The 562,386-nt window shown below is 41.1% G+C and overlaps 12 protein-coding genes and 2 non-coding genes across 34 annotated transcripts; 5 read left to right on the plus strand and 9 right to left on the minus strand.

The window, feature by feature from the left end:
* Window positions 1-1,653: 1,653 nt before the first annotated feature.
* On the plus strand, window positions 1,654-26,140 carry arih1 (ariadne ubiquitin-conjugating enzyme E2 binding protein homolog 1 (Drosophila)). Of its 2 annotated transcripts, none has more exons than XM_069190754.1 (14): window positions 1,654-2,075; window positions 10,074-10,141; window positions 11,497-11,641; window positions 12,824-12,916; window positions 14,848-14,903; window positions 16,148-16,214; window positions 16,526-16,632; window positions 17,226-17,268; window positions 18,865-18,936; window positions 19,048-19,178; window positions 20,293-20,350; window positions 20,859-21,119; window positions 21,491-21,603; window positions 22,119-26,140. In XM_069190754.1, exons 1-14 carry the CDS (start codon window positions 1,860-1,862, stop codon window positions 22,201-22,203), a joined length of 1,515 nt encoding a protein of 504 aa, XP_069046855.1. In that variant the 5' UTR covers window positions 1,654-1,859; the 3' UTR covers window positions 22,204-26,140. The 2 variants fall into 2 exon arrangements, with proteins under 2 accessions (XP_069046855.1, XP_006628991.1); XM_006628928.3 differs by having other exon boundaries at window positions 1,656-2,144.
* Window positions 26,141-27,156: 1,016 nt separating this feature from the next.
* Window positions 27,157-38,837, plus strand: hexa (hexosaminidase A (alpha polypeptide)). The gene is made up of 14 exons (XM_069190755.1): window positions 27,157-27,655; window positions 28,657-28,785; window positions 29,038-29,103; window positions 29,322-29,368; window positions 29,722-29,832; window positions 30,124-30,225; window positions 31,465-31,597; window positions 32,119-32,299; window positions 33,242-33,328; window positions 33,541-33,613; window positions 34,963-35,143; window positions 35,947-36,037; window positions 36,644-36,751; window positions 37,733-38,837. Exons 1-14 carry the CDS (start codon window positions 27,298-27,300, stop codon window positions 37,794-37,796), a joined length of 1,731 nt encoding a protein of 576 aa, XP_069046856.1. The 5' UTR covers window positions 27,157-27,297; the 3' UTR covers window positions 37,797-38,837.
* A 23,420-nt stretch (window positions 38,838-62,257) lies between these two features.
* nr2e3 (nuclear receptor subfamily 2, group E, member 3) lies at window positions 62,258-71,561 on the plus strand. The gene is made up of 8 exons (XM_006628929.3): window positions 62,258-63,033; window positions 64,218-64,368; window positions 64,741-64,844; window positions 66,467-66,712; window positions 67,158-67,339; window positions 68,481-68,721; window positions 69,634-69,739; window positions 70,120-71,561. The coding sequence occupies exons 1-8, from the start codon at window positions 62,946-62,948 to the stop codon at window positions 70,250-70,252; spliced, it is 1,251 nt and encodes a 416-aa protein (XP_006628992.1). The 5' UTR covers window positions 62,258-62,945; the 3' UTR covers window positions 70,253-71,561.
* Window positions 71,562-71,602: 41 nt separating this feature from the next.
* On the minus strand, window positions 71,603-248,070 carry myo9aa (myosin IXAa). Of its 16 annotated transcripts, none has more exons than XM_015343494.2 (45): window positions 247,697-248,070; window positions 205,115-206,033; window positions 154,559-154,653; window positions 153,637-153,699; window positions 151,675-151,774; window positions 149,680-149,733; window positions 145,191-145,288; window positions 144,668-144,794; window positions 139,817-139,906; window positions 129,722-129,838; window positions 127,379-127,513; window positions 116,258-116,379; window positions 113,398-113,539; window positions 112,368-112,563; window positions 109,474-109,593; window positions 106,239-106,314; window positions 102,910-103,050; window positions 102,426-102,465; window positions 102,055-102,177; window positions 100,089-100,169; window positions 99,675-99,785; window positions 98,469-98,591; window positions 97,850-97,999; window positions 96,568-96,881; window positions 94,478-96,097; window positions 94,217-94,322; window positions 91,960-92,172; window positions 89,110-89,213; window positions 88,670-88,812; window positions 87,737-87,957; window positions 87,506-87,622; window positions 86,928-87,116; window positions 86,532-86,579; window positions 85,908-86,019; window positions 85,722-85,783; window positions 85,164-85,356; window positions 84,814-84,942; window positions 83,839-83,944; window positions 83,471-83,602; window positions 82,026-82,149; window positions 80,008-80,061; window positions 78,370-78,387; window positions 77,464-77,666; window positions 76,636-76,778; window positions 71,603-76,291 (listed from the first exon to the last, which is right to left on the minus strand). In XM_015343494.2, exons 2-45 carry the CDS (start codon window positions 205,955-205,957, stop codon window positions 75,834-75,836), a joined length of 7,956 nt encoding a protein of 2,651 aa, XP_015198980.2. In that variant the 5' UTR covers window positions 205,958-206,033; window positions 247,697-248,070; the 3' UTR covers window positions 71,603-75,833. The 16 variants fall into 16 exon arrangements, with proteins under 16 accessions (XP_015198980.2, XP_015198979.2, XP_015198975.2 ...); XM_015343493.2 differs by having other exon boundaries at window positions 87,737-87,954; window positions 145,191-145,291; XM_015343489.2 differs by having other exon boundaries at window positions 145,191-145,291.
* senp8 (SUMO peptidase family member, NEDD8 specific) lies at window positions 246,544-254,524 on the plus strand. 2 transcript variants are annotated; one of them, XM_015343503.2, is made up of 2 exons: window positions 246,544-246,872; window positions 251,002-254,524. In XM_015343503.2, the coding sequence occupies exon 2, from the start codon at window positions 251,029-251,031 to the stop codon at window positions 251,665-251,667; it is 639 nt and encodes a 212-aa protein (XP_015198989.2). In that variant the 5' UTR covers window positions 246,544-246,872; window positions 251,002-251,028; the 3' UTR covers window positions 251,668-254,524. The 2 variants fall into 2 exon arrangements, with proteins under 2 accessions (XP_015198989.2, XP_015198990.1); XM_015343504.2 differs by lacking the exon at window positions 246,544-246,872 and adding an exon at window positions 248,144-248,497.
* A 20,071-nt stretch (window positions 254,525-274,595) lies between these two features.
* gramd2aa (GRAM domain containing 2Aa) lies at window positions 274,596-303,848 on the minus strand. Its single transcript, XM_069190759.1, has 12 exons — window positions 303,765-303,848; window positions 293,437-293,550; window positions 284,978-285,035; window positions 284,299-284,371; window positions 283,344-283,447; window positions 282,276-282,374; window positions 280,621-280,692; window positions 280,032-280,094; window positions 279,567-279,726; window positions 278,498-278,591; window positions 277,248-277,355; window positions 274,596-276,613 (listed from the first exon to the last, which is right to left on the minus strand). Exons 2-12 carry the CDS (start codon window positions 293,538-293,540, stop codon window positions 276,610-276,612), a joined length of 939 nt encoding a protein of 312 aa, XP_069046860.1. The 5' UTR covers window positions 293,541-293,550; window positions 303,765-303,848; the 3' UTR covers window positions 274,596-276,609.
* A 12,971-nt stretch (window positions 303,849-316,819) lies between these two features.
* Window positions 316,820-424,958, minus strand: LOC102695384 (zinc finger protein 609). Its single transcript, XM_069190760.1, has 10 exons — window positions 424,484-424,958; window positions 386,656-387,532; window positions 338,135-338,360; window positions 329,383-329,470; window positions 326,139-328,062; window positions 325,539-326,063; window positions 324,174-324,576; window positions 323,030-323,365; window positions 322,460-322,538; window positions 316,820-321,333 (listed from the first exon to the last, which is right to left on the minus strand). Exons 2-9 carry the CDS (start codon window positions 387,397-387,399, stop codon window positions 322,465-322,467), a joined length of 4,320 nt encoding a protein of 1,439 aa, XP_069046861.1. The 5' UTR covers window positions 387,400-387,532; window positions 424,484-424,958; the 3' UTR covers window positions 316,820-321,333; window positions 322,460-322,464.
* A 10,343-nt stretch (window positions 424,959-435,301) lies between these two features.
* On the minus strand, window positions 435,302-472,256 carry trip4 (thyroid hormone receptor interactor 4). Its single transcript, XM_006629068.3, has 13 exons — window positions 472,041-472,256; window positions 471,221-471,396; window positions 470,289-470,425; window positions 469,897-470,112; window positions 469,265-469,343; window positions 468,989-469,118; window positions 468,049-468,264; window positions 467,202-467,328; window positions 466,565-466,749; window positions 465,760-465,884; window positions 465,380-465,471; window positions 453,143-453,245; window positions 435,302-435,740 (listed from the first exon to the last, which is right to left on the minus strand). Exons 1-13 carry the CDS (start codon window positions 472,118-472,120, stop codon window positions 435,673-435,675), a joined length of 1,734 nt encoding a protein of 577 aa, XP_006629131.3. The 5' UTR covers window positions 472,121-472,256; the 3' UTR covers window positions 435,302-435,672.
* Window positions 472,257-472,367: 111 nt separating this feature from the next.
* LOC102688562 (sperm axonemal maintenance protein CFAP97D1) lies at window positions 472,368-479,954 on the plus strand. Its single transcript, XM_015343521.2, has 5 exons — window positions 472,368-474,032; window positions 475,552-475,632; window positions 476,320-476,438; window positions 478,196-478,379; window positions 479,147-479,954. The coding sequence occupies exons 1-5, from the start codon at window positions 473,940-473,942 to the stop codon at window positions 479,249-479,251; spliced, it is 582 nt and encodes a 193-aa protein (XP_015199007.1). The 5' UTR covers window positions 472,368-473,939; the 3' UTR covers window positions 479,252-479,954.
* A 233-nt stretch (window positions 479,955-480,187) lies between these two features.
* Window positions 480,188-484,492, minus strand: LOC102688766 (small ribosomal subunit protein eS17). Its single transcript, XM_015343522.2, has 5 exons — window positions 484,391-484,492; window positions 483,449-483,600; window positions 481,938-482,043; window positions 481,012-481,077; window positions 480,188-480,319 (listed from the first exon to the last, which is right to left on the minus strand). The coding sequence occupies exons 1-5, from the start codon at window positions 484,391-484,393 to the stop codon at window positions 480,239-480,241; spliced, it is 408 nt and encodes a 135-aa protein (XP_015199008.1). The 5' UTR covers window positions 484,394-484,492; the 3' UTR covers window positions 480,188-480,238.
* LOC138239308 (small nucleolar RNA SNORA71) lies at window positions 481,367-481,494 on the minus strand. Its single transcript, XR_011189780.1, has one exon. It is a non-coding gene; the product is annotated as a small nucleolar RNA SNORA71 (small nucleolar RNA).
* On the minus strand, window positions 482,283-482,410 carry LOC138239307 (small nucleolar RNA SNORA71). Its single transcript, XR_011189779.1, has one exon. It is a non-coding gene; the product is annotated as a small nucleolar RNA SNORA71 (small nucleolar RNA).
* Window positions 484,493-485,932: 1,440 nt separating the features above from the next.
* Window positions 485,933-551,043, minus strand: csnk1g1 (casein kinase 1, gamma 1). Of its 4 annotated transcripts, XM_015343640.2 has the most exons (14): window positions 550,865-551,043; window positions 533,432-533,854; window positions 530,605-530,645; window positions 527,140-527,209; window positions 513,171-513,322; window positions 511,765-511,999; window positions 508,646-508,731; window positions 507,359-507,443; window positions 506,011-506,159; window positions 505,199-505,306; window positions 500,488-500,598; window positions 499,576-499,682; window positions 495,087-495,110; window positions 485,933-492,163 (listed from the first exon to the last, which is right to left on the minus strand). In XM_015343640.2, the coding sequence occupies exons 2-14, from the start codon at window positions 533,613-533,615 to the stop codon at window positions 492,109-492,111; spliced, it is 1,407 nt and encodes a 468-aa protein (XP_015199126.1). In that variant the 5' UTR covers window positions 533,616-533,854; window positions 550,865-551,043; the 3' UTR covers window positions 485,933-492,108. The 4 variants fall into 4 exon arrangements, with proteins under 4 accessions (XP_015199126.1, XP_015199128.1, XP_015199127.1 ...); XM_015343642.2 differs by lacking the exon at window positions 500,488-500,598; XM_015343641.2 differs by lacking the exon at window positions 495,087-495,110.
* Window positions 551,044-556,198: 5,155 nt separating this feature from the next.
* On the minus strand, window positions 556,199-559,712 carry pclaf (PCNA clamp associated factor). Its single transcript, XM_069190762.1, has 4 exons — window positions 559,556-559,712; window positions 558,345-558,428; window positions 557,461-557,635; window positions 556,199-556,392 (listed from the first exon to the last, which is right to left on the minus strand). Exons 1-4 carry the CDS (start codon window positions 559,599-559,601, stop codon window positions 556,356-556,358), a joined length of 342 nt encoding a protein of 113 aa, XP_069046863.1. The 5' UTR covers window positions 559,602-559,712; the 3' UTR covers window positions 556,199-556,355.
* Window positions 559,713-562,386: the final 2,674 nt, after the last annotated feature.

Here is a 562,386-nt window from a genome sequence, read left to right on the forward strand (position 1 = left end):
AATGGATCAAGCAGTTAGAAAATGGATGATTCAATACAACTGTTTACTGCATAAAAGTATAAATTTTTGGTTTACGTCTGAGCATTCGTGTTGGAATACAAAAAAAGGCCGGTATCCACCATCCCCAATGAACATGAATAAACAGTGCGTTTTTAAAAACAATGGCATATCCCTCTGAACGCCAATAGAGGAAATGCCAGCACAGGCCTTGTGAAACAATGTCTGTCTGTCTCTTGGCCAGGTCGCCAAACTAAATGACAATTTGATCTCAACTACGTAACTTGTGTATTGAAATAAAAGATTCCTAGGCTGTGTGTTCTTTCTTTGCTCTTTAAACCACCCCAATGGTGTAACGTGCCTTGTAGACATAGAACGAGGCTTGACTTGCAAGCCCAGTATAAAGTATCGAAATCAATACACAAATGACTTTATCTATCTTGAATTAAGAGAGAAAATATGTCATTCTGGCAGTATTTCGTAAATGATCAAACAGATGTTTATCAGATTTTTTACGTGATTTCAAATGAAAGAGCCAAAAATATCACCTAGGGTAATGTATAAAGAAATAACAGAACTCGGAGGAGCACCGCAGTTTAAAATTTACCACACCTGACTGAAATCCCTACAAAAACAGAATGTTAAAAAGGTCTAAGCCAGTTTAATCACTCATCAGAGACACCTATGGAATGACCCAAAAGCAGTCCTAAACGAACCAGAATAGAAATAACAGCGAAATATGCACTCGACAATAAATCATTTGTTACTCTTACTAGGGCAGTGTCAAGGGTCCCTGGCGTGAATCCCAGACTGAAACTTTTCAAAATTATTCTTATATACTCGGGAATTCTTTCGCTTTAAACCTTGCCATTTCAATCACCTATAGCTAGAAAAGAAAGATTTGTAATGCGTTGTAAGAAATCTAAAATTACTTTAAAAACAATCTCAACTGGGATCTTCAAGAAGGGCGAATATAAAGGAGGCTACAACTGTTCCAGTGAGCTATTTATGTTTGCAAGAATATTGTTACCCAGGTGACTAAGGACATCCTTAAGAAATCTTGTTAAAATTTAATCTAATTTAAACTGATTGTGTAGCAACTAAATAAAATTATTCTATTAATGTTTGAGCTATAGACTGGATTTTTCTCCCTGTTTGCGTTTTGTTTTAAGACACTATGCACATTATTTACAACTCCTCTGGTCTACTTTTATATGCGTCTCCACGCATAGCAGATTTCTTCCTGGTCTTTTACATCTTTATAGATGCCACCCGGGTTCTTAATTCTTCAAAAACATCGAGGAAAACACATGAGCCCGTAAAATGGGGAGCAAGCGCCAGTGCACTCTTGGGAGAAATGGGAGATCTGATAAAAAAAAAAAGTGTGAATCTAGACGAACAAAAATACTAAATGAATTTGTGATTAATCCGTCCAATGAAAGTCCTTCGTCAATGTGCTTTTCCACCTTTTCACAGCCTTCCCGTCTTTTGCCACACTCAATATGGCTAGGATTGCATTTCGAAATCTCCAACATGGCGGTTATCCCTGACCAACATACACTTTTCTATATGTATATATATATTTTTTTTATTCTTTCAACTGACTTTATTTACACTCAACAAAAAAAGCAGGCAGGTCCTCTCGGCCGCTCTGTGACGCGCTGTCGACGTCAGTTCGTGACGCCGCGTCCCTTTGTTGGCTCAGCAGTGGCGGCGCTTGTGTTGTTATTTTCTCTGCGGCTGAAATTTTTTAAGTCTGTATGAATTTTTTCCTGGTGCCGTTGTGTCTCACGTTGTAAATAATATCTCTGTCGAGCCCCCTTTGGACCTTTCGCTTGTCTCAACCCGGCGTGAACATAGTAATGGACTCGGACGAGGGTTACAATTATGAGTACGACGACGAGGAGGAGGAATGCAGCGAAGACAGCGCCGAAGAGGAGCCCGAAGACGACACCCTGGAGCTCGGGGAGGTGGAGCTGGTCGATCCCGCGGAGGCCGGCGGCGAGCGGGACGTGTGCGGGGAGACCGGGGGCAGCGGCCTGGGGCCGGGCCAAGACGAGGAGGACTACCGCTTCGAGGTGCTGACCGCCGAGCAGATCCTCCAGCACATGGTGGAGTGCATTAGGGAGGTCAACGAGGTCATCCAGGTGAGGTGTTTCGAGGCGAGCCGGCTGCAGGAAAGGCCGGGGATGCGGGGAAAGCGGTAGGCCGGAGATGGCCGGATGAGACGGCAGCAGTTAGCTTGGGTCTGTTTGCAGGTGGGGAGGGACTGCGACAGAGCACGGCCCCCCCACTGGAATAGCATTGCGCGAAGGCCTGTTTGGAAACGGTTAGTTTAAAGGGGGGGTGAACCAAAATAAAAAAGCGTGGGGTTTTCAGAGTAAGTAGGGTAACTTTTATCAGGGCGGTGCTCATTCCCAGACGAGAGCTTACTTATCTCGCCGTAGAAGGCGGGCGACAACGGGGGTTTTCGGGGACGGGGGTTTATTTTTGCCGGTTCGGGATATCGGCGTGAAAAGAGGGTAAGAGGGGGTTTTCACTGATGCTGTCCACCTGCATGATGATTATTCTCCTTAGGCCCGACAACAACATGGCGGAGAGCTGCTGCCTCTCCTGTTGATAAAGAACTCGGCTGAGAGTGTTGACAATGTATAGTTTAATTCGAAACTGTCAGCCCTGTTTGCAGCCCTGTTTTAATGAGATGGGGGCTCGTTTTCAGTGGACGGTAGTGACGGCAGCGGGTGGGAAAGTCGTTCAGACGGCGGTCCCATTTTACAGTTCCGTGCCGCACAGCGCCTGCTTAGCCAAATAAAACTTATGCTAAGCAAACACCGCTCGACTTTAAGGTCCTTGTCTGGTGGCCGTACGGTCATATTGGTCGAGGATTGTTAAAGCGACTTCTTTTATTAAGGAAAGGTGCTGACTCGGGGATTTCATTTGATCCCGGGCCAGAAAGCCCTTTCCTCCTCTGGTACAATTTAAGCGGCGGCTGTACTGATTTTCTGGGATTGACCACAAGGAAGACCGTTGTTGCTGAAGTTTTGTTCAAATTATTTATCGTCATTTTTTTCCTCCATATTTTAGTAAAGCATGTAGGCTCCGGCAGTATGCAGGCACTATGCACAATGCGGCCAGGAATCAAGATTACCTAAAGTGCAAAAGAATGAAATATATGTTCACTAAAAGGGTTGTTCATTTTACCCTTTAGTTATTTTATCAGGATCAAGTAATATGCATCTTAATTGTTCCTAAGTCCTGAAATATGTAAAAAAAAAATCAACCTTTAGCTTTCTGGACAATACATTTCCATAGTAAATCTGTAGTCTGTAGCCAGCAGCCATATCGCCCTGCAACTCACAACTGGCAGCCCACTGAAGCTCAGCAGGTGTGAGCCTGGTCAGTACCTGGATGGGAAGACCTCCTGGGAAAAACTAAGGCTGCTGCTGGAAGAGGTGTTAGTGGAGCCAGCAGGGGGCGCTCACCCTGCGGTCCATGTGGGTCCTAATGCCCCAGTATAGTGACTGGGACACTGTACTGTAAACGGGTGCCGTCCTTCAGATAAGATGTAAAACCGAGGTCCTGACTTGACTCTCTGTGGTCATTAAAACTCCCAGGGCGTTTCTCGAAAAGAGTAGGGGTGTAACCCCGGTGTCCTGGCCAAATTTCCCATTGGCCCTTACCAGTCATGCCCTCCTAATAATCCCCATCTATGAATTGGCTTCATTACTCTGCTCTCCTCCCCACTGAGAGCTGGTGTGTGGGGAGAGTACTGGCGCACTATGGCTGCCGTTGCATCATCCAGTTGGGGCTGCACACTGGTGGTGGTGGTGGAGGGGATCCCCATTACCTGTAAAGAGCTTTGAGTGGGGTGTCCAGAAAAGCGCTATATAAGCGTAAGCAATTATTATTATTATTATCTGAAAGTTGAGATGTCTTATTATGGTCAAGTGGACCAGTCTAAAACAAATCATTTTTCTGACTAATGCATCTTCTTTACAGAAATACGTTTAGAAAATTCCATCCTGTAAAGCTTGAATGTACATTTTTAAAATTACATTTTAGTCAGAAAAATATTTAGAAGTTTTAAATACCCTTTTTACACCTACATCCTTTGACAATCATCTGGTTTATGAGTTACCTGCTGTTGTATGAGCAGCAGCCACTTATGAATGATTAATAATAATAATCATTGCATACACTTATATAGCGCTTTTCTGGACACTCCACTCAAAGTGATTTACAGGTAATGGGGATCCCCTCCACCACCCCCAGTGTGCAGCCCCAACTGGATTTGTTTTTTGCTTCGACAGCTACTCTGTAAAGAGTTTAAATCTGAAAATAATGGCTTAAAGTATTCATGATGGAATGGATTATAATTCCAGTTTCAGATTTCAGATTAAAGTCCTGTTTCAGTTTTTTAAACTCAACAGGAGACAAACCGATGAGCAGATGCACACATGCTGCCAACTAAGCCACACTGTGCCCTTTATACCATCAGAATTCAGCAAAGTTCTCTAGGGGCAGAGCTTTACTATAATCTGTAGTTATATACTGCTTTATTTCCAGCGCGTTCAAGTTCCAGTATTCATATAAATTTGTTTGTTCATTGCAGAAGCTTTGACTCAAGATAACTCTCACGCTGTACACTGTGTAAAGCTAGCCTTTTTTCTTTTATTTGTTTCATTTTAAAGCTAGTTTGGTGTGCAGATTGTTTTTCTAACGTGTTTGTCATTTAGAAGACTTATTCATAAAGGAATCGCAGTGTGCACCCAGCATATATTGATAGCATTTTCAGTGTTTAGAAATGCAGGACTTCTTTTCATTCCATGTGCCCAGGCGGTTTGGTTCTGCTCTCCGTTGTTCTGGTGATGTGGCTTTTAATATTTCTAAATGATCTTTTGCATGACCCTTGGGCTCTGGTGGAGACAGGAATAAAAGGTATCTTACCTCCGTTTAATAAGCTTCAGGTGATGAATGTCCACAAAAGTGGAGCTACTGAGGGGGAAAGGCTGGTATAGTCTGTTATCCATGCGAGTATTGGATTCATTAGACGCATTGCCATCTTATAGTTTGTTTGTAATCTGTAGCAGCCCTGTAAGTAAACATTTTTTTCCTGTTCAAGAATTAACTGCTTTATGCTATCAAAATTAGAAAAACATTGACCGTGTTGTAGAGGTGGAAAAATAATTTAACAAAAGTACAATTAAGTTGTTTTTTAAAATATGCTTTGTCACTTACAACTGTAAATCAGACCTCCTTTGTAATACTGTCCTGTATTAATAAGTTTTGGCTTCCACACCCTTGGCACAGACATGGGGCCTCAGAGAGAAGGGATTGTGAATTTTGAGTGGGTGTTGACGAGCAAACATCTTCTCTTCCCTGCCATGGCATGTAGGGATAGGGTATAGTAAACACTCCCTGTTTTGTATGGGGAAGTAAATGGAGGAGGCCCTCTGGAACTCAGCAGGTGGTTCAAATTCACTTTGCCTGTCTTTAAATGCAGGAATTGCACCTAGTTCTGTTTTTGAAAGTCTTTAAATGTGCCTGCCAAGAATAGTTAGTAGTTGACAAACAAGGCTTTTGTGCAAGGTTTCAAATATCATGTATTTTTCCTTTTTTGACTTTTTTTTGCTAACTTTTATTGATTTTTTTTTTTCATTCGTTTGAAGTATTTTTTTTCACGTTCTGTTGTGCTGCCAAGGGGTTTGAGCAGAGCTGCAGAAATTAAACTTCTTAGAGCTAGACTACAACTTAAATGTTTTAACAAGACTGTTGGCATCAATGAGCTAAACACATGGAAAAGGTGACTCATTTGTGAGAATCCCTTAGGATAAGGTTACAGTCAGGCCAAAGAACGGATTGGAATAGTTCCAAAAGGTATTTTGTGCTATTCACCTTTTTTTAATGATCTTGACGTATTCTGCACACATTTTAGTAGGGTGCATATATTTGAGTGATAGTAGCACCTGCAGTAAAGTGCTAGATTGGAGCAGCTGTGGAATTCCCTTTTGTTCCTTTGTGTTAGGGATGCTGTCTTTAGATTGTATGTATTAGTGCTGGCTTCCTGGCACATACTCTCCCCTGCAGTTAGTGTAAAAGAAAACATACCTGAAGCTGTGACCCTGTTTCATGTCCTCATTTGACTTTATGACCTGCTTTATTTTTTTGTCAGATTCCTTTTTCTTTATTGATAATTGCTGCAATTGCATGTGGTGCTGCTGCGAGTGATGAATGTCTGTGGCATTACGAAATGGTTGTCCTTAAATCTAAATATAGTACTTGGTATATCCCAAGGTCCTGTTTGTTACGTCTCACTGTCACATCTGTGCAAAAGGGTTTTCTACACCGTGCACCTAGAACCCCACAGGTGTCTTGCTGGTGTTTGGTGTTTTAAGGCGCTAGAGAGAAGGTCAGAAGTTGACACTGCCCGTCATCCACTTTACCATCAGCTGGAAGAGGTGTTTACTGTATCAACAATTGTCTAATCCAGCTAATGGCAATCTTCTTAGTTTAACAGAAAAACGAATCCATTGAACGATAACCTTTCAGATTTTTGGTTTAATTTTTCTTTCATAGATAAAGATTGTTCTGTAAATATAATTTTAAGACGTCATACAAGGTTAAGATATTAGGCTGCCACTTGGTGTTATGGTTATCTTGGCAGCCTCAGCTCTTGAGACCTTGGTTAATGTCTGGATTTGTTACCTTTTCTATAGAGTTTACATGTTCTCCATGCGTTAACATGGATTTTCACCAGTTCCAGTGGCTTTTTCCCATCTTCAGAATAAATGATGGGTAGCTTGATAGGTTTTTTCACATTTTCCTTGTGTGTGTGTCCAATGATACTTAGTATCTGTTAGCAACAGATAGCATCCTGTTCAGGGTATAATCCTGCATACCAGGGTAGTCTGTTTTGGAATGGAATGAACAGCTTTTTCAAACTATTTGAATGGATGTTAAGGTTTTCAGCAGTGTACCCTGACAAGGAATGCAATGTGTGTTAAAATAGTAAATGAAAATTCCCAGTCTTTCTAATGTCAGCGTGCAGCATCTTAAAAAAAAATGAAATGTGAATAGTATCCATCTTTGCATAATTTAGAAAGCAAAATCCATTTGTTCCTTCTGTTTAAGCAACGTTTAACAGTCGAAAGCTGTAGATAGTAATACAAAATGTCATATGATATTGTACTCCCAACATTTCATAAAATTACCAGCCCTGTGGCTTTTTTGCAAGAAGGTGTCGTCTAAATCTTTTATTATTCTTAAACATAAATCCACTATGCTCTCTTTGTGTAGTACACTATCAACTGTTGAGGTGTCTTTGTTGTCTCTATAGTTACATTTTTGGAGGCTGACTGTCATTTATTGGGTTGAAATGGATTTCTGCCTAGAAGTTGGCAAGCTTTTAGGGATCGTTATGGTTTTGATCTTATACAAAGATCTGCTAAAAACAGCCTTTTATCATACAGTATTGTCTGAATTGTTAAATATTGCCCTCTTTTCACATGATTTATTCTCTTGAAATAAAAATCCCGAAAGAATGTTGCAAGTTAATTTCTTTATGTATATTTTCAAATGATCATCACATGCTCTCTTGTTTTTAATGGGAGATGCTAACAGTTGGCTTGATGTGACCTCAGCTAATGAATGTAATTGGATGATTCAATACTCCTTTCCTTCTGATTTGGAATTTGTACTGACAATTTTCCTCTATTTTAGCAGTCCCTAATATTTTTTGCTTTGGATACAATGGATAAATTCTGCTAAAGGGGAATTATGTCTGTAAAATGGGAAGTATTAGACTTGCTGTGCAATAACGATGAAATACACAAATAACAGAACAAAGTTAAATCTTACACAGGTTTGAGATTTAGGAATAGTAATGGTGCCCTATAGAGGTAGATCAGTTCCTTATAATAAGTTTGTTTTGTTTGCTTTAGCAAATTATTTGCAGTGTATTTTAAACACATGAAACAGCTTGTATGTTTGAGAGAAAAGGCATATAAACAGTTTTCATTGACTGTTAATTGCAATTGTTAAAAGTCAAAAGGTCCATTAAGCATGTGTAGTATATATGTTTTAGTGCTTTTGGGCATATAATTTGTGACTTAGTGGACACCACTTTTCCCCTGTTAATTCAATAAAGCAAGAGTTTACTATATAAAAGGATATTTTCAGACTTTTATTGCAAATAAATAAAGATGTAGATCTTACTTTTGCTTTAGTTCACTAATTAGATTTCTTTAAAAATGCATTGTGTAATATTTTGCTTTCCACATTAAAGTGCAGAAATTCTGAGTCTAAGATTTTTGGTAATTTAATTTTTATAGTGGTAAATTTTAGGCAAAGTATCATAGTAGTTGTATCGTAGGCAAACACATGCACATAAAAATGTCAGCCTGACGTGCACAGTCTTTTTGAAATAAGAATAGTTTTTGCAAATCTTTTTCATTAACATTATGTTGTAAATGGTAGACCTAGTATACTGCTTTGTGTTTGAGAATCATAATGTTTTTCAGATGAAGTAAAAATTTCAGAGGGGGGAATCATTAGGTAAGATCACTTTATTGGCCATATACAATTTCTTGTGTTAGGAATTTCTTTTTGCATAACCCAGCTTGCTCTCCATGAGACACACAGACCGGAGAGAAGCTTGGGGTCAGAGCACAGGGTCAGCCATTTATACGGCACCCCTGGAGCAGTTGGGGTTAAGGGCCTTACTCAGGGGCCCAATGGAGTAGGATTCCTCTGCCGGCTGCGGGATACGAACCGGCAACCTTCCAGCCACAGGCGCAGATCCTGAGCCACAGAGCCACCCCACCGCCCTTAGTGTACAGTGAATCATTGAAGTTTGAAGTGATTGCTTGGTTTTGAGAATTACATTAAGAATGTTGACCTGTTTTTGAAGGAGTCTTTCACATGTTCTAAACTTGCTTCATAAATGCCTTGTTGGTGCATGATCACATTTTATTTCTATCAGTTTTAATATCATGGTATCTCTTTAAATGTGCCCTAGGATGATTCTGTATCGTGTTTAAGAATATGAGAACTATACTAATTACTAAGATGTGGATCATTTTGTTTAGTTTAGCCAAGCGTGGATTTTGTTTTTAGGTATACACTAGGGGTTAATCAAGAAATCCTAATGCTATTTGGAAATTTTTAAACAGAGATGTGAACAGTATACAGTAATCGCAAGTCCATTGTTTTAAAATATCCTAATTTTAATATATTAAATATAATTTAAATATCCTAAACTTGGCGAGCAATAGTACTTTGTCTTCACAGTCTTCATTACATCCCAATTTAGTTCAATTTACCACTGAAATAGAAGTCAGAAGTTTGAAAAGCTTAAAAAAAGATATTTAATCATAGGTCACCACTGTTAGAGGAACTGTTTATGTATTCTTACATCATAGAAGAAATGTTATCCAAGAGCTTGTGTAAACCTTTCCTTGCAATCAAATGATTCAAGTATCAATAAGAGTAAGAATAAGAGGAACTTATTTTTCAAATATATACTGTTAGAAAGCCAGATGTGTCAATTATCAGAAACCACAGTTTATGATTGAGACAAATAAGTGTTAAGTCTGCAGAAATGCAAAAAACTACAGTCATCTGGTACGTATTTAAAGAGCGGTAGTGAGATTTTTAGAAGCATTTGGTTTTACTGTGTTGACACCTTTTGTGTAAAAATCATTGCTGAAGTCAAACTGTCATGTTTATTTTTAAGATTCTTTTGTTCTCTGGTGTTTCAGTATTGTTCAACAAAACCTTTGGTTAAAGTGGAGTAATTAAATTCACTATGTGCTCATAACCTTTTAAATGTTTTGTTTATTGGTTCATACTGGTACTAATTGCAAATGTGTTTTTGAGCTAGAATGTGTTCATAGCTATAGTTAGTGCAGTATAATATAAGAGTATAGGTTTATATACTTTTACTTCCATATTGTGGAATTACACAGACAAGCCAAGGAAATGTGAAATAAGTATCCATTTATTTCATGTCTGGATTTTCACATAATCTCTTTGCCAATACACAAGAGCAAAGGCTGATTTGTGTTTCTGCTTTCTAGAATCCTGCAACTATAACAAGAATACTTCTTAGCCACTTCAACTGGGACAAAGAGAAGCTGATGGAAAGGCAAGTAAATCAGACTCTTTTAATTTTTTGTGATCTCTTATTTAGGATCTGTCAGAGCAGTAGTGACCAATACATGACCCAGGATGCATTTGTGAGGTTCAAGATTTGTTTTGAACAAACTGGCTTATAGAGTGAAACAGCAGTTTGCTTCTCTGACAGATATCCCATAAAAGTGTCACTCAAAAATGGAAGCACTAAAGTTTTTGATTCTAACAAGGTGGCACTACACTTTTGTGCTATGATTTAAATGGATGTGAAAGTCATCTTGTGTAGTTTTCAGTATTGAGACTTAAATTGATAGCTATGTGGTATAAGTTTAAACCGACAGAGAGAGTCTTGTTTCCCATTCAACAGTGCCTAGGTGAGAATATCGACAGTTTCAAGAAGGCTAAACTGGTGCTAAAGCTCATAAGTGAAAAGTGAAAAAAGGAGTAGGTATAGTATCAAATACCGAGATTTTTGTCTTACTGCACAGCACAATGTGAAAATACAGCATTTAATTTTGAATTAACTCAATAGGAAAGATGAGGGTACTTCACTGAAAGGCTTGTGTTTAGCAGTGGCAAGCCAGCATTTTAATTTTACATTTTAAACGTCAAAATTTCTTATTTTAACTATTTCACACTGTTAAAATAAGCTTTATTAATTTTAACATGGGATTTGTGGCTTTTTAGTTTTTTCTTTTTTTTATCAAAGATGGTAAAAAAGAATCTTCTTTCAGTCTGCTTGTTAGACAGGCAATAAACCTTTGTTCCCTTTATTTTATGCTAGCATCTTTGATCAGCACTAAAGCTAGCAAAGTTGTAGTGACAGTAAGGAATATTTAATGGGATTTTTATGTTGATCATATTTAAGGATGTCACTTCTTGATCTATAGTTGTGGTCTTGGGAGACCAATGCTGCATTTTGAAATAGAGGCTCTTATTTTGGGTTTTGTTGATGTATTACAATGCTTATGTCCTGTCTGTTTTGGAGTCCTCTAAGAACTACCAGAATCAAGAGGCAATTTGGTTTTTAATGTGCCACTCTGCCACAGTATAACTTCTGGCATTATAGCATTTTATTTGAAGTGCTTTGAAGTCAAAAGGTTCTTCATTGTTGTTTACTTTGATTATATTGTGTGACTTAAAAAAAACACTAGGCTTTGTATTTTGTGCAAGTCTAGGCAGAGCCATGTTTTATTAATAGTCCTGACGGTGACATAATGAGCCTCTACTGATCACTGGCAACCTGGTACACTTAGTAGGGCAGATTGTTTTTTTTTTCTGCTTGTACCCATGGAACTGAGACAGTTGTTCATTAGAACTTTTGTTTGTGTTATGTTTTCTTCCACTAACTATCTGTCATTTCCTCAGGTACTTTGACGGGAACCTTGAGAAACTATTTTCAGAATGTCATGTTATAAACCCCAGTAAGAAGTCTCGAACCCGTCAGATGAACACAAGGTCTTCAGCCCAGGACATGCCTTGTCAGATCTGCTACCTGAACTATCCTAATTCGGTCAGTACCACAGAGCTGTGCAATGGAAGTTTGCATTCTTTTTCATTGTGTGGATAGTTGCTATTCAGAATGTGTGAGGAAGTTGCTTCGATTTTTTTCCCGCAACTCTGAAATGTACTCTTGCATAGATGGGCATTTCCTGAACGTATGCTGTTAAGTTGAAAGAAGCAGGATTTATTGAGTAGTCTGCTTGGTTTCAGTCTCTGATTCTTTGTATATCTTGAATCAATTTTAATATAAATCATAGGGCAAGGCCATTTGTAATGGAATGTTTATTTCAGTAATTTAATCATAACAGGATTTGATGTTTCTTTGGTACTACCATATTGCAGTATATTTCCTGTTTTAAACTTCATAATTGAAGCGTTATCAACATAATGAGAAGAAATTGAAAATCAAGTGGAAATCTGCAGAGGATGCCATATAATTAGCAGTAAACCAGTGAATGACAGACTTTTTCACCAGGCAAGAGGAGAGATGCAAGGCTCTTGTAGCATTTTGAAAGTTTCAATATTAAGGGTCCGTGGGTTTTGCAGAGAAATTGAGCTGATGTGCATTGGGCCACTTCAAGAGGAAACAATAGGTCTGTGTTAAATGCTTTGCATTTGAGGGAACAGATACATGTGTTTAAATTAAATAGGAGGAAAATATTTTAATACAAACAGTACATTGCATTGTACACTTGAAAACTGTTCTGTCGTGACACACTCCTCTTGCTTTATAAGATGGGGTTGTTTTGTTTGCTCTACTGCTTTCTTGAAAGTTGTTCACTAGTCCATGGAGCTGAAAATTACATTTTCTATCACTCAATTGCTATGTACTAATGTTGCAGTACAGTGTGGTTTGTAAAAAATGTTTTGATTTGGGAACATAGGGAATACATGTAATAGATGACTGGTAATGAGAATAAAATAAAAGTGTTTATTCACTTTCTAAGAGATTTTAAATGCCATCATAACATTACCTTTCTTGATGTTATGTGTTCCTGGTTGATTTCATTTCATAATTTTAGGAAGTTTGAAGGTCTAGCATTGACAGTAGGTCAGGATAACCTGAACCTTTTTAGTAAATGTTCTACAGTACATTACATGATTGGCACTAGTCAAAAATGACCAAGATCTGAAGTTTTCTTTGTGGATTAAAGTGGTTTTTATTTCTGTGAACATTTTCTTTTTTCTGTAGTACTTCACTGGCCTGGAATGTGGACACAAGTTCTGCATGCAGTGTTGGAGTGAATATTTAACAACCAAAATCATTGAGGAGGGAATGGGACAGGTACCAACATATCTTTCACTTAACACTTGCAGAATTTAGAGAAAGTGGGGCCATTTATTAAAACTCTTTGAAGCAAATTTGAAGTGTTAGTCTCATGATGAACATTGGTTTAATGTCGGCCACTATATTTGCTTTGATTGTCAGCATTAATGGTGTTTTAATTTTTCATTCAAATTAACACGTGGCTGCAATATTTAACAGTATTCAGCTTCTTTTGTATGACTCTAAAGTTGTGTGATTTGGCTATCTTAGTAACGTCCAGAGTGTACCCAGGAATCGGGGAAAAAACTGAACAAGTTGTTCAATTTTCTCAATTCATGCTTGGATTCAATTCTCAGAATGTAGAGACATGAGCCGCATTTCACTGAACATACAACCCCTTCTGTTTTGCGTTGGCTGCAGACATCCTCAGGGCCACCTTTTCTCAGGTGAAAACGCTCATTATGTGAAAAGGCAGACCTTGGCTGACCAGAGTTTTGGCAACACGTTGTGTATAGCCTGGGGCTGACAATTACAGCACCAGGGCAAGGCAAATGTGTATGTGAACATGCAGTGAGCCCTGGGTGGCCCTTTCGTAACGCATTTCCAGTGAGGATGTGTCAGTAATGGGCCACTCCCAAACTCAACAACAGGAAGAAAAGGGAAATAAAAGCACTTGAGAGGTAAACCACTTGTACACAGACAAGTATTATTACCATTTATTTCACAGTACTGAAAAGGTCATATTCCCCGTAAGGTTGCTGGCTCACATTTGGGCTATTTTGTTAAGACCTTTAACAACATTTTTCAAATCTATTTGGCGATTAGGTTATATAGAAAGTAACGTTTTACTTCAAGTGTATGATGATGGTCGGCTGCTAACTGATACATTTGATTGTAGCAAATATTTGTGAAAGACGTTTTGCTCAGTAAAAAATAAAGGCATACAAATTCATATTCATTTAGATAGGAGTCCCATGTAACATCACATGGTCATATTAAAACCTTATTTTGTCATGTAATTAAGCATTGACAAAAGACATTGTAGGAGAGGCAGAGACTAGATTTAATTCATTTCATCATAAGATGGCTTGGTGTCGGTGATGGTTTTGAACTCGAAGCTGAAAACACTATCAAAAAAAGCATTTGTTTTCATCTGGAGCATAACAGATTTCAACACGATTGTCATTTTAAGTGATGCCTATCGGCATCAAACATTAAAGGAGATATTAAGCTCTAAACCTTGTGAAAGCATGTAAATGAAAGACTAATATTAAGTAGAGGTATTTTAAGTAGTCTAGAAAGTTCATAAGCAGTGAAATATCTATAATGACATTTTTGTGCAAGTACTCTTCTCTTCATGCTGTTACTGTACCATGAAATATTAGCATGTTTACATCACATTTGCAATCCCAAAAAGCGGTTTTCTGAAGTTTGGTCTCACTCTTCAGTCAAAAGCATGAAGTTCTTTTAAAAGCTTCCAAAAACTTCTGGGTTAACTTAGAGGCATCCAGGTGTGAATGGGGACTTGATTTAATATTTGCCCTTGAATATGAAAGTAAGTTTTGTACTGGAATTAATTAATATTGGTACAGCATTAGAACAGTTGATTAAATCTGAAATGCATAAACAGTTTTAGCTGAAAAATTAGCATACTATGGTGCCACCAAGATGTTACTTGTAGAAATTAATCCTACATGGAGTCTTTTTAATGCCAGGTTAGAAAAAGGTTATGAATATAAAATTTCTGCCATATGCCACCGTGCACAGAATCTAAATAGTAAAACTGGTTAAACTAAATACTTCAGAACTGAGTGCTAGAAAAAAGTCTTTGCATCTAAAAGTAAAATTTGCATCTTTGTTGTACTGTTAAAGGTTGTAACTGTTTCGAGCCTCAGTTTAAAGTTGGCATTGAATGAATAGTTGCTTCTTTTCCCCTCTCTCTCTTTAAGACCATTTCCTGTCCTGCTCACAGCTGTGATATCTTAGTGGACGACAATACAGTCATGTAAGTAGACCAGAGTCTAAAACATTGGCACAGCAACTCTTTGGTAAAATATTCATAGAATTTTTTTTTTCATTGCTGATAAATATGGTGCTTTTTTATTTTTCTTTTGCTGCAGCAAGCCTTTGAACTTTGTGAAAATTGGCTTGTATAAAGGCAGAAAACCCTTTTAATGAAATGTTTTATTTTCTAAATTGCAATGAAACAAGTGAAATCTCATCAAATTTGCTTTCAAAACATTTGGAAGCTCATTGGGTTTACAGCTTATGAGAACAGTGGATGTGTGACTTTAACGATTACATATTGTTACAGTTAAGCAGCTGCAGATTCTTTGAAAGACTTGTTTGTAGAAGAAGTAGGTCACCATCACCCACTCCAAATTCTGGCTAAAGGTTTCTTAACTCTTAAAGTGTGATTTTATATTCTATGGCTTGTTCATTTGCAGAGAGCAGATATATAATGTTTAAATACAAGTATGAATGCATTCAAATCTGCGTTTCAGGCTACTAACCCATTCCAATAATGGGAAAAAATAAATATGCAAAACATATACACATCAGCATTTTGTACACTTAATTATATGGATCAGAAATTGAATAATGAGTAAAAAATAATTTGTGCAGTGTCAAACATTCTTTGTTTGAAATTGTGTAGAATTTCTTATTCTCAGATTTTTCAAAGGCTTATATGATGTATCCCAAGTAAAGAAGTAATTATCTTTGGAAACAGCAGGCTTTTGGGGTTTGTGTGGGTTCTATTTATTTGTTAACTTGGACACATCTAGAGAGCTCTAACATTAACCTCCTTGTGTCCCCCTATTCACCCTGTATTAACACCATTAGTATGTCAACCTATATCCTGATCTCTTTCGTGGAAAATTTTTTGTCAGGCTTTGGTAGCTGTATGTTTGCATGTGGCTGACTGTCTTTCTGTCAGTTCTGAAAGTAAAACAAAATACTTTTTAGTCATTTCATAACTGCTGTTACTTTCAGTAAGTTTATGGAATATAATCCTCTAGTTTTCTTCCAAAGAGTGGAAATGTCATGATCTTATAGTGTCAAATGAAAATATTAAATCGGTGCTTTTATTTTTGCAGCTGTTAGACAAGATTGTCTATTTTAGGATGCCCTAAATGTTATACTGTAACACATTTAATCTGAACCTTAAGTGAACAGTTTATCTAGTTTTGTTGTTAAATGCATTTGGATTGTCTTGGACACTAAAACCACTTCTGTTTTTCCTTATAGGCGACTGATAACAGATTCAAAAGTCAAGTTGAAGTACCAACATTTAATCACTAATAGTTTTGTAGAGGTAAGGTTGTATTTCTGTAATGTTTTCGGCTATCAAATTAATAAATACAAATAGTCAGGAAACAACACATGGGATGGCTGATCGGGACTTACCTCCACATCTGTTACATGTTTGATATACTATATGTAATTCTTAGTCTGGTAGAGTGTGTTCCATTGGTTAAAACGATATGGTTGATATTGTAAGAATTGTACAGCTTTTTTTGTGTGATCGAATTGCTCATTGAATGAAACTGTAAAAGAGAATTATGACGCTGCTTTTTGTTTAGTATTGAAAACTGTCATCAGCCCCTGGTCTTGTCTCTCCTCCAGTGTAATCGACTGTTAAAATGGTGTCCAGCTCCAGACTGCCATCATGTTGTTAAAGTCCAGTATCCTGATGCCAAGCCTGTACGGTGCAAATGTGGACGTCAATTCTGGTGAGTGATCAGAGAAATTATTAGCTGAAAATTTTCAATGACATCATCCCATCATGCAGACCTGTCTATCTACTGGCACCTCATTGAGCACCTGTTTTGTCTGGTGCGCTTCCTCTTGTGCCGTCAGGGTGGAAAACAAGGTGACACTTTAAATGTAGATCGCCAGTTTACCGTACTCTTACACTCTTAAACTTTGGGGTGTGCATCACATCAAGCAAAAGTGATTGTAACTCAAAGAATCAGCAAGTTTCCTTAAGCATGTTCATTATCAGGTTAACCATTTTCTTTTGCACCCCAAACGCCAAGTGCGCATTATTGTTGTTGGATTGGGAGCTGGCACAGTTCTTACTGAAAGTACAGCTAGGTACTTGCAAGAGCTTCTTAAAGTAGTTTCCTGGCGACATTATCAGTGACAAGCAGTTTCCATGGTTTTACCAGCTAGGCTGCTTCTGGTGAGCTAATTGTATTTGTGATTTTCTAGTATTGCAGCAGACCTTTTCTGTTTTTTTTAAGACCACAGTGCTGTAAAATCATAATACTGTAAAAAAAAACTGTGATTCATTTTTTTCATGGAATTTTTCTCTTAATCCTAGCTTCAACTGTGGAGAAAATTGGCACGATCCTGTCAAGTGTAAGGTATGAATAACTGGTTATGTCTTCACAGTGTAGTGTTTCTTCACTTAACTGAGCAGTACCACGTGAGACTTGCCTTGTCCACCTTTTTTGTGAACACTTTAGTTGTGTTTTAGCAAAAGGCATGTGGGAGACACATATGCAAATAGCCTCATGTAACATGACTGACTGAAGTGCATTTCAAAGACTCAGGAAGTTGTTTCCTGGACGAACTTGATAAACGGGGAAGTTTTAATCTTGGGAATATGTGTGGAAACAAAATAAAAGAGCCAGGGATCAAGTTTGGATTATCTTATATTAATCACAGACTTCTAGCTGACATTTTAAGAATTGATTTAATTTCTCCAGAACTGTCTCATTTCTAAATTGGCATGCATGGAGAGGCTTACCTTTTGTACACATCTTAAATTATTCAAAGATGAATTGGAGACATCTGCTCCCTGTCATTTTTTTTTAAAGATCTAAAATCTTATTTACATTTAGAATATATTCAGTTGTTAGTCATTTTCATTGGTTGTAATTTATTTATCCCAGCTTTCATGATGCTTTGGGAGTGTGAATAAACTGTCAGTGGAGTGGGAGGGCAGCATTTTGAGTTAAAATAGAAAAGGTACAGGTGAAGATTAAAATACCATGACCTATTACCTCTGTGAGATGAATCTGAAAGAGGTGCATTTGGAAAACAGATCTTCAGAGCCAAAAGTTTGTTCTCTATTGTAGTTTATACTTGGCCACTCTGCCCAACAGGCTCTTGATTTCAACAGTGGTTAAATTCAAGTATTGTGTTGAAAGGAAGGAAGACATATTTGTGAACGAAGGATAGGAATTCAGTTTGCTGGATAAGTCCTTAGACTGGTCTTTTTCCATGGGCTGTCAGACTAACAATAAAAATGAACAAGTAATAGGTTTATTCCATGCTGAAAAAAAGAAGAAAGAGAACACAACGTTTCGGCCGTGGAGCCTTCTTCAGCTGACACCTGAAGAAGGCTCCACGGCCGAAACGTTGTGTTCTCTTTCTTCTTTTTTTCAGCATGGAATAAACCTATTACTTGTTCCTTTGCAGCCTACGCATGCTGACGCAGCTACCCACCTGAACTAACAATAAAAATGTTATTGCTGGCCTTGATTAAAAGAAATTGAAAAGGCTCTGTAAAAAAGTTCATAAAAGGACTTTGTTTTTTCACTAAAATAAAGCAGTTAATTTGAGAAATAAAGTTAAGTTGAATGCAAATGTACTTTGTGTAAAAGGTATCATGTTTTAAATGTATTAATTTAATTTGCATGTATTAGACATGATATATCTAACTTGTATTTTTACATTCTGTGAAATGTCCTCCTTTTACCATTGACTCTGTCACTCTTGTGACAAGATCACATGCATTAAATTCTACTTATAGATGGTTAATGTGAGTTATCATACAACTGAAATCTTTCTGTGGTATTGTTAGCTATTAACAGTTGTACTGTATCAGTGTATCTTTAATGCGCTATTTAGTTATTACATTATGCTGGCTTATTGCAACTGAGGGAAGAATATGCTCAGTTTATGGGTGTGCTTTCATAAATCTGAATGGAAGGTTTTTATTCTGCATCTTGTAGTGGTTGAGAAAATGGATCAAAAAATGTGATGATGACAGTGAAACATCAAATTGGATCGCAGCAAACACTAAGGTAAATGGCACTTTACCTTTGAATATCCCACTGTCTTTATCATTTGGAGAGAGAGGCTGAATAGCACTCTGCAAATACGTTTTAAAAAGCTAACTCTGTATTTGTCGTAAGGAATGTCCCAAATGTCATGTGACCATTGAGAAAGATGGAGGCTGCAATCACATGGTGTGTCGGAACCAGAATTGTAAAGCAGAGTTCTGCTGGGTTTGCCTAGGTCCCTGGGAGCCCCATGGGTCTGCCTGGTAAGTATGATGTGTCATTACAGATTCCTGGCCATCTTCAGTGAGGTTTTGTTTTGTTTTCCCCAGGAATAAATAAATCTCCGATTGTGACAATACATAATGTATAGCATTTATTCAAAAAGCTGTTTAGGAGATTTCAGCCTAAAAAGCTTCTTGCTTTGTGACCCAAAGATCTTGTGGAGCCTAATAAAACAAAATTGTATTGTAGGTTTCATGGTCTGCTGGTGGTTTCTTTCAGGTATACCAGTGAATTAAGTTATTTTGGTTTCTCAGTCCTTGCAATACTATGTGTGATTTTCTCTTACCCAGTACATCCCAGGTGTAGATGATGAAGGTTTGGAGACCCATTTTTATGGTGATTTTTAAGCTGATCAGTCAATGATCTAGAAAAAAGTGGGCCCTTTATGTGCAGTTAGTCTGATAAGGATCTTATGATTTTGTTCTTTTAATTTTAAATATTTGTACGAGTTTTTACTTCATTACAGCATAAGTGGCCCCTTTTCCTCAGTGTTCCCTCATTGTTGTCATGCAGCCAGTCAAGCACTATTTTTACTAACTTTAAACTGGACACCCCTTAAGATGTGTGTGCTTCTTGAGTGAAAGTAACAACACACTTCAACCATTTTGTGCACAATTGTAGTATTAGGTTATCAGAAGTAATTGAAGCTTTTTCAGGTGAAAAGAAACAAAAACAGAAATCTGACTTAACATATGATATTACTGTTATATAAACGGACTCAAGCTCTGGGTACATTTTTGGGTACAGCTCTCTTGCAGCTATGACATAGGGGGTATTTTTAGCAGGCTTTTGTTGTTGGTGTTTTTCTTCCCTCACTGGTTTCATTGCTTCTTTTATGGAACTTGCTCAGGTGATTGAGGTTTTCGTAATTCAACATCTTGAGCAAGATTCCAACACCTCTTTCACCAGTAAATAAAACATGTATTGTAATGTCATCAACAATAAACTGATGAAAGATTGCTTGAAATAATTGCAATCGCATAATTTTTAGCACGCATAAAATCACCATTATATAATGCATATGGCTATTATTTACATATAAGACTGTGAAGATTTTTTTTATTTGTTAATGGTAATTTTAATTATGTTTTAAAGGTACAATTGCAATCGCTACAATGAAGATGATGCTAAGGCAGCAAGAGATGCTCAAGAGGTAAATCAGACTCGCGTTCAGCTACACCTGGAATGATTGTTGTGCTACAAAAAAGTGCCCTAGTGCAGTTTTCAGAATTACAGGGAACAAATGTGTGGAACGAGGTTTACCTTGCCATTGTAAAGGGGTTTTGATTTTGCAGCAATTGTTAGTGAGAGAGAACTGTTTTTGTTTTTTTTGAGTGGCCCGGTGAAGCATTGGTTGTTTTGCTGGAAAGTGCAGACAGAGGGTATTCATGGGATGACTAAGCATCTCGTGTTCTAGCTGACAGCCGGTGGGCACAACCGTGGGAAGGGAGGGGGCAACAGGAATTATTGAAGTTTGTACATTCACAGAGGGGTGAGATTTTCTCTTCTTTGCAGAGAAGACATTGTAAATCATATTTACAATGTAAACGTGTGAATTTTGGGTTTTGTTTTTGGAGGGGGGTATGGGCCGTTTTTTTAGAAAACCTGAAACATTTGTAAGTCCCTTCTGTAAGCAACAGGCGTTTCTGTCCACCCTGCAGCGATCCAGAGCTGCCTTGCAAAGGTACCTGTTCTACTGCAACCGCTACATGAACCACATGCAGAGCCTGCGCTTCGAGCACAAGCTGTACGCCCAGGTCAAGCAGAAAATGGAGGAGATGCAGCAGCACAACATGTCCTGGATTGAAGTGCAGTTCCTGAAGAAGGCCGTCGATGTGCTGTGCCAGTGCCGTGCCACGCTTATGTACACTTACGTTTTTGCTTTCTACCTCAAGAAGAATAATCAGTCCATTATCTTTGAGGTATGAGATCCTAAAAGGGGTTGGGGGGTTTTGAGTCACTTCTTGATGGGCCGCTGATATTTTTTAACGTTTCTGCTAGTCTCAGACAGTAGTGTGCGTTATTAAAGCTATGTATTTCTGTGATGTGGCTTTGCCAACTTATGTTTAATGAACGGACCCAATTATTGTTCTCATCCCTACAGTTCATTGAATTCTACTTGCACTTCTAAGAAAAACATAAACCTGAACGTTTGCCTTGTAAGATGCCTTTTGTTTTATAGATGGTTGTGGTTTGTTGGTTGGTAGTGCTAATTAGCTGCACACAGCTGTCCTTAATGCATTGCTGCACTCTGCTCCCTCTTATTTTGTTCTCTCCCCTCCCCTTTTTTTAGAACAATCAGGCAGACCTGGAAAATGCCACAGAGGTTTTGTCTGGATATCTGGAACGAGATATTTCCCAGGACTCACTTCAGGACATCAAACAGAAAGTACAGGATAAATACAGGTAGGGTGCCTGCTGTGGAGTTTTGGAGAGATGTGGTATTTTTAATCATCTCCAGTTGTATCAGTATAATAGTATAAGTCATTTTTCTAAAAAAAAGAATGTGAACTCTTTCTTAAGATTCTAAATCATTAGAAATGTGTAAAAATATCTACACATTTGAGATTTAAAAATTTTCTGATCTGTAAAAATCTCTTGATTTTCTTGATTTTTCATTAACTTCAGTTACTCTGAGTCATTGCTTATTTGAAATTGGACTCTTGCCCCATGAACGGAAAATGAATATTGTGTAATATCTGAACATCTAAGCACTTTAGAGTGGAATTAAAGTTATAATATACAGAAAAGACATTTAAGGCCTCTCTGGAGTGGATTAAAGCAATACCTCCAAAGTATCATGAGCAGGTCATAGTAAGTTGTCTGGTTGTATTGAACAAAAGGAGTAGCTGACAGTGTACAAGGTAGGCTTATTCAAAGATCCTTAACCCTAAAGTGTATCTTCTCTCTCACATCCCCAGATACTGTGAGAGCCGGCGAAGAGTGTTGCTACAGCATGTGCACGAAGGTTACGAGAAAGACCTTTGGGAGTACATTGAGGATTGAGGATAAATCCTACATACCATGAACTTTTTAAGAATAACTCTACCAACTAGAGTGCTGATGCAATTAAACTGGGCAGCACAGGCCTCTGCTGTCACCGCTGGTCTACTACCCAATCTTGCATCACTTTTTTTGTTTCATTCTTCTTGTTTTGTTTAATGGAAACTTTAAATTATATTGTAATAAAAAGGTAGAATATTAAAAAAAAAATACAAATTGTACAACAGTATTGTAAGCGGCAGAGTGGAACGCAAAAAGACACTGAAAAAAAAAGACCCTACCCTCCAGGCTTGTACCGTAGCTTCCTCCTTCAAACCTGACTTTTTTGTTTCCATTTTGACTTCATTTTCCGTTTCCTTGTGTATAGGGAATGGATTTATATGTTTTCAACACAGCTTTAAACGTCCTTATAGCCATGTATGTTGTACGTGGTGAGACCCCCCTTTGGGTAGCTGAATGTGGATTGGCTGATTGTAAGGTGGTTAAAAAAACAGAACTTTTGTTTAAAAAGGAAATCAGTATTTTTCAAATTGTAAATAATGCATATGCATGGTAAAGTTAAAGAGCAAGAGTGGCACGTGTTTGCATAATTTTTAAAAAAATATTTATTCTTTACAGATCTTGGAGATGATGTATATTTGCTGTGTAGTTTAAATATTCATCCCTGCTTTGTTTTATATTTGAAGCTATTTTATGTGGAGGGTGGGAGGCTGGATAATTAACACATTGGGCAATGGAACAGTCCATCCCTCTTTCTCTATTGTTATCAATTACAGTTCTCCAGGACAGTCGCAGTGCTTTATGAACTTTTGGGCCTCTGCTTTCCTCCGACAAAAGGAAGTAACTGACCTAGGGGTAGCATTTCTTGAGTTAATTATTTATAACAAATGTTTGGTCCTCCAGATCCAGTTGGTTTTGGCATAATGCTTAGGAAGACCTCTAAACCTTAGGGGATGAAGGGGAGTTAGGTGTGTTTACAAGGATGCTCTTCACAGATGACTGAAGCTTTTCTCATTGTTTTTATTATGAAATGTATGATTTTAATATCTGCAGAAAAAAAAACTATTCTCCTGACCCAACACAATCCACCCCCAACCCCTCTGTAATGAACTTCCTGATAATTTCTCAGGTCAAAAAAAGGGAAAAACCATTTAGGAATAAAACAACCTCTATTCTTTGAGAAGGAAATGCTGGGTGTACCTGAAGTCTTTCTCAAAAGAATTTGTGCGCTCTCGGCAAAATGTCACTCGGCTTCAGAAGAGAGTGAGAAATGCAGTTTTTAAGTGTGTAGAACTGAGGAAGAGTTCAGTCTGAGCAAGCACAGGTAAGGTTATATTTAAACAGCAAGTCTGTGGAGCTGGTTGGAGCAGGGCTTTCTTTTGTACTTGGGTTTCTTTTGGCTTTAGTTTGACGCTGCTTTACGCAAGTCTCTGATTTTGGGTTAACTCATGCTTCAGGGGCTGGGAAGGAAGGGGGCCTCTGGGGTGGCACAGATGGTAAAAATATTTGTATAAAACCAGATTTGTTGTAGATGCTGTAAAGCTTTTGCATTCAACTTTGTGAGCTGTATCTGGAAAGGAATGTACAAAAAAATGCCAATTAACTTCTGAATGCTTCCCACCAAATTTTCTTTTAGATTAAGTTACAAGTCAGAAAGTGTGTTTTCTAGTTCTTGGCATTGTGCCCCCATGTAAGGCACCCCCTGTATCTGAGCAGTCGCAGTGGGTTTTCCTTGTTGTTAGAGGTTAACATTCTTTTTTGTACAGTGCAGCAGTCTGAAAATTGTCCTGCATATGATGCAGGGAATGTTGCCCATAAACTAAAAAGATGTCTCCTTACACTGAAGTGTGAGCCACTTCTATACATATATAAATATAGATCTATATTTTTGCTCTCAGTTTCTGAACCATTTTTGGAAATGGGAGTTGTAGATCCAATTGGTTTAATCTGTTATAAGACTTCTTTAAAAACTGACTGTACTATTGAAATAAATGTCATAAAAAACACTTGGAACTGGGAGTGTTGTGTGAGTCTTCACAATAGAAAAGGTATAAAGTTGAAACTTGTGACTTGGATGTCTTGAGTGTGTGCATGCTTGGATTAATAACAGTGATGCACATTTAAATAACAGGTTATCTATTATTGATGATAATTCAGTGACTAAGGCTAAACATCCCACAAAATCTAAAGTGGTGAGGACATCAACAGAAGATATAATTAAATCTTAAATATTCTGAGATTTTTTTATCTTTGACTTACAAAATGCTAGCAAGGCAATTATGCTGTAGGTGTTCAAAAAGAAAATGATCATCCTGCTAATTCTAATAAAACTGCTTGATAGTATATTGGTGTTATCAAACTAATTTTTGAAATACTATCCATGGGTACTTCTGTGTGTGCTTCAGATGAAAATGTAGGATGGGAAAAATTATGCAGAACTTGAGAAGGCACACGTGAAATATGTGCATACCATTTACTGATTTGTATAAACCATCCTGGCCATTTGTAAATGACATCTGTGAAGGAATGGAGTTTGTTTCCCTACAGATTATCCTTCAGTTCCAGAAGCTGACTTGCAACCTTTTTTTTTTACCAGTTACTGTGCAGTTTTCTTTGCTTGTGCCTTAATGATGCAGAAACCTCACTATGGGGTTTGTGCAAGCAGCACCAGCGTTTGGATCAAGTCTCCTTTGGCAGTCAACAAGAAAGGCTGTGATGTCTTTCATGTGATTTGTTTTCTGATTAAATTGTTCCAAAGATTTTTGATAAACCCTAGGGATTGGGCTTTCACCATACTTTCTACCCAGCATTGTACAGTCTTCTCTTTTTCGTTTCATAGTCTTAACTTTCAAGGAAAAAATAGAAATTCGAATTCTTCCATAGTGTAGGTCATGACAAACTTTGGGTTAAGGTTGATATTTTCTACATTAGCCATGCGGATAAGGCACCATATATCACGTGAAGTATATGTGTCATTAAGTATGTTAAAGGATCTATGCTGCTATTGCTTGCAAAACTATTGTACACTAGATCAAAGTGGGTTTACCAAATGCGAATTGCACCATATTTGACGTTGTTGGTTTTTATGTTTTGGTGGTATTAAAAGGTCTGTGACCTGCTTTTTTTTTTTGCAAATGCCACAGAAACGGTGGAAAGTGCAGAGGCCTGGTGAACTGTCCGCTTCCTGTTAAGACAGATATTTGAGTTTTGAATAAAACACTGTAGGGTTCTACCGTGAATGTGTTACAGTAGCGACCCATAATTTCATTTTTAGAGAGAGCTTGGAAGGAATTGGGGAATCATCATTTTGATTTTACTACCGTAATCGTTAGGGTGTAATTTGCTGATATGATTAATGTCAAGAGGCTGGAGTACAAGCCCACGTACTGGTATTAAACTGAGCTCTGAAGTAGTTCAGGTGGGTAGCTGCGTCAGCAGGCGTGTAAGTGTTCACCCGTAGTCTAATGTCGTTACCAGTTGAGAAAATTAGGTGTAATGTTTCTGAAGGAATCTGGTGTGAATTCCCCTACGTATATTTGTAATGACAGGAAAACAATACAGGGAAAAGGGCTAACTGGCTTAAAAAGGGTCTCAGTTTGGGGGTTTTGTGTTGCAAACGGGCTCCTTCCTGTAATTTAATTTAATCTTTGCTGTTGAGCAGTTCGTGAAGTCCAGGTTACTCTTTTACAGGGTTTCTCAGATTGGGAGGACACCGTAGCCTATGAGAGTGCAAATGTATGTGTAGGTAAATAAAATGCGGAGTATTTTCTCTTCAGCGTCATAGTTTCAGCTTAGCAAGCGGTACCTGGAAAGTAACCCTGGGATACTGGCGACGCCTATTGTAAAATGGTTGTCCACATTACTAGTGCAAATTAGCGTGCAATGTTTTAAAAGATGGGATTTGTTCTTGTCCTACGAAATAAAATTTCTTTTGGCACTATTTCTCGGTACATTTTCTTTCTTTTTTTTAACACGCCATAATGAAAGAAATGACATGGTAATGATGTTGGAGGAGCGACTATATTTGTGTGGTGTTCCGTTTTTTTTTTCATTAAAGGGTAAACGGAAATGTTTCATGGCTGAAGTTTTGTACCTCTAGTAATTGAAGAAAAGGTTGGAACAGTAGTATCGTAACTGCAGTTATTTTCTGGACCAAATTTGTATGAACTTTTTAAAATGTTATAGTACAATAAAATAAAGCGTTCGCAACAAAAGAGGAGCAAAACAATTTTTGAACGTCCAATAACTAGTTTTCACAAAAGCCAATTAACCTACCGTTGTGTTTTTGGGCTGTATGTCATGACATGATGTACGTTATTACAATAGCCCGTGCTTTGTTGTACACTGTTTTTGACATGAAGTGTCATTTGCTCAACATTCAGCATCCGTTTTTCATGGAACATTTTGGAACTTATAAAAAAAAATAAAAATACACCTGCATTGTCACAACACGCATACACGAGACAGTACAAAACATCTCCATGATCTTGGACAAAAAAAATCATGATTTCCTGATCTGATTGGAGTATTTTGGTCGATGTAATTAACACTACACTGCATACAAGGGTCGGGATTGATGATGCTATACTTAAGTGCGATTTTATTTTGCACTTCACGCTTATCCTTTTTAAAAAATGGGGCCTCCAGACAAAAGTAGCCCCTCGGTGTAACGCTGACATGATGGGCCATCACTCCGCAGAAGAAAAAAAGGCTAGTGTACATCACCCGGTGGGTTTAATCCTCAAATGCGGAGTTTATTATTATTCCCATTCACCATCATGCCAAAGTACCTTGACGTTCTGCAGCCTCTTCGCTCTCCACCGTCATAGCTGGAAATAATCTGGAAAGGGACGTGTCAATATTTTGTTTTGTGTGTGTGTGTGTGGGGGGGGGTTGCTTTCTGTGCAGAAACCGAGTCCACGCGTCTGCGTCACGTGCTTGCTCTTCCTGCACGCGCTGTGGATCTGTCACATGACTAGGAAACCTGTTTGCATGTTGCCGACTGCAGCGGCTTGTTTTTAGTGCCCCGGAAAGCTTCGGGCAAATGCGTTAGGTAAACATTATTTTATCCAAAGCCGCCTCATCACCCGGTCCACCATGACTCGGTTTCAGGGGTCTACCGGCAGCGTCTTCATTGGCCCTTTCCGAGAAACACCCCAGTCGCTTTGGGAGGTCCCGCTGGTCTCCTCGCCCGGGAAGATTTCCTCCTCCGGCGTCTCCTTCTGCTTGTCGTGCGTCTTCCTCCTGCTGCTGCGATGTGTGCCGGGGGCTCAGGGAGTGTGGCCGATGCCCCAGCGAGTGGTCCAGTCCGAGGTGCGATACCCGCTCAGCCCTCACGATTTCACATTTCAGTACGGCAAGGAGTCGGCGGTGCAGCAGGGATGTGCGGTTCTGGACGTGGCTTTCAAGAGATACTTCAGCCTCACGTTTACGGGTTACGCAAATGTACGAACAGGTAATGCTGAGGAAGAAGCACATGACACTGTGGACATTCATTAATGCCTTCGTGAGTCTAGCGAACAAGGAAGTAAGTTGTTACTTTGCAGGGACGTTTGCGAAAAATATTCGAAATTGTATATTATGTGAGCAAAGAAAGATCTATTGTGGGCAGTGTAACTATATAATGAAAACGCTTCTTTTAGAAATATTTGATGTTCGCGCGGTTCGCTATTCGTTTGAGAACACCGGCCTCTTACTCGGAATTTGATCAGGTCACATGCTTAACTTACTTACAGTTGTCTCAGCGTTAGGGAACTGTGTTATCATTTAAAAGGTACGTTTCCTCTTTGTGTCCATAGACGTGACATTGCATAGTTCTTTCTTTATGTGAAGAGCAGTTGTTAAAATATTTTTTTTTGTTTTTAGCAACAGTTTATAGAACTATAAGAAATATAATAACTCATATAGTTAATATAATAATAAGTATTATAATAATTGAAGAAAAAAATAGTTATAAAAATCTGAAAACTGGAAAATTTCCCTTAAAATTGGCATTAACAGCTTTCATTTTCTGTCTTTTTATGTATACAGTAGATAATGTAACCTACTGCTGTGTGTGCAATGCAGAACAGCTAAGCTAATCCTTCCAGCTAAACGCCCTTCTGTTAGCTGTTAGCAATGTTATCAACTGTTGTAATAAAAATGCCCAAATACCAGTGTATTATAGAAAAATCAGTCAAATAAATATGTAAGTGTTAAAATGAAGATGATTCTGTTGAACTGCTTTTTTAAGTGATGTACCTCTGGGAAGCTCAGGCTAATGGAAAAACACAAGTACTTTAAATTAGAAGAAAGATTTTATCTTGTATGTATTGGTCAAACGTTCATGACAATGGAGTTTCATCATCAGTTGCATTATGTGGTTATCAGATAGAAGGCAAGGCTGGCAGTGTTGGAGGCCTGTGTGTGCTGGAGAGCACACTTAACACAAACCTTTTTGCTCCGTCTTGATCCCAGGAACAGAGAACCACAAAGTCTCTCCCTATGGTGGGCACCGTTTTGGAACAGCGCCTCCCACTGGCTTAGTGGTGACTGTGAAGGAACCTGGATGTGATGGCTACCCTGACTTGGATTCGAAAGAGAACTGTGAGTTTGCAGACGAGTCCACATCCTCTTGGAAAGGCCTCTCCCTACTGTCTGTCTGCAGGTTCAGCTCAGTTTAGACGGCTGTACTGCCATTTGCATCAGTAAAACTGAAGCAGTTGTCAAGAGAGGTCTCATCTCACCCCACGTGCCCCTGCTAACCTGTAATAAATCCAGTACTGATGAATAAGTACAAAGCACAGTTTTCCAAAAATACACCTTAGTATTATGCATGTTTGTTCTTCTGTGTTACAGACAACCTGACTGTGGCGGATGGCCCAGGTGTGCTGATTGCAGACTCAGTGTGGGGAGCACTCAGAGGTACTCGTCTGTTTGACATCCAAACCTGCTTGATAACCAACTTTGAACGAGGCTGTCGTGTGGACCGTTTTAATGTCAGTGACCTTTTCTGACTGAAAAATCCATGTTTGATTTATAGCATTGCCGCCTTAAAAACTGTGCAGTTGAAATCTGAAATACCTCCAAAATCCCAATTTTAAATGTTTAATATCCATATTTCCTATTATTTCTTTCATAAGGTTTGGAAACATTCAGTCAGCTTGTTTACCAGGATGATGATAACACTGTAAGTACTGCCTTAAGCATGGCCCAGGCGTTGATGCTGTTATATCCTTTTAAATGTGTAGAACACATTAGAACTGTGATAAGAGGCACAGAGGCACTGGTGGAGTAGCAACACAAGCCATCAGCTAATACAGATCACTCAAGAGACATCGTGGAAGAAGTAGCTTCCTCCAAATAAGTAATGGTTTATATGATTTCGGTTAGCATTTTGGGGTTCGTCGGAATTATCCTTCTAATTAATTGCAGTGCTTAAGACAGTAAAATGCTTAATTCTTAATAGATGCAGTCTGCATTGCGGGTTAATCTGTATACTAGAAATTGTAAGTTCTAATTGCAGACCCTTGTCTCTCTCAGTATTATGTGAACAAGACAGAGGTTCAGGACTACCCTAGATTCCAGTACCGGGGACTCTTACTGGACACGTCTAGGCACTACCTACCTCTCAGCGCCATCCTGAAGACACTGGTAAGGCCAGAGCACTCTCAAGGGAGGGGCTGCTGAAGGGCATGTATGTACAGTATAGGAGCTGGAATGAACCTGTGCATGAGTTTGGAAATAAGAGAGATACTTTTTAATATCATCCAAACCATGTCTGCTCAGTGGATGTCTACACAGATCATCTATAGCACTGAAGTATAAAGAAGAATGTTGTAAAATATGTACATACCTGGTATAAGACGATAGGTGGATCATATTTGCAGCTGTCAGCTGTTAAAGAGTTGCAGTGTTCCTCTCCCCTGTTTCTTCCCTCCACAGGACGCTATGGCCTATAGCAAGTTCAATGTTTTCCACTGGCACATTGTGGATGACCCCTCCTTTCCATATCAGAGCCCCACATTTCCTGAGCTGAGCAACAAGGTAAATCCAGCAGGCCATTCTGCCACGCCCGACTGCAGGACCCTGCCTGTCTGAAGGCACTCAGTGGAAGTAGAAATGCACAAACCATGTAGCTGGGCCATCCTGGTCCACAGTGTCTCTGTGAGCTATGCAGTGTCTTCTCTTTTCCTGCCTTGCTCAGCCTTGAGTTACTGAACTAAATCCTCATGGGTTTTGCTAATTAACATTTTTTCTGGACACTCCACTCAAAACTCCCCTCCACCACCACCAGTGTGCAGCCCCACCTGGATGATGCGTTAGCAGCCATAATGCGCCAGAACGCTCCCCACACACCAGCTCTCAGTGGGGAGGAGAACAGAGTGATGGGGCCAGTTCAGAGAGGGGGGTTATTAGGAGGCCATGATTGGTAAAGGCCCATGGGAAATTTGGCCAGGACGCTAGGATAACACCCCTACAATTAAAAAAAAACACCCTTGGATTTTTTATAACCAAAGAGAGTCAGGACCTCGGTTTTACATCTCATCCAAAGGAGAGTGCCTTTTTACAATACAGTGTCCCCATCACCATACTGGGGCATTAGGACCCACACAGACTGCAGCATGAGCGCCCCCTGCTGGCCCCACTAACACCTCTTCCAGCAGCAACCTTAGTTTTTCCCAGGAGGTCTCTCATCCAGGTACTGACCAGACTCACAGCTGCTGAGCTTCAGTGGGCTGCCAGCTGTGAGTTACAGGGTGATATGGCTGCTGGTACTAATTTGGGTAATTGTGCAACATATTACATTCAGCACACAGATATTGATAATTACATGTACATACGTGTGACTTCCTTGTTATTACACATAGGTTCTGTGTAATCATTGTCATTAATTTTACCAGTATTTTCAGCTACACAATTATTGTGGTTAATTCAAGACAAATTGCATATTTACAAATTTATATTGCATACAGTGAAATAATCAGACATGAAGTACATTGCAGGTGCAAATAATATAATTGGATTTTTGAGGAAGTAAATTTGTATTTAATAATTACTATGTAAATATTTTGTAATTCTGGGCAATGCTTTGCAACAAAATTCCAGAAGTGTTGAATAAAGTTTTGCAAGCACTTGCAGATAAGGAAATGAGTAGTTGTGGCTGCTAATATCTATTAGAGTGCTTCAAAACACCGAATCCTCGAGCATTGAGGACTGAACCCCTGATCATTAAACCTCTCAAGGGTTCTGATGGTTCTCTTTTTTTCGCTCATTGTCGTTCAGGGCGCCTACCACCCCCAGACTCACATCTACACTGTGACGGATGTGAAGAGGGTGATTGAGCACGCCCGTCTGCGGGGGATCCGGGTGGTCCCCGAATTCGACACCCCGGGACACACCCAGTCCTGGGGCAAAGGTACTGTACTGGGCAGACTGGCTGCGTGTGCTGCTGCCTGTGAGGGTAGGAAGGATTCGGCATGAGGAAGTGATTCAGCAAGGTGGAAGACAGAAACAGGGCAGGATTTTCATATCCTCCTTTTCTCATTCCGGCTCAGAAAATGCCAGAGAATTCCCAGATTTCTGAGTTCAAATGGATTTTGTGCAACCTGAGACCATCTGATGAAGCTGACCCTGATGTTCAGATCCATTATGTCTGTGGTTAAGTAAGGCATGGAACCCACAGCTAAGCCTCAGAATGTGGTTGTAGTGTAGACTCTTACCATCCTCACAGCTTGTTTTGTTTTTCTTTATGGAGAAAGCAGGCAACAGTACTTTTTTATATCTTTTTTTCCTCCTATATGATTAGTTCTGATACATTCTCAGGAGTAGTCACAAGTTTCTATAATATCGACCACTGTTTTCTGACTCTTGCGTGTAAAAGAATGGATTGATTTTGGACCTGCTAATATATTTTTTCCTCTGCTTGTCCACTCCCAGGACAGCTGGGCTTGCTCACCCCTTGCTATAAGGGGTCGGTTCCCTCAGGGAGTTTTGGCCCAGTGAACCCAGCGCTTAACTCCAGCTACCAGTTCATGAGCACCCTCTTTAAGGAAGTCAGCGTTGTCTTTCCAGACTCTTACATCCACCTGGGAGGGGACGAAGTGGACTTCACTTGCTGGTATGTTACAGTTTGTTTCATGGCAAACAAGAGGGCAGTCACGTAGGGGTACCGATCTGCATTAGTCTGTGAAGACACAGCTCAAGGAAAGTTATGCACCGTTAACACTGGAGAAGAGGCAAGTATTCTGGTATCACTTGCTATGTGGTGTCATAGGGGGTTCTATGTTCCATTATTCATGCCTGCAAGGGCTGTAGCAACCCAGAATCCATCCCAGAGGATGACAGGGTGTCACGCACGCATGCACGCACGCACGCACGCACGCACACAGGCATCATTTAAACGTTCTATATAACCTAAACAGCACATCGTTAGAATTTGGGAGAAAATTCCAAACACCTAGGAAACGTGTAAGCGCCACACAGAGGGTGTGTCAATAGAGATTCAAACCCAGGAGCCAAGAGCTGTGAGACAGCACAGCTGTGGCTAACTTCCACACTGGCTTACTGCTTGTTTCCCTGTTATTTCAGGTGCAATAACCAAACACCATTCCAAGTTTCCTAAACAAAAGAGATTAAATAGAACAAAAGGTTTTATGAATGTGACACAACATCTGCTGGTGAAAGAAGATCTTGCAAGGGTTTATCAGTACTGGAGCTAGTAATTAGAGAAACTGGTTATTGTCAGGTTAACCCATTTCTTAATATACATATCATATGTGGCAATGTTCATCAAGTGAAGCTTTCTTATAGAAATTATTACAACTAATAATAAATAATACAACAACCTTCTGCATCTAAATGCCCTCTATCAAACGTTAGGAAACGTTACGTTAGAAATATTTATATATGGGAGTTTAAGAATTATGTACTCAGACGTCTAACATCTACTAAGTACAAAAAATTCAATTTTAAGAAAAATTCTATGTAGCTTTTATATTTTTGTTGCACCTAACACATTTTTAAGAGAAATGCTGTTTGTGTATACCCTGTCATTTTGCAGGCAATCTAATCCAGACATTCAGATTTTTATGGCAAAGATGGGATTTGGAACTGACTACAGAAAACTGGAATCATATTACATCGAAAAGTAAGTAAAGAGAAAATTCTAGGACATCCGTTGCAAGGCTTGTGACACTCTGAGGTGATTCACCAGGTCATAGCTCTGTGAAGTGTTTCACCTTAGAATTCATATATTCACTACCACTGACCAATGATGTCTGACAGTAGAAAAATTTAGAAAGGAAACCAGTTGAGAGTCTAGGACTCGTTCTGTGCTCAGAATTGCTGTGTGTGTTCCAGGCTGGTGAACATCACTTCAGGACTGAAGAAGAACTCGATTGTTTGGCAGGAGGTGTTTGACAACAATGTGAAAGTAAGAAGCTGGTTTAAGTTTGCTTTTCAAAGTCATACAGGGTTTCCTCAGTCCTCCAGAGTCACAAGCACATGGTCTGTCCCCTGCTGGTCCACACGGGGTCGTTATTGTTTATCTTTGCAACAAAGTGTGACTCTTTTTTTCAGTATGTTACTTTCAGTTCTTCTGTGCATGCAAAATCGTTCACACCGTTTACAACCGTGGGGCACTAAGTTCTTCTCACAGGTGAACTCGTCCTTCAGAAAAGGAGGCGTTGTGCATGTAAAGGTACTGTCTGTTTCAGCTGAGCCCTCTGTCTGTGGTGGAGGTGTGGAAGGGTGGCTGCTATCACTGCGAGCAGCGTAGGGTCACTAGAGCTGGGCTCCGTGCCATCCTGGCATCCCCCTGGTACCTGGACTCTGCTGGTCCCAGCCAGGACTGGGCCTGGTATTACACCGTCCGGCCTCTGGCATTCAAGGGTCAGGCCCTGGCATGCAGTGACGTCATTGCAGTGGATTGAGTGAAAGATTTTTACGGGACATTTTTCAGAGACACTAGCTCCACTTTTCCCTTCCTTGCTGACACGTGCGTTCAATGAATAAATACAATTACAACATTGGAAGTATTACATTAGGAAAAACAGACCTTTTAAAATTAGGTTATTGTCATGCTTCTGAAACATCTTGACAGTTTTACATGTTTACTGTCAGTAGCCAATTCTCGTGCTTATGAAAGGATTTCAGGGTCTTAGAAAAATCATCCTGTTAAGTGCAACACTTGTTTATTTGTCCCTGTGGACAGATTTGATGCCCGAATGTTTGAACTGCTGTTTTAGATGTTGCTTTCTGGCCTGCAAATCCGGTGTGGAAAGAGCTTGTTGTGTTGTGTGCACCTTCACAATTGTTGACAGAGGCCCCTCTTTGCTTTACAACGGAGTCGCCTTTTCCTCACCACCAGGTGGCAACACAACCTTCACAGTGACAAAAGGCTCCTGCTACTGCTGTATTTGAAACACACATCCAGCACCTCCTCCTTGAGATACTTGGAATCAGGGCTCAAGAACTTTTCCTTTGCAAGGCCCCCTAGCCATTACTCTCCAGCCTTTCTGCTAAGCTAACTCCCAGGTGGTAATTCGGCTTAAAAGTCGACCTCTTTCTCTGGTATTATCGCAGCAAATTCATTTTAAAAAGTTACTTGGTGAAGAGTTAGATATGATTAAGTATGTGTACAGTTAAGGATGCTGCAAATGCAGGATGTGATAAAATATTCCCTAGAGATGTGTCTTTACACTTGTAGATGAATGTTTGTGACTGTTTAGGCATTAATCTTGAAGAAAAGACCATTCCCCTGCTCTGTCTCCTCCCAACCAGGTGCCCAAGGACACGGTCGTGCATGTGTGGAAGGGTAATACAGCACAGTACCTCCATGAGATGAGCTCCATCACAGCCAAGGGCCTCAAAGTCTTGCTCTCTACTCCTTGGTACCTCAATGTCATTCACTATGGCCAGGACTGGCAAGCCGCGTATGAAGTCCAGCCTCTGAACTTCGCCGGTGTGTGCAGCTCTGTTCCTCGTTCTGCCCCACCTTCTCTCAAAGGGGCTCCATCCTTCAGTGTGAGCACTGGCCGCACTGTGAATGTCGGCCCTACAGTATGTGGGGATTCTCAGTGGCTTGAATGGGATTTTCTTGCTGGAGGACCAATGACTTGCCTTCCCAGATACAGTTACTCTGTGTGTTGCTGGAGTTTATTAAGATAGGTTGCAGCATCCTTCTCTTGAAAAAGAAAATGACTGAGGATTGTTAATCTTGAAGTTTTTTTATGGTAACCGTTCCCGATTGTGATATGTGTAAGAGAATATAGAAATAAAAATATTTTTAGTTGATTTTAATTTAAAGACAGTTTTAAATGGTAAATATGTATATCCTATTCAACATAATTCTAGTACAATTACTTATAATTATAGTATTGTTTAACTTAGCATTGCAACATTAGCACCTGCTTTCAGGTTTAAGCCCATTGTTCTCAGGGCTTAATGTTCATTGTGTCGTAATCATGCTCTTTTGCCAGTTGTCAGCATGACGTTCGTTTGTGTGATCACTCATCCCTTTTACTGTTGTCTGTTACAAAGTATGCACACAGGTGGACTGAACAGTGCTTTGCTATGTACTTTTCTGCTGACTGACTATCGTATGAAACAGCTGAGTGAGCCTTTTGTCATTTTTTGGTGGAAGTGCCCTCTAGTGGCGTCCCGTGGTTGTGCTGTGCAGTGTCATAGTAATGGGTTGTTACTGAGAGGTGATGGGATGAATGCAGAGCAAGCAGCCTCACCCGCAGTGCATGTCTGTGCTCACAGGAACCCCCGAACAGAAGAAACTGGTGATGGGAGGAGAAGCCTGCATGTGGGGGGAGTATGTTGATGCCACCAACCTCAGTCCTCGACTTTGGTAAGACGGACTTTTACCACCCGAAGAAGGCTCCACAGCCGAAACATGGTGTCCCTTTTCTTCTCTTTTCTGCATGGAATAAACTTTTCAAGGCCAATGGGAAATTTGGCCAGGGCACCAGGGTAACACCCCCTACTCTTTTCAAGAAATGTCCTGGGATTTTTATTGACAACAGAGAGTCAGGTGCCTCTTTTACGATATATTTTCCCCATCACTATAATGGGGCATTAGGACCCTCGCAGACTTCAGGTTGAGCGCCCCCTACTGATCCCACCAACACCTCTTCCAGCAGCAACCTTAGTTTTTCCCAGGAGTCTCCCATCCAGGTACTGACCAGGCTCACACCTGCTGAGCTTCAGTGGGCTGCCAGTTCTGAGTTGCAGGGGTGGCCAACTGCACTGGAGAATTAAAACTACTAACTACAGCCCAAAGTATTTGTTACTCTTAAAATCTTTTTATGACTCCACATTGGTCCACATTAGCCTACAGTCATCCTATCAGTCTATCATTATTCTGTCAGCACTTGAAGTTATCAGTTATGGGATGCCGACCTCAAGGTTGTGTTGTGGCTAACACACGGTATCCCTGCCCCTTCTCTTTGTGCAGGCCCAGAGCTTCAGCAGTGGCAGAGAGGCTGTGGAGCAATGAAACCCAGACCTCCAGCGCACGTGCTGCCTACCCCAGACTGGTAGAGTTCCGCTGTAGGCTGCTCAGGTACAGTGAAGCACCACATGATCTGTGGGAGCCGTGGCTGCAGGATGCTACACGGGCTTCTGTCACGTTAAACAAGCACCCAGACGCTAGTGTGTCAGAGCATGGGAGCATATTATGAAACATGATTTAGTCACAACGCTAATTGTGCAAATAAATTAAGAAGTCTGATTAATTATTTATTTGCAGCTGTGCAGTGCTTTTCACCTTAAAGTATCCCAAGTGTTTCACAGATTGGAGGTGACGTGTCATTCTGTGCAACAGCTCCATTAAACAGTTGATAAGCTGGCGAAGTGAGACGTTGCTTCGTTGATTGAAAAGAGGAAATTTAGGATGACTGGATTGTGAAGACCAAGGTAGAATTTAGCCAGGACATTGGGATTAACACCCCTACTCTTTCAAAGAAGGTGCATGAACCTTAAATTAGGATGTCTACTTTTGACAATCAAAGAGTTGACATAAATGAACAATAAAAATAAGACAATTCATCCAGCTGACTGTGAATTTCAATTTGGTATTCCATGATTTTAGTGAAGATGGGTTTGTGACACTATTGACCTTAAAGCATTGTGCGATGAGGACACATTTCAGGTGCTGAAGTGTGATGGAACAGCACATTGTAGGAATACTGCCTTCTGCGAGTAGAATTCAGGTAGGCAGGGTTGTTGTTTGACTTGGGCTATAACCAGGTTAGCTGTTCCGGTGACATGATTTCCTCACGCAACTGGACACTAGAATACGCATCTGTAACAGGTCTATTTGCCCTAACATGTTTTGTCTGTATCATGACATTGATGGTAACACAAGGGGTTGAATGGGGCTTTCCTCAGATTAAAAAAGGCCTTCAGGAATGATTGTGATTTGGAGCACAGCAGCAGAAGATACATTTTTGAGTGTCCCTGTTCTTCTCTTTGAAGGGGCCTGTGTGTAAAAGATAAAAACTCAGCGAGTTGAGCTGTAACTTCTTGCTGCTTTCCCTGTCAGGCGCGGTGTTCAGGCAGAGCCTCTCTACGTGGGATACTGCAAGCACGAGTACGACGGACTGTGACTGTGACCCTACAGGACCCAGTACCTTCCCCCTGAGAGCTCTGCGGAACACAAATAATTACTGTGCAGTGGATTCCTAAAGCAGTATAATTATCTGAATAGAATTAGATTTTTATGATGAAAGAAATGCCTTTTTTTAGCAGTGTCTTAATTTTCCATTTGTGTTGTGTTCCATTTTTCCATTCCTCAATAACAATATGGCTGGTATATTTTCATTATCACTTTACAGTGTATTTTCAAGGTAGTGCAAATGTATGCAGTTTAGATCTGCTATGAAAATTCCGTAGCACAAGTTCTTTTAATTATGTGTTACTCTGAGTCACTGAGATTAAATATTACAATTTTAGTTAGAAACTAGAAAGTTTAAGATTAACATTACAATAGGAAAAATAAAAGAAGCACAGGATATTCATATAAGGTCAGCGCTGAGAAAGCATTAGCAACAAAGTCTACAGATCCAGTACTATATTGACCACAACAGATTAGTTGTCCCAGTAAGTGAAACACTTTACTCAAGCTGTCTGTGCTACTTATATTTTACATCATTTACAATAGTTGAGGTGTGAATTTGCAGTCTGAACAGTTCTGTATTCTGCAGAAGTACTTTAATCTATAGCATTTGCTGCATGTACAATGCAGCATATATACATATACTGTAGAAAGAACTTCCAAACATTATATGCAGCAGTTGGCTCAGGGCTTTGTAATTGTAATGTAATGGCTGGAATGGTTTTATTTCTTTGTTGAGAAAAATACTATTTTTTTTCACTTTATTACAGAAGTAATCATTTTAATAGCACTAACCCAAACACTATGACTCAAACATTGAAGGGGTTTAAAGACAAACTACAACAGATGTCTGAGCTGTGATCTTTATTGATTGAGCTATTAGTGCTAAATATCTGGCTGACGTTTGGACTGCACTAATGCGGGCTGTTGCCAGGCTAGCAAAACCAATTGCAACTTCTGAAGGATTACACTCTAATTATACGTTCTGCAAAGCTTATTAAGAATTCCAATAAAACCCAATGTTGTTATTGTTTGTTGTTCTTTTCTTTCATCATTTCTTCCTCACAGACAGTGGTATTTTCTGTTGTTGCTCAGAGTTGGCGCTGATACATCCACTCTGGCTGGGTGCCGTTATCAGGTTCCTGTGAGCTGGTAAAAAGCACTGTATTTTATGAAGCAGAAATGCATTTTAATCTTATCATAAGTGCTGTTCATTAAAAAAAGTATGAGAAATACTAACAAAGAAACAAATTAACTTCTGCTTCATAGCTATTTAGTCTCTGTTTCATTGAACAAGATGTGACTGGTGGGGTTAGATGGGGACGTGCTGCACAGTTGTGCAAAAATAAGCCCTGGGTGTTGCTGTGGGCGTATCATCAGGTAGTGGCATCAGTGAGAGACCGGGGCTGTTAGAGGAGAGCTTTCACAATCCCAGTTTCCGTGTGTGTACAGGGCCTACCAGTGAACTGAGTCAAGCAACATTTGGCAATTCCACATTGAAATGGTATAAAAAATAATAGTGATGCTAACCCTTCAAATAAAAATCTTTTTCTACTGAAAAGGTGTACCGGGGTCATGGGGTGTAAAGGCAGACCACACCTCTCATTGCTCCTGCTAGCCTGTTTGATAATGCCTAGTGTGTTGTCATGGAATTACCCTCTGATTCAAACACACACCACTGATACTCAATTTGCATGCTTTGAAAAATACTCTTTCCATTTCACTGAGAAACAATGAAGAGCAACACAAAGAAAGATTGTTGAGACTGTAAGAACATTTGCATGCAAACTTCCTCTTTCTGGGATCCCCCTGAACACTCCAGTAACACCCCACGTTATATTTTAGTCACCTTGAGTGCTACACCTGTTTGTGAGATTTGGGACTAAATTATTTCCTCTTATAGATTCACCGGCTGAATATCTCTTGGAGACAATACAGCTAATTCACTAGTAAGTGTGTAATCTGTCCTCTTGCAGATGAAAGAGATGCATGTAAATACATACTTAAACTTAAGGCGTTTCAGCAATCAATTCTGATCAGTGCACTTCAGCATTTTAAAAGTTTGAGAAAAATGATCATCACTAGCATCTTTGTTGTTGAATTGCAATGGCCATTGATGATTTCCTTATATACTGTTCGTCACTGACCTTTCACCCGCAGCCCAATAGTGGAAACCTCATTCTTGGGCAGCTCTGAGGTTAACAGTGGCCCCGAACTGTGAATCCCTACAGTATTTTGAAAGTGTGGTGCAACATTCCTACTAGACCAGTACATGAAAAAAACATTCCTTTAAGAAGGCATTTAAAAAGAGTTTTTGAACGGCAGAGAACAAGGAGCCTGTTAGCAGGAGAGTGGTACATCTTTAATGTGATCATCTGCTCCATTTACAATCCCATCACACAGACAAGAGCCATGCCGATCCAATTAAACCTGATTGGGGCCTCACCTGTACTAATGCTATGAGAACGAGTGGCAAGTGCTTGTGACAGACATGCAAGGAGTTCTTGGCTCAATCCCACAACAGCAATGGTAAAGCAATGCTTAGCAAAATGCCACACTGCTTGTACAGTATGTGTTTCATTCTATTGTCAGTGGTCAGTGTAAAGAGAATCCATTTAGTTTTATCTGTTTTCTGAACATGTGAATTTTAACATTATCCTTGAGCATTAAAGTGTATCAGATGCTGTTTCATATCCAATAGAAATATATTTGTAAGCTTAAATATGTAGTTTGATTAGAGCCTCTAGATCATAATGTTACATAGTGCACATTCTTCTGCAGGAAAAGATCATGCTCTTCTGCCATTTATTGCTATAACAAGCTCCAGTGTTAGGAATGATATAAGAACCACAAATCTCCTTGCTTAAGATCTGGCTTCCATTAAGAGAAAACATATTTAAGACAAAAATGGCTAACACCTCCCAAAGGAGAGCCACGCTCAAGAAAGATGACCTGGCGGACAGAGGTATCCAGTTCCAGCCCAATTCTGTGCAAGCTATCATTAAACTGGCTGCAACAAAGCAAGTATTAGATATGAGGGCTCCTTGTCCTGCTCCAGAGTTACTGTATCACTATAGCAGGGGGGAGAGAGAGATGGGGGGATCGACTGTCGTGCTGAGTTACAGCACCCTCAGAGAAGGATGGCTGTGCACAATGGTGCTGTTAACACTCCTGACTAAGGCTCTTGGGCTCCCTGCAAGTTTAATGTGATTCTGAGAGCGACCTGCAATATGAGGTCAGAAATGACAGTGGCACAGGATCGCTGTGTGTCTTCACTCCTGTAACTAGAACCTGCACCAGTGGCATTGAGTGTTCGGTTGCTTTGTTAGAGTGCCATCAATAATGAGGCATCTCTCTCCATGGGGAGGCTGTGGCAAGACAAAATACACCTTATGAAAAGTCTATACGAGGGCAGGTAACCATCTGATCTCAGGTAGTAGAGTTGATTTCTCAATGACTAATCTGTTCATTTTTACTAAGCATCTGCCTCATTGGGATTAACACCCCTACTCTTACAAAAGGGGGCATGAACCTTAAGTAGTTAGGATGTCTACCTGTACTTCTGAAATCAAAGAGTTGACATAAATGAACAATAAGAATAAGACAAATCATCCAGCTGACTGTGAATTTCAATTTGGTATTCCATGATTTTAGTGAAGATGGGTTTGTGACACTATTGACCTTAAAGCATTTTGCGATGAGGACACATTTCAGGTGCTGAAGTTTGATGGAACAGCACATTGTAGGAATACTGCCTTCTGCGTGTAGAATTCAGGTAGGCAGGGTTGTTGTTTGACTTGGGCTATAACCAGGTTAGCTGTTCCGGTGACATGATTTCCTCACGCAACTGGACACTAGAATACGCATCTGTAACAGGTCTATTTGCCTTAACATGTTTTGTCTGTATCATGACATTGATGGTAACACAAGGGGTTGGATGGGGCTTTCCTCAGATTAAAAAAGTTACGTGGTTCTACAGTATGTTTTCAGTTCATTGTGAGTATAGAATAGATACTAGATAGACTATAGAAACTAGCCTTACTCTACTTGCACTGTAACTCACATGTGGGTAATGGCTGAAGATTGATCAATATCATCTTATTTAACCATATCAATACATATTACATCATGGGTGTTCAGTACAGAGAGAGGCAGCTCACCTTTGATGACGGTGGACTAAACATACAGGAGAGATGATCATCCTCATTCACAGACAGCCACAACTCAGAAGGCTTTAAGACGAATTAAGCAAGAGCTGGATGTTTTACAGTTTTACAGTCCTATTACCCAACAATAAAAATAAATTAATTTTTGGAAAACAAGGAACTGAAAACCACACACCTCTTTAAGTTATTCATAAGTCATTCTGTGTCACAACTGGTTATCAGAATGGATACCCAGTTTATCCATTTATATCCACACACAGAAAATCCACTCATGTTTTAGGTCCTGGGGCTATGCCTCTGTGATAGTGACTCAGATCTGCACTCTTCAATGTATGTGACTGAGTGACGGGTGACTCCAGTGGTCCCATTTTGTTTGTTTTTTATTTAAATTGATGTGCTTAAGAAAATGGTCTGACAGAACAGAGAGAGAAACAGATGCATTGATCCAGCTTAGACCTTCAACCAGTTTTTCTGCATGCTTTCAGTGCTGAATGCTCCTATCTATTTTGTGAAATATCAAGACCACACAATATGCACTGAACTGCAATCTACAATTATAATTACAGTAGTAAAAATTAAATCCCTGAAGTGCTAAGTAATAACTATTTACATATCTGCACATATGCCTAAAACAAAACAAGTTAGCAACAGTAATTTTGTTGACTTCATTACAAGTAGAAAAAATGGATCTAGGTTGATTCTCTATTCCTCCCTGGCTGCAGATTGGGAAACTGATCTGTTGGTTTTTGTTTTGCACTAATCAGACAGAGACATCATCAATCATGAGAAGAGAATTACAGTAAAGTACAATGGGAGATAAGATAATTGCTGGGTCCAGAGAGCTCAGTTCAGCCCAGCTCAGGTTGCAGTCTTGATTAGACCTCTGCCTGGTCCCTATCTGTCTGCACAATCTGGAGCAGAGCTGTATACACCAGAGACTGTAAGTGCACATCATTCTAAAAGAACCAAATGCCATCCATCCAACCTTCCATTTTCTAAGTGTTTCATCCAACTCAAGTGAATTCCCTATCCCAGCAAGCCAAGGGCACAGGGCAGGATACACCCCGGACAGGACACCAGTCCATCAAGGGCACACACAACATAAACACTCACACCAGACTCCCTGTATGTTTTTGGACTGTGGAAACCCACGCAAACACAGGGAGAACATACAAACTCCACGCAGATAGCACCCCAGGGATTGAACCCAGGGCTCCAGCGCTGTAAGGCTGTGTGTGTGCACCATGCCGCCTGAACCACATGCTTCAGAAATCTTCAAAAATAAAATAAAAAGCTTTCACAATCGAGGAAAACATATGTAAGAGTCTCTTAATCTCAAGTATACATAATATTCCAGGGCACCAACAAAGTCAATTCAATCCAAACCAGAGAAGACAAGCCGCAAATGCAGGGAAAAGCATTTAAAACTGAGAACACGAGGCACTTCGTTTTACACGGAGGATTATGGGAGTCTGGAATAAGTTCATCAGGCATCTTGTTGAAGCTGAAACCCCGGTTTCTTCCAAGAAATGGCAGGATTATCATTTACGAACAAATATGCATACAAGTGAATGAACTCCGCTTATTTGTAACCTTGCTTATGTTATTAACCCGCATAATACTAGTGTCCTGGTTTAAAATAGGCAACTACACATGAGAGCTCCCATACTAAAAGGATGGGCAGTGTTTTGTGAAAACTGCCTGGATTTTCACCCAAGAATAACTTGGGTAGGCGAAGTTGTCGCTACTCTCACATCGTACCTGACATTAAGGTAAGGTTATAAAGAGAACAAGCATTCAATGATTCTGAATAACAATCTCCCCTAAATAACGTGGAGAATTCACAGCCCCCTGCGTTGGCCGATTTACCTGTCCAGCCCAGGTCAGCAGAGTGCCTGGGTCAGGTGTGGCTGTCGGAAGGGCTTACTGTAGCTCACAGTACAAGCACGCTCACTTCAGCTAACACCTGAGCTCCTTTATCCCCCACGTTCCCAGGGAGTGTGAATGAAAGCCTGAGATCTGGGCTCAGGTAGTGGCCTCACGGTGAGAGCTGGACAGACGCACTCCGGAGGCCAGCACGTGAGGCTGCGTCTGCCCAGGGCTCCACTCCTGGCCAGCGATGACATCACACCATTCATCCCAAAGCAATGTGCAGGTGACACGTGTTTCTCACAATCACTCCAACTTCTCTCTCCCTGGGCGTTCTGAAAGAATTAGCTTGGGCTCTTTCACAACACTGGAAAGCAAAACTACAGGTAGCTAATTCCTAAATCAATTACTGATTCTACTTATTGATCCATTCTTGCATCAGTTTTTCCCCAGAGGCCTATGAACTTACCTTAATGTAAGGTAATGTAACCTAGAGGAAATCCATGCAAACATACAACATACAGAACATACAATCTCCATGCAGATGGAATCCAAAGAATGGAACCTGTGGCACTGTACTTCGATAATTACACCACCCTAATTAGTGCATTCTCCCCTTGTCCATACTCTCTATTTTCTGTTAACAATTCCCTATCTCAAAACACACTCTTCTGCAAATGCCTACCACCTGTAATATAAGAATTAATCCTTTATTAGGAACCTTATCAAAAGCCTCATGAAAATCTGAGTATGTCATATCATAAGACCTGTGCATTACTGTTGCTTGTTCAAAGAACAAGCATTGAATATAAAGAGGAAGACAACACATATACTGCACACAAACCTGACCATCCTCTGGATAGACTGCTGTTCCATGTCCCATCACTTCTGGTGCACCTGTAGCCTGAGAACGCCGACTGGCCACAACTGATGAAACAATCGGCACAACATTCACCGTGACATCGCCACACCCTTTCTCTTTCGTTGGGCCTGTCAAGGATAAAACGCTGTTCATCAGTAAATAAAACACCCCACCACTCTCTTTGCATGCACAGAGGAAGGCTCCTCCTCTTCTCAGCTGTCATGGTTGGCCCTGAAATGCCCCCTACCATGCAGATCATTTAGATGCAGACAGTGAGCTACAGTCATTCTGACGGATGTGACAGTCCTGGGCCATTGTGGTGACACTCTCAGTTTTAGGAGGTAGATTGTCCATTCCTGGTGCAGCGTTCTTTTTGGAAAACACTCAAGACTTGCTGATGTCCTTTCAAACATCCACAGCACCTGGCATCTGTCTGCAAGATTCTTTTCTCAACCTCTTGTTCATCATCTACTTATGACCTTTCTTTCTCCAGGCAGCAGCTCTCAGAGACATCCCTGCTGGTAGAAACCAGGTGATTTTCAATACTCAAGTTGGGCATGGCCTTATCTTCGGCTGTTCTTTCAATAATTAAACCATGTATATTTGAAAAGCTGTTTATTCTGTTTTTTTAAACAGAATTAATATTAATTTTGGTAATTTTAGTAATTTACATACCAAATATACTAGTTTGTAAAATCAGGTGGCTCTATACCCCAAGAAATAATACTATTCCAGCAATGCACCAACATACCTGTGATTACTAGTTAATATTAAATAATATTGGAAATGTAACTGATATACAATTTTTATTCTTGCATTTGTACTGTGTGTCAGTATATCATTTTCTTTTGAACCCTTATCCTTGCAAGTAGCAGATGAATGATGAGTATTCTTCATTTCCTTGATTTAGGAATAACAAGTTGTTTGACACTTGGTGCAGCATAGCAACACTGAACTACATATAATTACGGGCTCCTTCCTGTATAAAAAAGGGTTTGGGAACTTTTGAAATAAAATTGACTATGTAAATGCAACAAATTATTATTGTTAAAAATGGAATAAAGCAATAATATGATTCTCATTGGTTGCTACCATCTACTTACAAGAAAGCAAAGTTAAAGGTGATGAAAAAGTATGAACTGTTGTAAGGACATCACCATGTCTTCTCTGCTCTCTAGGAAGAGAATATCACACCAGGCTTGTTTGTGTTGTAAATCCATAACATAATCTGAATCTTTTTTTACAAACAGAATTAGTACACTTCACCTAGTAACTGTCCTGGGCCATGTGTTTCACTCAAGTGCCAGTGGATTATCTAATTTGTGTATACTGGCAAAACTCCAGTCTGACACAGACTTACATGACTTGTAGAGCATCTGTCACAATCACTATCAAATATGTCTTCTCTCCTGAGGTCTCTGTAGTTTCACCTACTCAGAATCACAGCAAGTTCACCTCATCAAGGTATCAAAAGACCTTTGTACATAATGTTTGTCATGTAAAAGTTACATCATTATTTTCAGGCAAGCAGCTGCAAACCTGTTGAAAAGTTCTGTAAAATGAACTACTTGGCAGTACTTCCAATTCAACATTATACTGAATAACAGAGAAAGCAGAAACATTTGGCATTAATCAATGTCTGCTAGATTGCATTTAGCAAGCAGGACCTATGTATAGCATGACTATGTTGATCAGGAAGTCTTTAAACTCCAAATGGTTTTGATATCTCCACAATGAAAGCTAAAAATTAAATCCCAGAGGATCCGAAAAAATGGATAAATACTAAATTCAATAAGTATAGCTTTGTGAGTTAACCCCGACTGGAACTGCCACCCTGCCAAATGTCAGTCACTGCAGAATACAGAAGGAATGGAAAGTCAGACTTTCACCTATGAGTACTACCTACCTATGAGGTACATCTATGATGCACTATAAGAATAGTAATTCTTGAGGCAAATGCATAAATATACAAATTGTTATCTCTAAAAGGTCAGTTCTAGTACAAACCCAGTGTTGCAAAACATTTATTAAGAAATACATCAGAATCATTTTCATTATTTGTTTCTTGCCATGGATGATTATCATTTTGGAGAACTGATCCTGGGTTACAAAAGACTAATCTTTTTTCTGTCACCTCATGTGACCTTTGGTATCTAGTCTTTTCTTCCCTCTGTTCAGACCAACCATCCTCAACACAACTGCACAGCAGCATCTCTCAGACAATATACACACTCATTTTTTCATTTGCTATAAATTCTGTCTTGCTTTTGGAAGCAGGTCTGAGAGCTTTAAAGCTGAGGGCCTGCAGTACACTATAAATGACTGATAGATTGGGCTCGAAGGATGTCCATTTGGTTAGCAATGGAATCGTCTGCATGTCACATAAAAGGTTTTGGATCAAGAGGAAGCACAAGAGAAGACTTAACAGGAAAAGTGCAAAGAGGCCGTTTAACCCATCTCGCTGCAAATCACCTCCTTTAAAAACCAGAGATCAAAGGCATTACAGTCAGTCTAAATCATTCAGCTGCAGCAAAACATATGGTGGGTGGGTTTTAGTTCACTATCACTGTGCATGTACAGTGAACAGCAGCATGCACTGTAACACACTGTCACAGGTTTTCTAGTAAAGTAATGAGGTTTTAATGGGGCATGTTTGGTTTAATTTCTTAATTTAGGGGTCAGAATCAAGGTGCTACCTTTAAGACATATTAACAGCTGAAGAATGAGGAGCTATGCAGATCTTGAACTACGAGACTCCAAAGTAGAGCCCCTAGAATATAAGATTCATGACATTTTCAGAGAGAATCCTGAAACCCCATCACAGCAGTTCTGAAAAAGAATTCCTTATTTTGCTCAATAAATAAATACATTTCTATAAAGGGGGTTTTGTTTCAGGACCAAGTCATGAAGGCCAAGACTGCACATTGCAGCATTCAAATTTAAACACTACATCTCTCTATTGCCTTAAGATCTCTTGACTAGTGATACAAACTAAGAAATATTTTTTATTGAAACAAAAAATGTGTTTGTATTGTTACAATAATGTTTATAAACATTATTTTAATGAATAATGATTTTCTTTCAGCTCATACCTAGTTTTCTGGCATTACATTAAGTACACAGTGTTTTATTTTTAGACAAACTACCTCAGAAAAAATCCCAAAAAGGGTCAGATGTGGCCTATATATTAACGATCAGCCAAGAATCGCAGAAAGATTGCCTGAAGAATATATGACATTTTCTTTACTATTTCCAAATCCTAAAGCCTTGTGTTCATCACATCCCCAACTCCCAACACATCCCATAACTGCACCCTGCTCCACCTTCTAGAGTTGGATTATCTTTAAGTTAATTCTACCTAATTTTTAATTTACTTCATTAAATGAGCTTAAACGCTTCCGATATTTACTCAGGCAATTGATTTTTTCATTGCGATAATTATGGCCCCCGGTACCAGATGGTGCTGTATAATCCCGACAGTCCGCACACCGAGACCCCTCACCCCCATCTCTCTCCGTCTTATCTGACTGAAGAGCCGTATGGCAGATCAACTTTAAACCCTCCAGCCCCTGAATATCAGCCAAGTCAGCAGTCAGCCAGCTAGAGAAGGCTGCCCCACAACAGAGGCTCCGAGGGGCTTGTCTCTGGGGGGGCTGGACTGCAGGAGGATGCAAAAGCAAATCACACACAGTACAACGGACAGGCCTTTTCTGGCCTTCAGCATTTCAAAGCCATCCAGCCACTAAAAGAGAGATGGTCTTACGGGCCCAATTAATGAATTATGTGGTAATTAAGAATCAATTCTTATGGACGTTGTTTCATGAGTTTAGGAGTTCAGCTGAGTGTAAGGGATAATGTCAACAGTTAAAAATAATATCACTTTCATCAGCCTATAAAACACTACTGGTGAGAGTTTATTGTAGAGCACTTATTGTAGAGCTAGCTCTAATGCCTTCCAGACAGCTCCCAGGTCCTCTCAGCCTGCTTTCCAAATGAGTACCGGGGTTTAACCCTTCGGGGGTAACAGGCCAGCCAGGGTGTGATGCTGACCCCATCACCTCCACCTCCAAATGCCCCTCATTCACCCATGGGCCTTTATGGTCTTAAAAGGGGACCTAACCTACCTACTGTACCTACGATATTTTTAGATGAAGGTATTTGTTAGCAACAAGTCCAAAGACAAATTTAGAGCACACAGATTCTGAAGTGAGCCTTTGGTTGTCATATTCTTGTTCTTAACAAAATCATTGTTGACTCATGTTCCTGACACTCAGATTTACTGAAAGCCTTCTTAGTAATCAGGATAACTCAGAGATAAATCTACAAAAGAACTTAGGTATAGGAGTATTGTAAGTAATGCAGATCCATCCATAGAAACAGTGAACGTTGAATTAATTTACAAAAGTGTACCGTCACCAGTAGTTTTCACACGGATTAAACATTTACTATAATCTGAAAAGAAATAGAAAAGGAAAACATCCATGCTTTAATACAAAATTAAGAATATATTTCACCTCGATAAACCACTAAATTCTCATATCTGTAGAAGCTGACAACGAAGACAGTTCCTCTACAGAGGTTTCTTAATATGAATGTTTCAGTATAACAACAATCTATTTGCAAGAAATTTGAACAGACTGCTGGCCTAATGGAAGCCTAACATCAAAGCCTGGTCTGAAATTCATGTTCGTGTGCTATTAGACAAATGGCTGTTACTATGGTCAATCTGCTATATATTTTCTTCATTAATCTCTCTAAGCCCCGGCAACAGTGATGAAGGCAGATTATATTAATTGATATAAATCCATAGTTAACGAACACAAACTGCATTGGATATAATTAGTCAGTTTGACTCAGCCACCTCACTCCAGCAGTATAATTGGATTCCAGAGCAGTCAGTGCTTTAAATAGGCAGCTGAAGTGTGAACAGTGGAGTTATGACTAGAATAATGTTATGCTGGATTGTACAAGGGAGATCAGACAGCTATTTTGTCTGCATATGTGCACCTGTGTGTACTGTACATCTGTGCATCTGTCCACCCTAAAAATCCATCCAAATCCATCATTCCATCCAGCCCATCCCTGTTTATATTTCTTTTTCAGTGCAAAGGAGAGTTACACAGACATGGATGACAAAATGTGAAAAAAGTAACGAAATTCCTTCCTTTTACCACACAGTCACAAGGACAAAGTACAGTCTAAATCAGAACTAACACTAAATGCTTCCACTTTTTGCATTCCAAAAAAGAAAAAGACTTGTTTGAGAAATATATGGTGTAGTGTAAGGATATCCTGAGGTCAGACTGCTTATTTTGATAACTTTGCCTTGTTTTTCCCAGAAAAAAGACCTCGAACTGATTCAATTTAGCAACTGCTACATAGAACATCCTATCTAATCTATCCGAAATGGCCACATATTTACAATCCTACCAACCAAGTGTCTCTGTGCACTAGACAATATGTCATGCAAAGCCTGGGCAGAGTGGCAGGTTGGTACAGTTGAGTGTGCCCAGCTGGGAGTAGTCTGCCAGCCAGCTTAGAAGGTTGTTGTTCTTTCACTGATTCCCATTGGGTTCCACTGCCACCCATACATCTAACATCCAATGGCTCTTGCAGAAAACATGGATAGACTAAAGCCGCCACAGAGATCTCATTGTCAGATGCTGTAGCTCATGTTTTAACACAGTCGTGTTTTTATTCTCCTTCCACATTGTGTGGGGTGGGGAATTATGACATGCACACAGAACACTGTCAGATCGTACATTCTGTCGAAGAGACGATTAGCTCGTTGTGCAGCAGTAATTACCCCCACAATCATAGAGGAAGAAAAAAATACAATCGATCTTAAAAAGTTAATCCCACTCTTTGTCAACAGTTGACATTCAGGAGGATTATATTTAAATCTGCTTACGCTGATATGAGGAGGAAGAAGCAACGTGTTGTGAACCTGTGACAATGTCCCCTTCAAGGGCACCTGAGCCAAGAAGCTGCCCAAGGGGCTCAGAAAAGGGGTCTTACAGTAAAAAACCTGCTGTTGGCAAAACGTGACTCCACAGGGTGCAATCAGAATTTTTTTTCCTTTTCCACTCCTACTCCTATTTCTATATCATGCCATCCCATAAGAGCTTAAAATTATTGTGAACGGAAGATGTCTCCTGTCGGGAGACCACACACAAACACTGCTTTTGCACTGTGAAATGGGACCCTTCTCTCCTGTCTTTCCATTCTGTGTGATACCAGTTTATTCTCTCACAGAGAGAGCAGAACTCCAGCAGGACCAGACGTTGTACCTGATAGAGAGCTTGGTTACTCCTGGTTATCCCTGCCGTAGAATGTGTGACTCTAATTGCTCTTTCATCTGTCTGTAACTTTCAGGCTGTCTGGAAGGCGAGGCGTACTTGTTTGAAGCATTTTCTTATGTTTTTCAACATGAGAAAACATACATCCACCTCTTAGGTAAAACACACACAATGCACTTACTCGGAAGCAGCATTTACAACAACATTATAATAAAAAGAGACAAGATCTTGTCTTTTTTTTCCTCAAAATGTAGCTCCTACAGTCTTTAATACAGCATTAACAATTAAAGTTCTTCCAAGGGTATATATGAAAACTGAGAAAGGAAATGAGAGAGTTGGAGGATCAAGTGAGACAAAGTTGTCGATTAGATCTGGCATTAAGGGCAAGGAGATGGACAGCACTCTAAGGGAGAAACAGAGACTGATCTATGACATTTATATCTAAATCCAATAGACTACTCAGATTCTTCTTACATATTGGTTTCTTACATTTGTGTGAGTTGCTGGCATAAGAACATTGCCTTTACAGGTACGTTTTGGTATTGGACTCCTGATTTATCCATCATATCGCTGAAAAAAATATTTTATCCATATTCATCATTTTCTGCAGTCCACAGCCTTTGTAAGCCCGAGTAAAAATGATGGGACAATAAGAGAAGCTTGCAAGGGTACAAGATTGCCGTGGGCCCATGCAGTAGCTTTCACTGACCCCAAAGCAAAGTCAATGCCTGCATCTTCACGAGCACTGAGACTCTGGTTTAAAGAAATCTGCTACAATGTGTTTTTTATGAGATATTATAGTAAGCATTAATGTTGGCCTGCAATTCTAATCAATCTGACATGCAGATTTTGTTCTAATTTATGATGTGCTGCATTTGCTCTGCCTGGCCTGCTTGGAACGATCATTGCCTACTGTAGATCTGCAACTCAATGATGATCAGAGTTGGAAATTGGGACAATCTATGTGTGTTTACCAATGAAGAGGCAATTTTACTTGAATGGCCACTTACTGGGGTAACAGAAGAGACAGTTTTTTTTAAATCAGGCATGTGCACACTGCATCATCTGTAAGGTAAAAGACTGGACGTTGCCTCGATGGAAAAGGTTTTTTTAATAGAACTCGCAGTGAGTAGAGCCACACGCTTGACGGCAACAGTTTGCTGTTTAAGCGCTCGTGGATCTTCTAAACAATCTCAGGGAGGCTGATTCTCATCAAAGAGCTCAGGAGAGGAGCAATCTGACAGTTATCTCCTCTCAGCCCCAGCCCCACGTCATTATTCTGCTGATGGCAGCATGAGGTCGCTTTGGGCAGCAGCTGCAGGCTGTCAGAGATCTAGGTCAGGACCTATCTGTCAGTGCAAGGGTTGCGGGGGGAGAGAGGTGGGCTGGGGCAGTTGGAGAGGGAGCCCCAGGGCTGCCTGCACTAGCGGAATGTAGCCTTCCTATGCTAGAAAGCGCAACAGCAGGGAGTGCTTCATGTTCAAAATAACACCTAGCAGACTATCATGCCTTCAGCAACACTTGCTGCTTTATAAAGTAGAGTCTGAATATTGTTGCTGAACAAAGTTAATGGTCTTCTCTCTCTATAGAAGAAAGAGTAGCAAAATTGTCTTTTGGGAAACTGACCATTGTGCTGCCAAATATATGAAATAATCCATAACAAAAAGAGCTTATTTTGAAAAAGAATGATTGCTCCTTCATGCTGATGATGCACAGATAACTTGCGAGTGAGAAAATTAAGCCCTTCTCCATACACTTCTCTGGATTGACCACCTGCTGAATTGAGGCCTCAGGATGATTGAAATCCTTTTACAACATGTTGAAGATCAGAGTATTATAGTAGCTGTATTTGTTCGTTTTTTGTTTTGAAATCTAGAACGTTGGTAGAATCTGATGGAAGAGAAGAAATTATATTTTTTTTCTGAAACTGTAATCACTGATTGGGTGAAGATTACATAATATGATAGAACGTCTTGCCGGGATTTAACTAGATCAGAGCTCTACCCTCTCAGCAACACCAAGGGCTTTCATCTTTGTGCACAGGCAATGGGACTTGCCAAACCTGGGGCTTTTTGTGACTTGATGGATACAGCAGTTGTTTATGAACCCAGATGGGTGCAGATTGTCAATCCTGCTTATACTCTGAATCTGGCAAACCTTCAAGAAGACAGGCAGATCTCTCCCGTGAGCCGTAGACCGAGGGGCTGTCTGCACAGTTAAAAACACTGCCAACATCAACTACACTGCAGGCAAAGGTTCCAAAAAACCTACTTAAGTGAAAAGCCTGGCACACCTCCAGAGGAAAAGAGTTTAGAGGTATTCGAGGAGTCTTGATTGTTTCTAAGAAATGTCCAGAGTAAAATGCTTACATTTAAAGCTTAAATACTACATTGCAATTGCTATCAATAACACACAATTTCTGAGCATGTACTATACAGTATATTCACAATTCACTTTAGTATATCAGTCATTGTGAAAGGCTGATAATTTTTAGTTGTGATTTTTTTTCACTTTCGTTTTAAATATGAATATAAATAAATATAAATATGAATAATCATCACTTATTTGTGAGAGTTAAGACATATTATGGTGATTAAAACCAGATAATCAGCTATGGATCATTTCCTCCCAGTAATGGAAACATTCCCAGATTCTTAGAATTGGTTGATTTTCAGTTTCACTGCATATTGTATCCTACTGTATGATTTAGGAAATCAGTCAGCCTTCAGGATAACATTCAGTTACGTTCATACCCTGAATGTCAGACTGCTGGTGCAAACTAACAATATCAGGAAGTTGGGGAACCAACAATTAGCACTGGGAGAGACATGAGGTCTGAGCATATCATATGATCCATTGAGAAGTTGGTTTATGTGGTACTGTATGTTTATGGTGCTGGAGGCCAGTCACACTCCGGATTGTACTGCTTGAAAAAGACCTTCTGACCTTACTCTTTCAAGCAGCCCTTCTGGCTAGGCATTTCCGCTGCACTGCAGTTTTCAGCAAAATAAAAACCGGAAGACCGTGCACCTTGCATGCGAAGTGAAGTGATAAGAAAAGGCAAACACAAAAGCTACCTTTCCCGGTATTAGCATCAGGGGGTGAAGCTGGCACCCAGAGCTGTCCCTCGCCGTGCAGGTAACAGGCTAATCCTGCAGTTCAAATCCCACACACGGCTCCTCTCTCTGAGCCAGGCCTTGGCAGCCGGTTATATAACACGGCCAAGGTGGGGATCCGGCAGCTGCCAAAGTTACGCTGTCAGCACTCCACGAATCAGCAGCTCATTTCAGATTTAAACTCATCTCCCCAGATCCCTGCCATGCATGAAAACGACATCCCCTTTATGTAATAAGAATTAGCAGCGGGTGAGTTTCCACTGTGTTCTGGGCGGCTGGCGCAGAACCCCGATCCATTGCCTGCAATGGACACTTTACAACCCGCTACAAGGTTGTCTTGCACGTCTAAAATGACTTTTAAAGTTAATTCATTCCAGCATCGTGTGCTTTAGGGACCTATATTAGGACATGCAGGCCAATAAACAATACCAGGGCCACCACCATGAGGGCGTCTGGCTAGACAACACTGCTCTAGGTGAGTTATAGGTATTCCTGCAACATTTAGAAAATGATATTCATGACAATGTTTACAAACTGTTACGCCTCCAAAAGAGTTGCTCGCTGATTTGATTCCAATACAAGCGCTTGTCCCCACGGATCAACCTTAACTATTTCTTAACTTGGTCACGGGTCTTGCTATTTGTTAGAGTTCCGAAACTGGAGTTGTAGCCTGAAATTGCTTTTCCGTAATGACCAGGGTTAAAAAAGTGACAAATTACGTTGTTACGTAACAGATATCTAATCTACCTTTGAATTCTAATTTAGGGTTCTTATTTGCTAATCACTTCTGTCTTCCCATAATCTGAAGCCTGCACATCTAAGCAAGTCTCCTAAACATTCATAATAAACGTAGTACTCACTACAATAACACCCTGTGCTGGTCGACAGGTGCGCATTATATAAACTGATCTAATGCTCACCTGATCTGTTCACTACTCAGCTCCCAAGTCACAGACAGCTACAGGTAGAATGTGTCAATTGCAATGGATTAGCTAAAGTGCTTGGGATGATCACAGTCATGGCACAGAAAACGTGTTCAAACTCATGGCCTCAGGGCTATATTTTAGATACTGAAGGTTAAATGGGGTAATCCGTTTTTACAAAACATTTTGTTTTTTTTGGTTTTTGGTTTTACAAAATGTTTGACCAAAATTATCATATGCATACCATAACTTAATCATTTGACCTTGGACTGGTACAACACATTTTACATGCAAATTACATTATGCTTTAATCAGATTTGAGGACATATTAAAAGGACTTTTGAAACTTTTACAGAATTATATATGCCTGTTGAGTACCTGGGCCAGACATGTATTGGAAAACTGTTTCAATAAGCGACTCCTACACAAAATTAATAGCATAATGCCAGTACGCCATTTTGGAAAAAAATATCATAAAACAAACAACTATAATAGGTAATCGCAGGACATTTTATTTATCCATGAATGCATGAAGCATTTTTTGCAAGGAACATTAAGGAAAGACAAAGATTTGAAGCTACATTTGCTGTCTTGTACGGTCACTGATAAAAATCCATCTTTCATGTAAAACTGAATAAGTCAAATAAAAGATGTTGGAAACACCTGGGATGTGAGACCTAAGAACGCAAAAGAAGAAGTCTTCTCTTCTTTTGGAACAGTAATATCAATCACCATTTACCACAAGCTTTATTTAAGCTTTATTTAACTTACAACGCAACTGCTAACCACTTAGCTGTTGTCCCAGATTTCAGGACTATCCAAACTGTACCCTTAAGACAATCTTCAAAGTCCCTTTTAAAAGAGGCTAGTAAATGGAGCAGATGCTGTGCTTTGTGTTAAACAGATTTGAACGGACTGCTTTAATGAGCTGGTTTTTAAAAGATGCCTGAAGGCAGTCACTCCTCGCAGGAGGAGAGTAAATCCTGATGATGGAGACCATCAGCAGCATCACTTCTGCCATAATGAAATGCATGTTTTCTTCTCCATTAAAACGGCACTGTGAGTAATTACCAAAAGAGGTTTGGAGTATTACATAAACTCATTACCGGACACAGAGGCTTTTACTGTTACGAGGTTATAACCATCTTCTTACGCTCTTCAATTTCATTCCCATGTAAACAGATGAAAAAATTTGTATTAAGAGCTTATACACTTGAGTGTGCATCAAGCAGTCTCAGCACGTATACACTCACACACTACACTGTTAAAGGAAAAGGAAGGGAACATGTCACAATATTTCTACAGCAATAAGGCACAAAATAAAGCCATGGGTTAAATAAAACTATCCCACATGTGGCAGATAAAGCACAGAGATCTTGTGTTTTGAGCTTTAAAAATATCCATGGACATATATCAGTTTGCTACCTGTGCCACAAAAAGGAGGTGATGATTCCGCCTCGTATGTGTACTTTGCTGTAATATTCCTATTCCAGGAGCTGCTGAACTGACATCACAATGATTACGTTGCGATTATTCCTAAAGATTTCATTAGGGTGGACCATGCATTGTTCCTTTCTCTTTCTTCAATTAAACACCACCAAATGTCTTAAAAGATTGTTCTGGTTTCCTTCTCTACAACAGTGAAGCTGTCAAGTCATTCCTTGGAGGGAGTTTGATAAAGGCAAGTCCACAAACTACATGTACCACCTGAAGAATCAGTCTTAAAGCACAACAGGCTCCTGAGCTACTAAGGCAGCGTTCAAATAAGAGCAGCATGGTGACACAGGCCGGGCCCTCAAGATTGACTGGTCTAATCTTTAACAGAGGTGAAGATTCACCGTTCTTGTTCTTGTAGACAATATGTGATATTGTATTAAAAATGTTTCTAAACACAATAAATATGTATAAATACATATACATATGTGTTTATCCACCCATCCTCCCATTTTCATAGCCAGCTGCTATAGTGTGTCACCCTGCAACACACCACTGACAGCCCACTGAAGCTCAACTGAGCCTGGCCTGGATGGGAGACCTCCTGGGAAAGCTAACACTGCTGCTGTCAGAGGTGTTATTGGGACCAGTAGACCACTAGTCTGTGTTGGTCCTAATGTTCCTTTACAGTGATATGGACACTATTCTGCATAAAAGGCACCATCCTTCAGATGAGATTAAAAACTGAGGTCCTGACTCTCCATGGTCATTAGAAATCCCAGGGCATTTCTGGAAAAGAGTACGGGTGTTACCCTGGTGTCCCGGCCAAATTACCAGTCATGGCCTCCTAATAATCCCCGTCTGTGAACTAGCCACATCACTCTGCTCTCCCCACTGATAGCTGGTGTGTGGTGAATGTACTGGTGACTGCCACTGCATCATCCAGGTGGAAGCTGCACATTGGAGGGGCTAATTCATAACATACCTGTAAAGCATTTTGAGTGAAGTGTCCAGATGAGTGCTAAATAAGTGTAAGAGATTAATTATTAATAACCACTTCTTCTAATTGGGGATGGGGGGGAGCCTTAGGAGCAATGGGAGCAAGGATACACACTGGACGGGACCCCACTCCCTCACTGGGCACACACACTCACACCAGGGCCAATTCTCCCAGAAGCCAATTAACCCACCAGTATGGATTTGGACTGTGGGAGGAAACTGGCAGCCAGAGGAAATCCTGGCAAGAACACGGGGAAAAAACACAAACTCCACGTGGCACCCAGGTCCACATCTGACCCCAGGACCCCAGCACTGCAAGGTAGCAATGCTAGCCACTGCACCACTGGGCTGCACCTGTAAATATTTAAATACAGTAAAATATAAGAGTGCTGCAACAGACAGGAGAGCCATCAGTTACCAGTCAGGCTGGTGGAATACAAATGGCTTTAGGAATGTAAACCAAGAAGAATTTAAACATCCCCAGTTTGCTCATAATACATTATGGAAATGGAGATCTTTGGGGCCCTATAGAGACATCCTACTATGAGCACATGGCCATGGTACAGTATGTGGGTTGATCTAACACTTCAATAATGTAATTCGTTAACATCCAGGATTTTAATATTTCACATCGTGGAAGAGTTTTATTACTCTTTGAATAACTCTAACCATCTAAATTAAGCAAAATCCAAAAGCCTCGGTAAGATGAGTCACATATGCATGCATATAAGAGTTTTAATGTAGTAGCTTTAGCCCAGGACCAGACATCCTACCAAGATCTCCCCAAGAGCAAGGCAGAAAATCATCCAGAAAGTCACAGACAACCTCCGGGTAAAATCTAAGGACCAGCGGAGTTCTCTCACTGTAACTACTATCAGTCATGCTCAATCATAAGGAAAGACTATAAAGGAATGCTTTTCCTGGGAGGAAAGCCAGGAAAAAAAGATTTCTATCTAAATCTAAACAAATGTTACCTGTCTCACGTTTATCGGAGAGCACCTTGAACATCTACCACACTACTGGAAGAATGCTCTCTGGACAGATGAGTCAAAGTTGATGTTTTTGGCCACTGTGAGAAATGTTCTGTGTGGAATAAATCATACACTATCTTTCAAGCCCAGTGGTGGGAGTGTAATGCTTTCACACTACTCTGCTACTGTGCCTCAGGACCAGGATGTCCTGAATCTCACAGACAGAACCATAAAATTGCTGTTTAGTGGAGGAAAAAGTCAAGGCATCCACTCATTGAGTGAAGCTGAGCTGGCAGTGGATCTTGCAGCAAGACAATGATCCTAAACAAACAAGCAGCTATGCAACAGAACAGGTCAAGAAGAAGAAAATCTACATTTTGGAATGGCCAAGTCAAAGTCTGGACCTAAATTCCATTGAAATGCTATGGCAGGAACTGAAGCAAGTTGTTTATTCAAGGAGACTCTCAAATGTCACCAACTTGTCAGTTCTGTAAGGAGAGTGAGACAAAATTTCTTGAAGTTGTTGAGGTCACTGCTGCTCAAGGAGGTACCAAAGCCTACTGAATCTAAGGGTTCATAAACAAATTCCTACAAGGATATTTACTGTTGGATCATTTCGTTAATGAAATCATCCAAATAGAAATTTTGATTTTGTGTTATATGAGGTAGGTAGTTACAGAGGGTAAGCTGTCCACCAATTCTTGCCAACAATAAGAAATCCAGCTCTCATCAAGCCTTGTTCAACCCATCAATGAATAAGTACAAAAAATAAAAAATTAAAAGATTTTATATTGTTGAATATAGTAAAATAAAATAAACATTCACCACCAAAGAGTGCATATAAATACGTAAATAATTCTGCCAAAGCAAACGAGATTAATGGACTGATGCAACTGCAGACATCCAGTAAGCAATACTGTATCTGTGCCTTGGATCCTGGCTGAGTTACCCCCACATTGTGTGATCTAACATGATCTGTCTCAGATAATTTACAAGAATCTAGCAGACGCAAATCTAATAAACAGGGAAGGGGGTGGAGTTCTGAGAGTTAATGCAATATAGAGAGAAACATTTTTTCTCCTGGTAAAAGAATAGGTGAAAAAAAATCAGAAAACATTTAGTGGTGAAATGTTTCAGCTTAGTACAGGAACATACTGTAGTATAACAAACAGCACAAGTACTTCCTGAACGTTAAGGATTTTTCCCCCTGGACCAACACTGCTCACACTGACAATGTCTTACCTGTTTACAGTGCTGGATTTCCAACAAAAGGAGCGTAAAGAGACTAATCTGATTGGTGGCACCAGTGTCAGAGATCTGGCCACGGTAGCAACAGCCCGCGTGGAACTGATGACATTACATCATCCTCGGGGCTAGGAGACCGGCCACGCTGATGAGGACAGGGCTGAAGCAGGCATGTGTCGCTGTCTGGCTTTTTCTGTGACCCCGACACTGTGTAAGTCCTTAATAAGCTAAATCCACAAATCAAAGAAAAAAAACAACAAATCAGTGACTTCAGTACACTAATTACTTGTAAATCATGGAGGGTTCGCTAATTAGGCAGACAGAGATGGGGAGAGCAGGCACCATATGGCAAAAGAATAGCTACAAGGATTTGAGTCTGTACTGCTCTTTCAGTATTACTGCTAATTGTTTTTTTTCCTGAACACAGCAGAATAAGTTTTAGAACAGTTTTAAGCCTCCTGCTGTGTATTCATTTTAGTTCATTAGCATTTATGTGTAACACACAGAACCTGTTGATCTCTGCTTATTGTTTAAAGGAATCTTGCAGCAGCAGCTTGGGCAGAAACTGAGTGGACCTGATCGTCCCCAGCACAGCCTGGAACTGCTAGACCTGCAGCTGAAATACACAAAAGGCCAAGGCAATAAACTCAAATATTTCAAAAGCACAAAGGTGTAGGATTTCAGAGTGTTATATTATAAATCAAGTTTCCCCAGGGCTAATCTCTCTTCTTAATGGAGCACGGTTTTCTGCGGAATGTACTCTTATCGGCTTCACTCAAGTGCCTAAGCACCTTTCGTGAATGTTGGCACGGTCTATTATCTTAAAAATTGCTTTTAAAGAGATGATTCCAAACCTGCTTCCTACCTGTTAACAGTAAAGCATATTTAATTCAGGTTTACACTAGACTGCTGCTGTTTAAATGCAAGTGTAAAGATGATTCTCATCAGAAAATTTGGGTTAAATTTTATAAAACAAACAATTCAAATTTGACTCCACCCATGTAGATACTTATTCAAATACTCTAAACATCGAGTCGCCACATGAATAAAGTGTCAAAATGGTATCTCAGCCAAATATGATGTAATGTTACATAAATGTGTTTGATATATTCTGACGAAGAAAGAAATGACTTCGATGTGGAACTGTTTTGTTTTTCTTTTTACTTTGCCTATCCTGTACAGACTCCTTTGCAGAAAACAAACTCTTAGTGTCATTAAAACATTCAGAATATCATAGCTTCTAGATGAAAAACAAAGCTAAAAAGAAATCTACAACAAAAAACAACAGAAGAAAAAACAAAAACTGCAATCTCCAACCACTGACAAATGTACTCACACACCCTGAAAGTTTTCAGCTTACAGTCTATAACTGTAGATATACTATGCTATTCATAAACATTTAAACCAAATAATACAAATGGCATATTTCACTTGATTGTCATTTTTGCTGTTAAAGCCAAGTTATTGTTAAATGTTTAAGGAAACTCAAGGTATAGTGTCTCCTGACCAGCACTGGTTGCACAGTAATTTAGGAGTGCACACTGTCCTGTCCCACTTGTGCAGGGGGATTATAAATGATGAAACAGTAAGAAATTCACAAGCACTTGTGCACATGTTTGTCAGGGTTGGGGGGGAGGCTGAGCTGTTGTTAAGAATTGTCCACTATTTCATTTTTCTCTCAGCACAAAGAAAAACTAGTTGTTTCAGTCTTGAATCTAGGGGTCAATGAACTACTTAAGAGTTGATTTAGCCAATTTACAAATAAAGTGTATTTTCTTCTTCTTGCTTTTCTATGTAAATAAATACCGCTCTCAGCTCAGTAAATCCAGAATGTGGTTTTCTGTAGTGCTGCTAGGCTGTCAAAAGATCACTGGTAAAAGTGCTGTCCTCGTTTATAAAGACCTGTAATTATCCTATAAGGGTCCCCATTGACACGTTGGACACTCAATAATGCATGGGTCCTGCTCTCCCTGGGCACAGAGAAGTGAATCAAATTAATCCCAGACAAAAAATACTGCCATTAAAAATTCTATTATTCTCTAGCCCACCCTTTCCCCCTTTTGCCATTGAAAAGAATGATCAGCCTTCAAAAAAAGAGAGGCAAATTGAAGTTAATAGGCAGCTGGGCACCTTGGCAAACAGTGGGAGTCATTATGAATTGGGGGCAATCACACAGATCAAATTTACAAGGGGAAATTGAGCTGGAGTTGGGAGGAAAAGAATAAGGGAGCAATACAAATTGAAGGCTGGCAAACACAATAATCTGCACTCCATATAATCATCCTTTAAAATGCAGACAAGGCTGAGGGCTGCTGACTGATGTGCTGCTTTCAGACACCGAGAAACGGAGAGGGAGGGAAAGAGACAGGTTTTAAGTTACAGAGCTCCGGCCTCCAACCTGGGCTTTTGTTGGGCTGGGTATTTTTTTGCACTTGGTGAAGATTCACCCCCTTTTTAATTCTTCGCAGTGTGACTGATTGATCCACCTCTAGATGGACAGTAAAGATTAAGAGGATGACAAATAAGCATGTGCTTACACAGCGCTTGGAGCTAATCCTCCTGCCTCCCTTTAGGAGCCGGGAGAAGAGAAAGACTCACACAGAGACACTCCAGCCGAGCGAGCTGGGAGGAAAAGAGAAGGTTGACTTGCAACCCCTTCAGGGTTCACCACTGAACACCACCGCTCAGCACCAAGAAAAGAGCTCCTGTTCCAGGACCTGGGAAGGGGACACTCACCGAAGCAGCATTCCTGGGCTCGTCTTTGTGAATCCAAAACAGGAGCCAGCAAAACCAAACAAACAGCGGACAGGCTGTCAATGAGATACCTGCTGGCAAGAGTGCACTGCGAAGCAGAACACCTCTGTCATCAGCACCGCACAGCCCGGGAGAGAAGTTTCACTGAAATGTGAAGTTTTGCAGTATCCTCAGAGAGTAAAATCTCACCACCATCAAACTCCTGAGGTTCCTTTTCCCTGGAAAAGACCACCAACACTCCTGGAACACTCTTGAAGGAAACTCTCCTCTTTTACCTCTCTCTCCCTCACACCAAGGAGGGACAGCAGGGCGAACACGCACGAATATATGCATTAAAAAAATCTCCGTTTTGTGCCGTGCTTGGAAATTTCTGCAAAACTGAGACTGTACTTCTCTGAGCCACGACCGTGTGTCTCGAATAACCGGAAGGGCCCTAAGGGGGCTGTCTGTGGAGGGGTACCTGCATTGCTTCTCCCTCCAGGACCTCACTATTCCCTCTGACAATGGAGGACCACCTTTCCAAGATCTCGATGACACCGTCTCCTCCCAGCGACTCTCCAGTCAGCACTGGCTTGGACGAGAGCCGAGGAGGTAAGAAACAAGATGTCAGGCCAGTTTCTTATTCATATTGTGACATAAGGATTGAAAAGGGGCTAAAAACTGTGTCTAATCTGACAAACAACAAGTATTGTTTTACTATCTGCATGTACTGAACTTTAAATCTCTGGAATGCTCTGCAAAAAGAATATAATTAATTTGCTAAACACCTGTCAAAACACAGACCTAAATATTTCAGTGAAGGAATTTGAAGTGGATAGATTATGTATACAGGAGGTAAGAGTGGGAATTTGCCTCAGTGTATGAGCTGAAAGTAGAAGTTCACTCCACACTTAAAAGTTAACAGAAAGAAGACACAACATTTTACCTTTACACATTGAAAGAAGGAACAATAGCTGAAAACTTGTTTTTCTCCATCTTTCATTTGAACTTTTTAGTGCGGAATTATCATCTGCTTGCCTATTTATTGGTTCAGTACAGTTTAGCTGTTGAAAATATTGTAAAACGTGTTTTAAAAAATCCTTTCAGTGGCTGTGCAGCAGGATTACAAATATTTTTTTAGCGAAGTACTGCACACTTTGGGCACATCTGGCATGTGATGAGAATAAAGAAACAAAACTGTTTTGCCACATTAAAACAAAGGCTTTAAAATGAAGAGCAGAAAAACAAGTTTTTTTTTTAGATTGTGTCTAGTGATACAATCTCACATACAATCTCAGAACTGGAAAAACACATTAGCATGAGGGGATGGAAAAGTGAGCATTTTCCATTAAATTATAAGAAACAATTTAGAACTGTTTTACTGATAATATGATTTGAGTCATTTATCGTACATTAGCCACTGTTGTTGTGCGTTTCAATTATAACGTAATCCAGGCCATTTAAGAGTTATACTGCAGCCTTCCATTGGGAAATAGGGTGCCCTTTGGGAGATTCGAGGCGTTCTGCACCTGATGCACCTTCGGCTTCTAAACAAAACCAAATACTACCGAGAACACAGGCGTTTACAGTTATATTTAGAGTAAACTGATTTGATAACAGCTGTTCACAAATCCCACGCCCTTTTTTTGGGAAGTAATCGCTTGAGGCAGGTGTCAGCACACATGTGCAGGAGGTAAGAGAGCGAACAGGTGACGCACTAGAAATGGGGCGCAGTTTCTCACCGGGAGTCCAGACCAGTCACAGCGGGGCCTCTTTCCGTTTCTCGCCGCTCCTAGTTAAAAGCCCAGCCCCCGGGAAGGCCCTGAGCCCCGCCCTGCTGTGTAAAGTCTGCGGCGACACCAGCAGCGGCAAGCACTACGGGATCTACGCCTGCAACGGGTGCAGCGGCTTCTTCAAGCGGAGCGTCCGGAGGAAACTCATCTACAGGTGAGGGCCGGTCATTCCTCTGGGGAGCCCCGTTTCCGAGAGCCGCACGCTGAAAGGCCTTCCTCTCAATTCCATTCGAGGTGCTTTCATCAGCATGACCGGCGGGTACAAGCAGTGCTGCCAAAGCAAATAAAAATAAAATGAACAGGAAACAAAACAAAGAATAATAAAAAAAACTCTACAGAGATATTAGAGACTTATCCTAAAATATCGACATATACTGTAAACATACAGTATGGAGCATGATTGGGAGACGGACTCGCTGTTCCTCAGGCTGTGACAGGAGATCACATACTGGGCTGGAGTTCCCTGCTCCCTCTCCCAGTAGGATTGGGACCCGTTGTGATTCTCTCTCTCTCTCTCACCCTGAAGGTGCCAGGCAGGGACGGGCATGTGCCCCGTGGACAAAGCCCATCGCAACCAGTGCCAAGCGTGTCGACTGAAGAAGTGCTTGCAAGCTGGCATGAACAAGGATGGTGAGTGAAAGTGCAGGGGTGAACAGCCCTTCAGCACTGCTCCTGACCCTGAGATACCAACACTGGCCTTGCGCCTCAGAAAGCAGGGGTTAGGGGTAAGAGGACAGACGAAATGCAAACAGAAAGAAGCAAGAAAGTTCCTTCCTGGAAAAAGGTACTTGAAAAGGCAAAATAAATAACAAATATTCTTTGCAACAGACTGCTGTGCGGAATTATTTTGAATCAAAGAAGCAACATTGTCTATCAGAAGTTTAAATGTCCAACTGTAATTATTCAGTAATGCCATTTTAAATCAAGCTTTTAACACCTTGAGATGCAGTCATATTCCATAATTAAACTTTATTAGAAGTATTTATTTAAAAGAAAATAGTTGTATTAATACAAGGTATTTGATATGTAATATATTTAACGGCAGACTAATAAAAACGATTCCATGGGCACAGGGGAACTCCAAGACCAGACTGATCTGTAGGCCTTTGGGAATAAGAATGTCCACTTATAAAGAGTCATGAAAATCAGAGAAATTTGCTTAAAAAAAGTAACACAGTACATAACTTTTTAATTGAATATCCTAAATAATATACCCACAGTTCTCCCCTGTTCAATGTCTTTAAGCGGTACTAAAAAGCAAAAGGGTACTTCTTTCTGGTGAACTGAACAACATTAAATGAAAAGAGAAAGGTCTGAATCTGGTCATCACAATTTGATTTGTCAAAAAGATTACAAAACCTTTGAATCTTAAAACAACTTTGATCTGAATCTTGACTCTTTAATCTGAGTTTGCCTGCCTCTTGGGTTAGCGTCTGTCTCCGAGTCTGTCTTTATCTCTTGACTGGACTCTGAGTTGACTGAGGACTCTGCCTGTCTCTTCAATCTGCATCTGTCTCTGAGTCTGTCTCCATCTCTTGCCTGTGTCTTGACTCTTGAGTTTGCCTGTCTCTTGAGTCTATTTCTTGTCTTTTGACTCTGTGTCTGTCTCTATCTCTTGACATCACTCTGAGTTTGCCTGTCTGTTGACTCTGCATCTATCTCTGAGTCTTTCTCTTGACTCTGCGTCTGTCTCTATCTCTTGTCTCTAGACTCAGAGTTCGCCTGTCTCTTGACTCTGCGTCTGTCTCTATCTCTTGTCTCCAGACTCAGTGTTTGCCTGTCTCTTGACTCTGCGTCTGTCTCTATCTCTTGTCTCCAGACTCAGTGTTTGCCTGTCTCTTGACTCTGCGTCTGTCTCTATCTCTTGTCTCCAGACTCAGTGTTTACCTGTCTCTTGACTCTGTCTCTATCTCTTGTCTCTAGACTCAGAGTTCGCCTGTCTCTTGACTCTGCGTCTGTCTCTATCTCTTGTCTCTAGACTCAGAGTTCGCCTGTCTCTTGACTCTGCGTCTGTCTCTATCTCTTGTCTCTAGACTCTGAGTTCGCCTGTCTCTTGACTCTGTCTCTATCTCTTGTCTCTAGACTCTGAGTTCGCCTGTCTCTTGACTCTGTCTCTATCTCTTGTCTCTAGACTCAGAGTTCGCCTGTCTCTTGACTCTGCGTCTGTCTCTATCTCTTGTCTCCGGACTCAGTGTTTGCCTGTCTCTTGCCTCTTGTCTTCTGACTCTTTCCTCTTGTCCCTGACCCCACAGCGGTGCAGAACGAGCGACAGCCTCGCAGCACTGCCCAGGTGCGCCTGGACACCATCGACGTGGACACGGAGAAAGACCACCTGACCACCACGCGGGAGCCCACCTCCTCCTCCTGCTCAGTCATCACCCGGCCCCTCATCACCTCCTCCGCCCCGTCCCAGCGCTCCGTCAGCCCCCAGAACAACCATCGCTTCATGGCCAGCCTCATGACTGCGGAGACCTGCGCCAAGCTGGAGCCCGAGGACGGTGAGTCTGCCCCCTTCTCGATTTGACATCTTCCACCTGCTGTTCACCACCATCTGAGCTTCACCTTGCATTCCTCAGGCTTTAACGCTTCCAGAACTTTTATGTTTAATTCCATGGTCACAAGCTTGGTATTTCCAATAGGATTAAACTAAAGGAGTGAATACATTTGTGACAGAAAAAGAAGAGGTCACTGCACTTTATGAATACATTTCTAAAAACATAAATATTGTGCTTCTATATGTGGAAGGCACAGTACATCTACAAAGCTGAAAAGCACCAAAGGAAGGCATCGACAGTAGCATAACTCCAGATGAAAAATAAAATTGTGGAAAAGCTTTAAGAAAAGAATTTGGAACATCAGATTACAACTTGCACGAAAGCATATGATGAAGAGATACTGTATAATGTATGCGGTCAACTCATGGTCCTTTGCTTTCTTCTCTAGTGGATGAGAATATTGATGTAACAAGCAATGAACCTGAGAGGGCTTCTTCAGAGTACCAGATGTCCCTGTACCCACCCAGCAGCCCCGAGAACGTGTACGAGACCTCTGCCCGCTTGCTCTTCATGGCAGTCAAATGGGCTAAGAACCTCCCGGTTTTCTCTAACCTGCCTTTCAGGGATCAGGTGAGTAACAAGACAGCCCTAAGCCTTTAGAAACAGGGGCCACGTCAGATCACAAGATATACTAGGGTTGTTCGAGTACGTCCCATCCACTTGCAAACTTCACACAACAAAACACCACTATCCTGGAGCTTTTCACTAGATAAGCAATGGAAATATTTGAGATGCTTTTATTATTCAAGGAAGAGAATGGACACACTGGATTGTGAAGAGAAAAATTATAATTGGAGAAGTACATGCACAATAATTAAAAATAGATGCACGTTATATTGAGTAGAAAAAAGTGATCATTTTCGTTTTTTCCCCAGTCTTGCACCCATTGCTTTTTCAATTAGACTCCCACAACCCTGTACTGGATAAAGAGGTTTAGGAAATGAATTGATATTTGTTTTTAATCCTGTTGAGCTAAATATGTTTATAATTTCAACTATAATTACCCACAATTAACCAATAAAACTTAATCTTTTGGTAAGCCTTGAGATCTTACTTGAAAATCTTTATAGAACAAATATGAATGCAATTTCTCCACATATGAAAATTAAAACACTTCTCAATTTGGAGAATCTCTGTTATGAAGCCAATGTATGGAGACTTATAAAATGATTAATTGCTACATTAATCTCACCTAAACAGACTTGAGGTTTGCAGACATTTTATCAAAGCAGAAGATTTGACAATATCTAATGACTACACTGCAGAGAAAACCATCTCCTCCAGACAATATCTACGGTATGCGTTTTTGGCACCTACATGTTAACCACACCATTAATGCAAGAACCACTGCCCTTCCAGTGCCTCGGATTGCCTGTTCAGTGATGTTGGACAGGACTAAGTCAGCAGCAGGGAGTCGTTTCTGAGCCATGTCCTTCTGGCTATCAGCCCTTGGCTCTTGCATTCACACATGACATTACAAACTGCTGCAGACTACAAAAGGTGCTTCCGGGGAAAAATAAACTCAATTCTTTTCATTACAAAAGGCAACAATGCTACCCTTTAAACATGATTCTTTAAACTTTAAAGCTTTAACCATGATGCTCTAGCTGAAACAAAGACCAGGGCAAAAAGATTATCCCAGCGGGGTCGAGAACATCAGGTGGGCGTCCACGTCTGTGGAGTGATTGACCTGCTGCTCCTGCTGTCCCAGGTGATTCTGCTGGAGGAGGCCTGGAGCGAGCTGTTCCTGCTGTGTGCCATCCAGTGGTCCCTGCCCCTGGACAGCTGCCCCCTGCTCTCGGTGCCCGAGCTCTCCCCCAGCCTTCAGGGCAAGACGAGCTTTTCGGGAGCCGACCTGCGCGTGCTGCAGGAGATCTTCGGCCGCTTCAGGGCCCTTCCTGTGGACCCCACTGAGTTCGCCTGTCTGAAGGCCATCGTGCTCTTCAAACCAGGTGGGCCGTCCTTCCCTCAGGGCAGCAGGAATTCTACTGGTCTGCTCAGACACGTGAAGAGATAACAGGGCTGGGTGCGCACACTGAGGAATTGGGAAAAAATCGGATCACGTTAGGGGAGACGGGGTCGTGCAGTGGTTTCGAATTGCGTTCTTGCCGCGCCTCGGTCCTGGGTTCGATTCGGGACCTGGGGTGCTTGGAGTTTGTATTTTCACCCCCGTGTTCACGTGGGTTTCCTCCAGGTGCTCCAGTTTCCTCTTGGGGTTCAAAAACATACAGGTTGGTAAACTGGCTTCTGGGAGAACTGGCCCTGGTGTAAGTGTGTGCGTTTGTGCCCCGTGATGGACTGGTGGCCCATTCAGGGTGTATCCAGTGCGTGCTGGGATAGGCTCCAGCTCCTCCGCGACCCTTTACTGGAGAAAGAGGTTCGAAAAGGGCTGGAAAATTTTAGAGCTTTCTAAGATAAGCAGTCTGAACATCCTAGAAATCTCTGTGCAGTATATTTTATTCATGACTTTAATATTTAGGATCATATTTGGAGGTTTTGACTCAAATTCCGTGCATATATTGAATTCAAATACTGATTAGGTAGAAAGCAAATATTTCAGTGGGAAAACGTTGATTTTTTTTTCCAATAAAGGAAACCCAAAAACCCCAAAGTTTTGGTCACCCTTCACAAGTGTGGAAATTGAGATCTAATTTTTTAACATTTCTCTAATCCACAGATGTGGGTCATTTTTTTTAAATAGCTTGTCGTTATATTAGAATATCACATATACTACAACTGAACAGCACCTCCGGTGGAGCTGATCATCGTGTGATGCATTTTTTGCTACAAGTCTTTTCATTAATTAGTATTGTGGGAAAATCAAACATCCAGTGGGAATCCCCATGTGTTTGCTGGTCTTGCAGAGACCCGAGGCTTGAAAGACCCAGAGCAGGTGGAAAACCTTCAGGATCAGTCACAGGTGATGTTAGGCCAGCACATCCGGACCCACTACCCCAGCCAGCCTGTCAGGTAAGCAAGAGACTGCCGTTCTTACCAACACTGCTTAAACCTTATCCTCTTCAGAGCTGTTACTTAGACGTCACAACCTCTGCTCGATCTCAGTCAGGATCACAAACTGATCTGCTATAGTTGAACAGTCACACTTAAATGTGGCCAGCTCTTGGGATGAATATTGCACTCATTTCTGCAATGGCACAAGAGATGTTTCCTTTTAATACAAACTCTGGGAATCTGTTTTCTACCCAATGCAATACAACTGATGGATTTCATATCACAGCCTTTCTCGAAAGAGAAACCCCAGATTTTAACTGTGCCTTGACCACTTACTTTATAATGGTTCTTTCCTCGATTCCAGTAAGATCAAACCCCGGTTCTCATTTTCTTTGCAGGTTTGGGAAACTGCTGCTGCTGCTGCCCTCCCTGCGGTTTGTGGCTTCTGAGAGGATAGAGCTGCTGTTCTTCCACAGGACCATTGGAAACACGCCTATGGAGAAGCTGCTCTGTGACATGTTCAAGAACTAGAGACACCCCAGGAAAAAGACGGCCCTATGGGGTACCCCCCGCTCCCCACCCCCGAGGCAGGCAAATGCACTACAAGGCTTAGAAAGACACTTTGTTTAGTAATTTGCAGCTGAGATGCACTGTGAAAAGAAAAGAAAAAGACATTCAAAGGTTGTCTGCTTAGAACCGTGGCTGTGATGAGCCAATCAGACTGGACTTGTATCCAGTGAAGCAGCCTAAGAGAAAAGACCCAGAGATGCCTGTGCGAGGCAAAACCGGACCCAGGTAATCTGGAAGAGTTCTGAAAGATGATCTTGGACAATGCAGGTCTTGCCGGTATTTGAACATTTGCAAAGACCCGGAATGTCTCTTCAAAACTCAACTTGCTACCATTAAAGCCATGAGCCAAGACCAGCTTTACTGGCGAGCACGTGTAATTTTAAACATCACTTTTCCTGTGATTAGTTATTTGTTTCTTCTTTTTTTTCTGTATAACTTTGTATTGTGTTCTGTTAAAATTATTAATTTCTTATAATTTCAGACACATACATACATTTCTGATTTGTATATTTGTTGTGATGCCTAGTCCAGGCAAAACTCGGATCATGCCTGTTCAATTTTCTGCTTTTTTTTTTACATCAACAAAACATGGGAATATCGGTACACATTGTGTTACTTGACCCTACAGCATAGACACAAGCAGTATATCAAGGCACAGTGCAGAGGCACTGGAAAAAAGATCTTATATGAGAGGATCCAAACTTTATATGATCAAATCAGAGTCTAGGTTTTCCCAGTACAACATCTAATCTTTTATACTGTATGGCTGTAGGTGCTTAAAGGGGCTTCCAACTTAACTTACTAGGTCAGACTTAATGTGGTGTTTAAATCCAGCTATCTGCTTCCTTAACAGATAAAAAGTGAAACTTTATCATTTTATATTGAAGAACATCAAATTTCATCCTCAAAACTGCTTTATAGGTTCACTTCCAAAGGCATTCTTGCGCAAAGCAATTTTTTAACTCCTCAGCAAAGTGATCAAAGAACATTTTGATAACCATTTACATTATATATAGGTGTTTATAATTTTCTTTGTAAAAGAAATGTCCTGATATTGATAACCTTTGTCTAAATATTATTAAATGTGATTGTTGTTAAATGAGCTTTGTACTGATTTAATTTTGTTTCCTCCCATTCTATGAGCAAAAAAACCTCCACCAGCATAGTCAAAGCCAAAGTAATGTAACAAATATAGTACTGGTATGAAAAACCCATTCCCTATAGGATAGAGCCCAGTGGAAGTATATAAATAAATAACTGAATAAGCACATCCCTTTTCCCAATGGTTCATTGAATGACAGTTCCATGCTGTTTTGTTCCAGGTTTGCTCTTTAATAAGCTGATGATTATTTGTTCATAAACTTGTTTGTACAGCCATAGACATATATACTTTTTCTTTTTTAAGAAATATTACACAAATTGCACTTTATACATACGACTGTGTGTCCAGAACAGCTCACATTGAAATACAAAGCTCAAGTTGGATTGCGTCATTTTGCACAATCGTACAGGCGGTGTGGCCAGTTAAAACATTGAAGAACATGATTACTTTATATATAGCGTAGTACACAGGATAATATATCCTTTTACAACAGGTAATTGTTCAAATTTACACTCCTAAGCATAATCATAAATTACTATGTAAAAAAGCAGAGCATGCCTTTTCCAGTGATTAGTACATTCACTTTATGCAGGATGCCACGGACAACGACAACCCTTTGGGAACTGATGCCAGCTATATTCTGGCAAGGAGGATGTTTTTTTATTTTCGATCAGTTCAGACCCCCCCCCCCGCACCAGCAGGGAGTGCTGTTGACACCATATATCTGCTGCCTCAACGCCATCTGTATCTGCGTGCTAGTAACAAACGAAAACACTGTTGTGAGCACCGCCTTCAAATACTAGACCCTGTAATAGTTGGCAATAAAGAGTACATTTTGACTTGACTTAGAATAAACCAGACATTGAGAACAGTACTGTAGTGGCAGGAGTTTACATTAGTGCTACAGTATGTGGAACATAGCTGAATGGATCTCAGCCCTAGTGTAGCAAAGTATCATACATCTGTAGCAGGGGTACCTCCATTCGATGTCATTAGTAGACTTTGAAGCTTCTAAATTTATTACTGAACGGATGCCTGACTGCTGGAGCTGGAGACTTCTATAATAATTTAAGATTAGCTATAGCAGAAGCCTGCAATGGGATAGAAATACCGAGGTCTGCCCCGCTCCTCTCCCCCGATGTATATCCTCTTCAGTGGTTCAGCCAGACAAGGTCCCATGTTAGTTAAGTGGGACCTTAACTAACATGGGATCAGCAGAAGAGCATCCTCAGCAGCTCTCTGGCACAGCATGGAGAAGGTATTTTCCAATAAAGGAAGAGCTAACACAACTGCCTTTCTATCACAGCCTGGGATCTTTGCAGACCAGCACAAGTAGCATTTTGGATTTACTACCATTTTTCATCAGGGTTCAGGCAATGTAAACCTAATGGATTTTTGCCAGATTCATGTAAAAAAAGATTTAAAAATATTATGGTCATTATTTAAAATGATTTAAAAACAGAAATGTGATTTTGCACTGTTTAGCCAGTTTTAAAAGCTCCTGCACCGAGAGACGGTTCGCTTGTGCATCAGTCTGCGAGTGGGTCATGGCAGCGACAGCATGTTGTTGCAGCACCCAAGACAGTACGCTAGGTCTGCTCCGACAAATCTCACACGGCATCACCTCAAACGTAAAACAAGCCGTTTGAAGGGAAGAAAAGCATATAAAAAAGAAGCCGCCTTCATTTTAAGACTGAAACCATTTTCTTTCAAGAGGCTTTTGTCGTTCATCAATTCTGTAAGCTGATTAATCTTCCCAGAAGAACAGTAACTCCACAACTAGGCAGCAAGAAGGAGCACACCTACCATGTTCTTTTAGGTTAGGTAGCATACCTCAAATAAGGAATATTGAAATCTTTCCAAAAAATCATAACTGCTATCCCAAGTACAAGCCAAAAACATTACTTTTTAAAGCCCAGATTTCAACCTTACTTGTCGCATACTTCTCTCATGTCAGTTATACTAAAAAACATTTCAGAAAGCAGACTGGGTGTGGCATTGCATCCCAATATCCAAATGTCCCAAAGGGTTCTGCTGGAGTAGGTTTTCGACAGACTGCCATGAAATACTGTATTTAATGACATGCGTACCCATGACTGGTAACACATATACAAGCTGTTTTGTACTATACTAGTGGCCTACAAACTTCAGAGTGGCTTCTTTTTAAGTGGCAGATGCTTCACTTTTAATATTGCACAGGTTAAAGTATAGTGTATATATATTAGACCTCTCTGCCTTTTATCAGCTTTAAAACAGATCTAAAAACTGTAATACTTGGTGAAGAAAACAGAAGAGAAACCTGCACTCTGACTGGTGCCAAAAATGGTCTTTTAATTTACTGAGTTAAATTTGATAGTGAAAGATGATTGCCATATACTGCAGGATATACAGACACTTAAATTACAGTTAAAGTGATACCATAGCTAATCCAGCCACAATTAAGGAAGACTAATTTCAGAAAAAGCAAAGAAGCCACATTATTGAAATCAAGAATTAAACATCTTTGCTTTTCTGTTGGCAATTAACCAGCTGTATGGCTGTTCTAGCTGTGGAGAGCCTGTAACTGGATTTAACCCAGCATCTAACTCACACTTGTTGCCACTTAGTAAGAAAGCTTAAACCTCTTTGTATGGCTCAGTTGTCTCAAAGACGAGGACCCGAAAAGGGTGAAAAGTGTACAGAACTGTTTCTACATTAAAGCAACTGGCATGTGCAACCTGCCTGGGGTTTCAGTTGATATTGTCCTCAGAGCTGCGAGCTGAAGAGCAGTTGATAGCAGGTCACTGCATGAACGTTTTTACAAAATCTGTATCTAATCATTCACAGACAACGCAACATGGGAGCACACAGACTCCCACCATTAAAAGTCAATAATCAAGTGATAGCTTTCTACTATATCCTAAAATAGCTTAAATACTTTTCCCCCCTCTTACAACGTTAACAGAAAGTACATTAAATGAAAATTCTCACATGCCACTAGTGTGGTCCCCTGTGCTTTGCCTTTGCAAAGTGTACTGACCATCTCAAAATGACACAACCTGATGTCCCTTCACAAGACACAGCACTCGGCATTCCTTTAATCCCGCAAGACTCGAGCTCTTCCTGCTCCTTCTTCTGCATTTCCGGTTGGCAGCGCTAGATTTCGGGAATTAAAGTCAGTTTCTCATCTTTTAACCATATCTGAATGCTGCTTTTCCGAAAATTAAAAAGAACGAACAGACGAAACAACATACGGAAACGCAGTGTTGACGGTAACCTGGGACTGGACTGGCTTTATACCCTGCTGTTTGACTATCGCCCGGGAAAACCATCAAACCCCTCCCATAGACAAGGGCTTTCCTTAGAACTGAAACTGAGCTACAACAACGAAAATAAGAACAACAACAACAGCAATAGCAATAAAAACAAAAGAAGAAAAATTCAAGTCCTTGCTCTGTCACTTTTCATTTAACACTGATGTCTCGGAGAAAGAAAGGAATCTTGGGTCACGTTTTTAGAAAAAGAAAAACATTTCTGGCAGATCCTTTTTCCTGTTGTTTTTTTATCTACCTGCATTACATTATTTTACATAATTCATAAGGTGGTTAAATGGCATAAGCTGTTGTTTCCAAACAACATTTGTCACTGAGCTGGGATCCTCCTTGCTGTAAAACCAAGGCAGACAGCCAGCTAAGTTGGTCCCTTTCGTGGTGATATCTTCCCATATTAAAAAGCAGCACAACCGATGAACACAAAAAAGTGGTTTTCTAGAAAAACACAAACGTCACCCAAATCCATACAGCCTCTGTCTCCAAATTCTCATGACTTACGACGGACATAAATATTCAACTTTAACTACCCAGCAGCCACTGGTGTTCCGGTTTTATACACGTTTTTATATTATATATATTTATATATTTATATATATTCAACATTATTAAAATCTATTAAAATGCAAAAGGAAAAAAAAAAGTAACTATGAAAAATATGCCACGTGATCAGATTGTTCTGAATGTAAACCAGAGAGCAGCCAGTCATTTTCTACTAAGTCAGTGGAGTTCCGGCTGCCGATGGCTCCTCCCGTTTAAATCTCTTCCCCAGCCGCAGGGCCCTGCTGGTCACAGGAACCGTGTTCTCCTGGAGGGGTAAAGGTCGCCACTGAAAACCTCGCCTGGGCTCCATGTCCAGCTCCCTTTCCCCCACCGTCCTGCCCCAGACTTCACCGGGCTGTGGTGTTCAAGAACGTCACAAAAAAGAGACCCCAGGGAACGCAGCTGCAAGTTAAGGCCGCAAGCCCACAGGCCCCCCCAGCCAGGGGGCTCTCCCGCTGTCTCCTCATGGCACTCTGGGGTGGTCCTGCTTGGCGCTGACCTGGGCGGGGGCGCAGCGTGTGCAAGGCAAGAGCTGGATTCTGAAGAAGGGCTGGGCAGACCGCGCCCTGCTCCCCGGCAGAGGGCCCCTTCACACCATGAACTCGTTGCTGCCGTACAGCACCAGCTGCTGCGCCGAGCCGAAGTCGGGCTCCGCGTTCCTCTTGCGCCCGCCGCCCTCGGGGGGCTCCCGGGGCTTCTGCGGGGAGCCCTTGGCGGTCTTCAGCTTCTGCTTGCCCTTCTCGGGGTTGAAGGTCCCGCGGCTGGTGAACTGCGGCCGCTCCTCCCCCTCGGGGTCGGCGCCCGGGGCGTCGGCGGGCTCGCTCGGGGGGCCGGCGCGGGACGCGGGGGCGGAGGAGGGGGACTTGGAGTGGAAGTGGAACCGCCGTCTGGTCACGGGGGGCTGCGAGTAGGAAGAGGAGACGGAGGAGACAGTGGAGGCCGAGTCCACGGAGTCCAGGGAGTCGGCCTGCCTCCTCAGCATCCTCCTCGTCCTGCTGGGGTACTCCGCCTTCTTGGGCCGGGCGGCGGCCAGCCCTGAGCCTCTCTCTGCGGGGACAAGCCAGAGCTCTTTAACAAACACCGCGCGCCTTCAGCCGAGGGCCTGCCTTACCAGCAGGCCGACCGCAGCCGCAACGTCTGAGCCCCTGTGATATACGTGATCTACAATAAAGACGACAACGAAATGCTTATAATGAAATACTTCTTCTACCGTCCGCACTATTAATCAGCTAATTGATAATTAACCAATACGGACAGGAGGTCCCTACCGCTAAGATTACATTAAACTCACAGGATTCCTATTCGCTGAACGAGCAGGTATCATGGACAGGGATAAGAAGGAAAGCATCGTCCAGTGGGACTCTGCACCGAGATGCGGTAATGTCACTCACCAGAGAAGTCCGAGGCAGCGCCTTCAGAGTCCACATTGAGGTTCTCCGAGCTGTCTGCCGTTCCGATAGATGCCTCTGACTCCAGCGTCTCGTCGTCTGAGGCCCGGGGCTCCAGCGTCAGGATCTCAAACGTGAGCTCCTCCCTGCAAATACGGCACCGTCACACACCAGGGCACAGTGCACGCATGTGTGGGAGATGCCTTCCCTAACGTTTCCGATGACATCTTTAACCACATCTGTTCATATGAAGTCTTTTTTTTTAAACGACACTAACTGCTACACTAACACTTAACAGTACCGAAACCTGGACAATGAAATGTGTTACACTGCTTTTCTCAATTCTTTACTTAGTGGGTCTATGATGAGGCCATCTTTACAGCCTATGTACTGTACCTAACCCAAGCTATTACAGTATGTTACAAAATCATGATTACCATGATTTAGCTTAGTTCCCTAGAATCTGGCAAAAATGAAAAATCTGTGGTGTGTTTTTCTGTTATGTCTTTCACGGCTTGGCCATTTTAATTCTTTTTTTTTAAGCAAAAAAGTTTGACTTCAACTTTGTAAAAAGGGAGATCCAGGTTAAATCGGTATAAAGCATTAAGGTAAACAACCGCTTTGACCCAGTTCAGTTTCAGTCAACACAATCAAGGTGAGAAAGCGGCAATAAACGGAACAAATGTTTGCATGATGATCGACTAATTAAACAAAAGGGTAACTCTGCACTTTCTCTACGGCTGTTGACAGCCAGCTGTTTTCTCGACTCCTCACACATGCCGGGTCTAACTACCGCGACGGGCGTGCGCGGAGAGGGACCGGGCGGCTCACTTCTCTTTCTGCAGGCTCTCGATCTGCTCCGTCAGGACGCGCTCCTCCTGCTGCATGGCGGCCTGCTGCTGGTCCGACAGCTCCACGTCCACGGCGGCCTCCTCCCCGGCGCTCTCCTCCGCCACGTCCGACACCGAGGGCAGCCGCGGGCTGGCCGGCGACGAGGGCGTGTGGCAGCTGCTGCGGCGCAGTCGGCCCTTCCCCTGCCGCACACAAGAGGGCGCCAGGCGCCGATCAGGACCGGCAGCGCGGCCTCCGCCCCATCACAGGGAGACTCGGGCGGACTCCCAGCGGGCTCTCTGGAGCAGTCCGAGCAAACCTGTCATGGTGCGGGTCACGCCGTCCACTGCACCGAGTGACCGCCCTGACCAGGCTCAAGACCTGCGGAAACTGATGCGCTTTTAATGAAAATTAACGAACCTGTGTGTGTGTTTCGTACCGAGTCACAGAAGGCATTAAAGTCGGAGCGTTTAGCAAAGTTACAAAAATCTTGCAATGCCTACATTATTATTATTTAAAAAAAGAATATAAAAGTTATAAACCGAGCAGCAGTCTGGGCTTACATAGCCAGACACGATGAAAGAGACTTGAGTTTTACTCTTGTGGCATGAAGCTCTTAAGTATGACTATGATAACATTTAAAAAAATAACATCTTGCACTCCTTTATAAATGTACTTTGTTAGAGGTTTAATTCACACCAGGTGTAGTTGTGGGGCAGACAGTTACGCTTCTTCAGCTATCTTCTCCCAGCATGGCACTAGTGTGTACACATGGAAACAGTCTGGAATAAAGAGACCCCAGACAGGACAGAGGCCTACACCTGGTGTGAGCTCGAAGACTCATGCAGTTTCATTACTAGCTACACTTCAGCAAACAAAAGACATAAGCAGAGCTAAGACTTTTACCTTTCTAGTGGCGTTTGGCTGCATGTTAAAAAAGTTTAAAAAATGAAAATAATAATAGGTTAATAGGGTAAGCATGACATGAGGCAATGATTTAGTTCCACATGGTAGTTTCCTAATGGAGAGACAAAATCACGTGGAAACACGTGCTGAAGACACCAACAGTATGCACAATGTGCACCAGCACAAGACCACAGACAATGTGTTTGGAATCTGGCAAGAAGTGACAGGCTTTTGTCCAGTCAGTGTCGACTGTCTTCACTAGCTGTGCGCAACAGAGGAAAACCAGGACATTTGTAAACCATCTTTCAATAAATGATTTGGATTTGGATCCAAGGCAACCATTTATTTCCCTTGAACAATTTGGGTGAAATATCTTGTTCAAAGGGTAGTGACAGCAGTACCTTACCTGGATTCTGTACCCACAACCTTCCAGTTATGAGTTCAGAACCCTGATCACTGCTGCCTTCCTTTAACCTACAGTAGATGATGAATCAGCACCATAGTCATTAGTCATTAGCTACCTTTTGTACTTTAAAAAAACTTGGAACGAATAATCGGTAATCTGGAGATCCAATTAAAGTATTTTCTAATTATATTACCAGTGTTTCATACTCCTTTTGCTTCTTCTATTTTCTAACACCCCCAACTCCACTACTTTTCCACTGCCAAATAGCAATTCATATGATATGACCCAGGTTTGTGGATGTTGTTTTTGCTCTAAGTGCCTCCTTGATCAATGCAGCCAAATATCTTTTAACAAAATATGCTTTCACATGTCCCATTTCTTCAGATTTCACGGTGTTCTCTAAGATCTCTGCTTCATTAAGGAAATTCAAAAAGTCCAAGACTTGCCCCATTAAAAAAAAAACCATTCACATTACTCAGACAAAAAAAGCATAGCATTAGAAAGCTGCCCGCACCAAAGGTAGGAAAAACATACACAGCATTTGCAGCCTCTGCATAATAAGGTATGACAAACTAAATCAACCCATATACAGTACCAAGGCTGCATTTGACACTGCAAGCCAGCTTAAGACAATTGACAAAAGACGGGATGTCTGCTACTACCAAAACAATGCAAGAGTTAAGCGAACAGTTGGTGCAAACAAGCCAGTCAATTCAGATATTTCCCATTTTTATAGGATATCAAAAACTTGATACTTGATTCCCACAAATTCACCATCAGTCATCACTTTATTTGTTGGAAAACCCTTGTTTTTTTGTCAAAACAGACAACAGTGCTCTTATGAAGAAGTCACATATCTGAGAAGAAAAACCACGTTTCAAATAAGATTCAACAATCACCGTGGGTGAATGGCTTTAAAAAAAGAAACTGCTGTTAAGGCCATAGGTTGGAAACAGCATCAATACTTGACCTCACTGACTTGACACCAGCACACAGACAACAGTCATGAAAGATGTCTGTGTGGAACACTTGACACCTGGCATGGCAAACTTGAGTCTGCGTCTCGCCAGTGGCAACGTCCATTTGCCAGCAAACGCAGGCGGCGAGAGGCACAGTGTGGACATGGATGGCAACACAGTTAGCCACATAGCACAGGGCATGAATGACTGAAGGAAGCGACAGGAAGATGGGCTGGAGAATGGCTGGCACAGGGTTACATGGAGTATACATACCGGGATCGCACTGCGGGTTATGCTCATAAACCTAACAGCAATTAGTACAGGTTTCTGGATTAGGAGAGGATGGGGAAGAGAGAACAGGATTAGTGTAAGTCTTCACTGAAATGGGAATTAGGTGCTACTGAAACAAAAAGGGTTACTTTGAAACAAAATTAGTCTAAGATCTAACTGGTTATAACAGGATGGAGAACAAAGTACTAGAAACTGAATATTTCCACAGATAAAGTGAACTGTTAAATACGCTTTGCCAGCATCTGTTTTGCGTTCACTTCAGGGTCTCTTAATTTTCAACCATGAATGTTTTACATGACTTATGGCAGGGTGACAACTGGTACTGTTCGTCTTTACTCTAGTGGCAATGTCATCTTTTCCAGCAAACACAGGTGTTGATAAGGACAATGTATACGGTAGAATGTGTGATCTGTCTTGCTTTGTTTGTGGTTCTCTGTGGTGCTCTGGGATTCCTTTGCAGGAAGGGCAGTGTGTGACAACAGAGCTCTGTGCTACAGAAAGCCTCCAAGAGCCTGCCAGGAGGAAGCACCTCTCAGGGCTGAGAGCGCAGCTCTGTCCGTGGTCATCATGGCCCCCACAATGTCTTTATGAAGAAAGCTAGCACCTGCTGTAGGACAGGCGGAGAAAGAAACTAAGCTCATTTTGGACTGAAGAGAAATCGTGAAGACAATACTCCAGAATACGCTCTTTTAGGTATGAGACTGATGAGACATACAGTAGCTGTGTGCATTTTGGATGGCACAGAGAGTTACTATCATACCTGAACATATGCAATAGTGGTTTTATACTTACAGTATGTAAGGGGTTATAAGCCTTGAATATATGTAACAAAAGTACTGTATATTCATAATTGAATCGTGAGGTGTTCCATCAGAAACAACGTCAAAAAAAAAAGTTTCTGCATAGTGATAAGTTAAGAGAATGGGGGAGAAAATAAAAATAATTTTCTAAATACTTACTTGATAATTACTGTTGCTTTTACTTTGCTTTTATTTTATGTTCATGTCTCTTCTCAGTAATAACTAGTATTTACTTAGAACTGCATATAAAATGTAGAATATTATCAAAGCACATGGTGCTTATGGTAACACGCAAGTTCAAAGAACTGGTTTGTTTTGTTGTTTATATTGTTGTTTATTACACATTTAAAATAAATTTAAAATTAAGTCACCTAATAACAGCAAGTAGACTGTTATGGTATATTTATGAAGTACAGTTAAAAAGAATGGGACCTTTTTACATGTACAGTACAACTAAAACAGGTCAGACCACCAAGCCTTAAGAAAGGACCGTCATGACAAAGTACACCATTGAGGTGAAACAAAAGGAGATTCAATGCAATGAAATTACAAATTTTTAAATATTGCATTTCCTGTGAGAAAATTAAATTGGCATTGAGCCTTGAAGAAAGTACTGTGAAACGCTGCTGTCCCTGAGACAAATCTTCCAGCTTTAAGGGCAACAGTCAGGTTACTAGTGCAATGCCTGTAACCTTAAACATAATATATGGATGGAAAAGGGGAAAAAAAGGAATGTGGGCTGTGGGCTACTTTGGCTTCAACACAAACAGTGTAATTACATTAGCCCTGTGGAAAATGCCTAATTTCTGACATGACTTTATAAGGTGATGACACAACCGGAATTTTCTGGTTTTAAATCCTTAGTGGGGAAAAAAGAGCAGTAACAAAAGCACTGATTTTGTTTCAGAATCAGCCCCATCTTTTGGGAAGGCACAAGAAAAACAATGTTACTGAAATGACAATATGTCTGTTTTGTAGCCACTTTTGAAAGTGTAGAAATGGCACTGTAGTGTCCTGTAGTCCAGACAAATGTTCATTTGATTAGCAGCCTACAGAATGTGATGACAATAGGCCAATTTCTTTAGCTTCAGAACGAAACTGAAGCTGTGGTTGTTAGTGAGTCTATTCATGTCTTTTTCTGTTATCCGTGCACTGAAATTCTGCATATGCAGTTTCACCCCCCTGCCACCTGAATCTTACCATAGACCTCCGGATTAGAGACAATCTGCTCTTGGCTTTGTTCTCTGCGAACTCCAGGCTGTTGATGTCCTTTAGTCTGGCCTTGTATTTGTTCATCTGCTCACCGATGATCAGCTCCACACACCTGCATTATCGAAGAGAATGAACATTAAACACATTCAGAGACTATGGGCTGAAGGGAAGCAGAACTTTTAGCAAATTTCCCAGGCAGGACCTGGAGTGTGTATATGACTCCTTTTTCATTTCAGTTTTAGCACATTTATTTTAGACAAAGAATAATATCTCACCGTTACAACCAGAAAACCTATTAACTATTAATATTATTTATTATTCAACCATGACTAGTTACTGTTTCCATTAGTACAATCTTTGTCGTGCTTTTCTTTGACTCTCTTATCTTTATCTTTAGCTTTCTCAGCCTGGAAATGAAGTGTAAATCTTTCCAGGTTTAATCTGAAAATGAGGAAAACCTAATGATTTGCTGTTAGCTTTACTCTTTTCACTGAGTTCACTAAGCTACACTGGAGCTCAAGTCTTCAAGTGATTTTCAAAAAATGAAAAACACGCATCACAACAAAATTAAGAATGACAAAGGCAATGCAGAAGATAAAAATTTTAAAAAATACATTTTTCAAGCAAGATTTAAAAACATGACAATATACAAACATTTGTAACCATTATCTCAACAGTTTTGGAGTTCATCTTATTTTTTAGCCCTTGCTCCAAAAGCCCTGAAAACATATAGGCACTGAAGCACAAAAACTCATCCGACCCACAGGTTGATAACCTGAGACATCAGCTGAAGAAAGGATGGAGTGAGCTTCTGAACCAGCAGCCATATCACTCTGCAACTCACAGCTGGCAGCCCACTGAAGCCCACTGAAGGTGTGAGCCTGGTCAGTACCTGGATGGGAGACTCCTCCCAGGAGCCAAGTTTGCTGCTGGAAGAGGTGTCAGTGGGGCCAGCAGGGGGCGCTCACCCTGCGGTCCATGTGGTTCCTAAAGCCCCAGTATAGTGACGGGTGACACTATACTGTAAACAGGCGCCGTCCTTCGGATGAGACCGAGGTCCTGACTCTCTGTGGTCTTTAAAAATCCCAGGGTATTTTTTGAAAACAGTAGGGGTGTAACTGGCATCCTGGCTAAATTTCCCATTGGATCTTACCAATCACGAGCTGTTAATAATCCCCATCTATGAATTGGCTTCATTACTCTGCTCCCCTCCCCACTGAGAGATGGTGTGTAGTGAGTGTTCTGGCGCACGATGGCTGCCATCACATCATCCAGGTGGGGCTACATGTCAGTGAAGGGGATCCCCTGTAAAGCACTTTGAGTGGAGTGTCCAGAAAAGCGCTACATAAGCGTAAGGAATAATAATAATTATTATTATTGAACACCAAAGACAGGGATGGATATTTTTTACTAGCTGCTTCAGAGAGTCTTACGCAGTGGTCTTGCCGATGTCCTGAACACTTTGCAGTGGGTCGATGGTGTCGGGACAGCGCAGTATACACGGAGCGAATACAATGGCTAGCGCGTTCGCAGACATGCGATTGGTCTCCTCCTGCAGGGCGATTCTGTAAAAACCAAGACAAGCCATGTTTGTTACTTCATTTGTCACCACTAGCCATGAAACCCTACACATACAGTCGGGCTTAAGACCAAAATGACCTGTCGTAATCATTTCTATTTTGGGAAAACTGAAATAGCCCAAACAGCCTTTTGAAATATCCTGTCTAAACTTTCCAATAGGAACCTGCCACCAGAGACACTAATTTAAGAAGCTACCTTTAGTACAAGGTCTCTTACTCACCTGACAAGATGGAATATCAGGCGCTCCAATGTGTTGATATGAGTTCTGCTTAGCTGATCAATCACAGAGTACACCCCTCGAATGATCTCCTTCTTATCCTGCAGACCTATAGTTTCAAAGTAGGAGACATGATTCCTCTTATTATTAATACTACCAACACAAAGATACCTTGTTTTTTTCTGCAATTGGTTACTGTTCTTACATTCTTACGTTTAGTTCTTAACACTTCCTTAGTTCTTACATTTTCCAGACAATATACTGAATAAACCGAAGGTTTTAAATACTGAATGACGTAAAAAAATATATCATTGGATCAATAAAGTTGTTATGAATATTTTTTTACCACATATTTAAAATTATGGATACAACCAATTTTCCTACTCCATAAATTACACCTGTTGATGGAAATATAATGTATTGTACTAGGGAAAGGTTTGTTCCAAGCGGAAGGAAAAGAAAGGTGTTAGCAACTATGAATGCTGAAAATAAGGACCCTGTGCAGGGCTCAAGGTGGCTTATTCCCTGAGCAGTAGTAGGAAGTCCAGATGGAAAAGGCTACCAAAAGAGAAACAAATCCTAATATCCGCAATCCAAAAGGCAGGCGCTAGTCAAGACTGGGTAAGGGAAGCGAGGAGGGTTAAAGCAGTGATGGGAGTGAAAGGCGATAGGAAGACTAGTCACATGGGAGTGTGACGGCGTTTGTGAGAGCACGTGGAATGAGCGACAAAAAGAGACCCAACGTTCTGGCTGTGGGGCCTTCTTCAAGTCCTTCAGGTCTTCCTCAAGTCTTCACCTGAAGAAGGCTCCACAGCCGAAACGTTGGGTCTCTTTTCTTTTCAGCATGGAATAAACCTTTAGCTGTTCCTTGGCAGCCTGCGCATGCCAATGCAGCTCCCTACTTGAACGTCTGTAAAGTATTGCACTATAAAAAAAAAAATGTTGTTCAACGGCCTCAGTACATTCAAAGACTCTTACCCATAGCTCGGAGGAATTCTTCATACAGTTCAAAGGTCATAAGCGGGTTTGGCAAGTCTCGTAACCACTGCTTAAACACACTGGCTATGACGTGAATGTTGTAGTCGTCCAGGTTGGTACTGTTCACATCTGCAGAAACAAAGACACAACTAAAACCAACAGCCAGAAAAATTCTGCTATATAATAATACACCACAGTCATATCCACAAACCGAAAGATTTGCTATCTAGTATAATACTATGACAATATGGACAACTTTCAGTATTTCCTTTACTATTGACAACTGACATTGACAACAAAACTGCATGATACAGCACAGAACCATCAATACTTTTCTTCTCTAGACATACCTGTGTCCAGTCCTTGCTTGAGTTCCTTTATTTTGTTGGTAGAGCCTGACTTCCTATAAATACCCTCTGTGTACAATCCATGCATCTCAATGTAGTTGATGAGTTTCTCCACCACTAGGGGCACTGTCCTCTCGTCATTGGTCAGGCGGGAGACCTCCACACCAAACTGCCTGGAGGAAAGCTCCAGATCATACTGCCGGGGAACACAAACACCGTCACACAATTGCTGGGCAGGGCCCCGCCCCACTCCACTCCAGTACTCCACTCAGCTCAGCTCTCTACTTGTAAGACCACATACTGAGCTCAGCTGACACTAATATTGTGAATGCACTAACACAAAGGAGAATGAAGTATTTAAAAAAAATTAGAACAATGCCATGTTCACTGTGGAGGCACTCAGTCATCATTCAGGTAAAAATTTTCATGTCAGATATGGATTTCCTAAGTTTTATAATGGCAAGGATAACATCATTATTCAAATGTACTGTGCATATGAACACGTTTCCAAGTAACAATGGTGAAATCTTTTGAACTATGCACTGCAGATGAAAGACTTACCTTTTTGATGCACTTTGTAGTCAATTTCAAGCAGCATTTTCTGTGGCAGGCAAATCTACAAACTGGAAACAAGACAGGGAGGGTAATGAGACCATGGGTAGTTTGGCATCAGCCGAGCTGTTAAAGATCTAATTCCAGCTGTTGTACGTGGTTTAAAGACAAACACAAAGGAAGTAATTAACTTACGCTTGCATACACAGGCTCGGTCCATCATCCAGATAAGAGAGGAGCAGAACTCACAGTACGTGGGGATGCTGTACTGAGTAGACTTAAAGATATGGCCATTGTGCTCCTCAACCTGCAGCAAGATATAACCTTCTTCATCAGGACAGCGCAAGGAATTCAATTGCACTTTACAGTATAGGATAGGTCTTATCTGGTAGCTCGAAAGTAAGGCTTCACTGTCTTTGTGTCCCCATAGTTTTGGATGAAAGCTCTCAATAGTCAATCAAAGGCATTTAAAATATGACTGCCATGCTGCTTGGGGAAGTTGTCTTCTGGCCACATTTTTATAGTATTAAAAAAATTAAGGATATGGTTAACAGAAGAACACTCCCGCCTAAGGATTACAACAGCAAATTTGAATTATTTATTTTTTTAACTTGTGAAACGCACCAGGTAGCTGTCAAACAGTCAATTTTTCTCGCTGCCAATAAGTCAAGAAGCTACCAGCTGGAATGACACTGGAATGTAAACTCCTAGAAAGACGGAATGCTCACATTTCACATTCAAACAAAAATCCTGGAAATGTAATTACACTACGAGAAAGTTAATAATGATAACAGATGTACCACAGGACAGTGTACTTACAATATCTGTGTCTTTTTTCCTCCTCTTCTTGCGTTCTGGTTTAGGCATCTATGGAGCAGCAAGATGGCATAATTAACAAATGAATGAGCTGGGGGGAAGACGTTGAAGGATTCTACTCAAGATTCCAGCACAGTTGCTTTACAGGCCTTGCGATCACTATCTCACTGATTAATTCCACATTGATGCTCAAATTAATTAATTCTACAATGTCTAGATGTTTCAACTATATATATGTTCTATATACAGCAGTTTAAAGACACAGCCATCATAAAGTCCACTCTGTCAAGGCCATCGAGGATATCCTTTAGCATTCTGCCTTAGGCTTTTGTCAGAACACATGTAGAATATTGATGGAGAGAATGACTGCTCTGGTCCAGGAGAACTTTGACACTGTACCTTGCTCAGGGTGCTGTCCAGGGGTTTGTACTCAGTCATGAACTCGTCCAGGAAGACCTTGAAGGTGTTCACCCAGACCTTGACAGGTGACTCGCTCCAATCCCGCTGCTCCAGCCTCATGTTCTTCTCCAGGATTTGCTCGAACAGTGCATAAAGATCCTTATAACGGATACTCTTCCCATCATCCATCTGCATTTAAATCAATGTCAGAGCTTCGTGAAAGCAAAACAGCAGAATGTAGCCAATTTATGACACAGTAAACAGCAGTTACGTTCACTGACTACACACAAAGGCAGTTTGCGGCAGCTTTCACAACCACAACACAAATCAACTGAATGAATCTGAACTCCTGAAATGTTCTTATTTGGAATCTCATGGTTTCTGAATCATTATATTTGCTGTAAAGTATGTCCTCCATCCAGTAGCAGCAACAATGATATGGTGTAGAAACGCTAACAGGAGAGTCTCTGATTTGTGTAGATTGATCTTTCAATAACAATTAATTAAATCATATACTCAATATACTGTAAATTGCACAAGTATAATCTTTTAGATGAGGTTGATGTAGAGCTACTCACAGCCAAGGCAGTCGAGTAGGAGTTGAAGATATTGAGGCGAAACTCTTTAAGAGCCTTTTTAAAGACCACGTCCACTAAGGTGTCTTTCTTGCTGTCCTCAGTTTCTAGGTCATTTATCTGGAAGATGAAGATGAAGATCTTTCATTATGTGATTCACATTCTGTTTGATTGGCAAACCCATCATGCCTGCAGGCTGGCGAGGCCGGTACGGCCCTGGCCGCGTGGCCTCACCTTCTTCATCAGGAACTCGTTCATGCTCTTGTAGTCGTTGGCGCTGGTGAGGATCTGGAGGGAGTCGTTCTGCCACAGCACCGGCTCCAGGGCCACGCTGCTGATCTTCACACTCCTGCGCCGCTTCACTTTGGGGGACGGCTCCTTGTTCTCCTTGAACTCCTTCCCTCGCTCCAAGGCCAGGTCTGGGCTGCGGGGCGGCGTCATGTGCTCCTGCCCTGCTGGGGGGAGAGAGTTCACCGCTGCTGTCGATGCCCACCCACCCTCTACTGCCGCCACAGCAATGGCTGCCTGCAACCAAATGAGCCAGAAGGTCCAAAATGGCCTTCTCTCATTTGGATACCTCGCATGCTTTTATGTTCTCGACATTCTACACTGCAGGTTTACGCTGGGCATGCCACACCTGATGTCTCAACCTGATGTTTATTAAATCCATACTATTGGTAAACACTATCCATTCTGTCAACAAATCATTCACATATTTCTTTGCTCCAAGCTACCACAAGTCAGGTGGCTGAAATCGAAAAGTATGATACGTGCATGGACTGATGTGGAGAGGAGCAACAGAGGAAGTGCCCTCTTCCTTCATACCCCTAGCCATTGTTTTAACCCTCACTGCCAAAGCTAACTTCATGGTTTCTAGTGGTGAATGACCGGTCACTAAATGTAGTTTTGAAAAGCTTCTATTTGTGTCTGAATTGAACAGTTGATTTTGGAGGTTTTCAGGGTTTATGGGAAGCTGGGTTAGTTTGAACTGGCAACTCCAAGACGTCCCCACATCCCTGGGTTTACTTTCCCCATGTGGGAGGCAAATAGGTCTCCTACTACACTCCCTATCCATGAGCATCAGAATGACTTTAGTGCCTCTATATACTGTAGGATTACACATAACACACTGGCGATACCCAGGAGGAGACAGCGGAGTGTACTCACCCTCAGCGGTGTTCAATCCAGATTCCATGGCATCTCCTTCTCTATGGAGCTCCAGCAGGTCACCTGTGCTGGCGAGCTTCTCCCTGGATGACTTCTTGTCTCCTTGCTTTGTCTTGCCCCAGAAACGCATTTTACCCCGGACCCTGTCACCCCAACACAGAGACATAGGCTCAGAGGAGTACTGCCCAGGAAAAATAATCCACAGCATATGACATACCGTAAGTGCAACGCCAGCGAACGCTGGCACAAGGGAAGTATGCCATTGAATGTTCCGTCTTGCTTCTGCACTTTTAAAAATAATGCCAGTACCTAGGGTAGCATGATGCACAGTCGGAAACCACACATAATAGCAAGTCTCTAAGCAAAACAGCTGTAATGCACAAAAAGCATGTGTGCACACAATGGAAATTTTGCTACATTCCAGCCATTACACCGGTTACCTTCCATCTGCATGGGGATTCTTCCTCATGCTGTCCATCTTGCCTAGATCTCCAGAAGACATGGTTTTATGCATCTTCTTCTGCTCTTCGGTATACGAGGAAGGCTGAAATTTCAATGGAGTGGCACAATGTATTAAAACACTCAAGACGGGTCCCTTTTATCAAAAGTTAAGAAAAAAATTAATCTGCTACTCCAATAGAAGGTCAGTGACTTCAATATCTGAGTGTGAAAGTATATATGACCATCTTGTCTCATCTCATCAAATACATTAAATAAAGTAAAACAAAAAATAAAAACTGCACAAGAAAAAGATCATCTAAACTCAATGGACATCTTCAGCTCTAAATGAGTGTCTCCCTTCAAGGCACTTTTGTGTTACTACAGCACTCAATCACACAGCTTCTTATAGGAGCTGCTAACATAGAGGAAACCTCCTGATATATTTATAGGAAATCAAAATTCTTAAATTTGCTTACAAGAAAAAAGCACTGATCCTCTTTACTGGCAAACCCCTACTGTTATTTACTGTATCTAAACCCCCTTGGCATCTACTACTGTGTACCATGTCAGCACAACAGAATGTCTGGCTGACAGAAACAATGTTGATTGAGGTGTAGTGTCCTGGAAATTTAAGTACCAGATAACAAGGAGCAGTCATAAAGACATATCAACCTTTTGCTTCATCTCAAAGCATGAATTTTTATGTTTTCCTCATCCATTAAGTGATACAACTGCATAACTGCACAAAATTTCTTTTCATGTGATTTCTTCTTGGCCTGTGTAAGCAGATGAGATTAATTAACTTTGTAGATGAGATTAATCTTAACCTACAGATGGCAGTGTATCCTCAGTTTCGACACAGGCAACAAACACAATGTTGCCCACAGATTTTCTAAAATTGCGACTGCTGTGACACTAACCAATTATGTGCTCAATCTTCAATATCTAAATCCCCACGTTCATATTCTTTAACAGATCAACAGATTGGTGTCATACGTGGCTGGGAGGCTGAAAGCTTTACTGTGGTAGCACACTCTAGAATACCTGAACTGAAACAAATGGTACCAAAAATAAAACTTTAACTGAATAGTGTTTTGATTTATAAACAAGTGCAGTTTGTAAAGTTTGCCTTTGGCTCAGATACAATAAAAGCCTTTACATTAGCTCTTCCTATTGCATGACCGCACAGTACATCAGTTAATCAGCATGAAATCCTCACTGTGCTGCCCTGCAGGACCGACAGTACAATTTTGTATTCTTACCTAATGGTGGAAGATACTTAAAGGTAAAGAAGTTCATGTTAACAGTGTCAGAGTTTATGTGCTATTATGTGGTATGATGCTGTATCATTCGCTATACTGCAGATCAAAGGGAGGAACTGCTGAGGGACTGTGATGTAATTGTGACCGGGTGATTTTCTTGTATCTTTGTTCCTGAAATCCAACCCTTATATTTGACATCCTGCGTCACCTCTCTATTTTTGTAAGATACCGCTGATCAGTTTCAGTGCTTATCTACCTGTGTGGACAACAAAAAAACATCTCTAAACAAAGACAAACCCTGAAAAGTTAAACATTATGACACATACTGTACGGTAGGTTAAAGAAACACTTTACAATCAAACAAAATCAACAAAATCAGGCAGAGGAGAAACTCAAGTTGGCGTGTCCAGTGACACGAGAGGCCCACTGAAACCAACCTGCAGGGTGACGATGGATGTGCTCAGCACGGACTGTGAGAGAAGGAAGGAGATCAAGTGCGCCCCCAGAAGGCAGTTACAAGCTATAGCATGCAATGATTGGCTGTTAACCAGGCTCTTATGAAAGTAGGTGAATTCTGCACTTGGCCTTTACGATGAATGACGTGAGATTTTGCCATTTGAAGTGCCCACCCCCCACCCCACCCCAGCTTGGCAAAGGCACCCACACCAGCCAGAAATCACTATACCCAGTGCAAGTGAGTTAACATGGTGATTCACTGAATATAAGGAAACACCCTTTTGAACCCAGCTTTGTGGCTAACTGACAACCTCCCTTGACTGACTTAATCCCTTCAGAATCAGCAGATGATTCATCCTTGGGTTTGGACATTTTCAACATTTCAGCAGTCAATTAATTAAACAGCTAGGCATTTTTGTAGCTGCATTATGCAGGTACAGTATAACGGTCCCATTCTGCAAAAAAGCACTTGGCTGTTTGTTGCAAGAAGCCTAATGAAGAAAAAATCCGATTTTGGAGATGCTGTCTCTCTCTTTGTGAATAATTTGGATCTTGCTGCAGAGGATTGTGCTGTTCGTCCCATCAACTTGACGGTTAACCCTTTCTACACCTTGTCCTCAATTCCACTGGCTGCAGAGGCGCATTAACGCTACACACACATTTCTGTGTCCACACGAACAAACCAAGCCTTGGAATGTTGAACATCTTTGGACTTTCTTGCGAAAGGTTTTCCACATTGGCTGAAAAGTAAATAATAAAAGATGATTTATTTTATAAATAGAGTATAATATAATAATATAATATAGTTATATAGAGTAATAATATAATATAGAGTATATATTTTTTCTTTTCTTGCATGTCAATGCCATGGAAGCAAGATGCGTAGAAAGGGTTCATCTTTCCAGTAGACCTTGAAATGTCACGCTTAATGCTGTATTTCAAAAGGTGTTTCCCAATCTATAGTAAAGTGTTCAAAGTTAAAAAAAAATTGAAGCATATTTAGTTGTCAGTATTGCAGTTCTACCCAGGCGGTGCTGAAGGGGTTAGCAATAAAGAGTTCGCTCCCACTTGTGAGCTTTGCACCCAGAAGAGGCCTGGAGGTTGGGGGTTTGCTTTGGCTGGTTCAATTACCATTTCGGAGTCACTGTGACAAGCCTGTACTCCGCTCCCCTCAGCGTCCTGCTCCGGGTGGGGCAGGCTGGGGGAGAGAGGGGGTGTGATGAGGGGCTCATCGTACTCATCGTCCTCCGATTCCCCCTCCCCCTCGGGGTTTGAACCTCGGGTCAGGAAATCGGAGCGTGTCCGTGCCATGCGGGCCTTCTTTTTATGGCCTGGTCTGGCAACCTAATTAACCAGATAATAACAACACAGGTAAAACCTCCCTGCTGCGGCCCTCGCGGCTCTCGCACGGCCGAGCTCAAAGCGAGCTCTGAAGGCAGGGCCTTTCATGTTCCAAAGTACTTTGAAACGGAGTGAAATGAAAACGAGCTCATAATTACAGTATGTCTCTCCGTTTTGAAACGCGCACACACACACACAGACATGCACTCAGAAACGCCGCACCTGGGGAAACCCAGTCCTCACGTTCTTGTGACCTTAGTGTCTGCTGCCATTCAACCCTGCATGAATATCGGCAAAGGCAACAAACGCGCGTCTCATAAACTAAAAGCGGCTTAACTGAACACTAAACTCAGTCCGCTTATTTCTTTTTATATGGTCTCCCCCTTCAAAAGATGAATTTGTTCAAGTTATGAATTATGAATTGAAAAAAAGACATACTCAGAACAACTCTGAGAGATAAAATTAGCACGGTCTTATTTCAAAGACACGCACAAACAAAACTACATAAAATGAAAAAAAAACAAACAAACAGAGCACCCAGAATTACACGGAGCGACAGTTTGGTAGCAACCACAACAACAGGGGTGCACAGGTTAGCTGGGCTGAACAAGACAGAGGAACTTGTTCTGAACTGATCAAGTCATTCAATGAACTTCAAAAACTGGGGAAAATACAAGCTCTTTTTAAAAATCAGTACGTTTTCTAGATCACTCCAAACCACTTACTTCCATTGCATTATTATGCAAACAAGTAAGCATCCTATTCAAATGCTGATCATTAAGTGCTGATGGGTATTCAGATTTATATACAAAAAGGGCTCTAGAATAATTTGAAATCTCACCCCCTGAATTGACCATACCTAAATTGTTCAAAGTTTTTTCTTTAAAATAATGATTTAATGCTTACCATTAAAACCTGCTAGAGGGGGGGCTCTGCAACATCAGCTTTTGACACCCCTGTTCTTAAACTGTCGGTTGCAGATACTTTTACATTACAGTAAATTGTGAGTCCAAGTCTTCAAAGTTAAGGGAAAGGTTTAATTGCTTGATCATAACTCATCAATAGCACATTAAGTGTGACTGATGCAATACTGAGAAACAACCAAGCAAAATCTGTGTACAGTGTGTGCTTTCAAAGGCATTTGTATACCAAATAAAATGGTTTTCTGTCATAGCTTCATTGTAGTTCTTAAAACAAACCCAGCTCTGATGAGTCTGTCTCACCCCCAGCTCCAAATCATACTCTTTGACCTTCTGTTATTTTTCCCCTTATTAAAATAATCTTAAATCTCATATCATGTTTGACAAAAGCTGACAAAGACCAGCTTATTTCATTCTTGGATGTTTCATGATTAACACTGTATGCCTGAGCACCTGCCTTGTTGGAACTAATCCCTGAATCGCTTGATTACCTTATGCCCATTCCTAACGGATGACCCTGAGATCATGTATAACTGATTTATTAAGTACTCATCAGAGGAAAAAAATTGCTATGAAAAAAAAATTCCCAAAGTACACGTTTCATTGCACTCTAATGAATCAATCTGTATCTGGATCAATGCAATCTGTATCTGATTATTCCAGCTTCAGAAATTAAGCACTTTTTCGCATTTAATAACTTGTAAAAAAAGTCCAATTACTTGTTGCACCCAGAAAACACAATGACCAGCACATTGTAAGGCTGTAAGGCTTACAACTCAGACTTCAGACCTCTGCATGCCATTCAGCCCTGCTTACAAGTGCACTTATTTTTGGTGGCTGTTTTTGGCTGATAGAACACATTGCTTTTTCCCCAATGCAAGGTAGCTCTAAGATGCAAAATAATAAATACAAGCAGGTTTGGGGAACTCTGCTATACACAAACAAAATGCAATTCTCCATCGCACATTAAGCCTGCCCCTCCACCGACTTCAAAAAGATCGATGACTGTGGAAAAACCTGTTCTCAGTAGCAGTCTTAAAAGGCTTTGTGAAAATGTTATTTCTTAATTGATAAAGAAGCACGACACCTCAGCCAGTTAAGCTGAGACATTGATCATTTCCACACACCTCAAGCCGTTTGTGCCCAGCTGCTTTTGAAGATTTGGGGTCCGAGGAAGCTTCATCTTTTTGGATGGCCATTGACCTCTCTTGGTTCACAGACTCCTTATCAGACCTACAACACATTTTAAAGGTTAGGAAGTATTTAATACTTACAGATACATGATTAAGCCCTGGGCGGATGCTAAATTTGCCCATTGCCAACCCCTTCAGATGTAAGTTGGATATGACATTTGCATCAACCGGAAAAATATCATGCTATGTACTCACTTGGTAAATGCAACCTTGTTATATTTTGGTGAGAAGAAGATAGCAGAGGGCCTGTCGGTCATGCTGATGTCGATGACTTGACTGGGAGCTTTTTTCTGTCTCAGTCGTTCATTTCTTAGACAGGTGTCCCGTGTCTCCAGTGTTAGCTTGGGGCTCCAGCCATCCTGTACGGCCCTGGACGGTCCTTCCCTTCTGTCTGGAAACTGTGGGTGCTCTTTGGAAACAAGGCTAGGCTGCTCTTTCTTACCAGGTTGTGGGGGATAGACCAATTGCGCATTCACCAAAGAAGAAGCAAAGTCCCCAGTGGCGTTTGGCTCCAACAAGCCCTTGGACATCAGAGGAGAAGATGGCTTTTCTGTCTGCTTGTCTGTAGGGTCCTGGGCCTGCAAAGACTCATTCTGCCTACTTTGCTCAATCTTCTGCAAGGCTTCGCCACGGTGTTTTTCGAAAAGATCCCTCTCGTACTGAGCAAAGAATTTGCGCTGCTTCTCCAGGATCTCTTTCTGCTGGCGGATTTGCTCCATCATTTCCTTTTCATTTTGCTGCTGCTGCTGCTTCTGCCGCTCCACCTTCTCCTCATTCAGTTTCTCCAGCTTCTCCAGGACAGCCACGTTGCTCAGATCTTTAGCCTCGAGAGATAGAGGCTCCACAGTTTGAGCTTCACCATCCCGGAGCTCTGGCATTAAGTCCTGCCCCTTACCCAGCACCGTATCTTTCTGCATACTGATCACCACGATCATGGGCTTGCGTGTGGACTCCTTCTGCTCCCTCAATTGTTTGTCACCACCCTCTGGTCTCGCTGCAGAAGAATCCTCACTGGACCTATAGAGAACAGGGGAGCTGTCTTGCTGTGGGATGTAGAAAGTGGGCAGGTGATTCTCCATCTTCAGAAAAGAAGTCAAATTTGGTGGGTCTATCCCGGAGCTGGTGGAGAGTTCATCCAGAACGAGATTTTGGGATTCCCCCAAGAGATTATCGGGCAGCCTTGATATAATGGGTAAAACTTCGGGCTGCTCAGTTAAACTGGATGAACAGCCAAAGTCTTCTGATTCCACAGAGTTGGACTTGTCTTTCAGATTATCGATGTTCAGAATCTCAAAACTCCCCCTAGAGCTCTCACTGTCTGGGGTGCCTTGAGGGGAGTGCAAGCTGTCTGCAACCAGCTCTGTAGACCACCTTCTCTCCTCAGATGGAGAAATGCCACCGCTAGACCTCACCTTCAGTAACTCCAGGCTAAACTTGGCCTGCTCCAACTCCCTCATTCTTCGGCTCTCTCTTTTAGCCCTGACCACTTTCTTTTGGTTGGGGTCGTCCAATAACTTGGGCCTCTCTCTCACCACCACCTCTGACATGATAACTCCACTATCCTCTTCTCTGGCTGATTCATGTGGCTGATTCCAGTCCAATGGAGCATCCTTGGCTCCTGAGTCCTGAAAACTCTCCTGTGATGAGCTATGTCTCCGAAGGAACTTCTCCCGCTGTTCGTAAGAGCTGTCCTCCCACTTGGTGGGATCCAGGCCCATGATCTTTGGGAATAAAGGTTCATCTCCTAATACTGGACTTGGCTGTCCATTTTGTAGCGCCTTCTCTTTTAAGTTTTGCTCTTGAAGAACTCTGAACCTAAAAATTAAAACAGGAGATGTCAGATAATAAATCAGAGATATTTTTGTTTTACATTACTATGATGGATAGCAGAGGATAGAATAACAGGCATTAATAAATTAATACATTCTCCACCCAACTTCATCTGCACAGTGAGATACAGACAACTACTGTAGAGGAATAGTCATGCTTAGCCTGTATCTTGTTTTTGCTCTTAGGTAAGACTTTATTGATCCCGACGGGAAATTGAGGAATCTTCCTATCTTTGTTTAGGAATCTAATATTCATAACATCATAACTGTTATTATTTGATTTGTGCATGAAATCTGCTATTGCTTATATTCTGACAACTGAGACCCTTCACCTAAATTAACCCAAAATAATGTAGTGATTCTACATTAAACAGGTGTTGTTTAAGCGCCTTGGGGCAACCTTGTTGTGAAAGGTGCTATATAAAAATAAACTGAATTGAATTGAATGTTTAATACCTCTGCCGTGCCAGGTATCCCCTGCACATTGCTTGCAGACGCACAGTCCTGTTCCTGAGTGCCTTGTAGGCAGTTCGGTCTCTGTAGCTACGCCAAGCGGCCTGAATTCTGACTGCAGCTTCGGCCCTCTGGCAGCAGAAGCTCCGCCATCTGCTTTGGATCACCAGCGCAGCCTCCCTCCGGACCAGGAACCTGTGGCGCTCCCTGTAGCCCCTCCACGCTGCCTGAAGGCACAGTGCTGCCCTCTGCTGGCCTGCTACGTCTGCCCCCGTTTCACCAGCAGCCTGCTTCAGCCTGTAGCTCCGCCACCATCGCTACAGAGGTGCAAGAGAGTGGTGTGCATTTAAAAAAAAATACTTGGTTAAAGTAAATATTTCCATTAGTAATACAAATTCAAAGCATATGTATAATACAGCAATTGGATTTTAAAAGGTGTATGAAGTTCAAAACACAATTTAGTTCTTGTGTCAGAAAACTAAAATTCTTTAATGAAAAACCCATTTGATATTTGCAACAGTATAAATTAATAATGGTCATTTGTAGATTAATTAACGTATTAACCTATTGACATATTAATTAAGGAAATATTATATCAAAGAATATGAAAGGTACTACAGCAGCAAACTACGGTTCCTAAGGAAATCTAAGGACAAAGAGAGCACTCGGACTAAGGTACTGTAATACAAAACAACTGACTTGAAAAACTTCATATTGCTTTTCTTAGAGAAACTACCACCTCTGTAAAAACTAAACACCATTCAAAGGAAAAATTGATATCATCTGCATAGTTTTTAAGTTTTGCATGATTCAGTGTTGTGGTTTCTGCTGTTGATTTTCTTAAAGGTGTTTATTTTTATTGAACGATCTGATCCAAATTTCATATCAAGTTCCAACTAACCGTCTGAAAATAGTCAATTGCTGATTGGAAGAGAGTATACACAGGAACATTGCATAGGCCAATTCATCCCCATCTATAGAAGTGCTTTCAGGAACTATTTGTGCAGGTTTAGAAAGACACAGAACAGCAAACCCAGACAGAACAATAAGAAATGACAAGAAAGAGATATTAAAAAGGATGTACAACAAGTGGGAATATTAGACAAAAAAGGCACAATGAAATAAGTCCCACACATCTCACATCACAATATCCTAAAGATCTGTAAGGAAGGACCATGCTTCGAATCCAGATCGTGCATCACGAATCAACAGACATATAAGCATGGCCTGCAGTTCGCACTGTGGACCTCACTAGTCTAAGTGGCTGATGGCGCTGGACACCCACCTGGATGACAATGGTGGCCTGCTTCATGTTGACCAAGTGCCTCCTCTCCAGCAGGGCCCTGAACCAGCGCTGCAGGACGATGATCCTCCTCAACACCTCCTGATGCAGCAGGTCCTGCAGCCTCTGTCGTTCTGCCTCCCGCATGAGCACCTGCGGCGACCCAGAGGCCGCGTCAAAGACGTGAGCAGCACACAGCGGCCACCCTTAAATAACCCCAGGAATGTGAAGGATGGGTCTCTAATGACAGACCGCACTCCACTCTGGGGGATAGTGCCATCTCAAAGGAATGATGCTTATGTGTATGGCAGCATTGTGTGGGAATGCTCTACTTATCTAGGATACACCTCTGATATACAGTATTTCATCTCACAACCTCTGGAGGTCTATTAAGAGAGATCTGGTGGATGGTGGATTTCAATCTTTTGCATCTTTTAATGTTAGACGGCACAAGAAAAATTAACATTTTTAACATTTAACTACTTTGATGGTCTTTCTCCGTGTGCTGCACAAAAAATGCAGTGAGTGAAAAAGGCATCTATTTTAGACTTAAGGGGCTGCAAATTCTGCTGGTTCTGCGCATGAGAAAAGACACCATTGGGGTTCTGTGTGCATACTGTACCATTGTTTTGCCAACTTGATAGCTGTCTGGGCTGAGGTCAAGCTGGTGGAGAAATTTACATATACTCTGCTGGGTGGCAGTGGTGCCCTCTGGTAACAGCACATGGAAGTGATCAACAAAATCCTGACAAGAGGAAGAGGGGAGGGAAAAGTTTAAAACTGACAAAGGAGTCCTTTGTATTACCATCATCAATAGCTCATAAAAGAGTTGTGTTTCTATACGTGCGCGCTTCCCCCCTGCCCCTCTCTCCTTTATTTATATTTATGCTGAATGCCCTATCTGGACACATGTGGTTTTTAAACACACAGCCCAAATGGTACAGCAGCCTGACATCACTGTGTAAACACGCAGCTCGCTCACACATGGTGTCTCAGGAAGAGAGGGGGGGGGCGACTGAGACAATGAGCTCAACACAATCCCCAGGCTCCATTCTGTTCCACGCCGAGATGCAATCAACTGTGGGGGGCAGGTTGGGAAGTAGATGCTGTGTTTATATAATTACTATCGGGCCTTCCATTACGAACAATAATGCACCTCTGTTCTGAGGGCCAGTCGCCAGTGACATCATGTCGCCTGGAAGGTGAGCCCAGTGTTCAAAAGCTTCTGCTTTGAACCGGAATAATCAGAAAACACAAATTAAAGTGGAGGCCTCAGAAAAATGAGAGCTTTGGTATTAGTCACCACACATTCCCATCATTGATTTAATAAAGGTCTTATAAATACAGTTGGGGAGGTCATGTTCTTTTATGTTCTAGGATTTATAATAATTTTTGACCTTTGGTCAAAACTCTTCAGATTGAAAAAGATACAAGAGCCAAATGTGAGAATAGTAAAATCCAACAGGACGTAAACATGCAACAGGCTGTTAAATGTGCCCTGAACACTAGACATGTATAGTAGGAAACAATGATTCAGGCTCTTAGTTTTGGAAGGAGATTCCTGTCCAGGGAAGTTGAGGAACACAGGAAATTGTATCAACCTCTCCACACCCTAAGACAGGGGAAACACGATTTTGGCATAAGATTTTGTACGTTTAGTAACTGAAATAGCTGTCCCTTTTAATTTTTTTAGAAGTGCATGCGTTGCCTAATCAGGTTTGGTTTTTTAATGGTTTTTGATGGAAGAATGGGACCTCTGCTAAAACTTAACTAAAAATCAAAAACAGGAGTGCAGGGATCAGTGGCAGTTGTACTTGTGACATCTCACCTGGAAAGTGTATTTGATGCTGTATCCCGATTGTCGTATCCTGACCGTCTCCAGCATGCCTGTGTAGCGCAGCTGTCGGAGCACCAAGCTGTCACTGAATCTCAAGGGAAGCTGCAGGGAAAGCAGAGGTCAAAACTGACAGTTTCACCCAGAGCAAAAACAACCTAAACTGACTAGCGCTAACAGCTTCTTTAAAGGATTAGATCAGTAACTACATCTACTTAATATCTGTTAAAGGGCAGGTAAAGATAAGAAAAAAAAAACAAACCCCATAATTTAAAAACACATTACTCAGTATAAGACAACTAGCTGCTTCCAGAACTGGCTAAAAGATATTGAATGGGACAAAGTCCGATATCAGCCACACCTTATTTTAAGATCTGAGCACACTGGGCTCTACCAACACCACTTTACCTTTTCTGCATTGGATCGGATGCATTTCACAAAGTAGGGTTCCGCCTGACCTAGTGTCTCCATCAATTTATTCAGTGATGCCTAGGAAAAGCAGGGAGAATCAGTAAAACAGAAAAAAATCGGAAAAAATCACTAAGCAAGCATGCAGATACCTCTATAAAAAACAACCAGTTTCACTTTATATAGACTGTTATTTTTTTTAAAGCAGCTTCAGTTTAGTATTTTTTATTAACCACTTATTATTTTCCCTCAGATAACAGTCCAATGGTGCCAATGGATTCCTATGGTGCCAATAAACTCAGTTTTCAAGAGAAGTCCGACCAGGAGCACAGAGTGAAATGAACAATAGCTTCAGCGTGTGTCCAGCTTCCCCGAAAGGAACCGGAGAGAGTTATGAAGTACACATCATTAATATGCCACCTGGACTTCATTTCTTTCCTTGTCTGAGAGCCGCTTTTGCTTGAGGAGGATGTGCTGCTATTTTGGTGGCCACAAATTCACTTTCCCCACTCGGCAGATTAAAGAAAAAAAACTCACAACAGGATGTGGGGTGACTTAATGGCATGAAGTCATCGAGGGCTTTCTACACAGCTCTTGCTCTAGGCTTTAGGACAGTTTGTTAGTGATTTTTAAGGCACTTGAAATCTACAGTGTTTGCAGCCCCTTTTCTGTGTCCCTTTTAGAAACAGAGTACCGAGTCAGAAATACACTAATATAGGTCTAAGGAAACTTGAACTGTAAAATTAGAGGAATGTAGTTTTAGTCCTATCAGAAGGCTTAAAAGTCAACCAGAAACACCCAGAACATCAGCAGACAGCAAAGAAGCCTGGAACATGTTTAAATAACAGTCTTCGTTGTCCTTTATTGTAAATGGGAAGTGGGTAATCCCTAACAGGTCATTTCTTCATTTCATATTCTTCCGTGAAGGCAAACTGAATCCCGTAAGAAGGAAAGTAATAAAGGTTTAAAAGGACAGTTTTATCTGGAAGTGTGTTTCCCCTGCATTGCTTTTTTTTAATTAAAAGGGCAGACATGACCACATAAAGTCAAATCTGTGGGGGGATTTAAAAATATTAACTGCCCAGACCTCCAATAAAAAATATGGCGGCCAATTTTGCTGGTACTGATATAATTTTGGCAGCAATGAATTGAAACACGCCTTAGTCACAGAGGTCTTTATAAGCGACCCTGCGAGAGGATTAGGCCATTTTATTTCAGAGACTGGGTACATTGATGCTTACTGAGAGGTGGTTTGTGGATTTGCAGAAAAAAAAAGAAGTGTAGGGGACAAAAATCCGGATATTATCTCTTGCTGTGCAGAGGTTTTGTACAAATGTAAATACTAGCATGATAAGAACTGCTGCAGGGGCTGTACCTGTAGACTGTGTAAGCAGAATGATATTGGTCTGTACCCCTAAACTTTAAGTGCTGCACTGTTTAAAACACTCAAAAATAAGTAGGTATGTCAGTAATTCAATGTTCAGTTAATCCATCAAAAAAACTGTAAACCTTATTTATTATTTCAGGGGCAACATTGCTGGGTCTTGTTCTGTTCTCTGGTGTATCTCTAACACTGTTCAACAACAAAATAAATATTATTACTATTACTTATATATTTGGCTGAAACCAGAGTGAATTACAATTTTACCGAGGTATACAACAGGATGTTTACTGGAACAATTAGGGTGAAGTATCTTCCTCAAGCTTGCACAGCAGCAACCTGAAAGAAGTCTCACCACTGCTGCCAATACACTCAAACTGCAGAGTACTGTACCTGTGGAGGTGGGTAAAGACCCCGGTTTAGTAGTCACGGATTTAAAATTGATTGAAAACCTAAAACATTCCGAGAACAGATGTCTCATTGCCTTGAATATGCCGTCGGGTAGATAACTAAATAGCTTATATAATTATAAGCTTAAAAGGTGTCAGTGAAAACAGCGTTGGGAAAACAAGCTCCTGTCTTCACCTGGAACTGTGCGCTGATACTGGGAGGTTTCTTCTTCTTGTGCAGGTGCAGGAGGGATTTGGTGATGCGATCGTGGAGTGTCAGGCTAGTGAGGTACTTCAGAGACTTCACATCCAACAGGTGCTGCCATACGAAAAACCAATTCATTGTATGGTAACCAGTACACAGTACACGCACAGAGTTCATGCCAAATGTACCCGCAACCCCATGAACTAAAGATTCTGTCATATAGACAAAGGCTTTTCTCACCTCAATCTGTGTATGGATTTTCGGTAAAGTAAAACAAACTACTAATACTACTAAACAAGTCTTCTTTTAAGGAATCTTATATGCAGAGTTATAATAAAGACAAGAAAAGAGAATTTTCTTACCTTTGGAAGGCTGGGTTTTAACTTATAATTTTTGTTCCTCCTGCAAGGACAAAGTAAATAAAATGTCTTATTTAGGATTAACATCTTTCTGCTTTATGAGGTTTATTAGCTAGTAAGACATCTCAGTAGCTTCTATTTTACTGAAAACAGTTACCCTTGTGGTGATCTTTAAATAAAGGATTATTTAGGTATTGTATCAGATATATTGAAGTTTATACTGAGTACTTGCTTGGATTACATAAGAAACAAGTAAAGCTTAATTCCATACTGAAAGGAAGAAAGAAGTAACAACTGTCACTAATACATCGGCTGTTAAAGGTTTGCGAAAATGAGATCTGGCTGTTGGAACAATTTATCCTTCTATGCATTTTTAAGGTTAGCTTTTTCTCCCAGAAGTGTTTTAAATAGAGGACAGAGACAAAGGATGGACAGCGACAGTGCTGTGGAAGTGTGCAGAGTCGCCTGGCGAGAAGCTGATACCTACATCAGAATACCATGCGCCCTCTCCAGTAGCTTGCTGCTGGTGGGGTTGACAAAGATGCCGTCTTCCTCCAGCAAAGAGCCTGAGCTGGACAACCGGCTCTGCCTGCCGGTCCGCCCAATCCAGCCCACACTGAAGCTGTCCCTGCGGAGAGGAGGGAGAGGCGGGGGCCCCGTCTGTCACTCGCTGTGAGCAGACAAACGCCCCCTGCCTTAACACTGCTTCAGGAAGCCTTTCGCCCCGTCTGCAGGTTGGACTGCAGGCTGAAGTAAATGCATGCAAATTTGATCACTTTCATTTCACACAGGGAGGGAAGACTCTTTCTTACCAAGCCGTCATTACTGTGAGCCCAAAGTACGAGAGCACTAGGTCTGATCGCCCGGTCATTCAACTAGATATTTTATTTAGTAGAGAAACAGGTCTGATCAGTTTACTATAAAGCAATGAAAACCATTAAACGTAAAACCACTTGGGATTGTAAGAAAAGATCCATTTAAATGACTTGTGTAAAGGAAAGACACCATTAAAAAAACTGCAGACTGTGATGGTTTATTTTTTAACTCCATGATAAATACCTCTTTACTTTCTTCATACCGGACATTTTTAAAATAAAACAGACATTATTTAGTAATTATCAGATTCATTACCGGCCAAGGATTTTATTTACAAAACTTGTTTAACTTAATCTAGGCAAAGTATATACCTGAGAGGCTTAACAGCACAAATGTCTGTTTCCATTGACAGCAGACCAATCACAGAGTTCTTGTACTCACAGTGTCTTAATGGCTGCTATTCCTGTCTTCTCTACAAGCTTCTGCATTGTAATGGCAACACAGAGCATTTTGGTACTTTAATCTCACCTTCCTATGAAGTTTCAGATTCGGGGTCTATTACTGCAAAATTCTACTGTTCATATTCTGTGCTCTACGATGTGCTTTATGAAGAAATAAAGGCTTCTGGCTTGCGTTTCTATAGAGAAAAACAACCCTGAACTGACTAATCAACAAGCGCTTGGAAAGATGCATAAAAAAAGGCTTCAGAGCTATTCAATTAACAAACAGAATCAGTCCCCACAGTTTTTGCAACATTTAACTTTGTGGTGAAACTGTATGCAGGATGTTTTATAAATATTTCCTTTTATGTCTGCAGTTTCACATTCACAGCCAAGGGTATTTTGGATTCAGCTAAAAAAAAAATGCTTATTTTAACGTTCACCTCTCTCTTGGGGTCTTTGCAAGTTTTGTTTTCTTTCTAGGAAATGGTGTAAAATAGGCCCTAGAGGGAAAGCTTTGTGAAAAGAAAGGCAACTGGTTTGCATTAAACAAATAAATCTCAGAGATCTAGGCCCATATCCCCCACCACACAGAAATTTACAATGAGAAAGCGTACAGAAAGTTCATATGATTTAAAACACTGGTGTGGTTTCGGATGCCAAGTGTGAGGACTAAAATTAACATCACTTCCCAAAAGTTTCACAGGCAAAAGGCCCGTCAGGAAATAAAGAAACCTTTCTCTAAAGCTTTTCTTGTGATAGGGACTATAAATATAAAGCACTCTACCCATGCAAAATATACACTGCCATTTACAGCTCACTCTTGCACAGAATTATAGCCACCAGGAAACGATTTTACAAAACCTGTTCAGCAGAGGACCAAATTCCTTTAGAGTCTAAACTATTTTTCTGATGCGATTTTCTTTCTGAAATTACTGTTTCTTGCTTGCTCTGAAAAAAATAACTTTAATTTCTATTGCTTTCCCATAACGTGACTTTCTTTGTAAACTTGGGCTAGACTTCCACTACATTAAGATGTTAAGAGACAATTAATGTTTAAAGAGTTAAAAAACCCAAGTACCCTCAAAAAATGTTTGCAAAAACAGTTTTCTCTACAGCCCACCAATCAACATCAGCAATAGTAAATTTTTCCCCAAAAGACCTACTTCAAAATAAGTCACAATAAAGCAACATAATAAAACAACATCCAAAAACCTTAGGTGTGAAATAAAGAAAGCCTTTTTCTAAAAATACTTAAAAAGGTTATTTAAAAAAGAGACAAATGAGCAAGATGGAAGGTTAATGGTAGAAAACCATACGAGTTAAGTGTGTGCTGTTTTCTCTTCCAACTGACTATAGATCATGTTTGCCTTAATTGACAGGGATAAACAGCACAATGGTTTGTCACAAAAACACAGTGTGTAAGGAAAACTGCAGCAACCACATTTGTTACTGCTGTCCAATCTGCACTTGTACAGGAATTGTGCAAGAGAGAGAGCACAGATAACCAGGGCATAACATATTAAGACATGTCTTTCAAGGAAAAGGCCATTGCGAAGTGTGTAAATGAGTGTGGCACTGCCATATTCCAAACCCATAACAGTTCCCAGGCCATTATGTGTAACATAGAGTTTCTTGTAATCCTGTTTATACAGAAATGTAAGCCATTTAATCCAACTAAGCCTGCTCTAATTTAAAAGTCTGCTCAGAACATACAGTATCTATGGTATGTATAAGCAGACCCTGCAGTGTCTGAATATTTATTAGCCCCAGGATTGCCTATGAATGCATAACTACACCCTGACATCACACAGGAAGCAGCTGCATAGGGCTTAGTGGTCACTTAGTAACGAAGAAAGTGCGTGGTTTTAAATCACATTAGCCAGCCCTTATCGCAGAGACCATGCTGAACAAAAGCACTCTTGTCACAGTGGTCAGTGACTCCCGCTCAGCCCCAGGTTTTCAGTAATCCCAACCCTGTACTAATTAACCAAGTATGAGCCCCCATAACCTGTGGGTGCCCTGAGGGTCGCACACAGAAATTACTCATTGTGAATGGTCACGCTTCATAGCCTTCCACTCCACAAATCCCACTGCAAAAACCCATTTCCCCTTTTAACCAAATTTCTACAGACCAAGGAGAATGACTACTGTAGCAGTTTAGACACTATGAAGGAATGCATTATAATTATCCTTTGTACATCTGTGTTCTTTAGGTTAGTGCGCTCAAATGCAAATGGGCTAATTGAGTTTGGAAGCACTCTCCCTAACACACGTCCATTTCAGTGAAAACAAAACAGAACCGCCCTCGGGCTGTATAAAACATGGTCTATTCCTACGAAACCTAAACCTGCAATGTTTCTACTGAGACATGTTTTACTGTGGGGAAAAAAAAACTCAAGTGAACAGGAAACACCATGATCATCTCTCTGTTATTTAAAAAGCAACAACTTAAAGTTTCAGTTCAACTCAGTCCGAAGATTTCAATGAGATGCATAGAGTACTGAGCAGTTCAAGATGGCAGCCATGTTGAGATGGGAAGTGTAGCAGAGGGTCTTACCGCTGAGTTTTCTCATTGAGTGTGTTGGTGCCCTGCAAGTCTGACAGTGGAGTTCGAGGGCTCTTCCGTGTGATACCTAACACACAAGAGACAGAGCAGGATCTCAGAGTGACAACATGTACAATGCATCGCCAGATCTATAATCAGCATGTCAGAAGACTGCAGATAGGTTACAGGGCCCTGTCATGGTAAAGGCAAGACTAAGAGCTAAATACAGGTACTGTATGTTCACATGCGCATAAGACTGTCTTGTTTAAAATACATTTTTATATTACACATCTCCTATATATTTGGTTTGGTTAACAAGAACAACTGGAGGTCTGAAATTTCGCAAATGGGACATTTGTGTCTGAAAAAAAAATGAATACTGGAATTGAGAGGGGGGAAAAGGGAAAAGGTGAAAATTATGAAGAAGGATTATCTGCCAGTGGATTAATGCATATGACTCTCTAGTTCTCATAATACCGATTGCAGCACTCAAGAGGAATATGTGGCGGGAATCCAGATCAGCTCCAGAGCAGAAAACAACTCGCTCGTCCCGCTCAAGGGAATGAGTTTTCAACCTCCTGGCCAGTCTTCACAAACTAGGAGGGAGTCCGTTTGTTCCAGGGGCTGCACTAATGTGTCTCATATTAGCTGAATGCTCAGTGAAAATAAAAAAATGATGCCAGCTACAGTACAATTTAAGGGAGATAGTAATCCTTTCAACCAAAATAAGCATCACTTCTCTGTAGTCACATGAAGGTGAGGGTAGTGCCACATGTGTGAACCAGATCTGCATTGTGTGCAGTAAAGGCAGCAAGGAAAGTGAACAATGAAGCCAAAATCTGAGGCCTGGGCTTTATTTCATCCCCACACAGGGTGATAGGTTTATGAAGAGCCAGTGATGAAACAGCACAGCTTGCATTTTTTTTTTTAAAGAGATCTGTCTTGAAAAGTGTTTTTCATTCAAACAAAACAAACCCCATTTCTTAAATTTAAGAGCCATAACTTGAATGTTTTATTACTAGCAGATCGCTTTGTGTCACTCCGTAACCCCCATTAACTTGTGGAAAATGTGTATCATATTTTTTCAGCCAGCTATCAAATCAATCAAATATCAGATGTAGCCGTGGTGGCATTTAAATTTATGTAAGCCTTAGCAGAAAAACTGCTGCTTCCATAACTGATGTCAATCTACATGCAGCCGTCATGTGATTTTTTTGGGGCATGACATCACTGGAACTGAATCAGGACTATCAATTTTTTTAAGAAAACGCGTTACAGTTGTTCTGATTTTTGTGTTCTGGAACCAATTTTTTATTCTAATTTATTCTGTCAAGTCTGATTAACACATCAGTAAGAGCCACACAGAAACATTCTCTTCTTGATCAGTAAAATGTTCACATATGAGCCAAACGTGTCTACATTGAGAAACAATCGTAGGCCTGTGCTCTCTGCCATTCCAATCTGGTGAGGACAACACTGGTATACATTACATTTATTCATCTGGCAGATGCTTTTACCCAAAGTGACTTACAAACAAATCAGAACAAGAAGCATTAGGGTGCAGATAACAGTAGCATAACATAAGCAATGTAAAATTCAATGTGATGTAATAGGTGCTGCAAAGGTACACTTTCAAAACACAAGGCATATGTTTTCTCAAACATTGGGGTGATCCCTGTTTGTCCCTTCTTCATTGAGCTAAAGGGAGATACTGTGTTGTCAAAGATGTGAGCTAACTGTTTTTAAGCAGATCAAAAATGACATAATCACTTATAACTCTAGTTAATTCGATCTTCGAAGTGACGGCAGTTTGAAAAGTGTTCGGAGTTTCTAATGTTCCAGCACAAATAAAATCCATATACAGAATCTCATGCAGCATGCATCACGGATTTATTGATGCAAAAATGAGAAGAAACGATTCATGAAACAGGTTACAATTATTACTAGTAAATTTTAAAATTCTAGAATTGTTCCATGCTAAAATCCATACAAAAAAATTAAATATGAAAATTACTACACATAAAAATACCTGTTTTACCTACATTTGGTACTTCATTTTTATCCGATTAGGTGTTGCTATGGGTTGTTCTTGTTCTAGAGTGGCAACTGAGCTTTAATATATAAACTATTCTTCAGGATGTCATAGGGACGAACAGTAGAAGCTCCAGTGACACAGAAATTCTCTGAAAAGCATTGGTCAAAGAGAATCGTCCACTGTACTTGGGGAAACGCCCCTGTTCATACATTACCATTTTGCAGCTCTGGTCCGGTTAGCTCCTGCCCTGCAAGTCCAGAGTAGCAAGACCTGAGGGAGTGAGGACCTGAGCCAGAAGAGCACTCCTTCTCCACCCAAACAAACAGTGGAGGGAGTCCCACACACACCAGGTCTCAGTGCACTGCTGATTCTACTGTTGGGTTTGTGTGTGCTTGGAGTTCAGTACTGCAGGGTTCAGGAGTGTAACTGATCCCAGTGACCACTGTATAGTCCATGCTTCAACACACCATGGGTTGACCCCAGAGTGGGCTGTATTAGTAAAAACTGGCAAAGTTTCTCATGCAGAACTGGTTATTCTTCAACAGAGAGAGGGGCACGAACATGGGGACCAACAACATTCAAATCACTATGACCTTGAGCAAAATCGCCAACAATGTGAAACTTGAAAGAAGCCACATTGATTTCCTGGGAATACATTTACATTCGTCAAATCAAAGCCACACAAGTCTTGTATCTTTGGTATTGATGAAACCTGCTTTAAGTTTACAGGGGATTAAAAACACTTTTTTCTGTACGAAAAGATATATTCACAAGTGTTGTGATTTTCAGAGGGGAGAATTTGTTTCTGCCAGGGAAAAGACACAGGCTAAAGAGCCTACAAATGCAGAAAATCTGCAGTTTTAACTTCTTTGGTCATACATATTTTGTAGGGTACTTGTTGTGCATTTGTTGGTCACATTCAAATTGAAAAGTACTACCTAAAAAACATAAATTCCAATTTATGGGCTTGTAATTAAATCACAACTGGAGTACCTGGCCCTTAACAAGTGTGCTATTTTACTTATTTTATATTAAAAAGAAACATGTTTTCTTGAAGGAGAAATTGTACTCCAGCTGACTTGATGCAAGCTTTGAAGGGATCCTGGGCTAGCCACTAAGGGAAGCAAAGAGCATGAGAGCAGATGTAGTTGGTCCCCTTGTCCATTCGGGTGCATGTAGCGAGGAGAGAAGATTTGAGGATTGCAGTCTTACTGTACTTCTCCTCTTTGCACCTCTGCAGGATCTCTAAGCTTCTCTGATGCACTGGGTGATGCAGAAAGCTAAAACTATCCACACTTTTCAAAACTGCACACGGCACAGCATCATCATGCCCTTGGGAAGCAAAATAAAAAAAATAAAATAAAAAAGAAAGAGAGAGAAGAGAGATTATATAGAGAGGAATGAGAGAGTGAGCTACAAGAGATATAACTGCTAGCCTTCAAGAAAACAGTCACATTTGCACTGCAGTTGGACCCAAAGTGAAAATACTGTTTCAATGAAACGGATGCAAACCTGAACTACTTAATTTAACACAGCATATTTTACGTATTTATCATGTTTACTTCTTGTTGAATTTTATAGTTTTTTTTACAGTTGTTACTGTACTTCACCATTACAGTAAACAAAATCTAAGGATATTTTGGGAGAAGAATATATTCAGTAATACTTTCAAGTGGTTGGCATGTTTCACTTAACAAAGGGCAAAAATGTGTGTTGAGTGATATGCAATACCAATTATTGCAAAGGTGGGATGACTTCTACCCAGACCAATTGAGTGGCATGACTTTTCTTTTAAACCTCAGCAGAGTTTAAAATATTATCAGAGATCAATTAGTGCAATCAACTGAGCTCCAAATGCAATCACTTAAGCTGAAGCACGTGGGATGGTGACAGCTGCAAGCTTCCCCACATCTGCGACCCCCATGTATCTCATAGTTTTGTCAGAGCAGCCCAAAGATTTTCCTATTACATGATTAAAGGGCTTTTGCATTTTCCTTCCACTACAAAAGATCAACAGCAGACTTTCATTTCCCTACAGAAAAAAGCCCTGGATTTGATGGGAAAACAAAAACCTTTTGTCATCTGAAGCATTACTGCAATGGGCATGTGTATACATACATACATACATACAGGTTTTGCCTTCCTTCTTTGTAAAGTGAATGTAATCTGAATTTGAGCCTTGTGCTGAAAAGTTGAAAGTGCTGGAAAAAGAAGTTGGACATCTACTCAGAGCCAAAGCTACAGGAGCTACATACTATGATTACTGCAGGCAATAAGCTTAGCTGAGACAGTACCTGGCTGCTGGTTCACTGCATAAGCACCCACAGAAACGAAATATAGTCTCTAGCAGCAACAACCTACCCAGATAGACCACTCGTATCTCTCATGTACAAAACTGGTCATGAGAAAATAACTATCTGCATCAAGGTCATCAATGTTAACTGATTTAAGTATGAAAGAATGCAGTTTTACATTTTTATTTGTTTATCTGTTTATGAGAAGTAGATTCCATTCAAAACTGAGCTAGGATGCCAGAACAATTGAGTGAATTAGGATTTTAACCCCATTCAGAGATGTTCACCTTCTCTCAGATGATAACCTGAGGGCACCTCATTAATAGACAGGCATACACTGAACTTTACCAGCACAGCTTTCTGTGCAATTGCTCTAAAACTTTACTAGCATAAGGCAAGAACAAAGTCTGAGCAATAATACTTCTCTTTGTATCCTGTAGTAGTTAAAAAATGTCTGACAAAATTCTCAAAGCTTGTCATCACTGCACTTCAAGGATTGCAATAGTTTACTGTCCTTGAAATACAAAGCAACAGGCATGTGCTAATGTTTGATGTACAGAAATCCAGAAAATGTTGCAGTGAGGCTTTGAATACAATTCAAAATGCAATTCAAGAAACTGTAACAATTCAAGATACATCTTCCCCAAACAGGAAAGCCTCAAGTGATGACACTGTCAGCTACAGCAAATAAATTATTAGAAGTTATTTTTAAAAAAGGACACTGCAGGCAACATTACTTACAGAACTATTTATGCAGTGTACAGTATGAGGATGAGTCAACTTAATGTTTAAATGAATACATGAAACACCATTTTCCTTGCATTCAAAGTCTCTGCCCCAAACCAGCAAGGAAGAAGACATGTTCTGTGGGAGTGTAGTGCTCAGCAGCCAGGCCTGTTCATTGCAGGACTTGCTCACTATGCAAAGGGAGTCTCTACAAAGCACAGCAGTCACAGCGCCAGCCACCACAGCATGATGATGCCTCAGTTAAGGGCTCCTTCCTGTCCAATGAGCATGAGGATGCCACTTCTTCACTGCTTCCCTGCCGCCAGAGTACATACAGTATATAGGATTTTAATCTCTATGCTGGGACAAACCCAGTGCAGTCAGCGCTTTAAAACTGAACGCATTATAGCAACAAATTGATATTCTCCTGCGTCAGCCAGATTGTATGGTTTTCTTTTGATTCTGATCAATAGTGAGCATACAGGATGTGCATACATGAGCGACAAACAGCGGCACCACAAAAGGCAGAAGAACGTGTTGTTTTTATAGAAACTTTTCAGACAGTAAGCTATGCAATGGGGAGGAGTCTGTGAAAAGCTCTAAAGTGGCAATATCTGTTTAAACATCCATTTTGTCATGCTGCTGTAAACCTTGAGATATGCTTTGCTCCACTTCCATGGTGTGGAGAATGGATGGGGATCACATTAAATGGCTTTGTATCAGAGAAGGAAGAGCAATTCTTGATTTCTCAGATCTCATGGTTACAAGATCAAGATTCAAAATTCTTCCTGAGCTACTTAGTTCTGTGTCTGCCCAAACGACAAAACAATCCCAAAGTGAATAAATAACTTATTATTATTCTAAAGGGGATTTAATGACTGTTCAAACATATGTGAATTACCCAGACAAGTTACTGTAATGCTGAAAATAATTTCAATACAGTACAGAAAGTCATTCCCACTAGGTGAAGACATATTTTTGGCTTGAGATGATACAGCATACTAGCGCTTATAATCTCATTGCTGCACGTGGTATACTCGAACTTGCACAAACCTGAAGTGTTATGTTGGCAGGATGATCACTTACCAGATTTCTTCTCCACATATCGCTTGCCTGCTTCCCGGAAGGCCACCAGAGCCCTGAAGTAGGCTCTGAGCACAGCCCAGCGGAAAGTGGCGACAGGGTCGATCCCGATCAGGCCGCAGATGAAAGAGCTCTTGCTGCTTTTCAGCAGAGCAACTATATCCGGTCGCATGTGATCAGTGTTCTTTTCCCTGAAATCCTGCAGAAAGACCAAGGCAGACAGTAAGAGACATCCTAGTTATCTTACCTGGAGAGTGATACCAAAAAGCAGCTGTGTAATATTTGTTCGGTACCAATGCAATTAATTTTTAATATGGACTTGTGACATTAACATGTGTCCATTACAGGGGTCAGTGCCAGCTGAGACTTCAGAAGCACATCATGACTAATGTCATTGAGAAATATCTTCTTTGGAGCCACGCTGAGGTAAGTACGTTTTGTTTGCAAGTATGTTTCACGAATCAGAGCATCAGCTTGAAATAAACAGTCAAACGGTTTCAGTTGTCTTTCCTTGGAAGAGGGGCGTACAGTAATAGACAGTGAACCTCAAAAATCAGGAAGTAGAAAAATCACAAATGCGGTTTATTTGATTGCCACCTGATGAGTGCAAATGGAAAAAAAAAAACTTTGTCTAATATGTTTCTTTAAAAATCCCAACAATATTGGATATAAAATGTTGCACTGTGCCAAAGTATTTTTATAAAAACACAGCTGAGAATGATCCCAAGAATACAGTCCAAATCCCAATACAGGTCAGTACAATTAAGCTTTGGAAACCACTGCTTCTGTTACATGAGATTCCCTTTGTGATGGCTACAGAGAAACTGACACTTTTCTTAGGACCAAATGACCCATTTCTTCACTCCCCTGTCATTGCCCAGTGTACAGTACTCTACAGTATTGCACCTCGGTATTGTGAGGAGCTGTGCTGGGGTCGGTCATCTGAAGAGAGACGTTACCCACACGGCGTGCTGGTCAGAGACAGCCAGTGCCTTCGCCCATGTGAGACACGCCGCCACATGGAAGTACTGACCTTCACTCCATACTTGACCTTGCCAGCATAGTGCCTGATGATGAAAGCAGGCTCCATCACTGCAGGGAACTCGATGTAGCTGCTCCCCTCGTGCTGCCGCTTGAACTTGTCCAGAAGGGTCTGGTTTGTGGCCTGCGGAAAACTGCAATGAACGGATAAAGACTCCCATGAGCTTTGAAGGAGAAAACAAACTACTGATATCTGCCCCTTTCTTGCTGCTTTTCCTCTCTCTACACAAAGCAGAACACTGCAGTGGGCCTGTATAGTGCGTGTGTGCGTGTGTGTGTGTGTGTCTGGAGCTTCTGATTTGCTTTACCATCGCCTATAAAACTGAAGGGCATGTTTAAAAGTGCTGTTTAAACATGGCCCTTTCCTGCTGGATCAAAACTGTTCTGCATGAGCAAGACAGATAACAGTCCAACACACTACTCACACATGGCCTGTGCCTTCATAGCTCTGCGATTGTGTGCTAGCTAAGAAGAATGGAATCTTTGAAAGTGTTCCAATTAATCAGACTTAATACCACATTCTTGAATTCAGAACTTAACACAAAGAAAAAGATGGAAGAATTGCTTGAAACTTTTAGAGCTCCAACACTCCAGAAGTACTCAGTGTTGACAATGTGCTTAAATTAAGCAACTAACGAAAATATTTATTTAGCTAAGTAATTAGTTCTGTGCTATCTGGGAAACTTAAAATTTGACAGGTCTTCTTTTCTGTATATGAAACAGATGGCAGTGTGCTTTATACTTAAGCAAAGGCTTTTTGATTCTTGGCTATTAGCCTTGTGCATGACCAGAGATTCTTCCTCTGTCATTGTGTTAAGCTGCTACAGTGCTCTTGTGCAATGCCTGGTCCTGAGAATGTACATTCCTACCATATCTACCTAAATAACTATTTAATCAAGTACTGACAACAAGTTTGTCATATACATATTTCAAGGTACTAGAAAAATCTTGAAACAGAGAATATTATTCCTTACAGTATTTATGTTTTTAACTAAATCATTTTCTAAGTCAAGATGTTTATTTTTTTCTTACAGAGCAGAGTCACTAATGAATGTAAACTACTAATTAAAGTCTGAACAACAGACTCTGAATTCACAGAACTCTTAGGCCTTGATCACAAAATACAGTTACTTATATGCATAAGAGAACAGAACAGAACTAATCAGAAAGATTGTGTAGTACTGCGATATCTGTAGGAATGCCTTGAATGCAAAACACTACAGAGAAACTTTTAAATCTAATCACTCTAGAGCAGAAACTTTCAAAAACAGTGATGAGTTCCTTGAAACAAAATTATTTCTATCATTACTATAAATGGATGAGCATGATAGATAAAATAACATCTTGCTTGCAACGATTCTTATGTTCATCATACAGCTGTAAACCTCTTTTTTTTTTAATGGCTGGGAATGTGATGTTAAATTGTCTTAAAATGTTCAAACCATGCCAACAGATAACTGCTATTTGTAATCACAATCCCTTCTTTCAAAGTGTGTTTTTCTTTTGCAATGACAAATATTTCAGAACTCAAACCTGGGGAGCTCCCAAAATTGGAGTCTCAAAGTGTGTACAGTATTTCTTTAAAGGTTAACAAACATCATAAAACCAGCTTCAAGGCTGGTTAAAAGAAATGTAAACTAGATTTACATTATCTTCAGCCCTGGATCCAAAGCAAAAGAAATATTACCAAAATTACAACCTAAACAACATAAAACCCTACAGGAAGAAGACGAGTGGCATGCAAGAAGGTGAGAAAGTTGTTAATCGCCACAGTGATCAGGATTCAGATTTCAGTCAGTTTAAATTCTTTGGAATTTCATTTTCACTCCAAACATGAAACATCTTTGTAAGAAAAATGTCAAACGTATACAGTATCAGAACTGAGCTTATTCTAAAAAAACAGACACTTCACTTAAATGCCTACTCAAAGGAAATGTCTCTTAGAAGCAAGGCTGCATATGAGATTTGTAGACACTTGAAAATAAAAACGAGTAAAAGTGTGTCTTTGAAACTCTAGCCATTATGCGTATGCAGAGATTACTGCAGTGTACTGTTAACCAGGAACCCGTTGAAGTCATTCATTACAGAAAGAAAAAAACTTCTAGCTCTTCTAGTGTCTGGGCATCCGCTTGGCAAGAGCCAAATGAGATAAGGAAAATGTGAAAAGCTTTCATAGAAGGAATCTTCATAATAATCTGTTGATAATGCTATGACAGGCCTGCCCTTACCTTTTATTATACAAAGCTTTTCATTAATGTTGACATGATCAAGATATTGTTTATAAAATTTGTTTGAAAAAACCACCAGAATAATATAAATATACATAAACAGATACTATTCAATTGTGTACTATAACAAAGCTGGTTCAATTTTAATTCCGAAGTGAAGAAAAATAAACAAGTGATTGTGGTCTGGTCTTTTTACGGCATTATGTGGAATAATAACCAGGTGTGTTTTATATTGAGGGCATCACACAAAAAGACAAAAGGTTAATATGGCAGTTCTTGCTGTATAATAAGGAAGTAAATAAACAACTACAGCAAAATGAAGCAAATTCTGCCATCAACATAGCCGATACATGGACTTTGTGTCAGTTCACAACCAAATGTCGCGTCTTTCCTTTTACAGTGGCAACATCCATTCAAACGAATTCTGCATGCGTAAAAAAATACAACATGAGCAATACTTGCAAGTTCTGACACATTTTAAACATGATCAGAAACAGTTATCAACTGCAACACAGATAAATTTGGAACAATGAGTCTAGGAAAGAAAATGCATGATATTAAAGGATACTCAACTACATCACTGTTCATGTTCCCATACCCTGGTTAGAAAAGAGTTGTACTCACTTGCACTCTTCATCCAGTAGATGGAGCAGTGCTGTGGGCTTCTTGCTAATGAGATTGATGCAGCCGGTGTTATCAATGTAGTCAATGTTGTGCCAGCTGATGCCTTCAGACCGATACTCCTCCTGGCGTAAGGGGAAAACAGCACATTAGACTTCTGCGTTTTCTCTGCTGTATATAAAACCTGGCATTTGGTGCCAACCCACCACAAAATGTTTTACTTACTCTTATAGAAAATTAAGAAGTTCCTCCGATATCTCCATTCTTTCCTTACTCTGTTTTGCATGTAATTTTACTTTTACTGTACATCCTGTTGGATTATTCCTAATCTGGCCTATGGATGCATCGTTGGTAAAAAAAAAAAAATTAATCTATAAAACAAAAATGTGATAGCTCATTCCTCAATCCACAAACGCATAATTTGGTTATTCAATAGAGATAAAATCATAAAATTCCCTTTCCATCTTTTTATATCTAAATCTGTCATGATGGTGTCTGATGCAGCCCACTCTCAGCGTGACACAGGGAAGAGAATCTGCTTTAATTAAGAAACAAACCTTGTCTGTCAATTACATTCATTCGTCAAAAGGTTAAAATGAGGAATGAGAAGAAAATTTCTGGACTTGCTCACCTGGGCCTTTACATCCAGGTGTTATCAGCACTACACAGATGCCTGCTGTACTACTACTACTCCTGAAATTCTGCCTATATCCATGTAGCTCTGCTTCAAGAATTTTGTTTCCTTGTTGAGCCCTGGAATTCACTTGGTAAACAATCAATCCGATTATTATCTTGAACCCGATTTCATTTTCCTCACAACGCTTCAGAGAACCCACTCCATATATCCCTAATAAAATCGAAAGAGCAATTCCACACTTCGTTACGGGCAAATCCCCAGCTCGGAGGCACCGGATCATCGCAAAGGGTCAGAGACAGGAACAGTGAGGGTCAGAGACACTTACAAGAAACTGATGCTGCTGGAAAAACCTAGAGCCTTGCAACATTTTCTACAAAATGCACAAAAGGCCCAGTTGGGGTAAAAACAACAGCACCAACGTATGACTTCATGTCAAAAGCCCCACTCCGATTGCTCAAGGCATTTCTTAACTAGGGCCAGTGTGTTTTGGGAACGTTGCCAAGATAACAAAACAACAGACCAGTAATGTGTTTTTCATGTTCAACTTAACCAACCTTCCTTGTTGCTGGCTGTATCCTCTGAGGTTTAATAATATGAAAGGCATTCTTAACATTTCTATGTTTTTTCAGTGTTTCCTAGGATTGCTGGGAAAGAAAATGGAACAATAAAGGATGTAATCCGTCCAGGATTTAATCAAAATCAATGGAATTTTTCTTTTCTGTGAATGTAAACTCAGCTGGACAAACAAGCTAGCCGCTATTTTTTTTCCCCAATTCCAAAAACAAAATAATACAGATGTTAAAAACTATGTTCAACAAGACAGCTTAAGATCACCTAATAAGGCATGTTTTAGAGTTGTTCTTAGAAATTAAAAAATAAAAAAGTTATGGAAGACAAAACTCCTGTCTGATGATAGCACATAAACTAAAATAGCTTTTGTTTGAACTATCTAGACAAATACAAAGTTTATAAATAGCTTCCATTGTGCAATGCACTTTAGGGACAGCCCGTATTTAGGAAACAAAGCAAAGGACTGTATTTGTATACAGATTCAGTTATGCAGATTAAAGGGGAAAGGAGCACTGTATCTCACCTGAAATATGTGTTCAATCTCTTCTGTTGCATTAAATGGTGACACCTTCCAAGAATCGTAATAAAAAACTTGAAAACCTACACTCAGAGGTGACCAATACAGCTCTTTATGAAGCTACATGTGCTTTGCATATACAGCATCAAGATGCTAAAAATTAAGAAGGCTCTACAGCTGAAATACTGTGCATGACGTCATCAATCTTTTCCATTTCAGCCTGGCATGAATTAACCCCTTCTTTTTTCTTTTACAGGCTGCATACTGACCCAGATCCTCACGCCAGCTAGACTTGTATGCTAAAATGCATTACAACTACAACTAATGAGTACTGCAACCAATATAATTAGAAGAATGTTTTTCACTCAGGATTTTGCATGTATCATGCAATGTATGCCTCTACTTCACCTCTTTCATTGTAGGATTGATTTTTTGTCTCGGAGACAAATGCTAATGAAAAAAAAGAATACAAAGTGGGTTTTGTGTATGTGGCTTGGCACTGGATACTGTTACTATACATAAATATTTTCTTTGCTCACCACAACATACACACGGATCATAGGAATAAAAATAGCTTTTTTTTTGCTTGCATCAGGAATGAGAGGGTTTCAGTACATAGCACAAACAACCAATGTTATAAAATATTAATGTGAAAAGACCATTTCTTTGATACCAAAACATACTTGTCCTTTTTAATTAAAAAAAGTATTAAAAAATATATCTGAGACAGTGTTGTATTATTATTGTTTATAATCTCTGAAATACGGTTCAAACTAGACAAGAGATGGACAGGTATACAGCAAGTCAAATGGACCTAAAAGCCAGTAACAACTTGGACAGCTCATGGCATTATAACTACCAGATATCCCATAGAATTCCGATTTGTCTGACATGAGAATAACAGAACAACAATAGGAAAGGGCAGCTCATCCAGCATTAAACCCCAAGGAGACATGAGAGGAAAAAAAAACCTAAAATGCAAAAATGTTACAAATAATACACGCAAGCTGTATTATTGAAAGACCAAATGTGCAACTTGCCAATGCCAATGAGAAATGAAAGATTCTCCATCTGCTTATTAAATTTTAGACTGTTTTAAAGACGCAGCTCACAACATTACAGTTCTATTTAATCTTTTGTGATGTGAACTGCGCAAAGTCTAAGGAGTGATTCTCTGACCACCTTCCTGTTCAGTTTTGCAATCCTGCCACTGATACAGTGTTAACCTCGGAGACGTCTGCATACTGTATGTTTCTTCTGAAATAATAGCTGGAGGGAAGTAATTTAGCGTGGCTCTAGGTTGAAAATCTCTTCGACAAAGCATTCTGTGTAATGCTTTCCTTGCTCATCTTATTTCTTCACATTTAGATTCTAGGCACTCTGCGAAGACTATATTCTGTAGGAAGAATTGTCTGACAACATAAAATAATATCCATAAAAACAATTGAAAGTTCTCTCTCTGTATATAACTGCACATGCAATGCAGGAATAAATCTGAAGATTGAAATTATCCCTTAAAATGGCTCAAGGAGCTGAAAACATATTTCCCAAGAGGGATCTTAGAGCTATATCACTGAGGGGCTGTTGTTCTGCTGCCTAGGACACTGATTGAAAACAGCTTGGGACTGCTTATTGAGATAAAAGGCAGAAGCAGATTCATTCATCTCATTCAAATCACATAGAAAAATACATAAATTTAGTTTTGTAACATCATAAAAAGATCACTTTCATGTGCGATAGCAAAACCCATACAGAATCCAAAGTACCACACAGGCAATGCATATTTGGTTATATGATCTACTAATAATGTCTTTATAACCTCACTCAATACTTTTGGCTTTCCACCCGCTAATCTACAACACTAGAACTATACGATAATACAGCTGGGGTTTAACATCCCTTCATACAAGTCTAAAATTGGCTGACAGAGAATAAACCCTAGTAACCTGTACAAATAAAAAAACAACATTTACAACATCTCCATAAAAGGTGAAAAAAATCACCAATAAAACCAGAATGAAAGCATGAGGTGTCTGGGTTTTCCAAGAACAACTCTGTCATAATTTATGAGCTGCAGATGGCACGCATGCCAAACGTAGCTGAAACACAGCCAGGGTGTCCCTCCAGTGGGCCAGCCACTCGCCTACGCTGCAGTATCACTTTCATTCGAGCCACCACAGGGCCCCTCTGCGGATCCCTTCACCGGACTGAGCAACTCCCCAGTGAGCGCGGCCTCACGATTCCCTCCGGCTCAAGGAAAAACAAGACCAACAGCACAGAGAAGCAAAGGAAACATGTATGTGTCAATACAGCAAAGTAATGTAGGAAAGCTGGGAGTGATTTTAACATCTGATCGTAATGTACAGTAGGCATGGACGTTTATGTCTCTTCCACAAGATCCTCTCATATAATAAGTTCTTGACTGGACAATTTCATGGTTTTTTTTTGCCGTCCTATCACAGCAATAGGAATTCCATAAGCCGTCACCACAATGCACTTAACAGACCACTCTTATCATCAGATTTGGAAACTTATTTTCACATTGCCATCTAAGGTTGACACTTGGCTGATAATTTTCCAGAACTTTTAACATGCTGATATGCCATGATTAGCACGTTATTCATCACAACAGTGTTTTTATGAGGTGAAAAGGCTGACATGCTGTTCTAAGGGGGCAGTGTTCGTTGTACATAACATGTGACTAAATTTTCTTTAAACAGCACAGAATAAAAAAAAATGTTCTCTCAGCTGGTTTGCAAGATTGCATCAAGATCATGGAAACAAGTCTCTGCCTTGCCTTAATACAATCACACCTCCAGGCTGAGAAAGAAAGCAGAGTCACACAGTGTTTCAGAGAGAAGAGAAAATCAATACTACATCACTCCCACCAACACAGGAGTAACACTCAGTCCCTCTCTTACTCTGGAAAGGTCAGTCTTGTCACAGATTTGCAGATCCAGACTCCACTGACAGAGGGGTTGAACACTAGGCGAAGGGTCCTGACAGTGTGGGACACTCTTAACACGGGCCACTTCGCCACTGGTGTGGCTACTCGCGAACTGCACCATACCATAAACACAGGAACCCCATTTCTCTGAATGACAGCAGCCAGTCCTGCAATCATCTTAGAACGATGAAGCATTTAAAGAACATGCTTCATGGGACACAGGCTAATACCAGACTCAAACATATCTCCATAGGACCTTGCCTGGCCAGGAATGCTTCAAGGACACTTGTGGCTTCACACTCAGCAGGGATTGGAACACACCACTGTGTTTTTTGTTGTCTAAGCTAGAGACGTGGATGCACAGATGAAGTCTTCCTGTCCATACCTCTGACAATAGTTTTTACAATACTATAGCTTACCTAAGTAAGCTACCATTCAAAATGAACGATTTTTTAATTACATTTCTTTATCCAGGGCTAAAGCAAAATGTCCAAATTGTATGAAGGAATTAGTTAAAGTCAAACAGCTGCTCATATTCTAAAGCTTCAAAAAAACAACAACAAACACACCCTTCAGGTAGGGAAAATTTGCATGTCATCTTAAATAAGTTTTTCTGAAGTGAGTACCTTATTCATAAAGGTCAATCGACTCATTCTTCATGTGTTGAGCAGTATAAGCAAGCTGGAAGGAAGTCAGAACCCCTTGTGAGTGAAACTGGAATGGCAGAGATCAGGACATGTCTACTCATACAAGCAAATTAACATGATAGATGTTAAGGTTTAACGTCAGTTCATGTACAAAGGCTTTAAAGGCTCCTTTATATCAACATGCAAAGCATATTTTTAAAAGAAGACTTTAGGGCAAAGTGCAGTATATAGTAATGAGAACAAACAAGATACAGAAAGGGCCTATAAAACTCCTTTCTGGTATGTAGGAATTCACTATCCATTCTTTGAGTCTTCAGAAATCCAATAATTTAATTCTTTAGCGCAAAAGGACATAAACTGTAACACTGAATAAGAATTAAGTTGCAAAAGATGTTGCCTACTTGTTTTTTTTTTTAATTCAGTTTGCTCCAAATCATTAAGGAGAAGCAACGCACGCTGTTACCCTGGAGGCTGAACGTTTGCAAAGGGCCCTTAGTCTTTGGAAAAAGAAGTGGTCTTCAGAGGCGATCTCCTCAGTCCCAGTTGGAGGTGAGGACCTAACAGCAGCTGCTGTGAGAGCCCACAAAGCCATCCAGTGTGTTTCACCTCTGTGGGCAGCACACTGAGAAGCCCTGGAACACTGTGCTACTCATTGACTCCATGGCAACACAGACAGAATTTAATTGATTAGCAGAACTCAAAAGGGTCCTTCACAACTAGCAGAAAAAAATACTTGATTCTCAGCCACCTTTCAGAGAAAGAGGTACAGGAAAAAGATAAGAATGGAGGAAGGCTGAAAGATATGGAGAGCTTGAAGTGGGTCAGAGAAAGCAAGAGTAGAATGAGGGAAATATATCTGAGGATGAAGCAACACATTTCTTTCTCTGACCTTTTTATAGGACAGAAAGCAGGCTAAGAGGACGTGAAAGCTATGTATAACTAAATGTATAATTCTTAAAAACAGATATTTAGGTACATTCTAAAAAACAGAACATTCTCAAATTCTGTTTTTTTTCCTTTACTTGATGTTAATAAGAAACACTATAATCCATTTGATGTAACTGGACATTTTATTAACATTACCTACTTAAGATGTGATCATTGAAAAGACGCTGTTGTAACATTGACAAGGACTATAATTAAAAACCATGTCTGAATAATTATCCACAGTATATAGACAAGCCTCTATTAGCGAACACCTGCTATTTTGGTGAAAAGCCGTAGGAGACTTTCTTTGATTATATTTCTGTTTTTATAAAGCCATTTCTAAAAGAAGGAGACCACCCATGTGTTCAGACTATTTATGACAGATCAGGGGATCCTGTAAAATATTAAATCTTTCATAATAAAATGTCAGTAACATAGAACAATAAAATCAAACCAAATAAAATATTTATCAAATTCTCTCAATATTTTTCAGCGGTGTAACTGGGCTTACTACTAATTCCTTTTTATGTGTTAATCTAAAAGGTTCTTAAAAAACCGTTAGCACCTAATACTATTTGGAACAAGAATCTAATTACAAATGAAGACATTGCCTGTGACAGTAGAAAAACACTATCATAATAATACTGTACTTTAACCTTCACATACATGATGCCCATAAGGAAGCTGTAGGAACATATTTTGCCAGAATCTGGCTGTATTTTTGAGACATACTATACTTCTTCTGCTTTGTCAACTATATTAGACAAGAATATTCCATGCTTGTTAATTGATTGTTTTAGAATAGTGCTTTAACAGTAGCAAAACAATTCTGCCCATAGAGTAACTAAAAAGATAACGTCATTTCTTTGGGAATCTCCATTTTCCCTTTACTTCACTGGATCTTGGCTATTGTAAATCTATTTTATATGGAGCTTTAATGAAGCCCTGTTTCATTGTGCTATTAGCAGGGGGTTGTGGGAGTACAGTATGGTTTGCTGCTGTAGATTCAGTTAAGTCCTTAGTGCTTCTTCCAATTTTGCATAATTTAAAAATCAGACTAAACTTGAATGCAGTAATTCAGAGGAGTGTACCACTAGGAGGGGGTGAGATGTTTTTGCTTTGTAATTTATTTCTTGTGTTTTGAAGTAGTTACAATTAATAAAAACTTGCTCACAAATAAATCTGACAATTATAGGTCACAAATGCAGAACTGAAGTTCGATTAGGCCCTCTCTCTTGAGCAGGTGATAAAAATACCACTACACATTAACATTGTGCATATTAGATACAGATGCACATACAGAGGGCAAACTCTCCTTAGAGGAGCTTTCTGAGGACCAGAAGGAGCAGGAGATTGGAGGTGCCATGTCATCTGTTAGAGACACCAAATGATTCTCAGCTGCAGGGCTTGCAGTCTGTCTGCTCAAAATAAAATACATTCTTTTACAGTCCATGACATTCCACAAGACTGAGGCTGCTAGCTTACAACCCCAGAATCCAGCCTGTCAATGCTTGTGTTCTGCTCAGAGATCTGTAGCTTGAAAAACACAGCAAGTGCCGAAAACAGATCAGCCAGGGTCACATGCGTGGAGTGTTGACCTACTATACAGAAACATACAGAAACTAAATAGTTCTTTCTAAATTTACTGGACACTAAGTTATCTAAGAAGTTTTTTTTTAACTTTTATCTGCAAAAGTTAAATTGCTTTACCTTAAAAGTCCAGTTACAACAGTAAGCTTGTAGGTGAAGAGTAAATCTTTATTTTGTTTTGAATCTAAAAACAGAGAACAAAGATGGCACAGCTGAGTGCTTCTCAGCCCTGGGCTAAGGGAGGCATGGCTTTTGATTAAACTAACTCCGTCATTTTATCACGCTGTCTCCCCCTCTTCCATTAAACACCACTTGAGCCCACTGTAGAGTCACGACTCATATTGACTCTTTCAGTTTGCTTCTGATCTCGACAGCCAACTGCGTATCCTCTGTACCACGCAATTAGAGATAATTTTTCATGGCATATTCCAATTACTCTATCTCTGTGGATGTCAGCTCCAGTAAGAGGAGTTCCAGCGTAGGCTGCCCTGCCTCTGACAGCTGCATTGCCCAAGGACCAGGGCTCCGATTCAGGCAGGGAAGGGCTCAAGCCAGGCTGTCAGACAGCAGCTTTGCAAGCTGGGGAATGTGTGATAAAGAGAGACAGTGCATTTGCTTGTTTCCAAACCACTACATTCCCTGACCAACTGTGAGAGAAGTCACAGAACAAAGGACATCTGATATTTATATAGCAATTTTCAGCTTTGAATATGTACACTTTTTGGGTGTTAATACTATATACTGTATCATACTCTACGACAAATGACCTACATTTTAAGCATGCAGCTTAAATCCAAGCAATAATATAAATAGATTTGTGAAGAGGTTTAAAACTATATATTGTATATACACAGCAATCCCCTTCTTTGGTATTCATTGAATTCAATAGTCAAGTTATAGAAATATTCATTAATGTCCTATTGATAGTCATCTTATGCACAGCTGAGCTAAGATCACAAGTCAAGGTGATGCAAGTACTTAATAAAACCTGTAGTTGCTTAGGGTGCTTAGCTGCAATTCTATCTCAATCAGTGAACCCTGAGATGGTTGTTTGTTATCATGTGCTTTAGGCGATTGCAACAGTTGCTGTGGGAGGGTGGAGCCTTAATCACTGGGATGCTCAGATGCCAAAGAGATGTGCTGTGGGTTGATGCAAAAGAGCCGAGCTCTATCTCCCTGACACAGGTTCCTGTATATTAAACTCAGGTTATGCTCTCGGGCATTCCCGCAACTAACGTTATTGAACAATGTATTGTGCCAAGTTACTAAGGAAAATCATAGAACATTGAATTCTTATTTCTACTTTGAATAAAAAATTAAAATTGCCATGTACTTTATATTACACACTTGACTGATCCCTGGACCAGCAAAGAGGGAACGAGAAAGAGCAGACAGGCTCCTCAAACCCCACCCACCCATCCAGCCATTCATCTTCTGACATGGTACAAGCTCTGCAGTGGCGTACAGGAGGATCAGTGCTGATTGTAGGAGAGGTACATCCATCACAGATGTTGCCCCACAAGAGACCTATCTGTTGAATCCCAACTCCACCACCTGCAGCTCAGAGCTTAATGTGTGCTGACGCTTGGGGACTTCTGGGTACAGTCGTCTAGAGACATGACCCAGACTGGAACTCACAGAGCCCTGCCTGCACTTAGAGAGAATGCCTTTGTGATTTGACCCCCTTGGAAGCATCCATAATAATAACAATTTCAAAGAAGAAAATCTGATCCCACAATCAAAGCTGAAACCTCCTATTCAGTAGAATTACAAGAAACCTTTCTTTTTACACCTTGTACAGAAAAGGTGCAGATCATCACAAATCTCTCCTGCTGTATTTATTTACAGTCCCAAGAACATTGCTACTTAACTTTCAAAGTGAGTTGGCTTTGTTATGTAAGACCACTTACTTGCAATGGATTTGTACTTTTTTTTAAATGAAGAAGATCCCTCAGGGATGTGAAATGGAGCTGACTACTGATGTGCCAGTGATTGTGAGATGTGCTGTCTGAGTATATGAACATCAAACTAATCAGAGGAGAACAACACATTAAAAAAAGAGCATTACATTCATGCACCACAGCCTTTGGCAGGGCATCTCCTATTTATGAAGACAAATGCAATTTAGTATTGCAGACAATTGCTTAGAGCCCACATCATTGCTCTGAGCAATCCAGCTTGAGCTGGTTGTAATGTACAGCAGGTTCTGGTTGGTCATTCATTGCAAAACACACGTAAGCACAAGGACATGAAGAAAAAAGGCAGTGGGTCCTGATTCCTAAAAGCTGGATCCTGTGTAGCATGTCTTTCCTTTCAAGGAAACAGCTGATCAGCATAAAGCACCTACTGCAGCAGACTCCCTGGAGTCCCTGACAAAACCCATCAACAAGTACAGCTCTGGAGGGTGAAAGGAACATAAATAAAGAGCACAAGAGATCAGAATGTTCAACAAGACACACCCTCAATAATCAATTCAAAAATAAAGGGTAAGCCAGTCAGTCAGTCAGAGTAAACCAATAGTAAGAGGATCTTCAGTAAACAAAAACTATAATCTAATAATTAATCCCTGAAGAGAAACCTAAAGGAATACAACATCACAATAATAGTAGCAAAAGGTTTCTAACAAGATTCATTATTAGAAATCATCACACATCATGCAGAAAGAGAATTCAAATTTGAATTGTATTAACAAAAGTGACAACTAAAAAAGCTAATTGAACATACTTCTCAGTACATCCAGTATCAGAAAATGAGGAAATAAAGAGTGCAGAGAAAGTTGAAGGTTATCCACACTATCGTAAATAACTGAGCATTGAATCCCACAACATCACAGACAAAAATGTTAATCTCTGGAGTCAACATTACTCTTTTCTGTTGTTAAGTCTTTGATCCCTGTTAATTCTACAGGTGTTTAAAACAATAATCTCATATCCCTGTTAATTACAAGGGTTGGGCTACTGTCACTCAACAGATATATGAATATCTGCTGTCCTCAGTTCAGTAATTGGTATTAGGCTAAACCTCATAAACTGTTTATACAGTACATAACAAAAATAACAAAACAGTATTCCAATAATGTAAATTCCATTTACACCATCAAACCTAAGGGATGCTTAACTATTCCCACTTGCTGTAGAAGATTTAAGTGCTGCTTCACGCACTTTTTTCCCTTCATGGTTCATAGTCATTATCAAAAGTACTGTATTGAGAAATAGAGAAACAACTGGTGTTGTCTCAGGCAGGTAGCTGAAAACACCTGACTGCAGCAAACCACAGTGGTAGACCCTACCTGTTCCAGCTTGAAGATGTGCTGATTGAAGTAGTGCTGAAGCCGCTCGTTGGCAAAGTTAATGCAGAACTGCTCAAAGCTGTTGTTCTCATAGTCTTCAAAGCCAAAGATGTCAAGAACTCCAATGGAGAGGATCTGAAAGAAACAAAACCCAAGATTTTCACACACTGCCCTTCTTCATAAAGTGACAGCCAGCTGCAAGGCTGTAGCAGTGCTTAGTGGGGCTAAAAGGAATGGTGCTCAGGGTATAGACTTTTATTAGGAACTTTGCCAGTTATCCAAAGAAAAGGTCATCCCAGGGAGGTAAAGGAACCAAACTGAGTGTCAACAAATTCTGAGTGTTTGCTTTGCACATGCGAGCTGTTTATAATAAACTTAGATTAAGCCGGAATTCTTCTGAAAACAGATAAGTAAGTTAAAGTAATCCTTGCATCCCTATATCATCCGCACATTTCCAAACTACTAGTCATCTATTCTGGAATTCAGGAACCCGTGGATACCCGTGATTTCAGTACTGCCCTGCCCAGACAATTCTTGCTACCAGAATTCGTAAACACTTTCCGATTTTATTCATCATAGAAGGAGCCAGGCATGTCTTCCCTTGTCCTGTGCCTGGCAGATGTTTCTTGATTTCTTCCTTGTCCTGGACAAAAGGCACTGGGTTTATCCCACAGACAGGAGTAAAAGTCACTCACGGTGATTCGTGTGCACTGTGGTTGCAGGTATGCCAAAGGACAAGAAAGATGTTCCCAATCTGTTTCACTGGACCACATTTCCATTGAAACCAAAATGAGTTATTAAGTCGATGTTAACATGAATATTATATGTGACAGTAATTTTTTCAATAAGGGTCTTGTTGGCTGTAGGATGTAGCAAGGGGGCCTGCAACAGACTGACATCAGGTTTCTATAAAGGATATAGGAAATAAGCTGCTGCAAGCACAGCCAACTGTCCAGGTCCTCATTATACTCGACAAACATAAGCACGGAAGAAAAGACACAGCAATCAGGCTGCTCCTCTGCTGTACGTGCTCCGTGCGACACTGAACCAGCTGTGACCGTTTGGAAACCATAATAACATTCCTGCCTTTGTGACAGATCAATATAAAATCCTTGTATTCATATCCCCACCAGCATGCCATCCAATACATTTTGGGACAGATATTAAAAACATACAGACAACACCTTAAAATGAAGGGCAAAAACTCAAACCAGATTTCAAAGGAAATTACTGGAATAATGACTGGAAATCTAGTGCACAGAATACTTTAAGTCAAGCATCATTTAAGAGGATCATTGTGTTACAGATGGGAGATAATTCCACACAATGCAGTAGGATTCAATTCCAAATGGCATCCTCTCATATTCTCAGAAACTGGATAACAATCATTCCTTTCTCAACTTACAATCAGCTGGGCAGGGTCATGTGAATGTCTGCCTTTTTAGGATGTTTACAGAAAATGATTGTTTCATGACCTATACAATACACAACAAAGACTCTACACCGTGTGATATAATTCAGGCTTTTGCTTTTAAATATTTCTCTCCAAAACAATGTATTAGATGTATTTCAGTATTCAAAGACAGAATTCAATTTCTTTTCATCTTAACATATTCAAATTTATGCCATATTATTCAATACTAAAGATGTAAATGTTTTCTGAATAATGTAATACCTGTACTTTTTCAGGGATAAAAAATCCAAACAAAATCATTAAAATGAATCAAACTCAACCAGGCTATTTCATTTTGTAGATTCACAGTGTATTCTGCTGGAAGAAAACTGACAAACCCCCCAGAGCTGCAGAAAATGTTTTTGCACAAGAACAGAATGAAATCAAGATGACCCATGGAAGGAAGTTTGCTTTTAATGCCTAACTACTTAAAACTCTTCTAAGAGATTATGTATCTCAAACACAACTTCCCACACACAAAAAAACAAAATGACTTTTTTTTAACTCCAGCCTGGAGTTTTGCCGCCCACAACAGAGCAGACCAAGATACCTGATTCCATGCACAGCTTTCACATTGTTAAAATTGTCTACCTAGTAGTGAGTTGTTCTTGTTCACCTGCAAAGGGCACATGCACCCACAACTAATGCGATGGGGTGTGTGCAGAAGAAAACCCCATGAATTACATGCATGTTCAAGTTCCTGTGCATCCTGAAGGCTTAATTTCCTGGAAGGTAGTCCATCTCCTACCTGGGCACCTGAAGAAGGCTCCACGGCCGAAACGTTGTGTTCTCTTTCTTCTTCTTTTTTTCAGCATGGAATAAACCTATTACTTGTTCCTTTGCAGCCTACGCATGCTGACGCAGCTACCCACCTGAACTACATCTCCTACCTTGATGCTTTCCTCCAGATCTTTGGTGTTGAGTAGCGCATGGTTGATTCTGAACACGATCCAGTCAAACAGGGCGCTGTAGAGCGACTTGGCCATTGAGTCACGCACTGTCCCAGCCTGCAAAGCAAGATGAACAAAAGTCATGCTTGACTAACCATATTTCTGCACTTTAATCAGGTTTGCAGTATGCCCCCTGCCCCCCAGCCACTCAATTAGCAGGAGGTCACCATTTTTCAAAGAGCTCAGTCATAAGACCCTATACAGTACCTCTTCCTTATAGTTTGATCTTGACAAGAAGATAAAATAGATCATTACTGTCAGTTCCATAAAGATATTAAATGTTTCTTCATGAAAACTTCATGTGCAGTAGCACCTAAATCTATTAATGGTAAGAGAAAATTCATAAGTACGAATAAAAAGAAATGATTTCTTTATTCCACAAGGTGAGATTTAGAATCTTTCTGTTGCTTGGTTGCTTGGCACGGCTTGTTCATTCAAAGACAATTTAATATGACAATATTAGCATATATTAATGATATTGGGAAAAAAACAAAAATGGCACAGACGGATACAGGAAGCATAACGTGCCCGTCCCTATTTCACATACTTACTGTTTGATTAGCCCTGGAGTAAATGAGCAGTAAACTCACAGGTAGAGTAAAATTGTGGGCCATTGAAACCAGCGCAAACAGCACAACTGAAATTCAAGCCAAAAGGAAAGCTTGATCTCTGGGAGGATCAAAACAGACTAAATCTGGATAAAATGGTTTGGTTAAACATCTGTATTTTTGTCTTCCTAAGTGGCTTTTAATGGAGAAGAAATGTAAACTTCTTTTTCTTCACTGGCTGGTTTTAATCTATTTTATTAACAGGATGACTGTGTGATAACCCACAGGTGACAGGCGTGTCTCTTGGGGTATTCTTTGTCATGTTAGGTGATGGGCAATAGAAGAATCCTCTTTTCTTCTGTGACCTCACGACAAAAAGTTTGTGTAACAACCGCAGAAACGGTGATCACCTAGGCAAAACCATGCCAGCTCCCTCTGCCAGCTGGCAATTACTGATGAAAGAGAGGGCACCGCACAGATAAAGATGAATGTCATGAAACTGGCTCAGCAGGCAAATCAGGCAATTGAGAAATTCTCCTTTCCAGAGCGAACGGTAGTAATCACGTTTGTGTGTGTGTGGGGGGGGGGGGGGGGGGGGGGAGTTAGGGCTCTTTTCCTGGTAATTGAGAACACAGCACAATGGAGTGGCTTTATTGTATCTTGTATCTTCTTTAAAAAAATATCAAACTACAAGAGCCTTAAATACATTTAGACTACAGGTTGAAACTATGGGCCACATGACAGGTTCAAAAGCGACCATCTTTACTGCCCTCCTGAACAAGATGGTATGACTGAAGCACTCTGGGCAAGGAGCTCTTGGAGTTACCATGGTAACCTCTTAATGGAGAAAGCTAAATAGGGCTCTGCATGAAATACGCAAGCTTTTGTAGGAGAGACTGGATCACAGGCCCACACAGGCGGAAGTTAGCCAGTTGATAACCATGTATTTTCAAGGTACAAATATGAGCAAACCTCCAGCATCAAACACAGCTTGATAAGAGGCTGATGATTTTTTCCACTTACAAAAAAAGTGATAGAGTTTTGTAATGCTCCACTTAGAAAAACAGACATCAAGGAATTATAAACTAACGTGAAGAGCAGTCTTATATGAGGCTACATTGTGTGCATATAAAAAAGATACATAAACATTAACTGACAGTAAAAGCATTGGTCCAGGAAAGAGCTCAACTGAGGCAGGAGCAAGTCATAAGTCTGTCTATTCCTGAGACCTCATAAGGGCAAGACTTACCAAGATGAGTTCAGGCATCATGATTGTTTGAAGAAAACACAGATAAAATTCAGAATAAACTCAGGTAGAAGTCACAATTTTGAGTTCAACCAGCACTGATTTCCAAGCACAGAAACATTTTTTTTTCTCCAAAAAAATGCTCTAATACCTTTGAAGCCAAGAAACTTCTGAAAACCTGGCGACGCTAAATGTTCTTAACTCATTCATCTCTACAGTGTCATTTGGCACTTTTACCATTTTTCTTTGGAAAGACAATATTCGCATTCCTATTCCCAAGTGCCTCATCTGTCATATTCCAAAAGACAGCAAATAGTACGATGGAGAATTAGGCAGAACAAATGGAGCTACAAAGAGAAAATCTAAGTAGCAGTGTATAAGAACAAAGGCAACCACACTGAATGACACTGCAGAGCTAGGCCAGTAACGTACAGCCGACCTTTAAAAGCTTTTAAATAAAGGTGTCTTTATCTCAATGGAGTTAAAGCTCTGTTGCATTATTAGTATCCATCTTTAAATATTTAATTGTATTCACAAATGCATAGTGTATTCTGCTGGCAAACAGTTTACAAAACACATTCAAGGAGTAGCTGGGAAGATAATAAGATAAACGCGTCTCACTGCCATAAGGTAAAAATCATACCCTAGGGATTCTCTGAACCATCTGGCCTAATACTGTACACAGAAACAAGTCAATTGTGGATCTTCTGACTTCATTTTTAAAAAATCCACAACTGGTGTAGAAATACAGTACATTATACTGAACATGTTGATACTGATACGCATGTGAGGTATCTTTTAAGCAAATCAGTGGGTAGTTGCATACTTTGTGTATGGTCACAAAATAAGAAAAGTAACAAATGAGGACTTGTATGCTGCTGTTCATGAACAAAAAAGTAAAAATATAAACCCTGTCCAAGATAATAATTCCTGGTTTGGACATTTGGCTCTTGGGGTATAGCTTTTTACCATTAAGATAAACTATCTGGAGTTTCATACCCATCAAATGCATTTCAGAAGATGTAAACAATTACAGTAGTAATCACAGATAGTTGTGTAACTATTGTTAAGCATGAAAATCAGTACTTGCAATTTGTAATTGGCTATTAAATACAATCTTTTGCTTTTTCCACTTTCATCTAATCACAAAAGTTTTCAAAACACACCACCTACATGCTAGCAGTCCCACCTAAGTTAATCAAAAGGTAAGAGGGTAAAACATTTCTTGAGTCTTATTTAGAATTCCTAAAAATGTTTCTGTCCTGTCCTCTTTACTTCAACTTCAAAAGCTTCAATACTCTTAACACAAATTACAGGTTTGTATTCCCCTTTTCATCTTCAAGAAGTAAAATTTTGCAAAGAAGGCTCGGTTGAACAGTTTGGGATAAAAAAGGTTACATAGAAGGGAAGCTGCTTCTTTAATGCAAGACCTTGCTGTGAACTATGAAATGCAGATAAAGTACCATTTTATAAGATTAAAAAAAGAATATATGTAGCACCAGAATGAAGTGCACTGTTTATTGAATTCATAACTCATTAAAATGAGCATTTACACATGGAAGGGAGAGAGAAGAAAAAACGAACATGTAATAGAGGTTGAGGAGATGGGACTCAAGCAGATAACTGACAATTTCTAGTCAATTTTCAATTTGTAAAGAAACGTAATTACCTAACATACGAAAGGGAGGTGCTGTTGAAGGCTTTAATTACAGGATCCCTCTTATTGTGATTACGTTTCATTCTTATGTGTAGTTGAAGAGTAGTCTTTTCTAAAATAAACACCTGAAGTATCTAGGTGATGGTTTGTGGTCTGGATGAAAAACCTGTGCTAAACTGGAGAAGCTTCATAGATTTTTTTAATGGACAATTATGAGCTTCAAAGCCAGTTTATCTGTGGGGAAAATTCTAGTGCCTGCAGTACATCAAGTATTAATACTTGTATAAACAACAAAGAAGAACGTCGCCACAAAGAACTTTGTGAAACATAATTTCTGGAATTTCTCTGAAACCACCACATTTTAAAACACAGGGTACAATTAAAAAACTCCAGGATACTAGAGACTTGTTGATCTACTTCTCATCAGGGGCTTTGTGACCTAAGTTGAAAAAGCAGGGTTTCAATCTCAAAGAACGCCCATCTACTGTGCAATATTCTCTAGAGGCTAAACACAGCACAGTATCAAAACAATCTTTATGGCCATTTTTGGTGTTCTGGCATTGATTCTTATTACATTAAAGTCAGTCTAAAAACACTTTATAGCCACAAGTGTTTTTGAGACTGAGTTTATGCACACACCCTTTCCTAAGCACAAACATCAAACTATATACCGTATGAAATATCTTACATACCTATACATCATACGTCCAGAGGTCGGATTAATAGTACTGTACATAAAGTGAAAGTTAGCTACATAAAGAGAAACGCTGAATTTTTCTGATGTTGTTGGGAAATGTACATGCAGGTCAATACTGCAAAGTCATTCTTATTGGAATATTGGCTACTCTAATAGCTAATCAGTATTTTAATATACAGTAAGTACTTAATCAGAATTTAAGCAGCAAATCATTTATAGAACACAAAATTCCTCAGATTCCCAAAGCTCAATGGGCCATGGTTTCACTAATACCTACTATTTGTTTTAAAGAGGTTTCATGGCTCCATTAGGCTTATTAACACTCCAATACAAACAGCAGCAGTGTTTGCACAAATCTGGTCAAATAAAGATGCTTTTATCAAAGCTAATGCACTTGGCTGCTACAGTAAGCAAAGGGAAGCCTGGCTATTATTCTAAAAGCAACTGAGGCGTACTCTTAACATCAAGCCTGACCTCCCCAGTCAGAGCTGTCTTTATATAACCTGCAAGGTACAGCTCCAAGGCCAATGAAGTCTCATCTCATTTGTGTTTGAGTTTCTTATTGCATATTGCTGCTGCTGGCAATGCAAATCCTCTTTGCAAGAGCTCCTTGTAGTAAACAGTTTCTTCTTTTAATTTGTTCTGTTCGTTTTGTATTTTTGACAGTAAACCACAAATACAGGCATACAGACGGTTAATGTTCAGTTGTATTTGTGCAATTTTTGTATTAAACGACAAGGAATGTACATATCTGTATATTAAGAAGAATGTTTTTAAGATATAAAATAGAACATGTTCATTAATACAGTATAGTGAAAGAGGTATATAATTAAGCTCTTGCTCTGGTGAAATGTTTCCAGATAGCTACTGACAAAGACAAACCAAAAAGCTTCTTCAGGACCAACAACAGAACAAGGACAGTAAAAACCAATAGGATTTTAATTGAGTACTGAAAACAGGAGGCACCTCTTTTATACAGAGGGGTATGTGTTTCAGGAAAAGCATTCTCAGCATTGAAGAATATTCTCTGGGAACTCTTAATCAGCAATCAGTTCACATCAAAAATCCTTTGACAACTAACCAACTAAGTTGCATCTTTTAATTTTCTAGAGTTTCTTATATACAATTTGCATACTTTATTTATATTTTATCATTTCACAGAAGGATTCAAGTCAATTTGAGAAAAAAGCTCTTTAACAAAATTATAAATGTGAACATTTTAACACTTTTAACATTTGCAACACATCATAGATGAATAGAAACACCTCTTACAGTACATTTAATGCACAATGCCATCACACACTGACCTTTGCTGTAACATAAATTGTAAAAAGTGATAGTTTATTGAAGGGCAACTAAGAAGTAAGTAAGAAGTTTTAAGAAGTCAAAAAATAATTTCTCTTTGTTTTCATTTCAACCCACGTCTAAAAAACAAGGGTATGATACGGTTTTAATTATGAGAAATATAATTCTGGAGTTTTCCAGAAAGGCTTGTATTTTCACCGACGGCTTACAAACAATTTATCATTGTAAATTACTCTCAAACATCCATCTGTAGGAAAATCACTCAGGACAGCTTGATTTTAGAGACCTGTGGTCAACATCGGTATCTTTACATTCTATAATTTGTGCACAGGCAAGAAGTCAATAGTAGCTTATGAAAGTAGAACTGTTCTGAAAACTGGTATTAAGTTTGTTTTCATGCACTATAAAAAAAAACTCACTTGGCACAATGCTTTTCTTATCAAATTCATATAAACACATCAGGCAGACACACCGAATTGTTTTAATGATGCATTGTGCAAAATCCTCAGAGGGCCGTGCAGAAATGCTGTACATGCCTGGTTTAGACCTCATATAAACAAGCTTCAAGCACTGGGTGACAGGCCAAGACTAGAGAGTTTCTAGAAAAGAGAGGGCTAGTGAGCTGACAAGCAACTTTGAGTATGCACAGCGCTTAACAGGGGACGTTTATGTCATCAACTTTTTTTCTCTTTTAAGTGAAATCCTGCTCGTTTCGAAGCGACGTATGCTCATTCTTGGGGTAATTATTTTAGCTCAAAATGTTACTAGCCATTCTTCATTTTTTCAGGTTCACTGTCTTCTAAAAAGTGTGCTTGACACTGGTCCTCAAGGGTTCCTGTACATTAGGTACTTCATATACTGTACTTCTTTGAATCTCCAGCTTAATAAGAACTAGGAGAGGCTTCAACATGTCCAGTTAAACATATGATTAACTGTAATTAAGCGTTCAGGTGAAAAAAAAAAAACAGAAACCTTCAGGCCCCCTAGGACTGGAATTGTGCTTGGTCTCCCTGCACTAAGCCTTCAGTATACTGTACTCTATATCCCAGCTATTTAAATTCCTCCTAACCAGTCCCTCTGTGATTCACCAATCCCCATAATTGTTGTATTGATCCTGACAATCAGCAATTAAATAATTAAGCAGCCAATTGTAGTCAAATTCTGTGATGGAGTAGATTGAAGCAAATTAAAGGAAAGCAAGTTCAGTTAGCACGGCGTAATGAACTCCTTAAGAAAGACATGGGGAGCGTGGGTCTGTGCTACCAACAGCCTTCCTGCAATGTTAAAAAAGCCAAATCTTTTATTCGCCTTCCAAACACGATAATCTGTATAATCTGCAAGGCTAAAATAAACAATCCTGTGACAACATGTTACTCCACAACATATTTGTCATGCTGATATGGTTCAACAGAAAATAACCAGAGATGTCATCTTTTCTTCATCAAAGAATAAGTGTAAATAACTATCCAACACAGCATGAAGTATTCCACTCCAGAATACACCTGATCCTGGGCCAATAACAGCGAAACTATGCCACAAAGTTGATTTTTTTAGAAACATCATACTGCAGGTCCTTCAATTTAACAGGAAAAGGAAATGGTCCAATAACCATCTTTGCTACCAGGTGGTTCTATGTATTTTATAAGAATAGCAAACACTTTCAGAAAGCTATCATTATATGGGATAAAGAATAGCTCTGCTGTTCCTAACTTTATTTACTCAGCCCAGTAAGTGCATTTTAACATGATGAACTTATAAAAGGAACTATTTCAAAATTTCAATTGCGCTTCCAAATAGTTCACATCGTCTAAACATGAGGAATACCTGGAACTCTTTCAATTCTTCCGAGTGCTCCAGGCAATGGGTTGTACTAAACTTTTTAGGACCTAATGATCTAAAGAAAGCAGATTGAGCAGCTGGTGACAGTACTGTCGCCCTGGTAGAAAATATTGTATTCCACAGTACAGGGCAAACTAGTCACTAGTCCTTAAAGTAAATTACTTAATACAGAGTTTATAAAAATTCAGGTAGTTGTAAAAAGCAAAAGGTGTCTTTTCAAAAATGTATTAAGCATATAGTTGTGTAAGGGACTGATAAACTACTTTCACATTCAAGTAGACAGACATCTCTTTGCAAATGCTGATTATACTGTATCTGTAATGAAACTTTCATCTCAGTGATGTGGCCCTCTGCAATGTCCTTTCCTATCTTGTATCAGAATCCTGATGGGTTTTTTTTTATTGTAGAAGACAACATATAAGATGTTCAAAAATAAATAGCAAAATACTTTACTGTGAGACTCACAATCAAGTCGACAAAATAACAATCCTCTTTTATTTTCTGAAACAAAAGTACCTTTTTAAATCAAAGCGTTTGAGGGAAAACATAACACCTGGGCTTAAATTCACAATAATTGGAATACTGAAGCTATTTTGCAATTATTTCATCTTGCTTGTTCACAGACTAAATTTTAAAAGCATTCACCTTACTGCAAACTGAAAGACAAAAGAGCCTGAGAGAGGAATAGAAGCAAATCTAATTTTCAGATCTACTGGCTTTTATCTTGCTGCAGCTGTTACATTTCCATTAGCTGATGCAAATGTTGGGGGGGAGGTAGTTTTTTGTTTGACTGTGTGAGTATACACAAGGTTTTAAAGGGAAATATTTCAAATCTGTCTTGACACAGAAGGTTCCTTGTTGAGTTAAATGAAAGGGCTCAAGTGACCGGTTATGTTAAAAAAATTGGATCCAAGTCTAATGACCAAAAAAACAGCCCCAGCAATTTGCATGAAAAAGTAAAAAACAAACAAACAGCTTTTCAGTTGTAGGAATAACATTTCTCAGCTATGGAAAACAAAACTGAAAACATATCCCAATACAAAATTCTAATTAAATACTCTATTCATCAGCCTTATTGTGCAAGCTCATGAATTCCACTAAAAAGGCTGAGCATTTTCACAGAGTATCAGTGATTAATTAATGATGCCTGGGAGATGCAGAAATTGATCACATGATTTCAGTTCTGTAATGAAAGTCTTGCATAGACAAATGCTTTAACAGTGTCAATGTCAGCTTTCAGTGCTGTTAATTCTGGCATTAAATGTAAATGGCTAAATTGCTTAATAATAAAGACTTATTCATATCAAATCCATTAATGCCATAATTCAGTCTAGTCAAAATTGTTCTACAGTGTTTGAAGTGATTTGGGAAGTTATTTTTAGACTGTTAAATGGTGCCATTGACAGTGTTTTTCCTCGCTCTCAAAACAATCATTTTCTCCTCCTGTTTTTCGAGAGAAGCTAACTTCTAATCTGATTAAATTTCCATGACATCCCCATCTCTCCCCTACACCCTATTTACGATTTGATTTTGGTAAACCTAATAGGCATCTCTTTCCTGGCAGATTCCAGATCATTTGAGTGCCAGTGTTTCCGCCTTCTCCAAAACAAACAATCCGAAAAGCATCAAGAAACATCTGCTTCTGCAATGCTTCCTTCGATCTCGGTTCTAAACAGCCCTGCCACAGCAGGTCTATCCTAATTCCAGCTGCTGCAGAAGCCTCACTCGTTCTGGGCCTGTGTCATGTCATGTTTTCAGACACAACACTAATTTAATACTTTGTTTTACATTAGTGCCCAAGGTTTCCAAAACAAAACTCAAGTCTCGTAATGCAAACCATCAGAATAACAGCCCTGTGTCTTTCAATTCCCAAGAATTAGGATTCACATGTTCTTCTGCAACATTAAACATGGAATCCGATACCATTCTATATTGCTGCCACATGAAGTTTACAACCTTCTCTTTCCTGAGTTGATAAGTCTTCTCAACAGATTGGTTCAACCCAAACACTTATTTCTAAATCTCTCAATTGATACACTGTCTCCTGAATTAAAGTACATCATACTGCAAATACTATGGTGGTTTACTTAACTTTGAGATTTCTTAATTAAAAAATGTAAGGGCTATTCTCTAGAAATTTGCTTATCCTTCCCATTTGTGACATTGAGCAAGAACTGCAGCAACAATTCTCTTTTATAGAGGTACAGGTGAGTGAAAAGAATGCGGCACACTGTACATCTGCAGTTCAACCATGGAAGACTGAAAAAACTGCTCTGCCTCAAGTATTCCCTTGAAACACAGGCTAATACACAAGCAGTAGGTCATAAAACATTTAAACGAAAGAACAGGATAACGCATACATTAAAAAAAACTATAGCAAATGCACCACTAAATTCCAGAACTCGGATGTTCCCCTTATTGAGGAGTGTTAAAACGGCCTGATGTTAAAATTGATCCAGCAGTATGAATGTGCTACATAAAGTTAAGCTGCATTAAGGAAAACAGTAAATTTTAAAAAGGTAAATATTAATGAAAAATCGACCAAGTTTCCAAGACTGATGTCTATATACTGTACACTGTATCTAAATGTCCAGTCTAGTATCCAAGTCTTTATATACAGGAATTGTCAATAGGTTATTAAATCTATATGGTGCCAAAGCGATCGATGCAGTGCATATTCTGTGTGCAGTATAAAGGTTAGCAGGGTTGAAGTAGGCTGCCAGAAAAGCCAGTTTTGTCTTACTTCAGCAAGTCTGTAGGGCACAATGAGCCTCTCTCCCACTGTTACAGTCTTCCGCGTGGTAAGGGCTTCAAACAGCATTTCTTCCTTCACCTGCAACAAACAGAACCACATTCACTTTCAGAGGGAAAACATCCACACCGACCAAAATACTTTAAATGACGTCATGGACTTGGCAAGGGAAGCAGGTAAAAATATTTAAATAATGTCTTTCAACGCAACCCAGGAACTGCATACAGAAGAATTTTAAAAAGCACTGTTTTCTCGTGCATAAGGAACCATACTAAAAAGCTAATGCTACATACTTCAATGTTAAAGAGCCCAGGCCATCTAATCATACCTGGACTGCAGACCTCTCACAGAGCTCAACCTGCGTTTCATTTTGACCCTAGACAGTACAGGATCTATACATCTCAGTCATGTCATGTTTTCGGAAGAAATAAAACGAAATCATTTTTATTTTGAGCCCTTGGTATGTTTGGACATGCTGTACCATCTCCTCTAATAAAAGTATTCCACAGACGATATACATTTGCCCAAAATATCTGCCCTCCCCCCCCGTGTGAGTCATAACGCCAGCAGTAAAACCGATCTGTGCAGTAACTACCGGCTAAAGTCATCATACTGGACTGTGCCAGTGCCAGCAGGAGCTGTGCAGCCTTGGGCACAGTTTTTCTTTTTTGGGGTTTATTATCATTCTTGAATGTCTGTTGATACACTTGAAAGACGACACAGTGTGCCAACTCGCTGCTCAAGCTTTTATAAGATCATGGAGTTCAGACTAGCAAAGGACACTGATGGTTATTTGGCTTGTCTCATTTGGTAATGAAAGCACTGCCTGCAAAGTGACCAATGTTTTATCATGACAGCAAATAAGATATCAAGCATGATGTACTGCACATGTTGCTTCACATGAGGACGTGACTTAAATCAGGTGTGGTATTGTCATACAGTACAAGCTGGTGGTGATACAAAGGTCACTTAAGACAAAAAAAAGAAGTCATCACCAATAAGATTGAGAAACATTTTGAATACTGTCTTTTTAAAAGACATCTGGCTAAATACGCTTACCGCTTTTAGCATAAAAAAAAAATCCTGAACACCAAGTGTTTTTTACCACTTAAAAATGTAGTCCAATTTGACTAAAACTGAATCGCAGCGATTAAGTGGAGTACAGATTGAAACTGCCTTTTCATTCAGCCAAGCATACTTTTAAAACTGTTACAGAATTTTAAAAACTGACACTACACTGAGAATTATATTTAAACATTTTGACATTTTGAAGAAATACAGTATGCTTGGGATGAACAACCGCAAAAAAAAATGTGTTTCTGTGTGTACATTTCTTCCAAAACCAATCTCTGTAATTATGCAGTACAAAAAACTAAAAAGTTCCATGCATGCAGTTTCACTTCTTAATCAGATCTAGCTTTCTGGAGCTGTCTCCCTAAATTTAACAGGGGACAGGGGTCTCAATTACCAGATTATTTTTATCAAACATTTTACTGATAAAATTGCTTCAGCTCATGTTTACAAAACTCCTTCCTGCCCATTTGCAGGGATGCTAATAGATACAGTGTACATATGCAATGGTCATAATTTAAACCTAAGAAAAGGAGGCTATTTGATCCTCCTAGTCCACTTGGAGTTAGCAGCTAATTTATCTGAAGATCTCAATTAGCCATTTCTTGAAGGAAGCTGGGGTACAGCCCTCAACAACATGGTAGAATAGCTTGTTCCATGCTCCCACAACCCACAGCGTTAAGAAATGCCTTCCTTTCATGGTTTTGAAACGTAAAAATACTCTTCTCTCCTCTACTGCGTGGTTGATTCTGAAATAGTCTATCGGATTGACCCTGCCAATCTTTTTGAGGATTCTGAATATTTGCTACAGGTCCCCTCATACACTTGTCTGTCTGCAGCAGATGACAATCTCGATTGGCCTCTCTTTCTGTCCCCTGCTCCCGCCTCTCGCTCCTCCTCCCTCCCAGCCTTTGTTCTCCTGCTACTTTACCTTTGCCTACTGCCCTGTCTCTCTCACACCTGAAGAAGGCTCCACAGCCGAAACGTTGTGTTCTCTTCTTTTTTTCAGCAGGGAATAAACCTATTACTTGTTCCTTTGCAGCCTACGCATGCTGACACAGCTCCCCACCTGAACTACTCAATCCTTTACATTGCTGATTAAGGGCTCTCACTCAGAGGCGTTTTGTTTCCTTGCTCTGCTTTGACAGCTCTCACAAGGCAGTGTTCGTCTTTACCTTCAACTCCAAGAGCTGAGTGCCTGTGACCCCACAGCAAAGTAACGGAGGCAACAGAGTTCCAACCAGTAAAATAAAACAAGTGGCTCTTGCCCCTAATAGATCAGTTACTGTATTCTAGAATGCAGTGATCCTTATGCTAGCTCTTATAAAGGTATTCACTATCGCAATGTCAACTTTCATATTTCGTAGTGCAAAGCGGATTAAGCAAACAAAAGTATACATCCGTCGTATGAACAAAACTTTCAAACCTAATCACATTATAATCTAATTAGACAGCTAGAAGAAGATGATATTTTCTAAACTATGAAACAATAAAATCAAAAACTATGAGGCTTAGTCAACTGTCTAGAGCCCTGGGTACCTACCTGGCTTTTATAATGAATGAGCTGAGAATGAAATATAGTTAGAACTGTAATTTTTTAACTTTTCCTTCATGGTTCCTGTCCCTGTTACAAGCAACACAACATTTCCACCTTTTAGGATGTGTTTCAAAGGGAACAAGTCACCATACTTATTATTTTTAACGGTAGGGGAAACTGAAAGCCTTTGGTAAAGAAAGCCTGTTCTTAAAAGCACAAATTGCTACATCAGCTCTCTTAAAGCTATCGTTTAAAGATTAAAAATAAAAAAGTCTTATGACTCAGTAACTGAGCCAAACACATCAGATAATTATAAATCATCAAATTATATGTTGCATGCAAACTGAATTCTTGTCTCCGATTTTTTTCCATCTATTAGCTCCATCTGCCTCGATGTAAAGAACTGCAGAAATGAAGACTAAACATTTTTCCTTATTCTTAGTTTGAGAATCAAAACCTCTGTTAAAAATTGCTTTTAATCCATGTCATTGCATATTCTACAAAGAAATGGTTCTTTAAAAAATGATTTTGTATATCTTACTGAAAAAAGTCAAACAATCCCAGATCCCATTTACAGTACTTCTCAGAAACTGTTTGCTTTCTCCGTTAAGCAGATTGTCATTTTAGGATACCCAATATTATATTTTTTCTGGTGATCCTCTTTTAAAGTTGCAAAGTTTTGAAGATCTGTCAATAAATAAAATGCTGGATCTCATAGAAAAATAAAATGCTTGAAAAAGTTATTCACAGAAATATTAATCTACCCTGCAACAAGGAATTGTATGGCTCTAAGGGAGATTATTTTTGAAGGTTAAAATCTTGCTCAGATTTTAGTCTACAGTGCTTTACAGACTTCCATTATGTTGCTTATATATTCAGAATAGAACAAAAATCTCTTGCATATTCTCACTGTCTGCTAACCAGTAATTAATTCTCTCTGAACTGAAGTGCCTTTCTAACAAACATAAACTTATTTTTTCATTGCTCTCTCAGATAAAGTGTTAAATGAAATAAAATCAACTCCATTCATTCAGTTAAGGAAAACTACATCACATGTTGGGAACATTTCCTGTTTGCTCATTTCTAGCTTTGCACAGGACTGTTTGCACACACTGTTCACCCCAGGACTGCAGACCAGGACACTTCCACCAGACACTGTGGCCTTGCCTTCTTTATATGGGGACAGCTATACTGCACAAATATGACTGAATTTCAGCTACTACTGCCATTTAGAGAGAGAAGTACTGTACAGTGTAAGGCAGTAAATCAATCTACTGGGGAACTTGAAAAAAGGGTATGAAAAAAAGAGATGAGGGAAGGAGAAAGGAGAGGTCCGTGAGGGGCTTCACTGCAGCATGTCACTTTGAACGCAAACCACTCCACTGACAAAGTCACTCCTCCACTTGGACAGAGTGACCCTGTCAACACGCACAGATAGGATCTCAGCTGTCGGCAAGTGTGGCCCAGCCTCCCTCCAAGACCGTTCCTCGAGAGCCCACGGGCCGGCACATCACAGTGCGGGGTCTGAATCAGTTACAAATGGTGAACAATTTAATGGCAATCCTTTCTCTCGGGTCTGAAGCCAAATGTATTAGTTACACCTCAAGAGGAAGGGTTATGGTTCTGTGCCAGATTAATAATGTGCTGAATAGTTTTTAATTGACAAATTGAGGTGTGGGTCAAGTCTTGAACCACACGGCAGCTGCAGAGAGGAAGTTCCAGCCCCGAGTAAAGGAAAGGGAGCTGAAGGTGTGACTGTCACAGAGCTCGTTTCAGAATCAAGTGAGCTACGTCACACACAAGCTTGCGAAATTTTCGATTGCACAGAGAACGGATTTGCTGCTCTATACACAAGTACAAAATACCAAAAGACGTCGCAGCAAATAACAAAATGACCAAATCGAGCTTTTTGGCAGATAAAAACAGTGCTTCTTTAAGATTTTTCTGAACTCAGACCATATGCCTTCTTAATGAACCATTGCTGCCATTAAAAAAAAATTGTTCAAGCAAGTTTTTAAAGTGTGAGTACAGTTACTGGATACTAAGAAAACTAGCCAGTGCAGTCTCAATATACTTAATCGATATCGCTTTGAACTAAATGCCAAAGAAAACTGGAAGCTAAGGTAAATTGGTCTTGTGTTCCTTTCCTCAAAAACATCTTAAATGTATTTAGAAACTGGCCAATTGTAAAACACAGAAGCACGGAGAGACACTGTACTAAAGGGCTGTCTTACCTCCAGCAGCTCGGATACCGTTGGCAGCACTTCAGGGTTACAAATATCAATGGAGTCATCCCGATAGGTTTTCTTCTTGTAGCGTATATTCCCTAAGTGAAGTATAGCAGACAGTAGGGAGAAGATCCTGTAAAAGGGAGCAAAATTGTTACAAGTTGGAAAACACCTCCAGCAAAAAGACACCAGCAAAGTCATAATCCAGTCAGTCTTGTAATCTCTGTGGGGCTGTGTTCTGCACATATGATAAACATTATCTTCATGTGCTTGCAGCTTGTCACTTCATCATTGTCAGAGGTGGGTAAACCTCCAAACATTCTTTAGGCAATCAAGCTGCTCTAAAGACAGCTGTGCTACAGCAGCCCAGGGGTTCAAGACAGGAAAAATGTCAACCCCAGCATTTAAGCTTAATATTCCCTTACATTTCTCCTTCATAAATTTTTGTCAGGGTGGGGAACTACAGATCTACAGTATGTGGAGTGAGGTGTGTCTGGTGACCAGGCTGCAAATTCTCCTCTGGACTTACTGTTTACGGGTTGAAGGGAGAAACCCCACCATCTCCATGGCCAGCTGCAATCTCTCAAAGTCATGCTTCAGGTCCTCCCCTTCCACTGTGAAGCAATCCTGCTAGTATCAACAACACAGGGGGGTCAGCTTCACAATTATCACAATTCTGTTGGAATTATTTTACATTAGGTCTAAAAATATCAATTTTTTATTTCACCTTCTTTTTTCCTTATATTAACATCTACCACTTCTAACTTCATCTAATGAATTTATGTATGCATTTATGCAGTGGAGACATCCTGTTCTAATCTCACCAGCTAACAAGATCATCTTTCAACCTGGAATGCCTGATCTGTGGCTTCTGAGACTAAACTCAGCCAGTGTGATCTCCAACAAGCCTGGCTAGGAGCCAGCAATGGCAACATAGGGCATACAAAATCAAACATGTTTTCCCTGTTAACAGATAAGAATAGTAGGTGAGTGCAAAATGCACACCATACACTAGTGGTACAAAGCCTACCTCAAGCAGATTAGCAGGGTGTGCCACTGGGAACCCATACACTATTACTAACTTCAAATACAAGTAATACCAAGCTGCCTTAATGTCTCATTCACCCCAGTAATGGATTATTACTCATCCATACAGAGAAAATAGAGGGTTCATTGAAACTATTTCCACACCTCTTAGCATGTAACAATGCACAATTTATTAATTTCACTACTGAAAAAGTGGATCCACATTACACCTGCCGTGTGCCAAGAACACTGCTCATACCAATTTGTTTCCTCTAAAAATCCACCTCTTACTTGCCAAACATAATGCAATGGTAGAGGCCAAATGACTCATGGATCAATGTCATTCTGAATTCGGTCAAACTGTCTCAAGACATCAAGTACTTCTGGTTTAATTTAAGGGTTTGCTGAACGTTAGCATATGTACATTTCAACCATTTTTGCCCACACACTGGAAAATTTAAAATGATTTTTACCATATAGTTTTGGAAATTTGGCCCGGGAGCAAAGAAAATAAAATTATAATTTTGATTAGTTTTGTCGTTTATTAAGAAACTGAAAATTAACTATGAAAAGACTAAAGGCTACACAGGATCATAATGTTACCTGCTGTACCATGCAATTTTACAAAATCAATATCTACATTCAGAGACATTATAATTGAAAACACATTATCAGCTCATCGCTCATCAATTTATTTGGCTCAAATTCCTAAAAACATGGTTACACAAAAACTTTACAATTATAGTCTAATTCATACTCAATAAATATGGAAACCTTCAATCAGAGATAGTAAGCCTGACAGACGTTTCATAACATTCACTGCTGCTAAAGAGAGAGTCCATACAGCCAGTGAATCTCTGTTTAACATGCTGCCAATAAAAGAGACTGACCAAAACCTACTGCATTACTGAGAGCCATAACTGTTTTTGAAAAGCAGAAAAATGCAACCATTCATGTATTCCAAGAAAACAAATAGCAAAGTTCATTTCCAAATAAAACAATGATATATGATATACAAAAACAATAAATTTAACAATGAAACAAAATATAGTGTTAACTATGAAATAAGATACATACTACTTAAGTATTACTTCACAACTATAAAGAGAGTTGTCATGAGGAGGAATTGAAAGGTTACCCTGTATGCCCAGGCCACACTATTTTAAAAGGGAATTTCCTTTATTTAGCTTTAAATGTATATTAGCTGAGTCTCTGGGAAGTTATGTCTCAGGAGCTATATGTTTTAAAGTTATATTTTAAAATCAGAATTTCTGACAAACCCTGGCGTCCCCTAAACCAGTGAAGGTTCTTATCCAGACACATTTCACTTCTGTTTGAAAGGCATGAAAGCCCGAATGTGAAGCACTTTAAACAGTCAAGACAGAAATGGTGTCTGCAGACAAGTCAACCATTGAGAGAAGCCTGGAAACAGCTGGCACTAGGGTGTTGTTTCTTCGTTACAGGAATAATGTCGGATTTGTAAAACGCATGTTCTCACTTTAATAAGAGTGCCTGCCCTTGCTCTGCGTGGTCCACAATTCATGTGATAATTATAACATTCCAAAGCAATGGAAACACATACTGTGTTGAAATGATTGTCATTTCAAATTGCTGTGCTGGTTTATGGATGTGAAGACTGCCGTTTTCTTATGTTCAGGCACATTTTTTAAGCCTCAAGTTTTACTAACAAAAACAGACACTCTACAAAACAAGCTGCCCACTAACATGTTATTTCTGGATTCATTCGGTGGCCCTTTATTTATCCACTACGGTGTAAGAACCAGACAAACCCTTAATTAAAACATTGAAGTTTGCTCCGCACTCATGGGGAAAAGCACCACCTCAAAACAAACACATTTTACCTTGTTTCAATGTTAAATCTTTTCCAAATTATTTTCTTAGTATGATTAGTGCTTTCACCTTCCTGGGGTAATGGGCCCCAACACTGTTTAATCAATCTTAGATTTCTCGGAATTACAGTGCAGGGCAGAAGAAAAACAGCTTTTTTATATTATATCTAATAAACAAAATTAAATGTTTTTCCCCACAAACACACCTCTTTCCAATCTATTAACATTTTAAAGTTTTCATTTCTCAAAGTTTCAGAGCTGTGGATCAGCTGTAGTGTTGAAACAATACAACTCACCTGTTTTAACACTTCAACAGTTACTCTGTTTTACTGAGCAGACTTCACAGCAACATCTTAACTGACACATGTCTTAGAAATTGTCAATGCAATTGCCTTTAAAAAGCAAGTAAGAGACAGCAGCTACATGGACAGGTACCCATTTAAATGGAAGCATGCCACATGGAAAGACATGAAATTCAAAAACACTTTCCCCCACAAGTCATATAAGAAATTACAACACAAATGGAAGGCCACAGTCTATTTGGTCATCGTTCTCTTTGAGCAAGTCAGTACGCGACATGTCATTTCAGTACAAGAGCATATTCTTAAACCGGGATAAGCTGCTTTTAAGAGAAAGAAAAACACAATATCATAAATTAGCATAACTGAATTACCTTGATTTTGGGAAGGAGAGCATTTCTGGTCATTAAAGGAATAATGATAATAATTCTTTGATTCTGTCAATCTCTTTTTTTCCCCTCAAAGGACCCCAAACTGTTAAGCATACAGGTGGGGACTCACTTCAGCCACTACAGAAGTGCATCATCTGCTACAGATCAGATCAGGTAAAACCGTGAGAAATTGTTTCAGCAGCTGAACTTAAGAGGAGCTTTAGGTAGCCAGACTAAGCAAGCACTGAGCGTAATTTAGCAAGGAACCCTGGGGCTAACACCCCTAATCTTACTAACACTGCCAAGAAATGTTTAATAACCATGTAGTCAAGTCCCTTCTGAAGGATGGCTCCTCCTACAGCACAGTGGTGAGTGACCGTACTGCACACTGGGGTATTGGTTCGGTCCAGAGGGAACAGTCCCACCTACTGGCCCACCAGCACCAGCTATAGCAGCAATGTGGTCTCCCTCAGCGGTCTCGCCTCCTAGTGTGGACCAGCGCCAGCGTTGCTAAGCTTCTGAGGTGTAACAAAGTCAGGGTACACTGTGGTGACGCTGCCGTCATGTACGGCACGGAAATAAATATTTGCAATTTCGCTCTCACGTGAAGCAGACAAGACTGCTTTTCGATGTTGGAGAAGTTTTATTAACTGTGTGGTTTGCTCTTCTGTTGTAAACGGAGGCACCCTGAACCCCTTCATCACTCATTGAGACCAGGTGATGGGACAGCCCTGAGAGACCCACTACGGGGTGCTGGCGAGGCAAGAAAACTTCAGCATATGTTGAAGAAAATGAACTTCTCGCCTCTCGTGTTCACCATCTAGGTGCATTTGGTGAACCAGGTAAAGCATCGCCCTTTAAATCACGATCTGTCTACAAATAACAAATTCCACCCAACATACAGGATGCAAAGACATGCTGGCAATGGTGAGAGATATTGACAAACCTACCTCTTGTAATATCTAAGTTCAAATATGGCCGAATTCCCCTATGAAAGCGCCTTTCTTCTACTGGCATAGCAGTAAGAAATGGGACAAAACTAAAAGTGCAGCAGAAAGCTGTGAAGAACAGAACTACATGACAGGAAGTGGGGATTTTGTCATTTTAAGGGTCCTTTTACTTAGTGAAGATGTTGCAAATGGCATGCACCCATTTAACTCAAGTCTTACACAGCTCAAGAATATTAAAAGCTCAATAATGATTTATTGCTGTAGCAAAATGAATTCTAAAGTCTTTACAGTGCCAACCTATCGTACATTGGCCTCTTACGAGAAAACAGAATGACCAAACAGGACAAACGTGGGAGCTGAGGGACTGTGCAGAATATTAAAGACATTGCAAGACTGAGAGGAAAAAAAAGTCCAAAGAAAACAAGCAGGATTTGATTTTGTGCATGTGTGTATACATGAACATCTGGAGAAAAAGCAGTGTTCCAACCCAGCAGCACCCACAGACACTGTATGAATACTGACCGGCTCGGTTTCATAGTAATTTTCCCAGTGGAGTCTGAGGGGTTTCTTTGTCATCTGTAAGTAAGGTAGATGGGGTTAGGCAGCATTCAACACAACACTCATTCTCTACAGAGAAATCATGAAGCATGCAGTTAATGAAGAAGCAAAAGCACACAGACATCTTACTCTAAACTGCTCTTCCCCTAGACAATAGATTTTGGACTGTAGGAGAAAATTTAAGATTATGCATAAATTATTGTTTTAAAATATAGGATATTAATAGCTGTAACTTCATTACTGTGAGTACTGAATAATTTATTTTGAAACTGGGTATCTTTTTTTAAATCAAGTTTTGTTTAGAAGGATATTAAAGAGAGAAAACAGAGCAAAGAAATATCTGCAGACATTTTTTGTAGTGAAGAAAATCTACAAGGAAAAAACATTAAAATAACTCAAGTCATTTTAATAGTAGTTTGCTGTACTTTGTGCTGCCTTGCATTAATCAACACTTAAATAATTCACTCTTAATTTACTGCCCTCTTTCAATCAAAAAAGGCTTTGCAATTAACTCAGCAAGATCCAAAACAATGCAACACCACCAACACCGAGGTACACCAGAAGCCAGCAGTATTACAGCCACGTGCTTCACTGTCCCCACTTGTGTACTGAACAGGGCTGTGGCCACTTCCAGAAAACGTTGTGATTCATTGTGATTCTGGCCTGCGATTGATACTTCACACTTTCCAATGTGCTGGTTCTGTCACTGCAGTGCTATTTTGGAGACTGCATGACTGCATATGTGAGAAATTAACATCAATCCTGCCTTGATTAAAGAACCAATCCTGATTTATTGTATTATTGTAATATTTTTTCTAAAGAATATCAAATCATATGCTGCTTGCCAGATCTGCAGAAATTTCCTTTCTAAGCAGTGGTCTACTTAGAATTTATGACTTTGCTTCTTATTTTCTTCAACTCTGAAAAAGCACCCCCCCCCACCCCACTCCTTGCCTGATAACACATGTAATTACGGTGTATCAAGTTCAAAGGATAATACAGTATGAAGAGTTAAAGACAAAAATATAATACAGCCCATTCCTTCCTTTCCCTTGGCTATTCCTAGTCTGATTTTTAGAAGTCTGAAGCCGTGCCGCTCTGTTAAAACCCCTGAGGGCCATGCAGTGAGTCAGTCACATGGCAATGGCGTTGAAGAGCATGTGTGGAGCAGTACGCCGGGGACCGCAGCGCGCGGGCTGCCAGATGTCGTTGCGAATTGAAAGGACAGGCAGTGGGAAGCAGAAAGTAATACAATGAACATTCAAGACGCGCTCTTGTGTTATGGTGACGCGGCATTAAAAAGAAACAGCGCGACGGTAAAGCAATGGAATATGAATGAAGAGCAACGGGCTTCTTCTGTCACATTCGTCCGCGGGAAGTATGAGGAAAGCTGAGGACCTCGGCTGCAGTGCACACACAAGCACGGGGAATGGAGCTGGTGAAAGGAATGGGAGGCATGAACAATGGAATCTGCTTCCTTTCCTTTCCTCCCCTCTCTTCCTGTTTTCCAGCGAGAGGGACTGTGGGCCATAGCCATCTGGGCTAAATGGGAGCAGCTGGCTGTGTTTTGCAGATGTACCAGTAACCAGTGAAAGTGTCGGTGCAGAAGCCCCATGCAAAGCTAGCCTCTGTTTCGCACTGAAAGTGACAGAAAGGTGCAATGTGAGGTATGCAGTGTGTGAGCCACACAAATCCAAAAGCCAGAAGTGCAGAGCTGGCTCTGCTGGCTTATTCACTGGCACTGGTTTCTTCTTGCAGTTTGCAGATCAGCGCGTTTTAAAATTTCTGTCAAGTATAAACAAATGTTAGTCATTATTTTGCTTGTGTTTCTTAATATCATTCCTTTCTTGCACACGGGGCTTTACATGGTCGGAACAATTGAACTCAGGCGGACTTTGATCAAGGTTTTGAAATGTCAGCACCCAGCTGCTGCACCCTGGCCCTCCCCCCGCACACCACCTGATTGAGGTAATGGTACTCCTCAGGCTTCTTGAGGTGGAAGGCCGTCCTCTCCTCATCACTAGCGCCTGCCAGGAGGTAGTAAAATACATGGTAGTTCCTGGAAGACAACGATGGACACAGCAGCTTAGTCACATATCCAGGCCCTGCACAGAACCACAGCAGAGGCAGGTTAAGGAGATGGAAATTCATGCAAAAAGTTCATCACAAACTGCAACTCTGTATTATCTTAGAAGTGTTCTTACAGAAGTTTGTTGCAAGAAGAATGCCATTTCAGAATATAATTAGAAAACGTGAATTTAAGGTGACAATAAACTCATTAGCATCCTAGGTAGCTCTGGGTGGTGAGTTTTCAAAGGGTCTGCAAGGCGGAGCTGAGCTCCAATGTAGAGCGATGGAGAGGTCAGAGTGCACAGAGAGAGTTGCAGCTGCTAGCGCACTGCTCTCCCAGTGGGAATTCTCACAGAGGACAGGGAGACTGGGGCTGACCATCAATCTCAATCAGGCCTTGTGTGAGCCCACTCCTGTTCCAGGCCCCCCAGACGTCCGATATAACCTTTTCAGCTCTGGATGTTTTTGGCTTTAAAGTATTTCTTCTTTATATTCTCATAGTAGAGTAGGCAACTGCAGAATACATTTCCCAAGTCTTGCTTTTCCACGTTTAGAAGAATGAACAATGCTTGAACAACAACAACACAAAACTATTTTAAAATACTCCATGTGTTTGGGTCCCCTCTTCATCTCAGACTTAAATCCATAAATACAAAACAAAACAGCAAAGATATTGTAAAAAAAGAAAAATTATGCTGAGGCTAGATAAGTCATACCTACAACTAATGTCCAATGAAAGAGGCTTTCACATTATCAGTGAGCAAAAAATGATCAGAAGAAAACACAATGAGATGCTGCTGATTGGAATGTGACTAAGCTGTTCTAAAGGCCTACCACAGGTACTGCCCTGGAAAGGAGGAGTACCTATATCATGAGATGTACAGAGAGAAGCACACAGCATGATTGATTTCAGATGCAAAAATCTTTGAACATTTATAATCCTTGCACTGGTTCCATTGACCTTGAGATCTGTTTATTAATAGGCCGTTAATGAGAACAGAAATGCTTCAGGGATTTAAACACCTCATTGCATAAGGATAAATTTGTATCTTCTCTTCAATCATAAAGAAATTTTAAAGACAGGACTTTCTTCGGTTTATAAAACAAGAACATGTGGGGGGAGGGGCAGAAAATGTTTTTTTAGTAATTTCATAATATTGACACTGCAAAGGTTATTCCTTAGACATTGCATGAAAAACAACAATTATTAGTTCGTGATTATTTCAAGAGATGTAAAAATAGGCTTGATTAAAATATTTTTTTCTTCAGTACAGCAGCAGTTCCAAAGCTTCTGAAAGAATCATGTTAAAGAAATAAATTAAAATGTTTTTTTCAATCTTGAACTATTTCATTTCCATAACAAAAAACAAGTGCAAAATTATTCTTTATATCTAATAAGTCTATTTTCCATTTTTCATTATCACATCTATTAGAAAACAAGACCTTTCGATGACACAAATTTATCAAACATTTTCTGCTGCAGTCTCTAAATCGAGTTATTCCCAGACAGAATACAACAGGCTCATTACTACAAAACTAATCCCAGGCCATTTGCTGCTATTATTAAAAGCTGTAGACTTTATAAGGAAATTATGTTGACAAGATTTCTGTGAGAAATCATTAAGAACAGAAAAACAATCAGAAAGGGGTAAGTGAGGTATTTTAGAAGACCTTTAACTGAGGAGCTTCTATGAAATTCTCAAATGTCATAGCCGAGTCTCCAACGTATTATAATCCTAAACTGCGTTGTGTAGTTTTGTGTAAAACACAACATATTTTCTATGCAGTGTATATTTAAAAAGTAAATTACTACTATAAAAAACAACAACAATAACTATAATAATATCTTACCGTTCATTGTGCTCCTGGTAGACCAATCTTGATTTTTCCAGTAAATATTTTTCCACATAAGCTCTGGAATACATAAGTTATCGCAATCAAACTGAAGGTCTTTGTATAAAGATATACAGATTGATCAAAAGAATGTTACCACCAACTTCTGAAGCTTGGGATGACATGCAGGTAAATATATGTCTAATGGTTTCAAGCAGTAAAATACATGGAGCTACAGTCCTAAAAAAGCATGCTGTTTCTGTTTCTGCCTTTTTGTCTATTATGTGCATATAAGTAAAATAAAAGTCACACATGTGTGTAAATGGAAGACAGTCAATGAAAATATAATTACAACCAGAGGAAAAAAACACTTCAAACTCCCTGCTGAGCTACCCCCCCTTATACTACTGCAGGAAAAGGAAAGCTCTGCTATACTGTCTCTTCTGCTTTAAAGTGACTCCAGTTACACAAGCTGGCATTATCACTAATGGATTAAATAGGTTATTCAGAGCATTCTTCTTCACTCCAACATTTAAATATAACATTGTTGTGACCCATCTGTTACAATTACTGACACTAACAGGCAATCAGTTTGAATTAATCACCTGTCCTTTCACTCTATTTTCATTACAATTGAAACGAAGGACTCATCAGCGTTAACAGCATAAGAAATCGGGTCATTTGGACCACTTTCCTTGCTTGTTCAGTTGCTCTGGCGAGCTATTTCTTGAAGGACTTACCTAATTTTACAGGTGTTACCTAATTCTGGGGTGCAAATTAATTCAGCTGCAGTTCTCATCATTTTTTTTCTTAATCGCAGCACGGCCTTCTGTGGCTTTTCCAGGTTGTGGGGCCAATCAAAATGACGTTTGAAGCAATTCCAGAATTTGCTCAGAAGAAAAAGAAATAGTGCGCTTGGAACACAGAAGGTTTCTCTTACCCCCTCACAGTGCCGGTCTCCTGGTAATTGACTTGAATGAACTTGCCAAAGCGACTGGAATTGTTGTTATGAGCAGTCTTTGCATTTCCAAATGCCTGTTGGGAAAAGGAAGAGGGGATTGGTCAGGAGAGGGAGGGATAAAGAGCTGGGGGTTAAGCACACAGTTTGATACTGTAGTATAATTACAGTATGAGCACTTTTGGCTGTTTGCAGGGTTTGCTGGCATACTGACAAATGCCTTGTTGACCCCTCTGCATAATTGCAACCGTATGTAGGAAACATGCATCGCAGGAGGTAATAGATTTTCTTTATCCTTCACAAGTATTGCAATATTGGCAAACTCTATATTCATTATACTGTATATTGCATAGGAAGTGTAAGGGATTTTTTTTAAATCCCTCAAAAGATAAACACCGATTTTTATCTCCCCGCTAAGTAGAAAATATTAACTGCTTGCAGGTTTCCAGAAGAAGACAAGGCCTGTGATTTCAGATTTAGGAAAGTAAAATGCAGTAGGTAAAATGTAAAATGCAGCTTCTATTCAGTTATCCTAAAGGTGCACTTTATTTAAATAATTAATCAATTTAAATAATTTATAACATTGCATAATTAAAGCACAAGTGTAAAAGCTATTGCAGAGGCACACATACTCACGGAAGCACTTTTTACATATTTAGTTTATAAATAGGATAAGTATAATTATCCTTGAACTGGATTATACATGTACTAAACCAGGGATGTCTTAAACAGAAATTAAATTTCCATATACACATATCCCTTCTTTGAGAGAAAAACAATCTCCAGGAAGTTTGTATGTTTTTCTTAATAACAAAAACCACTATGGCATATAGCCACAAATCCTGTCGTGACCACTAAGGGAGAATAATAAAAAAGACGGCCGATTCAGGAAACACAGAATAATCCATTGGCCTACAATTCTCATACCAGAGAGTAAACTTACTGTGTGTGCTTTTATAATACAGATGCATTGTAGAGTCTACTGTGTCTGTCAAGGATTGTTTTTATAAACCTGCCCTAGAAAGGAAGTTATGATTCAGTGTGAAGAAACCTCACTGTTATTTGTAATTCCACCACAGTAAACAAGATCCGTGGTGAACTGTCCCCAAGGATCACGAGGAAAACACCAGGCGGAGGTGTTCAAGAACAATACACATTTCACTCCAGTATACATGTTCAGCACCACCTAGCATTCCATCAGGAAAAAAGCTTCAGGAGTGGAGGAGACATTGGGCGTCACAAGTGGTTCACCTGTAAACATGGTGCCTTGAGTGTGAGCTATAAAACAATGAAATTAAAAACTGCTCTGAGTTCCGACAGGAAGAAAGCAGCACCTCCCTAAAGCCAAATACCTCTTTTTCTCTGGCAAACCTGAACCAAGCCTGCCTGGTGCCACAAGGGTGTTTTCCACTGTACTGTTGTAAAAGATGGCATGTGCAGTGGAGCTGAAGAACCTCAGGAGTGTACAACTTCATGAAAGCACCAGTTTGGCTCGCAGTAGAAATACACTTGGTCGTAAACACAGTCGACAAAAAACAATGCTCTTCCTTCAATCTTAGTTTCTTCATAATACTGTGTGGAGATTTGGATTTTCTCGATTTCTTTGATGTTGGTTGCAAAACGTATTTGAGCACGTTTTCACGTCTTTCTGACCAAAAGCAGAAGCTGATACCCTGGCTTCTTTCAAGGAACAGCTGGATGAGATCACTAGAACTAGAGGGGTCAAAGAGATGCCTCTTGTTCTTAACTTTTCTTCCCTAATTTTGCTCAAGCTGTTACAAGAGCCTGCACTTTGGTTAATCAGGGCCAAAGACCTTTTCAACCTCTTACAATACCATAGAATGTCACCTTCTTTCTCTCTTTTACAATTACCGAAAACTTGTTAACCAGACAAACTCAATAGACAAGCAAAACCTGTAAGGCTTAAACTTCACATCATAGTGCGCTCTTGGCTGAACAGAACAGTAGGTAGAGAATCACCCAGAAACTTACTGAATAGAGCATCATCAGCACCATTCTTGGGTGCACCTGTGGGCATACATGTCACATTACAAAACATGTGCCAAAACACAGGCCAAAGGAAATAAACACCAAAGTTACTTAAGCACTGTAAATTCTGCAGCATCTTGACACGAAAACTGTTAACACATCCATACAGTATGAAAAATACTGGTGAACAGCTACATGACAATGGCAAAACTCCTTGCTGCATCTTAATAATATTAATAATCATCATCATCCTTCATCTTTTATTTATAAAGCACCTGTCCACATCCATGGACACTGTATATTGTTATAATGAAAAAGACCAAACAGTATCATAAAACGTGTAAGAAAATACAGACAGCACATAGGGCAGGTAATCATAGGCTGGGGTAAAAAGGTGAGCTTTGACTTTGGATCTGAAGAAGGTCAGAGGAAGTTGTCTCTCATAGACTCTGAGGAAGGGCATTCCATAACAACGGAGCAGTGACAGGAAAGGCACAGTCTCCAAAAGTACGAGATTTAGTACAGTGAGCAAAGGACCAGCCTCAAGTGAATAGAGTCTACAGGAAGTCTATGTGAATATGGAGGAGTTCACAGATGTATAACAGAGCGAGATTTCAAGCCTTGAAAGACAGTAACAATACATGACTTTACAGGCAACCAACTGCAGTAGTAATATTATGCCAAATTCTGGTGTAAGTTAGTAGCTGCAGAACATTGGACATATTGCACCTGGAGAAGAGTGTTTGGGAGCCCATAATGCAAGGAGTGTCATACAGTATGTGTCACTCCCTACTTTACAGGAAATTGTGGATCAATTCATCTGAAGTTCCAGAAGTTAGACAGAGAGCCAAACTGGTGTGAGAGCTCAGTCAGAGAGCATTCAGTGCTAGTGTTTTATAACATATACTACGGTAAAGTATATTTCTGGAAACCTTTATAGCCTTAAATGTTTATTTTTTCAACATCCACAAATTCATTCTTCCAGAAGTGTTTTTGTGAGGCAACTCAATTGATTTTAAATAAGGGTGTGCCCTCATGCTCAGGGGTCTCAGCACACCATAAAAAAAGGCCACTTGGCTTATTCCTTGTCTCAGAGCCTGGTTCTATCTCACTTTTTAAACACAAATGAGCCTTGTGCTCCGTGTGGTAAACCTCCGCCCTTCACAGAGCAACAGGTGCTGTACTGCACTTTCTGGTCCAGAACAAGCGGGGCTGTAATTCCCAGCGGGAACCGAGCGGGTCAGACAGACAGGGGTAGGGGTGGAAAGAACTAGGCCACATGACATCAAGAAAGAAATACGAACTTCAGACTTTCTCGCTCCCCTGTTACCGCAGAGAGCATCAGGGAATGCTTAGCAAACATTTTCGGAAAAGCCCCCTCAGAACCCCTGCCAGGACTGAGAACTATAAAAAAAAACAGTCCTGTGTGTGATAGTGGTGACTGCTCCCAGGAGCCTGTGGTGCCGTGCTTTAACAATTACAGCATTCTGCCACTCACAGTGACACACGGCCCGCCGGTTAGGACACAGGCCATATGTCTCAATGAACTGCGATAGGTCAATATTACTTTTGGCAAGACATTAAAGCGCGGCAGATACTGTCAAAATACTGCCAGCATGCTCCGGCTCTAATTTCCCCCATGTGTGTTTATGTTCAGTGTCACTCAGCGAGCTGCCTCAGGTGCTCGCTACTTTATAGAGGCTCCCTTTCATGCCGAGCAAGGCCTGGAAACTCAGCCCTGCGCCACTCGCAGTGCGGCCTCCTCCCCGCTTCCTGCCAGCCCGGCAGCTGAGCCGCTGGCACGCCCGCGACATGCTGGACTTGAAGCGGAAGGGCCCATACGGGCGCTTTCTCTTCCAGTCTCACGCCGAGGTGCAGTAATGCGAGCAGATGTGACACGGTGGCCAGGCTGAGGCTGTGTGTATGGGACGAGGCGCGGCAGTGCTGACATTTGATTTCTGTTCAGTTTCATGCACTGTTCTTAAAAAAAGATGCACTGTTTTGTCATGTGATTCCTCTTTAAAAAGACATGAGCATCTTCAACAGGGACTCTGCACCCCGTACTGTAGGAATGGAAAAATGCTTCTCAGCTTAACTTCATTTTCAATTTGGATAAATGCCGGATCTATATTGTTTTTTGTATTGTTCAGTTTATCCTTGTTGTGCTTCTCTTCTGTAGGGATGCTCAATTGTAATCTAGTAAATTTCTAATCTGTATTTATGGGACACTTCTGAAGTGTAAGCATCTCACTGGCTGGATCAAAGTCCTTAGAGCAATATTCTATAAACATCTAGACCCTTGTCAAGAAGGAACTGTAATCAAAAATACACTTAACAAACAATATGAAATGTATCTCACAATGTCAAGACATATTACACTATGATGAAAATGGATTATAAACAAAAACTGAATACATCTACAGCATAACATACAGTAGTAACTCACACCCAAGGACTGGAAAAATGAACTCATCAGGATACAGTGTCTCAAAGACTACCATTCAAGCCTGATCTCATGAATATAGTTTTAGGCAGAAGAATTTCATGGCAATACAAAAAAAAGACATGAATCTGCCACATATCCACAATTTGTCACCCATGTCAAATAGCAACACAATTTATTTGGATGAAACACAAGCTGATTTTTTGGACAGTGTTACCAGAAGTGCAATGATCACAGAAAGATAAACTGTCAAAATGGACTTACAAAAAAGTCTTCCCTTCAGTGAAGAATGGAAAATGATCTGCTCTACTTCTGGTCCTGAAGCCCTAGACAGAACTGAGGGACAGGCTTATTCCAAAGTTTAATAATTAATAATTGCTTACACTTACATAGTGCTTTTCTGGACACTCCACTCAAAGAGCTTTACAAGTAATGGGACTCCCCTCCACCATCACCACCAGTGTGCAGCCCCTGGATGATGTGACGGCAGCCATAGTGCACATAGTACGCTCGTACTATGCATAGTGCATAGTGCAGCCAAAGTGCGCCAGAACGCTCACCACACACCAGCTCTCAGTGGGGAGGAGAGCAGAGTGATGGAGCCAGTTCAGAGATGGGGATTATTATGAGGCCATGATTGGTAAAGGCCAATGGGAAATTTGGCCAGGACGCCGGGGTTACACCCCTACTCTTTTCGAGAAACACCCTGGGATTTTTCATGACCACAGAGAGTCCGGACCTCAGTCTTACATCTCGTCCGAAGGCAGGCGCCTTTTATCAACAATGTTCCCATCACTGTACTGGGGCATTAGGACCCACGTTGACCGCAGGGTGAGCGCCCCCTACTGGACCCACTAACACCTCTTCCAGCAGCAACGTTAGTTTTTCCCAGGGGGTCTCCTATCCAGGTACTGATCAGACCAGGCTCACACCTGCTGAGCTTCAGTGGGCTGCCACTTGTGAGCTGCAGGGTGATATGGCTGCTGTCTTACCAGTTTTCAAGTATTTTAGGCACGTGGTCATGCACAAGAGCAGGGGACAGCACTGGCCACGCAACCTGGAACAGCGGGAGGGGTTCTGCACTGAGGAGTGGTTTTAACCACGGCATACAATCATACAATGGCCAGGAATTACACTTTTCCTTAATCAGATCATTTAAACCCAGACTGACAAGGAAATACTATGGGAGAGAAGACATAAAAGAACTTGAAAGTTGCATTTAGAGTCCTTCAAGTTGCAGGTCATTCACTGAAGCCCCAGGCTACTCATGAATCTGAAGGAAACCTGAAACCAAATTAGTTATCTACAGTTAGAACAAAAATACCCTTTAACACACAAGATAATGATTTCAATTGTCCTACAAAAAATGACTTCAGTGCTTTGTCAATCTTCACATTGCTGCAATACCGTGTGTATCTCATGTGAGCCTGGGGCAGTGAAGTACTCAGCCCTCACCTCCGGACCTGCTCTGCAAGGCCAGGTCTCATGGAGCACCCAGCCGGGTCACAGGTATTAACATGAGCTAAATATGGAGCACTGGCACATACAGTACATGCACTGTAGTCACAATATCTACTGAATTACCATATTCTCAAATTTTGACACTGAACTTAGAATATATTAATGAATAGTTCAGTATCTAGATGTGCATTAACTATATTCAATTCTGATTATACAGAACCATTGAATGTTAATGTGCAATAACAATACCCAACATCTAGATGTGTCTAAGGATGAGGAGGCTGGGACCTCCATTCAAAGTGTTTTTGTTAAAACAAGCTTAAGCTATCATGATAAGTAAGGATAAATGCACTTTCAGTTACTTATTCAAAAGATGTTTAGCCTAATCTTAGGGTAGATGAAAGTCTACATTTTAATCTATATTTCTTATTTAAAAAATATAAAAGGCACAGTTATTCATACTTCACTTGTCATATTCAGCTTGTCATCCATGGGGAAAAAAATCTTTTAGTTAATTTCTTCCACACCTGTAATTTTTAGAATACCACAAACAATTCAGCCTCATCACAATCAAACTGCTCAGCTCCAATCTTCAACACACAGTGCCTCCAATCTTCTTTTTTTTTAAGATGGTAAAAAATGTATTTTCTTGCTTTTGCTTCTCCCTGTTTGTCTCAGCTGATTAACAAACTGTAATGAAATAAATTCCTATTGTGCAACATTTCAATTGACAAAGAAGTTTATGAGCTGAAACATTGAACTCTGTTGGTGGAAGCCCAAAGTAACAGACCGTTTTATTGAGGTAGAAACTCTACCAGAATAACAGAATAAAGGTTCACCGCACACGTGGCTATAAAGAATAACTTCATGAACAATTCAGAAGCGTTGCCAGGTTGCAGTGTTCTATACACGCTTCCTAAAGAACTATTGTATTGAGAATGTTAATCACACAGTAGAAACATAAAACTCTCACACAATTTGGGCCTTTACACAACTGGTAATTTCGAAGAAAATACAGTGCACATACAGTATATGGTACAACTTACACACTTGTGATCAAAGAGACTTGATTGTTTTCTTGGTGATATTTGCGAGTGCACACATTTCAGGTAACTTAACATTTGTGTTATACATGACTAAATGGATATTTATAAATGATAAAAGGGATATTTGTCTTAAACGTGACAACCTTCTTGTGAGGCAGCAAATGATGTGAAAGATTTTGTTTTTATGAACTCATACTACCTTCCTTTCAGTATGTCCTAGAGACACAGATAACACTAGCGCACCAGTCATCTCTGGAGTTTTAATGAGTATACATGTAGTCTATGCATATAAACCATCTCTGTAAGCTGGTGACAGCCTCTACATTGCACTGTATTTTAGAGTGTGAAGTGATGTTCTGCAGGTTTTACAGCTGCATCAGAATCACACTCAATCAGTTAATCATCTACAGGAATCTGAGTCCAGCTGTATGCTTGCCTGCACACCACCACACCATCTGACCCCCAGGGCTAACACACTGTCAATGTGATTTTGAGATGTTTGAAGAAGTCTGATTTCACACACTTCTCACCATTAATGAAACGCAGAACACCGATTTAAAAGAGTTTTGCAAACCTTGAGAAAGATCCACAAAGCTAAGTTGTGAATTACACGTCAGAAATGACCCGCATGTGTTGAAGAATGACTTGCAGTAACCTCACAAGCCTGTGCATGAGTTCATTTTATGATGCTCCGTAACCCTTACTGCCCAGCCCAAGTAAACGTTTTCACGCTCCTTGCCTCTTGCATTTCTGTAACATATACTATTAGCGTTCATGACTGAAGTAATTAGTTTGCAGCAACCAATTACTGAGCACAAAGGATACTATATGGTTTGCAGTTGACAACACTGGTAATTGTGCTGATCTGGGAGATGTACATCTATAGCAGAATCCAGAGCAATCAATGCCTCAGGTACCAATTTGTCCAGGGAAGATCATGGATGTCTTGAGTCTAACAGAGCTGATAGAGGTGCCAAATGTTTGAAAGCCATTTGCTGAAGGTACACCATCCCAGTCAAAATATGTGGTCTCTGCTATGTGACAGAGGTAGCTGACAGAAATTACGGTTAGGTAGTCTAGATATTACTGTACAGAAACAATCATAATGTATACCTTTATTAATATGCAGCAAGTACCAAATGGCACTGAAGTGAAATTGTCAAGCTTGGAAAATTAATGCAAAAACCTTCGTTAGCAGACACTCCTCTGTTAACACCTCAGACCTGAAATAGCTAGATATGGAAGTAAACCTGAAAGGGCACAGTAAATCGGCAATAAGTGGTGTTCTTTATTCTAGAAGCTAGCCAAATTAAAGAATAAGCATAACAAAAGATTCACACAGAGTCTATACAATATTGCTCTGTTTTTATTAGCAATTATATGACAATAACTCCAGAGAACACCCAAAACACCATATCCTGTATTTACGGTAAACATAAAATGAAATTTAAATTATAGTGCTGTTTTGGCTGCACCCTGAATGGCTGCCACACCTATTCTTGATGAATTGTCCAAATTTAAGTAAAGGCTTACGTGCAGAGAAGCCAATGAGGTAGATGAGGTCTGAGGAAACTGAAAAGGCATAAAAAAAACTCCATCTAGCTGAGGCACAAGACACTAATCAGTCAAACACATATTGTACACATGCAACAAACCAAACCAAGAGGGCTTAAGCCAAAACATCAATAAAGACTCTTTCGTTACTGGGGTTTGGAGATTTCATCAATTCAAAGCCCTACAACAAAGTAAGCATTAAGGCTTTTCCCTTATATCTTGTTTGTATTTACTTTCATAAATCATAACATACAACACAAATGTTCTTGCTGTTGAATCAATTCCTAGCTCTCTAAAATTTCACCATGGACTTCAACCATATTGTGATAACTGACAAATGGATGTGAAAAGGGATATCTAGTGAGAGCATGACTTCTGAAACATGACATTTTTAAATGGAAAGAAAGGTGGAGCAAAAATGAAGATGTAGGGAGGTGAGGAAAAAGGTGTTTAAAGAATGTCAGGAATGTGAAACTCTGTAGAGGTGAGGTCATTCGGCCATCTTCCACAAAGAGAGGCCTCAGTGCACACTGCAAATGCCTGCTTGCAAACCTTATATACAGCATAACTGCTCATAAGCATACTGTATTCTACACATTAAGTTGTTTTAGTTTCTAAACTTTCCCCATCAGCAGAAGGACACCAAAGAAGTAAAAGGGATCTAATCTAATTTTCTCTGCAGTGAACAATTACTACCACACCATCGGGAGCAAGGAACCACCTGGGAGACGCATTTAGTTTTGATTTTGTTTACTTTTCCACAATATAAACTGGAGCAGCCTTTAGAATAGTAGGAACAAGTAATAGGCATATTCCATGCTGAAAAGAGAAGAAAGAAAACACAGCGTTTCGGCCATGGAGCCTTCTTCAGACTACTAGAATAGTAGGTCCAACTTTAAAAAATATGAACACTGTAGAGATGACAGGAGAAAGGATTACACAATGGCCAGTCACATCTAACAGAGGCTTTAGTTCATGGAAAGGTAGACGCACATTGATCTACAATAATACCAATGGCATGGTATGAGGCTCTTCATATGAGCTATAAAAGATACGCATTAAAGTGTCAACTTTATATAAGATGATGAAGGGATCAAATGGCATTTGTTCTTTCGTCCTTTTTTCACAGTTCCTTTCTTTTTCACCAGTGACAGAGAAGTTCAATGAAACCTGTTATCATTTTATAGAAAGCCAAAGAAAAATATACCTATACAGTCTGAAGCCATGGAAGTAAACTGTACAGTAGGCTACAACTATGAGATTTACTGCCTGTCTAACTGAAATTCACATTCCAAAGTGTCACCCAAATTCTATTTCAGTGTGCAGCGCACACAAACACACAATAAAAAAAGACACAAAATCAATTGCCATTTGTCTCTGAAAGTCAAGGAAAATGAAAGAGAACTGGAGCCTCCTTACAGCCAAAAATATCTTAAAATTCTCAAGTTGCAATTAAAAATAATACATGATGGCATCACATGCAATGTATGAAAAAGTAGCCCTCTCAAAGAGCAACAATTAATGTCTCTAGTCTAATTACCCTAACGGACTTTCTATAAAGATTCCACCCTCCAGCAAGTACTCCATTTACCATGAACAGTGCGTGACTGAAACCCCGCAGGCAGTCTTTAATCATGCTTCATGTGCTTTCTGCTCTTGCCCCATCACTGAGTGGCCCAGTGTCATCCCAGCGTTTCATATCTTTAAAAAGAATTGTTGATAAAACTGTAGGGGTTCCTAGTATCCTAGTAACAGGCTACACCCACAAAAGCACAAGCAAAGCAAAAAAAAAAACTCCAGTGTCTTTTAGCATAGTTCAGAACCTAGAAGGTCTGTCCCCCTCCCTGCCCCTCTAACCACACTAGACCAGCTTAGCGAGTGTTATATCAAGCGGCCACATGTCCAGGAATTTCTGGCTAAGGACTTGGACACACATACAGTAGTTGGCAGTTTGGGCTAGGGAGGTCTAGATCAGCAAGGAGTGCCAATGTGGCATTCACAATTAGGAAACAAAAAGTCAGAGGGACTAAGGCTCTGAGTCACAATAACCTTTTACTGCAGACCGAATAAACATCCCTTCGGCTAAGATCATTCCATCTGATTCAACTCAAGAGCAGTGTGCAGCAGTGGTTAGGGCTCTGAACTTTTGGTGAGGCACTGCTGTGATGCTCTTCAACAAGTTATTTTCACTTAGACTGCTCCAGTAAAATGCCAGGATGTATAAACCCACGTCACTATTGTGAAAGAGAATGTTCTCAATTCACTTACCCGGTTAAAGTCATAACCATCATTAAGGCATACTGCTTGAGAATCAAACAATAGCTAAGAGGTCACATGCAGATTGCAATCTTTCTTACTGTATTAATATTTTATGTTCCAGGCTATGAAGAGAATAAATGTGATCTGAGGTTCAATTAAGAAAATACAAATTTATTGACATTATGAATAAAAATCCAAACCACAAAAGCAGAACGTTAGCAATTCCTTGTTGTGATTTGATGTACTATCCTGCTAATGAGCTCAAAAGCACAATCATGGATAACATATTTCAGCTACTGTAGGTCAGCCAGACTGTTAAATCACTTCCTCATTCTAAGCACCGATATTCAGCTTATTTTTTTTACTTTTGAGAAAGGTTTGTCAATTATCAAAACAACCCTTGCAAGAAGGGTCAGTGGAACTGACAGTGTGGTGCAGTTATAAGAGACACTTTCTGAAGTATTTTGTCTCCATGAGATAAACATTAAATGGAAACAGGACACTACTACTGCAGAAAGAATTTAAAGAGAAGAGCAGTAGCCATAGGATCAGCTCAGTTATTAAGCCTTTAGCCTCGGATGTCTTTGTTCCAATCGTTGCTTAGTCAGTTCTGCACTGCTGAAAATGGATGTTGGACAGTTTTTCTGCATAAACAATGGTTAAATGCACATATTGCCACATCAAATTGAATTTACAGTAATCACAAATTTTGTGAATCTTTACCATAACATATTGCTGAGATGCATTTAAGAAATCAAACATGCAGACGGTGTTAGTTACATATGAATAGTCTCAGTTCAGAGAAAGCTACACTGTAGCTGCCTTAATATAAAGGCAGTGGACGTCAATTGTACACTCTGTCAGGAGCTGTAGTTTATTACTGGGGCTTTTTTTGCACAAGATAAACAAAACTGTTTTTGAAAGAGAACTTTAAATCCATAATTTGAATATATTTCCAAAAAAGATACTTTGAAAAAGAGTGAGGCCTTATTCCCCTGGTGCTATTTTTGAATATTCCTGCATGAACCAAGTTAAACAGAAAAACAGAAGGTTCAGTGATGGATGACAGAGGCCTACTGCAGTATGTGTGCCTACTCCACATTCATGACCATACCCACTGGAAAGGGGCAGCAGAGGTGATGACAACTTCAATGGTTCCCTTTAACACATTCAGTCTTGGCCTCTCAATGACCAAATAGGCACCACATGTGCCTAGAAGGAGTTCAGAAAGTATTAAAAGAAATACCAAAAAAAGAAATAAGAAGAATTTCATGAGAAGACAATCAGTTCAAACCACAGTTGTAAAACGTGCAAGTCTGAGATATTTTTGCTTCTCACTTAACACACTTAGTAGTGGTGTAGAATAGCAGCTATACTATTTTAGGTAAGGAGGGTATGAGTCCTTTATTACTGAGAAGCAATTTAGAAATTCCAGTATGGCACTTGCAAATGTCTATTATGTGCCTTATACGTCATATGTAGAAAGCACATACTGTACAGTATTAGGCTTTTGTGATTAACAAAAGGTAATAAACACAAAATATGTATTCACTATCTATGATGTTTAAAATGGTAGTGTCTTTTAAGTGATATCTAAACTATAAACTTTATACTCAGATATAAAGCATTCTTTTTTCAGGTAGTGATATCACTCAGTCCTTAAATTTGCCTCCTCTACAAACTGCACAAATAATTCCCAAACCAATTCAGACGTATGTGCTAAATCGGTCCTGTTTTGTGACATGAAAGAAAAGGCATTTCTGCTGTTTTTGCTGAGAAATAATGTGTTCTTTTTTGAGAGGACTGGCATCACTAGTGAGCTAGTCTGGTCTGGTACTACAACTACTGTATGATTGTTGTTGTAGTTAGAGTATGCCACTTTTCGGGATAGTGGTGTCTGATCTCTCAGTGCTGCCTGCTTTAGATGCAGCTTCTCCACCTTTTTGTGGCAGCTTGTAACAGCAGGATGTTTAAATATGTTAGCAACATTTGTTTTGAATGGTATATTCTTACATTTTTCCATTTCCTAAAGACTTAACAGTTGAAGCTTTGGAAGTTATGGATGAGCTAGACAATATAGAAAAGTTCAAAAACAATAGCACTTCAAATGAATGTGATACTTCATTTGAGGGGTCAAACAGCCCATCTAGCTTACATGGCTTTTCAGAACCTTACTGATCCAAGAATCTTATTCAGCCATTTCTTACAAGAATACAAAAATTAGCAAAAAAGTACCACAATCTTCAATGAGAGAGAGAAACTTACTAGATCATTCACATTCATCTCAGACAGAATACCAAAACAGACAGCAACAATAGTAACATTGAACATTCCCTTGTTCACCAAATGGGAGATTTTAATTAGAAGAAAAGCTGTTGTTGCAACTTGTAAGTGGGTTACAACACTTAAACTGAAAATACCGTAAATCACGAGCTGCAAAAAAATATGGTACAATCACAAGCTGTTCTGGTAAGTGTCAAATAAGACAAATCAGCAAAACAATATGAATCACTTCCAAGCTACCTCACAGAAATCTCTGTCCGATACTCCTGTTTGAAAGAGATCTCTGAATCGTGAAAAGTGGCTGTTTGATTACTGTTGTAAAGAATCCAGCCAGTTACACCTGTAGCTTCAATTAGAGCAGCAGAGCCATAAAATGGCCTCAGAAAACTAACACAGCAGTCACATTAATCACACTGCCCACATACAAAGGACCAGAAAACAAGTTCACATTGTGATCACATGCATTTACTGTCATCCTGGTTTCATTTTCTCTATTAGTGACGTAGTGAAAAGAGAATCCTGCTGCTGTTTCACAACACCTCTAGAGACTGACACAAGCCACGCTCCCCAAAGCAATCTCTTTCTCTTTCAACTTGTACATCATCCTTATTTTTGTGCTTTTTCTTCCCTTTTAATAATAATAAACACATTTATAATAAAAGGATCCCAAAGCACACTACACATACTGTAGGAGGGGAACCACTTCATCCACTAGTGAAGGTCGGCACCCACTTGGAGGACGTGTGACAGTCATAAAGCCCCTGCAGCCCCAGTGGAGCAGATTAGGTAAGAAAATGAGCAATTCGTCCACCAGTTCAAGTGAAGATAAACTTGACTACATATGTCCAGCGTGGACATTTCCCAAGATATTTAATCATATTAGTGATAAACACGTTGTATGTATTTTTCCAAAATCATTGTGTGTGAATCGAGAACGATCTCAATGTGTATTTTTAACACCTATGACCTGTATAGCACATACAACCCTGATCTTTCATAGGTTTTGGTTTCATTTGTGCTCTCCAGTGAGTAAGGCTCACATGCGAGCCAATGGATACGCTCACCCACAGTTTCCGTGCTGCATGACAAGGACAGAAGGAATGTGCCTCTTCCTTCGCTGTTCATGCACGAGCCACTGGACATTACCCAACACTTCCTCTCGCTATCAGTCTCCATTCAAAGTTAATGAGGCATCAACAGCCTCTGTAAATGGGCTATCCTGTTACTGCCAACTGCCAGCTCCTCTGTCGGGACGCTTCTGCTCAACTCAAGGAGGGCTGTGTGTAGAATAGTTTGCTCATGTTTCATATCCTGCACCTACACACAGAACAGCAGAACTCAGCCATGCTAAACACCAGTCACTAAAGACTGCAAATCTCTTGGTAATGCATTCATCAAAACCTAGCCAGTACTTGTGTAGAATACTAGGGTAAATCCTCCAATTGTTTGTGGGCTAATAAAGGGGATTTGAATGTATTCGTTCTTCATCAGACTCAAGGTTTGCATCTTTAAATTCCTTTATTAAACTTGTGTATTGTCAGATCTTCTGTAGTGTTTGTTAATCTGACAGTTTATGTAGAAAAGCGTGTTCAAGTACTTACAATTGTCATGCTTCAGCCACAAAGAAAAAAAATCTGAAATCCATTATACTCCCAGGTCTCAATTACAGAATACAGGCATTGACAAAAGCAAAAATTAACATCATGCCATGTGCTATTGTGTTTTGACAGAGGATAAAAACTTCACACTCTCCCTCTCCTTCCATGCTATTGTTACAAGGCACACAAGAGGAGGAGGAAGCCAAAGTCAAAGTTCTGTTCCTCTAATGCAGTGTGTGCAGAGCCCTGTCAAATGAAAATGAGCTACACACAAACACAGCAAATCAGACAGCTTAGCACTGTGTTTTATACTGAACCAGATAATGGACAACCAAAAGATTAAAAAGATGAACATTTAGACCATGGACTAGGATGTGCAATGAACACACTTTCCAATTTATTTATTATATACCCACCCCATTTGAAATAAACTACTGTTTAAGAGTCAGCTCTATGGCTACACCTGTACTGCAAAAACCTCCAGCCACGTACCTTCAACATACACCTATGAGTTATTTATCTTTTAACCACAGTGCCTCAAAGAAGACTTAAGTGCTGACCAGCTATTCTGTTTCACCTAACGTCAAACAGACACTGTCAACCAACACCCACCCTACCCCTGTCTCTGCCAGCTACATGTCCATTTTTGGGAAGCTCCAAATGGCAGCATCTGAAGCCATAAGGCTCAAGCTATGCTCTGTGCAAGCACCTTTCTGGGTGGGGAGCTTCATTTTAAAATGACAGTTATCGTTAGCCAGCAGCCATATCACTCTGCAACTCACAACTGGCAGCCCACTGAAGCTCAGCAGGTGTGAGCCTGGTCAGTACCTGGATGGGAGACCTCCTGGGAAAACTAAGGTTGCTGCTGGAAGAGGTGTTAGTGGGGCCAGCAGGGGGCGCTCACCCTGCGATCCTTGTGGGCCCTAATGCCCCAGTATAGTGACGGGGACACTAAAGCGCTTTGAGCGGAGTGTCCAGAAAAGCACTATATAAGTATAAGCAATTATTATTATTATCGTTGAACCCCATCCCAACTTCAGTGGGGATGTAATTGCAGCAGAGCTGTTCCAGGCAGGGTGGATGAGCAAGAAAGAAGCCGCATTCCGACTCCTAATGGAAACGGCAATTTAGCTTGTTTTGGGGACGTCGAATAAAATTCAAGGGCGCAGAGATAACCTCCATGCACTTTGGGAGTTCCACATTGAAGGCACCTCAGCCCAATGTGGGCTGAGGGTTACCAGGTCTAACCATCATGCCACAGTTCTGATGATAGCAAAGGACACAGCGATCTCCTTAAAATGCTGTTGCAACTGTAAGTGCCTTTTTATAGAAGTGTCTGCCAAATAAATAAATGGAAACTGTATATTCATTGCAAGTAAGTTTCTAATTGTTAACATTAAGAACAACATACCCTCCCCTCACCACATATTAATTTGTGATCAAAAAGAGCACAGCAGGCCTTATTAATATCATGGTACATGCATAACTGTTACAACATAATATATGTATGTACTGTATACAAGCAGTAATAACGGCTAAAATGCCAAAAGGTAAAGAGAAGAAGACTAGTCCTTTGATTGCAGACTTAAAGGAAGATTTCTCCTTTTCTGTGTAGCCAAAGCCTTTTGTGCTGCACTTATACAGTAGGCAAAATGCCCATGCATATGACTTTAAATGCTGCTAAAGTACTATACTATACTATACTATCTGAATGAAAGAACTATGCATTTGAAATTTATCTTATCAATTTCATCAGGCAAAAGCAGGAAATGCAAAGACAGAGCACTGCCTTTAATTTCACCCTCCACCTCCCACAGAAAGAGGCCAATCTTTATCAGATTGTCAAGACTGCTGTTTGCAAATTACCCATGAAAAAATCCTAAACTTTATTATTTGGGTCATCTCTTGAGTTACAAAAATCTGTTTTTCCAATACAGCCCCCAGTTGACAGGTGGTCCAAAACGTTTGTGTATATCATACATTTGTTGTATAGTAGTTCAAAAGTAGACTGGAACAAACCTCATGACAAAATTGACATTATAAGGTCAAGAAAAGAGCCATTATTAAGTTACCCTTTAAAGTACAAAGTGGGTTAAGGGTTTTTTTAAGAACTTTGTAATAATAGGCTATATCATTGTAGGTATCTGTAGGTGTAATTTTCCATAAAAGCGCCTCTGTGGGTAGAGAGAAGGCCTGTACTTTGCAGGAGATGCCTCAGCAGAACCGATATAGTGTGCAACATGTGCAGCTAAATTCTGAAACACCGAGGACTCTAAGCTACACTGTTCACAGCCACATTCACAGCCCCCAGTACATCAGGTCATTAGAGTAATGCGAAAGTGGCGAGGCAGATTATAAAAAGATAAGATTAGAGAGATATAGTTGATTATATATCCCTATAACAATTTGTTACAATGTAGGTTAACTGTGGCCCGAGTGGTATACCTTTGCATTCATAATCAGAATTAAGATGAACTCCCCCCCACCACAAAGAACATAGCTCAAGGGGAATGACCTGAACTTGACCCCCTTGAACTGTGGTTTCTTCAATCACACCTTTCCTAAACAGCACTAATATTTATGATGAGATGCAAACATAAAAGAGTGTATAAAGTCTTTAGTCTAAAGTCTTTAAATTCTGAAAAGTGGTTGATAACCCCTACTGGTTGAAAAAACAATGCAACATATGCACAAAGATCTACCAGAATTGCACCTGACACCCAAAACTAATCTTAAAACATTTTAAGATGAACAAGAAATATATATTATAGATTGTCTTGCTTTACCTTTGTGAGAAACATAGCAGCAAGTCGAGAAGGTAGGTATACCTTAAGGATTTTATGAGAGAAAAGAAACAATAAAGGAAACAAAAGAGTAAAAGGGAAAAAAGATACTTTTATATTCTCCAGCAGAACAGCATGTACGGTATTGTGTTGGTTATCTGAGACTGTCAGCGAAGGTCATCTCCTGATAAAGTTGTAATGTGCAATGCCCAAACTCTGTGTATGCATTGTTTACTGGAAAATTGCAGAATTTTCTAATTTTACATTCCTGGGATATCAATTATTTATAGTCTCCTTGATTCAAAGGTCATGGTTCTCTGTTATAATATTGCTGATACAGTAGGTACCCTGATTTCCAGGACAACGCTGGTATTTTGTTTTTCTTGACCATCCTGTTTTTGGTCTATTAATTACTGCACACGATAACTAACTATTGGAGCTGGCATTTCAAACCAAACCATCAACATTGTTGCATGAGAGCCATGTTTAACCAGCACTGTCACTTGCAAAAATAGTAAAGTTCCTCTTTTGCTCCATGATGCATCACATCAATGCAATATCTCATACAGAGGCCGGCAGCATGTCTACACCAATATTGCAACAAGAAAACATGGAACAAAATTAATACTGTACATGAACAATGAAAGTGTCAAGTACAGAATCTACTTTTTGGGACACAACGTTCCCAGTACATTCCGGAGCTAACAATAGGGTACTGTTTCCTTGTGGCAGTGTAACAACAGCAAGCTCAAAAAGTTCCATTTGTTATAGGAAGAACTTCAAAGAATGAAATAATTCCTGTTTTTGAAGAGACCTAAGAAAAGGCATGGTACTCAGATACAATATATTCATTTTTTGGTTTATAATTACCAACAAAAACAAGTTACAGCACATGATAAAATCAAGCAACTGTGGTCATTAGCCTATGATTTAGAGAGTGCATTACATGCAAAAAAAACTTTCCATCTGACCATCATTTGTTCACAGATATAAACGAAGTGTAGTGAAACAGCTAAAACAACATTACTTTCATTTTGAGATGCCTTTTCTTTCTTGCAGGAAACAAAACTGCTAGCTACATTACAGACTAAGATCAGTTACATGCATCAAACAGGATATGATATGTAACATAGATATAATACAACTACCCCTTAGAATAAAGATACAACAAATAAAAATAAATAATAAACATTCAACTAGCCCTTCAAACAACTAGATCTCATTCGTTTCTCAATTTGTCTTATGCTGCTTGCAGGCTGCATCCCTTCCAGTTGGTATCAACTGCCTCTGTAACCCAGAGCTTTACCTTCTCAACTCGAAGCGAAATTAAACTCCTGTGATTACTAACACAATGTATTAAAGCAATCAGAAATGACCCAAGGTCTCCAAGGCTTAATATCAATGTACAGTAGGTTTGAAGTGACATGATTGCAATATTGTGCTCCAATTGACTTCCATAAACACTTTTCCAACCTATCATAACTGCAGTGGTCAAAGGCTTCAATCTCACTTCTGACTGATGAGCACAGGAGATTAGGGGCTCTACACAAAGATAAGGCTTACAAAAATAGAGCTTAGTGTCTGAAAGACATTTTCTAAGAAAGAGTTCTTCTTCGAAATGACAAATTTCAGCAAGATAGACAAGGCACCCCACCTTGCTATAAGACTTGTTTAAGCCAAAGCTAGTAAACTGCACTACCGCATTTCAGCAGAGCTTACGTGTGCAGTTTAACTTCAGTCTCCAGGAAGAGAACACAATACTATGCATTTGTAAATGACTATCTTCTTTCAACATAGAAATAACTCTACCCATTATCATATGGGGTGGATAATTTGCACTAACTCTTTCAGTTGAAAAGATTTACATAACTTTAAAGGCATTAATTGCCCTGCATGGGCCACTAACCTAGTGTTGACAGTATTTCCCTGATAACTGATATAATTCAGGAAAGCTCCCCCAGTTCTGTAAAAAATGCCTGCAGACCAGTAGGGAACTCTTCACCACCTCCCAAACACACGTCTGTATTTCGTTTACAGCACTGATATTCCATGGAACAAAAGGGTGCAAAAATGGATCTTCTTGCTCGGTCTCCCCCTCAGTGTTGGCTGAAACAGAGAAACCACTGTCTTCAGGTCAATTCCTCTGCTTTTTTCAGAACGTCATCTCCACTTCCCCTGAAACGAGCAATGTGCAGTGCGTGCAACGCGTGTGCAAAAGTTAAAAATGGCACAGCCCTGCACAAACCAAGACCAGGCTGATCCTGTAAGGGCTGCTCTGGAGAAGTAGAAGTGTTAGTCAAGTCAGCAGGGATGAAGTGGTCAAATTTGAGCAGGTCATGAAACACCATATTTACAAACTTTACTCTACTTCTTTAGCAAAATTTCAGACATACAAAGAACATTTCGGTTTTATCTTAGACAAAACTGTACTCAGGTAGTAGGGTTTCACAGTTATGAATAATTGCTTGACTATTGTATATCAGTTAGTCACCTCTGTTGCTTAGAAAATATTTCTGAATTTAATGCCAGTGTCTCCGTTTCCAAGTGCAGGTGACTATAATCTTACATGGTGTTACTGTAACGATTAATGAAAAAAGCCAGTAATGTAGAAATGGTATTGAATTAATTGTATGATGAAAATAAATTAATACATTTTAGCTTCTTATAATAATAATAATAATAATAATAATAATAATAATAATAATGTTTCTTTATTAGCCCTATACAATTTCTTGCATTAGGAATTCGTCTTTTCGCATACCCCAGCTTGCTCTCCATGAGACACAGACACACAGACAGGGAGAGAAGCTGGGGGTCAGAGCGCAGGGTCAGCCATTGTACAGCGCCCCTGGAGCAGTCGGGGTTAAGGGCCTTGCTCAGGGGCCCAACGGAGTAGGATTCCTCTGCGGGCCGCGGGATTTGAACCTGCAACCTTCCAGTCACAGGCACAGATCCTGAGCCACAGAGCCACCGCTCCGCCCCTCTCATAAACAGTAATAAATTCCTTAAGTGCTATAGTCAATTGTAAATAATAGAGACCATTCTGTTAGTGTTGCAGTTGCTGCGGCTCATTGAACCATGACCTTCAATAAAACAATTTCAGTGAATAACCCACCATACTGTGGATTTGTCACTTGTTCCATTATCTCACCAGCCTCTTTTTGTGCACTCATTCTCAAAGTGAACAAGGCCTCCTTGTCATAATCATTATGGGTAACACAAAGTCAACACCTCAAACCGCTGTATATGACTAAGGCCATCAGATACAGTGCCTACAATTCATGGTACCGACAGCAAAATAGAAATCAAACCCAAAACACAGAAGCATGGCTTTCCATATGAGTAAGAGTTCACACTTTTAACTGTATAATAAAAAATGAAATAAAAATAAAATAAAGATCAAATCTACACCTATTCAATTACAGCCTATTAGAGTGATGAGAATGAGTAACCTTATCTAAGGAATCTTAGTTTTAATACTAGGATGCCAATTTTGTAGTGAGCACTTATCAAACTGCAGTTCATAGCCTATTTCCTGCCAAATCTGTTCACTTTCCAAACACCTCTACGAGCACCTTAAACAAAACTCTGAATGAAAAAAATTCTGTGGTTGTGCTATTAGGAAAAAAGCCAAGATTGATGTAAAATAAATCCTAAAATTTCCTTGCCACACTGCAATTGTTCTGGAATCTTGTAACTGACTTTTATCTAAGCCTCACTTATTACAAACAAGGAATAATTTAATGGCTAATCCTAGACTGTTATTACTGTAGATCACAGAGTTATCAGCTCTTCTGAAAAATAATAATAAATGCCAAGATACTTGCAGTAGGAGTTTATGAAACTGCCAACAAGTTCCTTGACTAACCTACCGTCTACATAGAATAAGCAATCCAAGTGCATTGATTTTTAACTTTCCAATAGTGTACTTTTCCAAAAACTATCTGTTCACCCACATTCAGTATCTGCAGGGACTTTAACCTAATGAGATGGCATTCCATTGCAGGTCTCCCACATATAAACATGGGAGAGCAGATTAGAGACAGAAGTTAACCAGGGCAACATGTCTTAGGCCGGTGGGTCACTGGAGGAAAACACCCACACAGTCATACAGGGCCTAAGAGCTATGAGGCCGCAGCACTTACTGGCCACAGCATCCCTGCTTCCTTTCTGAAAAACCAGGAGGTTTTAAGCTAGAGTTTTACTAAATTGTCTTGATCAGCCTCCATTATTCACAAAATTCACAGGAAATGAAAGACCACTCCAACATATGTAAGAAATATGTAAACATGATAATGACAATATAGAAGAGCAGGGAACAGAAGAAAGACCTGAGAGCACTTGTTTCTTGAAAGACCCCAATACTTTGACAATATTTTGTTCCATACACCCACCACTCTGCGTGTGGAAGCTCTCTCTGTGTATGTGTAATTCCATGGTTTCAGCCTCTGGGGTGCCTCAGAGTTCTGGTATGATGAAGTACATAACTTCAGCTTGCATCATGCATCACCAACAGTGTGCATAGTGTTCCAAAACAGAAATAGCTGGTTTAGTAATTAAAGAGTTAAATTTCTGCCTGAGGAAGTGAGATCTGCACCCTGTACATTCAGAAGATGACACTGCAGACAAACTGTCTTGTGAGGCTGTCTAGTCACACACAGGACCTGCCTGTCCTGTCCCACTTCATTACAAGTCTAAGGAACAAATGAGAAACCAAAGCTCAGATTAATTCCCCTTTGTAACATATTGAAGATTCTGTCGCATGATGTATACAGGCAGTCGTGAAACTATCAAACACAGCTTTTCACAGCTGACATTACAAGGTCAAATCTTTAGAAAATAGAAAATGTACGGACTGGCTGAATTGGAAAAAGATGTTGCTGAATGTTATACATCAGCACAGGTATGCTAAGTAAAGCATTTGTAGTTTGCTAAAAATGCACAAAGACCACAGTGTAATTCAGGACTGCATGTTACAATACATCTAGTCACAAATAAGTCTGTGACAAAAAAAAAACCACACACACAAATGCAGTCACAGATGTATCTTACAGGAAATGATTTCGAATTTTCCTCCAAAAACACAAAAAATGAAATCTTCAGGTATATTAATAGGAAGCTAGAGAACGTTTACTTCAAGCAATTAAGGGCTATTCATAAACAAGCTGGAGTGGGATACATTAAAATACCTTTTGGAAAGCAAATTAGGTTGGTGTTTTCAAATTTCACGTCACAACAATCAACCGATACAATCTGTGGTTAGGAAATATTTGACAGTAAGAAACAGCCTGTTTTTTTTTTCAGGAAGGTCATCTCAAAACAGTCTTTGCTCAAGAGTACTATTTACAAAAGGAAATTAAATACAAAGTCAAATCCAGCCTGAATTAAGATGGTCTGGACACAATACTGTAGGCGGCCATGCAGCTCACTTAGGTAAATGCAAGTGCCAATACTCGTTAGTCCACATAGTTAATATTCAGGAGTTAGTTGCCATGTAGCTCACAACTAGAGGAAACTGCAGGAAATTGATCTGAGGATCTTCCAGATGTTTTCTGAAGTGATTCAGGGTACCAGCTTCAACAAAATGGCTCAGCAGTTTGCTTCATACTCCTACAACCCTTTTTTGTAAAGACGTACCTCCTTTATTTAGTTTTAAATGCAGTTCCCTTCCACTTGTATCCTTGTCTGAGCTTCCATTACCTTTGCTAAAGGCCAAAATGAACAATTGTTCAACATTCTAGAGAATGTGACTCATCAGAGAGCTACAGAGGCAGGTGTAGCATTGTTTGTAATAAACCTGTCTAGTATAGAGACCAATGCAGTTGGCTGTAAGTACAAATTGGCTGTAACAGTAAAGCAGAATTACACCAAATTTGTAATTATAACCTCTTACTCAAAGAGACAGCTTTCATAGTTCATCTGTGTGGATTTAAACAAATCCATGAGAGGTCCTCCCTATACAGTGAGAATCAGTTCTGTGCGTCATTGTATACAACTGACAAGTTAAGACTTCCCTAATCTTACCTTTTTAACAAAACTATACTTAAATGTCTTCTGAAGAAACCTCTCACCCGCATGTGGCTCAGAGACAAGACCTCTGCTTTCTGCCAAACATCACATGTGAAAAACAGCACTAACTCACAGCAGAACATCATTTTCAAAGACCTGTACTAAACAAATGTTTCTCTCCTCAAATGAACTGGAAACTTCCACCAAATGTCTGCAGCAAGGTTTGGGGAAAGGGTTAGTCTTCCCTCCAGCTGATGAAAGAAAAGAACCAGATGGTGTACACAGAGAAAAATGATCTCAACAGTGAAAAGGAAAATACAAATGATGGCTTAGAATTATAACTGTAATAAGTCAAGAGCTTGTTCTCTTTGCTTACAATGCAAATTCATTGTTTTTTAGTTCAATTTCAATTCATGCAATCTAAGTGTTCCATTTTATAATGCAATAAATTATCACATCAGCGTATACAGATAAAGACTTGCATCACTTAAATAAAAAAAAGTATCTCACCTCTCAGATCCACCTCATGATTAGATGGGTGTTCTCCCCTTACTAATGAAAGGCAGTCAGTCCAGTTCTGTCCTACTAAGCTTAACAGGGTGTGGGCTCTCCTGCACGGTGAATACTTGTTTATCTTGGTGAATATTTATAACTACTTTAAATGCTGATAAACATACCATATTGTATCTTACATCAGCCAACCACTAGAAATTACCATACTAAAATGCTTGAGGGATGCTCTCAATTTCCTGCCTTCAATGAATGCTGTTATGTCTTCATAATTTGGCCTACAATTAGGCTTTCCCAAAATGTCTATTAAGTTGCAAGGATCCCTTATTAACATGAAACCTCATTTCCATCTGAATACAGGGACAAGTGTCATCCTGCACTATCAAAACAGATTAAAGACAAACCCAAAGTGAGCCAAGATGGAGTGCGCTGTGCAAATACAGTAGGCAGAAATGGAAGAGCTACATGCCTGATTGACCGTATTTTGGGGGTCTCAACTGCAGATGAGTCCAGTTCAGTGGACATGTGTTTCAAGGATTCTTGTAACAATTATAACACAGCAGAATAGTTTCTTTTCAAGCAGAAGGCCTCCAGGATACAATTCCTAGTCTACATGCAAGATGGTCAAACAGATGCCTTATTTGTCTTTTTGCTACTTATCTGCAGAAATGACATTGCATATTGCTTATAGGGCCTGTAAAACCACACTGTGGCCATGCAATGCCCTGTACAAAGGCTTATAGAAGTATTAAGAATGTATTGATCTCAGAGATTCGTAAAAACCAAGAACATAGTATTTCCTCCCTTCCCCCCACTTTTACTGTCTCACTCTTTGCAATAAAGGACATCCTTCTATTTTCGAACCTGCCCATTTCCAGTTACAACCTCTGCATCAACACAGACGCGCACGTAGAGCTTAACTCTTCCAGTACCTGTAAGGGTTTATTTAAACCTATTTTCATGTATTTAAAATACTTTTTTGTACATTCACATCCACTAAACAATTTTAAATTGCACTGTACTTAAAAGAGTTGAGAAATAAATTCTCTAACTACTGGTTCAAAATAGACATCCTGATTTCAGAATAAATTGTTCTAACTACATCTTCCAAGGAAGCCACTAAGTCATGATTAATTATACTTGCCATGCTTGACCAAACTTGCTCATAAGGCAGAAGCAGTCAATTAGGAATCTTCACCACTTCTGTTGTGTCTATGAAAACGTAAACACCCCTCAGCTACAGTACCAAGCAATGAACATTTCAGGGTATATACCAAGAATGAACACACTATACTACCTTATTTGCTCAAATTTCAGAAAATATCAATTAGAACCAAATGACTACTGACATTTTCATCTATATTACCGTCTAAACAAGCTTAAGAAAATCCTTTAATTGTTGTCTGTGGTTTCTCAGAATAAGTTTGTCTGAGAAAGCTGATGACAAACTGAAGATTACTAGTGATACAAGATAAAATGGAATTAAAAACAGATTTAAAAAATACTTTTATACATGGTTAAACACAAATGCAAAAACTGACACTGCATTTAAAAAAAATCCTGCCTTTTATGCAAATTTTATTTCATGAATGAGAAATTTGAGTTAGTTCTAAATGCAAACAATAATTACTGATCCTCAATATTAAACCAATAGGATATAATGTTAGAGCACTGTGTTTCAATGTGGTTCAAAAACATTTCATCCAAAATAATAGCATTTATCTACTGTGACCCAGTGTGGTGGCACTGTAGCTAAGGATCTGTGCCTGTGGCTAGAAGGTGGCCGGTTCGTATCCTGCAGGCGGCAGAGGAATCCTACTCCGTTGGGCCCCTGAGCAAGGCCCTTAACCCCAACTGCTCCAGGGGTGCCATAAAAATGGCTGACTCTGCGCTCTGACCCCCAGCTTCTCTCCTTGTCTGTCTGTCTCATAGAGAGCAAGTTGGGGTCTGCAAAAAGACAAATTCCTAATACAAGAAATTGTACAGTATATGGCCAATAAAGTGATTTTATCTAATCTTAATTTCTTTAGAATGAACAGTGAAAGACGAAACCAAAAGGCAGAAGTAATAATAACTCCATACACTTACAGCATATAGCATTTTTCAGGACACTCTTTACGGGTAATGGGGACTCCCCTCCACCTGGGTGATGCAATGGCAAAGTATACCAGAACGCTCACCACACATTAGCTATTAGTGGGGAGGAGAGCAGAGTGATGGAGCCAGTTCAGTGGTGGGGATTATTAGGAGGCCATGACTGGTAAAGGCCAATGGGAAATTTGGCCAGGACGACCCCTACTCTTTTCCAAAAACGCCCTGCGATTTATTTTACCACGGAAAGTTTTACGGTTTTATGCATCATCTGAAGGACGGCACCGTTTTAACGGTACAGTGTCAACTGTCACTATATTGGGGCATTAGGACCCACGTAGACTGCAGGGTCATCCAGGTACTGACCAGGCTCAGACCTGCTTAGCTTCAGTGGGTTGCCAGTTGTGAGTATGAACGCAGTTCCTTACCCAGAAGGCTGTGTGAGTATGGAACAAGCTCCCCAGCCACGCTGTTGAAGCCGATACCCTCACATCTTTCAAGGAAAGGGTGGGTGAGCTCCTTGAGCCAATTAACTAATTACCACATGGGCTAGACGGGCTGAAAGGCCGCCTCTTTGACTGTTGTTATGTCCTTATGGATTTAGTCCACCCAACTCAAGGAGGGGGGAAAATCAAATGTGAGCTGCTGTTGACATGAAAGCTGCTGGAGCTGTTAGCGCTGTCCCTGGACAGACAAAGGAGAGACAAAGTCAAAGACTGCAGTGCTGTGAGCAGGGGAGCAGCGGGAAGGAACTGGACAGGGGGCTAAGGGCTATAGACTTTTTTTAATAATTACTAAAGTCCTATCGCATGGCACTGTATAAATTAGACTGTGTATTACTACCCATGAGGAAGTGAAGTTATCAGGTTCTGCCTCCTGAACACTTTGCTGCATGCTTCTCCCATGTTGAAAAGGTCACGTCCTGTGCTTTGTCCACCTACAGAGTACAGGAGATGGCACTGAATTATTGTATCTACAAGTTCCTAAGATTCGACAATAAAACTTGTACTTTTTTGGATAAAGAGGACAGGCCTAACTGCCCGCCCCCCCATTTCAAACTATTCTCCTTATGGTTTTTGCTTTTTTAAACTCCTTATTTGGTCATTAAATCCATACAAGGCTAAGGGATACTGATCTATTCGGAAACATCTGAGCTTCTTCCTTCCTCGGTGCTCTTAAATAGCAATGAAATCTCAGCTAAAAACAAACAACGGAGCTTGCAGGATCTGCTAACATTGTTTTTTTTAGCAGAAACTGCAAAAAGAAACAGTATTTACCCCCCAATTAACAATGGCTATGGCTGAGATGTCTTCATTCTTTTGAACAAACAGAACCACACAAATCTAAAGCACTCGTGCTGTAGATGATGATGCAATCACATACTCTGGCCTTATTAAAGAGCTCTCACAGCGCCACGGTAAAAGTGCTTGAGTTTGCCTGAACTCGGCAACCTCCACCCCCCAGCATGCTGCAGAGTGAACAAGATCCATTGTCCCTAGTTCAGAAGGCTTACAAAATCCTTCTGGTAATTGCTTCTTAATAGAATCAGAGTTGCAAAGCAGAAACTAAATTCTGGATGGTAGTAGAAAACTGCAGTGTGGCAGTATTTCTGGAAAGTGTAATGTATGATTACATTGACGCAGAGTGAGCACATACAGTACTCCATAAGTATTAAAACTCCTGAGGCAATAAAAATAGCAATTGTTGAGAGACTCTCTACGATGTATAATGAAAGGGTGTTGCCTAGACAGTGCGGCTTTTTTCATCTCTACAAATTCTCTGTCTCAATGTCACTAAATCTAAACCACATCTGGTTTGCATCCACACAAGTGGGCTGGGTAATTGCAATAGAATATACAGATAGTCAAATACAAATTTACAGTCAGCAGGGGACTGGGGATGGTTAAAAAAGTTGTTTTTTTTCTACTGGAGGCTTAAGAGGCCATTTCCATGTCTTTCTGAAGGATCGACAGAAGTTATTTGCTGTCCACAAACAATTTTTGATAAACTTGAGGGCACCGTGATGTGGCTCTGAGTAAGAAATCACAGTGCAAGGATCCAGCAGCCATGTCACCCTGCAACTCACAACTGGCAGCCCACTGAAGCTCAGCAGGTGTGAGCCTGGCCAGTACCTGGATGGGAGACCTATTGGGAAAAACTAAAGTTGCTGCTGGAAGTGGTGTTATTGGGGCCAGCAGGGGGCGCTCACCCTGTGGTCCATGTGGGTCCTAATGCCCCAGTATAGTGACGAGGACACTATACTGTAAAAATATGCCGACCTTCGGATGAGACTCTCTGTGGTCATTAAAAATCCCAGGGCGTTTCTCGAAAAGAGTAGGGGTGTAACCCCCGGAGTCCTGGCCAAATTTCCCATTGGCCCTTACCAATCATGGCCTCCTAATAATCCTCATCTATGAACTGGCTTCATCATTCTGTTCTCCTCCCCACTGACAGCTGATGTGTGGTGAGCTTACTGGCACACTATGGTTGCCGTCGCATCATCCAGGTGGGGCTGCACACTGGTGGTGGTGGAGGGGAGTCCCCATTACCTGTAAAGAGCTTTGAGTGGGGTGTCCAGAAAAGAGGCAAGAGTGAGCCCATCCTGGAGCACAGGGCACAGGGCAGGACTGGCAGGACTTGGGGCCCTCAAATGCTCTCCCCCTGGATGGGACACCAACCCAGCGCAGGGTCACAATAAAAGTGACAACTTAGAATAGCCACCTGAGCACCAGTTTAGAATGTCAGCATCTCTTTGGGAGGTGTGAGAAAAACCAACACACACACAGGGGCAACAAACTCCACACATATAAGGTTGGAATCTGACTTAGGAAAGGTAGCACTGCTGCCTTAAAGCTCTTAGGTCCAGGATTTGATTCTGGCCTGAGGCACCTTCTCTGTGAAGCCTGTAGGGTCTTTGTCTTTGTGGGTTTCCCCTGGTTGTTTCCGATTTCCTCCCACAGTCCAAAGCTTTGCAGTTCAGGGTAACTGGCATCTCTGAACTGCCCTCTGCACCCAACCCAGCCTGTGGTCTCAGCTTGTGCCCTGTGTCCACTGGTTAGGCTCTGGCTCACTGTGCCCTTTGAGGTCTATTTGAGTTATACTGGATTTGTTTCATTGCAGTTTCATTACACAGGCTAGAGATGCATAAGATAGTTGCACTGCATAGAGAGTTTCATTGCACAGGCTAGAAAGGCACAACATAGCCTTTCTATATTGTAGAAAGCAACACATCACAGATTAAATCCACATCATATCTATTAACAGCAATAACATGCAATTAGCAATCACGTATTGTTAACATTAGCAATAACATAATGTTAACATAATCGGCTGAACTACATTCTGCAAATATATAAGCACACACGTTAAGACAAGATTAGGGATGGACACAAGGCCTGTCAGCACAAGAAGGGCCTGTCTTCATTAAATTCCTCACTCTCTGGAAAATATTGATATGAACTTGCAAGAAAACACAATAAACATCTTAAAAAAAAACATTCAATGTACATCAGAAGCAAAGAAGACTGACCAAAGCTCCAGTAACACAAGGAACTCCTATTCTTAAGATGATTAATTATATAGTACACTATACACACCATTTCAAACTTCATATAATAGACAAAAACCTATAACAGGACTGCTTAGGAATATTGCAGGTAGAATCTCGACTGCTATATTATTAAATAATTTAGTTGATGTTTTTATCCAAAGTAACTTGTACTTGGATAGAGTTACAGTATACAGCAGAGTACTGTACTGGAGGAATCTGTGTGAAGCTCAAATGCACAACACCACCCGGGATTTGAACCCACAACCTTCTGAATCCAGAGCCCTAACCACTACTCCACATTGCTGCTACAAAAAATGCTTAGTGGGTTCATTCCAATTGTAACATATAGCAAAGAAAGAATGGAGTCATGCCAAGGCACACAAAGCAACATTTCTGAGAATGTAACTGCCAACTTAAATATTATAAAAAAGCGATAGCTGTAAAAGTGTTAAGACTGTTAATGCACAATCTCACCAGTGCCTTGATGTTAATGGATGAGTAAATATCAAGAGCCCTTTTTCAGCGAAGTAGGCATGGGTTTTGGACATGCTGTGTCAGGCCCTTACCGACAGTGCTTCCCCTAAACTGCAGCTGCATCAGATATTGCACTAAAAACGATAACAGAAATAGGAATTGTCTTGTAATAAAGTCGGCTTCTGTGCTTCTTTAATCCAGCAATGACTGTTGACACATTATGGTGGCTAACAGGAAAATGTTTATTTGCCGTACCCTGTTCTGGAAAACTGAAAGCAGAGCATTAGAAACTCTGCCTTTTCTAGTCATGTTGAGCTCACCTTCAGTAATGAACCATTTGCTTCTCTCTACGTGTATTTCTGTCACGTACAGCAGATCCCTGAATGGACCTTTTCCTATTCTCACTGTCAACAATAATGGCACAGCACTTCGATTACACTGCCAGAACTGTGTATTATTTCATAGATACCAAATCCAGAAACTCTGGGAATAGTAAAGCACTGTAAAATACTCACTGAACAATTCAGTACCTAAAGCAAATTATTTCCAAAATAAACTAATAGCAAATGAATTTACGAAACAGACTTAAAAATACTTATTCCTGGACTGCATAGGAAAAGAATCTAGAATTTTAAGTTTTCTTATATATTATGTATTATTAGTCTCATTGTCATAGTACTCTGATGCTACAAGGATAGTTAAACGCATATGTTAAAAATCTTTAAAAATCTGTATTTTAAAGCTTAAAAAGCTTTGCTTTTGGTTCTTTCAGTGTATTTCCCATCAACCTGTAAAAATCTTTAAATAAAAAGGTTACTTTAACACCTGCTTGATAACTTTTAAATATAGAAGTACAGGAGAAAACAGCCACATCTGTCAGCCTGAAATTGGCCATGCTTTATTCCTGTTCCAGAATCTATTCAATCCATCTGCACTATTGCCGGTTTCGATGGAAGAGATGCTCGTTTTTTAGGATTCAGTCCCAAAACGGCTGCACAACTTTGTGAGGAATGCGTGCCGAGACTTCCCTGCTGGGAAAGGTGGGAGTTCTACTGTTCTGTCACAAGAGTCGCCTTGTTCCCCGACAGCTCTCTCCTGCACGGGGAGCCGAGGACACAGTGGCTCTGTCTGAGGATAAATGTCAGCTGCCTGCAACCACAGCACATGCCCCCCCCTGGAAGAAACCAGAGCTCCCCTGTGGGGTCACAGAAGAATACGGGGGGGGGAGAAAACCAAAACCAAAAAGGCAGATCTGTTCCTTTTCATCAGTTTCAGAAAAGAAGAAAGAGGGCGTGGAGGCTTCCCATTTCTTCTCCCGACAACAGAAAACCTCCAGCCCCGACCGTCACAAGGTGAGCCAAAACGTTCCGGGATGTCTTCATGGGTTCACAGCAGCTTTTGTTCCACTAAAATAAACCGTAACGGCATTCCAAGACCATGGGATCTTTTGTGTTTGGTTTTTCTTATTATTTTGTTACACTCTTGGCAAGACCCTAGTGCCACTGCTAATTTTAAGAAGCTTTCCTCACAAACACGGCCCCAGTTTCTGGACCCAGGCAGGGAAATGGAAACACTACCGAGCTGCACTTCGGCTAGATCAAGACCTGCTTGTCCTGGTTTGTCACAGCTCTCTCACAAAGTCAAACTTTTGAAAGTCATATTCAATATTAGGACTTTCAACGAGCATCTATATAGGCAAACTCTTTTGGAAGCGGTACTGCCATTTGCAGTCTAGTGGGATTAATCGCAATGATGAAGTCAATGTGCAGAAATGATCTGATCTGACGGTATTTTTATACACCCCCTACAAAGATTATTGATCCTCCCAGAAAACTGTCTGCTAACCAAATGGCGTGGATACATGAAAACCCATTAGTGTGAATACAAAAGAGCGCACTGTTTTTTACGATCCATAATTCTGAACAGCCACATCAGCTGAACCCCAAAGCACTGGGTCAACATAGCTGTGTGGGTCACATGGTGTAGCTTTAAAGACAGCTCCAGCAAAACACAGAGGTCCTGTGTGAGATGGAATGCTCTGAACAATTTCTGCATGGCCCACAGACTGCAAGCCGTGCAGAGATGGTATGGATGTGCAGGTCTGTAGGGATATGGCTCCTATATAACAGTGCGTCTGTGTGCCTATGCGTGACAGGGAGGTGGTCAATGTGTGCCTAGAGCTGGGATCTACGATAACACTCCCGGTAGCTCAGGGCACTTGAACAATGGAGTGGTAACAAAGTTCTGTCCGGAACAGTCCCGGACTATCAAGGTTACAGCCCATCTTACTGGATGGAGGAAGAGTGCCCAGACACAGGAGGAAACAGAGGAAATACAGATCATGTGAATGAGCTTCACAATCTGGAAGCCATATTTATTATTAGAATACAGACCTACATTCAGAGTAGGAAGAAAAAATGTCCGGAAGATGTGTGTCTAATAGTTTCCTGTCTTCTCTTTCCAAATTCAAACTCTTTTAGATTTATCTCATTTTTAACACTCTACAGCTACAGCAATTTCAGTCTGGCTTACCAGCACAAAGGCATTTGGAAGTGAAACATCAATTCATTACAAACTGAAATATCATTGCATTATAACAGTTTAAGTGTTCAAGCAAACTACTAGGAGGTTTTCCAGTAGCAAACACAACTTTAATCTTTGCAAAAAGCTCAATGTCTAAATTTAATACAACCACAAGATAATATAAAAGAAAAGACAACAGGACACTCAGAGGCCCATCACTTGGAGCGAGCCAGCAGACCAGAGCTCTCACTCTCTTGAAGATAGGGTTGCCATGACGCCCTTGCTCCACAATTTTATCTTGAGGTAATCCAGGGAGACTGGGCCAGCTCTCGGTCCATCTCGGTCCTCCCTGTTCTGAATGAAGTCAAGCCCTCCTGTTTTGTTACGCAGGTTTATGAAAGCCCTCCAGGGGCACATGCAGAAGACAATGCAGAGCAACCAGTGAAGCACACTGCATTATTAATCAATTCAAAAATAACTTGGAAACACAAGTGGACCCAAAACAGCTCTACAAACCACAAGTGATCATGCAAATCTCCCTTTAACAGTGCAGCAGTTGTTGAGATACAGAATGTACTATAGAAATGCAGCCAGGCAAGAGGCCAGTTGGTTATCATTGCAATATCTTTTTTGATAACTTTCTTTTCCTTATTTTTCGCCATAAATCAGGAAAGTTTACTTTGGATCACTGCCCATGTTTAATCCCTGAATTATTTACCATCCAAGGGCCTGGATTGGACCTTGTATTTCAGTTCACTTTTCTGTCAGTGTTTACATTCTCTTTCTCCTTAGACTCAAGTCCTTTGCCAACAATGCAGAGCTACACCGCCTTGTTTTTTTAAATTACCTGGACAACATAACGTATGTCAAAGAATTACAAAGCGCAGTTCATTTATTATAAATGCAACATGGACACTTTCATTAGAGCTTCATTGAATAGGAAGGATTGGGATGGCTTCCTTCAATAAACTTTTTTAGTGTGAGAAACCCAGGCAGTGGTGGACAATGACAATCTCCATTACTTATATCACTTATTCAGGTAAGGCTCTGGACATATAGCACTGTAAATTAAAGAAAATTACACTGGAAATTACACACTGGAAATCAGAATGAACAAACAGACACCTTTCCATTTTGGTATAAACTGACAACAATAACTAATGGCAAAGCATCCAGAGTCCAGTACCCCTAATCAGTCACAGTCCTAAACCTGTCGCACCAGGGTAGACCTAAGGAGCATTCCTGGAAGTGGGACAGAACACTACAATCTAGGTACAGTCTTGAAAGGATGGAAAACTGCATGGAGTGAGGAGCATGGTTTCCAGTCAGCATCTCTGACTGGCCCACGGCTCCTTGATCACCCTGCGGACATGCAATTACACTGATTCATCCTACACGCTTATCTGTTCTCCCTTCACATCTCTGTTAAAGCAGTCGTAATGTTCAAAGGGGCTGTTTAATGAAGGAGGGTGCAGGCAGTGAGTTTCACAATCAAAACCAGGTTCCTCATGGCTGAGCTAGGAAACACTTCCACACCCATCTGGCAGCGCAAGGCCTAGCACTGCTTCAACAAAAGAAAAGCTGCCAAGATGAAAAGATCAAGCAAACAGAAAATATGTACTGGACCTGCTCAGATCTTAATATGTAACTGATTACCAAACTACAAGGTAAGGCGAGTCAGGTATGGCACTACTCTCTTGTGATACTACTTCAAAGAAGCTTATTAAATTTACTCTAACAATTCCTGGTTTCAGGTCATTTCACAAGCACTGCACAGAAATTGAAAAAGGGAGACAAGAGCAACCAACCTATCAAACTCTGAGCATGTACTGTAATATGCAAATATTTTTACTTCTCCATATGTTTTGCTGGATTTTGTTTCCTGACTTATCAAGTAAGGGAACTTAAGGGGATATTTAGTTTTTCTCTGCTGGTTTACACCTCCCACTCCATACCAAATTGCAAATAATTACTCGTAATTTTCCATCTTTTCTTCAGAACTTCAAGTGTTTGGTTTGGTAAATGGAAGAAAATGCTAAAGACAACGTAACACACATGACACGCACATACTCTCTATATACTGTATAACACATTAGTACAGCTGAAGAAACTTTCAAATTACTAAGACATAGGCAGGCTTCCAGGAAGACAACAGCTTAATTATTAGCAGTGGGGCGACACATATCCGCTTATATTGAAGACCGTACCGCACACTACAGGTCAGGCAAACAGAGGCATGAGAGCAGAGCAGAGAGCTGGGAGGTGAGCAGCATCAACATTCCACACAAAGGTGAGGCACCAGGGACAAGCAAAACACTACAGGTGAAAAAGAGAAACCGCTCCAATGACTCCAGAAAAGTGAAAGCAAACACTTCTCGTCCTACTATGACTGGTTGCAATCTGGAAGCCAAAGTACAAATGATCCTGTAACCATCACTATAACCTGACAAACACTCTGGGAAGGTTCTTCTCTTCTGATTCATTTTTATGTTTTACTGAACTCACAGAAGAATGCTCCTCCATAACCAGTTTCAAGAAAAATTAGATAAATCTCTAAGATGTAAAGTATCTAAAGGTTTATGGGGTGCTGAAAAATTCCAGTTGTTATTTTTTAATTGCTTCTGTCTTCACTTCCTTTAACTTTCTCAGAAGATAGGAGACACTGGATAAGGGCAAGCTCTAAACACGTATACATTCTGAATAGCCAGTGTTATATCTGAAGCATCACTAACTGCTGATACTGTGCATGTCTGAATAAAGGGGGCAAAAATTTAGATTGTTCTCCTCAATCTAAACTTGAGCCCAGATGCCCCAGCTCCATTGCTGAGCAGCATCAAAGAGATGTGCATGGGGGTGCATTACAGCCCTCTTTGATGCACACCGTCCCATGAGTGATGGAAAGAAAAGAGGCAAAGACTTTCTTGGAAGGCCTACGCAACCCTCAAAGAGCCAGCTGACCACCCACTCCCCCTCTTATGCAAGACAGTTTTGTAGTCTGATAAAGCAGAGACTGAAACAGTCCATGTATGCCTCTTGAAAGCGGTACAAGTGGGGGTGTTTCAACATTAGAAGCATGATTTTTCAGCATCCACTTGCAGTCCAGTGAGGTCAGCCCAGAAAAGAGGCTGTAGGCTGCAGCCAGACTGAGCCAAGAAGGCAGTCTGCTCCTAGCAGGACTAACCCCACTGCGATCAGAGATGGGGTGGGGGTGGGAATTACAACAAAAAAAAGTCTCCCAATAAAATAAAATAAGCCTTAAATGCTAAATCACATCAGCAGCAGAATTAATCTCTCAAGCCTGGGGTCAACTAAAAAAAAAAAAAAAAAAAAAGCCTGGGGTCAACTCATCTCATATATCATTTTCTGCTGGTATATATCTGGGAAATAAAAGAACAACCCAATACCTGTATTGGAAAGGCGAAATACTGTATGTGCTAGACTGAGAACGAAAACTGTAAGATGCTGCTCTTAAAAACTCTCTACGTCATTTTTATTTGCCCAAACAGAAATATGTTATTTTATAAAGAAAAAAGATGTGTTATATTTAAGAGAATGCTTTAATGAAAGTGGCCAATGCTATAATGTGTGCAATACTCAACCTCACCCAGAGTGCTAAATACAGAATCTAATATTCATCATATTAATATTTAAACTTAAGTTTGTTAGCAAACAGGTTGCTTCCAGAATCCAAAATACTTTAGAAAGAAACTGGCTAAATTCATCTCAGAGGCTTTGGGAACAAACTGTACATTTTATCTTTTGCCAAAACAGCTATGCAATTGGAACTGAGCTGTGTAACAACAGTGGCAATAAAAATAGAACTCCCTTTTTAAAGAGAGGTGGGACAAAATCAATGCCTGAGAAGCAACTTGCAAAGACAGAAACAGAATGTCAAATAAAGCATGTTTAAATCTTCTGTAAGACAGACATAGATGAGAAGTAATCTGAGCCTTGGCATCAATTGACTAATAAGGGATCAGCACTGGCTATAGTGTTTTGGGAATTACTGAGAAAGCAAAAAAGATGACACACTTGTTGCTCTGAATTCTACGTCCAGTTGGCCTGCCCTCTGGGGAGCTGCCCTTAAAATACAAGTGGACTGCCAGGCAGCCACAGAGCTGAACATCTGCTGGAATGGGGGCAGGCCAGGAGGCCAGCTGGTAGCAGGGGCAGACACCTGCTTTCTGCTGCTGCCAGAGGAATACCAGTACTTGCTGAGGCTCTGACTAAGAGTGTTTCAACACAAAAGAAGTTTATTTTCTGTCATTTGGATTGTTTTAAGGATAAATTTATACCACCTTTTTATCACATGCTTTTATGAGAGAGATGTTCCATGTGACTGTATTTTCTCCCACTCCTCCTTTGTCAAGTTAACTGTTCAAAAAGTAAGAATACCGCTTTGGAGAAGCTTACTCAAGCCAGCCTTTTTCAAGCCTGACCAGCAATATTCTTACCGATTTCCTCATGGATGGTTTTTGGAAGGAGATAACACATGAAGAGGAATTTGGAGTAACTTGATTTATAGTCTGGATACCAAAACAAAACAAAGATTACATGTCAAATGTAGGCTGCGCAGAGGAATGGCATTACTCATAAAACACTACCAATCAAAACCAAAACGCCTTAGTCACAGATTCCAAGCCACGTTATGCAGCATATCATGGAATTTCACTATTAAACGGCTTGTTTTTGTTGTTATTCTGTTGTTAAGTATCTTTTTGGATGTGTTATTATTCTTAACTGTGTATTGGATGTTGTCTTTTCTTAGTCTTCTGTTTTAAGGATCTCTTGTATGTATTAGCTTGTGCTGTTGTGGATCCACAATAATTATTTTCTTTTGTGTTTGTTGTTTGTGGTCTCCTGTCTATTCCACCACTGTGTGTGGCTCAAATGGATCCTACCTGTCCATCAGGGGTACGTTGGGGCAGAGCTTGGGGCATTCAACCTGAGATGCATAGTGTGGCAGTTAGTGTTTGGTTAGAGCTGGTTGTGAAGAGTAAATTAACCTTGTCCTTGTGCTATTCAACAGGTCGGGTTTTTCTCAAAAGCCTTATTATAAACTGTGAGTGGTGAATTAACTGCAAAACTACAGTTTTGGTTATTTTGTACTGTCTGCTTTTTTCTCTTTATTTGCAGAAAATGTGTCTGCACTGGAGCACTTGTTTCTTCATAGGCTTCTGGCTAAACAAAAAGTCCATCAAACCATGCATTAAACCTTGTCATGACACCCTTCAGAAGTCCTCATTGTAAGCTTGTGACTAACAAATGGGAAATGCCAGTAAAAATTAATTGCCAATTGAAGAACTCCAGTACATTTTCTCTTAGATATGTCAATGCAGTGGTGGCACTAATCACCACATCCAAAACAATTCAGAGCACAGAGTACAGTACATAAAAAGGTTCCAAAAAAGAGGACATCATTTGGCCCATCAGGGATGTTTGGTTGCTTGTAGCTAAAGTGATACAAGATGTCATCCACCCACTTGTAGAAAGCAGCCCCAGAAACAGTTTCAGCGTTATGTCTGGGCAGATTGTTGCAGACTCCCAGTGTTTTCTGTTTTCAATGCATTTCCCCTTAGTGTCAAGTTTAGTTTTTGATTTTATAATTTTATAATGATTTTATAATTTTATAATGATTTCTGAATGAGACAGGGGAAAGCCTGCCATGCTACTTGGAAGAATGCATACAATTCCGTGAGGATGCCTTTGTTACAATCTGTTCAACATAGGCAGGAAGTATCCAAGACTCCCTCCTATGTACACTGTACCGGAATTCATAATTATCACGGGCATCTTAGTGCCAGCTGTGTTTCCTGGAATATATCAAATGAGATTTTGATAGATCTCAGTGTTAACAAGCTCATGTTTCATAGTTGATGCTGACCTGGGAGAAAATCCTTGACTTAATAGCTTTTAATAGCAGTTTAGTATGTCTCAGACATTGCCCCCTATTAGACCTGCTGTATGTTTACTGTATGTTTTACACAGCCGTATCCACTGGAAACTACACCAGTAACAGACATTTTGAAAAACATCCGTTTACAACTACAAAGTTTTTCACTCTCACTACATTTTAAACAATTTTAACAGTCCAGCATTCTTTTAAAGACTAATGCTTCCACAGAGCTATCAACACACCATAAAAATGAGAGATTTAATACTATAGTTTTCACATTCCTTATACCATACGATTGCTTCACACAGAAATGGCACACTGTAAGTCTAGAACAAATTGCTGAGCAATGTAATTTGAAATCCATTACAATGAAAGGTGCCTTCAGCAAAACATGCTCAACATACACATTGTTGCAAGATAACTGCACTAATTTATTTGCATCCTACAGTGAACTCCTGCACTGCGATTAACAGAAAAAAAGGAAAAGAACTGGAGCTACTTAGACTTTTTAGTGCTAAATCATAAAACAGGCAGCAGACACTGGAGGTCTTTCTCAGGAAAATCAAGTGAGTGCATCATGTGACATTCATTTACGACATCATTGGTCATAATACATCTATTCTGATCAAGACTTTATAAAAGGGAGTATTTGTGTTCTGTACATCAGTAAAAACAGATCCGACTACACCAAACACATGATATATTTTAACTTCATGACAGTAGAAGCAGCCATTAGCATTCTACTGCATTCATTTATAAACACGTGATAAAATAGATGTCATATGTGATAACACTGCTGTCTCCTCAACACCATTTGGCAGCCTATTTACTCCAACTTTACACCGCAGCAATACACTTGCTAGCAGAAGTAGTGAATAAATCAAAATAGCCAAAAATGTGTTCACAGGCAGATTCAGTCAAGTTCACTTTAAATTGAATGTACATCCTTAATGAATTCTGCTGGACTACCAAAGGCTTGGAAAGCTCTGGTGCCTCCAGGATGACAATGAGACAGTTCAGCTGTGTTCAGCAATAAACTTCTCAACGGCAAAGAATTTCCCTCCAGTATGTCTGATACAAGATATCTCCATGATCCTCTCTCTCCTTTCCTCCTCAGCTCAAAAAGAGATAAGCAGGCAAATAACAGTATGACATACCAACTCAAACCTACAGTATTTGAGTAATAGTAACCTATTCAACTGGCAAATTCCTTAACAAGCTGCATGCCCAGATGTTGACATCTGAAGATTACCAAGTTTTAGTAGAGCACTGCATCTTCGAAAATGAGTCACGTCAACAGCACCAGACAAAATATTATGAGACATGCTAAACTGGAGGCCTAAAGATTGATTTTATTAAAATATGTAGTGATAACATATGGTTGCATGCATTTGTAGAAATAACTTCTATGGGAAGAACTACAGTTCATTCTTGCTAGTGCAAAAATGGTGATACCATGGACATACAGTATGCCTTCTCTTCCCTAATGAATTTGTTAAGTCCATTTGACCTTTTTCTTTAAATTGCAAGGTCCCATTGCTTGCACATATTAAGTATAACCAAAGACTGAAAATCTAAATCTGTCAAAATCTGGAGTACGCTAGTATAGTTCACATCTACAGCTACAATGCTTATCCTTTCCTCCTTAATGTATTGGAATATTAGAACTGAAAATGCAAGGCTTCGAGTTGTGACCTAGTATCACTGTTCACCGGCTGTGTCCGATCAGCATAAAGGAAAGATCCCAGCCCCTCCATATTCAAAACAGTGAGACAGCAGCCCTGCATGTATGATCTCAACCTCCACGCAGTTGTGATTTTATCCAAGTCAACCCATAAAATATTCGCGGCTGTGCAAAAGTCATAAGATATTTCACTGTTCTACTCTTTTCACCCTGCGTTTTTCTTCTCCATGCAGACATATCAATACAATTCTATTGTGATCTTCTATTGAGATTGTAACCAGTTTGTTTTAATGGTTAATTGTGACTGGTAGGTTATAGTACAATACATAGGCCTTGAACTATGTGTAGAAATGTACAGTGATGTTGATAACATGGAACACCAGATCCTGAGTCAATCAGAACTGACTGGTAAATGTGATGGATTGGCTACTACACACTTCACATTGAAGGCTGTTCTTGTGTACTTTACCTTGTGTTGCTGTGATCATGTTTGTGTAGAATAATGTGAATTACAGATGGTAAAATGACAAGGTTATTCTAGTAGTAGAAATAGTAGAATATAATAGTTGAAAACACTAGTGCTGGGTCTGTGTAAATAGCTGACTATTTAAATCTCCCATTTGTGACCTTTGCATAGTACAATATGTCTGAGGATCTCCATCACACCGCATGAGAAAGAAACCGGAGGCCTGGTTTGAGTAATCGAGGAAAAAATGAAAACGTGTCCATACAGTTACTACTCTGCTACAGAATCATTCCAAAGACATCCCCCAAAGCACTAGCACAGATTGGTCACCTCACAGTGCAGCAAAACTGTTGCTGAAACGCAACTTGACCTGTGAGCAGAAGAGGAATTACAGATATCTGAGGACCTGCATTGAGTTAAAACGGATGGCCCTACTGCACCACTCTGGATGGAAAGAGAAGTCACAATGTCCTGCAACGATTTGTATCCCTGCATAAAAAGCCCTCTTCCCTATACCTTCTTACAACAGCTCTTTAGAGAGAAGGTGCTAGAAACCTGTCACCCAGTAAAGGTCATGAGGTTGCTACCGCCAGTCCAGAATTCGTCATTGTGTCCCAAATGGGCCTTCATCAACACCCTCTTAGTCTAAGTCCCTGTATGCAATCAAACTTAGTAAAACAGAACATGAATGTAAATCGTTCCTCAAAAACTGTTCAGGAGGTGAACATTTAGAATCTGAAAAGGAAATTCCCATTACTTTACGTTATACCATCCAAATTATTCCTAACGTCTAGAAAGCCACCCGATATTTATTATTTTTACCCTAACAGAGCACTGAATCAACAAAAGAAAGATCACTATTGCTTGTTTATGATAATTAATCCTCCCATCTACCCTAGTACAGTAAAGATAAACTGTGTAAAACTGCAGAAGAAAAACTTAGTACACCATGTACATACAGAGACTCGAAGGAGAGGTATATTCCCCAAACACCACAATGGCAATAGCAGAAAAAAGGAAGACAAATACCAGGTCTTAAAAATTCTTACATGCAAGTGGAGGTAATAAAGCATGTCTTATTACAGTGGATATCTCTCTACGAGCCAGAAACAATAGACGCAATTAAAGACAACAGAATTCAAAGAGATATTCATCCCATCGAATTTAATTATCTGTTTATTAGCCAGCGAGATTGAATAAAGCACATTTAAAGCATCGATTTTCTGTAGAGGCCTTCTGATTTTATTATATTTGCCTAACAAAAGGACAACTGAGAACTGATTGTATATTGAAGAAAGCAACTAAATTCACTGGGGGTTTCACTGTGAGCACAATCTGCTATTATTTCATAATGAGTTACACGTAATGTTTTTACAGAAATAGATATTATAATTATTGTATAATCTAGGGTTTTTTCCTAAGGTACAGTGCAAATATCATTTTAATGTCAGTTCTTTGATCGATTAGGTCCAGTGCCTTTTACCCGAGAAGAATCTAACCTGAGCGACATGGATGTCTACTCACATACCTGTATCCCTGCTTACAACGCCCTCTGAGACCACTGTCTGGCCTGGGTTTAAACTTCAGGATCTCCTGATCAGATTGCATGGTTAGACATATCAGACCTAAGAAGGCTTTTCTACTTCTTAATGTTTGCCTATAGACAATTAGTTTATTCACTGTCAATGAGACAATGTTCAAGCTACCTTTTTACGTTCATGAGTCATTAGGCTGAGTTTCATGTTCTTTAACATTGTGGAATAGACATGGCAAAGGCAGCTCAAGCTTCACACCTAATGAAACGTCTTACCCAAGATGATAAGTATTGAATATCTGTGCATTCGGCAAAAAACAAAATTAAGTGCATTTATGGATGTTAAGTAAGACACATTCTACCTTCAATGCATATTTTCATATGAAGCCATATGAAGCCACTTTAAATACATTTTGTAAGCAGATACCTATTAGATGTGCTGTTAGATGTTTTGAGAAGAGGCTTTGCTCTTAAATAATATCTTTGAATAAAAATAATAACAAATTTACACATTTCAAATGGGAAAAAAATTACATGGAAAGAATTTGGCGGATTTTGCCAAACCTAAGCTTGTTTACTTCTTCACTAAGTGTCTTTTTGACATTACAGACAAGTCATTCAAATTCAGAATTGCAGGCAATATTTGAGGTAAGCAGAAGCGAATTAAAATAAATTAATACAGACAACTTGATACACGCAGCCCTGGTCATTAAGAATTGTTTAACAGTTAAGTGTGAGGACCATGCCAAGTGCTCAGATGTCGGATACAGAACAGATAGTCTGTGGTTTTCAAATACTTCATAACGTGTAGTTGGCCCCTGAATAAATATATCTTACTTATTGATTTGCAATTTTCTATTAACATTCTATCCAAAATCAGCATAGCATTGACTCTGTAAAGAAGCCTTTACATTCAGGAGATCGAGGGTTATACTTGGTTTTGAAACTGAATCAACTAAACAGAAATTCTATTCAGGCAGTTGAAAATGCAGCAGATGCACTGTAAAGCCCAAAAGATTTGTGACACACCCATTTACCTCTCAAAATAAGCCTTACAGCACATTAGGCCTAATGACACTTGGCATTAAATATTCATTACAAGATGGTGGGATTACTTAGCTCATTGAGAGATTCAACAACTAACAATAATAGTCACAGAGAAAAGCCACAGAGCGACCCAGGATGACACCAGCACACTGAACATTTGTCTCTGTGGAATGTTTCTCTTGGCGTTCCTCGGGGCCAGCCAGGATACAGTGAAGAGCTGACTGCAGCAGATTGCCAGAATCTCAGCAAGAAACTCAGCTGTCTGACACCACAGACGATAAGTGCACTTCATAGTTTTGGGGGCTTGTTTTACGGGTTCCCCCTTTTAAGAAAAACATATGTTTTTTATATATATGCAAATATATATAAGTAAAGATATCAAATACATCTGCTTCATTTCCCCTGACGTCTTATCTTGTCTCTTTCAGAGAGGAACCGTGTGGTCAAGCCCATATTAAAAAACTACTCACTTTTTTTTACCCGTTGCGTCTGACCAATAAAGTCATGGGTGAGTGAAATACTCTTGCTTTTATCCCTACCTCAGATAGATGAGTTCTCATCAGAGCCTGGTTGTCACTTAAGAATGGTTCCAAACAAGAGGAACCCATTCAGCCGATCTCGCTCGCCTGGTTGTTAATGGCAGCGAATCTAGGATTTCTACCAGCTTCAGCAGCATGGTTGGGTATTTATTCCCACAATCCTTTACATGCAAATGTGCCTTCTGGACTCCATTATACATGTGCATCCCTATAGTTCCCAGTGTTGTCCTCTGGCTTGCATTTCACTGATGGTTCTGAAGAACTCCACTTGAAGATATTGAATGCTTGGACCCTTGTAGCCGTCTCTGTGCAAGACTGAAAATATTTAAATAGTTTAGCCTGCAAGAGTAGGACATCACAGTGTGCCCATGAATGTAATGATTTCTCTACTTTCTGAATCAATTCCAGAACACTGATATATTTTTTGCAGCATGGCAACCAAACTGGTACTTTACAGTACTTAAAAATCCACTCCAGAGAATGTGTATCCATTGTAATTCTCCCAAAACACAAAAAACCCTGGCTAACCCCCCAAAAAAAATCAGATGAAGTCTTACATGTGCATTGTACAATTTTCACATAAGATCCCTTGATTTAAAACCCACCCTTTCATGGCTTATTCTGCCCTACTGCACTAGTGCACTGAATGCATTATTGCTTTGAAATACATATAAGTGCAACAAAAACAATTACAGCAACAACAACAAGGGTAAGAACACAAAAAGTGAGAATTAACCAGATCTGTGAGAAAATGAACACTCAACATCCCAAATAATAGACACATCTGTATAAAGATGTGGTAAGCACTGTCCATCAGGAAGAAATCTGCTCTGCCTGTTTGTGCACCTTCCTCAACTTGATTCACATGCTGAATTCTGCTCAAGCTACATGGAACAGATTCTAGGCGTTAGCTTCTGATTTAAACACACTATACCACTGCCAGTAGGCATCTCATATAGCCATAGAACAAGAGTACTTTACCTCTAATGGACTTTGACAGTCTCTCTTATTTCTTGCTGGAGGTAACATTATAACTGTGTAAATCAAGCCAGACTGCTTTCCCCTTTATCATGAGGAATGCACTGCAGAAAAATTAGATTTTAAACGGCACAATGTCTAGTGCAAAACTACAGGTATCCCAGGTACAGCTCTTCTTTCATTTGTGTTGACTGAATTCCTTAATGATCTTTGCCTGAAAGCTGATACTTTGGATGCACAGTAACACTCATGGTCTGTACTTTCAGTCTGTTTGTCTCTTATGACAGATCTTAATGCAATGCTGCATCAGTTATGCAGAGACTCTGCCTTAGAACATATTTGAGTTATGCCCATTGTACAAAGAGAGAAACGAATCAAGACTCTTGTACAACATGCAAGAACAGACAAATGGATCTTGGCTATTAAAAATGCAGAGCATCCACTGATCAGAATGCAAGAATATAAACTTCTTTACAGACTGTCCTATTGCAACAACCCTTTAACACCTTTGCTTAGGACAAAAATGCTACAATGACAAAAAAATATAATGTGCTTCAAACTGTATATATTCAAAGTTGTTTAAAATAGACAATGATAAAAACAAAGCACAAAGCAAGATGATTTCTGTTGAATTTGGCAAACTTGTCTGCCGAGAAGGGATTTAGGGTTTCCTGTTCCAAAATAAATCTAAGCTTTACTTTTTTTATATAATTGGAGGCTACAAACATGTCTTTCAGGAAAGATTGTTCAAAGACAAAACCAGACAGCAAATGCATTGCATAATTGAGATTTTCAAACCTTAATGGAGTCACCTTTGTGCATTGTGGAAATGGGCGAGTATGTTAATGACGACATCAACAGGTTTGAGTGCAAAACTGAATTTGTTATATAAAATAACAAGAGAATGCTCAATAGTTATGTTGCTTGATAAAAACAGTGTACCAAGCTTCCTTTATCTCAGAAAGTTTTTAAGGAGAATATTAATTATGCTAATTATGCAATTGGCCTTTTTTGCAGCTATATCACCCTGCAGCCCACAACTGGCAGCCCACTGAAGCTCAGCAGGTCTGAGCCTGGTCAGTACCTGGATGGGAGACCTCCTGGGAAAAACTGTGGTTGCTGCTGGAAGAGGTTAAGTGGACCAGTAGGGAGAGCTCACTCTGCAGTCTGTGTGGGTCCTAATGTCCCAGTATGGTGACGGGGACACTATACTGTATAAAAGGTGCTGTCTTTCAGATGAGATGTCTTGACTCTCCATGGTCTTTAAAAATCCCAGGGCGTTTCTCAAAAAGAGTAGTAGGGGCATTAACCCCAGTGTCCTGAAGAAATGGCCTTTACCAACCATGACCTCCTAATAATCCCTAATAATGTTGCTCTCAATTGCCTGTAAAACACTTTGAGTGGAGTGTCCAGAAAGCACTATATAAGTAAGTGTAAGGATTATTGTATTTAAATTATAATTTAAGTACTGTGTGAAGTCCTGCATTGGCATTGGCAATAAGTGCTCCAATTCCCTAATCCAGTCATGTTGGCTGCTCTTTAGCTTTAAAGGAAAAAGCAGTAGTTTTACTCTATAGTACTTAAAAATCCACTCCAGAGAATGTGTATCCATTGTAATTCTCCTGAAACACAAAAAAACCTTGGCTACCCCCCCCCCCAAAAAAAAAATCAGATATACTGTAATTTGTGGCTTTTTAGAAAGCACAGCAGAGCACTTTGTGACTGCCTTTCCCCTCTACGTTGTTGCTCCTAGATTTCTTTCAGTGTCCTCATGATAAAATGCCTTCCCAGAACAAAAGTAGCTATTAAACCGGGCCTTAGTTCTAAATATCTGCCAGTCCCAGTATTTATTCTTATTTTTATAGTACCAAAACTGTATTTACGTCAGGTAAACCTAAGCTGTTAGGTAACGATGCTCTAAAAAAGTCTCAAACTGGAGCAGTAATTTAGAAATGATAACACAGCTGAATAAGACTGTGACAACATGTATATCAAATAGATCATAGGGTAATAAACCACAAGGTGTGTTTTGAACAATGAAACAATTATATTCCGAGCACATTATATTTAACAAAATTCAATTTACGCTCTTCAATACTAATTGATGATGCTCAGAACATTTTGAAGGTTGTATTGAAGTTCTTCTCTTCTTGAATAAAAACCAGACACTACAGTTCAAAGTCCACAATGCTGGAGAAATTCTACATTGTGCTGCCAGTTCCTGTGGCATACAAACTCGTGTTTTTCCAACAGGGGCATCCGAGATGTTTTATGCTCTCCCACAGGCTGTTTAATAATACCACTGACTCAAGGTCTCATCCAAATAACACAGAGGGTACAATGACTCTCTAAATCATACTTTACGAAACAAAGTTAAAACTCCCGGAGCCTAATTTCTAATGTGCTTAAGAATTCTTAAAGTGCTTATTAAAGCACTTCAGCTGCTCCTGCCGAATGTATGAGAATGACCATTTGTTTGTAAATTCCCTACACTGAAAACACATTCAAGTATTGTTATCAGCACGGTTATCTGGGTGTGGATTTTTCACATTTTCTGTACCACATGTGCATACAGTATGTCATTGTGTTGTACTGTTCATGTATGGAAATCCTATCCAACTCTTCATCCCATCACTGCTGGTATTGAACATTTAATTACTATGCTATATTACACAAGAAGCTGATTAAGACAGTTTCTGCTCAATGTACTCTTTGCAAAAAATCTGTCTTCACTTAGAAAGTCTAAAAATATGAGAGTGAGATATGTAGCCTTCATACTCTTTAAAACAACAGCCCAGGGCAGGGATGAGGTTAAGATAACAGCAGTCTTCTCAGGAATTCTGGGAGCCTTGAATCCAAATACAGTATGTCTCCTGCAGGACAATAAATATCATCTTCTATATGAGGTGGTGCAACCACAGTATACCAGGAAATGTTCCCAGGAACTCAGATATGTCCCCGATTAGTTTTCAAGACAATTTCTTCTGCCTCTTCGTCAAAACAGCACTGTGGAGTAGACTCTTCTCTACAGAGACAGCCCTGAAAGCAAAGATTGTATGCAAACAGTGAAACCTGTACCCACTCAGTACTTACTCACTCTGTTCTACAGGACAAACACAAGAGCACAGTAAAAGAAGACCACTTCCTCCCTAGGGTAATACACAGCTCTCCCTCTTGAGAGAAACTCCATGCTCCACTTGACCACTGAGATTAATCAGTAATAGTGAAGATAGCTAATCTTGCTGTGCAAACATCTAATGTTGGCATTGTGCACTCAAAGACCACTTTATTGTCGCAGGTAGTTAGAGATTAACCCAGATGCTTAAATACTAACCTTTCAAAATGTCCCAATAAGCATTCCTGAATGAGTTCAACTAAATATTGTACAGTACAGAACCTGTTTGTCAAGATGTTTCCCATTCGTGATCCTGTCATTTATCCCACTGTTCAGTTATGATTTACTTCTTAGAATAATTGGGAATGTAACAAAAAACTCCCTATAGCACATTGTTCAAGTTTATAATGCAACACAAAATAGAAAACTATAACATTTTTAAGTTAGTGTCAGTATGTGCACCCAAGTGAAGTCATTGGTGGAGATAATATTCATCATTTTGAACAAGGGATTGTATGAGACTAGTTCTCCAATATTTAGAAAATTAATATTATGGTGCAGAAGAAATGTCAAACAGCTTCATCCCAGAGCTACACTTTTTTACGATCCATGGATCCTATTAAAAATGACTGACAGGCTTAGCTGTTGTAAAGCAGGATTAGGCAACAGGGAAAATTAAGTTTCAAGAAAAATGTATGAGACGATAATGATTTTAAAAATCAAGGCATAAAAATAAAAACCTGTCGTCTTCTACTTCCAAAGTAGTGTGTAAACCGCATCTTTTGTGGAAGAGACACTTCAGTTTGCTAATTAAAACTGAAATAGATGAGTAAAAACTCGAGGTAATTAGGTATTTACTTCATAGAGAACAATCTGTTAATAACAAATGTTTCCACTTCTGCCATCCTTGGTGTAATTCATGGCATCAATCAAACAACAAGGCAAAGTGTATGCATTGACCACTGCAATGCTGCACTTAAGTGCACAGAGGGGAATCCTATCAAAGTCACTTTATGACCACTTCAGTCTTTTTATTTGAACTTTGAAATAAGCCCAGTTCTGCCTCTGCCCCATTCTCTGGACAAACTTCATACATGCCTTTATAGCAAGCAGGAGAACCCAAAGGACCTGAAGTCAACAACCCACAGTCATTTAAATAATGAAACCCAATTGGAAAGAGTTCCCAACACACTGAAAACAAACCTATATTTTCGGCCTTCAGACAGTAAAGTGGGCCCTTTTAAACACAACATGAAGCCACTGTCAGAAGTGCTAGTTTTGAAATACTATATGAGATATCACATCGTAACAAGAAGCTTTAAAATAATGGCAGAATGAATGGTAGTATAAAGACCCCACTCTCCTTTCTCTATTCAATACTACCCTTCAAACAGCCCATTCTCCATTTTCTATTGTATACATCTCTTAAGCCTAAACATAAACTAAATCATACCCAATAAGTACCATTCATTTGTAAAAATGTATTAATGCATATAAACTAAATAGTTCCCTTTAACCAATTAACAATATTGGGGCCTCTTAATGAGCTTGCATTTTGTCATAATCACCTACAGTAATCCACAGCTCAAGATAACATTGCAGTGATATTTACTACCTTAAAAACTGTAAATGCTTGTAGAGCAATCAGTTCATACATATATATGGGAATGTACTGTTTACTAGTGATGGTTTTATAAGAAATAATAGATGTAACAGATATAAAGAAAAGAAAAGATCTTCAGTACAGTAAAACATTAGAAGGTACATGAATCTCCTTCTCATGCAAAAGGGAACTCTGACCCACATGTTTGCCGAAGGAAATCTGCCTTGGAGCACTTTTCACATTTCCACATTAGTGCTGCTGAGGCTAGATGCAGTTTGAACAGGTCTACGTTTTTAGCATTATTATATGAAACATGGGGTGATATACAGGTTAAGGCACTAAAGGCACAGTCTTGCGAGTTGTAAAGTTAGTGTGAGTCCCCTAAACTACTTGTAGCTTAGAGGAAAGAGTGTTTAGAGGAAAAAACAATAATTTAAGCAAATCATGCTGCTGACCACATAAAGTGTTTTATACTTTGGGGTGTGTACACACAGGAGGGTGGATTAAGATTTCATCTCTTCCAAAAGATATTAGAAATCTGCGGAATGGGGACAGCTGGGCCCAGTAAGTCTTGTTTAGTCATTTTGTTCACTGACTCTAAACCACAGCTGCCATCAACAAAAACATCACCTGCACACCACTGGCAAGGCACACCAAGACAAGACATCAACACCTGACTCGACACTGCAGAGCGGTCAGAGGACTGAACATAACGGACTCGCATAAATAATTTGTAGCCCCTCTCCTCGTTAATCTGGCAAACAATGGGTTTATACATCCGAGTGCCTTTCAGAGGTTCATACAATCAAGAAAATGAGAGACTAAATATTTCTGCCTCCTAGAAAAGGAATGCTGCTCACTGGTCAAATGTTTGGATGGTTTTAGTCTTGAAGAAAATCCAGACCGATCCAAACAAATTGGATACAGAAAAGTTCAAAGGGTAACTAATTGCTAGCTCAGTTCTAACAGTTCGCTTTTACTTGAATAAATTCCTGAACGTCCTTACATTTCTCAGCGCCAGCACAAAAACTACGATATAAGAGACGGTAGAACACCCTGAACGTCTCCAGAGGCATGCCCACGCAGAATAACCAGAACCGTACCTCCAAAACAGGCCCTGCTCCCAGAATGATCTGCTCCACACCACTGGCAAATCCCTTCTGGCTGAGGGCGGTGAGGTGGTGGATGAGGAAGTTGGTGCTCTGCGTCTTGCCCGAGCCGCTCTCCCCGGAGATGACGATGCACTGGTTTCGGCGCCGCTGCAACATGGCGTGATACGCCACGTCCGCCACTGCATAGATGTGGGGCTCCAGCTTTCCCAGCTGGTGGTTGTCATACATTTTCACGTACTTGGGGTTATATATAGGCAGGAACTTGAACGGGTTGATGACGATGAGGATGCTTCCCACGTAGGTGTAGATCTTCTCCTGCTTGAAGCGGCTGCGCAGGTTGTCCAGGAGTGTCTTTTCGTTGAGGTCGGGCAGGTTGCAGAGGTCGTCGTAGTGCTTCTGCTGCGGCTGGGGCAAGAAGCCCCTCTCCACCATGCGGCGCCGCTCCTCCGTCACCCGCAGCCACATCTGCAGGTTACCGTAGTGGATGGAGCCGTCCAGGTTCTTCTCGCGCAGCAGGAAGCGATAGTCCTCCCCGCTGAAGCGGTTCTCCAGGGCCATGCGGGGCCAGAGCATCATCCTCTGGACGGGGCAGTCCGTGGGGTTCAGAATCCATTCCTCCCCTCCGAACTCCTTCACCTCGGCGAGCACGTAGCATTTGGTCTTGTCCAGCTGGAGCTTGCCGATGAGGTGGTCTATGACCTCGGCAGCCGTAGTGTTTTTGCGGGCTGTGACCGGGCAGTAGATGGTGCCCTCGGCAATGATCCCCGGGTAGATCCGCAGGGTGAACTCGGAGTCCTCGAAGCGTCGTCTCCCTCCAACATCATGCACATTCATATTGGAGCAGCAGTTCCCATCAGCACGCGCAGCGCATCCTTCGAAAGGCCTAGGAGACTGCTTCAAGACATCATAGCTGCGAAGGAGAGAGAGGCGAGACATGAAACATCGGCAAGGGACAGAGATCACGCACCCTAAACACAGAATAAGCTTCCACTATGGGCTGAAACACACTGAGATGTCATGCATGTCCTAGCAGAATGTGGATCTCAACAAAAACAGAGCGCTGTTATATTGTGGATTCCCCAAAAAACAGGTGTTAGTCAGATATTAAAATATAAAAATTTGTTATTTCCAAGAACAAATTTGAGGTCTCTGCCACGCGTCAACATATTGCACTATATGCAACAGGAATGATCAGTTAACGTTTACCACCTCACTGCTAGCGTGTAATAGCTGCCATGTTTCACCCAGATGGATGCTGCATTTTAATGGTGGATGATGTGGGCCTGATCCTATACATAAAGGTAAATGTAAGGAATTACCATCAACATCATCCAACCACCAAGTGACTCAAGAAGGCACACTATCTCAGGAAGGTAAATGCAACACCACAATGTTCAGCAGTTCTGCGATATTTCAAAAGTGTGGCAATTTTGTGCCTTTACTCATATGATTAAAGTTGTGGTTAAGGCACTCGTGAATTTTTTTTCTTATTAATCACTGATCTTTCCTATGAGGTTTGCTACTGAGATGGCCTATAACAGAAAAGATGCACGAAGTCCAGGCAGGTGGAAGCCAGAGGAAGTGACTGACTGACTGCAGGCTGGATGGCATGAGCCGGCCAGTGAGTGAAAGGAAACAGGGATCCAGGGATAACGCACACAGTGCGGGGGCTACTTTCCCAAACTCGACGCAGAGACAGCCTCCCTCGTCCTGTGCCAAGGTTCACAGCTGCCACCTTCCACACGGACGTGTCTCTAATAAAGACACAATATCCTAATTCACTTCTGCCCAGTGGTAAACAAATAGTATCCAGGGGTTACCATTCATGACTGTGACTACAGCACAGAGGAAACAAAACAAACTTCCTTTCTGCTAGTTTAGACCCTCAAAACATGGGAGCTGTTAAATGACGACCATCTGAAGGCAGAGATATCTATCTGTATCTGGCACCAAAAATCACTTCCAAGTTCAATAAATAGCAATTCCTGATTTCACAGCAACAAAAGAATGAACCTCGAAAGGCCTCTGCAACAACAAGACCAACCCTAAAACGAAAGAAATTGCTGAAAGCTGCCATAAGAGTTCTTATCGGCAAGTCTTAGACGTCCCACTAAAGTTTTTAATAACTATGTTCATGAACTGAGCTCTCATTCACGCACGCTCTCTTCCTAAGCTGTCAATTTGTACTTGTCTGGTCTTATCCTTATCCATCATCACAAGCCAATGACTGCCGATCTCCTCTGGCTGCTGGGCCAATGCCAGCTATCTGCTGTCTTCTTCATATTGCAAGGTTCAGTCTATTACAGCACCCTGCGTGGCTAACACTGTGTGTGCAGTTGAAGTTCAGTCTTCCTTTGGTAGTGATAATTATAGCCCACCACTGAGAGCTGGTACAGAGTCATCATACACCAACACACTTCCTACATCTTAACTGAGAGCAACTGAAACAGCCCCTTATTAACTAGAGCATTTTCGTTCAAGGCAGAAACCATACAAAAACATCTCAGGAGAATGTAGCCATAACACAAGCATAAAATGCTTCAACAAATCAGAATTTCAGTCCACACTACCATCATCCAAGCAGTGAACCTCAGTGACTTCTTGAATATTTACCAAGCAAGATAAATAAAGGAGAAAAATCCTCATGCAAATGGTCCTGTTCAAGATGAACATGTTTGATGATTAATTTACAGTGGAATCAGGCCTATCCAGGTGGACAATTGATTATTAATATAAGACTGAACAAGCTGTAATTTAGATCAGGTCTACATTACAATAAGCTAAAGCACTGATTGTTATGCACCACAAATTAAGTAGCTATTCTAATTAGCTAAACTATCTGAACGATTATTAAGATGTGATGTGATGGAAAAAAGTTTCCATATTAATAACGGGTATCTTAAGACCAGAGCATTCCTGATGCTGGATACTAAAATCTATATTTGAACAGTAACAGCTTTTTTGTAGTCTGCGTGGTGAAGCATGTTTGAAATGTGATGTCATTGTTTCTGAGAAAACTGGGATCTGATTTCCTTTACTTGGGAAGAGAAAAGGCTCTCTGGAAAAGATGAAGTGCCAGATTTTCAGAGGTCCTGCCCCAATCACAAGAACTTTCCCTTCTCCCTTCTTTGCTTGCAGATTGTAGCAGATAATGCACAATTCACCACTACTGGAAATCTATAGAGGATGCCTGAAGATGACTGGAATTAACAAGACACATAGAACTATAATTCACATGGGTTGATGTTGCTGATCTCATGCTCCAGTGTCTTCTATTCAGTAACATTGAGGACAGCTCCCAGTTGCCTACCAAAGAAGGTAGAAATGTAAAAAATCTTACATTGCTGGATCAAGCTCTCTTAATTCAGGAGAAGATTGAAAACTGTAAACTCTTAAAGCATGACATTCTGAAAACTTTGGTTCATTTATGCTTGCAAAAGACACAAACATACTGTTGCTGAACAAGCAAACACCTTTCTGGACAATCTTCAGTTAATGCAAAACCTCGCCGCATATTATCAAAGCTTAGGCTTGAGCCATATAAGGCACACGTGTATCTGGCAAGACTTGCTGTAAAACACATAGGAGATTTTCACTAGATACAGAAAATGACATCTACGGTTTTGTTCCTGGAAGCAATGGAAACGCATGAATTGTGTCACTGACTTTTAGCCTTAGATATGAAACAACATGAACCATTCCTACAGCTGACCCCTGCCGCCTGCTTGCCTGCGCGCCAGAAGAGAACAAGGCTGCTCAGCAGGAGATAAAGCAGGGGGCTCATGGAATGAGATAATTGACCAGATAATGACCCTTCGGCAGCTGGTTTCTTGACTGATGTCTTGGCGGGTTGGTGGAGGAGGAGCACAGACCCTTGGGGCATACCACTCACGCACCGACATGCCTCATGGACGCACTCTCTAGACCAAAGGGTCCGTCTAACAAAGAATTCTGGTTCTGTTGGACACACACACCGCCACAACGTGACCCACTTAAATGAACAGAATCTTCTAGTTACAATTATTAAAACCGTCCCCCAAACCTATCCGTTCCTAGACACAGTTTAAGGTACTAATAGTTACAAACTGGCCCCCCACTCTCGAGGTTTGGGGGTAATGTCTTTTGCATTTCAGTTACACTGTGCAGAACCTTGTCTTTGTGCCCTTTGTGTTTTCTGTGTTTGCATGTGACTGACAGACAACAAGGTTACATTATCACAATATTACTGGACAACAAGGACTTTTCACGCACAAGGAGAGCTCAAGAAAACAAGATGTTGTTTCTACGGAATCTGGCAGATGTCAGGAAACAAGAATTCAAGATGTCTAAAAACTTTTAAAAATAAGGAAATCAATAGAAGCTATTAACTGTTTCACCTGCCTTCTGTCTTCAAATAAGATGCTTTTTCAGAGGGTACCAGATAAGCTCCTTTCAGTCAGATACCATTTTGACCATTTTGATTAATACTACCTGACTTACAGTTTTTGCTAAACCTATTGGCTTTTTCACTTGTCCCTGATGCAAATCTCCATAAACATCAAGGGAGTAAAAACCTGTCCATCAGTGGAATGTTTCACAAGTATTGTTTAACTAGTTAAAGATTAAAGGGATCGTTTGAAGGTACTATTTAAAGCCTACCCAAAGCCTTAAAGATATCTCCAGAGTGTTGCAATCAAAGATATGCTCCTAGTTAAACATAAGAAATGTAGTACATGGTTATTCAGGGCTCTGAACTGACCAGCTTTGTAGTTATACTAAAAGAAGTCTAACAGGTGCATTCTATAAACTGTACAATTATATCACACAAAGTCACCATTCTAAGTCTGACAATGCACCATTTTCAATGTGGTGGTGATTTAGTGAAGTAAGCTTCAAAAGGCCACATAATCCCTAGGCAGTGATTTAGTGTTAGTACATCATCAAACACCATTCTCCTCAAGATACCTCCACCTTGTATATCATTTGGTAGAAATCCAGATCTTAAATTATAACATCCTCTACTCCTAGCTCTTCAACAGTGCACACACAGACAGAGGTAAAGGTAAGTAGTTGAAGATTCACTTACTTTTGATCTAAAACTCAGTGATAACCTTACTGATATTCATTACTTATTTGCTTGGTTTATCTGTCAAATGAGACCTGAGCAGTTTTGTCCCAATGCAAAGGATTTGTTTCAGCAAACACCAACCCCCTCAAAAAGCAACAAAAAGGGATAGCAGGGAATTGCCTCAAAGGAAATCCATAATGTGGTCTTCTGGGAAGAAACCTTCCAAATCTTGTAATATGCAAGAAGAAATCCAGCGGCTGTCTTGCCATCGTTGGAATTGGAAATTTTACAGAAAATATTTTTCATGTGCACTTATCTTTAATTCCAAAATGTGTCTTCATTTTGAAACCAAAACAGACTTAAACACATTAAAGGTAGCAATATATTTCATTCTTAACACTGAACTTCACACTTCTATATTTTAACACCAATAGAGAAACCCTACCCACAGATACTTTCAGCATTCCGACACTGCTGAATGGCTTTTCTTGTTTTGGGAGATTTACCCGAATAAAAACATTAGGGACACATGGCCAGAGACTACACATTTGTGGCTATAATTACTTCTCAACTGTTAATACGTACATAGCTTATCATTAGAGAAGCTTCCAGCAATGCTGTGATTCAGTGATTCAATAAAGCCTGCCACTCCACTAGATAAAAAAGGAAAAGCTGTTACGTCTTTGCAACAAAATTTGTATTCTGACTTACCCTTTGGTATGTGAAAAAACAAGCTTGGAGAAGTAGACTTAATTTAAACCAAACTACAAAATCCCTTAAAATGGATGTTCAGTGCTCTTTGAGGTTCCATATACAAAAAGATTGATGAAAAAATGTTTTAAAACTGGGGGAAAAAATCCATTACATTGCAACTTTCAGCATCCAAATGGAAGTCCAGTGTGCCTCAACGTGGGCTTGCTTTGTAATAAAGGGCTGTAGACGGAGCTGAAGAATGAATTGTTTTCCAGGACACGTCTGTGTTTTGAAAGGTGCAGCTGGCTATCGGAGCTCAATGGAACTGTAAAGCACTGCGTGCAGACTTCCTTGCCAGTTAACTGACTGGACTACAAATGTTCAGAGTCTCACTCATGTTTGCCAGTCCTCTCCTCCCCACAGAAAGTCAGTCGAACCTCAGGCATGGCAATCCCCAAGACGTGATAGGCTCCAGCCAACTACAGACTTACTGTCCCCATGCGCTGATAAATGACAAATGTCAGAGCAAACGTTGGGCAGCTCCGATTCCGAGACGAAACCACAACAGCTTGTCATTCAGCCCCACTTTCCAGGACTCAAAGAGTTTCCTGCATTGTGATGTGACATTTCACTCTCCACACATCACCAACCCTCTCTCCCCAGAGTCCACGGCGTGGCCAAAGCAGGCTCTCTAAACAACAGCCCATTGGAAAGAGAAATTCCCCCGGCAGTCGCTGGCAAATCACACTCCCACGTCAGTGCACACAACCACTGCCTCCTGTTTTTTGTCGTTCTGAGCCGCGAGACGGACACTCGGTGCCTCCCTCTCTATCTCTTGCTCTCCCTCTCTCACTCACAGCTTTCATTTTGGATGCATGACACAGGGAAGTGGTGGAGATGTGTGGAGTTTGGCAGGGGTGGAGGCGATTGCTTCCTGAAATCTGATCACGAGAGAGAGAGCGAAAAAGGGAGAGTTTGTGTGAGTGAGCAAGAGGATTTCAGAGCCACTCCACCAAGAGCCAGCCCACGGTCAGCAAGCAGCCTATGACAGAACTTCACGGATCACTGGAGCCTCCTACCCAGCAGGATAGGAGGAGGATGACATCAGGACACACTGCACAGCTCCCACCCAGGAGAACCTGGCTCTCCCTGTCAACTCCCTCCCACTGTCAGCTCAACAGGATGCAACATGACCTGCCAATCAAATCACTGAGCACTCTGTGGTAATAAAGTCAAAAACCTGAACTTGGGGGGAAAGAAAAAAAGTTGCTGGATTGCCTTTTGACTTTCAGATTCTGGGCCTGCCGTGAAAAGCCAGCCATCGTCACTCCCTGTACTGTACCACTGCTTTGGACCCAGCTGAGGCAGCTGTGCACACCTCTGTACAAATCCCTGCAGCAAGCCTGGCTCTGAGTGAGCTCAGTGGGCCTGCAGCTTATTTGCATGCTTTTGAATACAACCGTTTTCACTGCGCCATACAAATCAACCACTTCATTTAATTGACATCCCTGTCGAGGCCAACAGCGAAACAATGGCAAAATGAAACAGAAGCATTAAAACTCTTATCTATGGTAAAAGTGGAAAAAATATTGTAAGAAAGGAAATGGCTGAAAGGACGTATGTTGCCATTTTGTAAGGTTTTGATCAAAGGAACCTGTTTACTCTACCTCAGGCAATCTTATCTCCAGAAGCAAAATGAAAATTGATATGTCATAATATTTTAGCATCCCTGGCCATTAATAATAATAATAATAATAATAATAATAATAATAATAATAAACTTTATTTTATATAGCGCCTTTAAAGGTGGCTTCTCAAAGCGCTTTACAGGATGACAATAACAATAAATAAGAAGACTACAACAATAAATAAGAAAATTTCACAAGACAGGACACAATTATAATTACAACAATACAACAATAACAATAGAGGAGACCGTGGAAGATGGTATTAAGAAGAGCAGAGGGGTGAAGAATGGAACCAGTTAAGTAAAGGCTTTTCTGAAAAGGAGGGTTTTGAGTCTGGATTTGAAGGAGTTTAGAGAAGGTGACTCTCTAATATCCTTGGGCAAGGAGTTCCAGAGCTTGGGGGCATAGCAGGAGAAGGCCCTGTCGCCCATACAATGTAGACGGGCTTGGGGGACAGTAAGGAGGGCAGAATTTGAAGAGCGGAGGTTGCGAGGTGGGGAGTAGGGCGATAAAAGTTCAGACAGGTATTGAGGTGCCAAGCCATGTAAAGCCTTGTAGGTGAGCATGAGGATTTTAAAGTCTACGCGGAATTTGACCGGAAGCCAGTGCAAGGACTCCAGGATAGGAGTAATGTGAACACTTGCACTAGATCTGGTCAGGATTCTGGCTGCTGAATTTTGGACATACTGCAGCTTGTTCAGAGTAGATTTAGATACCCCAGGGAGCAGAGCATTGCAGTAGTCAATTCGAGAGAATACAAATATGTTGATCAGCTTTTCAGCCACAGTTAATGATAGCATAGGGCGTAGTCTTGCGATATTTCTAAGGTGAAAAAAAGATGTTTTGACAGTATGCTGTACATGTGGGTCGAATGTTAAGCCAGAATCGAATATAACCCCAAGGTTTTTCAATTTTGATTGGAGCTCAAGTACAGAGCCATCTACAGACAGGGTTACAGGACTGGCTTTACGAAGTTGATGGGGGGTACCAATAAGCATGACTTCAGTCTTGTCACAGTTAAGATGAAGGAAGTTTTGAGTCATCCAAATTTTTATGTCAGAGATGCAATTAGATAGAATAGAGACAGCCACATCAGTGTCGGGTTTGGTATGGATGTATATTTGAGTATCGTCAGCGTAAAAATGAAAGCTGAGGCCATGTGATCTTAAAAGCTGACCAAGTGGGAACATGTAAATGCTGAAGAGCAAGGGGCCCAGTATTGAGCCCTGAGGGACACCAGACTTGACAAGACCAAATTCAGACCTGTACCCATTGAGAGAGACAAAGTGACAGCGATCAGTGAGGTAAGACTTAAACCATTTGAGGGCAGTGTCAGAGACTCCAAACACAGTCTCGAGACGAGAAAGCAAGATGTTATGGTCAATAGTGTCAAAGGCAGCACTGAGATCAAGAAGGATGAGTATGGAAAGAGAACCAGAATCAGAAGCTATTAGGAGATCGTTGGTGACTTTGACTAGGGCGGTTTCTGTGCTGTGAAGTTGACGGAAGCCAGATTGGAGGGGTTCGAAAAGGTTGTTTGTCATGAGGTGGTTATGTAACTGAAGTGTGACAGCACGTTCTAGAATTTTAGAGAGAAAGGGTAAGTTGGAGATGGGGCGAAAGTTGTTAAGATTGTCGAGAGCCATGTTAGGCTTCTTTGGCACTGGGGTAATAGCAGCAGTTTTGAGGACCGTTGGTACAATGCCGGTGCTCAAGGATTCATGTATTATATTGAGGACAATGGGACAGAGAGAAGAGAAACAGGACTGGAATAAAGTGGTGGGAATGGGATCTAAAATAGATGTGGTGGGTTTCATGCGCGTAACTAGTTTGTTTAGGGATGCTGAGTCAAGAAGAGAGAAGCTGGAGAGACGGGAACCAGAGAAGTTGGATGAGGAGGAAGGAGGTATGGAAATTATATCCGTAGTGGAGAGAATGTGATGCCGGATGTTGTCAATCTTAGAACTAAAGAAATCTAAGAATGTGTTGCAAAGTTGTGATGAGGCAGGTAATGTGGTGGGGCAGTTTGGCTTGAGCAGTCTGTTGATGGTGGAGAAAAGATCTGGGATTGTTTTGGTGATTTTCAATGATGTGAGAGAAGTAGGTGGATCTAGCAGACTCTATAGTAACCTTATAATCAGATAAGTAATCTCTCCAGGCCTGATAATGTACATTTAGGCCTGGAGAAACATTACTAGAGTTTGCACAATTTGTCACCTGTTGTGACACATTGTACTTAAGAGTCATGATCGGTGAATCATGCAGAAAGACTTTCAATAAAAACGGCATTATGTTAAACAGAATGTTACTTCAGCCATTGCCATTACATGCATGTTAACCACTATAAAACCCCCCAAATGAAAACATATTTAAAGCTTTGTTTCTATCAATATCACTAGTAATCAACCACCTAGTAACACTAAGATGACACTCTTATAATACAGAACCTGTTGAAAACCTGTTTTGAAAAAGCAAATTCCTTACAGGAGGTAGCAAGCACTCCTAATTCCCCAATGACAGATGAAGAGTTTTATTCAAGCAGCAGGCACCACATGGGCAAAAATGAAAAGGGGGCTTGACACCCCAGATTCCATAGCCTCAGGGAACTGGTCATTAGTGTCCTTTCGCAACTCCACAAACAGGTCTCTGCTGAGGAGGCTCACTAATGGCCAATAAAAAGAGTACAGAAGCAGTAAAACTCCATGAGAGTAAGAAAGAAAAAGGAGCTGCATTCAGAATGATTCATGTGGCAGGTGATGCCAGTGCAGAAAACTGAAACATTGAAACACATGGTATGTCATCCGAGCCTCATTGCCAAGTGAAGATGAAAATGAGGTGTCAGACACTCCTAGCAAAAATGATGCATCAAAATTCCATTACATACAGGAAAAATATCCCTTGTTATTTTAATGTTTGCTCCAACACAGCACAGAGGAGAATAGTGCTGATCTATTGCACTAGAAGATCCATTTGCATTAAGGTCCTGAGTGGTTTTCTAGGCAGAGGCAAGTTGTGCTCAGACCCCTTGTGTGTTTCTGTGTTCCCAAGTCACACTTCCTCTTGTACTGCACTTCAAACTGCTCGAGGGCGCAGTGCGACGTCCTCTCAGTCCAGTTTTTACATTTCGTTTTCAGTGTCGTATGCTTGAGAGGAATAAATCCCAACATGCTGTTACGTTTTAGTTTGTATATAGCCTGCGAGCGATACATGAGGTTCCAAGAACACCAGAAGGGTCACTGCCAATGTGAGCACGCTGTACAGTTATCCCACTCGCAGCTCTGCCATCATTGTCATGACAGCTTTCACTGGGAAACTCCAGTCCTAATTACGGTAAGCAATATTACATGGCACCTTTAAAAGCTCCATAATATGCAAATATGCAGACTAAACTGTAAAATCAAATTAAAGGGAAACCACAAAACCAAGAAGACAAAGCAACTTCTTGAAGAAGTATGTTTTTTGCCTAGACTTCAAAGGACCCAATGACACTGAGTCCCTGATTTGGGATGCTGTTGCAGAGCTTTAGGCATGGCAACAAAAGGTCACCTATAAAGTGCAGACAAACAGCAAGTTTTATTAGCAAACTCACACCACCAAACAGCTGCTGACAACACATCCCACATGCAAACACAGCCAACTCTCCTCATCTCACAGCCACTCAAGGGGGCACATCACTTACCCACTGCCATAGAAAACCCTCCAGTGCCAGTTCTCTGCACTGTGGCATCTTGCAAAACTGATCTGATCTTTTCATCTGTTTATGTCCTGAAAAAAATGGCCGTTTTAATTTCCAGGTAATCTTTGCTTTTGCCTTCGTTTTCGCTTTGTCCTCAGCTTCATCTATTTAAACCTTGTTGTTGTTCTTGGGAAGATGGTTGCTTTTTGGATTTCAAAGAACACTTAGACTCAGTTGTCTCTACAACTGTGACAAACTATGTTCTCTGATGTGACAGCAAGGTGAGAAGGGCATATTTGTTCAGTGTATGTTCCCATCTGACCACGAAGGCATTTTTTAACTTTATCAAACTACATAAGCAAGGTATGACTAGATATTTTAACCAGGTGCCAGGTTCTATCAGTTCTAGGGTAACAATTATTACTGTATGTCACCCAGTAATGTTAATATATTGGCTTTCAAAAACGAGAGCACAACAAAAACTAGAAACATAACATTAAAACATTGACGTAAGTTTGAAGTCTTTAGGACTCATCAGGAACTGACCGGCACAAATCAGTCATTTCAGAAAAAGCAATACTCTTGATTTAATTGCAAATACATGGACACAGAGGCCAAGAAGACCGAAAGCCAAGGAAGAATCAGTGATGTATTTCCCCTCATATGTGTTTTATATGTCTACAGCAGCAAGTTAGCTTGGCAACAGTCAAAAAATGGAAAAACCACCAGGAAGCACTTGAAATAAGGAAAACAGACACATGTCAAGGATACATGCACTAATATACTAAAAAGAAAGGGTGAAGGGAGAGAAGTTGCAGATCACCGTTCAACTGAATTCCTACCGAGGTACACTGGATAGGATCAAGCCAGCTCAGTAATCAAAGAAATGTACTTAGATGCACTGCAATTAATGTCATCTGTACAGCAAGACAACACTTGGGCACTGAGATGCTGGTGAATGTAAAAACAGTTATGAGATAGATTATCGGATGGGTTTAAATCTGTCATTCGAACACTTGATCTGGCAATGAAAGGAATGCATTTTGTGGAATAATGCAGTTTGTGACGACAATAGCGAAATACTGTCAGTGAGTCTAAATTCCTGTTAATAAAAGTAAACCAAATATTAGTAATAACTGAATCTCAGGATGTTCCTGGAGACTTGATTCTTTGTTGTATGGTGCAACAAAAAACAGATTGTATTTTTTTATCTCCCTTTAGCCCTCAGATTACAGGACTACAAGAGGACTATCAAGGTTACTCCCTCAGTGCTGTGGAGCTTCATGCCTTGCCTAGCAGGGTACTGGGTCAGTGAGTATAATTGTGGACAGAGAGAGATGAGCCCACCAGCCCCTTGGCACTGAGGTTGCCTGTACAAGCACCGTGCTCTGACTCTCCAGGAGCTGAGAAACCCCTTGTATGTTCTCACTGCCCACGTAAGTGACACAACATAATCGCAAGGAAATTAAGATTAAAGCAATTCCCTGTGACGTCACATGAGAATAAGGATATAAATACAAAAATAAAACATCCAGGAAAGGTGCCCAACTTAAGAGACACATAAATACAGGGGACTGCCATTCTGTTGGCTGAAATATCTCTTTGAAAAGTCAGTGGAAGCCTCCTTCTCTGGTTTCAGACAGGCTGAATGACCTCTACATCTTTGTAACCGTTCCCATGAAAAAACACAATTTTCAATTGTTTTACCTATTCCTGTGCAGGAAGACTCAAGTCTATAAGATTGTTCATTTATATATATAAAAAATATGTCTCTCTTAGTTTACTAATGGCATGACAACCTGATCAGCTCACTCATGTCACATTTTCACCTGCCAGGCAGTCAAAAGCTTTAATCATGTGTCCCAGCCTAAACGGAAGGTAAACTAAAGGTAATTACAATTAAAATTAAGCAGGAACAATTACTGTTGTTATAAGAAGTGGTTTTAACTGGAAACATAACTACAGACCCACTGAAAATACAACAAAACACAGTACCATACATTAGTACATGCAAGGTCATAGACTGGGTAATATATTGACCTGGTTGTGGTCAATGTACTGTTTAATACAGAAATCTGCTCTCACATAACCTTGAACAAAGAAATATCCAGAAACCTCGTTTCATACACTGGAGGTCAATGAAGCTCCATTTGTATTCACCTTTTAATCAATATCTATTCCCACTAATACATAACAGCAAACAGAATATTAAATATTAACAGCACCCAGTAAAAAACAGTATATGAAACAAAGGCAATTGTGTTAAAAAGCAGATTTGTACACAATTGTTTAAGAAAATAAACAAAATTGACTTACTTCACAAAAAAATAAGGAAAGTAGACTTTGATTTGTTTTCTTTATAATTATCCAGACAGGAACTTTATATTTGGGTTATGGTACATGACACATTCACTTCAGTGCTACATTAAAATAATTATTTATTCCTAAAGGAAATCAACATTTAAGCTGAAATAAAAATGTAAGCGTTCCAGCTGAGTATACATCTATCTCATTTTTCTTCTGAATTACACTCACAAGTTTAAATCCTCCACAGACACACAAAGCGCAGCAAAACTAACCCAAGATGCCTTTACTACCCTTTTATTAGACAACACAAATCCTAAGAAGGTAAATATGTTATGGGCCCATATGCCCCATAGGGAAACTATTTAATCAAACCTGTGTGCAAGGGTGAGTTACAACTAAAAGGAAAAACCACATTAGAGAACATTCAACCAGAGACTGGTGTGAGTTCTGCTTTCACGAGGAGAATAAGGACTGCTGAGTTGAGTTAAATACAGTATCCAGTGCAGGTATAGCCAGCCATGTGAAACCATGGTTTTGTGAGGAAGAGGAGGTAACAGCTAGTCAACTTCAGACCACAGGTCCCTTTGCAATTTACTCAGCTTCACTAACTTGATACAGACGCACCTGTCTCTGGACACTTACTGGAGAATAATGCAATTGGGGCAGACTGGTGGCTCTGTGGCTCAGGATCTGCACCTGTGGCTGGAAGGTTGCTGGTTCGTATCCCGTGGCCGCCAAAGGAATCCTACTCCGTTGGGCCCCTGAGCAAGGCCCTTAACCCCTACTGCTCCAGGGGTGCTGTATAAATGGCTGACCCTGCGCTCTGACCCCAAGCTTCTCTCCCTGTCTGTGTGTCTCATGGAGAGCAAGCTGGGTTATGCAAAAAGACAAATTCCTAATACAAGAAATTGTATATGGCCAATAAAGTGATCTCATAATCGCTTTTTGAGCTGGTGCATTTATAGCAGCTCCTGTCTTCTGCAGGTACACTACAGGTCATCAGAGGAGAGACAGACAGAATGGAGGATGGTTCTGGAAGTAAGCAGTGCAACCATACTTTCTCTAGCAGTCCTGCACGAAGAGCAGTGCACTTCCAGTGACTGGTCTGGAGTCGTTCTTTTATCGCTTCTTCATGCCGTGCAACAAATCTTAAGCTTGGCCAGCTCTCAGCGGCTCACAAATACCACGCAGGAACTGCTGGCAGCATCCCGACTTCTTTAAACAAACTGAAAGAATTACAGGATTACTTCAGCCAGTCAGAGAACGGAGGGAACGCAGCCAAAAGTATTTGTTATGATAGATTCCTTTAGACGTGCCAGTGCCAAACACCGCAAGATCCAGGTGTCAGAAAGCAAGAGACTGAAAAGGGAGAAAAGAAATTTATTTTAAAAAATTAAGTCTCAAGAAAATGTTCACAGAAAAGTCCTCAAGTTTCCAACAGAACGCAACTAGGCCACGCAAGTGAAAACTCAAGAAGCCCAGGACCTCAGGGGGATCAAGACTGAAACCGATACGGCAATTTCAGTATTTTAATAACAGCACTGTACATGTGGCACTGATCGTCTTGGCGATTTTGGGCAGGCACTGATGATCAAGTTCACAGGACCACGTGCTGCATTTGGAATCACGCTAGTCCAAACGCAGGTGACGGCATCCTTACAGATGAGGTGCGATGAAAACTGCTGTTCCCGAGACACGTAAAAGAAAACAATCGGCTTTGACACCCAGAGAGGACAGCTGAAAGGACCACCTCCGTCTCTGCTGCTGTAACCCTGCAACCTCCTCACAGGAGCCCTGGACAGACCCAGAGCCGCCAAGAGAGACCTGGGCAGCTCGAACTCCGAGCAGGGTCAGGAGGACAATGTGCTTTCAAGTGGTGGCTTCCTAGAGACAGGAAGGCCGGCAGAGGATCCCACCGAGGCCAGCAAACATCAGCGTTCTGCCAGATGCATAATGACACAGGCAACAGCCTCCAGCTACACTGATACCGCAACACCGAGTCTCGGCCACCAGGCAGATCCTCTGGCATAGAAAGACATGCATTTAAGTGTGTTTTTGTTTTTCTTTCCAGATTATATGCAGTGTAAACCAATATAAATGTTCCCTGGCAAATTTTCAAGCGCAAAGCTGTTACCACTCTTCCAAAGTGATAAGGGGCCTGAGCAAAAGGGTACTCAGAAAAGTCCAATTCAACTTAAGCCATCAGCAACAGCCAACTGACTGTTAGTACTTTATGAAAAATAGAATGGGAAGAAATGTCTTCTGGATAGAGTATAAACATGTGACACAAAAGAATCACCAACCTTCTGGGTTTTCATTTTTACCTTGAACAGGCTTGGAGATGATCAAATTTAGATGCAAAAGTAAGGTGTCTTACTGCCTGTGAAAGGCAACACTTTCAAAGGTCATGACCTCATGTATTCTAGATTTTCTCAGCACTGAAGAAAACAAGTTGGCAAATGGTCTTTTGAAAGCCCCCATTTCCCACTACACATAAATGTATACAACCATCCACTTGACAAGACAGGACGCCGCGGATTTGTTTGCACTCTGAATCTGGGACCTGGGACTGCGCAATTTAGGCACAACAATTGGGCAGCCCTTGGCGAGTGAACTGATAACAAAAGCCAGTTCCTGAGAGGAACTCGCTTCTATTAATATCCGCGGGTGTGATTCGGAAACTGCGCCGGAGTCAGGCGGTGCAGATCTAGCCCTCCACCCTAGTCGCCAGGGCCAGTCCCCTCTTCCTGTCCCCTGGCTCTCATTTCCTCTCGGAGAACAATGACCAGCGGCCAGGAGCCACAGGAAAAGTGACTCAGGCCCTTCTTGCGAAGATCACGATGACATGATAAAACGAGTAAAAATATTTTCTCGTTAGATCGTTTTATCTTCTTAAAAAAACTTCCAAGGTTCTCAAACGCTGTATTTAATAAAGTACACTACTTCCGCAGTATGGGATTTAGTGACGTATAAACAATATAAAGAATATTTTCTTTACAATTGTAATACGTTACTTTTGGAAGTTTAAAACCACAACGGCTACATCATATCATAACATGTCCTTCACTCCCAACTCCCCCAGCCAAACTTCTCATCTTTCTAGTCAGTTTAAAAGTTAAACGTGGACAAAACATTAAATTGGATCAAGGGAGCCCTGTACCCCAGTATAGTCCAATAAGGAAATATACTGAAACTCAAAGCGTCTTGCTTTTAGGTCACAGCTGGACCCAGCACAACTATAGATAAATCACAAAGACAAAGGGATAACTGCTCATGCCAAAAAGAATATTAACCAAATTAATTAAAATAAGAACATAAGAAAGGTCACAAACAACCGGTCCACTTAGCCCCTTTGGCAGGTGGTAGGCGGTAATCGAGATGAGGATCTCTCTCTTCCAGACCTTTTTTGAAAGAACCCCAGGTATCGGCTTCAGAAGCAAGGCTTTGTACTGTAGTTTGTTACTTCCCCCCACAGGCCTTTGGGTGACGAAGTGCCTGCTGTCCTTGGTTTTAAAAGTACTTCCAGGCACTTTTCACTTCTGCCCTCTGTTCGGTGTTTTGCTGTTCATTCTGAAAAAATACGGCGTGTTGTCAGCGTTTCTGAAGATTGACAATACTTGTCCCAGGTTCTGTCACGGTCTTCAACCTGTCAGTGTAGGACACTCCCTGAGGCCCCAGACAATCCAAAACTGGCCGCCAGGCTGTACAGACCTTGTCTGCAGATTCACTTTGTGTAAATGTATTTTTTTCCCAGTTTCAGGAATTGTAAAATATCCCTAACCCCGTTGTTTAAGGAGGATGGGCAGTCTTCGTTCCAACCAAAGAAAATATGAAACTTTTGGCCAGACATGTAGCGAAAGGGATGGCGAGATAGAAAAGTTTCCTACCACATTTCCAAACATCTTGATGTTGCCTTTTTACGCAGCTTCTATGCTCCGTTGTTCCTGTCTCATTTACTGTAATACTCATTACTGACTTGGGAAACGGCCAGCGAATTCAGATAGGGCACAACACTCTTTCAGAATGAGAAGCGTTAGAAATGACAGGGCTTTTTAAATTATACCCTTATTGTACATCCAGGTTGAAAAGAGAACTTTTTAAGACCGATTTAAATCAGACGAGGGAAGAACTGAGCCAGTGATGACTCCTGGGAACACTTAATCGTCGTCACAAATGCAGAAACCCCCAGGTTCCTCATATGGACCTCCTGCCTTACCCACTCCAGACTTTCTGGAGCTGGAAGAAATATCTCTTAAAGTACAAGCTACTCACAAATCAGTAGGTCAGCAACAGCAAATAAAAATCCTCTTTTCTTTTTGTTAGTGGCAATGACAATGCCACAAATGGAAATGCAATTCAAATTCAATTTTTTTCCTTCACCCACAAATGACAGATGCAGAATTTACACTTCCCCTCAGGCCAGTATGTACACTTCCTGCAGAAGCAGGAGCAGAGCTCAGAATATCTGGGCTAACCGGCGTGAGGTGTATGCATCACTGGTAAACTGAGTGTTCTTCCGTTTTACACTTCTGCCTAGCCGAATATTGCAAAAACAGGAGCAGCTTTGATGTCAGCTGATAGCCAGCCTCCACTGCAGAAGGGCAGTTATATTATACTGAATGGACATGTAAGAAATATGGTATTTAGTGCACTATAACCAGTGCTACAAAATTACTGACTGTAAAATCATGCATGTATTACATGTGCAGGAAAAGTAAGTTTTGTGACATCAGCTGAAACTCTCGAAAACAGTCACACTACACACCCATACTGTATAAAACACAGAACCAGGTGGACTCCGTATACACTGTGTTACATACTGCACAGAAGTGAGACAGGGGCTTCTAAGGCCATATCACCTTGTCTTCCTGTGCTACAACCAGGGCCTTGTTCTCTTACCCTTCAAAACATGGGAACGAAAAAAATCACTGCTTATTTGTTACCAATTTAGAATTTCCCCCCACACTTTCCACTGGAACAAATCGGTCAACTAGTTACTGTCTGTACTTAAATCCTTGAGCCCACACCAGAAACTAGCAGACTCCATTATGAAAGACTAAACTTTCAAGTCATGTAGTGCCCAATCTCAAGGAAGAGAACAGCATGTGCTGCATATAAATTGCCTTAAAATGCCAGGGAAATCAAACTGTATCTGTATCCCACTGAACTCAAGCACTGGAAACAGACATTTTATTAGTATCAGTATATGCCAGATAGGCCCTGTATTCAAAAGGAGTTCTACATTCTTGCAATAATAAATGAAAGAAATCAAAGGAAATAGTGTACACAAATTAACAGGCTGACAATACCGAAGTCATCAACCAAAAAAAAAAAAACAATCTACGTTGGAATAGCCTACCGATTCTAATTTCTATTCTTTCAGCATCGGCAAATGTATCAATCGCAAATTCACTTTTTTACCATTTGTTTTGGCTGACTGGGTCTTGGACGAAGGAGCAGAATAGGATAACACTGAAACGAAGGTTGCTAAGCTCAACTTTCAAATCAGCAGTGCAGCAGACTAGGCCCAGGAGACACATCTGGCTGGTGAGTCTCTCCCTGCCATGGTCTTGTTTTTATACTGTAACAAACACTCCTGGTTCTGTGTCTGCTTTGTGGAGACGGCTGGCAGAGACCCTGCAGTAGGTACTGCCTGTTTCATTACAGCGGGGCGTGCTCTTCACATAGGTAGAGAGAAAGATTGATTCCTGTTATTTATTTTAACTGATTACTAGAAGTTTGTGATTAATGTTGATCAATGTTATTTTAATCAGCTTAAATCCAATGCATTAGTGCTTTAATTAGCATATAAAGGAAGGCGTCTTATGTCTTTTAACCACACATATACACTGCAGTACATTAGGTGACAGTATAGGGTTGGACGTGGACATGACTATATGCACTGCACTGAACCTTCGCGAACCTGAGACCCAACAGAACACATATTTCAAATAGAGATCTCCTGAGATTCCAGCACAAAGGAAGATATTATTATTAATTGCTTACACTTATGTAGCGCTTTTCTGGACACGCCACTCAAAGCTCTTTACAGGTAATGGGGACTCCCCTCCACCACCACCAGTGTGCAGCCCCACCTGGATGATGCGACGGCAGCCATAGTGCGCCAGAACGCTCCCCACACATTAGCTCTCAGTGGGGAGGAGAGCAGAGTGATGAAGCCAATTCATAGATGGGGATTATTAGGAGGCCATGACTGGTAAGGGCCAGTGGGAAATTTGGCCAGGACGCCGGGGTTACGCCCTTACTCTTTTCGAGAAACACCCTGGGATTTTTAATGACCACAGAGAATCAGGACCTCGGTTTTACGTCTCATCCGAAGGACGGCGCCTGTTCACAGTATAGAGTCCCCTTCACAATACTGGGGCATTAGGACCCACACAGACTGCAGGGTGAGCGGCCCCTGCTGGCCCCACTAGCACCTCTTCCAGCAGCAACCTTAGTAGTCATAAGATGACATATGACTGTAATGGCACTAAAACTATTTGATCGTGAAGATAACACAGATGTTAACCCATGTGGGGAATCTCATCATCAATGCAGAGCACATCTGATTGTATGTCATAGGTTTGTGATTCACCTTTATTCTGGTTAATTATTAATGTTCACCATTCTCTTTATTAAAACAATGAGTTCAGCCATTACACTGAGGGCTCCTCTGGCAACATGCACTTGTAGGGACACTGTTCAAAATGGAGTGGCTATATCACAAGATCAGATTTAGTCAGCTGCGGATTTTGCTATCCTTCTACCCATGATGGTACAAATGATGACATACAAGCAACTTTCAACATATTGAAAGGAAGACCTTATGCATTAATTAAACAAAAAACATCCCAGCATGCTGCGGTCAAAAAAGCAGGGCAGGCCTGGTTCCCTTGAATTAGTAAGACTTGAGCATCGCACAATACATGGCTCGGTAACTTTGAAAGAGGGGCGATTGTTGGAATGCGTTTGGCAGAATGTGTCTCAATCAACACACTTGGCAATGCACACAATTCTTCATTGCTCAGTACTGCATTGTGTGTCCTTTGGTAGCCCTCTGGGTCACCGGTGCAAGCAGCACAGACAAACTACTGCGCAGTGGAAAAATGGGATATGGTCAAATGGTGGGTCCCATTAGTGAAGGGCTCCGTTGGTTCTGTAATGTTGTGGGGTGCATTTTCCTGGTATTGTTTGGGTGCACTCATTCCCTGACAAGGCAAGGTCAATGCTAAATCGCCACTTAACGGTACTGAGTGATCATCTTCCCCCCCCCATGTTGCAGCTTTTCTTTCCTGCCAGGAAGCGCGTCTTACAGGATGACAAAGGTCCCCGCCCACAGAACAAGCGTGGTTGCGCAATGCTAGATGAGCAAGACACTGACGTGATCCATACATCATGACCTTTTCAGTCACCACATCTAAACCTTATTGACCAGGATACTCTGGAATGGTGTCTGAGGCAGCATTTTCCACTTCTATTAGACAAGCATTGATTGACTTTCTCACACAACAATTTTGCTGCATCCCTCCTGCAGAATACATACAGATACTGGTAGACTCCAAGCTATGACACACACTGACCTTTCTAGCCACCCACGGTAGCCCAACACCCTATTAAGTGACTGTACACTATATCAGTTGTTTCCATTTTTTGTCCACTACTTTAGCTGTTATTATTGAAAGAGGGGGGTTATTGTTCTAGTTTTAAACAAAAACTATACTGAAATGCAACAATACAGAAATAGTTCATTACAATGTAGAAACTTGTTTCTCTTTTCAAATATGCGAGTGAACATCATAATGTATACAAAACAGTAATTTCTTTGTCATTCTGAAAATAGAACGTAGACGTATCTAACCAAAACTATACTATAGGACAAGGTATAGTCTTGTGATCCATTTCTCTTAGACCAAGTGTAATATGTGAGAAAAGTATTACCTACAGTATGTTCAAAACAATGGCTTGTGGGTTTGTATTATTGCTCATCCAATATAACAATTAACATACAATAAACATCTGATCACGCAGCTCACTGTGGCTTAAGTATAAGAAATCTTACTTAAGGGAAACACCATAGTAGTAATTTACATCCATAGTAACTGAAAAGAAATTTGATTACATTATTCTTAAATCAAACAAGATTTACAAAAACTTTCTTTGGAAAAATATATCAGTTCTATAACAAAGGCTTACAAAATGGTTTTGGCTAAAGAGATAACTAACATCCTAAATGGAAAAAGAAGAAGAAAAATCTCGGCTTCTCAGCATTAGCATTAATTAGAAAAACAATTTTACTTACTTAAAAATGAAAAATCTATAATTTACAAAAACGGATTACCAATTAAATCTAGACCACTGCAGCACAAAAAGCAAATAATATGACATCAAACAGAGCAGAAGAATGTTTAAGTACTATCACACCAAACCCATGTCCAGACCGCAGTCAACAGTCAATAACATGACTGTTGAATGTTACGACTCTTGAATATTAGCAATAATAGGTATCCTAAATAGAAACCAATTAACTCATGTCTGGGGCTTACAGATGCGATAATAAAAGACTTAACTTTGAAATCATGCAATGTCTCAATGTCACTGAAATGTGTGCTGATAATGTCTCATTCTCAGAAGAGAATCTGGTCTTCATAGGCTGATAAAATAATCCAAAAACAGTTTATTAACTTTGATATTAGTTACAAGATAAGGTCAAAAACCAAAACTACATGGGTTATTAGTGTTCTGGTAGCTAACTGGCCAGATATCCCATCTAGTCATTTCTTTGAAGACGTCCAGCACTCTATTAAGAAGTTGGTTATTGTTCCTAATCCAAAGGCCACGGTAACAAGGTGTGATAAGCTCCAAAAGAAAAAAACACTAAGTGGCCGAGTGACCATGGGTTTTTCGATGGAGAACAGACATAACAGAAGAGGCTCTGGCAGTAATTACAACACTGTGTGTGCTGACAGTAAATGGCATCGACTACAGCGCCATATCCGTCAGGCCATTCGATATGAAACCAGAGGGTCTGCACTGGCTGCTCCTTTTATGGGAGGAACCTCCAGCTATGCCAATAAAGTCACCATCTAAATAACCGCAAAACTCTAACACAGCTTCAGGAAGAGGGGTGCTTACACCTTATAGCGGGAAGCACAAAAAAAAAGCTAGCTTTGAAGTGCCCAAACAACAGATTCTCCAACAGCTCCTCATCTGCAGCACAGCCCACAGCCCTCAGGTTCATCGGGCTTCTCAAGTACCACAATGCTAAGCCAACCTAGCAGGGCATTGTGCTGCACGTTTCCAGTGCAGGCACTACCCAAGGGGGCCGTTTCCTTCAGCAACACACAAGGGCAAGGACCTGCAACCTCCACCACCACAAAAAAACTAAATCAAACAGAATATTCATTTTTGTTTTTTTCTGTTGCAAATGGCAAATGTTCAGCAATGAGCTCTCCAAATTCCACGCTGGATCACTCTGAAAACAATGCACAGGAGCAGCAGCCACGAACAGCAATCCCCATCCCAAGCACACATGCCCCAGCCACCTTCTCTTCCCTGTTTAATCTTCCGTAAATGTAACATTCTCATTACTGGCACATAATCTCTTGGGATTATTTTAGAGTGCCCAAATTGCATGCCTACTGGATGCAACCCAGAGTAACCCTGCTGCAAACAAAAAGCAGATGCTGACTGTTTTATCTTATTAAAGCCGTCGATCAGAAGTCATTTGGAAGAAAGGAAGGAAAACAAACTTTTGCACATAAAATCCAAAAGACACTTGCAAACTTGAAATTGGAAATGACAAATAAGAGGCACGCCACAGATCCCAGTTATTAGGAATGGATTTACTGGAAACGTCTTATAACCTCAGCTGGAATTCTCTCTGCTGAGGACTGCCAAACACTGGCATTCATAAAAGAGAGACTGAAGTATATCTTAATGTTATAAAACATATCTTAAATCTAAGTAAAGTGTATCAATCCGATTTAAACCCACTTAATCAATCAGGACTGTCATTTTTTATTGAAAATTTTAAAAGCATTCTGAAGTTTCAAGACCCTCTTTCTAGCCTCTTTCCATGGGGCCCACACAATATTTCAACAATCTGAAGTCTGAGAGTCTTCATGCTACAAAATGTCAAGAAGGTTCATTCATATGGAATCTGTTAGCCCCTTGGAATATTTATCCCTGAGTGGACACTTCTGTACAGAATTCCTAATGCTCCCTGTAAGTACAGCTCACCCCTGTGGAATGTAGATTTATTCTTACTATTACTTAGTATATTATATATTAAGTAGCAGATATGTGATTTATTTGTGATTTTCCTCATTGTAATAAACAAACCAACCAAATATAGAAGACTATGCTCTGCAAATTCGATTTTAGAATGAAAAGGCATTTAGATAAGACCAACCAAGCATTGTTTAAAACAGCCTTGTTTCAAAACAACGTTTAAAATGTGCACTTTTTTATTTCCTATACTAGAAGCTCAAAAGGACTGCTGTATCTAACGCTAACCTTGAAATTCAAACAATGTGAATAATGCCTTGCATTTTTTTCAGAGCTTTCCATCTCAAATGATTCCAAAGGTCTTTACTGTACGTTTCACCATTCACAAATGGTTAGAAAGACTTGATGCAATAAGGAATAATATAGGCTCGGGGGTCAAATTCCTGTTTTTCAAACCTAATTCCATCAAAGTAATTCCCAATTCCAATTCTGGTTTCTGAACACTGGAACTGGAAGAGGGAATAGGAATTGGAAAACTGGAATTGTCTCCAGCTCTGCAATAAAAAGCACGAGCTCACCAAGGGAGCTTTTCCATCCGTCTAGTTCTGGAAGGTTTTCTCCTAACCAATAACACTACTGCTTTACAACTAAAACTCAGTTTATGGAAGCAGTTTTCACTATGGTTCTCAGGACACTGATATAATATCATACATGTTTTGAAAGATATTTTAACTACTAGATAGACTTACCATACTACATGCTCCAGAATTTGTCATGTGTGCTATTCTAATTCTCAAGCTAATATTAGATTGCAATAAGATATTTTGTATTGTGTCCAGGTCAAAGTGTTTTATGTTAGCTAATGTTATTACATGCAGATTTTAAGGACAGGTTGCAGTGGCCACATCGGTTGAAAGCAAACCAGAATCACTCCCAGTAGAACCGGGTGCAGGGTGGGATGGAGGGCACATAGCCCTGCAGGACCCCAGAGAAAAGGGACATGCAATAGAGTTAAACTAAATTAAGAGTTAAACACAGGGCCGGAGGGCGGCAGTACTATCCACCCCACCAATGTGCTGTCCATCAGTTCAACGTATGCAAAAAAAAAAAATAAACACTGTGGAAAAACTGAACGCACGAAATTCATTCCACACTGGACACGTGCCCAGCATCACGAATGCCAGAGCGATCCCAAACAAAAGCCCAAGGCAGGCAAGTGTAGGTGCCAAAAAGAGCATGCAGTTTCCTCAAGTCTAATTGCCCGGCAACCAGCTGTGCTGATTCAGGACAAGTCATCAGGAGGAATAAGGAGGTAGGGAGATGGGGGGGTGGGGGGGGACAACACTGGGAGGTTTGAGCTATCACTGGCCCAGATTACTCACACTCCATTTCACTAGCAGAATCCGAGCCATTAGGACAAACTGCAGGACTCGGCAGGCACTGGCCTGGGGGTAGGAGATCTGAAAAGGGCTGGGGAGAGGCAGACAGCCTGCACAGTTTGCCAGAGTCTCTAGCACTCTCGCACTCTCGTTTTTTTCTTAAGGACACTTGTTTTTTCAAAGCGCATGTACACATTTTTCACATGCCTAAATTAAATGCACAAGCCGTCCAGCATTGTCATTGGAGACTGTATTATTTTTACGCCACGTTACACCTTGTGGCCGCCTGCACTAATGTAATGCACTAATGCTTTTAAGCAATGGGATGCATTGTTCACATCAATGCACAACCCATCACAGCACTCAGATCAGAGATGACATTTGTATTCAGCATGTGAAGCACATACAACACCTTAACTCTATAATAAACCCCACTGTTTCTATTGGATTAATCCAACAGATGACAGTAACACCTTGCATTTTTGATGGTTTTAAAGAACATCTAGTGGCCCAGATGTACTAGATATTTATTTATTTATAAAGAATTACAGCATATTAAATAACAGTACTGTTCAATTTGGAAGGACAAACGGATGTATAAAATTGGAATTTAATAGCCATATATTTGTAATATGCCAATACACAAATGTCTAGAGGCACAGTTTCATTAACACCTTCTTACTATGCCTCCAGAGAGGCTCAACCAGTAAAGCTCAAGAGCATTTCCCCCAAAAAGACATTTCCTGTTGTCCAACGTTATATTATTTGAAAGGTTTTAATGACATGATTGGTGAATTGATTATTGATAACTGTTAGTGGAGAAAGACTTTTTAAATAATGATATTGATTGTTAAACATATTTATTGCTGTGTTATTCTCATTTAAATTTTGTAATACATACAGTATGGCACTATAGCATTCTTGCTCGACCAGGTCACTCTTGGAAGACCTTGATCTCAATGATCATGGAATTTTTCATTTCAATATTTAGCTTCTTGGTTCAATAAATAAAAGACTCAAGTGTGTGTCTATAAGACCCAAAAGCAGTAGCGTATCTGACCGTCTTGAATACCATCTCTGAAATTAGAAAACATGTGCCTTACAAGAGACTGTAAGAAGGTCATGTTCACATTTGCTAAAACAAAACTCACTGTACCTGCATTTAAATTTATTTTTAAACACCCCAGTGTCAGCTAAGTGTACTGAATTACCTGTCCTATCATTTCAAAGCAGTACATTTTAGCCATCTCGCCTCCTAATATGAGAATAAAGGCTCCCACACAAGTCAGTAGCTATGATTAGCTGCCTTTAATTTCATTCTGATAGCCAACGGTCAATTAAACTGATAATGAGTGGACAGTAAGAGACAAAAAACTTTCCGACTGTATTTTCTTTTAGTCAGATGAAAGAAAAATCCCAAGAAACAGAAAAAGCGGTATAGAACTGGGGTCAGATTTCAGCATGAAGGCATTAAAATACTTTGAAGTACGACCATGCCCGAGAGCCTACATTTTAGATGGAGAAATGCTACACAAACTGCTGTAATGTTTACACTCTCAGATAGGCGCCTTCCAAGTGCAAAAAACTGCTTCACAGGAATGCCATCCTCCTTGCTTTACCAGAACAGTGAATAACACCTCCCTGACAATGGCATGGTTGACATCGTAGCAACCGCAGTCCAGGTCGGGTCTATAACCACCGCTTCTAACATGCTACAGTGGTGTCAACACACAGGGGACACCTAGGAAACAGGACATTCTTAGAAATCCCAGACTGTACCATTAGAATTAAATATCACCTTCTTCAAAACAGCCAAAGTAAATGTCATGGTGTGCACTGAACAACAGATAAAGAAAGAAATGGTGGATCAGAAAAGTTATGCGTCTCATTACCTGCCCAGTCAACAGTGCGAGTGTTGTTGGAGCTACCTAGTTTTACAACTTGTTCTCATATTGTTTTGTACAAAGTCCATTAGACATTTTTGTCTGAATGAAGTCCATGCAAGCTGTACAATGAGCAATGAACAATTTACTCAAATTGTGTCGTTAAAAGTGAATTTATGTTTTCATGGCGTTCTAATGTATAAACAAATCATTGTGCCAAGTCATTCTGAGTGTTTTTTTTAAATTAGGAACCTCCAAAACCAACTTGAAATGGAGATGAAAATGGAACCTTTACATTCTGCACATTATGACCTGCATTGTTACTTTAACCTCATACACACTGAATCTGGGACACAGAATTGTTGACTCCACCCAACGTGCATGATTCCAGTGGCAACAGAAAATACTGTACACGAGCTGCCTTGAGGTCCTTTCCACAACAAGGATGAAATATAAGCACATCTGCTACATATATTACCCAAATGGAAAAAAAAACAAATTACAAGCTACTATTTAAAGGCATACTTATACCAAGTGACTGCAACAAAACTATGAACATCATTTTGAGTCCTTCGTTTAAGAATGCTATTTAAGTCAATACTTGCCTTCAGATATGCAGTCCTGCTAAGCAAAAACACATTATTTATAGTTTCAAATATATCTCCTATTAACTGCAAACGGCTTACATTTGTTATTGGTGAGACCTACCAAGAAACACACTGTCTTGGAGATCCGATATCTTATTTGTAATCTAAAGCTGGTAGGACACAAATATAATGAACCCTGACTTTGTCAGAAGAAGGGCCCTAAAACTAAACAAAGGAAAAACTGCAGGAAAAGAAACAGACAACACAGAAGAGATATTTCATGACCATCCTGGCAGGGGAGATACACAGGATCTGGCCTGTACATACAGAAGTGCGAAACTTATTAATCACATAAAAATCACACACAAACCTTTTGAAGAAGATATGATTCAAAATGGGCCAGCAGCCATGTCACCCTGCAGCTCACAACTGGAAACCCACTGAAGCTCAGCAGCTGTGAGCCTGGTCAGTACCTGGATGGAGACTCCTGGGAAGCTATGCTTGCTGCTGGAAGAGGTGTTAGTGGGACCAGCTGGGGGCGCCCACCCTGTGGTCTGTGTGGGTCCTAATGCCCCAGTATAGTGGTGGGGACACTATACTGTAGTGGGCGCCGTCTTTCGTGTGAGACGTTAAACAGAGATCCTGACTCTCAGGGGTCATTAAAGATCCCTGGGCATCTTCTCGAGAAGAGTGGGGAGTTATCCCGGTGTCCGGGCCTAATTCCCCCCCTCCGCCTTTATCGTTGCCTCCACATTGTCCCCATGTGTGATTGGCCTGCACTGGCCCTGCGATGGACTGGCGTCCTGTCCAGGGTGAACCTGCCTTGCGCTCGTTGCTTGCTGGGCAGGCTCCAGCATCCCACAACACCGTGTGGTATAAAGCGGGACATGACATTGATTCAAAATGTTCAAAGCGCCGATTCAATAAAAGCAAGAACTTTTATTAAGATTTTAAATCAGGACTCACACTGCCATAATAGAAGGCAAAAGCACCTGCTTCTCTGAACAGCATATTTCATTAAGCCGTACCTTATTCCACTGTCAGTACCCAATTTAGCAAGACGAACATGAAGACTTAAGGCAGCCGTGGACACACAGATTGGTGGCTAGCAAGATGTCAGTCCTTACGGTGGCTTAAAGTCACTATAACACCAGAAATGAATTCCAGAGGTGGAGTACACATCAGGTAGGTCCACAGCATTCATTCTGTCTCTGGGTCATGTATTTATAGTCAAGCGCCCCAGATTTCCACAAACGCAACAAAGTAGGACTCCTGGAGGCTATTCTAAACACAGGGCAAAAATTCATAGTGCTTGTTTTGAAGGGAAAATATAATTCTAGTGTAATTATACATTTCACTGCAGGAAGACAGAAACGGACTTCATTTAACCTGTCGTAAAACAGCACGTTTTGCAACACTCAGATTTACGTCGTTTAATGCTTGCTTAAAGGCAAAGTTCTAAATCTGCAAGGGAAGATTTATACTTGGAAACAGTTGGTCCTTACACACAGTTATATACTGCATTTATAATTCACAGTGCTTTTCCATTTTGCAAAAAACGGCAAATCACATTGAGAAAAGACAAAATAATCTAATAAATAAAACTATTTTAACAATTCTTTGATACTTCTTAATATTGGTCATATCTTGTGTTAATGTCTGTTAACGTAGCACAAAGGAATATCTTTATAAATGTATTTTCCAGTCATATATGTCGGATTGTGCTTTCATGAAAAATAAATAGAATCAATTAAATATTCTTGAACTCAGATGGGAAAGAAAATATAGGAACTTAAATATCTAGATCTTTCTGGAAACTGAAATCCATCACCATTTAACAAAGTTCATTTCTTTATGTCATCTAATAATTTACCTTTAGCAAGGTTAAAGCATTAGGGGTAACAGACCTGTTTGCTTGTAAAGCAACTGAATTCCTGAAAAAATAAAAAAACTGACACAGCTGGTTAAAACTGTTTATCAAGCAAGAACGAATTAGCTTGCCTATGTTTTTGCTTCAAATTAAGAAAGATGTTAATGAACCTAATGCCTTTTACAGCCCTTGTTTCCGTTTCAGGATTCTCTAATTACTAGAATAGATGTAATTTGACAGAATGCTCAAGCAACCCGCTGATTCAAATGAAATCACACAATTAAGAGATGCAACATGTTACAGCACAAATGATTATTTTTAAATAGCCAAACAATCTCGTCATAAAGCTTCTATCACAAAGAATATGACAGACGAAATATCTTGTGTGGCAGTTGACTAATGACATTTTCAGGAACAAAGGTTCTATTTAAAAAAAAATGGACTTTAAATGTCTTTGCTCAGAAGTAACCACTCCAGGGTTATAATTTTAAAATTTGTTGAAACTTTCTCGGTGCGAAATACAGTGAAAAAGTCGCCCCTTACGTATCACCCGCAGTGGTTCTAAGTAGAAAAAAAGTCTCAGCCTTATTTTAGCACACTGAACATGAAGAAAAGATGAGTGTTACTGCAGTTAAAGCACACGGTCTTGAAGGCACATACTGCAGCCCATGTTTCCCCCCGCAATCACAGGGCGCCTCTGTAATTAGACTCTGGACAGCGAGACACTCAGACATCACCAGAAGGGTTAGAAGCAGCAGCACCACACCCTAGCAACTGGGCAGCATTGTTCCAGGACAGCAGCTCGGGCCTTAGGGTTAACCATCAGCCTTCTCAGGCATCCATCTACAGACTGCTGCAGCCACAGCTACAGCTGTCTTTTAAAAGGGGCGTGGGGGCGGGTGTCTGGACTGCTCTCTTAGCAAAGACTAGGAACAAAGCCATGTGGCACTGGAGAAAAGCACCAGGCACGAGCATGTGTTGAGGATTAGCAGTGTGAAAGTCTAATGGTTTTAGCAAATGAAAAGAAGACCCATATTTTATTCCGTGTTCAAATGTACAAACGGTTCCCCTCTCTGAAATCGGGCTTCGGCTTTTAGCGTCTTGGCATGACTTTGTGTCCACGTTGCGTCGACAGTTAGGTTACCTACCCTGCATAATTTTAGGGGGTTAAAATATGCACAAGCAATTTTTTTTCCCCGAAGTTTAAGGAAATTTTAAGATTTGTGCGTTAAAGTGAAAACTTTTTATTGTCATGCTGATTTGTTTACGACTGAACATTTCACTTCAGGAACGAGCTCTACGGACCTACAGCAGATGCACAATCTGTCAAACACACATTCCAAACAACCACCTTGAAAACAGTTAACAAAATAGAGACAGCCTTGCTGAAAAACTGTACAACGTGTTGTTTAAAAGTATGAACCCAAGCCCAGTATTTTAACTGTAATACTTCTGTTAATGACATTTTTGCTGCATGCTGGTTCTATTTCTAAATGATTCCTTTACATTTTTAAGATAAACTTAGATCCATCATCTGTGTGTGGAGGTAATGAGTAAGGCTGCTTATGATTGTTGTCTGTCCATCCAATGTTCATCAACTCAATATTTTTTATTCCTTGTCCCACAAACTAATCAGGAACAAATGACAAACATTAGCAGGAAAAGCCCTTCAGTCCATTATCAGAAAACCACTTAATCCCAAGCCTTCTCTTGCAGCTTAGGGAGTTCAGAGCGAGTCTATGCTCTTCATGGGACGCCAGTCCATCACAGTGGACCTTTTCGAGATGCCAGTTGTCTTTGGCTGTGCGGGGAAACTGAGCACCTGGAGAACACACACAGGGACAGCGCGAGATCTCCACACAAGTCACGAGGTGACCCAATCAGGAATCGAACCCAGGACCCTGCAGCTGGGAGGCAGCCACACTAACCACTGCTAATAGTCCTAAACAACCATTTAAGAAAGGCACCATTAAGATGGAAACAGACTAACCTCCACCATGAATGTGATGCATTTAAGAAGAAACAAAAATCTCCCCGAACTGCTAGAAAATTCATTTTGAAATTCAGTGGGTTCAGCAGAAGTAAGACCTGCTGTATGTAGTTTTTTCTTTTAATGAACTGAGTAATAGGGATATTTCTGAGTGCCTAATAGTGTGGATGAATCATTTTATTTCTTCCACGAAAAGGTTACTACATATCTCAGAACATTCTCTAACCCTAAAACAAATATAAACCCAGACTAAATCAAAACTTTCACACACCAACAATCACAAATTACAAGCCGAGAACTTGAAGGCCCATTTCCTTAGGAAAATAAAGATCTGCCACCAAGTCCTGGTTTCTCTGATTTGTGATTGTCAGGTGGGTTGACGTTTAGACTTAAAATGGACCTTAGATGGAATAAGGTTTGGAATGGAATAAAAGCACACTTCTCTCCTCCTTCCACCACTTTTCATTGAGCCTCATACTTCCACACCCTCTAGGGCATGGGACACGAAGAGCTGATCCCTCAAACCAGAAGCAGTTACTGAAGTAATGGGAGTAGGCTGCGTTTAAAAACTCACGTTTTTTAAAAATATTAATTTTTTCACTGAGAAAGGAAAGAGACTGTATTAAATGTATTTCATGCTATGTTTGGACCTTGTTTCTACTTCATCAATTTCACTGAGAAACTGTGAGGGGAAAAAAAAGCATTACGCTGTTTTTCACATGAGGACATGGTAAAGAATGTTGAGCTGGTTTCGTTTTTGCAATACCAAATCTATTGATAAGCTGTGGAAAAAAATGTACACTGCACTTTCTCCTTTCGTGTCTCACTTTAGAAAGTTCATCTTATTTATAGACACTTTTTTGAGGTGGCTGTTAAATATTGTCCAGCCATGCAAATGTTCTCCAATGGCCCATTGTCTTTCTCTAGTGACCCTGTATTTTTCTAGGGAATAGGGGTTTGAAACAATTACTTTAATATCAGGGGTAGTGCAGGCTATATTGAACATTAGGTAGAGACTGTCTCTCATTCCCACCACAAAAAAAAATAAACTGCAGCAAATTACCATATTTGCCCTGAGAAACATCAGCAGAATCACAACCAAAACTTAAAAATTACTGAGTCAGCCTTGTGATATACTGCTCTCTACTTTAAACATCTTGCATACCACAAGTGCTACATTTGTATCATGGACGTAAACTACTGAAACAATTCCTACTACTCAGAAGAGTGCTGAGGATGAATACATGAATCCAAGAAAACATGTCAATAAAGAGGCACGGTTCAAAAACAAGCAAGGACCTTTCCTTCCTTGTTAAGTTGGCTATCCACTTTCAGCCTGACCCTCCCCAACCCAAAACAAATCCTAGAAAAGAAATAATTCACATAGACTTAATAACCCAGGAGGAATGCCGCTAACTACAGCGCATCTGCTGCCCGAGAATGAGGGCAGATTTAACACCAGGGCTTGAAATGTCAAAACACTCAAACATAACGAATAACAAGTATTTGTCAATTGAGGAAAAGCAATTATAGCTTGCAAATAATATATATAATATATATTTGAAAGGCACTAAGCCCCAGATAAGAATGTAACTTTGAGACGGACTTCAACCCTTGACCTAGACACAACACTAGCTCCAAATGTTCAAAAAGCAGGAAGACTCAATAAGCAACAAAAAGAGCATAACGGTGCTTAACTGGTAAATAGATGAATAAATATTGCAAATGAAGAAGTGTCTTATTCACTCCCATCAATCACTGTCATTTCTGTATTTTAAAAAAATGTACAATCGTAAAACACTGAGGAACCCCTCCTACTTTTAACTAGCAGTCGCATTGTTGCGTCCTGCTATTTACAGCAAGTCTTGGTGTCGCACCACCCCAGCTGCCCCCCTCCCTCCCTCCCATGAGCCACTGCAGAAGACTCCAGGAATCCAGCCCAGCAGAGAGACCCCCCCAAAACAGTCAGGAGGTCTTCTTGAGATGGTTTTTTTAAAATAACTTGGTTGAGTATATTTAAGAAAAGAAATATGAAATGATAGTTCTTCCTGTTTCATTTAAAAGTATGAAATATATTTGATTTGCAGCATACTGTACACTGTCCTTCAGAGTGAATTTATTCTCATCAACTTTCAATTTTCCAACGGTTTTCTTCACACACTCGCTGCAGCAGGCAGCATGGCAATGTCTGCTCGCCACGGCTCTCGGCTTCAGGGCTCGGTTTCATTCCGATTACTGTGTCAAACCCATGGCTGCTCGTAACTGAGCTTGAGCGGCAGCTGTATTCTGTTGTTTTTAGGTTACCTGCACAATGAACGCCCTAGTAAACAACAGGGCTGTCTTGGGCTGAGGGTCCAGAGAGGACGCTGTACATTGAACTGTCAGATGACGGTACAAAGAATTATTTTTATTTCTATAAGAACTCCAGTCAATGTCACAAAAGCAACGCACTCACACCCCAGTGGAGACAAAGGTCCCCCATATTAACAATTTTAAGCAAACTGTAGTGACAGGAGGCCTAGGACATAACATTGTTGTTCTTCCAAGGGAGAGGATGTCGTTAGGCCCATCTAGGTCCGTGTTACACTGTTGGGCTGACTTTTTCAATGCTTTTTAGGATTCTGAACATTTCAGTTAGGTCCCCACATAATCCTCTCTGTTAAAAACTACAGAGATTCTGTTCCTATAGCCTGTCACTGTAAGACATTGTCGAACTCTCCCAATTCGTGATTTCCTCTTTCCTGATTTCCAGCAGCAAACCTAAGCTGTTTTGCTGTATTGTACTGCAGCTTATAGTTGGTCAATTTAATGGATTTCTGCCTTTTCTATTGCTGATTAGGGGACGGGCAGGGAACAAACCCCCCTGTCTTCTCTACACGCAGCCGGAGAATGTGAGCAGCCTGCTCTGCTAGCCGGTCCTGGTGCTGGCGCTCTGATGAGGGAGTGATGATGGAGGAAATGCTAGCACCTGCTAATGCCACTCCAATTGCCATGGTGGAGATGAGAGTAACAGATGGTGGTCAGACTGGATGTTTTCATTCCCCCTGTGTTAAGAGATATGTTATTCTATGCCAGAATTGCATCGTCACAGGAAAACAAGAACCCAAATACAAATTCTCACCTGCAGCTCTTTAAGCGGCAGAGCACTAGAATTACAACTGACAGCAGACAAGTCGCAAAAGCTCTGCCTCCCGTGTTTATTAAGTTCACTTTGCACAGACCTGAACAGAAAAGCATTAAAGGCTTAAACAGCCTTGAAAAGCAATTTGCAGAAGTTGATTCTTTAAAATGTGTTTCAGTACTTGTGGAGTCTCTCTTCTAAAATATCAACTGAAACACCAACCTCAAAACACAACAGAACTGTAGCATTTTATAAACTGCATGAACTAGCTCACATACGAGTTGGAGAGTTTCCTGTATGATTATCGTGGAATTCATGTGTCCAGTCTTTTTCTTGCAAGTTATGACAAAACCTTCCACATAGGTGTTGCGTTATTCCTTAGTTCTTAAAAGCCAGGTTCTCCTAGAATACTTTACCAATTCCTCTTAAAACAAAGAAACCAAAATGAAAAAGTCCATCCCAGTTTAATGGGAAGTTTCAGATCTTGAGCTTTTGGTGTCTGACAACACTGTCACAGCACATCTCCAATTTTAAAGGAGTAAAGAAATTTCACATCACATTTTGCATACACTCACTTTTCTCTATAATGCTACAAGTTTATACGGATTTGTCACTAATCTATTGAGCGTATTTATACTACATAGTCACGATCTATCAACTACAGCATTAGTTGATGTTTATTATTGGACCTTATTTCAAGTGTTGCCTCAGGTGATCCCAACCCAGCGATTTATTCAATTGAATTGAATTCAATTCAATTCAAATTCAAAGGATAACAGGCCTTGTCTTCTCAAGTTTTATGCTTTAAGTGAGTCTGGAGCAGTGGATCTAAACCTGGTCCTGCAGGAAAACTTTCTGCTGGTTTGCATTCCAGCTAAGCTCTAAATCGCAAGTGCTAACTGATGACTTAATTGATAGGCTTGCTTGTTTAGTCTTTTATTTAACTGGTTTCGTTGGGCAGTCTTGAGTGTCTTCAAGGGTACGGTTTCCAACAACTTCAGCACACAGAACTTTGTGCCGACTCACCTCCATTTGCTAGCCAGTATTTATGACTGAACAGCTCTTAGAGTTTGATCAACTGATGAACAGACATAGATAAGATGACTTTATCGGCCATACACAATTTCTTGTATTCGGAATTTGATAGGAATCAAACAGTATCAAACACTCCCTCAATGAGTGATTTGTCCTTCTGTAGTCGTCCAATCGGCCAAATTTCTGGCGGAACACGTGAATGAAGGCAGATCAGAAACTCATAGATTGGTACTGAGTTGCTGTCAATTTCAAATCCCGAATGATCTTTTAAGAGCTGAAAGCAAATGAGAAAGCTGAAAGCAAAACAGATACAGTTTGTCCCAAACAGAAATCTGAAATCGGGGTGCCTGCAATTAAGAATTTGGCACGCCCAAAAAACAGAGGAGACAGTATTCCTCTAATTCCAAGGTTAGGTATCGCTGCCCTAGATCACTTAATACTTGCAAACATGTTAAACTACCTAAAGCAATCCTTTTTTAAAAAAAAATTGGCTGAAATGTTCAAATCAAGTACTGGATAATCACAAGAAACGCTATATCAGTAAAGAAGACTAGCAGTAGCGCAATCAACAAAGCTTTTAGGAAAGTCCACAGTTCAAAAGAAGTCCAAACCACAGTGGGACTGAGTATGGAATAGTGTTTAGGGTCCTGGGTTCACAACGGGAAGGTTGTAGTTGTGAATCCAGGTGCAGCACTGCTATTGTACCCTTCAGCAAAGTACTTCACTCAGATTTGCTTTGGTAAAATGCCCAGCTACATAAACAGGTACAGATGTAAGTCATTTTGGATGAAAACATTAGCCTACATTAGCCAAATTGAGAGATTGGACAGAGGTCTACAGTCCAATTTAAGTTTTCACCAGGCACACTGGCTTATTTGGATGTGTCAGCTTCCCTGTGACAGTGCAGTGACACCAAGCTCCATCAGGCCTACCTCAGGGAGTGTGAATACTCAACATCAGAGTGTTCATGCACATACTCAAAATCAGAGTGTTCATGCACATACTCAACATCAGAGTGTTCATGCACATACTCAACATCAGAGTGTTCATGCACATACTCAACATCAGAGTGTTCATGCACATACTCAAAATCAGAGCTGCGTATTCTGTGAGCCTACTGCCACGTTACCAGGGCTCAGTCAGGCACCCCTCAAAAGAGCAAACTGTCACAATCGTAACCCCTCCCCCCTTAAGGGTGCTCCGGCTCTTTCACATTTTGCTGACTACGTGCTCCTGCCCCCAATCCTGCCCCTCCTTATTTAAGCCGGGCGCTCTCGCTACTCTGGGCTCTGCACTGGAAGACGGACGCCCGGAGACCCGTCTACCATGAAGTCGCCCTGCGTCCGCAGCTCGAGGCCACAGGCCTCCTATCAGCGTCCTGACCCAGCTTAGTCCTGGCCTCGTCGTTCCGTTTTTATTCCCCGTCCCTGCACCGGATCCCGTTCCGGTTTTTAACTCCCGTTTTTGTCCCGTCTCGTTTGGATCACCCAGTTTTGGACTTTTGGACTTCACCCCGGATTCCCCCCCCCCGACTCCTTGCACTAGTGCACCTTGCTCACGCCCCACGAGCACCAGTTCACCATCGCCACACCCCCCTGTCTGTCACCCTGCCCTGATCCTCGTCATCTCCTCCCCAGGGTCCTTTTCCACTTTCTATTGTACCGTCTGCACAGGGTCCAGAACTACGCTTCCCGGGAGCCTGGACCAGCTCCCATTACAGAAACATTCCACAGAAAAATGAAATATCAGAATGCAGCATTAAGGGATATAGGGTTCGGTACTAAAGCAACAGAACCATGGAAGTAGATGTTAATATTTCTCTTTTCTTAGAGAAAAATGGACAACTTCACTGAAGGAAAGGGAAAAGATATATGTAAAGAACAAAAAATCATTTCTGATATAAAAGGGGGCAAATAAAACACGAAATTAGTTGAATACAGAACCTGAAAGGGCACACAGTCACACACTATGAGGAAATAATTTGTTTTACATCCCAGAAATGGCACAGCAGTGAACAGTTCCAAATGCCAACCATGACACACAACCAGAGCAGATTTGTAACCACTGCTGACAAATTAGACTCCAGTCCAAAGCTTTTATCCTGGTAAGTAAAAGGACAAGCAAAAACACACTGCTGTAAAATCAGAACAACAGAATTATTGAACAGATTTAGATTAGAAATATATTTATATAAAATAATGTTTCTATTGTTTATAAGAGGTTATAAGAGAATAATTCTTAATTGTTATTTTTTGAACAGGCAGAAGTGAAGGACACACCACGCATTTCCAAGAGTATGTCAAACTTACCAAGTGTGTTCAAAAGCCTAAAGACAATAAAATACATGACAGGTGCATTGACACGGACAGTCATAGTTCCTGTAGTACAAGTATTTAGATGATCCTTCAAACTAAGGTCTACTATGGTTTCCCCCCTGTACAAGTCCTTTCTCTGGCTTTAATAAACATCATTGAAGAAAAACAGATAATGTTTCCAAGATACAAATAAGCCATTTGGGTGCATGTTAGAGTGTTTAAATAAATATTATGACTTATTTACTTATGGTCTGCAAAGTTTACATAAATCTGTGCCAAAATATATTTACATAGAATAGTTCTCATGTGTGATCCAATTTGTAATTCTTACCTTGTGCAATATTTACATATGATACTGATCTCCTCAATCCCTCGTCATGAGAAGAATGTTAAGTAAAATGACAAAAGCATGCAAGAGACTCGGGACTGACGCCTGAGTTCCAAATTGTCTTTGCAAACTTCCAAATACAAGGCATCAAACTTGAGTTATTAAACTGTCCATTTGTAAAATAGATTTAATAAGGACTCAAATTCTCCTGCTTCCTCTTTGACCCATTCCAATGAAACTATTTGGCTAAATTTTACAGCTAATGGACTTTTCATATAAGGTCATTCAAAAAGCCCAAAACTGACTATCCTACAAGGTGTACAGTACCTACAAAACAGGCTACGACATCAATTATATATCCAACCATTCCATGAAGAAACAAGAGTAGGGAACATTTCGAAAAGTGGTGCTCACCAAGCAATCATTCATCACGGATGTATCTTCAGGACATACTACTCAGAGCAGCTGACCATGAGACCTTTCATGTGTTCCTGTGGACACTGGTGAGAGTGGACCGCAGCCACTAAGTTAGCTCTCTTTGACTTCCTAAGGGGTCACTTCCAGTTGAAAGAAACACGACTGCTTCCCAACTTTCCAGGGTCCTTCACAGACATGGAAACAGGGACTGCTAGAGTGGGTCAACCAGTAATGGCATTCTGTTCTACGACCATGGGTTCGAGACTAGGTCATGTCACTAGCCGACTGTGACTGTGACTGGCACTCCCAATTGGTCAAGTGCGAGGGTGGGGTGGGGTACGGTGGCCAGGTCCTGTCTCGGCTCTCAGTGGCACTGTAACGCCTGCAGACATGCAGGCAAGTGACGCTGTTGGTGAGGAACACACCTCTCCTCCATCTGACACTGAAGTTCATTTCAAACCTCTCGGCGTGATCACTTACAGTAATTATGACTACAAATAACCACAGAGCCGTTGCCTTAACTCATCAAACATTGCGAATCTTGGCGACCTCTTTTCAGTCCGCTCACAGACATTGGCAAATGCAGCCAAGGCAACACATGTTTTAATGAAAAATATGTTCCAGAGCATCATCTAGTGCACTGCTTTCTCAAACTCTTCCATCCCTCAGCACTCCTACATAAGTGTAAAAATTTGCAGCACACTGACAGCCTCCCTAGACATACTGATCCAGAACAAGCTGTGCTTGGCCAATCTTGTTTTAACACACATTTCACTGAATCAGACTTTTAGTGTTTTAATTTCTGTGTTCATTGGTAGCACATCAGCTGTGCTGGCATCTCTTTCCTGGTTAATGAAGTCACCTAGTAGCTGCATATGACATTGTGCGATTCCCATTACACTTACAGTACTTCTTATTTTTACAATGCCCTGATTATGAGGTGGCTTCATGAACACAATTACTGTTCTTGCCTCTCTCCACAACTTCCTCCTGTTCAGGAAGCCGATGCTGCAAAGGACTTTCCAAACGGCCTTGTCATGGCTCAACAATCTTGTACAGCGAAGGGGGAATGATGTCAAAAGCTTTACTTTATTTTTAGCGCTGATGAATATTTTATGCCGGAGCACTTCCAACTGCGGAGCGATTCTTCTCCTCAGACGCCGCATCGCCAAGGGTGCCTGCAGGCTTCAAACCTACTGCCGATTAGAAGACAAACCATCCTTCCCTAAAACAAAGGCGTTTTCTTCTGGCTTTGAAAGTGCACCATTCAAAACCACATCAAGCTCTCCTGGCTGCTTTCATCAGCTAATTTGTGAAACAGAAAACACTTGTTGTTAGAGAGCTCACAAAGGGTTTAGATCACGTCTGAGAATAACAATGCAATGCCTCCAATGTGGCACCACGCGTCACCCTCACCCATTCTTAATTATCTTCCCATTACACCAACGTCAATTCAGTCTTCTTTTGTGCTACGCAAAGATGCGGCTCCTTAAACTTGCCCCGTGTGTACTCTACGCCACACAAGGCATGCAGTGAAACTCTCCGGCACGGCCAGTTAGTAAAAAACACTATAATTAGTTTCCCTGAAAGCTTGCAACACCTGCCAGACACCCCGACAGCTCCTGCAGAATTCTGCAGATTACACGGCACACGTGCGATTGCTAGTTTCTCAAGATGGGACTTCTTCACCCACACAAAACTTGTTTCCCCCCCAGTTTCCTTTACCAGTATTTATGTTATTCCTTTTCTTAACCAGATGTGTCAGTTGAGAACAACTTCTCACTTACGAAGAGCCAGAGCGTGTTCAGTTCTAGTCCCCGTCTGACCGGAGGGAAAGGTCCAGCAGCCGCGTCCCCCTCAGGATCAGATCCACGGATCCCGCTGTCTGCAGTCCAGTGCTCCTAGCCATCGCTCCACCCTCTGCTACAGAGACATCATTGTCTGGCCTCGGATAACACTGCTTCAACGCTGGACTGTACGTTCTGCCATGGCTGCCGAGCCGGTACGGTTTTGAAAATGATTCTGCAAGCAGGGCAGGGTGTCAGGTCCCACGTGCAGAGACTCGCTGGGCAGTTTGCGAGGACGCTGTAGGGACTGCAGCTCCCACACGACAGAGCCATGTACCAGCGGAGCAGCTCTGCACCAGCAGCAGTCTTTAAGGCCCTTGTGCACCAAGCCTGGCCAGCTGCGAACATCCAGCAGACAAGAGTCTTAGCAGGACTCACGCCTTGCCTGTATACAACACAACTACCAGTGCAGGGGTGGGCATTAAATATACTGTAAAAAGTATATTCTCTTTGCTACTCAGTTACACAAACTAAGGGGTTCAGGGTTATTTTCTAGTAGTGTAATGTAGAACTGCTTGCATTTTGATGTAATTTCATAGATTTGTCCGGCTATATTAGATACACCGCTTTAGCCAACACGCACAGACTGATTCTGTCGCAATCACTGTGCGCACTGCTTATGTTGGCACTGCCCAACAGCTACGACAATAAAAAAAAAACAACTTCTGAGGAGACTTGTCACAGCTCAAGCAGAGAACTGTTTGTTGAGGAGAAGGATCGCAGCGCAACAGAGCTAAAGAAAATCTGTTCACCAGTTTGTGATACAGCGCAGGAAAAAGGAATCACTCATTTCATAATGCAACGTATTCATATATATGTATATATGAGGAGAAAAAACTAATTTCACCTTATCAACAACAACTGATCAGGCTACAAAGGGACCAGTCACAACGCGAAATGTATTATAAGAAAGGGGGACAAAAGAAACAGCCCTCTACGTAGGTTAAAAAAAAAACAAAAACTTCCATCTGTCATGATAAAACGCAATTCGCTCCTACGGTGTTTACCCCCGTCGTCATCTGCCTGATGCGTCCGCCCAGCTACCAGCTCGACGGAGCCCGATCCCACCCCTGTTTAAATGACCTGCAGCTGAAACCAGAGCCCCTCGAGGTGTCGTCGGAATGCCTTTTCTCCCCAGCTGCCGAGGAATCAGGCTGTGGGGTGTCCGGTACTTATTTTACACATCGAACGCACGAGGCACGGACTGACCCTCTTGCCTCTGAACGCCGATGCAGATGCGACCCAGCGCACACACTTTCACAACCAAACCCCCCAGCACAACACCGCTTTCCGTCAACACAACGCCACGATCGCCTGGCGCCCAAAAACCTGTCAGGTGAGCGCCTTCAGGGTCTCGCACCACACACGCGAGTCCCCTCTTCCCCTCGACACAACAAGTGAGCGAAAAGGGTCGCAGGGGAGATTTTTCTTTGTCAGAACCGCAGGGAGAAAGACGGCATGATGACACCAGCTACATGCCCCTAAACCAACGTGCACGTCTAGGGCTCCAGTTCCATTTTCTTCACCATTGAAACCCAGCAATGGTGTTAACTGGTGACCGGAGCGTAAAGAATGCGTCATGAAGTCCCGGCGCCGAATTTTATTTTAGCGTCCTCGCCTTTAAAAAAAACACCGTTTCATTCATTCCTTGCTGCGACTTTCCGTCCAACCCCGAGTCAAAGTCCGCCTGAATTACTTACTCGAGCTGCAGACTGCAGAACCCCAGGACCCCCCGAAACAGCGCAGGAGCCACTGGGCTCGCCTCTATATAGTGTAGTACGAGCAGTAAGGAGAACACAAAAACCGCAGGCTGCGCTTTCACAAAACAGCCGAGCACGGCGATTCCAAAAAAAAAAAAAGAACTCCCAAAGAAAAATTTTTAACGAGCATTTCTTTCAACAATCCCATCAGCACCGTTAGTAAAGAAACGGCGACGCGGCGGTGTTTTTACACTGGGACAAGGGATGTTTCAGCGCTGGGAGACATGCAAGCGGGCTGTGGGCATTCCCAGGCGTGCAGCCAGATGAATGGGATTTCGGTACCTGCCTGGCGTGACCGTCCGCCGCAGCGCCGGAGCCGGCCGCGGGGGTTTGCCTGCCGCGAAGTTACGCGCTGTTAGCGGCTGACAAAACGCGACCGATACAAAGTCTCCAGTCTTACCTCCACTCCGGGCTGTATGCACTCCGGCGCGCGCCCGCCAGCGAGCCAGCGAGCGAGCGGCTCCTCTTCGGGGGGGCTGGCGCGCGCTCCCCGTGCGCTCGCGGAGACGGAGCTCGAGAGCTCGAGACGTCCGATGTGAAATCCCCGGCGACGTCGGTCGGTCCCGTAGAAGACGTGTGAGGGGAGGGAGCGGGGGTTCAATTAATCCTCCTCGGCGGCTTGCCGCGAGTGTAAAATCCAGAGCTTCGACGCGAAAAACGCGTCGGTTAATCCCGCTATGTTTCCCTTCTGAGAATTTGTTTTTTTTTAAAAAAAAAAAGCAGGACCCCCTCTCGTCGTCTCTCTCGCTCGCCCCGCGCGCGGCTCGGACTGCCAAGATTTTTTTTTTTCCGCCTGCTAATCAGTGCAGGCGCTCGCGCACGCGCACGACGCGCGCCCCCGCGGCTCCTCCAGGCGAGGACGGGGAGGGGAGGGGGGGGGGGCGGTGGCGGAAGGCCGTGCCTGGCGAGCTCGCGTGGGAGGGCGCAGGGAGCGCCCGTGGCTCGGCGTGACGCATCGCGGACCGAGACCGAAGGAAAAGCCGAAGAGGCGGAAGGGGGCGCCCTCGTGCTTGGGAACCACTGCTGCCCCGCACTTCTGTCGTGAAATCATACCCCCCCCCCCCCCGAACAACGAGTCAGCCTTGCGGGAAAGCTGCAAAACTGCTTTACGTTACACGTCGGTTTTCTTCGGTCTGCAATGAGAGAACGAGGAACCTAAAAAAAATATCCCGTGCAGAGCAGCGAGTGAGTGTTGTCCAAGGTAAGGCTAGGATACATCTTTTGAGTGGGTGTTCAGCAAAACGCCGAATGCAGAAAAATAACCCCTGGCGTTAAGAAAGAGGGAGGTTTCTGAGTGATCAATAATGTGCGCAATGCAGTACAGTGTGTTACAAATCTACAATCTGTATTTGATCATATATATCATGTATATATCATTTTTCCCTGTGAACGTAACGTTAAGTAAAGCTAACAGCTCGTGCAGTGTTTCTTTTGAAGTACGGCTCTCTGTAAATACAATACGCCATGAAAACATTTCGAAATAAAAGACCGTTACTCTGAAAGCATATACTGTATGTGCTGTAGGATATGAAGCGATGTAGAAAATTACTGTTGTTCGTTGATTAAAAAAAACAGACCTGCCGACCTCGCATCGGTTTGTTTCAGACAAAATTCTCTTTTGGTTGTAACCATAAAGCCATAATTGAAGTTCTGTTAAGAAAATTAACTATTCAAAACGTTTTTGAGGCATAAACATGTATTTACAGTGTGAACTCGGTGTATTAGGTTCATGAATCCCAGAATTCTGTTATTCAAGGCTTGCCATGACTTATTTAACAGCACGTTTCGCCAGACGTACTCCAATACAGTAACGTGCACACTGGAGCATTGTATACATAGCACTGAAGTGTATCCAGATGCTACATGATTTCCCGTTTATCCAGTCATTTGAAAAGTGTTTTTTTACATTTAATCTTTTATTACCCCTCTATATCAATGATCAATTGCACTATGTATGGGTGAAATGTATTCCATTTATCTGGAATTGCATTAGTGACCTAGGAGGTCATACAAGCTTTCTAACCAGGGGCTACACATGCATTATTGATATTTGAGAAGCTTCCTAGTAGAGTAGATTAAAAAATTCAAGAAACTTTCCATAGTGCATTGGCATCCCTGTAATTTACAGTTTCCCTTACGGATCATTTGTATTTTCTTGATACTTAGGATACTGTATTTTACAGATGCTTAGCTGTTCCTTAAACTAACCTGTTAATTAAGAATAAAAAACAAAGGCAATTTATTTTAAAAAGCTAAATTTTTCACTACAGTTTTTGCAAACCAACTGAAACAATGATGTTAACAAGTATGTTAAAAATAAGAGTATTACAGTCATATAATATAAATACCTTGGGGACACTATACTGTACAAAAAATGCCGCCATCCTTTGGCATAAACATAAAACCGACAAAACCGAGGTCCTGACTCTCTATGGTCATTAATAATCCCAGGGTGTTTCTCGAGAAGAGTAGGGATGTTTGGCGTCCTGGCCAAATTTCCCATTGGCCCTTACCAATCATGGCCTCCTAATAATTCCCATCTATGAATTGGCTTCATCACTCTGTTCTCCTCCCCACTAATAACTGGTGTGTGGGGAGTGTACTGGTGCACTGTAGCTGCAGTTGCATCATCCGGGTGAAGCTGCACACTGGTGGTGGTGGAGGGGATCCCCATTACTGTAAAGAGCTTTGAGTGGAGTGTCCAGAAAAGCAGTAAGTTTAAGGAATTATTGTTATGATGTTTCTTGTGACAAAGAATATTCAGCCACTAGTTTATTCTAATCTTAATCTATTGCAACAGAGGTAAATACTTTCACAGTTTATGCGCCGAGATAAAGGATGAAACTGCTTCAAAGGATATACTGTACGTATCAGAATACGCACACTTTCAGACTGTTGAATGTGGCAGTCCTGACGGAGACAATGGCCTCTAAACTGAGCATTAGCACAAAAGAAGGCTTAGCTCCCATGAGACGTTTAACCCCTTTCTTTCATGGATATGTGCTTATAAATGGTTAGTATGCCACTCAACTCACACCTCTTCAAAAACTGCTCCAGGAGTTTATTTCCAACACTTCCCAATTACAAAGATGGTAGCAGAAAACAGGAGCACTTTCATGTCTTCAGATGTACATTTCCTTCAGATGCCAGAGGCTGCTTTCTTCCAGATGACTGCAGGAGCACATGTCCCTTGGGGGGGAATGAGTGACTTCAGAAGGGAGAGCTGGCAGATCCCATAATTAGGGATTTTTTTCAAACATTTTTACTCCAGGCTGATCCCCTTCTGTCTGGTTCATTAGTAAGCAGAAAAGCTATCGCTAATGGCTACAGCTATTTCAATTTATACCACCGTTAAGCCTGATTCAAGAACAATGCTGTATGACCCCTCTGTTCCTCAGGTCAGTTCAGTCTTAATCGCTCGTGAGTTGTAAAGGGAAAAGGAGCCCTACAAATTGTGAACACACTAGAAGAAGCACTAACACTACATTAAATGGATAATGCGAACTATGTTAACGGATCCTCCTGTTCTTTTTTTAATGTAACGTGAGCGAATTAACTAGCTATTATAGAAACATACTAGAGAGCTGATACCAACCAGCTTCGGCAGATCCGATGATTTTGCTAACTGTTGATGATATTGATGATCTGGTTTCTTACCACACATGCTTGGTCCAGTGGCCGTCATCTCCGTCCTTGGTCTCCTAGGTGGAGTGTCTCTCCCTGCCTTGGAGAATGGATCCGGTGGTTCTGAGCTACCAGGATAGCCTGCTGAGACGCTCAGACGTGGCCCTGCTGGAGGGGCCCCACTGGCTGAACGACCAGGTGATCGGCTTCGCCTTCGAGTACTTTGGCACCGAGCGCTTCCGGGACCTGCGGGGGGCGGCCTGCTTCATCAGCCCCGAGGTCACGCAGTTCATCAAGTGCGCCTCCAGCCAGCAGGAGCTGGCGCTGTTCCTAGAGCCCCTCGGGCTGCCGCGGCGCCGCTGGGTCTTCCTCGCGGTCAACGACAACTCCAGCCAGGCGGCCGGCGGCACCCACTGGAGCCTGCTGCTGTACCGCCGCGACCGCGGCCGTTTCGCCCACTACGACTCCCACAGCGGCGGCAACGCCCTGCACGCCCGCCGCATCGCCGCCAAGCTGGAGGCCTTCCTGGGGTCGGCGGGGGGGGTGCCCTTCGCGGAGGAGCCGGCCCCCGCGCAGCAGAACAGCTACGACTGCGGCATGTACGTCATCTGCATGGCCGAGGCCCTGTGCGAGGGCGCGGGCCCCGGGGGGCCCCCCGCCCCCCTCGCCCAGCTCGTCACCCCCGCCCACATCACGCAGAAGCGGGCCGAGTGGCGGAGACTGATCGAGAGGCTGGCCAAGGAGTGACCGGTCCCCCGCCCTCGCCTCTCCGGACCGCCAGCATGAGCCTCAAGGCTGCTCACAGGCAGGTCGGGGAGGACTGAGCGGACCGCTGTTCCTGCTGGGCTTGGACACAAAGGCAGAGAGAGAGGACCGTTAGCGGGGGCCCCTGCTGGACTCAGAGGGTTTGCTAGAGTCTCTTACACTTGAGGTGCCATGCGGACCCTTAATCGTTGCCCCGCTATGAGGGGCAGGGTGTTGAGCAGCACACGAAGAAGTGTGTTTTCAGCTCCGGGGCTTTCACAGGGTTCCTCAAGGCCTCGTTTTGTGCCAAAGCAAACTGAGAACATTTAGGAGAGAAAGTGTGCCTCTCGTATTCCTGAATGAAACTATAATTGAATTATGATGCATTATTTTTGCGCAGTTGAATAATGTCTTGGCTTAGCTAGCTCTTCTTTGCTATGTTTGTGGCACAGCCTTTCCTTTAGGATCTGGGGCCTGGGTTTTCCAGGGAGAGTGTGAAGCGTGGAAGAGGCAGGGAATCGCAGCGCATCACACTGTTGTGTCCGCATGGGTCTAGATCTCTGCATTTCCTGTACCTTCATCTGTATCATATTTCGACCACTGAGATGCTATTGCAAAGATTAAACCACTCAGCTTTACTTTTGGTCATAAAAAAAAAAACACTGCAGTCCACTGCAGAGAACAGAAGATAGAAGTGGTGAGGCAAAACTTCTTAAAGACTGTGAACAGCACTATCCTGTGCTCAGTCCGTTTACTAGTAGACTGTTGTTTTTCACATTTATTTGAACATTTTCACTTCATTGTATGTTTACAAGGATTATTACTCAGGGTCACAACTAAGCATTAAACTGACACAGAATGTTTTTTCTATTGAGTATATAAGATGGCCACAACAGGCTTAATGTGCACAATCTTTGTAAGCATACACATGTGGAGCCACAGCTGCATTTGCAGTTTCTTTTGACTCTTTTAAAGAAGTATTTGTGGAAAAATGCATGACTGTGTAGGAGCACTCCCTCTCTGGAGTTAAGTGAGGCACTCATGCGTATCTGTGCAGAGAGCAGGAAATCCTACGTAAAAACACATTTGTTCTTGAGGAAGTGAGATTGAGTTAGCAGGAGAAAAATCGTGATTCCTAATGAGCAAAGGGTGTAATCACACATTATAAACAAACACTGGAGGGTGGAAATATGGCCAAAAAAAAAAGCCACGTTTGTGAGACAATCGAGAAACACACCCATCTAAATAAGGCCCTTTAAAATTTAGAGGAAAGAACCTTTAAAAAGCCTAGTGTAAAACTAGCAGCTCGTAATAGTACATTTTCCAGAACAGCACAATTCATGCACAACCTTTTGGGAAGCCTTTCAGATGCTACTTTTGTCCAAGATTTCTACTACAAGTAGAAAATTGTGATTATAGATTAAACAGCAACTGAGACCATAACACTAGGATATGAAGAAGGAACACACTGGTGATTAAGAACTTTTCTGAGGCACATCCACCTACAAATATCATTTGCCATTTCACCTCTGTGTTTATTCCATTGACAAGCATATGTTGCCCTGGTGTAGGCGGTTCAGCAGTCAGTCTGCTGGGTTCTAGAAATCTGTGGCTCCAGTCCTGGGTTTGTCCTCCTCTGTTCGAGGAATCCTGGTAAGAATAGTCTTGGAATCAAGGCAGAGCTGGCTTGAGCTGTGTTGGTTGATATTGCTGCTCATATTTGTGGATCATCTAAAACTTGATGAAAAACATTTAGAATAATATTCACCCATTGGTCAATGGAATTTGTCAAGAATATTTGCAGAAGAAAAAAAAAGTATTATGGCTTTTGAATGCAAAATCTTTAGGTTTTATAGTTCGGCGTGTGCAAGCTCTACATGACTGATATATTCTGTGTTATTAACATCACCAGAAGAGAGGGAAATCCGTTATGGAGCCTTCTCTTGGACTAAGCCAGAACTATTTAGCTCAGTCCTGCCTTTCCTAGGTCTGTGCCAATCTGATAACTTAAAGTTTAACTAGATAACCTAGACAAAGATAAACACGTGAAAAGATAAATTAACAAAGTTTTCCAACTGTTGTAGATGCTCCAGCTGTTTATTTCTAAGAACACTATACTGACGGGCACTCAGAATATTTCTTGAAGCTCATTTCAGTCCGGGCTGCCAGACTATTTCCTCTATGAACACAGAGCAGGCAGTGCTAGCTGGCGCACTCTGTGGGGTTAATTCCATCTCTTTTCAGCTGTCTCTCAGATGAAGGCGTATCCATTCGGCCGATAAATCACTTTATTTCCCACCCGGCAAACAACAAACAGGCGAGGGAAAACCAGGTGCATCCAACTCTGTGACCTGGATGTTAACAAGGAAGTCTGAGGCAGTGCTTCATGGTTTCTCCACACTGTAGCAGGAGACCACAGTCGTGCAGGAAACTAAGCTCTGTGTTGCAGTTTGGTGGAAACTCTAGCTGGAGAATAAACTAAAGGCACCCCACTTCTCATTATTGTACCTAGCCTCCAGTGGTGACATCAGATGAGTTTGTGAAATGAAGATATTTCTTGAGTTCTTTAATGTCCATGATTTGCCATTAACTAGGTTGATGTCTAAGAGTAAATTCATTAAAGGTGAAAGTAACCTGAAGTGCAGGAGGCTATTTATTAATTTGACAGAGAGAGCTTTGACTTCATGAGGAGTTTCTGAGGAAGAATGCTTTGCTTTTTAGATATGTTCTTACAGGGAAAAGGAACTTAACAAATGCCTTTAATATTAAAGTATATTGATTGCTAAAATGTAGAGTGTAAACCTCTACACTGTATTTTCTCAGTGTGTAATAAATTGCTTTCAGGCTTGTTGCAAATGAAGGGTTTCTCTTTATTACTCATAATTCACGATTTAAAAAAAATCCATTCATGGAGAGAGAAATAACCCCTTTTAAAGGTGATGTTCCTTAACCACAGGGTCAGAAAATTTGAAGATCCACTAATAACATACTAACTGTACATATATCTTTCTAATACTGTAAAGCTAGCTTTTAAACAACTTTCTTTCAATGGGGAACATACAAACCTTAAAAATGGTAAATATACCACTTTTTCTGCCCACACTCATTATACAGTATGCTGCCTCATGCTTGTCACAAAGCCTAGACCAGATAGCTGGATGCTGTCATTTCACTAGAATGCTTTTATCCCTGGGTAGCTAAATAAGTGGTAACAAGAGATGAGCTGAAGAGTGTCAGAGACACAGTGTAACTAGGAAAATTAGGCTGCTCCCGAGTGAGTTGCAAGCGAGCCTCCTCAACCCCTGTCTGGGGGGCTGATGTTGGCCCCAGGCGTTCTGTGGGTTTCGTTTAGCCTGCTCTTCCCATTCTTCAGTAACCTGCCATCCTCGGCAGCACGGCGCTCCGCGGCGCGTTCCTCTCGGTGACGCGCCAGCGTCCTGTATCACTGCGTCAAATGAGAAGCGGATTTAATTCCTGTGATGTTTGGGTTTTTGGTTAAAGTCTGGCTCCAGCTCTTCCCAGGCTCTGCAAAGACGAGTCATGATCGCGTTTAGCCTCTTGGCAGAAAAGGCTGTATCGTTTTTCACAATTATTTTCAGCTCTTTGGCAAAATATGTTTGAGGTGGTTTCTAAAACAAGTCAATCTTTTTTGCATGACTTTTTTTTCACTGTTCCCGACATTAACATTTAGCATTGCTGGGTTTTGACTGAGGGGGGTGTGCACTTTTTTTTGGTGACGTGCCAGCAATGGCTCAGAAAAACTGTATGGATCGCTGTCATTAAAAAATGCACAATAATTCATTTCTGTAGAGAATACAGATCAGCTTTTAATAAACCAGACACTGCCAGAATCTGCTTTGTACAGATCAATACTCACAGCTGTTATGACCTTTTTAAGTAGGAGTTGGAGGATTTTTAATGGAACTGATACACATGCATAGACATATGTGCTTAGCCTCTATGCCACACTGTATTTCCTTAAGATTTTCCTTATAGTATCCTAAATATAATATCTGATTTAAAAATGAGATATTGCTTTCATATGGGAAACAATTTAGAAATGATAACTATTGTTTAGGTTACAGTACCTGCAAAGAAACTAATGTCATTGCCTTAAAAAAAAAAAACATTAGATTGCTTTTAATTATATCATGATTTGAAAGATAAAATTTCAGTCAGGCCAGGGTCAGGTGGCTATATTACAGAATGCTTCCAGCTTGTGTTTAAAATAAGTGGCCTTTCTCTGGGCATTTCGTTGCTAATATTCAACATTCATAACAAACAGAGATGCGTTTCCCTGGCATAACAAAGGCAGTACAGCTGTATCTGTGCAGGTGACTTTTCATGGAGAGCTCCGACTACTATGACTTTGTCTTCACACCAGTTTCCAACAGACTAGTTTTCAGTGCAGTGATGTGTTAGCCCTGATTAGCTATTAATTCTATATGTCGGTATTATTAATTGTAACAGCCCAACACAGGAGCCTAATCAAAGGCAGACACTCGGCACATATACAGCTTTTGTATGCCTGAGAGCATTATGGGAGAACTGATGGAGAAGGCAAGACATCTACGCCAAGCTTTTCCCTCTTCAGATAACACTTTCTGTACAAATATGTTATTAGCACTCTATTTGTTTCCATACATATCAGGGCTGTTGAATTTAACCAAAAATTAGGATTACTCTACACCCATTTTATAGGCACCAGATGAGGAGGCCTCCTACCGTCTTTCCTTGAAGGAATCAATGCGCGGAACCTAATTTATTTTTCTTTCCTATTTTTCTCCACAGTTTAAATTTCCCAGTTCCCTCTTCAGAGTTTTGGAACAATTTCTAGCAACACAGTGGAATTTAATAAACCTGGAATACCTGCTTCTGAAGGAATGCACAGGAATCATGACCAATTTAATTCAATGATTAAAAACAAATGTAAAAATCTACAGATACAATATCTAACCATATTGTTTTGCTTCTTGATGACACTTCCAGACCTATTTGCTGTGAGTACAGTTATACCACTGAACTACATAATTTGGTGCCGCTGTCTGTCCTTTTAAACCAAATTGATTAATCAAAGATCCACATATTCTGAAGGTGGAGATATTGAGGTCAGGAAAGCAAATTACCATCACACAGTGTGTTCTGAAGCCCAAGCAGCAGTGAGGGTCTTCTCCAGCTGCACCCTGGATAAGAACCTTATCCTGATGCAACATCTGCTGGAATACAAAGAACACAAATTTGATCTGAATTAGCACGTGCACAAACTATGCTATTAACACAATTTCAATTTTACCTGACTGGCACAGATCCTAGACTGCTTCAGCCAAGGAAACCTTAGTGTCGCTTAATACTAGACAGACCAGAATCGTTTCTAACCCCCCGTATGGACTTGGCTTATAGAGAGGTTAGATAATGAGCATGGAGTGTTACATATGTATTAAAACATAAGAAATCACGATTAACCCAATCTCCCTGTTCCTGCCAAAATAAGCAATACTTAATCTTAGTCGAAATTGGAACCTGAAGTTAGAAAGTTCCATTTGTTTTTTTTACAACAATTAAGTGATCCTGTTCAAAAGCTGCAGACACAAACACTGTAAAATGAGACGGCTGAAAACCTAAAGGCACTCTTAGCCATTCCCTAAGCAAATCTCCACTCAGTTGCATGTAACAGAAGACACTCCAGCGCACACTTACTCAAAGAAACAACCCTAAAGCACTACTGTGGATGTAGTAATAGCAAGTTTACTATAAGCCTTCATCAGCTACTTCTGACATCTATCAAACACAGTATGCCACGAGCGTTGCAACAGTACCTTTTGCCAAATTCTGTCCTGCCGAGTTAGTTTGATTTATCTCTGAACCCCTGAACCCTGTGCATGTAGACTTTCCCCTGGGCATCTAGACCATGCAGAAGGACACACAGGGCAGCGCAGCCACCAACATCTGCACCGGGCAGAGCTTATAACGTGAGCAGGGTGGTTACTCCCAGCAGCCAGCTTCTACTGCAACCCTAACTGTGGCCTGCTCAAACTGCACAGCAAGACGAGAGGTGAATAAGATCCCTGCAGCACCTGCAGGCCAGCAGCACCCTTCTGCTCTAAATAGATTCTCTTCCAACCGTGTCAAAGGATTTGATCAATTAACTTAGTGCTCTTGCTTTTTTAAATGTGGAAGAGATTGTCAGCTGAGATTATATTAGTAAAACACAGTTAAGTATGGTACAGGTTTATGGTTATTGGCCCACTACGCAACAGCTCACCATATTATCCATGTCTCCCAGTCAGTTGTTAGTAACTGTACGGTGTAGAAGAGCATTTTTCAAAGCAGCTCTGGAGCTCAAATTCCATTAACTCCCTCGTGCCACAAACGCCATTTGTATCCCCGTTAGCTCCAGATGTCAATGAATAGGCTAATGGTTGCAAGGTGACTTTCTAAAAAAATAGAAATATGGCAGTACATATACACTAGTGAACACAAATATGTAAAAACATTTGCATCTGCAGCCATGATATAGTTCAAAAGTGTAGCAAACATCAGTGAAATTAGTATAAATTGATATTGAGCATGTTTTTATAAAATCAGATTAGACTATTTTTTTTAGGAATATTAGAGTTCAAAAACATATACTACTAAATGTTAATACTCATTCAGATCTGGGTGATTTACTTTTTTTCACTCATTCCAATTTTAAACTATGCATTTCTGATGTTATTGAAGAACTTAAATGTGAATTTGCAAAACTGGAAAAAAAAACTTTCCACTTTGCTTAGATGTACATTTGGTTGGTTATAAGACAATTATTGCCATCATTCTGAAAATATGCCAGACAATTCCTAGTCATCTCAGCTCTTTTAATCCAGCAGGGCTACATGCATTAAACAGGGAAAGCTCAAGGTCAATTTTGTTTGGCTGAGTGATTTAGCTTACGTGTCTGTGGCACATAATCCAGATTTTAAAAAGCATTCATGCCCAAAGGCAAATAAGCCTTTCATATGCAGTATTGAATTTATTGCTTTCACAAAGTTTACCTCAGTTCTGATTTAGTCATTGTTGCATTGTCTGTAACTGTAATGCAGTATGTGCCTATTCTCCCTGAGCAGAGCACAAACACCTGAATGTCATGGGGTGGCAGGGAGAGTACTGTTATTCCTGGAATATACAGTAGGTCTGTTGATGTGCACAATGTAGCGGAGCTGGTGTGGTGATGTCAGCGCCCTCCCTGCGTGTAGCAGGGTCCTCAGCTGCCTGGGCTGAGGGAGGTCTCCTTTAGCTCACGCGGTTGGTGCCCTGTTGTGTTACGCCGGAGACCCGGGTTCGCGCCCCAGGTGTGGGGGATGGAACAGGCGGCGGGGGGCATGACCCCGTGCGGAACCGTGACTGTCACAACAACATCCCCAATTCAAGTACCTCTATGTAAGTGTTATCTTGTGAATTTATGCATATGTAATGGTCATTAATGATACCTAGTTGTGTTAGTTGTTGTAGATCTTACAGAGTAAAAACAATCACTCATATGGTCCCTCAATCAGACAATTTTCCTGCCATTAGGCATTTCCACCTGGCTGCTCACGTCTAAGTCTCTTGTGTATGCACGGTAAGCAGCACACATTGCTCTCCACACGTGTCTTACCACCCATGTGTTGTCATTTCCCACGTGGGAGGAGGAGAGGATAATGTGGGTGACATGAGCTCAAAGATTTTCTGCAGGCACATAACAACCTCTCATCATGCCTAATTACAAACAGAGCTGCACTCTGTATTTTCAAAGGTTTCAAAAGCAGCTTTTGCCTTCTTGTAGCTTGAGCGCATCAGATCTCAGACCCAAGCGAGGCTGGGTGTGCGCCACTGGGATGGGAGACTTATGTATGAAATGAGGTCGCTGCTGTATGTCCTGTTGGCCAGATCTTCCAAGCCGCCGCCACGGTATGGTGACAATGGACACTGTGGTGTCAGAGGTGCCAAACTTTCAATGAGGCATTAAACCAAGGTCCGGTCAGTCACGGTCATAAGGATCCTTGAGGGAAAGCTCCACTTTTGTGTGTCAGATTAATTCCACTGTGGGCATGCAGAATGTGGTCTACCCAAAACAGCTCCTTAAATCAACTTCTTACTTCTATCCACCTGATTCACTGGGCTGCATAGTGGCTGGCAAGCATCACCCCGGTGACCCAGGTTAAGATTGTGCTGCACTTCCTTGCTGGATGAAGTGAGAAGTGAGATGCATGACCCATCCTGTAAGTAACGCAATACGCTGAGAAGCACTGTACAAGCACAAGGAATTCTTAGAAGAAGAGACGGTGGGGGGGAAACTATCGCACAATGTACAGACTTATCTCCACTGGGAGAACCTATTACACTTGATCAATACAATTATAAAAATTGAAATATACAGTATATCCAGCAGTGTATCCAGTATATATCAATATCGTTCCAATATTTTTACAGCCAAAATTACAGAACAGCTGCCAGGAAAATGTAGATGTAGAGTCAGTCATCATTAATCCTTTTGCGAGAGGAATTCTAAGGCCAGTGAGCTAAAGAACTAAAAAACTGTTTTTTTTTCCCTAAATGAGTACATATCTTTGAAACTGTACACTGGAATATTTACTAAGATCTTAATTGATAGGAACTTGTAGTAGTAATAACTTAAGTTAAGAAGTGGGCATTCCTCCAGATAGACTTTTTATACAAAAGTATAACAGTGCTTCAGTTGCTTTGAAAGAATCATTCATTTCAACTTCTGTAGTCAGTAAGCTTGTGCAAGCCAAAAGGAGCCAAAGCTGTTCTATATGATAGTGCAGGCCATCATGAATGGATATAGCAGCATAAATCCAGATAAAAATGAGCATGCAGCACAGCAATAGAACAATAAGAAATACAGACTTATCTCCACGGGCAGCGCCTATTACCCATGATCAATAAAAAATGATGAAGTATGGAAGAAATTATCTTTAAGGCTGCTAGGCACTGAGCACAGTGTCCCGTACCCTTACATTGGACTGGGGGAGTGGCGTTGTGCACTTGGCATCCAGTTCTAGCTGTCTCGAGATTTACAGTGCTGGAGTCCTGCCATCCTCTGTGCTAGCTCACCCGTGAGCTGTGCCCATACACAGTGCATGCTAATATTTCACCGGTATAGTATACAGCTGCCCCATTAATGTTTATTATCCCAATAAAACTCAGGAGCATTAGCACTTTGGCAGCCATGTTGCTTTAACAATATACAGCCTCCAAGACGTCAGAAGGAAGCCAAAGAAAATCTGTTGCAAATGTTATTTACAGTATTTTGGATTGCATTGCTGTTAACATTGAAAATAATTTTAAGGAGAAAACCAAAAAATTCCGCTTTGTGCCAGACCACTGACAGCACAGAGTATCATTTTAGTTTGAAAGGATTGTCGACAGCTGATGCTAACTCCAACTTTTTAAAGTAGTCTACCATCTTTCTTCATCGCTGTTAGCTGTTAACATTGTTTGAACCGTATCCAGATTAGAGTCAATCCTATGGTTAGCCCTGGCAGTTTAAAACTAGAGCAAGTGCTCTCTGTGGCATTATTATTCTCCAACAGAAAGACCACTTTATGAAGAATCACACACATTTGTAGCGGTGATGTAATGGGTCCTGCTACCAGAGTAATAGAAAGATGATTTCTTAGAATCCATTTAGGCTCTTGCTGTTTTATATTTTCTGTTGTATATACAGTACACAACTCTGATTGTAACAAGATATCCTCCTGTAATGATCAACATATCCACCCCCCTCCCCTACCACAACACACACACCTACACCACTGCAACACATAAACTAGAAGAAAGTAACCCTGATCTTTTCGACCGAAGTACCAAAGTTTTTTCTGCATACTGCTGGCATCAGTAACAGTACATCTTTTTTCCATTCAGTCTTGCATTTGGGAATTCCATTGTGTAAAAGTCAGATGGAATTATAGAAAAAGGAGAAGCTAAAAATAAAAATAGTAACATGATTTTCATTTACATAAAAGTAGAATTTCATAAGATTGTCCATCTGCATTTACTGTAGCTGATAAAGTAAAAGATAGTTATTTTACTTAACACCATTATTTTTGCAGACTGAAGAATTTCATAACTATCAATTACGCAATTCCAAATATCTAAAGATCTTGATTCCTCTCAATTGGTTGTTTCCTTCATTGAACGATGATAAAACTTTGAAACTTCAGAATGCATTACTCTTCCTGATAGGAACAATATCACAGTGTCCAAAATTAGACAATGTGTTCTTATGAGATGTAAAAATGGCCCATCATGTACCCCTTCCACCCCCTCCACAGGCAGTGCTGTAAATCCAGTGGGACTTCTCCATTGCTGTAGAACAGAGCTGGCTGTTACAAGCTGTATCCCAACTGGCCTCTCACAGACAACATGAAGCTGTCTCGTGCAGACAGCGCGCAGAGCAGAGCAGGGTGTGAAAACACTAGTGCTTGTGTGTACTGGGCCTCTGCTTCTCCCTGTGAGAACACAGCTTGCAGCAGCAGTCAGCCTGCAGTGAAAACTACAGATGGAGCAAGAACTCCTCTTTCGTGCTGTTAGTTCCTAAATAACAAACTGTCACTTGTCATTTGTGCCATAAAGATGGCACAAATGCACTACATTCAGTATGTATCAGCTTTCAGTGACACTTTTTGCATAATGCCCAGTCTTTAGCATGTTTCCTATCAGTGATTTGTGATTGAAAGATGAGTCCTCAAGAAAAGAGGCTGAAGACCAGTGAGTATGGAGACATCTCCCATCCAAATCAATTAGACAATATTCTCGGGCAAGTCCAATCTCAGCCAGTCCTGCAGACATCTACCAGCTCTATAACCAACTTGTAGCATGATCTCTTTAGATATCAAACAATTAATTAATGTAAATATGCTTTAGAACTACATAAAATGTAGAAATACATTTGGGATAGTGAGGAGAGAGGGTCTCCTGAGGAACACCAGAACTCGGCTTTGGTGGAGAATAATAGACCAGAGCTTGAAATGACTTGGCTTTTCACAGTGAAATATCTGCATGTCCCAGGGACCTCTTTTTGAGATAAAGTGAGACATTTCTCATTTTTTTGTCTTGAATTTGTCTATACCCTGCTCACAGGACTTATCTTAACAGTTGTGTGCATTTTAACCTTCCCAACAATACAAGATCGGGAGAATCTATACAGTATGCCTGTGGTAGAGATAGCACTGCACTATTTTTGTATAAAGTTATTGTTAACATACTGTACCTAAAAGGTCACACATTTTATAGTCTGTTAACTGAGAACAATGTCAGCTTCTATAAGAACTCTTAGTTAACTCTATGATTTTCCTTTCAGCACAGAGGCTTATCTCTCAAATTCAATTTCATAGCATGGCACAGAACCAACAGAAACAGAGCTCAGGAGCCGTTTTTGATTTTTAAAGAAACAAAGGAAGAAAAATTCATATTAAAGATCTTTGTCTCCCCTAAGGTATATTTAATATAAATCTATATGAGTGTAAAGCCAAAATGAAATAAAAACGGTTGCAGATTTATTGCAACATGTATTTCTGCCAATTTTAAAAGCATTAGCAAAACAGTAATATTTGAGCCATAGAATCACTTGTAAATTGAATCACTTCTGTTGTGATTAAGCAGCAGTCTAGTTTACCGCAGCAACTTTGTTCCATGAGTATTCTTACATTCTTGTTCTTAACATTTTACCATCATAATGAAAACGATGATTTAGGTAATGGCCACAAACGTACTAACCTGTCTACAACTGCATGGTGTCTACTCAAATCACTTGTTAAATAAATGAAACAAATTTTAAAAAGTTTTTTGCATTTTTTTCCTGCTCTATTGTAGATGACTTTACTACATTCATATAACTGAGCCCATTACATTTTACATTATACAACATGCTCATATACAGTGTATATATAACTAGTTCAGGTGGGTAGCTGCGTCAGCATGCGTAGGCTGCAAAGGCACAAGTAATAGGTTTATTCCATGCTGAAAAAAAGAAGAAAGAGAACACAACGTTTCGGCCATGGAGCCTCACACCTGAATGTCAGTTTAGTTTTTGTCATATGACTGTGTCCGATAGCCATTCACCTGAATGCCAGTGCTCAGACAAAGCTTGTGACCTAGTAAGACACACGTAAGATTGAGAAAGGGCTTCCAGAATTCTCCCTGGACAGCACCACATTGCCAGCCAGCACGAATTTGTAATGGTATCACTTCCTACATTCAATGTTTCAAACTGCCAAGTTTTTTTTATTGTATTTGTTGTGGACCTCACAGTTCATCCCTAATTCATGTCCCATTTGATAGTGAGTTTCTAATTCAAGAGACGTTCTACAACATAAGCTTCTGCTGCTTTGCAGTGTGTCTGGGCTTCCAGCTCCTTCCTCAGAAGTGACTAAGGTGCACGTTCCTGAATGTGTGCGAACGAGTGCCAGGGGTTCAGGAGGGAACTGAAGCCCATGATGATGAAATTCAGAGTGAATTTTTTCAAAAACTGCTTCCTGTGGATGATACACTGCTTCCTGTGGCTTGGATGCGGCTGCTCTGGCATCCATCACAGTGAGACACCCAGTCCAGAGCCTCAAACGAGATGTTGAAAAAGGTCTTTCGCGTTTCTGATGTCCTTATTGTGTTCTGACCTGACAGCTGACAGAAGAAAGTCTGTGTGAAGCGCGAGCCCAGGAGAGATGTCCATACACTGAGTTAATGTATCACTCCCCAGCTGCAGTGTCACACCTCCGATGTATCAAGATCATTGCAGAGCTGAGAAAAGCACATGGTATGGTCACACAGTATGTTCACACATGTGTTAAGTAGCGTTATGACCTCACATAAGCACCGCTTTAGGCAGTATTAAAAATATTACAGATGTTGCCATGCATTCATAGGGAATTTCTAAAGCCTAAACTGGAATGGAAAAATACAAAACAATTTTCTGAATATAAATGGAGAAAAAAGTGGAGAAAATGACGATTGGCTATAAAACAACTCTACTTATCCTTTGTGTTTCTAGTTTTCATTTCTCTAAAAACAATTTTTTTTAGGGAAGGGACAAATATGAACTTCAATTAGAATGGAAAAGGAAGAAAACTACCAAAACAATGTCACTTGAAAAATGGTCTTCATTTATCAGTTTGTACGCATCTGTGCAGCTGGGCTTTTTACTGAAAAAAATGAGTTAAGGATGTTGCTCAATCAGAAATGCAACACCAATGATTTGAACCCATAACCTTCCAGTTACAAGCTTAGAGGCACACCGAGACTAGCCATTAGCATACAGCTGCCTGATGGAGGTACGTAACGCTGGTTCTCTTTTGTTTCAACTAGGTCTGTTAATTCCACCTTTACCTGCACATTCAACTGGGCTTTGACCACTGAGTAGCTTTTAGAAATGCTTTTGTTCAAATTATTTTTGTTTCCCTGGCATGGCTATATGTAAGAGACAGCTAAATCTTTGAAGAAGGACTATGTGACTCCTCTTTGATGGGTAAGTAAAGACGGGAGATAGGGGATTCAACAGTTTTAATCAGCAGTCACAGGGAGTGTCAAACTAATTGGTCGAGCTTCTAAAAGCATTTGTATTCTAAAAGGAATACAAACGCTCAAGTCAAGACCGGTAGAAAACAATCCTTACAACAGCAACAGGTTACAAAACAGGGTTTTGCCAAGAAATGAATTTGTTATGGCTTTTAATTTAAATTTGGGCCCTGTTTTAAGCCAAAGACCATGGCTTCAATGTATCTACAGAAAACAACAGAATAGTTCCAGATGAAAGAACAGTCATGCAAAAATGAGTAAGAAAAAGAAATTACTTTCTTCAATGTTCACAGTTTTGTTACACTTAAAAATGGTTGTTAGGGCCTCAAAAAACCCATCAATTTCCAGTAACTGCTTCAGCCAAAAAAATTGATACAATGCAGGATACATCCTGAACATTTAGTTCGTCACAAAAATGGCTAAAATGTTACTATAAAATAGAACACATTGTTTGTCCCACTATCATGAGTTATAAGTCAGTTATCATTGGCTGATACTTGCCATATCACTGTTTTCAGGTGACAGCAAAGACAAGAAACACACAGCTTAATGTTGTTCTACCATGAAGGCCAAGAGCTGATTCAGTAACAACAGCTACACTGCCAGTTTGGAATCATGCTTGTTGGCTACCAAGTCTCTAATGCCTGCAAGCACAATGGCACTAGTTCCTGGTACCACCTCTTTAGGAGGTGATATTGAACATGACCTAAGAAATTGGTCCAGCCCAAAGAACTTCAGTAACTATAGAGTAAAAGTTAGTTTCTAGTGATTTCATCAACTGACCCAGGCAGACCCCTCCTATTTTTACTCTCAAAAATTATGTGAGGCTCCCTTATGTAAAATGACACTCCTTCTCCTGGCTCTGCACAACTACGAAAATAAATGCTGTAGAATACGTGCAATATTCTCTCTAGTGTTGAGTTTGAGCAGACGGGACATTTGTGGGACGTATCTTTTGTGGCCAAGGCAGCAGCAGTTTAGGCTTCAGTCTCTGGACATGTTCCAGAGTGAACGGATGTGCTACACAAGACACGAGAAGGATCCCACTTTCCAGCATTTCTGTGGCGAAAATTCTGCAGTTTTCTTTCTGTTTAGACATTTATGCAATAGGGCAGTCTGCAGTCTATCATCCCAGCTTCTGTAAGGGGCAGGAAGTCATATTTCACGCTGGAATGTTTGGGAGCAAATCTTAGAATGAGCCAGTTTCACTCAAGATTGTATTCTGTCCTGTTCAAAAATTGAAAAAGTAACAATTTATGTTGGATCCCTGCTACAGATTTTCCTTTGGGTACAGGTTGTCTGTACTAAGTGTGCGTCACTACTTCATGGAAGAAAAATTTTTATACGGAGCAAAAGAGAAATGTCAGCGCACAAATCCATACTCTACAGAAAGCAACATGGTGCCTCAGCCAAAAGCAATCTATATATAATGCTTACTAAGATTAAAAGGGTGTAACCTAATTTCTTCACCTTATTTTAAAAATGGATAGGCTTGCCCTGCGCTTCACACAAAAAACACTTTAGAACCAGACAGTTATTACACTCAATTTCTAATGTATTATGTGGACATTGTGTCTTTTCGTGTCAGGGGAGGTAAACAAGCTTCTGCATTTTATAAGGCACACGGAGATTGTTCATAAATCAATGGATTATAAACACATATCTTCTTGCTTTTTCCTGGACAAAACATGCTTCTTATTCTGGAGTGACGTATCCAACACCTCCCACTCAGACTGTTAAGAGCAAAGGTCTTCTGAAGAACATTCCAGACTACACATCACTCCCGGGAGAACCAGACAAGGCCAGGCCTCACTTTCCATCTGCTTCATGTGCACGTTCCCCAGGCCCTGTCTGTGGATATATGGACAGCTCTGCAAGTCATTGTGCAACTCTGACACGCAAAGACAAAATAAATAAAATCACACCAATCTTAGCCAAGTGCTTAAAGGGCTTTTTTTTTATTTTGTTATAGATGTACTTCAGATTTACCGAAGTATCAGTAAAATTTCACAGAAAAACATCATGTTAAAAGCTTTGTGTGGCTAGCTAATGAAATAACATTTAATTATACTGTATAATGTACAAGTGCTGTCATCTTTTAAGATGTGTAATAATGTGCCTCATTGCTCAGAGCGTTTGAGCACATCATTACACACAAAGCATCCTTGATTCCGATCAGAATCACAAAGCAATCTCACTTCTTTCATCTAAGACAGAGAAGGAAAACTGAAGAATCACATTAAAATATTCCCACACCAACCAAAGCTGGTAAAAGCAACGCTGAAGAAATAATATTAACACTATCATTCTGACATGCCACAAAAACACCAACTTCAAAATGTATGGTCTTCTGTGCTTTGACTGTTGTTTACAAAACACATCTAGCTATGCCCTTGGAAATTCAAACTAGTTAGGAATTTAGAAATTCCTTTATCAAAACAGTTCATAATTTCTGAGATGCTGGAAATAATTTGGGACAAACTGCTTCATTAAGAAACCTTCAGTAGATTTCAGACGATGCTCACTGAAAGACAGAAATCAAAGTGTTCAAACACAGAAAGATTCTCTGACTGTTGCCCCAGATAATTTGTTATCAAAAGCTTCCATTATGGGAGCTTTCTTTCCTATTAAACAAGAATCCACAGAGACATCGCCTTTAGCTTTGTGAAAGTGTGATGTAACACTTTGACAAGGGAATGCGTGAAGCACAATAAGCGATGGCAGTGGACAAAATTCTTCTCTAAACTTTGAAGCATTTACTGCTGAACTTACATAAGGTGTGATTGAATTTATGAGCCCACTGACCTAAAGCCATGTTCAAAGTCAAAAATCATTCATCAGAGGTAAATGTGCTGCACACATGCATCTCCTTCTTTGCATCGGAGTGCCTCTCAGTGTGCATTTCAACACCAAGCCTGGATTTTGTTAAAGACCCCTGAAATCTCAGGGGATCAGAACTTTTCTGCAGCACTTGTACGTATTTTGTGTGTTACTCTGATTGCTGTCAAATGATTACAATCCACTGAAACATCTACAGCCTTCTTGTACTGTCTGTACACCCATAGGAAGTCCCTATAAAGCTTGATCAGTAGCTCCCTCTTGGATAGATGATCCATTTTTTTGGCTACGTTTGGCTGCCTTCACTCTGCTTGGTGACCTACCGCTTGTATTTGGATGGCCTCCACTTGCTCTGTACTCCTCATGTACTCACCCCCAGGAGCACAGAATAAAATCTGTCCCTGGAGCCCATCAAGGTATTAGCCAATAGCCCAGAGTGTCCAAGCGCTGAGCAATCAAGGAACAGTGCTGGCTGACCTACCTCACACAACGTGTGGAAACCCTGAGCTGCCCCTGTTACAACCAAAGGCTCTGTCCACCTCTGTGAAAAAAAGAAAGTGTTCAAGAACCATGCACACTCACACACCAGGCACTTCCACAGAGGTACAAGCCAAGGGAATGAGTAAGTACATTAGAAATTTGAAAGCATTACAAAATTAACTCATAAGCGTCAGATTTTCCATGCTGATGTAACCGTCATTAAGTAGTTCAGTTTTTGGTAGTTTCAACAAAGGATATTCCAGTTTCTATGTATACTGTATATGGCTGTAAGAAAGTACCAATATCTTTTAAAACCAGAAATGCTTTTCCCATAAACATGCTTTCTGGGAGCCTGGAAGAGCAGTCATTGATAATAACAAGTGGCCAAAGGGCTATTTGTTGTCTGGAATATGCCAGCATCACAGAGAAGACAAGCCAGTAGCCATATCACCCTGCAACTCACAACTAGCAGCCCACTGAAGCTCAGCAGGTGTGAGCCTGGCCAGTACCTGGATGGAAGACCTCCTGGGAAAAACTAAGGCTGCTGCTGGAAGAGGTGTTAGTGGGGCCAGTAGGGGGTGCTCACTCTGCGGTCTATGTGAGTCCTAATGCCCCAGTATAGTGACGGGGACACTATACTGTAAATAGGCGCTGCCCTTTGGATGAGACATAAAACCGAGGTCCTGACTCTCTGTGGTCATTAAAAATCCCAGGACATTTCTTGAAATGAGTAGGGGTGTAACCCTGGTGTCCTGGCCAAATTTCCCATTGGCCCTTACCAGTCATGCCCTCCTAATAATCCCATCTATGAATTGGCTTCATCACTCTGCTCTCCTCCCCACTGAGAGCTGATGTGTGGGGAGCGTTCTGGCGCACTATGGCTGCCGTCGCATCATCCAGGTGGGGCTGCACACTGGGGGTGGAGGGGATCCCCATTACCTGTAAAGCCCTTAGAGTGGAGTGTCCAGAAAAGTGCTATATGAGTGTAAGCAATTAACTATTATTATTATACGTAAGTGAGTAGAAGGGCGGAGAACAAATGTTTTTGGTCTCCTGTGTAAAGTGAGCAAGTCTCAGAAACAAAAGCCTAGAGATCACACCTTCCTCACATTGCACATATCAATGGGCCTGATTAAACCTTTTGCTAACAACCTTTGAATGTCACTGTGGCTTGAATTATAGGTCTTAGTGTTTTCTTCTCAGTCACATCTTGGAAAAATGGATTCTGAACGATATCGTAGGGATTCATAGATGATTTGGGATGCTGTATCAACCAGTGTCCAAAGAAAGGATGTGATTTTGATGAGGTACACATGCAGAAGCTTCTAAAATCAACTGTGGGTTTAAGGATGTTTTCATTTTAACACTCCGGTTTAGATAATTGCCTGAGCTTTGGTTCTGATTAAAGCTGAGCCTGCAGTCATGCCACCTTGACACCTTACAAGCTCTGTGCTCAGCAAGGCTGAGCTTCTGCAACTGCATAGAAGGAAAGGGGGATAAAGATGCTGGCAGCTGTTTGTATATTGATTCTTCCATTTCTGAGGCCAGATGAGGAGAAAAACTGCTGAATAGAAGAAGCAAGAACTTTGTGCTGAAGCTACATCCTTCAGAGTGTTGTTATTTATAGATTGTGGCCAGAATGGAGGTCTGCGCCTCAGTGAAAGCCAGACCAAGCTTGACCGAGCCTTCTCAGAACAACTGCTTTACTTTCCACACCTGAGCATTCCTCACAGCGTCTGGGCAGATGGGCCTACTTAATCTACAAACTAGGTGCATCTCCCTGATTGTATCAAAAGCACAGTTCTCTTTCCAAAAGCAGGAAAGCTTTCAAAATTCACATTATCACTTTAATGAAACACAAAGCTGATACTCGGCTAGGCGCAAAGTCATGCGCTAGTTGTTAATTTACTGGCTGTCAATTCATCCAATGCAGAATTTATTTTCATTTCCTGAAATGAGCATAGACATGGGAAGATGTTAAAGAAGTGATCTACGTTGTCTTTTTTACAACAGCATCCACAAAAACAAGAACTGAAATATTTTCTCTACCAGTGAAGCTGAATATTCCTCACAAGGAGTTGCTGAAGCTTCCCTCTCTTCACAATTAATAAATAATTACAAAACACAGACCAGTGGAGCTTGACATACAGTACAAACTGAAACACTTTTGAATTTCAGTGAACAAAGTTATCAGTTAAGACAACTAATTCTTAAAAAAATAAAATAAAATCAACAGGTAAATAGTACAATATAATTAGAGAATTTCCTAGCATAATGTAGGAAGTCATTTGTGTTCATTTCTGTCAGGGAATAAAATATATAAACACATACAGAAACAGCTTTTACATTGTTGTCATCCAATAATGTGCAGTGCAATGAACAAAGTGCTCTGTTAATTGCCTGTTCTGCAACAGATGGTCCAAGAAATTCTCTCTTGTTGTTTCTTCTGTTAACTGTGCTATTATTTTTAATCTGAAAGTTTTTCACCATTTGCCGAGCTTTTAATTTTATAAAATGCCACTAAAGATATGGTATTAAAAGAAATTCAACTTCTAAGAAGCTTAAATTATTTAACATGATTAACGTAATTTACACTGTGTATATATAAAGCGAATGTGCATTTCTACTTGCTGTGTCTCCTCCTAGTGGGCAGAATAATTATTGCCACTGAGTGGACGATTAAAAAGCAGGACTACGTCTGATGGATTTCCATAACTTTCCTACGTATAAAGGCTGGAAACACTTGTAACTTTTTGACCATTTAAGCAGGAACTGTGTTTAATCAAGAGACATCTGGTCTTTGAGAGTTAGAGACATTTCACAATTTGTATTCCGAATAATATCTAAATTAGAAGCCTCACCAGTTTAAGTGGTCTCAATTCAGATGTTCCAGGTCTATGAAATTGAATTAAATTCATATATTCATACAAAACCTGCTCAACTGGGGCTTTCCAGTACCAGGGTTGAATATCCCCACTTTAGAATAAAAACTGCAAGGGTCTTGAGCTGCCTCTTTTCAAATACAGTTCTTATTAAAACGTTATCTTTCATCCAAAGTGTGCAAGAGAAAGTTCGGTATAGCTCTTTTTTAATTTAACCCATTTTAATTTCATTACAGTCCTCCTTCACCACTGCCTCTAGCACAAAACGGGGAGCTTAATTCTCTTTTACAGATGCAAATACAAGGTAATTACCAAGTTTTTACAATTTTACCAGTGAAAGGGAAAGTTTTAATACAGTACATTGTTTTATCCTTAGGTACCCCTCTACTAATTTAATTTGGTGCTACCGTATGTCCAGTGTACACTATATATTAGAGGTTTTTGACAGTGCTTTCCCACCATTTGCTAACTAAAGCAGTAAGTGTATTCATGCCTTGATTTAGAGTCCTGACCTTACCTCACCTTAATTCATGACTTAATTGAACATGTTATTGACTTAATTGGTCTTAATTCAAACTGACTCCAGGTCTTTATTGAAAAGTGTGGGCTCCTTATAAAAACTGTCAAGGCTCTTGTTGACCACGACCAGGGGTAATGATCACTGGTTTAGAAGTATTGTTTGATAAACCAGAACTACTATGTCAAGAAATTAAATTCATTTTTTTTTTCCCTTAGAAAAGAAAGTCAAATCAGACCAACGTGTTTAATTTTTTAAGCACGTTTCTTGCAGTGCTTTTGAGCCACACACCTCTTTTGATGGATCAACAGCTTGCAAAATCCTCTTTTTAAGAGCACACTGCCAAGCTTCTCCTGAGAAGACATTGTTAAAACAGATATCTCCATGTTTATAATTCCTGAGACATGTCGGCATTCGCATTGTTCTTGAGAACGACGACAGGGTGGGGGAGCCTGGCCCCTGCAGTCTCCTCCTTGTGGGCTCAAACACAAAGCATTGTTGATTGTCCCCCATGGGCTATTTGGAGTTTACTCCACAGTCCCTGAGCTATTCATAATGTATGATATTTCCTGAGGAAAAAGATCCTATTGTTTTTTTCTCCCAGAGCCCTTCCTCTAGGGACAAGGAGACTGGGCATTGCCATTTCCCCAGTGCGTTTCAGTGGAGCTGAATATTGGCCCTAACCACAGTGACACATTCTAGGGCAGTGCTGGTAAAGCCACTGCTGTACAGACCACTGTTTGCTTGACTCACCGACAGCCTTCGTCTGCCTAGAGAGGAGCCCGGGCTCAACCTGAACACGACCACGAGTGGCTTTTCAAAACGGGCCTTGGATTTCAGCCACGGCCCTCGTGTGTTGGTCCCAGTGCTGACGGCCAGTTTGGGCTCATGATGACGGCGGATGTGACTACAGAGGCTGGACCCCACAGGAAGAGACCCGACAGGGCCATACATAGGCCTGGAATAAATGGAGGCGAGAGCAGAGTAGCACTCAGTCCGTTTGAAGTTTTTTGTCAGTCTGATGTGGTCACTGCATAAAAACTGCTGTGGTCTCACAATTTATATTAATAACGTAAAACTAAGAGGTGCCTTTCATTGCTATTGGTTAACGGTGTCATGTTTCAGTTTATCTTCTGATAGATCATGCAAGTCAGAACGCAAGTAAAGACTTATTACCAAGAGTACTCAACCCTTATTATGCCTTGACTGATTTCCTCAAATCACACAGGACATTCAACTCATTCTTCAATTCTGAACATATGTATCCTGCCATATAAGTCCTATAATTGAAATGGAAGGGTTCGATCTCTGTTGCCTGGCTGTTTTTCTGTGAAGATGTTTTTGCTCTTCCCATCACACTGCCAGATCCGCGCCCTGATCTGCCTCATGTTATTAGCTTCTTGCAAAACAGTGCTTCCATATGTCGCTCCATATCAAAAAGATGTTGGTGCCTTAAGAAATTAGTACAAGTTTTTTTATAAATGCTTGAACCCATAAAGTAAACAGAAACCACCTTGTAAGATCTGATGTGGGGGTCATAGTACAACACACAGAACTACCTGTAATTGTGAACTGCTTTCATACTAATACCCTGTCACAGGCGATCATGGCCACACCCAGACATCACCCATAATGAAGTCTAATTGGCACTTACATGCCTTACAAAAGAACAACACACAAAACAAACAGTGCCGTTCTACATGCCATTCAATCCTAAGCAACGGTGCCAACAGTTGTTTTAGGCAAAAGACGTAAAGATAAAACTTTGGACCCATTTTTGTCTGCTTTAAATTTGGGCCAGCTGTCTCCACGTTACCTGTTCATGAAGAAAAACAAAGACAATAAACCAGCACAACGGAAACAGGCAGCCTGGCAGAAGAAGATTAAGATTAAAGAGGAGAATAAACCGAACCGTTCATCTTGTTCATCAAAAGCCGGCTGGTGCGTAAAATAAGAATTTCTCTTGCTCTCTGAACAACTTTAAACATTCATGGAAAACGTTACTGAGATGTGAATGTAATGTGGGATTTGCTGGGATGATGTAGGGCAATAAGGACTCTGTAATCACTTAACTGACCTGATACCTGCATATGCTGTATGAGACAAAATGGGACGGCAGCCCCAAAATGGGACAATCTACACTCTGGTGCAAAATATGTTGTACTTGCCTATGCCTGGAAAGCTTCTAATGCTGGTCACACACACTGCTAGCCTGCGACTTCCACAGTAGAAACATAGTAATTAGTTCTGTTGGAGACCAATGGTAACCATCATAATGAGCTTACTTGTTCTATAAAACAGGCATAGTTTCAGAAGGAATTCTAGTTCTGAGCGATAACTGGGATAACCAGGTATGTTAATTTAGTGCAATGACCACCTTTTTCATTAAAAAAACAGATGTCCTGGGAAACTCAAAAATACCTCCCTGATTAATAAACTCAAATTTATCAGATGAAAAACATTGTAGATCATGAGCTTAAACCTTCAGATCGTGTTTCCTAGAGTTCTCTTTCAGTTAATACAACAGCATACAATTAAATGGGCAAACCACAGTTTCCTCAGCTTTTAAGCATATTATAAAAATGTATTCAAATTTCAGCATTTAAAAGAGAAACGGGAATTTCTGACACTTCCGGTGCATAATATGTGATTCAAGCAAAGGGTGATGGATAAAAGGCTGTTTATTAGTCACACATGTTTCACAGTCATCTGTGATTTTAGTTAATATATAGTACAGTTCTACAAGCCTGTTGCTTATAAAGCTAATGACTGCAAAGAGTCGGGTGAGCTCCAATCTGATCCCCTGTACAATAAGTGCCTTGTTTCATTACAAAAGTGTACAAAAGTAGATCCTGAACACATCTTGTAAATGTACTGTATGACTCATGTCCAAACCAGAACTTCAAAATTTCCTTCTGATTGTGCTCCCACATTTAGACTGAAATGTTTAACATTGAAATTTCATTTAGTTTACATTTACTTTCTCACAGCACACTGGACACTTTGACAGAAATAGAGCTTCCCAACACCACATTTTTCTTTGTTCAGTTACAGTTTTAAATTTCTGTCTGGAGTAATGTGAAAAGGGCTCAAATGCAGCCAATTTCAGTCATTTTGGGTGACAACATTAGGAGAAGGGGTGGTATAAAGTGCATTTTACTGGACAGCTAGATGGCAGCTCAGAATTGTCACGTACTGTAGAGTTTTCACAGGGTTGGCATATCTGGTAAATTCGTTCCTGATAGGGAAAATAAATATCTATGGGGAAAAAAATAACATTGAAAAATGTGGTTGCAGAATTTTCTCCTCTAAGCTGATCTCTCATTCTCAATCTCACCATTTTGCAACATTAACAGCTCCTTAATTACTACATTGTCGACCCTTTAGAGTGTTGCATTCACAGTACTTTCTCCTAGATTACAGTAGGAGAACTCACACAAGATAACAACCGTGGTAAGCAATTGACTACAATTTAGCCATTTAAAATCTGCTGTAGCCTTGTTTTGGCTAGTACAAACACAGCATCTTCTGACAACTTTTGAAATGCTTCTTAAGGGTCTGCCTACAGCAGGCACCGACAACCAATTTGTGCCAGAAGACTTTGCTGTCACGTTAAGTTTCTTGCGATCGATTTCAATCTGAGTTCGAGCAGCAATTTAAGTTTCAGGTCCAGCTTGTCTATTCAATACAGGGCTCCATGTCTACCATGCAAATGAGATTCAGCATGAAGACCTGAAAGATTGAGGAAGTCTTCCTGCACAGACTTAGTCCAAGTCCAGAAATTGCACTTGTTTTTCCATCCAGTTTTGCCACTGGACTGATTGTCAAGACGAAGAGAAGGTAAAGAGTCCAGTTTCATTTGTTTCTGCTGGGCAGGAAAGGATACTGCGGTCGGTTTTTAAGCCCAGGGATAAGCAGAAACCAACTCAGGCAGGTGCAGTCCCCTGAGAGCTCTGAAAAAACGTAACTGTCACAGCAGGATGTGTAACCTGCACCTGTGGGGAGTCAAGCTGGGCCAGACAGCAGAGATAACTTGTGATAGGAGAGATAAGGAGAGAGGTGTTATCCAAGAAAAAAGGTGAACATTATAATATGAGAAGAACGGTGAGCACTAGTGAGTAAGAAAATTAGGAAAATGGGGTGAAAAAGGTGTAAACTCGATTAATAATAATGGTTGAATTGAAATGGTAAGGATGCTTCCTCATTCTTTTTTCAAGGCTTGCATTGGAGTTTCAGTCGGCAAAGTCTCTTATCCTCTGCCTGTAATGTAAACCTTTCAGGTCTCGAAAAATACAGCATTGCTCTGACATTCTTCCATTTCATTGTCTTAATGCTGAAACTCCAATGCGTCTTGTAACATCCCAAGACAGATGGCTACAGATGCTGAAATGCATGTCCGTGACTTATATCTATTACTTTATCTCCTGATGGGGGGGTTGAAATTCTACTGTGCCTCCAGGACAGAGCTGTAGTGTCCGAGAGTGGAGCTGGGAGAATCCAGGCTGGGAATCCCTGCTCCTCTGGCAGCTGGATTTTTAAAATAAATAACCGCATTTCATCACGACCTAGATTCCATAAAAATGTAAATAAATAAGTCCGTTCTTTAATTCTTGAGTCAGTGACAGACAGGATTGTCCCAGAAACATCTTCCTATGTAGACGCTGCCCAGAGAAGAGGTTACCTGTCATAAAAAAAGAGGAGACGTCGCATGAACAAGAACACACACAGAATACACTCCACTCATTTTCCCAAAGATTGGGAAGATCCTTAATGTAATAAAATAATTCATTTTTTTAGCACACTCTTAAAAATATATACACTAAATCTAGAAATTGTGTGTGAATATTTATTCAGTTTTTGTTTTACACGTTTTGCACCACTTTATACCAAGTTTACACCAAGAAAACTGCCTGAAAGAGTCTGACTTCAGATAATGACACAAGGAGTAGCAATCTTACTGTCAGGCAAGGGCGCTCCTTGTGGTTTAGAGGAACACAGAATGATTATATTTACAGAAACACTATGTCTCAGGTGAATTCTTCAGCACAAAATTTGATGTTGAGCTAAAACTTACAGGAGTCATTCTTGAAAGTGGTAAGGAGTCTTGTTCTTCTCTGTTGTTTGTTTCTGGTCTAAATACCTCAATATATCAGAGATGTGGAGATGGGCTTCCTTTCTTTAGGTGAACTCACTGGGTCCACTAACAAAAACAGACTACTCAAGCCTCATTCAAAGCATCTTGTTTGCTTGCCAGGGAGAAACACAGGAATTTTGATGGACAAAACATCTATTTCTGACTGGGCTGGGAGGCCTACCTCTCACTCATGGGAAAGACGGGATTAGTGTTTAGGAAGGAAAGCTGCTGTTCCAGACTGGATACTCTGAATGCCAGGTAACAGGAAGACAGGATGAGCAGAATGATTCTATGGAGAAGAGAACCAAAATTTTAAAGCATGAGAATGAAAATGTAGCTTTAACTTTCATGTTGACTATGTTTCTAATCTTTACATAAAACAGGCGTTGATTCACGTCTTTCTGAAATGTGAAAATGTGTTCTACAGTTTGAACACTAGATGGCAGCACTGGAAAGGTCCAGCACAGTTTACAGAGCTTCCAGAAATGGTTCCACTCTTCCACTCTTCTCGTGGATGTAACACGACTATTTTATAAATAAATCCTAAATACTCAAATACTAAAACGTGTTTGTGTGGAATAAATGCGGAGTAAACCATATTATGAACAGAGCACAGTTCGTAGGGATTTTAAAAGTCACAGAGTACCGAAGTAGTTATCAATACTGGAAATTTATAAAGATTTTAAGAAAATGTGTATGCAGTGCTCCTACAGAAATATACATGCCACAGAATAAAGTGAGTGAAGAACTAACTCTTAAATATTCTCAAAGAATTAAAGACACCTTCTTAAGCCTTATTCTTATCTGAGAACAACACATTTTGAAAAGGGCTGGCAGAGGGCAGAGGGCAATGCGTTTTGTGAAACATGTTTCATAGCCCTCCACAGTCTAATAAACAACTAGCTGGCGAGCCTGAATGCAGTAGCGCATTTCCCTTTGGAGTAAATTACTGAAGAGCTTTCAGGGACTGTATGTATTATAAACAGTAAAAAAAAATATTTTAAGCCCACAACATATTGCTCTCCTCCCAATTTCTAGACTTGCTGTTTTCATGAATTGCAAATGATTTCAAATATTCATAAATGAAAAACACAGACTACACTCACAGTATACTTGTTTGAATATCTACAAAGCAAAGCAAACTTCTGAAATAATAATAAAAATTAATAAATATTATAAACTATTTTTTAAAATCTAGCTAAAGTACAGCAGGGTTTTTTTTTGGGAGGAAAAGAGAAAGAATAGTGAATTCCCATAAACTTAAGCAGAGCAAAGAGCAGCCAATCAGACTGCAGTACCAGGATGGCCTGTTACTGGTGGAATGCAATTAGCTGTAGAAGCACATGGTTTACAGGAAGGTTTGAAGATAATGGCTTTGGAATGAGATACACTACTGTGCAGCTGATAGCAGTACAACACTGACTCACTCACAGCAAGATGAAGAATTTGAGAAGCTGGTATTCCATCTGTCCAAGTTCAGGAACAGGCTCTGTCAACAGTATCTTCTCACTCTCCAAGCCTCTATCTGGAGCACAGAAAACAGTAACAGCAACAGGAAAGGTCTTTATAAATGAATTGTAATAAATTATATTAAGGCAGAAAGAGAAAACTGTGCTATTTTATCTCCCACTGCATGGACAAACACCACGGACGTGTCCACAGTGAATTATCAGATAATTGTAGCTGTGGCCAGTTCAGCCCTGGTTCTGGAGGCCCACACACCTGCTGGTGTGAATTCCAGTCCAGCTCAATTACTTAACTGAAGCCTTGAAGCAGCTCGCAAGTTACCTGACTGGAGCCTTTGCCAGTCTGGAATTTTATCTTACTAATGATATACAATAGTTAAAAAAGTGTATTTTCTGGACACTCCACTCAAAGCACTGTACAGGTAATGAAGACTCCCCTCCACCACCAGTGTGCAGCCCCACCTGGATGATGCGACGGCAGCCAAAGTGCGCCAGAACGCTCCCCACACACCAGCTCTCAGTGGGGAGGAGAGCAGAGTGATGGAGCCAGTTCAGAGATGGGGATTATTATCATGAGGCCATGACTAGTCAAGGCCAATGGGAAATTTGGCCAGGACACCAGGATAAACCCCTACTCCTTTCGAGAAACACTCTGGGATTTTTAATGACCACAGAGAGTCAGGCCCTCAGTTTTACATCTCATCCGAAGGACGGCATCATTTTATAGTACAGTGTTCCTATCACTATACTTGGGCATTAGGAGCCACATAGACTGCAGGGTGAGCGCCCCCTGCTGGCACCACTAACACCTCTTCCAGCAGCAACGTTAGTTTTTCCCAGGAGTCTCCCATCCAGGTACTGACCAGGCCCACACCTGCTGAGCTTCCGTGGGCTGCCGAAAACAGTCCAAAAGCTTAAACCAATCGTGTTATTAAGTCAATTAAGGGATCCATTGTATAACCGATGCCTTGGCTGGAGCAGAACGAGGACTGTGTGATCAGGTGCCGCTGGAGGGTAGATATCAGGGTGCTGACCTTCCAGGGGCTCGCTGGCTGGGAAGGAGGCGTCCACAGTGCTCAGGCTGCTGGTGGAGTTGCCCAGGAGGTCGGGAAGGGAGGAGGACACAGAGGCTGTGGAGGTTTTCCGCCTCCACTTCAAGACCGGGGGGTACTCGTCAGGAACAGGGAACTCGTCCTGGGGGCACGGGGGGGGGGGGGGGGGGGGAGAAAATCAGGCTCCACCTTCGCAACCGGAAACCCCCCCCATGACTGCCTGCCGCAAGAAAGTCGCCTCAACGTGGGTGCGACTCTCCGATTGCAATACACTGGAACACACACAATACTTACATTCTGCTATACGGAATATTTCCTGGATCAGAGACTGAGCTCCGTCATGCTCAGGCATGAGCTCCGGAAATCGTTAACAAGCTGGGTTACGAATCACAACCTTGTTTCTTTACATGTCTTTGCATTCTCATGCGTCGCCGGTCTCGGTCTTACCAGGGATAAGGAACTGGGCTCCTCAGTGTATTGCTTGAGGCTCAGGCTCTTTTTGCCATTAACCTACAGGAGACAGTGATTGACCTGTTAATCCAAGTAAAATGATCTGTTGGATTGTTTTCGTTCCATAGATCAGAAATTAACAACGGCACTGGTCCACCAGATCAAAAGCCCATACAGAAAGCGACGCGTCAAAATGAACACGTCAGTGGAGTGTTCATTTGCAACAAACTGGAGAGTGCCTTTGGTCAGGTCAACTTACAGCTGTGCTTGATACCAAACAAATCTCATTTTCAAATCATGCTCCAAATCTCCTGCTCAAATCATAGATAATGAATTAAAGAACAGGACCACAAATATGTAAATCTGACTTCAGCATTTAAAAAGATGACGGGCAAGAGGAAACTTTACATAGCTGGGGGCCAACAATTTAAATTGAGCAAAGAACCTTATTTAAAAAACAAAGTAGCAACCTCTGGCTGATATGAACAAATAACATAAAATAGCAATCTAACTAGTAACCTGAAAATGTTTTGAACTACCAGCAATTAAGCTTTGGATATGGCAGTGAATGATATGGGATTCTTACCTGCAGGTGAGTGCAGACCCTTCTCAACACATCATAAACACTGTCCCGAGACAGAAGTGACACGAACACGTACTGCAAGACAGGGACAGCACAAAACCTTCAATCAACCCTACTGCACATCTCCTTCTGCACTTACACAGCTCATTTTCCTGCTTTTTTAAAGTAATTGTAAAACAAAAAGTATCAACTATGCAGCAGTCTTTTTATATACAGAAAATGAAAAAGTTTAGACGTGGTTTTGAAAAACAGACTGGAGTTTATTTAGATATCACTGCACCCAAACAATTGTTACTACATTAGTGAACACCTGCATTCCCTCCTAGATGAAAATGTCACCAAATATAGACCTAAAGAAATGTATTGTTCATTTTTTATTCCTTTTCTCAGGTTCCATAAAAGCTTATTAAGATACAAAAGGCTAAACATGTTTTCCTTCAAGTTCAGTTTTGTTTAGCCAAACTAGGCACTGCAGAATGTTTCATACTACATACGGGTCTTTCTACATTTCTGACCATGGTGATGACACAAACCAAACTAAATATTTAAAATGATTCTGTTTTCCAAAGAACACAGTGTATTAAAAGCGTATTAAAGGCACAAAGAGGAAAAACAAGGTCAAGCATGTCTGCAGAAACCACAATCTTGATGGCAGTTCTACCACCATCAACAAGATTATCCACAAGTTGCTGCATTACACTACTTTCTACATATGTCCTGGAGTACATGGTACCTTATAGTCCAACACTCTTCATTTTACTACTACTGAACTACTTTAAAATTACAGAGCAAGTAAAACAAATGTCCTATCTCATACTCTCTGTGTGTTATTTGATCAAAATGCTTCTGAAAGATGACAGCCCAGACCAGAAGGGAATTACAGTAACAGGGCTCAATTGTACAGGTTCAGATCTCTGACAGATCTCTTAAACAGGCAGGCAGCCACAAGTCCAGCACCACACGAAACAATCTCGTTTTGTGTTAACATTCTATCAGGACAACCCAAAGCCCGGTCAGCTCCAAAATAATCTTTCCCTGTTGATGGGTTGCTCTGTTTCAGGCTCACACCTCCCCCGCAACTTTCAAAATGTATATAAAACGATAATCAATCTTGTCAAACATGCAGAAATGCCAGTCACCACATAATCTACTGTAAACTTTCTTTATTTGTTCCTACTCGAAATGCGAAAAGTATAGGGCTGCCCAGTATTTATTTGGGAAACAGAATCCCTTGGAGAGGCTACTTCATTTATGTAAACTGTCAACACCATCAACTCCCTCTTACGTCGTGGGAAGTTCCTTCAAGCCTCTCACACAGCAAGTGTTCACACAGTCTGCTGGGATTTTGAGGTGTTTTGTTATTGAGGCCTCCCTGTATATACAGCCACACCATGTGTGCAGCACGGTCTGCAGAGCCATTCATACAACCCAGAGCTTTGCCAGAGGATGCCGGCGTATGAAGAAAATGAGGCATGAGGCATTTATGAGAGAAGGAAAACAAAACATAGCCCAGCAGGCATGCCTCGTGGGTGATGTTGAGAGCCGATTTATCTGGCTAACTCCAATTTGACTCCCACCCTCATATCAGCTTGACAAAACAGTACAGGATAAACCTGGACCTGCATGTTCGTTCTGCCCCTCAGGGGTACGTAGCATACCTTTTGACTGGTGTCAGTGGTGATGGCGAGCCCATTGGGAACCAACCCCGCTGTTTTGTGCTTCTTCACCAGCCGTACGGACACCACAGGGATAGCCACCTGCCAAGAGGAACAAAGGGGCACCGCGTGTTATCCGAATGTGTCATTCACAGAAAAGCTTTACTCAGAATGGGCAGTGGAGAGGCTGCCTGGCTATCACTCTGCACCCCCTTGACAGAGTGAGCAAAGAATCCCAAGAATGTGCCCAAACCCTGTCTGCACAGCGTTCAGAGCCGGTTCAGAGTCACAGTCAACAACTCGCCTCGGTTTCTAAGGTCAGGACATGAACAATAACAACTAAGGAGGAAAAAGTCAGAGCTTTTCTTTTTCACTTCTACTGAACATTAGTTCTGGTTCTGATTTTGAACAGGCTATAAATAGACAGAACAGTCTATCTTGAGAACTCTGTGCTGATCAAATTGATGAGTCCTTAATTACCATTACCACCGGAGTCAGCACAGTGGAAAACGATGAGAAGCAAAGGGCATGACTCACAGTGGGCACTAGCACAAAACTACACTTTTACCACACTCTGAGGCAAGAGTCACACTTTAATAACCACTGCAAAAAGAGAGAGAGCTTTTGTTGTTGTTGTTGTTGTCTTAAAATATTACTTACACTCAAGAAAGGTACAGTACATTACTGTCAAAAGTTACTTTAACACATTTGTCAGCTTTGAAAATCACCGATATGAGCAGCACTTGTATACCTGTTCACAGCAAGTCAAAGTGTTAGCAGCAGAGTCCTGTTTCTGAATAGGAAACTCAAATTGAAAACTGGCTTAGAGGCAAATTCTATTAACCTGATTTTTAGATACTGCGTGTATTTGGCAACGATTTGGTATGAGGTCCAGACATTCCTTTTTTCTTGCGATTAAACATTCTCTTTACAAGCTGAAGGCTTGTGAGAAAAGATAAGAAACCCCAACAGTCTCAGGTATCATGAGATTAAGGGGCCATGTTGGCTTGTCCAGAGGCAGGTCAGTGTAAGTCTTGTCAAGTTACTCTTTATATTCAACCTGAGAATTACCTTGATGTCTTTCCCAAAGAAGTTGGCATAGAAACACAGCCAGTTCTTGGAGATATAAAGGCGTCCTTGTAGAAGTATGTCTCTGAGGAGCGCGCACGAGTACACTGTAAAGCACACGCAGAGGAGACAGATGAGGGCACCAGAGCTGTCTTGCATTGGCTTTCAAACTGAAACGCAAACTGGAGATCTCAAGGCAACAGTGTGGAATAAAGAGGAGAACCACTTGACGTCAATACTGACTAAAAGACACACTTTTTAAAATGCAATCTAAGACATACAGGAGATAAATCTCAAACTGATGCAAGCAGTTTATCTCTCCTAAATTGTCACTAAGAAGTCCCCCTTGTATCTGGTGGTACTTTCAATTGTGTGATTGTGCATCCCATTCAATTCAAAAGGTGTTACAGTTACAGTATATATATATTCAGTCTCACCATTTATTTTTGAGTTAAACCCACCCAATTTGGAATCGCCGATTGCGCGTCTGTCTTTTCTTGGCTCACAGCAGCAAACCCTGGAGCCGCACAAGGGAAACCACAGAATATCCCAGCAAGCAACAGGTACAAGGCAGGACACACCCTGGATGGGACGCCAGTCCATCGCGGGGCAACCAAGAAAGCCCTGGCTGACCAATCCCACCCTACCCCCAATAATGCTCCGCCAGTTGTGCACTGTGGTGGTTTCTCTTTATATAGTAGAAATCTGTCTGTTGCCTTTAATTCTGTTTTATAACAACAGGACTCAGACTCGACCCTGCAAAACTCAGGAAAACCCCTTTGCCAGCTGAGACACTTGGGAGCTCCTGCAGACATAGCAACAAAGCAGGTCAGGAAGCAAGGCCATCCGGACTTTAACATTTTAATTCCTAGACTTATGGACAGAGTTTTATGATACAATGCCAGTGGCTGCAGAGGAAGAGGTTATCTCTATTTCCCGAGAGCAGACCCTTCCCTACCTTTCATCAGAATCTCTTCTTGGGGCACACTCTGGAACAGCTTGTGGTACTGGGAGTTGTACTTATTCACCGTCTGTCAGGAAATACGGAGAAGAGACAACATAGGCGAAAACACGTGGTGGTCTGTGAATTTCTCCTATCCTTTCAGTCTAGCCTTTGAATTTCACTTCATTTTCAACAACAGCTGAATCATGTCATCCATTTCTGTGGATTCTCCTAGTACATTTACACTTCACTCAAAACCCTACAGCTGTTTCAATAAGTAGGGCAACTCCACAGGGCAATTTGTAAAAGAGCATTTATATTTCGCGTAGGTCCACGGACCTTACAATGGAAACTCAATGGAACTGACAATCATGTCATCTGTGCTCATAACACCCACTCAATCATGGTTATGTTCAGTACGAGAAGGAACTGTAGAAAGTAAATTACATCATTCAACGTCATCATGATTTACACGGCCTGGATAAAATACGAGCACTTTCATAATGTGTAACTTTGTTATTGTGCAGCTGTGTTCAGGAGGACAGATAAAAGGATAATCTGTGAATTCTCTAAATAAAAACATAGAAATAGTCACTTTACAGATTACGGCTTAGTTAATAAAATACAGAAAATAATACTTGATATAAATGAATAAAACATTTTCAAATATATAACATATATAAATAATACTCACTGATCCTCTATAACATTTCTTCACATCGTCATAGGGCATAGTCTCGATCTCCTGAACCCTAAAAGATCATTTATATACATATATAATGGATTACACTTTAAAACACATTTTGCAGCAGAACACTGAGAGGTCCTTTAAAAAAGCTCCTTTTTTGTATTAGATGCAATATTCTTCACCCAGTGTTTCTCTGTAGAAGATCACTATGAAATAATAACCATCAAGAACAGCATTTGTCCCCTAATTACTATGTTACTTTGGTTCCTTTTCCTGCTTAACATTCAGTAAACACAAAGAAACTAAAAAAATGTCATAAATCAATAAAAGCAATATCAGAGATAGCGGAGGATATTTGTGCTCCACAGTTGTTTCAGCTCACATCAAGCAAAACATTCTTCCCACTGAACACTGAAACCATTCCCCAGTATATTCTCATGATCAGTCTTGACAAGTCTTTTCAGAAGTAATGTTTTGCAGGGAAATCGTGGCATCACAAGCAGCAATTATACCAATGTCTTCATTAACTTTATAATCTCTTTTTCTGCTGCAATGTCCTACTGTAGTTGCTGCACACCACAGTCTTGGAGCTCAGGCTGTGCTGACAATGGCAAGATGCCCGACTGTAGGTTTATAACTGCTCTAAGGTGATGGCAACTCCAGCCACGATCAGAGACAAAGTCCCCTGTGTTACAGGCTGAGCACAGAACAGGTCGGTGAGTAGACAAATACCACAGTCACAGTACTGCAGCGTCCTGCATTTAGTAAACGGCTTGGAAATCAAGCGATAAAAATGAGTTCACAACGTGAACTCAATTAACAAAATAGAAAACATCCTTCAGCTGCTAAGGGGTTCACCAGTGGTTTCTTAGCTCTCCTCCAGAGCTCCCAGCTGTGCAGTATTCACCCCTCACTGGAAACCTCAGACACCTGCTGAGGAGAAGCCATGTCCTCAAGAAAGAGGAGGTTAGCTGTCAGGAGCCCAAGAGTGGAAAGACCGACAGCTGGCCCCTCTCAGGCAGATACTCACCCTGGCTGCCTGTCACACCCTGCCATCACACCAGACACGTCAAACTGGGTGTTTATGGAAATTCATCCAGACAGAAACAAAATGCAAACTAGGAGTGCACTGAGAGCAACATGCATTAAAGGTCACCTCACAGAAGTTTACTTGCTGTGAATAACAAGAGGCAGAATTTCCGATGACATTATTGGCTTGTTCTTACACCTGTCCACCTACCCTCCTCTCGGGGTCGACAAGGACTGGAGCTCAGGGCTGGTGTCCGAGTCTCCAGCACTGCCCACTGAGGAAACTACCGGAGAACTAAAGTCACATGGACTCCTGCTCCCAGAAGCTGACTTTATATGTAATCCGACTAAGAAGAACAGAATGTAAAACAAAATGTAATCCTGGCCAAAGAACCACTAAACTCAGAGTGAACTATTACTTACATAATAAAGCACACTGAGTATCATTCACAATCTGCTTTTAAACTGGTTAATGGTTTTATAACGACATCCAGTTTTCAGCCAAATATACACAGGACCCTTCCTTAAGCAAGAATCCTCCAATTAAAAAATGTTATTTTCTGTTCTTTACGGATTCTTCCATATTCGTGACCTATCATCAATAGCTGAACCACATATATTAAGAAGCTGCGCATGACAGGAAACATTCAGCCCATTAGTATTTTTAAACCTTCAATCAGAAACCAACTGAAAATGAGTATGTAAATTATCTGACTAATTCAGCAACCTACATGACAGTCATTCGGCTAGATATAAAGCAAAGCTGAGATATAGCTCCCTATGATTTGTCTACACTGTAGAGACCATCTTGGAATTTAACATTTCAAATCCTTGATTCTAAATAGCACTCCTTAAATTGAGCTTAAATTGGTTTAGTGTCTTACAGTCCTGGACAGGGAGTGCACATCGAGAATAGACTGGAGTGGTCTAGGAACACCGAGGCCATCTACAAGAAGGAACAGAGCCGACTTTACTTCTTGAGGAGGCTCAGGTCCTTCAATGTATGTAGTAAGATGCTACATATGTTCTGTCAGTCGGTGGTAGCGAGCGCCATTTTCTCCGCGGTGGTATGCTGGTTCTCTGGGATTAGAGCAGGGGATGCTAAAAGGCTGAACAAGCTCATTAGAAGAGCAAGCTCTGGCATTGGGTCTGACCTGGACTCCTTGGAGGTAGTGGCTGAGAGGAGAATGGTGTCCAAACTAGAGGCCATCATGGACAACATCTCCCATCCCCTCTATGACAGCTTGTGGAAATGAAGAGCACGTTCAGCAATAGACTGATCCATGCACGGTGCAACAGGGAGTGCTACAGGAGGTCATTCTTGCCTTCTGCCATAAGACTGTACAACGCACCCACCTTGTGTGTGGGCAGGGGCAACATTGACAGTGACCTGTTTTTGGACTAAATAGTAAACTATCTGCTTACATCTGGCTTTTCCTGTCTACAACTGTTTTTTTGTTTTTTGTGCAATATATGCCAGGGACCTGTGCAATACATTTATATTTATATTGTGCAATACGACTTTTTTGTGTACTGTTCTGTTCTGGTTTGTTCTTTGTGTGTTCTGGACTGTGAGCAACTCTTCTTAGCACACTTCTCACTGACTGTTCTGACTGTATTGTATTGTTGTATTATTGTATCATTTTGTTACACTGTGGCTGTGTTGTGTGTGTTAAGCTGCTGTTGCACTGCAATTTCCCTCACGGGATCAATAAAGTATCTATAGCAATGAGCCAGGTAGTAACCTGACTCAGCATCCAGACACGCAAATTCTGCTGATCAGGCTCAGGAGCTAGGAAATGAGTGACAAATGCTCAGTGTTATTCCATGCAGAGAGCTTCTTTCAGGACACTTTGCTTCAGAAAACCACTGGCCAGATCAGTAGCCGTTCACCAAGTGTGCACAGTCTGAAAACATCTTGCTCTAGGACAGGCTTGTGCAAGAACATTACTAAGAACTAAACATGGTGTTCTATTACTGTGCTGAAGGGACGGGACTTTAAGTAGGGGTTTTCACTGCATGAGAGAAACCCTTCATGGTACTTCTACTTACAGTGACATTCCCTGTTCAAAGAAAATAAATGAAGAAAATAAATTCATTATAGGGTGGGTGATGTGAAGATGGGACAGATATTCGCCTTACCGAGCCATGCTTCCAGAATCGTGTTTAAGTGTGAAGTCAAGAAAGGACCCCCTCCTTGCACCAAGGTACGGTTACTTTGGCACTTAATATATCAGATTAAAGAGTATTCAAATTCATCATACATCATTATATGTCTTTCAATAAATATATCATATAAACCCAGCCCAAATCGGTTCTGTTGGTTGGAACTTAACAAAGAACGCAGATGTAGGTGGGTCACATGCATTCTGAAGCACATTACTACTAACAGTACGTTACTAGTCAAGAGGTTTCTTCTTTTTGTTATTTATATATACCATATTTGAGTAGATGGTCCCAGAAGATACAGCTCTGCATAAGGGAGCTACACTGCGAATATTTTGTTGCTACAATGAACTAAACCGATTTTTTCAGGACTTCCTTATAAAGAAATGCTGTTTCCATTACAGGAAGGCTTTTTTTCAGTATTCTAACAAAGTCTGCTATGTGTAGATCTAATCTCGTCAATCAACACAGGACTTCAGTAAACCCAGTCACATGCCCTCAAAGAACCAGGCTGAATACCAGAAAAGCTGTAGTGACCTCTCTGGGCAGGACAGTAATATATCAGAGTGCATGTCTCCTTGGTTATAGAGACATAGCTTTTTTCTCTGAGCTTACAGTGTATCCACTTTGCAACAAATACTCCCACTTCATTCTCTATAATCTGCAATTAGTACAGTTCAGTACACAGATCTAGCACTATTTACAAGATGCCTTCAAACCTACATACTGTTCACCGTTTATATGAACTGACTTTCTTCTTTTAGACCTCAGTCCATGTTCTTTGCATCTAAAAATAGCCACGGTCCTCTCAGACAACCTTTAGTCATGGGATTCGTCTAGTGACCCCTCCCTGGACTCCCTCCTGTCTTTCCATGTGAAGAGACAAGTAATTACAGTGGATGAAACATATTAGATGAAGGGTCTGTTTTTGTACATATTGAAGCCTTTGAACCAAAGCTCTGAATTTCTAGTTTACTAGATGACCAGTCATGAGATCTTTTCAAAGTTTTCTTCTTTTCATTATTTTAATATTTCAAATTAATAGTGGAAAAGACAAAATACTCTCAGAACCACCTTGTCAAATAAGAGATTAATCCCACCATTAGTGTAACCAAGAGCCAAATAATTACCCTGTTCATTTGTTTTTTTTTTATATTCAGCGGTTTATAGTGTAAGGCCCATGGCACGGGTGAATGCTGATCTGAGATTGTAACAGGTGCCCTGACATGTTTTTCTGAACTTAGCCTGATGCTCTGGGGATAGTAAGAATGCCTTCTAGCCTCAGAGGAGCTGAAATTAATTTATTCGGAAAACAAAAACACCAGTTGACACGCTGAATTTGCGTGCATCAGTCAAGACAGACCTGTTTGCATGGATATTGGGCAAGGCAAAGACACATTTTTAATTAATGATTCTGAGGCTGTGTACATATTTTGAACGGCTTGTGTAAGCATTACACATTACCTTTTCCTATTAATTGCAGCCCTTGTACACATCAGCACATCACAGCAGCCTTTACATTCTTATCACCTTTCGCAGTTCTTGGAGTTTGAAATTTTTCCAACTGACTGGGCAGCCAAAGCACAGAAGGAACTGAATGGCACATTCGAGCCGACTTTCAGTTAAGATCAAGTAGTAGATGAAAGTCCTCGATTGTAAAGATATAAAAATGTACTGATTTCTTTTGGTGTGTATTAATCTGTCTGTAACATGGCAGCAAATGTTTAAAAAATATCCCTCAAGGATGAATGCAATACCAGAGATATGAAGAGGCAACTATCTGATTCAGTCTGCTTTGGGAATTTAAACACTTACTGTTTACTGTATATAGGCGGAGTGGTGGCACTCTGGCTAAGGATCTGCACCTGTGGCTGGAAGGTTGCCAGTTCATATCCTGTGGCCGGCAGAGGAATCCTACTCCATTGGGCCCCTGAGCAAGGCCCTTAACCCCAACTGCTCCAGGGGTGCCGTACAATGGCAGACCGTGTGCTCTGACCCCAAGCTTCTCTCCCTGTCTGTGTGTCTCATGAAGAGCAAGCTGGGGTCTGCGAAAAGACAAATTCCTAATGCAAGAAATTGTATATGGCCAATAAAGTGATCTTATCTTATACAACTGCTTTGGTGACAATGATTTGAAGTGGATGTGATGCCGGGCTTTTTAAAAGTTTGGCACTGTTTTGCTGTGTTCACAAGATGGTTATAAAGTCTCATGATACAGCTCTAATTGAAAAACACTTGAGTACAACAGGACATTGAATCAGTACTACAGGGTGTAACTGAAGAGGTATTAAGACTGTACATTCAAGTATTTGAAATTCAGTATCATCAATCTTACAGAAACTAATGGGGAAAAAAAGCCAACCTGATCTCAAAGTGTAATTAATTCCCCTACTGACATTTTGCCATTTGGCTTTTGAAACAGACAAGGAAAAGGGCTCCTCACTATCTGCTCTATATTTTAAAAGGTAGAGAGTTACAACACTGCGCTAAGATTGAAGAACATCTCTCCGTCACTCTGGGTTCATGGCCAGTGTGCAGTGCATATTCAGAAAGTAATTAAAACGGAAGGAGAATCTAAATGTGGAAAGGGAACACCTGCAGTGACAGGAAATGCAGGCTTTCAAATAAATTATTGAAAGGTACGAGGAAAGAAGGAGCACAGAGCCATGATCGATGTGCCAGGAGGATTCTGAAAGCAACAGAGTTCTGAACTGTAACAGATCGGGGATACAGGACTGTTCTCCATGCAGTCCCCATTGTCAGGTAGAGCAAGCTCAGCCGCCTCAGTAGAAAGAGGCCTGTGGTTGTGTCCTGTTTCACAGCAAAGTAAAGAGCTCTGGTATGAGGTTTGGTCTTGGCCTTCATTCTTTAAAAGTGTACTTACAGTATGCTGCAAATGTGTGCAGGACAAATACGGGTTACTTCAGCATTAGGTTATGTGCATTAAAAAAATGGTACACGTGTTACTAATTATTTGTGGTAATGAGGTATTTTACCATTTCTGCTCATCTCCTGTTGCAGTCAGGTTTTATCCAAATAAAAAAGAGCTACATAGATCTGTCGATACTTTCCAGTCCCTGGAAACAGTTTATCTGTCTTCAGTGCATCTCAGATTATCATTTTTATTTTCTAACATTTTCTTTTGTGTAAGAAAATGTATTTTCTTCCAATTTTTGCCTTATTTGTTTCTATAACACTTCCTTAGTAACAAAGACTTTTAATTGGTTTAAAACTAATACAAAAAGAAACTTTTTTTTTACGAATTCCAGAACACAAAGAGTTACGCAAACCAACCAAAACACACAAAATCATACGGCAGAGATGTTGCTAACGATCACAGTCTGTTGCTATGGAATGGCACGTTAGATGCATTTGGGTGTGGCATGCTCTTTCTAAATCAGAAAGTACCGGCCCTTTCTGTGAACACAATACGTCTTGGAGTCTGAAGAAGTGAAAAGAAAAACCTGTGATGTCATTTGTGTGGGTGTGAAGTATCAGCCTGCTTACATGAAAATGTTCAAATATTAAGAAAAACTAACAAAACATGAACACTAAACACAGCAACGTGTGGGAATGTCACACTACTCCTGCTATGACTTTGTTACATTTTGAGTGGTTTCAAAAAAGTCTTAATGGACCTGTTTTCATCATATTAAAACCTGCTCTCCCACAAGAGATCTCTCCCAACAAGCACAATAGGGGGGCCAGGAAACCGGTCTGAACTTGTGCTGAAGAAGAGGAAGAGTCATGTGTGAAAGAATAAGAATGAAATGTGAAATATCGTCCATGAGGCTTGGCATTTCAGAACTTGTTAGCTACTGAAAGAAACCAGCACAAGGGGGCCAGGAGTTTGAAATTTTTCCAACTGACTGGGCAGCCAAAGCACAGAAGGAACTGAATGGCACATTCGAGCCGACGTTCAGTTAAGATCAAGTAGTAGATGAAAGTCCTCGATTGTAAAGATATAAAAATGTACTGATTTCTTTTGGTGTGTATTAATCTGTCTGTAACATGGCAGCAAATGTTTAAAAAATATCCCTCAAGGATGAATGCAATACCAGAGATATGAAGAGGCAACTATCTGATTCAGTCTGCTTTGGGAATTTAAACACTTACTGTTTACTGTATATAGGCGGAGTGGTGGCACTCTGGCTAAGGATCTGCACCTGTGGCTGGAAGGTTGCCAGTTCAAATCCCATGGCCGGCAGAGGAATCCTACTCCATTGGGCCCCTGAGCAAGGCCCTTAACCCCAGCTGCTCCAGGGGCGCCGTACAATGGCTGATCCTACACTCTGACCCCAAGCTTCTCTCTCCCTGTCTGTGTGTCTCGTGGAAGAAATACAAGAAATTGTATGTGGCCAATAAAGTGATCTTATCTTACAAGGAATGGCTCCCAGCACAATAAGGAAGAGGTCATCTGAGCTGAGCGCTACCCTTGCAGTCACAAATAACTTGTGAAGTCACCAATTCATGAAATGAAACTCAAAGAGCATAAGGCCAAATAATGAGACAGAAGGCAAAAAATGTAGTATGTGTATGTAGTATGAAAATGTGTCTTCTTAAAATGTAGTAATTAAAAGGGGGAGGGAAATAAATAGAGAAATCTGACCTTACGTGTAAAAGTTAAATACATTAAGCCCACTTCAGAGGTTCATTCATGTTTGCTACAGGGGTCCCTGTTTTCTACTTTTCAGACTTCTTACATACAGTATCATACATAACGTGCTTCATTTACTGCACTGTTTGTGCTTAGACTAAAACAATTTCTAGTATTATACAAGTTGGAAGTGTGCACAGGTCTGGACATAGGGGAGAGACACACTACAGTGTTGCACAGTTTGTCAATGAGCCTCAGACCCCTGTGCAGGTCAGACAGGTTTCCCCAAAACACTCACTCTCTGGCCTCCTGCTGGGACACTACATTACATTACGGGACTTTCCTGAAGGAACACGCATCCAATTGGTAAACAGGAAGGTAACGGCACAAATGAGATAAAAAAGCCAGAATGGTGTGCAATATATGCTAGGGGCTTGCGCAATTTATTTTTATATTTCTAATTTTTTGTATACTGTTCTGTTTTTTTTATATTATGTATGTGAGCAACTTTTTTTTAGTGCACTTCTCACTGACAGTACTGATGGTATTGTATGTTTGTACTGTTGTATTATTTCGCGACACTTTGCTCTGTTGACTGTGCTAAGCTGCTGTCGCAGAGCAATTTCCCTCACGGGATCAATAAAGTATCAGTCTTCGATAATGAGCGACTTGCCTGCACTGAGGGAGGGTCTGGCTCTCTCCCTCCTTGGTGGGCTCCCCCTCATTCTGGAAGGCCAGGAAGCTGATGTCCTCACTAAGCTCCTGCTGCTCGCTCATTGCCTTTGGCCTGCGCACAAAAAAAAGCACAAGAGAAAGAGTGTGAAACGTTTTATACACCTATTTATACACCATCTCGGGCGCAGCTCGACCCTGGGAAGCAGGACATGGTTCACGCGCCAGTATTGAACTAGAGCTGTGATAAGGCTCTAACATTGAGCTGAACTCAGCTGAGCAGCACTACAAACCCGTGTGCTTTCCCACATCCTATTGTGGTCTTTCGGACTGGGGTCGTGTGCACAAAGCACAGCCCAGCGCTGCCGGAGCGGAAGGCAAAGGAAACTCGTTGCTTCCTGATCTGCCTATTCTGGGGGCTATATTTGCTGTCTTGGTTTCCCGGGGGGTGGGGGGGGGCAAGAGCTTATTTTGTTATTTGAAGTTTATTTGTTTTAGGGGTTCCTTCTTAGAAGGTCCTGGCAGGTTTGTTTTTTTTCCCCTCAGTTAAGTTTCTTTTCTCTTGATTCCCACACACTGGATGGGCCTCCAGAGAAAGGAGAGATGCACTCACCCACCACTAAGGGTCTTAGATCTTCCCCCACTGACAAATAACAGCATATCGTTGCTGTCTGGCCAAACACCCGTCCCTCGCCACGCGGAGGTGTATGCTAGTCGTGGGACAAGAGCTCGTCTGAAACGCAGCCCTGTGAGAGGACCTGATCTGGTTTGGGCAGAGGGTTTCCAAAACACTTCCCACCAGATAGGAAGCGAAAGACCGCCTCTGGTATCATTTCTTTGGAAACTGAAATTTCAAAGGGGTGCACTGCTCTAAATAAACACCACCTTCCTTCCTCCTTTAAAAAAAAAACTGCAAACGGACTTTCTGGGAAACCAGCCTTAATATCTAAAACACAGCATCATTAAAATTCACTTAATTTGTCTAAACAGCAGGAAAGGCCTTTATCTGGGGCTGTTTGAATGTCATTAATATTCAAACAGCTGGAGATTAAATGGAGCATGCACAGGGTAATGGGAAACTGGGCACCTTTATCCACAAAGATTCTCTCTGGGAAATCTAGCCAAAAGGTACTTTCTTTCTTTCACAAGCTGTGTGAAGAATGATCCTTGAAGCAGGTGGAGTTTGACAGATAACTGTATCAAACAGAGACTTTAAGGTGAAGGTTGCACTTCATAACTGCAGGCTATTCTCCTGACTCTGCCTGAATTAATTAACTGCAGGGCGGAACAGAAATTGTCAATTTCCTTGAAATCTTTTGTCACCTTAAATATTTTTTCCCATTAACTCTATTTCCCAGGACGTCTTCCTCTGGTTCTCCTGTAACTGAGTTGCTCTTGACAGTGTGTAATGACAACAAGTGGATCTACCTTCATACCAAAGTGCTTAAGGGAAATAGTTAAATCATCTGTAGAAAAAAAAATGACAGTTGATAAGAGGTCAGTTAGCTCAGTTGGTTAGAGCATGGTGCTTCAACCCAGCTACTCCAGGGTTGCTGTATAAATGGCTAACCCTGTGCTCTGACCCCAAGCTTCTCTCCCTGTCTGTGTGCCTCATGGAGAACAAGCTGGGGTATGCAAAACAGACAAATTCCTAATGCAAGAAATTGTATACAGCCAATAAAGTGATCTGATCTGAAATTCATATTATCCAGAAGGATCATCAATAAATGTTTACATCCCTGTATCCTGGCCTTCAATGTAAGTGAAATGTGATTATCTTGACATTATACAGTACACAGTGATATAGAATCTGAAAGTGTTCTTAGAGCCAAAATGGCTGAAAGAAGGTCTTAGGTGCAGTAATTCCAAAGATTTAGGTGTACAGATGTTTCGCCAGACCACGACAGAGGCAGCTGGAGTGAACTGGGTGATGAACAACGACAGTACGAATGTCATTCCCTCCTGAGCATGATCATTTCAGAGCTGTCAGAGAGCCATCAACAAAATCAAAGCCCATGATAGCAGAGAGAAATATAGAGAGCAGCATTTGAAATATTTCTTCTTTTTGAAAGGCTGCTTAGGAAACAAATATCGTGTAGGATTAGAAAACGTTTAAATGTATTTACAATACCATTTTTCATATTATCATTAAAAAAGTAAACCAATAATGTAAAAGCTGAAGGAATTAACTATTTTTTGTCTAGGGCCACATGCTTCCAATTTTCATTTAAATATCTAGTGCTGTTGTATGGTCACACAGAGCCTCAGGTATATATCTTATGTGGGATGAAGATAAATATAAAAAAAGGGAGTGATTCTCATTTATATCTGCCTCTACTCGTAGATGAAATGCATTCTCTTCACTCTGAGCTGAAAGACACGCGGATCTGAAGCACTGTAGCATTTGAGGTATTTGCACTGATGCAATTAAATCAGCAGCTGCCAGGATACACCAAAACATGCTAAAGTAAATGAGAATGACCACTTGTTTGAATATTTCCAGGACAAGCAAATAGGTTCGGGAACAGCTATTACTGACTTTGAAAATCTCAGAAGATTTTATTCAAAAGAGCTCAGAGGTAATACAAAGAGCCATTGTACCTGGGCAGACAGTGGGAGGAATAAAATAATACAAGGAAATATTATTTTCACAAATTAAGTATGCTGCATAAAGACAATGAATGTGTTCTACAAATGCTATGAAAGTCATTTAGGTCAAATATAAGTTTTATATCTGAAAGAAGTGGCACATTTGTATATCTGTGTATCTGGGTATATCTGTGCCAGTACCTTTAGAGGTGTTATGTTCTTAGCAAAACAAGCTGTGCTATGCAAATCCAAGCTTTAGAGCTACCTCAACAGAAATAAAAGAGGAATACTTTCACTCACATTATGCAGGCGACACCTTTCAGGATAACCTCAAATGAAGCAGTGCGGTGTACAGTACAAATGATTCTTCCTACACACAAAAAATGATATGAGATGAATTTGTACTGTAATCATGCCATCTACAGTAGTATTGTATTAAAACTAATAAGAAAAAAGTGTCTCACTCTATACTGGGGTTACAAATAAAAAAAACATGCTTGCTACAGACCATCAAATTCAAATATCAATTGTAATGCAGACTTACATAACAAAATCACGAAAGTATGTGTAAAGAAAGTGGTCATCTTGGGAGAATTTAAAATCAATGTCAACAACCAAAACTGAAATGACAGACAGAGACAGCAACTGCTTTTGCACTGCCTGTATTAATCACGTCCTCGAGGAAATGCAAAAACAAAGATGAGAAAATCAATAAAGGCCGCGTCTACTAGAGAAGTAAAATGTGATAGGAAGAATGTGGAATCAGTAGGAAATGGACAGCAACATTTTGAAGATACTCTTCTTCAAGCACAAAACAGATTTGTTCCAAAAGTAAACAAAGCCTTGACGTGTAGTGGCACCAAATATTTTAATAAATCAAGAATAACAAAATGAGAAAGCACTTAACTTGAGCCAGGTTTAATAACCATCGATCAGATACAAAACTGTCTTAAAACAATGTGCTAAGAGGGTAGACTATAAGGATACCCGATTCAAGTATTTAAGTGCTGTAAACATACAGCACGGAACTCAAGTGGAAAACTACTAAAACAACAGTGCATTTGAAACTTAGAGTAGGAGTCACTTTTTACATACTGTAAAGGGATGTGGGAACCTGTACAATTTATCTAGCCATGACTCAAAAGCAGCTGGATGTGATTCTTAGATAAATTAGCTACTCATAACCAAAATGAGCTAGATAGGCCAAGTGGCCTTCTTTCATTCGTTTTTTTCCACCTCTTTCAGGTAGACAAAGTTACTAAACAAGTTCTCCTAGAGACAGTTAAAACTCAGAAATACGAGAGCAGTCGCATGTAGGATATTGCTTGGCTACACCTGGTAAAGTAGCTTCCAATACTATGCCACACTCCAGTCATGCTTTTCTCATCAAGGCCTGACCCCAGGCTCATCCATCTGGGGTCATTCCAGGTTCACCGGTTCAACAGCTCAATAACACCCAATTCAAACTTTCTTCAGAGGAGAAATAAATTCTCCTAACAAATTCTGTTTGTCCCAAACGCACATTTCACAATTCTGTGTCTGAATCCAACATGAAAATGGGAGAATCTTCAAAATGACAGAGTTTGACAGAGGAAACAAAACAGCAAGACTGAACATCTCAGCACAGACTAACACACAGAGCCCTTGCTGTGGACATCTTGTGAAGGTTAATGAACAGCCTTCAGAATCTCAGCTGCCACACTTTATCCTCCTAGTTATTAAACAACATTAAATAGACTGTCACAAGACTACTGCAAATCCAATTACTTTAATCTAGTTACTCGGTTCTGGAGAGCACTCTGTTAAAGGCACAGCCTCCTTTTTTCTCTTACCTTCTTTTGACTTCCACCTCACACTCACGTATTCACCTATGTGGCTCGGTGCAGGTCAGATAATGTCATGCATTACTCAAAAAATGAATAGTTCAGATCTGTCCTAGTGGTTGACTTTTTGTAGCAGCTCCAATCCTTCCACAGTCCTGTCCCCTCCAAATTTGTTTTGCATCTTTTTGAGGGGAAATATATTTCCTCTTGATGTGGGCAGTGTGTATACATCTTTGGGTGACAAGCTACTGTATGTCTTTGACACCTACAGTAATTAGCAGACGCTGTTTGTCTGCTAACATTAAGTTTTTTTTGTTTATTCTTTGCCAAAGACTGCAATGTCAAGTGCAAGTATTTTCTCTGCATCACCTGAAACTAATATAAGCAAGCTGTTTGCACAGTTTCTGCACTTTTATAGAAAAAGAAAACAGCTTCAAAGTTTGCAATTGACTTACTTTGCTTCAGAATTAATGTTTTTTAATGTTGCAAAAACTGGTGAGAGTTCAAATAAAATTGGACTTTATCTACAGTAGAAAATTGTTTGGTACATGTTCCTCATATCTATCAGCTAGTGGGAAAACAACTACAGAACCAAGTAGGCAAAACTTTTCACCGTCACTAGGTCTGTCAGTTGCTAACCCCAAGCTGACATGCTAAATACGGTAAGTTTGCTGAGGTATTTTAAAGTAAATTAACCAACACAACTTTGGCAGCCCAAAGTAAATGGTGGTTAACTGATAATTATTTCTTCCCCAAAACACTCAAATTCTAATAAGCAAAAAAAACAGGGATTTGTTCAATAATACTTTATTATCATCTGTCGCCAGAAAAATACTGTAGATTTCCCTATTTTCTAAACATTTTATTTTGGATGAGTTATTTGGAAAAACAAAGTTCTTCTTTTGTCTCAGTAAGAAGTCAAGCACTTGATCTATGTTGTGTTTTCCTTTTTCTGATGCAAATATAAGAAAATACAGCACACATGGAAATGAACCCTGTCAGATGTTTGTGTCCATTTGAACAGCAGTCATCCATTGACAAGCCAGCTCTTTCAAGATAGATACTAAATGTTTTTTTTTCATAAAGCTTTGAAACCCGGGCATGAAATCACTGTAAATGTAGAAACTAGCAGCTAAAAGGAAAACAAATATAGACAGGGCTTACATCTGTTGTCACTATCACGCCTTTGAAACATCTCTTTCACTCTTCTCTCATGGATGAAATCATCGAGAACAGCAAGTGGACTCATCTGCTGCCTATACTTGAATGCGCTGTACAATGCTTTTGCACACTGAATTCCAATGAAGTGTTTTCGAGGCAAAAACTCAATCTAAATACAATGTTTCCACCACTTCAACAAGAAGCACTTCAAACTCGGAATAAAATACAATTGCAGCTGTTTGCTCAGCTCTGTATATTCAATAACACAATGTGTACCTGCAGAGCGAAATTAAGTGAAGTGGTTTTAGAGAGAGAAAATGAATTAGAATTGATTTCTGCTTTGACCAGTTAAAGGGAATATCACTGTCAAATAAGCTTAATATATGGATGCGATCAAACATTTGGCCAGTATTTGTGCAAACATTTTTGATCAAACATTATGTCTCTTCAAAAGTCTAACCTTTAAGTCTTGCTGCCACAAATTAAATTTATAAAGGAGTATCAAGCCCTGAATTGTGGGATCCATTGTTTTACATATTATCCCTTTATTTTAGTGTGAGGTTATTTCATTTTTTCAGTATTTAACAATTGCAAACCATCAAATCTAAACCCGCATTCCACGTCCTTTGAAGAAAGCTTACAATACAGTAACGTCTCAAAATGTCACCGAATTCTGCTGAAAATTTGATCGGTTTGATTCAAATCAATGCCAATACACACCTACAAATATTGCCATTTATATGGTTAAAAGAGAGATAGGCATGCACTCAGACATATGAAGCCTGTGATATGTGCAAAATGAGAGACATCCTTTTAAAAGTGACAGCCAATCAGGAAACAACAAAGGGAATGTCTGGGTTCTTACTTGTCAAATCACGTAGTACATATTTCCTTCTGTGCTGAAACTAATACTATACCTTAGACGAACAATGTCTCGATATCTCTCAGGTCTTAATGGCCCTAGCACCTGTTACAACAATGACTGAATAAGACAAAAAGGGAATTATATAATAATGACTTGATATAGCCTAACCCATAACTATCATTTGATTCGCGCAGCTGAATTAATACACTATCGCTCAAATGCTCCTTCCTGGTTTCCTTACCACAATAAGGGGGCAGATACTTTCTATTGTAAATGCATGCTTTATGTTTGGCTAAGAGAACATTAATGTTATATTGATACAGCTTATACCATTTACGTAACAAACCCCATTACAACAGCTGTAAAGCGGGCAACAAATATGCTGTCATAATGGCTACATCTGTATGCAAGCACAATACCTTGGCCCAGAGTAATGGAAAGAGGACAAAACACTGCCTGGAGAGTGTAGGAGCCAGCTGGATTCTGGGAGAGCACACTTTGCATTCCATGTACAAGTTATTGTTTTTTTCATAACCCTCACAGGTGCATAATGTAAACCAGCTTCTAAGCCATCCAGGGGCTGATAAATATCACAAAGCAAGGACAAGGGGCTCTCTGCTCTAAACATGAGTCAGACAATCTCTCAGACAACGTTTACTTCTAGAGATGTTTGCAATGAAAAATATGGATGAAGAAGTATCGGGAAGATGACAAAACACTGTCATACCTTAGGTTGAATCCTGACATGAATACAGAGATGCCAGTCTAAACTGCTTTTATAAGGACACTGCCAGGTTAAAGATCCCTTCAAATATGAACTGCGGTTTAACATCCCCAGCTTTATGTTTAACATTCAAAATACTGGCATGCCCTGGGGATTTACCTTCAAGAGTCCTCATGTGCCATTCTGTTTTAGTAGTTCATCAAAATCCCCAAAACTGAAATGAACGGTTAATAACACAAGTGAAACAGTAGTTTTATGATCGATCATATTACCATGCATCCTAGCCTGTTAACTCTGTACATCCCACCTTCTCTTCCTTTCCTGCACAGCTCAGATCCACAGTAACGCGAGAGCCTCTTTGCCTCTGCTCCTTTGTAAAGTGTTGATCAGACAAACCAAAGACTGCAAATTAGGTCCAGAAGAAGACATTCTGAGGCCGTCCTTCACAGCGCGTTATGAATGATTCAGCTGTTTCCAACCCTGACAACCTTTAATCTCCAGGAATTCCAACTCTCTTTTGATTTTGCTCAGCCTGAGCTCTCATTTGTGAAGCTGAACTCAAGTACTGTATATTAACTGGTTTAAGATGCCTGTAAAGTCTGCAGGGTAGGGCGGTGGTGTAATAGGACTGCCGCTTCACAGGTCTTGGGTTCTGGTTCAGATTTGGCCTGGGGCACCTTCTGTACGGACTTTGAAATCGTGCTTTTTTCAAGTGTGCGTATACGGTTTCTGCGCATACCGCTTCCTCCCACCTTCTAAAGACATGCTGCTAGGTTTTTGCTACACCGCCTTTAAAAGTGGCTTCTCAAAGCTCTTTAGAGGATGTAAAAAAGCGCACAATGAGAGGAGACAGCATGATTACACTATTAAATTAAGAGACTGGAATACAGTAGGAAAGCAAAGGGCGCAGACGCAGAACCAGCCCTTCTAAAGAAGAAGAGGGCTTGATTTCAAAGTGCTCAGAGAATATGACTCTCTGATACCCGCAGGGAAAGAAAGCCAGAGCTTTGGTGTGCAGCAGGAGAAGGCCCTGTTGCCCACAGAGTGTAGACGGGCTTAGGGGACAGACAGGAGACCAGAATTAGAAGAGCAAAGGTTGGGAGGTGGTGAGTAGAATGTAGTCAGACAAGTAATGAGGTGGCGAGTCATGTAGGGCCTTATAGGTGAGCATGAGGATTTTGAAGTTGACAAAAAATGTGATAGGCAGCCAGTGCGATGTCTCCAGGAGGGAAGTAATGTGATCACTTACTTAAGAATTGGTCAGGATTCTGACTGCCGAATGCTGGACAAACTGAAGTTTGTTGCAGTTAAAGCGTATTGGGTTTCAAAGCTTATTTGTAGGCCCATTTTTCACTCTGTGTCTGCAGTGTTAGACTCACTGTGACTAATATGAAGACATATTTAAGATGTGTTGGAGAGGCATTTCTCTAATATGACCATTTCTGGTTATCCATGCATAGCGTGTAGTGACAAAACACAATACTCTTTAATGCCTGAGCTCATACAAAAAAGCAACAAAGGTTTATCACAAGGGGGTTTAACTAAATCTTTAGCAATAAAATGTCTACAAAGCAAACTGTAAATATAATCTGGATGCAAACTACATTAACTCGGACTTTCTACAGATTAAAAAGAGATGAGCTGAGATGTTACAACGGTGATTTCGAGAAAGATTATTCAAATACATATACTTCATAAATGGATTTCCCCCCCAGTGCACAGCTAGTTGGAGCTGGAGTTATATTTTAAGTGAAGCAGTTTTTTTTGCACCCATTCGCTGGTTAGGGTTTATGGGTCATAGCAGCTGTTATTAACACTACTTCTTTACTACACTCAAGCAGTTCTGTAAGGAGCCTTGTCAGATCTTCCTTTAATACTGGAATATGCAAAATGATCAATCCAATCAAAGGATTAGACAAAAGAAAAGAGCTCCTTCACATAACCTCTACGAATTTATCAGATGTTCATATGGCATGTGAGGAATTGAGCAATACCTTGTGGGTTTATTAGTCAACACAGAAGTAAATACACAATACGTGCACATGACATCTTCAGCGTTTCTGAACAACAGAAGCCCCATTCTCGAGACCTAGCAAATACCCAGTTGAGCTCAACTAACAAGTGACAAGAAATCTGGATGAAAGTTACAGCAGGAAAATATATGGCCATTGAGGGCTTAAGTGTTGTTCTGCTCTGACATTATTAGCTCCGCTTCCGAACTTTAATTAATCTCCTGTTACCCGTAAAACTTATTTTTTCCACTTTTCACACAGCGATCAAACAGCCGCAGCACGCCAGTACTGATTAAAGTCGCGGGGGTGTCGGATTGTACTATGCTTGTCTTAGTCTGTCAACACCGGCCGGTGTCAATCTGCCTCAGGTGAGGAATCTCCCGAATTGATTGTTAGGCGCTACAGTCACAATGGAAATAGGACAGACCACATGTGTAAACCTCTGGCAAATTAGATAGAAGGAGCCAGTATTTGAGGAGGGTAGACGTAACCTTCTGGGAACCGAAAGGTATTTAAACGGTTGTAATCAGTAATCAGTCACAGTAACGAGTTTAAACGAGACGCCTTTTAATCTTTTGATTGATGTTTTCAAGCTTTCCACTGTACAGGAACACAACGTCCATGATAATCCAAAATAGTACTTTTTTTCCAGGGTAACTACTGTACTAGAAACTCGTCTGTCACAGAAAAAAAAAGTTAAATGTCCTTACCGATTGTCTGAAAGTAAAACTATAGGTAGCCGTTTTAATATCTCACTTTTGTGCGTGAGTTGTACTCTTGAGAATATACTGTATGAAGTTGACTAATGACAGCTCTCGCCCTCTCTTTGAGACTTTCCAGCAGTCTCCCCAATCTCTATTCACACGAAGGGCACTTTTCGTTGTTAAAGCCTGCCTCCTGTTTAAATGCCTGAGGTCGGATTCTATGGCAGATGAAATAAAGACAAGAACGCGAAAATAATCCGCCCGCTAAAGGGCCGTTATTTCTGATAATGCGGCGACTGCACAGGGAGCATTTTAAAGCAGACTGGCGACAGCGCGTTGTTTTCCACGAGCACTGAACTGCCGCAGCACTTAACTCAGAAAAGCGGGCAAACGAATGAGCGTTGAGGATTGCTGGAAAATTGGGATGGCGTTTGAGCCACGGTTTCTGTACCTCCACTGCTCCGGAGCGCCGTGCGTCTCCCCACTTCGCCGCCAGCGGCAGTCATTTCTTCCGGGGACCGAAAATAGGACAGGAGTCAGAGCCCTGCAGCATCTTGGCAGAGCGCGTAGAAAGCCAAAGCTCCAAGCACAGAGAAAAACGCAGCAAAAAAAAAACAAACACCACACGAACAAATTAGAAAAAAAAAAACTTGCGAGTTCCCGAGCTGTCAACAGCGAGGCGGACGCGCCGAGGAGGCTGGGTTTCTGATCGCGAACTGGCGGCGCTGGTGCGCAGGAGGCTGGAGTGGGCTGTGGCTTCACAGGGGCTCCCCCCCGCAGAGCTTTAAGGTAATCTAGGCGGCTCAAAGACGGGTTCAAACCCCGGGGCAAACACGTAATTCATCCTTACTTGGCGAATTCCTTAAAGCCTCGAAACAAGTTACAGCACCGTCCTGTTTTAATCCTCCCTCCGCTTCTGTTTCTAATATCCGGATAGTACAGGGGTGTTTTGTGAAAAGCTAAATGAGGTGCGTCGCTTTCTGCTAAACTGGAGTTCCTCAGAACAAAGTGCCTTTACCCGTAGTATCCGTAGATGATTTGAACGAGCTGTACGGAACAGGCTGTAAAAAGTCGAAAGGATCATTACTCATTTTTGTTCAAGCGCGGCAGCGCTGTGGTGATATTGTAGCAAATTTTTATAATAATCACTGCGAAAGATGGATGACAAAAGTGATGGAAGTGGATAGAATGTACGATAGCGATTTCTTTCTGGCCAAGATTACTTCTTTGGGCAAACCAGTGAGACTGGCTATTTTATTCGGCGTTAACTATCTTAGAACAATAAATATGAAAGGGTTTGCATATTTTACGTTACAAGATACCAGGCTATCGTCCACCTGATTGCCTAGTTTTAGGAACCCCGAAAAGGAAAATAGGATTGTATTGTGCCACAGATCGGGAGTTTCCAACAGGATTTTTGTACACGTGCATTCCTAAATTACAGAAGTTGGGCAGGGAAGACAAAGCAGTCTCTCATAAAATAATGACGAAGCTGAAAATCCATACTCTGGTTGAACACAACCAACCATTGAATTAACAGGGAACCCAGTGTACTGTAACATTTTAATTTTGCTTGCATTTTTCTCCAATACACTACTTAATAGGTCAGCTGTGAAGAAAGAGTGGATGAAGTGATAAGTTAATTGGCAATGAACCACGTAAATTATCCGTTCGTAAAAATACAGACGTTAATTGTACCGAGTTAATCAAGACGAGACGAAACGATCGTTGAACACTTTTTAAATGTCTTCTGTCTATTATGACTTTATCTAAGACTAAATCATGAAATCTATATAAAAGGGCTTTTCATTTACACTTAAGAAGAATATGGCAAATACTCACAAATGTGAGTTTTAAAGAAATTAACATTTTTAATTAGGTGCATCAAACAAGAAAACGTCCTTATGCTTTGAAGTATGAGCTCCAAGAAATCAAGTAGATTTTAAAATGCCAAAAAAACAAATACCATACCAAAGACCATTTATGACACATTCGTTACTGATCGTGTCATTTTTCTTTTTCCCAGGGTGACCATAAGAGATCAAGTTTGCAGGTTCTTTAAACAAAGACAGGCCAGCTGTCCGCATTGAAAATCTCACTGTATAATCCACACTTCAGGAACGCTCTTTCTTAAAGGGCATTTTGCAGACCTCCCAGTCTCGGTGTGTTTGGCTCCTACAGACTCCTCTGGAAAATCTCTAAGGGCCCAGGGCCCCCAGACCTCTCGGTCAACATTTCTTATCTAACCTCTTGTCACCCAGTTCCATTATCTCCACTCCAGTGGAGTTCAAGGATATCACACCTTTCTGAATTCCAAGCATAAAGGGAAAACAAAGACAAAGTCTCCCGAGCTCTTCGCACTGTCAGGTGCGCCTTAGAGAACCAGTTCATATCTACTATGTAATGTTTTATCTCCTGGCTGTCACATGATCCTTGACAGAGTACTTTCCACAGACACCGTTTTGAATGGCACATCACTCAAAGCTAGGTGGCATGAAGAGTGCAGGGGGAAGCAATTAAGTGTCGCACTGGCAAAAGGCAAAGCCCTGATACTGCACTAAGTCATATTTCTTTTCATTCAGTACAGACTGGAATACTGCACATATGAAACAGATTAATAATAAACTGCCTCGATCATTTCCTATCCCATACCTTTGTGACACTAAAACATCTTAAAATTCTTTTTGAACTCATTTCCTAAATGTCTGCTATTCAGGACATGTCTTACTCACTGTTATTTGATTCGAAACAGGACCCTCCTGCTACGGTCATGACCAAGGTCATTTGAAAAGCTAAAGAGAATCTGAAGGGATATAGATATTTTTTTCCCTTCAAACCACCTTAAGGGAGATTGTATGTAGAAAATCAAACCCTCCCTTTTTCTTTAACTGTGCGCTGATACTGAATTCACACAAGTAAAGGGCTCCCCTGTTCCCTCTGACTTATCCAGGCCTGTTTCCTTAGCAACCTCTACTCTCCTCACGCAAGTGGTCAAGGCAGCAGTTTCATGGCACTTTTCTACCCATAGCAGAACCCTAGGGTTAGTTTAACTCTACTCCTCTGCTCTTTTCTAGAAAGGCAAATCAAAAGTTGGGCTTTCACTGTTTAAAAGTAATTTCTGATGCTTCAGTCACAGGCCTCAGCTCGAAGAGTTCTGCAAGTCTAGGCCAGACGTTTGTTTCAGACTGAGACTGTAAATCCTGTGGCTCAAGCTTTTAGCCCCAGACACGTAATTTTGTTTCATTTTCTTTAAACACTACCTTTAATATTATTAAGGCAAAGAGTTTTGACATGAGATAAACTACACTGTATGTAAATTGTTTTGTACGGAAGAGAACTTGCTTAGTCCTGATGTAAATAAAAGCCTGCATTTTATGACATTCAGGAAAAAAACAGCTCCCAACTACATTAGTGCTAAGATTTTGCTGTGCAGCTCTTTAAGTTTGGTGATGCTAGAATGAAGGCTCAATGTACCACCAATGAGATTGTTGATGTTAATACTTTTATTAATTGTTCATTACAATTGCTCCTGTGGTTTTGCATCTGAAGAATCTCGGTAAAATCAATTCTGTATTTGTCCCTAAAGTCCGATTTCAAGATGCTGAATAGCCCTGTCTGTTGGGTCAGAATGGTGATGTAGCATTGCTGCTTCTCATCTCCAGGATTCCAGGTTTGAATCTGGCCCTGGGTTGACTGTCTGTGGGGAGCTTGCATGTGTACTTGTTCATGTACGTGGGTTTGCGGCAGTGCTTTGGTTTCCTGCCACTGTCCCTAGCCTTGAGCAGCAGTCTCTGACAAAAAGGAAACCAGTTTGAGCCAGACTCCACATGTCCACTACAAACCCCATCAAGTGTCAGTAGAGAGAGCTACAGTACATCTGTCCACAGCAGCTCATAAGAAACTGCCCAGACTACAGGACAGTAGAATCACAATTAGCCTTTTGTTGTGCAGTTACCATGGAACTTTTATGTTTGCTTGTGAAGTAAGCTACCCAAATAAATCTTACAAAACACCAAGACACCACTATAGAGTGAATAGAAAATAGCTGCAACAGCTGTAATTCCACTATTGTCAACGGAATTGGTCCTAAACGGGGGAGAGTAACTGAGAATGACCCAGGCAAGGGCATATTCTGTGTTGGAGTACAGCCATGTGTAAGCCTCCCATGAAGCCGAAAGGGATTCCCCACTTGAGATTCTGTGTGGAGAAATAAGGCACATCTTTTTATAGTTATACTTCACAGAAATGAGAGAAACATGTCTTTAATGAGATCCAAAGACCTTCAGTGATTAAGCAAAGAGATGTTTCTTAAAAGACAGGAATACACAGATGTGCAGAACAGATGTGAGCAGGAACCTCAGCACTAAATAATTATTGCCTTTTTACCATTGCTGCCACTGCTTTTGAAGTCCTCATGTAGAAAGCCATGTGTCTTTCAGAATTTTTAGGTTCAAAGGATTATAAATAAAACCCTTGGGTAAATGTGCATTCACTGCTGATGTTCTTTTGCATTTTGCTACATAACTTGCACGTAAATAACATCAGAATGCTTCTTGATGTCTTCATAGATAAAGCCTTCTGAAACTAGAAAGGGGAACACAATCCATTCTGAATAACATAGCAAAGCAGAACACGCTGTTCATTTTATGCTTTTCCGGTTGTACTTAAACACGGTGCTGGATTTGAAAATTTACCTACAGAACAGAACAACGCTGGACTCCCCTACTCCATCACCAAAAACAAACCCATGAAGAATTATTACAGCATGAACAACAAGTCCCAGTTGAAACCCCGTTCCCTCTAATCAGTCCAGGCCTGTTGCACCGCCTTATCTGTTGTTTCCACCTGTCCATCCCCGACTAGATTAATCTGACAGACTTCTGTACATTGGAAATGACACACGGCAAGCCACTGGTATAAAACAGCGATCCACCCTCGCTAAAAGCTCCTTTTGGAGCAAAGTTGTTTTGTTCTTGTTCTTCTTTATCCACGAGAGCATGTACCAATCTTTCTGCCCCAGATGACTCTGAGGATTGTTCCTGTGAAAGCACTTTGGGCAGATATGGTTAGCTGGCTGTTTCTCATGCAACGGACCCAGGATCGGAAGAGGGGAGCCAGAGGGCAGACAGAATCACCCACTGCTCCCACCCTCACCAGTAATCACCCAGTCACTTTCCCAGTCCCTGCTGCACGGCAAGCTAAGGATTCCTTGGCTGGGACTATCCAGCCAATATCTGTGGCATTCAGTCCTGAGACCTCCTGGCTCTAGGGATAACCCTGCACTATGAAAGGAAGATTTTCCCAGAACCTTGAAAGGAATAATTTCAAAAACCTGAAAACTACACCAACTTTTTTAAGCAAAGAAAAACTGGCAAACTCACACGTCGCAGTCTCCTGCTGCAGAAACAATGAAAGGCGCCTCGGTTTCAGAAGCTTGAATTGTTTCTTGGATCGGGCCAGCTGCCTACATGTAGCATCCCATGGAAATTCAGTCCCTGCCATACCTTCATCGGAGAACGAGAAGGAGCTTGCTGTTACTTGTTAGCACACCAGCAGTGAGGATTCAAAGGAAAAAGGCATTACCTCAGCACATCTTCTCTCCCCTCCCTGCAGAATGCTAATCAGATTTCACATTTCGCCAGAGTAAAATACATCCTCAGATAATCTCTCCTGCAACGTCAAGCTGCAGACAAAGGTCTTTGTATTCTAACACAGATTCTGCTACCTCAGTAACCTGAGAGATTGAGACCATGACTGATCGTTTTTGGAAGCTTGGAAATAATAAAAAAACAAATCCAGAACATGGGAAACTATATACGACTTAGCAATGAAACAAACTTAGGTTTACTCATACTAAAAAGCAGGTCTATGCCTGTTAAATAATATGGTTTACTCCTGACTCATTACCAAGCCATCATCTTGTAGGAATTCTTCTAAATCTTCTGTCCTGAATAGTCTCGAGGGTTAGATGAGCTCTTAATCGAACTTCTGAATGGGCAGAAGGAATTCCTGCTACTGGATTTGGCTCCAAAAAATTAACTTCTTGAGAAAACAACCTGAGCTACAGAGTTTATCTTCGACTGCTCTGCACAGAGACGTTTCCGAGAGACACCAGACGCCCCCGTGACATGCTCAGTCGACGTCTTGACTGTCCTATAGAATGCTTCTCAAATTGTGTGTTGGTTTCCTCCAGGTCTGGTATTACCAGTTAGAAAACAAAGTAATCTGCTATTCCATATACAAAATATGTACAGAGCCCTTTGAAACTCACAGGCAAATCGGAACCTGAATAACCTGCATGAGAGCCTGCATACAAACTTTCATATCTAAGAGGTCTAAACTCCAACAGATCTGTATTCCTTCCTTCCCACACCTGTACCACACCTGGAGCAGTGCACAGAACTGAATCCCTGTTCCCTCTGTTCATTTTTGGTCTGTTTCAGATTTTGCACCTCCTTATCCGTTGTTTCCACCTGTCCGTTCGCAATTAGACCAACTGGGATCTGACGGACTCCTGTACATTGGAAAGGACACACGGCAAGCCTCTGGTATAAAACAGCGATCCACTCCCTTTGGAGCAAAGTTGTTTTGTTCTTGTTCTTCTTTATCCACGAGAGCATGTACCAATCTTTCTGCCCCAGATGATTCTGAGGATTGTTCCTGTGAAAGCAGTGAGTCATTCCTGGACTTCCACACATCACGGATCAGTAAAAGAGCCATGTTGTCAGGCACAGTCACAACAGGGTGAGGTCACTCTCGAGGCAGTAGGCCTAATGAACGCTCTAACACTGAGGGAACCTTTCTGGAACCGATCCAATTCCCTTTTTCACTCACTTGGGAGGATTCCAAGTCCCCACACTGAATAATAGAAACTGCAGTGTCTTTATTAAAATGTAAAGTATAGATCTGATTTTTCCCTCACAGGAACTGAACAGAATTCAAAGTGTTTTTGCAGTCTGAGGTGGAATAGACTGGAATACAGCCAACTGAAAAATATTTTTCAAGGACTTTACATCAAAACATATGATTACTGAAACCAAAACACACATTGCTCAAAAATTACATTCGTAAAGGAGATTATGTCCTCAATTAAAGTGCACTGCTGAGGTTCAAATACATTTAAAATCTGAATTCTAATAGATGTCTATCAGAGAAGCACACTTGAACAATAATTTGAGGGGTCTCTAGACTATTTGAAAATGGATCCTACTGGGAAACGAGGCCATGCTAACAATTCAAATTGGACAACAGGCCCTGGGTTCTTTTAAAAATATGACTGCATGTCAGACATCCACAGAGGTGAACCATCAACCCCAAAGTCACTTATATTTACCAAGTTATTACTTAAGTAAATAATTCCTTGTACTTATTTTACTTTTTAACCATATATATTTTACATATTGGAACCCACTTTGTTTCTATCTCTGGTCCACATGTGCCAATCATTCTATGCCAGCAGTGCCACTACACAGCATTTCAGAAGAGAAAGTGCTCCAATTGAGTTCTGAATTCAAGCTCCAGTTGAGGAGTGATTCTCCAATTGAAATAGGAGAGACATTTAGGGCCGGACAATTCCACCCAAAGGGTGACACCCCTATTCTTAGGAACTGAACCATGTAATCTGTAATGCTGAAGTAGTCAGGAAGTCAAGACTTAAATTTAACATCTGAACCAAGAGATCACATCTCTTAGAGCAGCGCCCCCCCTCTCCAGACTGGAGCATTGTTTTGGAAATGGTGATGGAAAGGAACATCACAGCTGATTCCCCCCATCCTCTCCAACTCATAATGCTCCCGTCAGGGAGACAATAGTGGGTACCAAATGCAAATAAAAACCATGTAGAAGAAGTCCTTTGTCCCCTCTGCAGTAAAACTGCTCAACAAATGAACGTAGATGCATGTAAAAGCCAGCAGCCTTGTCACTGGGGGAAAAACTAAGGTTGTTGCTGGAAGAAGTGTTATTGGGACCAGCAGGGGGCACTCAACCTGTGGTCTGTGAGGGTCCTAATGCCCCAGTATGGTGACGGGGACACTATACTGTAAACAGGCATCCTTCGGATGAGACGTAAAACCGAGGTCCTGACTCTCTGTGATCATGAAAAATCTCCATTGGCCTTTACCAATCATGGCCTCCTAATAATCCCCATCTATGAATTGGCTTCATTACTCTGCTCTCCTCCCCACTGATAGCTGATGTGTGGGGAGCGTTCTGGTGCACTATGGCTGCTGTCGCATCATCCAGGTGGGGCTGCACACTGGTGGTGGTGGAGGGGATCCCCATTACCTGTAAAGAGCTTTGAGTGGAGTGTCCAGAAAAGCGCTATATAAGTGTAAGGAATCATTAAATGTAGTCCCTCCCACTACCTATTTATTTATCCATTTATTTATTACATACTGTTGTGATTTCACATACTTCATGTGATTTTACATGACTTCCTAATATTTTATTTGTGTTTTGTTTTATGGTACTACTTTTATAGTAGAAGCCAAAGACAAATTTCCCACAGTGGAAAATGAAGTATCTGATTCTGGTCCAGGGGGAAGAGAGCCACTAATGGGTACAGTATGGACATATTGTTCTGATTATATATATATATTCACCCTGCACAATGTATATAGTCCACATTCTTTGCATCTCAGTATTGGTAAAATACTAAAAAAAATTCTAAATATGTTCCATCTTGACAACTTTGCTCAGAAAACTTCGCTCAGTACTCCTTCCAACAAGAGTACTTGCAAAATCAGCTCCAAGCTGAAATTGGCATGCATTTACTGGGGAGTTACAGCAGGTGGAGACATCATTCATCTTCGGTTATCACTGCCAATAAGATTTTTTTCAAACATCTGGGGTGACACACTTGTCCACTGCCCAGCAGGTTTCATTCCTTAAACCCATCAGTCATAATCAAGAGATTATGACATTATACATTGATGCCTGCGTCGGTGTCGCCACATGCTCCAACGACCATCTTGAGCGCTTTCTGCATCATTTCACCAACTTCCACCCGTCACTCAAATATACAGTTAACATATCTTCCAATACTCTTCTGTTTCTAGAAACATCAGCTTCTCCATCAACTACCACTGACTCTCTACTTCGGTCTATTACAAACCCACGGATTCACACAGCTATCTCCTGTATGGCTCATTTAACCCCAAACACACTAAAAACTCTCTCCCCTTTTCACAGTTCCTTCGGCTACGACAACTCTGCAGTGAGGACATCAATTTCCAGAACCAAGCCTTCAAAATTCCACTCCTTTTTCATCAACAGAGGATACCCCAGCAGTGTGATTGACAGGGCCCTTGCCCGAGCTAAAAACACCCCTCGGACCATCAACTCGAGCAGGAGCTCCCGCCGTAACAACCGCATTCCTTTGTGCTTCCCTACCATCCCAACACACTTCCTATCCCCAGGACTATTAACAATAAATTTTACATCCTACAGGATGATCCCCCCATTGGGGCCCTCTTTTCTGACCCCCCATCATCTCATATCGCCGACCACCTCATCTGCGCAACCTTCTTGTTCACAGCTCCTGCTCTAAACACGCTAAATGGCGCTACAGAGTGTGGCTTGAAACGCAGTGCACTGACACCCGCAGGCTGTGGCAGGGATTACAGTCAGTCACAGGCTACAAGGGCTACAGCCAGGAGATTGACACGAACAACACATCCCTCCTGGACAAGCTGAACCATTTCTATGCCTGCTTTGATGCTCTGAACACGGGCACTGCTGAGAAGACCCCAAGTGTGCAGGGTGAGTTTGTTCTGAAACTCTCAGAGCAGGACGTGCAGAAGACTCTGAGCAGGGTGAAAATCCATAAGGCTGCAGGGCCTGATGGGATACCACCTCACGTCCTGAGGACATGTGCAGCCCAGCTGACCACAGTGTTTACAGACATCTTTAACTCCTCCCTGTCACAGTCCATTGTCCCTTCCTGCTTAAAAAAAAACACTATTGTTCCACTCCCCAAAAAGGCAAACGTGACGTGCCTGAACGATTACCGCCCAGTAACATTAACATCTGTGCTGATTAAAGGTGGAGCAGATAGGTAATAAAACATCACCACCACTCACCCTGAGCACTGGAACCCCACAAGGCTGCTGTCTGAGTCTAAGGTTGTACTCCCTGTTCACTCACGACTGCACAGCAAGACACAGCAACAACCGCATCATTAAGTTTGCGGATGACACCACTATAATAGGACTGATCAGCGATGATGACGAGTCCACTTACAGGGATGAAGTCACAGACCACACACAGCCCACTCAGTATTGATGGAACGGAAGTGGAAACAGTCACAAGCTTTAGGTTTTTGGGAATTCACATATCTAAAGATCTAACCTGGACTGTGAACACTGACTCTATCATGAAGGCTCAGCAGCGCCTTTATTTCTTGAGGTGCCTCAAGCGATGGGGGATGCCAGTACCTGTATTGGTGAACTTCTACCGCTGCACCATCGAGAGCATCCTCACCAACGGGATCACTGTGTGGTATGGCAACACCTCTTCGCGAGAAAGAAAGGCACTGCAGAGAATGGTCAATATGGCCCAGAAGATCATCGGCTGCGGTCTCACCGAGATTAAACAGCTCTATGAGGACCGCTGCCGTGGTAGAATTCTGGCCATCACAGAGGACAGTCACCACCCCGGGCATGAGCTCTTCACCCTACTGCCCTCAGGCAAGAGATATAAGAGCATACGGACACTTACCACTAGATTCTTCAATAGCTTCTATCCACAAGCAGTGAGACTGGCGAACACATTTAGCCATGCCCCCGGGGCACACCTAGACCATCTACCTCATTATGATTTCTTATTTATTGCACATCTCCAGTCATTGTTTACACATCTGCATTGTTTACATTCAAACTGTTAGTTTACTTGTACACTGGCTGGCTGCACTTTGTGTTTTTACACTTGTTTTAACAATCGAGAGACTTTCTGTAAGTAAGAATTCCATTGTACCAGTACATGTACCGGTTACATATGCAATAAAGTTCAAGCTCCCTCGACTGCCCTCAGCAACCATCCACACCAGGCACTTTCCCTTGCAACAGAGCTCGCTGTATCACCTGCAAGTACACAGCCACCACCACACTCATTCAAGGCCCCTCAGGACAATTCCAGATCACCCAGACGGCATCTTGTACCTCCAGCAACCTTATTTACTGTATCTCTTGCAGTAAATGCCCAGCCATCTACATTGGAGAAACAGGAAGGAGACTCGGAGACCACTTCAGAGAACACGTCAGGGCTGTGAAGATTAAAGATCTCTCCAAGCCCATTGTTTCTCATTTCACCTCTGACGGCCACGACCACTCTAAGCTCTCCGTCTGTGTTCTCAAAGACAGTTTTCCCAACTGCTACATCAGAAAGACTACAGAAACCAAAATTATTCTGCAGCTAGGATCACACCTTCCCCCTTCTCTTAACGACAGAATACTTTTCTTCCAAATTTTCTCCATTCATTTGGAGCTTTCATTTCACACCTCTTTACACCTATTCTGACTTAAAACCTCTTGATTGGCCTCTCTGTCTGTCCCCTGCTCCCACCTCTCGCTCCTCCTCTCTCCCAGCCTTTGTTCTTTGTTCGCTACATTACCTTTGCTTACTGCCCTGTCTCTCTCACACCTGAAGAAGGCTCTACAGCCGAAACGTTGTGTTCTCTTTCTTCTTTTTTTCAGCAGGGAATAAACCTTTACTTGTTCCTTTGCAGCCTACGCATGCTGGCGCAGCTCCCCACCTGAACAAACATAATCAAGAGATTCTAATGGTTTATGAAAAATATAAGCTTCCAAATATTTTAGTTTATAGTATGATAACATGCAACTATGAAGGTGGTCACACAACAGGGAGAGACAAAAGAGTTTGAAATCACAGTTGGAGTACACCAAGGATCAGCACTAAGTCCTTTCCTTTTTATAAACATTATTGACACACTGACAGAGGAGGTAAGAACAGAAGTGCCTTGGGAACTCATCTTTGCTGATGATGTGGCATTGATGGCAGATTCAGAAGTAGAACTACAGGAGAACGTGTTCAAATGGCAGAGGAGTCTGGAAAAGGGTGGACTGAAAATGAATGCAGAAAAATCTGAAATAATGGTAATGGAGAGAAGAGGAGATACTAATACCTATGTTGAGGAGACAAATGGAGGAAAACTGAAACAGGTTGATGGCTTTAAATACCTTGGATCAAAACTGGTAAAGGGAGGAGAAACACTGGAGGCAGTAAAACAAAGAGTGAAAGCTGGATGGAACAAGTGGAGAGAAATAACTGGAATGATCTGTGACAGGAAAATTCCTAGAAAGTTAAAGTGCAAAATGTACAAAACTGTGATTAGACCTGTACTACTATATGGAGCTGAATGCTTGGCAGTTGGAAAGAGGGAAGAGAATTTGATGAGAACTGAAATGAAGATGTTGAGATGGATTCTGCAGATTTCAATGAAGGATAAGATCAGAAATAAATCCGTAGACGATGTAGGGTGGTGGATGTGGTTGAGAAGATGCGAGAGGCGAGGTTACGGTAGTATGGACATATCATGAGGAGGGACGTTGAGGAAGTAACAAAGAGGGTAATGGAATTTGAGGTGGAAGGTAACAGGGGAAGAGGCAGGCCTAGAAAGAGATGGATAGATTGTGTTAGAAAAGATATGGAGGTATGTGAAGTGAGTGAGGAAGATGTGCTCGACAGAGACAAATGGAGAAGAGCAACCAAAGCAGCTGACCCCAGGATAGTCTGGGACTAAGGCTGTGAAACAGAAGAAGTATGATAACGTGCAGAATTATCAAATCTGTCTCCAGAGTCAAAATGAACTCTTAAAATACTTGATTGACTAAGTTACCAGATCAGGCCTTATCAGGAAATACATTTGAGCTTCTGATAGTAACTTTTTGCAGTTCTAGCAGTTCAGAGGTGACTGAACAGAGCCTAAAGAATGCAGGACGTCATCGTTACCCTTTCTCCCCTTTACATAAACATCTTTTCTCGTAAAGCCACTACTATCAGGTTTCAAAAACAGTAGTTTAAGGAAACAAGGAAGGTGAATCACATGAGGCTTTAAAAAGGTATCTGCCGAGATTACAATTACAAGTAGAAATTCTTAACCACACAAGAGGCTGGTTTTAAAAATGATTGGCACTTTCCTCTCCAGCATTCCTGTTAGAATAATGTTACTTATATTCAGTAATCAGTAATTAGTAATATAAAACCGTGTGATTTCTTTTAAATTGCAGCTTGTGGCTTAATAGTGAGAAAGCAAAAAGAACACAATGATTTCTGAGGTGTGAAATATTAGAACTGCTCCCCTCAGATCAAGGAGATCCTGGGGTAGTAGCAGTTAGAGGAGGGTGATAAAAAAATAGGACTTTTTGTATCCAGTGAAAGGAATCCTGCGCAGATGGGTCCCACTGTAAAATCCCACAAGAAGTCCCTCTACTGTTCTCACCATTTCTCCCTCCCTGAGCCGTGGAAGAAAGTCAGGCAGTGAAGGACAGGTGTGATTGTCTCATAAAAAGATTTATTTTTTTTGCCTAAATGTACAAAGGCAAGTTACAGTATTGTATAAAAAAGAAACATGGTAATGTACACTTTACATAAGAGAAAATTTAAGGGACAAAGTTGAAGAGGGAGGGGGGAGGGGATAGTGGAGAGGGAAGAGGGAGGAGACTGAAAATCAAACACAGCAATCAAAAAAAGAAAAAAAAAAGCTGTAAACATCTTCCTTTCAAGTACCGATGACGGATACCGAGTCACTCCCCACTGCTGTATGAGTTGGGGGTAAGGGGTGTTCAGAGGTGGGAAACAGTACAATGCCGCAGAGAGAAAGGAACACCACAGTCACATGACGAGTTCCTTCTCCCCTACCGGCTTCCAAGGACGTCTATCGAGCACCATTTTGAAACTGGACTTATCAACGGCTGTGTTGTGGAAAAAAAAAACAGATCTGTTTTGTTTTTCTACCATGGGTATCAACAAAAGGAAACTTAAAATAAGTTAAAACAAAATCAAGCGCTTCCCCCCCATTAAGATCTGTACCAACTCAATAAGCAGCACAATTTTGCTAGTCTAAAATTTTGGAGACGGAAGCAAAATAATTAAATTATTATTATATATACTTCATTCCAGCCCCCTTTCCATTTTTCTTAAAGATTAAAAACATTTAAAATTCTTTTGCCTCAAAACATCTAATTCCAACACAAAAATTCAAAATGTTTTAATTTCTGTAGACAAGATAATTCTGTGAACACACCACCTAGTGAGACATCTTTTTGACTGATGCATCGGTGGCTTCTACTTTACCCTAATTGAGTAAAACCGTCACGGAAGAGTGCGCGTCCATTCTGAACTGCATTTCAAAACAGGAATCAACTCTTTCAAACAAATGAGAAAGATTAAGTTGTGTAAAAATCCAATTCGGACCTCTATTCACTAAGCACTGGTAGGTCAGTATCTCCACACAAAGCCTGTCCTGATGCTGCTCTCAGAAGGAAAATGATAATGGGTACACAGTGACCTTTCACACATTATGCCATGGACTTCCAACAAAACCAGAAAATACAACATACATTGGTGCCAGAGATGTGGCAGCACATGTTCTGAGAGAGAGATTCTTTCTATTTCTTATGCTACTAGAAGCTTCCAAGCCTTTACTGTATACAAAACTGGGCGATTTGTAATCTGTGTAATTCTAACTTCAAAACGCCCTTTTCTTCTAAACTCCAGATGTTGGAAAATTGAAATGACCATTAAAGATCATCCCTTACAATCCCAACAGCAGGGCCTAAGTGAAATGTTTGAGACGGACCAAGAAACATTCTTGGTTCTTCAAGCGTGCTTGTCTTCAAATAGTTTTCCAACCCCTGGCTTACAAAACAAATGAATCTGAGTGGCAAAGTTTTTTGCATTTTGTTTTTGTTTTTCCTGCCACTTGCTCAACTTCCAATTACATCAGAGGAGCTTCCTGTGCAGAGGGACTGCAAGGTTCCACAGAGAACTTCACAAGCACCAGAAAAATTAATCAAACTGCTTGCAAAGGGCAAATCCCAGCACAATCACAGATTTACTGTCTTTTAAATGTAATCATTCCATTTTTATGATTACATTGCAAGTACAAGCGTCTAGAATTTTTAATGTAGCAAATTAAATCCTTTTGTTGATATTTACTCACATACTTTTATCTACAAGTCCTGGTGTTAAATATTTCTCAAGGCTGTGTATAGGAAGACAAAGTCAGTACAGTCATTTACATCTCATGGTTGTTCCCCAAAAACTTCTCTCTCACAGGTGCCTCAAAATATTTGAAAGGATCCAACAGCAGAAGATCAAGCAAGCGCCTCTCTCTACAGAAAATACCATTAGAAAATCAGGACAAACGTGAGTCAAGATATGCATGCTAGTTTATTTTAGACACTTGTACAGCGTGGACATTCTGGTACCAAGTGGACTGGCCATTGGGCTAGATTTATTAGTACAGCTTTAAGGGTAAAAAGGTTTTGCTCATTAAAAAGGTAATGCAAAGTATCTGATTTACCATTTGCAAGCAAAGTATGCAGAATAAATTACTGCACACAGTATGCACATGGTGCCCAAGTGTTTCACAATGTGGTGCACTGATCAACACAGATTATTTGTAAGCAAAGTTAATCATTTGAAGACATACAGAAAGGGCGGTCTTTAAGTTAGAGCACTTAAACCAAAAACAAAGAGAAGTCATTATTTAAATGAAGAGTTTAAATGAACCGATTTGATAAAAAGAAAACTGGGAATTTAAATTGGGGGGGGGAAAGACCTGACACTCAGGACACTGTTTAGATTCTTCCTTTATAAAACATGTTCTCAGGGTTGGAAGGTCTGGTGATCAAAGTCAGCTGACAGTGGCTATATCTGAAAGTGGGAGGGCAAATGAATAGGGTACAAACATCAAGAGAAAGCAAAAAATAAAAAAATCACAACACTTCAAATATAAAGCCGTTACACCAGCTACAGTTTTTTTTCATTTTATATTAACAATGGTAGAAAAAAAGAGAAAAGGAAAAAAAAAGACATAAAAAGTAGGAAAATTCCAATAGCATCCAACAGCCTTTTAAAATAATTCCTCTGTACAATATATACAGAAACCACATAGTAAGTATGGGAGAGAGACGTGAAAGGGTGACAAACTTGTACAGCTCGATTTGCAGAAAGAACATTGTGTAGGTTAATGCTTTTAGTGCTATATTACACCATGAGAAAGTTCACAACAGAGAAACTGGGGCTACTGCTTAGATGTGAAGTGGCACAGGATAAATATCAGGATCCACAGCATTAAGCACTGAAGTGCTTTTAGCCATCCAACTATTGGACGAATTCCAATTAGTGTGTCCTAATTTGTTGACAGTTGCCAAGTAGTTATATGACAAGGAGGTACCTGAAGATCAGAGCACTGCATTTCAACAGTCTAAAAGGGCTAAAAAATGATTAGATTGTTTAAGGTCATGTTACCTGGAAGTAATGCTAATAAAAAATCTAGTTGGAAACACAAGGACATTTTCTAATGTTCCTTGCTCCTCTCTGTTTCTTCAGAGGTGTGTAATCAATGTTCAACCCTCGAAGAAAAATGGAAATGTCCTTACTCAAAGCACAAATGCTTAGGAAAACAGAAGAGGGTAGAAAACATTTTCCCAAAGGCTTCAATACCAATATACAGACCTTTACAAAACGAGAGTTCTGAGCTTATCTTCCAGGTTGTAATTATCTACAAAGATCCCTCCCAATTTGTACTAGGACATGGAAAGTCTCATGTCAACAGCTTTTTCCAGACGTTGCTTGGAAGTGTCTCCTAGCAGGCCAAGGCTCCGATGTGTATTTTTCCCACTGTGTCCCCATTCTCTCTGCTATGGCTTCCCTTAGAACTTAAACAACTGTGGCTTAAGACATCCACAAAGGATGCCTCAAGAGCGTCAGACGACAGGTCTGGCACTTTCCGAACAGACTAATGCACCTACACACACATAGACACACTATCCCTTTTTTATCGTGGCTAACCTTTTAACACAGTGTGGTTCAAAACTGATGCATTGATGTTGCTGTAAACTTGTTTACCCTCCTGGAAGTCACCGTAGCACCACCTAGCCAGCACAGCAACCTCAGTCTAGTGTCTGACTTAACCCATGGATTGAAATCCCTGGCCGCTGGGTAAGACTGAGATGGCCTGATATTTGTGAGGCAGTAAAACAAAAGGTGGAAATAGTCAAAAGTAGGAAAAGGAACTTGAAGGTCATCTATGGAGAGCCATGCTGTCATGCACGGAAATGTTTCTAAAAAGCGTTACAGCATTTTCACCTGAACTTGATGAGGGCAGATACCTTACTTGTACAAGTAAGGTATTATCCTTTCTCCAAAAACATCAACGATGCACCAATTCAGAACAGAAGACACACGTGTGGGCGAGGTCTCAGAAATGCATCCCGTAATATCTCTAAAAGAACAATTCAGCTTGCATAGAGAACCGTGTTGGTGGGCTGAGAAGATGGCACTCGGTGCCTGCGACTGTCTCTCTCACTCTCTGAAAACAACGAAAAGGTTGCCACATCCTGAAGTCCTCAAAAAAGGGATACTGTATCTGTTCCGTTGTCAAGCTGCAATCTAAGGCCCAGGTCAGTGAGTTTCAGAGTAGTGATTTTATTTCCCCCCGATTGCTGCAAATGTGAAAATAATGCTATCAAAAGAGAATAGTCTTTCCTGGCAGTTTTTTTCTTCTTTTTTTGCAAATCTCATCAACAGTGCAAAGAAAAGGTTAAGTGGCTAAATCTGTGTGTCAACAGAGACAGATGGCTTTTGATTTTTACCAGCTCTCAGTCCGCAGTGGAGAAGTTATAGACGCTAGAAGAAGAACAGTCTGCCTGACATCAAGGCAGAAACTAAAATACAGAAACACCATTTAACTGATGTCTAAATGAACACCACACTCTTCCTCATGTGATCCAGTCACATGACTCCTTTCCAGGTTGAGCTGAACCAATCAGGTCTCCCTGCAAGAAACAAACATCACTAGGTTACAACCCCACCTTAGGTCACCGAGCCGATCAATCTCAGTACAAAGGTCACATCTCAGGACAGCAGAGAACTGTGGCATTGATGTAAAATCAAATTTTCGGACAAATTATTTTTCTTTGTGCATTATTCCATATCTTAAAAGAAAATCTTGTGCTTTATCCAAAAAATACTTCAGAATATTAAAAAGCTTCTAATTAATTAATTAGATTAAAATATATCTGAATATACATTTATGGCAAATCTTATTTTTTCTGCTGAAGTGTGCAGGTTTAGATATAAGAAATAGAGGACTATTTTAGAAACGACTTCCACCAGAGGTCAGCATCACCTCATCTCTAGCCAGAAGGAGCAGTCACGATCAGCTATCCTTCTATTATAAGTCAGCGATGTGCTCGCTTCCCCTGTCCTTAATGGACTGTCTCTATGAAAAATGAAACACAGCTCGACAGCCGACTGAGAGCACATCCTCAATTCTAATGCCTTGAATAAAAGGAAAAAAAACTTTTCAGAGTGGAAGCAGATAATGTCTGCACACAGTGGACAAGAAAGAAAGTTAACAGCTTTCGTTTCTGTTCAGTTTCAAAATATGAGCTACTTGTCCCATAAAACTGAGACAAATCTATTTCAATGTAACAGTGCTACAATCATTTCCAATTCTTAAGAGCTACATAAAATTGTCTTAATGGTTGTAACTATACATCCATATCCGTAATATTCCTATTAGAGCCTGTGGTATATTGAAGGTATAATTTGTATTCAAGGTCTTGATGTACTATATTCATTCAGAAGTTTAACTTTAGAGGGACATGCCATAGTTACAATAGACAGGAAGCAAAGTCCTGTCTTGGTATGCTTTGACTAAAAAGCCACAGACAAAAATGGAAGACATTTTGAAACTGTGTTCTAAAAAGACATTCTCTGAAACCTCTATTTCTGATTGTCTGAGACGGCTGAACTTTGTGACAGGAAGGAGAAATTACACAACAGCTTTTGTAGAGACATCATATTGTCGTGTTGTGTTATTTGCAGCTTCTGAAACATGGATTAGAAGAGGACAGCTACTTTGTCAACATGGTCCAAGAGATTCTCTAAGCTCCTTACCATTCTCACCTCCGTGCTGGGGGGTAGAGGGAGGGGGCTGAGGCTTGCTGGCTAGCAACAATGGCTGAAGAAGAGAGACCTGGGAGAAGAAATTCAAGACCAGTCAGAACAGTGCACAGCTCACAGACGGCAAGCAGTGGCAAAAAATCAAACTAAGCACATCGAAGATGCTAACTTCCTTCCAAAAAAAAAAGATGGCAAATATATAGTATTATGAACTCAAGCCAAAGGCTATCTGAAACCCAAAACAGGTTGTACAGATCAATACTAGTTTATTATTTTGTGCTTCAAACTAATGTCTTCCTTGAATTTCCTTAAATACACTACCTTTACTTAATAGCACCAAGATGTTTGTTTTTCATAAAACAACTTCTTACCGACTGCTTATAGATTTGTCTACCTGCCCTGTGATCTGGCTGGAGAAATTTCTTCATGAATGTCTTTACCAATCTGATCTAGCTGATCTGTTTCACGCACGTTACTTTCTCTTGTCAAACTGACTATAACCTGACAACTCTCAATACCAGCTCTCCTCTGCAGCAGGAGGCCCTGGCGGGGGGAGCCGCTGACCTGTGGCGTAGGACAGGTCGTACTGTCCTGAGAGCAGGGGGTAGCCCAGGTGGTGATGGGAGGGCATGATGCGCTGGGAGGGGGAGGAGCGCGGCCGGTCCATCTCGCGCTCCCGTTCCCCCGCCACCCTGTCCCGTTCGTGTGGCTGCTTGTCACCGACGGTCGGGGACTTGCTCTTGTACTGGCTGGCGTGCTGGTGGAGGATGTCCAGGGCCTTGGACTCGGAGCTGGATTTACTGCTCACAGTGGGACTGGCCCGGGACTTCTCTCCTTCTTCTGAGCCGGCCATCTTACTGCCGTATGGGGAGAAGGAATATCCCGCAGACAGGTATGACCCTGAAAGACAGACCAGTGTCAGATCGCAAGAAGAACCCTCTCCAGGAGCTCTATCGCACTGCAGCTCCCAAATGGCTCCCCACTGAAGCTCAGCAGGTATGAGCCTGGCCAGTACCTGGATGGGAGACTCCTGGAAAAGCTCAGGTTGCTGCTGAAAGAGGTGTTAGTGGGATTAGTAGGGGGTGCTCACCCTGTGGTTCTGTATGGGTCCTAATGCCCCAGTATGGTGATGGGGACACTATACTGTAAACAGGCGCTGTCCTTCGGATGAGATGTAAAACTGAGGTCCTGACTGTTTGTGGTCATTAAAAATCACAGGGTGTTTCTGAAAAGAGTAGGGGTGTAACCCCGGCGTCCTGGCCAAGTCTCCCATTGGCCTTTACCAGTCATGGCCTCCTAATAATCCCCCTCTATGAATTGGCTTCATCACTCTGCTCTCCTCCACACTGAGAGCTGGTGTGTGGTGAGTGTACTGGCGCACTATGGCTGCTGTCACATCATCCAGGTGGGATCCCCACTGGTGGTGGTGGAGGGGATCCCCATTACCTGTAAAGAGCTTTGAGTGGAGTGTCCAGAAAAACGCTATGTAAGCGAAAGGAGCTATTCATGTTTTGAAATGCAAATATTATGAAAAGGAATCCATCTAAAATCCTGTAATCCTGTACAGTGACGTAAGATACACCAGTAGTCAATTACCATTCAGACAAAGTCCAGCAGAGTTATTGAGACAAAAGAAATCAGATCAGGCACTGTGGCATCCATGTTTGTTTTATAGCTCAGCATAAACAGAGAACCCCCACCCTCTCACCTGGGTAGTTCTGCATCATGACGGAAGGCATCCCCCGGTACCCAGGGTGGTTGGGGTCATAGCCTTGACCGTAGGGGTACCCATGCATGTAGGGCATGTAGGACTGGTGCTGTGCCAGCGGAGAGGAGAACTGCATGTGGGCAGTGGGCCGGGGGTCCTTGCTTGCCCCGCGGTGCTCCTCGGAGGAGGGCATGGACGCCCGGGGGTCCATGCTCTCTTTGCTCTCTTCCTTGGCTGCCGTCTCCTTGGGCCGTGACCTCTCCTCCTTGCCCTTCCTCTCCCGCTCCCGCTCTTCCTTCCAGCGCTGCTGCTGCTGCTCCTCCTCCTGCTGCTGCTGCTGCTGCTTCTGCGAGTCGGGGTACTTGTTGGGGTAGATGTAGGGCCACAGCCTGGAGTCCGCCTCCTGAGAAGAAATGCCTCAGCGTCAGAACTTGAATCTTCAAAATCTACTGAAGAAATTCAGAACACTGACGATTTCACTGAACCCCACGGGCTCCACTCATCTCATCTTTTTCCAAAGCGTCTACCTAAAGACCTCTCACTCTTGTTCACATTAAACTTTGATTTGAGGCGAGCTCATTATTCAATCATTGCCACGACAGAGATTTTCACATGGCTCTCATCGGCCAGAAAGACTTCTGTGCCCAAGGCTATATTCCTCTCGAAATATTATTCTATTCTCTATTAGACTACTTCTGGATTCAGTATTCTATTATTAGTAAACTGTTAAAAGGAAACAAATCACACTGCACTCAGACATTTACTACGAATACTAATTTCTCAATCGACCAACAGGAAAGAAGCTGAAATTACAGATAGTTAAACTTTAAATCAGAGCCTGTGATACATATTTTATTGTACCACTTCGGTAAGGTTTCACATGTAAAAATAAACAGGACTTTAAAAGTACCACCAACATAGACAGTCTCTTTCGGGGGTGGGACCATATCCACGTGGTGAAAAAGGAAGTGTAATTGTAAGGCCGAGGCACCAAATTCACTTTTCTAGCTCTGCACCAGCGGTTTCCTGTCCTGGTCCTGGTGACCCAAACACCTGTTAGTTTTTGTTCCAGCTGTGCCCTCAGTTCCACTACCAAACCCTTCACTGACTTAATAAGAAGAAGATTAATGAGAACTCAGCTCTTAAACATATCGGAGCTTCAACCGTTGTGTTTTGTATGAGAAATAAAATCCCAGACTTGTGACTAGAAACAAAATGCAAATATTACATTGATGCAACTTCTTAGCTCACGTAAGTCCAATTATTTAATTATGGCTTGATGGAATGAAAACCAGCTGGTGTGTGGATCACCAGGACCAGGACTGGAAACCCCCTGCACTCCACAACCAAAATCCCACTGGTTACCTGTCTGTACCACATGCTTTGCTCCATCCCTGGCTGCCTACTGGACTCCAGGCCTGATTTGGACTCAGATACCTCCTTCCCATGATGGCCCCCCTCACTCAGCTTCATCTTCAGCCCCTCAGCCTGCTGTGACTGGATCTTGGAGGAGTCTTCCCCCTTGGGGATGATGACCGACTTGGTTGGCTCTGAAGCAGAGTCTTTTGTTTTACTGGGGGGTAAGGGCTTGCCCAGATCTGAGAGGCTGGGGGCCTTGGAGAGGGTGGGAGGAATGGAGGCCTTCTGCTTCCAATCCTCCTTCATCGACGCTTCCCTCTCTTTGAGGGCTGCATCCGACTTCTTCTCCGCTGCTCGGTGCTGCTCCACTGCCTGCCGCTGCCGCTCCTCGTACTGTTGCCTGTACGCCGGGTTGGTGTTCATCAAGTGGTTGTGATAGGCCTGCTCACTGTACCCGTAGGGGGGGACGTACGCATACTGATTATAATACAAGGGCTGCATGTACATACTGGAGCGCTGTTGGATGACAGAAGGCTGCTGCTGCTGCTGCTGCTGCTGTTGCTGCTGCTGCTGCTGTTGCTGTTGTTGCTGCTGTTGCTGTTGTTGCTGCTGCTGTTGCTGCTGTTGTTGCTGTTGTTGCTGCTGTTGCTGCTGCTGCTGCTGCTGCTGTTGTTGCTGCTGCTGCTGCTGCTGCTGCTGCTGGCTGGAGGAGCTGATCTCTGGCTTGCGCTCTTCCTGGAGCTCCATTTTCACCTTTCCCTCTGTCTGCTCCGGCTCCTCCTCTTTCTTTACTTTCACAGGCTGTCCTTCGGCCAAAGGAGCGCTGGAGTTGGAAGCCCCCGGGCTGGGGTTGGCGTAGTTTGGAGAGTAGTAAGCTTCATAGCTCGTGTAGTAAGGGGATTCTTTGTTGGGCGTTTGGGTTGGGAAGAGTGCCTTCTTGGCCCCTTCCTTCATGGCCTGGTCCTCAGACTTGGCCTTCACATTGTCCATTTTGCCTTCCCCGTCCTCCCCCGCATCCGAGATGTCTGAATAAGCGGGGCTGTTTGTCTTCACCGATGAGTTGTCCGCACCGTTCTGAGTCACCACGTGGAGAGGGGTCAGGGGCTGCACCATCCCCCCACTGTCAATCCGGCTTGCAACACCAATGGAAGGGCTTGGAGCATTGTCTGTGAAGCTGTAGATTTTGTCCGCCTCTGCTTTAATGCTGGCCAAACGACTCTGGTGGGAATCTGAGGAACCATTTAGCAGCCCGTCACTCTTGCTGCCCGGATCGGATGACTCGGAGTAAGGGCTCTTACCCTCTTCAGGTTTACCCCCCTTCCCTGAAGGCTTAGGACTGTCTGCATCTTTACTTGCCTCCTTCTTCTTTTTATCTTTTTTCTTCTTGTCCTTGGAGCTGCTCAGGGCTGGGTTCACAGTAGAGGGGTCTCCCATCACCGTGGGTTTGGGCTGGATGGCTTTCAGCTGTGGGCTCTTGGGCATAGCCTGTACAACAGTGGTGGTGAGCCCAGGAGAAGACCCTGGGCTTCCAGTGGTGAAAGTCGCAGTTTGGAAGGTGTATAGCTGCTGAGGAGGTATGGCTGGAGCTATGGGCCTGGCCGATTTCAAGCTCTTCTGTGGTAGCTTTTCAGACTTGGCACTGCTGCTGCTACTGCTGCTAGACTTCTTGGACTTGTCCTTATCTGATCCTTTCTTGTCATCCATGCCGTCATTGCTGGCATCATCTGTGAGACACGGCCCATCTTCAGAGCCATCCATGGGAGTCCCACCAGCTTCCTGATCCGTGTCGGAAGACTTCTTCTTGCTGGACTGCTTACAGCTAAATTTCCCCGATGAAGGGGATGGGCTTTGACCTTCAAAGCCTCTGCCTTTGGGGGTGACTGATCGTGCTGGCGAAAGGCATCCCTTCTGGGAGACAGAGGCTCCATTGCAGCTCCCAGGCTCAGGATGAAGTGTGGAGTCCTCTCCGTATTCACTGTCACCATCTATCTCCTGCTTGATATCGTCATCATTGTGGGCACGGGCCTGGTGGTACTTCAAGCCATTAATGTGCTTGTACTTCTTGTTACAGTTGGGGTGTGGGCAGTCAATGAGGACGGGGGACGGGCAGTTCCGGTCGAGGGGAGGGGGGAGAGGTTCCGTTTTAATGGTGGGTATGGGTATGGTGGACGGGGGAGCCCCACTGTTAGAGCTGGAGTTGGTGCGCATCCGCTTGCTCCCCTTGGTGTCCTCCGAGCTGGAGTTGGGCTCCATGTCAGAGGCCGGTTTGCTTTTCCGCTTGCTGGCAGAAGATGGGCTGGCCTTGACGTCCTCCGTGTTGCTGTTGGGCGGCGTGCGGCGCTCGGAGGAGTTCTGACTGCCCCGCCGGCCCTTGCTATTGGATCCGGCCCGGGTCTTGCTGCTGCTGCTGCCCTTGTTATCCGAGGAGTTGCTGTTCTCGTTAACAGGGGTGTTACTGTTGGGCCTCATCCTCTTCCCCCTTCCACGGCCATTTCTCATCTCCAGGTCACTTGTGGGCGACTCGCAGAACCTGAAATTCAGGAGAAACAGGTTTTATCTACCTAGCATGCCTACATTTACATAGCTGCTCATCTTCCAAGCCATACAGAGGGTTGTGAGGTCCTCGCAGAAAATCACTGGGACCGAGCTACCCTCCATCAACCAGATATATCTCGCCTGCTGCCACACCCGGGCTCAAGCTATACTTCGGGACCCAGTTCACCCTGGCCACGACCTGTTTTCACCCCTGGGTTCTGGTAGGAGGTATCGCAATATCAGAACACTGACAAATAGATTCCAGAACAGTTTCTTCCCACAAGCAGTCCACATCATAAACAGCTCAAATTAGCACCTGCACGTATTAGCACCTGCACTTTAAGGTACTGCACTGTTTGCAGTATGTCCTGTCTTGGCTGTATTATAATATCTATTGTCTAAATGTATTGTCCATGTCTGTTTGTCATCTGTGCATATTGTTTTTTTCCCTAACGTTACTGGGTACAGCTGAACGGGTAAGCATTCCAATACACTTGTTGTATATGGCAAATAAAGAAATCTTGAATCTTCATACCTATTTGTGGAAAGCTGAAACATTTTTGTCCTATAAATCACTTTGTAATAGAAAAAATATATTTTATGCATCAGCATCCCAACTGAGGTTCCAATCATTACAGAAGGCATTCACATGAGTAACACCCTTACTGAAATTCAGATTCCAGCAAGAGGCTTTTAACTGAATATAAAGAGTGCTGCAGACAAGAAATAGAGATTTCTATGTGATGCTCCTTGTATCACTTATCTAAGCAACTGCTTAGTTCCGGCACATCACATACCACCCTATTCACAGTCTGAATTCCTCTGTCCTGAATGTCGATCAGATGCCTGAAGATACTCCAGCAGACAGAAGATAGGGAAAGACTCGGTCTGCCACTCAAGAGGTAGTGAGAGTCACAGTGATTTCCTATAAAACAGTCTGCTGGCTTCAAGCTTCTGGATGAGTTTAAACTAAGCTGATAAAAAAAAATAAAAACAATACTGTGTACTGTCTACAAATTCTTCTTTGTATTCCAGAATATTAATGGGGAAATTATTTTTTAAAGAAGATTGCTAATAGCAGTAAACAAAGTTAATAAGCATTCTCTTTAATTTTCTAAGAACTATGAAGTTCAACTTCCTAGAGCTCTGAAAGAGAGTTTCAATGTGAAAGGAGGTCATAGCTTGCTTAGAGATTACAAACAACCACATGGGCAAGAGGGGATTCCCAGAATATTCCTTTTCATATTTCTGCTGGATTATCAAGGGCAGGTGAATTTCATCCATTCTCTGTTTACACAACTCTCGGCGTCCTCACCTTGGAGGTGCCCAGTCGTGCCTTGTACAGTCTAGCAGAGTCCCAACATAAGTCTTGTTTCTCCAAGTGACATTGACAACCAGCATTCCTGGAAAAGAAAAACAAGCAAAGATAAGACTTAAAACATTCATGCAGTGATTCCAAAAGGAATGTACATGAGGTAATAATCTTGTCCAGTTTGTTATTACGTCCAAAGTGTACTTGATACCAAGAACTCCAACATATCAATGACAACACAGCCATGTGACTGCTTTCAAAGCTTCATTTCATGATGATAAAAGCTAAGGTAAATATGACATGAGCTCGAAAGAAGCTTATATCATCAATAATAATAATAATAATAATAATAATAATAATAATAATAATAATAATAATAATAATAACAATAATAACAAGTTTCAATAAAAGTTACCGATTATGCCAACTGACCCATTAAAATTCAAATGAATTTAGTAATTATAATAACATCACATTTTCTACCTGCTTTTACATTTTAAAATTATAAAAATTTAAAAAGTTCACATAAAAATGTTAATTTGATAACACCATGAACGAAAGCATTCCGCAGTGAAAAGGGTGTGCAGGATTTCTTGGCTCAGGATTGCAACTATCATACATTACTGTATCAAATGCTGCTACTAATTGGATTTTCAGCTTCAAAGCAACTGTCAGGCCTTTAGTTTTGGGGGCCAAACTGCTGGTGCACATTTGCAAAAAACACAAAAGAAAAACTGAAGAAATATTTTGCAGTAATAAATCCATTTATAAAAAGAAATCCAGTGCTATGAAAGGAAGGGATCCCATTTTAGTAGGCAAATACCTTCAAAGAAAAAAATGGAAAAGGGAAAAAATCAGGCTGCTAGCTTCAGAATCAGTACAGTAGAATGCCTGACAAGCTGGTTTTCCTTTTTAATTGATAACAGCATGATTTGAACAGTGTACTTTGGCAGCGTACTTCGGCAGCGTACTTCGTTTAAATTTTGCAGACCCATTAGTAACTGAACTGCTGTTCATTGGAAAAAAAAACTTGTTTCATTCTACAATGTTTTTGATCGTGTCCTCCAACTGCCTTTGTTTCCAGTTTCCTGGGCTCACAGTAAAGGTCAAATTATTTATGTCACACTGAAAACCACTGAAGCATATCAAAGTGTTTCCAGTTGTTGGAGCAAAGCCTGCCTGCACAGATTTATCTTCTGAAGGACCGTGTGGCTTCTTGACTGACTGCTTTGATTCTGCAAGTGAAAGATTTGGTTAAAGGGCTTCCTAACAGTAGGTGGCAGCAACTGTCAAACTTGACAATTTTGTCTACTGAGAAGCAGCTGCAAAATCCTTTAGTAATAGGCTGTTTCATTTATCTTGGCTATAACAGACTGGTATGCTCTTGACCAGAATTGCTGGTTTAGTTTCACCTTTAGCTATGTAGACCCACATGATGAAACCAACAAGAATTCATCATTACATCAAGCCACACACACAATTCTCCAGATATCTGATTTAAGGTACTTTACAAATAGAGACACTTGTTCTTAATCCTACAGCTATTCACTGAATGGAAAAAACAGTGATGACTTGCACAGCACCTGTGTCCTGCTGTGTTGCTTTAAAGTTAATTGTTCAGATTTAATCAGGAGAGGCAATGAAATGCTCATTGGGACAGCATGTTTAAAGATCAAATACCACTTGCTGTGCTAATTCTTGGAGGTAAATGTGGGAAATTAAAACCACCAAATTACAAAGTGCCAGCAGAAGCAGCACAAGGTATAATCAACACTGCCAAAACTGCTTTCCACTTACAAAACTTGGATAACGAATGGATATCTTTTTCTTAACTTTACAGTTTCAAATATTAATATCACAAATACAGATGTAATTCAGTCTGAGTCAAACCTGACTGTCAAAATATAGTGAAAAATAAGTCAAAACACCAGACCAGCCAGAGTTGCATACATTACTAAAACACAAATGTGTGTGTGTGTACGTATTGAATATTTCAAAACGCTGCCTACAAACCCACACTGTTCTCTTTCGCAATGGCTGCAGGCCTCGGGCCTCACTGCTGTTTGAGATCTTTCCCCTGGAGGTGACCTGCATTTGCCAGCTCAGCCCTCCCAAAGTAACAAGAGTCTGCAGTGAGGTAACGTGTCTAATGGCACAGGAATGCTTTGCTGGCAGCCTGTAGACTAATTCACTTTTTATTAGCTCAGGAAACTTCTACTCCCCATCCCCCTTCCCTGTGCGCCATCTCCTTTTCTGTAACGCAAAACCTGTTCAGCTTTCAGTTTGCTCTGCGGTTGCTGTGGGCTGCCTCGGCACCGTGCCAGCCAGTGGGTGCAGGAGACGAGGGGCGGTGTGCACTTACAGACAGCCACACACACACGGCCGTTAGGGCCTTCATAGACACGCAGCAAGGGCAAAGCATGTGTTCAACACCCCAGTCCTGCAGCACTGTAAGTAAACAAGGCTTTTCACCCCCCCTGGGTCCTTCTGTTACTCCAGACAGCCAAGCACGGGCCTGCGGGTCCTCAGCTCTAGTCTTGCGACAGATTACTCCTTTTTGAAGGGATTACGGAGAGCAGGGGGGTTCAAACGAGAATAAAATAGGTGAACTAACAGATTTAGACCTCTACAAAACGTGCCAACTGTTTTTCTTTTTACAGCAGGAGACATTTATGCATAGGGGGATAGCACTTCCAAGCCATAAAGACTGTAGGCAGTCTAAAGTATGAAGGCAACACTGTCCAGTCCAGGCTCATGAAGGGTAGGACTGATAGATTCATATCGGAAGCCATGTAAAGTGACTGAATTTAATATTGCACCCATCTTACTTTCCAAACTTAGCCTGAGTGAGGCTGTAAGATCTTACATTTTCCAACCATCCAACCATTTGTTCCTGAAGCTTAAGCATGTAACATTTCTACTCACACTCTAGTACCAACCTAAACACCTTTATTAGCACAGCACCAAACAATCTTTAAATTACTTAAGCTAGTTGCTTTGTAATGAAAAACGTAATATATATATAATATAAAATATATAAAATGTGTGAAAGGGACAAAACATAAGTCCTATAGCACCTCTGTTGAATACCTACGCGTCAGATCACAGATTGTAGCATTCTTGGACTGTGTGCACAAGGTGAGTTAGTATGTGTATTTGCCCATTTCTTTTCTGACTTGTTCTTTGTGTTTCACTTGTTATATTTTAATGTCTGTTTCTGCTTAAGATTTTGACTTGACCTTTTTCTGGGAACTTTTTCAGTCATACTACATTGATTTTCTAAAGCTCACTGACAAGAAACATGCAGCCGAATCAGAAGAATACTATAAACACCAGGACTGCTGGACTGAAGATATCCATTCATACCAGAGCTGGACTGCCTGTGAGCAACTGTGCACCAGATCTTGTGACAAGCAGAGAAGGAATGTTGATAAGACACAAATGTACTCGCTTGTCATGGGTGAATGGTTTCTAAGATTTTCTGCAGATGCCCTCCACTGTCTCAGAGAATCCAGCTCGAGATTTACCCACATAAGAAAAGAACCCCCCCCCCCCCCAGTGTCTGGGGTCACTAGAGGAACAGATTTTCGGAAGCCCTCCTTCTGTTAAACTCATTAGAGCTTCCCAGATCATACTGGCTCAGAGGAAGACGGTCGTCTCTCTGGTTGGCTCAAAAATAGCCAGCTGCCCTAATGTTTTTGAAGTGAAAATGGGCTTTTGTTAAAACCTCCCATCCCCTAGAAGGAGCAAAAGCCGTATAGTTGGCAGGAAAAAAACATGTTAGACCTTCATCAAAAAGCTCTTAATGATACTAAAAATTGACAAGATCTCAGCAGGCTGGACCCTCAGGTCACCAGCTACATCTGCCCATCAGGAGTTTCATTAGGCGGCTCAGTCTTCACTCACAGCCCCCCTGCAGCACCTGAACGAGCCAAGTCTGCAGGCCAGCAGTCTGTTTACTGACCCCTACAGTCCTGCCACTGTGGTTTTAGTCATTTAATTTTATTTGGACAATGCCTTTTCACTTCACTGCTGGCTGGCAGTCAACGCTGGTGACGAGACGGATCTTTGTCATTTCATACACACTTCCAACTGAAACAATTACCAGTACCAACCGTTAAAGAACGACCTCCAGCTGAAAATAAGCCTTTTCCTGCTTAATTAAAAGGAACAGTTTACGTCATCAGCGGCACTCTTTCTATTTTATTCATGACTTATTGACTAATTTAAGATGTGTTCTGTGGGATTTTTTGTGTGAAAAACAGGACTACACAACACCCTGTTTGGTGAAACACACACAAAACATCCCTGTAGCACTCGTGTAATTCCTCTGGCAAAGAGGTTAGTGAGAATGGCCAAGCCCAGCTAGAATAAAAAATGTAAATAAAAGAAGAAAACTGCTTTCCTAATCACAGGTTCTTCTGGAGTTTTTAACTTGTGCGACTACTGAGGCAGCTGTGACTGGTTTTCCAAGGATGTCTAGTTCAGACATAAGACCAGAAATCAGCCTCATGGGATTAAAACAGAAATTTGCTCCTTACTAAAATGAAAAAAAATCTTCACACATGGTAGATCCAAAAACATGTTTCAAGTTTAATGCAGCAAAAAGGTGGTGGGAGAGCTCCCTTCTCTTTATTTTACAGAGAACTGTGATGTTCAGAAACCGAGCCAGAGATTTCTTTTGTAAAGCTGTTGGGCTGGAAAAACCGGGAATGACTCTGCTCTCACTTACTGTCTCACACCTAACATAAACCAGGAGCTTTAAAAACGAATCCATTTCGCATTTCGCTGAAACCTTAAGCACTTACAGAGCTGTGGAGGAATGGGCGCGAGTTAGGATGAAGGCAGTTTCTGACACGTGCAAGGCGCTACTCAAATTTCGACACCTTGTATCGATTATAAACACATGCTTCTGCTGTTGCTTTTTATGAACATTTTTTTTTGCTGCACACTAAAAAAATGAAGATGTCAACAACGGAAAAATTGGGCCTGCCTCTGGCCAGAATCAATTTCCATTCCAAATCTGTCTTGTGTGGCTAGCTGCGTGCGTTCTGGAAAACAGCCACATCCACCACTGGAAAGAAACCAACTGTGAGTGAGAAAGACCAGGACAGAGGCCTAACCACAGGCAGCACAGTCGAACCAAACTGGCCTCGTGCCGGGCAAGAGTGAGTGCAAGCAGCTGTGAGATCTTCCATGCACTCTCGATGGGTTCTGCCTTTTATGTATTTTTGTGCGTTATCGCTGCCAAAATATCCATCTTCATTTACACTATTCAAGTACAAATGGGGAGGTTGAGAAGAACCAGTCGTGCCTTCAGAACTGCCTGGCGAGAGCCGGGTGTCTGATTTAACACAGGAGTTCGATGCACGTTTTCAAAAAAGCACAAACGTTTTCGACGTCTGAAAAAATCTACCTGAACTGGACTTCCTTTATTAAATATTTTAACACGCAGTGTAATAATAAAGAAGGACAGAAAGCTAAATTCCCTCACTCCTTACCCTTCAACTTCAAAGGATAATAAACATTATATACATAATAAAACCTGAAAAAGTACTGCAGCTCCTAAACAAGTTGACTATAATGGCAGATGCTGACACCATTATTCATGACTTTTCTTGAGTTTTATACTTGCTAAATTTGGACCAAGATTTTTTTTTAAGACTGGGCAGATCAAAGCAGGCACACTGAGCGTCATGAAGAAGGCTTTCACTGGAAGCAGTGAGCCTGGAAACGTGTCAGGCTAACGTTTTATAGCAGCAGCATGCAGGCCTCAAGAGCGTTTATGCTTTATGAACATGCCCTTCTGTCCACCTGTGAGGACAATCATCTTCAAAAGTCTTGTTAACATCCTTGCATCTTCCAGACACCAGCACCTACCACTCTTCCTACACAGCAGCACTGGCCAGTTTGTGGGACTGAACACCTGGGGCAGAGATGAACTCAGTCATTATTGACTGCTCAGATACAGAAGTCCTCCTTCAGCCACAAACCATTGTTTAAATACTGAGTGCGAAAAGACAACATTTTGGGAAAGGACAAATATGGCACTGCTAAAAGACAAATTCACAGAAAAAGGGTAAAATCGTAGATTTAATTAAATCAAACACCTGGAACCTCAAAAAACAACGTGGCAAAGCAAAAAACACTTCTACAATACACAGGGGAATCAAAGGGAGTTCCGTCTTTTCCTGGTCCAAAACAACATTTTACATCCATTTATAATTAGATTGGTCTCAGACCTTCTTTTTAAACTGAGTGCAAGTCTAATGTTCATTCCCTCTACAGGTCCTAGACTGATACAAAATCATTATTCTTTAGATTAAAAAGCAAAATCTCTCTATTTCATTGCTTTCCTAAAGATCTGTGAAATTGGTTATCAAATGATGTAGCTTGAGGATTGGTTGTCAAAACCCCAGAAAAAGAAGATCTCCTAATAGGTACACAGTTATAGTTGCTCACTGTCTAGAGTAGAACTTCACTGTGTAGAAAATGTTTCTTTGTGGTATGGAAAGCAAAACTAAATTCAGTGTACAGCTGCACCTGACAAGATGCTCAAAATACCTGGGAGGAGGATGAAACTCCATGTGGCTGAAACTAAAGCCTAACAACCCATCACTTCTATTACTGCCAAAACAGCAGTGTGGGCTGAATAAATCAAGACAGCAGCAAAACTGCAAGTTCACTGTGCCACAGGATTCGTAGTGAAGTGTAAACAGGGATTAATGTTGTAAATGTATCAAATGTTTCCCCAACACTTGCAAAACCCTTGAATATTAAACTAAAATCTGGAACCCTTTACAGTATGAAGATCACAATACATAGTATTTTTTATCAATACTGATCATGTTTCTCTCCCTTTTCAAAAATACAGTAGAACTATCTATCTGTGGTGATCTAATGTGACGGTCCCAAGATTTCCCAAGATTTCAACAGTCGCCCCCTTTGCGGAATAAGTCCGAAGATGTACAGCAGGCCTGCTCCGTAAGGATAACCCATTCGGGAGAGGACTTCTACAGGTGGACAGTGAGGTTGAGACTGCTCTCTCACTCACACTCACACACTCACACACCCAAGTCAACTTACTAAACGTGTTGAAAAGCGGGCGAGAGAAAAGCATGCGGAGCGCGTCAGCGCCTTTCCCCGGCGGACGGCCTGCTCCACTGCAGCCTGAGCGGCCCCGCACCCCCACGCCTGTCACCGAGACGCCAGGTCCTGGGGGGAAGACACTGCCAGGCCTCACTCCCCCACACCACACACGGACCCCCTCGCTGCCAGTCAAAACCCACCACCCAGGGCAGCGAAGCAATCCCTCCCACAGGGGGCACGGGGCAGGCCCAGAGAAGCCCAGGCCTGGTGTCCACCATGCTGACGTCATGGAAAGCTGAAGTCTCGCAGGGAGCAAAGCAGGGTCGCTGGCTGGTGGCCAATGCCTTACATACAACCTCTCTTGTGCCGAGCACCCCTCCCTCCTGCTGCAGACCCCAGTGCGAAGACAGAAGAGGGGCTGCCTCTCGCACAAACACGAGTGCCCGGATCTGCGCTGACAAGCCTCAGGCTGGGGGCAGACTCCGAATGCAGAGCCTGTGTGCAGGCTGAAGGATCCCACTGCCACGTTCTTTGAAGATTACACACTGCGCATATGATTTACTCAGACTGACCAGCATTAACATCTTTTGTCTTAGCTATACAGCATAACAACAACAACGACAAAAAAAAGAAAGATAATACCATAGGATTACATAAGACACCAGCCGGTCTGTTAACTTCTAAATTCAGGTTCCAGCACTGGGAGTCTCTCCAATACTACCCAGCTCTGCTGCACAATTCACTTGCTTTCCCTGTGGTGCACGACACAGGGCCGAGGTACTGGCGGGTGGCATTTTTAAAAGAAGCCTAGTAAAATCACTGGAGCCGATTCCAACCAAAACAGATAAAAAAAGACAAAGGGTTGTTGGGGCGAATGAAGTATGAGGTGACAATGATCTTCCTACAATGAAAAGCAATTTACTTGAGCTTAGCAGCACATTACAACACAAAGACAGTCTGCCTGCCTGTTCCAGGAGAGCTGCATGCATCATCTCCTGGAAGCACACGTGAGTGAGAGATATGGCTCATGTGCTGCTCATTTTGAAGGAGACCTGCTGCGCTGGTGTTGCCCACAATGGTCTATCAGCTCCATAGGGAACCTTATCGTCTTCCTCGAGCCACTGCTACAGCAGGAGGTGTGTACCACACACTCTAAATCTTAAACTGATATAAAGATGCCATATGGCAATTTTTCTTTCAGTAGTTTATCAAAGCACACTGACAAAACCGCTTCTAAATTAGATTTATTCTCAAACATGACTTTTAAGAAGAATTACATCTGTAAAATTCAGTTTAACACTGTAATATTCCGACGTTCGACAGTGCAGATCGACGAACATCTGCTAAACAATATGTCACCCACTCTCAGTATTGAGAGATTATCAATTTAGAAATCTGATTTAGTTACCATTTACGTTTCTGTTCATAAACCCAATTAGGATTATATAGTTTGCCACTTCAACCATTTTCTGAAACCACCTGGAACAACCTCCTCTGTAATAAACAGATGACAGACCCAAGTGACCATTTTTGTTAAAGGATTCTGAAGCAATACATCAGAAACTTAGGAGCAGAAATAGATGGACAGACCCAGCTGCCATATAGGCACCTCCGTGCTTTCCTGCCAAGCCAAAAGGAGTAACCCCCCTCTTCAACGAGCACTTACCATCCTCTGTTTCCTGCCAGACGATGCCTTCCAGGTTGACACTGGTCCCGGGTTCACAGGGTCCCAAGCATTCGGGCTCTGTTGCCAAGGCAACATCAGAGGTGTTGACAGCCACTGAGCGTGTCCGGACCATGATCTGCTCGCAGGGGGAGGCGATGTCATTGTTCCCAGCTGGAGCCAGGAGGTGCAGCGGGGGAGGGGCAGGGGTGGAGACCGGAGACTCCATCTGCGGGGCACAGAAAAACAGACCCACCGGTGGTTAACCTACAGCACCACAGCAGAGGAAGGCTGTAAAACCCAATACTCTATTAGGACTCAAGTCCCCCTCCTTGACTGGACTCGGAAGAAGAACAGCTTCATCACAGTTTTGTCATATACTAGCTCTATCCAGTAGGGTGTTTAGGCGTTTAGGCAGGATTCTGACTTAGAGGCGTTCAGTCATAATCCCACAGACCACTGGCTCCTCAGCCAAGCACACGCACCAAATGTCTGAACCTGCGGCTCCTCTTGTACTGAGCATGATTACTATTGCAACAACACATCATCAGTAGGGTAAAACTAACCTGTCTCAGTAGGGTGAAAAAAACAAATGTTCGTTTTGACAATGACTGCTTTTTGACATGTGAACAACTGCAATCTGTACCTGTTTCATCATCTTTTGGCAACAGAAACAATGCTTCTTTTATTCCCAAGAAATCCAAATGGCCCCTTTCAGCTGTCTCACTGCTAAAACCAGAAACTGAAAGTGAATGGAGGACAACCAGTGTCTTCCCAAATGAATGCCCAGACATTCACAGATTCTCCCTGTGTGACCTAACCCAGCAGATGCTGCGGAGCTTGTTAAATGCTGAAGGCCAGCGTGTGCAATTTTCAGCTGACCTTTCTGAATAATGAAGCACAATAAGATAATATAACACCACACACCCTAGAAAACTCTCATTGTGTCTCAAGACACGAAACGTTTTTTTTTTACTGCTGCATGTTACACCTGAACAGGTCACAGTGACCAAGACCTCAAGGATCATGTGTTTCTAGAAAATGTAAAGAAGGCAAAAGGAACAAAAAGACAAAAGAGAGGAATTTGTCCCTGCAGTGGTTCCTGAAAACAGACTCTCGCTAGAAGATTTTCTCATAAGTTCTGGTATGACATTCATTGATTTTTTTTTTACTTTTATAAGCTAAAGAGATCAGAAATGTTTCCTAAGAATAAGTAGTTAACACTTCCTTGATGTTATGGTGAAGAGTAGAAATAAAAGGTAAGTGTCAGGACACAGACCTTCATTGCTCAACTTGTTTTCCTGACTAGAGAGCAGGAATGCACACATGTAATGTGGGAAGTTACACTACCAGACAGATACAACATAAACAAAAGAGTCACCATGGTATACAGGAACAAGACTTTCTATGATGAAAACCGATTCACTTAACCACTATTGAGGTGATCGGTGATTGTTCTCGACAAACACAGCAGCTGTGTGGAGTCAAGGTTAGGGCTCTGGGCTGGTTGTGTATTCAACTCATGGGTGGAACCCTGCTGTGGTACCCTTGAGAAAAGTACCTCACCTAAATTCAACAAAATACCTCAACAAAATCCCCAGCTGTATAAATGGGTGAAAGTGTAACTCACTTTGGATAAAAGCGCCAGCCAAATAAATTAATAACAGCTAAATATACAATACAGGAGCCTTAGACACCTAAAACAAACCAGACATTTTGGATCCTGTGAATTATGTTCTTTAGCCAATGAAGACAATCTTGTGCCACATTCCCAGTTCTAGACAAGGTTTATGAACTTTTCTGCAGTAAAAAAACAACTTCAGAAAAGAGGGTAAAATCTTATTTTAGGTTCGAAAACATGACCAATCTGAAGCATCACTCCTTCCAAAGTCATAATAATGTGATGTGCTGTTCTAGCACTACAGCAGTAATACGAACATTATTTTGCTTTTCTGGGGTACACACACGAGGGCTCAATGATCAAGGGCAGCAATGCGTAACATAAGAAAATGAAAACGATTGCCCCCCCCAATCCCAGAAAATGTTTTCTGAGGTATTCTGCTCCTATGGACGACAAGTGTCTAATTCTGCTATCCATAATGCACTGTAATTCTGTTTCCACTTGGTTATCGCAGTGAACTGGCACGAGAACAGAGCTTGCCTTTGGAATGTGGGATGAGAGAAAGTGCCTCTAATATTGACTTCAAGACAGAAGAGAAAATTTAACTACACGTACTTGAAATAAGCATTTACTCAGTAAACCAAGTAAATTAAAGGTGAAAAACAGCCTTTGTACATCATTAAGCAAACAAACTTAAGTGGTAATAGGTATGAAACAGTGGATAAGGGATGCTTGATGTATTGAAGTATCATGTAGCAGCTGCCATGCAATATTAATACTCAGAAAATTCACCGTCTTACTCAGTGAAAGTCTGGGTACATTTCCCAGAGTACTCAGGATATACTTTCAGTTTCCCTCTGACTCATACAGAAACCTCTTTCTTCCATGAAAGGGTTAATGGTTTGGTGTCAGTTTACAACAAGAATTACAGAGGCTGGCTGCCTGTGAAGCAGAGGAAGCAGGTAATCACCCCGCAACAAGCCTGCTTTCAATTAGCAGCCTGTGAGAAAGACCCAGGCATTGAACTGGGGTCAGTGAAAGACAAAGAAGCTCTCCACACTGTGGGTGATATCTACAGGCTCCCACACCACAGCCTACTGCTGTGTCTGCATTCGTCAGACAGTCACAGGGCATTCTTGATCCAGACATTCCTGCACAATGGCCTGACATTCTCCGCATTCTGATTTTTTCCCATTTTATTTAGGGAATTTACTTTTATTTCTAAAAAATACGTCACATGCGTATTTCTGTGTTTATAGACGTTAAAATTGAAAATGGGTTTTGTGGGCAAGCCACAGAGGTGGGGTGCATGCTCTATTTCACCACTGCATCACAGTTTCTTTACCAAGAGTCTGAAGGGCTGTACACAGAGGCCTCACCCTCCCAGGCAATCTATTTTGGCAACCTGCGAGACACACCACTTGGGGCACAGCATCAGACAGGGCCTCAGAAACCCATCATGCCCAGTGAATTTACAGCGTGGATGAAATCAGTCCAAACCGAAAACAAAAGCCCAGCTCACTTAGGAGCTCTACTTAAAAGGACCATCTTCAGTCCATAACCATTACCTGCCAGGTAGCCAAGCTGCTTCCCGGCTTCACACTAAAGCGACACAGTGATGCTCTGAATTGCAATCCACAAACAACACACAAACTCTTAACCACTTCAAAACGTGGTCATAATGCTTCCAGTCCCTCCAGTTCTATTGTAATAAACTCAAGAAGAATCTGCTCTTCTTTCAGGCAGAAGACCAGCTCTCTTAGGGAAGCCTTCGCTTGCCGGTGGTATATGATCACCTGACCATTCAGCTTTGACCACATGCTGCAGGACATCCTCACAGGCTTCTGAAAATGTAGTGGAACATTACCCTCCAACTCTAATGTCACTGTTGACTGGCTAAAAACTGACAATCAGGGATAAATTCATTATAAATGTGCTTGATCATCTGTACATTGGCAAACTTCTCGTTTCAGTTAATCTGCTTCTGTAAGTGTTGCTCTTTAAGTCTCCATTTTAAACATATTTACAGAAACGACCACAAAGTCTTAAATTTAGGGTTCTTACTAACCCTAGTTATTCCCAACTTGGCAGACTGAAACCCATTGCCTGCTCCATTTCCAGCTCTATATAGCCACAACTCTTTCTGGATTTACCAAGGTCTAGCATGAAGTAATTGATTTTCCCTACAAAGTGTTCTAATGGGGTTTGCCTCCACATAAAGCAGAGTGGTACTGTTCAACTGTTTAATCTTCAGATCTTGTGGATCCCTAAGTGGTACCAGGATTATGCAAAGTTAAGATTTTTTTGTAAAAAAAATTGACATTAATGAACGCCTTTTCGTCAAATAAAATATAACTGGAAATTTAATTTAAGCATTTCACAAAAGCTCTTTTTAAAGTTGTTTAATATTACCAGTCAAAAATGTGTCATGCATCTTTTGGGAGCAGAATGGCAAAATACACAGGCAGCTGCAATACCATAGAGCTGCTCCTAACAGGAGAGGATAAGCAACAAAATGAACAATGAATTAAATGGGGTCACTTTATACTGTCCCTAAAAATTATAGTGAGTCTCACACACTATGCACAAACTAGGTGAGTCAGGCAAGAAATCCCCACACACACCCCATGAGGAGGAGCAGGGAACCAAACTAGGCCCTCCTGGACCTGAACAGAGTTTTGCAATAGGTCTGTTTTGATTTCAGATTCAGCTTCAAGTTTCCTCCTTATCCTTTGACCCATTAGGTTTGCTGGTTTTATTTTGTACAAAAGCCTTCTTTACCCATCTTTCCAACAAGACCATAAGAACTGAAAGGTAATTAATTTGCCTACCTGCCTTTCCACTCATTTTCAAAGCAAATGCTATCAAGAGCTTTTTTGTCAGAGTTGGCAAACACGGGAAAGGCAATAGAAACTCAATTGTTATGTGTGTGGTAGTGTCCCTAAGGTGTTTACCTAAAGCAACAAAATCCCTAATGAATTGAGACAAGAGTAGGATCTCTAATTACAGGAGGTACAGCTGCTTACTGCAGCTAGCGGAGGTTTTGAAGATGGTCCTTCAAGGCTCTTACCTTTAAGGATTTTTTTTAAGTGTTAGAAAGTATCTGACGTAATTAGATGCTAATGTAAAAACACAAAAAAGTCTTTGAATCATGAACATGCCCCCTAGGCAACCACAAAATAAGCTATGTTCAAAGAGAATGTGGTATTTTGTGGTACCTGCAGGAAATCTGCAAGAGGGACAGAGTATATTAAAGGCTTGTCTAATTTATAAAAAAAGCCAAGCAAATGTTATACATGTTTGTATAAGGATGATGGAACATTACGAACTGACAAAAAGATGTACAGCTCTCACTCCTACGTAGTGTCAACACAGCACAATAAATGAATTTCTCAGTCACATTTTGAGGGTGGTTTCCAAAACTTAATTTTGGAAAATTATTCACCAAACAATTTTTTTTTAATTAACTGAGCTTCAAATATGCTCAGTTGCAAAGCTGAGTAGTAAGGAACGGTACAAGAGGATACAAGCACTTTTCTGTTATACAATAATAGAGCGTCACTGGATTCTAAAATGAGGAAATTCTCTTGCTTCCCTATGAGCTGGTAGTCGGCAGATCTTTTGTGCAAGATGAGCATGCCTGTTATCAAGGTGATCAGACAAATTCGCCGTATGCCACTGTATAAGTGATCCACCATTTTAAAGGATTTAAGTCTTGGTGTTAACTTGCTGTTAACTAAAACTGGGATTAAGAAGTTGAGCTCAATGGTTTTAGTCAGGATTATGTTAGGATTGAAGTCTGAAAAGTGGTGACAATTCACAAAATACAGGTTCCTGACACAGTATGGCCAAGCCTGATCACAGAACGTGAGCTTTTCAGTCCCAGATAGTAAAGAAAAATTTTGAGGGAAAAACAACCAAGAGGTATTATGGAAAATTTATCAGAAACCAACTAAATTCTAAGTTTATCTCAGAAAACAAAAACATTATTTTACCCTTTACCCCGTACTGATGCAAATCTTTAGCAGAGCCTTACATACATTTCCCAACATTAGACTACATGCTGTACAAATGGTCAAAAAAAGTTCTGTTTAGTCTGTTTACTAGAAAAAGTCTCCTGAAAGAGGACTGGTGGTCTTGAAAGGTGTGGAAAACAAAGAGCATCAGTATCCCCTTTAACCCACAGTCGTACACATAGTCAAAGCCATGAAACATTTAAAGATCGGGCTTGTGCATAAAGTTAAAATCAGTCAAGATAATGTAAAGCAATGAGACTCAAGACAGGGAAAAGAAAGATGTTTTCCTTACACAAATAAACAATGAAGTCTTGGAAGCTAAGAAAATTCATGTTAATTAACAAAAGCCATTCTAGCCTTCTTCCATTTTTTTTTTAGTCATGACACTTGAACTCTGCTGTCAAAAACACTTTCCTGAGAGAGGGGCGTTCAAGAAATGATGTAATTCCCAAGAGCTCAGCTTCCAATGTCTGCATTTTTCAATTCCGACGGAGTTCCTGCATATCCTACTATAGCTGACTGCGAGAATGATTGAGAGTTCAAAAGTGCCACGCATCACGTCTCTGGCATCCAATAACAGCCTGTGCGAGCTGCTGGGAGAAGGAAGCCTAAGGCCAGGATGTTCTCAGCAGGGCCAGAAACAACAGTATGGAAATACATCTGTTGCACAAGTGGCCATGTCTGCACAGCGCAACAGGAAAGAGAAATTATGCTGGCTTTCATGCATTCCTAACGAATAGTGCTGAAAAGCTGAGAGCTCGCCTTGGGAAACGCACAGGTCTGGCTGTTATAACTGAAAGACACGTTGCAGAAAAAAACTAGATCTACGAGAAATACAGTACGATTCCTTGCGTGACGACAGCATGAACCTTTATTCAAATACAACAGCAAAGGCAGTTTTATTGCGCAGTTACTCAACACAGGAAACAAGAACGAGAGCACGTTTTAGAGCATTTACCTTTTCGTGAATTTAACCATCGCACTAACAGTTTCCACAGCATCAAGAAAACTCCTTTCATTACATTTTCAAAACATATAAACTAATTGAAATAGTACACAGAAATACTCCCATCCCAGTCTGGAATATCATTATCTTACAGAGGATGAATTATGAACATTGATGACAAATGCTTGATAACTAAATTCAAATTCGGACAATAAATTCCACTTACTATGAGAGAAACAGAATACCCTTATTTGTCTCTACAGCCCCATTAGAACAGTTAAGGTTGCCCAAGGCCCTATATTGGACTGCTGCCCTCCCATGTTTTTGGCATTCAGGAAGTCACAAGTTCAATCGTTTTCACACAGTTTTCCCCAAGAGGCCTGCCTAGTAATAGGCTCAAATTTTCTTAATAGCTTTGTTTGCTTTTTCACTATACCACTAGACCCTTGATTTCAGATCAGGAAAGCCAACTGCTGAGAAAAATGCCAACCTCCCTTATTTCTTTTTCAATTTAGAATTTGGACTTGCTTTTTATGATACAACCACCCAGTTTGGAAACCAAAAATCCTTTCTGGCTTTGCTCAAACCAACAATCCCTGTACATCACAGGAAAAAGGCAGAAAAGGACAGAAAGTCTGGGGGAGTGCCACTGGGCCTGTGGGCACCAAAGTCACATATGCCAGGAGCTGAGAAAACTCCAGATAAATAATCCTAAACCAACTCCCGATGATGCTCAGACAAGAGCAAGCTCTGGGGTGGCTCTAAACTCCCTTTTTGAAAGGAATGAAAACAAAATGCTACAACAGGAAGACGGTACTGTGCCACTGCCCATGTCAAATATTATAAATGCAGGTTAAAGCTTTTTAATGATCCTGCCTCATGATCAAGGGATCCTTTGATTTATTCACTCTAAGTGCTGCACTTTGCAAGCTGTGCCGGAGAGAAACAGGACATCTATTTCACACAGATGCCAGGCTAGCAGGGGGACGCGGCTATTAATCACAATCTAAGGGATCAGGTGTAAATCTCCGAGCGCCTCCTCGCACTCCACCATGTCCAGCACGCCACCTTCACTATCGGCCCCAGCAAGCAAGCCAATCTGTCTGCTCGCGGCCGCTCGGAACAGTGACAACCACACTGTATGTGGCTCCAAGCTCGTCCGCCTCTGTGGGAACAGATGAAGAAACACCTCAAAAGGGCAACCTGGTCCTCGCATCAGCGTGGCCAACAGCAGCACATGGACTGCGATCTCCATACAGATCTCTCTACAAAAAAAAATAGTCCTTCACACTCATGTTATACTCAGTGAAGTACAACAGGACTCCTGGCCAACTGTCAACTTAACTGAAAATGCTTTTGGCTCTTGTTAGGTCTAATCATGTCAGAAAAATCAAGACGTCTCTGGATACAGAAGCATCCCATGTCTGAATTACATGAAACACCCTCTCCTTTAATCTGGACAAGAATGGCAGGTCAGCCTTGCTAAGCAAGTCATTTTTATGCTCAGGAATCTGAATTAGACCCGTGTCAACTAAATGGTGGGCTTTTCTTAAAAATTAAAACAAGAAATGCACTACATCAACAAAGCAGAACTGTTATCAGCCATTTTAAATTACTTCAAGCCAAAATAGTTCTGTCAAAGTTGTGACTGGTCACACAGTTTGCATTGAGCTTTCACTGGAACCTCACAAGCCTGCTCAAATGCTTAACAGGAAGCAATCTTCTGGGCCTACAGCAAATCAAGCTGTAAGCACTGCATCTCTAATTACAGAGTAGCTCTGATTAAAAATTTGATTTTAGAAAACCAAACACTGCCTTTAATTCAGTTTCCTTGGCCCCTGTAACTTCCCAGACTGACCACATTTGAGGTCCCAAATTGAAAGGTGCCAAGCAGCCAAAACTGGTATGGATCATTCATGACTGCCACTGCGGCTTCGGAGATTAGAAACCAACACGACTACAAGTTACTCTGCGAATCAAGCTAGAACTTCCATTCTGAGGTTTTCTCTACTCTGTCCTCACAAATCGTGACTAATGCTGTTGTCAAAACAAAACAACACAAGAAAAACCGCTGCCAGTTTACTGTAACCTCACGCTAGCTGTGGTCTTTTAATGACAGGGAAGACTGCACCTTTGGAAACGGAGGTTTCCACAAGGAAAAAAAAGGCAGGGAGACAACAAAATACATGTGGGGAAACATAAGTACTACAAAATTCCAGCCGAGAGGAGAAAACAGAACTGTTTAAGAGTGAACGCTTCAAAATATGTTTCCTGTAGTATTAACATTGCCGCAGGCCTCGATTCTTCTTAACAGCAGTTCGATCGATCTTTCTGCTGAGCTGCTGAAAACACTGGAGTTCAGTGAAAATTGAAAATCTCAGAAGAAAAGGTGTTTGAGGGCATTGCAATCTGCATGGGAATTAAACAGCCATCTATCCATTTTCCAACCTGTTTCATCCAATCCAGGGTTGCAGGGGAGCCCCAAAAAAAGAGCCATGCAGTTTTTCTCAGCTTTACAAGTACTGAGTTCTTAATTAAGATTGTGCTGTTAATATTTTATAAACTGGACATTCCAAATATAAAAACACTTTTACTTAATATCTGAAGTAGACTGTATCTACTAGGTGAAAAGCTTGTCATGAGATGTTTTGAGTATACTGAATAAAGGAAGCCAATGTATCTCTTATTACTGTCTTAATCCAATGCCTAAAAACCTATCCTGTCCTTGTAACTATACTGATGCAACCACAAATGTATTCAGCAGAACATGAAATATTCTCATCTACATTAATGATAAAAAAACATTTTTACATGTGCTTTTTGTGTTTATGGTAAAATATTATGGATAAGCCTATTGCCTGCAAATGCACTTGACGTGCACTTTAAAAATAACACACAGTGAATATAACTGCCTCCCACCACCCACTCCAAGTGTGGAAAGAAAGGTGAAACAGCTTTCAACTGTCTGTGCACAGGGTATGTCTGTTCACTGCTTTAATGTTGCAGGTCGGGCAAAAATAGCACTTGATTCACTGTTCACTGGCACACATCAAGGGGTGGACTTTAAACCCAGCCACCCAGATAGGACACAGGACTGTAACCCTGATTAAATCAGACAAAGAGTCTGCGCCTAATTCAATCCAAAAAACGCAATCATTTTGAAGAGACATACAACATCACAACCACGCATTCTTTTAATTACACTAAATGCTGTTCTTTTGAGAAGGATTAAAATACAGCAAAGTCTAGCTAGAGAAAAACAGCTTTTTAAAACATCGCATCCCAGTGGCGTAATTACCACTAAAAACTCACCTTTAAAATATACTATGTTTTTAAAAATGGAGACGGCACCTGTTCCACAGGCTGTGTACTGCATGTTATATTCTTATTGAGCAAATGGGCTGTTTTGGTGAGGCGACCACACTGAAGGCAGGAATAATGCACAAAGATCAGTGTCTTATGTCAATGAAAGCCTCCTTCCTAAACAGAAAATGATGAATGCATTTTTGTATGCAGTTCATAACAGACAGAAAAATGTATCAAGCGCCTACAGTTTAAACAGGGGAAACCTGACAGAAAATGCAGGCAGCTGAATACATTTTCTGTAGGGGACAAGAGTGGAAAGCCGACTATATCATATGGCTTTAGGGTCTGAATTTCCTTTCATCTCCTGGCCCTTAGCAACTGCATCAGGTTGCTGTTCACCTGTTGCTAAGAGGGAAACCGCTCAGTGCCCATCCTCCATCACTCACAGCTACATCAACAACAACACAAATCCTTGCATAGTATTCAAACAGACATAAAAATGAGAAAAGATTATGAGGGAGACCACAACAAAGCTATACAATAAAAAAAAATCAACCTGAGAAAACCAACACATCTGATCTTCCATAGAACCCAGCGAATACAATTAACCACCTGTTTGGCTCAAAAGAAAAGCGATCTGAGAGGCGACAGAAAATGCTTGGCTTTACCTGAAGAGGAGCCCTTTCCGTTTTCAGTGCTGAATTCACTGTATGTCCTTTACAAAAGAGGATCCTCTCTCACTACCTGTGTAGTGAATGAGAACGCAAGAGAGAGAGTGGGCTGAATAGCAGGTAGTGGTAGGGGGATTAGGAATTTCCAGGGGGAACAAGGCCACTCTCGTCTCATCAACACCTGTAATTTACCAGCAGCCAACAGCTGAACACGGCAAAGAGTAGCTATACGGAAAACAACACTTCCCAAAGCTAATTGAGCATGGCAAGGTGTAACTCGGCTCACAGGTACATTAACCCTTTCAAGCACCACGGGGGGAAAATCTATTTTCCCACCTTTTAGCATTGAAAGTTTACAGCAAGACCTGTCTTTTCATTCCAACATGACGAACAGTTCTGTCTGTCTGCTTACAAACCTTTAGAGATTAAGACAATACGGACAGATCTTAAAATAAAAAAGGGAGAATTCTAGTTCAAGGTCTGTATTAAATCAGTAGTTTTTATATACTTTATAATGGTTACGGTGATGCAATAATGCTGATCTTAAACAAGAAACCATCAACCTATAATAAGAGGCTTTTCTACAACCAGCTGCTACTGAAAAAGCAACTGGATGTCCACTTGTTAGCTACTCTTACATTTGCACCAAAGATATTTTTAAAAATGCATTTCATTTAATTGATGACTAAACCTTATACATCTGATGCCTAAGGTCACGTATTCATTCAGTATCTTGCAGTGTATTTTTAAACCCAGCCATTGTCCTTTACTGGGACTGGGTACCAACTCCCGTGCCATTTCAGCTTCAACTTTCAACAATGCAACACATCCAGTATGGTCATCGGGAGATTCTACAACAAGGTCTGAAAAGGTTTGTGGGACAGGAAATAAGTCTCCCACTACTGAGACTTTTACCATTATAGTTGTCAAGAGAACAAGTCATCCAAATGCAGAGCGGTGCACAAAAATTAAGATTAAAAAAATCACAATACTCATTATGCATCAAAGTACTGAAAAATCATCAAGGATTTGCCTATCCCTCTTGTGGATGTGTAGAAGTAGAGCACAGTGAACCTATTTTCAGAGAAAGGCTTCATTGGATCCCTGTTCTGACAGTAAAAACAAATTAAAACCGTGTTAACAGGCACTTACACAAACCAGATGTTCTATAACTTTATGCATTATTTCAGTTAGAGGCTATTATTTCGACCTAATATTTAACCCATGTGTTTTTTTGTGATGCGATTAACAGCTGCCGAAGTGAGCGCTTTTCTTGGTTTTCCCCTATGCGTGAAAAGTGGCACTAGACATGTCACAGAACAAGTTTCCACCAGGTGATTTGTTAGCTGCAAGTAAACAGTGACACCTCTCATCATGATATACAAACAAGAAAAAAAAAAACAATCTGGTGTTTACTGAAACTCTCTGCTTATCAATATTCAAAACTACAACTAAGGCCAGTGAATCCAGCAGGTAGCATGTTTTACTCCTGAAAGGGCATGTGTCCACAAAGCATTGCGCCACTGTTCCACAAATCACCTGATGCATTATATATGTATAAAAACAGGAAGTGCATGATATACATTACAGTACTGAAGTGCACAAAGTTTCAAAGATATGAGTGAAAATCAACCTTAACCCCAATCCCCTCCACAACCTCAGAAAAAAAAACCCACTGTTTTCTGCCAATGCAAGCAGCTTGTAAAAGCCCAGTTCAAATCTGCTGTGATAACTACAAATAAAATAAAAAACTTGACTGCAGCTGTACCTTCCCTCTGAGACTTGGCTGGTTGGCCTACCCCCAGCAGGTGTTAAACACACAATTCTCCGGATCGGGGCAGGAGCCTGGCCCCCACCCCCACCCCCTGAACAGCTTGGTTGGGCCTGTGCCTGGCATTGTGCGACTCCCAGCTGGAGGGGGGGGGACCCGCATTGTGAGGGGCTGGGGGCCCTCGCCCGCCTGCTGAGGAGAACAAGCTGCCTCCCCCCAGCGACTGCGCCGACCTGAATTCTTCCACTGCTGGCTGAGAAAAGGGAAGTGCACTCGCTGCCTGCGTGGGAAACAGGCTCGGCAAGAGTGCTCTCGCACTGAGCAGGAAACATCTCTCTCACTGCGGCGCGAGAAGATCTCTGTTCACAGTGTCATTCCGCAGCAAGTGGGGAACATCTGGTTTTCTGCTTTGGGAAAACCTTCGTCAACCCGTATGTATATATATATTTTTTTGTTCTGTCCCATACTCCACTCAGGTCGTCCCTGCACCTGTCTCAGAGAAATCGGCTCTGCAGGCCTTAATCGGTGAAGACATTCCCGCAGAAATCTCATGGCTTTGGACACATTCCAAAAGGGAAAAATGAAAAGAAGAAATCACTTATCATTTACGATAAGCGCAGGGGAGTACAGCAGTGTATTTTCCGAAACCACAAAGTGATACAGGACCAAAAAAAAAACAAAGAAAACCGAGAAGACCATCTCTGCTGGTCTAAAAGTTTCACACTGAACTCGGGTCCTTTGATCTGTGCCGTGGAAACTACCGGAAACCCCTCCCCCACCTCATCCCCCTCCTGACCTCAAGTCATTCCAGAAGCATTTATTACAATAATAATCCACATTCTTGTCAAGGTCACCTTTTCCATTTCTAACTGAAACCCTGCGCTTGGAATCTGACAACTGTAAATCCAGATAAGCTGCCGAGGGCAGTTTGAGGATCTCTCTCACAAACCTACTGCTTAGTCATGCACTGTATGTCACAATTTTTTTCTATCTTATAGTAAGGCCAAAAACGTAAATCACAAAACCACACTATACATCGCCTCATGACATGGCTGGCTTTGGACACCGAGCAGCAAACACACTTGTGTCTTGCACAAACCAAAATCTCTCATTTCCAGGATCAGCTCAGCAAAGCATAATCATGTGGAAGTCTAAATATTTATTTTAGATAGGATTTTTCCAACCATACTCTAAATGAGATTTACAAACTGTACGGGTGAAAGAAATCTGTAAATGTATTCCACAGTCCTTTGTAATCCATTCAAATGATACTCCACTACATACATCTATCATTTTTACTATTCCAAGGATTATTTCAAAGACATTCATTATGGAGATTAACAGTACACCACAAATAAATATAACACATGGAGAATCAATTTAATCACTAGAAAATACTAGTAATGCCACCCTTTAAATAATGCACTCACTGTTTTTCCTCTCTTTGAATGAATTTGCCAGAAGATATTGGCTTTTTGAAAGATGTAGGAGGAAAAGTAATGTAAAATATGAATAGTACCAGTATTTTTCCATGCTTAATATATGATCCCTTATTTATCTTTAGAGGGCTATAATGTAACACAGTGGTGTTGGACCTTATATCACCTTACCAGTCGTACTGTACTCTCATTCTTTATCCGATTTGAATGAACTGTGAAACCTTACTTTGAATTTGGCAGAGCTTGGCTTGCACAATATAAAGCCCTTACATCAGTTTATAGTTCCCTTTGAGGGTGACTGAATGGTGCTTGCTTTGCTGATAAGATTCTGCTTAACCTCTGCAGAAGGAAGTGATAATCTGTACTGAAATAAAAGTCTGATAAATTTCTCTGTTCCTTCTCAAGTCACCCCACAATTCAACAGAACTGCCTGCTTTGGAAACAAAAAGTGTTTCTAGAGGGCAAGAGTGTTTTCACTATATCTCAAGACTTGCAAAACAAGTTGTTATTCTGCTGGTGCTATTTCCCGGGAGACCCCCACCAAAAGCTATTTATAGAAACGAACCGTCTTCGATTGGGCTTCCTGTGCGGCAGCAACCCCCCTAGTGGGCGGGACTTCCTCTCACAGAGGGTCAACAGACAAGCAGCTGTACAGAGGAACCACCTGCCCAACCTGCACTCGCATACAAACACATCAGTCAAAGTCGGCCCGGGCCCAGCTAAGGATTTACCACTCCATAATAATACGTTTCAGCATTTTTAAAAGAAGAGGTCAACTAATTCTATAATAGATTCTATACTTTAGTAGGTTTAATATAGTTATAATATAGTTGATATAGTTTTCATTTGTCTCTGTTCATATTTTGTAAAGCCCAGTATGTATGTGAATTTAAAACTTTCTTGTTGCAACATATTTATTGAAAATACGTGTCAAATATGAAATGGAATGTTTTTTGAAAGATCAAATCACTACACTTAATTTTACAGTAAAAGCTCACTTTCAAACACATGATATAAAAACAGTGAGAGAATTAGGGGAGAAAATTAAAAAACAGTAGTTCTAGCAATTTGTGCACACAGGTTATTCAATTCATATTTTGTAATTCCACATCTTGCGATCTAAAAACTGCTGTTTAATTAATGGATGGATAACTTTAAATGTGGTGCTCTGGAAGTTAAAACAAAATGTTCTATATAGACCACTATTTTAAATGTGTTCTGTAAGGGATTAAGGACTGATTATCTGCGTTTTTCCTGCTAGTTGTAGCTGTAAAAAGCTGCAAAAGAAGGCAGAACAGTCACATACTAAAATAACATGTGGAAGGACAGTGATCCCTCTGTGTAAGAAGCTGAGCTCAACTCCAGCCCAGATTACTGATGTGCCCCTCTCAACACACAGAGCCCCTTCTTCCAGACACCTCCAGGCTGCGATCTGCTCTTCTCTACTGGCTTGCTTACATGAGACTTATTTTGGTCTTTAAAATGAATTGCTAAATGGGCAGCGATGCAGCCCAGACTGCCCAACAGGACCCCTGACAGCTGCCCCATAAACAAGGATCTTTACAGCAACCTCACTGTAGACTACAGCAGCCTCCTGTGCTGCACATGTGACCTGGCCACTTTTACAGCCACGAGGGAGGGAGACACACCTAGAGGACAGTACAAGATAGCAATGCTTACTATTAATAAGATTAAAGACTTAAATATAAGCTCTTGGTGTTTCGTGTGGAGTTATGGCAATAAACAGCTCATTTTCATCCCATTCATACCATGACGTTGCCCGTACATGTTGTATTCAATCAAAAAAAAAATCTAAAGAACCTTCTTTTAATGCTGAATCGTGATTCATGGACTAGAGTTCTGTGGCAACACGGTTAAATTAGGCAGTACAAGTATAAACTGGTGTTTTGATTTTTTTTCCATCTCCAAGCACTGATAAGTAACACACGCAGGCAATGAGAACAGATGAACTTCACATGCCAAGGAAGTAAACGGCATTAGGTCGTTAAGCTATGTTCATCCAATAACTGCAGTCCTTATTTGTCTGAAGAATCTCCCGTTCCACATGAAAGAAACACTGGACGTCAATGAGGAATTAATACCACATTAATCACGGTCTTTAGGGCCAGCAATGAATCACAGCGTGCAAAGAAAGAAAAGAGGCTGAGAAGCTGACCACAAAACAGTTTAGAAAGACTTTAGGAGTTTATATCCACTTTAGACCATTATTTTGTTTATCCTATTATGCATGACCATGTTTATTGATTGTTATTTCTATTTATTTTACTTCTGCCTGACTTGAAGTCTTTAGCAAAAGTTGCTAAGTTTAAGAACACATGAACGATGACAAACAAGAGGTGGCCATTTTGCCCATATAAGTGATCCAAGGACTTCGTCCATCTGCTTTCCGAAAGAAGTCCGGGCACCTATCCCCAGCCACACTGTGTAAAAAAGTACCTCTTGTTCTCAGAAAGAAATGTACTTGAAGAAGTTCCAATACTTGTATCATAGTCTTATGTTGTCCAAAAGTAAAGAGACAATTATTTTAACCTGTCAGTGTAAGAGTATTTTAAATCAAGGAATGTATCCGGTTTCTGTTCTCTGGACTGATTGAAACATGCAATACATCTTTTGTTTTTGCAACACAGTGACCAAAGATACGCATGTACAGTGTTTCAAATGAGGTCCTACCAGTTCATTGCACAATTTAAAACACAGCCCCCCTTATTTAGCTTCTACATTGCAATATTTTGCTTCTTGCAAAAATTCTAGAACGTGCTGTCACACTTCAGTTACATAACCACCTCATCACAAGCATCCTTTTTGAACCCCTCCAATCTGGCTTCCATCAACTTCACAGCAACTGCCCTGGTCAAAGTCACTAACGATCTTCTAATAGCTTCTGATTCTGGTTCTCTTTCTATACTCATCCTTCTTGATCTCAGTGCTGCTTTTGACACTGTTGACCATAACATCTAACTCTCTCGTCTTGAGACTGTGTTTGGAGTTTCTGACACTGCCCTCAATTGGTTCAAATCTGACCTCACTAATCGCTGTCACTTTGTCTCTCTTAATGGGTACAAGTCTGAAATTGGTCTTGTTAAGTCTGGTGTTCCTCAGGGCTCAATACTGGGCCCCTTGCTCTTCAGCATTTACACGTTTCCACTTGGTCAGCTTTTAAGACCACATGGCCTCAGTTTTCATTTCTACCCTGACGATACTCAAATATACATCCATACCAAACCTGACACTGATGTGGCTATCTCTATTCTATCTAATTGCATCTCTGACAAACATTTGGATGACTCAAAACGTCCTTCATCTTAACTGCGACAAGACTGAAGTCATGCTTATTGGCACCCCCATCAACTTCGTAAAGCCAGTCCTGTAACCCTATCTGTAGATGGCTCTGTACTTGAGCTTCAATCTAAAATGAAAAACCTTGGGGTTATATTCAATTCTGGCTTAACATTCGACCCACATGTGCAGCATATTGTCAAAACATTTTTTTTCACCTTAGAAATATCGCTAGACTACACCCTATGCTATCACTTACCGTGGCTGAAAAGCTGATCAACATTTGTTCTCTCGAATTGACTACTGTAATGCTCTACTCGCTGGGGTACCTAAATCTACTTTGAACAAACTGCAGTATGTCCACAATTCAGCAGCCAGAATCCTGACCAGGTCTAGTGCAAATGATCACTGCTCAATGATTATTCCTATCCTGGAGTCTTTGCACTTGCATCCTGTCAAATTCTGTGTGGACTTTAAAATCCTCATGCTCACCCATAAGGCTCTGCATGGCTTGGCACCTCAGCACCTGTCTGAACTATTATCACTATACTCCCCACCTCGCAACCTTTGCTCTTCTAATTCTGCTCTCCTTACTGTCCCCCAAGCCCGTCTACATTGTATGGGTGACAGGGCCTTCTCCTGTTATGCCACAAGCTCTGGAACTCTTTGCCCAAGGATATCAGAGAGTCACCTTCTCTAAACTCCTTCAAATCCAGGCTCAAAACCCTCTTCTTGAGAAAAGCCTTTACTGAACTGGTTCCATTCTTCACCCCTCTGCTCTTCTTAGTACCACCATCCACGGTCTCCTCTATATATTGTAATTGTGTCTTATCTTGTGTATTCTCCTTATTTATTGCTCTCATTCTGTAAAACACTTTTAGAAACCACCTTTAAAGGCGCTATATAAAACGTTTTATTATTATTATTATTATTATTATTATTATTATAACATTCCATTTGCATTTGTATTGCCTTCCCACATTGCCTGGAAGACAAAAATAATGCACCAATTGTTTTTCGGACACCTAAGCTTGTCTACATTAAATGCTGTTTGTCTGGTGGTTGCCCAGTCTTGTATTTTGTGTTAGTCATCTTGGATTACCTCTGCAGACCTTAAAAAACGTAGGTCTTTCCCAGATAACCTAAGATGGAGTTTTACAGGAAGCCATCTACTTGACATGATTTTCATGATCACAATGGAGAGATGAGATGCCTATAAAGCCTCCTGTCATTTTAAAGCCAATGTAATGGGAGCCCTTACTAAACTAGATGTCCTCCCCAAGTGCCCTTCAAACAGTACTACATCTGGGGAAAAGGGAAAAAAACAGCCTCCCTCTTTAAAGCTGACTGTTTCCTCTGGCGGCTGGATCTCCCTCAGTACACAGCAATCACAGTGTGATGACCTCGTTAGTTCAAGCACTTAATCTGCTAATGCCTGATAAAAATAAACCCAGGGATGGCTGCCTCTTCCCCAGTCACAGCTGCTGCTATAGAGGAAGCTCAGAAGAAAGGGCTGTGACAGCTATTCACACCAGGATGGACATGGGAAGAAAAGAAGGCAGGCAGGCAAATAAAAAATAAAACATTGAAATGGTGATCTCTTGATTTTATTATAATAAAACAAATGTAAAAGAGACATTTGTTGGTGCACTTAATTTTCTCATGCATACTCCACAGATAAAGAGTCAGATTCAGGATTCGAACCCAGGTTTGTGAGGCAGCACCACTTACCACTGCTTCACTCTGCCACTCAAAACAGTCATTTATCCCAAGGAACTTAAAGGATATCAGGATACCAACTCCTGGGTGGATATGTGTACAAGCACAAATGATGAAGGTTTACAGCAGCTAATTTCACTTAATCTGCACATGCTGTTAATGCAACATTTGGCCAGTGTGAGAAAACCAAGAAAGGGAAAAAAAACAACTAAACAAAGATTCGGGGGAAAAAAACAACCAAAACACCTGAACTGTCAAACAGCTGCCTTGTCCTGAAAAATAAAGAGTGAGGGCACCTGAACCTAACTAATTTAAAGTCTAGCAAGCAGCAATAACCAAGCAATAAAAGTTGCTTATTTTAGTGCTATAAGTACAAGAGATTTATATAATACTCAGGGTCATTCAGGGGAAGACTGGGAAACCATCAACAAACAAACACATTCAAGGTACAACTAATAAATACACAGCTGAATTACACTTACAAAAACCATGGTTAAAAGTTGTTAAAAAGCCAGTGATCTAATTTGTTCTGCTAAAATATAGAAATACAGTAAAGTACATGACAGAAAATGGTTTCCAAGACACATTAGCATTATTGAGCATTAGCAATCATTGTCAGCTATGTTGGCATAAACGACTGTGCTAGATCTTCACGGTGTTAAAAAAAAACTTACAGTTTCAAGTAAGTAGCAGCACTCAAAACTAGTTTCCCCTGAGACCCAACTTAAAGCCACTGGAAACCTTTCTTGTTTACTTTATGCAACCCCCAGCTAATTGTCATTAACACAAGGATGCCCTTTGATGCATTCAGTCAAACTGCATCAGAGAATTCACTTGGCTGGTTACCATGTAAGCAAGCAAAAAGATTGTAAAATATCCACTTCTTCTCAAATACAGCCACCAGCAATATTTTGATCAGACTTCGTCTGGACTGTCTCCCAGAACTTTTCCCATAGTATATCAATTTGCTTTTTGAAAAGATCACATCAGTGTGACCTCTGCATTTCAGCTTGCGAATTACTGTAGTGAACCAATTATGGATAGCGAGATCGTTTTACAGGTCACAAGCACTGATGGTTGGAAAACAAATTTTGTCATTTGCCTAATAATAAAATTACTATAGACCTATTATTAAAATTATTTTTAAACGATCATTCTATATTTTGCCAGACATGTCAGGTGGGCACACACCTTAAAGATAAATAAGTCTGTGCCTGAGGTCGTCTTGTATAAAATAAAGAAGATACACGTCTTTGTATAAAAAGCCTAAGGCACAGGATGAGTACAGTGCCTAAATCCGGTCTTTCACCAAAACAAGATTACATCATTAAGCCACTGAGTACACATTATATTGGATAAAGATACCCACTACAGACATTTCCAAGACAGAAGTATAAAATGTGTGCTTGTTTCTCAGTCTGACTGGCAAAACCACATGGCCGTCAATTTGTTCAGAGTCACCACTGGGCCAAACTGACCCAGAAAGTGACATTATTGGAAAATCAGTTTTTATTTTTGGGAGATAACTGCTGTATAACTTACCTATAACTCACGCATGGTAACTAGTAAGAGGTACTTTAAGACCAAATGTGAATCATTAAGAAATGCAACATGGAATAGTTAAATGCCATCAGACGTTTCCCCTCACAGCTACAAGCTGTACAAGAAAGAAAATAAAAGGCATTTTTCAGGAATTATAGGACCGGTACAGCTACAAAAGGAAAAATGGAAATCCCAAATAAAACAAACATTCACATTGTGCTAAGCACGTAAGTTTTTTTTTTAAATATATAAATATACAGTATCTTTTCCCTCCCACTGCAGTCCCCTTCCCTACACTGTGGAAATCCCCTCCCAGGAAGAGAAGTGTTTGGTCAGCTGCAGGAGGCCGAACTTTCCCTGTGTTCACTAGAATAAAAAGCCCCTAGCATGAGGATACCAGGCTCTTTGTAGCAAACTGATCTAAGGGCAAGCTGTAAATGTACAGGATGAGTTTCCATGACATAATCATAAAACTTCTAATCGTCACTGAATGAGACATGCAATCCTTACATGTAAATCAAAACGGAAGGGTCTTCTGGGTCAGTGGAGGAACGTAAGACTAAGAACTGGACTAAGACTAAGCACTGTCAGCTAAGAACAACTTGAATAATTAGGATTTCAGACTTAGGAGCACGACCAAAACAGCAGTTCACTCTTTGACACAAAACGCAGAAGATGGAGGTAGTATCAGTCTCTGATACGAGCCGTTAATCACCATCTTACCCAGCAGATTGTTTTTGTTCGACAGAGAGAGAGAGCAGGCCGGCCCACAAGCACTCGCCGTTCCCCGTTTTTCTTTAAAAAGCAGGCGTTTTTGCTCTTGGAAGATCCGCAGTAGGCGTTATCTGACGGTTTGTTTTTTTTAAACGATGACATTACGGAGTGTAATGTCTGATCACGTGTTGTTAACTCTTTTATCATGCCTATGCGCGGTTGTTCGTCGTGCACAAAAATAATAATAATAATGAGCAATACTGTTTTACTCGTCACCATTTTTTTTGTGTGGGGGGGGGGAGGTGGTTGTTTGCTAGTGTCTTTCACCCATTTATTGTACATTTCTGCTTATGAATGCAAATCCCGTTCCAAAACCGCGCAATGGCGGGTAACGCCTCTGCCTCACGGCTGTCGCGTAGGCTGGGCCCCGGGACGCGGGATCTGGTGTGGGGCTTGTCTGTTCCCCCGGGTCCGAGTGGGCCTACTCCGGGGGCACGTTTGCCCACAACTCTGCCCCCAGACTGATCAACAACGAGAACGGCGTGTTTATTCTAAACTGCCTGCCGTATACGGATACACCGACACTGGCTGGCACTGTCTTAAGAGTTTGTGACGCGTAGGCGCAAAAGGAAAATCAAGGAATTAAAATCGACAATATTCCACACGATACTCAAAAAAATGTATGCGCAATAAACAATCACAGGGATATACATCTGAAAGAGAAGTTGGTTTGTCCTAAACAAAGTTTATGCATGTCCCTGGACCGAAAGTTTCATGTTCGGCTACTCGACAGTGACTAAGTGCCAAGTACTTAAATTTGCAAAGTGCCGGTCTAATAAAAAGCCGAATGAGCGTTTTGCATCCGATTATACAGTGTTTTATTGTAATTATTGATGTACCCCCTTTACCCTCTTATAATGCACTTCTGCAACTGTTGTAAGTCAAATATTTACTCACATTTAAATCTGAAGCGAAGGCCGGGCACCTGCCCTGCAACGTGGGACACAGGGCAGAAGGGGATGCAGACAGCCAAGCGCAGTTTGCGTGCGATCTGTCATTTTTGATTCACTTCATTCACCGAGTTATTAGGCTCAGTGATCCGAATCGAGCGCCGAGAAAACCGATCGGCAGAAGACGTGATTCACCTCAAATCTGAAGAACTTCCAGAAAACCAAAGAAAGTGAGGTCTAACAGAGTATGCATTAAGCAATCGTAAATTGTCAAGCTCCGTTCGTACAGATATAAGTATGAAACGCAATGTGCATTCGAGCGCTATGGGTGAAGAATGTACTGTTGGTTATTTCAGACGCCTGTGTTGATCAAAGTTTGCAAAATACCACTAATAATACCACAGCGGTTACACCACTACAAGAGCAATACATAAATGTCCATTTTTAAGGTTTCATTAATTAATTAATACAGTATATTTTAAACAAGACATCTGGAATTCTGGCCACCCAAATAAGGTTTTCAATTAATTTAAATCCAGCGTTCTGAAACACAAACTGTTATTCATGCCGTGGAAAGTAATCAAGCAAAGAGTTACGTATTGCTATCTGGAATATAACGTAGCATACAAGACACACCTCGTTGCTGTTAAAAGTTTGATACAATTATTGAGCTTTTCCAAAAATGTAATTTTGATTTTCAAAGTAATGCAATACACTCTCTCCAAAAGCAAATGGTCACAAAAGAACTGAAAATAAAGAAAGATTGCTGTGACAAGATGGCATTCCATTTTCCAAATGCTGACTAGGTTTCATGAAGTCAAGATGCCATCATGTCAGCACTAGCACTGGTCAATGCTATCCTGCCAAATTTGACTCACGAAAAATGGGACATCGTCATGTGCTGCTGTCAGTTCTAAAAAGTCACTGTCAGCTCATCAAGACAGAAGGCCTTCAGAAAATGACTGCTACCCAACAGAGGAAGCAAAATTTCACAAACCATTTTGAAGAACATGCAGACAGCTACCTCCACAAGATTCCGAACACTGAGTTTTAAAGACAACTCGCAGCAGCATTTCCTCTGGATCCTCAAGTTAAAAGGCATACTTTCACTGATGATAGAGAAGCAGAAGACAGAATTGTCACAGTAGCTGCTAGGAGAATCTGTGTAGCTTCTGATGCTGCTGTAGAGACAACAAAGCACCCACAGCAGATCACAAACATACTGCGATGTTTAGGTGAGATTTGTTATGCATATATGTCACACCTTACATCATCACAGAACAACATCAGGAGTGCTGCTGGAGGTAAGAAGCCTCATAGACAAGTCTGCATAAGGCATAACAGCAAAACGGTGTATGATGGCCACAGTTGTGGCATGTCACAGAGGTTTGCATAGACTGGTAATTGTTTATCAGGCTTATTACTGTAAAAAGAAATTCCCTTAATCCAGCAGAAGTGCAATTGTTCTTAAATGCACACACTGATTGAGACAATTGTTAAATATATCAGAATAAATTTCAAAATGTGATGTCATCTGATGTGAAAAATAACGTCATTCTCTATTGGTATTCCACTGTTAACTAAAAGGTTGTCATGCTTCTCTTGTTTTCCATGAATTTATTTTACCTTAACTTTGTTAAGATGTCACATATTATTCAATTTAATACTAGTGATTTTATTATAGTTCAGATAAATACTATGTTCTTTTGGCTATATTTTTATGTTTTGCTGCTAAAGAATAAACTACGTTACTTATTCAATAATTTTTACAAAGGATTTCTGAATGCCGAAGCCTCATTCCAGTGAGTATTTCTGTCAATTTATAGTACAGTGGCACTGTGTTATTCTTTGAATCAGGCAGGTTCCAGCAACTCAAAGCGTTGTTTTATCCGAGTTAATTAAATGAAAGAATCTTTCGAAAAGCAGAACCATTCAGGCTGCCTTGTTTTAGTGTGAAGTAGTATGCTTCACAATTTGCTCTTTTAATAATTCAGACACTGACATTTTCTTAATTCCAATAAATTGTTCATTGGGTCTGTAGACAACATTTTTAGAAATTGTATTGATACACCCTGGGTCTTCATGAAACCTGAAACTCTAGTCTACCTTAAAAACTGTACTAGAAATATTTATCTCATTACCACTCCCATTTTTCTCTTTTACTTAGATTTTTTTACAGAAAAGAACTTTATAATAGTCCATGTTCTTCACTTGAATGTTTGCTGTGTGTCTCCTTACTGTCTGACTTCTATCTGAATACATCAAGTAGCAAAGAAGTTAAAACACTCGCAGGACAGCATCTTGTGAAAGGTAAGCAATATTGCTTCAGTCACTTTACTTTTACAAAGTGCAAACTTTAGAAGAAATCAGTTTTAAAACATGGTTGAAACAGCACATGAAGATTATTAATCTTCCAACAACAAAGTAATGGCAATTATATTCTCTGCTCATTTCACAAAATGATATATTAAAAAAACAGATCTAAATTAGGCACAGCAACCACAACACTTTGCTCTGTTTTGTCTGTATAAAATGAACCTCTACTTGGCCCTATTTTAAATATATAATGCAGTGTTATTGTAACCACTCAAATAAATAAAATTTAGTAGCTATCATCTTCAACAGGCAAAGTCATATGACATTTTTATCTATTAATTTTAGCTCAGCATTTAATATGATCCAGATCCACATACTATTGGAATGGAATTTGGGTGTGTGTGTTAATGGGAGGCTTATAAAATGGATTAAGGATTTTCTAACAGATCGCCCACAGCGGGTTCTTATGAACAATACATTTTCAAATGAAATTGTTTTAAATACTGGTGTTCCCCAAGGCTAATAAAGGTGTATTTTTCACCTTTATTATTTTTCATCTATATGAATTAAATGAAAATGCAGGGAACTTCTGTTAGTCTATTAAAGTACACAGATGATTTGGTCCTAGTAGGATTGTTTACTGGGGATGTCAGAAAGGGGTAGATAATTACTCTTAACAGATAAGTAATTTGGAAAAGTAGAGTCAATCAAGCACGCTTCATATTAATGTTGATAAAACCAAAGAACTGTCTACTTACACCAGTAATACTTTAGATTTTCAACTTGTCTCCCTTATTAATCAGCCTGTGGAGGTTGAACAGTGTTTCAAATACCAAGGAACAGTAACAGAAACATTTAAACTTTGCAGACTATGCCAGTTTCATTTTTAAGACGGATACTCAGCGTATATATCTGATCAGTAAGTTGAAAGGGTTTGTGATGAGTCAAAACATTTCAGAGAGGGTCTATGGAATGTTTTGGCATTACAGGGTGGTATGGTGGCCCAAGAATTAAGAGTAAGGGGAAATTGGCCTCAATTGGTAATGTTGCTATTAAAATAAATGGCAGACCACAGAAACAGCTTAAAGAGCTGTATTATATTGCCATTCAAAGGAAAGCTCAGCATATCCTTGATGACCCCTCCCACCCCCTTCATTTCCATTTTCAGCTGTGACCTTCAGGGAGGTGGTTTAGAATGCCTGTGGCCAAGAAAAATGTCTACAAGAAATCTTGTGTTCCCTGTGCAATCAGTATATTAAACACAGCTAAGTGACTGCTTCCTGTATGAAGCTATCAGGTAAGTGTTATGATAGTGGAATAATGAGCAGAGTGAGTTGTGTGTATACGTGTTGTTGCATGGCTAGGACTATTTGTTTTTAGTGTGTATATATTTTCTGAAAATTGTTATTTGTTTTTGTATTATGGTGATGCCAAAGACAAATCTCCACCCTTCTGGAAGGACAATCAAGTTATCTAAATATAATTCACATGCAAGTTATTACTGTCCCAAAGGTCAATACTGTCTTGACATCCCAGGACAAAAGGAGTATCAGCCTGTACCTGGGTCACAGGGGAACCACCAGAAATCCAGTCCTCCTCCAACCAGCACTGACTGTCCTGTCATTTCTGTGAAATCCTATCAGAATATGAATGGCTCTGACAAGTGGGTGTATTGAAAGAGCCCATTTGCAGGATTTTAATCTGTAGCCTTAATGCTGAGTCATCTGTTCCGTACTGAACAAACTGCAGTATGTCCAAAATTCAGCAGCCAGAATCCTGACCAGGTCTAGTGCAAGTGATCACATTACTCCTACGCTGGAGTCCCTGCACTGGCTACTCCCCACCTCGCAACCTCCGCTCTTCTAACTCTGTCCCCCAAGCCCATCTACATTGTATGGGTGACAGGCCCTTCTCCTGTTATGCCACAAGCTCTGGAACTCTCTGCCCAAGGATATCAGAGAGTCACCTTCTCTAAACTCCTTCAAATCCAGACTCAAAACCCTCTTCTTGAGAAAAGCCTTTACTGAACTGGTTCCATTCTTCACCCCTCTGCTCCTACTATACTTAGTACCACCATCCATGGTTTCCTCTATATATTGTAATTGCGTTTTATCTTGTGTATTCTCCTTATTTATTGTTCTCATCCTGTAAAGCGCTTTGAGAGCCACCTTTAAAAACGCTATATAAAATAAAGTTTATTATTATTTGGGGTAGATTTATAAAAATTGTGATAATAATAATAACTCAACTAAACTCCATTGAATTTACTGTAACACTGACTCAGGGGCATGATAATTAGAATTTCTTATTTTTATTGCTGACACTCTATATCCTATGCAGAGTGACTTACAATAAATATGACATTTACATATACATTTAAATAGTAAACTGACTCCCAACCAATTTGGCACAAAAATAAATTTGGCAAGAAAGACAGTCAACCATCTAGCACCAATTACGATTCCTGTACATTTTATGACTGAGCATTTAAAGCAACATATGAAATCATTATGGACTGAATGTTTATCATCATAAATTCTTTGTAATCACAGAAAAAAAATGTTGGAATTGAAGCTTTGGTTGTTTAAAAACGACTAGGATAAGGAGGAAAAAATTCTTCTTACAGCTGTGGGAAATCTGAGAAAGAGTCTCTTGTTACTCTTAATAACCCTGCCTGACAAATCAGGCTCCGCTGTGTCAGCTGTAGTTTGCTGCAGAGAAAATGACAATGGAGCCACACTGATGGACTAGCACGGTGTCTGGAGTTTATTCAAGGACATGCCTCGGCCAGGATGAAAATCAGCATGAATCAAGTACAGCTTCCCTTGTGGGTGACTTTGACACATGTGGCTTTACTGCCTGAAGAGAAGAAATCTCACTCGCCTATTCAGCAGGTAGCAACAGTCTGGAAAAAAGGGTGTTCCGACTCATGCTGAAAGAAATATCTAGGACAAAGTTAGGAATAAAAGACAACTAAAAAAAAAATTTACTGAGGACAGCTTATGTCACATATTGACCTTTGCTTGTTTAACAAGTACTGGGAGCTGGAAGAAAAGTGCAGAATAGCCTTTGGAAAGCAAAATAGACCAGTTCTGACCAGAAGTATGACCAGTTCTGGTCCCACCGACAGCTGTGCAGTGGCACACAGAGATTGGTAGCTTAGCCATTCTTGACTCACGGCATGTGCACACCGGTAGTCAACTGATAAAAGAACACATCGGTTCTGAAGATGGAAATGCCTGAGCTCTTCCACATACCACAGAAAGAAAACCACCTTCCTTGAAGGAATACATTCTAAACTTATTTATAGATGTTTTTCTTCTCTTCCACAGTGCTGACAGCTTTCACTAAACTTCCTGCTGTCTCTTTCTCCAGCTTTGTTCTTGCCACCATCACCTTCTTGTTCACCACTGTCACCTAACAGTCAAGTACTACAGAAACAAGTTTCAAACTCAATTATTTTAATGCCATTCTGTAGTGGTGTGTGCAAAACAAATGCATCCGTATTGATACACCAAGAAAATGTATTGATTAGTGCCTACAATGTGTCAGATAGGAATTTCCAAATGATGACTAGCACCTCATATGACAGTTCTGTTTAAAAGGGGGAGGTGTAAAATAAATCTAGAGGAGAAGAGGAAAGAGTGTGCTAGTTACAGCTTTACACCCCACCCTCGCCTCTGGATTCCCACTTGACAAGCCAAGATCTAGCAGGTGCTGAGCACAGGAGCGATTCAGACTACATTGAGGGGGGCATGTTTGAGTTTTCCCATTTAAAATACTTTCCCAGTATTTGTCACTCTTATTCTTGTTAGGGACAGCACTGGTCTTTTTTAGGAAGGTAGTCTTACTTGCTCCACTGAACACATTAGAGTTACCAATTTTCTAGTGAACTTGTGGGGAAAGCTGCCCTTGAAGTTCATTGCTGTGAAGACCACATTCAAATTGCAAATAGTAGTAGCAAATATTAGATTTTAAATGTTTTCTGTAATATCTTTGAAGCTATGGCCTCTTTATATACCATCAAATAATATAAGACATAGCTTATTGAAGTCACATGACCTTGCATAGTACTGCCAAACCTGAGTTTTAATTGTCAGTTTTTGCTCAAATTAAAAGCATAACATTTAAGAACATTTTAATTGTATGTACATAAAAACAAATAAATGCAACTCAGTATTTCTGTTACTTAGGTAGACTTACAGGTAGATTTGGTTGTCTTTTACATTTTCCTTGACTCCTACAAGATTCACACAATATCACATATAGAAAAAAACAAGCACGACTCCCAGTGTGCATGATGGCATCGTTCCTCCCTAGACCACCCGTTCCCAGTGAGAAACCAGCACTATCTCTCTAATCTCAGGGGTCCCATAACAGTGCTATGTGCCTGGTGCTTGCCATTAAAACACAGGCATTTTATGGCTTTATGATAAAGCAATCTATGAACAGAAATTTAAATACCGTGACAAGCACTGTGATTAAAATAAAGCACATGTGAAGCAGACATTGAGTTTTTTCCAATGCTGCAAAAATTAAAAGATAGCAGTTTCAGAATATTGATTTCTCCCTAAATCTAACTTTGTGGTTGAATGCCATTTCAGAACATCAGTAGTTTTGACTGGTGATCAGAGCAAAAGGTGAGGTTTCTTGTCTACTCGCTCCTAATTAATAAGATGCTCCAGTCGGCGAAAGGATAGAAAGACAATGTGCAATATAATGGATATCTTGTGCTATGTCAAACTCGTGAGCATAAATGTTGCTACCGAAGAAAAAGACTCGATGTTCAAGCCGATTTCAAGACCTGGCTGGATGAGATCCTCAGTTCAATTTGCTACCAGCAGTCAAATAAGTTGGATGGGCTGAACACTCCTCTCATCTCTGTAGCCTTTTTTCTGTTCTTAAAATGGTGAAGATCTGGGTTTTCAGGTTTATTGGTGCCCTTTTGTCTTTTTTTACTATCTTCTTCATGGAGTTGTAGTGGCAGTGCCCAGCACCAATGCAATCAGAGCTGGATTGCTCTTACAGTAATCTCCTCTGCTCTTGTCTGGTACAATAAAGACTTACACATGTAAGGCGTCCACCGTGGTACTGGTACATGCAATAGATCTAAAATGTGAAACTGCCTTCCCAATTTATTTTTTATTTTAGAGGTGCTACTGCATGTACTGTTTAACCTCCTCTTCTCATTTTCGTGATAGCCTGTTAGAATGACTAATTTCTTTTAACATGTGACATTTAAAATCAGCTTCTTACAGCAAATTGGATTTCATACTGCTCAGTGGAAGCCTGAGGGCTTTCATTTCGAATAACTACAGTAGTTACAATCTTTAAAATAAAATCCCACATTGTACGCAGTACAGCTTCCGCAGATAATTATGAGTGTTAGACATCGCTCCCCGAGGACAACCATGTTCTCTCTTTAATTTCTAACAGCAGCATAATCCCTGTTAGAAGCCTTTTTAGGAAGAATTAGAAAGACCCTCTATTCAAAAAGTGGAGGTTGTTGGGGGGGCAAGAATATTCACAAGGGTCTAGCTGTCTGTGTGGATTACCATGGGAAAGAAAATCCTTTCATCTCAGATACGCACTTTCAAGCAGAGAAACTTACAGTACACAGCCTGGAGTCTTATCAGTGCCAAAGGCAGCTGAAAAAAAATATTACTTTTGCCCTTCACTGCTGTCTTCGTTATTTTTATAGTTACACACTGGATACGAACATGCTACTAATGGACAGTTCGTGTTTGGCATTCATTGCCAAGGTATTATTGACACTAAATTGCAAAACCACTGTATTGCTTTCAATAAAAAATATAAATATATATACATTGGTATATGAGCACTAGATTACCTCAAACTATACAGACCTTTTAGAAAAATAGTATAGGTGGAACTAGAGAAGAATTCAATAATGATAAAAGTGGAGAGAGAAGCAAAGAGGTGCTGCGCCACACTCCTCTGTCTTACTGAGCTTCATGTAGTGTGACTGCAACCCCAGCTGAAATGCTCCAGCAGACTGTACAAATGTCCCTTTATCAATGCCTTTCATTGGGCTTTGAGAAACAGAAATCAATATTTGGGCTGGAACACATACAGTACGGGAACTCATGAAGATTGAATCATCATATATATATTAGAGAATTCAAGAAGGAAAAGAAAATCGACAATGTATGTTCTGGTCCTGTAACGTGCTGAAAAAGTTAAGGAGCGCTAAGAAGTGCTAAAATAAACTCTCTCTCCATGATCACCTTGTCCTGGAGGAATAAAACAGTAATAGCTCCCGTGATGGTGAGGGAAAACAAAGCAGAACATCTGCAGACCTGCTGATACAGCAGTGCTCCAGGTACTCTGATCAAGATTGAGTTGCACCTGCTCTGTACACCTGAGCAGATCCAGTACAGGTCACACTCCCTTTGCAAATCAACAATGTTCTGTTGCTACCTGGTGAAGTGAAATAAAATAAGAGGAAGTACAAATGATTTTTGCTCATTCTAAATACAAACCAGCAGCTGAAAGAAATGACCTCACCTGCAAACCAATTTGAATTTTGTTTACCTTTTCTTATTGATGCAGACTTTACGTCAGTATCAAATATACGAAGACAGTAGTTTGTGTTTTCTTTTCCATTATATGGAAATCAGACATGAAACAAACAGAAATAGAACAGAAGAGGAACATCAATAGCAGAATAAGTGTTCTAGGCTAGAACAACACTGTACACAGACTGGGCAGTCCTGGTGTCCATCTCAAACACGGGGGCCAATCAGCTTGGGCAGAAGGAAAAAAGACCCCCATGCTAAGGCAAACATAAAATACAGCTCTGGATGAAATGTGCAGCAGAGAGGAGAAAACTGGAAGGATTCGACCAGCCCATTAACAAGAAATATTAAAAAAGAAAAGGCAGATGGTGCAGGACTAAAGAAATGTGAAACGGACCCCGATTTCCAAGAGCTTTAACTAGATTTGATGATCTTGGCATTCGACTTGCCCTTGGTTTGTGGTTAGAACCATAAAAATATATGGTCTTTGGATGGACACAAGAGACGTGAATCATAATACCATAGCAAAAACACTGCAGCAGCTAGACTTTAAACCCACTAAATAACCCCTGATTGATGAAGAAAGTACCATTTAAATACTTTTAACATGCATCATTTCATGCAAACAAAAGAATACCAGAACCAGAACGTGCAGTATGTAGTGTATTGTGATGTGTGCCCACATTGAGACCAACCCATTGTCTTCAACTAGTTTTTGGCAAAAGTATGTATCAGTATTGCAGAAGCTTCTCTACTTGATATGTTCAAGTCAGACCTGGAATACAGGTATGCATGATTACACACCTGGTTCATGTATAACATCAGTTAACTACACAGAAAAATCACAAGAATAGAGTATTTTAAAAAAATTTAATCAAATTACACTTTTGTCATTTTGAAAAGTCACATATGTCCTTGTAATGGTCTTCTTTATAAATCGAAAGTAAGGGTTGAAGATCATAGCTTAATTTAAGAAAAAAATCTCATTGTTATTTTTCACTTCTTACTTTAATTTTTTCAGGTAGCATATCCTATATGGGCTCCATGCCATTAAAATCTTGTTAGTCATGCTAGCAACCTATTGCAGCCCACACTACTTCCCAAAAGACTGCTGGAGACGTAAACAGTGCAATAGCATTCAGCTCACAAATAAAGCATTAAACACTTCAGCCAGTGTAACACTGAATAGTGCCCCTTCCTGCCTCTGATTTGCATAAGAAGGTTTGCCTGGAAATCTTAGCAGAAAGAACGACAAAAAAATATTCTTCTAACAGAAGACTTTAAAGCACTGCAGAAATGTCCCTCTATCTATTATCATACCGGGGCAGCAGATAGACATTTCAGTCCCAGTGATGCTTATCTACTGGTTTTAAAAGCACAAACGTGTAAAACATGCCTCTCTGACTCACACAAAAGTAGAAGATGCAGAGTACTGACCACAGCCTGTTTCCACATTTTATCTGATCAGCATAACCTGATTTAGAAAGAATTGGAGTTCTTCTTGCAGTAAAGGAATCTGATTGTGCAGAACATACCAGATGAAGAATGTATTGTACCCTTTCAAAACCCTGCCTCTTCTATATCCTCAGTGTCAAAACAACAAATAGATGGCACTAGAGATGAACTGCAATTCATGCAGGCTTCATTTTATTAGCCTGATCCCATTTTAAAAAAAGACATTCAGACACAGATCTGCTAGAAGAATGGAACACAGTGTTCCACAGTACTCTAATCTGAAATGGTATCTGCTTTAAACATTTATAGTGGGTGCAGTTTCAGCAGCAGGTTAAGCAAAACTTACAAAACATTCTCTTTTCCTCTTTTTTATTTCAGGCTAAAGATCTCACAAACTGTTCTAATATGTTTGCAGAATACACACAGGAGCTTGTTTCATACCTCACCAGCAAAGAGCCCATGTAAAGGTTTTTGACAGGCATGTAATTCTCTATCACTGTAGTCCTTCAGATCTGAAACACATTCCTCTACACTCTGAAGGGCGGTGTGACAGAGACCGTTGTCAAGGTCCCTATAATAAACTTAATCATGTCAGACGATCCCCTTACATACCGTCATTAGATTAAGGAAACCTTAAGCCTCAAAACTGAAGTAAAAAAAGCAATATTCCTGTTATAAAAACTGTGAAGTCTTGTTTTGTTATCTTTACCATTATCAGGAGTAGAATGACCTGAAGGCTGCATGTACTTCATCTAAGAAGGAGGAAGTTGGGGAGCAATCACAGGTATCTGAGACTTGACTTCAGTTGTAATCACTATTCAACCTGGATGTGCTGGGATCTCCCAAAGAGTGCTCAGCACATTTGTATTGGATAGGAAATCCAAGAAGAGCAGAGAAAACATCTAGATCTTAAGTTCTGGAATTGCAGTACATTTCCTAGCAGGGCTGCACAGTTCAGAGTGATTCCAGCAACCTGTTTCTCACTCCCTTAAAAGGTCTCAATGTAGACCCTGTGTGCATTCTCATTATATTTGTCAAAGACAGAGCAAAATAGGTTTAAAAGCCTTTTGTTTAACATTGATTAGAAAGCTAAAGAAACAGGCATTTGGTTTTGGGTAAATTTAAAATGAGTTCCACCAGGCCTTACCATTGCGCCTTTTAAAAAAGCAAAATAACAGTCCCACACAGCAGCAGCTCTAAGTTCAAAGGTCAACTAGTGTACCCCCTCTGAAAGGGCTCATTTGTTGGGACCTGACACTTTCCAAGGAAGTTGCCAGATGTACTGCAGGGATGTTTCACTATAAGACTTTTTCCAAGATCTTCCTCTTTTTCAGACTCACGTGCTGGATTTCATAAGCATTAGCCTCTTTTGCAAAGGAAAGAGACCTTTATAGGGGAGGTAAATAACTTAGCTTTATAAAAAAATAACTGCAGATTATTTTACTCAATATTTAATGGCAAACACAGCTTCTAACACAGGCTTTGTGCATTTTGAATAATGAACAAAATGCGGTTTGGGAGGATATATAACGCCTACCACCAACATTTAAGAACAAGCAAGGAACCCTTCCTGAGGCCCAAGCACCTATCGCTAGAAGCACAGTACAAAAAGGTTTCAGGAACAAGTTCTCAGGCAGAAATTCTACCAAACAATACCCCCCCAAAAAAGCAAACAAACATCTTTTAACATCACCAGATGCCACAGCTCAGGATCTCAAATGACAACTTGAGAAACAATTCCAGACCCTGCAGTTTTCTCTCAGAGAAAAGTGTCTAGCAAAATGTCGGAACTTTCTGTCATGTATGCCTCTGGCTGCATGCTTTCTTTCAGCCTGCAGCAGCTTTAATGGTGGGTAAGGGGTTAAAACGCTTTGTCTATTCATTACATAGCCACCCCCCACTCCATCAGCCAGCTCTCTTTCCCTCCTCCTTCTCTACCCCTTAAGTGCCCTTTTCAGAAGCAACAGCAAGGTAGTCCCTCCTCCACTGAGAGCTCAGTATAAACAGCTTAATGCTACATTATTAGAATACCCAAACTGACCACCTATGTTTCCCCCAAGCTCCGGCACACAGCAATTAAAAATCCTGGCCTTCTCTCGTTTTCTTCCTTTTTTTTCCCTTTCCCCTAGCTTTCGTGCTACTCACGCATTGAGAGGCGAAATGAGGCGCGTTGGAAATTCGCTGGCTGACAATGGAAGACAGCTGCTCTCACTGCACGAGTCTTTCATGAGCTGAATTAGCAGTGCGAGCAAGTCTCCCCTCCCCTCCCCCACTCAGCTAGCCACACACTGATTCAGACTCGCACATACACACACAGTCCTGCTTCTACACAGCTAGGAGACAGAAGAGGGAGAGAGGGAGGGCATGAAAGGCCTTTGTTCCCAGATCTGAGATCGGTTTTACAGGCCGAGACCAAGATGTTTTGCACCTCACGCATTTTTTGTTTGGAGAGGGTAGAAGGGTACCCTCTACTAAAATGCCCTCAAAACCTTTAAACGAACAGACATGTCCAATCTGAGATCCACTGCAAAGCAAAACAATGGTTTTGGATGTTTATGGCAAAGGCAAAACCACATTTAGAGTCACCAGATTCCACACAAGATGGAACTTCAATTCCACAAACCTAGATCACTCTCTCTTTGTGCTACTTATTTCAAAATAGGCACAACTTGTAATAGACAAAATACTGTTCAAAGGGAACTTGGAATCATCATTTTTAAGATGCAGTACTATTCTGCAATCATGAAAAAAGATGGTGGCAGCAAGCACTGTGATTAATTTTAAGAAAATATTTTCAATTGAAGGAAACTGCAATGCAGTAAATGATCCAGGTTAGTTTTGTTAAACACTGCACTTTTAATTTTCACTGTTGAAGGAAAACAAAAATACTGAACCTGCCAAACTACTCGGGACAAGAGCAGAATCAGAAAAGTGCTGCCTCCATTTTGTGTCTCAGAAGAATCTTTCAGCTTAACGCATCCAAAAAAAATGGTTTCTGTAGGGATCTGAATGTTACTTTGAGTGCAACAGGAATCTGGGCTGCACACAGTTCAGATGTGCCTCAATGGATGAAGAACTGAGTCTGCTACATATAAAGGCAGCTGCTTATATTGCTTACTTTACCCTAAATAAGGCACAAATCAGGAACAGCACAGTCCCGGTCGATGTGGCTGCCAGATGTTGAACAACACAGTTTATGACCAGAGAGGACAGGATTCCAATATTAAATATTTCCACACAAGGCACTCCCAAAGCTCTTGACAAGGATTTCCTGGACTGTCGTCCAACAGAACTATAAACTTTGCAGCTCGCATTACTCAGGGTTTTACCAAACACAGAGTGTTGACCTCAAGTTAGTTTGCTCCAAGCCAACGGCTGCACCGCTTCAGCGTGTCTCTTACAATAGGTCTGCTGGGCCTCTGACCTTAGTCCTAGTGTATTTAGGGCCACTGAAATGCCACACACTTTCAGGTGTGATGGTGACACTAAGAAAACAAGCATGTTTCAGATATTTATACAATAATTAATAATAACTGCTTACACTTATATAGCGCTTTTCTGGACACTCCACTCAAAGAGCTTCACAGGTAATGGGGATCCCCTCCACCACCACCAGTGTGCAGCCCCACCTGGATGATGCGACGGCAGCCATAGTGCGCCAGAACGCTCACCACACACCAGCTCTCAGTGGGGAGGAGAGCAGAGTGATGAAGCCAATTCATAGATGGGGATTATTAGGAGGTCATGATTAATAAAGGCCAATGGGAAAATTTGACCAGGCCACCGGGGTTGCACCCCTACTCTTTACGAGAAACACCCTGGGATTTCTAACGACCACAGAGTCAGGATCTCGGTTTTATATCTCATCCGAAGGACGGTGCCTGTTTACAGTATAGTGTCCCCATCACTATACTGGGGCATCAGGACCCACATAGACCGCAGGGTGAGCGCCCCCTGCTGGCCCCACTAACACCTCTTCCAGCAGCAACCTTAGTTTTTCCCAGGAGGTCTCCCATCCAGGTACTGACCAGGCTCACACCTGCTGAGCTTCAGTGGGCTGTCAGTTGTGAGCTGCAGAGTGATATGACTGCTGGCAAAACTACAAGACTCCTGAAATGTACCCATTGCTACTGGTCCTTTTAAATTTATTTTTCTACTGTAACAAAATAAAGATCAATATAAAGTAAAACATTTAAACATTTAATATTAATTAAATATAATTTAGATGGTATTTAAATATTTTATTTTTATATTTAATATGTTCTTTTCATTTCTTACTTTTCTTCATAGTCTCTTGATAGTTGGGGTTGCTACTTGTTTCACCTATTCTGGGTCCAACGAGTGGAGAATTTCTCCTGCATGGCACCATGCTTTCATCAGGTGGAAGATGTAGCTTTCGTTCCTCGTGTGACACAGCTGGTGATGCCAGGAAACAGTTCCATCAAACAATGCCTTGAAGAACTTCTCAAATGCTGGATGTTTAGAAATGAAGACACATCTTAGCCCTCTGGACTGAAGCATGTGTGATACCAAAACCATTCCTTAGAAGCTCTGAAGAATCTTTTCCCAGGCTGTTATTAGTCACTCTAACCAAGCATGTCAGCAAAAAAGGTCTGTTTTTGCTGACATGCTCAGTGAGAATGTTGAATGACTCTTGAAACAGAGGAAACAACAGAGAAGCCCTAAGAAAACACTGGGCAGAATAGGAAACAGGAAAAAGCTATACTACTATTACAGTCCTGACGCATACCTACAGTTGATATATGTCCTGTTCTAAAGAACACTCCAGCAAGGCGCTTGCACACTTGACCCATAATTCAGACTTCCACATTTTCAAGGGCCTGGAATATTAATAGAGGCTTGTGTTCAAGCTGTACTGATGGCACTGCCAGCAAAAATGCTCAGCAATCTCTCAGTGGGTTTTAAAATAACTATGTCAGAGAGGATGCAGTGTTTCGAGCCTGCCATAAAAAGACTGCAAAAATAAACATGTTTTTCTGACAATTACTTTCAGAGGCACGTTGGTTCTGACGATGAACTGCAGTTCCTTCTCTCCAGCGTGATTGCAGGATGGCCTACATTTTCAGAAAATGAAATTGTTCATTAAATGCGCTGAGGGAACTGGGAGGGGGAGGGACTGTTCCAGAGCCTGGACTGTAGATCAGCACACAAAGCTGAAACATTTCAAAGCAGAGCCAGCTGTATTCTGACTTTATAGTTCTTCATTTGCTGAAAACAGAACCTAACGACCACACCCAGGTCATACAGGGGAGAAACAATGGCTTAATTTTGCTGTGTCTTTACAAAGACAGTTGGTCTGTCATATATCTGCATGTTGAAAACTGCAGCTCAGAGCTGTACATGCATGTTGATAATGTCCTTCTATACAAACCCTACATCTGAAGACGTGGAGCACAGCATTTCCAAATGAATACGCACAGTAGCATTTTGTAATTAAGTTTGGGGCTTGGGGGCTGCTGCAGATCTCACTTTTTATTTTACTCCAGCTTCGCATAGAGATATACAGACATCATACCAGCACTACTTTGCACAAGATAGAAACAATACAAATATCACTACAAACAGGTCCAACAGCAAAAATCTTGTTTCGACAGTTTTTTTTTTTAATATAGCACTGTTACCGAGAGCTATACAAAGGGATGTGTTGAAAATCTGCTATGACAAGTCCTAATACACAGACCAGAGGAATGACTTCGATTCCCTATTTATCATGTTCACATAAATGAGCCCTGGCAAACCACTTTTTAAAGGATATAAGGTTTATAATTTTATTAATTGAAATGGTTTAATTAAACAGCACAGTAGAAGCTGAAAGACGCTGGATCTGTGGTCACTTGACTCCTCTTTGTAAACTCCCTGTGATAACAGCGTCGATTAGCTAGTGCCAAGAAGACAAGCTGCACGGGCTGCGTGTTAGACTTCCATTCTGCTGCACTACAAAATCCTTAAGATTGCTTTAGTGGAGAGGCATCTGAAAGCTATGAACCTTGCTTCTTATTCAGAAATACCTCTTGTATAAATGAAAAAATATAAACTGAGAATCTGCAGGCACACACAGTTCCTATAGCCCGAGAGATATTTGAATGGCTACAATACAAAGACAAGTGTTTTGGTGCTTCAAACCTCAGTCTTTTGTTAAAACAGGCTGTTTTAACATTCCCCTGCCTTCCATTCTTTTGCCTCTCATTTATTATAGCCATTTGCTGTGCTAAGCCTGTAACCTCAAAGCCATTTTCTGTGCTGTAGAGACAGAGGCTAATGGCAGACATGTGGAAAACAATTAGTGTCGAGTGTTTTTACTGGAGTAGAAACAGCTCCCTGAGGGCAAGCGCTTCAAACAGGCAGCAGCACTGCAGGAATCACAGCAGTGTGGCCTCGCAGCAACAAATGCTTCCCCAGATCGGTTCGACAAAAAAAAACACACATACACCAACTAAATAAACAAAATAATACACCCTGGCTTCCTCAAATTATCCAGGGCTGCTGACGGCAGAGGTTTGAGATCCGACACGTGGCTTGTCAATAATAAAATGGGAATATACTTTTCACATATTCTGGCAAATACAACAGCCAGCTATGAAGCACAAACTAAGGACCCAGCCAAGTATCTTCCAGTTACCACAGTGCACAATCTCCATTTTCAAGATGTCTTTCAGAGGACGAATACTGATTAAATGCACATGTGTGCATGGTTCACTTTCAGGCTGCACAAGACCAACTCCAAATGTGTCACTAAAAGTAGACTATGTAGAATTTAATCTCACAGAAATTAACTTACTTTGCTCACTGAAAAGCTGTTATTCATGCACTTAAGTAAAGTGAACAACATGAAGCCACTCTGTACTGCTGAGTTCCTTTCCATCGGAAATTAATTTAATATTTAGCATCTTTAGCTAGTTTGTGGAACTCTTAACTTAGATTTTTAATTTTCAATGTTAACCAAGATGACTAGACTAGAACTACACTTTTATCCGACAAAAGTAAATATTAAAAAAATCAAGGATGTTGAATAATGTGCAAAAGTCTACAAAAAATGTCCCCAATATCTGATGCGCATATATACACTGAATAGGGAATTGAATTGTCTACTTGAATTTGAATTTTATGTTATAAAAACAAGGATAAGGAGAAAGTATGCTTTCATATGCTTTCATAAAAAATCCATTAAAATGGGGGTATGAATCACCTAAAATACCACAGTTCCAAATTCACAACTTGTCAATATTATATTCAACTTGCAAAGCATTAACATGTGAGCATCACACATTACTGCATAGCTGAGGATGTAAGTCAGATAGCATTAGTGTCTACTTTTCCACAGAAAGAAGTACAATGGTGCCTTTTAAAATTTACCACAATTATTGTTGCTTATCTTCCCATTTTCTCTTCTGAACTATCCTAGAACGTCAACAGTTTAGAAAGTACAAGTAACTGTAATGTGAAGTTGCACAAAACCACTTCATGTGATAATTGAAAAAACAATCCTGTAATCAATAGCCATCTCCATGTGGCAGAGTGATTAGGGGTCCGGACTCTCTTGCAAGGGTTTTTATCCAAACTGGGGCACTGGGAACCGTTACTGTACCCATGAATGAAGCATTTCTTCAAATGGGTACCGAGCTGGTTGTCACTGTAAATGAGAATTTATTCTCAGTTACTTTAGGAAAGTGGTATGGATCAGATGGCCTGGTTTTCTTATGATCTTCTACATCATCTGAACTGCAGAAACTTACATGAAAAAATCTGATTCCTCCTGATCACCTGAGATGCAGCTTGGATCACACTATAATAAACAAAACTGACATACAATCAAACTAAATACTTGCTCTGCTGGTACATGATATTAATTTTAAATTACAGGAATTAATCAGGAAAACAGTAACAAGAACCTTGTGAAACAGCATAAGTGTAAAGGAGAATTGTTTTAAAAAAACTCGGCAAAGATCCAGTTCTGGTTGGACAAAATTAATTTTGATGCATATACCATAGCACTGTATAATTGGATGTTTAGTTCAGTAGACATCTCTTCCATCTGTAACCGTTAAAGGAGGACAGATTTTTGAAGGAGTTAATTATCGTATCAGAGAATCTCTCATGGTTTTTTAAATCTCAGTCTCCAGTAGTTTAAACAGAGCTGCTCCGTGTTGTTATACATGAAGAGAAAACAGGTAAACAAGCACACAAGTTTCTAATTGAATTGTTTTGTAAATGTCTTAACCCAGACTTGCACATAAGCACACAACCATGGTTAAAATATGACCTGGCAAAATTAGTACAAACTGAACTTCCTTTTTTCACCAGACAGACTGTCAAGCATGACCACAGAGTGAAAAACTGAAGGATCCAGTCTGGCAGCTGTGCAGAATCCTACATGGTCAAACTGAGTTCAGAACCAGGCCAGAAACCGCAGCAAGTACAACTTTTTTTACAGTCTTGATATGAATTCATCAGATGTTTTTAGTTGAATATCCTTAGCTTAGCTTTCACTTTACGCGGTTGAAAGATGCTACTTTCAGAAAAACTGAAATTAAGGAAACATCAAGAAACATCTGGAAAATCAATAAGACAGTAATATAGACGTGAATATTAACATTTGTAAAATTACCTATTATGAAGCTAGGATATAATTAATTTAAGACATTATCAAGCTTGTGTTTTAGACTGAATGTTTCCACATACTGTTGTTTCATCTAAGCGAATGCAGTGTTAGTTATGTTATGAACAGCCACTGGAAAACTATTGTTAAAATCAACAAAGCAATACCCCAAAAACTGAGACTTGGTACACCAGCAAACTTTCCACTTTTAAAACGCCTGTATTTATCCCAAATGTTGTGTCCACAAAGAAACGCAACAGCATCAGGTATTACAATCAATTTTACCACAGTTCTCCATCCAGGTGGGGCTGCACACTGGTGGTGGTGGAGGGGAGTCTCCATTACCTGTACAGCGCTTTGAGTGGAGTGTCCAGAAAAGCGCTATATAAGTTTAAGCTATTATTATTATTATTATTATTATTCACACCTTAAGTCAGGATTTAGACAGATGAGGGAGTCGCTTCCTGCAAACACATCCGTTTTCATTGCAGTGCTGGACTGGGGCTTCTTACTGTACCAAATCGGCAAGCTAACAAGGTAAGTAGAGGATCTGTATAAAGAGTGAAGAGAAACGAAGCTGCTTACCACACTGGTATTATATATTTCACAACAATTTCCCCATGGAAAAGACCATGCCCGCGCAACAAGGTCTTTGCATAGCAAGATCAAGCCTACAAAATTCTAGAATGAAACATCAGCAGGTCTTTGCATTTTACGAAAAACAGTGCTTTCATATGTAACAGACAGATTAGAATAAGTCTGTTTCACAAAAAAATATGTGCTGCACTGATTTATTTCAGACAGCTGGAGAATAACTCACACGCTGCTCTAAAAACTGTAATCTGCCTATTACTTCAACTCCATTAAAGACAGTTCAGTACACTGCTTCTTTGTTTTGGTGGTCAAAACCTTTTTCTGAAAAAAGGAGAGGTTGTGTTCAATCTTTCCTTTAACAGAAGGCTAGCACTTCTATAAGGTAAACACAGCCAAGCATCTGGAAAAGAACTCCACTGAAACTTCATCTTCACCCACAAAAAGATTCTGCTGTTCTCTCACTAACCGTTTTTTCAGCACTTAAGAATTACTTAAGCATATCACTAGTCTGTGACAACATAATTGCTGGTTTTTCAAGAAACTTTATCAAGAATAGGACATTTTAAAAACTAGGCTTTCAGACGTACTGTTCAAAGTCAGTCATGCAGCGGAGAGCAGTTCTTCTAGCCAGATGTAACTCGGTTTTTTATTCAAGACCTGGAAGTGGGTCCTAAACAATGCGGTTTTGTGGCATGGCTTCTCAGCAGGACCGAGCAAGTTAACATTCCAGCGGTGCTGTGTGAGGTTTTGTGTGGGAGCAGAAGTCATGGAGTTTTCCTGCTGTGTCCTCCTGAGCCATCGTTAGCTGTTACCGCGTGCCTGGGCTCTAGGGCAAGTAACCTGAAACCCAGTGGCGAAACCGCTGAAGCAAGCCAATTTGAGTTACTCGATAGCATCAAGACTGAGCTACAACTTGCATCTCCAGCTACTTATTTGTACCAAGGCAGTAAAAGGGAACACTTTACTGTTTTTTTAAAAGACCTTAACATCCTGGCACTGGTTTAAGGAATTTCTAGTAACACAATAGCACCAGATGTCTGTTGCCAAGGAAGAGGGCTTTAGCATTTTTCAGCTGCATATCAGCAATTACGCTTGGTCAGGGCTGTGATTTATCTTTTTTTTTCTTTTTTAAAAAGGTTAATTCTGAAATGCTCATTGCTAGTGCCACCTTCTATTAAAGCTTTGGTACCTCAGCTCTCTGTGACATTTCCTCCCGTTACATTCATCAGAACAAGCACCTTGTTAGCAGCTGATGAATGCCTGGATTCTAAAGGTTTATAATGAGGGTGGAGTGCAAGTGCACCTGAAATGAATTATTCATTACAGCCTGCTTCAGGCCCTGTGATATGAAGAGAAAAAAATGCTGAGGATGAAAGCACCAGCACTGACTCAGGGGCACTCATACATGACAGGAATGAAACATTAAAACCTGCCAATAAAGGAAAGAACACCAGTAATTCTCTACCTGACCGTGTCAGGGAAGACGCGCCACTCCGATATTATATTACAGCTTCTGCTTTGAAGGCACTGTACTTTTCCGTTTGGAAAACCCTTCTCAAAAGAAACATCCTTGATCTCCACCAGGTGTCGAGGAATGTTACCTCCTGCTTGGCTGATGAAATCTCAGAGGGAGTGCGAGGGGATAAAAAAAAAAAAGAACCACATTCCTAATAGGCTTGCTTCCTCTTGGCCAAACAGACAGACTGAAGTCACTGCTCTTCACCACAAACTTTCCACAAGTTGGCACAAGAAACGACTGACATCGCAAGTACTCTCTGGGAACCCATTCACCACTAAAATAAGGGAACCATTGTACAGAACCACTGCTGTAAGGACAATGTCTTTTCACACAATTTAAATGCTGAAAAATATTCTACCAATGCACCAGTCACCTCTTGTATTTATCTAGAAGCAGTTAAGTAGTTCAAATGTTAGAATAGTAAACGTTAACAAACCCCTGTTTAATGTCTCATGAGTCCTGATGGACAGGACAAAACCGACTTCCCCAAAACAGCCATCAAGCACTACTGAGGCTCTAGCAAAGAGAATCTGATAATTAAACCAAACTAGGTCAAGCTCTTCAGAGAAAAAAGTGGCTTACTCTTTGTGAGGGGGAGCTGGAACAGCCCTGTGAAGAGAAGCATCCTAATCCACTGGAAAAAATCTGAGAAGCCACTCTACTGCTGTGCTTCACAATTTCAGCACATTTCACGTTGGCACTAATATCAGGACTGCATGTTGCCTTGGAAATTCACTCCAAAAGCAAAAAAAGATGTCATATATCCTGCAGACAGGGATTTTAACTAAACCTCGCTACTGTTTTGCCTACAAGACTTCCGCCATTTTTAAATTAAGCAAGGATTAATAAAAGGTTTCTGCTGCAGCACTCTGCTGCATAAAGAAACGGGAATCAGGCCATCTCACTAACACCACCACCTTTGAGTGAACCACACAGGCCATAAAAGGGATTGTTACACTCAACCACAAGTTCTAGTCCCGACTTGTTTTTACAAAGCACAATCAACAGTACGTTTGAAAGACATTATCCACACTATCAGACTACCTATGATAAAAAACATTCACCTCCTTTTCAGACACCCTAGGTGTTAGCTCCTGGGGACAGAAAAGCCTTTTAAACTTTCACAAGGAACTCCATTTTATCTAACGCGAGCTTCTAGTCAGCACGGCGGCTCCGACATGTGCAAAGTCTTCTGGGAGTGCTGGGCACAGCAGGCAGGTAGCTGGAGACAGTAATGCCTGATGGCAGGTCAATCTGTATCACTGCGTGGCGAGTGCCAGAGCAGTCGATGACGATGAGTCAGTGATGACTGCTGGAGCTGACAAGCCCTCCTCAGTGCGGTTCTATTTAAAACTGCTCTCCAATGTAATTAAACAAAGAACCTTTTTTTACAAAATGATGCATGGAACTGTATAACACTGAGGCATATCCCAGCACAAGCTGTCCGCGCTGTCTAAACAGCCCTTGAAATGTAAAGGTCACAGACACAAATGTGGGAAGGACGTCACTGGCTCTTGTTTTGCACTCTCAGCTGACAGAGGAGGACTGAAATGTGCCTGCAGCCAGAACAGACAGACTAACCACAGTCATTCTCAGCTAATTATGTACATCCCAACAGAATGTCTGCTTAAAAACAGGCTCGCACAAGACTTTCGACTTCCTCGGTTAATTCACACATTGGAAAAATACCTGCTGCTTGGTGCATTGTGGGGTGGCGACTGGGAGAAGGGGATTTTGTTCCAGAGTTTTGGGAGGACAACCAAATAGTCTCCTAGGGCTATCTCAGCAAAGGTCCTCAGTCTAAGGAGAGAAGACTTATACCTGTTTTCAAACCAAATAAATTGCATGTCTACACATCCAAATCCAAATCAAAGCCAAAAAATGCTCTTTCAATTGGTCAGCTTCATGACTTTATCAGGTACCAAGTACAGAACAGGCTTTGGAAAAACCCTGTGACCCAAACCCTTGTTCCCTGACTGGCCTAACGTACACAAAAAGAAGACTTTCTGCATGGTCATATGAATTAAACTGCCTTTTTTAATCACTTTCACTGGATTTCATTTTTAATGCACAAGTCAAATACACCACCTTTAGGAAAGTAAACCAGTGGTCTAGTATATCATACTTCAGGCTCTGTTGGAAAGACAAAAAGCTACTAGCAATAGGAGAAAACTGAAGGGACTCTTATTTTTTTCAGCTTTGGACACAAGTCCCAGTGTCATCTACAAATGTCTGTATTATTTGCAGAAGTCCAGGCTCCTTTTAAGTATCACTGTTAAGCAACCACTAAAACATTCCTTTTTTACTTGTCACAGCTCCTTAAATGAAAACCTCATCAATGTGAAACACATTAAAAAACTGCAAAAGTGCAATGAAATATGAAGGCCAAAAAATGAACCATGATTTTACCTTTTAATATGTTCGCCATTTGAAGACCTTACTTCAATGGCTAACAATCCTATTAATGAATACAATCACATATTGTAGGAATAAAAATAAATTATTTTTAAAATGAAGACATACTAAGAAATACTCTACTTAAAAAGTGTTTAGAATTGGTTTTGCCAATCCAACACTCATTTGTGTACAAAGTACTGGAAACCAGTTTTATTCTAAGTTCTTCCTTTATGTTGCTGCCGTTCAGCTTTAGGCGAGTGTGACTGACCTCACACTCCGGGAAAGTTCAAACACCAGCCAGGGATTCAGAATGTTGCAAGATGACAAAGTGTGGAGAACATAAAACACAGCAACAAAAAAATAGCATGTAGAAATTATGATAAATGAGCCTCAATGCAGACTAAGGGGAAATATCTGTACTACATAAAAGGATAAGATTTTGCATGGCCTTTCATACTGATGAATAAGAAATGCAAACGGCAAACAGTCTTTTTATCCACTGTCAATAAAATGCTAAAAGCAAGCCAAAACACCCGCATTACCAATCTCTACTGAAAAAGTCAAAAAAGACCCTGCATTCGATGCTTTCACAACAAAATAAATATAACCAGTTTCTGATCTCACCTTCTGAGGTCATGACAACTTGGCTATGACTTCTGCTTTTGCAGGTTAGAGTTTTTCTTTTACCTATACGGCTTTTGTGACCGTGCTGATCCTATTGGACCCTATTTATATGCCACTACTAAAATCTACTAAAAAATTCTCATTGTCTGTTTGTTGTTCACCTCATCAATGACTCTGAAATCTGGTCTTGCTCTCCACCTACTTAGTTTTCTCTTAAAAAAACACAACTACCATCCCGTTGCCAATTTGTTCTTGACAAAATTCTGGAATAGGCATTTACCGCAATCTCCTCTTACTTTTTTGAACCTTTTCACTCAGAGAACCAGCACAGAAATAACCCATGCTAATGTAGTGAAAGATTTGCTAATTGCCCATTGCTTCTGGGTCACTCCTTCTGGATTGGACTTCTGTCAATCATGTTTTCCTGCTGGACCACATGGAAAATTATCTAGTAACCATGGTATTTCCGTTTGTTCGTTTGACTGCTCGTTTGCTGTTTTACATCTGATGCTGTTTCTCTTAGTCAGGGTGTTCCAAAGGGTTCCATGCTGGGGACACAGACTTTACAGTTTCACAGCTAAGCTGACGACACTCAGATTTTCTTGCAGAACAAATCTCCTATTACTGCAGTTCCTGTAGGTGTAAATGTATAGTTAAGTTTTACTTTTGCTTTTACCGTGTCAATTTTCTGTACTTTTCATTTTCTTTCCCTCATCTTCTCTTATTGTAAGCTATGATGCAGTTTTTCAAGTTTCTTGAAATGTACTATGTATTGTATAATTGATCTGTTATAATGGTTCTTCAAATACTTAAAACTGGGAGATGACCTCATACCAACAATTTGAAGTGTTTCATTTTTGACTGATAGCATACGGAGAACACACTTGATTAACCTTCTGAAAAAAAGTTACTCTTGTCAGATATCCAGAATATAAATTCCGCCAAGGTCTTGTCAGGCATTGCAGGATGGGTGTTCAAAAAATAGATTTTAAATCTGCTTTGATGGAGTAGGCACCATTTCAGCTCAAAAGCATTTCTAACACTGCCATCTGGATTTTAATTTTCCTTCTGCCACAGACCATAGCTTCAGTTTTTACTGAATGCCAACACCATCACAATAAGAGATACAGAAACGTAAACAGCTGCTAAAGCTCATTTGCATATGATTCACAAAATATGAAGTGTGTGCTCTGTCAAGTAATTCTACACCCTTAAATATGATGCGCACAACAAAATTATTTATAGGTCAAAGTGGACAAGATTTAGGATTATGGAAAGCTGCATGACAATGTATAAAGATGTTTCTTTTTATGGACTGAACTTGCTAGATTTCCCCAAAAAAACACCTGTTTTTATTTAATACCTTGAATTAATTACATTACAAAGCAATGTGCATCAGCTGGAGCATCTGTTAATTGTCCGATTACAGAACGCCCTTCAATTTTAGATTAGAAAAATAGGAGTTCCTCATTCTTGCCATGAAGAACTTGAAATCTGCCTTTGCCTAAGTGGATCAATAGCAGCCTGCAAACAGCACCAGAAAACCACTTAGCCTTGCAAGATAAGACAATGTACCTTTGGCACATTCCCTTTCTTTTCTCAAAACAAAAATCAAAAGCCGTCACTTGACTCCAGCACAGAAACATACCAGCTGAATGTCAATGGGGTCTTTGTAACATGTTCACAACCTACTCTGTCAGACATGTCTGAACGCATGGGCGCGAAAGGCAAAGTTAATAAAGGGGTAACCTCACAGACTGTAAACTGAAATCGTGTTTAGAAAAGATTACAAAACACTGACAAGCAGCAAAAAAACAACAAAAAACAAAGGCTCTGCCACCTCTGAAACCCATTCAGGCTATTTTTCAGAGCTATTCAGGAAAATGGCTTAGGAACTGTCTGGACAAGCAACAGTCTCCTTTTTGTGCATTTGAAATAGCTCTGCAGTGTACTTTTCATTAAGGACACGCACAACAATCAAATGCAATTTTTTAAAAGGGAAATTACGGAAGGCTGCACACAAGTCATTTAAGGCCAGGTTTATTAGCGTCTGCTCTCTGCAAAGCTTGCTCCGAGCTTTCCAATGGGGATTATCAGCACTTCATGTTACAAAAAGAAACAGCCCACTTTCATCTTTAATTTATCACAACTCCAGCCTCTTAATTCAAATGAGTGCTCAGACAGCTCTGAAGCGTCAAGATTTTCTTCCATCACAAACACTGCTACCATCTGCATTTTGGTGCAATTTCTGATCAATCGAGGGACGTAACGTGCACAACTGAAGGCGGGTGAATCTATTTGGGAATCGTTACTGCAGAAGCAGTCCGGAATGGGACGTGCTGTGCAGATGTCCACACGCCTGCAGGTTTCCATTTTGTTGCACCTCTAAAAACCTCAAGGAAGCCTCAGCCGAGACACAAGCGAACGTCGAGACCCGCCAGCCCCGCCCCGAGGAAGATGACGGCGCTTACCTTTTCAGTTTTGATCTTCTTCAGCGCCCTGCACTCGCCGTCCAGCTCCTCGGGTTCGGTTTTTATTGTCAAGGCCGGGGGCATGGCGGCCGCCTCGAGGGCGATACTCGCGAGCTGCTCGGCCGCGGCCAGCTCGGTGCTCTGCGGCCCGTCGAAGGGGGCCGTGCGGGTGGCCAGCACCAGGCCCGGCGCCCCCAGCTCCTTCTCCGCCGCCGCGGCCGCCCCGTCACTCTTCTCCTTCTTGCTCTTGCCCGGGCCGCCCTCCTTCTCCTTCTTGCCGCTGGGCACGGCGCGGGAGGCCTTGCCGCTCTTCTCGGGGCCCTTCCCCGCGCCGGGGGCGCCCGCGCCGGCCCCCCCCGCGCCGGCGGCCGCGGCCCCTCCCTCCCCCTGGGCGCGCCCCTGGGCGTCTCTCTTGGCCCCCTCGCCGGCGGAGGCCTTGCCGCCGTCTTTGGAGTTCTTGCTCCGCTTGGATTTGGATTTGCTCTCCTTGCCCTGGGGCGCGGGCACGGGGCTGACGAATTTGATGTTGTCGGGCAGGGCCGCCACCGCGCTGGGGGGCGCCGCCAGGCCCCCGCCTTCCTTGGTGCCCGACATCTCGAGTTTCTGCTGGTCCTTCTCTAGGTCGGCGTCGAGGTCGATAATCAGATTGCCCACGCCGATGTCCCACTCATCGCCGCTGTCGTAAGTGTCCACCGCATTCGAGTCCACACCTTTCCCGCCTGCAGTGCCACTGCTTAGGGACATCTTAGTGCCAGCGGCCCAGGCTTGCCACAGTCAGGTGCGACGCCTTCTAAGAGAACAGGGGAGGGGGGGAGGGGAAAGGGTCGCAGCTGCCTCAGGGTCTCGGTATCCCCTTCCCAGTTACCCACATTTTGCCCTGTGAATAAAAAAGGGAAAGGAGCGTTAATTTGGCTCATTCTTCTGTATACTACTGAAGGTGCAGTTGACACAAAATGCCCCGAAATAAATGAAAACCTGCCACAAAACGGCAGCTGCCACATTGCCAATCTCAGCTGGGGGCTAAAAAAAAAAAATCAGCCTCATGAAAGGACAGATGACAGGAATGGTTATGTAATTCCACAGCACACACAGAATTGTCAAAAAGTGCACAATGGTTTTGAATTGTGAAGGAGCGATTAGATAATGGGACACCTTTCGGAGAGACCATGCTGCAGTGGCGGAATACTGCGCTATCAATTACAAATCCCCTAACAAACGCTGGAGAAGAAGTGGGCCTTGGTGTGAAAGAACACATTATCACTTCGCACACAACCGTTTGCTTTGGCTCCAGACATCAAAAGTTGGAATGCACTAAACCACTTGCCATACTTTAAATACTGCCACAATTTTACTTTTTTATAAGCCTGTGTGGATTGCTCCGCAAAAAGGCAGGTTGTAAGGCTAGGCAGTATCCATTTAGATGAAAGATTTTTCACAATTATATTGCACGGCAATATACAATTGTATTCTGCAAAATAAAAATCATTGTTCGATTTAGGTGGCAAGGTACACACATGAATAAAAGACAAACTGCCTTAATATAAGCCCATACTATACCACTCAAACTTCAAGTTTTGTCCAACAAACCTAATCCATCTTTCTTCCATTTTGCCTGATGTCTGCATTTCGTACTGCTCAATAATTCAATAATTACTTATTTATTATTTATTCTCCTAAAAGCCCAATGGTTTCTCCTCAAGTTACACGTCAACACACTTTTAAGATGCTGAACAGAATTATGTCTCAGAATTTGTGATCTGTTTTTCAACATAACCACACACAGAATGGAAAAAATGACATGTTTTGGCTGGAGCATTGTTTTTCCTCAAAAAACAATCTCAGGCTCATGCTTATCCAATTATGTGTCATTTAGTCAGTTTGTAAAGGCACTGACCTTACAATAGGCATTTTTTCATTAAAGTTAGCCATTAAAACGAATATATTGGGTAACTAATTACAGGTACATACAGTGGATATAAAAAGTCTACACACCCATATTGAAATTGCAGGTTTTTGTGATGTAAAGCCAGAAATCAAGATAAATCATGACAGACATTTTTCCAGCTTAATTGTGATCTTGCAACTAACAAAATTCAAGAGAATTTTGGTCAAAGCATACATCACCTCCTCACTGCCTGACACCCTGGACCCACTGCAATTTGTGTATTGCCAGAACAGGTCAACAGAAGATGCTACTGCCACTGCCCTCCATACTGCCCTCTCACACCTGGATAAGAAAGGAACATGTGAGAATGCTGCTTACTGATAATAATAATAATAATAATAATAATAATAATAATAATAATTGTTTACACTTATATAGCGCTTTTCTGGACACTCCACTCAAAGCGCTTTACAGGTAAGGTAATAGGGACTCCCCTCCACCACCACCAGTGTGCAGCCCCACCTGGATGATGCAACGGCAGCCATAGTGCGCCAGAACACTCACCACACATCAGCTGTCAGTGGGGAGGAGAACAGAGTGATGAAGCCAATTCATAGAGGGGGATTACTAGGAGGCCATGATTGGTAAGGGCCAATGGGAAATTTGGCCAGGACGCCGGGGTTACACTCCTACTCTTTTCGAGAAACGCCCTGGGATGACGCCTTTAATGACCACAGAGATTCAGGACCTCGGTTTTACGTCTCATCCGAAGGACGGCGCATTTTTACAGTTTAGTGTCCCCGTTACTATACTGGGACAGGAGGACCCACATAGACCGCAGGGTGAGCGCCCCCTGCTGGCCCCACTAACACCTCTTCAAGCAGCAACCTTAGTTTTTCCCAGGAGGTCTCCCATCCAGGTACTGACCAGGCTCACACCTGCTTATCTTCAGTGGGTTGCCAGTTGTGAGTTGCAGGGTGATATGGGTGCTGGCAGATCAGCATTCAATACCATAGTGCCCTCAAAGCTTGTCATCAAGCTCCAGGACCTGGGACTGAACACCTCCCTCTGTAACTGGATCCTGGACTTCTTGACAGAACGTCCGCAGGTGGTGAGGGTGGGCACCAGCATATCCTCTACTGACACTAAACACTGGAGCCCCCCAAGGCTGTGTGCTTAGCCCTGTCCTCTACTCCTTATTTACTCATGATTGTGTCACCAGGCATAACTCAAACTCCTTCATTAAGTTTGCGGAAGACACAACAGTCATCGGCCTGATCACAGATGGTGAAGAGTCTGCTTACAGGGAGGAGGTTGAAACCCTGGCAGCATGGTGCCTGGACAACAGCCTCTCTCTGAACATCAGTAAGACTAAGGAGATGATTGTGGACTATAGAAAATACCAGGCAGGAGATCACACACCTATCCACATCAATGGGACTGCAGTGGAGAGGGTCAGCAGCTTTAAGTTCCTGGGAGTTAACATCTCAGAGGACTTAACCTGGACCCACCACACCAACACCGTGGTCAAGACAGCACAGCAGCGCCTGTTCTTTCTCCGCAGGCTAAAGACGTTCGGGCATGCCATCACATATCCAGGCCAACTTCTACAGCTGCACTTTTGAGAGTATCCTGACTGATTGCATCACTGGCTGGTATGGGATCTGCTCCGCCCGGGATCACAAAGTACTGCAGAGGGTGGTGAAGTCAGCGCAGCTCATTACCGGCTATGAGCTACCAAGCATCCAGGAGATCTGCTCAGCTAGATGTCTGAAGAAGGCCAGGTCCATTCTCAAGGACCCCAGTCATCCCAGTCACAAACTGTTTTCCCTCCTACCGTCTGGTAAACGGTACCAAAGCATTCGGTCCAAGTCCAACAGACTACAGAACAGCTTCTACCTCCAGGCAATAAGACTGCTAAACAGCCAACCTGCAGCTCCTTTAGCAAATCACCTGTAATGGCTACATGGACACACAGTTTTCACTGTATTCAGCATAACCACACTACTTGTATATATTGCATACACCATGGACACATAGCAGCTTTCTTATTTTAAACCTTATTTTCATAACCTCAATTTTGTGATTTTTGTGATTTCTGTGATTCTTGTGAGCTTGTGGAAAAGACATTTCATTGCCAGCAACTACTGCTGCACGCTGTATTGTTGTGCATTTGATAAGTAAACTTTGATTTGATTTTGATTTAAGAAAAACAAATAGATAATTACTAGGAAAAACAACTGAAATTAAAAAACCTACAACACCCTGGTTGCATAAGTGTGCACACCCTTTTATAATGGGGGCTGCGGAGTTAACCAATCACATTCAAAATCATGTCCAAAGGTAAGTAGCATACACCTGCCATCAATGAAAGTGATTCTGATTAACCCCACATAAAATCAGCTGTTCCTGTAAGATTTCCTTGAAACTTCTGTGGTTGCATCCTACTAGGATAGCCATGGCCCGCAAGGAGATGACAAAATATCTACGGGATCTTATTGTTGAAAGGTACCGATCAAGAGAGTGGTATAAAAGAATATCAAAGGCATTGGATGTACCATGGATCACTGTGAAGACTATCAATAAGTGGAGGAAATGTGGCACCACAAGGACATTGCCAAGATCAGGACAACCCTCCAAAGTTGATGACAGGACAAGGAGAAAACTTATCGGGGAGGCTACCAAGAGGCCTACAGCAACATTAAAGGGACTACAGGAATTTCTGGCAGGCACATATCTGGGGTATGGGGTATGATGGCAAGGCAGAAGCCATTTCACAGAAAAAAGAACATCCAAGCCCATCTAAAGTTTGCAAAAAATTACAATCACCCCAAACTATGTGAAAATGTCTTGTGGTCTGATGAGACAAAGGTTGAACTTTTGGGGCTTAATTCTAAAAGATATGTTTGGGGCAAACACAACACAGCTCACCATCCTAAGAACACCATTCCTACTGTGAAGCATGGTGGTGGCAGCATCATGCTTTGGGGCTGCTACTCTTCAGGACTCTAGTCAATATATATGGGATAATAACCAGCTCACAAAACATGCTGGCCTCTGTCAGAAAGCTGAAGATGAAGAGGAATTTCACCTTCCAACATAACAACCCAAAGCACACATCCAAGTCAACCAAGGAATGCCTTCAGAAAAGGAAGATCAAAGTCTTGGAATGGCCCAGTCAGAGCCCAGACCTCAATCCCATAGAAAACCTGTGGAATGACCTAAAGAGGGCTGGGCACAGGAGATCCCCTGGGAATTCGAAGGAGTTTGAACTTTCTTTGTAGGGAAGAGTGGGATAAAATTGCAATGTCCAGGTGTGCAAAGTTGATAGAAACTTGATAAAGATGGGGGGGAAAGGGTGCATACTTATGCAACCAGGGTGTTATAGGTTCTTTAATTTAAATTATTTTTCCTAATAATTATCTATTTGTTTTTCTCTTGAATTGTGTTGTTTGCAAGGTCACATTAAAGATGGAAAAATGTCTGGCATGATTTATCTTGATTTCTGGCTTTACATCACACAAACCTGCAATTTCAATAAAGGTGTGTAGACATTTTATATCCACTGTATATCTTTTTACAACCATGAATGAACATACAACATATGAAGTCATGTTGTGATTGTATATGGAAGAAGTCAAGAGAAGAATGTTGTCTCCCACCATCAAAGTTCTGAAAATGAAGTATCTGCTGGTCAACAAAATCTCCAAGCATCAGAGAAAACCTAGGACTCAAAGACATATGGAATCCATTTCCTCAAGAACCTGAAGGTGACGTCAGTGGTGGACAGAGACCAAAACAGACAGTCCTCTGAAATCATTGTCAATGACAAATCAAACTGTGAAACCATTGGATGGACGCTAATGCTTTAACACACGGTTTAACACAAACCCTAATTTAAAGGAGTTTTAATGAACAGGATTTTGCAAAACCTTCATTGTCGTACATTGCTATACCATTACATTTTAAGCTATCAAAATACAAATTCCCATGATCATAATTGATGTAATTATGTGTTCTAACTTTCCTCTGAGTCAGATATGCTTGGAACGTATATAAAATGACCTAGATAATGTCATGCAATCAGAAGGCTTAGCATCACTAGCTAATGAAGTATAAAGGGCACTGAGGATGAGGCCGCATTTCATCAGCAGCTGCAAAAACAAGAGAATGGGAATATTATCTATTTGTAAGACAGATTTTCCCATTTCTCTGGGGGAAATAATTGCTTTGGATCCCGATGAAAGGAGTGATCTCGCGAAGACTTGTTACAGACTAACAGACTAAAGGTTACAGTGTTGTAAAGACTAAGATGTGAAAAACTCCACCTTTCAACCTTCCAGAGTAGAGAAAGAGGGACTGTCAAGCACAGCTCAGCAAATGCTCCAGTAACAACTGGAGTTGTCTCCCAGTTTGCCCAGAGGAGAGAAAGAGTTCCGTTTTGTAGAGATCTCTAAAGAGGCGCCATTTGGCTACATCAGGGAACATTACTGATTTTGCTCTCCAGAAGTCACAAACGTCTCGTGTGAATAAAGCAGTTTTCTTTCAGGAGTCCTCTTTCAAGGGACTTACCATATGAATACATTAGAGTGGCCCTTTTTCCTCCGAAACAATGAAGGGCACAGCCACAGAGGAAAGAGAGGGGGGAGGGGAGGCTGTTAAGTCACTTTCCTTTCAAACAGCCACCAGAAGAAAGCCACAAAGATGTTCTGTGGCCTGTCTTTCCATCACTGACAAATCAATAACGGTACTTAACCCTCCTGCACTGTGTGGGGTTATCACTCTGCCCTGGATGCAGCTCATTAACCTATAGCATTGCAAAAAAAAAACACTGAATATTTTGAATGCTTATTGAATTTTTTATTGGTATATATCTTATCACTACAAGGAGTATAATGTAGCTACTGCTTCAGCTCTTTAAGGAGTATAAAGAAGGGACACCACCAGACAACAAAATATATTTCCATTGCAAAATGTTAAAAAAGTTAGTGTTCAAGGGAACGTTTCCACAGGTCTTTCCTCCCGGCGGCTGTCAGGATGTATAACGCTGCCCTAGGCTGGGACTGTGAGCCCTTCATCTGCTCGTCTATGGGCAGCATGTTGCTCTATTGTACTTTTTTTTGGACACTCAATCTGTATGTACCTATGCACATTTTGCACATATTTTATTGTTTTTACAGTGACTATGAGCATATTTTGCAAACACCTATGTATTTATTTTTATTTATTTTATATTTATTTGGCATTACTGTACATATTTTAATTTTTTGTCTATTCTGATGTCTGTTTTTTTTGCTTGAGTTGGGCTGGACTGCTCTAACACCTCAATTTCCCCTCGGGATCAATTAAGTCTTATCTATCTATCTAGTTTCAAGATTTGATTCAATAATATTTGGAAGAGAAGACCCCTAATCACACCTCTGCCAACCTGCATGGTTTCCCTTTTTTTTCAGATTGACTTCATGTCCTTCTCCACCACTTCTCACGACTGTCACCTTCCAATATTTAGAAGATTATAAACAGCTGAGTTTCACTGCAGTTAACTCAACCTTCAAATTATTTGAACAGTATTTGCAAATGCAACTGAGCCCAAAGACAGATCAGCAAGCATTAGCACACCGACTTGGGCTCTGGAGACCTGCTTCTGCCTCCAGTCCACAGCAGGGTCATAGTGCAAGAAAAGAAGAACCAAATGTCTGACAGCACCTGTCTAAAAGGCCCTCACTAGATCTTTAAAAGGCAAAGTCCAGTGACAGGAAATGTTCAGTAACAATCAACAATTCAACACTGATGCACACAAAAGGGGAAATGGCAAACTGGGGAATGTAAAGGAGTGTCTGAAGGATCCTACTTCATTTTCAGTCTGTTGGTAAAGAGTTAAAGTAGACCCATAGTGCCTGCCCACACAAAACAAAAGACTATGTGGCCCGGGCAGTACCTAGTTTGTGTCCGGATCACGCAGAACTGCTGATACACGCTCACAGGATCTATTCCCTCTTCTCGGACTCAATAGCTCGGCAACACGCAGTGATTAAAGATACTTGCTGTTAAGAGGCCAGATGGCATGAATGAAGGGCACTTGTCTGCTCTAATCCTCTCTGCTTCAGTTGTGCATATCTAAATGGTGAGTGGAATTTTGAAATTTAGTTTTGTGAATTAAGGGAGAAAAAAATTTGGAAAGCACCACAAAGTAATTGAAAGTATTCTAGCTGAAGTCGCTTAAGTCCCAAAAAGCTATCATAAAAAACTAAAGCACATACAGTAATGAGAATTCCGTCTGCTCTTTTTTTTAAAGATTTTAAAACCTCACAATAACTGCATTTCACTAGCTCCTCACATGTACAAGAGGCTATACTTCATGCCCCACTGAAGGACAGTGCCTACTCAGGTGACTGAAGCTCTCTCACTGCACTGTAGATCAGGTAGAGAGTTGAGAAATTGCGGCACCAATGAAATTAAAGGGGAAATGTAGAGGCCAGATGGTGTAAGAACCAAACGGAATTCAGGACACCAAAGTTATCACCCCCTCTCTTCTGAACAATGCCTTGGGGTCTTTAATGACTAAGTAGTCAGAGCCACCTGAAGGAGAGCACTTCCTACGACACAAGACCTACATACTGTGGCATTGGTCTGGAAATTCTAGGCCAGAGGAAAGAATGCCTACTTGGTCTACCAACATCTTGCACAAGAAAGCAGGTTTTCCCTAATGGCTTTCCATTTGAACATTGATCAGACCCAGCTTAGTTTCTGCAATCAGATCAGAGAACCCTGGACACAACCTGAACCTATAGTGTAAGTCAGTTAATATATAACCTGTTCAGAATAGAACTCTAAGTTCAAGGCCTTAGTTTTAAAATAGTGACATTTTGCAGAATTACCCAACCAAATCAGAAGTTCCAGTAGCGTTTGACAGATTGGTTTTAAATTCTAACACTTCAATAATTTCTCATTTCTTCCTTAATAGTTTAGTTGCTATGTTCACCTATATAAATATCGGGCAACAAATCATATTTTTAGCACTAAAACCAGTTCAAATTTTCAAACCCTTGAAGTAGTTGACAGTTCTAAGATGTGCAGATTTTTGGCTGAAAGCCTTCCTTGTCAAAAATGTTCTCAATACCAACATAAATCATCCCACATGCACTGTCTTTTCCATTGCTGGAAATGTGATAACTCTCCAACCATGCAGAGTAATGCAACTAACCATAAATATTTAATTTCCCATCTTCTGCTTTGCACTGTTCAAACAATGTCCCACACCACAACAGCACATGGATTTCTTCGTCTGTAATTAAATTTACATATCTGAAAGGACATTATTTTAAAGATGCAAGATAAACAAAGACCACTACTGACTAACCTCAGAAATCCACCAAAGGCACATTAAAGGCATTTCTGGGCAAAGAAAGCTTTTATCATTCCAGAACGCAGACACCACTGTCTACCTGCTGTTATGTTGTGCATGATTATCCTATTACTATAGCTCGTGGAAACCCAGACTTATGCACAAACACAACTTGAGTTAATTAATGATTTTAAGAACTGTGCATTGTGTGAACGGAGAATGATATATATGCACAGACTTTCCAGTTGTCTCTTTTAAAGATTCTAATTGGTTCCCTTTACCTGATACTTGAGGCTGGAAGTACAGCTCATTTCTCTGAAAGATAAGTGGCCAGGACTGCCTTCCTCATCAACAATTTACACAAGAATCACCATCCTGTTTGCAAAGCAATAATGATGTTGGTCAGAATATCACAATCCCTGCATTGCAACTGAAACCTCCTGCGTTGACCACTTAAAAACAATATATAAAAATGTTGTTGCCACCGTCACACCAACTGAAATTCCAGAGACTTCACAAAATGGAAAAATATGAACATTCTGGCCACAAACTTTAAACTCGCGCAACTGGTACAAATTCCTTTTTCCTGGTACAGTATCATACATTTTCCTGTTATCTACTGATGGCAAAGGGAGTTCTCAACTTTTGAAAACCTCAATAGATAAAAAACGAGCACTGTCAAAGGCATCCATCAGTTGTCCATTTTCACTCGACGACTTTAATCTCGGTGCTACAGCAGCGTTCAAGTGGGATGTTCTACTACTGAGCCCTTTCCTGTCATGCTCTCTCACTGATAGTCTCCATGGCGACACAAGGAACTGACTTCTGATTGAGAGCTGTTGTGATATTTCTCAATGACCTGTTCGATATTAGTTTGCCACGTTTCCATTTAAGGACGGTTTGTGAATATGGGGGATTGCTCTTCCACTGCAATTTGTGTGCTGCACTGTAACATTGGTATTCAATTTAAGATAGAAAAATTAAGTCCGGGACATAAATCCAGTAGAGTTTAGCAAGTACATGACTGTAACGGGATGAAAAAAAAGGAATATTTTTTCCCACAATTTGCATACCATCTACAGCACCACAAAATATCTAGTTCATTCATAAATTACAGTTCATATCTTTCACACTGACAAATTAACATTTACATTAATTTTTTAGAGTACACTTTGCTTTCTTCAAAAATATGGAAAATATCACCCCGAGTAGGTGCTAATTTAAACTGAAAAATACTAAAGCATTTTTTGAAAGGACAATTTTAAAACATCAGATTTTCAAAATACACATTCATAGCCTGAATTTTCTTTTGTTAAAACTAGCCTCATCTTCAGTACTGGTTGCTGCATATTAATTAGTCTATGCTCCTTTTCCTTTCTTTCAATCTGATGTATTCTAAGAGCCCAAGAACAGGTGGTTTTTCAGATAGAGGCACATAAAACACACACAAGCAGAATGCTGCTGGCACTTTCAGTGCTACTGGTATTCATTTTCGAGGCTGTAAATAACCGCAATAAAACTTTTCACTTGCAATTCTGTTCCACATTCCTGCAAACAGTTAAAAAAAGGTGTTCAAACTCACTGTAGCTTAGTAATTGAGCCCTCTAATTTTAAAGAGTCAAAATGTCAAATAGTACCAGTCCAATTCAAATACAAACGTTACAAATAACATCTCAGGTCAGACAGAACGTTCTTGTCCAAGTATTGCAACATAGCTGATCTTGCTTCTAAACATCGACAAAAAAGGATAGTTTTGTTCACCCGAGCTCATTCTTATTGAACTGAAGCAAATAATAGTTTAGTATCAATATAATCTTTAGTTACCAACTGGACAAGCCTACAAATCTTGAATAATTGGGACTTTCTAAGCCCACAGCTGACTTGTGGAGAAATCTGCAGTGATATACAGTGACGAACAATCTCACTAAACACTTTTCGTTCTTGGAAATACAGTTAAAGTATCTCGCATAAACTGGCTTCCAGTTAATCTCGCACACATTGATGCATTGTTAAGAAATAATTACACTTTAAGTTCTATCATATACAAGGGAGTCTATATCTCATACAAATCAAGGCAAAAACACACAGGAGAAAAGAGAAATGGGCTCTATCAAGATGACTGGTGTGACTATTTCAACAGTTCCAGGAAAATCATCCCACATGCACGGTCTTTTCCATTGCTGAAAATGTGATAACTCTCCAACCATGCAGAGTAATGCAACTAACCATAAATATTTAATTTCGCATCTTCTGCTTTGCACTGTTCAAACAATGTCCCACATCACAACAGCACATGGATTTCTTCTTCTGTAATTAAATTTACATATCTGAATGGACATTCAGGAGAAAAGGAGAAAAGAAGAAAAGGAGAAATGGGCTCTATCAAGATGACTGGTGTGACTATTTCAACAGTTCCAGGAAAATTCCTCTCAAGTGGGTATTAGATGTTATACTTTCACATCTCATACTGAGAGTGCTCAGGTCATATTATATCCGTAGAGGAGGAGTGTGCAGCTGTGACTGATTTTTCACAGAGATGACAAAGAAAAGTTACATCTTTATTCCCATCTCATCATAGTCAGAAAAAATTATTACACAAGTAATTAGACAAAAATTGACTAATTAAGCATCTTTAATTTAATTAAACTTTGGAACCTCCCCCATGTAAAATTACCAATTTGTTCTGCCTTGTTGTGATGTTTATTATTTGAGGGTCATGTTCATCCAGCCATGCAAGAGCTCATACACATGAGGGATGCACACTTAAGAATGACCTAATACCAGTTTAAATGTTCAGGCTGCAGTATGTGGTAGTGTGATTTTAATCATTTGTATTTTACTCATCGTGATGAGACATGCAAGAAACACACAACTACTTTAATGCATTGTCAGAGCGTACCTTACATAAAAATGAAGTGACAGTATATATATATAAAATGTGTGCTTTATTTTTTTTATTTGCCCTGTGAATTTTATAATTCAACATGTGAAACTATACATTTATTTGACTTAAATGGAGGTGTTTTTGAGCCCAAAACAAAAGTGAGACTCATTTCATGAAACCAAAACAGCTCTTTCTGTAGAACCTCCTAAAAAATAAAACTAATCATGAAAAAGCATATTTTGCAACCCTGACATATGTATTCTTTGTATCTATTGATTTCTCAGTTATTTTGAATTCCTATTTCTTTGCTAAATATTTGAAGACAACCAGTTGCTTCAGAAGAAGTCAGAATAAACTAGTCCATGAAAGCTGGTGAAAACGAAGACTTGGCTAGACAAAGCATTCAAAAGTAGTGGCTCATAATGAATCCAACTGATTTTTTTTTTTGCACACAGCCTACTGCACACAGCCTACATCTTTGCAAGCAGAAGGCTCCCTAGTTTATCTAACTATGTTAAGCCGCTTCTTGGCAGAAGGGATTTATCGAACTCGCTTCATACTACTATGGCCGAGGCAGATCCCCCATTGCTCATTCCTGTGTTGGACCGACATCAGTTGTTCTCTTACAGACGCAGTTTGTCTTGAGCACAGAGTTCTGCTGACCTGATGGGAGCTCTCTGCATTATTTAACTCTCATTAGGCTACGGGAGAGTCCCAAATGGTTCCTGAACTTTACACACCAGGCCTATAACTCACAGATTTCAACATCAGTGGACTGAACCAGGTTTGACTCCCCTGCCCACATAAACTGTGCTCAGCAGCGATCCGATCACCCCTGCCTGTCGGATCTCCCAGATGGCCTAGTCATGAAGGGGTGGGGTGGGGGTTGGGAGGGGTGCAGCTGGCACATTTGTTTGAGAAGACAGATGCTCAACCTAATTTACCCTCCACCTTTAAAGCAAAGTGTGGGTTCGATTGCCAGTTGACCTACTGTACATTTTGACACCCTTTGTGCCAAATGACGTGGCTATCCCAGCATCCTTTGGAGCTGGAGCCGTGCCCTTTTCAAAGATGTAACCATAGAAAATTGTGATCCAGCCAAATGTCAATCTATCACCACTCCTCTTGGTGAGCTAGTTTCCATAGATTTGTTCCAATGACTGTCTGATTATAGGTAAGTCAACGCAGCATTTTTCAGCATAGTTAAGTCATCCTGTACGTACAGTATACTTTTTATGTTCATATAATTTTGAACATGCTATGAACCAGATGATAAACTTGGATTCTCCTTTCATTGATGAATACAAGAAGCACACACTCGTAGCAGGTCATATTAATCTGAGTGGGATACGCTGGAAAGTAAATCATTTAGATATAAAACTAGAGTTGCAAATGGCATCTACCCATCCAATCCATTTACAAAATATATTCAGTAGTACACTATAATTTTCTCCGTCTCTCTACACTTACAAACATACAGTTCTCTCAAAGTATATTCAGTTCTTTCTACTGGAACTGATCTTTCCTCTATGACAGAGTACAGCTCTATTTTTCCAGTGTGTGCAGAGAATTATTAACCATTTTAAAAATGTCTTTTAATAATAAAGGTTTCAAAATGCTTTAGGCAAGACAAACACTATGAATACAAGACAATTAAAAAAAACAATGACAAAACCACAACATAAAAATAAAGAAAGGTCCCCAGAAGAAGACCACATGAATCACATCACACAATACTGTGTACTTGATGTATTATTCCCTACCACTAGGTCTAAAAACGAATGCATAAGCTTCTGCCAGTAACTATATACGTGCAAACACCAGAGCAAATGGAAATCATCCTGCAGACCGCAGAACAACAATGCAATAGAACAGCACAACAGCCAACAATCAAATTTCATAATTGGTTTCTCTTTGAGAATGGAACACAAAACTACTGATCACATCAAAGCAAGTTGCAACTTCCATTTAAAGCTGTTAGTTTAGACCTTTCATTTTGATCATGCCCTTGTTTTTGCTTTACAAAGTGCATTTGTCTGTTAATGTGCAAATACAACTCCCACACGTATTACAAGCACTCAACAGAAGCAACTGTTGCAACAAGAATTAAAAAAAAAACTTTGTTGCAACAATTTTTTTCATGCTCCCCGACACCTACACATAAGACAGTAAAGGCAGGGTGCCCACATTCTCTTATCATTTGCTCTAAAAACATTGCATGTATTAAATAGTGGAACATCTCTCATGCCTAGTGAACAGGCGTAGTCTTTCTCTAAAGGCAGCTGAGAAGTTGATTTCTCTCAGGGGACTTAAGGCTTTTCAGTTGACAAATATCCATGTGTATACATAATTAGCAGTATGAAAAAGTAATTAGCTACTGGGCTGTGTGCTTGAGCTGGGTTCAAGAAAAGCAAGCCATTGGCAGTACAAGGGACGTGAATCAAGGACTTTCAAGTCAGCCGCATTTCCTTCAAGCAAATGTTGGTGCATAAAAACCCCAGCATCTCATTTCAATGAGCAATAATATCATTTTTGATGAGGCACCAGACGTAAGTATAGGAACCTGATATCTTGTTGAACTATAAAAACATTTTACCAAGTCAAAATGAACAAGACAGTCATTTTGACATTCCCACTTCACTAGGTCTCCTGGATCACCAAAATATAGGATACATTTTGACCCACAGCACTATTGTTTTGGGTTATTGGGTTATTTGCTTCTCAGTAAACCCATTTTGTGCCTGATACAAGACAAGTATGCAAAATTATCTGATTCTGGCACTGAGAAAGTCAACCCAGTGAACCTGTTCAGAGGTCACAACTGGAAACTACTTCTAAATGTATTTCAAACTGAGAACAGGATGGATTTCTTTATGCAAAGTGTTGGGGGGATTGGGAAGAAGCTACCTAGGCTTATACCAACCCTGGTTTCCATCAATAAACAGCTGGAATAGATCTTCAGATCAATTAGCTACTAACAAATAAATGAGATGGGTTTCAAAGGCTGTGGCCTTTTCTCCTTTCTTTTTTCTTAATCCAAAGTGAAAGTACCTTGGAACAGTCAATTATAGATTATGATTTTCACAAAACAGTTTTAAAACTGAATTAAAAAAAGAGGAAATACTGCCTGTATTAGAAAAAACTAAAAAAACCTGACACCTACAAAGTTACACAAATTGTAACACAGATTCCTCTAACACATAATGTAACTTAAATGGTGTCATGTAGAACCATTAGGACTGTCAATCTACAAGTGAAGATGACATTTCAGGAGCATTCCCACACCTAGCATTGAACCCACAGCAACCCCACAAGACAAGAAGATAAACTGAAACATTCCGCTTCCCAAAAATTCCTCAACACTTAATATACCCCATCCAAGTGAGCTATACATAATGAGAGCTACATTTAGATACTGAAACATGACACACTGGCACCAGCCCTGGCTGTTAACACTTCATCGATCAACGTTTTAACTCCAGCAGAGAGCCTTTTAAGCAAACATCACATCTCCAAGTGCAGTTCTGACAGATAGTACCACGAGGAAAATGTGTCGAAATATATGAGAAACTATCCGTAAACAAAATTCCCCTTGTTGAAAAAATGAAGTCTTTATTAAAATGTAGTGTGTATGTGTTCTCAAGTGGGGAAAATCCACTTAGGTGTAAAGATAAGCTGGGGTTTATTGCAGAGCACTTGTGAAGATGCTAAGTTCCCATGTAACTCTTCTGCTTAGGGCTTTACCGAACATAAAAACACCTTATAAATCCTGAAAAAGAAGTGGAAGTGTTTGTGTTGTACACAGGGTTTTAAATGATTAACAACTCCAGTCCACAATTCTTCAAATTATAATTAAATGATTTCTTATTCGTTAACATGCTTTTTTGGTTGATCTGTCTAACAAGAAAGCCCTTGGGATCCCCATTATTAAGGATGCAGACTTTATTAGTTATATTCCCTAGTGTTCCAGTCCATAGGAGATGCTTTTTACAATGAGTACACTCGCCTTGAATTTGCCAAAGGAGCAAATTACAATACGGACTCACTGAGAGGCAGTTTACAAGTTATTACATCCCAGAAAGCACAGCCATCGGGGAAAACAATGGCGCTTGTCTTGCTTGGTGACTGATATGCATCTGTTAACAGCCACACGGAAACAGAACTTGAGAAACAACAGAGCTAAAAATACCGATTACAACTCCAGTGAAGTATTTCATGGGCATGTAATGAATGAAAATTAAACAGTGAAACTTCCTTCACAAGGGATTGGCAAACAGCTTGAACAGAGAAGGACAACCTACCAAATTCTTTAAACCTGGGTCCTCAATCCAAATAACTTCTTGTTCAGCATGTTTCTTCAACAAAACATATAAAATATATTTGACTGAAATTGCTGGGATCATTCGCAAATGTGTTATGTGAGCAAACTGGGGTTAATTGACTATAGTCTGTCAAAGAGATCGGTGGATTCAGGTGATTAACAAAAAACACACTCTCTGCCCAGACTAGTGTGCCCTCAAATATTAAAATAATAAAAATGTGTTTTTTACTTCCTCCAATATAAATTGAAAATTCAGAAAAAAAACAAGCTAGCAAAAAAGGGAGGCAAGATCAAAACCTATTTGCTAAGCTGCCTTTTCGAACAGCGAGGCTTTTTGGTCTCCAATGTCTAAGAAAGCCTTAGCAAAATGTGAAAGTGAACTGGAATGGCAAAGGCTTGACTAGGATGTGTCATGTTTGAAAAACATTAAGGAGTTGTGTCTAATAAAAAAAGATGCTTTTATAAGAGCATGAACACTCAAACTGTAAGTCAGAAGCAACTATGACTTATGGACTTAAATAAGGAGTTTTGCTAGACGCTTGAAAATCCTTTATTGTCGTCTACAAACTTATCCTGAGGGAGAGGCTTTTAAGTTCAAGGAAGCAGGAAACTAATTGAATTCCATGCTACCTTTTCTTTCACTTATTCTATGCATTTCAAAAAACCATTCTTTGGATTTTAAACTCAAGATATTTCTTTCTTAAAGAAATATTCTATATCTTAGACTGGACATTTTAAACCCTTCATATAAAAGAGATGGAGAGCTTCAGTGATAGTGCAGGACAACACACAATTCAAACACTAAAATACATTTAAGAGTGAATGTAAACTGAAATACTATCAATGGCAGACGGCCCTGCCTTCGACACAAATTTTGTACCTTTTTTTTTTTAAGTTGGAGATAACACACTTTCAACAACATACTATTAAGAGACGAGAGTACACCGTTCGAACAATAAAAATCAGAAAAGCAAAATCGAGAGCAAGTGGAAGGAAACTTTGACAGACAGAGACAGAAACATGGCTCTACTGATTTCATGACTATAGAAATACAGGGTGGATTCTAATGTTCAAAGCAAGAACCTAAATGGTATCTCAGTAACATGCCCAAGATTGCCAGAGACCTAAATAATTCACCATTTTTGTCAGAGATCTAAGGCAGCCAACAGAATATCCTTCTATTTTCTCTAGAAGGGATCCCAAACAGTATGAGAGATATTTCCAGAGAAACAGCTGTCACAACCAGAGCTAAGAGGGAGTCTTCGCACTGAACAAGTGACAATCTGTTGAAAACCCACTGGATGCATTTTTTTTAAGTTTATTTTTTTTTTAAATATAAACGTACTTTGGATAAATCTTGAGTACATACCTATAACAATAAATTCAAAACTCAATGTGTGGGCTTGCAGTATTTATCCTCAATATCATCACATCAATATTTGACACAGAAGGTTGAGAATACACTTGTGTAGCCTATTCTAGGAGTTCAAGTGTTTGCAGTTCCATTCCACTAATTTCTCCTACCAAGACAGTTACCACTAATGCCAATAACTGAATCAGAAAAGCACACATATTTAAAACACCATTAGCTGTGCTTTGCTGACCTTTAGATTTGTGTTAGGCCCATGACCTTATTCAGTAGCAGCAACTTGTATTGCAGTGTTAATTAATTAGGGCTTGTTTCCATTTGCCATCAGTAGGGCAGTAAAGTCCCTTTTTCATTAAATGAAATATATATCCTTTTCTTCCATGTCTGTGAGACTTATGACATGTGTCTCGGGCAGTTTGATTGGGATAGCACAATTTGAAATGAGGCACTGATGTCGTAGTCATTTCCAACACCGATAATGCAGTTTCTCTGAACATGGGGTATGTAAAAAAAAAGGATTTGATGAGCTACAAGCATGCTGGGTAGAACATTATGTTCTTGACAGTTACTTTTCATGTTCTTTCCCATGCCTGGGAAGAACATATTATAAAATATCATATTGATTGAGATATAGAAGTGTGAAAAAAATGAATAGAATTGCAAGAAACATTTCCACTCTGCAAGGAAAGGTCTTACACTACGGGAGCTGCTGAAAATAATTTATTCGTTCACTGAATATGAGCTGTCTGCATGTAATAGAACAAGATGTTATAGTGGGCAGCCACGTCAGTGTGCGAGTTGCAAAGGAACAAGTAGAGGATAATTCCATGCTGAAACGTAAAACGAAAAAATGTTTTGGCCATGTTAGATTGGTTTGGCATCAATTACAGAGCAGGTGTTTCATTTCTTATCAGTTGCCCCACAACGGCCTAGATATTTCATCCACATGACGGGTGAGGCTACACTGCAAAAACTGTATCAACTGTGTTCGATCTAAAAAAATGCTAAAGCATTTTCCTTCGGAATTAAGACTTATGGAGAAAAAAGAAAACCATGATTCGGTAAGGATTTAATTCCAGTACTATCAGAAGAACAGATTCACTGCAGACATCACAGGTTTCAATTTTTAAAGTTTCTAAGTACTAACCTTAATAACCTGACTTTGATGATACAGTACTGAAAATGGAGCATTTGGACAAACCCTGTATTGAGACAGAAACATTAATCGCATGCACTTTGAAGCATTTAGTGATTTACTTCAATGGTGCTCACCAACTGCTGACAATCAGGATTTCCTGCAGTGAGATGTTTACACAGTACCAATCATGCAACCAGAGGCTTCCTATAAGTCTAATCATAAAAGGATGAGTGGCTTTCAAGATAAAGGGGAAAAGGAATGCGACATACACACACACACACCAGGCTCAAGAATAAAAAGCAGCTGTGGCCCATACTTTGCATCTTTCTAACCACTATCTTTCCATGACAAAACACTACAGGAAAACACGAAGACCTAATCTGTAGCCACCCGGCAGTTATTAAAGAACCAGTCCCTCAATCAGACAGAGTTTCATATTGTTTCTGTCATCTTTCAAAGCCTCCACTTCAGTCTCCTTGGGCTTCAAAGTGAATCTGGAAGAATGTGAATATACAGTAAATTTATACCTCAATTCTTATTCACTGCATACAGCAGAAAACCTTGCGTGCCACATATCTCAGGTGAACTCAAGGAAGAAGTTCCAGGAAATATTCTGCTCCCCAGTTCCCTACTACAGCCGCTTTGTCCTTCTTTCAGGAACACCATCAAAAAAGCAGCAATATTCTTAAATGCATAAAATACAGAGCACAACCAAATCCAACATGGATCTGTCTTGCTGACAAGGTAATAACATGCAAAGCAGATAAGGCTATCCTTTGACACTCTGCAGAATTCGTTTGCATGGCTGATTCCCCAGCCATTATAAGGTGTACTCTGTGAGAGAAACATGCATTCCACTTGTGGCGATCTTGTCAAGAGCCATCATTCTGCTTACAGAAGCATGTGATTATATAGCATTACATCTAAAGATTGACAGATCTCACATTCTCCTGATGCAACCACACAAGGCGCTAACACCCACATTCAGGAGTTACTCCCAGGCTTAGACTCAGCCTTTAAAAACAATGGTGCATTGCCTCTAGCTGTTTTTCTGGTTTCGCCATTCCAGTCTGAAGGTAAAAACATTTTTACAGATTTAACAGCAATGCAACCCATGAACTGGTTCACCCTGATCTGCTCCACAACAGGCTAAGAACAGAATATATACATGCATGTGGTATTTACTTAATACTGACCATACTTCTGTTGATATCTTTCCTCTGGAGATTGCACCCCGTTCTAATGATGTCTAACACAGATACAGGGCTTCACACACACACACAGACGAGTAACTTTATTAGAAGCAAGCTACACTTGCCATTTAACTGATCTAGAGATGGAAGTCAGGTTGATGATAGGAGACTACAATGTCTGGAGAAGATAAATGCTTTGGAATACTGAGAGAGATTTAGTACAATTTGTAGGTGCAAGCTTGTAGGCTGCTCAGAAGCAGAAGCAGCCAGATCAGAGCATCGTGGGCAAAAATCAATTCATTAAATGTTATAATATAGTGCACCACCATAAACCAAATCTCAGATATTTAATGCTGAGCCACCTACCCCAATGATGCAGTCAAACAGTGTTGAATTAAAGACATTACGATCAACCTTATTTGGGGTAATTTAAGCAAAGTCTAGTAGTTTGCTTGTTCTATGTCCCTACATAAAAAACACAGAAATAAAAAAATCCAAGCACTCATTGCCTTTTACTCTTAATGGAACATTTCAGAAAGGTTAGCTATCAATAAAACAGAAACTGAAGGCTTCTATGCTCCTGACAGAGCTTCTGCACAATGTAATACTGCATCATGTGACTTTTGAACACTGCATCCCATCATGTGCTACAGATTCATTTTTCTTTGAAACTACAAAGTTACTTAATTTAACACAACCTTTTGTAATTATTGCATTCCAATTGAGAAAACATGACTTTAGCCATAAGGTTCTTTTAGATGCCAACAGTTAACTTCCTTCTTTAGTCATTGACAGAAAAAAATGAAACTTTTTTTTAGATTTCTTTTTGAATTGCAGGAAACGCCTATGAAATGTAGATCAATACATTGTGCAATTTCACCACTATGAGGCATGAAATCCGACATCAGTGTTCTGACACAGAAGTCCATTGGCAATAAAAAGGTTCATCACACCTTAGCAGTAATTCTTCAGCGCCGTGTGATGCAATGGTGAAGTTAAAGCTTCCCCACAACATCAAGTTGCTTAGTTTCTGCAATAAGGTACCACCTTATTGAACAAAATAAAAAGTCTCAAGAAAATCAAGAAAGTGCTTGATAGCCTTCAGTGCATAATGTGCCTCTGCAAGTTTACAATGCACTTCATACTGTAACCAAATGAAAGTGCAGCTTCAGAGACCATACACTGTTTAACCAGGTCAGTCATGCTCTAAGTAATCACTAGGAGGGGTAGGATATAATTTAGTTCCTGGTTCAGACCAATATTTAAATAAAAGTAAATAACATCTTACAACCATACTAAATGAAAAAAGCTAGTAATTACATGTATCTAGTTTTGAAAGCAAGAAACAGCAAAGAAAGGAAGCTTAGGTGTAGGACTGTATTTAAATTGTATATACACTAAATTGTGTATCCAATGGGAACATATCCCCTTGCTTTCCAAGACCTCAGCTGAAGCTCATTTCATCGTCCTGCCTGCGTCCAGAACAGCTCCTAACTCTCTGAAGAGCTCCGAGCCGCTCCTGCAGTTCTGACACGAAGGCGGCCATGACGCTCGGAGCAGCTAGAAAGAAAAGGATCCCGTTTGAACAGAATGACAAAACCACAGCAGTGTGCCTGAGCTGAAGCCGCGTTTCACAACAGCAGCCAAAACAAATGTCTGATACTCAATCCCATAATAACCACATACATGCTTTGCTATTTTTAATTATACAGCAGAATGCAGAAGAGCAGGAGCTCCGGCCCTTATAAAAACAAGCTCTTCCTTCACAGGGAAGTCAGATGGAAGACTTTTCTGCCTGCTAGGTGTCCTTTTTTAGGCTCTGCCGTTTTTAAGATTCATGGACCAAGCTCTTAACCTACTGAATTGTGAGTGATGATCTTGTGCAGCAACCATTTAGTGAAAATTCGCACGGACCAGGGTCAGAAAAGGCTGTATTATTTGTAAACATGGGAAAAAACAACATTTTAATAAAATATTACCTGCAATAGTGCATATTACTGAAAACGGTAAACAATGGTAATAAAGATGTTGTCTATAGGCAACTAAAATTACATTTACTGTCACCCAAAAAGAAAAATGGTTGCCATGGTGACTACAACAGTTGAAACGGTTGCTGCTACAGTCCACAACCTAGAGATTCCTTAGCAGTGCTGTATACAATATCATGTTTCTGCTAGATATGCTAAAAAATTAGAACAACTGTGTAGAAGAGATCCCATAAATAATAACAACAACTATTATTCTTATTAAAGGACCCTACAAGATATTACGCCCTTATTTATATGACATCTCATAGGATCCTGTAAGATCCTGAAAGATTATATTTTGTAAACAAAATAAGGGATACTCAGAGTCCTGTACTGGATGGAGCAGGATCAGTCTATAGAGTGTAAAAAAGTGGTTCAGCCCCTTCACTCCTGACGAGGGAGTTATGGATTCAAATTCCCAAGAGGGGACAGGGCTACAGTTCTTGCTTTGTCCAGACTTTTCCAGCAAACCCAGCTGTACAGAATACAGAAAGAATAATGGGTGCAAGTAAGATGCTTTAGACAAGAGTGTCAGACAAAGGCCTACAGAATATTTATGGGATCCTACAAGTACTCTTCTAGGACCCTTCTAGGATCTTTCAAAATCTTGCAGGATTGTGTTCAAGATCCCATTCCAGAGTCATATAAGATCCTGGTCGAGATCCACGACATGGGCTGTGGAGAACGAGAGATTGTGCTGAAGAGGGCAAGTATACATGAAACACTAATAGGGGATTCTCAGTTAAAATAAATACTTCAAGATCAAACCGAGATGCTAAAACACATATGAACCCTGAGGAAAAAAGGTTTGGAAGGAAACTGAACAGAGGCTCTATTTCACGTTGCATAATTTTCACAGTAGGACCGCAAGGTAAGAAGAACAAATCTGCAGATCTATGTCTGGGTAGAGAATATTCCCCACTGTGAAAGGATGCTGATGAGTGGAAAACTGACTGATTAACTTCAACCCACAAAATCAACAAACTAAATACCTGTGTCTGCCTTACTCTGAAGCACTAATCCTGACGCCCCCCTTCCAGTGGAAATACCAGCCGGACTGACAAAATGTCTTTGGACCACACAGGACAGCAGGAAGCTCGAAACATAAAATGATCCCTTTTTTCTAACCTACAGAAAAATGAAAAAAAATTGCACGTCTCATTTAATAAATGAAGAAAAGGGCATACCAGATAGAAGGTTTTTTTGTTTTTTCTTTCCAACAGCTGTCCAGGGAAAGTGTTGTCATTCTTTACCAAGACAGAATGCACATTTCAGCTTCAAGCAAGTTCCTCTGCTTGAAATGTTTCATTCAATTAAATATAATTGAAGAAAAACTTGCAAAGCATGTAAAAAAAACAGACGACGGTATTTTTTCCATTAGTAACTCAGAAAACCCTGGATATTAAGAGTTTCTGTATCTGGTTTTAAAATTGAAGGTTACAATTTCACGTGCCTAAGTCAGAACTGTGATATTTAATATCTGAGCTTGTTAAATCTTAATTGCATGTTTATCTTTGTAACGGTAAAACTATGTGTGCGTGTGTGTAAGCTATTGGAAGACGCAATCAATTATCACTGTTAATATGCCAACTAGTCTGGCTCCTTTGTCAGCTGGGTGAGTCATAGTCAAGGCCTTTGCTGCAGCTACTACACTTCATTATAATCAGGAACTGCACTTTGTTGTGCTTGTCAGGTGGCTCTACCTTAATTAAACCCAGAGTAATTAAGTTCAACATTTCACATTTACTATACAGTCTGGGGATAAAAACAAAACTATTACCATTCCAGCTGTTTCAAGAAGCTACATTATGATTTTAAAATAAAACTAAAATACTGTACCTTCCTTGGGAGCTTTATATGGGATACTTCTTAGAATTGGTGACATAAAAAGAATACAAAAATGCAAAGAGAGAGAGATACTTGGAAGAATGAGAACATTAACTTAATTGTTAAACAGGAATTCTGCACAGAAAAGATTCCCAGCAGATTAATCTTGCCATTATATTTTTTTCTCACAACCACCACTAATTAGTGTGCAGATTATTTTACATCTCAATTATTGTATCTATCCTGTTGATTAATCACAAAATGTAAAGGCAAGTGTTGTTAACGAACAAACCAAAAAACTATTGGACTAAAGCCTGTATTTAAACTGAGGAATTCTGTATTCTTCAGACAGTTTAAACAACCCTCCTAGTCCTGTTTGCCCTTTCATCCTTTTCTCTTGATAGCTTTTCACATTGCCACTTTCAACAAAAAGTGAAAGCCAACAGCAAGCAAAAGAAAATGGATCAGCACAAACAGCCATTTTGTCAACCACCAGACTGCAGTGGTTTTGGGATGTGACTCACTGTGGGCTGAGCTCAGACCACTAAACTACTGTACAGTCAATTCAATCTCCAGCCGATTCTGCACATAGATGTGCAAACAGACACATTTTACTAAACAGGAGAGCTGGAGTTCAGTCAAAGAGCTCAAAGGAAAAGCAATTTTTTAAAGCAATTTTGTTATGTTTTTTCCATGTTTATTCTTGTTTATTCTTGTCTAGGAGCATTTATAATCAATAATCCAGAATTATCATTATTCAAAAAACACATATGGGGCAAAATGTAACTGTGCAAGGACAATGTCATCTGATAGAATTCTAAAAACATTGAGTGCCACAAGCAGCTGATCAGAACTTTGGAGAAACAAAATAGCAATAATGTATTCAAAAGCAACTTTTAAAAGGGCTCAATGCCCATTCCCTTTGCTTTTTGTAGTAAAACACGAGCCATGAGTTTTTCCCCTTTTCCAGAAAACAATCTACAGCCATTACAACATAACAACTTAGTTAGACTAAGTGTTAGCAGCCCCCCACCTAGGAAAATAAGAACAGAACGATGCAGATTAAAAAAACAACTATTTCTTGTTTGCCTCTCTATAAGCAGTAGCCTTTCAACTGCTGCGCTCCTACGGTTTATGAAAATGTCACAAATGGTTTTTGTCCCACTGGTACATGGAGAGAGTGGAGTAAGAGCAACAACGCTTTGGAGTTTGGAGGGAACTACTGTTGAAGCAGTGGACAAGCCGTTTCGTAAAAACGTCCATCCCTCGGGCACAGCTTTGAAACCACAGAAAAAGAATTAGGGGACTGTTTTTCATACAAATAAACATCTAGCATCACTTGATAAAAGTGCCCCCACTACAGCAAACCAAGAATCGTAGGAATGGAAATGAGTAACATGAAGCACTTCACAGGTGAATGCTTTTATGGGTTCTTTCTGATCGAGGCGTGTGGTAGCTCAGGATTAACAGCCTACCACTCACCATGTCAACAGGTTCTTAACCCTCTGTACACTACAGACACTGGCTGGGCCCATCTGTTTCTGCTGTAGAACTCCATGCTAGGCTGGGGGTAACATTTGCAGTGTACTGATGATGTATGTATGTGATAGCACATTGATGTGCACTGCTTTAGTCTGCATGAAGGCTTTAAGTGTGTGTAAACTGTCTGTCTGAGCAAGTAAAAGAGACAAGGTCAATAACAGCATCATCAATGAGAATTGTGTACAAAAGTGGATTTTAGCCCATAAAAAAGCAGCTGGCTTAATAAACACAGATGTAAGAGCTAACAAAAATGAAAACAGTACACATTAGAAAACTGAAAGGCGCTGCAGAATTTTGTGGGGAAGGCAATTTCAAACCAGACTTTGGAGAGCAATCAGTTAGTCAGCATAAAATCTACAGCAAATTATGAAATGTTGACAGCAAGTGCAAAGACAAACACTTTACTGTATGAAAGACTGAGCTCCCTTTTGCATTGTATCAAAATGAGCAAGCTATCTATACTTAGAAACCTTTTAAGTATGAGAATGCAATAACATTATTTGATTACAGAATCATTAGATCTCACAATCTGTTTTCAAACCTTGTGTTATTTTAAGACTCACAGCACGATTGGTTTGCATGATCGATTGGTTTGCATGATTGATGAGAAGGGTCTCAGTACAGGGCATTACCAAAATGATAGATGCCCGTTTCACTCGGAACATTAAACTGTAAACAAAACAGCTTGAAATCAAGAACACCACTTTCCACTATTGATCCTTCAGATGGGCACGAACTGTTCTTCCATCTCCACCCAGAGTCTCATGTGAAAATACTTTCAGATGTATTAGACAATCTCCTCCTCCCAAAAGCACAAACTTGTATTTTTAGAAATAAATTAGATGAAACAGCAGTTACAAAAGCTGTGAACATCTTAAAAGCCACCATGCAGCCCACACACTGTCTAAATGATCCAATAAATGCAGTCAAAAAGTGCATTTATATCCAAAAATATCCACAAAAAAACAGGACTTGGATCTTTTATTACATCCAGTTTAAAATATAATGATTAATTACTTGGCATGAACAAAACACAGTTCCAGGAAATCCTTTGGTATGAATTATCAGGGCGATTCACGTCATGCTTAGAAAATGTATACATTGAAAAGACAAACATCTCAGTAGTTTTTGCTGGTATTAAATACCTTCTTTCAGAATGCTGTCAGACAAGATTTCCATAGCAGACAACAGGACAGAATGAAACAAGTTCTTTGCTGTGTTTTCTGTACATACAACTGCCATGATAAAGTACTGCTCCAGAAACTCCCAGAGGTTCAGAATGGAAGGAAACCAGCATACCATGACATGCCCCGTGCACAGCAGGCCCATTAGTGATGAGACAGTTACGTAAATGCTTTGGATGAGATACGCAAGCCTGCCACTGGCAATCCTTTGAATCTAGATTACAGAGACAAGGTATCTCTCCTGCTCTCTCGCTGTTGCTGGTTTCAGCAATGAGCCTCTTGTCACTCTCATGTCAAGGTACGGGTTCAACATGCGGTCAAGGGAGCAAAGTCACATGACTGAATTTCATTCCCGGGAGCAACTCAATTTAAAGTAAAATACAGCTGAAAGAAATTCTTTCTGTAGCTCATTTCAACCACTTCTTTTCTAAGAAACGGTAAAAAGCCTCATAAGCCTCATGTTCGCCAGTGAGAAACATGTAGAAGAGGTCTGAGAGATGGGAGAGCACTTTCAATTCAATGGTGTGGCCATTATCCTCCAGGGGGCTGGAGAGAAAGGTCTGGCAGTCAAGCACTCCAAGACAGACAAAACGAGAAACGCAGAAATAAAACATCCACATGCATTTACAGCCTTTCCCTAACCAAGGTGATACTCCTTGATGTATTGCCAAATGCTGCTTGTAGCATTGTCTGCAAAATGAAAAACACAACATCATCTATGGGGAGTTGAATAACAGGCAAAATCATAATATCATTAAATACCCACAGTTAAAATCAGTCTGCCACTGCTTTACAATAGACACTCTACTTAACCAAGTGCATGGTACAGTACATGCCTCCAAAAACTACAAACTACTACTTACTACAAGCAACAGGGCAAATCATTAACAATGTCACTCAGCACAAAACCCAAACCAAAGGGCAAAATGTGTCTCAGTAAACACTATAGCTCCTACCAGCAATGTAGCAAACTGGAGGGGGTTGGAAAAAGGTGAAAATATTGAGTTTTGATCACTATGTAGATTAAATCTACAGCACTATATAAACAATAATTATTCTCAATACATTATGAATCTAAATAAGCTAACCATAATGCAAAGATTTGGAACTAATTCAAGCAATCTTTCTTCAGCAGTGAAACTCATATCAGCATGAACCCAGCACCCAAAACATTTATTTTAAAGACTGAAACAATCCGTTACAAAGATTCCCCATCAGCTGCATTAAAACCAAAATGGTAACGTGGTAACACAGAAATTCAATTTCAGGCTTTTTTGAAGGATTTAAACCCACCAGCAAAGCGTGACTTCTGGTTACTGTAATTACAGAATGCCATCATGGAAAAAGATCCGACAGGGAGAGCTTTCGAGTTAAATGGCAGATCCTATAAACCAAACTACAAGTGCAGTGCTAAAAATACACCTCCCTTAGCTTCCCTCAGGACATGAACATGATGTAGTGCAGTGTATCCAGGTACTGAAGGACAGTGCTGCCTACCAGTTTCTCAGGCACTTATTATTTCTTGGACTAATTCACTGGCATTTCAATCAATTTCACCTCAGGCCTCGGTTTAGTCACAAATACTTCATTACTGGTAACCTACAGTTCTTTTCCATTTTTCATTAACACATCAATGGCTTTAAATTGCAGCTTGCTAAAAAGAAAGATTATCCACCCTTAAGATTATGTCAAAATACATGAGTAAGAAGAAATCCATTCAATATTTTGCGAAAACCGCAAAGAGATTAGAACATGCCTGTCTGTAACCAGTGGTAAGATGGAAACCAAACCACAAATGGCAACAAATAAAATAAAATAAACAACACATCTTAGGACGTTAGGACAGAAACAAATAATGAGCTTTGAAATTCTGAATGAATTCCACAGAAGTGACACACCAAACTCCGGAATTAATGCTATGGTTTTGTTCAGGAGGAACTTGTGTCTATATTGGTGCCCGTATAATTACCCTATAGATCTGTAGCTAAAAGAAAAATACTATTTAATAAATGCTATGCCAAAAAGATGCACATTTTTAAAATGTAAAGCACCAGTCCTCAATTTTATACTGTTTTTAAAATAACTCTTTTCCTCTGTTCAGTAACAAACAGAAACACAAACACATGGTGCACTTCATAGATCCAGCATGTGAAGCAGTCTCAATTTAAAATACAGCAAGTAAAAACTTCCTTACACATTTTGTAAAATGAGGACAACCTCTTTTAACCATACTAAAACTAAAACTCTGTTTGCATGAGGTTCTCACTTATTGAAATCCATACCCTGGTCTCCACCTCTGGATTGAAAAAAAGCTCACATTTTCTCTATTTTAGCATTAGAGAACAATTTCAAATGCCTCAAAGTGTCAGCAATTCTGTTAGATGTATGGGGAGATAGGCAGTTTTGGAAATCACCTCCCCACAGATGGGTTTGTCAGTTGTTGTCTGTGACTTCCTCGAAGCAGAGCCATTAAGATTTCACTATGCAATGAGGAAGCCACTGGCCTCATTACTGGGTATTTTTTTTTCTAAGCGACTTCATCCTAAACGTTGGAGAGTGCCTTTTCAAAACTGTGCACTGCTGTTTGAAGAGGTCAGGTTATGTTTCCTTTTCCTGATATTTAGGGCACTCACAGCAGCAAATGACTTACTGGCACATCCAAGAAAACACAATTACTCATTAGTTAACAGATTTCTTTTGAGATATTATCTTTAAAGTAAGCAATAAAACCAAGTTCCAACAAGGGATTACCCACATTCCATTGGAAAAGTGGACAGAAAAAGAAATGGACAAAAAGAAAAAAAAATCACAGGAGGAAATTCCCATTGCAGCACATTCCAAGGGAAGGTAAAATACAGATCAACTTGAATTTGCTAGCCAATGACATCAAGTTAGATATTTAAAATAAAAATGTTAATGGCTGTGAAAAAGCCTCTAAAAGTGTTAAAACAGAGGGAACCTATAGCTTTTGATTTACAACAGTTCATTCACTGTATTTTAATGTAAAATGACAATATAGTATATAGTTTATATAATATATACTGTCTTATGCTTTAAGTGATATCATGTAATAACAGAACATATATAGACTACAGCCAGTTTCCAAAACTACCTATTGCCCCACCTATATATAAACAGAGGATTCTGACCTGTGTATTTGATTACCTCAGAAATATGAGAGATTACACCTGCATCATAAATTGAGAAGTGTAATAATCATGGCCAATTTTAACCTCCACGCATTAAGATATACAAGATTGTGCATTCTCAGTTGGTTGGCTGAAGAAGCTGCCCTTAGCCTTGTCTAAATATGTTGCACTTCACAGGTAAACAAGTGGTGCAGGTGGGGCTTTTGTCTTTATCTCCATACAAAAAGGTCCTGGGAGCAACTGACACCTCCACGAACTCAACAAAGAGAGGTGTGTGGGAGGCTTCACTCTTCATTGTGAACTGAAACTGTTAGGTTGGAGGTGAACAACTGCTGTTTAAATGGCTGGTTTCCATGCAAAAGACAACAGTTTCTCAGAACATTTAAGACTCTTTTTATGCTGTTAAAACCTAGTTAACCACATGGACCTGCCAAGAAATATGCAACAAGGAAGACAGGGAGTAGAGTAACAATGCCCTTAAGCACATCTAGAGTGTGTGCAGATCGTGGACAGGAAAGTATTTTTCAATTGGAAAAAAACACTTCATCAGATGTAATGAGCAATAAAAAAAACTATACTTGTCAGGAACCCATTTCCAAATAAATGGACAAAGAAAAATGTACAGCTTTTTCTTTCCTCTATGGCCTTCCAAAACCATCAAGATAACAGAAGTTGTCATGCAGGCTTAGTTGTCAGCACTCATGGCGTGACAGTACAGGATACCGAACTATTGAAAACTATCAACAGCTGGTTGAAAATACAACTTAAAATAAGTCAGCAAATGGAAACTTATGTTTAGGTTATTTTAGATTAGCAATTAAACACTATGGATAATATTAGTAACTGGATGTGCAAGAATACAAAAATAAAATTATCATGCAGGTGGAAAACTCTTAACTCACTCACAAGGCTGTTTGCTTTGTAGCTATTCTTATTAACCCAGATTTTAATTCAAAACATGAACCAGCTGAGGAAACAAACTCAATTTGAAATTTGTGGAGTCTCAGACATGATTGTAATTATCTATGTATCAATATAGAAATGCTACCAAGAAGACCATTTTTTGCTGAACAATAACATGAACCTACTATACACTGACTGAGTGAAAGCCACATAAAGCTAGATATAGCTGTGTCTTTTACATAAGACTGGAAGAGAAGCTGAAAAACGTGAGGCCCATCTCGATCATCTGGTGCTGGTTAATAATTGACTGGAGAATTTTTATACAATTGGTTCTTGAAAGAGGATAGGATATCAGCTTGGACAAGATGGCTGTGTAGCTTCTTTCACACTCCCACAATGCCATTGTGTAAAGTTTTAATTGCTCTTCCCTTGAATTTCTACTCATGCCCCCTGGCTCCTATTTCACGGCTGATTCAAAGTCCCTTGACTTTGTCAACACATGAGTCAGATCTCTTCGTAGTCTTCTCTATTCAGGACTAAAAGCATTCCGTTCTTTCAGTCTTTCAGTGTAGGACATTCTTGTAAGTATGGGAATGGACTTGGTCACTCTTCTCTGAAATGAATTCTTATCAGCACTATTTTTTTGCAACATGGTAATTAAAATTGTACACAATAGTCTAAAAGAGGTAAAAGGATAACATACCCTAACTTTATCCCCACATTATCCAGAGGCTGTGAATAATACGTCTGTACCAACTTAAGTATTTTTATAAGTAGTCTAATCAATTGTTGCCCACAAGTTTGTTTTATAACCTCCAATTAACACTCTGGTACACATTTAACTATACATTTAATTGTATATTAACACATGTAATATTTGTCTATATTAAATACCATCTTTCTTTGCTCTGTCTTAAAATTTAACTTGTTTTATTTTTATTTCCTAAGCATCTTTGACAATGTTTGTTAATATTCCTATTGTGGTATAATACATCTGCTAACTTGACTAATTAATTAACTATAGCAGAATCTAGATCATATAAATTAGAAATTAATCTTTTTATGAGGAACTTTTATAAAACTAGAAATATACTACAATACAAGCGGTTTGCATTCATCATTACTGCTGCTTGCTCAAAGCAATCTTTAAAATCTTTAAGCACAACTGATAGAATACCATCAGGCTCTGAAGATGTGTTATATGCAACAGAAGCACTAAAACACATCCGCTATTTTTATGCTGATATTATTTAATATATAATTTTGTCTTTCCTCAGCTTGAGGCATGTTATTGATTTCTTCCTCAGTAAATATCCATTAAACACATTAGCCATTTTCTTTTCAGTGTTGTTTAAACAGTCACACTTTAATTCACCCTTTGTTTATGAGATATTGAAACAATGAAAAAAACTTTAACGCTCGCCTCCATCACACTATTCTTTGCCACACTCTTTCTTGGCCCAGATCTTTTGCCTGTGTGTACAGTCCAGCTACACTCTTTGTCTTGAACTGAATCCTGTACTTTTTCAATGCCTTTAGATAGTGTTTCTTTCTCTAATTTTGTAATTGCATTATTAAATCATTAACCCCTCTGTTTTATGTGCTTTGATCATTTTTTTTCTTCTGGGATGAAAATGTTTAATGCTTTAAGCAGAATATTTTTAAAAAGCTGCAACACAGTCTTTTTCTTTCCATTGTACAATAGTTTAAAAAGAAAAATAAATGTGTCCCATTACATATTATGGGTTTATTGAACCAAGGCCCTGACAAACCCATTTCTTTCAATGCATTATATATGTGTGCAGAGAACACTACACATTCAAAGAAACAAAAACATTCAAATAAACACCCTGTGAGTGCAGTACCATGTTAACATAGATGAAGATCACTTTTGGAAAAATGTGGTTTCCAGGACAGTGAGTGCATGTGGCTGAGATTTGTAAGTTTTAGTCAAAGACATCTCAATTAAAAGTACCACAGACTGGCAAACCAGGAAAATCCCAGATTAATTAAACAGTAACAGGGGAAAAAATTATCAGTGCCAGTTGAACTAAAAAAAAAAAAAACACTACCCTCCAAACAGCCGTCATTGATTGTGGTCAGACAAATTCATTCCCCCACATTGTTTGAATAGAGAAAAACTGGTTGAAAAAGAGAAGTCTTTATTAACGGACACCTCTGAGAAGTTATCAAATCTATCAGCAACATAAAAAATAGCAGTAGTACGTTTTTGTGCATTTATAAAATAAAACTGCAACTCCTGCAAGCATTAGTGGCTCTGTATTTCACAATGTTGATATTAATACATAGGAGGTGGTGCAATACCTTTGAAAATCTGAAAGAGTGTGCATGGAATTGTTATGCAACAGAACGAGTGCACTCCTACCTCAACACCTTAAAACGGAGATAGCTCACCTCCACGGTATGGCTCACTAGACTGTGGTTCAACTTAACCCGTATGCGATTCTTTGGGGATGGAAGGCAGAATGTATAAATGCAGGTAAGCTACTGAATAGATGAAATGTAAGAACAAACTGAAAGCAGACGTAGTAGAGCGTAAGATTCGAATCAAAAAGAGGTCATTTGGCCTATCTAGCTTTCTGCGTTTTAGGTGATAACTAACCTCAAGAGCCCATCCTGCAGTTTCCTGAAGGAAACCAGAGGACCAGCTTCAACTATGACAGAGTAGACTGATCCAGGCTCCCAAAACCACCTGTGTATCAAAGTGCCTCCTGTTCTAAGATTTTAAATCATACTGCACTGTTTAGGTCACTGAATGACAAAAAATAAAACTCCAGCCCTACATGGAACTGAGAAAGAAAGGATTTAAACTGACCCCACAGGCAAAGAAATTCATGAAGTGTGAGTGGGAATTAAGGGAACAGGAAGTAAAAAGAGAAATGTTTGATGAGATTTATTGGAAGTTCATGAAGTCCAGGAGCAATTGTAATGGTATAACAGGAAGCAGGTTCTCATTTACAGAGAAAAGCAGGTTTAAAAGTTGAACAATCTTATCACTCATTGGTAAAATGTATTTATCATAGTGGTATTCACCCATCTTCAACATATTTATTTCTTTTGGACACTAATTGTACTAAACACCAATAGCTTAGAGACTGCATGAGGACAAGTCATGCTTTCTTTCATCCTGTTCAGTCCGGAGCTATCAGCTACTCGGAAAGGTAGTGTTAAATGCAGGAGTTCGGCATCACTCCCACTCTCAGAGGGTCCTCAACAGTTCCTGGGACAGCTATTGCACACCTAGCCAAGAGTACCCTGGACTGGCTTACAAAAGTCCATCCAGCCCATGTGGAGGTAGGCCAGCTGTACAACACTGACTGTGGAATTCCAACTACAATAAGCTAAAACCCTAGCCAGGGCTCAAATTGGTCATGCCTGGACTACAGAACCCAGCCTGTGCTCAGACATATTTAAGCTATTGGGGAGCCCTGGAACCATCCAAACAATTTCCAATTGGTAGAAAACGCTACAACAATGTTTCTCAAAATATATGTTAAAAAGATACCTCAAAAGAGATTCTGGTGCTTAAGGATAATCTTTCAGAAATATAAAAAAAGTCACTTAACTTAACCAGGTGACAACATAAATAAGCAAAGAGGTATTGTCCATGAGAAAGAGTACTGGGGGGGGGGGGAGTTTGGCAAATCATCAACACGAAGGCTAAAATGGTCAACCTTCAGCAAATCATCCAAGGAGGTGTGGTTATACTGCCATTCCTGGGTTTTTTCCTCAGTGACACTCACAGACTAGACTTTGATGCTATGTGATCAAATAGGCTGGCTTGTGAGATGCATTTAAATAGTGCAAGGGACAGTAATAACAGTACATAAGTAATAAGAGATGGTAGTGGCAGCAAGGAGAGACAGCTGCTGGACATGAGTTGAACCATTTCCTGATGGAGCTTTTTAAAAAAATCTCAAATCCATTTAATCAACTTGAACAAAAACAATTATTCCCATTGGGATTAATTTAAAAGGAATCGAAGAGGGTCATCAACAGTTATATCAGATGAAAACAATCATGTTGGCCCGCAATTTACAACCAAGATCACATCTTTTCAAAACCTGTCATAGTAGGGCAGGCTTGGTAACCTGGTAGTTACTGAAAACACAGTTTAAAACTATGGGACAAGCCAGAAAACTACATTTTTGAGCTTCACTCTTTGAGCTTCCACAATATGGAAACACAGTATTAAAACAAACTTTCTTATGTAACATTTTACAGTATGTGCTGTAAAACAAACTGCAGTTCTTTAAAGACTTACTATTTTTTGTGCATTTCATTGGATCATGGCCTTGTTGCATGAAACTAAAACCGTCCTATGCCTAGATATTAAAATGTGTAAATTATTTATAAAAGTGTCTTTTGAAGCCAGTCTATCAAAACCAAGCAGGTCTTCATTACTTAAACTCTTTTCTGAAAATCACTTTTCTTGCCCTAGACAAAGATGGTTTAACTTATTACAGGCAATCATAGTATGAAGAACAGTAAATTTCATGTTAAGGGCAAAGACAAAGTCTATGTAAAGTCTAACATGTAAAATGCAAACATATGTACAGCACAAGAGGAAACCACTGTAGTTAACTATTTCATCATACATCTTCTTAAGTGACCATAGAAGTCAAACCGTCAGGCAGCAGCTATATGACAACCAATAAGACAAAACTAGACATTTCTGAACAAAGTACACATTTTCTGTTGGGACTTAAACCCAATGGGCAAGAAAAAATACAGGTTGACAGGGAGAATCTGTTAAAGATATAGGCCTTCAATACCAAAGATGTGTAATATAAACAGACAATTCTCAAAGGGTCTGGCTATGCCCAGCATTTACACAGCGCTTCAGATTTCAAAGGACCTCAAAGTGCTTCAGACATGGGGGTGACCCACATCATCCACTGAACTGAGCACTCACCTGCTGGCCTTCTGGCAGCCATTATGCCCTCACAGCATAGAGCAGAAGTGAGAAATTACATCAACTGAACCACAGGGGACATTTAGGGAGGTCATATTGTTCAGGACCAAGTGGAATACAGCCACTGCACTAGGATTAGAACCCTGCTCTTGGGAACAGTGCAGTGGGACCTTTCCTTAAATTAAACTGTTTAAGGATAATCCCTTCTCTCCAACCATTTTAATCAGCAGATCTATGGTCTTGAATACATCAATTATGATTTTATATCAGAGTGTGGCTTTCAACAGAGAGCAATAGGACACTTCTGTTAACTGGGGGTGTTTAAAATGCCTTAAATATTAATTCTGTGCTAGCACATCATCCTTCCCAATGCAACCGAACGTAATACTTAAGATATATACTTGTGTCAAGCATATACTAATACCTGACACAATAACAACATTATAGAAATATGGGAAAGTACTGAAGGCTTTCTTATTAAAATAATTAACAAGGGAACTCCATTCAATTCGAACACTGACAAAACAGCATCATACACTTAATAAACCCTTCCTGAATCGTCCCCAATTCACATTCCATTTCACTTTGACCAAATTAAAAGCTTACTGGATGACTCCAGGCAAATTAAAATAATGTGGGTATGTTCTCAAAGTCATTCTTCACTCATTCACACTTTTAGAAACTAGATTTATAGTCTTATTACAAAATTCAACACCAAAACAGGAATTGGGGATTTATAACTTGGTCTTTGTCGAATTATTATATTTTACATTTTTGTGGAGATGCAGTTACAACTGTCCTCAATGGACAACCGTTTGATAATCGACCACTTAGCACATAAAACCAACCACTTCACTAGAAAACATACATCCATTTTAGGATTTTAAGTAAAAACAGCAGTAATAACTACGTTTTTTCTCAATAAATTGTGCCGAGTCCTATAATCACTTTTTACGGTCCCCAACTGGCTCTCTTACACTCAAGTATCACATGGTGGATTCATACGTGCTAAATGTAATTACAATCAAGGCCTCAAACATATAAACCGTTGCAATATACATATTTTTTTTAAGTTTACTTTCGCTTTCGAGAAAGGTGAGGTACAATTTCACACACCAAGAAAACCAAGAGACCCCTCGGATGAAAACTGCGCCAGGGTTGCCGACGCCAGTTCAAGCACATAATCTGGGCACATCATGTAGACAGTGTCCATTGTGCACTGCGCTGCTGCAAACGCCTCCGGAACATGCCCACCAGTGTGTGACCAACGAGGTTAAACATTAGGCACAGGCCCCAGATGCAATTCGCAAATCTCTGGATTCTTGTCGTTGAGCTTTTTAGCGACGCTGAAGAAGACTCTTTGCAAAGGAAAAGTGAGGGGGGAGGAGGACGAAACCTCCTGTGAATAATTTCAAATGTGAGAAATGACCGCGTTTTTCCTGTACAAAAGAATGAACCCCCGACTAGTGTGCCATAAATGCACATCGGCGCAAGAGCCTAATGAAAAGGCCGAACATGATTACAGAGTAGATAAAATTACACCTCTGGGGACTATCCCGCTCTGTAAAACTAAAATTTGATTATCTAAGAAGCGCTGGGCTTTGAGACTCAAAACCCTTGATAGAAACAGGAAACTCCTGTGATTCGAAATGGTTTAAAAACACAAAGCCCTCTCGGTGTGCTCTACCCAATCTATGTACTTTTCTCACTAAATATGCCATTCTGAAAAGGTGTAAGTAATGCCTTCAAAGACAGCTTTATTCTACATGGTTACGTGAAACAGTTCAGAGCGAACGCACATGCAATTACATATTAATTTCAGAAAGACCGCTGGTGATTCTAAATCAGTACTTCATGCTGGATGGCTTGGGAGACGAGCGTGAAATTAAATTGTTTATTTCTCCAATCCCCAGAAAGAAAGAAAAACACACTTCCTGAGCCGTCGTTCTGTTTTAGTCGGCAGCCGTATTGGGTGGGGAGAAAAGGTTAAGGAATCTGCTGTAATTCGGAGTTAAGGATAAAAATCCACTGTTGGAGTCTCCCAGACAAAGGGCTTTCGGCAAGCATGCAGTTGTGAATACCTCCCGCATTAAGAAAAAAAGACCCGAAAAATTCCAGCACTTACCCACTTGAGCACCCCGATCCCACGAATATTTAAGTACACTCCATAGATCCAGAAAGTTGGGGGTCGGGGAGGGGGGGGGGGTGGGAAAAATGCGAGGAACACCGATTTATTCAAAATAAACAGACAAAATAAATCAATAGAACTCCCAAGAAATCCAACAGCAGGGGAAGGAAAGGCCAGTTCACTGGACTGCTGCCATCACACGTTGAATCCCGTTCAAAACTGAAAAATACCGGCTAAAACGGGCATTTTTAGGGTCGATCGCGAGCCCGATTCGAGTTATATAACGTCTCCTCCGGTCCCGGGAAGTAAAATCCAGTTTTCTGCCGGTTTTCGCACCAGTTTAAAATCCCCCGATTCTGTTTCTCTGTATCTCTAATATATCTTGATGGCTGTTTGTATCTTTCAATGCTGGGAGATTGATACAATGTAACCAACAAGCAGAACGAGGCGCACGCAAGCTCAGGCACGGACTCCGCACGGACTGGACCGCGACCACGAGGACCGTCGCTAAGAACCGGAACTGGACTCTCTCCAGTTGTGGACTGGCGAGTTTTACTCAGCTCGCCAGTCACTTGCATTTGATAAAACCCATGTGTTCTCATTAATGAAGCCGGTGTGTTCATGGATGGTTTTTAAATCGTAACAGAAGCAGTACTAAATGCGAGTTTTCCATTTCCTAAGCGTTCAACATTTTTACAACTGTTGGTAAATGTATTATACCGAATAAAGTAGTACAGTATTACGAATATTACGTGTTACACAAGGCAAATGTGAGGAGCTATAAATACAAAAGCATAGCATACGTAACCCCGGGACTAATTTATGTACATAAAAAACTTGCACTTTTTGTTGAACCTGATACAACTTGACATTATAAGATATAGCAGTTCAGGTGGGTAGCTGCGTCAGCATGCGTAGTCTGCAAAGGAACAAGTAACAGGTTTATTCCCTGCTGAAAAAAAGAAGAAAGAAAACACAACGTTTCGGCCGTGGAGCCTTCTTCCGAAGAAGGCTCCACGGCCGAAACATTGTCTTTTTTTTCAGCATGGAATAAACCTGTTACTTGTTCCTTTGCATTATAAGATATAGCCAGAAACAAGTAAACTCACAAAAATACATTGAAAACTGCTGAGTTTACGAATAATGAAAGTATACAAAGACAAAAATCTAAGCCTCAACATTAATACACTTATTGGTATTTTTGAAATACGGAACTACGTCTCAAGGTAAACTGTTAAAGTTGCATTTTGTATTTTTTATTTCAACAACACAAAACCCAAGCGTCCACTGCTTGTTTTCATTGAATGTTATGTACCCATTATATTAAAAACATTTATTATTGTTGAATAAAGTAAATTTAAATGCTCAATACTACCATTTTACACATTGCATACAACCCGTTTATATATAACTGGGGTATATAACAGTATATATTATATTAATGTTTTAATGGGTTTAGAGCTAATCAGGTAAATTAATTTGCACAGTTTTCTTCAGTCAAAAGGCAAGGATTGGGTTATAAAACTACATCGAGTGGCGTGTATAAAAATGGATTTTATAAAGAAGGCGTATCTCACCAGCCTAGAAAAACGTACAGGCCCACTAGAACCGGTATGAACCAAATTTAAAAGTACAGAATAATTGTTATGTAGTAGCCCTTGCTGTACTAAAAACGACACGTAGTTCACGACACTTACCAACGGTTCAGCTTGTGACTTGGACAGCCGAACGGACCTGACTGTTTCAAACGCGGAACCGAGGAAGCGTCGATCAAACGGTTCAAACGGTGGAGATCTAGAATCTCCAATTCATCTCGAAAACTGTTTTCGGACGCACCTTTCATTTCTCACTGCTTCCCAGGCTCACACTGCGATGAGAGAGATATATATATATACATTCCTCTACAGTTAACAATTCGCTATATATCCCCGCAAGTTTCAAACAGTGTATAAAATATAGCGTGATTCGTTTGTGGTTTGTGAAACCTAGAGCAAAAATAAACCTATCTGGGAACTCAAGGCAACACGAAGCCAGATTCTGTTTCATTTTCTTTGCACTGTACTCGCGTTTCCCTTCCAGTTTGGCGTGAGCAGTGTAGTTCATTTTGACTCGGTTGTACATGTACGATTGCTGCTTGTATTGACACGCAAGGGGCCTTCTTTTCCCATTTATAAATCGTACATTATAAGGGCGACTGTTTAACCAAACACATTTAATTACTCCGGAGAAGTAACAGGAGAATGCTAACAAAACAATATACAGTCCGCTAGTGAAACTAAGAGGAAAGGAGTCTCCGTGGCAGTTTCTTACAACTCAGATTTTAATAACCAGATATGAAGCACAGTTCCTGTCAAAATATCTCTCAGGGCACTTCTTTTTAATGCTATCTGCGTCTGAAGTCATCACCATCAGCGTCTACAGGTCTAATTTAGATAAAAAAGCATTCAGTGGGAGTTTAAGCTAAAAGTACATGCCACTCTTATTATAATGTTGCCCTTGGGATTCTCACATTTGATGTCTATATCCTTTTCAGGAGCACACAGACTGAGGCCCTCATTAACTGTCAGACCCAGATGTGGAAGTTTGTCACAAGGCCCTGTGATTTATTAATGAATCGAAAGGCATTTGATTTCCCCTGTACCTGCAGCACCTTAGCCATCACAAACGCAAACCAGATTATTCTAGTTCATATACTTGTGTCTAAAACGTATTTACACTATAATGGCCGTGTTTACGGCTTTGTGTGTCAGGCTACTGTTCCTTTGGCTGAAATGTCCAAAACAGAACTGTAATGTAATTCGTACTGGATTTTAATTTTTTGTGGTTCATCATCCTTGGCTGGCTTCAAACATTCAAGTGTCAAATTCTTCAGAAAGCAAACCACCGATGAGACGAATCAGCTGCTGCCAGACTAAGATTTTCTCCGTCCCTGAACGCATTCAAAACAGGAAAGATGGGCTCCAGGCCTAGGATTAGACTGCAACATCAGTCCAACGGAATAATCGTGAAACATTTGCTGTTTTAACAGACATATTTCTGTGCTTGCTCTGAAACAACAAGCCGCACATCTGCCTACCACATCCTCAGTGCTCCAACTTGAGGGATTCTTCCCTTGTGGACACAGGGTCTCAAAGTCTTACACACACTACTGCATTATTAATCTCACCGATTTTCCAATCGAATTCTAGAGACGTCAGATGTATTATGTTGTCACTAAAGAACTGCAATGGCTGCTGCCTTTTTGTGGTTCCAAAAATTGCCTCAAATCCATATCAGATGAGTCTGCTTAACCACTATACTATATAAAATATATGACAGTCCCAATAGAAGATAAGACAAGGGAATTAAAAATCAGATCCTCCACATCTTAGTGGCTACTGACGGTTCAGGGAAGCAGGCTTGTGAATCTTTTCCATGAACTTACCATGTGAACTGTAGAGGACATTTGCACTCTCCGGTTTTAAAGAGGTCTGGATAAATCAAAACATACAGCAGCAGATGACAGCAATTTGGTATTTTTAACAAAGATTTCAGTATTTTGCCCTCCTCTCCATTCCAGAACCTTCAGCTGTCTTAAAACATGGGCCTGAGCCCACTCTGCATGCAGTCTGCTGTCATCCAAGTCAGACGCGAGGCGAACACGAGGGGAAAATCGCCGTTCTCTCATTCTGAAGAGCAGTTAAAGCTTCTTCTTGTGTGAAGCTCATCTTTATGTCAGAGCATCAAGAGGTTTATGTAAGCCTTAAATAAAGGCCTGACCTCAGCTGACTGGCTTCCTAAACAATAATGTGGAACAAAATATCTCAGTGGTTAGTGTAATAAATGGATTCAAGCAGAAATAAAGAGAGTGCATGGTATTTATGAGTCTCCATGAAGGAATCTCCAGACAGCAGTTCGGATGAAATACTACTGTATGTAAATGTCCCATGCCTGTTTTTCTTCTATTTTTAAATCACAGTGCCATTACACAATGTTTTTCTTGAGGGCTCCACTACGGACAATGAGAAGGCTATTAACACAGTCAATAATAGTTGACACTATTATATGGCAGAAACTCTGTCTTGGATGTTATACTTGTTGTCAGTCCAGAGGGGTGTCCTTGGTTGTGTTTTCAAGAAAGATGGTGCTCTGGGAATTTCCTGGTTTGAGTTAGACACGCTGACAAGTCCAATTCCCAGATCTGAGTCCCTCCACTCAGTTCCAGGCTACAAATTTCTTCTATCATTTCACTGCAAGTCTGGATGGATGGACTGCATAGCAAAATATGTGTCATAAATACTGGAGTTGAAGTGTTACATTAACAGGGAGAGTCAATTGCCAGCCTATTCTGAGTGTAAAATACTTGCATGGACTATTTTTAAGCCCAATTCCACATTCACTAGTAAACCTGGGAAGAAAGTCAGAGATCTGCCTCAGGGGGAATCTCTCCTCCCCAGTGCATTAGCAAAACAACACATTGAATGTCTTGTCGCATATGCAACAGTTTGGATTCCCTATCGAAATGGCATGACTGGAACTGTGTATCCTCTCCCTTCCCTAATTGCCTGTCAAATGGCCTCTGTGAAGAAGCATTCTCTTATGCAATAATTGATTAATGTAATCCAGGCCCCAGGTCTCCTGTCTGTCCTCACTGGCTGCACTGGAATGTGCAGGTTGGATTTCCTGCTGTCACTTAGTTTGGGTTCAGGGCTGGTGGTTTTGATTACATATAACAAGACAATTAGGCTGAGCCCATTAGGTGGGAAAAGGTAATTGGTGAGAAAGAGGTGGGAGGACGACCTCTGAACCTCAGTCTTCTTTGCTGAAGTGCAAGTTGAAGTGGTAACAAATTGGGACACTTAAAACGCAGGAGAAATATCTGCTAACAAAGTGCCCGAGCCCTCTCGATTTATACACTTAATTCTACTACAGTGCAAGACCTACAGCTTCCTCAGTGAGTCTGGCCGCCTCGCCAATTATTAAAGAAAGGAAAGAACGAAGAAAAAGGGCAAACATGACCTATAGAGAGCCGTGTATGTCATGATGTTCGTCGTACGACAGCAGCGATAACCCTTCTTGTTTACTTGTATTAAATACGGTGCTTTAAGGGATTTTCTAGGTCGGTTGCCCAGCAACAGGGATAAGATAATGTTGCCAGTTGATATGACAGGAAGAATCATCTCACTAACGTACAAAGACAGCAGGTACAGCGATGCCTAGGAAGGCTGAATTAATGGGATCATCTTCACACAGAAAAAGAGGCACCCAGGCAAAACATTTTATCTTCACGGTGTCTCCCATGTATGTGTGCTGGGCAGCACATGCGTTCAAAAGGAAGAGGGCGGCACCAGCGGTTTCTAAAAAGGCAGGGAAAGGGGGAGGGGGCATTCAGCAAGGGAACAAAGATCAGTGTCCGTTTGCTCTTGAAGTCAGATGCTTCAAACTGTGCTGTCTGTCAAACACATGGAGCGTAACCTAAATTAACAAGCTGTGTCAGTAACATACATTTCCCTTACTTACAATTGTAAATCACTCATTATGGATGTCAATGCTATGAGGTTGATTCATGGGAGTAATATCTCTGAAGCGCAAAACGTGCACACAAGTGACACATTTTGCCTTTGGGTGGAACCGAACCGCATACAGTATATAAATAATGTATTTATTAAAGGAATAGTTTATATCACTTGCATATTGGTGTTATTTAATTGTTCACTGATTGTAAGAGTTATTGGAACCAAATATAGGAGTATCCAGGCTCCTGTAATAACTATGCAAAACATTGACTATAAAGAAAAATAAGAATAATGAAAAGGCCTAAATAATTGAAAATAACTATGATGTATTAAATATACTTTTTTATTAAAATGCATTGCAAAACAGGGAATGTAGATGGTATAAAATGTGCATTTGAAGATAAAACTCATGTTCTGATTTGGCTTCTGTTTTATATATATATCAATTTATACCTGCCAGCACATTTAGAAGTTATATATATATACTGTATATACAGACCTGTTTTCAGGCATGTATCTTTCTTTAGTGTTCACACAATGCAGTGATTAAGCACTGGACCTAACAAAGCATCCATGGAAACACATTTGATTTTGAAGAAGCTCCTTTGCTTGAGTATCAATGGCAGCAAAAAAACTGTTCCACAGAGCCAGTCAATAGTTCTGCAACAAAAAGTCGCATGAAGCTGTCTTTGGGGGCTTGTTCAGTGAGTTGCGATCAGACATACAGTAATTACAGGTGGTGCTGTCAGCTGTCCAGGTACATCAGCACAGGTGGCTAATGGCTTCTGAAACCACACAGCATGCATCACAGGCAAAGACCCTCATTTGTTACGGCACTGTAAAATTAATTACCCACTCTTTGTCTCCCCCAGTCCAAACTTCGACTATAATGAGAAAAAATAACCACCTAAATTGCACGTTCATTCTCATTTTGAAAAATGCCTGTTTTTTTTAAAGAAGTCTTGTCATCTGAGGTGTACTGAATATAATCTGACTGCAGAGATCAGATGATAGCATACCCACTACTTTACTGGTGAATCTGGTAGTCATTCGATTTGGGACATCAGCTGAAATAAGATCAAAACTTTAGATCAAAAGAAAAACAAAGAAGACCTTAAATCATTTGGGAAAAAGGCAGAGGAAAAGGACGTATGAACAGATTTACCTCAACAGGGCAAAACCTCACCTGTTCATTTAGATTTGTTATTTTCCAGAATCAGATTGATTCTTAAACTACAGAGGAATTGTAGCACATTAGCAAATGGGTCATAATTTTACAAACCTGCATCCTTTATCACAGATTATCACAAACTAGTGATAGCAAAACCACTTATGGCTTCTTATGGATTAAAGTATTGGTTTGGAGAATTGAGAGATGCAATGAGCACAGAATAGGTAATAAAGTGGTAACAGAAGAATTTCTGGTTACTACAAGATGTATCCTATGACTCCCAGTTATTTTTGCAATGATCACCACCACGCTATTCCAACTATTCTTGCACAAAGTGGTTCTGGTTCTAGCTTGGTTCTAGCCTGCTGGCAAGAGCAATGGGCTTCAGAGTGTTGTGCAGCACCGATTTGCTTTGCCCATACTGCTTGTGCACCACCAGTCCTAACCTTTGAGAGGCCGTTTCTGGTGGATTAGTCACATTGTCTGCAAGTTACAGCACGGACCATAGATGGACCAGGGCACAGCTGAATGATGAGTGAGAAATGCAGCGAGAGAAAAGGCACAGCACATGAAGTACTCCTTCAGAAAACAAAACAAAACCCTTGAAGAATGATACTCCAGATAGGCCTTCTCTTAACTTCCCTGTTAGCTGCAAAAAACCTCGCACCAGCTGCCAGAGCATTCTTCACATAGAGAAATGCTGCTGGATTTTCACAGTAAACCCTCAGCCTAAGAGAGCCAGACGTTCAAAAGTTCACTTACTTCAGTTGCTCTGTGTACCATCACAAACCTTATGACCAGTGTGCATGCCGTCCTAGGTTACACTCTGAATCTGCCATTTAGCAAGTGTAGGTTACCGAGTAGTGCAGGCAGGGTTACTCATTAAACTGGCACTGGAATAATGAAGACGTAGTTTAAAGTGCATGGCAAATTTACCTTTGTAACAATCCTTTAATACATTAAACTTTCAGCATGTATTCAACAAGAAGTCTTACACATCTTTGATGCAACCAGTGAGTCGCAATATGTAGGCAACAAATTTAACTTGATCGCAACAACTCATTATTAATTGCTGTAGAAGCTAGTCCATCACATTTACCAAACAAATGTAAATGACTCACTGCCAGGTGCTCCTCATCAGTAAAATCATTAGTTCCATCCTACTAAACTTTGAAGCTAAAGGGATACTTTTTATGATGCAGGATAAATTGTTAAAACCGCCACAAATTCAACAAAAGAAGAGAATTATGCTTCTGTATAAAGAACACACTGAGTAAAAAGAGTAATTACAGTAAATGCAGAAAGTCTTTTGCACATGGGCATGTGCTCTGCTGAACATCCCAATGCAGAAAATTGGAATGTCAAACACAAAAATAAAATTCAGAAAAAGTTTGAAATAGTAGACGTGTTGAGCTATTTCAATACAATATATTACTGAGTTGTTTCTGTAAAAGTAGGGCACTACAGCACTATCATAGCAGCCTGGGAGTCTAGAGTAATGGATTGAATGTTTTTGCTGGTAGTGCTTAACTTGAGTGAAATATAGACAAAAATATAGACGATAATCTCACCCCTTGAGATTAAGCACTTCTTAAAGAATGCAAAACACCTTTCCGATGTCCTTAACATGCCTTGTGTTCCTAAACTTTGTTATGTTCTTATCACACAAATGGTTACAGCAGTGTAGATCAGACTGCCCAGTTTGTGTGCTTCCATTAGCCACGCTGTGGAAGCTCATACCCTGGCTTTTTACAGAAGGGTCTGGATGAGATCCTTGGATTACTCTGATACTAAGAACCAAACAAAACAGACAGCCCAAAGAGCCTCCACTTGTTTGTGGTCTTCATTATATCGTTATGTTCTTAAAATGCATCATTTATGCAGGGACAGACGAAAAAGAAGCTGGGGTACTTTGTGATTCGTTTTTACAACAAATTAATTTTTAATACAATTTTTTTTTACTTCTGTTCATCTCTGCTGCCCTTCATCACGGAAGAAACTTAAAATAAAATTGGTAAAGAACAGGGATCATCTTTGTGTTTCTCAGGTGTGAGAAGCAGAAATCTTTGTTTCAGTTCAGCCTTTTTTTTGTGTGTTATCATTTAGGCCTTAAAGATATGGATCGTGTTCAAACCACATATATTCCTCAGCTCTACAAAGTTTGGCCAACGTTGTCCGTATGGTATTGTACTTTAAATCCGCCATTTACTGGAATCAGTTAAAAGGCAGTGTTGAGGCTGGGGTTGGGGGCACCAGTAAAATCTGGCTTGGCAGAAGCAGTCTGCCATACTCTCCTGGCACTCCATGAAAGTTTCTATTAATACCATGTGAATGAAGACAGACACTGGTTTCAGGAAACCAACCACAGCGTTGACGTTTGTAACCACACTGGATGAATCAACCAGTAACTGCTGCTGCACTTCATTGTTCAGAGCTTTGAAACAGTAACGTTTTCCTTTATTTAGCTCTGCGGTCAAAGTGGATCTGCCTCAGTCTGGCAGTTTTGCCCTCCCAGCCCTTGGCTTGTAACAATAATTTTTTTCCTCATAAAATTCAAGCCCCTCTTTTCATCCCCACCCCATCCTCCATTTAGGCTCCTTGTGAAGCACAAAAGGAAAACAGAAGGGCTTTGCCACCACATCCTCAAAGTGAGAGTGGCTGAAGGCAGGAAGTCAGAGATCGCAGCCAGACGATTTCAGATCTGCACAGTAACTGCAGGTGTGCTCATTTGCATCCTTTCTCATTCAGCAAGACTGTTTGCTCTGATGAGTAGCAGCAAATGGAGGTGCTATCTTGTCAAAACTTAAATTAAATTATTTTGTTTAAGCTCTGGTTCTTCACCGATACTCCCTATAATTGATCAAATGTTTCTTGTCACTTTAATACAAATAGTCCACACACATATTAGAACACTGGCACATTGGCACATAACCCATGAGGGTTATTAATACTAGTGGGAATTAGAAACTAGCTGGTGGATTTCTGCAATTCTATCATTTTGTAAGAGGGAAATAAATGGTAAACAAGCTGAAACTGGAGAAGCCACTTCAGTCAGGTCACAACTGTCAGGTGTCCTGTGAAGTCTCAGAAGAAGGCAGACATTTTATTTGACTAGATGTTAGATTTACGTAACTTGTGTAGTTTGGCTCAAAACCAGATGTAGCCTGTGTCAACTATATAATACTAAATTGTTTCTAATAATAGTGCTTTGATTTCTAGGCCAGGCCATCACAAGTGCTTCTATTGAATTAAGAGAGTGTAAAATAACTGTGCATAAACAAGAGAGCTGCAGCTAAATAAGCCACTTTTTGAGACAAAAATGCAACTTGACATAAAAAAGTATGTTGACTCACAGAGAATCCAGACGTTGTTTCCTTTTCATTAAGGTGGAAAATTAAACTATTACTGAAAATTCCCCCTGGAAACCACTTTGCCGAACTGAAAGACACGTTCTGGAGATCTCCAACATGTAACCTAAGGTCTAGGTTTGAACCTCCTTGTTTGGGATGAGGGCACGGAGCACATTTGCTTTGACTGATCTAAGACTCAGAAAAAACTGTGCTTCTGCTTGACCACTGATGAAGGATACACTCAGCCATGCAGTTGCTTTAAAAACCAGCTGCAGCACATGGACTGCTTTGACAGACTTTAAAACTATATTAAGACTTATGAATAATTTCAGGACTATATAATAAATTATAGTATTTGCACCATAGCTCTTTGTCTCTAAGGCCTTTTTGGGGTGATTCAACTTGTCAGTATTTAGGAAAAGTTCTAAAATGTTCAGGTCCATTACAAATGTGGGTCCTTACATACTGTTTTGAGTTCATTTCAAGGACTGGGTCCTGCCTTCGGACTCGTTTCTTCTGCTTCTGCTTTCAGTTTTTAAGCAGCCTGCATCTGAAAGAGGCCACTCGATCATGGGAAGTCTAGAAAGACACCAGATTGAGTGGCCTGTTTTTGACAGGCTTCTTTGTGACTAAAACAATACAGAAAGAAGAACAATCGGATGAATAGGTTATGGGTGTTGTCCATTCTGCAAAATCTAGCATTCTCTCGCAACACAATGTCACACAGTATTACAGAAATGGTAGAGAACCAATTAAATGAAAAGCAGAACAACAAAGAAACATGCACCTACAGTAAGAATTGGATTTTCATTTGGTGTTTATTTATTGTGCAACGCAGCAGCGTTTCCCTAGTGAGATTATTGTCACCTGTGAGTGATAGCCCGACACCAGTTTTGCCTTTTAACTTCACTTGTGCGCATATTATTTAAAACACTACCCGAATGAGCTTTTGCATTTACATTTGTCATATCAATTTAATTGTGTCCTATTCAGGTTGCTTTTTTATGCATGTGCAACTTTAACTGTATGCATTTGTTTTCAAGCGTCCCACAGCCTGTGTGGATGGGTCCACTCCTGTGTAGATGGGTCCACGTTCTTTTCTCAGCTCCAGTTGGTGGACTCACACTCACACATATACACCCTCGAGAAGCAGATGATCTCTGTGATTAATCAATAGGCTGATTTCTGATGCATTAACCCCTTCTTGGCTGCTTGGTGATACTGACTGTCCAGCTTCCCTGCGGGAGGGAGAGAAAGAGAAAAAAAAATCCATCAAAACAGAACCTCTGTGACCTCTATGCTGCTCAAGGTCTGGTGATTACAGAGGCTGCACAGCAAGATGCAGCCAGAGCTGCTGCACTGACAGGTCCTGCTGATGAAGAAGTGCTGATGAAGAGAAAAAGAGCCTGCAAGGCTGTTTATTTTGCAGCTGCAAAAGACAGGGACTTACCACTTAATAACCTGATGCAGGTGTAACATCGAGCTACTGCTCTAGGCTGCTTTCACAAATCATGTAGTGTGTGGAGTCAAGAAATAACAGGATAGAGGTATTCAGTCCCTGTTATGCTGCCTGAGACACAGAAAATACACCATTTCTTTCCTTATTTAGCTGCTTTTTCCTATGTGCTTCATAAAGTGGTGTCACTGGAGAGAATAAAAAAATGTGTGTGCCATTGGGACCTCCTCTCTACCCTAGCGGAGATGTGAAATATACAATTTATTAAAAACTTTTCTGGATTTGATTCAGCTGGATGAAATAAATTCCAAACAGTTCCAAACATCCGGTGTTTTGAAGCACAAAAAGATGTCTGATTGCCTTCCCCTGTGTGTTTTGTGGATAGGTTTATTCTTCTGCAACCACATCACATTCTCATTTCCTTCCAGCTGACGAAGTTGTACATTACCGCAGACGACGAATCTGTTCTACGAAGCCATTAAATAATGAAATCAATGTCCTCAAACACTTTATAAAGTGGTCAATTGGAGGTGAAGCACAGAGGTCTGCCTGAGGATGGACGCGGTTTCCGAGGCAACAAAGACCCAGCTCTTAAAGAAACCTGTCAGAAACACTTGGTCCGGTAACAAAAGCAATTGAAATAATACTTCTGAATGCCAGGGAAGTGATTACTACAAAACAACCAAGCCAGCAGACAACAATGGATCTCTTCCACTTATTGGTATTTTTTTAAAAGCCTACAATTTTGTTGAGACTCATATTAACCATGGCTATGTTTAGCAACTTCCAAGCTGTCCTAATGGCTAACAGCAACTTATTTGCTTCGGGGAAAAAAGAGAAACAGACATGAAAATGCGTCTCCTCACAACGAAAAATCCAGAGAAGAAACAAAGGGATTTTTATCGACTAATCTCTTTAGTTTAAAAAAAAGACAAGTGTATTTCCTCAAAAGATTTCCCATCCAAACATGTATCCTCCTCTACTGTATATAGTTAACTTTCAGCTACAGGCACCACAGCAATGGCTGAAACAGGGCCACTCACTTATCACTGCTTGAGAATTACAAAGGCTGCTTGTGCTAATGTTCACAACATCCCTTCTCCATTCCCTGTGGGAAGAAAAAGTAATCAGCATGGCGCAAATCAAATGTGACCAAAAACAGCTTGTTCGTAATCAGGAACCCAACAGAATTAGCTGAAGGGGCATGAAAAAAAGTTTCAGAAAGGCACAGATCATAAAGCAGTGGCCAAAATTCTCAGTTCGATTCAGTTCACCTACGCTTGCTCTCCACATTTAGTCTCCAAGGATCGTCTTTTCACCTCACAAGTTTTGTTATTGCCATCCAGCTGTAACATTAGTTTCATGTGATTCCATAAAGAGAGCTACAAAGAATCAGAGCAGTGTGAAATAAGCCTGGGGCTGCATTTCTCAATCACTTCAATTATAGAAACCAGTTCAGTGCTCCCCAACGAAACGTAATTTACTGCATGTAGAAACCTGTAAATACAAACACATTTTGCAATTTTTAATCCGTTTGTCCCAGAGCCAAACTGTGTACTAATCCAAAATAGTACTATTCCGACCCGCAACACGATAACTGAATGGTTTAGACATGTTATGGAACCTGCTAATTAATTCAGGGAGCTCATGACAGTTAATTCAGTAACCTACTGCTGGAGGTTAACGTTCATCTTCGAATACAACCTAAAGGCCACTGGATGAAAGTGGACAAAATTAAAATCAATATATAACAGACTGATTAGGCAAGAGAGATTTTCTGATGGGAAGAAGCCTTTAAGGGTAGCAATTTTGTTTTTGTGTAAAATCATTCTGCATTAAAAATGCTTCTTTAAAGAAAAGGAAATATTTTAATCCCTTTGAGGGCTTTTTTGGAACAGTGACAGTTATAATGATATGTGGGATATTATCAAAAGTATTTTTTTTTATGGCATGTAACAGGATACACCCAAAATAACCAGTTTGGGATTACCGACTAACACATCAAAGCACTCACTCTGGGGTAAAGAATTAAGTGGGAAAAGAAAACATTTTTTTTAATAAAGGTACACGGCCCGAGCCTTGGTTGAGCCGAGTTCATGGAAAGGACCACAGGATCTAATGTTGACAAGCAGTTCTTCGGGACAATGACAGGCTGAAGCCCGACTGCCCAAAGTCATGACCCCTCCTTCCGCAGTGTGAGGAACACCGCTCAACCCCCTTGCTTCTCACAGCTCACACTTCAATTCACCACCTAAGGTGCCGACTCGGGATCGAGCTGTCGGCCACAGAGGACCAGTCTGAAAACCAAAGCCGGCTTAGCGATCAGAGGCGCTGGGTCAGACGTCTTCAGGCCACAGGCAGGCCAGCTCTCTCTTTTCACAGCTATCACAATGCTGGGCAGGGGGAGACGCAGCCAGCCTGTTGTTTGCCTTCCTGCACTGGGGGACTGAACCATCTACAAGGGGGATGTGTGAACTCAAATCTCCGTTAGCATTTTCACCAGCAGCTTTGGCAGCAGTGTTCTACTTCCCCTGGCCAAAAGCTTTGAAAAGAAGGCGGCAAATCAGCTATCACTCAGATACAACACTCTGGTGTGTTTTGTCACCCAGTGGTGATTCAATCTAAGTGGCTCGCAACCGATACATTTGATCATCCTACCACATGGGATACGATCAAGATTAAAAAAGCATGAAAAGTAACCCACTTGAATTAAACACACATTTGCCCACAATAACAGCATCACCCAGCACTCTCTTCTCATTGGTTCCTAGCTCCAACACAAGTGTAATTTCTTGCTGCCCCATCAGAGAAGAAATCTCAGTTTCTTATTAAAAAAAAGATATTCTCAAATGAAATCTTGATTATGTTAAAATAAATTCAAACATTTCTGTAATTATCAGACCAGGCTAGAAAGCTGCATATCTTAACGATGAACATGTATTGGCTTACAAATAGCTGAACTAAATTACAAATCACATTGCACTTTGAGTGGTTTGCCCAGTTTGGAAGCAGAGATCCTCAAATTAAGAGCTCTGATCTTCAGAAGACAAAAGTGTGTGTGCATATACAGTAGGTACACATTTAGTATAGTTATACAATTACAGTGACAGATTAGGTTTAGTTGATGTGTAATGCACAGTATACAAACACAGGCTATGCTTTACAAATTTACTTTATGCTGAAAGGAGGGGGGAGAGTAAAAAATGTAATCTCTTTGTAATGGGGATTGTTTCTGCTGTAGAAAAAAAAAACAGTTTGAAAACCATCTGGCTAAGATCTTTTTGAGGGTTGGGGGGTGAGGGGGGGAGGTGTATGTCGCTTAGCAAACACATGAATTAGGCTCAGCTCCTGAAGTGCTGACTCAGAGGAATTCAGCTCGGCTGGAGTGGAGTGGTGGCAACTTTTTCAGAGCTCAAACATCGATCTTTCAGGATCATTTTCCATTGATTTTTGGTTTGTTTAGGGCTGCAGCCCAGTGCAGTTTATTACACACATCAACAGTAGAATGTCAACCTAGCAGCATTCATGGGCTTTAATAGACTGGCTGGCAGGCTGCTGTCACCACCCCTTCCTCCCTTCCATCCAACACCTACTCTCCTTTAAATGATCTCTTCACAATTCAAAATCCAGGCAGAGTGAAGGCTGCTTAATACCCCCTGAAGCGAAGGAGGCTGATATTGGCCGACTACTCCCGTTTTCAATTAGTTTTGAAATAAGTAACCTCCAAATCTGTTGACGGAGCAGAGCTAGCGATGTGATAAGTGTTTTGAAGAGGGGACAGTGAACAATTTAAAATAAAATGAAACCATTCCAGGTGGCACTGTTTTAGCAGGGTACAACAACCTGAGAACGGCTCCTTACATAAATTCAGAAATCTGTGTACATTTTCCTTTCACTCTGTTTTAAAAGGGTTTTTCTGCTGACTCTGAAAATCAATGGTGCTGAAGCAGTGGACAGAGCAGGGGCTCATTTGTTGTCGGAGGATAATGTGTGCTAGGAAAGGCCATAGGGAGAGACACTAGTAAAACTTCAGGTAATGTCTGACTCACTAGTAAGTAAATTACATCAGATTGACTGGATAGCCAGCTGTGGTTTGGAAGGTAATGTAAAAGACACACAGCCTTCACTGAAACACAGTCATGCACACACGGACAGAGATATACACATGCACACAAAGACAGAATGCTTATCATTTCCGCATGGCCGAGTTCAAACCATATCTTCAGACAACAATAACGCAGTGTAATCGGTTAACATGCACTCTCACATTGCATGCACTGAAGCAATCATGACATGAAAGACACTGCATGGCTCAGGAACTGAGACTAATATGCAGAACAAGAAGACACAAAAGCAGCTTTACTCCTAACCCAATCATTGAAGTTTAGTTACTGACAAGGTGGAAAAACATATCCAGCCTGGTGTGCTGAATGCAATTAAACTTTATAAGACTCTAAATATAAAATATAAGAATGAAAAGATAATCTTAATGTATTTGCAAATATGTAGAACTCAAGGTTGCTGTGAGCAGCATGGCATAGGACCACAGCTCACATGCATCAGAAAAAATGATGAGAAAAGGCCATTTAGCTCATTTTGCTTTTCTAATTATCAGTGGTTTAATAGTCCAAGAAATCCATCAAGACTCTTCTAAAGCATTTCAACATTAAGTATTTGGTTCACACATTCCACAATCTCTATGTAAAGAAAGCACCTCCTGTTCTCAGTTTAGTTGCACTTAATCTCCACTGAAATCCCTCTGGCCCTGGTGTCAGGAGATGGATTTAAGCTGCCAGCCGTCTGTCCCTTAGAAAAGTGAACACCATAATAAACAATCCCCAAATCTTTTTGCAGCAAGCTTGCAAGAGGAAGACATCAGAAAGTGGAAGCTCAAATGAGAACAAACTGAGTAGTCACTACCCATAACACTGTGTGACATTAACCAATTCCACCTGCCACACGAAGCTGCAGTCCAGCTGATTTCTCATCACACTATCACACAGAACACTGGGTACAGCCTTTCCTTAGCCATGCTGTGGGTTAACGTCAGACTACCACAGACTACATGTGGAAGTGGGCAAAAAATTTTACAGGCACTGGGGGCGATGTTAATGATATGAACAGCAGCAGGATCCTTCAGGTTCTGTTAAATAAACCCCATCAGAGTTTCCTCTGTGAGGCAATTAATCATCCCCTTACTAAAACCGCTTAGCAAAACGTTATGCAGTGAAAAGAAATTCCCATTGGAGCAGGTAGACAGATTTACAGTATTATCTCTTTCTCTACACAGCTTTGCTAGCATTTTGACTGAGCAACATTCTAGTCGCTAATGAAGAAAAAATAAAAATGACAGGAACTGTCCAATCATTGCATTATGAAGCATGAACCTATTAACATATGTATTTTTGTATATTTATTTCATTTTCATCATTTTACGAGAGTTCCATAAATGACGGCGACCTCTTTGCTTTTTAAGTACATAAGCAGTTCTCTTTCTCTTTCAAACCTTTATTTCACATGAAGCTAAAAAAATACAGAGGTAAAGGTACAGAATACCACTGGCATGTTCTTCTGTTACTGTAGAATGACTGAGCTCTCAGGGGTTATGCAATTTTAAAATACTTGTCATTGAGATTTCAGATTAGATTTCCACTGCTCCAGCATGACAACACCAAACAGCACACACAATCAGTGTTAACAGATCGTGTGGTCTGGTCAGCTGTTCAGTCTCCACTTTTCATTCAAAATGAAGCACACGCTTGAAGAGAGATCATCACCACACAGCACAGAGCGCAGAATAAATTGAAGCTGCTCCAATATGCTGCATTAGGCGAGCGGGAATTTGCATATTTGTGCAGTAACAGAGGGAGAGGGAGAAATGTGTCAGAACTGGCAGCTAGCTGAATATTTGAAAACACTCTGACGGTGCTGCAGGCACTTTTACATCTTGTGATGCACAGACTGGCGACAAGTTGAAGGTCAGGAGATGTGGGTCCTGGGGCTTTCCTTTGGATGGGCGCATGGCACAGATTAACGGTCAGCTGCAGATGGCTGCCTGTGGGGACGATCAGAGATAAATCTGCGCTACTGCAGCCACCTGCGTGTGCAGTCGAGGGGTGGGGCTCACAGGGGTGAACGTGCACGCTTGTATTCTGCCACACTGGAACCAGCGGTGAAACAGAGCTGCTGGATAACAATGCTGTGGTGTAAGCACCCATCCCTACTACTTTCCCCAGATAATGAGTGTTTTAAGCAACATTTTGGAATTGTCCAATTTAAAATGTAAGCAAGAGCTAAGAGAAGCTCTCTGCTTGGCTACTACCAAGCAGAGAATTTCTAATTCCACTTCAAACAATGTCATTATGCTCTGTCCCTGAGGGAAGTAAAACTGTCAATTCTTATTTCTGCCAGGGCAAATCTGTTCCTTGACCTGTGGGTTTAAAACTCCCTAAAGTTTTCCTTTTTCTGAGGGCAAGGTTTTCTGCATACCTTCTCTTTGCAAGTGCAGATTTGAATATTTTATTTTGAAGGAAAGGAGCTGTGATGGGCTGGGGAGTCTGCTTTTTTCCCCCTGTTTTAGTAAGTCAGTTTTAGTAAGGGTGCATTTTAGGCAACTAAACATCTGAGAATCTTACTTAAAAACTAGAAAACTGAACCAGACCACCAAATAAAAAAACTCAAAAGTGAATGGTTTAATCGTTTCCCAGAAACCGATCTCAGAAAGTTCTTACCATCTGATAAAATGGTACCACATCCGTAAGATGGTCAGCTCCACAGTGCTGTCTGAGAGTAAACAGCTACTACCTCCTCAGACAGGAAGTGGTTAACAATCTGCTGAAGAAGAAAAACTCCTTCACATGCCAGAGGGAGACTGACATTGATCTGAGAGTTCAGCTCCATTCGTCTGCCTGACAGAGGTAACTGGATTGTTAATAAAAATGGAAATTGAAACACACTCTCCCACACAGCCTCTGACCACAGGCTGGCCCTGCTCAGAGTCAGCCAGAGCCACTGACATTTACTAACAGGCAAACTCAGGACACAGGCAACCTACAGCCAGTTACACATTCTGCTGTCAATTTCCAGGAAAAGAAATGGATAGCTAACAATGTCAGAAGGAGGTTGGTGTGGGCGCGTGTTTCTACTGATAAATGAATGGCTGTCACATTATGGATTAAAACACTTGAAAGTGCTAACAATTCAATTCTTTGCTGTGACTCACTGTTTGTCTTAATACGCAGCTATGCAGTGCTTTGGAATATTGCTCCTTACTCCACAAGTAAAGCTTGCAGCACTGATACGTTTAAATTGCACACAGGTAAAAAACAATTAAATGTCAGACTCAACATTAGTAAAGAAATGTTATCATGCAAAACGTCAAGAGACGTTATAAAATATGAATATGAAAACAATACCTCATATATGTCTTAGTGTTTTTTAGTATAGTATGTAATATATACACAATGCACATTTACCACATGTTAGTATACTAAACCAGACTACCACCAGCTCACTGTATTGTATATAATTTTAAACATGAATTTTTGTCAACTAAAATCAAATATCATTTGTGCTGTCTTAATGACATTTATATATAATAATGAATTATATATAAATGTTCCAGAACTTCAAATCATGTTTGCAGACTTCAGATATTGGCACTCTGTATTACAAAAAAGACTGTTAATTAATTCAGTAATTGTTTTATTTATTGTTTGACTTTGATACCTCTTTCAGGTCTACTGACCACTCGGTCTCATGTTTAGAGGTGATAGGTAAAGATTAAAATAAACTCTTTTAAAAGTTAAAATACAAAGTGCCACTGCTTAGTTAATGTCTGCAAATGTACAAATCCTTACATTGCTTATGAACTCAACTCCAACTCTCCTGTTACTGTTGCCAATTGTAAGGTTAGAATTTCAAATGTAAGCACTGAATCCACTAAATCAATCATTTCTGAAAGGTACTCAATGCTGAATCAGTTATCTACCCTAGCGTCTATCTCCTGAGCAACAATGGAATCTAACAATAAGCCATCAAGTCAAACTAATTTTCATTCCTGTTGCTCAGAAATTGTCTGGCCAGCTATGTGTCCTTTTTAAAGAATGCTGTTAAAAACATCTATGCCATAGTTAAGTGACAGCAAACCTAAGGGATAAGCTCTTTTTTTCCGTGGAGAAAAGCTAAAGGCCTCAAAGGTACTTTTCTAGAACTGCCAAATAGTTGTTCACAGTTTATTGCCACATCAGTCTTAATACCCAAATTCTAAACAGCCAGAGCATTTCTGCACACACCCAGGACGTCTGTGAACCTGGTCATCGGGCCTGCTCAGGCAGGTTCCTAACCACATGGACATGTAAACTGGACAGCAGACAGATTTCCTACTGGTAATACCCAGCCTTCCATATTCCAAACTGGCAAAAGTGGGCACTGTTGCCAGCTAAACTAACAATCTCCTGCCCAGATGCACCTCAGCCAGTCTTGGCACCACTCTCAAAAGGCAATTCCAGCCAGCGACAGTGAGTGGGACTGAAAGGCGGCCTGCGGGCTAAAGGACTCATGAATCGAGTTCTGAAGCGAACCAGCCTGAGTCACCCTGACGCAGTGCACAGACAGCAGGTGAGCCAGGCGTAAACGAACCCCCCCCGGTAACCAAAAGACAAACAAACCACTACAGCCAGAACTCTCATACAGGTTCAGCCGCAGTTTAGGCTGTGCGGTTCCCAAATGGTACGAACAGACGTAACTGAAGCAGGCTCAGGTTGATAAAACCAGACATAACACCAGTCACAACTAGTGATGAGAAGATGTCACCTTGGATGACAAAAGAAAAGACCAAGTCATAAAAAAATGCTCTGACCTTTTTTAAAGATTGTAACTGCATTTCAGCTCAAGGTATGCATGATCCGAACCAGAAGTCATCTAATATGTAACTGGGAGGCCATAATTCAGTTATTTCACCCCAAAAGCAGAAAACACAATTATACATAAAATTATTTTTTCTCCTAATTCCTCAGTGACTCAAAACAATACTAGGAAGAAAACAATGTGGAAGTCATTTTAACCACCACCACTTACATAGAAAAGAGTATCTTGGAATGAAAATAACACTTTGTCAGCAGCAGGCCGTCCCTAGAAACTACTGAGAACAAAGGAGTGTGTGATGATATAACCCCAGGCAGCTCCCTAGCATTCTTCCTATTCCAGCAATGTAGCCCCCTACAGCTCTGAATGGAGTAAGGTGACGACAAATGGAGTCAAGAAAGAGGGATTTATTAAATCCTCAAGACATTTATTGCTTATGTATTAAGCTCATTTCTGGAAAACAAGTTTGTTACTCAGAATTTGGAGTGCTTTAGTCCAAATGATTCTTTCCAGTGTAGATTCTGGACAAAATTAAAATGATGTTTTGAGTACCCATCCCTTTCCAAATTCCTGACTTATTCTACCAAAGGAAACACGGCACTTTTGCAATGGGACCTCCTGCACGCCAACCCTGACGCAATCTGGCTTAACAAAGAACGAGTCTCCCTGACCAGTAAATGGCAACACTAGCCAGAGGTGGACAAAGAGACACAGAGCAAACGCTGAAGAGTAAGGAATTTCAAATGCCATGATTCCGAAAACAAAACAATGACAAAACTAGAAATTCAACTAAAAGCATAGGGAAAGGAGCATAGCTCTCGCCATCAATTTCTCTCCAAATATAGTCTCAGTTTGCAAAGGTAACTGTGCCCTAGAAGTCCCGACAGCCAGGGAAATATCAAGCCTGACTCCATTATCTTCAGATTTATCTATCTACAACTCCACCTGTGTCCCTCATCTGCATCACCATCAGAATAGCAATACCACCCTGCAAATAAATGGCTTTTCTATTAATGTCATGCATTGCTGGAGGAAGTGAAAGAAACACTGAATGCTGTTTGCGCCCACAAAAAGCAACTGCTCGGGATGATTTGGCTGGGGCTCTTCACTGAGCAGAGATCATCTCTTTTCTCTTTCGCCCTCCTACCGATCTGCTAAATATGTCAATAGATCAAGACAAACAGCTGCAGGCAAGGGAAGACGGAGACGTTATTCCTGAGCCTTAATCAGCTGCTGTCATGATTCCACCTCCTGTGTCAGGCATGATGGCCGTTAGTGTCCCAGCTCTCCGGGAGTGAGCTCTGCCTGTTAGAGAATTACCCTAATGTTGAGGCTTGATCCTGGTCATCTTGCCAGAGGTGCAAACACAGACGCACAAACGTGTTTTTTTTTCCCTCTGGTGAAACCATCCAGGTTATGAAAGCTGCAATTCTTTAATTGGAAGGCAATCGGAAAAATCTTACCCCATGTCACTGAACACAGGACAATGTTCATAAAAAGGGGATTCCAATTCAGGTATTTCAATTTTCTTTTTAGTAATCAATCCTAAATAACAATTTAAAACTCTGCATCCATGTAAAGTATCCTGTTGATGCTTCAAAGCGAAATACCTTGTAGATCTACAAGGCACTGATTGAATGAGACAAAGATAAATGAATGGAACACTCCACACAGTTCAGTACGCTGCAGCGTAGTTATTTTATAGTAGGAATAATGATCCTTATTACAATGAACAACAACAATCTGATGTTTGTGAAGAAATTAAGGAGCCCAGCAAAGAGTGGAGTAGGAGGCTGACTTCCTACAAACCTTTGCTTCCTGCTGTTTATAAGCAGCTACATTTTCCATTATGTGCCCTGTATGCGCTGTGCTTGTAACACTGCTTTAGTTCAACCCTAAGTTCTAGTGTCCATTTCTGCAGTTACTAGCCGAGTCATAGCACCTATCCACTACGCTAAATAAAATCACGAGAATCATGAGAATTTTATTAACACGTCTCCTGCAAAATGCAAATATGGTTGAGAACGTGAAACACTGCAGCAGATAATGTCAAACAATCAAGGTGTCAGGGTGGTAATAAAAAGTGAAAAACTAAACAGCACAATATAGCAAATTTTACAAATAGGTGATATCTCGTGTATAAGAAATTCAATGCTTCAAGGGAAAAACATTTTTATCAAGAAGCCTGGAATTGCTCTAAGCTCAAAATGAAAATTTTAAAAAGATGTGACAGTACTTTCTCAATCTAAACAAAACCTACTGTAATTTGCAATATTAGCCTGTCAAAAACAAAAACTTAAAAACAACAGCTCTGCCCTGTGATTGTTTAAGGCAGATGCATTAAAAGCGTGTTCTTTTCTGGCAGGGAATTTCCCCAAGTTATCTCCCCAATCACACAAGTGCGAGGACCAGCCAGAGACCTGGCTGTTGCTCCAGTACAGCTCTTCTGGCGACCTCACAGAGACTGGAGCATAATAATGGACAGAGCAAGACAACTGAGGTCTTCCTGAAAAGAAAGATCCTCAAAACACTGCTTTTTCAACTGCGACATAGAGCCACGAAAGCTCATTTTTTGCGAAAGTGGCTGAATATCTCAGTGTGTGAAACCTTTACAAAAATAACCGCCATCACAAGCATGCAATGGATTGAGTTATCATTAAAGTACAATATTGAAAACGGGTGCAGAACATTTCTCCAGGAACAACAGTTAAACACAAATCAGAGAACACAACGGAGAACAGGAGGCACTTTTTTGTCAAAGTGGTGTGGGGCCTGGAATAAATTACGCAGGAGTCAGTACCCAGGCTTTCCTTAAAACGCAGCAGGATGAGATCATCAGATCAATTATCTACAAAGAATCAAAAATGCCCGATGAGCTTTCTCTCCTTTCTAACCTTCCACTTGTTTTTATTACATGAATGGAAGAAGAATTGTTGTGGTTGGCTTGTGTTAAGTTCAATTAAAATTCTGTCGCTTAATTGATTTTAAAAGCACTGTAGTGCCTCCACAATTCTCAGCTGCTGCTAAGCTTTTGTTAAGTAACTGCTTAAGTGACAACATCTGCTATAAGGCGAGTCTGAAGACTTGTGTGGAGGAATCAAATTAGTGTTGCACAAGGCCATTGAGGATATATTAGAAGAATTGATATGTGTAACACTTATCCACTTCCCCACATTCAGCTCCACTGTTCGGGTTGTCAGAACTTGCGGTTTTCTTTTATCGCTTTATTAGCATAAAAAATAGACACCAGAAAAGTGACAACACCAGGGAATCACGCAGAACAAATACATTACATAACAGGTAAGAAAGGAAATAAGAGAAATATGCAGAGGATATAAACTCCTCCTTTACATTTCCAGTGAATTATCATTCCCCAAGGACATACCCTGGTAAACACAGCTTGAAAGGCAAGGTGAGCTAGAAGTCCTGTACATTGCTGCTAAGAGCACTGATCACAGCTAAGTGCATATCACTGTTAATAATAGACTTGTACAACCCCTGGGTGGCTGAATGGAATAGACAGTGAGTCCTACAGAGCAGGAGCTTTAAGAAGGACAAGCAAGCATTACTATAACTGAATAACTGCAAGATCAAGAATCAGTCTTGAACTATATCAGGTGCTGTTAGGTGAAAAGATGGATCTTTTAAAAAGACTTATCAGAAGTCATGCAGCAATTCCCAAATTGCATCAAATCCCATTAAATTGTATGATATGTTTTAAAAGAAATAAACCAAAATACCTCAGACAGGGTTACCATCAGTTCTAATTTCTTTAATCAGCTCACTTAATGTTACCACTTTTGTACTTGCAATGAAAATCACACTTTGGTTATAATGAAAATCCCAGTGCAAACACTGTCGAGTTAGGAGATACCTTCCCTTACACATAGAAGCAAGGTAAATTCAAATACTCACTTTTTGTATCTCTTCAGGATACAATTTTAGTCATAATAGAAATGGAATGACTGAGACCAGGCCAAGGATGCAGGTATGACTATACTCCTGTGTGTGCAGCTATTCATAAGCCATGAATGAACCTCACTTAACACAATTCCAGAAAAATTCTTCATTAGCCAGTCACAAATCACAGAGTCGTGCCAATAAAAATCTTTTACATGCACTGAATTACCTCTTCATTTGGATTCCAACTCTTTCATCTGAGATTCTCCCTTAAGACTCTGTCTCACAGAATCAGTATCAAATTAGAATACAAAAGTACCCGCCCTTGCCTATTATTCCTCAGACAGGTGAGATTTTGAGAAAAAACAGAAACGGCACTCGCGCAGCTTCTATCCTGAGCCTGAAGGACCGCAGGGTATTGGCTCATGACAGGAGACCAAGCCTGTGACCTCTATGCACAAGTGGCAGGGATCTTATGTCAGCACTTTGCAAGGAGCTGGCAAGGGTACTCTTGCATTGCGTTAATTATGAAAAATGCTGCACAGCACTGCTGAACAAGGCTGAGTCACAGCCATCACAGCCTGACAGCAGCTTGGCAGAGACATGACAATCTTACATTACATTACTGAAGTTATCTGACCTGAGAAAACAGGTAAATCTTCATCTGCTCAGCAGAGGGTTTTGTTTTGGCCTATTTCGAACTGGTTGTGGCAGCGGTGTGTTAGGATTAACCACGGGTCCAAACAGACATCTTCATAATTGCTTCGTCAGACATGGTCACAGCTCGTTGGGTAAACACGACGACAGAAAATGACAGCTCACAAATGACAGGTCATATTTTGGCAACAAACACAGAATGGTGGCCCACCTCTCAAACTGCCCTGACTGATATCACTGCACAGTGCCTCCAAACCAGGCCTCACTGGTTCTCCACTCTGGGTCACCGATTCTGCTGCAAGGAATCATTGGACCTGAACGAACATGTGCGATAGTATTCAATTTTCCACTAAATTCTCATCTAATGCCATTTTCTCCCGGCACAAATGGGCTGTGACAGTACTTGGCTCTCACCACAACATGATGTTTTTTGTTCAATTTTTCAGACACTCTGACACTAGCAAGACATCGCCTGACATAATCGCTGAAGACAGCATCCGGCAGATCACAACCAACGATCAAACTCTTAAGAGCATTCACTTAGTAATAATAATAATAATAATAATAATAATAATAATAATGTATTCACTTACCTTCTCCTCATCAAAGGAGATTTTTGGACTAAATACAAGCAACATGTTTTTCTTTTTCTTGAAAAATGCTCACACTGCTTATCTGAAACCCTGGAAATCTTTTGGTTTATTTTTTATGTCACTCATATTTCATAGGTCAATTTTTCCGACACTTTGACAATAGCAAGACATTAATCTGTCAAGAGCATTTCTTTCCATTTGAGCCTTTTATTTAACATTGATAAACAGATGCACAGAAACATAAAGATAAACACATTTATTTTTATAAATGTCCAAACTAGCGCCACAAAACATCTCCACACATCACAAACCAGAATCACTGGAAACTGATATAGGTCCCAAGGTCTCAAGTCCAGATAAAAGACCAGCAGACAAAGGAGAGTATCAGGTAGTCTTTTTTAGGGACAATGCTGACTAAAACACAAGTGAAAACCAGTGTATATGGCTAGTTTAAGCTTTCCACCAAACCTTAACATACTCACTGTATGTACAATCAAATGTATCTGTAATTAGATTACATTTTTATAATTTTATATCTTCTTGCAAAGTCTCAGAGCCAACAGCACACTCTAGATCAGTTCTACGGTTGGTTGACTGATTCCTGACTCCACATTAACAGCTCTGTCTGCTCCATGCTCCCCATTAGCTGAGTGACAGATCTGAAATAAACAAGCTCCACCGTTCCTCGGCCCTCCTCACATCTACTGTGCAAAAACGACCCTCCTGCAGCTGGGCTCAATGGACCTGAAACACGATTTCTGTTCTGTATCCTCCAGAGCATAAAATGTCCCTTCGCACTCAGAGTTTGCAAACAGACTTGGAAATGTATGAATACTAAATGAAGCACGTGAATAAATAACCTCTTTTCCAACAGAAGAAAGAGATTAAACAATAAAAAACAGATGCTGGTTAATTGTGTTTCCCTGTTTTCCTATTCCTAAAATGCAGCCCGTCAGGAACAATGAGGTAAGGTGACTGCATACAAGATCCTAAACTCTCTCATATTTTTACAAAGTTTTTTTTAAAGAATTCAGTGCTAGAGTAGATATCAAGTGATCTCATTAACAAGATGCTTCCTACAATTTTATTTATATTGCATACGTTTTTTCTTGTACTCACAAATGAAATACAATATTATTCCCACATTGCACAAAAGCTGGCAAAATATTAATTAAAAAAATACCTGTACAATCATATCAATACAAAGTCCAAAGACATTGTATCCCATAGCAGATCTAAAATTGCTGCACACAGTTTGGAAGCGTTATGGTTGTTTAGAAGCTGGGTTTACTGTACACTCATACACAAGCTGTGTGAAAACAGATCCAAAAATCCAACACCTTTTTTAACACCTTAATTCTTCATACTGCAAACTGTGATGTCATCCAAGATCAGTATTTGACTGTTTTAGCAATAAAATACTGTTTTTTTACCTCACTTGATCATTTCCACAACATGATTCCAGGTTAAGGAAAACAAAATTCCTTTACAAACCCTCTGGAGTAGATTATGAAAACCGAGAAACGTAAATCCAATGCTAACGCAGGGGCTGCAGTCATGGATACTCATCGTTAAATGGTAGAGGCGACCTTGACTCTGTGCTCCAAGACAGATGAATAAAGGGGATATGAAGGCTGATCAGATGGCGGTGCTCGATGGGCTTTGATGAGTTGAAATTTAATTACAGTATTAGAGTCCAGACCCAATGCAATTCTACATGCCACAGATTGTACAGACTGGGAGCACAATAATGATCAGCCTGGATCAGGGAGTGGATGCATGTACTGTATTACGCGTGCAAGTAACTAGAGCTGGGGACACGTCCTTCCTTCGTCATATAATTGTTTAAATGCGTGCTGTGGGCTGTAATGAGCTAATCTCCCTTTTTGTTCTTGTATCAAGTGTGTAAACTGAAGAATAAAGTTTGCCTGTGTTTAATGCAGTACCCTATGCGGTAAAGAACAACCAGTATTAAACAGATAATGAGAAAACAAGAAAAAAGCTGCAGGGCAGTGCTTTTAAAGCAAGAGCGCTACACCAAGCACAATAGGCATTTGAATAGGCCTGCTCTTACAATCCCCCTGCCTGTGGCACAGAGAGCTCCTTTCTTTCCTGGGAAGAAGCTAGCATGACTAGGAGATCAGGAGATCGTAGGGCTTGTGAGCGGCTCTTCCACTGAAAACAGGACATGCTCCTCCATCACAAGGGAAATTGGTGGTGAAATTAATTAATTTGTGGCGGCATCCTCATCCCATCAGCAGCTGTGGAGATGCAAGGATAGGGGCGGAAAAGAGGAAGCCGGTGTTTCTTCTGCTTGCGGAGCAATGTTAAATCTTTCAGTTTAATATGAGTCCTAAGATGCCATGAGGGTCCAGCCTACTATTTTACCGTTTTGTATTACATTTAAAACACTGAGGCCATTAAGTGCAGAGACACACTATGGTAAAAGGAATTATTCATTGTGTGCCATTAGTCTACAGTGACGTTTTCTAAAAATATCTAGAGAGCTCTGAAAAGTACTGTGCTTTGGCTCACGTGCATGTCTGCTTTGAAACTGCAGGGCCAGCAGAACCCATCTGCTATATTACCCAGGGCTCTTGTTTTACATCAGCGAGGACACGCGCTACTCAGTTATGTTCAAAGGCACTGCACAGGTCCACACATGGATGCCAAAAGGGAGAAAAGGAAAGCTAAATTTCAAAGAAAAGGAATCTTGCATGTGAACAGAAAGAAAAATTCAAGTGATGTCAGTTTCAGGTCATCTGTTCACCTTTGTCTCCTAATTGGTTTGGAAAAATTTTGATCCTGAGAAGCATGGTTTGCGTATTAAGCAGACAAGAAGTGGCAGGTTCTAAAAAATAGAAATAACCTGCACTATAGCTGAACATGTTTAAGGCAAAATGCTCAGCACAGATCTATGCCGCTTTATAATTAAATAATGAAAACAGCAGAGGAAAGATGTGAAGAACAGTATCAATATCCTGAAAGAGCAGACACACAAAGCACACAAATCAGAGGTGACAGGATGTCAGCGCTGAAGCTCCCTCAGACACTAGTCAATAAAAGCATGCTTTCACAAGTACATCTGTGTGCGAAAAAAAAAAAAGACGGTGACAGCTCAGCAAGGTTCAGGCAGCTTTAATCACTACATGAAAGAGGCAGGACTTACAGATCTTGTGCTTCCCTTTCATGGGGAATTTCACCAGGAGTTCCTGGGGGTTGGAACAGATGAAGACAAACGGAGAGCCAGACTCTTCACACGTATCTGGAAACTGTGAGGAAAGGAGGAGAAAACAGTTAAGAGGGTGGCATTTTCACACTTAGGAAGGAGGTAGAGTACACAAATCCAGGGAGACTCTCAGAACACACCCGGAGTCAAAAAGCCGCAGGCTGTTTTTAACAGAGGGAGAGCAGGGTGAGCTGTGGATGGGCTGCCCTTTTTGTTGCAAAACTGCAGTCTTGTTCAATCTTTCTGTAGGTGAGCTTTGACACTAATTCCTCAATCCACAATTCCACAATCAGATACATTTATGATAACATCTCTCGGAACCACCTTGGGGCTTTCAGTGACAAAATACACACAGCACTTGTGCACATTTGGAGGTTTAAAGCAGAAGGCTCCAGAAAAACACTAAATATAACATGGTATTGAGCTACTTAGACACAAGTCCATTTTAAAAAACGACCACTGTGCGCGGTTATCAGGAGAAATGTACACTCTTCAAAGCAAGATTCTGTAATACTAAAAGGGGAACTAAAGTTCCAATTTCTCGAACTGGTTATTAGATCTTGGTAACAAAATAAATTCATTGACATTATAGAAAAATGTGACAAATTACAAATTAAGCACAAAATCGTGAACTTTGTGAAAGTACTGCAAGTCGAGTTCCCATGAATTACGACATGATGAAGCCCTTCCTGCTCACTAGTCACTGTATTGACTAATGCAATGCGATGTATAAGAAAGTAAGTACAGGTCGTACATCAGACATTTCACCACTGAAATTTCCAATGTGATAAACACGCAGACTTAACAAGCAGTCTCTGCCAGCAAAGCCATCTTGGAATCGAAAGCAGTATTTTTACGAGTTTGTTTAAAATGTCATACCGCCGCAACACGTTATGGTAAGTTTTGTTGCCTCATTCTGAATCGAAGAATAATGGGCTGTGTATTTATTCTATGCTATACTAAATAGGTTTTACAAGTTACTGCACACATTTGACCTTTATTGTGGTTTGAAATGCACTCATCAATACAGATTCTTTCTGACCCAGAAATATATAGTGTTGCAGTTCCCCTTTAATATTCGTGGCATGTTGAATTTATTGATTACATTTTCTTCCAAGCAAGACCTACAGAAAACTTAGTTAAGTCGACCTTTTTCCTTTTGGATATGACTTAACTTTTAAATAGAAACAAATCCTAGAAATTGCTGTAGTGAGCTGTGTAATTTAATAATTTCAATTATTGTAATAAATGATTGGAGTGCTATGTTTTTATGTTTTCTATGTGGATTGCTACTAGTATACACAACTATTCTTATAGAAAAATACCTGGACACCTGAAAACATTAGGAAGTGCACAGAAGAAGGTTAATATTTCAACCATTAAACTCTTTGAGTGAGACACGGTGAGGCACAGGTGGAAAATATGTTTCTGCTGTGCCAAAAGGCTTTTCAAGAACACCATCCTTTGTTCCTTGCCTCCATTTTGACAAAAATCACGACAAGTCTTTCAAAAACCAGTTATTTCCACATTTAACAGTTACAAATAAATAACAAGGACCACAGCAGAGAATTGTTTAGAATGGGATAAGCTAGTGAGAAAAGGATTGAACACAGAAGCTTACAGGATCCTGCGTCAGGTCAAACAGATTCAAAACGAAGTAAGAATATAAATTAGGCCGACCATGAATAAATTTCTTGATTGATACGAGGTTCCTTATGAAACAGCACACTATAAGCGCTTAGCTTATCTATTACTTAAACCTGAGTACTGTGGTATCTGTGGCCCAGGAGGGCAATAACTCAGTCCAAGAGGTTTAAAGGCTGAAACTAAGAGAATGACCCTTGATGTACAAGCATTCACCTCCCCTGCATCAAAGACTTTTCCAGTTCATCCAAACCACTCCGACACACCAGTGTCCATTTGCGAATGAATTTCTAAAGCTGCTGAATCCTATCTGACAACCCCCGCTCTTCCAAAGTAATTGTTTCCATATTGCGGAAATCAACTTGGAGCTCTGCTTCATCTGCCTAGTCCTCATTACAAAGATTCAAATACTAAAAGAAGGAATTCCAACAGGCGATATTCCAATAAGATGATCAGAACATCAATGTCCTTTTTGTTTCAAATGGTACAGGAAGAATATAAACTGGAAAAGTTTTCCACCATTATAAATAATTCATAATTAATTAGTTCAAACAGATCTTAAAATGTTGTGTACAAATGAATTCCTGATGTAACTGCTGTTCACCATCAGTGAAATTTAAGTAAATTCAATGTTCAAATCTTTTGGGACAAACAGCTCATGTAAACTGCCAGGAGCACCTGAACGAATGTGGGCCCAGGGCAACGGAGAGGCCTGTAATTAGTCTCTCTCGAAAACCGGTCCTGCTCTTTACAGGAAGGCACTGTAATGACTTGTGCACACACCTGAAGTGTTCAGAATGAAGAGACTTCTTTTGAGTCTGCTCAGATCCATGATCCATGATGTAATGAACCATTCTCCATTCACATTTACAAGGAAGAGCCATCTCACTGGTTTATTAGTTCTCAGTATTTCTTTTCTATGAAACAGTACCTGCTTGCTGAGATTGGCTCCAGCCCCCTAGCAACCCTGTATTGGATAAACCAGGTAGAAAATGAATGGATCCAAGAAGTGCCTTTGTTTCCAGATAAAGTGATTGACTTTCATTGGACACCTCTTCTTCCCTGGAAGGACTTAAAAAAATGAGCAGTCTACTTTGTAAATAAAATTTGAATTATGTGTGAGCTCATTTAAACTAGTAGGGTGTGAAATAGAGGAAGAAAATACCATCCCTCGAACACTCGTGCTCAAAATATCCTGACAAGACCCCAGCTCACACAAATGCTAAAGGATGCTCTGTATTCCAATCGTCCGTAAACGCTGCCTAGAAAATAATGGGACCATTCTTTTCAATTTGCTGGGATATTGCCAGAATGACAAGGCAATCGCTCCTGTAATATGAAATCCACCACTTCCATATTAGGAGAGGTGCGCCAGAATATTACAAGGTAAGAGTCAGAGAGCATCTAAGTCCTTCTGACAAAAGCACTCCTGGCATTAGCACTTGAACAGGGCCTGAGCCCAGCGCCCACACCATCTGCATGCAGCACAGTCCAGCCACCTATTTACTCCTCGCTGCACTTGTGCTTTTCAGCTGCTGTCGCCAATTAAGAGGCAGAGACAAGCAATCTCCCGAGCCGCGCTCGAGCAGTAATAGGGGTGCACAGCGGCTGGCCTGCTTGGCTGCACTCAATCTCGGCGTAATAAGAGGGATTCATTGGCAAGCCTCCTGGATCAGAGGGCTGGCTCTGGAGTGGGCCCTCGGAAAAAGAGGGCCTCTGTGTGCTCCACAGCGGGGAGACTGGGCTGGAAAACGAAAACACAGGGCTGCAAATACCCTCTGCTGGGAAAACAAGAAAGGAATGTCTTTCTTCATTCTTGTTTTGAAGAGTGGGGTATTTGGCAGTCACAGCGAGCCACAAGGTTAATAACATCAATTTCTCCTTCATTCTGTCTGAGGTCACTGTGGACACCATGAGCTAAAGAATTAAACTATATGTGCAGCACACACAGTGCTATAAAACCCTAAGCGGGGCTGGTTTTCTTTTTCACTTCTTAAGCAAAAGTTGTATTTATTCATTTCAAGAAAGGAATTTATCAACACCTCTGTGCAGGCTTTTAAAATATGGTCCAAGTTCTTACACATAACCTCAATTACCCCTAAAAAGTCCATAGGAAAACCTTAAGACCTCTGACCTTTATTGCTAAACAGCAACTGGGACCTTTAGTCAAATGATCTGTTACTGATTTCCTGCTTTTAGATTGCCACCCAGTACCCAAGTATGCACCAAAGTACTTCTCAAAGTCTCTAAACTCTTCACTTCCTTTTCACATGCTGGAAATCTAGGAGATCGGTTAATTTAAGGCTCTTGGAGGGTTGAAGGAATAATGATCAGCAGCAGACAGAGAGAGCGATAATAATGGTTAGCCTTGCTGTTCACACACCCTTCACCTCCAGTATCAATGGAGAGCTACTGTTTAGTATGTATAAACTGCAAAACTGGCCATTTACTTATGCTGACAGACTTAACTAATTCCTTTATTTTTGCTGTGCGGTTCACAGATTGCACTTGGCGTGTGTAACTGACATCAAAGCACTTTTAATGACTTCACACCTACAACATGCAATAGATGAAGCAAAAACATAACCCACTTCATAACATCCCAATGCCTGTTAATAAAGAAGCATAATGTTTTAAAACCTACCTTATATGTAACTTTCCCAGCATTCTCAACATTAATTATATCAGTTATACAGATGAATCAGTAAAAAACATTATACAAAAAACTTTTTTAAAAGCTGTAGAAATTGTACATTACAGTGAATAAAGGTATCTGTGATATAAATATTATAATAATAACAAAAGACCGCATTCAAGAAAGTTGATTAAATTAATTTTTCTTTTCATGAATAACAATAAACTCTTTTCCTAAAAGAGGCAAGTTTAGGGCATCATAAAAACGACAAGCTAGGTTCATGAAACAGTCCATTTTTTTAACAAAAAGATTTTATTCAGGTAGCAAATCTTTCCAGTTTTTCCAATCTGCTTTTAGGACATCAGCATATCCGCATGACATGAAATTGAGTACGAGCTGACTGAGGCAGATGAAAAACCTTTGAAACTGGATATTTTCCAGTTCTAGTGCCTGAGCTTTCTGCACACCCTGAGGCAGAGCGCTGCTGTCTCTTGCTTTTGAGACTTGTCTTGTCACCCTATTAAGCAAACTAACTCAGCCTGACTGACACTGCAGAGTGTGGCTCTTGAATAGCCATGTGCTTATGTGTGTGTGACTTTACCGTTTAGGGCAGAGTTAGAGCAAAGAGCTAACAGGCACTTGAAGAAATAGTACCAAAATGTTAATTTGCCAATAACATCGCCCTTAGTTACCAGTGATCTGTCATGTAGTCTTGCACTTATATTGACATGTATGCACAGTTGTTTAAATATCGATATAGTCGTGCGTTGTGGATCCAGACAGTATTTCAGAAGTGAATACAGTCGTTTTCAAAGTAAATGTCCCTGATCATTTCTGAGTTCCACTCCTGTAATCTTTTGATGTTTTCATTTGATTATGATCTCCATCTCAGCTGCTAATGCAGTATGACTTCGCAACAGAGGGAATCTGCTGAGATTGCAGGCCTTCAGTTCCATTCCCTCAAGCCACTGTCCTGTATGTTTTACTGGTACTCTTTAATGGTCAGCGATCGGGGATATAGAGAGTATGTTAACTCCTGCTATTTAAGAGACAGATTGATTCAAGTCCTCTAGAGCTCTGCTGGAATGCACACCAAGAATACACTGTGGCTTTCCAGGACCAGAGCGGCAGACCTCTGGTCTAGACAGTTATTTTTTACTCTGGTAAACTATTCCCACTATTGTGGCCTGGACACGCACGGAGAACCAGATTTGTTTCTAGTCATTCTCTTCATGTCTATTGGCAAGTTGGAATAATGTGGGGCAATCTACATCAATCACATTTTGGAAAAATAAATTGTGCTATATTCTAATACTTTAAGTAGACACAACAGAGAATCACATGGGAAACAGAACAGACAACGTGTCCACAATTAAATTTAAAGCAAGGCAGGAAGAATTTGTGTACTTCCCCGACGTCAAAATAAGTTTGTAATCTTTAACCTGGCATAGCTATGATTCCTAGCAGACCGAGTTCTCCTCTGATCTGATGTCTCTGGCTCCTACAGCATGGTGACCCAAATAAAGGGGGTAAATGTCAACCAGATTAAGACAGCACATTAATCCACTGCACCAGCAAAGGAATAAATAACAGTTGCTGAGCTTCATGCCCTGCCACTGCAATACTGTAGAAAGCTCTCTCAGCTCCCCAAAAAACATTTCTCTTGCCATTAGAAAGTGAGTTTTGCTTTCACTTTTGAGACACTTTTGAGACACTAACATTCCTTTTTTCAACATGCAGGTCTAAGAGAAAACCTTGGTTAAGGACAACAAATAAAAGGCTGGGCTGTAAGAGAATTAGATATAAGAGGCTCTAAGGTAAATAATTCTAAGACACTTAGTGATCTGTGTACAAGGATTGAGGTTGTTTACAATTACCCACACTGATAAGGCACTTCTATTGCAAAGACAGGAGGTTGTATATCTCTGCATCACACGGAATCACTCACTTTTTCAATGTTAAAAAGGACATACACTACACTTACAAAACTAACCAACCACAGAACAGCAACTAATCTTCTTTTAAAATGCTGCGAGGAAGATACCTTTAGCATACTTTCTTCCTGTGAGCTCATGCCATGCAAATAAAGAAACAATAACTAATAATAATAATAATTGCTTACACTTATATAGCGCTTTTCTGGACACTCCACTCAGAGCTCTTTACAGGTAATGGGGATCCCCTCCACTCCCACCAGTGTGCAGCCCCACCTGGATGATGCGACGGCAGCCATAGTGCACCAGAACGCTCCCCACACATCAGCTCTCAGTGGGGAGGAGAGCAGAGTGATGAAGCCAATTCATAGATGGGGATTATTAGGAGGCCATGATTGGTAAGGGCCAATGGGAAATTTGGCCAGGACGCCAGGGAAACACCCTGGGATTTTTAATGACCACAGAGAGTCAGGACCTCAGTTTTTCGTCTCATCCGAAGGACGGTGCCTGTTTACAGTACAGTGTCCCCGTCACTATACTGGGGCATTAGGACCCACACAGACTGCAGGGTGAGCGCCCCCTGCTGGCACCACTAACACCTCTTCCAGCAGCAACCTTAGTTTTTCCCAGGAGTCTCCTATCCAGTTACTGACCAGGCTCACACCTGCTGAGCTTCAGTGGGCTGCCAGTTGTGAGTAGCAGGGTGATATGGCTGCTTAATATTGTTAGCAAAATTAACAATATTACTTCATGAGTTCAAAAGTACAAGGCTAGCTGTCTGGTTTAAACAGTTCAACATGCACAGAAACAATATAATTCCACCAGAAAGCTGCATTTTATGACTAGAACAGTACATTTAATGTCAGTAAGTCATGATGGACAAGTAACCATTAAATACTACAAGCATGCTGGCAAAAAAATATAAGCATTCATATTTTGCACCTAAAGCACAGGCTAAATTTTTTTTTTTTACAGAGAAGAACAAAAAAGATAGCTCTTATATAAACACAAAAGTAGAGTAAATCTGTCCTGTTTGAACTGGGTTTTACTGATAATTAGAATATAGTACAAAATGACACTGCAAGACACAAAATATAGTTACAATCAATCACCAGTCGAAAAAGCACTTTTATGTGTGTGTACAATAAATAAAAATGCTTTTTATGGTTTAATAATATTATATAAAAGATGCTGTTTTTAATTGTAATAGAATTTATAGCAAGCTAGTACAATCACCACTGATAACCGTTCCTGATCTTATGCAATTTAGACACTATTGCGGAGTCTGGTTGCCATTGAGAGCAGTGGCCCTCCTGGCTATATTCTACACTGTTCCTGAATCACATGCTGTCTTTGATGGCAGAATGCGCTGTGCAGACAGAAAAAGAGAAAGTCAAAAGACATGGGGGAGGGGGGGAGACACATCCCTGCGTCACACAGCAAATAACTGAGCCTGCTCTGCGAGAAATGTAATTCTCCACAATGACATCCATACCGAGAACCCCCAACAGGAAAACAATTTCTGAAGCTGGGCATGAAATGTTGGAAGGCGGAATAATCAATGAGGGTATACATTAAGAGCTTGGGGAGTCTCATGAAAAAAAATACTGTCTTTGGACTGAATCCAAGATCTTTCTAAGTCTCTGCTTCTCTGAATCTAAAACAAAGGCTTTTTTGCTTATAAATATCACACTACTCCAGGAAACTCATAAATACCAACTAGTCAATCCCATTAGCGGGCAACAGCACTGGCTCGTATGAACTGAGCCTTCAAAAAATTCATTGTAGGGATTATTTTGTTTGCCCCAGTTCCCTTCTTGCAAGTTCCATTCTTTGATTTTTTTTTTTAAAGACAAACATTTTAGAACAGCAAGCTGCATGCAGCCAAGGAGAAAAAACACAAGCACTGGTGTGCCAAAACCTGTCCACGCACGACTGATCAGAAACAGACAACGTCAAGTAGTGGGGAAAAATATGACAAGAAGAAACTGAGGGTATTAGGACGAATCTCCTCACTAAGTCCCCTATCAACACTATAAAAGCACAATGCGACACTAAAAATCAAAACAATCACGGAGAGTGGGAGTATTTTTTAGTGGGAGCCATATCATATACCAACTCAAGGTGAAACAGGCAGACAAGATGGCGCTGCAGACAGAGACATCTGCATACTGCTAAATCCAATCTGAGCACGAGAACGGGAAGGATTAACCAAATGACAACAAATCTGCAGCCCCTGTCAGGATAACGATGTTGGGCAGATGACCGATATCTCCAAAATCCCCTCCACAGTCCCCCCCCCCCCCCAAAAAAAAAGACGTAACAAACCCTGTTTGGATAAGGCCCAATTTCAAACCCTGTCCCAGAATCGACAAAAATTATATGAATGCAAATTCGGGGATCAAGACAAAATGCACTACTTTCCAGCGTGCAAGCAAGCACTGTGTGTCTGACACGAGGGACACTGGTTTAGTGGGCTATTAGTCGTGATTAGATCTTTGGATTAATAGCTTTCTTAAAGCTAGACAAGAATGAAGGGTCGACTGGCAGATGTACAGAACTGCCAGTTAATATGCGGCACTTGTGGTCGGTGATTATAATATACAATATATATGTTTAATATAGTCTCATCACTGATTCTGATCTACACTAATCTTGAGCAAATAAAGATATTCCTCAATCCAGATCTCCCAAACCAGAGATCCAGAGCACTCAAACCATTTACTTTGATCACGAGGCGATACTTTTGGAAAAGCACATATAAACTTTTGTTCATGATTTGGGATTTATCTGTGTCCAGATACAGATATTCTGAACATAAAAAAGAGGCAATTTGGTTCATCTGGCGTATTTGGATAATACTGGCTAGGATATTATCCAGCCATTGCCTTACAGAAATGGTATCCAGTGGTAGAAAAGAAAACTACAAATAGAAAATGGGAAACACTTGAGCTTGAGGAGGTAATGTACGAGAAAGACTTCGCTACTTATTTTTATCATTTTGGTCACCAAGCTGACCAGTCTTCTTGTTGACAACTTATAGACTGTCTTTCTTCAAGATACTGCAGGATGAGCTCTTGCATGAAAACACATGGGCCAAATGCCTTGTAACTTCTTATGTACTTAAATTCACATTTCCATCCTATGTACCTTCAGAGTGTTGACAGGCTCTTGTTTACATTGAATATCATCTGCCAGATATTTACCCAGTCTCACTTTTTAAATGTTGTTTGCAACTTCTGCAGTTTTCTAATCCTCTAAGTTAGTCACCTGTGAACCTGACTAGTTTACTAACTACATCAACACAGAGACAGTTATTAAGAATTAGGAAGAGGAGTAATCCTGATACAGATCTCTGTGGTGCTCCACTAAGGACATCACCCAAATTATTTTCACCCCCCTCACTTTACTATTTCTTTTCCCTCTCCTAACCTGCTCTCAATCCAGTTGATTTTTTCGTTTTTTTTTCTGAAATTGTTTATTAAAACCCTTCATTTAATCTACATGCCACATGATATTTGTACCTAATACTACCGGTGCTTTTTCAAAGCAACCTAGTGAATCTGTTAAGCAAGACATAGCTTTTCTAAATCCATGGTAACTATCATCTATAATCCTTTTGCCATGCATAAGGTGGTTTATTCGTGTATATTTCTAATTAATTCCATTACCTTATATAACATAGAAGACTTATCGGCATTATTATTGGATTATTAGCTGAGAAAATTACTTCATTTGGTTTTGCCACTCTGCTTATGGATGGGTGCGACATGAACAAAGTCAGAGAAACGTTTTTCCAGTTGTTTAGGTGCGCCTGACCTTGGTTGGGGTCTCGTCTACTTCTGTAAGCATTAGCTACTGGAATCTGGAACCCAACGCTGGCCTTCGCTGATGGTCAGACATTCTGCTGGGCTTGCCTGAATCGCTCTAGTCCAGCTCAGGCGGGGCGCCCACTGGTCCTGCTCCACCTGATGGGCAGTCACATGGCTTCACAGGGACCCTGCTGGCAGCCAGCTCTTGCATCTTCACTGCCAGGGGAGGTTGGATAATGGAGCTTCCTCATTAATCTGGGAAGGGTATTGGGATCAATAACCCCGTGCGCTTTAATAAGTGCTCTGGGATTGTTAAAGTCGACACAAACAGATGGGAAATCGGTCGCATCTAAAAACGCTCGCAAGCGAACCCCCCCCTCCAGCCCCACTCTACCTCCAAGCTCTGTTCTCATGCTGTGCCGCTGTTCATTAGATCAGAGCAGGTTAACTTGGAGCAGAGGGCTGCTGCCGAGTTCAGTGTGCAATTAACTGTGCTGCTGCCAGCGCAGTAAATCTTCATTCGGGGTGGACTGCAAGACTGCTGATGGATTGTGCAATGAAAGAGCCGCTGACATACAACAAGGCCTTTTTTAAAACTGGGAAACAGGCACCGCTACTGCGACTGCACAGCTAAACTCATTCTTATTCAGCGACGGTCACAGAAAAGGGATATCAGCACTCCAGGAATACTCTTATCTCGGCTTTTTTTCTTACAGTCCCCTGCCCTCACTTACACATTGGTGAACAACATCATTGTATTGGGCGTGCAGTGTAGGCTGACACAAGAACATGCTATTTTATAAAGGACCTCCTATGCAATCTAAAGTCGGAGTGAGATCTGGGGTGGATATATTTGGAAACACACCACACAGTAAAGAATGGAGTCGACTCAATCAGCTCCAGTTTTCTCAAGTAACAAGGATGGGAAAATCAAGCACTCAAAGACCTGAAGTAATGATTTATCGTCCCCAGTTAAGCGAACATGCTCGTCATTAACATTAAGTGAGCCATCTTTCTTATTCACAAAGGAGGCTTTTCTTCTGAAGCTGCGATGCTGTTTGATCTCCCCTGATCCAAACGCAACGATCCTGGAGGAAACAGAAGACTCTCCAGTGTGCACCACTCTGCTGTGCACTACAAACAACAAGCACAGGTGCCTTTTCAGAAAACCAGCATCTTGTTTCCACTTAAAAGCCCTCACTGATCTCTGCTGAGAGAGAAACAAAAGTGCAATTTACAGGCCTGTCTTTTATGCCACCTGACCATTGAACTGTCCACAAAGCTGGACTCCTAAAAAAAATAAACTTCAAAGCGGCTTATAAAGATGGGTTTTGCAGCATGGGAGGATCTGTAACTACAAACTAGTGAGTCACAAAGACATGTTAACTGCATGAAAGGAAGAGATAAAGTCACTTTCATCCAGACTTGTACATCATTCTTTTCAAATGAATCAAGAACAGTACCGACAGTCTCGCTTGCCACAACTTTCAGAATGAATCAGTGTTATCTAGTGTAACGCACCACAAGTTATTTATTACATTTAAAATAAGACAAAACACTGGACCCTGCAAGAGTTAACAAACTTACAAATCACTGTCCCAGGTTCATCATTAGACATCAATTTAATTAATTTCCCTTCGGGATCAATAAAGTATTATCTATCTAGACATCAGAGGTTTACACTGGCGCACTGCGCCCTCTGCTGGTAGTATGTTATAACTGTTGGAAGTGATAAATTATCCCACACACAAAGAAGCATCTCCATATGTTTTTTTTCCTATAGGTGTAAAAGGAAAGCAAATTTTTGTTTATAAAGAAACAAAAAAAACGTACAAGTGGTAAATTTCAGTACATTCGCAATGATTGTTTCCTGATTCGGTACATTCAAACAAGAGGTACACATTTTTTTCCTCCTTATAAAAAAGCAAGAAAAAAAGTCATACAAACACCTATACATTTAGAAGTTTTCTGCTTGGCTGGTTCTCACAATATTTGCCAGAGTAAAGAGAGATTCAGACAGGCCTATTTAACTGCTCCGCTGTCTGAATGTACAATAATGCTCTTTCCACAGATTTTGTAAAACAGCAGGTCTGCATCTCTATATACGGAACAAAATAAGGTATTTGAACACTAAAGAAAATGCTGTACTCACCTGTTTTTGGTACTGCTCCTGAGAGAGACAGTCAGTCACGTTCACACACCCCAGTAGACATCCTGTGGGATATTCTCTTGGAATGTCAGGGGCTGGAAATAAAACCGAATGGTTAAGATGCTGGACAAGCCAAGAAAAGTCAATGTGAACACTGACAAGCCAACAGCTATGCTCCGAGCTCTTATCTCTTCCCCTCACGGAGCCTTGTGTTTAACACATTCACCTGCACCTTCTCAATCATTTACTTTATTAACTTTCTATTCATCTCAGCTTGCTTGAAATGTATATTTCACTACTTACTTTTTCCTTCGATAATCACTGTACTCTCTATTCCCCCAAACTGTCAGTACACAGCCTCGAGGAAACCTTTACCGGTATACCTGTTCTGTAGAGTTTCCGATACATCGCTTCAACCTGGGCTGTCTCCTGGGGAGTGGGCCTCTTGGCTGCAGCAGCGATCCACAGGCGGCCTCGGTGAGAAGTGTACCAAGTCCTGCCCTCCACCCTGCAGCAAGTCAGAGAATCTCAGAGACTGCAGTGGTGGGCTGGCGGTCACATTTTCATGCAAACAGCTTCTGAACAGGTTATACAAAAGCCCAGCAGAGATTAAAATACAGAGCTCACAGAGTGCTTATACATCTTCTCCCTCATCGGAATTAAATAACGTCAAGCCCACAGATCATGCAACCTATAGAAATCGAAAGGATATAACATTTCCACTTTTCAGAACTTTTCTGAGTCTGATAAACAAGCAGACATTAACTGTTTTTTTTACCAGTAATACTGCTAGATTTAACTCAAATACACCACTACATATTAAAATCATATTTTTAAATGTCACAGATTTATTTTGTATCCCTTAAATGACCTAAGTGAACATCAGTCTGTTTGTTTCAATTTCCAGTTCTTATATAAAGCAGAGAACAGGGGAGTTGGTTTCCAAATAAAAACAGAAGAAAAAAGCTGAATAAAGAATATGGGTTGTCTATGTCTTATGTAAAACAAAACGGCAACATTAGAGATATTAAATACTACAAAATACCCAGAAAGTACCCATGAATCCTTGTCATAGAAGACATGGGTACCTTTAATGCCATGAACATAAAACAAAAGGCCCCTGCTCCATCACTCCATCATTAGGCCCCAGATGACGCTGTGCCGACAGAGGGAAAGACAGACAAATACCTCTTGATGCCCCTAATGAGCAAAGAGGCCCAGGGCTGGTGCATACTGAGACACCAGCCTCCATCTGCAATCTCCTGCAGCTCCCGGTCTTGAATCCGCAGCCGGCTGCGTCCTGAATCCGGCTCGGTCACGCCGGCCTTGTCCCGGGCCTTCCTCTGGACCTCCGAGCTGCCCACCTCCACCCACTGCGACAGCCACGACAAGACACACTGCCGCATCACAGGCTACACAGCACCACGTACACATCACAAGTCAGCTAGCACTTCAGTTGTGTTATAGCTCATAACCACCTACCATTGGGAATCAAAGCCTTGCGTTTTCGCATGACTCCTGTAGCCTGACTGATACAACAGTTCACACTTACTAAGACATCACCCTGCATCGCCTGTGCTAGGCCGGAAAACGACAAGGCTTTCTTAACTCAGATTGTCACAAAACACAAAAATCCTTCTGCCTTAGCAGACAAGTCCCATAACAGCACCAACTTACACATGACCTCGGACAGCCATGTCAGTGTAGAACGAGATAAATAACCGAAAAGGGCTAGTTTAAAAAGTAAAGCATCAAGGGTTACTTGCTTCTCATGCATGTGTGATCGTTGTTATCCTCGCATTGCGTCTACTGTATTTCCACTCACCACTGGTGCGGCCTGCATGATATTGGGGTTCACAAGCTCTCCCAAGTGCTGTCGAGTCCCTTGCTCAGGCTGTGTGGGAGTTCGCGCCAGGGACCCTGTGCTGATGGCCTGAACAGTCTCATCTAACCTGGGAGAGAGAAATATCGTAAAAACTGCACCAGCCCAGAACAAAGCAGCAATGTGAAAAAAATAGCAATAGTAGCACAACCCCCCCTTTCCTTAAACTTTAAATGACTCAATTGTAATTCATCTTTCTTGCACTCTTCCAACACCTCCAGCCTGGTCAAATCCTGTCATACGTCTTCCAACTAAAGCTACTATTCTTCACATTGACCAGCTGACCTAATTACAGACTCTCCCTCCATCATCCTCCCTTGTTTTAGTGTTCTCATGGGACGACACTGAAGAAAAGCACTGTGTCTACACATCGCGGCAATTACAGATCTTCTGGTGGCACAGATTCCACATGTATTTTTAGTAATTTAGAAAATTAAAAAGTAGGATGACTAGATTACCATATTTACTTATTTTAACTTTTTTGAATTTATTTTCATTATAGAAGCAGAATGTACAACCACCTGGTTTAAACAAGCAAGTATACTTCCACGGATTGTACAGTGTGTACTTGAGGAACTCTCATGTACTGCCCCTGCTCTCACTGCCCCCAGCGGAAGATCACAGGGGCCCCTGCTCTCACTCCCCCCGACGGAAGATCACAGGGGCCCCTGCTCTCACTGCCCCCAGCGGAAGATCACAGGGGCCCCTGCTCTCACTGCCCCCAGCGGAAGATCACAGGGGCCCCTGCTCTCACTGCCCCCAGCGGAGGAGCCCCCCTGCCCCTCCTCACTTGCTGTAGTAATGGCTCAAGCCCTCTCCCTCCTCCAGCACTCGTCTCCCCGCGAAGTCCAGCGTGACCTTCCTGCCGAGGCGCGAGGCGTGACGCAGCTCCCTCAGCTCCTCCTCGCGCCGCCGCAGAGCCTCGCGCTCCGCCTGGGGCAGCCACTGGTTGGAGTCGGTGGCGAAGTAGTCCGACTCGTCGTCGATCACCTGCGTCCGGCGCACGCTTGGGGGGGGACAAACAGGAAGTCAGCCACAGCCAGCTCTCACAGGGACAGCCTTGTCCCACACAGGCTGTGGAGCTCCGTCTTTCGATCTCTCTGTGACCTGGGAATATTATTTCACGAACGGCTCTATTTATTTCTATCACCAATCAAAAAACTGCCATAAAAAATGAGAACAAAACCAAACGAACCCAACTAACCCCTCTCCCCATCCCTGCCTACCACAGCAACCCACTCCTGCATTGGAGAAGAAAAAAAAACCCAACACACTACACAATTAAAACATATATACTGTAGAATACCTACATAGAAAATACTGTATATACAAAAAACAAATTCAAACAGAGATCCGACCAAGATCACTGCAGATTCCCATTATCTAACTCTGGAATATTTCAAATTAAATTAGCCAGTAGGTGATGTGTTCATTACTTGGCTGCCGCTCAGACTGGTTTCTTTAGGACTATAATTCACTGTGGAATTTCACAGGTCAGTAATTATGCAGACTATATCTGACTTTAAAGCTCTGCAACCCTACTATTGTTAATATTCTAGGACAAAGAAAAGATACTGAGTTCTAAAAACAGGTATTTTTGCTAGATATACAGATATACAGTATACTTTCACTTAAGCAATGAAGGGAAAAAGCTGAGTGTAACGCACAAAATGCAAAGCCTGAGGCGGACAGTGTGTTATTCAATGTGACTGAGTCTACAAGGAAAATACCTGTTCCTGTCGTATTCCAGGAGCTTCTCCTTGTGCTGGAGGGCTTTCTCCAGGCCAGACTTCGTCCTGGCCTCCTGTTGGGGCAGAAATTCTCTCTCTGTGCCGCAGGCCTGACTGGCTCTGTCTCCTCCTGCCAAACCCACAGAGACTAATGAAGTCAACTCCGATATGTGAAATAAGACTGCAACACTTTGTTAAAAACATGTGAGGTTGTGCCTCAGGCCCAATTATGACAAGAAAACATCAGTACAACATGATCTCTGCTGATCAGCTCACCTCCCATGAGTTTCTTCAGAAGTTTCTGGCTTTTGTTGGAGTCTCGCTGGATGATCTCCTGCTCTTCTTTTGTGCAGACCTTCCCAAAACAGAACGGTTACGCATTAAAGGCAAGGCATTTCTGTCCTTCACACACAAGCCCGTTCTCGGTGGTCAAACCTGTACTGCCTCTTTCCAAAAGAGCTGTCCCGCAACACAGATTTTAAATTTCCCTCACGGAAAACAAAAAAAACAGAGGACAGGAATAATAAGTACACTATCATGAGACCACCTCTTCTGTACACTTTGCTATCATTAGCTTATATGGCACTTTTAGGGTTTGTTTTAGGATTCAGAGTCAATTTTCTCAAAAAGGACAAAAGCTAAGTGTCTATGAGGAATAATCGCATGATTTAAAGTACTTTCATTAAAAAATTATAATATTTCCATACACTTGCAAGGGTTTAAGTCAGTAATATCTTGGGTTACCTAGCATACACAATGTGCTGGTGTAATATTATATGCACAGCCGATGCAGTCTAATTGTGAAGATATGAAATAGGACAACTAGGGTTTCACATTACCTGGCCCTCCACCAAGAACTGTATTGGTAAAACCTTAGACAATAAGGACAGTGACAAACTTGTACTTACGAGGCTGCCACAGAAGAGGCAGGGACCGGAGTTCTCCTGCTCGCAAACGATGCGCCCACAGGTCAGACAGTTATTGATGAGCCTGTGTTTCTGTGCCAGGCACTCGCAGGGGTGGCGCCCAGGCAGCAAGACTGCCAGCCTGTCCTGGCCCTCCTGGGCATACAGGTTCACAAACTTCTTCTTTTTCACAGTGGTAGAGCTGCTGCTTTCCTGCGCCTTTAAACAGAATAGACAAAATCCATCAAGAATGAACCCAGACCAGCAGCTTATCCACAATTCACTTCGACCACATTGCTGCTCTCCTATGACCATCTGAAGTGCGCTTCTGATACACGAACACACTCACGGATACGGTGCTGGTGGTGGATACTTATTTTACCCACTCCACTCACCTTCAACAAGTCTATAGGCGTCTTCACTTCCTCTGGCGCAGGCTCCTGCTCAGGGACAGTCGGCACTTCCTGCTTGTTCCGCCCTTTGCGCTTGGATTTCTTCAGGGAATCCATTCCCTTCAATACCTCGGGAACGTCTGGAGAAGGAAAGAGAACTGCTTATTGTATATTGCCACCTCTGCGCAATTTTTTTCGAGAGGTTTCTTTTCTCTGTGTTACTTCTCTTTCATGGACAGTTTCTGTGACATTCCCTCACCATGAAATCTGCTTGATGCTGCCCTTGGAGGACTACTAACTGGTTAAATTCAATGCTTGGAATCAATCAATCTTTGCTCACTTCTTGAATCTACAGCACCGGGAGCCCAGATAATCATTACTTTGATTAACTAAGAGCCATTATATTACATAGAAACAAACACATACATATTTCAAAGAAAACTGCGAATGTTATTTCAATTAGATGTAAAACCGAGGTCCTGACTCTCTGTGGTCATTAAAAATCCCAGGGCGTTTCTCGACAAGAGTAGGGGTGTAACCCCGGCGTCCTGGCCAAATTTCCCACTGGCCCTTACCAATCATGGCCGCCTAAGAATCCCCGTCTATGAATTGGCTTCATTACTCTGCTCTCCTCCCCACTGAGAGCTGGTGTGTGGGGAGCATTCTGGCGCACTATGGCTGCTGTCACATCATCCAGGTGGGGCTGCACACTGGTGGTGGTGGAGGGCATCCCCATTACCTGTACAGCGCTTTGAGTGGAGTGTCCAGAAAAGTGCTATATAAGTGTAAGTTATTATTATTATTAATTATTATTAATGTGGATTTCTGTCTTGTACAACATTTATCACAGGATCTATTGACCAAGTGAGAAACTCAAGTATTACTTCCATCTCCCACACCCTATTAATTTCTGGTTCCTAATCTGAAGGTCCTACCTGCCACAGTCTCCTTTCTGTGGTAGAGCTGAATGCTCTCTGAGGCAGGCTGCCGGGACCTGTGCCATCTGTCCAGGAGTTCATCCATAAACTGCTGCTTCTTTCCTTCTGTCCCTTGGAGAAGATCTCCTACGTACTCTCTGATCTCCTCTGCATTCTCTATGGAAAGTATATACCTGTCGAAGACATTAACCATGATTGATAACCCAAGAACTGTGCCTAATTTCTGAATCTAATGTTTGACATGGAAAATAAAATTAACAATATATATTATTGGACAGAATTTATAACCTCAATTCATATCGCTAGTGTTCATGTTTTTTAGACACCTTCATTCTGTCGTTAATAATTTAACTCATACCACAGACATTATATGAAAAGTTGCATATTCTAGAAGCACATACTCCACAATGTAAAAGAAATGCAAAGGTCAGGAAATTAATCCCTCAAACCTGTTCACTGATTATTCAGATAACCCTCAACTGAGGCAAGATCTAAGAAAGAAGCAATATTTTCAGACTTCTAGTTGATTATCTAAAATGCGTTAAGAACGCTTACAAGACTAGAAACGTTTATTCATTCCAAATCTTTTAATGAAATAACAAGTTGAAGAATTCTGTCGACAGAACTCACGCCTGGCTATTCATTGCTTTATACAGAGCTACATTAAGTTATGAAAATGTATATAAGTCTATACAGCTACTGACGACATCTATAACATCTCCTATAGTTTAACACTTTCGAAACCTCGACCTCGCTATTATAAATAAGTTCTGAAGTGATGGTTCTGAAATAGTGTATAACTGGAGAATTTACTCACTGCACTATGTCATCACAAGCGTCCAAACCAAAATTTCGGTTCAGCTGATCCACACACCATCGCAGTAATAAGTCCGACATCAGTTAGCTCACTAAGCTCATCAAACGTTAAAAAAAAACATAAAATAAAAAGAGAAATTATGAATCTTTAAAAGACTGACGTCTGTTGCGGTAAATTCAAGCTATACTCGCAAAGCATAAGCTATGTGTCAAAGTACGGAGAACTTTCCGGGTACACACTGTTCCCACACCGTCACGTCCGCACGAAACAGAACGACAGTGCATATTAGTTCCTCCTGACAGCTCAACTACTTCACAATCGACGTCTTCTTGAAAGTTGAAAATGCAAAAACGTCCTGTGACTTCGTTATTTTTTATCTGGTCAGCATAACGGAAGATAAGTAAAATAATTGTCTTTAACTGCTATTTTTCTGTGTGTGTTCTAGGACCACAACCAAAAACTGCATCAAATACGAATACCTACTGTATATCCTCGTCCTGTTATTTTATGCTGTAAAGTTAGCTCACATTTGCCCTAGAGCTAATTCAACTGGCTCAACTGGCTGGGTCCCTGTTGAGTGAAGCCGGAGAGCGCTACAGTACCTTATATAAAAATAATTCGAAGAGAAAGCTACCCATGGAAATTTCAGTAGGAAATATTCAACTTTTATGTACTAATGACCCGTACCATCAAGTCTGGATAGTTCAAAATAAAGTATGTTCCACTTTATTACAGCTTCATTAAAGAGATAGGTTACATTCTGATGGTAATATAATGATATAAGAAGTTAACTGGTGTCCCGTTTAAACCATATAAATACCAGTTCAGACAATTAGAAACCGAAAATCTGAACTGAACCAATATTATTTTTTCACTAGTGTACATTTTTACGTTCTTGTGTAATTTGCATTAATCAGCAACATCCGCATTTGTCGTAAGAAAAGGAAAATAGCCAGTTTACCAGACAACAATTATCAATAACAACGAATACTTGTCCCATTCAAACACACGACCGGTCTCTAATTTAAGTACTTTAGATTGAAAATTCCAGTTTAACAAATGATACCTTTTATATGAACTCCCTTGCCCCTTCACTTTAAGAGCCAAGTAAACAGTAATAATTAATTGATATTTAATCTCTCAGCAAGGGAAACTGTAGCAAAGACAGATAAAGACAGCGTCATGGTAACAGCTATTCAGATCCGGTGTACACACTGGCTTCAGGCAGCTTTGGGAAGCTACCTGCATCGTTAAGCCTCCTGGTGGGAGGCCGATGCATTCTCATTAGTATCTCCTGGGTAGAAGTCTAATACAGTATCAGTGACCTCTGTGATGAGTTAATGGAGCTGTCTGAAAAGGTGACTATCCTTCACAGGCTGTGAAAACTGCCCTTACAATCCCAAGTGATATGCCAAACTAATTCAAGTAGGTAGCTGGGTCAGCATGTGTAGGCTGCAAAGGAACAGGTTAGGTGTATTCCATGCAGAAAGAGAAGAAAGGAAACAACGTTTCGACTGTGGAGCCTTCTTCTGGTGTGAGCCAAAATAATTGTCATGTATACTTTGTAGGCTTCTGTCTTAGGAAAAGAAATAGGCAGACAGGGTTCAAATATGTATGACTCACTTTGCCCAAGAAATGTCTGTTGTCGTAGTACCCAAAAAACCTTCACATGTTAACAAATTATTTCAGATGATGCGGTAACCACAAAAATATTAATATAAAAGTCTAAAATGGCATGGTTAAAACAAGCTCAAGCAGAAAACGAACAGTGTTAAGTTTTATAAGGTGTATTGTAGGACCCAGGGCAGAGAGCAGGGGGAGGGCCATGTGGTGTGTAGGTTCAGGTTATACAGGAGCTTCTGAATAGCAGTGCACCACAGAGCACAAGCACATTCAGACATGCACAGATCATACCAGCCCCTTCAGCCTTCAACTAACAAATACCTGCAGAAGAAATGGGACCAAGCCAGGTACAACGAGCACAGGACAAAGGTAACTTTATAGGATATTGGTTAAGCATTGTTGATAGCAAATCAATGAAATGGATGTAAGTAGTTTAAGTCCATATTATTTCAGTATAATTAAAACTTGCAGTCACATAGAAATTAATATTTGGAAATACTGATCTTATTGTGCGTTTAAGACAAATGTCAAAATGATTGTTAGAAAATCGAGAAGGAGATAACTCTCAAACCTTCCACACAAAACCTTTTTGCAAGGTTGGCAATTTCTGATAAGAGAAGGATGACTGTAAAGGGCAAGCAGCAAAAGAAGCAAGTAGATTTCAAATTTCCTTTTAGTACATGGAGTAAATTGTCTCATTTGTATAAGACGATATTTTGAGGTGTCTGTCTTATGTATTTGTCTAACATTGCAAGCATGCATGCTGTCTTAATGGTCGAATGATTTTTCCTCTAGTGGAGCCTGGCCATTCTGACTGTCATTTGATTTCAAGCCAGACACTTCATAACATAACATTCAAATGGCCAAATATATCAGATATTTACCAGACCAAGTACCTTTCTGAAACCACTTCATAGTCTTATCTATACTATATCTACATCTTATATTGTGATGACTTGTAGAAGGAGATTTACTGATGCATCATCGTATTCCAAACAGAATGATGATCCCATGTAACCTGGGTATTTTCCCATTTCATAATTTTCATTACTTCAAGAGTGTTAAGAATAATTTGTTCTCTACATAGGAACATTCCTTTTCAAAAGCCTTGAAGCACGATAACTCAACGCATTGTGTCTATGGAAATAAATGCTGAAAAATACCTCCTTAGCCCGAGATGTACAATTTAACTACGGCCCCAGTTATGTCATGAATCGTAAGCCCAGGCTGTCAAGGACAAACTTTCACTGAGAGACACAACAAACAACAAACCTGACAACACGGTCAGTTTTAAATGACCTCCCAGGCTCTGAGAGCACAATGGCCACGTTCTTGTGTGTCAATAAATTGTCACAATTGAGTTTTCCTGAAATAAACAATACCTGTCCTGCTTTTCCATGTGGTGTAATATGTACAAAGAGTTTTTTTAGAACAAATCCCTCCAGATACACTACAGATATAAGCATCATAGTATTAAGTATTAATGTTGCAAAGTAGATCTGTATTTTTGTGACCAGCTTGTTCAGACACACACAAGTGCCAAAGGTACTTATCCCATGAATTTCAAACTGATCTGCAAAAAAGGAGTGTGGGCTTGCTTAAAAAATGAAATTCAAATTAAAGCATCTTTGCCCTTTTCAAATGAAGTACAGAAAAGTATAAAATTACATTGAATGAAATCGAGGATGAAATGTTATTTTTTACTTCCCAGATTCTTTGGGATGTTTCTGAAGTTTGAGGATGCTATCTACAGCATGTGTTGCACAAGGCTATTGATGCAATCTCATTTAAAGGTTTTATACTATGCACACATTTTCACATACCTGAAATGCTCTGGCTACCAGTGACACACTGTATGTCACTGTATGACACATAAATATTTCCTTAGGTTCACACAGCCAGGCCAGTAGTGGACACCAAGGGCCCCACAACGCCTGCCCATCTACAGGTGAAGCTGAAAAAACTGCAGGTCAGTAACTCTTCACAGGAGATACAGTACAGTACGTGTTTTTCTTAAAATGAGATATTCCAAAGAAACTGTAGATGACTAATGGTGTCCGTGGCACTATACCTGGTCATCTCTTTTATGACCAGGTATAGTATAAACTGAAGAAATAGTATTTCTGGGCAAAATCTAAAGGAAACAGTTCTCCCTTTAACCTTCCTAAATAGACCAGCTCCAGTGCTATGAAGGGGTTGTCCTGGCATAATGTTCACTCCTCTCCCTGTCAAGCTCCGGCACATTATTTGTATGATCAAAAGGGATTTTTTTTCTTGTGTAAACATAGCCATTCCAAACAGAAGCGTTTGAATGGTGCTTAATACCATGTCTGAAGGAACATGCTGAAATGATTAATACATGAACTACATGATGAATACTTTATTAGTTTAGCTGCAGATGTGAGATGAACAGAACAGTGGATGTGCGTTGAAATAAAAACGTATAGGACCTTTTGTGCATTGGAAGTATTATTTTGTATGGGGTAAAATGTCTAATGATCAAGATGGAGATAAAGACGTCTGAAAAAGCCCAGAATGTGCATTTTGAATCTGTGTTTCAATTCAGTGCAGCCTGCTATCCCCTTCCTTGAAAGCATTAGATGAATTCAGATCCACAAAGTTTATTTGTAGGTGTCCATCTCTCCTTGTGAACCAGCTCGAGGAGGAACGTTTGGCCACCATTGAGAGGGACAATCAGATCCTATCATCCAAGCTGTCGGATATCATGAGGTCAAAGGGCTGGGTTGACCACAGGAATAACTTCACAGAGAGAAGGTGAGACATAGCATCTGTAATTGCAAAGGGGAACATACTCATTCTACAGAGCAGCAGCCCCACACAAGCAATAACAATCCACAATCTACTGCTTTACTATCAGCACTGCTCCTGAATAACTTTCTTTTTCACATGTGGCCTTTCAATCTGGTATTTCACACACAGTCAAAATGCTTTGCCCCTTGGCATGTATTCATTTGGAACTCAATACCTCCTCTGTGTTTAAAAATGAAAATCATAGTCTTTCGAAACCATCAAGGCTTCTATCTGTTATTTACATATCCTTACATTTAAATACTTCAGTCATATTTAACAACCTCATTTAAATGTATGAGCTGCCCTGATTCATATACACACTACTATACATATACATATACATACCACTGTATTTATCAGGGTATGAAAGTGATGATTGCAGAATTTAAATATATAAGACTACAATTTTAGCATATTTCCCCTAAGACTTGTAACCTGAAACATCCAATCCCATTAAATTAATTTAGGAATGTGGAAAAGAAAATAAGGAGAGAAATCAAACCCATTCTCTGTAGCCTTTGGTACTTCATTAGCAGCATCTCTGTAATAAGCAATGTGAAGCAAAGACATGTTTTCAGTATCCACATGTATTTTTGTTTGGTACAGCATGTGGACAAAGAAGCCAGCCTCCATATCTGGTTACTGTTTGTACTTGTATCTAAGTGTCATTGCATGATCACAGCTAATTACTCACTGTTCTTGAATCATTTACCTCCCCTGTAAGTTACATGCTTCCTCTTGAATTATTGAAGGGCATTTTTGAATATCTAAAAGGTCAGAGAAATCTTTGAGATCTTTCAGGATATGTAGCTCACAGATACCCCTACAAAACCAGCCAATCACACACAGTAGGGCTCTTTATATCTGGCCAGTAGCAATTCCTACAGCACTCTTCCTTAGCAACAGGTAAACCACTGACGTACTAAATTCAGTGGGGTAATTTGTGGTCAGCCACTGTAACAAATGGAAAGAATGCAAAGAGTCTGTGCCCAGATGACACACTTTTCTGGAATAACTGCAAATTGAATTGGCCCCAGAAACAATTACACTTTTGCTCCTCTCAATTCACATACTGACATATATTTTTTTAAATATGCAGTTTTCATTTTAAATATTCATAAAACCCTGTACAAAAATGAAGAACAGAGGAACTATTCTGTTTAAGGCATTTTTTAATCTAAACTGTGCACACTTTTTGTTGTGTCAGCTTTAAACTGACATGATCAGGAGGCCAATTAATGCATTTTTAACATTCCTAATTTGAATTGACGCAGAGGATTATCCAGAAGAAGGGAGATTTGTAGTGTTGGTTCTGGAAACGTGTTCCTTAAATTTTATCAGGTTCCGAGATCAGTTTCCCAAAATAAGTTCAGAAGCCTCTTGTCCCAGAGGTGATTTATCTGCATTATTCAAGATATCACTTCTAATGTCTATAACTGAATTATAGTATTTCTATGCTTATTAAATATTGCAACAAAGGAATAAGGGTTTCCTGCTAGAATATTTACAGAATCAAATCAGCATCTTATCACAGTGCTGTGCTGACAGCATCATGCTGTCACTTTACTTTTAAAGCTTTTGTCCCAGCCCAGCCCTTCATTTACTCTTGCTGCACAATGTGCAATTGCATGTAATACCTTGCAATTCTGATCATATCACAACTTTAAGTGAGTCCTGGAACAGCGAGGTGGAAATATTTTTTTCCTCACCTTGGGACACAGCCTGAACGCAGAGAAGAGGCGCTTGGAGTTGCTGCAGGTGACCCAGGAGAATCGGGCTCTCCTGGAGCGCATCACAGCACGCAAGTCCGAGTCCTGGCGTCAGCGCTGGGAGGAAGACTGGGAGAGGACAGAGAGGCTGCGCGATGACATCGCTCGCTACCCTCGTGGAGTCACCAGCCAGCAGGTACCCCACTTAACACGGAGCCCCGTCGCAAGCGAAACCTCTTATCAAGGACAGAGCTGGGTTTGTAAAAAAGCCCAGTAGCTGAGAAATCAGATTCTCTAATACATGCCTCAAGATTTCCACATTACAGTTTGCACCTCACATTTTTGTCATCGTTTAAGATGATGAATGCATCAGCTTTGTCTTGTGTTCAGGTGTAGATGCGCCACAGCTGTGCAGCTCTAAAAGCTACTTAAGGTTAAAAAATCCCGTTGGAATAGAACAAGCTCTTCAACCAGCGCACGCATCAATTGCTCACTTACTGTGCTTATTAGGGAAAGACAGAATGGCTCAGAAGTGCCCCACAGGGAGAGACACAGGTGTTAATAGCTCGGAAGATTCTCTCTGTGAAAATACACTTGCATTTAATTGCATGTTTTCAGTGAAAGTGTGATTTTTTTTTTCATTTCCATTTTTCACCTGTGGGCATCACTGGTTTCCTGAGCAGCGCAGCCCAGACCAGTCAGAAATTCACATTTTAAAATCCTCATGATGAACCTGAATGAACCGTGATGAAGCTAATGCACTCCACATGTCTTTAAAAGTAGTAAAGATCCCTTGTATGCTACATAATCATGTATCAAAAGGCCCCATTTTCAGTCTTGGCACTCACTCTGCCACAGATGGTCTGCTAACACCACTTGTTGAGCATTTTAATAAAAACCAAAACAATGCTTAAGACGTTCAACCGTGGAACAGTAAAAGTGACTTTTATTCCCTTCCTATAGAAAAACAAAAGGAACGTTAAGCTTCGGGGAAGTCAGGAGATGAGCAGAGAACCTGGACCAAGTGAACAGTCCACAGAAACACACAGCGAACAAGGAGACCAATAGCCAAAAGCCTTTTATACAGTAGGTTGTGCCTAAAGCTCAGATTTCTAAATCCTGTGAATGCTTTGAACATGTATGAGAAACAAACCGGATACTGATGTTAACTGTACATTAGGTTATGATAAAAAGTACTGTGCTTCTGTCAAATGGAAGGTGATGTATACTGTAACTCTTTCCCATTCAAATGACAGAAGCCCATCCAGTTGATTCATGGAAAAATCCAAGGTGAGCTTCAACATTTAATCAGCATCTTCCTACATTTCCACAAACCTTTTGTGCCTCTAGTTCTGTTAATTTCCCCTTTACGCCCTCCAATTCATATTTTACTGTCGATTGTGAAAAGTCAACTTGATTGACTTTGTCATACTCCATCATGAGACTAATAAGGTGCAGGGCACTCCTTTGAACCCAGGAATACACTCTACAACCTTACATGTAACACATCAAATACCCTTTATACAGAAACTAGACCTGAAATTGCTACAGTAAAGTACTGAATGAGCATGTACAGAAACGTGAATGAGGGGGGGGAAACTAAGTCTTTTGAATAAATGCTAATGGACAATCCAATTCATTTGACAACCTTAAATGTCTCGAATTGTTCCGTTTCTTGGATTTGATTAAATGTTGCATTGAAACATCAGTTAAGTGTCCTGCAGGAAGTGTTCAAAAGGGAAACGACCAATTAAAAAAGAACATGGATAACTGCAACGTTTGAGCCCCTCTATACATAGCTAAGATACTATTATAAGCACTTTCATACCCATTCTAGGACCACACTGTTGTGTACTAAGAATGCATGTGAAGCACAAATGATTGTGCAAGTATCATCAAAACGGTAATCTCCAACATTAAACCAAGTGTACCAGGATACAAGCCCATGTCACTTCAGTACAAATGTAACCAAACCACAGCAAATCAAGGAAAACACACCACTGCTTCTTGTTTTGTTTTTCTCTTTATTGAGATCGATATATTACAAAGGTTTGTCTAGACTGCTCCTCGGGGGGTTTTGAAGTTCATTCCGACCGTTGGCTGGGTGACCTGCAGGTTGGACAGGCTGCCGAAGTCCTGGAAACAGAAGCAGGAAGTGAGAACAGATCAGGACACACTACATGCCCACCAGCAGGACACTGCAGACCACAGACAGTAAATGAGGGCAAAAGTTACAATATTTATAAAATAATTGGTACATCTTTTCATAACTACCACAAGTATCATGTATTGGATATTTTTCAGGGATATCCTGAAACAGTTTACAAGTGCTCAGTCTACACAATGGAATTATGCATTGAGGGGTTTCAGAATTAACACTATAAATTAATCTTATGCTCAAAATACTACAAATGGATATGAAACTGGTAGAACTGCCTCACACCATTTGAGCAATTCAGTAAAATCTAATTTTCAACCCTGACAGAGACAGGGCTCCCAAGTACTTGCCTCTAATTTCCCATTTCTTTTTCTCCTTCAGTATGAATCAACATTTCCAATACCGAGGTTCAAGCCAGTTCATTTTTACGTACATTTGACTTAAAAGTACAGGTATAGTTCAGAATCAGGTCACTAGAAGCCCCCAAATTAATGTAATAATTAAACATTTCAGCAATTTTACAAGCATTCGCTTCACATTACAGACGTCCACCTCATACAGCTTGCCGCAGGCCACATGGGTGAGGGCGAGAGGCCTGCAAGTGCACTTGCGCTTTAATGCGTCTCAAAAGATACGCAGCTTTGGGTTGATTCAGAGAAAGGGGACGTACCAGCAGCTTCAGCATCTCCTTGGTATCAGGGTCCACTTCAATGATCTCCTGGTCCAAGGCAGAGACCTGGAAACAAACGCATCACTTAGATCTGAGGAGGACCAGCAGGCATCGCGATGTGTACAACAAGGTAGATGCACATAAAAGAAAACTTTTTTAAAACCTGCTGGAGTTACTCCCTAATGTGTCCTAAATAAAACCAAATTAAGAAAGTCAATAGAGTCCCATGTAAAACCACATTTTCTACAGCACCTTAATAATGTAGGGCAATATTTAAAAAAACAAACTGGTTACTGCCAGATTACACAAAAGCTAAATGTTTAACAGAGATTCTACGTCAGGACAATCTATCTAATGTCTGAAAGATACAGGGTTTGACAGGGACAGCGTTCCCAGCAAACACGGGAAAGACTTTCAGTTCTCTCTCCCTGTACTATCAATGACCAGGCAACAGTGCATACCACAGTCACTTTCGATACAGGGCACGGGGGCTGATGAAGACACCGCACATTGCAAACTGTTTCTAGCCACGCTATGAAGCATACACATGAAGTTTTAAACCCCACAACATGCAAATACCACAACTGTAGACTCTGGTTATCATTTGCGCAACAATCATTTTCCTTATTCCAAGCTAAATACATTAATTGCACATCACAAGAGAAACCCCTGCTAGGCAGTTTATAACAATTCTCACTCTACTGTGCATTATATTGCAGCTTATATCCACATGTACCACTTGTTTCTATCTGCAGTACCATGAACAAAAAAAAGGAAATGAACTAATCCTGTTCTAATACATTGAAAGACAACTGTTCAAACTTCACAGAATTATGCTTGGGAGTTAAAACTATTGGGTTCCAAACTGGACGACAGCTTCCCCTCCCTCTGTGTTTGTCTGTGCGGATCCAGGCAGCGACACTGACCTCAGGAACATAGTTGTCCCTCCTCTCTCTCTCTTCCTCCTGCAGTTTGATGGAGATGCCTCTGACAGGCCCCCTCTGGATTCGCTTCATCAGGTGGGTGACATACCTGCAGGAGAACCCGAAAGAAAAATCAGTCCATGCATTTGACACAATACCAGCCCAGCCACTGACAAAACCATTCTACCACCTCCAAGTATACAGCTAATAACATCGCAGGGAAAAACTGCAAGTGCCAACCTAGCAAGAGATGTCTATTTCAGTTCATGTTCTATTGTTCAGTTACTAACACATTCTACCAAGTTACCAAAAACTCTGGATACTACTAAGACACGAATCAGAGACTAATGTCTGAAAGATACAGGGTTTGACAGGGACAGCGTTCCCTTCAAACACGGGAAAGACTTTCAGTTCTCTCTCCCTGTACTATCAATGACCAGGCAACAGAGCATACCACAGTCACTTTCGATACAGGGGCAAGACCTTACATTGAACAATGCAGCACAACTATGTAGGACGAGAATTTAAAAAAATACAAACTAGTTATTGCCTGAGAACACATGAAACAAAAGCTCAATGAGCACGCACAATTTCCCCTTCACAGAGGTCTTTATTCCCTTAAAGACATTATCATCTAAAAAAAACAAAGCAGACAAACATCTTTAAAATATTCTTCTTTACCTTTTGCGCTAAATACCATAAGCCTGATGAATTCGAATCTAATCTGTGTTGAAACACCCTCAAGAACTCAAAGATGCATGGCTCCACACAAAGGAGAGCTCAGGGGCTGTCCACTCCACTAAAGCCGATCTGGGTTTGAGTCTAAAGGGTTCTGATGGCAGTACTGGCAGACATGAAAGGAAATCGCAACAGGGAGCTCAGGTGTGATGCATGACTGAATAAATCCTTACGGAGATGAGACCGCTACCCCTGACGACACAACCTTGCAGACAAGACTGTTTAGAGACGGGTGAAAATGTGCTAGGTGCAGAACAGTTCCAAATGCCCTGCCTTTTCTCCTGACGGGAGAAACTCAGTCAAGCAAACACCAGTCTGGTTTGCAGTTGGCTTGCCTTCTCTTAACAGCAACCCACAGGAGGTGCATAAGAAAAAGGGGTAGAAGCATTAATTCCCAAGACAGATGTAAAAAACTTAAAATAAACAGTAACCTTAACAAGATCCTGTAGGGTGTCCAAAGGGTAACTTATATATATAAAAAACATATTCATGACAATCTTCCAATAAATCTTTTGACACTCTCTCATTCTTGGAAAAACAGTCTAGGCAATAAGTGAGGGGTTTACTGATGAGAGTTTCAGCAAAAAAAAAAACTAAAGCAGTTACTCAAAATGAATCCAACAGAATTCTATCGAAGCAAAAGCAAGCTAAAAAAATTGTGCTAGCTGTGAAATCTAATCCAAGGTGTTAGACGCAATTTAAAAGGGATCACAGACCCCTGAAGCAAACCCACCCGCGCCTCTCGCCCTCTGCTGCCCGCACAGACGTCCACTCACCCCGCGATCTTGTTGCGCAGCTTCTTGCTCGGGATGATGGCGATCTCCTCGCACACCCGCTTGTTGGTGTGGAAGTCGTTGCCCAGGCGGGTGTAGTACTTCTCGATGATGACCCGGGCGGCCTTTTTCACCGTCTTAGTCCTGACTCGTCCCTGGAGAGAAACGAGCGTTTACCTTCCAGCCCCTCGAAGGAAGCGATTCCTCTCGGACAGCGGGCTGCTCGGACATTAAGGGACTTACCTGCTAGCGTGACCGAATCACGGTCAACTATCGCAAATCACCTTAAACATTTCACTAACCGAACACGAACAGCAAGAAGTTATGTAGAAACGGAAAACGTACCAGCAGCAGTACTTTCTGCGGATACCGCAGAAGCATAGAAAACGTGCAATATTGTATACTTTCAACACCTCTGAAAACAACAACACTCTGTAATGGTAATAACATTGAAGATAAAATACACAATAAAAATGCACTACATATGGACATAGTTCCAATTTATGGACATATTTTATGAGTAATGATCCGGACATGTTACTGAAATCTTTACATACTACAACTAATCCAAACCGTGAGAAAGTTACGATCCTTATTGTTTTAAAGGCTTCGAAATTCAGAACTCTTTACAAGGATGCGCCATTACCGCCTTTGGATTTAATCTGTACGCTTAACAGTCTGTCTGTGCTTCAGGAAAAAATAAATTAAGAAAAAAACAGCGAACGTAATGGAGAACGGCGCTCCTTCCGAGAACAGTAATATGACAGGCATCACCTATAAAACTACACATCTTTATTTGTCAGGCTGCTTGCAGATCCCAATACACGGCTGTATCATCACATAATTGCATAAGCACCACGATTAACAACAAGAAATCCCTCCATATTTCTCAATTCTGGAGGATTGAGATCGATTTTAAAAAGAACAAAATCGCTCGGGACCCACCATGTTGGATCAGGCTGGTGGAAGAGGACAAGGCATGCCGGGAGAGGAACATTAAGGGCTCGCCGGATTCGGAAGTGAAAACTAGGTCTGGCGTTGAAACTCCCTGACGGTACATGTCGTGCTGCCCTCTAGCGGTGGAGGTACACAGGCTCCTGCCCAAAACTGAATCCGGCTGAATTCAGAGCCTTCAGCCCCAGCGCCTCATTGCCGTATACACCCAAAACTGATCTAGCCTGACAAAGAAAACAATGACTACCCGAATCTTATTGAAGTTCACGATTCTAGGACACTTGTTGCAAACGGAACTCTTAAATCCCCAGGGCTAATTCACACCTTTGATTTATCTGCTTGCTTGTTTAGACGTTTGGCTAATTTTTCGACACTCTTGGGATTATAAAAATACCTCCGTTTGAAGAGCAGCTTCAGCCGTAATAACTTTAAACCGTCCCTCCTCAACCTCCCCTTATTTCTCCACCGCACTGCTATTAATTAGCCGGTGATTAAGACAGCAGAAGAGCTGAGGCTAAGGCCACCTGCGTGAGGCAACGCAGTAGTCGCCGCCGGGAACGGGTACGAGCAGTAGCTCGAACCTCCATGGCATCGCCCCCCTTATTAAAACTGCCCACCTAACACCAGAACCGCTACCGCCGTCCCTTCCACTGAGCACGCGGGGTCCGAGGTCCTCGCTCGCTGTCAGCGGCTCGGCCTACGCGGGGTTCAAGGCAGCAGCCCCAGCCTGGACAGGACGGCGCGCGGAGACACAGCCCCTGTGGACGCGAGGAGACCAGAGTGTGTCCCGGGCCTGAATCCAACCCGGGGTTCAAGAGCTGCAAGACAGCAGCTCTGTCAAATCAGTGAGCTGGAGACCCAAAGGCTTCTCAAGGCCGGTTTGTTACATAAGACAAGCCGAGCTCTTGCTAAAAGCAGTTCTCTGATGGCCAGTACTTAAGCATTAATAATAATAATAATTGCTTACACTTACATAGCGCTTTTCTAGACACTCCACTAAAAGCGCTTTACAGGTAATGGGGACTCCCCTCCACCACCACCAGTGTGCAGCCCCACCTGGATGATTAAGCATTGTCTGATTAAACCTGTCCCCTTGCCACTGAAACTCTTATTCCACCTTCATGTGGACAGTGACCAGGTAATTGTATCGGGGAAAATGCACGCTAGTCAGTCTTCATAATACACTCGCTTTCTGATTTTGTTGTGCAAGACAGATAAAATGTCATGCACACTTAGTAATACAGAGGAGTAGGCAGGCTTGGGAAAGTGACTAGGCTTTTAAGAAATGCAATAGCATACAATTTCACATTTGTAACTGGCTGTGTTGTTTCCAGTGCTAACTACCCATGCTCTAAAATTTGAAGCAAAATAAACATAAGTTGAAGATTAACTTCCAGCAAAGAAATCTGAATTCAAACAGCAGCCCAAAAAACAAAACAAACAAACAGGATATGTGAGAAGGAAAGGCTGATTTTATGATCTCTTTTCAGAATCCATACTTCGGTATTGAAAAAAGGCACACCACAACGCAGAAAAGGTTAAGAGATTTTTTTTTTTATTTTACATAAAAAAGGGTGCAAACTTGAGTTTCCCTTTAAATGCGGAGGGAATAAAAAGTGTAATTTTTAAAGGTCACATGTGATGTTTCACATGACGCCCTGGAGACTAGGCATTTTAAGACAGCCATCAGGACCTTTTTCTGTAAATTAACAAAAAACAATAAGAAATGGGTCATTCACAAATGCAGCCCTTTACCAGGTTAAACCATTCAAATACATTTTTAAGTAACATTCATATTCAGCACAATAATAGTCGTCATAATACAGTTTTAAGACAGTCATTTTCTCCTTAGTTTGGAAACCAGTGCCAGAAAAAAAGACAGGCCGAACCCCTGTAGTTCTGTACATTGTTTACTTCTCCTCTGCGTGAACATACAAAATAATCTGAATCAACAGGTTGTCGTTTTTTCTCTTTTAAGGAGTCCTTTGATTAAAAAAAAAACAACAAACATACAATGGTGAATTCTGTACAATTTACAACTAAAAAAATATTGCAGTCTTGGTTTGTAACTACCCTCACCCAACCCGGATAAGAGAGAAAGTACAGGAAAGGGACTGTTAAAAGGGCCGGAGAAACCGAAGACAAAATAAACGACCTTTACGAGATTTTGTTTTCCTGTTTTTACGGCAGCGGTCCCGGGCTTGCGCGCAATTTCACTCGCAGCCAGGAATGAGTGTACAAAGGCATCAACCCACGGCGAAGAATTCCTTCGTGCCGCGCTGCCTCCGGCCAACCCAGGCGACGTGTTTGAGCAACACCCACGCGAAATGAAACGGTGGGCTCCGAAACTCCGAAGATGCGCTGTTGGAGCCTAGGAGGCGTGGAACAGGAGGCGTCTTTTAAAAGCACACGAAGCCTGGACTGCAGTCGCAGGAGTCTCCAGTGTCATGGCTGCCTGTCCTTAGAAGATTGCAAAACAAGGCCCTGCTTAGACATCAGTAGCTTAGATGATTAGAGAACACAGGCATGTTTCTCTTGGAAAATGACTCTTGTCGGAAACGTATTTGGCGAAGGCAGGTGGCGGAGATCAAGGGGTCGTCGTATAGTACTGGTTTTGACATCCATCTAAGCCAGCTAAAGTGAAGGTAAGCTGATGCACACTATCAATGTCCAGCCACAGCAGTACACAGGGCAGGCAGGAGGTGACAGCCCTGGATGACCTCTGGTCACATGAATTCAACACCTGGGCAGGAAATGGGCACAACCCTCTGATCGGAGGGTGAGTGGAGGACGGCCAATGCTAACAAGTGAACCAGACTTTTCTTACCAAGCGGGGAAAAAAATAAACCCTCAGACACACCCCTTTCCAGTCTCTCTGCTTGTCACGAAGCAGTTCTGAAAAGTGAATCGAATGGTGTTCATTATACTGCAATTGACACATGTTTAAAGACAAGAACATAGTTTGATCTGGGTCAGGGCCAGAATTACCTCGGGGGCTGGCTCTGCCTACTTCTCCCTCTAAAGAGGGAATCACAGAAATTAAGAAAATTCTCAAAATAACCAATAGCAGCAGCCTTAAACTTAAAAGTCAAGTGGGGCCTAAATGATTAAAAAAACACCAGCAGGCCAGGAAAACCTTTTCACATATATCCTACACGTGATGAGAGGAACATTGCGCATTACAACACGACTCACTCAATGAACCTCTTATTACTAAAGAGCATTTTGTTTGCTGCAAGCAGTTTTCTGAAGTTGTACTACACCATACTCAAAGAAACTGACGCCTCATTTCTTTTTGTATTCAAGTCGTACAGAATTAAGACTTAAGAGAAAAGGACAAAATAAGTGACAAATAAAGAAATAAAAAGGAAGAAAGCTACAATGAAAACAAATAAACCTAGTCATACAGAGCTGTGCACATGTACAGTTCGTCCTGCTTTGAACAGGACTTTGAAAATGAAAACTGAGTATGTGAAACACTTTGTGGCTGTTATGAAGAGGTACCAACATGTCTATACAGGATACTCATCCCAGCACCCCACCAGGAGGTGACTTTCACAGGCTAGCGTTTTTTCACCTATATAAATAATTACACACACACATATATATATATGCTAAAAATAAGGGTGTAATAAAAAGGAAGCATTTTGGTAAATTAGATTTCATGAAAACGAATCATTCTGTCCATTCCATGTTTTTTTTGCCTAAAAACGTGGTTTAAGTCGTGCCCAGACTCACAAGATTACAGTACACAACAAGACTGGCATCTTTGATCAGGTAAACAAAAAGCAAAGAAATGTAGTGCAGTCAAATTCACCAGCTTTTGTTTGTTTCAGTTCATAAAAGCATGGCTTTTTGGATGAGCAGAAAAAAATAGAAAAACTAAAGAATAGAAAGACTACAGTATATTATACACTTTTAAGTTCACATTAAGAATATATTGTTAAAATGTCAAGACAGCCCATGGAGTTAATGCTGGAATCCTGCAATAGAGACAGAAAAGGAAGGCAACATCGTCACTATGTACACTGAGTACTTTGCATTCATTCGAAGGCCATCCCCTGCTTTTTCTGAGAAGGAAACTTGACAAAAAAGCTAATTTCCAACAGTTGTCCCCCACCCCCACCCCCACACACCTCCCCATCCCTCCCTGTTTCACAAATTTCCTTTTGTTTCACACTACAGATTAACAAGATGAACTGAACTGTAAGCTGCCCTACGTCTACACACTACAATTCCATCGACACAAAAGTGGCTTTCAACCTATCGTATGTATTAGTGGATCCACGGTAGAATTCCTGAACACAGGAAAAAAAAACAAAAAACAATGAGAACGGAACAAGGACTTTGCTCGCCAGCAGTCCCAGATGCCTCAGAATTTGGTAGAAGACTGAGTTTGGTATCATTAGCTTTTTGCCTCACTTTTCTCCTTCTCAGGCTGTTACTATATCCTGCTCCCTACCCCCGCCTCCAAGAGCCACGTTCAATGCCTGCTGTGAAATGTGTTGAATCTGAGCCTCTTTCCTCAAGCTGAACACCACTCTCCGACACTCCGTTCAGGCACTGACGGGCCTTCTGTACAGGACAGCCTGCCATCTCTCTGCGGGAGGCGAATTCCAGATGTGCACTGTATGAACACCCTCCAAGGGAGAATTCATGTGGGTGCCCTGGTTAAGGCATTACGAAGTGTAATTCAAAGCAGGAAAGGTGGTGCATTTCAAATAGAGCACACACATATATATAAACTTCCAGAATCAACACTTCTCCTGTGATTTTAGTCAGTCCAGCTTTAACGAAGTCCTGGTCTTGCAGTACAATTCAGGTTAAAACAGCACAGCATGGAGTCATTGGTATTTCTTTTGCTGTGATGAAGAAAACATTATAAAGGCAGTTACAGACATTGCTTACAGCACAGGATTTAGTCTAGGCTGAAGTGTAAACACTGGGCTCTACAGCAGTAAGGAATATTGCACATCGAGAAGGTCCTTCGCCTGTGACATTCTGGCTTTGGAAAGCAGTCTGAAAATAAATCGGGATATGAAAGACTTCTGAAATGTCCATTTGTGAAGGAATCTGCTGAAAAGGCATTGTTACACATTGTCGCTGTTCAGGATAAGAGTTATAAACTGCTAGCTACAGTCAGAAGACAGCTGGAAATCCGTGGAAATCACTTCAAGACAGAATGACAGGGATCTTCAGGGAGAAAGCATGGAATATCCCAAACACAGGAACGGATCATTCTAGGGAAAAGAATGTATAAGTACAAACAGGCTTTGGTGGTGTAATGTACTATGCAGCTCTACTGGTCTGTAAACTGTTCCCAAGATTAAGTGAAAAAACATATTTTGGGAAAGAATACTTATAAAAAAATGATTGGATTAGGTTTTTTAGGCAAGTCTTAAGTAAGCACGAATGCTTCTTGTATCGTCATAATAAAAACATTGGAACCGTAGATATACATTGAAATAGGTCTCTTAATTAGTTTTTTGCTACTCACAGATCTGGTGATTAAGAATCCAAAAACTGGGAGTGAAAGTACAGACAGAGAGTAAATGTTTGTCAAAAAATGAAAAGAAGAATGTTGCGGACAAGTGGCAGAGCTCTTCCAAGACTGAACCACTAGATGGCTCTCAGGGCTCTGGGTGATCTCCAGGGCCTTCAGAGGCCTCACCTTGCTTAAAACGAGCTAGGGGTGGGGTGCAGGTTCTCCTGTGACGACGAGCTATCAGATCTGTCATCAGGAAAAGGGAGCAGTCTAACAAACAATGACAGTCTAGGGCAGTAAAAAAAAAAAAGAACAAATCCTCCTAGAAAACTATGCCCGATTATGACTATAACCTGTTTACAGGTTTCTACCATGGGCAGAAGGCAACTCTTACTCAAACACCTGAAGGGTTTCACTGCCTCTTATAAACTACACCACTATGTCTACCTAAGGTGCCAGCCAAAGTTTTTGGCTTTAAACTACTTTATAAAAAGAGGCACACCTATTGAACTTTATAGACATTATCAGGAACCCTTTAGCCTCATAGTAACACAGCACGGAAATATGAGATCTTACAGGAGCTGTGTTATTTCACCCACGAAGCCCTTGTATCCTGCATGATGGTCACAGTAGTCAGAATCAGACTGCTGTGAGGGGAGAGTGGTAGTGCTCAAAGGGTGAAATGTCACTTTACAGTCCACAGATCTACTGTCCAGTCAGCCAGTGTCTCAGACACACAGTGTAGCACAGGCAGTCAAGAACGCAGGAGCGCTGTGAAACAAGCAGTGTAGACAGTGTGCGAGAGACTGGTTCAGCTTCCAACCTCAACCCTCAGCTAACCACTCCTCCTGGCCTCTCGCCGTCGCCATTCCCACAGAAAACAACAAACGTCATCAGTCTGCTTCCCCTTTTGAACCCCCAACCCTCGGACGCACTCTGGGATCTGAAAATTACAGCCTTTCTAACAAGCTGAAGTAAAGTACAATATGCCCCCACTCATATTCCTTCTGTTATACACATCTCCTTAGAGATTTATATACTGTGAGGCACTCTTGCATTTTGAATGCTTCCCAGTACATTTTATACCTGAAGCACTCTATTCCTGAACATCATATGCCTTTATGATTTGTCTCTTTCTTCTTCTGAGCAATGATGTAGTTTCTTCCATTTTCTCAGAGCTGTACACTCAAACACTCTGCACTTGCTGGATTGCACAGTCCTGGGTTTAGCTGAAGCTCTCACACAGTGTTAAAATTTTCCTTTGAGCCCCATAATTTGGAAATTCTGCAGGAAGAGAAATGAACAGCTTTATCCTCGTGTCATTCTGGGGATTTCTTGAATTCCTGAATTAAAAATTGTTTGATTGCAACAGCATTTATCGAGGTTAGAGGCTTCACATCAGTGAGTTCTACCGGACACCTAAAATGAGATAAGTTCTACCTTTGATACCAAAGGCCTAAAAATGGCTGAAGGCTCTGGTTATAAGACCACCGTTTCAAAGACCACAGTACGATGAATGAACATCTAAATCGAAAACATAAAAATCAAAATAACCTCCTCAGCCATCGAGCAAAAGGAAAATGACAGCAGCCCCTGATTTCCTTAAATAGCAATACGTCCGAAGAAAAACAACAACAAAAGAAACAAGAAAGAAAACAAAGGAGACAGCAGATCACAAAGTTCTCACAGTATTTTTGCTACCCAACCTAAAAAAAAATGTCGACTTTTTTTGCATCAAGTTTCCCCCCTCCCCTCAAGGACATGACCCCGCCCTGGGACACATAGAGGGGTCCTGGGATGAACCCCCTCATGCCCAAAGCGGCCATGAGGCAGGCAGGAACAAGCCAGGGGAGCAGAGGTCCCATGTCAAGTCCCTTCCGTCAGAACTGCAGCAGACGGGCTGGCACCCGCACCGCCAGCGACACCCACAAAAACCCAAGCGGTTGTCGAGAGCTGGCGCTTTCCGCTGGAAACGCGAGACAAAGGAAAGAGCGAGTTAAGAAGTGCAGTCCCGCCTGAGTGTGCTGGCGCTCCTCTAACCCAGCAGAGGGGACAGAAGTGAAGGGACGAGTCATCCGTTCTGAAGCGTTGAAAAAAAGATTTCCCGTCGGGGGACGAGAACAATCGACTGTGCAAGCTGCTGGGACACGAGTCTCCCTGGAGGCGGTTTTAAGAACTTTCTGTTGTCTTCCTCGCTCTCCTTTCGGTTTTTTTCCATTTCGAATTATTTGTGCCGCGGCGTGTTCTTCTTCCGTTTCCTCTTGAAGAAGCAGCAGCACCTGAGGAAGGACGTACAGGCCTGTTAGTACATCGGCGCCCCATAACGAGCCTGTAAAACCAGACCGGCTCAAAGTCAAAGACCTGCGAAACAGCAGCAGTGCAGGAGTCTGGACGTTTTCAATGGCCCGATATCTACTGGACTTGAACAGTATGGAAAGCGCATCAATTCAGACTGTACTGCATGTCATTCATTGCTCACCAGTTCAAATACCGTGGGCCATGCAATGATGTAGTGACTCAGCTGCCGAAGGGCATGGTGGGGCATTACCACCTATACATTTTGTAAATATGATTTTATATTTATGCTTTATCAACTAACTGCCAAAAACAGGAGAGGGGAAGACAGTCAAAGTTTTTTTTAATCAAATACAGGGTTTTAAAACATCAGTTTCTTCATTCAAAAGGCCATGTGAGGTTTACAATAGTGCCCAAATTATTTAGCATTAAAGTTCACTAAGTAGTTGCCAAAATCATGCCAAACAAAAAGGGTATGTGGTATGAGGACAGAGAATAGAAGGCTTCCATCTCATCAGCTACATTTCTGTGCAAGATGAGGGCATTTTGAAGAGGTGTTTTCTTCAGTTTTACCCATCTCCTATGACATGCTGTATACTCTAATGATGTGATATCAGACTAGAAGCAATCTGAAACTCATGTTTGAAGAGGAAAGTAGCATTCCAAAGACAAAACCCACGACTCTGCAATACACGAGTAACCCTGCACCTTACCTACAGTGATACATCAGGCTTTCATAATCACAATTCTCTCTGTGCTCTCTACTGAAAGTAAGATGGTTCATCAAAGCTTTTTGCCTGTTAAATTAATCTTCGGGCCCACAAACCCCCCCAAAATACAGAAAAATTATGTCTAGGGTCCCGAAACATTTTCACCCAAAAGAAACGTAGTCTGCCTTTCAACATAATTAGCCTCTGCAGGCATCTACCCAAAGCTTGCTTCTTAAAGATCATTAATCACCTTCAAATGCTGCTCCAGAAACACCACAATCCCACAATTCCTGGAAAAGAACACTAAGATCCCTCCACAGATGTCCTAGTGTGAAGTACTTGCCTTAGTGGCCTTCCTCCAACATAAGAGGACTAAATTTGTCTTGGGAACTTGAAAGATGTTTAGATGAATAAAACGTATATTGATTTTCCACATACATATATATCTTTGAGTGCAATGATGGAGAGCAGCTACCTATGTGAGGGCTTCTCTTCAGCCACATGTGCAACAAGGCTGGTTGTAAATACTTTCATGGGCACCTGTAGCCTTCTCTGCTCTTCCCACAAGAGCTTTTCCAGCGTTTGATTGCTAGTCAACAAGCACTTAGTTGTCTTTTAAAGAAAACACACAAAGAAACCAAAATGGGGAAGAAACGAAAACTAGAACGATACTGTGAAAATGACTATAAGAACATGCACACAAGGTGGGAAGAGAACAGCTCCAGACTAAGACACACAAAAAGCACCCCAGTGACTCTCGCGTGTCTTGTAGCCCTCTGAAAAAAGGCAAGCTGACGAGTTCTCTGAAGTGAGCCCACAGGGGTATACAGGTTACCTAAAAACACGTCACAGAAGTCTCACAGTGCCTAGGTGTCACAGGTGACAAAAAAAAACAACTGTTTGCTTCTGGGACTTTTCAGTCTTATATAGCTTACGGTTAACAAAAAGCATCTAAGAATTTTACACAGGAATAAAGTTAATGGTATGTAGTGCAAATTCCTTAGGGTTCAAATTAAACAATGCATCAAGTGCAAAACAATGCAAATAATGGACCTTTAAGCCCCCAAATGCAGATTGATATCCTCACACCAAAACGGTACATGGGAGTGTCTTGGGCCCAGGCAAAATCAGTGTAAATTACTGGCAGCCTTAAACAACTCAGTAATATAACACTATATAGTGCAATATGACGGATCCTCCTGTATACCATCATTGTTGGGCTCATCCCAGAACTGTTGCCTTCTCGGAAATGGTGTTTTTCAGTTTCAGCACTATTAATGTTGAGTGACGGTGCAGAGGGATTGCAATTTCTGTACTCTCCTCTTCAGAATACAGCAGATTAGATCGCCTGCTTTTACTGCTATTTCATTTCTTTCTCTGTTCTTTGTGAGGGCTTTTCTGTTCTTTATAATCGCTGTGCAATTAACTACTTTTCCAGGCCAACAACGGAAGAACAATGGTCCATGAGAGCTTAAGGACATGCTGATTTTTTCCAGTTGATCTCTAAATTACTTAATTGAACACACCATCTGTTTAATTGACCCTAGTTACATTATCCCAGGCCTTTAGAAACTGATGATTTAAAGACTGGGGCTCTCCAGGACCGGACGCTGTTTATTAGTTTTTATTCATTATAGGTGGTCTATAATTCTAACCATCATGGGTTGCTTCTGGAAACTTCAGAATTCATGTTTTGGTAATAAATTTAAAAGGGAAATCAAAAGCTGTCATGAGGAATGGAGATCAGAGCAGCAGAGCTGGAAATTGTGTTAAAAAACAATATAAAGTTTCCATCAAAATTTATTAAGCGATTTTATCACCTCTTTGTAGCTAGCAATAAAAGTGGACGCATATTCTTAAGAATTAGCTCAGATTGGAATGCCACCTGTTATTTTTAAAACAACATAGTATGAACATCAATTGGTGAAAACCACCAAGGGTAAAATGACAATTAGTGGTACTCAGAGACCCAATTTACTGTTTCAGTAATTTTACATACTTTCTCCACATCAAAACCACCTTTTCTTCTCAGTAGATGCACACATTGTGTTAAAGGCTCTAACAATCCCTCAGCACCCTCCGCTGGCCAAACCAAGCCAAAAGCCTCCCTTGTTGTGTTGGACTGATTTCAAACATTCCCCCAAAGTCTAGTCTGGTCCACTTTTTGTTTTTGTGTGGACTGGAGAGAGGGACTCACCACAGGTTGAGCATTTTCACGCAGCTACAGCAAGTGTAAAGAGAAAAGACAGAGAGATTAATACACGGAGGTGAGATGGGACTGTCCTCGTGCGAGGCAGGCATGCAGGGGGGCGAGAGATGAGAGTCACAGGGAATCATCCAGGGACACGTCTCAGGCCTTGTTCTGTCAGCAGGTACTGCCCTGTTCACACACAAAGTGCCTGTAAATATCCGTTTTACTCAATTTTGCGTGCGTAACGGATGACATTCCTTGCAAGTGTTTCTGAATGCCTAACGGTTTGGAAGTGCTTTTGTCTCTCAGGTACAAATCAAACACTTGATTATAAAAGGCTTCTGTCAAGGATGCAGTTTTATTGATGTTTCCTCTTTGGTTTCCTGCTTTATGCATTTTAAAAGGGTTAGAATTATTGAAGGGGATTATGCCAAACAGATGGAATTACTTTACATTTTACTTACAGCACTGCGTTCCACTTTAAACACTTTCACTGCTAATTATAATTAATAAGAAAAGAAAGAAACCAACTGCAGATAACAAATAGAACTGCAAGCATCTACAGATTGGCCATCTTCCAATATGTAATAATAACAAAGTTGTCTTTCGCTTCAGTCTAACAAACTGCAAACTGTTAAACTCTATCTGTAACCCTTTCTGTAAAGCTATTCTTGAAAAAGAAAGACCGCAATGCTGTAGCAGATAAAAAAGAGGAGTACACTCCTAATGTATACAAAAACTGCCTGAAGTCCTCCATTCAGATTCCAGTTCCCTCTTGCACTAAAGAGGATTTTGATTATCATTTGATAATCACTGACGATGCAAGTGCAAAGGTCTACTGAGAACCCTAGATCTGCATTTAACAGCTGAGACAAGGCTGCCAGGTGTCTGGTTGTTCTCAACATTACTGTTCTGACAATCATCCCTTCAAAGATGCAAAAAGTGACATTCACATCTGATCAGGGTCACATGCGCCAGATTGCTGGAGCTGTTTGGCAGATATGGTCAGAGCCTTCATCCCCCTAACTCTGCAAGAACATTTTAGCCTGGAGTTCATTGGTTTGCCTCTCACGACTGTGCACACATTTTGATCTTATTATTAAAATGGTTTGGCACTTAAAACACAAACACTACTATGGTAAGAAAGTTAAGTCTCTTTAATTCTGTCAGATAATTTGGCATTTGGGAGCCCCAAAGAGAAAGTTTTTTATGTGGGGTAAACAGACAAACAGTGTCACTGGTGCAAGAGAGGTGCCTCTGTGCACAGACGCCCCGAAGAGCAGGCACACTAGGCAAGAGCTGACACTCTGGATGAATCCTGTTCCCAAGAGGAGAAAGAAACAAAGGACAGGCAGAGGAACACAGACATCACAGCAAAGCAGGGAGAAGACCTGCAATACTTCGCCAATCTTGACGCCGAGGTTTAGTAGGGCTAGTGAAACAGCAGGAAACATCGAGATAAACCTAATTTGAGCAGTTAATGCAGTTTGAAGCATGATGCTCATTCCTTATGGAAGAAGGAATCTTGCGTGACAGCTAATAGGAAAAAATGCAGTAAGTTTCTGGAAAGATGAATGGTCACTTTGAGTTTGTAGTACAGTACTAACACCACATTTATCTGCATTTTTAATTTTTTATATGCTGGAATTGCTTCATACATCAATGTTTTAAACTGTTTTTTATGTTAAAACACAGGATGCATGACTATGAAGCACAGACTTCTGCTTTAATCAACACTTTTTGCTTCATTAGTGGATTGGAGCAGATGAGAAAAAGGAAAATTAAAATTTTAGGTACCCGTTTTGTTGCCAGCATGAGGTGAACACAAGTGTGCCAACTAATTACAAAATTTCTTTTATGCAGCGTGATAGGACTAATGTCTTGTCATTTACTTGAAAATGAAAAGTGTCACATGTGTAATATATCACAATAAATAGTCCACTGTTGGCTAGGTGAGAATGAAAGTTATGAAATGGAATAGAGCCTTAAGCTCCCCAAAATGAAATACAATAAAATAAAAAAACAGTAAAGGGACCAAGTTCATTCACTGTCGCATAACAGCAGTCAAATGTCTTCTGGAGGATGACATTATCAATTACAGAATTGTGAATGTGGCAGGAAAAGTTGCAGCTAGTGTGATTTCAGCTATTTGTTTCTATACAAGAAAAGCAGGGTCCTTGGTCTCAATTTTCAAGTGGTAATCAAAGCTTGACTTCTCTTCTGCCCAACAGCGTATCCAGAGCTGATCGGAAGCTTGGCTTAAATACACTCTGGATGGATTTCATGTATTGCACATTATCTCAACAAAACAGCTGCGCGTAATCAGCAGATTGGATTGTCAAGACTGGACAGATTCCTTCACTCTTCACTTGCTCTGTCTAATCTCAAAGAACAGAAGTCTTGGTCCAAAGTTACTATGATGCTCAATTAGAAACAACTGCCAAATTACACATCTAAAAGAAGACACAGAAAAAAGACAAAACTTGGTTATTACTCAATAGCTTCAAGAAACCCCCACTTACTGAATGGCATTCTGTCCTGCAGCAGCAAGAAATAAATTATAGGAGACAAATCTCACAAATCTCTGATCTGGCACAGAAGTTCTTACCTCTTCCAGAACCTAAACTGTTTATCTGCATTTTTCTCCTGTTTCAGTGGCAAGTTCCATGTGATTGGATGTGTACCATGAGCAAGATCACTCACTGCAGGACCTAAACACAAACTCCTGTTCAAAGCCAGCCGCACGGCTCTGTGCAATACAATCTACCTCATCTGCCTGACATTCCTCTAGATCCTGCACGCTGTTGTGCCACAGGGCATGACTGCCTCTGTTCTTGGAATGACCTTTTTCTCAGTACCTCATCTGTTGTCCTCAAGGAGACTGCAGAAAAAGCAGCTGGGAATAAGAAACTAGAAAACATGCTAAAAAGCACAAACAAGCCCAGGTGATGTAACACAAAACTTGATCCAAGACAGGAAAGACTGTGCTACAACTTGTTTTGTTTTTTTTGCTTGAACTATGAAGATCTTAACACAGGACAATATGAAAAAGACATTGCAGATGAAAGCAGATTGTCCTGTTGTCTCTGTTCGCAGTAAAAAACAAAGTTGGACGATGGTGGTTTTTTTTTTAACTATTACTACTATTCTAGGTTCTCAAAAATGTCAGGGAAACGCATGAGCTGCACTATTTTGTTTTCTTCCTGGCTAGGGTAGAGGTCAACCAGAGCCTGTTAAATTACTTCAGAATTTCAAAATTCTGCAGAAAATTACATGAAAACAAATTAATAGCAAATTCCTTTCACTTCACGGCCTTCTTTTGTTACAGATTAGATTTTATGGTTCTATAACACCGAAAAGTCCCACTGAAAACAGAAAAAAATGTGAAAAAATGTCACATTGATGTTGCATGTGCACCCAACGCTATTGCAGAAACACTGCAAACGACAGGTAAAGAGGAAATGCAGTAACATCGGTGTTATCAAAGCTGTTTGCATTAAAAAGACGGTGTAAACTTTTGTCTGGGTCCGTATTTGATATTCAGGTTCCGTGTTGTAACTATAGAAACCTTTTTTACTTTTGCCTTCGACATGCAAATGAATTTGTTCCCATTGCTGCGCCAAGTTTGCTAATTCTTCTCTGTGTATTGGCATCAAAGCACAACCTTCAGTTACCCATCAAAGCAAGGGTGACAATGTGCACATTATCACATCAAACTAAAAAATGAAGGAGTTTTGTGCAAATGCGTTCTCAGGAAACAACCCCCCCCCCCACTGTGAATGAAGCCCTAGCTGTGTATAAAAAATAGTTTACTGAAATAACAGTTATGACAGCAACTGAAACTGGTACCAGTAACGTGACAGTGGATCAGCTGTTCTTTAAAACATGACGTGACCCAGTATTGGCAGAACCAGCACAAATCCGAAGCAACTTTACCAGAAACTGTTATACTTTAGGTTTGTGTACAGTCCTTGTTATATGGAATTACAAAAAAGCACCCTAGAATTAACAGCTAACAAATAAACAAACAACAGGCGCAGTGTTCTCTTGAGTAAGTTGACCACTGAGAATCACTAAAACCACCTTTGGTCCAAAGAAACTCTCAGTCTGGCCAGGTGAATCCTAGATGCCCATGGACAATGCCTAGTGTTTCGTTAGAAACATCAGGTTTCCTTTCAAACAATCAGAAGGCTTAAGCTGACCAATGCCCCCCCCTCCCAACCAATTTGAAGGAACTTCAAGTACAAGGCAGGTGTTTACCAGTCCTTGACCAGTAAGCTGATGACAAAACAACACCAGAGAGATGAAAAACATCCACTCCCAAACCCACCCTCCGCCTGTCAAGCTCGAATGGGAGTGCGACACGGATGGCAACACTGCACAGAGTCATGCAGAAGCTCGACAGGAAGGAAGAGGTGTGCTGGGGTCGACATGCCCGGCACGGACAGAAAGAAAGAGAGCCCAGCTGCCACGGCTCTGGAAAGGCAGTACATACTTCGCCTCATCCACCACCTCCACCTCTGCCTGCGCTGTGATTGGTGCGTTGGAGTGGGCCGTCAGAGGGTCGTCAGGGTTCAGCTCCCCATTGGTCGAACTGACCACCTGTGTGAGACAGGAAGGCGAATCAACCTTTTTGTTAGATGGTGGCTTTCCAGGCAAGTACCGTTACAAACCGCTTCACAGAAACAAAAACGCAGAGAGGTGGTGAGACTCGACAAGTGCTCCGAGGCACACAGGGATTTTTAGCTAAATCGCTGTACCAGCCCAGTTTAAGCAAAGTGTTCTTACTTCGAACAGAGCACTTGGTGGTATTCTGGGGAACTGCTCCTTGCAATACAATAAAATTAATCATACTGCACAGAAATCTCAAGGGGAAACCACCGTACATCCAAACAAACATGTCTTTCTGACTCAAAGCACACAAGGAGGAGAGATGTTGTTCGGACTTCAGAGACAGGAGGCTCGATGACCGCGGCCACCTCTCCACTGCCAGGGATGTTTGCTGTCGCTTACATTTTGTAACTGTTCTTGGGGATTTCACCGGGCCCTCTTGTGAAAGCCGACTGGCCCCCTTGAAACACCTCCAATCTAATTTCGATTCGCTCCTGGAGGTGGAAGGAGTAAGCCAAACCAATGGAGTTTTCTGACCAGTTTTTAGGCTTCTGCCTGAAGAGCTACAAGGCCCCGCTAGAAATGAAGGCAGAAATCAAAAAAGGGGGGACAGGCATCTACTTCAACGAAAAGCAGGCTAGAAAAGAGCTTCAGAAGCAGGTAAACCAAAATGAAACAAGGCAGCATAGCACAGAACACTTACTCCTCTTGGGCTTTCTAAACCTTCTGGCTGGGCACCAGCCACAGGGCGGCTGAGAATGACAGAGGGTGACAACAGTGCAAAATGGTGGTGTACCTGAACAGATCCCCCGTGCCTATCCGCTGCCAGGTGGGAGGTTAGGTAAGAGGTATTTGTCTGCCGATTCGGCTGGACTTCCCATGCCCCTCTGCGGTCGGAAGAGGCCGTCTGCTCGGAGTTGGGGAGTTGGGGGGTGAGGAGGGGCGGTGGGAGGGAGGGAGGGAGCCGTGCCGGGGTCATGCAGCGGTGGGGGGAGTGAAACATACAAAGAAAGAAGGGGCCAGGCAAAGCAAAGAGACACGGTGTTAGAGGTGCAGAGCAGTCATTCGGGCGGAACAGAAAAGGGCAGCGCCAAAGCAAAATGCAGAATAAAATACAACAAAAAAAGACATCAAAAAGAACAATTAGTAGCAGTTGCAAAATGTGTTTCTACCCTCAGCCTTTCAAGATCACAAGAAACTACAAGGGGACTGAGTTGAACAGACCCAATGTGGCTCGTTCTCCTTCCTCAAGCTTGCCTCCAGTGGGAGTGGCCAGTGTGTGACGGTGCTCTGCAGGAGAGTGTGTTCATGGATGGGGGCTGCCCCAGGCGAGGACAGCGTGTGAATACTGATTAACGAAAACTTTTCTGTCCCTCTTTCACAAAATGTTACCATACACCCTGGGATACATCCTTCTTTAACTTTTTCTTTTAAGTCATTTCTTGACCCAGGCAGACCGAACAAGACAAAAGGAAGTGGAAAGGTGAAAAGGTGAAAGGCCTTGTGATGCTTCACCTTCAACACTTTCTCATTCCTTCTTGCTCAGTCCACACACGTACGAGGCAAGAAAACAAAACTGATTTTTTTTAGCCAGTTGCTGTGGCATACAGGTTTGAATACTGCACCCCTAAAGAAATGTGGTAGAGATGCTTAAGAGAGGTGAATTCATATTTTTCCTGTGAAGCCTCCTTGTGAGGCAGTGCTTGAATTATGTTACTTTTTTAGTTAAACTAGCCACAGGACAAAAGAGAAAGCATGATGGGCAACTTTGCATCTTTTTCAATTGGAAGCTATGCTTTGTGCAGCCTATACTTCATTAACCCGTACCAGAAGCTTTCTTTGCAATTAAAGCAATTCTGCATAACAGCAGCAGTTTTCAGGGGAGTTAAAGGCTTTGGTTGAAGTTCAACACTTTTGGAAGATGCCCAGAGAGTCTTCCTTTCCCAGACCTAGACTAGCACTTCAATCCCAATCTATTCACCCACTAGTACACATCTTCGTCTAAGACAAACGGTGTGTGCATTTCTGGTGCCTCTGAGCAACATTCCTCTGGGAACTAACCCGACAACACTGAACTCCTTTCCCTCTTGCAAACAAGAGCAGAACACACCCACTGCTCACTCAGCAAAAGGCAAGCAAAGGCTCGTCTTTAAATGGTTTAACATCCAACTCGCAGCGAGGTTCATGTAGGACAGCAGTTGTGTTTTCAAGTAATGGGGGTTTTTAAAAACTGTGCTCACATAATCAAGGAACAAGCAAATTTAATCAACACATTTCGCTCAGCTTATTGTGGACAATTACCGAAAAGATTTTCCAAAGCACTAAGGCGCATTATTTTCAAATGTAAAAAAAGACAGGATAGTTCAAATCAAGGGCATTCTTCTGGAAGGGGGCTGTGTGCAGACAGGCTCAGGGGCTGGATGAAGTCCTGCATCGGAAGCTCATTAAGATAAAGATGGCTAGAGTGCAGGATTAGCTCAAAATTATACAGCTTCATAGCAGGTAGAGTCACAGAGACACAAGTATAGAGTACTGAGTATTGAAAAAGCCAATCTCTCCTCATCTTGCAGTTTTAATTGCAAATCCAGAAGGACTGCCGCAGTCCTTAAGTTCAAGCAGGTCAGAAATAATAAGCGCAATGAGAGACATTGCTAAACCTTTTTAAAAAACTTATTAAACCTTGCCAGTTCTGAGAGAGATAGTCATTTGACGGTGATGGTAGTTTTTCAGTACCAGAATTGGCTTTGGGAGGGGCAGTTTGAACACTTAAAAAAGTTTACTTTGAAGAATCAATACTTTTTTATAGATTGATTCAAAACACACATTTTAAAAATGTTTTTTCCTAAATAACCTTCAGAACTTTTGTGGCTGTATTAGCAGGAATGAGAGGAAAATGAACTCCTGCCTTTGTAGTAGGCATCAGTGCTCTTAACCTCTGGCCTGATGTAAGGAGATATCTCCTGCAGTCTGCCTAAAGGGAATTTTACAGTTAGGTCAAGTCAGAATCTCCCCTGTCGGTCATCTGGTTACATAGGTTCTGCCTTCTTTTTGCACTCAAAGGGGAAATGCAGTCCCAATTTCTCACACCGGGTTATTAAATCTTGGTAACAAAATACATTTGTGGTCCTTATAGAAAAAATGTACACATTTGGAATTAAGCCCAAAATTGTGAACTTGGTGAAAGGTACTGTAAGCTGCCATGTTGTTGCAAACTCGCATTCCAGTTCCCTCTCATGGCATATTCACATGGCTGTGTGTTTACAATGTCACAGGGCCGCGACATGTCCCCAGACCCCCCGGCGCCTCCTTCTGAATTGCAGAACATGGCACTGAGCAAACCTGGAAATGTACTCTATTTTGTGATGTAAATCGGAGGTTTTACAAGCTACTGTGTATATTTTACTTTTACGGTGGTTTGAAATGCACCCATCATTTCCCTTTTCTTTTCTCACAACGAAATATGAAAAGAGCATTGCAGTTCCCCTTTAAATGGTGGTTTCCTTTGTAGGACAAGTATTCTAGCAAATACTAACGTCTCCAAACACTCTACGCAGAAGGGAGGCAGGAGAAGTGAATATATGTTGTGTAACACTCTGAAATCCTGTGCTAGAAACCCTTTGCTTAAAATGAAGACAGCTGCACAGCACTGATGGTCTTCTGATTTTCTCACCTTCAGTGTATACAACCGTTAGTCAGCAAAGTGAACAGAAACAGTGCAAATTACAAGGACTAAACCTACAGGATTAAAAACTAAACAAGGAAAAAAAGTATAATAGTCAAATAAAATACATAAATCAGGCGGCCCAAGCTACTCCTTGACATTCCAGGTGCTTTGCAAACAGCATATCAACAGTGTCTATAATGTGTAATCTTACTGGTAGGATAATGCATGCTTTACAGCAAATGAGCTTTCAGCAAAGACTCATGGCTGGGTGTAACCTGATCCCACAGAAGCAGAGAGGAAGCAAGGGAAGAAGAGAAGCGCCCTGGGTGAAGCAGAAATGGTGCCTGGAAACTGGCTGCCTGAAACCTCCCTCTGTTTCTCCCCCATGCAGGACATGCTGGGCCAGCAACATGAGGCGTCCCTCCATACACTCTTATTATCCCCTTCTGACTGCCCATCTGTTTCTGATGACAGGCAGATGTCTGTCCAAGCACAGCTCCTTACCATGCAGCAAGTCTGACAGTAATTTGATCAGGCTGAGATTTGCTTTCTTTTTTAAAATGACAACAGGCCCACAGCTGTGGCACTACCCCTTCATAATTCGGTTATAGTATAGCTTATTGTATATTGTTACAACTCAAAAGGCAAATTCAACTCTGGATACAGCAGAACAGTGCACGAAAGAGAGAGCCACTGTAGCTTTGCATGAGCACATTTGTTCCTCCCTAATCTCCTTGCACTCGCAAATTTACCCTCCCAACAGCGACAGCATAGCCATCAACAATAATCTAATAACAAGTGCCCAAGCACTGTGAACTTCTGTAAGTTTTGAACAGTTTTGTGCCTACGTGATAACATACTGAATGTAAAGAATCAGTAATGTTATGGGTAGCGCAGAATTTTCCAAAAGAAGAAAAACTGAGACTCGAAAACAGGCAAACGTAGTCTATTAACTCTAAGAGAAAATGGGGATCTGACTCTGATGCACAATATTGATCTCGACAGCTCACTGGTCCTTTGCTAAAGACTGCAGAGGGAAAGACAATGCCAGTGTGGACAACATGGTATTAACGGTTTCCCTGTAAATTCCCTACATCATACCAACAGATACCAATCAAGTACCACAGTAATGCCCAACTTCAACAGCAGGATAGCTTTAGGGAGAGGGGGTTATCGGACATACACTGCCCAAAAGGGAACGCAGTGATCTTTGATATGGCTGTTACTGACAACTGCCCTCCTTAACCCTTGAGAGGAAAAATGGCACTTGACATTTTTAACATTACTTTGACTTTCAAAGCAACATTTTCCATGCTCTCTCCCAAATGTTTTTCAACTGGCGTTTCTGCAGTTTTCCAAAACAACGTTACATATTTGTCAATATCACACCTTGCAAAAAAACCCATCCCTCATTCCTCAACAACTTGAATCGATCACTTATTTTCATGAAGAAGCTGCCTAACAAGCTTCCCTTTAAAAATGTACTGCACCTGCTCTTTGAATAATAGAATTAATGAACTTCAATGTGCTTGGAATCCCCTCTTCACTTACCTTTGTCCCTCTACTTCCTAAACTTTACATGGGGTGTAACTGACACTACGGGCAGTGGTTTTATAGTTAAAAGCCTTACGAATATAGATTGAATACATCTCCGCTGAATGACATTACATGCTTGATGTTTTCTCTGTCTGTTATAAATAAAACCAAGAAGCTGTGCAAGGTCAACATTAAAGCCCTTCACCGGCAGGCTCATGAGGCCCAGCTGTGTGACTCAGTGAAAGCCCCTGTGCCGGGCAGGAGCTGACCGAGCAGGCAGAGCGCGGAGCAGGACACGTTCCCTGACCTGATTCCGGAGCGGCTGGTGTTGTGACGGCCGGTCGCGGTGGACGTGGCTGTCTCGCGTGATCGCCGACGTTCCCGAGTCCACATGGACAGACCCCACGGGCGTGGGCTGCGGGAAACACAGACACACACACACACACGAAAAGCAAAGCACACCGATTGAGCTGGGGCCTGGCGGATTCAGAGCTCGAACAGAATCAGCGCTCCTCCATTTGATGCAATCTTCAAAGAAGTTCAAGGACGCAGTGAAGAGGTCCTCCATCCAGCAAATTAATTAGTTTAGTTTCTACTGTAAGCTTAAAATGCACTACAACTGTACTTTCAGTCAGAAACTTTAATCACTGCTGGCTATTTGCAACCACTCGTCAGGATCTCATACTGCCTCATCAAATCATCTTGCTGTCTTAAGTAGTTGGGTTGTCCTCTACAGAGGAGACAAGAGATTGAAAAGGACTGCCTTCTGAAATAAGGAGCTCATCAGCTGGTTTTAAAGCACTCCTGTTATTTAAAGTCTGAAAATCCTCAATTCTTTTTACGCCACATCTTCTCTGCCAAAGACTCTCACACACTTGGATTAAAAACAGTATTAAATTAGAGCAGGAAAACGGCAACAACACAGATCAATTGAATCAACAGGCAGCAGATCATTTTTAAAAGCGTTTAACGTACACGGAGCCCCTGAATTTTGCAAACCGGAAACCAGTCCACAACAAAAGAGGGAAACTCTCTATATTATTTCACTCGGCAGAACACGTCCTTGTAGGACACAAGCTGTTGGCGGCTCAGTCGTGATCTCGAATTGCCATTACTCACAATCTGCCGGCCGACCCAGTCATACGTGTAGTCGAAGGTGTAGCCTTTCCGTTCAAACAGCTCTGTGAACAACGTCCTCAGATATTCGTAATCCGGCTTTTCAAAGAAGTCTAGCCGTCTCACATACCTCAGGTACGTAGCCATCTCCTCTGGAAATGGAATGAGAAAGGAGACACCGTTAGACGAGGGGGTACAGGTACAGCTCAGCTACCGTACAACTGCTCATCAACTAGTGCAAAAGGCTTACTGGTATCAAAGAGGAATGAAGCGGAAGAACTGGACTGGTATGGGGTGCGAGTCCCATTGGAAATAATGTGGGATGGCATTTAAAACAAGGAGGCACTTCCTTACACGATGGACTGTGGGAGTGTGAAACAAAGCACCCCAGTCATCTTAGCCACTTACATCAATTAGCTACTAATCACAGAACAAGCAAGATGAGCCCAATTGCCTCTCCTCATTGGCCAACTTTCTTATGCTATTATAGCAGAAAAGACATAAGCGTATTGAAATGAGGTGCACATGAGTGTCATTTCCAATAATTACTTTAGCCCAAGATGTACACAAATATTTTAAAACATGCAACTGCAAAAAGGAACTGCCAATAAACATGGAATGACTATTTGGTGACTCCTCACTGCCAGCATCGACTCTGGATATGCAGAACAGCTTAATTGTTGAATACAGAGGAAAATTAGAGAAACTGGTTGATATCCAATGCTTTGAAAACTGTCATTTGCTGAGGTTTTTAGAATCAACCTGTAAGTGTGAACTATGTTTTTATTGTGCAGAGAAGTGGGCAAACTGTCAAACCTTTCTTAGCCCTAGCAGGGTCAAATAAGATCTTCATCATATTCTAACTGACAGAAATCGCCCTTGTCCCTAGACCAGCAACAGCAACCAACAGAGCAACACACAGCAAAGCACGCAGGGAGTTAACAGTGGGAGGCCAGGAGAGAGAACATGTGTGCTAGTATATCTCAGATGTGGGTGTGAGCTGGGATTGTGAACGTGGGCTGGGGTTGCAGAAAGTGTGCAACACCCTAGGGGTTTCTGAAGCCAAAATGTGAATAATTCAGAAGACCATCTTCCTTGTAACTGTTCAAAACATTTTTGTATTGAGAAAAAATTTAAAACATTAGAGTATTATGTCGAGCGATGGGTTTCTCAATCCAAGTTCCTTGTTGGGGTGGTGCAAACTACACAGACTGCATACATCTGCTCAACAACCAGGACATGAACCACACTAAATCACCCCCAACAGGAAATCCAGGGGTGCCTGGGTAATTTTCACGAGATAAAAGTAACTGGAGAGGAGTCAAAGGCTGAAGGTCAAAGTTCACAGCACCTGGGAAGTTCTCACAGAGAACCTCGATGGGAGTGTTGCGTTTCGTGTCTCCAATCTTCTGGTATCGTTCTTTCAGGGTGTCTGCCTGCAAGACAAGCAGGAAGTGAAGATGCGAGATCAAGTTTACTTAGCATTTTCCATCATTCCAGAAGACCCTGCAGGAGGTCAGCAACGCCTCTTCCTTTGCGTGTACAGCTATGGTGAATGGGCTTCCACTGTCGGTAACCTTAACCATCTTAGATCTTTAAAAGAAGAAATACACTTTTCAACCCTTTAAGGTCCCATAAGTTCCTGTTAGAACACTTAAAATGCCTGAACATTTAAAACGCTATTTTTTAAAAATACCCCACACACCTGTAAAAAGGCACTGTCCTTTGGCCGAGTTGTGAAACTGAGGTCCTGACTCTCTCCCTTGTCATTAAAAATCCCAGAAACTCAAAAAGAGTAGGGGTGCTACCCCGGTGCCCTGCCCAAACTTTCCCCTGACCTATACCAATCATGGCCTCCTTTATAATCCCCCCACTGAGCTGGCTTCATCACTCTGCTCTCCTCCCCACTGAGAGCTGATGTGTGGGGAGATGGATGGTGGAGGTGAGTCCCCATTGCCTGTGAGGCGCTTTGAGTGGAGTGTCCAGAACAAGTGTAAGGAATATATTCTATTTAAGAGGCTCAAAGGTGGGCAGGTCAGGGGAACATGACTGAACTTCCTCCTTCTCCCATGTGTGGTGGCAGGGTTACCAGCTCAGAGCCGAGACACCTGGTCATTCCAAATCAGGTGGATATAATAGAAAATATTAAGCCATTCAACTTTTTTATATACTAATAATTTTGTCAATGCTAAATTGTATTGCTACAATTGTCAATTGTATTGTCATTGCTACAGTTTATGAAATGGATGAATTAATAGCTGTGAAGTGGGTTCTGTAATATTTCTGCTGGCCACTGTATGAACTTGAGCTGTTAGACAGAACAGTCCTGGATAGCCACAATACAGCCGGCTTTAAAATAGGAAATTGCAGAATTTCATGGAACAACTAAGCACATAGGTGAGCAATCTGTTTACCAAATATTTATTTTGGTATCTCACAGAATGAAACCATTAGCATCATGCAATCTTCCAGTACACTCTTCTGAACACTTACTGTAGCTTGTTAAACTGACCTAAAATGTCTAACAAAGAAAGTTAGACCTTTTAGATCAGACCTTAGGGGTTGCCTACAAAACATGCAGGATGGGCCAATCCTCCCACAGACAAAGCAAAAACCAAAAGTGTTGTCCCTGACATACCTTGAGTCCTTGCCAAGGAAGACTGCCCCGAAGAAAATACATAAACATATGGCCTAAGGCTTCCAGGTCGTCCCGACGACTTTGCTCTTGGAAATAAAGCAGATGAAAACAAGACGTCAAGCCTAGTCCATTCAAACCCCTGAAAGGGTATGAAACCACTGAGCAGAGAACACAGACTGTCCCGCAGCGGAAGATACAAGAACACAAGGCTTAGCAACCACTGTAGAAGCTGCAAAGAAAATTCAGAACCACTAAGGCAAAACTGAAAACTGGGCACACACCTGGCAAGTGAGATTCAATGAAGACAAGTATAGAGTAGCAGACAACTATTATTTTAGAAAGAAAGTGAAAACATACATATTCCAAATCTAGGATTTGAAAATGTATTTATACTACTTAAATGCTTATGTTAACATCACTCAAATCTTCTGGACAACAAGGAAGCAGTAAAAGAGGCAAACCATGTCAGGATATATTCCTGTAGTTAAAAGGGTAGAATTTTAAGATGTTCGATTGAAATTGTATATGTTTTAACTAAGACCTCCTTTAGAGCACCTTTTCATCACCACTTTACAAGAGAGAAAAAGATATTTCTGCTCTGGACACCAGAGAACAGCAACAGAGAACAGAAGTAGAAACCAGAGGGAAGTGTCTTTAAAACCCAGACCAGAGGGTATTTTTTGCACAAATGCTTTGTGGGAGTCTGAAACAAGCCGTCAGGATACATGACTTCTGTCAGGAAATAGCTGCAGGAGATCCTCTGATCAATTAGCCACTAGCAACCTAGGGCACGAGATGGACCCAAAAGGTCTGTAAATCTATGCTCTGTCTTCTTAGTTTTGGAAAACAGATTCTGCCTAGAACACCAGACCCAGATACCTTTTCCTGAATTTCAAACACAATACATTTCAAAATATACTTGAGTACCTGAAGCACTCAAAAAACAGAAAGATCCTGGGGCACAGACCTATTTATTGAGAGAACGTGAAAGGACAAAGACAGGAAAGTGTACAGTATTATTTCCTGCAAACTGGAGAGAAGATCTTAAAGATTAAAGAACATATTTTAATAACATGAATGAAGATCTATGTCATCCATTTTTTTGATACTCTCCATTGGGGCTATAAATCTTAGAACCCATTACTGCACTGCACCCCTGCCCTGGGCTAGAAAACTGGATGTTTTCATACAGTCTTTACACAGTCTCACATGGCAGCCTCACTGCATAATCCTGAAATCCTGTTGAGTTAAACTATCCACAGATTCATAGCCCCCTAGCCTTGAATAACACATAGCCACGGAGTGAGGCCTTCAAGTGGCTTTCCCTAAATCCACTCTCAAACAGGCTAGCAGTTTATTAAACAAGATACTGGCTAAACATGCTCACCCATTTCATTTGTTATGTTAATACAAACAATGTGATGAGAAACTATTGACTTCTACACCCCAGTGTTTGTTCAGACAATATCCATTCCACCTATATAATGCGAGAGTAAGAGGCTGAAGGGCAGTGCACCATGCATCTGTGCGTGAAGCTCCAGTGTTGTGCGCTGGATGGTCACAGAATCATTGGATTCAATGTGGCATAAAGAGAAGCAAAACAAAAACAAGTAATGCTGACAAATACACTGGAAGGTGACGTGTGTAATGGAAGGCAACAAGCAGTTCAACTTCACTGACCACTACACAGCCCTGTTTTAGGGGCTGTTGATGGAGGATTCAGAGCTGTTATATGCTCAGAAGAAGGACATGCTTAGGAGGTCACCTGTCCCAACTGTTATTACACCACCTGTCTTGTAAACAGTGCCTCACTTCATCTCCACAGAGTACCAATATTTTGATTCTAAGGCAAAGCTAAGGGTTCCCAGCATGAGGCTATGTTTGAGTGCCGGAGGCGTAACCATATGGATTACACAAACAGAAGCACGGTTTGGTCTGTTTGCTAAAACCGTGGGAACGTGTCAAAACGTTTCTGAAGCTTATGAAGACTTGAAAGTCCTAAAAATATCTGTCCGGTCCAGCTCACTTCAGAACTCAGAACTGCACAGCTCTTGTGGTCTGTGATGCACTGCATGCACTTCTATCAACTGTGAAATCAGCTCATGGTTTTGTCACAAAACCTTCAGTAAACACTGAATCGACAGCTGAACTTTACCACACACAGCACATAATGATTTTTCATGGCACATAACCATATTCATGACGCATTCTAAGAATGTGTGAATCTCTTTGAAATAATATGCAGGAGGAAATGTGAGGCCCCTGAATAAACGATCCAGTTGACAGAGACTCAGGGACCAGCAGTGATAGTGTTTACCCAAGAAGGGCCACCTTCCTCTTCCTCGTGTAAAACCACCGTAAGGGTCATTCAAAAGACATATTGGTACCAAATTGTCTTTGATTTTCTAAAAAAGGGCCATTAGCTTTCATATTCCAGCTAAGGGGTCAGTCTTAAATGAGAAAGGGCTTTTGGGTCAAAAGTCCCTGAGCCGCTGGTCAGACAGTTTTAAAAGTTTAAGGACAAAAATATATTAGTAAAAAAAGAGCACAAGGTATAATATTTACAGTAAGGGAACAAGTAACAGGTTTATTCCATGCTGGTAAAAGAAGAAGAAAGAAAACACAATGTTTCGGCTGTGGAGCTGTGGAGCACACCCCAAAAGGGCTCCACAGCCGAAACGTTGTGTTTTCTCTCTTCTCTTTTCAGCAGGGAATAAACCTGTTACTTGGTGCTTTACAGCCTACGTATGCTGACGCACCATATTTACAGTAAGGGCAGCATCCCAGATAAATATCTCCCATTACCCTATAGCTATCATGAACCACTAATGTTGCTCATTTGGCAATCAAACATGCAACAAACATGGGTCAGGTTTTTCTAATGTGCCTTGTGACAGGTTTCCAGTATCGTAGGCGGACAATTGAAAAAGATACATATGAAAGAAAGATGTAATTGTAGGATCCACCACAACCTTATTATGGATACACTGATGACACCAGAATGCTTCCCACAATCCTCCATGCACCCCAGCTGGCCGGCATCGTTGCTATGACAGCCGCAGGGTACATGGGTAGGGATTAAAAAAAAACAAGCAGACTTAGTCACTGCTGGGACCTACCTTTTCCGAGGTGTGTGTTGATGGACATGTATCTGGCTGTCCCTGTTAAGCTCTTGTGTTCCCGGTAAGGGATGTGTTTTTTGGTTTCAGGGTCTATGTATTCCTTGGCCAAGCCAAAGTCTATGATGTGAATAATGTGTTCCTTCTTGTTGCCCTGCCGGCCAATAAGGAAGTTTTCTGGCTTGACGTCCCTGTAGATCAAGTTCTTGGAGTGCACATACTCCATCCGTGTGATCTGGGGCGCAAGAGGAGGGACACCAAGAAAAAACAATCAGTACACCTAACACTTTTCAATTATCTCTTTGTTCGACACCAAACGACGCCAAAAAGGCTTTCCTGTAGCTTAAGACTAGGCTCCTGAGTATCTGGTATGGGAAAAGGCTATCATGCCAATTACAGAGAGTCCTACTGCTTGGAAATGGCAGGCATCAACCTATACTCTGTACAGATTTCTAGTGACAGTGCAACAGTGCCCAACACCAACCAGGACTGGTCAGGAAAAGAGCAGGCCGTTTCCACAGATCTCCTCATGACGGAGAGAGCATTGTTAAAGGCTTTGTGCCTAAGGAAAGGATTCTTATACTGGGATAAAGTCACGGACATGCCAAAACTGTTTCATACAACTGTAAAGCTGAATTTTGGTTGTTTAAAAAAAGACTCAGTAGATATGATGCAGCATAAAAAACAATGTCCCTTTACAGTGTGAATAACTATGCACTTAGGGTTTATGTCATAAATCTGTGGGCCTTTCTTAAAATATACAGTTAAATAGGCCAAGCACAATCTGTTTTCACTACTATAATAGTATAACACAAAAAAATCAATTTCCTACTCTAAGATAAGGCTCATATCATGCAGCTAATGCTAGACTTGACAAGCGTTAATGTTTTCCAATATTCCCTCGCCTATTAGAGTTCAGAACTCCTGGCAAACTGTAAATGGCGCGACAGAAAGCCCAATGCTTTTGTGTACTACAAGAGGTGCTCCTGTGCTTTTTCCATTATAATAGTATAAGCACATCGACCAAAGGTATTTGAACTGTAAAAAAAAAAATCTTACCCTTACCTAGGCAGAGAAAAGAGAAGCATGAGTGTTCATTCCACCTGACTCTTTAATATTGAATCATATCAGCAACATGACATTTTCATGGGGTTTTTAAACTGCATTTACCCAAATGCCCTTTTGACAGCAACATCTTCCGTCTGCTTGAGACATATTGAAAGCTGTTTTACTAACCAAAATGCACAGAAAAGCAAAACTCCCAGCAGTGGGCAGCGGGTCCCACAGTGGCAGGCATGTGACCTCCGGGGGAAAAGTTCAGAGGAGAACAGGATGTGAAGAGTGGAGCTTCCAAACGCAAGATGTCGCCCCCTGGTGTTTGCCAGGGGAATGGAGCGCGGCCTTACCAGCTGAATGGCTATCATTAACACAGTCTTGAGGGAGAAGGTCCGGTCACACAGGTCGAACAGGTCCTCCAGGCTGGGGCCTAGCAGCTCAAGAACCATGGCGTTGTATTTCCCACAGGGACCGAAGTAGTACACCTGGGGCAGCCCCTCAGCTGCAGGAAGACAGGGAGGGAAAACACAGTTTAGGACTCCTGTGACATTGAACAGACTGAAAGACGAACATGACTGCAGCTGACTGTGCAGAGCTCCAGCCACACACAATGGGATAAGGCCAATGGAACACCTTTTCCCCAGTTCTCTTTCACTGCCAATAAATCTGCTACAATTCTGCGTGCATTAATGCCTGTAAGGGACAAGCTCAGAAGATAATAGTAGAGATAGTAGAGGGAATGTTACAGAAAGCACACAGGTGCTGCCTACAAGTAAAATTTGTAGAAAAGGTGCAAAAGGACAAAATGGTGATTTTAGAAATGTCCAAAGCCTCCATTCAAACCAGGCCCTGCTTGCAGGAAGCCTTTTAGGAAAGAAAAACTCTCAGTTCTTTAAATGCATTTATGTGTACTTTGTGTTCTGGGGTCTTAAACTTTGTCCTGATATGTTACAAGTAGATGTGAGGCCAACTCATCACAGGATGGGTCTCCTTACACATCATCACCTTGTCACTTTTTCTATATGGGAATTAAAAGAGGTTTCTTCTGCGATCAACAATAGGTTGCATCAGCAGATCGGAATAGAGCAGAAACAAATCTTTTGGTAAAGTATGACTAGGATTATGTGTGCAGTAGTTAAGACTTTATCCTGGGGTAGTTTGGTCACATTAACTAACAAGAGCTGTGCCTGGTTAAAATCACAATTTCCTCCCACCAACCAGCTAACTGCACACACAACCCTGGTATCTGAATGCCAGACTCTTTGTTTTTTGCTTCAATTCAATTTAAAACGGCCACCAGGCAAAAACTTGGGCTTCAACATCGGATGGCTGCTGGTTCAAAGCAATAAAAAGGTCAGCAGAATAACCACATGTGCCACACAAACAATCTCCTTATATCTGTTATATCAAAAAGTGCATTTTATTGTCAAATCAAACACTACACTGTTAGGTGACTCAAAGGTTTCTTCCTCTTGGTAAAATGAAGCCATGGCATGAGTGATCAAGTACTCGTTACTGTCCTCTAGAGGGCAGCACACAGTACAGACAAGCGCAGCAGTCAGTACCTGCCTGTGCTGCAGCCACATTGCTTCGAGGCTATGGTTACGAGTGCTTTTAGCACACCTCTCATTCCACTTGAAGTCTCGCTTCAGGAAAACAACATAAATGTAATATATAAAATAAAAAAAACCTATCACAAAGATGTATTGTGCTCCCTTGGAACAACACTGAATTTTAAACAGTGATTCAGACTCCCACTGCATCAACTCGGCAGCCATTTTGACAAAGGTCATTTCTATATAATACCGTGAGGCTGAATAACACTGAAGCATAAGTCCCTCTGGGTTTATGGGCTTATTGTTATGACAGGCAGTTAGCTGAGCATACAATATGGAAACCAGCCACTCATTAAAAGTTTGAAAAAAACAAAATTTCAAACATTCCTAAATATATCTGTGAAAATATGTAAGCAAGCATACATAAGATCATTAAAATAAAAGCCTAAATGAGGCGTTTGTTAGCACCCCCTACTTTAAAACAAACAAAATCACCTTGTATGGAGCTCAATTCTTAATTAACTCAGGTGCAATGACACTACATCAAAAAACTTTCTGATCATGCTGTATGTAAGAGACTACTTTTGATGACTGTGAGGGGTCTTAAGTTTCTGAATTGAGTCCTTCAGCAGTAAGCTGTTCTGTTTTGAAACTGCTCTCATATCAGTCTCATTGCAGATGGCGGAGTGCTTGCTTTGATTTGTCAAGACTGTGCTGAAATTTTCATCTCCTCCTTCTCTTTTCAAAACACCATCTGCCACTCTGTAAATTCAGTTCCATTAAAAACGGAAGCTGAAGCAGAGGAGGGCCGTACAGTGATCTAATAATCATGACATGCATATTCGGTTACAGTGCTCGAGACCGAGACCGCTCCGTTGTTTTCCACCACTGACATGGATCTTGTGAATTGCGGGTCCCCTGTTGAATTGACCCTTGAAAATATCCGATAAGGACTCCAGACCACTGCATCCAGTGCTTCCGGGAAGATTCAAGGTCAAGCAGGGTTTATTGAGTGTTTACAACCCTTGGAGGCAGTGCCTGTGCTCTGATAAAGTGTGGCTGTTGCTCAAACATGGACTATGGTAACAGGCGTCCCTCCATAAAATTCTATTAATCAATGGGTGGAAAATCTGAGAGCATCTCTTGTTCTGAACCCTATCATGTCTCCTCCCTTCCTCTGGCTTATTATTAAACACACTGAAGCCATGCCAGCAGGGGTGGCTCTGCCCAGACTCCTGCAGGAGAGGCGGTGCAGGGGAGGGCTGTAGGGGCCAAGGCTGAAGGCTCGTTCCCTGAATTAGGGAAAAGGTGAGCCCCCTGGCCCCAGGAACAGCTCCAATTCCTCCACGTACCTTTTCTTTTCAATAGCGCATCCAGGAGTAACGAGAGGAAGGAGCCCATTGACTCTAAGAGTCCATTCTGTGGCTTCACCGGGGTACAATTACAGCAATTACAACACTTCAGGGATGGTCACACCAATAAAGTTAGATATATAGCTGTAGAACACAATGTTCAAATCATGCAATACACACGTCAGATCACACTTAGAATAATATGCTCAATTTTGGTCACCACTTCTCCCCCCACAAAAAAAGCGATTGCTGTTCTGCGAATAAAACAATGAAGGAAAGCAGACCGCCAGAATGCCAGACCTAGGGCGGTTTAAAGGTCCAGGACCCAATTCTAGTATTCAAGAATTCATTAGGCTCTTCTTACACAAAGGGTTGTGGGAGCGTGGAACAAGCTGCTCAGCCATGTTGCTCAAGCCAATACTCTGGCTTTCTTCACGAAATGGCAGGATGAGATGGACAGATAACTGACCTACTGGCAACTTAACAAGCTAGATGGGACAAATGCCTTCCTGTGATACATTACTCATGTCCCTCTGCTGCCTTCGGATGAGACGTAAAACCGAGGTTCCGACTCTCTGTGGTCAATAAAAATCCCAGGGCATTTCTCGAAAAGAGTAGGGGTGTAACCCCGGCATCCTGGCCAAATTTCCCATTGGCTCTTACCAATCATGGCCTCCTAATAATCCCCATCTCTGAACTGGCTTCATCACTCTGCTCTCCTCCCCACTAATAGCTGATGTGTGGTGAGCGTTCTGTCTTTCTTTAAAAGAAAGATAATCGTAATTCATATACACATATACACATCTCTTACAACCAAAGAAACATGTAAAGTTATAGGACACCTGAATCTGTTTATTCCTCGAATACCTGTATTTTTTTTGTTTCGTATTTTGTTTGCCTCTCTGTTCAGTTTCTGTCACAGGTCAGCGATCCTCAGGACATGGCTTTAAGAATCTCAGTTGTACAGGAACATTTCCAATTGGGTGTTTTCTTTTTAAAGCAACAACTGAAGAAAGAATGGGTTTATATTAAGGGTTCATATCCCTGAGTTTTATTAAACGACGTGAGACCCAAGCAGTGCTTTGCCTCTCTGCAGTAGCACGCGTGCTCCTCCCAGATCCCAGACTGGTGCCAGCGAGCAGCTGTGACACGATCGGAGGACCGGCCTGGCTAGCAGACATGAGCAAGACCTCTGATCTGCCGTCCAGTCCCTGCCAACCATGGGTAACTGGCAAATAAAGCAAATGGAAATCATTAAGGTCGTATATCCTGACACAAGCCTGACATTGTTGATACGGAGAAGATAGCTAAAGATCGTTTTATTTAGTTTTCCTGCTTAAGACAACTATTTCGTCTGTGAAGTGGAGTATGCCAAAGAGGCTCTTAGGACAGTGCTTTTGCGATTGTCCTTTCTGTGCACAGCAGAAAGCGAGCCAGTTTACTCAGGCACATAAAGGTTAGATCTCCATTTTGCATGATACCAATCTGATTGCTGAGGTATGAAAGTGTAACTTGCAGAACAGGTGTACTGGAAATGCTCCAGCACTATTTACCACTGCAGAGCAAATAACACTCACCGAGAATCACGCCACACGGCAACGCAGCCTCAGTGCACAGTGGCGTTCAGATTTCAACACAAGACGCCCATGAGGAGATGACACATTTCCCATTGTATCCTTCACAAATTTTTAAACAATGATATTTTTTCTTTTCCTTCCAGTGTAACTCCGGCCACTTAGTAAGTTACTTAGTAAAGTTATAGTTTGTTTTCTTCCAGAAAAATACAATTTGCCACTCTTAAGTCTGGGTGTGACGTCTAAAAGCAGCGGAACACAGTCTAACTGTTAAGGGGACTGAGAATGCCACATCTCTAACTCTTCTCTCTCATGCATTTATTCACCAACACGATGCTCTGGAAACCATAATGATTCTTAAACATCATCATTTTGGGCTCAAACAAGCTTTATTTATAATAAAAGTACTGATGAAATTTGAGGAGAACTTGAAAGCACTTAACTTGACAGGTTTTCTCTGACTGGATCAGACATTTCAGACCTACTCTAACAGCCAAGTAAAACCAGACTACTTTTTCCAGTTTCCTTCAGTGCCAGTGAATGCCTACCTCCAGGAACTGTAGAAAGTATTTTTTAAACAAACAAATTGATTTTTCCACATGCGGGATCAAGCAAGACTCCTGCCATGTTGATGAGGATACAGGGTGCTTTCTCCGAGAGTTTACACCTGTGCTGTGTTCGGCACATAATAAAGGGGGTTAAAGATCAAGAGGACACTCAATTCTCAATGGCTGAGGTTACAAATCACTCCTGCAGTCTAGTTGCTTCCCAAACGCCCAGTTTCTGTGTCTGTTTTTTTAGATGCCAAGTCAGAACACATCCACAGTCCTCTCTGTGGCAGGACTGAAGTTATATACTCCTGTGATGCCATGCCTTTATGTTCCAAGGGTGAAGGGTTTTCCAGAAACAGACATCCAGGAAACAATATCTACCATCTTGACTTCTACACCAGTTTTATGACGTGATTTTCTACTTCTATATAACAATAGTCACACCCAAGACCTGAACACCTGACTAAGGACTTTAGCTCAGAAAACTGAAGTCAGATATTTTAGATAAAAGGACTTCAGGTAACTCTTGCTGAATAATCAGAGTATGGGCTGATGTGGTGCATGGTAAAAGAAACCCAATGCCAAAGTCCAGATCCACTGCTAAACCAGTCTTCGTGAACAGACACTGTGATTAGAGCAGCTGCTGCTGGGTTTCAGGCTGTCCCAGATGGCAACACTACTAGTCAGCTAAATTTAAGGAGCGTAAAAAAAAACTGAAGGGGGGGAGTGTTCCAACCAGACAACCATAATTCACCCAAACAGCAAGGTTAGAACAGTGTAGACAAGCAGAACAGAGAGAACAATAACAAAAATAACCGTATGCCTTCAGCTATGACGTTCGTATTTGTAAAAGCTAATTTCATCCAATACATACTTTTACATCATCTACACAGCAACCAAATCACCTACCAAAAATGACCAGAAGATATCAGCATGTCTTCTTAATGACAGCAAGTGATAATGATGCCACATTACAGCCCTGCCTTGAACAAGCACAAGGTAAGAGGGCTCTTCTTTGAAAAGCATGGAGACCACTCTTCTCGGTACGGGCCGATTATTGGGCAGTTCACACAGTCATTGTCCACTCCCTGGTGCCTGCAACATGCGGACTGTTTCCATTTCCACACTCATCGCCATCTGAAAAGGATCACTCCCGTGTAGAGTAAATTTACACTCCTGTGTAGAAGAAATGATGTCACATAGATTTCATGGAGCAAAAGGCTAAGAAAATGCTGGGGTGAGGGAAAGAGGTCTAAATGTATGTTAATCTTTATGAAATTAATGAAAGCTTTACAAGAAGGATGATGTCTCAACTCAGAGAATGGCTGTGCTCCCCAGCTGAATACCCAGCAGTGTGCCATTTTACCTGGGAGCAATACAAACACCCCAACACTAGAATACACACACCTACACCAATCATAATGCTGAGCAGGGATAATGCTGAGCAGGTTTGACATATTTAACAACGTAATTTAAGCTTTATTAACTTTCACCTTGCTGAATTTCATAACCTTTATGTTGAGGTAAACAATTTTTGTTTTTCACTGTGGGGTGGCTGATGTAATCTTGACCCACAAAAGGTTCGCAGTGCCACTGCAAATGTTTCATGTGATTGCTTGTTAATGCTCCATTTGTCAGCAAACATGCTGTTGTGCAACACCAGTCAGAATCCATTTATCCTTATCCGAGATTAATCAACAAAAAAAGGGGGAAAAAAATCAGACAGGCTCTCAAACTCTCTAGATGCCCTCTTCACCTGATTACAACGACACTTCATTGTCAGGGACAGTTCCGTGTCGAAGCACAATATAGACTGTAAATGTTCTCTTGCTTTTTTATCTGACTGATTCCAGTATCTCCTCTGCCTCGTTCAGAATAAACCTTTTCATTCCAATTTCATGATTTTACTCCTATAAGGATAGACTGAGGTACAGGTCAAGCACGTTTGATTCACTGGCCTTGCACGTGCCTTTTCTGGTTGATCTTTTAGCACCAGTGACCGAGTGAGACTCTGATTTACGACCCGATGTATGCTGGACTCGGCGACATCTCATGCAGTGAATAACAAAAGTCATCCAAAGACCTAACTATCTCGAACGTCATTTGATTAATAAGCAGAGGCCATGAGCAGATTCCCCAGTGGGTTGTTTAAGTGGGTCACGATGTGCTACAATTTAGAATGTGTTCAAATGTATGCTTTAAAGGAAAAGGCAGAAGTCAAAATGAAAGCACTAAAATCTACATGAAGGAATTTAGCAGATTTAGGCATTTACATCTCCCAGGGACATGGCTCTGCTTCTTCAACAGTCAGACAATGAACAGTTTAATACCTTGACTTTACTTTTATCTAAGAGTCAAGTACAGGCTTGCCTGGGAAGTTCAAAAAGCTTCCAAAACCTGCTCCACCCAAAAGCCTACTTCCTAGCAGTCTTTCCATTCCACTTACTCTGACACACAACCTCGACTCTTCTGATACAGGCTTTCAAAAAGCAGCATGTCTGACACGCCCTCAACACAGGAAGGCCAGCATGGTATCATGCCTGTAGCCTCTTCAGGTCAAACCTGGCCCTTAGCTGCAGTGTGGAGTTTGCATGTTCTCCCCACATTCACCTGGGTTTCTACTGGGTGCTTCTACCTCAATGGCAGAGGTAGTTTGACTGGCCACTCTATTGCCCACCTGAGGGGTGCACCTCCCATGAGTGAGATAGCTAGTTTGCACTTGCCATTCTTTGCTCAGGAGCAGGGTGGTGTTGGCCTATCTCCACTGCAAACAAACCTGGTAATGGCACTGCACAGCCAGACCGCTGTGTGTATTCTTGAAAAATGAGTCACCACTCCTGGGGCTCTGCTTGCATATTATACTTGCAGAACCACAGTTGCAGGTTGCAAAAAACCAGCAGTAATGACTGGGTGATACAGCTCAACCCACTGTATGATCTCAAGCAGTCCCCTTGATAGCACTCCCTTCCTCTCACTCTGCAAATATGAGAAAGGGAGAGGAGGCAGTGTGTATAGCTGTGAATTCCCAGCCTTCTCTCACAATTCAAGGCTGGGAGGGATCTCGTCCTGCCCTGTTGGGGAATCTCCCTGCACTGCACTGGGTAAGTCAAGAGGAAAACCACTCTTCCAGATTGAGCTCCCCTCCCTGGGTGCATCAATAAAGCATGAGTGGGGAGACACGGGGGCGAGCAGAGTGGCAGCGCTCGCCCATACCGCCTGCACTAATCCGGGAACGCAGATGAGACCGCCAGCCCTGCTGCTCTCTCATTAACAAGCCAAAGAGAGGCAGCCCGTGCAGTCAGCCAATCACTTACACAATCATCTCCTGCAACAATCCGTGGAAATGACTCTATTACATCCCCAGGGAACACGGAGCGCAATTTCAAGCCTCGGCTCTCTCTTAAAAGACAGCTGGGGGAAGAGTTTTCCCCTGCTCCGATATAGCAGGCGTAACACGGTGGGCAGTTGTGCCAAAGGGAGAGAGCAATGAATGCTGTTAGAAGGCAACTGCTCTGAAAAAGAATGTCATGGGACGTGCCCTGGCGATTTGAGAAAACTGCATTGCCTACTTTGCACCTGATACCTCGTTCAATGAAAACCTGCCATGTCATCGCACAGGGCTGCCGGTGGCGAGGTACTGTACTTACCAGGACTTAAAAACAGCTCCCGACTGTGACGAGAGAGTTTATACCCCTGCAGTTTAATGTGCCCTGATGCAAGATATCTTTTAAGTCAACAGCAACTCTTCCATTTTGAAAGTTTCAAAGGAACAAGGGAACTCTCAACTCATTATGTTTAGTGTGCTGAGCTTTGTAGGAGAAACCTGATGAGTAATGAATTTGCAACAACTTCAAGAATAAAGTGAAAATAAATCAAGGACAGGAGCACTTTACCTCTCTGAAAACTGCTCCAATTTACATAGGCATGACAACCTGTTTCTGTTTCACATCAGAGTGCAGTACTCAGATCAAAGCTTATAAAGCACAGACAAAGCTCTTCCAAAACTATACGAGAGCCCTGCAAAAGCACGCATGCATGTCAAGATGCATCTCATGTTCTGGCACAGTAACAGCCCAATGGAAAAGTAATATGCACTTCCGACAAGAGTCTAAGTTTAGCATCCCTATCCGGAAACTGTCTTGCCATTTTCTAGGCAAAAGCATTTCTTCACTGTCCACTATACCGCCGATTTCTAACTTATCGATTCCCGGGTGCCATCTGATACCCGTACTCAACAGGAATCCTGAACATGCACTCAAATGCAGAGTTTTAACCGTTTTAATGGCAGATGATTAATCACAGTGACAGGCTTTTTAGTTATACTTCACAGCACTGTACCTGGCTACCTCATTGAGTTACAGTGCAGATTTTACATCATGAAGAAAAGCTCCCCCTTTGTGTATACCTCTGCATTATCCTGCAGTAACAGTGTGGTGTCAAACTAGATAAGGGGATTCCTCCCCTCAGGCCTTCCCTTTGTTCCTGGTCTTAAGGCTGAGCGTGAAGATTGAACGGATCTGATCACTTGCCTCAAGTACATCCCTAATCTTATCCTTCACTAACGTCGAAGGCAGAATGACGCTATCCCGAATCCGGAGTCTGGCCCAGCCGCTGTGAAGAAGCAGCCTCGCACCAGAGAGGCTGAGTCACAGTGAACCTCAGGATCCCACAGGGCTGGGAGACATGCACTCTGGAATGGGATCAGTTTACTTCATCTGGAATGGGAAGCAGGTTGCTGCTGGTGAAGGCGGCCCAGGCCTCTAAATAATTGATCAGTTTCCGCTCAGATAGAAGAGGAGCAGCAGCCAGCTTGGGCGTTCCTCTGGTGCTCGCTTCCCTGAGATCTCCTCATCCTGACAAGCCTTTTGTCCAACTGTAAAGAAAACCTATAGGGGACATCTATGTTCGTGCCAAACAGTCAGTGCACCACTCCACAAAACAGTTAACTATTCCTTCTCAAAGGCCCTGAATTTAATATTGCAATATTGCACACAATTAAAAAATGCAGTCACAATTTATGGCAATGTGGTCACAAATAATCCATTATTTACTGAAAACTGTTGTGAAATCATCACAGTGGGGCGTAGATACTCTAGAACAGCTCCAGTAGATGCTCAGCTATATAAATAAGAACTCTAAAGGTCAAATGAGAATTTGTTATCTTTTCACTTATCTATTTAAATAAAGGAACACATGAGAAAAAAAATGGGGATCCTATGGGCCATACGAGGCAGTGGAAAAACAGTTAAAAGAAGGTGAGTTTTTACACTTGTTTCACTTGTGTTAATTCTGGCAAACCATTACCCAAAAAGGCAGGAGGTTTAATATTAAAAAAGGGTGGGGAAAAGAATTCTGAAAAATCAAATGTATAAATGTAATGGAGACCATACACATGCTGAATACACCTCACTGAGAAGTCACGAGATCATTTTTCAAATTTGTTTTCCAGGCCTGCTTCACAGGGGATTCATAATCCTAGACACACTATACAACCACTTGTGTATACATTTGAATTCTCCGTGTTTTATATGGGTCAACAATCCCTTTACCGTGGTAAAAACAACATAGACAGTGGGCCAACGAAAAGTGGTGTACTAACTCTGCACCAATCATTACTTTTTTGCCATAAAAGGTAGTATGTGATGCTCACTGATGACTAATTTTATCATTTTACATTTGGTTCTAGTTGAAATCAGGAACAGGCTTTGACATTTAGAAAGCAAAGGTAATAAATAGGGAAATATAAAACAATATAAGAAATACCAGTTTTTGTTTTCTGCTTTGAAAATAAGAGTTGACTAAAGAGAACATTCAATTAAGGATCCATAAATTTGTTTTAAATAAAAGCACTCCTAATGGAGGGTGGCTTTAAACTGGTTGCCTGAGCATAGAATCCCACCTCTACCACTCTCTATGTGGGGAAAAAAGGGCATCTAATTGGTGATTGATTTAGATCGTCCAATTCCGCTTCTCCTGTCTGGTCCCAGTGTCAGTCCTGGGTCTGAAGCAGATATTTACTGGAAACACATCTAAATAAGTCCACTTAAAGATTCAGAATAGTGTTTGATGAGGTCTGACCTTTTCAAGCTTGTGATATCCCTATTTCTTTCCAAAAGTAGAATATAGAATTATTCCAGCCCTTTTATACCCAATTACGCAATTCCGAAACCGCCCATCCAGACACTTTATGATGCTGCCTTTATGTGGGCGAGTTACAAGCTATTCCCAGCAGCCAAGGGACAGCTCATCTGATTTCTGCAATGCAAATCGGCAGAGCTTCTGTGTCAACCTGAGGACAGAAAAGGATGTTCCAGGGACTTTTATCCCTGTGTCGACAGCCCCCAGAAACACCTGCCCTACCACCGTTAGAAGGTATTTTTTTGGAATTTCATGAAAACCCTTTCCACAATGTAAACCGCAAAAGGGCCAGATCAGACCCTGGGAACGTCTGTAGCTCGGTCGAATTAAAGAGGAGAATTACAGCAGCGTCCTTTCAACATAATCCTCCACAGAGGAAATACAACTGGCAGCATCTCCAAGATCAAACAGGTGTCTCATCTATATGGCAGCAGAATCACAGGAAACAAAAATCACTATTTCAGACTGTTGTCCGGCGACAATGCCAGCTAGTATTTGCATCTTTCCCATGTTCACAGTGTTACTGGGAACAGTGCAAACAAATTGTATCGGAGTGAGAAAGGGAAAGGAGTTTATATCTGTGAAATAAACCGCTAAGGGGTCTGCAAGGCAGCCAGACCATGGATCTACATTATCCTGTTACCTCACCCCATTGCAAGTATCCTGTTACTGTTTCTCAAGAAAAAAAAGCCATGCTATACAACATATAATAAAAACCAGGCATATTTTCATAATCTTGGCATAATTACAAGTTCAGTTGAAATTTACATGGAGCCTGCAGTGTCTATTCTGCAGCTGAAAACTCAAAGGGGCTTTTCACTTGAAAATACACTACGCGACACTCATCCTCTGTTGAACTAATCACTCGTTACAGAGGGCAAGTGAGACTCTAATGCAGCTTCGGCTTGGTGGCACATTTGGCAGACTCTATCCATCCTTCATCTTCCACCCAGCAACCTGTCTGTTCCTGGTGGGGGTCACTGCAATCCATAGTCCGTCCTGGACGGGAGAGCAATCCACAATCCATGGTAAAGCACAGCGACAACTTCCACACTCAATACCCTAGCCAGCGTGTATTTGGAAGATGAACAAATATGATGCAGCTGGAGAAAATCCATGCAAACTCCATAAAAAAGTCCGGAATCAAACCCAGGACCACAGAGCTGTGAGACAGGAGCACTAACCGGCATGCCACCATGCCACGACTTCCATCCCACTAAAACCAAACCGCTATCCAGTTCTAGTAAAAGCAGTTTTCCTTGCCATACCATATTTTGAGCATTTTGGACATAGAAACAGACAGAGTTCTGCCAGCTCCAAACACCAGAATAAAACCACCGTGCCTCAGAGCCATCAAACTCCCCCTGAGCCACATCCACCCTAACAACACCCCTTGTTGGGCCCAGTGTCTTCAGAGCTGTGCAATAGGCCACTTGATCTGAAATCGTGCTTGGCACATCCCATTGCAGGGCTTTGAAAGATTAAATGCAGTCACATGTAATGAATTTCTCTTGGCTTCTACTATGGCATTTTTGAATACAAAATATTTATGCCTACAGATATTTATTTAACTATCTTGGGGGAGCCGAAAGAAACAAATTAGATTAAATGGGTTCTGGTTTCCTCCAGTTGTGCTGATCACAAACATGTCAGTAGACATTATAAGATAAAAATACGAAACATTGTATTTAAGGCTCGAAAGAGGAACAGGAAAGACATGTTCATAACAGGTATAAATGATCTCTTTGCTCACCACATACACTGACATTAATATTAAAAACTCGTGTTTTGAATCGTTTAATTGCAACCAAGACTTAAAAGGACTGTGGAGAGATGAAAAAAGGAAATAGAGATACATCTATATCATGGCAAATTCACTGTTCCTTATTTTTTCATTTTCCATACTACAATCGGTATGTTTTACAACACACAAGCACACCAACAGCTTTACAAATGCTTCCTTCTAATTTAAGAGCAGTATGTGCTTAACATTCTCAGCATAAAATGATAATTTATGGTCCTTTGAGAGAATTAGAAAGTGTATTTAATGAACAACAGCACAAACATCCTGTCAACTTCAAGCGTTCAATCACAAAATATGGGGCAAAATCACAGCAAAAACCCACAGGGCCTCATTCAAAAAATATTTAGTCCCACGCAATGTAGAAATTCAGGAAAGAAACGCTATTATCTCAGTTTTGCATTAATCTCTCTGTTGTCTGTTGAACACAGAAATCCCAGTGGACACTCACAAGTGAAAAAAGCAAGTGAGTCTTCAACTCACCCATACAAAACAAAAGAAAAACAGAACTTTATGAAGTCAAACTTAAAACAATGGAATCACAGGATACTGCGCAGACAGCTGGGATACCAAGAGCACAATGTTTTTGAATTGAAGAAGCTGAATTAAAGAAGAATTGGGAACCTGAGACAAGTAGTAATCATAATTGTCAAAGGCACTGGGAATGTCAACCCATTGGACTTCTTCAAAATGAACAGGGAACAACAAATCAGGGGGCACGACTGGAAACTACAGGGCAGTGCATAGAAAAACCAAGCACAGGAAGCACTTCTTTACCAAAACAGTGGTGGGAATGTGTACCAAGCGACCCAGTCGTGCTGCTGACATTAATACCCTGGTGTCTCTGAAGAAACGGTTAGATGAGAGACTCGGATCAAGGAACTGCCAAAGACCAAACGGGCTTAGCCTTCCGTTCTTATGAGTCAAAGCAGGGTAGCTCATCTTTTTCTCCTGGCAAGTGTAGCGGAGCTGATGTGGGCACGGTGACGTCAGCCGCCCGGGCTGGGGGAGGTCTCCTTTAGCTCACTCGGCTGGCTCCCTGTGGCGGTACGCCGGAGACCCGGGGTCGCGGCCAGGTGCTGCCGGACGGACCGGCGAGGGCACGAGCCCGCGCGGGACCGCGACAGTCACACAAACAGCACTGATTGCGAGGCCCAGTTTAATTCCCCCTGCGGGGTCGGTTTGGGATGATTCCAATCACATGGCGCAGGTGTTGGTGAAAGTCTTTCAGGTGGCTGTGAAATCAAATTCCCCTCACATTGCCGGTGGACCTCAGAACCGCTGTGCTCGCATGTCACATTTCAGAGAGAAAGGCTAGGTGAAACAAGAAGGCCGATGAGCTCTCACCTGTACTTCCCAGCTGTTTGTAGAACCTGTATTCCAAATGTAGCTGTGGTGCTCTGGACTTGATTGGTTCCTGGAAAAATAAAAAAATAAAAACCAGTCCACCTTCGACTTCCAAATTCCTAGGCAGCTGTTACACACTGATGTTTACTTATTAGAGTAACTCCTAAAAGAAATAGTCCAATTTTCATTCTGGCAATTTTCCTTCTTGTGTTTCGAAAGGCTCAGGAGTTCAGGGCACCTCCAGAGGGAGGTCTGAGCTTTTGACTGTGGCCCCTCAGGCAAACTACTACAATCACATCAAGAACGCGAAACTGCTAAGTGGGAAGCGAATCCCATTTCTGGTTTTCTAATCCCTCTCTGCTAGCTCAGCGTGGGGGGGGATGAGGTAGGGGAGCATTCCAAGCATTCTGCTTCAGGGAAGGATCTGAAGCAATTGTCCCTATTGTGGTAAAAAAGGTTGATCCAGCACTTGTGAAACGACAAATATGAACATTGTGAGTTTTTTTTTTTACTTTACCTGCTGAAATGCTGTGCAAATAAAACTGTCACCTCCCAGAACAGGTGTTGCCTCCCTGGTCATGGAGAGCTACAATCCAGCAGGTTTTAAACTGGGATTTATGGCAAATTTGATCTCAACGTGCAACGAGACCTTACCTAGCAACTGGTACATCAAAGGACCATTGCCTGGCACAGTGATAAGTCTATTCTTTACATCTATGCCTGGTACCTCAGCGATACGCACCCAGGCTTCAGCACTTCCTATAGTCTATCTTGTCAGTGTGTTGCTGATGCTTTTCAAACACAAACGCACAGCTACCCTTACATACCCACAGGTACTGCTTTCTGCAGAGCTTACTATACAGGTTGCAAAGTAGGACAAGTATTACAGGGTTTTCTGCTTTAGTGATGGTCTGTTTGTCTTCGAAACATGTGTTTGCAAAATGTGAAAGTATACCACATACGAATAGAAATTAATGTTTTTAAAAACAACGGCGAAAGCTTTTTTAGTGCTTTGGTGATACTGGGAAGCGACTTTACTGTAAAAAGGAGCAATTAAGTATATCATAAGAAATGTAATGCTGTTAGAAGCATTTCAGTCCTTTTATAAAGTCTCCTTTGTTATTATGGAGAGCCTCACATAGAATTTTATATCATTAGATTTCACATCAACCTTCACTCTTCTAATTCTGGTCTCCTGTCTGTCCCCCAAGCCCATCTACACTCTATGGGTGACAGGACCTTCTCCTGTTAAGCCCCAAAGCTCTGAAACTCTATCCCCAAGGATATCAGAGAGTCACCTTCTCTAAACTCCTTCAAATCTGGATTCAAAACCCTCTTCTTCAGAAGGGCCTTTATTTAACTGGTTCTGTTCTTTACCCCTCTGCTCCTACTATATTTAGTACAACCATCTACTGTCTCCAATCTGTATTCTCATTGTGTTTATCTTGTGTCCATTTTTTATTTTTATTGTAGTTGTTCTCATTCTCTTTGAGGGGCCACCTTTAAAGGCACTATATAAAATAAAGTTTATTATTATTGGGGTTCAAAATATCCTCCATTTAAGGTCACTCAATAAAAAGCTCATACACTGCTGTTCAAAAGATTTAAACATTTTGCAGGGGTCTGCTCTTTTTACTCAAATTTCATTCTCAAAACAGAAATGCAATTCTATGGCTATCTTCCAGTAAAATTATAGCCATTGGTTTTAAGGTAACTGTTAATCCTGATAGATCTCTATTTTTGTGGTACAACAATTATGGTTTTTACTTTTTTGATGTACAGAGAGGAACAAATCATGCTAATAACAGGGAAATCCCAACAATGAGTCAAGTAGCTTGACTGGTAGATGCGATGGATTAGCTACTACTGTACACTTGTATGGGCTGTTCCTGCGTAGTTACACTGAGTTGCTCCCAGGAATGGGATCAATTCCGGATTTTCAATTCCAATTCCTTTTTGTACATTCATGGCATCAGTTTGAAGTGGGAACTGAAATTGAATATCTGGAACCGAGACCCCAGCCCCTCGAGCTCCTGCCGTTTTGGGAGCAACCCATACAAGACACGCCCCGTTAAGAGTTCTTAATGGAGCACACCGAAAAAGCCGCAGTGACGAAAAACTGTCCAGATGAGATAAGACACAGGGACTGGAAATTAAGGCAGGATTCAAGAGCGGCAATCCAGACTCTACCTCAGCATTTTGTCATAGGGAGTCTCCGCTACTGGATCACACACGGTGTGGTCTGACGCTGGCCAGACGTCAGCTCACACACTGCCAGTTAACAGACTGACCTGCTCAGGAAGGCGTTGCTCTGCTGCTCTTATCTTGACTGTCTGATGCTTCCATTAAACTGGAGCTCTGGGAAACACTGTCCATCCTTTGTCAAATCAAATGAGCAACTCTGTGGCTCATAAATAGTAACTGGTTATTTTTATTTATTCTGTTTGTAATTAACTGTCTACATTGTGTGGTGTTGTCTGTTGTACTGTGTATGTCCCAAGAGATCGGTACAAATAAGAATTCCAATGTACATGTACATAAGGCAATAAACTCCTCCTCTACTCTACCCCAGAAACAGCCCATCTGATACAACTGCCTTTTTTTTCTTTACACTTTTGAGCTATGCAATTATCCAGACACTATCTGTGCTGCTTTAACATGGTCTTTGAACCTCAAACCCTTTCAAAATGAAAGAAGTTGGAAAGGAGCAAAATACTGCGCAAGCTGCAAATTTAAACATGTAATACTAAAGTGATACACTGTAGGTTGTAAGCAAGCTAAAATTCATTAAAATCCAAAAGCAACCCAAATCCATTAAATAGACGAGGTTGGATTTTTAAGGTCAGTGAACCTAAACAGCTGCAAATGTTTCACACCCTTTGCCAGTAAAACCAAAATGCAATACCTGTCAAATAACAATTCTGATTCTTGCAAACTTAAAGCCAGCCAGCCGTGAATAGAGTCATTACACTGTATTTTAGGGGTACTGCTAAGAATGATTTAAAGGACTACAGGGACACCTGTACAAACGTGGATTTTGACGGCAGACTAAATGCAGCCTTTTATTTAAGAGTATTTTGTGTGTTAAAGCAGTTTGGAGATCACCTCAGAAGCATGCTGCACATGGCTGGCCTACACTCTGGACGAGAGGCCAAGCCATCGCAGGGCACACCCAAACATGAACACACGCACAAGGACAAATTTGTCAGCACGTGTTAAAGGTGTGAGGAAACTGAAGCACCTGGAAAAACTAAGCACCTGGGAGACCATGCAAACTCCACACAGAAAGTGCTTGGAATCAAACCCAAGATCTAATAGTTAGGAGTTTGCAGTGTTAAGTTCCAGGGCACTGTTATGGAAACATGATGCTAAATTAAGAAAAAATGAATTAAAACAAAAATGGGCAGGTTTTACGCAAGCAAAACACAGAATTCTTAAAAGAAGTCTAAGAATGCTGCTACTTACCAATTTGATGGCTACGTATTCATTGGTGTAAAGATTTTTCCCTAGAAAAGAAAAGAGACATGAATCAAACAACTCTTGGTGTGACTCTATCTTTCAGTCTCACTGGGACACAGTACCCAGAAAGTTCAAGCAAGTCTCAAGTTCTCAGTGGCAATAGTAATAAAGTACATGTCTTTAACAGAAAAAAACTTTTTCTGTATGTACCTGGGGCAGGGATGTGGGAAACATGCAAAAAGAGGACATTCTCATCAAGGCCAAATTAATCCAATGCAAGTCTCAAGTTCTACCTCAACCTCAATTGATGTCAAAATGGTCTTAAAAAATCAATGGCTGCCAGGCCAGATTACACTAAATGACAGAATCATCCATTGGTCAACGTTTACTCACTGCTGCTGCTGGTATAAAACGGAGTTTATTAATCAGATTCACAACTGTGCAGTAATTTAGAACTGAGAATCAGCCCACAAATCAGTACAACTGAAAATTAAAAAGCTTGGCATACTCCGAACAGTCAAATAAACCTGCGCAGAAAATTGTACCAGGCCTGCTGTGGATGAAGAACTCCATCCTCCCAATCTAATCAGAACCTCTCTATTGTTTTTAATAAAGGTGACAGCTTAATCATCGCCCAGTACTGAATCCGTGGACTCTTGAGGTGTGTTACCAGCCTGTGTGTGTTTGGAAAAGCAGCCCCAGAAAGCTCTTGCTTTCTTTAGCATTCAGCCTTCCAGTTCTGGCAATGAACCTGTGAGGAAAAAACTAAAAAGGCAGCCTCCAGGTTAAAAAAATGTGGCTCTCGACACCAGCAGCGCTTGAGCGCACAGCAGTGTCAGATAAGGACAACATGCCGAACGGAAACAGGGACTGAACCATATTGCCCACACTACTGAATCAAAGTCATGTGTTTTTACAAGAGACAATCTTGGGTTTTCAACCGCTTTACGAACTCACCTAGAAAACCCTTCACTCAGGTCAGCATAACACAGTGGGCTGTCTCAGCCTTTATGTGGAAGCTCCAACAAATATGGAATAAAAATATAAAATAAATCTACAGAGAGAAAGCATTCTATTGTTATATTTTCCCACCTGGTGCATTTTTAAAGTAGCAATGTCTCACAATTTATGCTACACAGGCTGTTCTTAGGTCCTGACACGGCCACACAAAACTGTAGGCTATTTCTCTCTGCACACACAAAACAGGGTGTTCACCCTTATAGACAAAATGCTTGCTTTGTCAACTCCTATCTTCAGTCTTGCACTACTCTGCACCATATTCTGAAGGATGAAGTGGGAGTTTGAAGATATCTGTCCTGTAACCTCTCAAGCATTGTGATGGGAGAATGAGAGCGAGGGCCACAAGCAGACAGCTAACCTCTTCGCAGGAGGACCACTGGCGTTCAACACAACGAGGACGTGTGTGCCCAGAGCGAGGCAAGGTGTGCTTGTGAGGAAGGACACCCCATGCCCTATTATAAAGCTAGACCAGACAAGACACATGGCAGGGAAACAAGGGATAAAACCCAGAAATACTCAATATTTTTGACCTTGTCAGTCAGGGATCCTGGTCATTGAAATTGCTCTATCTGTTCCATTTAGGACCTTATCCTCGAAGGCCAGCACAATCCTTGCAGCTTTAAAAACGAACCCCCCAGAAAACATCATTTCGACACCAGCAAACTCATTACAGCAAAAAACAACAGATTCTCCATCACAAAATCCTATTTCAGAGAGGCACTCCGTTTTCCAGCAAATTAAGTGCCGTGCATCTGTAGACCAATATTTGGCAGCCTCTCATCTCTGGGGCTGTGAATTACCATACAAATTACCTCAGGTTCACTTTGGCGATTTATAAATTAATCAGTTCCCCAACTGAAATACAGCTGCGGTGCTGTGCACTGGCAGCAGAGCCATCTATAATTCTCTTTCTTTTCTCGTCTCCACGCAGACGCCAAGCCGGGCACACACCAGCCGGAAGGAAAGTGCTTCCATTCACAGGCTGTAGAAAGTGAGGTAGATGATTTTTTTTTCCTCCAAGAAATAAGATCAGCTCACTGCACGTTTCTAGAGATGATTTACAGAGCAAATCGATCCTTACTTCCACGTCTGAATCCAGAGGCTGCCTGACGTGATTTGAAAGGCTGTCGGATCTATACTGCTGAAGCATTAAGGACTGATGGCTTCCAGCTAAAGGCCACAAACTGTGGAAAAACTGAGAAGCATGCTAACAAATTAATACGCTAGGTTTCTGTCATACAAACAGGGTTGCAGTTCTTACTTTTCAGTGTCCGTGAATAGAAACACAGCCAAAACTGGCTGCTCTTTTCAGCATGGAATAAATCTGTACTAGATCCTTATAAACACTACTGTCCAACTGGGATTGCAGTAAACCCCAATAAACTCCTGGCAGTGCTGTAAGCATAGGAACAGTTTGTTTGAATTAAACATGGATTAAGCTGAGGAAGTACTTTTAAAACCTAAATCCAGGTACTTCCTTACCCAAAGGGCTGTGGGAGTATGAAACACACCACTCAGCCACGTTGTTGAAGCCCATACCCTTCTTCTTTCATGAGAAAGCTGGATGAGATCCTTGCATCTATTAAAATGACATTTGTAATCTCGTGTACTTAAACAATCAAAAATGTAATAAAATAAATCGACTTTCGGCCTGGGAAACGTATCTTAGTTTTCCTTTGCTCCCGAGAGTCAGGGCTGTTTCGCTCTTGGATCAGGAAGTGGAAGAAGACCGAGTGCAGGACGTGAACCAGCCTCGTATGCATTGACACCTTGCTCCTTCCACCCTTTCGGAGCACAGCGGGCCAGCACTCACCCAGCTTCAGCTCGCCGAAGTTGCCACAGCCGATCTTTTTGCCCACGCGGAAGTTGGGCCCCACCATGAGCACCCCGGAGGAGGCGGTGGAGCTGGAGGGCCGACTGTGGCCGCTCCGCCCCTGCGTCACCTTGCTGCTCCTCTGCGGCCGCTCCGACTCCTTCTCCCGGCTGGGGTGATCCATGGTGTGCCCTCGGCCAACCCAGTGCCAGCTGCCGAATAGTCCCGAGCGCCGGAAAGCAGACCAAACCTGTGCCCGGGGCAGGAGCTCAGGCACGCAGAACACTCATTGGAGAGGGCTGGCGGCCCCCGGACCCTGTCCCCACCCCACCCCGCGGGCCCTCTCTTCAGCACGCAGCAGGGACACTCGCTGCAGGAGCCCACATTGGCTCACGAGTAGGGGAAGTGCTCACAGCTCGACACCTGAAAGACAGCAAGGTGACAGAACAAGAAAAGGGAACTTGTTAGCTCATCAATGTCATTGAACTTCTCAGCTGTTTATGTCTATTTAAGCCGGTCAGGGCTCTAGCACTCAAGACCCAGATCCTTGCAGGGTTAAAGGACATCTACTTGATGACCCTGTGGCTCTCCAGGATAAATTCTCAATCCCTAATTTGAATCACTCGTTTATATTCATAGTATGTTGAGTTACTTTAAAATTACTTTAGTTTTCAAAAAGTGCTGAAAGCAAGTGGTTCAGTTATTGGGCTGATTCGGCGCGGGACACCGGCCCCTCACGGATCTCGGACGGAACCTTTTCTTTGCTTCTACCTGGCTCTTATTTTAACAGACAAAGTGTAAGCACCACACGCTTGTTTGTCACTTTCTGTCTGTACAGCAAGAACAGTTAAGCAGCATGATTTGGAATCGTTCTAAAAACCTTGCCACGATAAATAAAATAAAACACACAGGGCCAAAAAAGGTATTCACGTTTTAGTTCCTTTTTTAAAGCCATTCCGCCCACCACAGAGTAGGATGTTGGTACATCACGTTGATATATGAAATCTATTCCCTGAACCTCATTCTGTATGTGAATTGAAGCCTGTCTAGTGAAGCATTTAACCTCCGAAGCCCTACACCAGTCTTTGCTGTAGCAGAGGGTCATACAGAAGGAATTTGTGTTAGACTACACAGATCGATCTTTTATCCTGCAACTCCAGAATTCAGCAGAAGCCATGTAGAGACATAAACAGGACAGAGAAGTGTGAGTCTAGAATACTGATAGATGGAAGGAGAAGCCAGGCAGCCCTGATTTTCACATACAATTACAGCAAGGTGCTAGGAAAAAAAACATCAAAACAAGTTGCTCTAAGAATTTTCCCGTATTCATTATTTATTATCCCCTAGTGTGCAGCAGGTTTCTGCAACTCAATATTACAGGAGTACTGACAGTGCAACTGTACTTTATTGACCTTATTACGTTTCAAAGACGGGTTGGCCCAGGCTGAAGGCTACAGAGTCCACCCGTTTTCTGCAGTGCGTTCATTTCGCCAGCTGGCCCCAGCTCAGATTTGAAGTGGCAAAGCAAAATGAATCCCTTTCGGACAAGATAAAGACCATTACTCCGGTCTGTTCTCCGGCCTTTTCAGATTCCCTTCTTTTTCCCCCCATGATCAGCTCCAGGCCAGGCGGAGCACGGTGGAGCTCCATGAGGAGCCAAGATGCCAGCGAGACAAGCATGCACGCTTTTCAACACTCCCACATGAGGGGCAGAAGGCGACGAAGTGTGCAAGCAGCATGGGGGACGAAGACCCAAGGAAACTAAGATGTGAGCAACAATAATGCAGTGTTGCTTTCAAGTAAACATATGAAAAGTAATACTGCATACAAACATGTGGAACCATATCACTGAGATGGCAAGGGGACCTGGAAACCAGATTGGTTTATTTAGCTATTGCAGGCTTGTAGAGTCACTGTGAACTTCCACCAAGCTCTACTATTTTTTTTTCATATTTCCTGTGTTGCTTTACAACTCACCCCAACTGGGAAACACATTTCTGCAGCAGACCTGTGTTGCTGAGGCACAGGAGTGATGTGCACAAGCTGTTGAGCTTAAATGATAGAGGCATGTGTACAGAAAACACACAGCGAGGCTCCAGCGCGGCTCCTAAGAGCAACGGGAGGAAAGTAAAGCAGGTGATCTCCGCCACCTGAATACAGGTATAACTTGTCAGACCGCCAGCAGCTGGAACAGGTTCTCTGCAACCTGCCTTGTTCAGAAGGCCACTAGCATTTCCACAGAAGTGTTCCAGTGCTAAATCCTTTCTCAAGAGTTTCTGTCACTCTAAGGACAACGAGCTGTTTATATCAGAATCTTCCTGCAACTCAGCTGCTTGGTTATTTCAAATCGTGCTACATTGGTATGGCATACTGCTTGATTCTCCGCTGTTATTTCTACTTTGATGAGTGTAAAAAGAAAACGGCTGTAATGAGCACTGCACAGCCCAGTAAACAAACTGGATGGACCTTCAACCTCTCCCTGTACTTCAAATGGGGCCCCTTGCCATCTGTCACAATTTCCATCTTATCTTCCATTTGCATTGTATTCCATATAGTGCAACTGGTCCCTATGACCCTTCCTTTCTAATTTCCTGAAAAAAGTGTGTTGTATAGTGAAAAGACATAGATTTTGTCCCATAGAAATATATGTTCTTGTATGTCCTTGTAAAACAAGGCGATGGATGTCCAGGACCACTTGACCATGTCTAAAGACCCCTAACAAACACAAACAACAGAAACACATTTTGAACGCTTCCGTTATGCCCCTTTTTAAAACATCCATCCTCTCGGAAACTTACTTACCCCCATTTTCAAATGACACATTTAACATTTGTACATAACAGCCTGCCCTGCCAGTATCCACAGGACATCTGAGGTCACATCACCCCATACAGACCATCACCACACCACACGGAGAGACACAACCCAAGCCGAGCTGCACAGGAGTATCTTGCGCCACGTCAAATTCTAGCAGCTTCCCAGTGCTGTAAAGCTACGGCAGTGCGGATTTTATTTGACACGTATTGCTATTGTTTCTTAATCAATTGTAGACGTACATGTGTGAAGCAGGAGACTCACAGCAAAGAGCAGGAATAGTCAAGAGTAAGCACATTCTAATCAGATGACACAAAATGAACATTCAAGACACTGCAGCCAGAGATCTACTTTAGGCACTGGAGGCTTTGTTCCACACGGAGAATATTCTCCATTAAAGAGTCCTTCCTGACTGTGAGTAATGATCACACACTAAAAGAATTCTCTGAGAGATCACGTTTCTTCAAACAGGTGCTGAGATGCAGACCCACGCTGAATAATGAAAAGCAGCATGTGAAAATTGCCAGGGGCTGAGTTATGTACTTCAATTAATGTCTATGGCAGCCTCATTTTAACACTCAGGCAAAAATTGTGCCCCCAATTATCCTCACTGAAACATTCCAGCAGTTAATGTTAAACTATTCTTTTACTCTTTAAAAAAAGGGGGACTTTTCACTTCAGAAAAAGAGAAAGATGTGCATTACAGTAAAACGCATTAGGCCTGGCCTCTGGGAGACGACCTTTTTAAACTGGTCCACAGGCCGCTGTGTTTTCAAACTCGACGCCCAAGGCCAGATCCAAACAAAACACTGTGGGGTTGTCCGACTTATTTCCCACAGTCCCGCGGTCAAGTAACGCTGGGACCCAAGCAAAGGCGATCCAACTGCAAACAGGCACTTTCTCTTGGAAAAGCAAAAAAGCAACACCATGCCGTTTCCCTCAGAAACTCCCAGATGCACTTTGGATGGAATAAGTGAAGTCAGTGCGAAGGTTTATAAATCAAATGCTATAAATACGCCCCAGTCCACAGCACCGGCCTTCAGGAAGAGCATAAAACAAAATGCCACACGGAACAGCACTTTACCAGGGGAGGCTCATTAATAATTGAAAGGTTTTAAAGGTTTAGCTATGACTTGGGCAGGCTGGCATGTATGGCAGGTCATTTCAACAATGAGACATGCAATAGGACCTCTTAAACCCCAAACCCAGAATCCCCCAATTATAAAGACACCAGCTACCAGCCTTCTTCTATACTTAGCCATCAGTGTCCCTCAGGACCGACCAGAGTTTAATCAGGAGCCAGCTGGGACCAGATCTAAAGCATCTGTAGGGCTAGAAAACAGCCATCAGCAAAAAAGGATGTAGAAGAAACTGAACACAATGCCTTAAGCTGGCCACCTTGGGGAACAGACTCTAAAGTTACACAACTCAGCATGCAATTTTAGAAATCCACCTACAGGCTCTTATACTGTATCTGTGAGTTCCCCTGACTAATGTTCCCATGCTTATCTTATAGCTGTGCCTTCTATATAGCCAGTGGAGATATAAGAAAATTAAAGAACAACTACATTAGCAATGATCAAAACAGACTGCTCAAATGCTCATACTGTGAAAAGAAAGACTTGTGGCTGTTTTAACAGGAAGCTCACTGAATGCAATATTCTTTTTCCAGTGCAACTAATCCCTCTTGTAGTCTAATCGCTCTCTTCTGCTCAAGCATTCCTGACACAGGAATTCCACATAACACTGATCCAGGGAATTCCAGCCTTGTGTAACTTCGCATCCAATAACTATACTACAGTGCGAGTCTTCAACTGCAGTAGCTCACATGAGTCACATTTACTCATCACAGTTTGGTGGGATGACATGTATATATAACACCTCTGGTCATGCAAAAATGCCTCTCGCAGCATGACGCACTGCAGCAAATGAACACCTCAGTTATCTGGAAGCCTTACACCACCAAACTACACAGACAAAACACAGGTGGGACCGAAACTCCAACTTTCCACTGGCATTGAGATAAAAGGGCATCAGAATTTACACGCTCTGTCAGCAGCTAGGCGAATAAAAATCCTGCTGTTTTCTTTCCCAACTCAAGTTTACCATCCATGCAGAACCACTGCCTGGTTTGGGTGGCGCGCCGAATCAAAATGAACAAAAAGATTCTTTGAGATTTATTTGGAGGGTAACACTCTCTCCCAGTTTTGAAACCCTTTTCATGACTCTTTCATTTTTGTGTCTACATTTGCACTTATAAAAGCATTTTAGAAGCAAAGAGCAGCTCTCTCAAAAACTGGAGCACATTTTAAAAGTGCTCTAAACGATCAGATTGAATTCTTGGACAGCATACGCCCATCATCTGCCTGAGACTTTCACAATGCTGTTGTCATCACTCATTTTGTACAACAAGCAACAAACAGGTCTTAAGAGGTCTTGCTGAAAAACTGAAATGCCAATTACTGAACAAGAAATAATAAACAGAAACAAAACATTGCAACATGTAAGGTTAAATATAATTAAAGGAAGTTGTTCAGAAGGGTACTTTCTGAAATCGAAATCATTTGAAAACACTGATGCCACCCTGTTTCTGGCCCTTCAAGAATCCACTAGTATCTAAGTGGTTCTATAACCACTCTCTCATGCAACAGAAAAACTGGCCAGGTTGTAAAAGGGTAAAGCTGTTACACTCTATTATTGCCCTATGTCATTTTTGTTAATTAATTGTAGCCTCCAAACCTATTCACCCCCTTGAAGCACTAAAAGCTGATTTAGCAAAGAAAATGCAAGGATCAAAATAATTTACTAAATAAAATGTGATCAGGCACAAAGACTTCTGAATAGCAATAGCCTAACTGTAAAAACAATGATACATTAGCTAAAAAACCTAATTTAAATGTATTAATTCCCAGGTAAATATGTTGAATACGAATGGAGGAAATTTAATCCTTTAATGATTTTTAGCCCACTTGTAATTTCATTAAAGCCACAGAAGGTTTGTACAAGCTTCTAGAAGCCAGACTGATTGCCATTTGGATTTAAAAGAAGCAAAACACTCAATGCTCCACCATCATATGGAATCTCAGAGAACTGCTCAAATATCTAGGTCAAAACGTTATTGACCTAAACATCATAAATTACAGCTGTAGAAAAAGTCCCAGTTGTAGTGCTCTTCCTCAAGACATTCAGGACTATCAGGAATCCCTGCTAGCGCACCAGGAAGAAGACTTTAACAAGGTTTTACTCACACTCTTGGTCAAGAAATGTGTTTCAGGGAACAAAATCACACCCAAGGGTGAAACATTCTGGCATTGCCAGGATATAGTGTCTCCATGCAAGGCTGACCTCATGAATCTGGTGTCTCTGGCAAATATCTATGGCAACATATGAACAAATCACAACTACTTCTATGAATTGGCTACATCACTCTGCTCTCCTCTCCACTGAGAGCTGGTGTGTGGTGAGCGTTCTGGCGCACTATGGCTGCCGTCACATCATCCAGGTGGGGCTGCACACTGGTGGTGGAGGGGAGTCCCCATTACCTGTACAGCGCTTTGAGTGGAGTGTCCAGAAAAGCGCTATATAAGTGTAAGCAATTATTATTATTATTATTATTATCATTATTATTATTATTACTTCCAAAACAAAGAAAGACCAAATCATTTGGATGGGTGAAACACAACTTGTCTTAACAGTCCTGTGACTAGCACAGAAAGACGCAGTCAGCTCTCCTGTGAGCTGCACAAACGAATCACATATGCTTTAGTGATGCTTTGCATCCTCTATTTCTGATATCCTAGCTAGAAACCCTACCCTAGCATTTCCAGCGTAAACTTGTACTTACGTAAAGAAGGACAGACTTTATAAAAATATTAAGCCTGTAACAAGTTACTGGATTAAGGGAACATGAAAGTAAGAGTTTTGACCAGAACTTGTCAGCACTGTTCTTCACTAGAAGAGCTACATGTGCAGGATGACTGAATATCCTTCATGAAACAAGAAGCCTCATACTGGTTATCAAAGCAAGAGGAGGGTTCAGAAGATACCGAGTAATGTGGGAATGAATAAAAAGAAACATATATTTATAAATATTTCCATGTTTTGTACACATGGTGTATTTTGAACAATTCCCTAAAGTCTTTAGCATGTCATTTATATTGAAAAATACTGAATGCACACCTGGATTTTCATGCCTAATCAGCTTTTCATTACGTGTTATCAAGGGTATGAATATATTTGGAGGTGGTAGTAATAGGTTTATTCCATACTGAAAAAAAGGTGAAGAAGGGTCCATGGCCGAAACGTTGCGTTTTCTCTCTTCTTTTTTTCAGCATGGAATAAACCTATTACTACCACCTCCAAATATATTCATACCCTTGATAACACGTAATGAAAAGCTGATTAGGCATGAAAATCCAGGTGTGCATTCAGTATTTTTCAATATAAATGACATGCTAAAGACTTTAGGGAATTGATCAAAATACACCATGTGTACAAAACATGGAAATATTTATAAATATATGTTTCTTTTTATTCATTCCCACATTACTCGGTATCTTCTGAACCCTTACTTGTTTCTTTGCAGCCTACGCATGCTGACGCAGCTACCCACCTGAACTATTTGGAGGTGGCTGTGCCTAGCCCATCTTCAGCTTTTCTGTTGTTGGTTCTGCCGAAACTGTAACTTTTTTTTGTCAAGGCCTTCGACCTCAGGCACGAAGAGAACCGGCTTTTGTCGGGGCTTGTCCGAGATGAAAAAAGCGCCCTGCTGTTTGGAAGCTTATCAAAGCTGCAGTCAGGTTTAGAGCAGTCTGCCCAAGTTTCCACTAAATGACACAGCACTAAGCCTGCTTCTTCTGAACCCTTCCCCCTTGTGGAAACAATTTCTAATGCCTTACAATGTACACACACTGCACCTTAAAACAAACCATTAAAGGGTTGAGGACATATAGCTCATCCTGTTGTAATCATCACTTCTGGTCCCCCTCCACAGGTCTGAAATTCTCCCAAAGTAAGGTGACACGTGTGACTGTGCAGATAGACAGCACATGACAGTACCCTGGTCAGTTACAATCTATTGTAAATGTCTACAGCACTTAGAGTTACTCCAATACCGCCGGCTGAAACATTTCCTGTCATCCACACACAGAAGAAGGCCCAGCCTGGACACTCGAGAGCTGTGATGCTTGAAGGCCTAGCCATCACACAACTGTTGCACAAAGCGAATGAATGTCCCAAACTGGAGACAATGCAATCTTTGAACCCATCAACGTCTTACTAAAGTGTCCCAAAATAAACTTAAAAATAGTTAGGCCCTGCTGCAACAGCACAGGAGCCATTCAAAAGATAAGACCTCTTACCCAAGATTACCACTCTCTACACTAGAAAACAGGAAATAGTTTATGTAGTTACAGTCTACATAAACGGTTACAATCACCGACATGCTGTCCAAGGGGCAGATACATTTTTACAAATGAGTAATATCAGAGAAGTGGCAAATTTTGAAAGAGCCACTTGATAAAAACTGATATTTCTACAGGTGAGTGATGGGGAAGACGACAGCGAGATGCTTTTACAGTCAAATCCTCACAACACGCAAGGCTGGAGTAGTGCGTTCGAAAACCGAGAGTGACTCATGTTCACAGCTCCTGAATCACACTGCCTGCAAAAAACAGCATCAAAGGGAGGCAGTTGCTCTGAAGGGCGACGCTCGGCAGCGCTCTGTTATATAAACCTTTCATATGACTGAAAAGGGGGCTATCTGTTGTGGGTTTAAAAACAGACAGATAGAGTCATCCCTTGTCGCTTCTACAACAAAAAAAATGAGCATGCAAATTCAAGGAACATGGTGCATTGTTATTTATCATATCCAAAACAAAAGTAATAATAGGTCAATAATAAAGTGAATATGCTGAATGTATGGTCTTTGAACCAAAGCAGTATGTAGTACCTGAATCCTATTTTTAGAGACTGCGTAAACAGGCTGCATAATCATCAAATTAACAGCAATAACAAGGCCAGGAGTTTCCTCTCAGGCTCGGAAACATCAGTAATCACTTTTGTTTCGTTGATAAGGTGGCTGCTGAAAATACGGCGAGACTATTACTGAGTGGCGGAATTTCCTTGCCGAACACCACAGACGAAACTTGAAAGAATCCAGAGCTCCGACTTCCACTTCTGTCACACTTTGAAACTGGTCCGGTTTGGTTTTTCGGAAAATGGGAAAACTGGGCATTCAAGGTTAACCCAGTGTAAGGGAGGGACAGAGTGGGACGAGCATGCCTTCCGAGTCTGTTCGCAAGGCGCAGGTCTTCAGCTCCTCAACACCGAGAGAGACAGAGCTTCTCGACATACCGCATGAAACAGTGTCAACATGGCCAGGGAGCCAGTTATTTAAAACACCAACACCTGCAGCCACTGTGCTCTCATCGCCGAACCGGTCGGTCATGGTTTACAGGCAATACTGGGGAGTATCTTGTGTACCAGAACAAAAGGACTGGGTAGCAGCACAGAAGCCATCCGGTACTTCCAAGACCACAGGGTTTGGAAAACCCACCTGCACAGCTGGATGGCCTGAGAAATAAACACTGGACAGAACCAACGACACACAATGCTGAAGATACACACCGCACTCACAACTGTGAATTCATTAACAAGGAAATAGATATGAAAAGCTTGCTGCCACCTATAACACCTAGAAGATCCTGATCCTGAGAAATATCTTGCCAGGATATAATAGTTATATTTTGCCACTTCTTTCTGTACCTTATTTATTAGAGAGATATTACTACAGGGAAGTACATATCAAACTGAGAACAGGAGGGTCCCTACACAGGGAGTTGTAGAACTTAGGAATAAGATAAGGGGCCATGTTGTAGGAGCCATTACCCTGGCTTCATTCAAGAAAAGGCTAGACAAGATCCTAAGATCAATTAACTGCTCACTACCTAACAGGCTAGATGGGGAGAATGGCCTCCTATTGTTTGAAAACTTGCTTGTATTCTTAAAAAAGAAAACACAGCCTCTGCACCTCGGATGTTATGGAAACCCAGAATCCCTCTATCAGGGCACACCTCACTGGCAGAAACAGGGCCTCCCAGCTGCAGCGGCCAATTCAATCTAAAGCTAAAGACCCGAGTCGGCACTCAGATGAGAAAAATATTTCATGTTTATTGGATAATATATATATTTTTTTAATCAATAAAGACTGACAAGGCAAGCTATTCGATTTTTATTGATTTAATAATAATAAATCATAAAACAGCTGGTACAGCTAAGTATTTAGCGGAGACACAGGAGACACTCATAAAAAAACGTAGCAAGTGCCACAGGAGCCGGAGGCTACTTCAGATACAGAATCGTTCATTCTTAACCTGTTTAATATTCAATTAAGGAGGAATTGTACTGGATTAAAGCCCCTGCTCCGTTAAAGACTGTGAAGAATAACAGAAACGGTTTTCAATGAAACAGGAGAGATGGGCTTATGCTTTCCGAAAGCTTAAGTAAAATTACACCTGAAGTCATTAACCTTTAGTGGAAAATAAGACCTAGGGAGAAACCAGCTGGCAAGCTGCGTGCCACTCTGCAGGGAGGCAAGCTCTGCTGTTTTTCTGGGATCGTGGAGGTATTATAACTCGAGATGCTCTGCAGTGGCCTGGATTCTTTTTTTTTTTGCGCTGTTGTTTCTGGCATTCAGGTGCAAAGGTCTGGCTCAGCAGATCCATGCTCTATCTGCAACACAGACCTCCAGAATCCCGATGTGCTTGGTGCCCGCCCGGAGCCTCCGAGAGACTTGGGCACTACATCCGAACCTGGGCGGTGACAACAATCAGGGAGAGAGGCGCCCGAGGAGGAAGAGACTTTGCCAAGGTCACGCAGTCAGGGGTTGGCTCAGTGTCGACACCATGGCAACTCATTCTTCTGCAGGATCCCCAACTTCCCAGTAAGGCTGAGGAAAGGGCCGCTCACAACAACGTTGCTTGTATTCACACAGGTAAAAAACACAAAGGATCCCTTAAGACCGCAAGTTACCCATATTTTACCCAGCCATTATTGTACAATTCTGGTTTACTGCCACCAAAACCACAAAACCTAAAGAAGACAAAGCCAGAGCAAAGTCATGGTCACGTTTCAGGATCATACGGGAAGAACTAAATGAAAAAAGAAAATGGCAGAACATGCCATGGCATGACTGTCAAATGAAAATGAGAGCAACACAGATATTGAAATCAATCCATCCGTTTTCTTAACTGCTTAATCCCATTCTGGATCACAGAGGAGTCGGAGCCCATTCCCGGCAAGCACAGGGATCAAGACAGTTCACCCTGGACAGGATGCCAGGGCCAGCTCTCCCAGAAGCAAACTAACCCACCAGCATGGATTTGGACTGTGGGAGGAAACAGTCCCACAGTCTTCTTATTTATTGTTATTGTCATCCTGTAAAGCGCTTTGAGAAGCCACCTTTAAAGGCGCTATATAAAATAAAGTTTATTATTATATTATTATAAACCTGACCACCTGGAGGAAACCCACACCAACAATGGAGGAACGTACATACTCCACACAGATAGAAAATAATGAAATTATTATTTCAAAACAAACACTTTGTTTTCGGCGTTCACCGAACCTGGACTCCACCATCCCAAACACTGAGTAGGCAGAAATCGAGGCACTTCTATCAGATTCGCAGATGTGCTCTGCATTACAAAGTACAGCTCCAGTCACAGAGCCAGCAAACAGAATGGAACAGCACGTAGGTGTTTGTGGCAAACCCCCGCACTCAGAGAGGTGTTACCACATTGGAGCACAAAAGGTTACGCTGTTAATTGAGTAACATGCCTGTGAGAGCGCATTTGCTGTGGACTTTTGCTACTTGACTAGATGTACTAAATGATCACAAAAAGGATGTTTCTCAGCTTGCTCTGCGCTGTATGTTCATTACACTTTAAACATGCCAGCCTTTTTGTTGTTTTGCTTTTTTACTTTCCTTCTGCTGCGTTTGAGTGTTTTTTTCACTTGAAGTATTACAGTCTTATTGGTAAGCTGCACAGGATCAGAGTGTCTCCTACACTATTCGACATTCATGACAACTAGGACAGCTCTGATTGTGCTTGTGCTAATGACAGGATGCTATCTTTGAGAAAGTTATTGCCTCACAGTCAACACACTCTGAAGGCAGAGCATGACCTATGGACGTGATTTCAGAGTGGTGGGATGCTATAATCACATACACTTCAAGAAGCTGATGCATTTTACAATTACCAGGCTCTGGAGATGAGGGAATTCATTTCAGTATCACATTAACAGTAATTTCCAAAGGCTGGTAAATGTTTTTGGAATTATTTACTGGTCAGGCCTAGGTAATAGTATTGTAATTATGAATCTGAACTGATGTTTAGCAATGTGAACCAAACAGCAGCTATTTCAGCTATGACATTTTGTTATAAATGGAACTATTCTGTAAAAAAGACAACTTTTAAGACTATTATATGGACATTCAATCAAATTTAAGGTTCATCAACTGTTAATTATCCATAAATGATAGTCAATACTCAAAACAATGAATAGAGACACTGTTTTTAGCATGTTGGTACTTCAGTGCTTATTTCAGAACAATGTGAAGCGTTCTAGTTGTTCTGGACTTTGATTGGCTGCAGACAGGGCAGAGGAGTGGGTGTCTTATGGGGCAGCTGTGAGTGTGAACTGGCTGGAAACAGCAGCACATCGGACTGCAGGAGTGGGACCGCCTGACTGTTCCAGCTTCAGCCCGACACCCTGCTGTTCACTCGCAGACTGAGTGCCGGTATATTGGACAGGGACCCTACAGACCATCTGAGAGAAACCCGGGACTTTATACTAAGGGACAGATAGTTCACACTTGTGCACAGCGGTTAGCATTGGTGGCTTGTAGTGTTCGGCCCCCAAGGTGCCGTCTGCATTTGCTGTTCACATGAGTTTCCTCCAGCTGCTCCGGCTTCCTCCCACAGTCCAACGCCAACCCAGTAAAATTATGGTATCTGGGAAAATGGGCCCTGGCGCGAGTGTGTGCGTTTTTTGCATCTGCGTGTGCCGTGAAATGGACTGGCATCCCATCAAGGGGGCATCCTGCCTTGTGTTTGCTGGCTCTGGGATAGGCTCTGGGATAGGCTCTGGGATAGGCTCTGGGATAGGCTCTGGGATAGGCTCTGGGATAGGCTCTGGGATAGGCTCTGGGATAGGCTCTGGGATAGGCTCTGGGATAGGCTCTGGGATAGGCTCTGGGATAGGCTCTGGGATAGGCTCTGGCTCCCCCACAACCTTGTCTTGGGAAAAGCAGTTAGAAAATGGACGGGTGGAAAATTCAAACTTTGCTGATCACAACATTACAGATTCGTGGTTACTCTAACCATTGATCAAGCAGGAAACCGCAAGCTAAATACTATCTGATGGGCTACGTGAAAGATTCACTCAACACCATTCAAGGTTAATTCCAAATGCTTTGCCACTACCTAGTCCTGAAGCAGGACAGAAGAGGTGGGAAACTGAACACGTGCACTGTATAGTGACGCATCACTTAATCTCCTCTGTCAAGAGGATACCAGTTCACAAACATGACAAACTAACATAGACATATTGCTTTCAAAGGGCCAGACAGACTCGCTCATTAATAAGACTCATTTAGAGGATGTCTTGGGAGAAACCTGAAGCAGCCACAAGGCAATGAAGTTCCAAGAGTGTGGTCAGCCATTAATCTGTTTTATGAAAGATTCTGACAGGATCTGACAAACCTCGAGAGGCTCGCATTATTGTATGAAAAGTTGAGGTACTACAAAGAGCATGGAGTTCCAATGGGTTTTTGCAGTTACCTGAAACACAAACATGAGTCTCAGTACCCTTTTTCGGTTTCTCAAAACAAAACGATTTCGCCATGCGAAAAGGCACGAGAAGAAGCACCACCATCCTTGATTCTGGAGTGGAAACACTCCATTTGTTCCATCAGCCGCAAGAAGCATAACAAAAACAAAACACTTCTTTTTTTCTGAATTGGGAGGGTGGGAAGAAGACGGAAGGCACTGGTATTATTGGCAGAAAGGTTGATCATAGCTCTCAACAGCTGAGCAATGCAAATAAGAAATGCAGCCAGGAGAAGGGCATTGCTCTTTTTTATTTTCATAAAAAAACATCTGAATCACTTTGAGCTTCCCTGGCGACAATGCCCCTGACTGGAGTGACTTGGTGTGCACACGCTCCAGCCGCCCACAGCTTAGCGATGGCGAGCTCTGGTCAGCAGCTCACAGGTACATTATCGACACGAGAAGCAAGCCTCTATGGCTTAGAAGCTGTACAGGTGTACCATCCCGCAGCTGGAAACAAATAAGAACTCAAATTGCAAATGTATCAGCAATCACTGAATGCGTTTATGTTCCTGATCTTCTCCTTGGAGCTCAGAAGTGAATCTTGCTCAAAATAAATGCTCACTTCTGTGAGGTGTCCTACATATTTGAATGCCCACCTACACCCCTTTCATGTCAGAGCTCACCTCCCAAAGCTTACAAGGAAAACTGCTGAGTAACAAGTCTAGTTCCACTCTCGCTGTGTCTGCGGGCACACAAGATGACACGCTTAAGGGGAGAGTACTAGGAATAGGACCCCTGCGATCCATTTCTGCACAAGAAGCAGGCAGGTTACAGTCGGTTACAGAGTTATCCAATTAAGAAGACTAACAAAGCAAGGAAAAGACACGAGTGACTTACAGCAAGGGAACCAATGCAGAATGGGTGGCAAATCCAGCAAAAGGAGAAAAGTGAATTGAAGACACTGATAAACATCACTTTCTCAACACTTCACACTGTGACCTTGGTGCTGCTTATTATACTGCAGGCAGCACAACTGTAGCTGCCTTGAAAAAGCACCTAAGGGGAAAAAAAGCAGCTGTATTGTGCCTTATGACAAGCGTGCATCACCCTAAAGCATGACCAAAAAGAAAACACAGCCGTTAAAGGGAAGCTAAGAACTAATCCAATCTCCAAAGCATGCTTTTTAAACATTTTGAATGCATCTATTTTGGAATCACTTCAGCATCTAAGAGGATTTCACAGCAAGAAAAGTACATGCTGTGTAAGGATCTTTTCATCTGCGCTGTGGAATTAGTATTTCGTCGTCTACCAGCCACGACACTGTACAGAACTTGAAATTAGCACTTACATTTTCGAAAGAAAACCCTTCACCAGATGACTATAAGACACTTCTCTCCGTTTCCAGGCACAGTATGTCAACTTTTTTTTTCCAGCTCAAACAAATGTCTCCACAATCCTGCCTTGTGAATTCCTCCCATCTCTTTTCCAAAGCCTGCACTAGTACTGGGCAACAGTTAGGACTGTGACACCACTCTGAACTGGCGAGACAATCACATGAGCTCGGAACAAATGTTAACACAGTATTTAAGCACAACACTCTAGGGAGTTTTCTTTTAATCTTTAAGCCACAAAAAGGAGTGATTTCTAGATCCCATGACCTATTTGCTATGTATACAACATAGAGCTACAACTTGCTCACATATCACAAAGCTACAAAAAGCCACTTGACACATTTCTCAGATGTTGACTGCTGTTTCACAAACTGACTGTGACAGATTTTAGACTGCTTAATAATGGGGAGACCAGATCAAGATACAATATGCACAGCTTAAAGGCAAAGGTCATTACTTACAAAAGCATATTTTGTTTTTCTTTCATAAGGTGACCATGTTAACCATTTTACTTCCCCACAAGCAGCTCTGCAATGCCAGTCAAACAGAAAATAAGACAGGATACAAAACGGATGGGGGATAGAACACAAAAGTTGTAATCAGTAGGATAATGAATATAAACCAAAACTTAAAATAAACAGTTCACATCGGAACCTTGTATTCAGTACATATTGTTTGGAGGATTGCTTGTAACTATATACACTGCTTGGAGCACAGGACCTATTTACAGTTATGAATAATCCGATTCAAACTGTCATGAGTTGATTTTTTTTTGCAGTACATTACCGCCATGGTTTTATTAGGGCTTTTACATGAATAAGCTCAATTATTACCGATCCAGGCACTGCAATACTGTTGACTACGAAGAGAACAAGCGAGGAGTGTGGGAGTGTGTTCGCCACGGTTATCCAAACTTGCCCTAAACCTCTGAAAACTGACTTCACAGTGGTCAGTGCTGGCTTAGTGTCTGTTTCATTAACATTTACGGTCCCAGAACACATCAGCAGTCTAAGGGAATAATAAAGATGACATCCGAATGAGTACGTACGGGCACATCGTGTGTCACAGGTGTTTGGTCTGTGACACACACTCTCATTCTTATAGCTTAGAGGTAGGGCTGTACAAATAGAAAAAAACCTTTCAGAAGCCACTATGCGACAGTCCAGAACACATGGGACTAGAGAGATGAGCTGAGTGTCATACAAGTAGCACAGAGCTCCCATGCTTTTGCATAATACGGGCCAAAGATCACACCAGATCCTAACACCTTAACAGCACAGCAGCAGTGCAGACAAATGGTTACTGGGTCACCAACGAGCCTACACGTACACTCTGTGAGGCTGCTTCGTCAGTTTACAAGCTGCCAATTAAATTATCAGATTTAATGAGCTTCTTAATTAAGTCTGATTATTTAATCGTGGTGATTAAATTATCATTAAAAGAAACCTTCTTGGGCTGCACAGGAACGTGCGGAAGCGTCTTCCCCCTGATCTGTTAAGACATTTCCCAGTACTCGCGACAGGCGGTTGGGGTGTCCTGGCGCTGCCACCCCAGTCGTGTCGTTCAGTTCATCCGGACACACAGCGCAGTCTGACGGGTGTACTGCTCGGACTTGCTCCGGACCAGGAAAAGGCCCCCGTACACACAGCGAAACGATGGTGGCGAACCCGGTAAGGGAAACCCGAAGTGATCCTGTATGTTCACATACTCGGAACTTGAAGAAAGCACCCATCGTGTCCGACAACTACAGTGTCAGCGCTGTTTCTAGCTCAAAGCCAACAATTCAACATGAACCGGACTACGCAGGAGACACCCGTCGCAAAGCTCACAGCTCAGCCCAGAGCTGCAACAGTAGAGCTCTGCTGGCAACAGTGAACTCTGGATACATCTGACGGTTTAAGGTTTCACGAACACAAAAGTGGAGAGAATGCTTTGTAAAAACACTCAACAAACAGTTAACAGAGAGTACGCACAACGTACCTCACTGCGTGTCTGGACTTCTAAACGGATCAAACTAATTTAAATAGCCTTTTCGTAATTAAATTCGATTTTTTTTTTAAAGATAAAGATACGGTTTCAGACAAAAGCTAAACACGCTTTGCTAGCACCCCTCGATCGATCGGATGATTAATAATGTGATAATCTCATTGGTAAGTCTTTTTTGAAAAAGAGATAAACCTAAAGATGTTTAACAGCCCTCCTTTAACTTTCACCTTTAACTGGCATTATCTTTTAACAAAGTATGAACTTGTCCACGATGCCACCTCCCTCCCGATTTTCAGAAACATTAATTAAATGTATTTCCTGGAGAGTGGCGAGACTGAGATCGCTAATAATAGTCATTTGTTTCTGTGAAAGGGGGGATAGGAAAGAAAATCATCATCCGGACTTACTTTCACGCAGATGTTGATTAGGTTTGATCCACTCAGTAACACGATCCCCCTAATCGGTGCCACTCGTGAAAGCGCTGAGACCCCTGCGTGTTAAAGCTTTTGTATTTTATCCTGAAGCTTTTTTTTCCCCTTTTTGCTCTGTCTCCTGAGCAGTGAAAGGCTCCTGCAGTTCCGGAAGTGCTGATCCAGCACCACCCGCCTAGGAACACAATCACTTCCGGGTAGTCGAGTACAACTCGGCAGCGCCGCCTGATGGATCGACGGCTTTTGAGTCTTTGTCAGCTGCAGGGTGCTGTCTGAAGCGAAGCAAGTTAGTCTGAATACAGGGGGGATCACATTCGAAACAAGTACCAGATAGTCTGCCAAGTCCAACAGCTTCGTAATGCAGAAAACAAAGTGTACTGTAGTATAGCACGCCCAGGATTTCAGAAGATTCAACTATACAAAAGCAATACACTATCCAACATCTAACACAATAACCTTATTTTTAAACTCATTTTACTTATATAAAGGAATGACTTAATATAGTAATAATATGATTCTCATTATATGTAACATTCATCCATTCATTCCCTTAACTGACAAGCAATGGGCGCAAGACAGGGTACACTCTGGGAGGGAAGGCAGTCCATTGTAGTAATAATATAAATCATTTTGATTTTGACAAAGAGCAATAGGCAAACAATAAAATAGGCAGTTTTGTTGAGAAGTGTGCATCATGATGGGATACAGATATATCTGTATAGTATAAATAATCTATATACAGGACAGACTAGATATCCTCTGCGAGGAACTACTACCTCCTTCCATTTTTTAAATCTCAGCTCAGCAGGATCATTCTGTATCGTCCTGACACGGACAGCTGCCTGTGCTGGCGTGTTTCTCTTGAAACAATAGCACACAAAACCATGTGGGGCTCTGCTTGCCTTTCGCACAGGGAGAGCGCTCATGGACACTTCTTACCCTCACTCGTGTGACTGAGATTAATTCCACCTAAGAGATTTTTTCCTGCCGTTTTTCTACGGCGGCAGCTGCCAGCATTGTTCACGGCAGGGCCCAGCTTTGATTTCCTGTTTTTCCACAGGGATCACCACCAGGGCTACGAAAGGAACTAGGAGGTTTAGGTCTGAGGTTAGTGATATAATCCAAGCTAAATAAATAAATGACAGTGCATATTTTTATATATACAGTATATAAATGGTGTACCATTGAACATCTATTTGGAGATTATAAGGTTAATGTAATACATCAGCAAGTCTTTAAAAGCCGTTCAGATATACCTGAAAATCTCCCAGACGAAGTCCACTCACCACACACCAGTGCTTGGAAGCAGTGCTTCTGGGCATTGTCACACACAGCCTAGCCAAGCAATGTAATGATCCGTTTCAATTAGCAAGAGTTAGAACTGACACAATCGTACAATCAAGCTCTTCAGGCCCTTTAACCCTTAGAATGAGCGTCTGGCAACAACCACTTTCTTCCCGAAGAAGGGTCCACAGCCGAAACATTGTGTTTCTTTTCTTCTCTTTTCAGCATAGAATTAACCTATTACTTGTTCCTTTGCAACCACTTTCTTTGGTTGCTTTGCTAAAAGGAAAGGGCAGACCTCTAGTGTCATAAATCTGAATTAGGTTACCAAAATGCAGTGCAACACCTGTCAGAGAAAACAGAAAACACTGTATATTTAACTCCTCTGATGCTCCAGTATGTGTTGCAGTAAGTACTGCTGATCTCCTCAGCAGACATGTCTTTTTCTTCACCAAAGACATGAAATGGTAAGAATAATAAATTAGTTTGTTTTATAGTGAGTAACAGAGGATATAAATGTAACAGGAAAGTGTGCAGCAGTCTCTGATGCTCATGGACTTTCTCTTTAATGAAGCGCAACGTTTCATTTGTCCCATGACAGGACAGACATGCAATCACAGGCAGAAGAGAAGATGATTCTGATGATCAGTGATGTACCAATTACTCTTAAGTAAAAGATAGAGGTACTGTAATGTTCCATATAAAAAATGGGAAGTTATCTGGTTCCTTCTAATATTCAGTGCATTCACTTTTACTACAGGAGTAAAGGAAAAGTTACAAATCAGCTCATTTATTCTGATGAACTACTTTGACTTTTTAAGACACCCTTTACACCACCCATGAAAAAAGACACTGGAGCAAAACAGACACAACATGCTGCAATACTGCAGCCGTGGCCTCTGTGGTAGAATCCAGGGATCTGCAGTAATACGTGGAAATAATTCACCCATTGTCTAAAAAGGTCTGCACCCGATAGGAATCCCTTCATTAACTCATTGCAAATCCCTTATCTAGCAGCATATTCAAATCAATGCTCACAATACTCATGTTAATATTGGTGAATTGTCCTGAATTTAAATTCATAGCACTTTTTATTGGAGGTCACTGCTGACGGCAATATGTCGAATATAGGATTCCCAAGTCAAAACTACCCTAATATAAATTGAGCCTTTGTGTATTTGGGAACAGAATTTTCGCAATTTCATTAACAAAATTCTAACAGCAGAGCACAACAGTAATGCAGTGGTTACAACAGATTAAAGTCCTGTGTCCTAAGATATACAGCCGAGATATTCTACCCACTGTGGTAAAATGTCTGGCTATTTCCTTACCCCAGAGGTGTAGCAGTTATCACCTCCAATCTTAACATTCACTTCAATCTTCCTCCAGCTGCAGGATGCCCTTAAGCACATAACTGTCTGCTCTCCTAGGCTCAATCAGCTCCAGTTCTATCCTTGTACACACCACTGTTCAGCCCAGCATCTCTAAAGATGTTACAGCAATTAAGGGTTTTGACTATAATGGCTGAACATCATTCAAGATCTTCTTTCTCTACATTAAGAGTCCTCTCCTAATCCTCTTTGAACACCTCCTCAGCTGATCTCATTTCACATTTCTTCGGCCTCAACAGTCCATCCTTCCTCTAATCCTCTGCACATTAAGCTCCGCCATAATCCAGTTATGATATCTTAAAACGTCACAATTACTGTACTTTGTGCATTCATTGCCCGTTATTGAGGAATATGTGCTTTTCAGTCAAATGTGCTGCTGGGTTATGTGTGGAGCCTACGTTAAAGAAAGCAAAGAATGTAGATGTGCACAGTAGGATTGCTATGGATTTCTCTGTGTAGAAGTAGTTACAGACAAAAAGCACAGGGCTCCCACTTTCTATCCATGAGTGCAAAATATGTATTAATTGCACACAATAATGCAGTGTATATATTGTACATGCAGAAACAGTTAAACCAAATTAAAGCAGTGAAACCTTTGCAAGTTATAATTATCCCACTCATAAATATTTATACTCATGTCTGTTGTTCACTTACCAATTAAACATTAGGACTGAAAGGAAATCTTTCAATTCAAAACAATGTTTGAGTGAAAGAATGTGTTATAACTGCAACTCGTTTTTTTTTTCTCTGCTGTGTAACAATACCATAACAGTCACAGTATTTTCAGTGTGGTAGGTTATGTTTCTCCTATCAAATCGTCACCACGCATAATTGCTTTCTTTTTGCTTGCATCTAAATACCAGATTCTAAAGGTCAAGAGAGTGCTAGAAAGAACTCTGCCATGGGGAAATACCATACGCAACACTAAGATGCCATTCATAATATCATGTATGATTTTTCTCACCATCTTATAAAAATCATATTGCTGCTCTGGAATCAGTCCACAGAAAAGATACCCAATGCGTTCCAGAGTCCTAATTCAAAGTCACTGATGAAGTCAATCCAAGGAATTTCTAAATCAAGAGTGTCATTTGAACCATGGGACACAAGCAGAAATCATGAAGAAACGCATTGTGTGTACCAGTGAAATCAGCAGGGATGTGCCTTTAAACAGGAAGTCAAAGGCCACTTTACAAAAAGGACTGTGGGAGTCTGAAAGTTGATAAGATGGCTCTTTAAAGAGATGCAGTTGGATGATGGTCTTGGATCAATTAGCCAAGAAATATTGTAGATGTGCTAGAGGATTCTCTCATTTGTAGCGATTCGTAGGTTCCATTAGGCTTGCTGATGCTTTAAAATGTTTGCTTTCATTGCCTCAGGATGTATTCCTTCACAGCAACACCCACAACCTTCCCACTGCATTTTAATTGTATTCTTCAGCCAGGCCCTGGACACTTGCGGCTTTATTGAGCTACTTAATCCCATTCGATCTGCAACCCCACCTGTGGCAGATGAAATCCCAGGTCCCATCTGCCTCGGCTTTCGCATTTTCAGACACCCCATTTACCGGGGAGTCCTAGAATGATGGCAACAAAAGATCACATCCCAATTTCAAAAGCAGGATATTCCAATAAATCTAAGAAAAATCATGAATGTAATTTGGCTTTTGACTGACTGCTTCCCTACTACAGTATAGCAATAATGTAGCATTGTAATTAAAATCTTCCTAGATTTCAGAAGAAATCTACTGTGCCAGAATACGAAAAAGAATCCCAGATGCACCAAACAGAAGCATGAGAATGTAGAGTTTTAATTGAGGGAGGTGAAGGATGGTGTTGGATTAATCTTTCGTCATCTTCGGTTTTTTTCCTAGGTTTCTATTTGATTTCCTGTTCACCACCCCCCCTCTACTGGCTGTACCATGCCATTACACAACTTTTCATCCGGGTGGCAGCTTCCCAACCATAAGATAACGTTGACTTGGTAGAACCACCCTTCAGTGAAAAAAAAAAAAAAAAGACGTTAACTAAATGCAGCCATTTCCTTCCTTGTACTTTTTACCACTATTGCAAAATGTCTGACGGTACCCACAGGCAGGTACTGTGCTTGCAATCCAAAATTAGAAAAAAAAAAACAAACATAAAAAAAGGTTTTTTTTTCTTGACTGAATACACAGTACTGTAGTTTACACAACCCATAGCCTCCACATCACTGAAATGGCCCACGTGTACTGGTGCTCTAGGCCTAACAATACAAATAACATACCTTTAACATACACTATCAATGTAATAGTACAGAGCAAATTAAAATGGAATGCTTGGGAGTTTGCATGTTTTAGCATACTGCTGCTGTAAACCACCTGGAAACTGGCAATGGAAAATGTGAAGTTCAGACCAAGTTTGAAAACCGTATCCATCACAAATCTAGCTAAGGGGTTCTTAATGATGTCCAGCGGTACACAGTAAAGCTCTCAGCACCTCCACTTGTGTGATCAAACCAGAGCAGTGCTGCCAATCAGCTCCCCGACAGGACCCGGGAAACAAAACACAGGAAATTCAAGTTTGGTTCTTTTTAAGTGGGACAAAATCTCCCTTCAGCTTATAACAAAAAAAGAAAGACACACATGAAACCAAAATAACAAAAACAGATTGGTTTATTAAACTTCTGTACAAGACAGTTAAACTGCACAACAAAATATATACAAAAGATGTACACAGTACTAAAAACACAGCCCTCGAAAATTCATCATGGCTTTTCAACAGGATAAAAACGGGTCTCGAAGAAGCTGCAGCTCAGTCCTCATCATCTTCATCAGGCAGAGGCCGGGCTCTGGAAGAACACACAGTTAACCTTTAGCGCTATGGCAGAAGACACATGCCATTACACAACCACACTCATCCGAGCAGCTTCTTCCAAATCATTTATAGGATAATGTGGACTTGGTACACCTGGACAGCACCGTTTCAACAGCCAAAGCCACAGCTTTCCATACAAAGCAGGACTTCCATGCAAGACTGGAACAAGCTGTGATCCTGCACAGATGTCTAAGGGTATTAAACCACCTGTGCAATGATCTTTTATAATAATAAAAAAAAGGAGTGGACTTTTACTGGGGGGAAAAAAAAAGTACATTTGCATGAATCCTTCCTTTCACATGACCATGATGTGCCCTCTTTCTAGAGCAAACACCTCTGTTGCAGTCCATAACACTATGCGTCTACTTGTCCGTTTTATAATGTATACAACACATCTCAGTTATAAAGAGACAGAAACCCGACCATCCAACCAAATGTTTTCAATATTAGCAGCACATTTGCCCTTTTCAAGATGAACAAGGGTGGACAGCTTCCTGACTGCACCCTGATAAAAACCATACTAGTATTAGACACTTTCCAAAACTTCACATCTCACTGAAGCAGACGAAGGGAAAACTTCAGCATGACTGACTAGTGCGCATCCAACTTAACTGCATTAATGTGGTCTGCGAACACTTTACTGCTACATCTCAAAAAGCAAGTCTCTTTTTACTTGAACAATTATTCCGTTTTGCGAAATAAAGAAGTATTTTGAAGAGATGGAGCCCGACACTGATCAACAGACCAAGCTAAAACAGGACAAAAAAAACACACAGAACTAAGATAAATATGCAGTAAGAGCACCAGGTTGATACTGCTGTCTGTCAGTTGTCCTGTGTCAAGTACAACCACCCTCACATTGCTCATGACACCAATGAACATGGCAAGAAGAAAACGTACACTCTGAGAGACTGCACGAGGTCAGCGTGCCTCTCGAATGCGAGTTTGCCTCGGGGGTCTCTGGACAGGCACAGCCTTGCCCAACAGGGGGCTCAGGGTCTCGGATGCCATCACAGGGCCGTGCAGGAGCAGGGGCACTTACTTCCTGGGTGCCTTGCTGGCTCCACTGCCTCCCGCCTCCTCCTCATCCTCCACAGGCAGCTGGTTCTCCTTCTCCGGCTTCCTGCTGGGGCCGCCGAAGAAGTCGCCAATGCCCTTCTGCCACGCCGGAGTGGGCCGAGGGCACACGGGGTTGCCCCCTGCGTACTTGCTCTTGGCTGGAAAGAAGACACCGCAGTTGGGCAAAGCGTCCCTCTGCCACTTTGAAAGCCAAGTCTAGTATCCCAGACCAGATGGGCCAAAACAGGACACATGGCCTCCATTTATTCATAACCAGTTTCCCTCTCATTCTGGTTCACTTCCCGAGTCAGACACTTGAGCAGTTTATCAGAAATGAGAAGGGAAACATTCTATACATGCCGCCAATACCCTTGCTGTCAGCACAGGGCTTTTAAAAGTCTTTAGAAGCGAAGTCACTTTTATTTTTTGCGATGTGACACGGTCACTTCAATAGGCCCAGCAGAGGAAAAAAAAAAACACTGCATTAGCTTTAAAGCTGGCTTTGCCCTCCATAGTTCACACGTTTATGCATCCCGGGAAGGAAACTGAGCTAGTTGTGATTTAAGAGCCATTGTCATTTAACTCTGAAGCAAAAACAGAATCCCAGTAATTGCCAACAGAGCTACAGCGACATACTCCGAGAACTCGCACATAGGGGGGGGCCCACAACTCAAAATGGTCTCTTTCTAATTATTTTTACGCTGCATTCACACCATACAGTAACGCGACTGCTGTTGCTCAAGCCTCAAGGCATCCTCCGTGGAAGAGGAGGCCGATGCGCGGTGGCACTGCAGCGCCAGGGGACAGCGCCTTGCCATGCAATCAGCGAAACAGACACGGAGCGGGACGGCAGCCCACTCCACTCACCAGGTGTGCCGCCCTGAGGGCTGCTGGGCGTGTTGGCGGAGCTGGAGGCGCCTAGAGACTTCCTCGGCGCTGAGGCAGCAACAGCTGTGGGAAAAACACACACACACATCAGCCTTTAAAAACACTCGGTGTGCGCAACCGGACCCCCTTCCTCTGTCCAGGGAGGGGCAGAGACCTCCTAAAGCAAGGTTCATCCATACATTGGAGGCTGGGAAAAAAAAAGATGCATTTCGCTACAACGGCCTGTGACGGATCTGACAACACCACAGCGCGGTCTGATCACTACTAAAACACCGAGGAGTTCGACTTCTTTATTTTTTTACAACTGGCTTCGCTACAGCAAGGATCACGACGCCGGCCAATGCCCGTGAGAGCCCAGCTCCTCTGCACGGAGGGTCGGATGGGCTCTCGTCTCGTTTCGAGCGGGCCGTCTCTTCCGACATCACTGAGGTCCCGTAAGGCGCCAAATTAACACGGCTCCAGAAACTGGCGCCAGTTTCGGGAGAACAACACAGTCAATTCATCTGGAATTTCAACAACAACAACAAAAAAACATGTCAGTGTAGGTTATGGCAATCCTCAAGAGAAATAACTGATGTGCTACGTTTAAAGGAGAGCGGGTGTACAGCTACTGCCAAGGTTTGCATCTGTCCTTTTAAAATAGAGGGGGGGGGGAAAGTCATTTTACTTAAACGTCCCTATTTTAGCCCTGCATCAGCGACCTTTCGGATCAGGGATTTAATTGCACGACCCGCAGTCCGGGCGCGGTCACCCTCAAATGAGGGTCAGTTTTCTTGTGACAACAAGAGGCGAATTGGCGGGAGTGAGCGCACAGACACTCGCCAGGGGAAAAGCAAGATAGACGAATCCCCTTTAATACAGGAGGGGGTAAAAAAAAACACGCTTTCGGATTTTACTCTCTCTTTTGTAGCTACATGACCTTTCCTCGCCACGACGAGAGCAGCTCCTTGTTCGAGAGCGAAAACCGCAGGCGGGATCCTCGGAGAACAGATGCCATTACCTCCAATCACACAAAATAGACCTACACAAATCCCCCTGTGTTGTTCGGAATAACCCCCCCAAAGTAGAAAAAGTTTAAAAAGTTACAATAATTCGTTGTTTTTTTTGCACAGTAACGGCGTGCGCCTACCCAGAAAAAAAAAGTATTCCAAGAAAACAGCAGACCGAGAGTAATAGTATAAATGTCTCACCTTTCCTGTAAGTCGACGGAACGCTATCTGCCTTTGTCCTCACCATTTTTCCCCCCCAAAAGCAGAATCTTTTTTTTTTAATGTTTTTTTTTCCCTCCTAGTGTCTGGGTACGATCCCCCCACCACCACCCTGGGCAGAAGCACAGCGAAATGAGTCAGGAGGCTCCCGCCGGAGTTTAAATCGCGGCCCGGTTCCTTCTACGTCACGCGATACGTAATTGGAGCCCGCTCGGCAGGCCCCGCGTGACCCCCTGCCCGCAGCGCGCGCCCGCCCGCCCTGCTCGCTCCGACGAGCGGGATGCGCATCCCCGGAGTTGACGCATGAAACCTCCCTGTCCCTCGTCTGTCTTTCTGGCCGATGAGCTCTACCTCCGGCTGCGGACAAAAGTAGCTTACTCCCCCCTTTCCCCAAAACACACTGAACTGTAAAATGCACACAAAAAAAGACCACTAAAGATCAATCTATGCATTTGTTTTGCTCCTGATTTCCTCAAACGACGCTTGTATAAATTACACACTATCTTCGTACGCTATGGGACCTTTTTTTTTTTGTCTCTTTCAGGCGCGGATCGAGCACGGTGCTTGTGGAAGGTCTCTACCCGCACCGGCTGCACAGCGTGAGAGCGGAGCCGCGGTGGTTCTGCCGGGCCTGAGGCCTAGCTAGTGTCCTGTACAAGGGAATAAACTCACAGGCAATTTGGATCCTTCAGGGGAAAAAAAAATCCAGGATTTGGAGCTGTACTGATCCCATGTTTGGGAGAGAAAAACATGGGAACATCATTTCAAAGTTATCACTTATAACTTAAAAGCATTATGTTACTGGCAAAAATAACCCCTGACCAATATAAACAGTAAAAAATTCAAATATGAACTATTTTAGTTCTCTTTAAATGCAATCATAAACAAGCAAGTAATAATAATAATAATAATAATAAACTTTATTTTATATAGCGCCTTTAAAGGTGGCTTCTCAAAGCGCTTTACAGGATGACAATAACAATAAATAAGAAGACTAAACAATAAATAAGAAAATTTCACAAGACAGGACACAATTATAATTACAACAATACAACAATAAAGATAGAGGAGACAGTGGAAGATGGTATTAAGAAGAGCAGAGGGGTGAAAAATGGAACCAGTTAAGTAAAGGCTTTTCTGAAGAAGAAGGTTTTGAGTCTGGATTTGAAGGAGTTTAGAGAAGGTGACTCTCTAATATCCTTGGGCAAAGAGTTCCAGAGTTTGGGGGCATAGCAGGAGAAGGCCCTGTCGCCCATACAATGTAGACGGGCTTGGGGGACAGTAAGGAGGGCAGAATTTGAAGAGCGGAGGTTGCGAGGTGGGGAGTAGGGCGATAAAAGTTCAGACAGGTATTGAGGTGCCAAGCCATGTAAAGCCTTGTAGGTGAGCATGAGGATTTTAAAGTCTACGCGGAATTTGACCGGAAGCCAGTGCAAGGACTCGAGGATAGGAGTAATGTGAACACTTGTACTAGACCTGGTCAGGATTCTGGCTGCTGAATTTTGGACATACTGCAGCTTGTTCAGAGTAGATTTAGATACACCAGGGAGCAGAGCATTGCAGTAGTCAATTCGGGAGAATACAAATATGTTGATCAGCTTTTCAGCCACAGTTAATGATAGCATAGGGCGTAGTCTTGCGATATTTCTAAGGTGAAAAAAAGATGTTTTGACAGTATGCTGTACATGTGGGTCGAATGTTAAGCTAGAATCGAATATAACCCCAAGGTTTTTCAATTTTGATTGAAGCTCTAGTACAGAGCCATCTACAGACAGGGTTACAGGACTGGCTTTACGAAGTTGATGGGGGGTACCAATAAGCATGACTTCAGTCTTGTCACAGTTAAGATGAAGGAAGTTTTGAGTCATCCAAATTTTTATGTCAGAGATGCAGTTAGATAGAATAGAGACAGCCACATCAGTGTCGGGTTTGGTATGGATGTATATTTGAGTATCGTCAGCGTAAAAATGAAAGCTGAGGCCATGTGATCTTAAAAGCTGACCAAGTGGGAACATGTAAATGCTGAAGAGCAAGTAAGATAGCTTAGTTACTCTTTGTATTTAAAGATTGTGACGTTGCTACCCCAAGTTAAAAATATAGCTCATGTTGCCAGTCTTTTTACAGTGATAAATGACTTTCAGTTGAATGTCCCTTTTCCACAAAGGCTTTGAAAGAAGTACTGGAACTAATTGTTCTCAACAATTACGGCCTGCATTTTAAAATGAGCAGTGAAAGTATTTTTATCAGATACAGCGGAGTAGAAGTTGAGATTGAATAAGCCTGATATGAATTTCTCAACCCAAGAGTATACAACAATATATCCACTGATATCTTATTTTGTATTTAAAAAAAATCTAAAATCAATACTGCAACCGTGCAAATTAAACCAGAAAACTGAAGCAACAAGGGAAAAAAAACTTGTGCATAGATCTTAGCCTAATACATTGTTTGCTTTTGAAAGATAGATACTATTACACAGCATTATGGTGTGAAACAGCTTGTAAAATTCAGCGTGAGCTTTCAGAAAGGCTTGGAATGTCTCCCTCTAGTTGTAAAGTAATTCATCTCCTCAGGGTGGCACGACTGGAGGAGGGTCCTGTGTGTCTATATCCTCCTTTTGATATCCCGAACAGTTGGCTGGCCACAGGAAAGGCACTGGGAAACCACATCACACACCAGCAAAAGGAAGAGGTCAGCAGTGCCAAAGGGCTGCATAAATACCAACTAACTTCCCTATCCACAAAAGGCACATTGAGTGTGATTGAAATGTGCCCATGTGTCACGTTCACAGAGATGCCCCAGCAGTTTTGCTG

Source organism: Lepisosteus oculatus, chromosome 5, assembly GCF_040954835.1.
Source record: "Lepisosteus oculatus isolate fLepOcu1 chromosome 5, fLepOcu1.hap2, whole genome shotgun sequence".
Taxonomy (NCBI): domain Eukaryota; kingdom Metazoa; phylum Chordata; class Actinopteri; order Semionotiformes; family Lepisosteidae; genus Lepisosteus; species Lepisosteus oculatus.

Excerpts from the sequence above, each read along its gene's own strand:
- arih1 (XM_006628928.3), top strand. The coding sequence starts at position 1,860 with ATGGACTCGGACGAGGGTTACAATTATGAGTACGACGACGAGGAGGAG. Across the intron at positions 17,269-18,864 it reads ACGATCCTGTCAAGTGTAAG|TGGTTGAGAAAATGGATCAA; the intron begins GTATGAATAACT and ends TGCATCTTGTAG. Across the intron at positions 20,351-20,858 it reads CAGCAAGAGATGCTCAAGAG|CGATCCAGAGCTGCCTTGCA; the intron begins GTAAATCAGACT and ends TCCACCCTGCAG.
- hexa (XM_069190755.1), top strand. The coding sequence starts at position 27,298 with ATGACTCGGTTTCAGGGGTCTACCGGCAGCGTCTTCATTGGCCCTTTC. Across the intron at positions 35,144-35,946 it reads CCAGCCTCTGAACTTCGCCG|GAACCCCCGAACAGAAGAAA; the intron begins GTGTGTGCAGCT and ends CTGTGCTCACAG. Across the intron at positions 36,752-37,732 it reads TTCCGCTGTAGGCTGCTCAG|GCGCGGTGTTCAGGCAGAGC; the intron begins GTACAGTGAAGC and ends TTTCCCTGTCAG.
- nr2e3 (XM_006628929.3), top strand. The coding sequence starts at position 62,946 with ATGGAGGACCACCTTTCCAAGATCTCGATGACACCGTCTCCTCCCAGC. Across the intron at positions 64,845-66,466 it reads AGCTGGCATGAACAAGGATG|CGGTGCAGAACGAGCGACAG; the intron begins GTGAGTGAAAGT and ends CTGACCCCACAG. Across the intron at positions 69,740-70,119 it reads TACCCCAGCCAGCCTGTCAG|GTTTGGGAAACTGCTGCTGC; the intron begins GTAAGCAAGAGA and ends TTTTCTTTGCAG.
- myo9aa (XM_015343489.2), bottom strand. The coding sequence starts at position 205,957 with ATGAATGTGCATGATGTTGGAGGGAGACGACGCTTCGAGGACTCCGAG. Across the intron at positions 154,654-205,114 it reads GAGCAGGGCCTGTTTTGGAG|GCATTTGGAAATGCAAAGAC; the intron begins GTACGGTTCTGG and ends TTTTCCCAACAG. Across the intron at positions 80,062-82,025 it reads CTCTAATCCGGAGGTCTATG|AAACCTGTACTAATTGCTGT; the intron begins GTAAGATTCAGG and ends CTCCTAATCCAG.
- senp8 (XM_015343503.2), top strand. The coding sequence starts at position 251,029 with ATGGATCCGGTGGTTCTGAGCTACCAGGATAGCCTGCTGAGACGCTCA.
- gramd2aa (XM_069190759.1), bottom strand. The coding sequence starts at position 293,540 with ATGAGCGAGCAGCAGGAGCTTAGTGAGGACATCAGCTTCCTGGCCTTC. Across the intron at positions 284,372-284,977 it reads AGAAATGTTATAGAGGATCA|ACGGTGAATAAGTACAACTC; the intron begins GTGAGTATTATT and ends ATTTCCTGACAG. Across the intron at positions 280,693-282,275 it reads CCACTGACACCAGTCAAAAG|TACGTGTTCGTGTCACTTCT; the intron begins GTATGCTACGTA and ends CCTGTCTTGCAG.
- LOC102695384 (XM_069190760.1), bottom strand. The coding sequence starts at position 387,399 with ATGTCCCTAAGCAGTGGCACTGCAGGCGGGAAAGGTGTGGACTCGAAT. Across the intron at positions 328,063-329,382 it reads CACGACTGGGCACCTCCAAG|GTTCTGCGAGTCGCCCACAA; the intron begins GTGAGGACGCCG and ends CCTGAATTTCAG. Across the intron at positions 323,366-324,173 it reads CATGATGCAGAACTACCCAG|GGTCATACCTGTCTGCGGGA; the intron begins GTGAGAGGGTGG and ends TCTGTCTTTCAG.
- trip4 (XM_006629068.3), bottom strand. The coding sequence starts at position 472,120 with ATGTCGGACTTATTACTGCGATGGTGTGTGGATCAGCTGAACCGAAAT. Across the intron at positions 465,472-465,759 it reads TCGGAAACTCTACAGAACAG|CCCCTGACATTCCAAGAGAA; the intron begins GTATACCGGTAA and ends TTTTATTTCCAG. Across the intron at positions 435,741-453,142 it reads GAAAGGGAAGCACAAGATCT|GGAAGCTGGACAGTCAGTAT; the intron begins GTAAGTCCTGCC and ends TCCCTCCCGCAG.
- LOC102688562 (XM_015343521.2), top strand. The coding sequence starts at position 473,940 with ATGCACAGATCATACCAGCCCCTTCAGCCTTCAACTAACAAATACCTG. Across the intron at positions 475,633-476,319 it reads TGAAGCTGAAAAAACTGCAG|CTCGAGGAGGAACGTTTGGC; the intron begins GTCAGTAACTCT and ends CTTGTGAACCAG. Across the intron at positions 476,439-478,195 it reads AATAACTTCACAGAGAGAAG|CCTGAACGCAGAGAAGAGGC; the intron begins GTGAGACATAGC and ends CTTGGGACACAG.
- LOC102688766 (XM_015343522.2), bottom strand. Across the intron at positions 482,044-483,448 it reads CTGCGCAACAAGATCGCGGG|GTATGTCACCCACCTGATGA; the intron begins GTGAGTGGACGT and ends GTTCTCCTGCAG. Across the intron at positions 481,078-481,937 it reads GGGACAACTATGTTCCTGAG|GTCTCTGCCTTGGACCAGGA; the intron begins GTCAGTGTCGCT and ends GTTTGTTTCCAG.
- csnk1g1 (XM_015343640.2), bottom strand. The coding sequence starts at position 533,615 with ATGGATCACCCCAGCCGGGAGAAGGAGTCGGAGCGGCCGCAGAGGAGC. Across the intron at positions 505,307-506,010 it reads ACTGGGTCGGCCGGCAGATT|CCCACGCCCGTGGGGTCTGT; the intron begins GTGAGTAATGGC and ends TGTTTCCCGCAG. Across the intron at positions 500,599-505,198 it reads ACCAGCCGCTCCGGAATCAG|ACGGCCTCTTCCGACCGCAG; the intron begins GTCAGGGAACGT and ends AACTCCGAGCAG.
- pclaf (XM_069190762.1), bottom strand. The coding sequence starts at position 559,601 with ATGGTGAGGACAAAGGCAGATAGCGTTCCGTCGACTTACAGGAAAG. Across the intron at positions 558,429-559,555 it reads TCCGTCGACTTACAGGAAAG|CTGTTGCTGCCTCAGCGCCG; the intron begins GTGAGACATTTA and ends TTTTTCCCACAG. Across the intron at positions 556,393-557,460 it reads GCCAGCAAGGCACCCAGGAA|AGCCCGGCCTCTGCCTGATG; the intron begins GTAAGTGCCCCT and ends GTGTTCTTCCAG.